At 58.6% G+C, this 535397-nt stretch overlaps 28 protein-coding genes, 4 long non-coding RNA genes, 2 other non-coding genes and 1 pseudogene across 88 annotated transcripts; 17 read left to right on the top strand and 18 right to left on the bottom strand.

The window, feature by feature from the left end:
- Window positions 1-4863: 4863 nt before the first annotated feature.
- On the bottom strand, window positions 4864-6883 carry LOC122471878 (serine protease 29-like). Its single transcript, XM_043561069.1, has 5 exons — window positions 6807-6883; window positions 6418-6598; window positions 6011-6276; window positions 5359-5525; window positions 4864-5282 (listed from the first exon to the last, which is right to left on the bottom strand). Exons 1-5 carry the CDS (start codon window positions 6865-6867, stop codon window positions 5118-5120), a joined length of 840 nt encoding a protein of 279 aa, XP_043417004.1. The 5' UTR covers window positions 6868-6883; the 3' UTR covers window positions 4864-5117.
- Window positions 6884-9640: 2757 nt separating this feature from the next.
- On the bottom strand, window positions 9641-12065 carry LOC122471880 (annotated as a pseudogene).
- Window positions 12066-20157: 8092 nt separating this feature from the next.
- Window positions 20158-22778, bottom strand: LOC122471877 (mastin-like). Its single transcript, XM_043561068.1, has 5 exons — window positions 22683-22778; window positions 22322-22502; window positions 21818-22083; window positions 20652-20815; window positions 20158-20556 (listed from the first exon to the last, which is right to left on the bottom strand). The coding sequence occupies exons 1-5, from the start codon at window positions 22741-22743 to the stop codon at window positions 20392-20394; spliced, it is 837 nt and encodes a 278-aa protein (XP_043417003.1). The 5' UTR covers window positions 22744-22778; the 3' UTR covers window positions 20158-20391.
- Window positions 22779-24723: 1945 nt separating this feature from the next.
- LOC122471876 (mastin-like) lies at window positions 24724-26801 on the bottom strand. The gene is made up of 5 exons (XM_043561067.1): window positions 26697-26801; window positions 26365-26545; window positions 25929-26203; window positions 25165-25322; window positions 24724-25060 (listed from the first exon to the last, which is right to left on the bottom strand). Exons 1-5 carry the CDS (start codon window positions 26755-26757, stop codon window positions 24890-24892), a joined length of 846 nt encoding a protein of 281 aa, XP_043417002.1. The 5' UTR covers window positions 26758-26801; the 3' UTR covers window positions 24724-24889.
- A 25373-nt stretch (window positions 26802-52174) lies between these two features.
- UBE2I (ubiquitin conjugating enzyme E2 I) lies at window positions 52175-67098 on the top strand. The gene is made up of 7 exons (XM_043561066.1): window positions 52175-52320; window positions 57156-57232; window positions 57431-57514; window positions 58520-58592; window positions 62566-62675; window positions 62814-62893; window positions 65151-67098. Exons 2-7 carry the CDS (start codon window positions 57167-57169, stop codon window positions 65212-65214), a joined length of 477 nt encoding a protein of 158 aa, XP_043417001.1. The 5' UTR covers window positions 52175-52320; window positions 57156-57166; the 3' UTR covers window positions 65215-67098.
- A 4330-nt stretch (window positions 67099-71428) lies between these two features.
- On the top strand, window positions 71429-85549 carry BAIAP3 (BAI1 associated protein 3). Of its 4 annotated transcripts, XM_043561050.1 has the most exons (34): window positions 71429-71527; window positions 75627-75767; window positions 75969-76056; window positions 76196-76276; window positions 76657-76764; window positions 77201-77260; window positions 77398-77464; window positions 77558-77753; window positions 78097-78141; window positions 78273-78350; window positions 78478-78580; window positions 78891-78998; window positions 79096-79191; window positions 79318-79421; window positions 79691-79811; window positions 80222-80346; window positions 80452-80542; window positions 80705-80761; window positions 80845-80942; window positions 81045-81096; window positions 81186-81316; window positions 81560-81683; window positions 81765-81908; window positions 82019-82111; window positions 82208-82399; window positions 82474-82542; window positions 82619-82698; window positions 82780-82888; window positions 83255-83326; window positions 83421-83501; window positions 83595-83715; window positions 83799-83922; window positions 84013-84218; window positions 84293-85549. In XM_043561050.1, exons 2-34 carry the CDS (start codon window positions 75637-75639, stop codon window positions 84394-84396), a joined length of 3459 nt encoding a protein of 1152 aa, XP_043416985.1. In that variant the 5' UTR covers window positions 71429-71527; window positions 75627-75636; the 3' UTR covers window positions 84397-85549. The 4 variants fall into 4 exon arrangements, with proteins under 4 accessions (XP_043416985.1, XP_043416982.1, XP_043416984.1 ...); XM_043561047.1 differs by having other exon boundaries at window positions 83421-83715; XM_043561049.1 differs by having other exon boundaries at window positions 82619-82888.
- On the bottom strand, window positions 85350-87825 carry TSR3 (TSR3 ribosome maturation factor). Of its 2 annotated transcripts, none has more exons than XM_043561063.1 (6): window positions 87619-87825; window positions 87298-87517; window positions 86800-86993; window positions 86259-86435; window positions 85998-86061; window positions 85350-85724 (listed from the first exon to the last, which is right to left on the bottom strand). In XM_043561063.1, the coding sequence occupies exons 1-6, from the start codon at window positions 87728-87730 to the stop codon at window positions 85547-85549; spliced, it is 945 nt and encodes a 314-aa protein (XP_043416998.1). In that variant the 5' UTR covers window positions 87731-87825; the 3' UTR covers window positions 85350-85546. The 2 variants fall into 2 exon arrangements, with proteins under 2 accessions (XP_043416998.1, XP_043416999.1); XM_043561064.1 differs by having other exon boundaries at window positions 87319-87517; window positions 87619-87803.
- Window positions 87826-87836: 11 nt separating this feature from the next.
- GNPTG (N-acetylglucosamine-1-phosphate transferase subunit gamma) lies at window positions 87837-100803 on the top strand. The gene is made up of 11 exons (XM_043561065.1): window positions 87837-87933; window positions 88020-88077; window positions 88159-88226; window positions 99207-99261; window positions 99327-99410; window positions 99500-99593; window positions 99673-99787; window positions 99889-99971; window positions 100051-100179; window positions 100265-100346; window positions 100425-100803. Exons 1-11 carry the CDS (start codon window positions 87873-87875, stop codon window positions 100520-100522), a joined length of 927 nt encoding a protein of 308 aa, XP_043417000.1. The 5' UTR covers window positions 87837-87872; the 3' UTR covers window positions 100523-100803.
- On the bottom strand, window positions 100649-138236 carry UNKL (unk like zinc finger). 12 transcript variants are annotated; one of them, XM_043561054.1, is made up of 15 exons: window positions 138121-138234; window positions 136909-137118; window positions 128516-128692; window positions 128003-128136; window positions 124255-124390; window positions 123455-123572; window positions 120874-120958; window positions 120426-120505; window positions 116288-116350; window positions 113059-113200; window positions 105237-105329; window positions 104533-104760; window positions 103730-103932; window positions 103371-103628; window positions 100649-102829 (listed from the first exon to the last, which is right to left on the bottom strand). In XM_043561054.1, exons 1-15 carry the CDS (start codon window positions 138195-138197, stop codon window positions 102722-102724), a joined length of 2112 nt encoding a protein of 703 aa, XP_043416989.1. In that variant the 5' UTR covers window positions 138198-138234; the 3' UTR covers window positions 100649-102721. The 12 variants fall into 12 exon arrangements, with proteins under 12 accessions (XP_043416989.1, XP_043416994.1, XP_043416990.1 ...); XM_043561059.1 differs by having other exon boundaries at window positions 136909-137015; window positions 138121-138216; XM_043561055.1 differs by lacking the exon at window positions 116288-116350.
- A 1552-nt stretch (window positions 138237-139788) lies between these two features.
- On the bottom strand, window positions 139789-141923 carry CE3H16orf91 (chromosome E3 C16orf91 homolog). Its single transcript, XM_043561045.1, has 2 exons — window positions 141814-141923; window positions 139789-141737 (listed from the first exon to the last, which is right to left on the bottom strand). The coding sequence occupies exons 1-2, from the start codon at window positions 141843-141845 to the stop codon at window positions 141362-141364; spliced, it is 408 nt and encodes a 135-aa protein (XP_043416980.1). The 5' UTR covers window positions 141846-141923; the 3' UTR covers window positions 139789-141361.
- Window positions 141924-149091: 7168 nt separating this feature from the next.
- PERCC1 (proline and glutamate rich with coiled coil 1) lies at window positions 149092-151912 on the top strand. The gene is made up of 2 exons (XM_043561042.1): window positions 149092-149316; window positions 150416-151912. Exon 2 carries the CDS (start codon window positions 150462-150464, stop codon window positions 151230-151232), a length of 771 nt encoding a protein of 256 aa, XP_043416977.1. The 5' UTR covers window positions 149092-149316; window positions 150416-150461; the 3' UTR covers window positions 151233-151912.
- CCDC154 (coiled-coil domain containing 154) lies at window positions 151912-159622 on the bottom strand. Its single transcript, XM_043559473.1, has 18 exons — window positions 159355-159622; window positions 159052-159126; window positions 158486-158750; window positions 158197-158386; window positions 158054-158100; window positions 157680-157775; window positions 157115-157238; window positions 155585-155686; window positions 155377-155505; window positions 155170-155297; window positions 154801-154927; window positions 154581-154718; window positions 153475-153594; window positions 153312-153388; window positions 152930-153047; window positions 152575-152661; window positions 152151-152338; window positions 151912-152055 (listed from the first exon to the last, which is right to left on the bottom strand). The coding sequence occupies exons 1-18, from the start codon at window positions 159620-159622 to the stop codon at window positions 151929-151931; spliced, it is 2406 nt and encodes an 801-aa protein (XP_043415408.1). The 3' UTR covers window positions 151912-151928.
- Window positions 159623-160139: 517 nt separating this feature from the next.
- CLCN7 (chloride voltage-gated channel 7) lies at window positions 160140-185067 on the bottom strand. Of its 2 annotated transcripts, XM_043561038.1 has the most exons (25): window positions 184830-185067; window positions 177109-177180; window positions 172615-172686; window positions 172431-172496; window positions 171960-172092; window positions 171629-171738; window positions 170959-171039; window positions 169937-169999; window positions 169734-169817; window positions 169012-169105; window positions 168713-168777; window positions 168148-168264; window positions 167480-167534; window positions 166959-167019; window positions 166270-166408; window positions 165303-165396; window positions 164872-165041; window positions 163832-163883; window positions 163423-163550; window positions 163176-163261; window positions 162796-162925; window positions 162248-162307; window positions 161980-162156; window positions 161493-161573; window positions 160140-161227 (listed from the first exon to the last, which is right to left on the bottom strand). In XM_043561038.1, the coding sequence occupies exons 1-25, from the start codon at window positions 184980-184982 to the stop codon at window positions 161141-161143; spliced, it is 2430 nt and encodes an 809-aa protein (XP_043416973.1). In that variant the 5' UTR covers window positions 184983-185067; the 3' UTR covers window positions 160140-161140. The 2 variants fall into 2 exon arrangements, with proteins under 2 accessions (XP_043416973.1, XP_043416974.1); XM_043561039.1 differs by lacking the exon at window positions 177109-177180.
- A 4312-nt stretch (window positions 185068-189379) lies between these two features.
- On the bottom strand, window positions 189380-192641 carry PTX4 (pentraxin 4). Its single transcript, XM_043561041.1, has 3 exons — window positions 192282-192641; window positions 191049-191718; window positions 189380-190055 (listed from the first exon to the last, which is right to left on the bottom strand). The coding sequence occupies exons 1-3, from the start codon at window positions 192531-192533 to the stop codon at window positions 189415-189417; spliced, it is 1563 nt and encodes a 520-aa protein (XP_043416976.1). The 5' UTR covers window positions 192534-192641; the 3' UTR covers window positions 189380-189414.
- A 4955-nt stretch (window positions 192642-197596) lies between these two features.
- TELO2 (telomere maintenance 2) lies at window positions 197597-209501 on the top strand. The gene is made up of 21 exons (XM_043561040.1): window positions 197597-197857; window positions 198821-199156; window positions 200099-200376; window positions 201422-201490; window positions 201686-201833; window positions 202916-203018; window positions 203227-203295; window positions 203462-203603; window positions 203750-203886; window positions 204239-204318; window positions 204529-204630; window positions 204901-204989; window positions 205171-205262; window positions 205390-205506; window positions 205598-205669; window positions 206723-206887; window positions 207164-207255; window positions 207645-207744; window positions 207867-207931; window positions 208179-208294; window positions 209156-209501. Exons 2-21 carry the CDS (start codon window positions 198822-198824, stop codon window positions 209260-209262), a joined length of 2478 nt encoding a protein of 825 aa, XP_043416975.1. The 5' UTR covers window positions 197597-197857; window position 198821; the 3' UTR covers window positions 209263-209501.
- On the bottom strand, window positions 205863-285758 carry IFT140 (intraflagellar transport 140). 4 transcript variants are annotated; one of them, XM_043561035.1, is made up of 31 exons: window positions 285659-285758; window positions 284926-284992; window positions 281177-281354; window positions 279394-279615; window positions 275184-275305; window positions 274926-275068; window positions 273205-273380; window positions 272139-272230; window positions 271546-271652; window positions 270822-270967; window positions 267644-267847; window positions 267437-267509; window positions 265793-265884; window positions 255599-255726; window positions 252958-253075; window positions 250959-251089; window positions 249456-249624; window positions 248054-248185; window positions 243871-244070; window positions 222968-223145; window positions 222333-222523; window positions 221893-221988; window positions 221541-221673; window positions 221081-221224; window positions 220448-220576; window positions 220154-220336; window positions 216979-217185; window positions 216573-216785; window positions 216303-216469; window positions 214944-215085; window positions 205863-210308 (listed from the first exon to the last, which is right to left on the bottom strand). In XM_043561035.1, exons 3-31 carry the CDS (start codon window positions 281321-281323, stop codon window positions 210099-210101), a joined length of 4395 nt encoding a protein of 1464 aa, XP_043416970.1. In that variant the 5' UTR covers window positions 281324-281354; window positions 284926-284992; window positions 285659-285758; the 3' UTR covers window positions 205863-210098. The 4 variants fall into 4 exon arrangements, with proteins under 4 accessions (XP_043416970.1, XP_043416972.1, XP_043416969.1 ...); XM_043561037.1 differs by lacking the exon at window positions 285659-285758 and adding an exon at window positions 285621-285654; XM_043561034.1 differs by lacking the exon at window positions 285659-285758 and adding an exon at window positions 285464-285570.
- LOC122471868 lies at window positions 211404-214011 on the top strand. The gene is made up of 2 exons (XR_006294294.1): window positions 211404-212433; window positions 212630-214011. It is a non-coding gene; the product is annotated as an uncharacterized LOC122471868 (long non-coding RNA).
- On the top strand, window positions 225521-225652 carry LOC122472110. The gene has a single exon (XR_006294358.1). It is a non-coding gene; the product is annotated as a small nucleolar RNA SNORA72 (small nucleolar RNA).
- On the top strand, window positions 226428-241518 carry TMEM204 (transmembrane protein 204). The gene is made up of 3 exons (XM_043561043.1): window positions 226428-227713; window positions 231600-231755; window positions 240773-241518. The coding sequence occupies exons 1-3, from the start codon at window positions 227434-227436 to the stop codon at window positions 241015-241017; spliced, it is 681 nt and encodes a 226-aa protein (XP_043416978.1). The 5' UTR covers window positions 226428-227433; the 3' UTR covers window positions 241018-241518.
- Window positions 254881-255004, bottom strand: LOC122472121. The gene has a single exon (XR_006294369.1). It is a non-coding gene; the product is annotated as a U4atac minor spliceosomal RNA (small nuclear RNA).
- A 1621-nt stretch (window positions 285759-287379) lies between the features above and the next one.
- Window positions 287380-344683, top strand: CRAMP1 (cramped chromatin regulator homolog 1). The gene is made up of 21 exons (XM_043561028.1): window positions 287380-287672; window positions 289796-290151; window positions 299655-299857; window positions 305816-305969; window positions 310572-310655; window positions 313510-313558; window positions 322670-322755; window positions 323183-323306; window positions 324558-324639; window positions 325064-326206; window positions 328968-329145; window positions 330982-331163; window positions 331258-331332; window positions 333617-333698; window positions 334510-334614; window positions 334800-334978; window positions 335424-335492; window positions 336054-336285; window positions 336928-337092; window positions 338040-338185; window positions 340807-344683. Exons 2-21 carry the CDS (start codon window positions 289797-289799, stop codon window positions 340969-340971), a joined length of 3858 nt encoding a protein of 1285 aa, XP_043416963.1. The 5' UTR covers window positions 287380-287672; window position 289796; the 3' UTR covers window positions 340972-344683.
- Window positions 317026-320715, top strand: LOC122471859. Its single transcript, XR_006294293.1, has 2 exons — window positions 317026-319951; window positions 319983-320715. It is a non-coding gene; the product is annotated as an uncharacterized LOC122471859 (long non-coding RNA).
- Window positions 344684-345062: 379 nt separating the features above from the next.
- JPT2 (Jupiter microtubule associated homolog 2) lies at window positions 345063-367647 on the top strand. Of its 4 annotated transcripts, none has more exons than XM_043561033.1 (5): window positions 345063-345194; window positions 351191-351339; window positions 356412-356553; window positions 360666-360714; window positions 366976-367647. In XM_043561033.1, exons 1-5 carry the CDS (start codon window positions 345151-345153, stop codon window positions 367060-367062), a joined length of 471 nt encoding a protein of 156 aa, XP_043416968.1. In that variant the 5' UTR covers window positions 345063-345150; the 3' UTR covers window positions 367063-367647. The 4 variants fall into 4 exon arrangements, with proteins under 4 accessions (XP_043416968.1, XP_043416964.1, XP_043416965.1 ...); XM_043561029.1 differs by lacking the exon at window positions 366976-367647 and adding an exon at window positions 361630-364317 and having other exon boundaries at window positions 356411-356553; XM_043561030.1 differs by lacking the exons at window positions 345063-345194; window positions 366976-367647 and adding exons at window positions 345309-345439; window positions 361630-364317 and having other exon boundaries at window positions 356411-356553.
- Window positions 367648-367907: 260 nt separating this feature from the next.
- MAPK8IP3 (mitogen-activated protein kinase 8 interacting protein 3) lies at window positions 367908-416054 on the top strand. 17 transcript variants are annotated; one of them, XM_043560995.1, is made up of 33 exons: window positions 367908-368323; window positions 383905-384025; window positions 385294-385364; window positions 385595-385686; window positions 389485-389508; window positions 392029-392080; window positions 395691-395937; window positions 396529-396631; window positions 396830-396948; window positions 403471-403482; window positions 404849-404866; window positions 406061-406118; window positions 406281-406433; window positions 407004-407085; window positions 408159-408289; window positions 408746-408802; window positions 408885-409055; window positions 409673-409799; window positions 409943-410038; window positions 410159-410314; window positions 410899-411064; window positions 411719-411901; window positions 411996-412185; window positions 412289-412408; window positions 412486-412566; window positions 412651-412718; window positions 412804-412952; window positions 413354-413525; window positions 413606-413719; window positions 413916-413954; window positions 414130-414309; window positions 414396-414545; window positions 414618-416054. In XM_043560995.1, exons 1-33 carry the CDS (start codon window positions 368006-368008, stop codon window positions 414737-414739), a joined length of 3942 nt encoding a protein of 1313 aa, XP_043416930.1. In that variant the 5' UTR covers window positions 367908-368005; the 3' UTR covers window positions 414740-416054. The 17 variants fall into 17 exon arrangements, with proteins under 17 accessions (XP_043416930.1, XP_043416931.1, XP_043416920.1 ...); XM_043560996.1 differs by having other exon boundaries at window positions 367952-368323; window positions 392032-392080; XM_043560985.1 differs by having other exon boundaries at window positions 367952-368323; window positions 392032-392173.
- On the bottom strand, window positions 416046-417102 carry NME3 (NME/NM23 nucleoside diphosphate kinase 3). The gene is made up of 5 exons (XM_043561027.1): window positions 416951-417102; window positions 416734-416864; window positions 416547-416648; window positions 416356-416468; window positions 416046-416279 (listed from the first exon to the last, which is right to left on the bottom strand). The coding sequence occupies exons 1-5, from the start codon at window positions 416994-416996 to the stop codon at window positions 416162-416164; spliced, it is 510 nt and encodes a 169-aa protein (XP_043416962.1). The 5' UTR covers window positions 416997-417102; the 3' UTR covers window positions 416046-416161.
- An 85-nt stretch (window positions 417103-417187) lies between these two features.
- Window positions 417188-418341, bottom strand: MRPS34 (mitochondrial ribosomal protein S34). Its single transcript, XM_043561025.1, has 3 exons — window positions 418021-418341; window positions 417889-417931; window positions 417188-417799 (listed from the first exon to the last, which is right to left on the bottom strand). The coding sequence occupies exons 1-3, from the start codon at window positions 418339-418341 to the stop codon at window positions 417504-417506; spliced, it is 660 nt and encodes a 219-aa protein (XP_043416960.1). The 3' UTR covers window positions 417188-417503.
- EME2 (essential meiotic structure-specific endonuclease subunit 2) lies at window positions 418310-421647 on the top strand. Its single transcript, XM_043561002.1, has 8 exons — window positions 418310-418670; window positions 418879-419015; window positions 419301-419393; window positions 420056-420147; window positions 420332-420428; window positions 420598-420713; window positions 420899-421088; window positions 421176-421647. The coding sequence occupies exons 1-8, from the start codon at window positions 418310-418312 to the stop codon at window positions 421344-421346; spliced, it is 1257 nt and encodes a 418-aa protein (XP_043416937.1). The 3' UTR covers window positions 421347-421647.
- Window positions 421648-421762: 115 nt separating this feature from the next.
- Window positions 421763-427542, bottom strand: SPSB3 (splA/ryanodine receptor domain and SOCS box containing 3). The gene is made up of 7 exons (XM_043561004.1): window positions 427232-427542; window positions 426048-426185; window positions 423420-423597; window positions 423140-423327; window positions 422918-423020; window positions 422701-422826; window positions 421763-422489 (listed from the first exon to the last, which is right to left on the bottom strand). The coding sequence occupies exons 1-7, from the start codon at window positions 427403-427405 to the stop codon at window positions 422149-422151; spliced, it is 1248 nt and encodes a 415-aa protein (XP_043416939.1). The 5' UTR covers window positions 427406-427542; the 3' UTR covers window positions 421763-422148.
- On the top strand, window positions 427542-431356 carry NUBP2 (nucleotide binding protein 2). Of its 5 annotated transcripts, none has more exons than XM_043561020.1 (7): window positions 427542-427703; window positions 429114-429232; window positions 429327-429525; window positions 430162-430256; window positions 430358-430468; window positions 430597-430666; window positions 430774-431356. In XM_043561020.1, the coding sequence occupies exons 1-7, from the start codon at window positions 427688-427690 to the stop codon at window positions 430917-430919; spliced, it is 756 nt and encodes a 251-aa protein (XP_043416955.1). In that variant the 5' UTR covers window positions 427542-427687; the 3' UTR covers window positions 430920-431356. The 5 variants fall into 5 exon arrangements, with proteins under 5 accessions (XP_043416955.1, XP_043416954.1, XP_043416956.1 ...); XM_043561019.1 differs by having other exon boundaries at window positions 430102-430256; XM_043561023.1 differs by lacking the exon at window positions 427542-427703 and adding an exon at window positions 427726-427957 and having other exon boundaries at window positions 430102-430256.
- A 624-nt stretch (window positions 431357-431980) lies between these two features.
- On the bottom strand, window positions 431981-435734 carry IGFALS (insulin like growth factor binding protein acid labile subunit). Its single transcript, XM_043561001.1, has 2 exons — window positions 434915-435734; window positions 431981-433970 (listed from the first exon to the last, which is right to left on the bottom strand). Exons 1-2 carry the CDS (start codon window positions 435126-435128, stop codon window positions 432169-432171), a joined length of 2016 nt encoding a protein of 671 aa, XP_043416936.1. The 5' UTR covers window positions 435129-435734; the 3' UTR covers window positions 431981-432168.
- A 44-nt stretch (window positions 435735-435778) lies between these two features.
- On the top strand, window positions 435779-440168 carry LOC122471856. The gene is made up of 3 exons (XR_006294292.1): window positions 435779-437661; window positions 438769-438912; window positions 439003-440168. It is a non-coding gene; the product is annotated as an uncharacterized LOC122471856 (long non-coding RNA).
- Window positions 440169-446009: 5841 nt separating this feature from the next.
- Window positions 446010-464776, bottom strand: HAGH (hydroxyacylglutathione hydrolase). Of its 13 annotated transcripts, none has more exons than XM_043561015.1 (10): window positions 464647-464776; window positions 461701-461876; window positions 461078-461142; window positions 457054-457171; window positions 455994-456102; window positions 453523-453626; window positions 453142-453243; window positions 447702-447786; window positions 446834-446913; window positions 446010-446338 (listed from the first exon to the last, which is right to left on the bottom strand). In XM_043561015.1, exons 2-10 carry the CDS (start codon window positions 461818-461820, stop codon window positions 446207-446209), a joined length of 915 nt encoding a protein of 304 aa, XP_043416950.1. In that variant the 5' UTR covers window positions 461821-461876; window positions 464647-464776; the 3' UTR covers window positions 446010-446206. The 13 variants fall into 13 exon arrangements, with proteins under 13 accessions (XP_043416950.1, XP_043416953.1, XP_043416952.1 ...); XM_043561018.1 differs by lacking the exon at window positions 447702-447786 and adding an exon at window positions 464047-464177 and having other exon boundaries at window positions 446010-446317; window positions 464647-464773; XM_043561017.1 differs by lacking the exons at window positions 447702-447786; window positions 464647-464776 and adding exons at window positions 464047-464177; window positions 464369-464640 and having other exon boundaries at window positions 446010-446317.
- A 155-nt stretch (window positions 464777-464931) lies between these two features.
- FAHD1 (fumarylacetoacetate hydrolase domain containing 1) lies at window positions 464932-465697 on the top strand. The gene has a single exon (XM_043561026.1). It carries the CDS (start codon window positions 464932-464934, stop codon window positions 465595-465597), a length of 666 nt encoding a protein of 221 aa, XP_043416961.1. The 3' UTR covers window positions 465598-465697.
- Window positions 465698-475341: 9644 nt separating this feature from the next.
- MEIOB (meiosis specific with OB-fold) lies at window positions 475342-500421 on the bottom strand. The gene is made up of 13 exons (XM_043560983.1): window positions 500026-500421; window positions 498382-498439; window positions 495886-496017; window positions 494143-494215; window positions 491600-491795; window positions 488438-488538; window positions 487499-487551; window positions 487309-487404; window positions 483965-484066; window positions 483259-483412; window positions 479994-480177; window positions 479197-479283; window positions 475342-475731 (listed from the first exon to the last, which is right to left on the bottom strand). The coding sequence occupies exons 1-13, from the start codon at window positions 500092-500094 to the stop codon at window positions 475621-475623; spliced, it is 1416 nt and encodes a 471-aa protein (XP_043416918.1). The 5' UTR covers window positions 500095-500421; the 3' UTR covers window positions 475342-475620.
- Window positions 500422-505624: 5203 nt separating this feature from the next.
- Window positions 505625-512121, top strand: LOC122471842. The gene is made up of 3 exons (XR_006294290.1): window positions 505625-505818; window positions 508364-508457; window positions 511023-512121. It is a non-coding gene; the product is annotated as an uncharacterized LOC122471842 (long non-coding RNA).
- Window positions 512122-535397: the final 23276 nt, after the last annotated feature.

The following is a 535397-nucleotide window of genomic DNA, read 5'->3' as shown; positions in this document are numbered from 1 at the left end:
TCCCTTCTGGAGGGGCATGGAATCGCCTCATCTGTTTTGGGGGGGTGTGCAATCCCCTCAAAGGTCTAAGACGAGGCGGGTGTCTCCCGCTGGTCAGCGTGAGGCCGTCGTCTAGCTCTCGGTTTTGGAGGGACGTGGAATCCCCTCAAAGGTCTAAGCTAGCTTTCAGTTTTGCTTCCATGGAGTTGGAAGACTTTCTAAGGGCCCTCTGTTGGTCTGCTTCTGTGTTTCTCTGTTTTGTTCTGTGAACATACTGGATGGACCTTATGGGACAGACTCAGATTACCCCTCTACCCACCCTCTTGGCTTAAGCCCTTCCTAGCCCCACGTGGGATGATTGCCAGCAGCTTTTGCAGGTCCTGTTCACGACTGAAGAAAGAGAAAGAATCCTCAATGAGGCCCGAAAGCTAGTTCTGGGCACAAACGGGAATCCCACCACCAACCAGGCTCAGATAGATGCCTTCTTCCCCCCCTAAACTCGGCCCCAGTGGGATTTCAACATGGCAGAAGGTAAGGAGAGGCTCCGGGTCTACCGCCAGACTCTAATGGGGGGTCTCCAAATGGCTGCTAGAAAGACAACCAATTTGGACAAGGTAGGAAATGTACAACAGGGAAAAGATGAATCTCCGGCTGCCTTTTTAGAACGGATCATGCAGGCATTCCATACCTATACCCCCATGGATCCAGAGGCTCCGGAAAGCAAGGCAGCTGTTATCATGGCCTTTGTAAACCAATCGGCCATAGACATTAGGAGAAAATTACAGAAAATAGATACACTAGGAGAAAAAGTCTGCAGGACTTACTGGTGGTAGCCGAAAAGGTATATAACAACCGGGATCCTCCTGAGGACAAGCAGGCTCGCGCCATGGCGGCTGCCAGCAGTAAGCAGACTCGAGACCTGGCCAGAATACTACTAGCTACCACTGCTGACTCCCCCGAGGAACGAGACCGCCGTCTCCGGCAGCTGGCAGACGACGCAAGAAAAGGTAAAGGAACCACCAAGGGGGGGAGGCAGAGGCTGCAGAAGGATCAGTGCGCATACTGCAAGGAGATAGGGCATTGGGCCCGATATTGTCCGAAAAGGGCCGGCGGGAAGGGAGGCAAGACTGATTGAGTAAACGTCCTAGAGCTAGATGAACTGAGTGATTAGGGGAGTCGGGGTTCGGACCCTCTCCCCGAACCCAGGGTAACTCTGAAAGTGAAGGGGACCCCTGTTGACTTCCTTGTCGACACCAGAGCACAACATTCGGTCCTCCGCACCCCACAAGGAAAACTAGCCAGCAAGAAGTCCTGGGTCCAAGGGGCAACTGGTATGAGCCAGTATTCATGGACTACCCGAAGAACGGTAGATTTGGGGATGGGCCGGGTATCCCACTCCTTTATGGTAATACCAGAATGCCCCTACCCGCTGTTAGGACGGGACTTACTGACCAAGATTGGAGCTCAGATAACTTTCAGATAAGGGGGGCCTCAGGTCACCGATGGCAAGGGTCACCCCATCCAGGTCCTGACCATGAAACTGGAGGATGAATACCGCCTCCACCAGGAGGCGCTCCCGAGAGAGGATAATATAGACAGATGGCTTCAAGAGTTCCCCTTGGTTTGGGCAGACACGGGGGGGGCGGGTGGGGAGGGATAGGACTAGCCACTGACAGGACCCCGGTCCTGGTAGAGCTCAAGCCAGGAGAGAGTGCGGTAAGGATCAAAAATACCGCATGTCTCAGGAGGCCCGGAAGGGGCTCCAGCCACATCCGGAGACTACGAAGCCTAGAGGTACTAGTTCCTTGCCAGTCTCCCTGGAACACCCCCTACTGCCGGTCAAAAAGCCTCACACAAATGACTACCGACCGGTACAAGACCTCCGGGAAGTAAATAAGAGGGCCAGGGACATACACCCAACTGTTCCCAACCCATATACTCTCTTGAGCTCCTTGGCGCCCTCCAGGGTCTGGTATACGGTACTAGATTGAAAGGACGCCTTCTTCAGTCTGCCGCTGGCATCCCAGAGCCAACCCTTGTTCGCCTTTGAGTTGCATGATCCGGAGGAGGGCTACAGTGGGCAACTCACTTGGACACGGCTACCTCAGGGATTCAAAACTTCGCCCACCATCTTCGACGAGGCACTACACGAGGACCTGGGTGAGTACAGACGGTAGCACCCTGGTCTCGCCCTCCTACAGTACGTAGATGACACCCTGATTGCTGCCGACAAGGCCAAAGACTGTGAGCGAGGGACCCAGGACCTGCTGGCTACCCTGGGGGCCTTAGGGTACTGGGCATCCGCGAAGAAGGCTCAGATATGCAGCGAGAGGGTTTTGCTGAGATCGCCGGGCCCCTATATGAAGCTACCAAAGAGGGGAAATATTTAAATGGGCTGAAAAAGAAGAAACTGACTTTAATCAGTTAAAAAAGGCCCTCCTAAGTGTCCCAGCCTGGGCCTACCTGCCTAACAGGACTAGGACCCTACCCCAGCCAATGGGCTGAGGCCACAGCCATTACCTCACCAAGGGCCCCTAGGCCCCAGTAAAACCTTTGTCCTTTTGAAACTTGCTCTCTCTCCGGTATCTCACTACTGCGTCGGTGCAGGTAGGGGATTGAGCTCGAGCTAGCTCGAAAAAAGGCTCTTTGCTTTTACATCGGACTCGGCTCCCTGGTGGTCTTTGGGGATCACGCATTCTGGGCATAACATTTTCACAGTCGGAGGTGTTTGTGCGTGTAGACTGAAGATTTCTCAGTTGTTCACACACGTGCGCTCTACTCCTTCTAGAACTGACCTCACATCGAGGGGGGCTGTGGAAGAACCGAGGCGGGACCTTCCCCTGGTGCGCATCGAGCCCTCAGGGAAGGGGCCCAGCGAGGGCGGGGGCCAGAGGGGCATCGGGACACCGGGCCCCGGCTCTGCCCAGCAGACCCCCTCGGCTGCCATGTGACGTGAGACCTCGGCACAGGGGGGCAGGGAGGCCGCACCTTCTTAACCTGGAAGTTATTTTTATGACAAGTATGGTACGTGCCCCCTGGAAACTCTTGGCGGATATGGACGTACTAGGATAAAAAAGGGAAACAACCAAGAAATCCGCCCTCCTTCCTCCTTCCCTAATCCCACCCAGGGTTTGTCACTGTCCGTTGTTGGGGTGATGAGTTCTAGAACTTTCTGAGGCCTGGGTAGGCCTCGGGCCGGATGAGGTGTGGAGGGAGGCGCGTCTTGCAAGGAAAGGCAAGGAAAGGCTCCGAGACAGGGTGAGGGTGGAAAGACAGGACTAGGCTCCTTCACACCCAGAGCTGCAGATCAGAGATGAAGGGCACCTCGGGCAGGGCAGGGGTGGGGGTTCCTGTGTGCCTGGAAACCAAACCCACACAGCCGAGACCAGGAAAGGTCAGGGCGAGGGCAGCCAGAGCCGAGTCAGCGGCTAGTGTGGGGGTGGGGGCAAGGAGTAGGGTTCCCCCTGCCGAGGCCACCACGTGGGCCCACATGACCCATGTCCCCTGGGCAACCAGAGACCCCAGCAGGCTGGGAGGTCATCCCCGGGGCCAGAGAAGGAAGGCACCTAGGGACAGGACCCCCCTCTCTGTGCCTCAGTTTGTCAAATAGGGGGCAGAAACGGCACAGTGTCCAGAGACATTTGGCGGGGGCACAGGTGGCCCTCAGAGTTTCTGTCTCAAGCCGGTGCCGGGTGCAGACAAGCCCAGCCCCCTCCCAGGGCCCCTAATCGGGTCTGTCATCAGTCCCTGGCCACACGGTGGACGGTTAGGAAGCGCCTGCTCTGAGCTGGGCAGCTGGGGGCTGTGCCCATCAGATCTGCGGTGAAGACCACGGGACCCTGAGATGGGCGCGGGGGCAGGGACGTGGGCAGCGTGGGCTGGCACAGACGCCTGTCACGAGGGCCTGACTGTCTCCTGGCTCACTCTGGGCCTCGAGCTGGGACCCTCCGGGGCACCCCGCAGACCCGACACTTGGAGGACAGAGGAGACGAGCCAGTGTGCCCCCCGGGAACCGGGGAGGGCTTCCTGGAGGTGGGGGACACCCATCCCCACCCCTGTCCGGGTGACGGGGAAAAACAAACGTGGGCTTACAGACAGGTCACCTGTGGCCGCCCTGGTCCTGCTGCAGCCTGTGTGGCCCAGAGCTGGCCACTTAGTGCCAGGGGGCAGCATCCACGGGGCACAAGTGGTAGGGACAGCCATAGCTGCAGGTGCCCAGAAGGAGCAGGTGGGGCCTGCCACGGAGCCTGCCCCTCAGCTCCTCCCTCCTCCCTCCTCCCACCTCCCTCATCCGTTCTGCACAGCAGGTGAATGGGCCCTCCCTGCCCCACCCCAGGCCCGGCACATGGGCTCAGGGCACCCCCTAACCCTGCAGCGCACACACATCATGGCTCTGGGGCACCGTGGCCTCCAGCCCCTCACCCGGCTGCCTACCGGGCAATTCTCCCCGGCTGCTGCCCAGCACCTGGAGCTCATACCCAACTCCCCCTGGGAGCCAGCGAAGACCCTCACCTGAAGGTACCCAGATGGGCAAGCACGTCCCTAAAGGGGAGGACATATTGGCATCATATCCAGGTCACTTTTGCGTGGCAACTGGTTAATTCCCAGAACAGACCTTGCCTTAAGAGAGAAGTGGGATGGACAGATGGATGGTTGGAAGGATGGGGGATGGAAGGAGGGATGGATGCAAGGTTGGAACCATGTGGTGGCCTCTGGTGCAGGACAGAGCTGGGGGCTGTGGCCACAGAGTGGAGCCAACCCTGAGATCCTCACTCTCCCTTGCCAAGCCTGGCAGGATACCAGCCCCAACGCGGCCCCTGTACCTTGGGGCTGGCCGACATGCTCCCACGGAGAGCCCACTCCACAAAGACTGACCGCACTCTGGTCATTCCTCAAGCTCTTTAATTTGACAGACAGCACAGCGAGGCACCCTGGGCCCCAGGGACTTCCCGCCCTCCCACTGGCATCTTCTTGCTCCTTCCCCCAGCAGTCAGGGAAGTCCCGGACACTGAGGAGGCCAGAAGCGAAGGCGGAGCCCAGGCCAGGGACGGGGGCGCAGAGGCTGAAGCAGCAGGCTCTGGGGGGAGGAAGGCATCTCTCCTCCGGGCCCCGCCGGGCGGATGGCCAGCAGGCCCTGGTCAGAGGCCCCTCCTGATTTGCTGCGTGATCCAGGGCACGTACGTCTGGACGCGAGCGTAGACCCCGGGACGGTTTCTCACGGCACAGCTCTCGCCCCAGCTGACCACTCCCACCAAGTGCCAAGCACCCGTCGTCTTGCAGACCAGAGGGCCTCCGGAGTCGCCCTGAGGAAGGAGAGACAGCACTGAGCCCCGGCTGGCCTCCAGCGCGGGGTGGGGGCCGGGATGGGCTGGGACTCACCTGGCAGGAGTCCCGGCCCTCGGTCCCCGCACACAGCATGTCGTCCTGGATGATCCTCCTGCCCGCCAAGCGGTGGCTGGTGGCGTTGTGGTACTGCTGGTCACAGACGGCGTTCTCTACCAGGCTCACCGCCACCTCCTGCAGATGGTAGGGTGGAGGCAGCCTCTCTGGGGGAGAGACGTGACCGGAGGCTGGAGCATGGCCCCCACTGTCGGCCGCGAGCCTGCGTTCCCGCCCGGATCGCCACCGTGGGGACCCCAGGGTGCAGGGTTCCCATCTGCCTCTAAATTCCTAACACCCGGAAGGTGGATTCTGCCTTTAGTTCGAAGGACCGGAAAGAAAATGGGGGTGGGGGGGATGAGGGTTTCTGCCCGCCTTCCCAATGTCTTCCTATAAGTTGGGAAAAAACTAAGAATATGAATTTCCTCGTCACACTGTTGGGTCCCGAGCTCAGTTGTGCTTAGGGACCCTCCAGCCTCTGGGGTCGGATCTCCCGATTGGGACACACACGGGGTGGGGTGGGGGAGGGTGTCGGAAGGCGATTCCTTTCCAGAACCTGCAGCCGCCCACCCGCCAGGACTTCTCCGTGTGGCCAGGTTGGGAAATGCCTCGCGCGGCCCCGAACCCCTCCCAACCCCCACCCCGTACACACGGTGCACCGTGACGGTGCCCCAGCCGGTCACCCAGCACTCGTCCTCTGGGGTGACTTCAAGCAGGGCCGACGGGAGCTTGACAGGCCTGACGTTAGCCGTGTATTTCACAGAGTGTGACAGCTGGAGCAGGGCCACGTCCGCACCCAGATGGGCGTAGATGTAGTCGGGGTGGACGATGACGCGGGTCACATTCAGCAGCGTCCTCCCCCCGTAGAGGTACACGTCCCCGGCATGGATGCGGTAGGCTGCCGGGTCGGCGTCCTTCCTGGGGTCGCAAAGAAGCCACGGAGGCGGGTCCTTCGAGGGCGGCCCCCTCCGCCCCGCGGGTAGGCTGAACCCTGCCTGGAGCCCGGATTCCCACACCTCCTGATTCTCCCAGAGCTGGACGGCAGCGAGCGGGACTCACCGGGCGATGCAGTGGGCGGCGGTCAGCACCCACTGGGGGTGGATGAGGGAGCCCCCGCAGATGTGCACCCACGAGGCCCAGTTATAATTGTAGACTTTCAGGCTGACCTGCCACGGCCACTTCCCCTGGGGGGCACTGTGGCCCCCGACGATGCCCACCAGCTCGTTTTCAGGGAGGGAGGCTGGGAAGCAACATGAGGGCAGAGGGAGGCCCGGAAGCAATATGAGGGGGGAGGGAGGCCGGGCCTCGGGCCGGGGCGGAGCCCCGTCCCCACCTAGGCCTCCCCAGAGGGCACAACAGGCAGCCCCAAGGCCCCCCAGTGACTGGAACTGGAGACGAGGTTACAGGAGCCTCTGGGAAGGGACGACCCCCGTGGGGTCAGGACTCACCTGGGCTCCCCGCAAGGCAAGTCCCCGAGAAGAAGGGGGTCAGAAGCAACAGCCACAGCATCTGCAAAGAGAGAGGGCATGGAGGGACAGCTCAGGGCCGGAGGGGGCCAGGGGCCTCTGCAGCCGTGTGAGAGGGGACAGCACCCCTACCTTGCCAGGCTCCACGGGTCTGTGCTCTGGGGGCTCCCGAGGTCCTTTATCTTTTGGCCACAGGAAGTAGGCGGGGGCTTGGGCATCATTCCATTCGGGGAGGCGGTGGGGGTGGAGGATGGGGAAGAAAGGCAGCCGGGTGTCAGGCAGAGCGTGTGCAGGGGGGTGGGGAGCCGGTTCCCCATCACACACCCCCCGGGAGGCCAGACTCCCACCCTGGCCGCCCACCCCCGGCTGACTGCTTCTCATGACACGTCTGAGCACCAGAGGCTGCAGAGCCCGTGGCAGGCCCGGCCCGGGGCCCTGTCCACCCACCCTGCCCCGCTTCCAGCCAGTGCAGTCACGTCTCTTCCCCGCGTTGGCCCGGCCGTCAGGGCCACCGAGGGACCCCCGCACGTGGCGCAGCGCCCCCGTCCCCGGGGCTCCGCCCCATCCTGAGTGGACAAACCCGGCTTCAAAGCCCCTGCCCCTCTGCCCCCCTTCCTCATCGGGAGCAAGCCGCGTCTCCCCTTCCTCAGCCCTTGTCAGAGCCCCTGGCCCCTGAGCTCCAAGCTCAGAAGAGCCTCTATGGTCGGTGGTGACGGTGATTCGTGCCCCAGGAACCTGGGGGAGGTGACCAGGAAGGTGGCACACCTTGACCTGGAGCCACCTCCAAGTGGGGACAGAAGGACAGAGGTCCACGATAGCAGCCCCGAGCTGGGGGGCCCAGCCCAGCCCTGCTTGTCGAGGGCACGTGGGCACAGGGCAATGGAGTGCACACAGTGAGCCCAGGGGACCCCAGGAGGCAAGCTTGGGTGGGGAAGTCTGGGTCCGCCATCCTGGAGAGCCCCACGCTAAGCATGGCTGGATGTCAGCAAACAGGAGTCCGAGCAGCCCAGCCCCCGAGGCCGGCCACCCAGAACCCGTCAGAGAAAGCGTGGCCTCCAGCGTCTGGGCAGAGGAGAGGGAGAACGTGGGTCCCCGAGGGAAATCGGCCGGCAAGGGAGGCCTGGAAGGAGGGCGCTCTCGAGGGGACAGGACTGCCCCTCCTCACACCCTCCTGCCTCTGGCCCGGTGCCCACCCCGGGGACCCCCACCACAGCGTGAGGGGTGACCCCGGGGCCGCGAACGAGCACCAACCGTGTGGCTTTCTGCGTCGGCTGTGAGGACCGGGCCCCTCATCTCCAGGAGACGGGCCTCAGCCCACCGTCCCTTGGCCATCCTGGCTCCAGCAGCTAAGCGACCGGGCCGTGGGGGTGGGACACCTGGTCGCTTTGATACGGTCGGGACTGGACCACCAAGAGAAGGCTCAGCGATGGAAGCAGAGGAAGGATGGGGTCCGCGCGGCCAGGGGCCACATAACCGTCAACACCGAGGCCACAAGGTCGAGTCCAGGACCGTGGACAAGACGCCTGGTTCAGGGATATCGTGGGGTAAAGGATGTGGCTGCCCAGGCTGGTTGCAAAAGCCCTTCGTTGGGCAAAAGACCGGGCAGAGGGTCCTGGCATGGGCGCCGGCGTCTCAGAGGGAGCCTGGAGGGGGAAGGCCCTTCAGTGCCACGTTTCTCCCGCGGCCCCGCTGGCGGGCTGGTGCTTGGGCACAAACCAGCGGAGCGAACACGAGTGACCCGGCTTTGGAGAGACCTGGAGGCCCTCGTGCCTGCTCCGGGAGCCCTCACCGAGAGTGTCGCTTCGGGGGATCAAATCTGGCCTCACGCAGCAAAGCCCGGCGTCCCTCGTGACGAGGACCCTGCCCTTCCAGGATGGGAAGACGGTTGCCCAGGGCCATTTTGATGGAGCCCTCGACATGCCACCAGCTATAGGAGCTTAAAACCCACTTTGACGTGGCTTCTAAAAACAAGGAAGCTTCATATTCCTCCAACGTGAGAGTACCTTTGTTTTTAATTACGAAGATAATGTAAGAGACGCAGGCTACAAAAAATCATCGGAAAGTAGACAGTCTGGCTGACCTCCTGCTCGCAGTGGCCACTGTGGCCGCCCACGGTCACTCCCACACACGGGCGCCTGTAGGCCAGAGGGGCAGCCAGGATGCCGCTGGGCAGGCGTCCCCTTCAGCCCCGCCCATCTGGAGACAAAGACATCATTTTTCACGACCTGCCACCCTTGGCTGTGTGGGTCTAGGGTAACTTACGGAAACAATTCTCCGTGGACATTTAGGTGGCTTCCAATTATTTGCTGTGACCACAATGACAAGTTGGCCGGTGCCAGCTCCTGTCCGGAGTCTCCCGTGACTGTGGCCCCAACCCTCCCCCCCGCGCGCACGCGGCGTGTCCCCAAGTCTATCACCGCTGGGCATCTTTATGTGGCCATGTGGCCCTCCTTGCTGCATTTCAAGTCCTTGCTGCACATCTACCCCCCTCCGGACCCCAAGGTGGAGGAAGGCAAGGTCGGTTCCCCTGTAACCCCGGGCGGTGCCCCCCCCCCCGACATTGCTGGGATGAATGAATGAGATCCCAAGGATGATTCCGCCCTCTGCAGACTCGCAAACACCCTCCTTTAGGACGGAGTGCGCTGCGGGCAGGATGGCACAGGGGATGGCCGCCCGGGGTTGGGGGAGAGTCTCGGACCCCCATCCTCTGCCTGCCCGAGCCCCCGCCACCACTCTGGGATCCCAGACAGGATGGCTGGGCCCCCCAGCTCTGCAGCCACCCCCACCTCAAAGACCACTCGACCACCAGCCTGTTCACCAAGACAGTTTAATGAGACAAGCACACCAGCCCCGTCGGGGCCTCCACCCTGCCCGTCCCCACTGGCGGGGAAGGATGGGGCCGAGGGAGGGGGCAGGGGAGGGGAGGGCTGAAGCCGCAGGGAGGGGAGGGGAGTGGCGCGGAAGGCTCGCTCTGGGGAGGTGACGCGGCAGAAGAAGCGCCGTCCTGCGCCGTCCTGCAGCCTGGGCTCACCGGCGCCTCCGCAGCTGTTGTCGGATCAAGTCCACGTGGCTCTGGACGTGTGTGAAGACGGCGGGCAGCTCGTACATGGAGCAGCCGATGCCCCAGCTGACCACGCCCACCTGGACCCACGTGCCTTTCTTCTTGCAGACCAAGGGGCCCCCGGAGTCCCCCTGCGGGGAGAGGGGGCGGTCACGCGGCACGTCGGAGGGGGGGCGAGGCCGGGAGGAGACCCGCGGCCTGCGGCCTGAGCGCCTCACCATGCAGGGACCGCGGCCCTGAGTGCCGGCACACAGCATGTCCTCCGGGATGACCTTGCCATTGGCTCTGGTGTGCAGGAACCTCCGGTAACCTTGCTCACAGGCCCCCTCCTCTTCCAGTGGGATTTGCACCTGCTGCAGGCGGTAGGGGGGGCCTCAGCGGCTCTGGGGTGGAAAGGAGGAGTCAGGAAATGGAGGCGCGGAGGCGGCTGTCCCCGCCGCGCCCCCGTCGCCCCCATTGGCACAGACCAGTCGGCGCTGCCCACACCGCCAGGGCTGGACACAGAGAGGAGCCCCAGACTATGGGCCCGGGCGACGTCTGCCGACTCCTCCCGCTGTCACGAATGGGCTCAGATTCCATAAACACACAGTGGGTTGAAGAGTGTCCCTCAAAAACTCACGCTCACCCCGACCTTCAGAATTTGACCTTACGTGGAAATAGTCTTTGCGGACGTAATCAAGCGGAAATGAGGTCGCACTGGATGCAGGGGGGGGCCCTAAGTCCAGTGGCTGGTGTCCCCGCGCGAGGACAGGCAGGGGGATTTGAGCCTCAGAGAAGGCGGGTCAAGGGACCAGAGGGGGGTGGGCACAGCTGAGGATGAGCCCGAAGCAGGGGGAGGCAAGGAGGGCTCCCCTGCTAAGGCTTCTGGAAGGAACCACCCCTGCCAACAGTTCCATTTTGGACTCTGGCCCCCAGACTGTGAGAGAATACATTTCTGTCATTTGAAGTCCCCCTGTGTGCGGTCCTTTATACGGTGGCCCCAGGACACCGATACGCCAGGCACCCAGGTCCTTCGTTTTCGCGGACCCACACCTCCAACGTCATTCCGCCATCTGAAAACCACGGGAGTCTGAGAGGAGCAGGTTTGGGTCCGGGCTCCCTGGGCTGACTGTCGCATCCGGCAGATTCTTTGACCCATCAGGCCCGGTTCCTTCACACAAACCCAAAGTCACAGGGCCCTCGTGGCCACCTGCCCACCCGCACCTGGGAGACAGGTGGCTGGAAAGGGAGTTTCCTTCTTCCCCGTGTATTCCTGACCTGAACCTTCCCCCCCACCCGCGGCCCAACCCAGACCCAGACGGCGGCGGGAAAGATCTGGAACTTGCCGGCTCCCCTCCGGGACCCGACCCCCCCAGGCATTCTCACCGAAGTAGAAGCCCCTGCCCCAGCCTGTCAGCCAACACTCGTCCTCCGGGCTGAAATCCAGGCTCTGCAGGGGCAGGGTGACCGGCCGAGTCCTGCTGGACATTCTCACGGGGGTGGCCAGCTTCAGCAGGGCCAGGTCAAACCCCAGAAAGGCAGCGATGTAGTCGGGGTGGACGATGACGCCGCTCACGTTCAACAGCGTCCTGCCCCCCGTACAGATACACGTTGCCGGCGTGGATCCGGTAGGCTGATGGGTCGGCGTCTTTCCTGGGGGAGGCGGACCCCAGGCCCCACTTGGTCAGGGGCACGACCCCGAGGGAGCCCCAGTCTCTGCGTCAGCCCCCTTCCCCCACCCCCCATCCAGTGGGGGGGGGGGGTTGGGCCCGCAGCGGGACTCACCGGTCGATGCAGTGGGCGGCGGTCAGCACCCACTGGGGGTGGACGAGGGAGCCCCCGCAGATGTGCACCCAGGAGGCCCAGTGGTAAACGTAGACTCTCAGGCTGACCTGCCACGGCCACTTCCCCTGGGGGGCACTGTGACCCCCCACGATGCCCACCAACTCCCTCTCGGGGGCAGGCGCTGGGGGAACAATGGGCAGGGGTCGGTGACGCGGCTGCGCCCTCCCGCAGACCCCAGGTGACTTCTGGGCCGTCCTCACATAGGTCAGAGGGTTGGCGGGCCGGGGACCGGGGTGGGGAGGGCACTGTGCCAGGTTAGGACTCACCTGGGATTTCGGGCACAGAGGCCCCCAGGCAGGGGAGGGACAGGAACAGCAGCCACAGCATCTGCAGGGGAAGGAGGGGAGGGCCCGAGTGAGATGACCAGGGCCAGCCCCCAGGGTCTGGAAAGCCAGCCCGGAGTGTCCGACCTCAGCCTCCTCACCTGGATGGATGGTCGCAAAGCCCTCCTCCCCAGCCCTCCCTGGGAGTCCCTTTATCTTCCTTTGGAAGGAAGCAGGTGGGGTCTGGTCAGACACACCCCGCCACCTCAGGTGGCAGGGGAGCCCCTGCGGTGACTGGAGTTGGCCGTTGGGGCCCCATCCCCACCTCTCGCCCCCTGCATCCCCCCCCCCCTGCTGGGCCCGCACAGCTCCTGGGAGAGACCAACTGGGCGCCTGCCAGGCCCGCGCGTCTCAACCCGGCCGTTGCACGAGTCTGGTGACATTTTTAGTTGTCAGACTACAGGGCTCTTCCGGCGCGGAGGCCCGGACCCCACGACGCCCCCCGAGGCGCAGGGCCATCAGCCCTCGTGCCCCGTGTCCAGGTGGACGTGGCCCTGGCCCAGGCTCGGCCATGCTGGTGGCCAGCCCCGGAGGCCTGGCACTCAGGTGTCCTCGGCGGGCGCAGAAGCGGCGGCCCAGTGGCCATCACAGCAGCTCAGGGCCCAGCCGGGTCACCCTCCGGAGCACAGCTCCTACCCCGGGGCCAGGAACCCCTTCTCGCTGTCCACCAAACTGCGGCTTCAGGCAGGGGGAGAGGGGATGGCGGTGGGATCGCAGACAGCTGGGGACTGCGTCTCCCGAAGACAGACCCCACCGCCTGTGCCCCCCTTGCTGCCCAGCCACACCTGGGGTTCAGGTCGCCTCAGGGAGGGAGGCTAGGACATCTCTCTGGAACAGGAGTCTTACTTTCCATGGGGATTGTAGTGTGTGTGTGTGTGTGTGTGTGTGCGCGTGTGGGCCTGTATGTGTATATGTGTGTGTGCGAGCGTGTGTGTGTTAACGTGTGTGAGCATGCGTGCGTGCATGTGTGAGCGTGCGTGCATGTGAGCGCGCATGCATGTGAGCGCGCGCGCGCCTGCGTGCGCGAGCGTGTGCACGCGCACGCACGGACGTGCGCGTGCGTGTGAGCGTGCCTGCATGCGCGAGCGTGTGTGTGTGTGTGTGTGTTTGTGTGCGCGCATGCGTGCAGGAGCGTGCGCTAACATACCGTGTGTGTGAGCCTCTCCCTGAGGAGCGGGTCTCCCTGGGAAGCCCCGGCGGTGCTCCCCGCAGACCTTCCCGCGGGCACAGGGTCCCGTGGGGGAGGAGGCAGGCAGGGAGGCTGGACCTGCGGCTACAGGAGCCCCTGTGCCGCGACGAGAGAAGCCTCAGGGGGACACACGGGGAAAACAGGCCTGGAGGCTTGCTTCTCACAGACCCCTGGGGCCATGGCCACAGGAGGAGGGGGTGCGGAGCGTGCAGTGCATCAGGCTGGGGCGCAGAATGTGCCCTGAGACTCCAGACCAGACCTGCTGCCCTCCGGGAAGGCGCGGCAGCAGCCCATCAGGATAAAGGCCATGCGTGTGCAGAGAGCAAGATGCGGGAACACGGTCCACCGGGGGCGGCCATGGGCTACGGTCACCAGACACGGGGCCTGTGGCCTTCTGGATGCCTGGGACTCCTGGACACCTGGGCACCTGGAAGCCCGGAAGCCTGGGCACCTGGAAGCCCGGATGCCTGAGACTCCTGAGCACCTGGACGCCTGGGACAGCAGGAGGAGCCCCGGGTGCAGGTGAGTTCCGGGAAGGGGTGGCCTGAGCTGGTCCTGTGCAGAGGCTGTGATATTGGTCCTCACGGGATGGGAGAAGCCTAGATCCGTCTTTTGTCTTTACTCTGTGCCTACCTGGAGTCAGGGCGAGGTCTGAGGACATTGGGCATTTTCACCCAGACCGGGCTGGGGAAGTTGGCCAGCTCAGCGTCCTGGCCGGAAGGGCTCCCACAGGACGTCCGACTGGAGGAGAAAGAGAAATAAACCTGGGGCCACGCAGCAGGATGGTGGGTTGAATAGTGTTCACATCCTAACCCTGGGTACCTGTGAACGTGACCTCACTGGAAACTGAGTCTTTGCGACGTAACTGAACTGAGGATCTTGAGGTGAGATCATCTTGGATTCAGGGTGGACCCTACATCGGCCGTAAAGGACAAGGGAGGGGGGAGGTTTGGGACAGGGGGCGCGGGAGAGGAGGCGCCCAGCGACAGTGGAGACAGGGCTGGAGGGTGGCGACCACGAGCCCCAGATGCCCAGGAGGGAGCCTTCCTGCCACGCTCGGGGTAGTTCCGCTTCTGGCCCCAGACCTCCAGAGAGTCACCTGCCATGTGAGCGCACTCTGAGCGGCGGCCCGGGAAAGTAGCACAGGCTCCGAGGCCAACGCCAGCGACGCTTCCTGTTTGTTCACATTAAGTGTTTGCGGCCAGCGGGTGCGCTCCCCGCCGAAAATGAATTTCCAGCCGGAAGGGACCCTGGAACTGGGCGGGGGGCAGGGGGCTGCAGGCGAGGTGAGGCGCCCACATGTCTCCTGCCGAGAGGGACCTCGAGTTCACGGTCGACGGTTGTGGGCGTGCGTCCTGCTGGTGCCTGTGAGAGGGTGGCCACCGCCTGTCTCCCTCATCCTCCCGGACCCAACGCCAGGGCACAGAGGGGCAGAGACGGCGAGGCGGGCGGCGGGCGGCACGTTCCCCCAGCGAGCCCCTCGGAACCACGGAAGCCAGGGACACGGACGGCATCCACACGAGGAACTTTGTAAGGGGGGCTGTTCATCGTAAGCCTGATGCTCAGTGAGCTCAGCCACTCAGAAGGCCACGGAGCGCGTGGCTCTGTGTGTGTGAAACGTCCAGAACAGGCAAATCCTCGCAGAGAGAAGGTGGATCTGAGGTTGCCAGGGGCGGGGAGGGAAACAGGCTCCTGACGGCTGTGCCCGTGGAGACGTGACCACCCGCTGACCCGTGAGCTGGATCTGGGCAGCAGGAGGCTCCTCGCCCCCTCCCCTGTCTTCGGAATGTGGGTTCCACTTGCCTCGTCGCTCCCAGGGGCTTCTCCGAGGACACAGCCTTGAGGTAGTGCACGGTACACGGCTGAGCCCGCTGAGGGCCTCCCGCGACATCAGCCTTTAAGCTCTGGTGGGCGGGTGCCGCAGCCCAGGACGCGTCTTGTAGGTAAGGTCCGTTTGCTTGTTGACCCCGCCACCCGCCCGACTAGAGTGGCCCTGCCTCCTCCTTCAGTTTCTCCCTGCCCTCTGCACGTGGGGGACAGTTTCAGGTGACCCCCGGATGCTCCCAAGGAGCCCGCGCACCCGCAGCGATGGTTATTACCGCTGGCGAGATTCCCCCTTATCGGATGGACAGAGTCCCCCTTGGCCCAAGTTTGGTAAGAGTTTTGTCACGAAGGGTGGTTGAGTTTCTCAATCAAGAGAATCATATGCGTTTTCCTTATCTGTAGCATTGACAAGGCCGTTCATCTATCTCTACTCGGTTAAACCATCCTGGTTCAGATGTTCATCAGTTTTACTGCAGTTTTTAAACTACACCGTTGGCATCAGATGATAATGTCCTATTTTGGATTTTGAATCGATGTTCCTAATTGAACTTGGCCCGGAAATCTCCTTTATTCTATGTACCCAGCTCTGTTCTTTCCTCCTTCTTCTGTTCTTTCCTCCTTTTTCTATTCCCTGAGAGGGTGTGTTCAGTGGGGACCATCTGGTCCTACAAGATTTAGTGTCATTCTCTCGAGAAACCACGCAAGGCTGGTGTTTTAATTTGTACTTTGTGTCTGGGTCGATTTTCAACTGCCCACGTGAAATGCTTCAACGATTACAGTTCTGTTCAGGCTCTCTCTCTCTCTCTCTCTCTCTCTCTCTTTTTTAGTTTTTATTTATCTTTACAAGAGAGAGAGAGAGCAGGGGAGGAACAGAGAGAGAGGGAGACACAGAATTCAAAGCAGGCTCCAGGTTCCGAGCTGTTGGCACAGAGCCTGATGCAGGGCTCGAACCCACAAACTGTGAGATCATGACCGGAGCTGAAGTCAGACGCTTAAGGGACTGAGCCCCTCCCCCCGAAGCCCCTCTTATTTATTCTGAATCACTCTTTTTTTTTTTTAATTTTTTTTTCAACATTTATTTATTTTTGGGACAGAGAGAGACAGAGCATGAACGGGGGAGGGGCAGAGAGAGACGGAGGCACAGAATCGGAAACAGGCTCCAGGCTCCGAGCCATCAGCCCAGAGCCCGACGCGGGGCTCGAACTCACGGACCGCGAGATCGTGACCTGGCTGAAGTCGGATGCTTAACCGACTGTGCCACCCAGGCGCCCCTGAATCACTCTTTACTGTGTTCTTTTAGTTACATTGTCTTTGATCGTATCATTTTTGTTTTCTTTGGGCTACATCAGCTGTTTTACTTCTGCAGTGAACGTGGCATTCTGGATTGTCCCATTTTCCCCAAACCCGGGGCTGGCCCGCTCTTGTCCCGCAGACATGCTCCGCGTCTAGCCCCGCGACATCAGCAGGCGGCATTTTCCTCTTGTTGGTCCTGAACAGCTTGTACTCTCCGTTCGGACATTTCTTTGACCCGAGAGCTCTTTGGAAGTGTATTTTTAAATTTCCAATTGTGTCTGTCCCTTGATATAAGGACAAACACGTCTAAGATGACAACCCGGTCCGGTCCTGTTTTCTAACATAAGGCGAGCAAAATGAGCTCAGAGAGCAGAACCCAAGCTCGGCGTTTCCCGAGGGCGCTGATGGAGGCCCGGGGCCCTCCCCGGCCCGGCACCCCAGGGACACGCATGTGCAGAGGGCGGTCCTGGGAGGCCCCTGGGGCAGGGACACCAGCCTCCTGTCCCCGGCCCTGTCCTGAAGCCAGGGGGAGCACCTGAAGGCATTGGGGGGGTGCCCCCCTGGACAGGCGGCTCGGCCCTCCCGCTGCTGGGCAGCTCGTTCTGCATGAAGCCGCAGGTGCCCGCCAGGCTGACGCTGGCGACCACAGGCACTTGCCAGTCACGGCTGCGAACCTGGTGGAGGCACCTGGGGCTCCACGAGGAGGGACAGTGCGGGCTACGGAGCGGGCAGGGGGGAGACGCAGCCGAGGGGCCCAAAGGCAGCTGGGCTGCGGGCAGTGACGGTCACAGTAGAGCCCCACACGGGCCCGGGGTCACAGGCCGGCACCTCGATGCCCAGGGCAGAGGGCCGGGTGACAGGACAGTAGTAAGCGGACAGCGCTGGTGGCCTTCCCCACGCCCCCAGCAGCCTCTTGGCCCCGCTCCAGGTCCCAGGTGGGCTCAGGCACCCATCCCATGCTGCGGTGCCAAACCCCCCCGCGCCCCCTGGCAGGCAGCCCGAGAGGGGTCACCCTTCAGGATCGTCCTCACAAGTCAGGGTGGGGACCAGGGAGGCGTAGTCACGTGCACCTGACAAAGCTCTCAGGGTCACTTTGAGATGGCGTTCGGGTGAAAAGACATCCACAAATAGGCTCCGCCGAAATTCCTGGCATTTCTTTCTCAGCACCTACTTTCCCTTAACCCACGTGCCTCACGGATGCTGCCTCAAGCTGAGGCCCCAGGTGCGCACCTGCCAGTGACCCGGACCGGTCCCTGCCCTCCTGCGTTTGCCTGAGGGGAGCCTTCCTTACCGTGTCCACCAAGGGACCCCCTTCCTGTCCTTGGAGAGCCAGCCAAGCATCTTCTCCTTGGAGCACTTCCCCCAACACCTGCGGAAGGCTTGCTCAGGTTCTCCTTAGCATGGCCACCATGTCTTCCTCTGGGGTGTCACTTATATGCAGCACCCTGTACTCATTATTTTTTTTTTCAACATTTATTTATTTTTGGGACAGAGAGAGACAGAGCATGGACGGGGGAGGGGCAGAGAGAGAGGGAGACACAGAATCGGAAACAGGCTCCAGGCTCCGAGCCATCAGCCCAGAGCCTGACGCGGGGCTCGAACTCACGGACCGCGAGATCGCGACCTGGCTGAAGTCGGACGCTTAACCGACTGCGCCACCCAGGCGCCCCACTCATTATTTGTTTAAAAGGTGGTCTTCTGCCAGACTCAAAGACTGAGGAAGAAAGATGTCATGTTCTATTCATATCTGGATCTTCCATATCCAGTCCAGGATTTGCCAAACAGAGTTCCAGGATGGATAAGTGAGTGGGTGGGTGGATGGGCAGATGGATGGATGGATGGATGGATGGATGAGTGGATGGATGGATGGATGGATGGATGAGTGGATGGATGGATGGATGGATGAGTGGATGGATGAGTGGATGGATGAGTGGATGGATGGATGGATGGGCGGATGGATGGATGGATGCATGGATGGATGGATGAATGAGTGGATGGATGGATGGATGGATGGATGCGTGGATGGATGGATGGATGGATGCATGGATGGATGGATGCATGGATGAGTGGGTGGATGGATGAGTGGGTGGATCGATGTATGAGTGAGTGGGTGGATTGATGAGTGGATGCAAGGATGAGTGGATGGAAGGATGGATGGATGGTTGAGTGGATAGATGAGTGGATGGAAGGATGGTTGGATGAATGGATGAGTGGATAGATGAGTGGAGGGATGAGAGGATGGAAGGATGGATGAGTAGTGGATGGATGGATGAATGAGTGGGTGGATGGATGGATGGGTGGGTGAGTGTATGGATGAATGAATGGATGAGTGGATGCATGAATGGATGGATGGATGGATGAGTGAGTGGGTGGGTGGATGAGTGGGTGGGTGGATGAGTGGGTGGGTTGATGAGTGGATGCAAGGATGAGTGGATGGTTGAATGGATAGATGAGTGGATAGATGAGTGGATGGATGAGAGGATGGAAGGATGGATGAGTGGGTGGATGGATGGATAGATGGATGAGTGGATAGATGAGTGGATGGATGGATGAGTGCATGGATGGATAGATGTGTGGATGCATGGATGAGTGGGTAGGTGGATGGATGATAGATGGTTGGAATTTTGAGATGAGGCTGGCCTTCTAGCAGAGGGTGGGCTGAGAACAGCGGCCCAAGAGTGGAGTATCGCTGAGAACATCCTCCCTCCCTCTTGCCAGTCCACCCATCTTTCTACCCCCACTACCCCCACCACCCCACCACTTTTTGGCATGGAGCAACAACCTCTCCAACCCAAGCCCCAGAGCAGATGGAGCCATCAGGAAGTCCCAGGGCCCCTGGGCCACCCCAGCCGTACCCACACCCAAGAAATCATTGGTCACGTTCTGTCTTGCTCTGCTAACAGTTTAACGAAACAAAACTGAGACTTGGCCCCGGACCCTTCTGTTCCTAACCACACCCTCGCTCAGAGAAGTTTCCATTTCTCTTCTTCTTAGTATAAGGGAGGAAGGAGCAGCACCCACCAGGGTGGAAGGGACTGAGGATGCTGTGGGGCTGGGGGGAGCAGAAGAGTCATATGTTGGAAGGAGGACAGAGCAGAGAGACTGGGACAGGGAAGGAGCTGCACTCTCAGGAGCTGGGCAGGAACCCAGCCAGAGAGGTGAGCTGTCGCCCCGCCTCCACCTCTGGATCCTGTTGGCCACAGTCAACTTTCTGAAATTCGAACAGCACTGATCAGTGGAACTTTCCACAACAATGGACTGTGTCTCTGTGCCCACCATGACATAGTGAGACTGAGGATGTGAGTTTTCACGTAATTCACTCTTGGTGATGCGTACGTGGCCCCACATGGCCGGCGGGCTCCCGGGCCCCACACTGGCAGACAGGGTGCAGGCCGTCCTGCAGGAGCTGGAGTGAATCCCCACTGTTGTAGGGAAGGACAGATGCCGGCGTAGGACCACCTCTCGCTTTTCTTGGTGTCTGGCCCCCAGGGGAGGCTGGGTTCGATGGTGCAGTTAGGGAACATGAGGTAATGCAGGGGAAGGAGTGCCGGGAGGGGACATTGGTCTCATCCCTGAGGATTGGGGGGACGAGGCTGGGGAGGGAGGCCGAGCCGCAGGAGGGGTCTAGAGTGTGGCCTCCTGGAAACAGACCCCACCCAGGGCAGGACAGCAACCACGGGGCCTCGCCGGCTCAGCCACTCGCCCTGCCAGCAGATACAATTGGTCCAGGTTGTTCCTGAAGCTTTCAGAGCCTTGGAACCTCCACCAGGAAGTACCCCCTCCCCACCGCGGTCAAGTACATGCAGAAATCCTGGAGGCTGCTTTGCACACAGTTTAATAGGACAGCAGACAGCGGGGAGGAGGGAGGTCCCTGACGCTTCTTACCCAACATGCCTGCTGCCAAGGAGACACCAGCTTCCCAGCCCCTCCTCTGCCTCTTGTGCCCCAAAGTCAGAGAAGGACAGGGCACCGCGGGGACAGGGCACCTGGGAGACGGTGGTGCCGAACGGGGGAGGTGGCAGGGGTGGCTGGCTCCTTGGCCACACAGGCCCATCAAGGCCCCAGGGGGACGTGCTGGTAGATCCAGGATGAGTAGGTCATCACGCGGGTGTAGACCGCAGGATAGTCGATGCGCCCGGAGGCCATGCCCCAGCTCAGCACTCCCACTTGGATCCACATGTCCAGCCAGAAACAGACCAGGGGGCCCCCCGCATCACCCTGGAAGGGGGACTCACAGGTCAGTCGGTCGCAGGGCGCCCCACTGCAACACCCAGAAGCCCTGCAACGGAGGGCAGGGGCGGGCCGAGTCTCACCTGGCGGGAGCCCCTTCCCCTCCTCCCTGCACACAGCATGTCCTTCTTGATGACACGGCCGTGGCCTCCAGCAGGTGACCCCTGGCGGTAGATCTTCTCGCAGACCTGGTTCTCCACGATGGGGACCTCCGCCTCCTGCAGGCGGTGGGCTGGGGATGGCAGGGCTGCGGGAGGGGCTGGGTGAGAGAGGGCGGCTCCAGGGGCTCACGCCCCTCCCCCCAGGGCGCCAGGTCACGCTCCCCTGGGTCCCTCCTCTCGGAGTCACCCGTCACACCATGGCTTCGACGGAAAAAAGGACGGGAATCGTGGCCAATTCGTTGTCGTGTATCCAAAAGCCGCTCCATGAAATCAGAGGCCAGGCTTGGGTACACGAGAGAAAGGCCATGCGGAAACCAACGAGCCACACTGAGGTCCCTGTCCCTACTGGCGGTCACACGGTGGGGGTTTTGAAGACTTTGCTACTTTACTCACAACCAAGAGGCCAAGCCGCGACATTCTGGCGCGTTAACAGAGCGGGGCCATGCCCGGGGCTGGGGGCCCAGAAAGTTCACTCACAGCCAGACCCCAGAAAGAGCTGGGACGGTTTTTGAGGGATCTTTGGGGTCCGGAAGCCACGCGGTTCCCTGCCGTGTTTGGTGGTCGCCGAGTGGGGTGGTGCCGGAGGAAGCCACACCCTCACTCTCAGCCTGCGGGTCCCCCCCACCCCTCCGCAGCCGGCCAGTGACACGAGCCAGGGTGGGGAGGGAGCCCCTCCCAGGACCATCATGTGATCCTGAGCCCGGGGCCTCCTTCACCCCGGCCTCAGTTTCCCCGTCTTAACCTCCGGTGTGCAATCAGCCTGGGTAAACGGGCAGGGAGGGAAGCAAGGGAAGGTGGTCTCCCCGGGAAGCACAGCAGTGAACCCCTCCCAGCAGGACAAGTCCCGAGTCCCTGGGTTCCCAGCTGCAGGAGCAGTGACCCCTTGCTCGTAGGCTGTTGTCCAAGTTTAAACAAGGACGTTCTCAGATGCCTCCTGAGGCCGGGCCGGGGGTGGGTGGCCAGTAGTCCGGCCGGCCCATCTGTGACGGGCATGTGCCCCCACTGACCGAGGCCATGGGCCGTGCGGTCCCCACCCCACCCCCATGTCCTCTGCCTTGTCCCTCCTCTGGGCCCCCCCCAGGTCTTACCGTGGGCCCCAAAGGTGCCCCAGCCGGTCACCCAGCACTTTGTTCCGGGGCTGAGCACCAGTGAGTCAGGAGCAAGGCTGACGGGGTTCACGTGCTGGGAAAGCGTCACGGGTGCCTCTAGTCTCAGCAGGGCGATGTCCGCGCCCCCCCAGGCAGACAGGCTCACGTTGAACTTGGGGTGGCGGATGATCTCGGCCACGTTGTGCAGCTGGTCGTGGTCATAGAGTCTCAGCTGCCCCATTTGGACCCTGTATTTCTGTGGCTCCCTGGGAGAGAGACCAGGAGCTTCTCCAGGAAGCCGGATGGGGGCAGGCACCTGGTCACCCCCCCCCCAGTAGGACTGTCTCCAGGGGCTCAGAGCCTGAAGGCTCCCCCTGACGCCCCCAGAGCCACCCAGACCCGGAGTCTCCTGGCCCAGGACACTGTCCACTCACACCACCCCGGCCCTCTGCCTGCTCCCCTCCCGCCCCCTCCCCTGCCAAGGGGGCGGCCAGAGTCACCCACAGTCCAACGCAGTGGGCCACGGTCAGCACCCACTGGGGGTGGACGAGGGAGCCACCACATTCGTGCTGCCACTGGTCACACTCTTCGTTGAAGACCCTCAGGCTGACCTGCCATGGCCACTTCCCGGCAGGGATGTCATGGTCCCCGTCGGTGCCCACCAGCTCGGGCCCCAGGCCAGGCCCTGGGGAAGCGCAGTGGGGAGCCGTCAGGGACCCAGAGGCCGCCGCCTGGGGCTAAGCACAGCCTCCCACACTTAGCATCTCCCAAGGGTCACCACCCTGTCCCACTCCAGGTCAGTGCAGGCCCGAGGTCACCGATGGGTTTCAGGACGACGGGAGCACTGCATAGGGTAGGCACTCACCAGGGGTCACGGGCACAGAGCCCCCCAAGCAGGGGAGGGTCACGAACAGCAGCCACAGCATCTGTGGTGGGAGAGGGGGCGGCTGGAGTCAGGACACCAGGGCCAGGTCCCCCGCATCTGGGATGGAGAGGGCAGGGGTCTGGGCTATGTCCTCACCCTCCTGGGTCCTCTCCCTTCTGCCCCTGGGGCCTCGGAGCCCCTTTATCCTGCAAGCCCAGGAAGTGGGTGGGCCAAGAGCAGGGAACCTGGGGGCAAGCCCCCCCCCAACTAGTCGTCAGGGCACCAGCACCTTCAGAGAACCCACTGTTGCTGGCCCAGGGCCAGGCGCTGGGAACCCAGCAGCCAGAGTGGACACAGGCCCATCCGGGGGTGAATCGGGCCTCCTGGGGTGATAGTAGGTGCCCAGGGTCAGGAAAGGCCCGTCCTGGGGATGCAGATCCAAAGGGTAAGGGTGGAGCCTTGTTCTGCAGGCCCAGGCCCTGGGTCCACACCTGCCCTCCGACCCCTCCCGGGACCACCAGCTCCCCAGGCAGCCCCACAGGAGGTCCCGTAACCTGACCCCAGCCGGTGAGGGCCATGGGTGCAGCGACCTCCATGGGGACCCGGCACGACCTGCGTGGAGGCCTCCTCCCTCTTCCCAGGACTGGACACACGCTGGGCCAGCACAGGACAAGGCTCCCCAGTCTCAGCACCGGGGTCTGGTGGAGGTTTGCCAGACGAGGGTACCGTGGCTGGGGGAGGGTCCAGTCATCTGGAGCCCGGTGGGTCCCTGCTGGGCCCTGAAACCTGGGCTGAGGGGGCAGGGTGGGACACTTGGGCATGAGGGGCTGCCCCCCGACCCCGTCACCACAGCCGACCTCTCACCTGCGCCCTCGTCCGCCCTCAGCCTCCCTGCTGCCGGCACAGCTGGGTCCCTGCCATGGTTCCACCCGGTCACGTGGCCGAACCACGATGAGGGGATGGGGAAGCACCCGCCGACCCCTAAGAAGGGACCCCCGAACTCAGGAGGGGCTGGACGCTGGGCCTCCATCTGATGGATGATCCCAGAATGGTCCTACTACACGCCCGGTGGCTGTCCCTTTTAAGACCCCCACGTCCCCAGTGCAGGGAGGGGTGCCCGGGAGACCCCAACTCGTTTATGGACACCGATGTCTGGGTGGCTTCTCCAGGCACTCGTGTCCTGGTTCGTCAGCTACAAGTTAGTCAGAAAATGAAAGCTCTGAGCTCTTTAAAAAGTTTTCAGTTCCATGTTTATTTGGTGTTTTGTGTTTGTTTGTTTGTTTTTTAAGGCAGCTGGGGTTGGCAGGGAGGGACAGAGCTGAGGTTTCTGGAGCAGAGCAGTGCAGGACAGGACAGGGCGCAGCCTGGGGGGCCCCTGATGCGGGACTTCCTTGCTGTAGGTCCGAGCATTCAGGACCCTGACGGACAGGTGTGTGGGGCGGGGAACAGCTGTCCCGTCACCATCACGGCCAGAAAATCCAGAGGCGCCAAAGGAGACCCCCCCTTTTCCTGGTGAAGCTGTCCTCGCAGGGCAACCTGGCGGCCTGATGTCATCCCCGCAGGGAGGACCTCAGGGGACCGAGGCTTTCGGGACACATGATCAGAATGAAAGAAAGAGACGTTTTGATTTGTCAGATGGCACATTGAAAATCCAGGAAAGAATCTGGTGCCAGAAAGGGAGGAAATGGTCTGTAGAACAGGCCCAACACCGTCCAGGAGTGCAGGGCGTTCTGAAGGAGCAGAGGGGCGGAGGAGGGCCCTCCAGGGCCTCCCGCTGGATCTCGAGCCTCGTGCCAGCGGAGGGAGCGAGGAGGGAGGAAGAGAGATCTAGGACCGAACCCCCCCGGCACCGAAAGCAGCACATCGTCCCCTGACATTCTTTCGGGGCCCCCGGGAGCCACCCCTCTCCTCTCTGCCTGGCCCGCAGATGCCAGCGCCAGGGACCCCAACAGGCAGGCCTGGCCAGCGCCCTCCCCACCCCCACCCCCCACCCCCCCCCCGAGCCGCAGACGCACCACAGTCAAGCACAGACGCGGCCTTGGGCGGTTCTCCCGGAGTGTTTAATGAGACTCCAATCGCAAGCGGCCCCCTGTGATTCCTGGGCTTTTTCCCACGCTGGACTCGCCTCGAGGAGCCGCTCCCCTGCTCCCCCCAACCCCGCAGGGAAACGTGGTGCCGAGACAAGGGACTTCGGGGGTCTGTCCCTTCTAGGGTGCGGGGGACAGAGGGACGTGCCGGCAGATCCAGGGCACGTAGCTCGTCACTCGCGTGTACACCCCGGGGAAGTCGCGATGACCGCACAGGTGGCCCCAGCTCACGATCCCCACCTGGAACCAGGTGCAGTTCCAACGGCACACCAGGGGGCCCCCGGAGTCCAGCTGCGGGGAGAGAAGGCCCTCAGCCCGGGCTCCCCGCGTCCCCACGGCCCAGGGACCGGCGGGAAGGGGACAGAGGGAGAGGCCAGGGCAGCCGGGAGCCTCACCTGGCAGGAGTCCCGGCCCTCACTCCCCGCACATAGCATGTCGGCCTTGATGACCTGATCGCTGCTGTCCGAAGAGTTCTGATAGTGGCGGTTACACTCCTTGTTCCCCACCACGGGGATCTCCACCTCCTGCAGGTGGTAGGGGGGGGGCAGAGGCGCTGCGGGGAGGCGCCGCGTCAGAACCGGGCTCGCCTTCTTCCCGGCCGCTGTGTGCTGGGCCCCCCCCCCCCACTGCCAGGCCTGACCCCGGGGCCCAGCACCAGCCCCCGCGGGTACAGCCCACGTCCTCTGTGCCCGGGCATCTGTCCAGATGCCCACGCAGCTCCAGGACGCAGGACTCCCTCGCCGGAGTCTGGGCCCCCGAGCCCGAGGACAGGCCCCAGGAGAGCCCTCCAGTGTCGGCGGGACTCAGAGCTCCTGCGGGGAAACTCCGCCTCAGCGACAGAGGAGCCCCGCACCTTGTGGGTCACCCAAACTCAGCGAGCCTGAGTTCGTCCCCCGTGACGTGACCGCCCCCGTGCGCCCTCCGACTGTGGTGGCCAGAGTCCAGCTCGGATACGGCAGGGGCCGGAGTCAAACGCAGAACCGCCTGCTCCGGGGCGAGCGTCCAGTTCCTGACGTCTGTTCCAGAAACTTCCTGCCCAGAACCCCGGCATCCGCCTGACCCTGGGGATCCCAAAAGGCCCGTGCAGTGAGCCACTCTCTTTAAAGGCCCAGCCACCCCATGCCCCCATCCTTCCCCAGCTAGTCTCCCCAATACCTACAGTTGTCCGCAATGTCACCCCAGCCGGTGACCCAGCACATCTTCCTTGAGGGGACCCGTAGGGAGGCAGGCGGGAGGGAGACCAGGTTGACATGCTCAGAGAGCATCACGGGCGCCTCCAGTCTCAGCAGGGCGATGTCCGCGCCCCCCCAGGCGGACAGGCTCGCGTTGAACTTGGGGTGGCGGATGATCTCGGCCACCTTGTGCAGCTGGTCGTGGTCATAGAGTCTCAGCTGCCCGACTTGGACCCTGAAGGCACAAGCCTCCAAGTCCTCCCTGGGGGAGAAGGGGCCCAGGGCTTCTCAGGGGGAGGGGCAGGGGGCACGCAGAGCTGGGAGGGAGACCCCAGGAAGCCCGCCCAAAGCAGCAGGACCCTGCACATGGCACATCCCCACCCAGCTTGCACCCAGCCACGGGGATGGTGACGCACAACTCACGGCTCAACGCAGTGGGCAGCAGTCAGCACCCACTGGGGGTGGATGAGGGAGCCCCCACATTCGTGCTGCCACAGGCCAAGCCCCATGTCGTAGAACCTCAGGCTGACCTGCCACGGATACCTCCAGCCTGAGACATCGCAGCCCCCCACGATGCCCACCGACTCTCGTCCTGGGCTGGGGGCTGAGGAATAAGTTGAGGGGCTGTCAGGGGCCCAGACAATGACCTCAGAGTTCAGGAAGGGACAAGGGAAGCTTTTCCCAAAGGGACAGTCCCCACAACCCCTGGGCTACTTCTGGGAGCCCTGAGCACATTGGAGGGGATCCGGACTCACCAGGGGTCACGGGCACAGAGCCCCCCGGGAAGGGGAGAGTCAGAAACAGTAGCCACAGCATCTGCAGGGGACCCGAGGGGAAGAGCTCAGATGCAGCTTTCTCCACGGCGGCCCCTTCCCTGGGCGTCCCTCCCTGGCCCCCATTTATCCTAACAACACAGGAAGTGACCAGAGTGGGTCAGCCCTCCCCCGGGGGGGGGGGGGGACACTCTGGCCAAACAGGGCACAGCCTTGCCACCTTCTGCCAGCCAGGCAGAGCAGGCGGGGGAGGAAACCCCCTGGGCCACACCGTGGGGGCAGGTCCCACCGTGAAGGACACAGTCGCGAATGTGGTGTCTGGAGAGAGTGAGACCTTCCGTGAAGAGACGGCCCGTCCCGGCTGCTGTCTCAGGAAGGTGATTTGAGGCTGAGACAGAGATGAACTTGAAGCCATCTGCTCTCAGCCTTGGTGTCACCCCTTAGCCCGCGGTCCTGCTCCCCTGGGCCCCAGTCACTCCTGGAGACTAAGGAGCCCGTCACCTGGGGCTGATGACACCCGGGCCGTGGCCCCAGGGGACTCACCGTCGCTGGCTCTCACACAGAGCCTCCGGGAGGCTCCACATCCAGGCCAAAGGACAGTTTCAGCCACAAGGGAGTGGGGGCCGGGCTGTCGGAGGGCCCCCAGGGAACCCTGGGGACTCAGCCTTCTCGGGGGAATATGTCGTCATCCCCAGAGCCAAAGGACGGTGTGGTCAGTGTATCCCTGGCCGTAGCCTCGGGGGGCAGGACAGGCCTGGTGAACACGGGGCACGCTGGAGGGTGCTGAGGGCCTGTGCTGTGCGCGGTTTTGAGGCCGTGAAGGAATCAGAGGAAGAGGGCCGTGAGATTCCCCAGGGTCCTTCCCGGGCCCCGGACACAGCCCCTGTGAGCCTGCTGCTCGCAGACCAGCTGCCGGCCACCTTCTAGGAGAGCCTGAGGTTTAGAGACGGTTCTGCTAACGGTGTGTGCGTCTGACAGGAGACTCAGGAGGGACAGAGATGTTCCTCTTGTTCCCCACAGAGGGGAGGGCTCCGTGGGTTCCTCCGGAGAGGGCCCCTGTTACGGCCTGAGCTGTGTCCCCCGCAATTCACATGTCGAAGGGCCGGTCCCCAGCACCGCGGGACGTGACTATACCTGGAGATGGGGTCTTTACACAGGCGATTTAGGTAAATCGGGGCCACATGGGCAGGCCCTAATCCACTCTGGCTGAGTCCTTGTAAGAGGCAATGGGGATACAGACAGGCACAGAGGGACACGGCGAGGGGCCCAGGAGAGGGCCTCAGAGGAGCCGGCCCTGCCCCGCCTGGATCCCGGTCCTCCAGCCCCCAGGAGGGAGAAAAAACCACATGAGGCTGCCCCATGAGTGGGCGTGGGGGGCTTTGCTCTGAGCTGTGCCACTGGGCCGGGACATCTCAGGACCAGTTCGGTCGCGCTCCTGTGGGGATCCCTTTGCTCTATCTACGATTCACAGACGGTGCCCCAGCCGGGCTTGTACTTCCTGACAACTCGGTCTCTCTTCCGTGGAGTGTCTGGGCCTCCCTGCTCACCCAGGCAGGGGGAAGTGAGGGGGCATCGGGGCCCGGGTCCCCAGGCCACCGGGAAACTTGTGTTGGAGACCCTCCGGGAGGCCCGCGCTCCGCTGACCTCAGCCACTCCCCGAGGCCCCCGAGTCGATGAAGCAGTGACCCCGGGCCCCGGGCCCAGCCCAGGCTGCATCACAACTGAGCTACGGAGACGGGGAGGTGCTGGGAGGTCCACGCAGCCCCGAAGAAGGGGTGAGGAACCCCAGTCCCAACCTCAGGGCAGGAGACGGCGGCCTGGTCCTTTTCTGCTCAGGCTGACTGTAGACAGGCAGGGCCGGAGCATGGTGTGGGGCACCGGGGAGCCCCAGGGCAGGTCAAGGAGGCCACGGGGGCGACGCGCCCACTCTCATCATCTGTCGGGCCCTGGCTCTTGGCTCCCTTCAGCAGGGCCGCCCAGAAGAGGCAGGAGACCCCGGAAAAGGCCTTGGGCCTAGAGCCTGCAGGTGCCCAGGGGGACCAGCCACAGGTGCGGCCGGACACGGAGCCTAGAAACACAAGCAGGGTCTTCCCTGCGGATGAAGGTGTCTTATGAGGAGACCCTCCCGCCTGGATAGTTCCACCTTGAGCCCCAGGGGACACATCTGATGATTTCCGTGTGAAAATGTGACTCAGGCAGCCCTGGAGGAAGCCGTGGGTGATGGGTGGGCGCCTCTGTGTGCTCCTGCCCACTCCGACCACGAGGCGGGGGCCAGGCCGGAGACACACGCACGCACTCGCCATTCTGCGTGTCATTAAAGGCAAGGAAAAAAAAAATCATTTAGAACCGAGCAAACTGCCCTTCAAGGGCAACCTAAGCATATCCTCAGTAACGCAGCATCTCAAACCTTTGATACTCTCTGCGACGGTTGAGATAAGACTCGTAAAGGAAAATGTTGCAAGAGATATATTCAGCGAAAGAAATCAAATATCGTGATAAAGGTTACCACCATCCTTTTCAAAAAGATAGCGTCGAAGACCGAGAGAAGCCGTATCCACAGTAACCCAGAATCAACACAACGGAATCAGGAAAGTGAGAGCCGGAGATACGAGGTGCGGACGGCGCGGACGCGATCTCATCTTCCCGCATACGTCTGTTCTAGAAGACAGGGAAGGGAGGGAGAAGAAGGAACAAACACAGGGCTAGTGGACCAATATAAAATATAATACGTTCACGTGGTAGAAATCAGTCTGAGCACATCAGTGATCGTAATAAACACAGAGGGACAGAACTTAGTGGCCAGAAGTCCAGTTCTGAAGGTGGATTGGCTATTAAAACACACACATCCAGGTGACACACCGTTTACGAGACAGAAGCAAAAGTCAAGGGGAAAAGGGTGGAAAAAGGTATTACAGGCAGATAAATGCTAGACCACCTGTAGCGTGATTCGTTGAAAAGCGTTTTTGGCAAGTTGGGAGTTTGTCAGCAGTGAAAAACACACTCCTCAAAACACACTCGAAGAGGGGTGCCTGGGTGCCTCAGTCGGTTGAGCCTCTGACTCTCCATTTCGGCTCAGGTCACGATCCCAGGGTCTTGGGATCGAGCCCCGTGTCGGGCTCTGGGCCGAGTGTGGAGTCTGCTTGGGATTCGCTCTCTCCCTCTCTGCCCCTCCCCTGCTCGTGTGAGCTCTGTCACTGTAAGTAGATAAGTAGGTAAGTAATTAAATAAAATCTTAAAAAGTAATTCTAGAAAGGTACATCATAGTAGATTATTAGGATTTTTCTCTAAGCTGTTGTCATGGTAAAATACACATAACGTAAAATTCACCTTAAACGTTTTGAGCACGCTGTTCCGTGGCACTAAATACATTCACAGCATACACCCGTCCCCACCATCCACGTCCGGAACTTCCTCATCTCACAAAACTGACGCGCTGGCTCCTGCCATCTGCTTCCCGTGCCTGTGATCTGATGGCTCCAGGGACCTGTGTCCTGCGGTGTGTGCCTGGTGCATGTCGATATGGTCCTCGGGGTTTATCTGTGTTGGAGCGAGTGTCACTATCCCCCCTTCTCGAGGCTGAATCACAGTCCCCTGCACAGACCACACGGCGTTTACTCATTCGCTGGGCGCTCCGTTTGGAACACGTGTCAGCTCTTTGGATGTACTTCTGGAGAGCCCCGAACCGGTAGAGACATGAGCCGCGGCCTTGGAGAGAAGGGCGACATGTCATGGAGGCGTTAACACCTGTAGGTTCAACGTGATTCCTGTGTAAATCCCAAGTGGGCCTTTTCAGGGGCTCTGATGAGATTTTCCAAAAGTACAACACAGGGCCTACGGTACCGGGCCCTACCGGGGAGGGACGGCGGGGAGGGACGCCCTTACTACAGATCGGGACTGTGGTGGGCCCGTGCGTCCTCCCAAGTGGCTCCGTCAGACTGACTCTGGCCGGTGTCCACACTGGGCTAAGCATCACTGGGGCTAGTTGGGTTCTGAGTCAGCACCACGGCCCTCGATGCCTCTGCGCACCGGTTCCCCATCTGCAGCTTGACCACCTCCCGGGGTAAAGCTGGCAGAGAAAAGTGCGTGTCTCCCCTTCCCCTTCCTGGGACCAGTGCTAACGACTGGTCTTTCAGTCACTCAACAAACATTTACTGAGCCCGGCGCCGTGCCAGTCACAGGGCCGTGAGAACACAATGCATAAAACGGGCAGAGGGTCTGCCCTGGTCTGGGCTGCAGAATAAGGTCATTGGAGGTGGCGAGAAACACAGTGAAGAAACAAAGCAGGGACCGACCAGGGACCCGGGGATGTGTGCAGACTAGGCTTCTGTTGGGGATCATCAGTTGTCCTCAGGACAAAAGGACACCCTTGGGGACGGCAGGCTTGCAGGTGGGGATGAGGACATCTGTCTTCTCCCACCCAAGGCCCCGAGGCGGCCCTGCTGTGCCTGATGAAGGGTGGAGGGAACCCGTCCTGGTGGGGGGAGGGGATGGAGAGAAAGGCTCACGGTACTGGTTGGGAACTGGGTGTGTCGGAGCAGGGGGGCGGAGGGCAGGCTCCCTGGGCACCCCCTGTGCTCCACCCTGCCTGGGGGTCCTTCACAGGGCCCTACATATGCATGACGGCCCCTGAGAACCCTGAGATTGGGTTCTCAGCCAGCTCACAGTCCACTTCTATGTGACGTGTAAGACAGTCGTGTGACATGTGTGACCCATCAGAGGGAAGGTAGGTGGGTATTCACAGCCTCCTGTCACCGAGATCCCCCCTGAAGCCTTAAGATGGGAGATCCCCAGACCCGGTGCCGGGTCCCTTGCAGAGACCGCCCTCCCCCGGACACGGCGTTCAAACAGGCTAATCAGACCCGGGGAAGCCCTGAGCCTCACCCAACCTGAGCCTGGCCCCAAGCCCCTGGCATCACAGCCACCAAGGAGCCATATGGGCTCAGGGCAGCCCGAGAGCCCACGAGAGAAGCCGGTGCCCCGCTCAGGACAGGGAGTGACGTTCGTTCTCCTTGCCATGGGGTTTGCAGTAGCCTCCCCCAGCCCGAAGGTGGGGGGTCTGGGGTCAGAGACCAGGCGGGAACAGCCAGGATGGGGTGCGGACACCCCTAGCCCCTCCCCCTGCCCCCACACCCGCCGCAGGCTGGCCGGGCTCGCTGCTTCTCATCCCCAGGGTCACCCCCCTCCGGTCGAATGCCTGTAAGTGGCCAGCAGGACATGTTGTCTGCCTGGCAGTCATGACTCACACCTGAAATCTTTGCTCAGCGCAGCGCTCTGGGTGACCTGTTTAAGGCCCAGGGACACGCCTGCTGATTTCACTGAGAAAAGGACACAACAGCCACGGAGGTAGAGCCGGGGGCCGAGGAGGCCGTGAGCACCCTGCCGCTGGCCAGGCCGGGTCCCCCCTCTCTGGCCTCAGACCCCCCGGGAAGTTGGGGGGGTGTGGGGGCAGCCAGACCCGGCGGCTCATCCCAGCTCACAAACCCCAGTTGTCAGTTTTCAGGAATTTGGTGACTCAGCGGTTATACACAGGCATGAAGAAAATTAAATCATACGAATTTATAATTTAGACCATGAGGGTCACCCGGCTGGCTCAGGCAGTGGAGCATATGACCCTTGATCTCGGGGTCGTGAGTTCCATCCCCACGTTGGGTGTAGAGATGACTTAAAAATAAAATCTTAAAAATAAACAAACATGATAGCTGGAAACAGGTGGAAAATACATCCAAAAATCACAGACAACCCTCACAGCAGAAACCACTGACAAAGGAAAGATTGGGGAAAAGGACAGGAGTCCGTTGGAATGAGCTCGCCTGGGGAAGAGAGGTTTATCTTCTAATAAGTTTATCTTTTACTTATTTAGTTTTTATTTCTCTACTGAGATTTCTTACTTTTTCATTAACTGTGGGTTTTTCTCTACACGGCGGAGCACAGTTTTAACAGCCGCCTTAGAGGCTTTGCCCCTGATTCCAGCATCTGCAAGATCGGGCCGCCTCCGTCCAGCCCTGGTACCGCCTGCGACACTGGCCACGGTCCTGGCCAAGTCCCAAACCCAGGTGTCCCGGCTGCAGCCCACGCCGACTCATGCCCCGCAGGAGGGAGGTGCTGGTCCGGCCCACGGGGAGCAAGAAACCCCAGGGGCAGCCTCAGGGGGACCTAGACAGCCTTCTTCGTTTCCTCTCAAGCCGGTTCTTCAAACAGCGCCCCAAGGACCCCAGAATTCTGGGCAGGAGGCACCCAAAAAGGCCCTGGGCCCGCAGGTGCCCAAAGGGACCTATCACAGGTGCCTAGGTGTGCAAGTAGGGTCTCCCTCAGAACCAAGGAGCAAAGGCGTCACTGGGGAGGAGACCCCACCTGTTCTGGAACTATCCAGGGGACACATTGGATGATTCAGTGCGAAAATGTTTTTAAAAAGTGCAAGCCCTCGGGGCGCCTGGGTGGCGCAGTCGGTTAAGCGTCTGACTTCAGCCAGGTCACGAGCTCGCGGTCCGTGAGTTCGAGCCCCGCGTCGGGCTCTGGGCTGATGGCTCGGAGCCTGGAGCCTGTTTCCGATTCTGTGTCTCCCTCTCTCTCTGCCCCTCCCCGGTTCATGCTCTGTCTCTCTCTGTCCCCCAAAAAATAAAGGTTGAAAAAAAAATTTTTTTAAAAAAAAGTGCAAGCCCTCAAAGAGGCCATGGGTTACACGTGATCACCCACGGGGCCCCTGAGCCCAGCACCCGTGTGGCCCGGCCACCCACCTGCCCCTCTTCAAGGCTGACATAAGTAGGGACGTATATGCCAACAAGCGTGCCCACGCATACACACATGTACGTGCACGTGCACGTATGCACGTACAGACCTGTTCATAGGCACAGGCGCACCTTCACGCGCACGCACGTACACACCTGCACACACAGCCTCGCCCAGATGTTTAGAAGGACCCTGAAAGGTCAGCACTCCGGCTGAGCCGCTCGGCCCAGGCTGGAGTCCACGGCGGGGAGGGGGGGGGGGGTCGGCCCGGGTCCAGGTCCAGCGCTGGCAGGAGGGGGCGGGGCGGGGCCCACGTGGCCCCTGTTCTTCCAGGGTCCCGACCCCGCCCCTTTCCCGGGGAGCACGTGGCTGCCCTCGCGTGGGTGCCGGTGGCACTGCAGGTCACGTGACGTCGCGGAAGGCGGCTCCGGGGTCCGCGGTGAGTGCAGACCGGCTCCCGGAGCGGGCGCCGGCGCTGGGATGGCCGAGGCGGCCCCCGCTGTCCCTTGTCAGCAAGCCGGTCCCACCCGGGCCTCCTCCTCCCCCCACCCCCGCCCGGGCAGACCGCCACGAGGGCTGTGGGGGGTGGGGGCCCGGCCTCAGGGTGCCTCTTCCCTCTGGGCAGCCGCAGGTCTCTGCGGGCCGCGGCCGCCCCACGGTGGAGGTCTGCACCCGCCGACCGGGCCCCTCTGGGGTTTAGGTCCTCCACAGTGTAATGGGGTCTTTGCCTGTCATTCCAAGGCGCCCCCGAGGGCCTTCGGGGTCAGCAGAGTCTTCCTCTGTGGCCTGTTTGGGGACTGCTCCGCGAGGCAGGGACTAAGGGCACAGACCGCAGGAACATCACCGTGGCCAGAGCTCACCAACCCCCCACCCCCGCCGTTCACAACCCTGGCCGAAGATCCCCACCACACGGTGTCTCCTGCCCTGAGCCTCAGGCACCTTGTCCCTGGGGCCAGATTCTGAAGGGCCTTCCTGCTCCCGGGACCCAGGTCCTGGACAGAGGGGTGGGGAAGGGAGGGAGTGGACCTCACCCCCTGGAGCCGGCGCGCTCTCCCGGAGCCGCAACTTGTAGATAGATGCTCCCGAAGGGGGCGGGGCAAGGGAGGTCCCCAGGCGCCTCCAGGTCCCAGGTGGGACTGGCCTTCCCGGAACTGAGTCCTCAGCCTCAGGGAGGGAGAAATCCAGCAGTTTAAGGGGCTGCATTGGGGATGGCCCACCCTGGGTGGGGTTGGAGGCCCCCTCACCCTCCTGCGGTCCACTCGGTTCCCCACGTCCTCTATCCCAGGATCTGGCCATGCGACTAAAAGTCCAGGTGCCCAACCAGCTCCAGGACGCAGGACTCCCTTGCCGGAGTCTGGGCCCCCAAGCCTGAGGGCCCGGAGAGCCCTCCAGCGTCCGTGGGACTCACAGCTCCTGCCTTAGCAACAGAGGAGCCCAGCACCTTGTGGGTCACCCAAACTCAGCGAGCCTGAGTTCTTCCCCCGTGATGTGACCACCCCCATGTGCCCTCCGACTGTAGTGGCCAGAGTCCAGCCGGGATGTGGCACGGATCTGAGTCAAACACAGAACCGCCTGCCTGATGGAAGGATCCAGTTTCTGATGTCTGTTCCAGAAACTTCCCATCCCGCCTGACCCTGGGGATCCCAAAAGGCCGTGAGCTACTCGCTGTAAAGGTCCAGCCACCCCATCCCCCCCATCCTTCCCCAGCTAGTCTCCCCAGTACCTATAATTGTCTGTGATGTCACCCCAGCCGGCGGAGACGGGCTCAGCCCAGCTCAAGACAATGACCAGAGGGGACCACGTCCCGGCCGGCGCACAACCTGGCCTCCCTCCAGCCGCCCCTGTCTCCGGGTACCCGGATCTGTGGCCTCCCACACACGGGGAGACCCCGAGCCCAGCTGACGTCCCACTGTATCTGCCCCGTCCCCCCGACTCACTCCTTCTCATCACCTGGAGGGCTACCAAGCGGGGGCCACCGGCTTGAGAAGCGCCAGCTGGGCTCACCTTGTCCTCGCCGTGACAGGTTGGGGTGGCGGCCAAAGTCCTCACCCCTGGCACACGTGAATGGGAGCTTTACTGGAAACGCGTGTTGCATGGTGCAGCCGCTCTGGAAAACAGGGTGGAGGTTCCTCAAAAAATTAAAAATAGATCTACCCTATGACCTAGTGATAGCACTGCTAGGAATTGACCCAAGGGATACAGGAGTGCTGATGCACAGGGGCACTTGTACCCCAGTGTTTATAGAAGCACTTTCAACAATAGCCAAATTATGGAAAGAGCCTGAATGTCCATGAACTGATGAATGGATAAAGAAATTGTGGTTTATATACACAATGGAATACTACTTGGCAATGAAAAACAATGAAATATGGCCTTTTGTCACAACGTGGATGGAACTGGAGGGTGTTACGCTAAGTGCAATAAGTCATACAGAGAAAGATACCATATGTTTTCACTCTTATGTGGATCCTGAGAAACTTAACAGAAGACCATGGGGGAGGGGAAGGAAAAAAAAAAGTTAGAGAGGGAGGGAGCCAAAACATAAGAGACTCTTAAAAACTGAGAACAAACTGAGGGTTGATGGGGGGTGGGTGATGGGTATGGAGGAGGGCACCTGTTGGGATGAGCACTGGGTGTTGCATGGAAACCAATTGGACGATAAATTTCAAAAAAAAAAAAAAAAGGAAACACGTGTTGCAGATGTGATCAAGTTTGGATGAGGTCATGGGCGTGGGCCCCGATCCCGTATGACTTTGTCCTCACAGGAAGAGGAGGAAGCCCTGGACGCGGGCACGGGATGACCGTGTGATGGCAGAGCTTGGAATCCTGCTCTGAAAGCCAGACAGAAGCCGGGAGAGGCCTGGAACAGAGTTCCCTCTGAGCCTCCCAGAAGGAGCCAGCCCGCTGACCCCTGGCTTCTGCCTTCCGGCCTCCACAACGCCAAGAATAACGTTCTGTTGCCCTAGGCACCCCGGTCTATGGCAGTTTGTGCGGTGGCCACAGGACACTGACACGTGCTGCCGGGACGGGCGGATGGAGTCTCTGCTTCTTGCCGGTCGGCGCCTTGGTACAGGAGCCCGAGGAGACGAGGCACAGCTGTAGCTGCCCAGCAGGACTCTTGACGTGTCCTCTGGGACCAGGCGCGGGGACGGGAAACCCGGGTTCCCGCCCGGATCACGGCAGATCCGGCAGCCTGGGCCGTCCCTGCTCTCAGATCCATTGATCCAGCTTGTGGGCACGCGGCCCATAGGAAGGTCATGGATGAGGACGTGCCCTGTGTCCTGGAGGGGGCCCTCATCCTCACACAGAGTGTCCTCTGTGCCACGGACATACTGCCCTCATTCCCACAGGCCCAGGAACCCACGTGGGTTGGTGCCAAGCACCGGCTATGTCTGTTCTCGTTTTGGAGAGCAGCCAAATGACTGTAGGCAGGTCCACGGGCCTGGTGCCACCGGCAAGCCTGTCGGGGACAGCGTCTCTCACCGGCCGCCCGGCAGGCAGAGGAGAGCCCCACGCTGTGTCTCACGATGCCAGGGCCCAGCACAAACCCCAGGGCTTTGGTGAACCGTGTGTCCCCCGAGCCGCCCCGTGGACCACGGGCTCTGCTGAGTTTCTAGCACCGTCTCCTGGGCCCTCGCATCCCGGGGTAGATAATCCCGGGGTCTGAACCCGCAGAGGGTGTGGGCTGGGCGACAGGGGGGCCACTCTGCATTCGGTCACCTGCCCAGATGTCACGTCCCACGTGCAGGACCTGCCTCGGCCAGCGGCTGTGCCCAAGGGGGTGCCCGCTCTGCTGGAGCCCGCTTCCTTCGCCCCCCCCTGGGCACCGAGCGCCACCTGCCGTCACGGCCAGCCCGCGATCGCCGGTTAATCAGCCTCAGCTTTTCGTTGTCTTTTCCTAGAGCCTCCAAGGGCTTAGTGATGGTGCCACGCACCTTGGCCCCGCAGTCCCTGTCCTCCCCGATCTCTCGAACGGCTGACGTCTCATGGCCACGGCTGCACACCGGCCGGCTCCCCGGGTACCGCTGGGCCACTGCACGTGCCCTTTGTCAGTGCTGGGGGACCCGGGGCCGCTGCAGGTGCCGCCGGGCTTGGGGAAGCCCGCTCCCAGGGGGAGTCAGCACGCAGGAAGTGCCTGGGAGCCAGTGCCGGATGGGGAGGGAGGGGAGACAGGATCCAGCAGGGGAGGCCATGGGCGGCCACAGTCCCAGGGAAGGGGCTCCGCCAAGGCCAGCTGTCCCTGGAGACTGAAGGAAAGGGCTGGCCAGCGGGCAGAGGACATGTTGGAGGCCTGCCAGCCCCCGCGTGCCCTCCCTCCAGAAGTTGCCGCTGACAGGCTCATCCCGCGGCTGCAGGAAGGTAAGTGGGAGCTGCCTCTGAAAGCTTCCGCTCCAAACCTGAACAGCAGACCAGTCCAAGTGAGGGCGCAGGACCCACAGGACGAGGCCCGCAGGGGGCGGCAGAGAGCGGGACAGCTGGTCCTGTAGGGCCTGAGCCAGCGCCCCACACCCTCCCCCGCCCCATTCCTGCCTCCACGTGGTTTCTTTCAATCTGATCAGGTGTTTCGTTAAGACCTGGGATTGTAAACACTTATCTTCCAGAAATGGGAAGCCAGCATCCTGTCTCATAGACAGAAAAGTACAGACAATGGAGACAGTGATGTACCGGGGTTTGGGTGGTGTGGGGGCTAGCCCCCCACCCCCGAACAGACCCCTGGCGCTGTGTCCAGAGGGGAGGGGAAGAGGGAAGAGAAGTCCAGGCAGGAAGCCTCTTCCACTCCGGGCCTCCAGCCTCCTGGCCACATGTGCACTCAGTCGAGGAGGCTGCTAGGGGTGCAGGCAGGCAGGTCCCGAGAGAGGCGCTCGCCCAGCCTCAGAAACTAATGCCGTGGGACCCGGAGCAAATCTCCAACCTCTCTGAGCCTGGGCTTTCCTCCGTGGCTGCTCCTCCAGGTGTGGGAGACCCAGCACAGGTCCTGCCTGGCGGGGACCACGAGGGGGACCCTGGACAGGAAAGGCTTGGAGCCCTAGAGCAGGTGGAGGCATTGGGAGAGCCTCACACGGGCCCCAGGGTTCAGCAGGGCGGGGTTCAAGGGCCCAAAACAGACAGCCTGATGTTGAACTTGGGGTGCTGGCTGGTGTGGGTCACTTTTGTCAGCTGGCCGTGGTCATAGTCTCAGCCACCTGACACGGACCTCGTATTTTGGAGACCCCGTCCCCCAGGAGGTGATGGGCTACTGGGAGAATAGACAAATAGAGCACACGGATGAGTCGATGACGAGAGGGACAGGAGACAAGCACCGACCCGGTGTCGTCCTCGCCCTGCTTGGGTCTGGAGCCCAGGGCCTGGAATGGGAGGCCGAGGTCCCCCATGGACCGAATTGGCCCCAAGGGCCCTCTCCGCCCACACAGCCCCGAGGCTGGAGGTGAGGAGGGGACAGACGGTCAGGGACACTGGACCCTGAGTGGGGCCCGCGCAGGTCTCCCCACCCCCACACAAGGCTCACACAGACTCGGAAACACCTCACCTTGGGGACGTCTGGTTGGAGTCCCCCAATCCTGACTTCTGCTGCTTTTCTTTAGAGTTTTATTCCCCACAGAGCCCCCCAAACAGCACACTTTGGTTTTGGCATCATGCAGCTGCATATGCCTTTCTGACTTGCGTCTTTGCATTTGCTGGATGCGGGCAAGTCCCCGTCCCTGACGCTGAGCAGCCGTGGGTGCCGCCTCCCTGTTCTGCGTCCCCGGTCCGGTCCGGCACTGATGCTCGCCCGCTGCTGCTGGGCCTTGCCCGTCTCCTGGGGGAACCGGGGCGAGAGCGTCTCCACCCAGGGCTGCGCCTCCCCGGGTTTACTGGGTGACGTGTCCCCAGGCGGCCGCCCCACCGCGAGAGCCCGCTGAGCCGGCCTCCACTGAACTTGGCATGCTTGGGATTTTCATTTTTGCCAGTCTGCTTTCTAGATGATCGGGTCTCGGTGTGGCTTTAATGTTTATTTACTTTTGAGTGAGAGACAGAGACACGGAGTATGGGTGGGGGAGGGGCACGGAGAGAGGGAGACACAGAATCCGAAGCAGGCTCCAGGCCCTGAGCTGTGGGCCCAGAGCCTCACGCGGGGCTCGAACTCACGAGCTGTAAGATCATGACCTGAGCCGAAGTTGGACCCTTCAGTGACTGAGCCGCCCAGGAGCCCCTCCAGCTTTTTGTTTGACTAGAGAAAAAAAAAAAAAAAACGAAACTGCTGTTGCAAGTTACAGGTGCCACTGGTATACAAAGTGGGAGGAGGGCCCGGAAGGGGACCTTCTGTACAGGACGGTCTGCGTGCGGCCATCCCCGAGGGCTGCCGGGGCCGGACGGGAGCCCGCGTGCTGGGGAATGTCACTGGAAGGTGGGGTGTGGTGCTAGACGCGTCCCTTCGACGTTGTCAGGGCCCCCGGGGTGCACAGCGCTGTGCGCCCGGTAAGATGGTCTCCACGGTGTCCGCGGGCAGTAACAATCGTAGCACTCTAATGACAGACGCTGGAAGTGAGGACATCTGTGCCTGTGGCAACTGGACCTCCCGTGGACAGTATTCCTACGGACCTCACGATGCCCTAAGAAGTAAATCGACGTTAATTTTCAAAAATCTCTTAGAAGAAGAAGGAGGTCTGAGATGGGCTCAAGGCAAGAGGGAGGAGGCCAGGCGGCCGGAGCTGGCAGCGGTGACGCGGTGGCCTCTCGGAGTCGTCACAGGGAGAAGGTGGCAGGAGCGGGCCTCCGCGTCTGGCCCACGTGAGAGCGTGACCGTGCAGGGTCTGCCCGGCCCTCCCCCGCCCCGGGGAGAGGAAGGAAGGGGAGGACAGTCTGGCATCCAGGAGGACACCCAGCACGTCCCCGGGACACATCCATGGGCTGTGACTAATGCTGCAGGTGTGGGGCACAGGGGAGGAATGGGAGCCCGTGACGCCCTGACCGCACAGCCGGGGGCCCCGGCCCGCAGGAAGAGGCGTGGATGCAGGCGTCCAGGGGTCTCCTGGCTCCCACGTGGGTGTTCTGTACCCGCTGGGAGACAGCACCAATGCCTCGCCCATCCCACACCCTGCTTGCTGTGTGCCATCCCCCATCACGCCCGTCCCCGTGGGCTCGGCCCGGGCCTGGGTCAGTGACACTCTGGGCCGACTCCAGCCACCTGAAGCAGAAAGGAGACTTCAGGAAAGGATAGTGGTGGTGCGGCCTCCTCCCGCTGGGGAACAGGTGCACAGGGGCTCCCCGGTCCCGTTCCCGGACGCACAGGGTTTGGAATGGTGTCCTCTCCAAATCACGTCCACTCGGAAGCTCGAAATGTGGTCCTATTCAAAAACCAGGGTCTTTGCAGACGTCACTAGGTCAAGGTCAGACTGGAGGAGGGTGGGCCCTGACTGCAATGACTGGTGTCCCTAGGAGAGAGGAGGAGACAGAGGCACAGGAGTGATGTGTCCGCAGGCCAGGGAGCGCGGGGGCCTCCAGAAGCGGGGCGAGCCTGCGAAGGACTCTCCCTGGGAGCACCAGGACCACGAAAAAGTAAATTTCTGTTGTTCTAGGCCACCCAGCTGTGGTGTTTGGCCACGGCAGTCAGGGAAAGTAAGACAGCCTAACCTGGGGACAGCCCAGGAGCAAGAGAGCGTGTCCTGCGGAGGCTGGGGGGGCTCCCCGGTGACAGAGGCGCAGGCGGGCGGCAGGAGCCCCGCCCCTAAAGACTGACTCACACCTCACTAAAGTTTGAAAAAGAGAAAAGCTACAAAGTGACTGAAATAAAGGCGGCAGAGCCCTGGGGCCGGTGAGGGACAGCCGGGCTGCGATCCCTGATCCCTCCATGTGTCCCCAGGGCATGTCTGCGTGTAGGGCCCAGCACATCATCCAGACCCTTAGTCACGCAGTTTGCGGCGATATAAGTCCCAGAGAGGAGGAAGCAGACGTGCCTTTGTGGGGCACCGTTCAAACCGTGTGCTGGGCACCAGCAGGGGTGGAAAGCCACTTAGCCATGCGTGGTGCGGTCAGATGGACCTGTGCCCCGGCCCCTGTGTTGGCTCCCAGGGGCAGATAGCCCAGAGAAGATTCTTGCACAGAGAGCAAGAGCCTGGCTCATGGAAACGGGAGAAGAGGAAGCAACGAGGCAGGTGTTCAGAGCAGGTAGCCAGGCCCCAAAGGCGGCGTGTTCCGAGAGAGGAGGGATCTTCGGAAGCCGAATGCCCGCGACTGGAGCTCTGCTCGGAGGGAACTTGATCCAAGACGAGGAGCCACAGCAAACACCTAGGTCAGGACAGGTTGGGGGGGGGGGGGGGGCAGGCGGAGGGGGGCAGGCCGCAAGACCCCCGGCCCCAGCACCTGTTGTAGCAGAGTCCCACGGGGGGGGGGGGGGAGGGCGCGTAGCGAAGGAAGGTGGGGATGTCTGGGCGCATTTAACACCACTCAGAAACACGAAATCGGGACTTAAAACCCAGCGCGAGGAGCAGGGACCTTTGGTGTTTTCCTCTGGGCCCTGATTCACCCCCCTTCCTGGCAGGGGGGAATCCTGCAATGCCAGAGGCCACGTGCGGCTGTCCCAGCAGCAAACCTCGAGACCGCGGGTGTCTGGAGGAACCGGGTGCAAAGGTGGGGCTCGGTAACCTACCTCGTTTCCCACTTCGTGTCCCCGGTTGGTTGACTCCGCCGGCTCGGTGCAGACATTTCAGCGAATGGGCTGTCGGGCGCTGTCCCCGGCATTGGGAGCATGCAGCGAGCAAACGACAGATGCCCCTGGTCTCCCGAGTGTGGGGACTGAAACCTAACAGACGGAGAGGGAGCGGCCTCCGCCACCCGCACCCCCAAACGCCTCTCTGGGGGTGGGCACACCTGCACACCAACGTGAGCGGTCTCTGTAGCCCCTCAGGCTCCACGGAGAAGCTGGAGTCGGCGATGGCAGAATCCAGCCCCTGGGGGCGCAGCGCCCATGTGTCCGGGGATCGGGTCCCGCCGCCGGCCGCGCTGGCCACGCCCCTCCGCCCCGGGGCGCGCGGCCCCTACGCCCCCGTGTGGCCGTAAGGAGGTACTGCAGGCCCGTCGTGTTAAGTCGGAACAGCTCAAGGAGCCCGGGTCAGGTGCGCACCTTAGCTCACCAAGGTCACGCAGCGGAGGTCAGGGCGTGGAGGTGAAGGTGCGCAGGTCAGGGTGCAGAGGTCAGGGCGACGAGGTCAGGGCGTGGGGTCAGGGTATGCAGGTCAGGGAGCAGAGGTCAGGGCGCACAGGTTGGGACACTGCGATCAGGGTGTGGAGGTCAGGATGAAACAGGTCAGGGTGCTGAGGTCAGGGCACGGACGTTAGGCGGTCCTCGCGGAAGCTTGTCGCCGTGTCCCAACACTCCACAGCCCACCTGCAGGCACAGCTCCGGGCTGAGGCCCCGGTGCCCTGGGAGGGGTCCCCACTGGCTCCCCGCTGAGCCCGGCCCAGGGGCAGCTGCACTGCTGTCCCCCTGGGAGCCCTCGGAGGGCACGGCCGCGTCCCCGGTTCGTCTCTGGACCCCCGGGGGCGTGGGTGGAGGCGCCCGGTGCAGAGGGGGCAGTCCGTTGGCGCCCCCAAACCTGAACAGCAGACCAGCCCAAGTGAGGGCGCAGGACCCACAGGACGCGGCCCGCAGGGGGCGCCAGAGAGCGGGACAGCTGGTCCTGTAGGGCCTGACCCAGCGCCCCACACCCTCCCCCGCCCTCCACGCGGTCTCTTTCAATCTGATCAGGTGTTTCGGTAAGACCTGGGCCAGAAACAAAAGCTGTAAATCGGTAGCAGAAACGGAAGCCCAGGGTCACTTGTTGTCAATAGAAACACAACACGGAAGTTAACTCGGTGAAGACCAAGTGTTGTTGCCAGACGCTGACCGTGTACTGCTGTGTATCAGGGTCAGCCGGTGACCGAGGCCGCCTCCATCCAGGACCCGGAAGGAGGAGAGACCCGCGAGCCTCGTTTTCCCAGAGGAAGCTCTCCAGTGCATGCCGGGACCATCACGGTGGGAAAGGCCTAGTAGAAACCCTTAGAAATGCCCTCAGCTCCCGTCCGAGTCTATGAATCAGAGGCAACGGGCAGCCCCAGGGGAATGGCAAAGGCTTCGATGATACAGGGAGGCGACCCCCTCCTGTCCCCGCTGAACTCACCAGCACAGTCCCTGCAAAAACCACACGGGTCCTGGTGGATATTCGGTAACTTCAACGGCAGATGCTGTGCCGGCATCTTCGCGAGGACAGATCGACAGCCCTGGGCCCCGGGCGCGTGGCTGTCGATCTGGTGAATGTGTTCTTTCCGAGTAGCATCAGGAGCGAAGCAGGCGGCACTCAGGGAAGGACGTGCACCCGGGGGTCGCCCGTGGTCACCTAGCCATCCTGCACGGCGTCCCGCCGGTCCTGCACACTGATGACATCGCGGTCGTCGGCCAGAAGGCGCAAGTACCTGGTAAGACACACACCTGCCAGGGGCGTGACTCACTGGGGAGGCGTTTAGGGTGTGGGGCTTTGGAGGCGCTGAGACATCCCTTCCAAGATGAAGGACAACTTACACGTTGTGCCTCCTGCCACCAAAAAAGGCATGTTTGGAGGCCGTATCCGCCCCACCAAGGGGATTCTGCTCCGACCCAGTTATCGAGCAACGGTGCACCTGTCACCGGCCGGTTTCGAGGGGAGCCCAGAGTAAGAAAGGGATCTGCAGCAGACTCCAGCACGAGTGACCTCGGGGCCTCTGCGAAAGTCATGATCATGACCTTCCCAGGGAGTCACAGCCAGTCAAGGGAGCCGAGCCGTGGCTCTAGAACTCTGCCCTATGCCTTGTGGTCTACCCAGACCCCCAGAACGTGAGGCAGCAGCCGGGTCTCCCCACACACACACACATCCCCACTCCAACAGGACGTCCGTCCCAAGCCATTCAGGGGTCTCCCACACCCGGCTCGCAGCCTCAGTCATCTGGCTTTCACAGAACCATCTGCTTCCTGGTTCGTCCCGCCTGGCCCTGGGAGCCTGCTCCACAGGTAACACGTCCGCTGGACTCCCTAAGCTCTGAGCCCCTCAGGTAGCCCTCTCCTTCCTGAGAACCTGTCGCTGTTCATTCATGCATTCATTCATTCATGTGGCAGGCCTGTCCTAAGTCTCCGGCCGTTTACTAAGCACCCAAACTGTGGACCTGAATAAAACTCTGCCCTGCCCCGGGGGGGGGGGGGTCCCCTGCAGGCTCCTCCCCTCCCCCACCCCGGGGCAGGCACCCAGCCCCCTCGCTCTGCCACCACAGGCTGGGCTGGGCTGGACGCAGGCAGGCGTGCAAACGGAGTCCCAGCCGGCCTGCCATCACAACAAAACCGGCAGCCTGGGGCTTGAGCAATCGCCAGTCATTCCTCATAGTTCCCCGGGGCGAGTTCCCTGTTCGCAGGGAGGAAAGGGTCAGTGATCTCTCTCCTCTTATCAGGATCAGGGTCCCACCTCTCTTAACCTTAATTACCTCCTGACAGCCCTACCTCCAAACACACTCACACGGGGGGGGGGGGGGGGGGGGGGGGGGGGGGGGGGGGGGGGGGGGGGGGGGGGGGGGGGGGGGGGGGGGGGGGGGGGGGGGGGGGGGGGGGGGGGGGGGGGGGGGGCCGGGATTGAACGTGTGGACTGGGGGGACACAATTCAGTCCCGCCACAGATGCTGTGAAATCCCAGGGGGGCCACGCGCCCTGACCGATGGCAGAGTCCGAGCACCATCTCCCCCTGGGCAGGAGAGCGCCTCAGGGGCCGCGGGGTTAGGATCTGCTCCCCAAACCCTTGGGTCACACCCCCCCACCCTGCGTGACCCCGATAGGGAAGCACATCCCCCGCCCCTTGTCCCCTGGGCCCTGCCCTGTCTCCCCGCGCCCACACTCTCTATCTTACCCTGGGTGGGCCTCAGTTTCCCCTCTGTTTATCCCTGATCTCAGTCCCTCTTCCATGACTCACTGGTCTCTGGCCTTCCTTGGCCAACCAGCCTTACAGGTTTCCGTGTTTTTCTAATTGGTGTTGGTGACTGCTTTCTTTACTAAGGTTACTTACCTTTCCTTGAGTCACGCTTACTGATAATATTTTTCTTTTCCCATTTAGAAAAAAAAAATGTGTTTTTAAAAATTTTTTAAGTGTTTATTTATTTTTGAGAGAGACAGAGAGAGAGAGAGAGAGCATGAGCAGGGGAGGAACAGAGAGAGAGGGAGACCCAGAATCTGAAGCAGGCTCCACGCTCTGAGCTGTCGGCACAGAGCCCGACGCGGGGCTGGTTTACTCAAGTCACAGGTAATGGTTGTGAGCAACCATTCTGGCCAGGCTTTGGGGCTTTTGTACCGTTTTTATTGTCGTAAAAATACGTGACGTAAAACCTGCCTTTGTAACCAATTCCGTGGCCTTTACACGTGTGCCTCACTCTGCTCCTCCATCCCGGGGGGCTGCAGATAAACCTCCAGCGGTGTCTCGTGGCACCCAGGACCCACCGGGCCCCAAACTGGACCCCCAGCTGCCCCTGATCCCCAGACCCACCCTGCAGACCCCAGCATCCACAGTGGGCACCCCCAGCTGCCAGCCGCCCAGCCTCAAGGCTGGGGTATCACCCTCGACTCTCTGTTCTTCCTGCTCCTAAGAGCCAGTCCTAGATCCCACCCCCCCACCCCCGTCACCCTCCCTCCTCCTTCCTGTCCACACCACTGAATCCCTCCCCACCCCACCCCGATTTCACCAAGAGTCAGCTGGCTGGTCTCCCTGTTGGGCCTGCTCTCCAAACCGTTGTGTGCACCCTTTGATCTACCTAGCACGCCAGGCCACCCGTGTCACTAAGATACTTCCCATCCCCGACTCCCACAGGACACAGGAGGCCTTGCTGGTCCCCTCCCCTGTCCTCCTGCCCTGGCCCTTCTGAATCACTCCTGGCCCTGCCCTCTCCAGCCGCGTCCCTTGCCATCGCCCTCTGGACCTTCCCAGCACCTGCTTAGACGTGGCCTCCTCCAGGAAGGCCTCCCTGACCGAGGCCCTTCCTCCCCTGCCCACTTGTGTGAATCTCATTGCGTGCCCCCTTTGCTGAGCGATCTCTCCTCTGGACTGTCAGCTCTGGAGACATGGGGGCGGTCCTCGCTTGTGGCCCCTTGTCGCCCATTCCCAGCTGTGCTCCAGCACGGGCACACGTTCGGGAAGCGTCTGCTGTGTCAGAGGGGCCAGAGAGTATATGTGGGTGGAGGCACGAAGGGCTTTGGGCTCGTTCCTCCGGAGAAGACACAGCGGGGCATGAGTCAGTGATGTGGCACGCCACGTGGGAGCTGGCGGGCCCCGTGGACAGGGAAGACGGCGATGCTGGCCTGTGGCAGGGAGTCGGGGGCGAGGCTGAGCTGCCCTCTCTGCCTCAGGTCCGGCCCGCGCCTCGTGTCCCTCCTCGGGGATGGGCCAGCAGCGACCAGGACCCGGCTCAGCCGTGGGGACACACATCCTTGGTCTGGAGAATCTCTAGGACCTGGAGTCTGGGGTGTGGGGACCAAGCAGCGGGGGGGGGGGGGGGGGCGGGGGGACACGGCCCACTGGCCGTGGAGCACATGGCGTTTTCCTCTGGCACAGTCGGGGCAGAGCAGCGTGTCCACAGACAGTTCTCAGGGGCTCAAGGAGCTTGTGTGAAATACCGGAGAACTAGAGGACGAAGGAGGCGTTCTGGTTCCCAGTAAAATCCTGCTGGCTGAGACAAGCGAAGGGCCCCCCTTGGGGGCCCTCGTGGTTACGGTCACGGCTCTCCAAGCTCTGACAGCCCCCCACCCGCGCCCCGCTCCCACCCCCAACAGGAAAGAAGCTGTGGACACAGAATCTTGGCAGGTGACTCTATCTGGCTACAGTCAAGGAGCGCGCTGGGTCTGTGCCGCGTTCATGGGGGCGCAAGGCCCGGGGGCGGTGATAGAAAGTGTCTGTTTAACACACGCTTATTGACCTGGATCGGCGAGCAAACACAGGAACAGCCAGGTCAGAGGGCGCCTGTGGCTCCGTGTGGGGCAGGGTCAGACCTGCCTTGCCCGCCACGGCCACCAGGGCAGGAATTTGGGGGCGCCTGGGCCACGAGACACGGAGATTCATGGGAGTAGCCCCCAGCCAGGTGAGTATGCTGTTCCTGTCTTCCACGCACCCCCCCCCCTGCATATTTTGAACTCCTCCCCCACCTGGGTGCAGGTAGGGAGGGAGACCCCCACACAGGGTTATAGCGCAATGGGGAGGGCCTTCTGGGATGCTGGGTTCAGAGCAGGGAGGAGGGGAGGTGGGAGCCATCAGGCTGCAGGGTCTGGAGGCAGGAAGCGGTGGGCTGGGGCCAAGGCCTTGGTCTGGGGTCCTAGTGTCCCTATTTGAGGCAGGGCCGGCTGCACCACAGACACCACAGAGAGGTACAGACCTGACCGGCCTAGCCTAGGCGGGGCGAGGACCCACTCCGGCAGTGGCTCTGGGGTCCTCAGAGCCCCCGCCCCCGTCATTTAGACCGGGGGCGGTGGAGTGGGGGAGGCTCAGGCTGAGAGAGGCCTCTGGAAATGTGTGCCTGCAGGGCGTGTGGAGCCCGGTCCCCCCACGGTGTGTCCAGCTTTCTCCCTCGGCATCCTGGGCGGCAAACATGTCTCCCATCTTAAAATGAACACGAGGCAACCCCCTTCTCCTTGGCCCCACGTTCCATACACAGGGAAGAGTTGAACGCCTGCGCGACCAGGCGGGCAGGCCCCGGGGGAGAAGAGGCACCCTCCCCCGGCCCCGTGCACCCCGCTCCACGGCCTCTTCCGTGGGTTGGGAGGCTGGGGACCAAACTCTGCTGGTGCCAGGCTCGTGCTGCCCAGTCATGTAGGACGCCCCAGCCCCACCAACCCACCCTCGTATCCCCTACTCGCCACGGCGCTGGAGGCGATCGGGTATTTCCTACACGGGTCGCGGAGCTCGCCGCTGGCCGGGTCAGAGCGGACACCGTGCCCCGTCACGGTCCCCACCACCCAGCGGCTGGGAGGGGCACACAGCAGGAGGTCTGCCCACCGCCAAGCCTGGGCTCAGCCTCTCCCCCAGGTGACAGTGGTTTGCAGCAATGGACATCCAATGACCATCTGCCTTTTTCGTTTGGGGCGGGAAGAAGCAGTCAAACCCACAGGTCACGGCACAGAGAGAAGGTCCTGGACTTGACTCCTTCTAATCTAATGTACAAACCATCTGGGGGACAGGGATGAGCAGGCTTGGGGACCACTGACCCGATGGGGAGGGATCATTATACCTTCACGCGGCCCCAGGATCCCAGATGGGGACATCTGGAAGGTGCCCTCTGTGTCCTGTGGGGCCAGGCTAAGGACTGAGGAGCCTGGGGGCAGGGGGTGCGGTTCCGACGGATGCTCTGGCCCTTTGAGGAAGTTGCAAAGGGAGCCCCTGGCCATCTGCATGTGTCCCCCAGAGCTGGAAGAAGGCTCCTTGTCCTCCTGGAATGGCCCCCGGAACTCGAGAAGGCAGGTCCAGCCCCAGGCCTTCCTCCTTCCAGAGAATATCTTCTCCCGTAGTTTCCTTCGATGGGCAAAAGTTTTCAACATTGATGAAGCCCGATTTATCTATTTTCTCTTTACTGGCCTGTGGTTCTGGTGTTTTCCCCAAGAAATGATGGCCAGACCCAGTGTTGTGAAGGTTTTCTCCTGTGTTTCCTTTTAGTTTTGTATGTGGTGTGAGGTAAGGGGTCTGACCTCACTCTTTTGTGTGTGGATCTGTTTTCTTTTCAACCCAGCCCCTGGAGCAGTGGGCCTCCGTGCCCACAGCTTGGCCTCTGACAGACACCCAGGGGAGCAGGGATCCTGCCCCCACTGCAGGCAGCTCCCAGCCACACCGCCCCCTCCTCGTGGGGTGGGCGTATGGCCTGGCATGGCCGGCCAGCATTCTTCCCCCTCGGGGTTCTACATTCACTGAGTCTGCACAAAGGCCTCATCCCCTCCAAGACTCAGTTTCTCCTTTGTACCCGGGAGCTGGACCCAACCAAATCCCGTCTCTCCTGCTGGAACTGGTACACGTTGAACACACAGCAAAGTCCCCAGCACCCTGGAAATGTCACGTACGGTCCAGCCCAACTACCTGTTCCATCCTGTCCCCATGCCAGCCTCCCCTGCTGGTGCTGCCCCAGCCACACGGGTCTCTCCCTGCTCAGCCTGCTTCCCATTCCCTCTGCCAGGAAGGATCGTCCCCCAGCGTCCCCACAGCCGGGTCCTGCTCCTCCTTCAGGACTTAGTTGGGATGTCCCCTCCTCGGAGACCCCCGTGACCACCCTATCTAAGCCAGGTGTGTGTCCCTTAGCTGCATGACAGCTCGCTGCACGCTTAGTGGCTTTAAACAAGGCACTCTTCTTACGTCAGTTTCCCACGAGAATGCCCTCATCCGAGGCGCTTTCTTGCTGGCTGTCGCGGGGGCCATTCTCAGGTCCTAGAGGCCCCCCCACTCTTCCCTGCCACGAGGCCCAGTCTACACCACGCCAGCGTGCTTCTTCAAGGTCAAAGTCAGTGCTCTGGGTAAGTGTGTGAGCTGACTGATGAAAGGACAGCCGGGGGGCCGTCCCCAAGCATGTGTGTGCCAGAGTGTGAGCCCAAGGAGGCTTTGCGTTGATGATACCCGATCGGAGGGAGCCTTCTGCCCTCCCTCCCCCTGCCCTTCTCCAACCTGTCCTCCAGCTAAATGCCCCTTCCTTCTCCACCAATCTTGACTCTCCTCCCAGCAGGAGAGCCACTCTCCACCAGGGGGACAGTTCTTACTACTGGTTGATAACTTGTCCACCAGGGCCAAGGGGCCACATCTCCCCATGTCCGGGTATCCCCTCACCACACATAAAGACAGGACCTAGTCTTACGTTTCCTGCTCCACAACCTTCCGTGGCTCCCCGTGGCCCACAGGGTCCGGCCCAGGACACACACCACATTGGTCACCTCCCCTAACTGCACCCCTCATTACCCCGCCAGGCCACCCCCATGTGGCCAGCCCTGCTCTCCCTGCCCTCATGTGTGCTGAGTGCACAGGAGCCCCTGGTTCTCCTCTCTCCTCCAGCAGCCACCACCTTTTAGTGGCTACGCTATTTGTTGGGTGCCTTCCTCGCGCGACCCTGTGTGAACTTCCCGGCAGAGAAAGACAGAACCGAAGCCCGAGCTCCTCCCCAGGAAGACGGTTTATGGAAGTGTAGCGAGCAGCCACGTGCCCAGGCTCAGCTGCGGCTCTTGTGAAAACACACACTCCTAGGACCACTCAGAACTTCCGAGCCAGGGTTGGGCCCCAGAGAACAGGTGTCTCCGGGGAGCCCCTGAGGATCCCGGCACCCGAGGTGGAGAGCTGCAGCTGCCTGGGTGGAGGAGCAGAGGGGAGCAGCATCCCCAGGCCAGGCCCGTGCTGGGTCACTGAGGGGATCCAGGAGTGGGCAGCCCCTTTGGAATTCAGAGTCTGGGAGAGACCTGGAATTCTCACATTCTGCTTAGGGGGCCAGGCCCTCTGGCCTTCATCACCTGGGACCCGGTCACCATAGCCAGGCCCTACGGGCCATTACTGATGGGGAGGTAACCTAGGCACAACCCGTCCCCAACCCAGCCGGGCCCAGCCACCACACCTTGGGGACACCGCCCTCCCCCTGCCATCTGAAGGCTTGTGAGACGCCCTCATTTTAGTCCCCAAGTAACAGGACGTCTGGAACCACATGCACTGAGCATCCGGTGGGCGCAGGACCTGTGGCCCCAGGTCCCGGGGGAAGCTGGCGGCCCCAGCACAGGGCCAACTAGGGGGTTCTGAGGGAAGGAGAGGGGAAGGGAGGGAAAGCAGGAGTGAATGAATGCAAGTCGCTTCGCCAGTCCAGCGCCCCCCACCCCATGCTGGGCAGCCTGGCCCAGGTGCCCTCCACCGGCCGCTGTCCAGGGTGGGGACCCGAGACACCTCCGGCTCCCTGACCCCAAAGCGCCCACGGGTGGAGCGGGCTGACCTTGGAAGGCACCCGCTCCCCACCGTGAGCTTGGGGTTTGGGCAGCGAGGCGGGCCCGACGGGGAGGTGCCCGGCGAGACCGGGAGGGGCCGGCGTTCGCTCCGGGCCGCCCGCCCCTCCCCCACCCGCCGGCAGCCCCGGCGCCCCGCCCCCCACCCCGCGGCCAGTCCCCGGGTTAGGGAGTATCCGCACTACTCCTCCCGTCGGTCGGGCCGGCACTCGGCCTCCTGTACCGGGTCAACTCATTGGGCGGCTTCGACGGACGCCCCGCCCAGGGCCCGGAACTGACCAATTGCAAGGGGTTTCACAGGGCGCCGTGCTCGGGGGACCGTCACCGTGCTGCGACGCTTCAGGGGATCCTTAGGCCTCGGTGATCTTTTCCGCCCGGCCCCTGGTCCCAGCCCCAAGGAGACCTCCGGGACCCGTGCCCGGAGAGCTGCCCGCACGGCATCCGGGGAGCCCTTGGAGATCTCGGCCTCCCCCTGGCCCCGCTGCCCGCCGGCGTGTCCTCGAGTGGACACACGCATCGCGAGGGGGAGTTTGTAGACGCTCCCTCCATTCGGGGACGCGGCTCCTTTAAGGGCGCAGGTGTCCAAGGCGCCGCCTGACTGGAAAGCCGCACCCGGATCCCGCTCCCGGGCAGGGCCCGGGGCGCGAGCGCGCGACAGCAGGGCGCGGGCGGCGGGCGGCGCGCGGCGGCGCGGGCGACGCGGGGCGCGGGGCGGCGGCGGGGGCGCGTGGGGCAGGCGCGCGGCGGGCAGGCTCCGCAGGCCCCGCCCCGCCCCGCCCGCCGGGGTCCTCGGAGCGCTCGGGCTGCGCGCGGAGCGGGCTCGGGAGGGAAGTCCCGAGACAAAGGGAGCGCCGCCGCCGCCGCCGCCGCCGCTTCCTCCTCCTCCTCGTCCGCCTCGCTCGCCGGGCCGCGGCCGCCCGAGGTGAGCGCGGGGGCGCGGGCGGGCGGCGGGAGGCGCGGGCGGGGGCCGGGCTCTGGGCCTCCGCCGCCGTCGGGCCCGGGCCGAGCGGGCGCCTCTTCACCCCCGGCCCTGCCCCGCGCCCCCGCCCCGGGCAGGCCCCGCTCCCCGGAACCGGTCCTCCTCGGAGCTACGGGCGTGCGGCCTCGGCCCCGGGCCCGGGGTCGCGTCGGGCCGGCCCCTCGGCCTCCCGCCGCGCGCCCCGTTCGGGAGCGGAGAGAACGGCCCCCTGGCGCGTGCTCGGCGGCGTCCCCGAGGTGCTGCTGGCAGCGGCCGCTGTTGACAGGGACGCGAGCCTGGGCCGCCCCGCCGCCGGGGCTCTTCTCCGCCCCAGGGAAATTCGTTTCCGGGGTCACGGTCTGCACACAGACCTGTGGCGCCTGGCAGCTGGGGCGAGCGTGCACGACAGAGGGAGTTGAAAGTGGGGGATTGCAACATCGCCGGCTCGTCTGGCGGGGGTCGGGAAACCAAAACAGTCTGAGTTTTCTTGTGCCTCTGAAGAGCTCCGCTTGCAGTTGGTGGGATCCCTCCCTGACGTTAGCGCTGCGCTCGAGGGAGAGTTTTCGTACGCGGTTGCTTTGTAGCCATCGAACGGAGGTCGGAACTGGTAGTTAACGTGAGTAGGAGGAAGCGAAGGGGATGGTTAGCCGGGCTCCTGATCGTGGCCTGCAGCTGCCCCGAAGTCGGTACCACTTGGTTCGGCTGGTGTAGTTTGAAAATGTACTCAGTTCCTCGGTTTGTGAAGTTGTCTTTTTGTTTGTTTTGGAAGTCTGTAGTCCTAAGTGTCTCTCGCTCTTAAGGAAACACTTAAAAGGTGGCTTTTGGGTAGAGCGTCAACTTCACCGAAAGGGAAGATGGATTCTGAATTTGTCTCGCTCTGCTCTGGTCTTTGGTAGCGGGGGAGGTTAGGGATGAGTTCTTCTTGCTGTTGGACCTTTGTCCGGGGAGTCCTGGCATTAGGGACCTTGCTTCGGGAACAGCCTGGGGTCCTGGGAGGTGTGTTGGGAGAGAGCAGGGAAGCGCAGCCTCCGCAGGCACCCGTGTCAGGTGCGCGGAGTTTCCTGCCCCACCCCACCCCCAGGGGGTGGGAAAAGGTGGTCCACAGCTTCCCCTCCGTAATCTGCTTCTTCCTGGGCCAGCCTGTGGGCTCCTAGCGCCTTCCCCCATTTTGTTGGGAAAGTTGGGGATGGAGGTGCTCAGCTCTGTGCCCTCCGGTAGCAGATCGGGATCTGAGAAGAGCACATTCCAGTGCAGCCCACAGTGGGAGCCCTGGAGGGAGCCCTGGAGGCAGGTGGCAGGCTGGCCTCTCGTCCCTCAGGCTGTGACTAGTAGTGCCAGGTTGTGCTGCCCCGGCTCCTGCCTGCTGCTCTGAGGCGCTCTCCTGACACCTAAAGCTGCGGAAATGGCTCTCTTCCCTTGGCGGGTGGATCTGGGACTCTGAATGAATGGATCCGCGCCGTGGTGAAAATGTAACAAACTGGCTGCTTTGTCCTGGCGGCAGGAGGCCAGTGGGAGTGGAAGCACCAGGTCTCCGCTTGGGACAGTGCAGGTGGGCACCTGAGGCTCTGCGACCCGATGGCACAAACCGAGTTTGCTGCCCAGTCCGGGTGCACCAGCCACCCCCGAGGAGGGGGCTGCAGGGACTTTGGTGGGCCCAGCCCTCATTACCTTCCACAAACCGGGACAAGCACGTGCAGCCAGGCCCTAGGACTAGGTGACTCTGGCTGCTCTTCAGGGCAGAAGAGGTGGCCCGTGGCAGGGTTGTGACCCGCGGTGAGCCAGCAGACGGCACTCAGGGTCGCCCCCTGGCCCGGCCCCGTTGCAGCCCCTCCGGAGCGCCCGGATTGTCGGTGTCCGTGGCTCCTCGCTGTGGGGAGCGCTGGCCTGTGGTTTCACAGACCTGTTTTGTTGCCTGGCTGAGCTCAGACTCACTGGGGACCTCGCATGCCTTCAGTCACCAAAGCTCTGTGTGGGTTAATCCTGCAGAAGCGTCCTGCCTACTTGTGCTGTCTGCCCAGGGGGCGGGGGTGTGTGCTGCCACAGTGATCACTCCGAGGACGGTGGGGGGCATGGGGCCGCGGGCACTTGATTGAGAGTCCAGAGTGTCCCGTGCCCTCTGGGCTTCTGCAGGGAAGGGCATTTCCACTGACGCAGCTTGGTGCTGGGTCAGGTTCCGTGCAGAAGAGCCAGTTGAGGTGAAGGGTTTGAGAAACTTGGGGAAGTGAAGATTTTCAGGTGTCAGGGTCCCTGCCAGCCTCTGGCCAGAGAGCACCTTAAAGACAGACTGGGCTGTGCTCCCCTGTGCCCTGGCTCCCTGAGGGTACTCCGTCCACCTCATGCAAGCCCAGGTCCTCGTCTTCGGGATCATTGCCCCCGCCTTGTCGTTTTCCCTGGGCCTCTGCCTCTGTCCCAAACAAATATTCCAGACAGGTGTGCTGTCCAGTGAAGGAGGTCCCCCAGGTGTTGCCCTTCAAGGTCCCAAACCCCCACAGCATCGTGCTCCTGGCAGTCAGGTCTGCACAGGGACGGGGAAGGAAGAGGGCAGGCCGGAGCCCTGGGACGGAGCGGTGACAGGGAGGAGTTCTGGTTGGGGTCCCAGCATGGTGCTGTCTATTTTGGACTTAATTTTGCAGTCAGGGAAGGTTGGAGCCCATTTACAAGGTGTTCTGGGGTCAGTGCCACAGCCTGAGGTGGTGGCCGGGGTTCAGCCCGTTGGTCACGTCATCCTGACAGTTTCCTGAGTGGAGGACTTTCCTTTTTGACTTTTGCTTTTTCTTACAATAACAGAAATAAACTTTCTTAGTACTGGACCCCATCTGATTGGTCTGGTGGTGTGTCTGTCACAACTCAGCCGGCTTCCTGAGACCCGGGCCCATGGATGACCCCGGAGGCTGCGGTGCTGATGCCCAGGCCCCTCCTGCCCCTTTCCTGGGAACACAGTTGTCCAAGAGCCTCCTGAACCTGTAGTGCTGGGCTTCACCCAGAGTTCCCGACTCATGGCCACGGGGCCTGGGGACGTTCGTTTCTGACACGCACCCAGGTGACACCACCACCCGGGCCTGCCTCTGCTGAGCTGCTGGCCTAACCGCTCCCGCTCTCCGGCGGGGTGGCGGGGGTGAAGGGTGTGATTTGGATTGGGTTGCTGAGGCGGGTGAGGGTCAGCCTGAGCCGGGGGGGGGGGTTTGCACAGGCGTAGCCGACGGGTGAGTGGTGGCAGCAGCCGAGAGGAGGCCGTCCCCCGGAAGGCAGAGGGGGACGTGAGCCGGGTTCGAGTTGAGGCTCCATGCTTAACAGGCACGTTACCTTCTGGATCTTCACTTCTGGTCGTCCTGAGTCTGTGTTGAGCCCCGGGGGCGGTGGGTGAGCCTGAGCCGGCAGGCGGGGCTGGTTTCACGCGTTGTCATGCATTGTCGTGGCTGGAAGGTGGTTCTGAACCCTGTGGAGGGCGCCCCTGTTGTCCTCAGGAACGTGAGGTGTGGTCCTTTCACCCACAAGAGCAGAGAGGAGACGCTCTCCTTGGAAGGCTGAGGGGCTGAGGGTCGGGACAGGCTAGGGGACTCCCTTTTTGTCTCGTTAAAGCCTTGTTTATGTTTCCGTGGACTTTGAAGACAGACTTAAGGCCAAATTCTCTAGCAAGGTTAGTGATCTCTGAGGGTAGAGGGAAGTTGGGGCTCCGGCCTCTTAGGCTGTGCGGGGTGAGCAGCACCCTGGAGACCCTGGGAGGCAGCTCTCCCCGCAGGGAGCGTGAGCCAAGCGGATGGCGGGGGTAGGGGGAGCTCTGGGCCACTAGTGGGGACCCTGAAGGCACCAGGCCTTGGGGGTCTGTGGTCTGGGGATGCTGGGGGACCTGACACCCAGAAGCGGGTCTCTGAGTAACCCACTCCTGCAGCGCTCCTCAGACTGGCGGGCCCAGCGGGCAGACTGCCTACCTCTGGGCCTGCACGGGTGTCTTCTCCCCAGGGGTTCCTGGGTCCTGCTGGCCACCCCCCCACCCCCGCTGACTTTCCCGAAGTAAATGGGAGAAGAGCCCTGATCTCTCTGATGTTCGTGGAGTGCCAGTGGATGGGGAGGTGCGGTGGGGTGAGAAAGCAGAGGGGATGGAGGAGGGTCGGGTGCTGTGGGCCAGTTGCAGTCTAGGGACTTGTGCACAACGCGGTGGGCTTGCTGTCTGACCTGGGGCACCTTTCTACTCGGTTGGTTTCAAGAATAAGAGTTACTCTCTTGGCCAGACCTGAATCTAAATTGTGAGCCCCTCATTCTACACTGGGGGCCTGATGCCCCCCCCCCCCCCCCCGCAATCTCTGCATTGGCAGAGGGGAGTGGTCTGCCACTGCCCTGGCCCCTCACCCCGGTCCTCAGGCAGTGCTCTGGACATCCCCACCGTGTCCTTGCCTTTCCTGTGGAGACTGACGGTGGGAACCCTGTCGCTGCAGCCCTCTGCAGTGTAACAAGAGGGCAGGACAGGTGTGCGGGCGTCTGCTGGGAATGCTGGTGAACCCTTCCTGCACCGCACATACCTAGGCCTGTGCCGTGGCCCCTGGGGGTGGGATGTTCACAGGGAAGGGGCCCCACGTGGAGGCGTTCTGGGTCTCCGGAGCATCCTGGCTCCCTCTTTCCTGGAGAACCGCCTGCGGGAGGAGGCCGGGGTCGCCCCTTGGGGACGTGATGCCCGGGGCAGACTCCAGGCTGGGCGGTTTGCTGGGAGCCCGGTCTGTGTCAAGCTGGGTGAGCGAGGCGAGGGGCGGACGGCTCCTGCACTCTGCCTGTCCTAACCGCGTGCTGTGCCCGGTCTCTTGCAGGGACTTTGAACATGTCGGGGATCGCCCTCAGCAGACTGGCCCAGGAGAGGAAAGCCTGGAGAAAGGACCACCCGTTTGTAAGGAAAGCTTTATTTCTGTGCGTAGCGGGGCGGGGGGGGGGGGGCGGTTTCCCCCGGTGGAACCCGGGAACCCCATCACGCCTGCTCTCTTACACACTCTGTGCACGGTGCCCTTGGGAGTCTCAGGACTGTTGTGCGAGCGGGAGGAATGAGATGCCGGGGCGTTGATGTGCCTGTGTGGTTGTTTTCTCTCAGGGCTTTGTGGCTGTCCCAACAAAAAACCCCGATGGCACGATGAACCTCATGAACTGGGAGTGCGCCATTCCCGGGAAGAAAGGGGTAAGGGGCACCACTCTGCTGACCTGCTTCTCCGGGGGGGAGGGGACAGGGTTGGGGTGACAGGTGATTCCCCCCCTCCCCCACCAGTCAGCTTTTATTCAGAAAGAAGGAGCTGTGTTGCAGGAGGGGCTGGGTGTGGCACCCCCACCGAGCCCGGGGGCAGACCCTGCTGCGTGTTCAGGGAAAAGGAGCCTTGGGACACGCTGGAGAAGGGCCCAGACGGAAGGAAGGGACTTCCCGTTTGTCCTTCAAACCCGCTGCAGCTGAAGTAGCCAGGATCTAGTGACGCGCGACCTTGCGGTCTTTGAGCCTGGGGCAGGTAGCGGGGGGTCCAGTCAGGGCCAGCGTGTTGGAAGCATTTGGGAGTCAAGGTCTCCAGCAGCCCCGCATCCGGCTCTCCAAGAGGAGACCCCTGAGGTGACCTGGTTATGCCCCGGCCTTATCGCCTTATCGCCTTATCGCTGCCACTGCCACGTCCCTCCACCCGTGGCGTGGCGTTTGCGTGAGCTCACCCTAGTGCTTCCTGACAGCCTCCTCGCCCGATGCTAAGCTGGCAGGATTAGGACTCGGCTTTGTCCTCGGACGATGTGGTTTGCTTTCTCCGTTTGCCACGGCTCCGTGGAAGGCCGGGCCCGCACCTCTGCCTTTGCTAAGCCTATTCTCGGCCCATCGTCTGAGGCTGAGGCAGGTGCGCCGTGGCCTTGTCCCTCCCGGAGGAGGCTGGGGAGGGCTGTGCTGGTGGAGCTGGCGACAGGGGCCGCTCAGGTGGAGATCCTGACCCCCGATCCTGGGTCACAGGGGGTGGCCTGCCGGCCCCCGCCTGTCTTCCTGGAAGCCTAGCTCCCGCCACGCTCCTCTCCGGGGATGGCTCTTTCCGGCCCCCTCAGGGCCCGTGGCAGCCCCCACGGTCCCGTCGTGGGGACAGCCGGTCGGTTTGTGGGGCGGTGCTGGGGGCGTGCGGCGGAGGCCGGCGGCACGCCTGACTGCACGTTCGTTTCCCCGCAGACCCCGTGGGAAGGAGGCTTGTTTAAACTGCGGATGCTTTTCAAGGACGACTACCCATCCTCACCCCCAAAATGTAAGTAGAGCGAAGCCCTCGCGACTCCGTCTGCTTCCCCCCGTTCGCCGTGCGGCGGCCCCGGGGGCTTTGACCCCTGGAGGCCGTGGACTGGAGCCAGGTGCACGTGGCGGGCGTCATCGGGTGCCGGCTGTGATCCACCGGGAGGCTCCTGGCCCTGAGTCCGTGTCGGGGATAAGGTGCCACCACTGTCTGCCCTCGCTAGGGATGGGCGTCACAAGGACCACGGTCCGGAACCCCACCTCTCGGAGGGTTTCCTTCCCTGACCCGTTGTCACCGCGCCCGTTTGTTAACACTCCACATCCAACTTGTTGGCTGCGAGCCGCCTGGATGGGTAAGTCTCCGGAGAAGGCCGTGGGAAGAAAAGGCCGAGGCTGTCTCTAACGTCGTGCTACGGTTATGTCATCAAAGTGCACTTGCGCGAGACTCAGGACGGGAGGAGCACCAAATTCCTCCCCGCTTGCAACTGGAAGCCACCAAAACCGGTCCGTGGTTGGTTAATTAAATGAGTGAAGGCGTGCCTCGTTGTGTGGAGAAGTGTCCCGCACAGCACGCGGCCACCGGGAACGGCCATACGGAAACATCTGCGCTTGGGTTAGTAACTCGAAAAGGTAGAAGAACGTTTTCCATCATAACGGCGTCTAGCAGAAGAGTTTTAAGCGTGGATAATTAGCAGGGCGACCCCGGGGATGGAGACTTTTCATTTGGCTGGTTCTTTGCTGTTTGAATTGTTTCTGCCGCGTGGAGGTATTGCGTTGAATAGTAGCTCTGATTAAGAAACGAGACCGGTCACGGCTGCTTTCGTCACTTGTGTTCAGCTTGATACCTGAATTCCAAGCGGACTTGACAAGGGAAAAACAAAAATCCCAGCCGAAGAGCGGGAAGGGAAGACGGGCTGCAGATGGTCTCGCCTTTCTTTTTAGATCTTTTTGGTAAGGTTGTGCAATAAGGGATTAACCTGCAAAAACCTATTTTCAACATAATTGCAACAAACGGAAGTGTTTGACCCTGACTGTTTACAATGGTGTCAAATCCAAGTGTGGAAGTTTTTGTGGAAATCGTCACACAGATTCTAGAAGTCAGGAGCACGGAGAGTAGCCGCGGCCCTTAGAGTGCCGGGGGTGGTCGGGGAGGCCGGGGCTGAGGCACGTCGGTCCAAGGGCACCCACACCCGTCAGCAGGATGGGCAAGATGTAAACCGGACAGACCTGCTACGGGGACACGGTGACTGGGACGCAGGTCTGCCAGGCAGAGGCCACACGTGCCACGTGTTTATGACATGGGCACAAGGCTAGTCCGGCAAATGGACCGGGCCCACAGAGTATCCCTGCGGAGGAGACAGGAATCCCCCCCCCCCCCCCGCCACCCAGGTAGCCTTCCAGACGAATCTCGACATCCAGTGGAAAGAAGGAATGGTGCAGCTTCTAGAAGAAGATTGTTAGATTTCAGCAGCGAGGCACAGACAGTGCTTTGGCCCCTTAGGCAGAACATCGCTAATGGGGCTACGTCACACTGAGCACCACGTGTTCACCAGGAGAAGCCAGTAAGGGAGAGAGATGGGAGCACACGCCCTCCCCCCCCCCCCCCCCCCCCCGACACCCGCCAGCACTGACCCTGAAGCGCAAAGGGCGTCGGCACGCCAGTAAGGAAACCGCAGGCGCTGTCGGGCCACACGGGAGGCTGTCCCCTCTTGGGCCCGCAGCGTGGGAAGAGGTGCCGACGTCATCTCCCGCGGAGGGGCGGAGCGGCGGGGCCCTCAGACCCCACCGCAGGTGCGGATTTGCACCGCTTCCCCTGGAGAGCTGTCCCCCGAGTCTGCGGAAGCTGAAGTTGGGTCTCTCCAGGACCCGGCTGCTCTGCTCAAGTGAGTGTTCAGCAGATGGGCACGCACGCTCACCGCGGGTGGGGACCAGCTTGGTCACGGCAGCCCCATCTGTAGTGGCCAGAAGCTGGAGGCAGCCAAGTGTCCCCGACCCAAAGATGGGCGGGGGCGCCCCGGGGACCCAGTCAGTTAAGCTCTGACTCTTGATTTCTGCTGGGATTGCATCGACAGCATGGAGTCTGCTTCTCCTCTCTCTGCTCCTCCCTCTGCTCGCTCACTCTGTCAAACTTTAACGTTTACTTTTGACAGAGAGAGATGGAGCACAAGCAGGGGAGGGGCAGAGAGAGGGGGACACGCGGAATTCAAAACAGGCTCCAGGCCCTGAGCTGTCGGCACAGAGCCCGACGCGGGGCTCGAACCCACGAACCATGAGATCGTGACCTGAGCCGAAGTCAGACATTTACCCACCTGAGCCACCCAGGCAGCCCTCACTCTCTCAGACGTTAAAAAAAATCCAAAAAAGAAGAATGGGTAAACATTGGGGGACAGTCTACAGCAGCCAGAGGGAAGGGCCTGCAAGTACCTGAGACTGTACGTCTCCCAACGTGATGCGGAAGAGCAGAGCCGCACAGGAAGTCGGCGGCCGGCCCTGCGGCGGAGGGGGTCTCGGCAGGGGCTTCTCTGACTGGAGGAAGCCAGCGGTGAGCAGAAGTCAGGGACAGGGGCTTGGGCGAGGCCGTGCCCGCCACGCTGTGCTTTCCTAGGTGAGAAAAGAGATCGACCGCCCAGATGAAATTAAAATCAGGCACTTGTGCTGAGGAAGAAGCTGAATTCAAAGAGCAGAAAGGCGTGCTCGGGGCGGGAGCAGGTTCCCGAGGGCCCTTCCTGCGGGGGCTCGAGCCAGAAGGTGTGCAGCACGCCCACAGGTCAGGAGGCAGACCGGATTAGCGGGCGGGAGACGAGGCCGGGAGTTTCTCCAAGAAGCGGCCGGTGCGTCACAGTGAGTGAAGGTGCTCGCCGTCCGGAGTCCCCAGGGACGGCTGACCTCCATGAGGCTGCCGGGGGTCTGGGATCGTGAAGCAGTGGGAGCTGGCGGTGGGCAGCACCTCCTCGGGGCCGGATGGACTGGCGGCGTCACGTAGACACGTGTGCGCGTGACCCGCGAGCACAGGGCTGGGAGGGCGCAGGCTGGACCCTGGTGGCCCGCGGGGAGTCTCTGGGAGACTCCGGGTGCTGGTGCCCGGTGTGGTGGTGGTTCGGGAGTTCCGTCAAGCTGCGTGAGACCCATTGTACTTTTCGGGGCGTAATTAACGTTTTTAAGTGAAGAGAAGAGGGGACGGTGCCCAGATAAGCAGAGAGGAACGCCCTGTCAGTTCTGGTGACAACAACCCTGTCAGTTGTGGTGAACGGTCCCCGGGGAGCTTGAGGCAGTTTTCCTGCTCTTCTCTGTTGTAGGATTTCCTACGGGTGTTCATTTTTTAGAAAGAAGGAACTTTTGTTTTTTAAAAGAGAGAACGTGCGGGGCGCCTGGGTGGCGCAGTCGGTTAAGCGTCCGACTTCAGCCGGGTCGCGATCTCGCGGTCCGTGAGTTCGAGCCCCGCGTCAGGCTCTGGGCTGATGGCTCAGAGCCTGGAGCCTGTTTCCGATTCTGTGTCTCCCTCTCTCTCTGCCCCACCCCCCGTTCATGCTCTGTCTCTCTCTGTCCCAAAAAATAAATAAACGTTGAAAAAAAAAAAAAATTTAAAAGAGAGAACGTGGGATCCTAAGAGCCTCTCTTTTTGGAGCAGAATTTTGTGCTTTGAAAATGGTCACTTGTTTGGAAGGGCTGCCGAGTTTCTGCCCTCAGCTGTCCCCCCAGGACCGTCCTCACCTGCTGTGCTGACTTGGGGAGGGACGGGAGGGGTGGGGATGCCCAGGACTCGGCTCCGTCCACCCACTGTCGGGAGGCAGGGTCCGGGCGAGCACATGGCTTCGCCTCCCGGTCCGAGAAAGGTGCACGCCTGCCCCCGCCCCCTACCTACTGCCACCTCACGGCCGCCGTCCTTCGCCAAATGCCTGGTGGCAGTGGTCGCCCTGGTGCAGGGAGATCGCATCATCCTGCCAGACGACCGCTGCCGCCAGAAACACGTTTCCTTCCTCCCTGTGGTCCAGGCAAATTTGAACCACCGCTGTTTCACCCGAACGTGTACCCTTCGGGCACAGTGTGCCTGTCCATCCTCGAGGAGGACAAGGACTGGAGGCCGGCCATCACGATCAAGCAGGTACGGCGTGCAGGGTGCTGGCCTCAGCCTTCCTGTGGGGCCAGAGGCCTGCGGTCTTCATCTGAGGCCGAGGCCGACGTCCCAGAGAAGCTTGCCTTTCAAACCGCTGACCCCTGTGTTCTCTTGTCTCTCACACAGATCTTGTTAGGAATACAGGAACTTCTAAATGAACCAAATATCCAGGACCCAGCCCAAGCAGAGGCCTACACGATTTACTGGTTAGTAGCGGTCTGGCGGTGCTTGCTGTGGCCGCTCGCTGGCCTGCATGCTTTTCCCCGGAAGTCTGGTCCGGGCAGCCCGCAAGAAGGGGGAGCCACAGGCTGGCTGTGGGTGGGAGAACAGTTCCTGCCCCTCCGGGCAGCCTTCACGAAAGGCCGTGAGACACCAGCTGTAACGGGGAGACCGAGTGAGGCCGCCAGGGAAGCGTCTGAGGCCAGGAAGCAACCGGGACAGGCCCTGTAGGCAGCAGGAGCTGCAGGTGCAAAGGGCCCGTGGTGGGCAAGAACGGGTGAGCGAGGGTTGGCGTGGCCACGGTATTGTTGGGCGGGGTGGGGCGTGGCAGGAGGTGAAGGTCAGGTGATACGGGCCTCCGTTGGCCACTTTGTCCCTGAGAAGCTGTGGCTGGGCAGACCACGCGTTTGGTGAATGTCAGTCCGGCGCAGAGGAAAGGGCCCCCAGGTGCGGGTGCCAAAGGAGGCGTTTCCAGTAGCGCAGCTCCCCGGGCCCCAGATCTCGCGTCACGGCTCTCCTGTGGCCCTGTTTCCCACACCCTCCTGGGCCTGCGTGTGTGCCATCGGGGAGTAGCCCTTCCCTGTGTGGCACTCTGGTGGCCGGTGAGTCCCGCGGGCCAGCGTCCACCACCTGTGCCGAGGGAGAAAGGCCAGGTGTGTGTTAAGGTGGGCGACAAGTTGAAACCTGGTGCTGTGAGCCTGGCTGGATTGTTAGCAGGGCAGAAGCCTCCTGGTTGTGGGGTCCGGCATCCCCTGGCCCCGCCAGCCAGCTTCCCGCTGGTCTGGGAGGTGGGGCTTAGGCCTGGAGCGGGGCTCTGGGACCTGCAGGGCTAGCATAGGGGGTAGAGGTCAGGCAGGGACGTGTTCCTTCCAGGGGACATTTCTGGAAGCCGTGGGTGCAGAGGGTGAAAGCCGAGGGCAGGACCGTTCTCTGGCCGCCCTGAGCAGCAGGCTAGACGTCCGATGTCTGCCTGCGGGCAGGAGCTTGCAGTTGATGGCTCAGGTCCCTAGGCCCAGGCGGGGCGAGGCCCGCATCCCCAGGGGTGTGTTCCCGCCGTGGCTCAGCTGGAGGTCACGTGGTCCCTTGGCAGCTGTGTGCCAGTGGCTCATGAGATGCGTCCTCCTGCTCTCCGCCCCCGGCCGGGCGCTGTGCGAGGTCACCACGACCTCTGTCTGCAGCAGCCCGCTGGCCCAGGCCTCTGTGAGGCCACTCATGACAGTACACGCAGAGTTCTCACGACAGACCAAATGGTCTGCAAAGCCAAGGTCTCCGTGGCCTTCAAAGAGCTTGCTGCCGGCCCTGGCCTGCGCCTCGTTGCAGGGGTGATGTTTGCGGTGGCCGGTGGTGGCCACGGGCGCCATGGTGTCACTTGGGAGAGGCTGGCCTTTCCGCGCCTGTGTCCGTAGCTGCCGGGGCAGCAGCAGGCACTGCAGGGTGGGCGGCCGCTCGCCTGGGGCCGCTGAGGGTCGTCCCCGCGGGGCCCGGGCTCCTGGCCGCCCGTCACGCCACCCTCCTTTTCTACGATTTCTCCCGCCAGCGGCGTGCGCTGGAGCACTTCAGAGCTGACTTGACTGCCTTCTAGCTCCTTCCAGAGCTCCCTAGGCAGCTGCCTCCATCTGGGGAGCCCCGGGGCCAGGCTGGGCTATTGGCTGGGGTGGGAGCTCACGTGGCGTGGCCCAGCGACAGAGGCTTGTCCTGTGGCCTCGACTCCTCGGCTCTCGTGGCCCTTTGTCCCTCCACCCTGGGAGCCCCCACACACCCCGGGGCCTGGGCCACAGGTGACCCAGAGCAGCGCCCTGAGAGGCACACTTGCGGAGAGCACGGCTTGGAGGGACCCCTCTCTTCCGGAGAGCACTGCACACTCCCAGGTGCGTCCCCGCTGGACGCGTGCTGTGCCTCGGCTCCTTGGGTGGGGGGGGGGGGGGGTCCCAGACCAGCCCTGGAGGTCATGGCGGTCCCCTGGAGCCCCGTGGGGAAACCGGCACCAAGTCCTGTCCGCCTGGCCAGCAGAGTGGTGCCCGGCAGTCTGGGTTCTCTCTCCAGAACCGTCGCTATGGTTTCAAACCGAGAGGTGCCGGTGGCCGGTCAGATTCGTAAACCTCGCTGCGCCCCCCCACCCCCACCCCCACCCCACCCCACCCCACCCCAGGCCTTCCTGACTGCGAGCCGCCCTCTGAGCCCGCCCGGCCCTGGGCCCCCGCGGGGGCTGCACCTGCTGACGTGTCTCTCTCTTGACCTTCTCAGCCAAAACAGAGTGGAGTATGAGAAGAGGGTTCGAGCACAGGCCAAGAAGTTTGCACCTTCATAAGCGGCGACCGCGTGGCAGCGTAAGAAGGAAGGGATTGGTCTGGCAAGAACTTGTTTACAACATTTTTGCAAACCTAACGTTGCTCTGTACAATTACTAGTCGCCTGGGGAGGGTTGGGCGGGCGCCACTTTCCATTTCCGCCACCGGTACACAGTCCTCGACTCGCTGAATTGCCCGGTTTTTCATACAGGGTCTCTTCCTTCAGTCTTTTGTATTTTTGATTGTTATGTAAAACTTGCTTTTATTTTAATATTGATGTCAGTATTTCAACTGCTGTAAAATTATAAACTTTTATACTTCGATGAGCCCCGAGGAGCTAGTTTCCTAGTTTCCTTTGCTCGCGGATGCAGGCATGCTTCCCCCAGTGTAGAGCTACGCCCGGCCTCAGCTGGCCTCCCTCCCGCCTCGGTCTCCGCGCACCCTGGGTTGTGTTGCTTACGAGCCTCAGATCCAAAGTCAGCCGGCGTCTCGTTCCCGCATCACTTCCTTTGTGTCTATATGGCGTTTTGTCTGTGTTGCTGTTTAGAGTAAATAAACTGTTTATATAAAGGTTTTCGTGGCATTATCGTCATTAAGAGCGTGAGGAGGCGGCCTCGCGGGGCCCGGCCCCCCACGCGGCTGCAGGCCGGCGGCGCCCAGCTCGCGGCCGTGCTCGGCTGCGCCTGGACCCGCGCGGCGTTCGGCCCGGGCCCTGTGAGGAGCGCTGTGTACGAGGAGGTGTGTGCCCGGGGGTTGTCTCCCGACCCCGGGTCTTTGCGCTCCTCAGAGGGCGGGTCTGGTCAGGGCGGAACTGGCGTCCGGAGCCTCCCGGAGCTGGCACCGGCCGGTCCGAGGTCCTCCGGGCCCCAGGGAGGACCGTGCGCAGGCACTGGCCAGAGCCCTGCCTGGGGGGGGGGGGGGGGGGGGGGTCCTGGGCGTCAGGATGCCCCGGAGGCAGGTCTGAGGCCACTGTGCACGGGCGCTTCCTTTTTCCTGAAGGGCTGTTCTCAGAAAGCACCCCAGAAGCTGAGCCTGCCGCACAGCTTCCGGAGCTGGCTGCCTGCTCACTTGGGCCCAGCCGGGAGGTGCCGCAGACGCAGAGGGGGACAGGCCCAGTGCCCCGCGGCCTGGTGCCAGCAAGGTGGGGCCTTGGCCCCCTGGTCCCAGGGAGCACGGTGCGGAGTAGACGGGAGGCCCGGAGCCTGCCCTGCGCCGGCTGACCTCGCCTTCCCGGCCGGCTCACCTGTGTGGCTCCGGTGCAGGGACCCGGCCGGGCCAGAGTGGTCTCCGAAGGGGCGGGAGCTGGTCGCCAGGGCCCTCGGTCAGGAAGGGCACCTCCACTCGCCAGGCAGCAGGATGGCAGTGGGCTGGGGGGAGGGGGGGGCGCGTGAGGCCCCCGTCCACAGCGCCTGTGTGGCCCCGCGGTCCCAGTGCCTTGCTCGCTTGCTCGGCTGGACGTGTAGCTGAGCTCGACGCTTGATGTTGGCGATGTATTTTCTAATGCGCAGGGCCCCCCGGGGGACCCAGCCGGGTCGTGTGTGTGCAAAGCCTCTCCCAGAATGTCTTATTTTGTAATGACTCAACTACACTTAGTAATAGCCACACGTGTATATGGTTAATATATATGGAAATTCAATATATTTTCTAGTTAAAGCATTCTGAAGTAATCGATGTTTCTAGCAAATTGTCATGACTTCGACTAATGAAATGTCCTCTTGTGCCACAGTCCTTGGCTTAACGAAGATGTAACTCTTGTAACGGGGGAAGGAGGGACTGTGCCCGTCCTGTTTCTGCTATGAGGGAAGAGCCTGTTCCCGGCATGAGGCGCCTGATACTTAGTAAGGAATTGTGGGCAATACGTTAACCACTGTATCTGAGAATCCTCTAATTAAAACATTTCCACAAGTGCTGCCTGCAGGCTGTGTCCTTTCCTGCCCTGTGCCACGCGGGCCGCCCCACCGCTGGCCTCGAGTCAGACCCTCGGTGGTTCGCGCGGGGGGGGCGGGGGGGGGGGCTGGTCCCCTCTGTCGTCCCTGCTGGGACCAGGCGAGGGCGGCGAAGGCAGGGAACACATCCCGTGCTGACCCTTGGCGCCGGAGGAGGGTGTCCCTCCTGGGGACCCCGGGCCGGGCCTCCACAGGAAAGGGCGTCGAAGTCCTCAGGTGCCCAGACCCTGACCGCGTGTCAGCCCCACCTTGGGGCTCCCGGGACAAGCCGGCCACCGGAAGACAGGCTGTGGGTCCCCGAGAGTCCCCCTGGCCTCCCTGGACTGTCCCGCCCAGGCCAGTGCCACGCGCTCACACCTGTCTACCGAGCAGCGCCACCTCATTCCCTAACTGGGCCACCCCAAACCCTCCTGGTTCACATCAGCTCGCGTTGGGCTCTGTGGATGCGTTGGGCTCTGTGGACGGGCGGCCTCCATTTTGAGGTTGCCATGACGACGAGTTGCCAGGTTGGAGGGCCAGGCTGAGCGCTGACTTGGGCTGGCTCGAACCAGTCTGAGCCTGCTCTAGCAGGGAGGGGCTGTCCCTGGTGCTGAGACAGAAGGGGGGGGGCGGTTCTGCAAGGTGGCCCGTGAGGCTCGTCCAGAGACCTCCGGACCCTGTGACCCCACCTGCAGAGGCCCTGACCCTGACCAAGGAGGCTGGCTTAGGACCACGGGGTGGACAGGGGCTGGAGCACCTGGCCCCATCTGCTGTCCGGGCCCCAGGAAGTTGGCAGGGCCAGGGCCTAGGTCCTCCCTTCCTGGTCTCTGCCTTCCCAGGTGACCTGCCACCACATTCCTGAACGCTGCCCCTCCCACTCCTGGAGCCCCAGAACCTGGGCCCCCATCGTGCAGAGTGATGCTGGGTATTCGACTCCCCCAGCTTTGCCTTCTGATGTCACACACGACCTTCGCCCCCTCCGGGGTGGGCCGGCACACCTGCCCCTGGGCCAGAAGCTGACGCTCGGGCTCAGTGGACAGACACTGGACAGTGGGCTGCAGCCAGGCCGCCCACCCTCACAGAGACCCGCAAAGCCCTGTGTGGGCCTGCTCCCCTTCCACCGCCAGGCCTGGCACCCGGGACTACCCTGGTCCTGCACAGGCGTCACCTGTGCGGGTGCTGGCAACTGGGCCCCAGGAGCCAGCATTTCAGGTGAGGGGCCAGACCCCCTCCCACCTGGAGCCAGCCACCTCTTCTGCTGGCAGAAGCACCCAGGATGGCACAGGTGATGGGACAGGTTCCTGCAGTCAGCGCTGTGGCCAAGTCCCTGGGTGAGCCCCCACGATTCTCCTAGGCTGCCCCACCCCCACCCCCACCCCTGCAGGCCTCTGACAGGTGCCGCAGTGCCAGTGGGAGCGGTGGGAGGAGCCTTACTGCCAGAAGGCTATGCCTGCAATTCCAAGGTCTGCCACCAGAGGGCATCAGGTCAAGCATGTATTTTTTTAAGATTTTATTTTACTTGATTTTATTTTTACATTTTTAATGTTTGTATATTTTTGATTGAGAGCGAGAGAGCACGAGCAGGAGAGAGGCAGAGAGAGAGGGAGACACAGAATCCGAAGCAGGCTCCAGGCTCCGAGCTGTCAGCACAGAGCCCAACGTGGGGCTCGAACCCACAAACCATGAGATCATGACCTGAGCTGAAGTTGGATGCTTAACCACCTGAGGCCCCCCAGGCGCCCCAAGATTTCATTTTTTCACTAATATCTACATGCGACGTGAGGCTCCAACCTACAACCTGAGATCACTAGTCGCATGCTCCACTGACAGAGCCAGCCAGGCTCCGCAAGGGTGAGGTGGCCTTACAGAGACGCCCCCTCACCTCCTGTGCTGCCTTTCTCCCTGGTCTCCAGCGGCCATCCATCTGGAGCCTGGGGGTTTTCCCCTGGCCCCAAGGAGGAAACCACTCTCCTGCCCACCCAAAGCCCAGAAGGTGTGAGCCCCTGGGTCAGTCCCAGCCGCCTGACCCTCTAGGTGAAGTGTTTTGTGCCCAACTCCTGCTGTGACAAGTGCATGTCCCACATTGCCTGCTCCCGGCCTCTCTCCCCACTGTGGAGTCACCCCCAACCTATGGAGGTGGGAATGGAGTCCCTGGAGGGCCAGCCTGCTGTGACCATGGTCAGGTACTAGCTTCTCACTGAGAACCCCCCTCACTGACAGGTGCATACTATGTCCATTTTACAAAAAAGGGAAACTGAGGCCCAGAGCTGGGCTATGAACCCAGCCGGTTGCTGTGTGGCCCTGAAAAAGCTCTTTCCCTCTCTGGGCTTCAGTTTCCTCATCTGTACAGGGCAGTCGTAAGGTCTCCTCCACCCCAGCAGGCCGCAGTGTTAGGCCTGAAGCCTCGGCGGTGCTGGCCTCCAGTCCCTTGCTCCCCAAAGGGCATTGGATGGGGGTGCGGGCAGGGGCCCCTCCCCTGGCAGCTGCCCTTCCTAACTTCCTGTTTACAGCAGCCGCAGAATCTCTTCACCCCAAAGCCACGATGATCACCATGGCAACCAGGCCTGTGTTTGTTCCAACAGGTTGGCAGAATCTGATGAAAGACTGCAGGAGGGGAGGGCATCAGCACCGAGATCCTGGCTCAGGACCCGCCAGTCCCCGGGGAAGGATGGTAACTGTCCCCTCCCGGATTCCTGCCTCGTTGTCTCGTGCAGAAGGAAGCCGAGGGGTGGCTGGTCTCTCGCTCCCCTGCACCCTTCTGCCCCCATTTGCCTGGCTGTGCTGGATCAGGATGGAGGCAGGGCCTGGAGACAGAGCTTCCAGAAGGAGAATCCACCCTGCGGTGCTGCCCCCGCACCCCCCCCCCCCCGCCAGCCGTAGTTCTGTGTCTCCTCCAGTACAGATGTGCGGAGGGCAGCTTGCACGTGTGTGGGTCTGAACCCAGGAGCTGAGACAGGAGGTGGCCCATCAGAGCAGTGTCCACTCCGGCTTGGGGTGATAGAGGAAGCACCTGGTTCCCCCACCCCGGGCTCCCCACACTCCCGCCCCCACCCACCCGCACCACGAAATAAAAGGCACAGGTGTTCACAGGCGGACAGGCTGCCTCCCTGTGTGCAGCTGTTGGAAACCTGTTCCTCCAGCCTCTGGCCCTTCCTTCAGCCCGGCTGACCCCTGGCCTCCCCCGAGCAAACTGTCCTCGCCTCTGGGCCTTTCTGTGTCCCACACTGCCTGGGGTCCCACATTAGCGATGAGGTCCTCTGAGTTAAAAACATCTCCAAATCTGTCGATCCTCTAAATACAAGGTACCCTGATGATCCAAGATCAGCCAGAGGCAAGGCGGGGATCCGGGGACCCCGGCGCCCCTCAGACAGCTCCAGAACCTCCACGTTCCTTCCAGGACCTCTAGCACCAGCGGGAACTTGTTAGAAACACAGATGAGGGCACCTGGGTGGCTCAGTTTTCAGTCAGTTTTCAGCTCAGGTCACGATCTCGCGGTTTGGTGAGTTGGAGGCTGGCGTTGGGCTCTGCACTGACAGGGTGGATCCTGCTTGGGATTCTCGGTTTCCCTCTCGCTCTACCCCACCCTCCCCCAAAATAAATAAACTTAAAAAGAAATGCAGACGGGTCACCCCTACCTAGCCCAGACTTTTGGCATCAGCAGGTCTGGGGCTGGTGCAACAATCTGTTTTAACGAGCTCTGCAGGCCAACACAGTGCGGTGCTGGCTCAAATTTCAGAGGGGGTGGAGGGTGGGCTAGGAAGGGTGCGCGCGCGCGGGGCATCCCGCCCAGGCCTGAGGTTGCAGGTGGCGCCAGAGCCCTCACCTGCGCCACCGGGAGGATCACCCAAGTGGTGATCGGGGTGGTTGTGGCGCGTCCCGGGTTGGTGCCTGCAGCACCCTTCGCCCGGGGTGCAGGCTGGCGGTGGGGTCAGCGCTTGGGCTGGGAGGGCGACTCGAGATGGCTGCGCAGCCCTTCCAGAAAAGTCCTCGCTGCGGTCCGGGCTTGTCTGATACGGTTTCGGTGATTCTGGCTTCCCGAGGGTCCCCAGGGGACGGGGTCCTGACACGGCAGAACCTGCTCCCCGCTCTGCGCCTACCGGTGGCTTGGCTGACCGCCCCGCCCCCCAGGGGAGGGGGCTCCGTGGCCCGACCCGCTCGGCGGCCTGGGTGCGGAGGGGATCGCGCTCGCGGCGGGAGCGGCGGGGGAGTGGCGGGCGGGAGCGGCGGGGGCGTGGCGGGCTGGAGGGGGCTGGGGCGGGGCGGGGGCGGGCCCCGCCGCCAGGCCCCGCCCCCGCAGCGCTCAAGGTTCGGCGCGGCTGCTAGCGCGCGCTGTGCCTGGCGTCTCTGGAGCTGGTGCGGAGCGCGGCATCTCCGGAGCCCCCGACCGCGCGCCCCCGGCCCGGCCCACGGTGAGTGCGCGGCCTTTGGACGGCCTTGGGGCGCCCCCTCCTGCGGCCGGCGCCCGGTCCGGCTCCTGCGTTTGAGGACCCCGAGGGGGCGCGGGGAGGCCCCCCGAGGAGGAGGGCGGCGGGAGGTCGCGAAGACGCTCCCTCGGCTCCGGGAAAATTGAAGCCGGCGCGTGCTCGGAGGGACGGTCTCGGGCCCTTCTCTGGGCCCGCGTCCCCAAGAGCGCCGGAGCGGGCGGGGATCGAGGAGGCGGGCAGCAGGACCCCCCCCCCACACACACACACCCAACGACGCCGGGGCCCCCATCCCCGCCAGGCGCAGGCCGCCGGTGGGTCTCGGCCAGGGACTTCAGAAACGCTCCGCGGGGTTTCCCAGGCAACCAGCGGGGGACGGGGGGGAGGGGGGGAGATGCCCCCAGTGCCCAGTCCCCCCCACCCTGCCGCCAGTCCCCGTAGGACCCCTAGTCTCCACGAAACCTCTCCACGGGTCGGAATGGTGTAAAACAACACGCACCTACCAGGCTTCTGACCTGCCCGCGACCACCCGCTCATCAGCGAGGGAAGGACCTCGACGGATCTGGGGGCCCCCACCCCCGAGGCTCCCGCGGGGAGCACCGAGAGGAGGGGGACGGGAGGGGAGGGAGGGGGGACATCACGGTGGAGACCGGTGAGTAAAGAGCGGGGGAGGGAGCCTCGGAGGAAGAACGGACAGAGAATTTCATTTTTCATGCGTTCATTCTAGAAGCATCTAGGTAGCCCCTGACAGTTGATCTCAGACTAACTAGGGCTTCAGGTCCAGCTGCGGAGCTCGCTTAAAATCACATTCCCAGGCATCTCCCCAGGGACTGGGTTGGGATTAGATCTCAGGGAGCAGCATTTGTGATGGACATGGCTGCTGAGCTGTGTGCAGGGGAGCACTGTCTAGGGAGTCACAGGACAGTGAGAAATCCAGTAAAAAAAAAAAAAAATGTGAAGGGAGTGGCTGCCTGGGAAGAGAAGGCTGAGAGGGTGACACAGAGACCGGAATGTGGGGCCAGACATCCTGCCACTGCCCGTACACACCCAGGGTAGCATCAACGGACCCCTGCCCTTGCTTCACCAGGGACCAGATTTTGGTAAGAAGGGACCTAGTGTTCTGAGTGTTTATTATGAAGGTGTTTATTCATCGTGAGGGTGGCCAGGTGGCCACAGGGGACACTAACTAGGGAGATACATCTGGCTCTGCTCAGGTGCCCCTAGACTCACCCGCTTTGGTGCCACGTAAGCCCACAGGTGGGCTTACAGGAGACGGGTGTGGCTTACAGCCCTCGCTTTGAGTCCTGGCTCCGGGCGGGTCAGCCCAGCCCCGGGCTGCGAAACGGGACGGTGATAGCAACTTTGCAGCATTGTCTTTTCCCATTCACCCTGGGTCTTGAAGACGGCCAGGGGACAAGGTGGTACTTTTGGCTTGGCCCAAGTGCCAGTGTGGCATTCAGCTCCTTGGCCAGCCTCACTTTGTCCATCGGGCAGTCGCTCTTGCCTTGGTGGACGAGCACGAGCGGAGGCTACAGACACATTTTGCTGTGTGCTGCTGCCCGGGGCCAGAAGGGACAGAGACAGGGAGAGCTCAAGGAGGGGTTCTGTCGGGGGCCGGCAGAGGGTCGCTGCAGCCAGCAAGTGCTTCCTGGGGGTCAGCCACGCACCCACCGCTGGTGCGGCTCCGAGTGAGGTGCTGGCTGGCTCCCAAGGCCCAGGCCATTTGGTGCAGAAACGTCATCAGTGCCCCAGCAGCCAGGGGTTTCCAGGGCGACTGGAGGAGTGTCTGGGCACCCAGGGATGAGCCATCTCTCCCAGACACCGGTGCCCAGAGACCACTTTTGCCCCCATCCGGCCCGTGGGCTGAGGGAGGGAGCCCCACGGAAGGGGAGCCAGCCTGTCTGGACCCCCAGAAGTCAGGATGTGCCGGGAGCTTAGAGCTTGAGCACCACAGAATGGAGTTCATCCCTGGCCACTTGCTGGCTCTATGGCCTTGAGTAAGCGCCTAACCCGGGGGCCTCAGCTTGGGGCCTTTTGGGGGCTGTGATTATGAGGTGAGGTGGCTCCCCCTCTACCCTGAACGTTTTACTGCCACAAAGACACCCCGTCTCTGCGGCTCAGGCCGCTTGGTTCCTGCGTCACGTTTGTCTCTGGGACTGTGAGCCCCTGTAGCCCCTGTCACACGCAGACGCAATTGGCGGTTGCCCTGGCAACGGCTCAAGCAGTGGCTGCTCCCTTGCTTTGGGGGGCCGGGGGGGGGGGGGGTAGCAGACTCTTCCCCACAGCTAGAGAGGAGGGGGGTGCCCTGATGCCCATCCCCTTAGGACCTCGCTGCTGGCGGTAGGGGCGACAGCTTCCAGAACCACATGCCCCAGCCGCTGAGCCCCGTCCACACATCCTCCGATCTTTGAAGGGAGGCTCCCGGGGGAGGCAGTAAGAAGTACGAGGAAGGTGGGGGCCTCGTTTCAGGGCCACGGGCCGGTTGTCCTTTCTGTCCCCAGCTCTCGGGTCTGGTCAGATGAGACCCTCTGAGCCCAGCATTCCGTAGAACCAGTGCTGGGGCACCAGGGGGTGGGAGGATGTGCCATCTGCAGTGGTGGCCTGAGCAGGGACGGCAGCGCAGGGACCAGTGAGAGGCAGACAGACACAGCTGGGAGCAGGGATCCGGTTTGTTGAACAAAATCTGTAGGACTCATGAGGTGCCGTCTGCCCTGGCCCCAGCGCTCCCAACACGGCACAGGATTCTAAGGAGGAGGGAGCAGACGTTAAGTAGAGATGTGCAGGAACACTAACTGCCCATGAGATCGGGGGCAGGTATAGTTGGAGTGGGCTGAGTCCCCATTTCCTGTTTTGTCCAGTGAAAACGACAGTGCTTCTCTGCACGGCTGTGCCTGGGCTGGAGGGGCCCTCAGTGAGTGGACAAGTGGGCACCACCAGGGAAGGGGACCAGGGCAGTGGGTGCAAAGGCCCTGTGGTACCCTGAAGGGAGGATGATGTGTCCTGTGCGGAGGCACAGGCTGACATCCTGGGGCAGGGAAGTCCGAAAGGTGGGCACCGAGGGGTAGATTCAGCCTAGCGGGGTGGGGGGTCAGCACTTTCCTCTGCTAGCTTTCAGCAGGGGTGCACGAAGACCACCCTGGGGTTTGGGGAGGCACAGGCGGGTCGGGAAGGGGTCGGGTGCCTGGGCTGGTCAGGGCTGAGCAGGAGCAGGGCTCGAGGGCCCACGGTTGCTTGGTGGTCCTCCTGCCCTTCCTCCAGGGTCTGCAGGGAACACTGTGGCCCCAGGGGGAGGTGTGCAAGTGCGCCCACAGGGAGACGATGGGGCGCTGTCCCTGGCTGTGCTGGGCGGGTAAGGACTTCGCCAGCGGCCCCTCCTGCGCATGCTGGCCACTCGGGGTGAGGGGGTCTCGAGGAAGGCCCCAGGCACGGTGGCCTCTTCTTGCCCAAGCTCCTCTGCAGGATGAGGACTTTGGGAGTCCTGGGGAGCGGTTGCCTCCTGCAGGACCTTTGCCTGCCCTGGCCCCAGACTGGACCATCACAGGCTGGGTGAATTGGGCACCCCTCCCCGACAACTCCGTCTTGTTCGCAAAGCGCCCAGGAGATACACACACGCACTTGCTGCTGAGCGGTCCTAGGACCCCAGGGACACAGCCAGGGGTCCCAGCCCTAGATGGGCGGTGGCGGGAGCGTGGCAGTAGGGCCCTCTGCGGTGAAGTCCAGCAGCAACCGGTGACGGAGCCCGGGCCGTGCCAGCACGACCACCGCCTGGCAGCCTCGTCCCGTCTCCGGCGCGGCCCCGCAGGGATGTCCCGTCTTGCAGATGGGACACGAAGGCTGAGGGAGCCCGAGGGACCGGCCCCGGGTGGCCCCTGGGTGCCCAGCGCGGTGCAGCACAGGAGCCGAGTCGCAGGGCCTCAGGCTCCCGTTGCCCCGCGGAGGCCAGGAGGCTGCGCCGTCAGGAACGCGGCTCGTGTGCGCTTCCGGCGGATCCGTTCGCCGCTCGATGTGCACCCGGTGCGGTTTCTGGGGCCGGCGCGGCGGTGCTGCTGGGACGTGCAGGGGCCGCAGCCGTGCGCTCTGCCCGCAGACCGCCGGCCATGACGACCCTGCTGGAGATCAAGAGCAGCGTGCTGCGGCAGGTGCAGGCGTGCCCCACCTTCCGCCGGAGGGCCGAGGGAGAGCCGGCCGCCACCAACGCTGACCCCCCGGAGCCGGCCGCAGGGGCTTGGTGGGTGCTCCGCGCCCAAGCCTGCACCGTCGCGCGTCCCCGGGGGAGCTGGGAGAGCGGGGCGCGCCGTGGACGCCACGCTGCGTCCCCGGATGTGTGGACACGGGGAATCCCCTCGAGGCGCACGGCCGGCAGCCGGTCCTGGGCAGGGGGCGGGTGTGTGCCGGGGGCCGGGGTCTCAGGCCTGGCCTCTCCCTGCAGGAAGCCCGGGGACGGCGTGGAGTTCTTCGCGCACATGCGCCTCATTCTGAAGAAGGGGGAGGGCAGACAGGGCCTGCCCTGCCCCGAGGTGAGGATGGCCCAGAGCTGCTGCCCCGTGTGGGCCTCCCCGCCAGCCCCCTCTGCAGCGGGCCCCCACCCCTCAAACCGACTCCCGCCGTCCCTGGGGCCCTCCACCCTCTAGACCCTCACCCCAGTGCTCCTCACAGGTCCTCTTGCGCAGCGGTTCGCCAGCCCCTGCTGAGCCCGTGGACCCCAGCCGTGGCCTGAGAGCCCTGACCCAGGAGGAGGTAAGGGGGAGGGGGCCTGGCCCCAGGGAGGGTCTGGGAGCACCTAAGATGGGCCTGGCCCAGGATCTGGGGACAGGGTGGACACCAGAGGTGGCAAGGGTGAGTGGGCCGGGACTTCCCATGCAAGCGAGTAGGAAGCAGAGCTCAGGGGGCCAGTGCAGGGCCCAGCAGGTGCAAAGGTCCTGATGCTGGGACTGCGGTCTGCCAGTGGGGGGAGCTCCTGAGGACTGCCCTCCCCCCCCCCCCCCGCCCCTCCCAGGCATACAGGGGGTGGAACCAAGGAGCCCCGACCCCCAGTGGCCAGGGCTCAGGGCCTGGGGCTGAAGGATACCGGGATGGGGCGGCTGGGACTCAGGGTGTGCGCCCCGCCCCACCCACAGGTGGAGATGCTCTATGAGGAGGCCTTGTACACAGTCCTCTACCGTGCAGGGACCATGGGCCCTGACCAGGTGGATGACCAGGAGACCCTACTGGGCTACCTTCAGCAGGTGAGCCCCACTGGCCCACCCTCCGTGCTGGCCTGGCCGTGCCTTGTCAGGGGAGCCCTTTCCTCTGCCTGGAGGCATCACCATCACCATCACCCATGTAACACACACAGATTCGCCCCACGTACGGAACACACACATACCCACACGTGCATGTGCAGATACACGTATGTGCTGGTAGGTGTGCCCGGGAGGATGGAGGGATGGGGACACACACACACACACACACATGCACACACACACACACACACACACACAAAGAAGGGTAGAAAGCACAAACCGACAGAGGAACGGACCCAGAGGATGGACCGACAGATAAACAGATCTTTCCTCCTCCTCTGTGTGTGTGTGTGTTTCCTCTGCCCCGGGAGGCCCCCAGGACAATGGCCAGGTTTGCCTCGGGGGTACCTGGGCCCTCACACCGGCCCACCCTCTACAGGTGTTTGGTACCAGCCCTGAGGAGCACGCTGAGGCCATTGAGCGTGTGAAGAAGGCCAAGGTGAGGCTGCCACCCACGTGGGCAGACGCTGGCCAGCCGCGGTGCTAGGGCTCGGGGTGGGGAGGACACAGAGCAGGGCCTTGTCGCGGTCACACCGAGCCTTCTGCAAGAGGCCGGTCAGCACCCTCTGCCCACAGGCCCCCACGTATGCCCTGAAAGTCTCTGTCATGCGTGCCAAGAACCTGCTGGCCAAAGACCCCAATGGTGAGTGGGGACCAGCCTGGACCTCGGCTCTGCCCGGGTCCGGTGGCCACGGAGGGACCAGGGCTGGCGGCTGAGGCGCCCGATGTGTCTCAGGCTTCAGTGACCCGTACTGCATGCTGGGTATCCTGCCGGCCTCGGGTGCCCCCCGGGAGCCAGGGCCGCGCACGGAGCAGCGCTTCAGCTTCCGCAAAGGCAGCAAGCGTGGGGGTCCGCTCCCGGCCAAGTGCATCCAGGTCACCGAGGTCAAGAGCAGCACCCTGAACCCTGTCTGGAAGGAGAACTTCATCTTGTAAGGGCCCTGGCCCAGCTGGGCGGCAGGGCGGTCGGGCGGGGGGGTGCTGCCTGCTGGGCCAGAGCATGTCCTGAGGACGCAGGCCGGTGGCTGCCACACTGTGCCTGCCCCAGGGACCCGAGTGGGGGCTGTTCACGTGACCACTGTCCAGAGGAGGAAATCGCCTCAGAGAGAGGTGCTGTGCCCCGGGGGCCACACAGTCAGGATCCAAATCCGGGCGGCCTGTCCTGAGAGCTTGAGCTCGTGGACCCCTGCCCGCAGCTCCTGAAATTGTCCCTGCCCTCGCCCTGGGCAGGGGACGGTCCTCCACCCTCTGGGCTTCTCTCCGTTTTCCTTACAGTGAGATCGAGGATGTCAGCACGGACCAGCTGCACCTGGATATCTGGTAGACGCCCCTGGTCCCTGCAGGGCAGCGGGTGTGGGTGCACCTGCTCAGGGGTGGGGGGTGGGTTGAGAGAGGACACTCAGGGCCCAGCCAGGCTCCAGACAAGCCAGGTTTCCGCGCCCCGCCCCTAGGGACCATGACGATGATGTGTCTCTGGTGGAAGCATGCAGGAAGCTGAATGAAGTCATCGGCCTGAAGGGCATGAGCAGGTATGACAGGTGGGACCCTCGTGCCCCCCAGACACTGGGGCTGCAGCTTGGCCACGTGGGCCAGCAGATAGTAGCTCCCCAGGGACTAAGGTGGGGCCGCCCCCCCCCCCCCCCCCGCTTTGCCTAGGTATTTTAAACAGATTGTCAAGTCGGCCCGTGCAAATGGGACAGCAGGGCCCGCGGAGGACCACACGGATGATTTCCTGGGGTGTCTCAACATACCCGTCCGGGTGAGTGGGGGCTGGGGCTCCGCTCACGGACCGCCTGTTTGTGGGGTCTCATCCTCCGGGGATACTGCTGGTGGGTCTGCCCTGCGACTCCCCCAAGCATCTCCTGGCCTTCTTGGGCTGGTGGGGCCTTGAGCTGCAGGGGAGGGGGAAGGAACAGCTTCCTGGGTGTCCAGGCACCCCTGAGGGCTCACTCGGTGCTGACCACCCGTCTCCGGGGCCAGCAGAGCTGTGTGTTCTCCTCTTGGTCCCACAGAGAGTCCGTGGGAGGGAGCTGGAGGGGGGATGGCCGGTGTGAACCCTTTCCTTTCAGGAGGTGCCCGTGGCCGGTGAAGACCGCTGGTTCAAGCTGGAACCACGCTCCAGCGCCTCCCGCGTTCAAGGAGACTGCCAGCTGGTCCTCAAGCTGATCACCACACAGGTGGGGAGCCGTGGGGGTCCCCCGCCCTCCGTCTTGGCCGTGCACCCCTGCCCACGGGCTTGGGCAGGGCTGGTGACGGGCGGCTCCTGCATTCCAGAGGGACACGGGCATGAGCCAGCGCGGGCGGGCGGGCTTCCTGTCCTACATGCTGCTGCTCAGTCGTCTCCTGCAGTTCGAGCACCGATCCGAGGAGGTAGCCTCGCCCTCCGGACGGGGCTGACGGGGCGCCTGGGGAGGCAGAGCAGGGGAGCCTGGGCACCGGGGGGAGGAGGGGATGGCGGCCCCTGCCTGCATCCACGCCTGCCCCCAACTCCCCCAGCCCAAGGCGAGCTGCTGGCGGGGAGAGCTCAGCGGGCCCGCGGCCACGATCCTCTGCCTGCACGGCGCGCAAAACAACCTGTCGGCGCTGCAGCTGGCTGTGCTGTGAGTAGGCGGGGCCTCCGGGGGCGGGGCACAGGGAGGCCGGCGGCGGGTGGGCGGGCCTCGGGGCGGGGCACGGGCCGGCTGGCGGCGGGTGGGCGGGGCCTCGGGGCGGGGCGAGCGAGGGAAGGAGTCCTCTGAGTGGGAAGGCATGAAAGGGGGCGGTGCCATGGGGGAGTTGGGGGCGTGTAAGGGGCAAGTAGGAGGGGCACGGGGGGGGTGGTCTCAACGGGGTCTCCGTGCCCATGGGCGGGGCTCCCCCCGACTTGCAGGCACTGGCAGGTCAGCAGCCGCCACCATCAGACCCGGACCCTGGACTACGGCTACCTGCTGGGGCTGCTGGAGGACATGCAGGCGCATTGGGAAGAGGCGTCTTCGCTGCCCCAAGGGCAGGTGAGCTGTTCCTGGGGGGGTGTGCTGTGGGGCCGCTGGCGCTGGGGCAGACAGGGCGGAGTGCTGCCCACATGGGGTGCTCGGCTTACAGGGCCCTGTGGGGCTGCAAACAAACTTCATGACCCAGGATAGAGCGGGTACTGTGCAATGCTGAGACAGGGGACGTGTCCGAGTCCCAGGGGAGGGAGGTCGTGCCCTCCATCTGGGTGACGGACGGAGGGAGTGGGTGCTCGAAGCTGGGTAGGGGGAACGGGGGGGCGCCAAGGCCCTGAGGCCGTGGGGACTGTGGTGGCTGAGTTTGGAGAAACCAGGCCCACGGATGGCCCAAGGAGGCCCTTGCAGACTGGCTGCCCCTACCCACCCCGTGGGGAGGGCAGTGGGGGTCAGCTCCGACGGGCTGGTGCCCCCAGGAGGAGAGCCTGGCTGACAGCTTCAATGCCTTCTCTGAGTTTGGGCTGCGGCTGCTGCGTCAGCTTCGAGACTTCTTCCCCGCCAGCAACAGCACTGCCGTCTACCGTCTGGAGCTGCTGCTCAAGTGGGTGTAGCCCAGGTCCTGGCCGGGGGTGGGGGCGTGGGGGGTCGGTGGGGGTGGGTAGGGAGCTGGGCGGGGCAGCGCACAGTCAGCGGGCGGCCCCTCCAGGTGTCTCAGCAAGATGCAGATCTTCCAGCCTTCCTTTGAGGTGTGCTCCTTCCGGACAGAACTAAACGCGGACATCTCTGCTGCTCTGAAGGTGTGTCTAGTAGCGAATCTGTGCCCGGTGCCCGCCCCTCGCGGCCCACACGGGGGTGCCCAGCCGCGCCCACTCCCGGCTCCCGGCCTGCTCCGCCACGCTCCAGGGCCCTTTTAACCTCCCCCCCAACTCACCACCCCGTGTTGGTGGCTTGTCTTGCAGAGAGGCAACCGTGAGTGGTATGACAGGCTCCTGAACACCAAGAGTCCTCGAGAGCAGGTGCCGCGGGGGAGGGGAGCGGAGGGGGGGGGCGGCAAGTGGGTGCGGGCCAGAAGGTCAGTGTGAACCGGGCTTCCTCGCAGTCGGGGGCGCAGCGCCTCGCGGGGCTGGTCGAGCTGGCGGACGCCGTCTACGAGGATCTGCAGTCCTGCTACGGCATCTACGCCAGCCTCTTCCACAGGTGGGGCCCAGGGCTCTGCCCGCCGTCCCTGCCCCCGGCCCGTCAGGGATGCCGCCAGGCCGGTGGCGGGGCAAGCAGGTGTGTGACATTTGTTCCCTGCAGCATCACCGACATCGACTTCTTCACACTCACTTTCCGGCAGCTGGAGCGTCTGGTGAGGAGGGGCTGTGGGGAGAAGCCCCGGGGCTGGGAAGGGGCCCGCTTTCCCTGTTGCTGGTGGCCTGAATGCGTCCTCCTGAGTAGGTGGCCGAGGAGGCATGGGTGCTGACGGAGGAGCTGAGCCCCAAGATGACCCTCGAGGTGGCCTCAGGGCTCTTCGAACTGTACGTGACCCTGGCGGACATCCAGCGTTTCTGGAGCAGCATCCCCGGCCGGTGGGTGCCCTGCCCCAACCTATCCCCTTCTCCCCACCTGCCCTGTCTGTCTCCTCCCACTGTTGGCCTCCCAGACCTGCACCCACTCCCACCTGTCCCGCAGCCTCCTCTAGGAGGCCTCTGGGACAGCCCGAGGGCCCTTGGAGGCAGGCTCTCCCGGGTGTCCCCTTGGGCCGGGACCCTGGGACGTGCTGGCTCAAGGTGTCGGATTCCGAGCGAGCTCCCACTGGCCTCCTGCCACAGCGACAGCCGCTCCCTCGCCCTGGCTGGCATCCATGGCCCGTTCCTGCCCGCTGTGAAGCTTTGGCTGCAGGTGCTGCGGGACCAGGTCAGGTGGAGGCTGCAGGGAGCCGTGGATGTGGACACGGTGAGTAGGCGCCCGGGCCTGAGGGTGCTGGGCTCAGCCAGGGCCCCCCCTTGCCACCCAGGCCTCCTCCTGCCTTCCTAGCTGGAGCCCATGGACGCCTCCTCCAAGCACAGCAGTTCTGCGGCCACAGCTAGTCTCTGCTTCAGTCACATCCAGGAGCTGTGGGCCCGCCTGGCATGGCCGGACCCTGCCCAGGCCGAGGCCCTGGGCACCCAGCTCAGCCAGGTGTGTTGGCTGTGCGCTGGGGAGCGTGGTCTGGGGGGAGACGAGTCTGGGAGGGCCGCGGGCCCAGGGGACACAGCCCGCAGCTCCTGAGCCCTCGTCTCCCACCGTAGGACCTGTGTGCGGCCACCCTTTTCTACACTGAGCTGCTGCGGAAGAAGGTGGACGCTCAGCCGGGGGCCGCGGGCGAGGCAGTGAGCGAGCCAGTGAGCGGCCTGGCGGGCAGGGGGCGGGGCCGGGGGCGGGGCGGGGCCACCACCGGGCTGCCGACCCCTCCCCCCCGACGTGGGCCGCCTCCCCAGCTCTGTGTGGTTCTCAACAACGTGGAGCTCCTGCGCAAGGCTGCCGGGCAGACGCTGCGGGGTCTGGCGTGGCCGGAGGTGACCTCGGGGCCCGAGGGGGTGCTCCCGCGACCTCTGCTCGGCTGTGCACAGGCCCTGGACGAAGACCTGCAGCAGGAGGTCCACACCGTGACGGCGCACCTGACCTCCAAGGTGGGCCGGCGGGCGGGCAGAGGACCCCGCCGCCCCCTCACTGTCACTTGGTGCTGAGCTCTGCCGTCCCTCAGATGGTGGCTGACATCAGGAAGTACGTGCAGCACATCAGCCTGTCGCCCGACTCCATCCAGAACGATGAAGTGAGGGCCTGGGCACCTAGGGGAGCGTGCGCGGGGTGGGGCCCGGGCAGTGTGGCACTGAGGATGCTGCCCGCAGGCCGTGGCCCCACTCATGAAGTACTTGGATGAGAAGCTGGCCCTGCTGAATACCTCCCTGGTGAAGGAGAACCTTAGCAGGTACAGCTTGGGACGGTTGGGCCGGGCCGGGGCCTGGGGTCCCTTCACGGCCACGGGCACGGGCACGGAGTGTCCCTGCAGGGTGTTGGAGGCCCTCTGGGAGCTGCTCCTGCAGGCCATCCTTCGGGCACTGGGGGCAAACCTCGACGTCTCTGCCGATTTCTACGGCCGCTTCCACTTTACGCTGGAGGTAGGTGGAGGGGCCTCCCTGCTGGGGCTCCCAGGCCCTTGTCCGGGGCACCCGGCCATGTGCCCTCGGCCGGGAGGCCTGGCCTTCCCAGCCCGGACCACTCCCCTGGGATCCCACCAGACCAGTGCCTCCTCCCTGCAGGCCGCCTGTGTGAGCAGCACCTGGGCCACCTGCCAAGACCGTTGTCTGGCCCCAGGCACTGGCATTCCCCAGCCCCCACCCCACCCCGGTATGCGCTAGGTGTGACAAGTGGCTCTGCCCCGGGGCTCCTAGGCGCCCTGGTGCTGCTCAGGGCTCCGCCTGGCACCGCCGCTAGCCCCAGCACGACCCGTGCCCCACATCCCTCCCACTTCGCCCTGCCCCCAGGCCCTGGTGAGTTTTTTCCACGCGGAGGGCCAGGGTCTGCCCCTGGAGAGCCTGAAAGACGGAAGCTACAAGGTGAGTCTGGCCCCGGGGCCTCGGGCGGCGGGAGAGGGGGGCGCGGCGCCGGGGGGGGGGGGGGGGCACGGTCAGCAGCCCCTCGGCTCCGCAGAGGCTGGAGGAGGAGCTGCGCCTGCATCAGTGCTCCACCCGCGAGTGCATCGAGCAGTACTACCTGGACAAGCTCAAGCAGGTAGCGAGGCCCCGTGTGCGCACGCGCAGTGTGGGCACGCGGCCCCGCCCCCGAACCCCTGCGCCGCGGTCACTGGCGCAAGCCCTTCCGCAGAGGTCCCTGGAGCAGAAGCGGTTCGGACGCCTGAGCGTGCGCTGTCACTACGAGGCAGCGGAGCAGCGGCTGGTGGTGGAGGTGCTGCACGCCGCGGACCTGCCCCCGCTGGACGCCAACGGTGAGGGGCGGGGCCGGGGCCAGCGGAGGGGGCGAGGCCTGTGGGGGCGGTGCTCACGGTCCGCACGCGGCTGTGCCCCCCAGGCCTGAGTGACCCGTTTGTGATCGTGGAGCTGGGCCCGCCACACCTCTTCCCGCTGGTCCGCAGCCAGAGGACCCAGGTGAAGAACCGGACGCTGCACCCCGTGTACGACGAACTCTTCTACTTGTGAGTGTTCTCCCCCCCCCACCCCCGCCCACGACCCCCGTCCCCTCCCGGACAGGGGGCAGGGCTCCAGGGACTGCCCTTCGCCCGCAGCTCTGTGCCGGCAGAGGCGTGCCGCCGCCGCGGTGCCTGCGTGCTGTTCACCGTCATGGACCACGACTGGCTGTCCACCAATGATTTCGCGGGGGAGGCAGCCCTCGGCCTGGGCGGCGTCGGTGGCATAGCACGACCTCAGGTGGGAGGGAGCGCGAGGGCCAGGCAGCCCGTCACCTTGCATCTGCGCCGGCCCAGGGCCCAGGGTGAGTGAGGGTCCGGGGGTGGCGGGTTCGACGGCCGCCGCGGTCTCATGCCGGCCCCACCCTCCCGCCTGTAGTGAAGTCGGCACTGAGGATGCTGGAGGGCCGCACCAACAAGGAGGCGCAGGAATTTGTCAAGAGACTCAAGGAGCTGGAGAAGTGCATGGAAGCGGACCCCTGAGCTCCCGCCCCCCCCCCCCCCCCCCCCCCCCAGTCCTGCCCCGCACCAGCTTTGTGCAGTCGGGCTCATGCTCCCCCGTGTGGTGTGTGTGCTGCCCCGGCCGTGTCTGTGTGGTGTGTACAGTGAACCCCTTGCGTCCAGTGAGCAGCCCCCACCCTGGATCTGGGGGTAACTCGCAGGGCCTGGCCACCCGGCAAGCTTCTCTATCTGCAACCTTAGCTTGTGCAGCCCGCACAGGATTCCCGGAGGGGTGGCTCTGCTCCCCAGGAGACATCAGGCTATGACTGGAGGCGTTTTCGGTGGTCACGGCTACTACTGAAGGAGGTGCCACGGCACCCATGGCGAGACCAAGGACGCTGCTGGAAGTCCTGCGGTAAACGTGACAGCGCCCTCCGCCCAGCAAGGAACAGCCCGCCCCAAACGTTACCAGTGCCACAGCCCTTCTCGGAGGAAGCACGGTCTTTGCTTTGTGGGGTGGGGAGTGTGGCAGGGCCTCGCAGGCCAACAGGAGGGATGGCCCAGGTTTGAGTCTGGACAACCCCAGCTGTGGTGGGAAACCGCTCCCAGGTGTCCTGGTGGAGGGACAGAGTGAGCGTCTGGGACCCTTCACCCTCACCCGAGGGCACACACAGAGGTTTGCTAAGCAGCGCCCGGGTCTCCAATCCCCACCTGGCTCCTAGGCCTGGGGGAGGGTGCCCCAACGTCACTGTGAGGCTGGGCCCTCATGCAAGGTCGATCGGTCAGGGTGAGGGGACCCATGTCGGCCACTCAGCTGTGCAGTTACTGTCCCTCCGTGTGCGCACACGCGTGCCCATGCAAGATGGGCCCCAAGCCCGGCACCCCACCGTCCAGCGGCCCAGACCCTTCCCGTCCGACTCGGCCTCGCTGGAGACTGAGAGTCCCCTCCCCCCCCATCCCCAGGGCAAATGCAAAGAAACAGGCTCACACCGGGGTCTCCTGGCTTGCAGCTTCACTGGGAGGGCTTGAAGGCCCCAGAGCACAGCTGTGTCAGAACCGAGGGGACACAGTCCAGGGCCACTCGGTGTTGAGAGGGCCGACGCTGCCAGCCTGTCTGTATCCCCACAAGTCCTGTCGCTCCCTCTCGAGTTTCTTATTGCTCCGCCTCAAAAAATATACGTGTCTGCAACCTTTAGTCTCTCTGCCGTTTCTTGATTCCTTTCCAAACCTGGGCGGGGGCCCTGGCCTCTGCCTCCCGCTTCTGAGAACCCTCTTCAGGGCAGCCGCTGCTGTCTTCTCCGTCCTCGGCATCAGGCCCGCGCTCCACAGGCTCGTCCTCGCTGTCGCTGTCGCTGCTGTCTGTAAGCAGCCTGGAAGGGAGAGGTGCATTCACTAAAGGCACCATCCCCGGCACGCTCACTCACAGAAGCCCCAGCTGAGAACGGATTCTCATATTCCCTGTGTTCTCGAAACCAGCACCTCTCCAGTGGGGCGGCCACGGTCCTTGACCACAGTCACAAAATCATCGTGCTGTTGTTTGGGGATCCACCCCCCCCCCCCCGCTGCCATCCACAGGAGGGGCCGAGGCCAGAGGAGAGCCCTGGGTCTGACCTGTCCCCATACTGGGAAGCCCAAGGACCTACCGGGTGCCAGCCAGCGGCCTGTTGGGGTTTGCAAACTCTCGCCCAGAATCCACATCGAAAGGATCTGAACAGAGGAAGCAAGTAAGAAAAACACCCACACGTGACCTCAGAGCGCACACAAGCCTCCCACAAGCTGGGGCAGGATGCGCCGCCCCCCCCCCGCCCCCCCAGCTTCTCAAAAAGAGGCTGCATGCCTGGAGGAGGATTAGCATTAGCGTCCTGGCACCCAGCCAGGGGGCTTGTGTCCATGCCAGGGCTCACCGATTTCCTCCTCCCCGGGGTGCTCCTTGGCACAGGCCAGGAACTCCTGCTCCGCCTGCAGCACCTCCTCTGGGCCGCTGCAGGCCGCGTACTTGTCCAGGAGCTGGCGGTTCAGGTCTAGGAAGCCCTTGCCCCATTTGAACTTCCGCAGCAAGATGACAGCAAGGTCGGAGAAGCCTGATGGTGAGGACACAGAAAACGCAAGGATGTTGACAATCCCTCACCCATCCCGAGTGTGCTCCCAGCACCCTCAAGGCCGTCCCAAGATCTGACGCTCTGTCCCACGGTCCAGACGGCTCACCCGCCTCCGCCATCCACTAAGGCCCTCTTCCCACGTCTCGTGGGGCCGGCTGTCTGAGCCTCTACTGGGACCATAAATTCTCTGAGGACAAGTGGAGGGGTGACAAAGGTGGGATTGAAATGCTAGCCTGTCCACCTTGACCACCCCACGGGCCCTCCCGTCCCTCCCGGGACGTGCCAGCAGAAAACACACTGCTGGGATCCTAGCCAGACTTCCAGGCTGGCGGACTCCGGCGCTCACCGAGGATACAGAAGGTGGCGGCAAAAGCCTCCACGCAAGACAGTTTGCAGGGTCGGCCGTAGTTCACGGGGTTGGCTGCTACCAGGTGGGGCAGCAGCCGCAAGTGGCCCCCCCGCATCTTCCCAAACGGTGTCTCATCCAGTCGGGCCCAGGAGCAGTCGATGACCGCGACCCCAAACCGTGCCACCAGCTGTCTGTCAGAAGCAGAGGAGGGCTAGGTTCCGGGGGCCCGCACCACGGTGGAGTCCTGAAAACTGACTTCACTAGAGATACAAGAACATCATTCTCCGGCCCCCAAACAGCCTCAACGGTGTGTGTTCCCGGGGTAGGTTCCTTTATTCACTCCACAAACGTTTACTGAGGTCCTACTGTGTCCTGCATTAGGGATGGGGGCGGGGGGCGCAAACTAGACAGGTAGAAAAGCTCAGAAAGGAATGATGCGCCAGGGCCGGGGGCTTACTGAGACTCCCGCCCACGCCCCTGACCCCCCGCTCCTACCTGTCCGCGGGGGACACGTACTGGGAGCCCACGGGGCTGAGCACCACGCCGCCGAACCTGTGGCCCAGGCGCAGGCAGCGCACGAGGCCCAGGCGGGCCAGCTTGCGGCCCGTGCAGCGCCGGGGGTCGCAGTGGCCCAGCTCCCACATGGCCAGCGGGCACGGCAGCCGCGCCGGCCCCGAAATGCCCTCGTCCTCGGCCGCCTCTGGCTCCACGGACGCTGCACCGGAGCAGAGAAGGGTACCGAGCCTCAGGCGCAGCTCCGAGGGCCCGCCCCGGGCCTGCGACCCCCGGCCCATTCCCCGATCGCGCCCCACTCACCGCGCAGCGCGGCGCCCACCTCCTCCGCGAAGGCCTCCAGGGAGCGGCCCGCGGGGCGCCGAGCGCGGCCGCCTTCGGCCACCGGCCCGCGCGCCGCCCTCCTGCGGCCCATGGCGGGGAAGCAGCCGGGGGTCCCCGACACTCGGGCACACGCCTCCTCTGCGGCCCACCTGCGCAGGCGCCGGGCCCCACTTCCGGCCCGGCGGCGCCCACGTGACCTAACGGCGCCCACGTGACGGCGCGCGCGGCCGGCGATGGCGGCGAGGTCGGGGGGCTTCCAGCTGCTGCTGCTGCTGCTGGGGCTCGCGGCGCGCGGTTAGTGTCCCTGCGCCCCGGGGCCCCTCCCGTGCGTCCCCCGCCGGCGCCGCCCGGCCGTCTCCTCACCGCCCCGTTCCCCGCAGGGCCCGCTGCCGCCGCTGCCGCCAAGATGAAGGTGGTGGAGGAGCCCAACTCGTTCGGGTGAGCGGCCCCGCGGGGCGCGGCGGGGCGCGGCGGGGCCGCCCGGAGCCCCGTGCCCCCTGACCCTGCCGCTCCCCGCAGGCTCAACAACCCGTTCCTGCCCCAGACCAGTCGCCTCCAGCCCAAGAGGGATCCTTCCCCGCTGTCTGGTGAGTGCGGGACCCTGGATGCGGGGGCGGCGGGGCAGGGAGCCGGGAGCCGGCGTGGGTCCCCGACCCGGGGGCCGAGGGGCAGCCTGGGAGGCCCGTGCCTTGGTTTGTCAGCCTTTCAGAGCTTGAGGGCGCGATGCAATTCCAGAACGTTCTAGGACAAGTTAAGTCGCTACCCCTTTAGTCCTTTTTAATTCCGTCTGTGGAGGTGATCTCCGTGAACAGTTGGGTACAGACGTGTTTCATGTTCACGTTCATGAGCACACAAGTAAAAGCGTGCACTAATTTGCTTTCGTGATTTTTTTCTCTTTTTTTAAGACTTATTTTCTGTCTTTTTCTGTTAAAGTAATAACGACACAGGTTTGCTCATTTGCTGTTGTCGCTCACTGTGTGTCTTGGAACTTTTTAAGAGGGTGAACATAGGTCTTCACCCTTTTCGCTTGATACTTAGTGGTTTTTAGGATGGCTCTGCGTGCCTTTGTTGCCAGGTGTTTGGTTTTTTGGTCATTAGAAACTTTCCTCCTGCGGAAGATCGCCTCTTCCTACCCTGTGTGAGTGGTTTCCTAAGGTCCCATACCACAAGTGGAGTTGCTGGCTCGTTCAGTGAGAAATACAAGCAGGAAACATCTAGTTTTTTGTTTTTTGTTTTTTGTTTTTTAACGGCACAGTACTATGTGTTAGGGTCTGTGCTGGGAACGCAGCAATGAGCAAAAAACACAGCTTGTCCTCCTGGAGTTGACGGTCTAACGGGCTGTGCGCGCGCCAGTAAGCTACGAGGTAGGTGAAGTGTAGAGTGGTTGATGGTGGGAAATGCTCCAAAGGTGTGAAAGCGGGGAAGAGCAAGCAAGCAAGCACACAGGCGCGCGTGCGTGCCTGTGTGTGTGTGTGCGTGTGCGCGCGCGTGCGTGCGCGCGCGCCTGGGGCAAGGGTTGTTTTGAGGGTCACCGTTTTAATTGTTGTTATGTAAATTCTACACCCAGCGCGGGGCACAGAGGGGATCCTGAGTTGGAGAGTACTGCTCTGTGGACTGAGCCCCCAGCCCAGCGCCCTTGGGGATTCCCCTTCTAAATAGGGGGACAGGAAAAGGCTGAGAAGCGACATTTGGTCGGAGGCTGAAGGTGAAAAGTAAGGGGTGGGATATCTGGGGAGGAGGGGGCAGCAAAAGGAGTGGCCAGGTAGAGGCCTTGAGCGCGAGGCCAGAGGGATGGGGGGGGATGAGATCCGAGAGGGACAGATGTGAGCTTTCACCCTAAACAGATGTGTCCTGTTTGTTATGAAAAGTGTGGAAGAGAGAAACAGGGCGGCAGTAAGCGTTTGCCTCGCCTTTCCTTGTTTCCCCGTGGCCATTCTGAAGAAAGGGAACTTGCGTTTTGTCGCACCATTTGAAACTATCAGGACACCTTCTCCCTGGGTAGTTCCAGTCTGGATCGCACCTCCCACCCCCCAAAATTAGTGGTAATTCCATAACTGCTGTGTCCAGTGGTTTCACGGTCTACCCTGAGGGAGGAGGGTGTGCACCCATTTTCTGCCTCTCTCCTGTCCCTGCCTCCGCCAGCCGATGGCACCTGATAAAGAGGGGCGTTCCTTTTCCCCCCTTTTCTTGTTTGTTTCTCTTTTCTTTTTGAGTATCATCGTTGGCTCAGATTTAAACCATATTTCTGGAGCCATAGCTGACACATTCACTTTGATGAAGTGGGACGATTGACCACATCCATGCCGTCACGGCCCCAGACGAGGTAGAGAACGGTTCTCTCCGCCAGAAGGTTCCTGTGGGTTTCTTTCCAAATCCTCCTCCCCGTCACTTTCTGGTTTCCGTCCCTGTAGAGGAGGGTCATCTGGGCTTGGACTCCAGCTGGATGGAGTTCTGGAGCACATGCTCGCCTGTCTCGTGTCTTTCCGGACTCGTGTTTCTGGGATTCCTCTGTGTTGTTGTGCCATCACCGTGCTCTTTTTGCTGAGTATATACAGGCACTGAGATTCGGGGCACCTGGGGGGCTCAGTCCGTTGAGCGTCCCACTCTTGGTTCTGGTTCAGGTCATGATCTCACAGGTCTTGAATCTCACGGGGGATTCAAGCCCCACATGGGCTCTGTGCTGACAACACATAGCCCGCTTGGGATTCTCTCTTCCTCCCTCTGCCCCTCCCCTACTTGAGTGCACACACGCGCACTCTTTTTCAAAATAAATAAATGTAAAAAAAAAAAAGCTAATATTTACTCATAGACTGATAAGGTGTTTGGTTTTTTTAACTTTTTAAAATCTTATTTTTGAGAGAGAGAGTGAGACGGAGCATGAGTGGGGAGGGACAGAGAGAGGGGGAGACACAGAATCCGAAGCAGGCTCCAGTCTCTGAGCTGTCGGCACGGAGCCTGATGCGGGGCTTGAACGCACAGACTGTGAGATCATGACCTAAGCCGAAGTCGGACACTTAGCCGACTGAGCCACCCAGGTGCCCCGCTGAGGGGTCACTTCTGTTCTGAAATTGTATCTTAAACCAAAGAGTTTTGGCCTACGGAGCCATATGCTTATATAAAACTCCCAGAGAATATTTGACGTGTTGGGATTATACAGTTCAAATAGTTTGTGAGAAAATATTTTAGAGCTTAGCTTTGTGTAATCAGGACAAAACTCTCCATTTTTACCACTTATCCCCACCTAAATGTGCGTCTTTTACTCTGATGCAAGCAGGCTTCCCAGAATGAGGTGTCCAGAGATGCTGTTTTATGGAAGGGGAGTGAAGGGTTCGGGGCGTCACAGATACGGACACCCACCCCGAGCAGCTTGGGGAGAGCACCCAGCTGTCTCAGCAAGAGCTAATTCTGCTAATTAAGCTTCCTTTTGAAAAACCACCAGTGTTACCACCAAAACCTTTAATGTGAGAACCTTGAAATTTTTTTTTTAAAGCTTTAGTTATTTTGAGAGAGAGCGCACGTGTGTGAGGGGTGGGGGCAGAGAGCGAGCGGGGGAGAGAGAATCCCACACAGGCTCTGCACTGTCCGCGCAGAGCCCGACACGGGGCTTGACCCACAGACCGGTGAGATCATGCCCCGAGCCGACATCAAGAGCCGGACGCCCAGCCGACTGAGCCACCCAGGAGCCTCAGTCGGAATGTTTTTTAAATAACGTAGCGCAATGATTTTCCTTAGGCAGATGAAAACCAGAATTTAGGAGGTTAGCGACCTGGAGGAGAGCAAGGGGCCTCCAGTAGAGATGGGCCCTTTCGTCAAGTCTGGCGTGCAGGTTAGAAAGTGAGAGTTAACAGGATCACAGCAGTTACCCCGCATTTTCAGTCGGTCGCTGAGTTGTTAAAAACCAGTGCTCTGAGCACATATGATGTATATAAACGAAAATGGTTCCAGTGAAGCACACGGCAAATAAAGTTGAAAAAATTCAGTGAAAAACTGTCCACTCAGCCTGACAATAGTAAATTTCTTTCAGGACTTAAATATTTTTTTTAAAGTTTATTTATTTTGAGGCAAAAGAGAGTGTGTGAGTGAGGGAGAGAATCCCAAGCAGGTTCCAAGCTGTCAGTGAAGAGCCTGATGTGGGGCTTGATCCCATGAACTGTGCAATCTTGACCTGAGCCAAAATCAAGAGTCAGATGCTCAACTGACTGAGCCACCCGGGGGCCCTTTAAGTTTCTTTTTTTTTTTTAACGTTTATTTATTTTTGAGACAGAGACAAAGCATGAACGGGGGGAGGGCCAGAGAGAGAGGGAGACACAGAATCCGAAGCGGGCTCCAGGCTCCGAGCTGTCAGCACAGAGCCCGACATGGGGCTCGAACTCATGGAGCGTGAGAGATCATGACCTGAGCCGAAGTCAGACGCCCAACTGACTGAGCCACCCAGACGCCCTTTAAGTTTCATTTTTTTTTTTGTAACATTTATTTTTGAGACAGAGACAAAGCATGAACAGGGGGAGGGCCAGAGAGAGAGGGAGACACAGAATCCAAAGCAGGCTCCAGGCTCTGAGCCGTCAGCACAGAGCCCGACACAGGGCTTGAACTCCAGAACCACCAGATCATGGCCCGAGCCGAAGTCGGACGCTCAACCGACTGAGTCACCCAGGCGCCTGTTAAGTTTCGTTTTTAAAACAAAGTAGATGCCGGGGCGCCTGGATGGCGCAGTCGGTTAAGCGTCCGACTTCAGCCAGGTCACGATCTCGCGGTCCGTGAGTTCGAGCCCCGCGTCGGGCTCTGGGCTGATGGCTCAGAGCCTGGAGCCTGTTTCCGATTCTGTGTCTCCCTCTCTCTCTGCCCCTCCCCCATTCATGCCCTGTCTCTCTCTGTCCCAAAAATAAATAAACATTGAAAAAAAATTTTTTTTTTAAACAAAGTAGATGAGAGGACCCCTTAATGACAATGTAAGTTTTCCACATAGAGGAATATTCCTAACTTGATTTTTAAAACCCACACTGTTATGTTTTGTTGTGTTTTTCCCCCAAAAGCCACGTGTGGGCTTGCTGCTTCCCCGCCACTGACGCCTACAGTCTGGGGAGTTGGAAGGTCAGGGTTGTCTTGTCCACAGTTGTCTAGTTGCAAACCAGAGCAGAGCCTTCACGTTTCCGTGACTTCCCGGCCGTGTCGCGCTCATCAGCAGCTCAGATGCAGGCTCCGCTCAGGAGAAGCTGGCACCGGTGAGCCCCTCCCTGGTTCTTCTCGCTTAGTTTTGTCAAGCGCACGGTTTTTCTTCAGGTGTCGGGAGTTGAAGGGCTGAGCCTAAAGCACTTAGCATAGAGGTCTCACCGGCCACCCGTCCTAAGCGGAGGCTCCCGTCCCTGTGGGCACGCGGCCCTCTCGGTGAAGCGGCTCCGGGCGTCTCCTCCGCCTATGGCTGCTGGGTCATCCCCGGCCGTCAGGGAGACTGGGGAGGGCCTGCCCGGGCTCGGCCACCACAGTGGTGCCACTGAGCCCGCCCCGAGGCAGGAGCTGCACGATCACGTGTGCCCCACGCCCGCTTCTGAGTGCTCCCCAAAGCCTTACGGAGCCACTGAGGGCTCGGTGTCCTGCTGGCTGGTGTGGCTCCCGCCGTGGCCCAGAGTTCCCGCTCTGTTCTACGGCACACCTAGGACGGTGTCAGAAGTCTCACGTGGGGTCATTAGTGTGGACTCACGAAACCTCATGTTCTTAAACTGAGCTGGCCCTCCCGGTTGCACACAGTTGGGTTCATCTGGTTTTAGCTGCAGGGACGTAGGTCATCCTTGTAACTTTGAGCGTGCAGACGTTCACATGGCTCACGTGCAGCCCGCCTCGTCCTCTTACCTTGTGCTCCCTGGGGGAGGGGGGGCATTCGTTGGTCCTTTTTAAGTGGAGGTGTAATGGGTCTGCAACACGGTGGTAGTTCTGGGCGTACGGGACGGGAGTTGGTATTTGCACCTAGTGCAGAGTGATCGCCGTGGCAAGTGTAATTAACAGCCGTCACCTTTCGTAGCTGCGCGTCGCTCTTTCTTGTGATGTGGACTCTTGGTTTCTACTCTCTCAGCAGTTTTCAGAGAGGAAACGTGGTCGGGTTCCAGTCCCCGAACCTTACTTACACTGGAAGCGCGTTCCGTTTGACCCCCTCACCCATTCGGTCCTCTGGCGGCCACCGGTCTGTTCTCTGGATCTTACGTCTGGTGGTTTATTTTTTAGATTCCACGTGTGACATCCGGTATCTGTGTTTCTCTGGTGTCACTTAGCATAGTGCTCTCGAGGTCCACGCACGTCGCAGATGGCAGGATTCCCTCGTCCGTGGCTGAGTGCTGTTCGGCTGTGTGCACACCGCCTCTTTATCCCTCCACCGGGCACGGTCACCTAGGTGCTTCCGTGTCTCGGCCGCTGAACTCAGGCTGCAGTGAGCACAGGGCTCAGGCGTCTCCTTGAGATGGTGAGATGGTTTTCTTTTCGCTGTTGAGTCGCAGGAGCTCTTTGTATTTTGGGTTTTGAAGCCCTCATCAGAGAGGTGGTCTGCAGATACGTTTGCCCCTCCCGGAGCTTGCCTTTTCATCTTGTTGGTCTCTCTCTGCGGAAACTTTCCAGTTTTACGTAGTCCCACTTGTCAGTGTTTGCTTTTGTGGCCAGATCCAAAAGTTCATCGCCAAGGCCGCTGTCCGGGAGCTTCCCGCCCGTTCTCCTCCAGGAGCTTCATGGTTTCAGGTCTCACATTCACGTCTTTAATACTTTTTGAGTTAATTTGTGCGTGTGGTGGAAGGTAGTGGTCCGGTGTCCCCCGCCATGTATTGAACAGACCGTCCTGTTCCCACTGGAGATTCTCGGCGCCTTCTCTTGAGTTAATTGACCGTATGTGCGTGTTTATTTCTGGGCTCTGTTCCATTCATCTCCGTGTCTGTTCTTATGTCAATACTATACTGGGTTTTTTTTTTTTCAGGTTTATTCATTTATTTTTAAGTCATCTGTACACCCATCATGGGGCTTGAACTTACAACCCTGGGATCAAGAGTCACCTACTCTTCTGACTCAGCCAGCTGGGCGCCCCTAGACCGTTTGGATTCTGTTTATGATTCCGCGTTCTGATACTTCTTTTTCCAAGCATAGTAAGAATTCTGTTTTTCATTGTGGCAAAATATACATAAAATTTCCTATCTTAACCAGTCCCTACAGTGCGGGAACATGAAGCACATTCACGTTGTTGTGCGCACCGCCATCTGTCTCCAGAAACGTCTCATCTTCTGGAACTGAAACTACCTGAAGGCCACGTCCCTGTTCCCCTGCCCCAGCCCCACCCCCACCTTCTACGTCTGTCTGAATTTGCTCCAGATAGCTGCTGGGGTCTGGGTGTGTCCCCCCTGACATTTGTACGTTGATGCCTGAACCCCCAAACTGATGGTGTTAAGAGGTGCTTCCGTCACAAGGGTGGAGCCCTCGACAGTGGGGCCTGCACCCTCTTCCCTTCCCAAGGGAGGCGCCAGACCTTTCCAGCCGCTTCCACCACGTGGGGGACGTCAGAGGTGCCTCCCCCTGTCCCCGTGAACCAGAACTTGACCGTGCTGGTGCCCTATCTGTACTTCCAGCCTCCCAAACTGTGAAAAATTAGTTTAGAACTCACCCCGCGTGTGGTCTTTTGTTAGAGCCACTCACACGGACTAAGGACCTCCCGTAAGTGGAGTCCTGTGCTGGCCTTTTTGTGGCCGGCGTGGCTCACTTGGCGTAGGTCTCCAAGGTTCGTCTCTGTTTCAACAGGTGTCAGGATGAACTTGTGAAGGCTGAATAATACTCCATCGTACGTATAGATTTTATTTTTTTAATTTTTATTTCTTGATGTTTATTTATTTTTGAGAGAGACAGAGACAGAATGTGAGTGGGTAGGGGGAGAGGGAGACACAGAAGCAGAAGCAGGCTCCAGGCTCCGAGCTGTCAGCACAGAGCCCGACGTGGGGCTCGAACTCAAGAGCTGTGAGATCATGACCTGCGCCAAAGTCAGACGCTCAACCGACTGACCCACCCAGGCGCCCCTTAATGTTTATTTTTAATGTTTGTTTATTTTTGAGATAGAGTACGTGTGTGAGAGGGGCAGAGAGAGAATCCCAAGAAGGGTCCATGCTGTCAGCACAAACCCTGACCGATCCCACAAACCATGAGATCGTGACCTGAGCTGAAGTCAAGAGTCGGGTGCTCAACAGGCTGCCCCCGCACCAGGCGCCCCGAGTTATTTTTGTGTACTGTGTAGAGTAAGGGTCCAGCGTCATCCTTGTGTGCGTGCAAGTTTCCCAGCACCATTTATGGAGAAGACGGTCTTTTCCCTGCTGAATGGTCTTGGCACCCACATCATATCATATGGATGTATGTTCAAGACTTTATTTATGAGGTATCTTCTGTCCTGTCGCTGCACCTGTCTGTCTTTAAGCCAGGGTCGCACTGTTCTGATGTGTAGTCTTGCAGTAAGTTTTGAAATAAGTAATTTTTTCAACTGTTCTTTTTCAAGATGGATTTGGCTGTTTGGGGTTGAGATTCTGTTTTAATTTTAGGATGGGTTTTACTATTTCTGTAAAAAAAAAAAAAAAAAAGTTCCTGGGATTTTGATATGGATTGCCCTCAATTAGGTTAGTTAGGAGAGTATTCACATTTTAGCATTAAATCGTCCTACCCATGAACACAGGGTCTCTCTCCATTTATTTCATTTATTTACATGCTTCATTTTTTAGGTGCTATCTTGTAGTTTTCTCTGTACAAGTATTTTGCCTCTTCGGTTTATTCCAAAATAGATGTATTTTTTGGTACTCTTATAAATGGAATCGTTGCCTCAAATTTCCTTTTTGGGTTGTTGTCAGTGTAGAAAAACACACATCGTTCTTCAGTGTCAACTTGGTATCTTGCCCCTTTGCTCACAGATTTTTGTGGACTCCAGGGTTTGCTTTTCTTTCTTTTCCCTTTTTGTTTATTTTGGGGAGGAAGGAGGCGTGCAGAGTGTCCCAAGCAGGTTCCTTGCTGTCACCACAAAGCCTGACGCAGGGCTCGGTCCCACAAACCGTGAGATCGTGACCTGAGCTGAAATCAAGGGTCAGACACTGATCCGACTGAGTCGCCCAGGAGTCCCCACTAGGGTTTTCTACGTACGCGATCATGTCGTCTGCTAACGTGGCCACGTAGTTCTTTCTTCCTTTCCAGTTTGGATGCGTTTTCTTTCTCGCCTGATCGCTGTGGTAGAACTTGACTGCGGCGTCGACGACCAAGAGCGCCCGACGGGAGGAGGAACGCGCTGGGTGTTGCCCACGTTCCGTCTGAGGTCAGCCGTGGGGTCGGCCCATACGGCTTCTGCGTTGGTGGCAGTTTCGTTCGTTTCCTTGGTTGTGGAGGCTTCGTGCCATGAAAGAGGGTTGAATTTTGTCAGGTGCTTTTTCTGCAACAGTCGCGTGGCCGTGGGGTCCCCCCTGGGTCTGGTAGTGGATCGTGTTGTCACCGTGATTGTTGTATTTTGAGCCATCCTCACGTTCTAGGAATCAACCCCACTTGGTGACGACGTAGGAACCTTTCAGTGCGTCGTTGCAATCAGTCTGCTGGTGTTTCGTGGAGGGTTTTTTGCACTCCTGTTCGGAGCGGATATTGGACCGTGGTTTCCTTGTGACTTGTTGACTTTGGGTTCGGGGTGACGCTGGCCCCACACCGTGAAGCAGCGTGTGGTCCGCTCTTCCGCGGCTTGGGGACCCTTGAGAAGGACTGATAGATGGCGCGTTCCTAGGAACTGCCCGTTTCGCATAGGTGATCGATCGGTTGGCGGCCGGCTCGTTCAGTATTCCGGTAGCCGTCTTTCAGCCAAACTGGCAACTTTCCCACGTTCCTGCCTGGCTTTAGGGGTTTCAGCGCTCGTGTGTGTGTTTTAGTCAGTCTAGCGAAACACTTAGGATCTTGGGGAGCTTTTCAAAGGAGTGTTGGCTTTGACTGCGTTTCGTTTTCTTTCTTCTGCCAGCTTTGTGTCTCGTGTGCTCGTTTTAGTGCTGAGTGTGTGAGAGCTAGGTCACGGGCGTGAGCGCGTACTTGAACGCGCCGGAGACGCCCGGCTCCCTCTCAGCACCTGGGCTCTGAGCCTCCTGCTCTCTGTCTCGAGTATTTCCTGATTTCCCTGAGTGCAATTACTCTGGATCTGTGCATTTCCTGCTTCTGCTGTTGATTCCTGGTTTCCGTTGTGATCAGAAAGTGGCGTTTTAGTCCTTCTAGGTTTGTTCAGAACAGAACACCCGTGGTCTCTCCTGACCGTTTGTGGCATACGGTCGCTCTGGTGGCAGTGTGGCCGCCCCGGCCCTCTTTCTCCTGACTTTTACAGCTAACAGGAGCCTCTCTGAGGGGTCTCCTCCCCTTGGCCGGCCTGTGCCTTTTGACCGGGTGGATAGTTAATTCCTTCACTTGGACGTGTCGACAAGGAGGGACTCCCAGGAAACCGTGTATCTCGTCCCTCGTTTCCTCCCTTGTGACGCTGCTTTCCCTCTGTGTCACTCTGGGGGTTCGTAACATCAGGTTATTCAGATCTGATTGCAGTTTCTCGTCAGTTTGAGTCACTGACAAAATCAGTGTCCCCCCTCCCCACCCCCAGCTCCGCTGTCCGTCTCAGGCTCACCTCCTCAGACGCCGGGGACCCACCAGCAAAGACGCGTGATGGTTTTGTGATGCACCTCCCACATTCGGTAGACCGACAAGGTCGGGACGGCAAGCATCCCGGCTCTGTGCCGCAGCCGTGACTTCGCCTTCACCGTTCCAAGGGCAGGGCACCCTGTGGGGACCGGGTCCCCCCCGTCTGCCTGGCGGGTGGGTTGACGGCCGCGTCCCTCACTGCGCCGCCTTCCAGGCTGCAGGCTGGGTCCCCCGACCGGCCTCAGTTCTCGTTGCCCTTGGGTGTCTGCCGAGGGTCGGGGCCTGTCCTCCTTGGAGTTCCCCTCTTCTGTCACATTGGAGACTTTCTTGTCCTCCCAGACGCTCGGCCCATCCGAGCCCTCCCGTGGGGGCCCCCATGCTGCGACCCCACCCCGCGGCCCGGCTCTTCCGTCTGCCGGAGTGGCATCGAGCCCTCGTCTCCGCCGCCTGCTCCGGCGTTCCTTCCCGCTGTCCCTTGTTCTCGTGTCTGCCTGGGTCCCAGTTCTTCTAGTACATTTAGAAGCCTTTACTCCCAGAGAGCCGTATGGGCTTCTGCTGGGACCGCCGTGTCACCCTTCCCCTAGATGAGGCCCTGTGTCGCGGGTAGGGATTCGTTGCGACCCGGGCTCCGTGCCGAGGCTCCTCGTCGATGACCCGTGAGCGCGCGGCTGCTTTCGCCCATCTTCCTTTCCCCGTGTCCCCACGCTTCTTGGGGCCCCGTCGTCCCCCGGCCGCCTCCCGCCCCCGGCTCCAGGAAGTCTCAGCGCCCACCTTTCCGCCCGAGCGCGAGGCCGGACGGAGGCCAGCTGCAGGGTGCCCGCTGTCGCCCTCGGAGGTCGCTTCAGTGGGCCCCGGTGCTCCTGTCCCGAGTCCCAGCCGCGGGCGCCCCCGCCGGACTCGGCTGTCGCGCTCTCTTCCAGGGCCCGCGCACCTCTTCAGGCTCTCCGGCAAGTGCTTCAGCCTGGTGGAGTCCACGTGAGTGTGGGGCGCTGCCGGCGGGGACGGGCGCGGGGACCCCCCTGACGCCGCTGTGCCCGCAGGTACAAGTACGAGCTGTGCCCCTTCCACAACGTGACGCAGCACGAGCAGACCTTCCGCTGGAACGCTTACAGCGGGATCCTGGGGTGAGAGGGGCCGCCGGCTGCTCACGGGGACCCCCCCCCGCCCCCGACAGGCACCCCGGCCCGCCTCACACGCTCATCCCCCCCCCCAGCATCTGGCACGAGTGGGAGATCTCTAACAACACCTTCAGGGGCATGTGGATGAGGGACGGCGACTCCTGCCGCTCCCGGAGCCGGCAGAGCAAGGTGGGCCCGCGTTGGGGGGACCCTGGGGGGAGGGGGCAGGCTCCTCGCCCCCCACCTGCCCACCAAGGCCCTCCCACAGGTGGAGCTTACCTGTGGGAAAAGCAACCGCCTGGCACACGTGTCTGAGCCCAGCACCTGCGTCTACGCGCTGACCTTCGAGACGCCTCTGGTCTGCCACCCGCACTCCCTGTTAGGTGGGCCCCGGGGGGGCCGTCCCAGGGATGCGGGGGGGGGGGGGGGGGAGGGAGGGGGCAGAGGCGCTCGGCTAAGCCCCCGTCTGCTGGGTCGCTTGCAGTGTACCCGGCCCTGCCGGCGGCCCTGCAGCACAGGTGGGACCAGGTGGAACAGGACCTGGCTGACGAGCTGATCACGTCCCAGGTGAGGCGCCAGGCGGGCACCCCCTTGCCCGGGCACAGGGCGGCCAGGAGCTGGGGGTTCCCTCTTCCACGACCCTCAGGGCTATGAGAAGTTGCTCAGGGTGCTCTTTGAGGAGGCCGGCTACTTGAAGACCCCGGAGGACAGTGACTCCGTGCGGGAAGGAGGTGCTAAGGCCCTGGCGTTCCAGACCCTGGAGAACTGCAGTGAGGTACAGACGGGGAAGGGCCCCCCAGCCCTGGGCTGGCCTCCCGCCGCGGGGCCACGGCACTGCCCTTTTACCTGCTCTGTTCCAGGCTCACAGGGAGCTGTGGAAGGAGGTCAGGAGACTCCGGAGCTTGCTGACACAGCATGGCATCCCCTACGCGCAGGCCGCGGGTGAGTCCTGCGGGGGTGTGGGGGCTCAGCCCACCCGCGGGACCTGCGCTGACCTCCTGCCGCTCGCTGTTCTGGCAGAAACGCCCCCCTCTGAGCACGGGGGCCCCAGGACACCCACAGACGGGACAGCGGAACGGCTCCATGGCGACCCGGGACGGCGAGGGAACACCTTGTGACCTGAGACAGGCCTCGGGGGCAGATCCAGGCTGGCGGGGAGGGGAGCAGCATGGGGGAGGGGGGGGCGCTTCCTCTGCCTTCGGGGCCTGCCGGCCATCAGCATCGGCTCAAAGAGGCAGACAGAATAAAGATTCAAAGTTTTAATTAATTTCCATACTGATAAAAATAATTCCATGAATTCTGTAAACCATTGCATAAATGCTATAGTGTAAAAAAATTTAAACAAGTGTTAACTTGGAACGGTTCACTACAAGTAAATGATTATGCTTTATAAATACTACCTTCTGGGTTAAGAAAATTCATTCCAGTAACGACCTCCTCTAAATACTCAGAACAAACAGAGATTGAGGCTTCCATAAATTAATCCACGTGAAGTGTCCACACTGACCTGAGGTCTTCTGCCGACCCCAGTTCCAAACAGCCGGAGGCCATAACGTGCCCCGTGATCGCTAGCCCCGCACCCAGTGCTCCCGTCACCCGTGCGAGGGCGGTGGCCCAGCCCGTGAGGCCTGCAGGGTAGGGACGCCTCCTGCAGGAGACCAGGGCCGCCACAGCCAAGACCCCGAGCAGAAAGGACCGGCTCAGGCAGGGCCGAGGGGCCCCGCGACGCTGCAGCCCTGCCTGGTCTGCCTGCTGTGCGGAGCCTGCCCGAGCCGCCTACGGGGAGCACGCGGGCTGTTCCCAGTTTGTCATCTGACGATGCCGAGGCTGGGGACCCACAATAAAAACGTTGTTCTGTTTCCCATAAAAGACCAAAGGTCTGAAATGTGAAACAAGTGCATAAATATTAATAAAAATAAAGAATTTTAAACGGTGGTAACAGTAGCACAAAATATACGTCATTTCTAAGAGCTAATAAATCATCATCACTATCATTAAAAACAAAGTCGATTCACTAAAACCCAGTCGATGGTCACCTGTAGTAGTGGACTCGCTGCAGCCCGCCACGGGCCCCTCTTAAAGGACAGAACTATCGCTTTGTCTTACGTTAAAAATGTTTTAAACCTCTTACTAAATATTTGGTCACTGATAATTTTTACCGAGCCATTCTGCGCTTTAAAAAATGCTATTAAAAGTCTTTGGCAAAGCCACAGTGGGCCGAGAGGCACCGGCGCTCACTTCCAGGCCAGAGGGGCCGTGACCTGCTCCCACCCCAGCGGCAGGTTCGGGAAAGATCTTGCAGCCATCTAGATGTGCCTCGGGGAGAGCAAAGTCTGGGTAGACCACTCACCTCTTCTGCTTCTCCCCAGATTGCTAGGAAAAATGACCCAGTGCAGACCAGAGAAGATTCTGGTCCTCACCAAAACCAGACCTGTTCTCGGGAGTGTTTTTGCCACGGCAGGGCAGCCAGGTTCTCTCTGCAACCCTGGGGTCCCCCGAGTGACCCTGGTAATACCTGGGTTACACCGCGGCCTGTGAGCCTCTCCCTTGCAGGCAGGGGTCCCCGGCGGGCGTCTGTCTGGTCGCAGGGAGGGGCATGAGCGAGTCTCTGGCCTCAGGCTGCCCGCGAAGGAGCCGGGACGCCCTCCAGCAGGCTCCAGAGGCTACGGGTGCCGCCGAGGCACAGCTTTGTAAAACTAACGCGGAAGCCTCCACCAACGGGCCCCCCCGCCGTGCTGCTCACTAGAGGAGAGAACGGACCTGCGCGAAGGGCCTCCTTCGCTCCTTTTGCAAGGCTCAGGCACTTAGAAAAAGTGGCCACGGGTCATGGGGCAAATCAGGCGCAACGCCATTTCACGGGCCTGGAATACAAACCTCCAATTAATGTGCGCGTGCACGCCATCGAGAGCGTCCCTTTCACAAAACTAAAACCCTAGATGTGTCTTTCAGTCTCACTGCTATAAATACTATGTCTGCACTTAATTTGGAAACTATTGAGAAGTCCTAGGTGTTTCTCACTACTAGATAAACGCTCATCTCAGAAGTACTAATTTCAGAAAAGGAAATCAAAGGTCTTTACCATACCGTGAATTAACAAGAAACTGACAGGAAATGTCCTCAGCTCACAGTACACATACAAAGCTTCATGTTACCGCGTAGTAAAAAAATCACGAACCTAGGAAGCAGCTTACAGCAACTTAGAACGTCTAAATCCCCCGGTTTACAAAGTGCTGGTCAGGGTCCCGGTGCGTCAGGTCCGCGAGCCCCCGTCGTTCCGGAGCCCGGGGGCGCCCGAGGGGCCGGTGAGGACGCGGCGGTCACCACGGGAGCGGTGGGCCCTCGCAGCAGGCGCAGGGCTGCAGGGCGCCGCCGCGGGCCCGCTCCCGGCACACGGCGCACTGCTTGGCTCGAAGCTGGAGGATCACCTGCGGGGCGAGACCCAGGTGACCCACCGGCAGGACCGGGGACGCCCCGGAACAAAGGCGGGGGGGGGGGGGGGGGAGATCCTTCACGAGGACCAGGGAGCTGAGCTGCCGCACCAGCGTGGGAAGGGGTGGCCAGGCGGGTGGCCGCCTCGATGGGCTGGGCCCAGATGGAGGCCCACACCTGTGCCTTGTGGCCAGCAGGCGGGCTCACGGGACTGGGCTCATCAGATCCCTGACCCGGGACCAAGCCCAGCGGCCAAGAGGGCAGCCAGAGCTGGAGGGGGGGTGGGAAAGCTGCACCTCAGACCAATGGAGGGAGAGAGTGCGCAAGAGACAGGGCTCTGGAACCTTCAGATGCTCCAGGTTCTAACACAAAGCCCTGGCCTGGAAGGGGTCTGTAGCTGAGTGCAGAGAACACCAAGCGTGGAACAGGCCGAGATGCCACGGTGACTCTGGAAGGTGACTCCGGACCGCGCGGGGCAGGGCCGGAGGGCAGGGCCGGCAGGCGGGGAAGGAAGAGGGTTGTGGCCCCCGGACTCACCCCGTCCACGGCTTCCAGATCCAGGCGCAGCCGAGTCTGCAGCGAGTGCAGCTTGGGGAGGGGGGTGGCTCCGAGGTCGGCACAGCGCGGCAGCCCCGGGAGCGTGGCGCCCGGCCCTCGGCCCTCCAGCTCCTCCCGCAGCCTCCGGAACTGGGCCTCCACCTCCTCCTTCTTCTGCAGCGCCAGCTGCCGCGCACTGTCGGCCGCCAGCGCCCGCTCCTTGGCCTCCTTGGCCTCCCGCTGCCACGCGTCACAGGCCTGAAACCCAGGGGGCTGCGCTGTAGCGGCCGGTGCAGGGGGAGCCCCCACGCGCCTGCGCCTGTCCCGCCGGCCCTGCGCCCCGGCCCCTCCCGGCTCACCTGCTTCACCTGCTGCCAGGACTCCTCCCACTGCCGGATCTTCCTCTTGGCCTCGTCCAGCTGCCGCCTGACCCGGGCCAGCTCCGCTCCACTCGGGCTGGCGCTTGAGGCGGGGGCAGGGCCGGCGTTCAGGATGGGGGACGGGCTGGGAGAGAAGCTGCCGGAAACAAAGTCCCAGATGCTCCCGGGGACGCCGTTCAAGCCTGAGTGTGGACAAGACGAGACGGGAGAGGTCACCCGCGGGAGCACCTCCCTGGCAGCCTTTGGGGCTTGGCAGACAAGGACACGTGCCCCAGATCTTTCTACCCGGCCCCTGTCCGGCTGCCTGGGGGGCTTGAGGCAGAGAAGGGAGTGAATTTGCAAGTGTCGCATCGTGTACCGCAGCGGCATCAAACTCTGGTCCCTGAAACCCGTTCCGCCTCCAAATCGTGAGGACCCCAGAGGGCCTGGGGTGACACCTACTGATCTGTGTTCATGACATAACAAATTAAAATGATACTTAAAAGTACTCCTTTAAAACATAGCAAGTCACGTGAAAGAACGTTTTCCAGGGAAGAAGCACCGTCCACGGTTTCTGCCCGTCTGTGCTGCACTGGGTCTCCAGTGACGTCCCCAGCCTGAGGCCCTCCACCGCACACGAGTGACAGCGGGGCCACCATGTGTTGTCACAACAGTGTCTCAGGGTCCCGGCCACGCACAGGCCGGGGCTTCGTGCCCTGAGGCACCGCCAGCGAACCCACAGACTGGCCAGGGGACCCCCTGGGACGAGCTCACCCCACTGTCCCCGCCAGCGCCCGGCTCACCTAAGGAGCTGTAGGACCCAGCCGAGGAGCCCAGCGCCCCGGGCTCCGACGTGAGGGCCGGTGGCTGCTGGGGGGGCGTCATGGCCGAAGAGACGAGGGGCCCCGACAGAGACTGGGAGAGCGAGCTGAGTGGGGAGGCAGACACTGAGGGGGACGACAGCAGGGACGGGGAGCGGGGCAGGCGGCCGGGGATGGTGACGGGTGCCGAGCCCCCCGGCGACCGCGGACCTGCACGGATCAGAGGGGCCAAGTTAGCGGGAGGCGCTGACCACCAGACACGGCGCCTGGCCTCCAGGCTGGGGGGTGACCCCGGGGGGGTGGGGCACACGGGGGCCAGGGGGGCAGCCACCGTGTGGGCGCGCCCTCCTGGCGCAGTAAGCTCACGGGCGAGGGGTTCGGCGGGGGCTCCGCGGAGGCCAGACACCTGCCAGGCCCTGCCCAGCTGACCCACCCGCCAGCATGCTGGTCCTGGGACATCCGGGGACCCCCAAGAACAGTTCATTTTCACAGCAGACGAGGCAAACGTTTGGGGACACGGTGTCCCAGGGTACGTGTGCCCACAGCAGCTGCAAAGATGGTGGGAGGCTGACTGCGCACCGGCGTGCTGGGAGCACCCCCTCCAAGAACCACTGAACGGCTCTCCAAAGAAAGGGCCCAGCCGCCCCAGCACGGCCCTGAAAAGAGCAGGGGGTCAGCACTCCTACCTGCCGGTCCCGGGTCGCCCAGGTCATGCTCTTCCAGCTCCTTATCTAGGGGTGCGAGGCTGACATCGCCGGGATGAAGATCCACAGCGGGGCCTGTTAACAAAACACGGTGTAACCATGGGACGACCCCAGAGCCTCAGTAGAGAGCCCACGGCACTAGGACAGTTTCTGGGGCCCGCGTGTGAAAGAGCAGAGAAATGGAACAACGTGGGGCCCCCTGGAGCCCCCCGACTTCCAAAGATTTCCTCGTAAACCCTCTCCTGCAAGCAGGGTCTTCTCCCTTCACCCCGGCCCCACGTGACACGGCCCCAGCTCCGAGCTGCTGAGGTCAGGCCCACCAGCCCCCAAAGCCTCCAAGTTCCAGCAGCCGAGCGGCCACAGGACCTGGACAGCGCGCAGGCCATCCAGGGAGGGCCGGGAAGGCCTGGTGATTCCCGCTCCCGGGACACGCGCTGGGTCCACAGAAGACCCGGCAGCGCTGAAGGCACAAGTTTACCTGCACCAGCACCCGTCCCAGAAGTAGGTGGGCCTTTCCTGTGTGGCTGAGCCCTGTCCCTAGACAGCCTGCCTGCTCTGGGTCCGTGAGCTGGGCTTCTAGAGCCTTCTGCCTTTTTCCTGCCCCCAGCCTCCTAGTGCAAAGTGTCAAAAGAGCCCTGAACCCCGTGTGACAAATGACACCAAGTCAGAACCATCAGAGAGAGACGCCATTGCTCATCTCTGACCACGTCCAGCCCTCGGCTGGGCCCACACTCCTGACCACATCACAGAAGCAGCCGTGCCAGAGACGTGCCAGGAGGCAGCAGGCAGGCCAGGCCTGTTTCAAACGACCACGTTACAACCCGGGAGCGAAGGCTGAACCCGCCAGTGACTGCGGAGAAGCCACCACCTTTCAAATGAGAGGCATTTACCATGATTACCAGAGAAACGGGGGATGGGGGGGAAGAGAAACAGGACTTGGCAGAGAACGTCCCAGGAGCAGGCAGGTTCCCGAGGAGCCGGCTGCGGGACGCGTGCGGACTTCAGGTCTGGCCCCAGCAGGCGACCCCAGCTGTGCCGTCCCTTCCCTGTCTCTAGGGCTGCTGGGCACCACTCAGCCCGAGGGGCCCACTGAGCTGGCCGCAGGGACAGCCCTTCACCCAACACTGGTACTTAGCGGCCCCCTGCTGCCTAAGTTCACAGAGCGCGACAAGCACATCTGCCGTCCGCGAGCCACTGGCTCTGGCCTCTGTGGCGCATGAAGGGGACAGGTGGGGGACCCAGTGTCTGGGCAGGAGAGCACTGCGCTGCCTGGCGAGGTCTGTCTGTCTCGTCACCACTGCCGCACCCACTCCACAGCCACAGCCAGGAGCACGAACCCCAGCCCGCCTCGGGCCTGCCCACTCCAAAGGAAACACTCTTCCAACAGAGATTTTTAAAGACTCGCGAGGAACTCATCCCGAAAGGAGGCAAACGTGAAGGGTGGCAGCTGGTCCGGGCACCGCCATGCACCGGAACCCTCAAATCCCCCAATCACTCTGAAGAGCAAAGAGGCCTAGCCTGGGAGACCCAGGGAGCCCAATGCGGCACCAAGACCCCCCCTCCGCAGCCCTCGCACTTGGGGAGACACCGCCCGCCCGCCTGTGGGGCCCAGCCCCCACGGGGGGCTCCCAACGCTTGCTTCTCCGGCCTTTACAGCAGGTGCCTCCGGCCGGCTCGTTCTTCCCGACGCCCAGGAGCACAGGGGCATCTGTGTCCAGGGGCCGCCCCGACCGAGCACCGACTCATGCGTTCTCGCGGTTGGGAGCCGGAAGTCCAGAACAACGTGCGCACGGCTGGGCTCCCTCCAATGGCGCAGTCTAGCTGCTTGGGGCTGGCGGATGCACCACCCCACCCTCCGCCTCCCGTGTGGGCTCCAAAGTACCTTCTTATTCAGACCCAAGGCACGCTGGATCAGGGCCCAGCCCGATGACCTCACTTTACCTTGACTGCACCTGGAGAGCCTGCATCCAAGCAGTCGTGTTCACAGATTGGGGGGTGAGGGGGCTCAGAACAGAGACGTATTTTCTGGGGGCACGTAATTTACCCCACAATAATGGGGGCCACAGACACCCCCAGCAACCATCGTCTCCAGGTACCAGGCACCTTCCGCAGGCCCAGGGCCCAGAACTGCTGGGCGCCCCCCCCCCCCACCCGCCCCAGGCAGACCCGTCTCCCCTTGCCGTGAACGTAGGGCCCACTTGCTCTCAGGCCCACCCCTTGCTGACCAATGCCCGCTTTCTTGACCTCCTACTTCCCCCTCACTACAAACCACTGCCAAGCCATGCCAGCTGGCACCATGCCCCCGGGCCCCGGTCAAAGGCAGCCCACTCTCACACCCGGTCCCTCACCCTCCTCCACTATGGCCGACTTCTCAGCCCTGGAGGCCTGGCCCGTCCCGTCCCATCCCTGCTCCACGAGCGCGTGCGCACGCGCGCGTGCACACACACACACACACACACACACACACACACACACACCTGGCTTCGGCAGCCCTAACCCTCAGACACCGGCATCTCCCAGCAAGGGCGCCTCACCACCTCCTACCAGGGAGAGGACCTACTGCCTCACCAGCAGCTTCTCAAACTCCGGGGACACGACGGCCCAGACACTGAGCAGAAGCCAGGAGCCCTCGGCCCCTCCATCCTCCCTGAACCCTCGCCGGCGAGGGCCCCAAGCTCCAGCCATCTCTGCAGGCTGCACCTCATCCCCCACCTGCACTGTCCCAAGAGTGACCTTTCTCGGAGGCCAGCCCCGCAGGCCGAGTCCTACTGCCCACAAAGAACATGCCCCTGGTGTACTGGTGGACACTTATGGCCAGGCTCCTCCCACCCCAGCCTCTCCTCTACCCTTCAGCTGATGCCAGGCTGCAGCCAGGTGCAGCCTCCAGGGGCCCCAGGGGTACTGGAAGACCGCCTGCTGAGCCTCCAACACTCGGCTACCCCACTCCATGCAGCACCAGCACCAGGTGCAGGGCGCCCTGCCCTCCCCGCCCCCCAGCACTACACCCCCTGCTCTACCCCCACCTGTCCACCACCTGCTCTGCCCCCCACCCCTGGCCCCTTGTGCCCCCTGGGCCTCCCGCCCGGACTTGCAGGCCGGCCAGGCCTGACGACCCGGATCTAGCTTTCAGCACCTGGGGTCTCAGGAGGGGCTGACGGGTGGTGTGCTTTAACGCCAACAAAGTTCCAGAACCACTTCCTGAATAACAAAACCAGAAATGAAGAGACGACGAGGAAAACAGGCTGAAGCAAGAGCTTTTCCTCACCTTGAAAAGACCCAGCCTTATCACACTCCCCGACCCCCGCCCCATGACTCAGCACAAAGAAGCCCCCTGGTCCAGAGTGACGCGGAGGAGCCAGCCCCCACCGGACAGCGGCCGCCGCCAGGGTGCCCTGGCTGCTCGGGTGTCCGCGGTGGTCCCGCGCCTACTGCACCTCTCCGCTGACTCAGACCCAGGTCTTCTGGGATGTTCTCTTCAAGGAAGAGCTGACTTTCAAAGAGGCTTTAACACTCAAGATCCAGATGAACCGAATTACGTAAGCTCTGCCTCTGACCCAAAACCCGCCTTGCCCAACTGCCAGGAACCGCCCAGATGTTAATGAGAAATCGCGGGAGAACTGCTGAGTAACGGCCCTGGCAAAACCCCGACCCTGACATGACACAGCACATCCGAGAGGCGACGCGGTCCTTCGGGGTCAAGGGACGCGCAGGGACAATGCACACAGGACAGAACGGGGAAGCCCCGACGCCGGGCGCGCTCCTAACACGCGCGCCCGCCGCGGCCGGGATGCCCTCACCCCGCAGGCCGACCTGCCCCGACCGCAGGGTGAAGCGCCTGGCAAACCCACCCACCGGCCTCAATTTCCGACGGTGCAGCCGACGGTTCTCGGCAGGACAAGGCAGGAACCCGGCCCTCGCCGCGGAGCAAAAGACCCACCTCGGCTAGGTAACGCGGGCCCCCCTCCCCCCGGAGAAGCCCTGCGGCGCGCCCACGCAGGGGACCAAAGGGCGCCTCTGCCGAGCAGGTGCCCAGAAAGGGGACGTTCGCCTTCGCCTCCTCGCAGAGCCTCCGCGGAACCCGGTGCTGACCCCGGCGGTCACTCTCGGCCCCGGGGGCGGGCGACCGGAGCGGGTCCGAGGAGCACCTGGAGAGGAGGAGGTGTGCACCTGGGGAGGAGGGAGGAGGGGGGAGGGCGAGGCGTGGCGCGCCTGGGGAGGAGGCCCCCGGGGGAGCGGGAAGGAGCAGGGGGGGGTGGTGGGAGACGCACCCCACCTGGGGGGGTTGGCACGTGGGGGTGCGGCGCACCTGGGGAGGGGCGGTTGGCGGGCCTCGCGGGGAGGCGCGTCGAGAGGGGGTTGGCTCTCACCTCGCCGGGGGTGCACAGCCAGTTCCGCATAACGACGACCCGCACCCTGGCGGCGCGGGGCTGACGATGCTGACTCACCGTCTACCGCGCCGCCGCCGCCGATTCAAACGCAGCCCGCTCCCCGCCCTCCCTGCGCCGCCCCGCCCCCGGGTGACGTAACCCTCAGGTCCGTCCCGCCCCCGGTGACGTAAGCCTTACACCCGCCCCCGCCGGGCCGCCCCGGGTGACGCAACCCTCCGGCCAACCCGCCCACTCCGCCGGCCCCGCCCCCGCCGCACCTGTCGGGGTGCGCGCCAGCCAGCAGGTGTGCGTGGGCGGCCCCGCCGCTCGGAGTCCTGGGCGGGAGGCGGGGCGGCCCCACCCCCTGGCCCCCTGTGTGGCCCCCGGCCGGGCGCGCAGCCCCCAGTCATCGGCCCTGGCCCCTCCCGGCGCCGAGCCCAAAGCCCGGGTCCAGGTGCTCGCGCGGGGGGGGGGGGGGGGGGGGGGGCTCGCCGGGCAGGGCCGCTTTCCTTCAGGTAAGGAAGCATCTTGGCTCCAGGCGGACCCGCTCAGGTGAAAACGCACACGAGGCAGCGGTCAGGGCAAACAAGCCATGACCCCTGCCCTCGGAGGTCACGGAGAGTCAGCTGCCCACAGCCCCGCGGCCACCCCAGGCCACCAGCTCCGCAGGGGACTATTTTCACCGGCAGCCTGCTCATAGAGACAAAGGAAATGGCCTCTTGTCAAGTGGCCCTGAAATGACTCCACTAAACCACCGAATACACAATTAGTCTGCAAACAGCACCTATTTATTTTAGAATTTACTCGTTCTTTGTAGGCACTGCATTAGTAACGATATAGCCTGAACCAGACTACGAGCAGAAAAGGACCCGGTCTACACCCGCTAGGCCCTAGGTAGGTAGAGCAGGCTTTTCGATCCAGGCGCCCCTGAGCCCTGGGGTCCTCGGGGGCAGAAGGACAGCCCGGCCCGGCCCTCCGGGGACCAGAGGGCAGCTGTGAGGAGTGTGTCACTTCTCCCAGCTGGGGCCCCTGTTAACTGGCACACGATTTGACTGGGGATCTCAAGAGCGTGTTCAGAGAAAGGAGGCCCCTACTGCGGCAGCAGCTCGGGATTTAGCAGCAGCAGTTTTCTGTGAACAGACCGTGTTGATCCCGAGCAGGAATTAATCTCGCCTCTGGGCACTTGGTTCAGGAACCACTTACGTCAATGAAAGAATGAACTGCAAGACGGTGACGCGTGGAACCAGGCAGAGGCCCCCGTGGGTCACCACACAACCCCAGGGGGCACAGGTGCATCCAGTGCTTTCGCCCGCTCAGGTGAGCAGAGCTGAGGACGGCCTCTCCTGATTGGTGGCAGGGACTCCATTCTCCTAATTACTTTCCCGCGATGCTCACACTTGACTGTTACTACCCTTAAACTGGGGACAATAAGCCTTATTTTTAAAAACCGTGTTTTTTACACATAAAACACAAAACAACAAAATGAAGCATGCCATTTATACCAATGGCTTTCCGGCTCATTTCCAGGGAGTAACCAAGGACTCCTGTGCGCAGGCGCCCCACGCGCCACCCGGACGGTCCCCCACCACGTGTGAGTCAGCCAGGCGCCTCGAGGCTAACGCGCTCTGGAGGAGCCCTTCAGACACACACGTAGTTCCGATCTCCGTTCTGTGACCACGAACTGTTCGGCTCCCTCGAGTGGGCAGAGAACCTGCTCAGAGGCCAGGCTGGCTCCGGCTGCCCTCCTGCTGTGTTTTGGCCCCAAGTTCAGACAAGGGCAGAGTGACCTCGAGCCTCCGCCCTAGCCTCTGCTCTCTGCCGGCGCGCGTGAGTCTGAGGGCTGAGTTCTCAAGCCCACCGGCCAGGTCCAGTGCACGCAAGCCCAGCACGCAAGCCCAGAGGCCTCTGGGGTTCAGGAGTTCAGGAAGGATACCTCGCTCCACCCCAATTCCACGTCAACGTAAAATAACACACACGTACCTGTTTTTGCTTAAAAGAGAACCCACACGGACGCACCCTACAAAGTATGTGAGGACTTGAACAAACTCCCCTACTCTAAGGCAGAGCCCAGGCAAGAGTCGGTTTAGTCTTCACTCCTACGTGGACAGGATTTCCACAAAGACCAGCACAGGGAAGCTGGTGGGGGGGGGGGGGGGGGGGGGGGGTGAGGCACAAGAGTGTGCAGGGCAAGGAACCAAGGTCAGGGCTCAGAAACACCAGCGGGGGAGGGGTGGTTTCATCAAGGACACCCTGTCCTCAGAGGGCTGGGCAGGCTGGACTCTAGAGGGTTCTCTGGCAGTCGGACAGCTCCACCGTGGAGCCTGTGCAGGAACGCTGGGGCTGTGCAGGAAGATGTGCCTGGCCACACAAGGCCCCGGGGTTCCAGAATAAGGCGGCCCTTTGCAGCTCAGAATGAGCACAGGGGTGGTAGCCTCGAGCCCCACATGGGTAGAAGTGCCCCAGGAGGCAGCCGCGACACGGGTAGCAAGGTCAAGCACACCTGCCCGGCATCCCTCACATCAGCACAAGGGACACCAGGTGCTCAGATGGCCCGAGCCCAAGATTTGCCGTCTAAATGGCCACTGAAAGGACACCTCTCCTCCCTTGCCTTGGCTACCATCATCCCCACCTGGGTCTCAGCCACGACCCCACGGCCAGTGGCGTGACTGGCGTCCACAGGTGCTGAGGCGTGGAAAACAACGTGTGTGCCATCCTTGGCTGTCGGCAACAGACAGTTCTCTCCGGGCGGGAAATACCACCCTGGGCCCGACCATGTGGCCAGCTCTGGCGTCGACGTGGTGCCCTGACGTGGGAACGTGGGCAGAGCCGGCACCCGCCCCACACCAGGAAGGAGGCGGACAGGACGCATATACCCCAGGGCAGACCGCTCCGCAGCGGCCTCCCCGGCCTGCCCGCGGCCACACCTGCCCAGCCTGCCCTGGCGCAGAGGACGTGGAAACGCCACGAGCAGAGCCCTTGCCGGGTCTCCCTTGGCCGGGACAGAAATGCAGGTTTTGGGGAGCTCAGCGACACAAGCGTCCGCAGGTGCAGCCAGACGTGGCCTGAGGAGCTGGGGGCCGGGTCTCCCCCTCTTCCCGCCCCTCTTCCCAACTCTCAGGACAGCCCCTCCCCTCATCGGTCTGCAAACCCTCTAGACTCCCAGGAGCTAAGGGCCCCTCAGCCGTGCCGCTGCCCTTGGCTGCATCCCAAACCCCTCCCACCCTGGTCTTGGTGACCAGGGGCCACAGCCTCGGCCCAAGGGTCCTGGTCCCCTCTGCAGCCTGTGACTCCCAGGGACGCGGGGGGTGGGGGTTTCTAGGTCATGGGCAGTACAGCCAAGTGACAGGTGACCGAAACACGCGTGCAGCGGGTCCTGAAAAGACACGACGTAAGCGCAAAGAAAAGTCGGGGAGCCGCGAGAGAAGTTTTAGACCTACCTGGGGCGGGCTCAGGCGGGTGGGTACGGGGAGCCGAGGGCAGGGCGGCCGGGGAGGAGCTGCCAGAGCCGGCGCTGGACGCCACGCTGGAACCCAGGCTGGGGGCGAGCGGATGAGCCCCTGTGGACACCGGCAGGTGGTTCTGTGCAAAGACACACGAGGTGAGCGGGTGTGCACACACAACGGCCGCCGTGAGGGCGCAGTGACGGCGGACCCGGGGGAGAGCAGAAGGGCGCAGGGTCACGGACGGGACGGTCGTCCGACTTCTATCCCCAAAGCAAAACAGAAGTTCGACTCTTCCAAACATTCTAGGGGGGCTGTAAAGGCCGAGTTGGTTGCAGTCAGCACGACAGCTGCAATCAAGATTGGCTGGCTAATCAGGGACTGAACACATCCATCTAGAAAGTGTCTGATCCAAGGAGGTTTTCTGCAGAAATGGCTGCCAACAGCTGATCTAGGACAGCAAAACACAATCCACCCAAAGGCCTAACCAGAGGGGTGCCTGGGGGGTGCTCAGTGGGTTAAGCGTCCAACTCTTGATTTCAGTTCAGGTCACGATCTCCATTCGTGGGATCCAGCCCCGTGTCAGGCTCCCCGAGCTGACAGCGTGGAGCCTGCTTGGGATTTTCTCTCCCTCTCTCTCTCTCTCTCTCTCTGCCCCTCCCGGGCTGGCTCGCTCTCTCTCAAAATAAGCAAACATTAAAAAAGAGTTTATTTAAAAAAAAAAAAAAAAGACGTAAGTAGGGAGCCCACACGGCCTCCAAAAGCAAAAACGGCCCTACGATCTCAGGTTTTTACCTCTTGGTACTCAGGCAATAACCTGGGCGCCGCACGTTATCCGAGTTGCGGAGAGCAGCCCAGAAGGGCCAGCCGGGTCTGGGCGGCACCTCACCGTCCCAAGCAAACGGCACAGAGCCGCAGGCCGGGGCTGCTCGACACACGGCAGCTGCGTCCGCAGCCCACCCGATGTCGCTGTGACACCAGGGCCCAGAAGCCACACCAAAGGGAAGCGTGTGGCATCTGGGTTTCGCTTCAAAATGCACCAGCAGAAGTTCACTTCGGGGGGGCGAGCTCCACCACCACAAGGGGGGAGGATTCCACTAGTTTGTCGGCTTAAGTGAAATTTTACCCACACGGGAACATAGGTTTTGCGCGGGGAGCGGCGGGGAGAGAGGAACACACACAGCAAAGCTCCTCTGAGTGTTTTCCGGCCGGCTAGCCTCGCTCACGAGGGGCCCTCGGTGACTGACCCCGCGACAGCCGGTCACCGCGCGTATGAGGCTGTCGTAAAATTAACACGAACTGCATCAGTCCGGACGCCAAAGTCCCCGGTGCTCCCGGGGCTCAGGCCCAGGGGCGGGCCGTCTCCTCAGCACGGGGAGGGGTGCCTCCCGCCCGCCCCAGCAGCCCCGGGCGAGGCGGGAAGGGTGGCAGCAACAAGGACACTCCGAGACACCTCACAGCCAAGCCCAAACGCTGACCCGGGGGCCCAAGGCGCCTGCTGTGACTTCACCCGCCCACAAAGTCATACATAGTGCAGGGACTGTGTCTCTCAAAGACGTCAGGGGACGCTTTATCCCGAAAACCGAGAATGACGCTCTCAAGGCTGGGGGGGCTGGGGCGTCCCCCGGCCGGGGCAGACTGGGGCCCACAGGCGAGGGAGGGGTCCCCAGAGGGCCGGCCTCCGGCCCCGTGGCCTTTCAAACGGAGGGTCCCAGGGAAACACCGGGAGCCCCTCCGCTGGCCTTCCAGTCCTCCCACCGGACACTCGAGGTCCCCGGAGCCCGGCTTTGGGTGGGACGGAGGGCGTCTCCGGGCGCAGGTGGGAGGGGACCTGTAGATGAGCCACGCGGGCTCCTCGGGCTGCCAGCACGTGAGGACGTGTCAGGCGGTGGCAGCACCACGTCCCGAGGCCCCCGTGCATTGGCTCCGTGGCCGCTAACATTTCCTGCTTCGGATTCGCAACGAACATCTTAATCCACTTTACTCTCCAAAACGCTGCCAGGTAACAGTTTACCCTCAACTCCCCTCTGCGGATCTCAAAGCTCCCGAGGCCACGAAGAATGTCGGGGTCACTCTGGAGAGTCCCGAGGGGGTGGCCTCAGGTGGGCGCCAAGCAAACCGGGGCAGAGAGGGACCGGGCGTGTCGCCCGCGTAGGAATGGAGAAGGAAGACGACAGGGGCCAGTGACAAGTGGTGATGTGCTGGGCCTGGGGGGGCCGGGGCCCCCGCTGCCCTCCCACACCGCACCCCAGGCCTGCCAGAGGCTCAGGCCCTCTTGTCTTACGGGGACGGGGACGGACGGCAGTGGTGGCCAGGACGAAAGCGTTGCTTAAAATGGGCAAGCGGGTCCCAAGAGCCTTCGGGAACTACGCCACCGAACCGGGGTTGGGCTCAGGGAAGCCTCAGCTGAGGCCACAGCAGCCTCACCGGAGGGGACACGTGGAGGACACTCACGGCGGGAGCCTGTGATTACCTCAGGTGTGCACGTGTCCCCGAGCCGTGACGCAGGAGCAGGGAGTCTCTACAGCAGCCCCCACAGACACTGGCCCAGATGCAGCTTGGATGCGGTCGTGGGCCGCCCTGTGTCCCCGGAAGCTCATTCCGCGGGGTCCTGACCCCCAAAACACCAGAGCGTGACCTGACCCGGAGACGGGGTCTTTACCAGGGAAATCAAGTTCACATGAGGCCGTCCTAATCAATGACCGGGGTCCTTATGAAAAGGGGGAAATGTGGAGACAGACCCAGACCCGGGGGCAGGGGGCTGGGGGGGGGGGTGCGAGCAGGACGAGACAGAGAGTCATCGGCTGCGTACGGGCCCAGGACAGAGGCAGCTCCCGCACAGCCTCGGAGGTGCCAACCCCACTGCCCCGACACGAGGACTCCCAGCTCTGGACGGTGAGTGGTTGGGGCTGCCCCATCTGCGGGGCTTTGTGAGGGCAGCCCCCGGACACACACGGACCACCACGGGCGGCTGCGAAGGGCGCCCCGTACTCCCCGTGGGGAAAACGTCAGGAGGTTTTGGTTTCGTTGTGTCCAAAGTACAACACAAACACGTTTTGAACGTTGAGATGAAAGACGCGTGGAATGGGCCAGTTTAAGAATTAAGTGAAAACATAATTACGTCCCGAACGGACAAGCACAGGGCTCTGGGTCAAGAGGGAACGTGCGAGAGTCCCAGCACACAGGGCGGCCCCGCTGCGAACAGCGGGAGCCCCCCGGGCGGTACCTGCTTGCTGTCCTGCTCAGCGGCCTTGTGGCTGCCCTCGGCAGGGGACTCTCTCCGCTTCGCCTACAACAGGAAAGCACCAGGGTTGGAAGAGAGCAGCACGGTTTACAAACAGACACCTCCGCTTCACGCACCGGAGAGAAAACGCTGAGCCCGGGGATCTCAGGGAACAGAAAAGGCGTTCAAGTTACCACCCTCTGTCCGTTCTCCCAAGTCTGTCTCTTACACCTGCACGCTGACCTCTAACCTCCGGGCCGGTCCGTGTGAAGGAGGGGGTGAGCTCTGTGCCCCCTGCGACCAGAGGTCGTGAGACCCGAGCCCGGGGAGCCGGGCAAGTCTTGGGGAGACCTATCCCGAAGCAAAGGATTATTCTACCGACAACGCTGAAAGCGGGGTGTCAGCTGGCCCTTGAGAAGGCACCCCCTCGCCTCTCCCGCACCGGGAAGAGGACGACCCTCAGCCACCAGACGCTCCCGTCTGCGTCCATGTAACCCTGATCCGACATCGCTTTCCCCCCCACATTTACCGTCCCACAATTTACCTCCCCAGGAGCAGAAACTCCTTTTGTCCGGCCCCTTCTCCACGATCTACTGCTCTTTGTTAAAGGGTATACGAGCCGCCAGGTCTGCTGAGACCCAGAGGGGTCTTTACTTCCTCACCACCAAACCTTCTGTATGGATAAGCAATAAGGCTTCTGTCCCGTTTATCTTTTATCAGTTTAATTTGCAGAGGCCCCGTACCGAACGTGAAAGGGTAGAGGGAAACATTTGTCCCTCTCCGACACATACAGAAATCTTGACTGACGCGCCACCTGCCAGGAAAACCGGGCCCAATGATGGCTTTGCTCACAGAGCTCAGGACCAGGGCTCCCCCAGGTCAAACATCAACACAGAGGCCGCACACCCAGATGTCCTTCAGATCAAAGGACAAAATCAGATTCTGATTTTTATGACTACTTTTACAGCAAGTTAACTTGTAGTGGTATTTCAGGTCCTTCTGGCCTTTCTTCCTTTATTTTTTGGTTTCTGGATTTGTAGAAGGGACCCAGAGTGATCACCAGGGGCAGAGGAAGAAAAGGTGTCCACGCAGGCCGTGCCCGGGGCCCCTTCCTCCAACGCAGTACTTGGCCTCGGGCTCAACCCGGAGGTCGTGCTGGTATTTTGGAGTTCCCTGTACCTCTGTTGTCCAGAGTGACCCCACCTGCAGGGTGGGGTGAGGGCCTCCGAAGTCACTGACCACAGACCTGAACATACCTCCAGGCCAAGCACGCGTTTCCTGAAGCTGTTCTGTTTGCCTTTGCAACCCAGGGCTCCCTGTGGGGACCTCGCCCCTTCGTCCAGGCCCCTCTCCGGCCACCCCTGCCCCAGGCTCCCTGCTGCTGGGCCACACCCTCTGCCTGGGGTCGGTCCCTGAAGACGGCCCCGCTTCAGCAACCCCCCACCCCACCCTGTCACCCGTGCCTCTGACCGACTGGCTCCGAATCAGGATTCCCACCACTCTCTCCTCAGATTTGGCCGATTTCTAGAACCGCTCCCAGGGCCCAGGGAAGCACTTACGTTTACCGGATTATTACATAATATAATAAACACTACAGACATTCAGATAGAGACATGTCAGGTGAGGTCTGCGAGGGCCCCGAGTGCGGGCGCTACTGTCCCGGTGCAGCTGGGGACCTCCACCCGCCAGCATGGAGATGTCGCCAGTGCGGACGCTCTCCACACCTCACACTTCAGCGATTTTCATGGGGCTCACCCCCTTAATTCCACCTGCAGCCCCTTCCTGCCCCGGATCATGTCGGGTGGTGCAGAAAGTCCCAAGCTTCTAACCATGGCTTGGCCTTTCCGGTGACCAGCCCGCATCCAGGAGCTACGAGGAGCCCACCCAGAGTCACCTCTGCAAAACAAAAGAGGGTTTTGGTGCGTTTTTTTAATCTTTTTTTTTTTTTTTAAAGTTTATTTATTTTGAGAGAGAGCACGCAAGCAGGGAAGGGCAGAGAGAGAGAGAGAGGGAGAGAGAGAATCCTAAGCAGGCTCCACGATGTCGGCACAGAGCCCGATGCGGCGCTTGAACCCACCAATCGTGAGATCGTGACCTGAGCCCCCCAGGCACCCCGAAACACAAGGTATTTTTATCCCCTTGGGAAGTTATAAGGGTTTCAGGAGCTCTGGGTCAGGAACTGGGTTCAGAGAGCGATGTACGTGTTTTCGGTTGTCTTGCGACGTGACCCCGTTGAGGAACACGGCATACCGCGTGCTCTCCACGCTGCTCTCGTCTCCACCCGCGGGGAACCCCCTGCAGCCTGGCACCCGCCACCCATGTGTCCTAGCAGGCTGACTTATTCCCCACCCCCCTTTTTTAGGGAGGCCCCGTGCTGGGCGTGAGCCACGGGGCTTGAACTCACGACCCTGAGATCAAGACCAGAGCCGAGATCAAGAGTCAGATGGTTAAGTGACTGAGCCACCCAGGCGCCCTTAGCAAGTAGGGTTTTTAAACTGCAAAATACTTAAAAGAACATAAAAGACGCCCTCACTAGACCATGCCCGCAGGGGTGGGCACTGTTCTCGTGCCATCCAAGGCACAGGGTCACCTACCGCACCCGGGCTGTTGCCTCCGAGGCACAACCCCTGCCCCCCCGAGGCTCCATTCACCCTAGGCCCTCAGGGGGGGCAAGCCGGTGGCCCTGTGCCCACCACCTAAGCCCACGACCGGCATGGTCCCCTGGGAGCCACTAAGATGGGGGGGGAAGGGGGGAGAGCTTCCTGCCACGCCCAGCGCCCGGCTATGCTCCTGGGAGCTCTGCTCTGCTCGGTTCCCCCAGAGGACGCCAGCTGGGCTTGCAGAGGGACAAAGGCCCGGCGTGGGTGTGAACGGGCAGCCCGGTCCTCCTAGTGGACGGGCCCGTGACAAGGCTGCAGGGTGAGGGGAGCCCATCTGCCGTCAGCACCGGGGCGAGGAGGGGTCACGCCAGACCCTGCAGGGCTGCAGCGGGAGAGCTGTCTGTCTGGTCTTCAGGCTCCATGGACTCGGGATCAGATCGAACCCCCGCGTGCCGGGGCGTGGGGGGACACTGGGTGCTGACCCACTGGGAGCGCAAGATGGCCGTGTCGCCGCCTGGCACGGAGATGCCGGAGACGCGGAACAGACCGCGAGCTGGCAGATCACTGCCCGGCTCCTTGGAAGTAAATTCCACCCAGGCTTTCCTCAACTTTCCTGTTTTCCTCTTTTCTAAAAAAAGCGCAAAGTGGGGGCAGGAGCGCCTGGGGGGCTCAGTAGGTTGAGCGCCTGACCCTTGATGTCAGCTCAGGTCACAATCTCGCGGTTTGTGGGTTCGAGCCCCGTGTCCGGCTCTGCGCTGACAGCAGGGAGCCCGCTTGGGATGGTCTCTCCCCCCGTGCCCTTCCCTGCTCATGTGCACGCTCGCTCTTTCTCTCTCTCAATAAGTAAGTTAATTAAACAAAAATATACCCAAATGAAAAGTTAAAAAAGCAAAAGCCCAAAGTGGGAAGAAAGGCGGGCGGGGAAACGCCTGAGGCTCCAGTCTCCTCGCCGAGGGGCCGCTTTCTCAGCAGATCCGACACGCAGATGCACACACCCTCCCGTCACCCTTTCGAAAGCTCAGAGCGAGAGCAGACGGGGAGCCCGCTACGACGCCAGGGTGAAGGGCAGGGCATGAGGCCTGAGGCCCCCCCCCATGTCCTCCATCGCACAGACATGAAGTCCAACCAGGTCAGGACCATCCTCTCCCCGAGGTGCCCCCCACATCTCTCAATGCCTGAAGCAGGCCTGCAGGGCCAGACCCAGGACCCAGAGCCCCGGCCGCCGTCGGGGGCCTGCCCCGCCCGGACGCCCCCCTTGGCGCCACGGCCACCCACCTGTGAGGAGACCCACCCAGACACAGGGCCCCTTCTCCACGCTCGCTAGAGACCACGTTTTATGTGCTGCTGACATGTCTGGGGGCAGCTGGCCCAGGCCAGAGCTCGGCTGGGCTGTCCCAGGCTTCTAGAAGGAGGCGCCCCCCCCCCCCCCCCAGGCAGACCGTGCAGCCGAGTCACCCAGAGACCACACCCATCCGTGTCCCCAGCCATTCACAAAACCACACGACACCCTCGGCACCCTCCCCAGGACGCCGTCCACTTACGTGCACGGGCTGGCCGCTGCTGGCTGCGGAGCTGCGGGCGGGCGCGGGGCAGCCCCAGCCGTTGGCCGTTCCGAGGCTCTCTGTCAACAGAGGGAGGTGGCAGGCCGTGAGCGGCTGCTGGCTGCAAACAGAGCTGCGTGCAGGGCGACCTGGGGTCCAGGGGTCCCCAGACCGGGGAGGGGGGCCTGGGGAGGCCACTCGCCCCGCGCGACAGGGGACGGCGGCCACAGCGCCACAGAAAGGCGTGCGAGTCTAGCAGGGACTGGCCGCCCTCCCCAGGAGGGCCGGCCGGAGTTGGTGTCTGCCCCCAGGGAACCGCAGGGCCGGCCACGAGGTAGGGAGGTCTCTGGGCAGGGGGGCGGCCTGAAGTGACCCTGAAGGGCATGCGGGGTGCTCCCGGCCCCCCTCCTGCTCCAGGCGCGCGGGCAGCCTGGCGTCACCCACTTACTTTCCACGTGTGCAAAGGCGCAGAAGGGGCCCCGGGGGCAGTAACCGGTTTGCCGCATGTCGTTGCACTTCGTAGACTTGTAGATCTGGGCGGCAAGGAGAAAATAAAGCGAGTGAAATCTACCAGCAAAGCAAAGGGGCTGGGTTGGGAACGGGTTTCCACGGGAAGCCCAGAGGACCCAGCTCCAAACCACAACGCGCCTCCTGCGAAGGCGGTGTGGATGTGACCGCTGCCCTGCATGCCGTGGCCCCAGAATCCCCCGCTCTCCGCAGAGCAGGCCTGACTGTCCTTGAAAGAGCACACAGGGCTGCATGGATGGCCCAGTCGGTTGGGCTCAGGTCAGGATCTAAGGGTTTGCGAGATCCAGCCGTGCATCGCTTCCAGCTCTGTGATAAAAGCACACAACCTGCTCGGATTCTCTCTCAAAATGAGTAAATCAACTTACAAAAAAAAAAAAAAAAAAAAAAAGGAAATCTCACACAAAGTCAATTTCACCACTTGGCATTTTCTGAAAGAGATGCTCAATTCAGTGCTCCCGGTATACAGCAGGTGCTCGACAAATGCCTGTGTCACAACCACATGCATGAGCTGCATGGTCAGCCCCGATTCCCTTCACTAGGGTCAAAGATACTCTCACGACGCCAACAACACTCGGTTCTGGCCCTACAGCACACCAAGGGGGGCAGGCCCCAGGGCGCTCCTGCCAGACCCCAAATCCACACCCTCCGGAAGCCTTCCCCAGCCAGTGGCCTTCCTTCCCCCACAAAGGCCACGTACTCTCCTCGGTCTTCACTCACCCGCTAAGTGGCTGCGCTGAGATTTTAATGCCTACCAACAGAAGCAATTTCAGAGGGGCTCCAACTCAGGACCTATGACATCAGGAGGGTGGCATCTTACGTGAATTTTAAAGCACAGAACCTCTGAAAAGAACAGAAGCCCCAGAAAGGAAAGAGGAGAGTAGATGCGGGGGCCCCTTCCGGGAGCCCAGGGCCTCCCTGGGCACGGCGCTGGGGAACGGTAAGGGTTCCGAGTAACCGAGGAGCCGCAGGGGTGAGTGGGGACGGAGTGCCCTTGGGGCCACGGAGCCGCAGTGGAGGCGGCACCCTTTACCACATTTCTGAGTTTTAGAAACAGAGTGAATGAGTCAGTAGCCAATGAGTCAGCAAAGGAAGCAGAAGACAAAAATCTCGAGTCGAGAGGGGCAATCGTAGGGCCTGAGACACAGGCAGGCAGCAGAGGCCAGCCCCGGAGTTCACAACCCAGCCCAGGCGGGCCACGCCCAGCGCCAATCAGGCGGCACCACGGGCAGCCATGGGCCAGAACAGGGCGCCTCCTGCTCCCGACCGGCCCGCATGGTCCATCCCCCGCCGGGGCACTGACCCCTCCCTTATTTCTGCTCTCTGCCTCGACCGCTCCATCCCTGCCCCCTGCGGGGCCCTCGAGGCACCCCTCCTGCAAGCGAGCCGCACACCCCACCCTCCTGGACTGCCCCCCACCCATCCTGGTCCCCACACTCTCACAACCGTGAAGAGGGCTGGTTTGCTGTGTTTTTTTTAGTGTTTATTTTTGAGAGAAAGACACAGCACGAGCAGGGGAGGGGCAGAGGGAGAAGCGGGGAGAGAGAGAATCCCAAGCAGGCTCCATGCTGTCAGCACAGAGCCCGATGCAGGGCTCAAACTCACGAAATCATGAGATCCAGACCTGAGCTGAAACCAAGAGTCAGATACTTAACCAACTGAGCCGCCCAAGCGTCCCTGCTGATCAGTAATCTTTTTTTTTTTTTTTAATGTTTATTCATTTTTTGAGACAGAGACACATAGCACCAGCAGGGGAGGGGCAGGGAGAGAGGGACACACAAAATCGGAAGCAGGCTCCAGGCTCCGAACTGTCAGCACAGAGCCCGACGCGGGGCTCGAACTCATGAAGCATGAGATCATGACCTGAGCCCAAGTCGGAGGCTCAACCGACTGAGCCACCCAGGAGCCCCTTGCTGGTCTGTTTTCACCACAAACCCAAGCGTGCTCTGGTTAGCTCTGCGAACTTCAACCGTCCGTGCCCTGCCGGTGCCAAAGGAAGGTCCGGCCTTGACCGGCTCCCGGAGGGCGGGGTGTCCTGCCTGGTAAGTGTCTCCGTTTACCTGCTCTGAGGTCACCCCGGATAGTCACAACGTGATTTCTGGTAGGGGTTCTGGGCCCGGTCGTGTGGGCTCGGTCTCTGGGGGGACTGGAGATGGAGGTCAGCACGTCTATGAGACCCCTAGTGAAAACCCCAGACACCGAGGCCCACACGCCTGTCCACAGACACGGTCCACGTGACTCCCTGCAGGATAGCCCTCGAAGCTCAGGCCCGGTGGGTCGGGGACCCAGCCCCGGGAGGGACCCCCCCCCCCCGCCCCACCCCTAGCTGACCTCAGCCCCTATCCTGTCACCAACGAATCACGGCTGTGGGCACGACAATGCTGCTGGGATCTGCGAATCCTCCCGGCGAATCGCAGGACCAGAGGGTGGTCCCAGGGACCCGGAGTCAAAGGGGGAAGACCTCCCCCTATCCCGGGCTGTACGCCGACGCGGGTGCCTCGTACCTCCGGGTGAAACTGCTGCTCCGCGCGGGAATGGCAGTACTGACAGCTGTCCCCGCTGTCACACCTCGCAGGCTCACCCCACTCGTCACCGTGCTTCACGCTGGGACACGGCGTGGACCTGGGGGGACAGGGGGGGCGTCAGTGTGCCCAGCCGCTATTGGCACGCGGGCGGGCACACACAACGCCTAGGAGCGCGCCTCAGAGTGAGGGCCGCCTGAAGCCAGACGGGGCTCGGCCGGCTCCGCGGCAGGTGCGGCTCAGAGGCACCCGGGTGGCGTGCCATGCGAGCGTTGGACAGGCAGCGGGCGCCCTCCCTCCTTCCCTCCCGAGCTGAGTCCCACACCGAGTCCCAAACAAGTGATCCCACAGCAGGAAAACCCAGCCCTGATGCTCATTTTCCACGTGCTGTCGGACAGCCGTATCAAAATCTCTTTGGACTCCCGGAAACAACGAGCCGCCGTGGGGAGTAAGGTTTTATTCTTTTTCGGCACATTCTCCGTCCCTTCCATCTACGTGAATGCATCTTAACCTCTCAGGCTGCGCTCTGGTGACTACCACTGGCAGGATGCGCAGGGGCGGCTCTCGGCCCCCGGGGGGCCCTGAAACCGCGGAGACGGAAGGAAGGAAGGAAGGAAGCACGACCGTCGCTGACCCGCGCGCGGCCGCGTCTGGCCTTTTGTGCGCGCGCACGGGAGGCGGCGGCAGAGCCCAGCGCGCGCGCTCACGCGGCAGAACGCTGGCTCGCGGGGGGAGGGGGGGCGGGAGGCAGGTCCACGCTGCCACGCGCCGCAGGGGCTCACCTGTACTGGAACCTTCGCGGGCTCCGCCGCCGGTCCCTGCTGTTGTGGTAGTGCGGACACGCATAGCCCTGGCGACACAGACGCGGTGGCTTCGGACACGGCTCTGTCTTATAGCTGCCCAGCACGAAACTGGCGTCTGAAAACACAGGGGTCCACATGGGAGCACGTGCACGTGTGCTCAGCGGGCCAAAGGACACGGCGTGTCCACCCCACCGCCACGATCAGGAGCGAGACGCTGACACCCGCCACGACCTGGACGAGCCTGGAGAACGTGACGCCCGGTGAGAGGCCAGGCCCGGAAGTCTACTTGTCGCGTGACTCGACTACAGGAGCCGTGGGATGGGGCAGATCCCGGACGGGAAGGACACGGGTGCTGCCAGGGGTTGATGGCGGGGGCTCATGACAGGGTTCTAAACTAGCTCACCTGACGGCCCAACAACCCCTGAAACGCACACTTTAAAACGGTGCATTTTAACCCTGATACCAACAGTGGATTTGGGGTGATAAGGACCTGTGATGCCGGCTGATGGGCAGGGACAAATGTCCCGCTGTGGTGGGGACAGTGCACACACGGAGTCACAGGGCATATGAGAATTCCATCTTTTCCTATCAGCGGAATCCCACATTGCTCTAAAAAATAGATTTTCAATTTTATTTTAAAAAAATTTTTAACGTTTATTTTTGAGAGAGAAACAGAGCATGAGCAGGGAAGGGGCAGAGAGAGGGGGAGACACAGAATCCCAAGCAGGCCCCAGGCTCTGAGCTGTCAGCACAGAGCCCCACGCGGGCCTCGAACCCACGAACCGTGAGATCATGACCCGAGGTGAAGTCAGACGCTTAAGTGACTGAGCCCAGGTGCCGGTGCCCCTTGTATATTGTTTAAGTAGTTAATTTCATGTTTTCTGAATTTCATCTGAGAGCAAAAACAAACAAAAAGCCACCTGGGGTCATTTGAAAGCAAGAACGGATGAGAGAAAATCCTAAAAATCATATCCACTAGCAGCCTGGTTCATGATCAACACGGCACCTGCAGACGCTACTGTTCCCACTGCCGTTCCCAGCAGGGCTGAGCTTCACGCTAAGGGATGGGAGAGCGGCAGGGGGAGGGGAGGGGCGGGCCCCAGCACCCAAGACAACGCGACCCGACCCTCAGGAAATGTCTGCAGGTCAAAGTTTAACATCACTGCGTTGTCCAGCCACACCAAATACAATTTCTACCTCATTAAATGACACACAGAGGGACACAGAAAGAACAAAAAGGGTCTGAGAAACAAAAAAGCCCATTTTAAGAAAACAAATCAGGGATGCCTGGGTGGTTCAGTCAGTTAAGCAGCCAACTCTTGGTTTCAGCTCGGGTCACGATCTCGAGGTTCGGGAGTTCAAGCTCCACATGGGGCTCTGTGTTGACAGTGCACAGCCTGCTTGGGATTCTCTTTTTCCCTTTCTCTGCCCCTCCCCTGTTCTCTCTTGCTCAAAATAAATCAACTTTATATTAAAAAAAGAAAACAGGGGTTCCTGGGTGGCGCAGTCGGTTAAGCGTCCGACTTCAGCCAGGTCACGATCTCGCGGTCCGTGAGTTCGAGCCCCGCGTCGCTCTGGGCTGATGGCTCGGAGCCTGGAGCCTGTTTCCGATTCTGTGTCTCCCTCTCTCTCTGCCCCTCCCCCGTTCATGCTCTGTCTCTCTCTGTCCCAAAAATAGATAAACGTAGAAAAAAAAATTAAAAAAAAATTAAAAAAGGAAAACAGAACCTAGAACATTTATTCACAAGTGTGGAGTGAGTGCCTCGTACAGATACAGTCTGACACAACCGAGAGATGATGACGTGAGGCAAACTCGGATGTGTGACCGACTGAGCCACCCGGGCGCCCCCCAGCCATGGGACATTCTGAAAACGGCAAAACCACGGCAACCAACAGGAGCGTAAAGGATCAGTGGTGGCCAGGGGCCAGGCCGAGAGCAGAGCTTGACACGGCTTTGGCCAAGCCCAGAGCGTGAGCCCTAATGGAAACTGTGGACGTTAGTGAACGTGTCCGTGTCGGTTCCTTGCCTGTAACAAAGTGTCACGTCGGGGCAAGGCGTTCATGAGGGGAAGGTGGGAGGGGGTACACAGGACCCTGTACCACCCGCGACACCTCTGGACATCTAAAAAGCAACAAATGAAATCTGCTAGTTAAAAGCCGAACCGCCACATAGAGATGGCAAACGAAGGCGTGGAAACAACAGTCTGGAGCAGCGCATCTGACCGTGGCGCCACAGGCTCCGTCTGAAACCCTCAGTAACCGAAGCCAGAGCGCCTAACTGGACCTTCCTGACACGGATCCGGGTGCAGGAGCTGAGGGCCGCCCCCAGGGCGAAGCCACAGGCCTCACCGCCGCCTCCCTGCTCTCCCTCCTCAAGCCCAGCCTGGCTGGCGGCGTGCCCCCGCCACGAACCGGAGCTCACACAGGCGGAAGCGGGCATCCCAGACGGGGAGACGACAAGCTGCAATGTGGGAGACAGGAGGTTCTCACGGGCGTTTTCCGGAAAGACAAGAGACCCCAGGCAAAGCACGTGTCCTCAGGTGCTGGAAGCCGGAAGCTGCGGGCACACAGCTCCCGCTGAGGCGGCCCTTCCCCAAGCAGTGACACCACCACAGGGGGACGAGCGCGCAGCACCAGCGGGTGCCCTGAAACACAGAGGGGACCCTGGGGCACTCTTCACGCGGCCCAGCCAAGAGGCCAGCCGGCAGGTGCCATCGTGGGGTGGGCGCCGGGCACTTGGTCTCAAGGAGGGGTTGGCAGTAGGGGTGGGGGGGATAGTAGAGATGGGAGGAGAATCTGGATCAGCCTCGCATGACCTCTGCTGACTGATCCAGTACCCCGGGCCCTAGCGTGGACTTCCCGAGAGCAGGCAAAGACATTTGCAAGGAGAAAATTTGTTGCTCAGTAACGACGGCGTGAAAGCACTGTTTACACAGGTGCTGTCAGCCGAGCGAGTCCAAGGAGCCCCATCAAGACTTAGAGGACTTTTCTTAAAACCGCACCGCCCTTATCAGCTACCCAGAACAGACAAACACACAGAGAGAAGGCAAACTAGTGAGTGCCGGGGCAGGGGGGTGCTGCTTAACGGGGACAGGGTTCCGTGCACGTTACAGAAACGTTCCAAATTAGTGCTGATGCTTGCACAACACGGTGAGTGTACCAAACGACACAAACTGTTCACTTGAAAACAGCCGAAACAGTAAATTAACTACGTTACGGGTACTTACAATAACACCCCCCAAATTTCACCACCCACAGCCATCACTTGTGAAGCCTGTGAGGAGCGCGGGTCCCGCAGCTCCGAGGGACGCATCCAGGAGCTGCAGGGACTGAGCCGAGGGCCCCGGGAGACCCACAGGGCAGGGCCAAGGCGGAAGCACGGACGTCCCAAGAGCAGGTGTGCGGCGAACATCAACCCAGCTCTGGGACGGGGCGCCCGGAAGGAGCCGTGCCTGCCACATACTCCCCTCCCCAGGCGGCAGCCACTGGCTGACCTCGGCAAGAAGACGCCAGGGTAAACATCCAGAGCAACCATGGGGCCTGGACGCCGGGGCTCAGATCCCACTCACCCACCACTACCTGAGGCATTGGGGGTGATATACTGCGCTGGAGACTCAGTTTCCCCATGTGGTCTACAAATGAAGGCGGTGAGGTCCACCACGTGGTCACTTTACAGATGGAGAGGACCTCCCCCCCCCCCCACCCTCCATGGTGGCCTCAGGGTTACCTTGCCACCGGGGGTCCTCGCCCAGGATCTTCTCGATCATGGCCTGGCTGGCCAAGGCCCCGGGCTGCAAATCAGGGACGCCGTCCCCAGCGCAAAGCTGGCCGCTTTGCAAGGATTCCTGGGCCTGCAGCTCCCTGCGAGCAAATGTCACACTGGTTACAGCGCTGCCTCGCGTCTGTCCCAAGACCTCCCGCAAGGTGACGGAATCATTCGGTGCTGTCGCTCTGCGGAGCAACCTAGAAGGTTCGGGACGGGCAGCCCTCGGGCCTCAGGCACAGCCCTGTCCTGGGACGAATCCAACACCTTCAGAGCCGAGACGCGTTTAGTGAGGACTCGACTGTCCCCCCCGGGGGGTCCCACAGGTGCACGAGCTCAGCCTCGTGAACTCCCACGGGCACACGGGGCAGCGGAAAGGAAACCTTCTCATCAGAGTCAAAGCCAGAGAGCGAGCGCTCAGGCCAGCATCCCAGAGAGGTGAGCTGGCCGGCCGCCCCGCGCGGACGCCCCACACACCTGATGTCACACACGGGCGGCCGCAGGTCCAGCGGGCCGTGCGCAAAGGCGCAGTGCAGCCCGTTCTTGACGCAGTGGCCACGGGCGTCCGTCTCGTGGATGCACGTCCCGGTCTTGTAGTAGCGCAGGTGGTACTTGCGCTCCGTGTCCCCGGTCGTCCGGTGCAGGTACGGGCACCTGGGAAGCAGAGGGGCAGACACAGGCCATCTGAGGCCTCGGGGACACCAGCGCGGACCCGCCCCACTCCTCGTCGGCACCTGGCCACCGCCCTGCTCGCGCGGTCTCCCTTCGCACACTTATCTGTTCCGATCGCAGGCCTGAGGTCCTGGGCGGAGCACCTGTCCCCTGGGCCCGTCCCCCAGACACTCAGATGCCCCACAGATCCCGCAACTACATCTGGTGGAAAAACACAGAACCAAATTTCCCTGGAACTCCTCCTGCATCATTTTCTGATTATGGAAAAATGAAGTCCGTGCCCGGGATGCAGCCGCGCCCCTCATTTTTCCCGACGAGCATTATCAGAGGAGGACTTGTGGTCACTCCCATCCATCCAGGTGCTTCAGGGGACCCCTCGAGGGAAGGAGCCTGGGGAGAAACCCGGACGCGGCTGGAGGAGGAGGCTGGTGGGAGCCGGACAGGAGAGCGGGGGATGGGGGGGGGGGGGCGGTACCACGTGCCCCAGATGGAGGGGGGCGGGCCGTGCCACTTGCAGGTGCCAAGCCACACACTCCCAGGGAGAGTCCCCCTGGGGTCCCCAGGCAGCAGGGGGCTGGCTCCACACGTGAAGCTGGGCACTGAGCCCACATGGAGGTTAGCCCCTCTAGACGAAGAGGCACAGAAGGGGGGAGGAATACTGAGAAAAGCCTGAGCCGGGGACACCTGGGTGGCTCAGTCTTAAGTGTCTGACACTTGGCTTCAGCTCAGGTCACAATCTCACCGTTCCTGAGTTCGAGCCCCACCTCGGACTCTGGTGTCAGTGGAGAGTCTGCTTCAGATCCTCTGTCTCCCTCTCTCTCTCCGCCCCTCCCTGCTCTCTCTCAAAAATAAACGTTAAAAAAAAAAAAAAAAAGACTAGTTTTAAAATAAACTTGAAAAAAAAAAACGCACAGAGCCTGAGCCAGCAACTCCCCGTGAGCCGCCTGAAGGGTGAGGCAGGGGCCTGGTGTCCCCTTCCAGAGGGGACGGTTGAGGAGGACCGCGTCAGGGCCCAGTCCCACCTCAGGGCCCAGCAAACCGTGGACCCGGCTGCTGGGAGCACCGGTGGGATGGCTCCCCACACACGAAGCAGGGACAAAACCCGGAAGTAAGGAACAGGGGGCCACTCACTCTCAACCCCTCTCTCGGCCTTCAGACAGCGCACCCCAGAGCTCCCTGAGCACCTGGGGTGTGCAGGGCATGAGGGGAGAGCGCGCTGTGGCCGCGAGGCCGGGTCCCTGGGAACCAATGAAGCAAAAGCCAAAGGAGAAGCCAGCTCGGGGTCCGGCACTTCCGCTGCCAGATGCGCGCCCCAGAAACACTGCGAGACCCCGCTGTCGTCCGGGGGAGAGTCCTCTGCACCCGGGTCACAGCACGTGACCCACAAGAGCTGAAAGCTGCGAACGACCCCAGCGCCCATCAGCTGACGCGTGGGGGAGCGTCACGGAGCCCGTGCGGACCAGGACGCTCCTTGGCCTCGAAGGGAACAGAACTCGGACACGTTGGACGGCGCGGATAAACCGTGAGGGCGCTGCGCTCAGCGAGAGAAGCCACAGGCAAAGCCCACGTGCTGTGTGATTCCACTCTACGAGGTCCCGCGACTCAGGGTCACGTCCCCGGGAGGTGGGGAGTGGATGCGAGGGGCGTCAGTGCTGAGCGGGGACAGAGCTTCAGGTTGGGACGAAGAAAAGGACTGGGGAACAGGCAGCGGGGACGGTCATATACGACACTACGGGAGTCGTCCGTGTCGCGAAACCGCGCACTGAAAATGGTTACATCCGCTTTCCTACGTTACAAATCCTACGTTACAAATGTTCTATCGTAGTCGTAAACAGAGCCCGCTGGAGACGGAAGAGAGAGACGTTACGTATTTGTACAGATAGCGCGCGTCACGTCTGGCCCTCTGCGGGATTTTCACAGGCGGACACGGTGACGTCACAGCACGCGGGCCGGGAGGACAGAACGCGGCCAGCGCCCCGGGGCCCCTCAGACAGGCCCGCAGTGAGGACACGCACTCCCTCGGCGACGGCAGAAACTGGCAACGGGGCAGATGTGCCACAGGGCACGAAGGCCCCGGCGAAGCCTTCCACGGAACGCCACCCGTCGCAGACAATCCCCGCAGACCCCTGAGACACGGGCGAGGTGGCAAACGGACAAGACGACCTGGTGGCACTTTCTAGAAACAAGCACGGCCACGCCACTAGACACATACCTGGAAAAGGAGACAGGACGCACAGCCCACGAGCCAGAGCGAGGACGGCGGGCGGAGCGGCTACAGCGAGGACTGGGCACCCGCCCCGCGCCCCTCTCTATGCAGCCGTGTCCTCCGCCGGCACATCGACCCGGCCCGGGACGGGTCTCTGGGTACCCGGGGCGTGGAAGCTGTCACGGGGAGCCCGCGACTAGAGATGAAGGCCGCTCAGCGACAACACGGCCCCAGGGAGGGGGGCGCTGGGCCCGCCCGACTGCCCCGTGTCACATCGCAGCCCTCGCTCATTCCCTAGCGGCCCCTCAGCTCGGCACTAAGCATCGTCTCCTCTCTGGTGCCATCGCCAAGGCAACCAGAGCGCGGCCGAGCCCCCTGCCCGGCCCTGAGCAGCCTCGACTATTTTACTCGGGTCAGGACCCTGAGATACTGGAGGGCTCTTAACGACACACAGTGGCTCCGCGTGCAGAAGGTCTAGGCGGTCAGGACTTCAGAGACAACATAGTGGCAAAGCCAGAAAACCCACCTTAGGGCGGGAAAGACCCAGGGCTCCGCCCAACACCGCAGGCAGATTCTTCCCGCAGGAGTCCGCTAATGCACCCGCCCCTCCCCCTGGGCCACTGCCAGCCCACCGCAACCGTGATGTGCCCCACGGTGACCGGATTCAGGTGGGGGCCTTGGTTCTCAAGCTACCTGCCACAGTTAGGGACCCAAACTGTGTAATTAAAACAGGGCTCCAGGTGCACCTGGGTATCTCACAGGTTGAGTGTTCAACTCTTGATCTAGGCTCAGGTCATGATCCCAGGGTCGTGGGCTCGAGCCCCGTGTCAGGCTCCGCATGGAGTGTGGAGCCTGCCTGGTATTCTCCCTCTCTCTCTGCCCCTCTCCCCTGCTCATGTGCACACATGTGCGCACTCTTGCTCCCTCTAAAAGAAAATCCAGCAGATCTCCATCGATGCCATGATGGAACAGCACAAGCCGGACAAGGGCACAGTCACGATGCTCTGGAACCCACGTGCCAGGATGCAGGGAGGACGAGACCAGGGGTTCATGGCTGCCCCTCCGTGTCCAGCAGGCTGTCCCCCTCCCTCTGGCAGCCCTTGCCTGAAACAAAAATAGAACCGCCAAGGCCAGTCTGCAGTGGGTGACAGAAGTGGCCCACGCAGCTCACATCCACCGTGCGTTAGCACCAGCCAGGAGCACACCGGACCAGGTGTCAGAACCCCTGGAGGGCTTGCCAACCCCAGAAGGTGTGGTCCCCGAGTCGAGTCCAGGTAGGTTCCTCGGGTCCCAACTGCTGGTCCGGGGGCCGTGACAGGGGCTACCGCTGGGCGTTCAGGGACACTCAAGTACAACCTGACTCCCTGCCAGTGCCCAAGGCGCTCAAACAGGGGTGGGGAGACAGAGGTGCAAACCAGAGCAAGTCGAGCAACGCCACGCAGTCACAATGTGGGGAACAGCAAATATGGAGAAAGACGTTGGGCTGCAGACAAAGGGGAGCAGGAGGGGCTTCTGGGGAAACCTCGAGGATCAGCTCACACCAGCCCCCTCCTCTTAGACACCAGGGATGGGGGGCTGACAGCCAACCCCATGTTGGCCACGCCCATCCGCTCAGCCCCGCACCCCCTGGTTTCCAAGGGCGGCCCGGACTCCCGAGCCAGGGAAGCGGCCCCTCATCAGTGCCTAACGTGGGCCATCAGCACCGACAACAGGTCCACACCTTCCTCTGCGCCCCCACAGCTGCCACCCTCCCTGGAAGACAAAAGACTCCCCTGGCCGCCTCTCCACTGGCCTCCGAGGGGGCCTCCCTCCCGGTCACCTCCTGCAACTTCACTCACTCGGCTAACATGTAACCGAAAATCACGTGTCCTGCAGACTGTCAGCAACTCCCCGGCTCCGGACTATTAGGCTGTGACGTTCCGGGCCTGCCCTGGCTCTCACCCCACCCTACAAGCCCAAGCAGAGTTCCCTTGTAAGGTCAGTTTGGAGCAAGTCCACAGCTACGCGGGGGTGAAGTTCACCCAGGGCTCAGGGCCCCAGACACTTGGGCTTTTACAACTAAACAGGCGAGCGTCTTTCCCTAGAAAGGGCAGGCTGAAGGCAGTGTGGTGCGGCAGGCATGCCACACCTCGGACACTAGGACGTCTCTCTGAGCCAACAAGCTCCCACGAGCACACTCGGATTCATGAGCCGGAAGCCCCTGGCCCACCTGACCCCGGGCCTGTGTCCCAGATACCCCAAGTGCAGTGAGGTGGGGGGGGGGGCTTGTGGGAGAAGAGCCAGGCCAGCCAGGGGAGCCCTGAAAGAATAAGGCCGCAGTAATGGGACAGGCCCACTTCCTAGTAAGCAAGAGAACCTACAACTGGGGGTCTGGAGGGTTGACTCCCCAGGAACATCCTATGTACCGCAGGAGGAGGGTTGACCGAGGAAAGAGAATGGTTACTTTGCACACGAGACAACTGGGGGCTGCTTGATTTCCCCCAATGAAGATGTCCCCCGAGGGCCGCAGAGGCCACTGGGAAGGCGCCTAATCATCCCCAGGAGCCCCGCACCTGCTCGTCTCAACAGGAGGCACCAATCACACCTGGATTCCGGGTGCGAACACCCAGGCCGGCCCTGACGGCGGAGGGCCTGGCGTGGGGAGCAGGGCCAGCTGGGGGCCTGGGCTGTCCACACCCGATGCCGCTCAGCAGCTTTCAGGATGAGGGTGGGCCAGCGAACACCTCCGACAGGAGTCGCTCTCCTTGAAGCCCAGCCTAAGAAATACCTGAGATGCACCCTCACAAGTGGGAACACAGACTCGATGGAGCTGGGCCAGACCTCAGGCTCGGAAGCGGCTTTCTGCGCCGCCGACTCTCTCGACTCTTACTCGAGGATTGTCAAACGCGGACACCGCTCAGCTGACCCTGGCGCACCAGCGCGGGCGGGCTTGTAAGCCGCCGGGGTGGGGCGGGGCGGGGCGGGAACACGTGACCGCACGACCAATCGCAGCGGGCCCCGGGGAAGGGGCGTGCCCGCCAGAGCAGAGGGCCCTGAGTGGGCGAGCAGGGGACGCGAGGGCAGCAGGACCTCCCTGGATAATGGGGGGGCCCGCCTGCGGAGAAGAGGGGGGGGTGACAGCCGGGGTGTCCATGGGGAGGGGGAGAGGACACCGGGAGGTCTATCCAGAGGTGACACTGGAAGCGCCACGGAGGTGAGGGGGGCCCTGGGGGAAGGGGCCACGGGAGGAGGCGTGACAGTGAGGGGAGAAGGTGAGCGCCATCCTAGGAAAGGCCGTGACAGCAGAGGTGCCAATCCCCCTGGAGTCCCCATCCGGTCCTGCCACACAGCTCGGGCCGCGAGCTGCTGCCAGCCAGCTCCAAGAACAGTCCTGGATGCTTAGGTCACCCGACAAGGGCTTAAGGGTCTTTGCTCTTTGATAGGATCCATGTTCTGAAATAACGGGTTGGGTGGGGGGGGCGCCTGGGAGGCTCAGCCGGTTAAGCCTCTGACTTCAGCTCTGGTCACCATCTCACCGTTTGTGGTTTCCAGCTTCATGTCTGACTCTGTGCAGACAGCGTGGAGCCTGCTTGGGATTCTTTCTTTCTTTCCTTTCTTTTCTTTTGTTTTCTCTACCCCCTCTCCCTCTGCCACTCCCCCCTCAAAAATAAACATTAAAAAAAATTAACAGGTTGGTAGTACACATACCCAGAACAGTTTTCGAGAACCCATAAACTGAAATAAAAGAAAGGTTCTGTCCTTACTCTGGAAGGTAGTATCTACTTAGGAATTCCATGGTGATGCTTTGTGAACCAGAATATGTAGTCAAACAGGACAAACGCTGTGCTGTTCCACTCGTGGGGGTGAGAAAGTCCCTCCCCCATGGAACTGAGCGGTAATTACTAAGGAGAGACCCCTAGGGGAGACATCTGCTCTCTGCCAAACACTTCCTGAATTTCAGGCTGAACCTCGATACAACTGACAAAATCTTTACTAAGATATGTGTGACTTTCTTACTACATGGAGGGTCACAGAATGCACCCCAAACAGAAAATGTCAAACAGGCGCCTAACTGCCACTCATCTGGCTCTCAATGATGACCTCCGTGTCATGTAGATCACACGTTAATATTTCTGTAACAAATGATTGCCTGGGGGGCACCTGGGGGGCTCAGTCGGTTGAGCATCCGACTTCGGCTCAGGTCATGATCCCACAGCTGGTGAGTTCGAGCCCCGCATCGGGCTCTGTGCTGACAGCTCAGAGCCTGCAGCCTGCTTCGGATTCTGTGTCTCCCTCTCTCTCTGCCCCTCCCCTCTCGTGCTTGCGCGTGCTCTCACAAATAAACATATAAAAATAAAAAGAAACCAACTGCCTGTTATTTAATTACTATCGAGCCCAGCTGAAATGATCACCCACAGATGCTTCATCCGTCAGGTGATGTCTAACAGTGGGGCCAAATCAATACCAGGACATCCAGACTCTGGAACCCCAAACAGCTGTTCAAACTTGCTTTGTCTACATGTACCAAAAGCATCAGTGAATACTGTCAGTTCTTCATAAAGGGCTCTGGGGTGAGGTCATACACGCTGGGTGACGGGACTGCCGCACCAGGGTCAAGCAGCACTGCCTCCCCCCTTGGGGAACTCAAGACCCAAGGCCAGAGAGGTGACCGACATCGCCAAGAGAAATGAGGGACCTGATTCCAGGCCTCAGCCAGAGAAACATATTTCTTCTGAAGACACGTTTGCAGGAAAGATCAGTTCAAGAAGCAATTATATAAGGCACTTTTAAAACTTCACAGAAGTGTAACACCATCTTAACCAAGGAAGGGCTGGGCGCGTTATTCCAGCAAGCGTCAAGCTGCCTTAATAACAATCTTATTGAACTCTCTGGTGCTCAACTAAAAATATTTCAGTAAGTATATAAAGCTTATGATATCACCACGAACGAAAAGTTTACTCCCTGGCCTAAGCATCTTTGGAAAATGAAGGACACACATCACTCTGATGTCTGAGTGCAGCACAGTGAAAGCTGTCTTCAGAAGGGAGCATTTCACGGGGCTCCTGGGAGGCTCAGTCAGTCACGTGTCTGAATTTAGCTCAGATCATCTCGTGGTTCACGAGTTCGAGCCCCGTGTCGGGCTCTCTGCTGACAGCTTGGAGCCCGAGCCTGCTTCAGATTCTGTGTCTCCCTTTCTCTGCCCCTCCCCTCACTATCTCTCTCTCTCTTTCAAAAATAAACATTAAAAGAAATTTTTCTTTCAAAAGGGAGCATTCCTGGAGACACAACTCCTTTCAAGGGATCAGGGGACTGAGCCCAAAGGACCTCCCCCAGCTCAGGCCTGGATCCAAAGAGAAGTTGAACAAGCAGTTCAGAAGTTGAACAAGTTATTCAGAGGGCCCGGAGCTCAGTGATGCTATCTGACCTCCAGGCAAAGGCGGACCAGCCCTCCTCCTTCCTCAAACAGCCCAGGAAAAAAAAAAAGCAAAACCTCCCGTTACTGGGTTCTGTCCGTTACCAGCCTATACACTCTGCCTGCACGTGCCCTGTTTTCCCATTCTACACATTGCTAAATAAATACATCTGTTCATAACACCATCAAGAAACTTGTAAGAAAAAAGCCAACCCAAACAAAACCTTGGTTTCTTAAACTTTAAAAGTGCTACATAAGCGACAGTCTGCAAATGAAATAACTTCCTATCATTTTTTTTTTTAAGACGTTAGATATGTATGCTGCAAGGAAGTAAACATTCCAGGTATAACTTGCACAGGGGGAGCAAACCTAACAGGTGCACCTCATAAGGGTTGTCTCTAACACGGAAAATCTGGGGAACTGGGTCCCAGATGGGAAGTGAAGTCAAGTCGGTTGGCAGCGCCCAAAGGGTGTCCCGGAGACACAGTCCTGGAGGTAGAGAAAAGTCCGCCCACCACCACTGGTCACAAAGACCAGATCCCCTCTACAGGTGGCGGCTGCTGGAAAGAGCGGCCAGAGCTGGCCCCGCCCCACACTCACTCGTCGCCGTCGGGGCACACGCCGCTGGCCTCGTCGTACTTGGAGCAGTACACGTCCGGGCTGTAGTTGAAGGTGCCGTCGCGCCTGCGGAGCGGTCTGCGCCGACGCTGATTTAGGAAATGCCAATGGAAACAGGTAAATGGCCTGTGCTGGGCGCACTTGTGCTGCACAAACAGGGCGCACTGCTCTGTCCTAAATTCCTTTAGATACCTAAAAAGACAAACAGCGTTGCGGGTCGCTTCCGCCGCCGCCGCCGCCGGCGGCGGGCGGCCTCGAGGACTCGGGAGCGGGGACCGGACCCCGCAAGCCAGGGTGCCCCAACCTCAAGAGCAGCCCCCTCTCTGAAGGCAGACGGCCCCAAACGGCCGCCCCCCCATTCCCAGCGCGTTCCTCCGATCCCTGGCACGGTCCCGGACCCCAGGCGCAGCCCTCGATTCCCGGCCCCAGGCGCGACCCCCGGCCCCACTCCGAGTCCAGAGGGCCACCCCCCCACCCAGCCCAGGCGCGAGTCCCCAGACCCCGCCCGCAGCGTCGCCCATCCCGGCCACGGACGAGACCCCCAACTTCAGGCGCGACACAGCGACCCCAGGCACGCCCCGACCCGGGGCAGAGACAGCCCGAGTCCAGATGGCTGCCCATTCCCGACCCTAGGTCCGACCCCGGACCCCAGACGGCAGCCCCCTCACCCAGCCCAGGCGCGACTCCCCAGACCCCGTCCGCAGCATTCCCCATCCCGGCCACGGACGCAACGCCCAACTTCAGGCGCGATACGGCAACCCCAGGCACGCCCGACCCCCCAAGCCGTGGTGCCAACCCTAATCCCAGGCGGAGGCCGCCGGAGCGCAGGGGACCGCCCTCCTCCCCCCCCCGCCCCCAGGCGCATCCGCCCCAGCCCCCGACCCTCCCCCGCAGAGGCGCGTGGACCCCCCCAGCCTCCCGGCGCGCTCCCCAGCCCCCGCCCCCAGGTGCCGCCCCAGACCCTGGGCGCCGCTTTTCGACCTCAGGCGGCGGCAGCCCGCGTCGGACGGCGGTCCGCCGCCCCGAGCCCGGACGCGACGCGGAGGCCCGGGCGCGGGGCGGGGGGCGGCGCGGGGCCCCAGGCCGCACCGGAGGCGGCACCCAGGCCCAGGGGCGCGGGGCGCGAGCCGGGGGCGCGCGGGGCCGCCCCCCACCCCGTCCCCCGGCCCCGCCGCGGTCGGCCCTGCCACTGACCTGTAGTGGGTCGGCTTCTCCGTCTGCGGGGGGGACCCGCTCAGCGCCGCCGCCGCCGCTTTCGAAACCGACGGCATTTTCAGTCAAAACAATGCAGCGCGCATGCGCCAGGCGGGCCCGCCCCCGCCCCTCCGGATCTCCCCCCGTGCCGAGCCCCCCGCGCCCCCGCCGGCCGGCCCCGCCCCCGCTCCGCCCCCGCCGGCGCCCCGCGGACCCCAGACCCGCGGGGCGACCTAGCGCCGCGCCCCCATCGGCGGGCACACGCCCCGAGCGCGCCGCCCCGCCCCCGCGGGCTCCCCTCGTCCGCGTCCACCCCAGCCCGCGCTCAGGCGGACCCCGGCCCACCGCGCAGCGCCCTGCGCCACCCGCAGCGGGTCCCCCCGCACGGAGGCCGCGGGCTGGCTGGTCACTCTGGCTCTCCACTCGTCCATGACTCTGATCCCCGGGGCTGGGTGCTGAGCTGCAAAGAATGGAGCCTGTTGCTTGGGGCTGGGTGTGTGAGAAATGGGGGGCCATGGGGTGCGACTGCCGTGGCTACCCAGCTTTCTTTTAGGGGTTAGGAACGTGTCCCAAAGTTAGATTGTGGCGATGGCTGCCCCAAGTGAATATAGCGAACATTTTCATTGTATGCTTTAAGTGGGTGAAGTGAACACCATGTGAGTTATATGCCATTAAAGCTGATTTTCAAGGAAGAATCCAGGACAGCTGGGTGGCTCGGTTATTGAGGGTCCGACTCTTGTTTCTGGCCCAGGTGATGATCTCATGTTTGGGGAGTTCCCCGGGGGCCTCCAGCTCCGGGCTATCAGCGAAGAGCCTGCTTGCGATTCTCTCTGCCCCTCCCCCCCCAAATAATTTTTAAAAAGTAAACATTTTTTTAAACACCAGGCTAAAGGGGCGCCTGGGTTGCTCAGTTGGTTGAGCGGAGTTCAGCTCAGGTCATGATATTGGGGTTCACGAGTTCAGCCCCGCATCCGGCTCTGTGCTGACAGCTCAGAGCCCAGAACCTGCCTCAGATTCCCTTTCCCTCTGCCCCTCCCCCATTCGCGCTCCATGTCTCTCTCTCTCTCTCAAAAATAAATATTTAAAAAAAATTTTTAAGCAAATGAAAACAACGAAGAGCCCATGGAGTAAGCAGACATTTTTTGTTGGGAACAGAGCCCCGCGCCGATGGTGGCCTGCATCGAAACATGCCCCTGAAGACGCGTGCCCCGGCAAGAGGAGCCCAGGACGAGGATGAATAATGAAAGGGCGGAAGTCACGGCTCACCTCTCCATCTGTCTGCTGCCACCCTTCGGCCAAGACCCGGTGTGGGGAGGGCCCGCTCGCACGGTACTCGCTGGCCTCAGGTCTTCCTTTTGCTCAGGACAAAGCCCACCCGGGTCTGGGGTGCAAAGTCAGGAACCAGCAAACCCCTGTCAGCCGCCCGGGAGATACTCAGGACTTATTCCCGTGTGGTATGATGTGCCATCAAAAACGGTAATGCCCACCATCGTGTTTTGAAAAGGTGTGAATTTCTATGGACAGATACGTCGTTTTCACAGTGGTTGTCCCACAGTGGCATCGTTAGTGTTTCTGATTCTCTTCCTTTTGCTTATGACAGCGTCTAACTTTTCCTGATAGATCACATTGCTTTTGCCATATGAGAGTAACTTTCAATTACAACAGAAATTCTTTTCATTAGGTTTTTTTATTTCCTACAAAAGCTGGGAAGGAAAGAGTTAAGGGTTCTGGTTTGAATGACTGGGTAGCTCACAATTAAACGTAACAACCGTGCCAGGACGGCTTCGTTCTTTATTCCCTCCCAGATAACAATCTTCCCAAACCTTGATCTACCTCCAAAAAATGAACATACTTGGGGGCTCCTGGTGAGCTCGGTCAGTAAAGCATGGGATTCTTGATCTCAGGGTCACGAGTTCCAGCCCACTGGGTACCGAGCTTACTTAAAAAAAATAAAAATAATTAACATATAAATCTATAAACATCCTTCTATCAATCCCACCTGCCACACAAGTGGAATTTCCCCGGGGCGGGCCCGACATTGAAACCCCTGCAGCAGAGAGCCTTCGGGAAGCCGGTGCACTGCCATGCAGCCACCAGTCTGCAAACACCCGGATCGAAAGACCTCCAGTTAACTTCAGCACCACAGACATAATAAAACCTTCCACTAGAAACGTAGTGAATAAACTCTTCCTCTTGTTTCCCTCATATTTAATTCAAAATTAAGCAGTTTCTTAGTAAGTAGTGTTTGAAAAGCATATCATTTCGATACCCAAAAATCCTGCCTGTAATTTGTCAAAAGAAATACCTAGCAGGGCGCCTGGGGGGCTCAGTCGGTTAAGCCTCCGACTTCAGCTCAGGTCATGATCTTATGGTTCCTGAGCTCCAGCCCCACATCAGAGCTCTCTGCTGTCAGCACTGAGCCCGTTAGGGATCCTCTGTCCCCACCACCCCCCTCTGCCCTCCCCCCAGCACAAACACGGGCTTTTTCTCAAAAATAAAATGTTTAAAAAAACGAAAAATGCTGCCCAGTTTTATTCCACTCAGAAAGTTGTTGCCTTGCTAAAAATAAGACTGTGTAAAGCCGAGAAAGTTCATTATTTCCGGTATCTTTTGTAAATCCCACAATTTACATTTAGGTTTCTTTCCTCACTTCCTATTCTGGAAAAACAGAAAAACAAAGGAACTGGAGAGGACTAAAAGGCACCCCCCCCCGCCTTTTTTTTTTTTTAATGAGATGCAAAAAAGGGAGGGGGTTGGCTTAATTCCACATCACCAAATTAAAATTTATTGTCAGTTTGTCAAACGAACATCTATTTCTACACAGCACGGTACGTTAAAAAAAGTTTCACGCTTCTCCCAGTTACTCTGTCTCGGAAAGCAAACGACCTGCAGACTGGGTTACGCTGGACTGCCAGTGTCACCAGAATTGCTTTGGAAACACGATCGCGTTGGAGAAAGACACATCCCAAATCCAACGGTACATAGTGCAACCAAAACCCTTTCCACGGGTCGGAAAGAGAAACGTCTCGGGGGCGTATCCGCTGGGCAGCAAGTATCAGGCGAAGAGCCGGTTCCGTTCTGTGGACACTCTGCTCTGCCCTCACGCGGGTCGGTGTGGCCAGCTGTGCCAAGTCCTTCACTCTGGGGACGCGCATAACCAAGGCAGAAACGGTCAAACGCGATGTCAGAAGCCCAAGGGCGGCTCCCTGTCTCCTCGCTGCTAGCCCCCGCCGGCACCCCGCTACGTTCTCGCCTGGTGGACGGTCGGAGCTCCAGGCTCCTGAGAACGATCGCCGGGCTCCGGCTCCTCTTCTCCCAACACCTGTTTCAACCACCGGTCCGTGCTGGTCTCCTGCCTGAAGAAGCACCAGGCCACCAGAGCCATGAGCGAGAGACTGAAGGGCAGCACCCTCCACCAGGGCCGTTGCTGCTCCCCTCCCAGGGAGTGCTGCACTTTCCAGCGGGACGGGCTGGCTTTGCTGGAGGAAAACTGAATGGGACGGTTAGGGTCGTCCTCTTCCTCAGCCTCGGCCGCGGGCTGGCCCTGAGCCCGGACACCCGGCGGCGGCTGCAGGTGTCGGGAAGCCCCGCGCACGAACCTCAGCGCCCGGACAGCCCTGGAAAAGAGACAGCCGTGAGCGCGCCCGCCCGCCGCGCCCGCCCTCGGCCCCTCCGAGGCCGCGCGCAGCTCACCCGGTGGCCGGCGCACGCCAGACACGGCTCATCGCGACCCTGACTCTGCGCTCGGCGGGGCGGCGCGGCCCGTTTGCGTCACTTCCGGAGCGCGAAACCGGAAACCGGTAGCCGTTGGAGCCTCCGCTCACGACTACAGAACGTGGGCCCGCTCGCGCAACGGAAGTGACCCGCCTTCTCCGGCGGCCTTTTCCGTCGCAGCCGGCTGACGCAAGCCAGGCCGCATGGGCATGCCGGGAAATGTAGTTCTCCCCCAGCCAGAAGAGGAAAGAGCTGTCCGGTGCCTGGGCGTCGGCGGGGCTGGGGCGAGATCGTCGCTCTCGGCCTCCTGGCGATGGTCCCTCAGCCGCAGGGCACGACCCCGGGCGCTCACCGCGCGGCCGGTCTCCGCGCTCCGGGCCAGGGCCGCTGTCGGGGACCGAGGCTTCGGAGGGCTCCCGCGGCACCTTCCGGTCCTTCGGGCTGTCCCGGGGCTCCCTGCCCCACGCGGTTACCCCACCTGGCTTCATAGGGAAGCCACGGTAGCTTTTGTCCTCCAGGCAGACTGGCCTTGGTGTTGTGAGAAGACTACATGGAGTGTCCCGACATCATCTTGTGGGGACTTGTTGGGGGGGGGGGGTGTCTTGGTGACAGTATCAGATCGTGAGGCCACCTTGTGAGCTGTGATGTGCTACCTGCCTCATTCAGCTTCTTCCCCTCTGGAGCGTCCCTCTCCTGCACCTGCTTCCTGGAGAAACACCAGACTCCGGGACCAGTGCCCCCGCTCCCCGCCCCACCAGGCACTCTCCAGACATTAGGGCGAGAGCGGCAGGCTGGAGGTGTTCCCAGCTCAACAACATCTGGGAGTCCTCCCCACCCGGGGAAGCCCAGCTCTGATGCCCCGGGGCAGCTCAGGGCCCAGGCTAGACTGTTGAGAGGTGCCTGTGTCAACAGAGGCACCTGTGTGCCCGGGTCCTCCTCGCTGGGCCCCACCCCACCTGTTCCACCCTGCCCATGCGAATTCACCAGAGAGAACACTCTAGTATAAATAGAAAACAGAGAGTTTTATTCCAACCCAAGTTAGGACAGCTGCCCAGGAAATGCGATCTTCACGGGGAAGAGAGTGTTCTGGAGAATGAACTGTTTTTAGACTTTTTTTTTACATCTTGTGAAAGCTCAGAAGATTATAGATCAGCATATAGGCAGCAACATGAATTTTATCAAGCGGCGTTGATGGTATCTCAAGGACAAGATGTTTTCCTTTAGGCCGCCGTTCGCAAGATGGGTGTATGATGCACGCACGGGGGACTGTAAATGAGGCTTTTGGTCTAAGCAAAGTGCGTGTACGGTCATGCCGATTTAGAAATCTAGCATGGGGGTGCCTGGGGGGCTCAGTCGGTTGAGCATCTGATCCTTGATTTAGGCTCAGGTCATGATCTCATGGTTCGGGAGTTCGAGCCCAGCATCGGGCTCTGTGCTGACAGTGTGGAGCCTGCTTGGGATTCTGTCTCTTCCTCTGTCTCTGCCTTTCTCTCAAGAAAAATTTTTTCTTAATAAATAAATAAATAAATAAATAAATAAATAAATAAAAGAAATCTAAAGTGGCTTCCCTTCTAGATCATGACTTTAGAGAGCTTTTCCTCTGGCCAACCACAGGACCCCACCCCAAATCGCTGCCAAACTAACTCACCCCCAGGGACCCCCAGGAGTCTGCTGTGGTCCACAGGATGGGCCAGAATCACCCTCGTGTGCCGCCTGGAGGTCTTCCTGGCGGAGGCGGAGCTCAAGGAGCTCTGAGGTTAGGGGTGGAGCTGCTGACTGAGGCTGATGCAGCCACCTGTTGGGGACGCCGAGGGCACTGGGCACAAGCTAGCCTGGGACAGCAGAGTGAGCGCAGAGCTGAGAGAGGGGGGTAGGGGCTGGGGCGTCACTCCGGGTCAAGGCAGCCTCCAGGGGGCCACGAATCCCATCTCAGCCTCGGTGACTGCCCTGGATGGGTGACAAAACAAGACAGCTTGGACAGGTGACCTCGGCGCTCGAGCCTCACTTGTAAAACGGGTGTCACGTGCCCTTCTCGGGCCGCTGTGAGGACTGGTCCCGTGCCTGGGGAGTCTGTGGCTGGTCTTGGGACAGCTACGATTGATAAGGGGGTGGCCTGGAAACACCCTTCCATCCGGCGGCCCTGAGGCAGTGGGGTCACCCTTACTGCCACCGGGTTCTGAGGGGCATTCGAGGCTGGGGTCTGGGGCGGGGGGGAGTGCCTGCTCACAATGAAGAATGAGCAAATCAGAGTGTCCAGACGACCCCTCCTCTTTCTCCTCTTCCTACTGCCACTCGGTGTCCTTTGTAGGTGAAAGCACTACGCAAAAGACATAGTTCCTGTAGAGTCTTTCTTTGTTTTAATGTTTATTTTTGAGAGAGCAAGAGCGTGAGTGGGGGCGGGGCAGAGAGAGAGGGAGACACAGAATCAGAAACAGGCTCTGGGCTCCGAGCTGTCAGCACAGAGCCCGACGCGGGGTTGGAACTCACAGGTCAGGAGCTGAAGTCAAATGCTTAACCGACGGAGCCACCCGGGGGGCCCCAAGTCTTAAGAGGACAGAAGCCCCTCATCTCGGGGAGCTGGCCGTGTGCTCACAGGGCGGGTCTCCTGGTGGACATAAGCAATTTCAGGGGATAACACTGGCTCCGGTCACTCCAGAACCACGGTGGCTCATGACAAGACAGGACCCTTCCGCAATCACATCTGGACGCTCAAACACGTCCCCCTGTCCCGGCGGGCGGGTCGGACCTTGTCCTTTTCCAGCTGTGGCTGGGCCTCAGCTGCCTCCTTCTGGGGAAGATGTATTGGGTTGCCCTCCTGGGCTGAACCACGTCCCCCCAAATTCACATTCACCTGGATCTCCAGCAAGGACTTTATTTGGAAATGGGGTCTTTGCAGATGTAGTTAAGATGACATCATCTTAGGGGGGGCCTACATCCGAGGACCGGTGCCCCCCTGAGGAAAGGAGAAAAGACACAGAGAAACACGAGGGAGGCCACGCAAAGAGGCAGGCAGAGACTGGAGCGACGCGGCCCCAAGCCAACGAGCACCGAGGGTCGCCAGCAACACCAGAAGCTGAGAGAGAGGCCTGGGACTGACTCTCCCCGGGGCCCGTCCGAGGGGCCGGCCCTGCCGACACCTTCCCTTCAGACTCTGGCCTCCAGACTGCGAGAGGAGGGGTTTCTGTGTCTTGGGCCACCCTGTTTGTGGTGCTCTGTGGGGCGCCCCCCCCCCCCCGGGAGACAGCGCGGTCGCTGTCACCCTGCTTCCGGACCCAGAGCAGAGCCCCTCGGCCCACACAGCCCCTGCCAACGTGCTCCTACCGAGACCCCACGTCCCGCGGTGGGCCTGACTCCCGCTTACGCCCGCCTTGTTCAACGACCCGTGTGCCCCGGTGGCCTGTGGCTGGAGGGCAGCGGCGGCCCCAGATGCTGCGATCTCCTCGACCCTCCGACGCGGTGGAGCCACAACCGGATGGGTCTGGGGGGCCCCGGTGTGTCTGGAGCCCTCTCCTCCACGACCCCGCCATGCCAGGCCGGGTGCCGGCGCTGCCTGCTCGGGTTCGAGCCCCCCCTCCCCCGTCAGAGCGTACACCAACACCTGGGCCTTCATTATCTCAAAGCACACAGAGAAACCTCTCTGGGGCCTAATGTCCCGCTAATGGGCGGGGAGGCCCAGCCCTCGTGGGCCTGAGGACAAGACTGGTTCCCCGGAGGCCGCCTGCGAGCTGACATATTGGGGTTATTGATTTTCGCCAGGACGATCTATATGAGGCGCGTGGGGGCAGGCAGACCCACGCCTTAGGAAGAGCGGGGCCTTTCCCCCGGGGACCGAGGCCTGACCACGGGGGCAGCGGGGGCACAGAGGTCCGTAAGGCCTGACGCTGCCCACAGCGGGGCCGGCGGGGAGCAGGTGCTGGGACACGTGCTGGGGTCCAAGCCCGGCAGCCTGAGTGCATCAGTCCCCAGCCCCACTCCAGGGGTCCCAGTGGGCAGCCGGGGGCTTGCGACCCCCCACGCCACTCGGCCTGGCCCTGGCCACCCAACACCAGGGTAGACATGTGTGGCCAGTGATTCTGGGAAAGTGTGTCCACTGACCCAGGCCAGGGTCCCCCCAGACTGTCGCGCCCCAACCCAGCCTTGCCAGTAACGAAAGCAGGAGTTCAGCCTCCACTCGCGGACTCCTGGGTTCATCTTGAACGTGGCTCAGACTCGGGAGCAGCAAGGGTGTGGCTAATTCACGGACCCCCCTACTAAGACCTCAGATCTGCTTCTTAAACCCCTCACGCCTGTCCCACACCTTCACCCCCTCAGGCTGTGCTTTGTGGGGCCCTAGCAGCGATTGCTGGGACTAGCGCAGCTGCGCCCTCCCTGCCCTCCAGCCCCCGGCCCAGATGCCCGCCCCGTGCTGTGCTGCCCAGGTTCCTCGTCCCAAACCTTTAACTGCTCCGGTGTCTCCCCTGCTCTAAAATTCTCCCTCTTAGGCTAGGGGTCCTCCGTGGTCTCTGGTCAGGCAGAAATAGAGCATTGAGATAATGCCAGCAGAGAAAGACGGGGCTGGCTGATTGTGGACCGTCTTCCACGGCTGGCATTAGTGGACATCCCCTCGCCAGGCCCCCTGCAGGACCCGAAGCCTCCGTCAAAGCCCCAGCTCCACTGACCAGGGGCCTGCGCCAGAGGCCAGGATGCAGAAGTAAGCCTGTGGGGTGGAGGGAAACAGGGCCATCAGGAAGGAGTGGCCCCGGGGGGGGGGGGGGGCGCTGGTGACCGTCACGGGCCCGTCCGCACACTGAGATTTGTTCTGGCCACAGAGGGCATGGCTGAGGGCCCAGGCGGCCTGGGCCTCCTGTGGCCGGGAGGAAGGCAGCTCCGCTGCCCGCCAGGAGGCCCTGCACAACACCCAACCCCACTTTCCAGCCCATGCTTCCGGCCGTGAGCGTCCCGTGGTTGCTGAGCCCAGGCAGAGGGGCTCAGAACAGCGCTGGTGACTGGCGTGCTGTCCTGGGGGTCGCAAGTCCAAAACGGCCCCCAATCCAGGTGCCTGCAGGGGAGAGCCGTTTGCTTGCGTTTCCCGGATTTGAGGCCCCTACGTTCCACCTTCAAAGCCGGCAGTGACCCTGCTTCTGTGGTCACGTCTCCCCTTCCAGCCCTGAGCTTCCTCTCTTGTAGGGCCCCCGCGATGACCCTGGACCCACAGGATGATCCACAATCACGTCTGCAGGGTCCCTTTGCCACGTGGAGTGACATGCCCACCGTACCCCGGGGATGACGGCGGGGCTGTCCGTGGGGCCAGCCAACCATGGGGGTGCCAGCTCCCTGTGGCCTGGGCCTTTCCAGGCTGTCCTCTCTGCTGGATCCCCTGCGCTTCCCATGGACAGGCCGAGTGAGCTGTGGTCCCATCGGTGCCAAGCAATTGGCCTCCTTCGTGAAGCCCCTCCTCTGGTCACAAGGGCTGGGACATCCTCGAGAGCAGGGCCACGCCTCACCTTGCTCAGAGCCTGGGGCAGGGCACCCATGAGGACTGGAGGCTCCACCCAGACGGCACTCCCCTCGGGTCCCCGAGGCCCACCTTGGTCAACTGAGTGCGGTGGGTGCTGGCACCAGCTGACTCCCTTCCTGGGCCTGGGCCCCAGTCCTTCCCGACGGGCTGCAGGGGACACTGCGGCTCCAGTCTGGACACCTGGTGAGCCCCTCCCTGGGGTCCTGGGCTGTCCCAGAGGGCTGCTGCTGGACTGTGCTGGGCCACCCCACAGCAGACTGAGGTCCAAACGTAGACTGGACTCACGACACAGACCGCCCGGGGCTTGGCTTCACCCTGGTCAGTGAACACAGGCCGTAGGGAGGCCTGCAGCCTTCCCCTGGCACGCGTAGGGGCCCTGCCTCCGGTGAACCACCTGCTTGCGGATGCTGGCAGCTCCATAGGTCTGCCCCTGCCAAGTCACCGGCCTGGCCTGGGGGGATGGCTTCATTTCCCTGAGTCCCCCAGAGCTGGGGGTTCTGACCAGGGGCTCCTGCACTGGGCCCTCCAGGTGCTCGAGAAATGACCGGCAGCAATCACCCACGGCCCCCACTTGCAGGAAAGGCCTGGATCTGTGCCCACACCCCGTGTGTAACGGGGTGCCACTGGGTGGGATGGGGACTGTCCCCTGCCTGAAGGGAACGGAGCCTGGAGCAGAGGCCAAGGGCCCGGGGAGGACGGGAGGGCATCGTGACCCTCCCAGGGAGCTGGAAGGGACATTAGGGGCCAGGTGCATGCCGGGGTGGGAGGGGGCCGCTGTCCTGTGCTCAGAACCTGGCTGGCCCACAAGCAGTGGTGGCTTTGAGCCGTGGCGGACGGGACCCTGGAGTCCTCCCAGTAGGCAGTGTGGGGGGTGCTCTAGGGGAGCAAAGCACCCGGCAGAAGCCGCCTCTGGTCCACCGGAACCTTGGAATGGAACCTTACGTGGAAATAGGGTCTTTGCAGATGTTACGAATATGAGGTCAGACTGCAGCCCAGCGGCCCCCGAGGCCAACGATGGGCGTCCTCCTAAGAGAGGAGGAAATGGGACGTGGCCCTGTGTGGATGGCGGCAGAGGCTGCCGGGACTCAGTCACCGCCAAGGAGCACCACAGCAGACGGTGGGGGAGAAGCATGGCACGGGTTCCCACCTGGACAACACCCGCAGGTTGGGTGACTGACTACGGGGGGGGGGGGGGGGCGGACACTCTGGCAGCACCACGTGCAGTCCCCCTGGGGGCCTGCTGATGGTGTAACCCGAGGGGAGGAGCACGCTCCACAGTGGGGGTGCGGTGGGGTGGGCGCCAAGCCCCCCCAGAAAAAACTTGGCACCAGGGAAAGAGTGGTCATCTCAGCTTGGACCCTGGGGGTGAAGCCCTGTGTCGGGGGTGGGGCAGGGACACGCCTGCAGCTGTGGGACATAGGAGCCGGGGGAGGGGGCCGGGATGTGGGGCCCCCGGGGGTCCTGCTGGGGGAGGGTTGAGACTGTTCACAGGGCCAGCAAGGCCTGGCGGTTAGAGGGGGCTGAGTGGGGGTTCCAGGGGGCCCCCCGCATGAGGCCACCACGGGGGCTGGTGGTCCCGCAGCTTCCTCTGCCGGCCTGCAGCACCGTTTACCCAGAGAACCGCCCGGGCAGGATGTGCGCTGGAGAAGGGCTACTCCAGAAGTCAAAATAGCATGAAATTTAATTTTCCGCCTATTTGACAAAGCTTGGTCCGGGTCCCAGTCGGTGGCGGAGATAAGGGCCCTCGGCCCCGGGTGTGAGCCAGCTGGGCCTGCGGCAAACACTCCACGGTCCCCGGGCAGGTTGCGGCTCCCCCCGCGGGGCCCTGGTTGCCGGGCGCTAAAGCAAACGGGCTCTATTTGCCCAGTCTGCGATGACAATGCAGTCGCCAAATATTTGCCAGCCCGGCCGGCCTCGGAGCGCAGCTATAAATGCTGGAGCCCAGGTGGAGGCGGGCCCGCCCCGCGGGAGCTGCAGGCCTCCAGGTAGGAGCCCCACTGGGTGGCGGGCGGGATGCGGCCTCCCCCCCCTCCCCGGGAAGGCTGCGGGCCCTTCCCGCCAAGTGGGCTGTGGGGACCACCCACCAGGGGCCATGGAGGTCCGTTGGGGTTGGGGGAGGGCGGCGCTGAGGCACAGGGGTGCGGCTGAAGGAGGAGGAGCCCAAGGAGCCCAAGCTGGGGCCACAGGGACCCCTGGCAGGGAGGAGCCACAGCACAGCATGGCCCCTGCCCTCCCCAGGGCGGCCTGACCCTGAGTGACACCCAGCCTCCCTGGGGTGAGGGTTCTGGCCACCCGGGGACCCCCTTCTCCCTCTCCCCACGTCACCCTCCCTTTCTGTGCTTTGCCAGGAGGCAAAAGGGCTCACCACCTGCCTGCCCGCTGCGAGGGCACCACCCCCCGGGGGGTGACCGCTCCAAAGCTCAGAGTCAACCCCCTTTGGCATCCTTTGGCATCAGGCCAGGGAGGGCCAGCACCTGCCACCCCCCCCACCTCCTCAAACTCCCACCCCACACCTTCCCTGCCTCCTGCTGACCTGCTGACCCTGCCAAACCCCAGGTGCCCGGGCAGGGAGCAGACAGATGAAAGCTTGGGACCCATCAGACAGCAAGGGAGAAACAGCGCCCAGCTCTGAGCCTCCCCTAAGCCCCCGAGGCCCCCCGAAGCCATAAGGGCTCTGGGGCCTGGACCCAGCAGGCTGGCCGAGGCCGTCAGGCCCAGTTCCCGGGCTCAGTGTGGGCATCTTGGGGGCCCCCCTGCCAGCACCTGGGTAGATGCCACCTCGGCGGGCCTGTCCCATCAAGAGCCAGGGCGATTCCATGCTGGGACCAGGGCTCTGCTCCCCTGGGCTGGCACTCCCCTCGCCTGCCACCTGCCCCATCTCCACGGTCCCAGCAGAGCCACCTCTACACCCCTTAGCTTCCTGTTCCCCACCCCTGCGATGCCCATCGCCCACGGTGCCCACGGTCCCAGGCTCTCTGCGAACCTCACCAGCTTCTGAGCATGACACCCTCTGTAAGCACCAGTGTGGCTGCAAGGCCTGGGGACCTGACGGTCGACCTGTGCTCTCTCCGCCTCCCTCCCCAGCTGCACCTGCTGCCCCAGAGGCCCCAGAAGCTCGGGCCTTGAGGAGATGGCCGCAGGCGTGATCCGGCCTCTTTGCGACTTCCGGCTGCCCCTGCCCACCCACGGGCCCTTCCTGCCCTCAGACCTGGAGCCCCAAGAGACTTCTGAAGAGGAGGAGGAGGAGGAGGAGGGGGAGGAGGGGGAGGAGGAGCTGGAGGGGGCGGGGCCAGAGGGCCGCAGCCCAGCCCCCCAGGCCTCAGGCTGGGCCCCAGAAGCAGCCCCCAGGGGTCCCAGCAGCCCCGAGAACCCCCTGCAGCTGCTGCGCTTCTCTGAGCTCATCAGCGGCGACATCCAGCGGTACTTTGGCCGCAAGGACAGAGGGCAAGACCCGGACACCCGTGACATCCGGGAGGACGACAGCTCAGCCCAGGGCCTCTGCTGTGCTGACCTGGTGAACCGGGCTCCGGGTGGGCCCCCCGGTGGCGAGGAGGCTATGGAGCCCGGCGTCCTCTCCCCGAGGGGTCCCGAGGGGCAGGCACGCGGGCTGGGGCCCCTGGCCGAGCTCTTTGACTACGGGCTGCGGCAGTACTCAGGGCCCGGGGCCCCGGCCGGCCGCCGGCTACGGCTGGAGCGCAAGTACGGCCACATCGTCCCCATGACCCAGAGGAAGCTGCCGGTCTCCTTCTGGGAGGAGCCGGCGCCCGGCCCCCTGGGCCTGCTCCGCCCCGGCACGCCCGACTTCAGCGACCTGCTGGCCAGCTGGTCTGCGGAGACCGGCCCCGAACTGCCCGGTGGAGGCCCCCAGACCCTGGATGAGGTGCAGCTGGCCGAGGCCTAGCGAGTGGGCCGGGGTCGGGGGTGAGGGGCGGGCTGGAGCAGCAGGCGTCTGGACTGTCACTGCTCTCTCGGAGGAGCCCCTGGGGCCCCCCAACCATGGTGGCAGCCAGCAGAACGAGCCAGCTCAGGTCGGGACTTGGCAGGCCCAGGGAGTCGGCCCCCAGCAGAGGCCCCCCGGGCAGGAGCCGCAGCCCCTCAGAGGTCGTGTGCTCAGGGGGTCTACACACTGTGCCTGGCTCTGGGTGAGGCCGTTCGCCACCCAGACATCCCTGAGGCCCCAGGTGGGCAGCAAAGGGCAGCTGTTCCCACCACCTGCCCACCGCCCGGTCCTGGGGCTGCCCCTCCTTGAGGCCCCGAGGCAGGTGGCAGGGCCAGCCACGTGGGAGGGAAGAGCGAGGGCCTCCTTGGAGGCGGGAAGAAAGGGCGCTCCTCGAGCGTGGGAGCAAACGCAACATTCGCTCCCCAGATCGGGGCAGGGGGAGCTGCTTCCTGTGCTGGCCACCGCACGGGCGTGACCCAGGGGACCCCAGACCCGGGCCAGCTGGCCCTCAAGGAGGCCTGCAGTGAGTGGCTGGGGCCCCGGGACGCCACGGCCGTCGGCAGGAAGGCCCAGGAAAGCCCTGGGTGGAGGGCTCACTGGGCTCGCGCTCCTGGGGGAGGGGACTCTGGACTCCGACAGCAACGGGAGCTGGCACGTTTATTTCCGGGAAAGGGACGCGGACGTGAGCGGGCGGGTGGGCTCCTGGCAGAGGGACCTCTCCGAGACCGCGCTCGCCCTCCGCTGCGCCACCCGGCTCATGAGGACCGCCTTCCACTGCAGCCACCTGCCGGGAGACGCGGCTCATGGCTGCTGACCTCGGGGCCTCCCCGGCACCACCCTGACCTGGAGGGGTCTCCAGAGGGCGGCTTCCCTGCCCACCTCACGGCCTGATACATGCCCCAGCAGTTCATGGGGACCGCCTCTCCGGGGGCCGCGTCCTTGATGAAAAACCGCTGCCTCACCAGGGACCCGAGGACCCTCCTGCTGCCCAGCGTCAGCGCCCACGGGCCCTCCTCACTCCACAGCCGCACGACGCTCTCACGCAGGCTGGCCAACTCCTCCGCGCGCTGCGGACAAGGGCACCGTGAGGAGGGGCCAGTGCGGGAACGCAGGAATCTGGCCACAGGGGGCCCGACAGCAGACGGGATTTATCTCCCTCTGGACAAACCAGGGTCTTATCTACCGGGAAACCCCGCTCAGGCCAGACACGCAGATGGACAGACATGGGGAAGGCCACAAAGCCAGAGGTTGTGCCGGGGAGGGGGGAGGGGGGCAGGGTCCACGGAGGGGCCACCTCTCTCACCAGCTTGGTTTCTGTATTAAACTTGAGGTTCTGGATGGTCTTGTTGTCTTGGATGCTGTTCTCCAGTTTCATTATTTGGCTCTGAAACTAAACACGGCCCTCGTCTGTTGGGCGGGGGCGAACCCTCGGGCCTGAGGCTGGCCCCTACCCCCATCCGCCCGTCACTCAGGCAGGAGCTGGCCCGTGACATGTGGGATCTGGGGCGCGTCACTCAGTCCAGGGTTCAGCCGGCGCCTGTCACCGTGATTGCTGCCAGCCCAGCGTCTGGGGACTCTGGACAGGTGTCCCCGCTCAGGGTGTCTTGGCCCTGGGGGCCCCTCTGCCGAGTGTGATGGGCACAGGGGCTCAGGGGTACCGTGACCAGCTTGCCCTGGATCTCCGCGATCTTGCGCCCGGGGTTGCCCTCCCTGAGCAGCTGAACAGAGGACAGCAGAGAGGCCAGCTCCTGCCTCACGGCCCCGACCTCGAACTCCCTGTAGGAACAGGAGGGTCTGGGCGGGGGTCCCAGGCCCAGGGCGTGCAGAGGGAAGAGGGCAGGGCGTGAGGGGGCGCCCAGCTTTGCCACCCCTCCAGCGGGAACTGGGGGGGACCCCAGGGGGTGACAGAAGGCCAAGTGGAGGATGTGTGTGGGCTGCACCCGGTGGGGCCAAGCGCAGAGCTGGGGAGGTGCGGGGGGCTGCGGGAGTAGACTTGTGGACGCAGCAGGGCCGTTCTGAGGCCAGGAGCTGGGGCCTCACCTGGCCTTGCCCTCGGCCGAGATCTTGAGGTCTGAGTCGCTCTTGTGGAGGACGCACTTGTCGGACACGGCCTCTATCTGCAGCAGAGGCAAGGTAGGCGGGCAGCCGGGGCGGCACAGCAGGGTGGGGGTGGGGGGAGGCGGGGCGCCCGGCCCTCACCCACCTGCCGCGGCAGGCTGTCCACTCGCTCCCGCACCTCCCTCAGGTGCGCCTCAGCCTCCTTCTGACAGCGGACCAGGCCCTCCAGGGATTTCTGCTCTGAGCCTTCCCACTCTCTCTTTGCCTAGGACACGGCGGGGACAGGGAGGGGGGACAGATGGATGGACGGGGCCCACTGGAGCCAGAGTTGAACCCAGGCAGCAGAGAGCTCCGGAGGGGGCCGACTCTGAGCTCGTCCACCCAGTCAGCACACAGCCACTCTCCAGGGACCCGGGGACCCCGGGCAGGGCCTCCAGGCTGGGCAGAGCCACATCCGGAAGAAGGAGGCCTGGCTTGGCCTCGAGCCCACCAGGAGTCAGTCAGCAAGGGCACAACGGGCAGCCTGCCCACACCTGCAGGGGAGGGGTCTCGGGAGGCCTGGGGGGGCCCCGCCCCATAGCAGAAGGGTGGACATGTGGCCTTGGGAGGCTTGGGGGGCCCCGCCCCATAGTGGAAGGGTGGACGTGTATTCACAGCAGCGCCTTCCGTGGCCAGACCAGGGGGCGGTGCAGTGTCCATCAGCGGAAGAAAAGATAAGCTGGTCACACACTGTATGGGAGCATTTATAGGAAACGTCCAGAACAAGCAAATCCGCAGAGGCGGGCGTCAGATCAGCGGTCGCCAGGGGCCTCAGGGTAGGGAGTGACCACTAGCCACACCAGGGCTTCCTCTGTGGTGACAGGAAGGAACTACGAGTTATGTGGTGGTTGTCCAACCCTGAATACACGAGCAGCCGCGATCCCCACCCTTTCCAAGGGTGGATGCTAGGGCGTGGGAATTAAAGGTCAACGACACTGTTATTAGAAAGAGGAAAAAACCCAAGGGCCAGGCCACCTTGCCGGCCCCTCTGGAATCCGCTTTGTGGTCGGGGCCACCATGGGCCTTGTGGACAGCAGCTGGGCAGGGGCGGGAGGTTTGGGACCACCTGTCAGGCTTGCTTGCTCGGGCACTGGAGATGGCTGGGGCTGGGTGTGGGGTGCAGGTGACCCCCCTCTGCTCCGCGCTCCCCCCTGCTCCTGCTCCGTGCTCCCCCCTGCTCCTGCTCCGCGCTCCGCTCGGCTCCGCGCTCACCTCGCTCAGCCGAAGGCTCAGTGTCTGCTCCTGCAGGTCCAGTCTCCAGCTCAGAGCCAGGAAGTGGTCACTCAGGTCCTTCACCTGCGTCTCCAGCTCGGCCAGCGACACCTCCAGGGCCTGGCTCTTCTCTCGTTGCTGCGGGGCGCTGGGCTGAGTGCAGGCACCTGGGGAGGCGGGGGCCCCACGGGGAGACCGACCCGGGCCCCGCGGCCCTCACCAGGTCCAGCGCGCTGTGCACCTCCCGCTGGGCCAGCTCCCCGGCCAGCTGCACGGCTTTCAGGTCCTCCCGCAGGCAGGTGGCCAGCTCCCCCGCCCGGCTCTCCTCCAGGTGCCCCTTGACGTCCCTGGGGGTCGGTGCCCAGACAGACCGCCCCTCAGCCGAGGCTGCCTGCCCGCCGAGGCGCTGGGTCAAGGCGGGGGCCTGGCGGCGGGCTCCAGAACCATCCAGGAGACCCGGGGAGCAGAGAAGGGTCACAGGGCCCACCAGGACGGGGGCTGTGTACAGTGGGGCACGCTGAGTCCTCCGTGGGGGGGACGGGAGCCCCCATCAGCGGGGGCGGGGGGAGGAAGGGGTTGGGACACCCACCGGGCCTTCTGCTCGGCCAGGAGGATGCGGCTCAGGGACACCTGGTTCTGCCGTACGAACTTGGTCAGCTGGACCACGGCCCTGTCCAGGCCCCGGCACTGCTCCAGGAGGCGGCGTGCTTCCTGCTGCTGTGCGCAAGTGGCCCTGAACCCAGGCGCCGGCCGGCCCGGCCCGGCCACCCCCAGCCCCTGCCCCCCTACTGCGCACCTCGTGCTGCCCCTGCAGGGCCCGGACACGCTCCTCGGCCAGCTCCTGCAGCCCCCGCCACCTGCTGTCCAGCTCCTCCCGCAGGCTGCTCTCCGCCTTGAGCCGGGCGCTCTCCGAGACCTTCATCCTCTGTGGGGAGACCCGCCCCCGCCTGCCGTGAGTAGGGCTGTGGGGGGCCCGGCCCGGCCGCAGGCCCTCGGGCTCCCACCTTCTCCAGGGCCAGGAAGCTCTTCTGCAGGAAGCCGCACAGCTTGGCCTCTCTCTTGAGGAAGCGGAGGCTCATCTCCTCCCCGAGCTTGGTCACCTGGGCCTGCGGGGGGTCAGCGCGGCCGCCATGGGGTCGGACCTCCCTCCTCGCCACGTCCGCCCGCAGCCCCCCTGCCATCTCGGACTTGTTTGCTTTCTTGCCCAACCGGGCCCATCACAGAGGGGGCTCCGGGTCCTGTGTCCCCCACTGCCCCTGAGCCTCGCAGAGCTGGGCCTACCGCACCCTCCTGAGGAAGGCCAGCGGGGCGGGCGGGGGCCACGTGTTCCCCCCAGAGCGCCAGGCACCAGGGCTGTGAAGGGTCTCCAGGGTCCGGAACACACTGGGTGCTCGTGGTGACCACCAGATGCCACACCCAGGGAATCGCATCCTGAGCCGGGAGCCTCCGTGCGGGAAGCCGAGTAAGTACAAGAGCGCTCCACGCTCCACACGCATGTGCGCACATAGGGACGTGCGTGCATAGACCACACACGCTCCGAGCTCCGGGCTCCTGCCCCCTCCTCCCCGCAGGCAGCTGTGCCCTGGGCCCCGCCAGCCTTGCCCCTGCACATGGGGTGCTCTGGAGCAGGTCAGCACATGGTCTCTGTGAAAGCCCAAGGGTCTGTGCCTCAGTCTGTCCGCTCTGCGGTTACAGCGCAAAAGCAGAAGCGGACGGCAGTAAATGAGTGGGCTTTGCAGAACCAGGCGGAGGCCACAGGTTGCTGACCGGGCACCCGAGAGCGCTTGGGGAAGACGCGGGCGCTCGGAACCCGCCTGGCACGTCAGGAATCCGAGGGCCAGTGAGTGCCTCCCGGAGCTCCCGGCCGCAGCGGTGGGCAGGGTCTCGATGCGGCCAAGATGCCACCTTCCCGAAGGGCAGAGGAAGGGAGGCCACCGAAGCTGGGCAGCCGAGCTATGTGGGCAGCAGCTGGGAGCACTTGGCCCGCGCAGGCCCTGGTCTCTGTTTGCAGAGCTGAAGAGGCTGGGTCTGGAGACGTGCCTCCCGGGCCCTGCCCTGCCTCCCAGGGTCTCACGCAGCGGGGGCACCTGACCAGCCCAGGGCTGGGACCACGCCGGGAGATGGCCGAGGAAGGGGCTTCAGGGCTACGACGTCCTATGTCCTGATTTGGGTGCTGGTCACAGGAAGGGGGTGAGGGGCGGGGGCTAAGACAGGGCCACTGAGGTGTCATCTGTGCAGAAGGATGAGCTCGGTCTCAGCGCTTCCCAAATCGGCAGCCGTGGGCCACGTGCGGCTACTGGGCATCCGGAACGTGGCTCACGTGACCGAGGGACCTAAAATGTTAGCTCATTTCCACGGACGAAGCCACCTGTGGCTGGTGGCCACCTACCGGACGGGGCAGGACCGTGGGGGGACCACGTGGGCCCAGTCACGTGGGCGGGGAGGACACGGGCTACAGGTGCAGTGGTCTCTTCTGACGGACCCTCCTGGTGGCAGCTCGCCTGGCTGCCCGGGCCCGGCCTCCCTCCTGGTACCTGCGTCTTGGCCACCTCAAGGTCTGCCCTCTGGCTCGCCTCCTCCTGGCTCTTCTGCAGACCGCTGCAGGCCGCTTCCCGGGACTGTTCCTCCTCCTCCAGCCTCCCGGCCAGCTCGGCCAACCTAGGGCAACGGCGAGGGTCACGGCAGCCCGGCCGGCCAGAGGGCCTGGCTGTGGGGCTACCGTGAACTTTTCGGGTATCCGGACACTGAGAGTCCCTCTCGAGGCCAGGCCTGCATCCGGGGGGGCCCAGGCTGACCTACAGGCCACCTGGGCAAACACAGACAAGGATAAGCCGCTGACTTCCGCGTACCCATGCGGGGACGTGACAGCGGCTTGAATGAGTTGACTGATGGGGAAGAGAGCGGTAGGGATTCTGGACCTAACTCTCTTTTCCCCACAGAAGGTCCGGGGGGGGGGGGCCCGAGCCCTCCACCCTGTCGACCAGCAGCGTGGCACCAAGGGCCAGGGGACGCCTTCCCCGCCTCGGTGCCTCCTACCCACGTGACCACACGTGGGAAGTTCAGAGCCGGCCCCCCAGGAGGGAGGCAGGCGGGGCCCACCTGAGGCTGGCCTCCTGCTCGGTGTCCTTCCGCTCAGAGTCCTGGAGCGCCTGCTTCCTCCGGACCTGTGTCAGGGCTTCCCGGACCTCCACCAGCCTGGCACGCAAGAGCCACTTCTGCCTGGGGCCTGCCTGGCCTGCCCTCCTGGCCGCCTTTGGGGTTCAGGTCCCGGCCCAGGGGCCCCGGCAACGGGTCTCCCGCCCTTTCCTCTGCAGGTGCCACGGCCCATGCAAACCCAGACTTCTCGGGCTGGGCCGTGGACACACGCTGCTTACCAGAGCGAGGCGACCAGGACCCCAGGTTCCCGCCCCAGCCGCCGCTTTCCCAAAGCCCCTGACCTCCCCGCTGGGGCCCAGGCCATCGGTGTGGGGTACCTCCTGTCCAGGGCCTGCATCTGGGTCTGGTTCTGGGGGCTAGGAAACTGGAAGGAGGAAGGGCAGGCTGAGCCTCACAGCACGGCCGACACCCACAGGGGCAGGGGAGCCCCACCCGTGGGTGGGGACGGCGGGCAGCTGACCTCGAGGGCCTCCTTCTCGGGGGCCCGGGCCACCCGCCGTAGGTCCTGCTGAAGCTTCTTCAGCTCCGAGTCCTGGAGTTGCACGCAGGCCCGCAGCCGGAGCATTTCCCGGAGCAGGCTCAGCATGGCCGGCTCACAGCGGTCCCTGTGTTCCCGCAGGGACACCACCTCGGCCTGCAGGTCGGCCACCCTGGCCAGGGCGAGGAGCAGGCTGAGTCGGGCCGCGTGTGCCGGGGGGTGGGGGCGGTAGGCAGCGTGGCTCTCCCTCCCCGGCTCCACACGGGCTCACCACTGCTCCAGCTGCTTCCAGGGCTTAGCGGGATCCTGCTCGGGGACGGACGTGGCAGACGCCAGGTGGCTGGACTCATACCTCTCGGAGATCTCCTCCGGACTCAAGAGCCCGGGGCTGGCCAGCTCCTCCTCCAGGGAGAGCCCCAGGTCCCCCAGGGTGATGGTGCTCGCCTGGGAGGGGGGCGAAGCCCCAGATAAGGGGTGGCTAGCGGCCAGCTCTGTGAGAAGGCGACCTCTGGGCCGGCGAAGGCCCCCAGGTGGAGCTCAGGATAACAGGGACTCAAATCCCTGTCCGCTGAGCTCAGTGTCCACTGCACTCACCTCCACCCGTCCGGCTGAGTCACCCAGCGCAGCCCCGGCTGGGCTCGGCTCGCGCTGCTCCAGAGAGACCGGAGCCTGAGGACACACGGCACTAGGCAGCGGAAACGGGGCAGTGCTCTGCCTGCCCAGTTCCAGAGGGAGCCCCCGGGCAGCGAGGCCACCTGAGGGGTCAAGGAATTAGTGCCGTCCCGGGTGGCCCACACTCCTGCCCTCCTGGCTCGGCCCCGTTGGTACCAGGCTCACCCGACACGGCTTCACCGGCAACCACCGTCCGTGGCCTCGGCCGCTGCCGAGGCCCCGGGCCTCGCACCAGGGCGGCTGGACGGAGGCAGGGAAGGCCTCGGGGGGCACCCACCCTCGCGTCTCTCCTTCCGATCCAACAGCAAGGTGGACAGAGCCGCACGGCAGCAGGGGCTCTTCCGGAACCTTCTTTTCGTCACCAGAACCTTCGCACGTCACGGCCCAACTGCCAGTGGAACCCGGGCCCTCAACTCTCCCGGCAAGGCCTTCCCAACTGCCTGTTCCCAGAAAGACCCGAGAGGGCACCATTCAGCCGGCCAGGGCCAGGGCAGGGAGTGGCTGCTGGCCTGTGGGTCAAGGAGCAGGGACCCCAGTGGGCCCCAGGTGGGAGGGACAGGCGGGGGCATTCTCTGGCCAGCCGGTCAGAGAAGGGGTTGTCCGGGACAGATAGAACAGGCAGAGGCACGCGGCCGGAGCAGGAGAGGGTGCGGGCCGCAGGCGCGGGGTGCGCGCGGGCTCCAGGATCCTCGTGGCCACAGTAAGAAAGCAAACAGAGGCGCTGCAGCGTTTCCATGGTGCATTTTATTTAATCCCACGTGACGAATGTGCAGCCGGTTCATGTCGTCAACGCAAACCACGACACGCACACTCTCCCACGCCAGGTCCTCCCAGCCCGGCGCGGTGCTCCCCCTGCCCGGTCGCCCAAGCCCACCCACAGAGGGCACAAGGTGGACACTCCGAAGTCAACCCGTGGTCCGGGGCCCTTTCAAGGCCCTGCCTGTGGCCACATCACCCCCCTCGTGGCCCAGAGCAGCATCCAGACCAAGGGCCCAGGGGCAGCAAACCGCCCAGACTGGCCCTGAAGCTGTCTGGCAGGTGGTGCCAGCACATCCCATGGGCGTGTGTCGGCCACAACTGCTTCCTCACCCGTGGGTTTCTGTGTCTCTTGCCTTCCCCGCCTCCCCGTGGGGTCCCCACATGCGCATCCAAGACGCCCCGTCCCAGACACGCCCACCCTCAGCGGTCCTGCAAATCCCCCACTGCTAGACCGCGGCTGGTGCTGAGCAGGAACAAGGGAGCCAAGCTGCGAGTGTGAGGGTACGATTCCTTTATTTCTCCCTTTCAAAGCCCCCGCTCCTCTCACCGCGTTCCCCAGGGGGGCTCCCACCAAGAAGGGACCAGCGTTTTGAGGACCCACTTCCTTTAAGGGGCCAGAACCAAGGCGAACCGTCCCCCACCCCACCCCCAGCTGCTACAATGGCACCCACATCACCTAGTCTCAGAAGTCGGCCAGGGAATCACCTCCAGAAAAGGTTCCCTAGGGCTCTGGGGACACAGGACACCGGATCCAGGCCCATCTAGCCTAACAGAGGCACAGCATTCTTGCTCTGGGCTCACCAGCCCATCCCAGAGCCCACCTGCCCATCCCAGAGCCCACCTGCCCCAGGACTGGAACTGGAGCTGTCCTGGAACACGGCCCCGGACCAAGGGTCCTCAGAGGCCAGTGGGAGGCCCCACGTGCTTAGACAGCAGCTCTCTCAGTGCCGTGCACTCTGGCGACAGCTGTGGGTCTGGTCTGGACCACAGCTCGGGGTGACGGAGGTGTTCACCCCATCGATGTTTTCGGCTTTCTCTCTGGCCAAGACCCCAGAGAGGCCGTGTGGTGAGTCTGGCAAAAGAGCCTAACTCCCTACAGAGCTGGCTGCAGAGGCCGCTCCCCAGGGCCCCACCTCCAGGTGTCCAGCCGGAGCCTTTGCCAGGCAGGGTCCAGTGCCCAGGCCCGTCACCTGACGGCCACAGAATGAGCCAAAGGGACAAGGCCATGATCTCTGCAGCAGCTGTGCGTCACCCGGGCCCCAGCTGGTGATGCACAGTCAGTGTGGTCCTTCCAGGCCGGCCCGCAGCGGGACAGACGGCACACAAGCAGCAGAGGGCCCTGCCTGCGGGCTGGCACCACTGGGACCCACGGGGTGCCGCTCGCTCACGGTCTCACAGGCGCACAAACACAGACACACACGTCCCGAGGAGTAGGGGATGCTGGATCCGGTGCTGATCCAGGGAGTAGGGGGGGCCCCAGAGAAGGGCTGAGGCCTCACGTCTGGGCCAGGGAGAGCTCTTCAAGGCCCCCTTTCCCGAGCCGGTACCTGGCTAGGTCTTTCCTGGTCACCAGTCCGACCACCTGTGGAGGCAAAGCCAAGTCAGTGACGCTGGCAACCCCCTGTCTCTGTGGAAGCCGCCGCCCCACGTGCCAAGGGGCGGCACAGTTTGGGGAACCCCAGGACCGAGCAGGTGGCCAGTCTGGATACCGAACCTCGAGTCCCCCACAGGAGCCAAGAGCGAGTACCCACCCGCGACCAGGGCAGTCAGCTCAGGAGGCAAAGGGCGAGGCCGGCACCCAGGCCCTGCCCCAGGGCTCCCTCGGGCACGCCCTCCCCACCACTCACCTGGTTGCAGTTGTCCACCACCACCAGGTGCCTGAGGCCCAGCGCCCGGAACAGCTTGAACACCCGAGGGAGGGACGCCTCCTGCAAAGGGAGGGGTCAGGGCCTCAGCTGACCTGCCGGCCCCGCTAGTATGGGAAGAGGTTGGCTGGCGGACCCCCTGTACCTCCCCCCTCCGCACAAAGATGCGTCCCGGAGACGCCTGGGGGGCTCGGTTGGTTGAGCGCCCGACTCCTGATTTCAGCTCAGGCCACAGTCTCACGGTTCGTGGGTTTGAGCCCCCGCGTGGGGCTCTGTGATGACAGTGCAGGGCCTGCTTGGGATTCTCGCTCTCTTTCTGCGCCCCTCCCCCGCTCTCCCTCCCTCTCTGCCCTTCCCCCACTCGCGTGCGCCCCATCACACTGTCTCAAATTGAAAAAATGTAAAAAAGAAAAACAAAGGACGTGTTCGGAGTGGCTCCTGCCCTGGCCACAGCCTTTCGGGCAGGCACCTGGGGCACCGTGTAGGGGGAGGGGTTCATGAACTCTGAGAGGTCCATGGTGCACTCCCGCTCGTCCTGGGACACATGGATGGACTGGATCGGGGGGAAGCGTGGGTAGGCGTCCCGGAAGTCCTTCAGCCGAAGCCGCCGCCGCACCAGGCCCATGTTGGAGCGCTCCACAAACACCTGCAGGCAGTAGTGTGTCAGGACTCGGGCGCCCGGCTGTGTCTCCTGCCTCCCACCCCCACCCCCACCCCCCCAGGCGCCCGGCAGCCACCTTGTGCTTCAGGAGAACGATCAGCTGGGAGCGCAGGATCAAGCCCTGAAGCCGGGCCGGCTGCAGAAAAGAGACCCGTCTGTGGTCTGTGGGTGAAACCCAAACCCGAGGCCCTTCCTGTCATGCTCAGTGGCCCCGCGGCGACCTTTGAGGCAGACACCGGCCCTGCAGCAGGCATCTCGCACACTCCCGGCAGCGGCAACGCGACGTGACCGCGGGAACGAGGCGACGAGAAGCCGGGGTGAGACGCACACCGCGGCCCTGACATCCCAGGCAGCTCCTGACGGGTGTCCCCCATCCCCCCACAACAGCTCCTCAGCTGACAGGGCAGGAGCCCAAGACACGTGGATGGCTGGCCACCCCCAGAGGGCCGCCTCTGCCTGGCCTCCTGATTCCGTTCCTTCCCAGCAAGCGGGGCGGAGCCCCAACTGCGCATGCAGGGTCTCCATATCCGCAGCACGGCCGCACAGGCCACGCATGCAGCCGGGAACTTGGCCTCCGCCAGCCGTCCCGGGGCCGCGTGGGCGCGAGTGGGCCGCCCCGGGTACCTGGCTGTCGTCGGCCAGCTCCACCACAGGGAACCCGTTGTGATTGGAGGCCGTGTTGCTGAGAACGTCCACGATGACGCCCACCTTCTCCCTCCTCCGCAGGCAGACGACCGGCGTGCTCATCACCTCCCTGCGGAAGAGCCCCCGCTGTGGCCTTGCCGTGACCAGCCACAGGACCGAGGGGAGCTCCCCGCTCTGCTCACACGGGAGTGCACGCGTGATACGTGTGCAGCCCCCGTAGGCGGGAAAACCGGGGACGGGGAGCCAGGAGCCCGCAGACCCCCAGGGGCTTCCCTGGCTGGCCGCCCACACGGCGCTTCCCCAGACCCTCAGACACGGGCCCTCCCAAACCCCCGGAAGCCGCCACGGTGCCACCGTACCTGGCGGTGAGCGAATGTGAGGTGACGGGGGCCTCCCAGTGCAGGAACGGCACGCTCTGCAGCTGGATGTGCATGTCGTACAGGCCCTGAGGACGTGCGGGCTGTTGGCGCGGGGGCTCTGTCGGTCCCTCCCTCCACCTCTGCCGCACACCCCCAGCCCCCAGGCTCAGGCTCCCGGCCAGGGGCATGGGGGGCCCACAAAGCAAGGAACAAGAAGGATTGGCAGGCCTCTTCCCATAAGCCACACCTCGATGAAGATGTCCCCCACGATCTTGGCAGTCATCAGGACCAGCATGATGGGGAAGCCATAGGTCACGTTGCTGGTGGCCTCCATCATGATGACGGTCAGGCTGAGCGTCATCCTCACGATCCCACCTGTCCAGGGGTGGGGAGGTGTGGGGGGGGTAGTCAGGGGTAGCGTCCAGCCTCTGTGGGCCACAAGGCCTCTCCTACCTCCCCTGCCCATCTGTGTTCTCTGTGTACACCTGCATGCCTCCCCGACCCCACCATTTACCCTCGTGGTCCGCCCGGGCAGACCGCACTGGGTGGGGACAGTGACCCTGCACACTGACACGGGGTCAACTCCTGCCTTCACTCCTCCAAGGGGAAGGTGCCCCCTCCTAACCTTGGGACCCCACGGGGAGGCCAGGACTCACCCAGCTGGGCGGCCGCTCCCATCAGGGCGTATTTGCCAGGATCCGCCCAGATCTGTGGGGATGACAGAGGAGGGTCAGGGGCTGGCAGCCCCCTACTCAAACCCAAAGAGATGCATGACGCCCCAGGGGCCACTGGGCCCAGCAATTCCAGTCCTAGAAGGAAACCCTATGGTTTACACACACGTGAGCAAAGTGGTCTGTGGCAGCATCCAGAGTGACAGAAACCTGGAAGTACCCTAAGTGCGCCCCGCTCAGGATGCCCCGAATGACCTATGCCACCTGCACGCACCGGACGACTCAGCAGCTAAGGCAAGAAGCACCTTCTGTGCGCTGAGGAAGGACGATGGCGCCCACGCGCACGCAGCGGGCACCGTCTGTGCAGAAATGACTGCACCGCGAGGGAGCAGGGAACCCAGCACGTGCACAGCACGGACAGACGCGGGCGACGGCTCACAGTGTGGGGTTCCGCTCAGGAAATGCCCAGAACGGGTGCATGTGCAGAGACGGGGTGTGGCAGCGGCTGCCAGGGGTGCAGGCTTCCTGGGGTGAGGGATGTCAAGCATGGCGCTCAACAGCGGAGACTCGTACACAAGTCTGAGAACACGCTAAGGAACGCCGAACTACGTGCTTCCGCGGAGGGGGAGGCCTTACGGCGCACAAACCGCTTCGGGATTGAAAGACCACCACCCAAAGACTACGTCTGGAAGGAAACCTGATAAAACACACAACCAGAGCCTGGAAAAGGGAGCAGATGGGGGGACGGGAGACTCTGCCTGCGCCTTCTCACAGGTTTTAAAATCTTGACTAAAATAAGAATAAAAACACAAAAAATGGAAACCAAGTTCCCAGAGGCCGGGCACACGCGCCTCGGTCACATGCTCCAGGGCCCGTCCTGTAACGGGAAACACCAAGCCTCCCCGACGAGCGTCTGTGCGGCACAGACAGGCGGCTGGGCCAACGGGACGCGTCAAACACCAGCGTCCAGGAAACTCGAGGCCCAGCACAAGCGCCGTCCCCGCGCGCTGGGAGCCCACACTCACCGCGGCCCCGGTGACGTAGGACAGGGAGATCCCGAAGAGCCGGCCCCAGGCGGCCCCGATGAGCAGGGACGGGATGAAGACGCCGGCGGACACCGTGAGCCCGTAGGTCCAGCAGGCCAGGAAGAAGTAGACCAGGGTGAAGAGACCCAGCGTCACGGGGTTGTAGGAGCCTGGGGGAGAGGGGGCTGGCCAGGGCCTGAGGGTGCACCCACCCGCGTGGGCCCACGCCAGCAGCCGCCCTCCAGGAAGAGAAGGGTCCCGGCCGAACCCCTGCTCACCAGCGTGCCCACCACTGCGGCAAGGGTGGTGACCCCTGCCCTCAGGGCACAGCTGGCCGGAAGGCGACACCGGGGCCCTGGGCCCAGTGACCGCGGGTCGGTCAGAGAGCACGTGGGGACACGCGGCTGGCAGCAGAGAGCCTGAGCACTCACCTGGTGGGTCGTGGAAAAGGCTGACCACGCTCTTCTCGGGGGTGTTGAAGAAGGCCGCGGCCATGGAGTTGTACTCACCATCCGCACAGAAAAGCTGCGAGGGTGGAAGAGGGGACAGGCCGCTGGGGCCAGGGGCCAACCACGTGATGGGTGGGGCAGGTCAAGGCTAGCAGGGGCCAGCAAAGAGCCAGGCCCAGGAACGGCCAGAGCATCAGAGGTCCAGCCTGCAGGGGCCAGTCCACGGAACAATGGGGCACACGAGGACTCCGGGACGTACCCCTGAGCACACTCCCGGGGCTCAACAGGCGGCCACCTGAGCGCTGGTGCCCAGGGGTCCGGCCCTCCCAAGCGAGCACGGCTGTGGTTCCTGGACACCTAACCCACAGAGGAGGCCGGCTCGGGTGGCCAGTCGGCTGGGGGAAGCCCAGACCCACACCCGTGACACCGGTTTCTGTCCACCCGTCAGTGGTCACTCCCTGGTGCGTCCCCCAGCCCCTGGCCACCGAGAATCTGCTCTGCCTCCGTGGACCCGTCTGTTCTGGATGTTTCACATACAGAGCGTCACACACCATACGGGACTTTGTGTCTGGCTTCTCTCCACAGTGTTTTCGAGGTCCCTCCACGCCGTATTGTGGGTCAGGGCTTCACCCCTTTTCATGGCCAAATAAACCCATTTACAGGCAAACCCTGTCGTGTTTATCTGTGTGCCAACCGCCAGAGCACGTGTGTGCGTGTGGCTGCACTTCTCAGGCCCACACCCACAACAACCTGCTTTGGAAGTCCTCGCGTGGCCCTGGGCAGGCCAGTGTTCTGGAGGGAGGACCGGGGAGACCCTGTCTGACATAATGCCTCTCCCTGACGCCCGGTGGCCCTGGGAAGCCCCTCCATCCCGGAGTTCAGCTGTGCCAGCCTCCTTCCTGCTGGGCCCCGGCTGGCGGACCCTTCCCCCCGACCCTGGACCCCCTACCTGGAGGGGATAGGACACGGAGCTCCCCTGCAGGGGCTGGCAGTCCCGCGATGAGTAAATCAGCACGAAGGCGACCGTGGCCGTGACGGCAGCCACCAGCATGGCCTCAATCACCTGGAGGCAGGGCCGGTGGATGTACCTAGAGCAGATAGCAGGATGGACAGGGCCTTGGGACGGCTGGACGCCTGGGCCGCTGCCATGACAATGGAGACCATGGCTCCAAGGAAAGCCCGTCACAGGACACAATGGGGTGACAGTGCGCAGGCACCAGGTCATCTGGATGCTCCCTGGCAGCACTTTCAGTCCGGGCCAGACGACAAGAAGGAAGGTGTGCGTCCTTGAGCCCAGGACCCGCCCGAAGGTTCAGGAAACTCGCAAGCTCCCACGCTGCTCTGCAGGTCTATGAGCCTGACTATACCCCGGGTCGAGACGCCCGGATGGACCAGGCCAAGGCTGGATGGAACAGCTGGGAAGACCCCAACCCCAGGGCCCCTTTCCGGGCCTCCAGCCAAACCCAGCCTCACCCAGCCCCTGGCCAGTCCCCTCCTGTACAACCCATCACAGAAGGACACACGTTGGCACACGGCCTTCTGCGTGGCTCCGTGGGCACAGGGCCCACAATACATCCGTTTTCAAAGGCCCCAGGAGCCACACTGGTCCGTTTGGTCCACAAAGTGGAGGTTTCTCACCTGATTCGAAACATCGTCAGCCAGTAATTCAAGGCATTGAACACGGCCCCAAGAATACCACCTACGACCGGGAAGGGGGAGCATGTAAGGGACACGGGGGAGGAAGGAGGTGGCCTCCCAGGCAGCAGAGGCGTGGGAAGGGAGCAGTGTATGTCTGTGTCACTGCACCCTGACAGACGCCCTGGCTTGTGTCAGAGGCTTTGCTTTCCTTCCAGGAAAAAAGGTTTCTCACAGCAGAAAGCACCATCCACAGCTCATTCTATTTCTCTGTGGACCCCCTGCCCCCCCCCTCCCAACAGCAGCTTCTCCAGTGGAGAGGTAAAGCTCTGGTCTTCGGGCTGTGGGCTCCCTCCTGGGGGCGTGTGCACAGGGCAGGACACAGCAGGATGTGGGGTGCGGGGCTGTTTTCCTCTCTGGCCACCTCAAAGCTGGGCCAGGCTGGGCTCTGGCAGGCCCTGACCCCACTGGAAGGGACCCGTGGCCATCTGGGGGAGTGACAGGAAGCACGGACCGGCCCTTACCCACCACGCCCATGGCGATGAAGATGGGGATCTCGTGGATCGTGTACACCATCGTCTGCACAGGGGAGAGAACGAGCAGCCCGTGAGCTGTCTCCACGCAGACCCTGGTACAGACACGGCCCACAGTCTGCCCGTGCACACGGCGCCCCCAGCATTTGCACGCAGGACCGTGGGGGTCCCACGAGACAGAATCGCCGGGCGTTCTGAGCAGATCACGCTCCCTGTAGGCTTTCACCTGCTCCTGGTCTGCGTCTCCGTCCAGCTGAAGGCGGGGACGGCCCAAGCTTCTGCCAAATGGCAGTCAGCAGGGCACAAGTGAGGAAGAGCCCCGGGAACACGTCTTGTGACCCTCAGCCACCCAGGGCTCCTCTGTGTCCGCGTGCGCGGCCCCACCCGGGAGTGGGATCTAAGCACCTTTGTCCAACAGTCAGCAGACTGCCAAGATACCCCCGGGAGTGTCCGATGGGTGTCAGGCATCCTAACCTGACGGGCAGTTCCGAGGTGTGCTTTCCTCCCATCTCCGGCCCTCGGCACTCAGCTCAATCATGCAGCTAAAACCAGCTATTTCTCTACAGTCCACATTCTCAGAATGAACCGGAATCATCCCGGGATGATCTTGGCCCCACACTAAGAAAGAACCGGGAAGGACGCGGAGCACATTATATTACCTCTGTGTCAAATCTTCCAAAGTTGATCAGTCCTGGGCTCGACAGGTCCCATATGTTTCCATGATAAATGCTCAGGACAAAATTGAGGGTGAACGTGGAAATCATGGAAGCAAAGAACTGTAGGCAGAGAGAACGAGCCCCATCAGAACCAAGCCCATTGGGCCGAAGTCCCAGAGCCAGGAGGCTGGGTGGGGGCCTTCCCCTGTCACTTAGGAGGTGTCTGGAGACCCTCCCGAGGCTGGCCCCTCGCGGCTGGACGAGTGGGTCACTGCCTTGTGTGGATGAGCGTTGGGCCAAGCCAGTGATGGAGCCGAGGGACGAGCCGTGCGGGGTCTGGGGTCCTGATAAGCAGGAGAGCAGGTGGCAAACAAGGCCCGCGGCCGACGGGGGACGGGCAGCGGCTCAGGTCAAGTGATGGGCAGGGCCGGCCATGACAGACCCACAGGGTGCACGGCTCCCAGCACGCCAGGGGACGTCTCCCCAGGAGCAGGGGCCCGCCAGACAGCAGAGGCCAGGGACTGGCAGTGCCTGACTCCAGCGAGGGAGCGGCCCTCCACAGACTTACTATTCTCCACGTCAGGAACTGGTTCCAGAAGGAGGCGCCCTCCTCCAAGCTGAACAGCACCCCACCTAGAACGGCAAGCAGCCCGGCACTGCCGCGCTGACCCAGGCCGCGGGGGACCCCGCATCTACCACAGCCCCTGCCCCACGAGACCCCAGGGCCCCAAGACCGTCAAGGGCGGCCACAGGGCCTCTCGGGGGCACGTGCCCATCCTCACCCCGAGCTCAAAGTCTGCCAACACCAAGAACTCTCCTCCACACAGTGGGCACGGAGACCTCCCCGGCACAGGCCGCCCTCCTCACCCACAGGGGCTCCAAATGCAGCGGACACTCCGGCCGCAGCTCCCGCTGAGACGAAGTCCCGCTTCTCCGTGTCTCTGCGGAAGTACTCGAAGATCTACAACAGGAAGAAACGGGGAGAGTGGGGCTCAGCCAGCCTCCCCGAGGGCACTTCACTGAGAAAGGGCCGAGGTCAGCCAGAGGCCGCGGAGACAGGGCCCGAAGGCAGAGGGGGGCAGGGAGGAGGGGACATGAAGGCGTCTCGGGACAGCCATCGACTTGCATTCACAAAGACCAGAGAGCTGACGAGGCGACACACGCTGAACGCACCCTTGCACGCCAACAACCGAGAGAGGGGACCGAAGACACCCATTCACAACAACGAGGACACGTCACAGTCTGCCTAAGAGACACGTTAGAAACTCAAAACCCCACCGCCAACTGCGAACAGATGAGCTGAAAACACGTTCTTGATGGAAAAATCTAAGACTCTGCTTATAAAAACAACGAACGTGTGCATTCCCACGTCAACTCAGCGCACTAGCCATCAAAACGTGGTGGCTTTTGGGGGAAACGTGACAAAAGTGCTCTGGAACAGATCCCGAAACTAAGCCTCTTCAATGTGTCCATGAGTCACTCTTGCCTCCTCGTTCTGCGTGCCTTGGGGATGGTCGCGGGAGAGGCCAAGGTCCTGGCGGAGCCTCCCAGGGATGCGTGGTCGTCCGTGTCGGCAGGAGAGAACTCACCTTGAAATCTCGCTTCAGCGACGTTGACCTCCCTTGGGAAATCCCGGCGGCGATCACAGAGCCCGAGTGAATCATCGGCCCCTCCTAGAAGCACAGGACAGCCGCCCTCAGACAAGCGTGGCTCCGAGAGAACACAGTGGCCTCGGGTCGCAGGCAGAGCGCAGGGGACTCAGGCTAGGACGGCACCACACGCGCTCCGTTACCTTTCCCACTGCCAGTCCGCCCACCACAGACAGGATCACTCCAGACACTTTGATCACGAGGGTCTAGAATACAAGGGAAAATACATCGAGTCTCTGATCGAAGGCCACGCGGTCTGGGAACCTGTAGCAAAGCTGTAAACGTGAAGCAATCCTGACTACGTGTCCAGCCCCAGCCCCACGAGACAAGGCAGGTGGGGAGGGCCCATGCGTCTACCGCAGGTATCCTCGGAGCCAGGCTCCCGGCTGATTCTTTCCTGACTTCCTTAATCTTCCCATTTTCTACCCTGAGTACTCGTGTGCCCCAGGGAGCAGAAAGCAGCAGGAGGTACGGCTCCTCCGGGCCCCCGGGTGCATTTCTCTGCCGACCACCTGCCAGGGTCGCTGCCCACCGCCGCCTAGCTACCCGTGTGGTAGCAACGGGGCAGACGCTGCTCCCGGCGGCTCCGAGGCGAGTCCTGCCCTTTGCAGCAGGGCACGGGGCCTCCCCCGGGGTGTCACCCCCAGTGCACAGCTGCCGGCTCCCAGGAGCACCCCCTCTCCCCAGACGGGGTGAGAAGCCTCTGGCTGAGGCATGCCGACCCAACACCGGAAAGGACCACGGAGGGACCACGCTCCTGACCCCCCCAACCTCCTCAGAAACAGGGTGCCAAAGACAGTAAGTGTAACGAACATCGAGGACAATTTTAAGAACAAGAGAAGCGTCACGGCAAGCGTACCCACCAATCTACCAGAGCTGTTCTCGTTTGGAAACATTAACCACCACGCAGAACTTAGGTTCCACACCGCCGTGATCCTAACAGATACCCCATTTCAGCATTTGGGCAGGACTTAAAGTGCTAAGAGAAAACCTCACCACCTTCCAAAGCAAGATTACGCAAAATCCACGCACGCGCTCACGGGCAGCACACAGAGCCCGTCTGGGCCAGTCCCCACGTGCAGGCGGGCAAACCGGGAGCTCCCGACCCCACGAGAACCCCACGCGGAGCGCCTGCTGCCAGCCACGCGCCCCCTCCGGGCCTCACCTTGAGCCGGACCACATGCGGGATCTTCACCCCGTTGAGGAAGCACTTGATCTGGGGGATCCCGCTGCCGGCAGCGACCGGCTGGAAGGAGGCAGAGGCCAGCACTGAGCCGGGTCAGGTAGCGAGGGGCCGCAGCCACCACCCGGCCCAGGAGGACAGCCACGCGGGGCCCCACACGGGGAACAGCTGCCCACGGAGGGATTCTCGCTTCACCCCCCAGGCAGTGACCACCGGGGTCGGCAGACCACGGGAGGGGTGGGGAAAGGAGAGGAAAGGAAGCCCGGTGTCCCCAAGAGGGCACGAGGGGCAGGGGACGCTACAAGACAGACAGAAGGCACATGCCACACACTGGCCGAGGGGCCGGGGGGGAGGGGACCGCACAGCACCCCACACAGAAGCTTCTGGATGCTATACCCACGACAAGGGAGAGGCAAAGGGGCAGGCGAAGGAAGGCAGGCTTCTGAGAGACACGGGGGGTCCCTTCCACCTAGGCCGGCCCCACAGTCCTTGCTGAGCGGGGCAGGAGCCCGGTGCCCTGGGGTCGGGGGTGACTGGACGTTTAACATCTGCGCCGGAGGCCCCAGCAGTGTAGCCACGCCCACCCGGCCAGCACAGTGTCGGGGCTCCCACCCACGCAGGCGCCCCTGCCTCGACCTCCTGGTGGCCCTACCTCCACAAACGCGACGATGGCGGAGCCGACGAGCACGAATGCGGAATTGAGGGTGGCCCACAGCAGAAGGGAGAAGGACAGCCCGCCCCGCTCCGTGAACTTGTCGATGTCGAGGGCTCGTCAAGGATGAAAACTTTCCTGCTCTCTCCTGCGGCCCGGCCTCCCGAGCCCCAAGCGCCAGGAGCTGCGCACTGACCGGACCGTCACCTCCCGGCCGTGACAGACACGGGCACGCAGCCACACCTCCCTGCCCTTGATAGCACACACGCGGGGCTCAGAGGCTTCGCTGCTAGTGGACCCTCCTGTGCTGGGGACCACAGATGAAGGATACTGTCCTTGACGACCTTGTACTTCAGGCCAGCCACGTTCTCCACCACGATGTCGATGAAGCAGGCCACGAGGCCCGTGAGAATCCCGATCATGGCACAGATGACCCAGCGCTTCATCTCCACCGTTCGGAAGGCCTTTGGGGGGGGGGGGTGTGTGCCCATCAGAAGCGGGTGCCGGGGGGGAGGCCCCCACCGGGAACGGCACGCTACACACGGACCCCGCATCACGGGGAGGCGGCCTCTGGTCATCTCAGAGGCAGTGGGCCTTCCCAACCGATTTGCCATCAGAGGCCGCCACCTTGGGCGCCTGGGCACAGGCGGCCTCCGCCACCCACAGGACACAGCCACTCCCACACGGGGCCCCACGCTGGTGTCTCTTGCAGAAGGGATGGAGGTGCGAGGACCACGGAGGGGGAGGGAGATGGCGCCAGGGCAGCGCGGGGCAGCGGCGTGGGCGGCCCGCGCAGACTCACCGTGTGGTTGATCCGCCGCTCCTCCTCCAGGAAGAGCTGGTTCTCACTGTTGTCGTAGTCCAAGCTCTGCGGGCGGCAGACACAACGCCATGCCTGACCCCACGCTCCAGCTTCACGTGGGGCAGGGGCGGGGGACAGGTGCCCAGGGGCTGCTTGGGGTGGGGCCCAGAGGAAGGAGGCCCACCTCGTACTTGAGGGACAGGAGCTTCTCGTTGTGCGGGATCTCCTTGGGGAAAGGGTGAGGGGGTTCCAAGTCCTGTAGGAGAAAGAGTAGAGCCACATACTTGACGAGCCAGCACATTTAAGAAGAAACCACAGGGGGGCACCTGCGGCGCTCAGTCGGATAAGCACCCGACTCCGACTCAGGTCACGATCTCACGGTTCGTGGGTTTGAGCCCCATGTCGGGCTCTGTCCTGACAGCTCAGAGCCTGGAGCCTGCTTCGAATTCTGTCTCCCTGTCTGCCCCTCCCCTGCTCATTCTCTCTCAAAAATAAACATGCATTATTTAAAAAAAAAATTTTTTTTTAATTTTTTTAACGTTTTTATTTATTTTTGGGACAGAGAGAGACAGAGCATGAACGGGGGAGGGTCAGAGAAAAAGGAAGACACAGAATCCGAAGCAGGCTCCAGGCTCTGAGCTGTCAGCACAGAGCCTGACGCGGGGCCCGAACCCACAAACCGTGAGATCGTGACCTGAGCCAAAGTCTGACGCTTAACCGACTGAGCCACCCAGGCGCCCCCCCCCCCAGAATTTTTTTTAAGAGCAAGCACAAACGAGAAGGGGAGGGGACATGTGTCCATCTGTTCTATGAAGCCAGTAGTCTGTGGACCCTAGAGCCAGACGGGGGTGCCACAAGACAGGAGGGCACAGGCACACCCCCTTAGGAATGCAGACACTAAGTCCTGGATGAGGAACCAGCGCGTCAGATCCCTCGGCACCATGACCAAGGCAGGTTTATCTCAGGGACGTGAGGCTGGCTTAACGTCCGAAAATCAAGTAATGTCGTGTTTATGGAACCATGGGAAATACATTCTTGGTCTGTCCCAGGGGCCGGCACCCGGCTCCGAAATCCCATGGCCTTTCTGCAGGGTGCCTGTTCCCGAGAGTCCTATCTTTGACGAGGGACCAGTAAACATGAATGAGGGTTTCCCTGAGTTCTGTGAGCCGTTCTAGCAAATTATGGAGGCTGAGAAGGGGGGGTGGGCATGAGAACCCCGACTTAGAGCCAATGGATCAGAAGCACAGGTGACAGCCTGAATTTGTGACTGGCGTCGGAAGAGGGGGTGGTCTCGTGGGACTGGGCCCTCAGCCCCGGGCGTCTGCATAATGCCGGATAAGAGTGTCAGAATTGAGTTAAGTTGTAGGACACCCGGTCGACGTCTGCAGAGAACTGCTTGGCGAGGAAAACCCACACACTTGGTGTCCGAAGTGTGGTTGAGTAAAAACAGTTCAATACCATTTCAACAGAATAAAGGAAAAAATCTACACAATCATCTCAGTAAGTTCAGAAAAAGTGTCTGATAAAAATTCGACACTCCTTCGTGACAAAAATATGTCACAAAGTAAGAAAAGAACCACGTCAACCTGGTCGAGGCGTCAGTCATCACCCTCGATGGCGAAGGACCGAAGCTCCTCCCGGAAGACCAGGAACGAGACGAGGATGGTCACTCCCACTCGACCTCGTCCTGGAGGCTCCGCCAGGCCCGTGAGGCAACAAGAGAGAAAAGGCATCCAGAGTGGAAAGGAAGAAACAAAACTCTCTATGTGCAGGTGACATGATCTTGTATACACAAAATCTCAAAAAACATACTAAAAAATTATTAAAACTATAACGCATTCAGTAAGATTGAAGGATATGGGATCAGCACGCAAATATCAAACACATCTCTAAATGCCTGCAATGAACAACCAAAAATGAAATTAAGAGAACCCTACTTACGTTAGCACCAAAAGCACAATATATGAAATGATACTTACTCCTAAAATACATTTACCAAGGGAAGCGTAAGACGTGTGTGCTGAAAACCACAACGTACCGCTGAGAGAACCTAGAGATGTGAATATGTGGACAGACACACTGTGCTCACAGGTCAGAGGACTGAGCACTAAGAAGAAGCGGCGAGTCCCGGGCCACCCCAGCTGGCGTCCCCAAAGAAACTGACATGCTTAAAAAGCACACAGAAACACAAGGGGTCTCCAGCGGCCAATACGAGCTTGAAAAAGGAGAACAAAGTTGGAGGACACTCACTTCCTAGTTTCAAGACTCACGTGAAAGCTCCGGTCCCCCGGACAGTGTGGCCCTGGCTCCAGGACAGACACAGGGATCGGTGGAGACAAGGGGCACCCAGAGCCTCACGTGGATGGCTGACTTTTGAACACGGTGCCAACACAACTCAGTGTGGAAAGAAGAAGGGTTTTTCTGAGAAACGGTGCTAGGGAACTGGACATCCACATCCAAGAGAGTGAAGCTCTACCCTTACCTTCCACCAGACAAAATCAGTGACAAACAGATTCAAGACCCAAAATCATAGAACTCTCGAGGCGTCTCGGTGGCTCAGTCGGTTGAGCATAGATCTCAGGTCAGGTCATGACCCCAGGGTTGTGGGATCACGCCCCAAGTCGAGCTCTGTGTGGGCAGCACAGAGCCTGCTTGGGATTCTCTCTCTCTCTGCCCCTCCTCCACTCGTATGCCTGTGCATATGGGCATTCTCTCTCTCTCCCCCAAAACAAACAAAATCTTTAAAATCAAAGAAGTCTCAGAAGAAAACACAGGAGAAAATCTTCATGACCTTGGACTAGGCAGTGGCTTCTTACATAAGACAGCAAAGGTACAGTAACAACAGAAAGAAATAGTTAACTGAAGTGCATCAAAATTAAAGAATTCTTGGGAATGCAAGCTGGTGCAGCCACTCTGGAAAACAGTGTGGAGATTCCTCAAAAAATTAAAAATAGAACTACCCTACGACCCAGCAATTGCCCTGCTAGGCATTTATCCAAGGGATACAGGTGTGCTGTTTTTTTTTCTTGTTTTTTTTTTCTTTTTTTTTTAACTTTTATTTTATTTTTGAGGCAGAGAGAGACAGAGCATGAACGGGGGAAGGCCAGAGAGAGAGGGAGACACAGAATCCGAAACAGGCTCCAGGCTCTGAGCTGTCAGCACAGAGCCTGACGCGGGGCTCGAACTCACGGACCGCGAGATCATGACCTGAGCCGAAGTCGGATGCTTAACTGACTGAGCCACCCAGGCGCCCCAAGGTGTGCTGTTTCAAAGGGACACATGCACCCCCATGTTTATAGCAGCACTATCGGCAAGAGCCAAAGTATGGAAAGAGCCCAAATGTCCATTGATGGATGAATGGAAAAGAAGATGTGGAATATATACACGAGGAGTATTACTCAGCAATCAAAAAGAATGAAATCTTGCCATTTGCAACTACGTGGATGGAACTGGAAAGTATTATGCTGAGTGAAATTAGTCAGTCAGAGAAAGACAGGTATCATAGGACTTCACTCCTATGAGGACTTTAAGAGACAAAACAGAGGAGGGGCGCCTGGGTGGCTCAGTCGGTTGAGCGTCCGACTTCGGCTGAGGTCATGATCTCATGGCTCGTGGGTTCAAGCCCTGCGTCGGGCCCTGTGCTGACAGCTCGGAGCCTGGAGCCTGCTTCCGATTCTGTGTCTCCCTCTCTCTCTGCCCCTCCCCCGCTCATGCTCTGTCTCTCTCTCTCAAAAATAAACATTCAAAAAAAAATTTAAGAGACAAAACAGATGAACCTAAGGGAAAGGCAACAAAAATAGTATCAAAACAGGGAGGGGGACAAAAGAGAAGAGACTCATAAATATGGAGAACAAGCGGAGGGTTGCTGGAGGGGGTGTGGGAGGGGGGATGGGCTAAATGGGGAGGGGGCACTAAGGAATCTACTCCTGGAATCACTGTTGCACTACATGCTGACTAGTTTCAATATAAACTTAAAAATAAGTAAATAAAATCTTTAAAAAACTTCAAGAATTCTTACAACCCAATAACGAAAACACAAATAACCTGATAAAAACGGCACAGAATGGGAACAGACATTTCTGCAAAGAAGACATATGGAGGGCTGCCACCAGGCATCATAGAAATGCAGGTCCGAACCACGAGGCACCGAGGAGGAAATCAAATGCAAGTCGGGGGAGCCGGGCGGGCTCAGGAAGCACTCCCCGGCAGCTGCCGGACAGCTCGGCACGGGGCAGGGCAAGAGGGCATCACGCTGTCCAAAGGTCCCTCACCCCTGAGGTCCTTGTCCCCAGAGTCCCCCTCCGGCCCACTCGGGGCCCCTCTCCCCTGGGTGGTGCCTGTTCCCCTGGCCTTTCCCCAGGTGTCTCGTGCTCCCACATGACACTCTCCCTCAGTGTTCCCTCCCGGCTCGCGCTGCCCCATCTCTGCTCACGTGGCTCAGCCTCAGGGCAAGCAGACCCTCGGTCGCGCAGGCTCTGGGGTCCCCGCGAGACAGCTGGTCATTTTGTCCCTGAGCTCTGCACGACCCACGGCTGCCCCCCTGCTCTGCCCGGCCCTGCCCGCCGTCCACCACCTCCGTGTTCGGCGCTCCCCGTCCGCCCCCTGCCGGGCGGCACCCCCACAGGAGGAAGGGGTGGGTGGTGAGAGGCGAAGGGTAGGGGATGAGTCTAGCACTCACGGGGTCGAGCAGCTCGTCATCCAGATCCACGTTGCTCATCTGTCCGATCCGGAAAAACGCTGAGCGTGGTGACTGGAAGCGTGAGAGAAACCACAGGGTGCTCAGCCACAGGCGGTGCTGACTCATCTGGGGCCCCCCACCCTACCGCACGGCCGGCGGGGGGGCCCGGGACGAGTCGAGCCCCTGAACGGGAAGCCCAGGCCTTCCTGGCCCCAGAGGCCGGGCCCTCCTCTGCTCTACCGAGACTGCAGACAGCTGCCAGCCCCGGGGACCAAGGGCTGCAGGACGCCCACGCGAGCATCCTCCAGGCTCCCCCCACCCCACCCATCCTCCTGTGTCTCGTCATCGGGAGACCGGGAGGCTCCGGCAGGCGGGGACCTGTCACAGGTCTCCACGCAGCCCCTCCAGACGTGTGGTCAGGGCGCCCACACCCCCAGGGTGCCTCTGAAGCGGGGCCGGGCTCCTGGGCCCGGGGGCGGGTCAGCCACAGAGGACAGACACCCAGGCGCATGGTTCTTCCTACACCCACTGCCCAGCCACGTCGGGGGACTGGCCAACGTTCGCACTTCAGAGAAACATCATGTTGCAGCGTTAAGTATGTCCCAAGTACTGCGTGGAATATACTGGCACCGAAACGTGACTCGTGGTTTCTCTGAGGAGGGCACATGCAGCTGGGCGCCTTGCGCTGGGGGTCGGCCCAGACGCAGAGGACAGGACGCAGCACGAGAACAAATCAGACGCCAGCCCCCCGGCCACGGTTCCCGCCGCGTGGTCAGCAGGCAGATGACCCTCCTCCTGATGGGCGGTCACAAGGCCAGCAGCCACCTGGCGCCACATCACAAGGCACCAGCCGCCTCCCTCCACCTCGTCATGTGGGCATCCTGCCACCTGGCGTCCTCAAAGGAGCGAGGGCGCGTGCACAACAGTACGACGCCTGGAGAGGGAGACGGCATTCGCGTACCTTCTGGGATGGGACGTCGTCACGACTGTCCTATTTCGTTACCAGTCACTGCTGTCGACCTCTCACTTCGTCCTGTGTGCGGGCTCAGGTATCCATGGGGCCCACGCTCACCCCACAGTGCTGCGTGTTCCCGTGAGGACCCGTGCCCCGTGTGCAGGTGGGCACGTCCGTCCACACACGTGCAGCGAGTTCTGGTAAAGCGGGGCTACCGACAGAAACATCTGGTTCTCTCTTAAAAACGATCGGGAACGGCCCCAAACTGCTGAATCTGAGCAGAAAGGCAGGACGGGGCTCCCCAGCCTCACGCCCTGGGCAGGAGGGCCAGCCCCGCTGACGACTGCGCTGGGCTGGCGAGAGGTCCCAGGTCTCGAGGGAACCGCAGCCAGGAGGCCGCCTGGACCTGGAACAGCCTCCGCTCTGCAGACAGGACGCGTGGACCCGGAGGGATCCTGGGCCACCGCCCCCGGCCGCAAGCCTGAGCGCGGCCAACACCGAGTGCACTTCCTTGGGCGCACATCCACACACGCTGACCGGCCGGCGGATGGGGCGCAAGCGCGGACAACCCAGCTGAACAATGCCTGGGCGGAACTGAGCGCTGAAGTGAGGGGCATCTGGAGACGGTGGTCTGCGCTTCGACCCGGCAGGCGGAGCCACTTATTCTCTGGTGATCACGAAAGGAGCTCGAGGACACCAGGCAATCACTCCTCCGCAAAAAGGGTGCCCAAAGTCGGGACCCGCAAAGTGCTTCCTCTGACGTCTAAACGGTTTGCAGGGGCCAGGCCGCCGCACACGCATCACCTCCGGAGAGGTGCGGCAAGAAGGGTCCAGTGGGCACGGTCCCCCGTGCTCAGGTGACACAGAGGCTGCCAGGTGTGGAGGGTGGACCGCACCCCAGCAGAGCACGCTGCACCCGGACCGCGTGATGGCAGTGGAGGTGAAGCACCCCCCCGCCCCCCCCCCCCCCCCCCCCCCCCCCCCCCCCCCCCCCCCCCCCCCAAGCTTCTCCACGTCTTTTCTGGGCTTCAAGGCATCTTCCGGGAAACATCTTTCATGGTGAGAAAAACCATTTACGTGAAGTTCAATGACTTATTTCATGTCGTGTCTGTTTCTCTCTCTTAAACACGGGTGAGGTGACATACGAGCTCCTCAAATTACTGATATGCACAACAGCCAGGACGGAATCTCTAGGGCGTGAAGATCCCAGAGATTACACACTGTGCAGCCGCATGGACATGACTCTCTGGAAACGTCGGGTCTGGGGGACGAGAACGGATCGGGGTGCGGGAGGGGTGACCACAAGAGGCAGGACGAGGGAGCCTCGTGCCGACCCACACGGTCTGCACGTTGACTGCGGTGGCGCTCACACGGAGGCACCTGCGTGACGGGGGGCGGAGAACCGCCCGCGTGCCAACATCAGTGTCCCGGTTTCAGCGCTGTGCTGTCACTACGGGGACTGACGCAGTGAAGGAAATGGGGGCAAGGCGCTCGGCCCGCTCTGTATGGCCTTGTCAACTTCCTGTAAATCCATAGCTATTTTTAAAATGAAAAACAAAAGCACGTGCAAATGGGACCTGCCAAAAAACCCCCGTGCATCAGAAGACACAACAGAGGGGAAGGCAGCCTGCAGAGAGGGAGAACGTGCTGTGAATCGCACTTCTGAAAGGAGTCAAGCACCTTAACCCTGAAGAACTCCCACAAGTCAACCACAAAAAGAAGCCAATCACAAAAGTAGGCAGAGGCCCCGAGTACACGTCTCCAAAGCCGAGATGCATATGGCCAGTGAGCACAGGACAATGTGCTCGACGTCTCCAGAGCCATGCACATCCAAACCACCAGATGCCACCTCACACCTGTCAGAACGGCCACCACCAAAGCCCGGAGTCGTGAATGCGGCAGGGGTGCCCAGGAGCCCGAGCCCTGTGTGCCGGGTCGGGGGCGTGATGGTGCGGCGGCCGTGGCACACAGCCTGGCGGCTCCTCGGACAATTCAGCACAAGATGACCACGTGACCCAGCAACCCCACCTTGGGGGTACACTGTAGAGCTGGAAGCAGGGACCTGAAGAGACCCTTGCACACCCCACTCATGGAAGCATAATCAGGCCACGGGGCGGGGGGCTGGGGGGGAACCCAAGTGTCTCTTGACGGATGAACGGATAAATCCACTGGGGTCCACATGTGCAAAAGAAGACGGTCTGGCCTCGAAAAGGAAGTAGATTCTGCAATCTGCTACGACGCGGAGGAACCTTAGGGATGTTATGCTGAGAGACGGCAGCTGGCCACGGCAAGACAGACGCTGTGACTGCACGTACACCACAGCGCGGTTCCTACTCGGGTCTACAAAAACGGGAAGTAGAAAAGTGGGCGCCAGGCTGGGGAGGCGCTGGGGCACCAGTGTTTCAGTTGTGCAAGGCGGGCGAGTTCCCTGACGGGCAGTGGGGACAAGTGCACAACATGAATGCATCTGACACCACTGAACCGTACCCTAAAGACTGGTTAAGGTGCCAAGTGCTGTCGTACGTTTTTACTCAAACATAAAGCAAAAGTTTAGAAGCAACTTATTGGGGTGCCTGGGTGGCTCAGTCAGTTAAGTGTCCGACTTTGGCTCAGGTCATGACCTTGCAGTCTGTGAGTTCAAGCCCTGCATCAGGCTCTGTACTGACAGCTCGGAGCCTGCAGCTGCTTCGGATTCTGTGTCTCCCTCTCTCTCTGCCCCTCCCCTGCTCATGTTCCGTCTCCGTCTCTCTCAAAACTATGCAAACGTTAAAAAATTTTTTTTTAATTAAAAAAAAAAAACTTACAAGCTGTCTCTTGTTCTATTCGACCGTGCCGCATTCTGACGGCCGCCAAGGTCCATGCTCCACACTGAGGACAGGGCCGCAGCGGCCAGGGGCACACAGGCAAGCAGACAGGCGCCTGTAAACCGAGTGCAAACCCGAGGGAGCCTGTGAGAACCTGGCACGCTGGGTCAGGTGGGCGAAGAGGCCGGCAGGCTGAGCCCCATCGAGAAGGAGTGAGCCGTGCAGAGGGGGCAGGGGACGGCAGGCGGAATCGTCTGGGACGGGAACGCCACCATGGCCTCTGCCCGGGAGGCTTCCCCGGACGTTCTGTCTAGGCCTGGGCTTGGTCTTGGCCCTCAGCTCTCCAGCCTGCCTCCTTGCTGACGACAGGGGTCTGTCCCACCCACGCTGACCCTGCCTGAGTGGTACTAAAGACAGGAGGGACACCCATCTGGGGAGCCCTCACGGAGGCCAGTGGGGCAACCAGCCTGGACCCTCCAAGGTGGGGCTGGGCAGACAGAAAGGGAGGACAGGACACAGACGCCAAGGCAGAGGAACTTCCAGGATGGAATGACAAGGTTCTAGAAACCACCGAGAAGAAAGACGGGGGGCTTGCTTATGTCCAGCACTCAAGGGGCTGGGGAGGACGACGGATGAGCCGTCCGGGCAGATTCCCCGAACACCCCGCCCTGGCCCTTGGCACTCCCCGACTGTGGTCTGCGGCTCCAAGGTCACCAGGGAAGACCCGGAGGTAACCCAGCTTCCAGAGAAGATCCCTGGAATCGATTCTAAACACTAACCTGACAGTGCTACCCGCCTCCTGACCCTAAGGTGTCCCAGGCAGATCTTCCCAAGGCTGAGGTCCCTGGAAATGTCCTGCATTTACAAACCCTGCAGACACCCCCCCCCCAACTGCTGAAGCATCTGCTTCTGCCTCAGATTTCCCCCAGAAGTCCTCCAAATGCTCCGCTCCCCGCTACCCACATACGTAACCATGACTGGCTGACCACACCCTCTTCTTGTCCCAGCAGCACAACGGCAGTGACTCGCTGATAAGTCACCATCACCCCACACTCCGGCCCCATGGGCCCAGGGGCCTGCCCAAGGGGACAGAATCCCACAGGTGGCTCAGAGCAGCCTGCTTCCTTCCGGGCAGGCGGCTGAGCTCAGGAGGGTCTCCAGTCCACCCTGCCCACCGTGCTTGCTCCCCACGGGGCACTCAGCAGCCTGGCAGGGAGGTCACCCGGCAGACACTGCCCAGAACAGCTTCTTCAGGAGCGGAGCAGGCTATGCCCACGCTGCGGTGGCACCACCACCACCACCACGTGACTCTGGACACAGTGCAACAAACCCCAGAGGGCCAGTAGGTGGCCAAGACAAGCTCCTGCGTCTGATTCACTAGAACATTCCTGCAGGGGGGTTGCTGGCCTGGGATGTCATTTTAGTCCAAATGGACCCGGGACTGAGAGCAGCACCAGGGCGCCCCCGAGCCTAACGCTGAGCTCGGCCTGCGGGCCCAGAGCAGACCCTCTCACCAAAAGGCCAGCGTCAAAGAATCCCGTCAGCCTCCAGCGGAGTCACCCCGTGAACGACAACCCAAGGACAGTCACGTTCGTGCTGCCATTCCCAACGCGAAGACTACGAACAGCGGCTACCGCTGGCCGGCTGGGACGGGCACAGCGCTGAGCGCAGCACGCACACAGACCTTTCTGCGGGCGGGGACGCTGAGGCAGAGGAGGCTGCGGGGCTCGCCTCCCGGGGTGCGGAGCGACACTTCCAGATCAAATGCCTACAGTCTCCCGTGTGCCAGTCCGCACACAGCGGGCTACGATCCTTTCAGGCTGGAACGGCCAGCTTCCTGCAGCGCTCTCTGCAAGATACAGCCAAATTCAAAGCCAGCAGCTGTCCCCTGCAGGTCCCACCCGCCTCTCTCCCCACTCCCACCTACTTCCCAAACTTGCACAGGATCCCAAACACACCCTTCATCCTTTCCCAGCCATCGGCCTGCCTGAGGGTCTCACACTCTTCAAGAATGGAACCAGCGGCGCCTGGGTGGCCCAGTCGGTTGAGCGGCCGACTTTGGCTCAGGTCATGATCTCGTGGTCCGTGAGTTTGAGCCCCACGTCAGGCTCTGTGCTGACAGCTCAGAGCCTGGAGCCTGTTTCAGATTCTGTGTCTCCCTCTCTCTCTGCCCCTCCCCGTTCATGCTCTGTCTCTCCCTGTCTCAAAAATAAATAAACGTTAAAAAAAATTTTTTTTTAAAAAAGAAGGGAACCAACTGTGACCTCTTCTGTCTCTGGGGCCCCTCACGGTCTTCCCGGAGCAGGAGGCCTGTGTCTCCGTGAGCCTGCAGCCGGTCGGAAGGAAGCTGCTTCGTGCGCTTCGGTGTCCCAGGCACACTGCACACAGCCGGGCACTGAGTACGTGCAGGATAAACTTTTCTCTTAATTGTTTAAGAAAGGCTAGTCTGTTACTATCTAACACAGATGAACAAAGAGCTTAGCATTTTTTAAGGGAATAAATTTTTTTTTAAGAAAAGATTTCAAAGAGCTCTTAAAAAAAGAAAATGAAACAAAACAAAAACCATAAGAGCCAACTCCTGTGTCTATTTGCAAAGAGAAACGAGGAACCCCAGGGCGCCTGGGTGGCTCAGTGAGTTAAGCATTTGACTTGGGCTCAGGTCATGATCTCACAGTTCCTGGGTTCTAGCCCCACGTCGGGCTCTGGGCTGACAGCTCGGAGCCTGGAGCCTGCTTCCGATTCTGTGTCTCCCTCTCTCTCTGCCCCTCCCCCACTCGTTCTCTCTCTCTCTCTCTCTCTCTCTCTCTCTCTCTCTCTCTCTCTCTGTCTCTCACTAATAAATAGAAACGCTAAAAAAAAAGAGAGAGAAGTGGGAAACCCCAGCACGTTCACTCTCGAGATAAACCCAAATTCCACCCCAAAGTTTCCAATTTCTTTAATTAAAGCCAGTTTTATGCTTCCATTTTGTAGGCCTCGGGTTACTTTCTTTTAGAAGAGGAAAAAATAACGTTCCAAGAAGAAAATGACAAAGCACCCTTATGCGTCCCCCCCCCCCCCAAATGAGCCACTTCAGATCACTTCTCATATAGACACAGGAAGCATTTCAACGTTAAGATTTCACTCAAAGAGCAGACGTGGGCTTTGGCTGTCCGATGCCTCTGGGGGCGGGGTACAAAGATAAGCCCTAGAGAAACAGCCTGAGGCTTGGGTCCTCTCTCATCTTTAAACACTGTCCAAACGTTTAAAGGACAGATCTAGACCAGGAGAAGAAAAACTGAAAAATAAACGCAAAAACAGTAAGAGCAAGCAATGGATAAAAAGAGTCCAAGAACTCAAAATCAACACCACACGCAATTCATTAAACACCTCCACTGCATCGCCGATGTGCTGACCAACCCCGCAACCACCCTGACTCGCTCCCAGCGTCTGTGTGGACGCCCCAGTTTCAATTAATTGCTAAGGGCACCTGGGTGGAAATACTCGTCCTTCCTAAGATCGCCCCGTACTGGTGCCTGCAGAAAAGGGGGGCCGGCAGAGCTCCCCACCGCCAGAGAACACTGTGCAAGCGGAAGCTCGTGGAGCCGGGCCGGCCCCTCGAACCCCACTAGTCACCCGGCCCAGAGCTTCCCTCCCAAGACTCCAGAACCCACGGCCCAGGTTCCAGCCAGCGCTGCCATTTGCCAAAGCGGCCCCGGGGCACGTTCCAGAACCAGTCGAGCCTCAGCTGCCTCCTCTTCGGCAGGGGGATGGTCAGAGCACCGATGCGCCCGCCAGCACCCGCCGGGCACGGGGCCACCGCCGACCCGGCGACCCCTCGCCCGCCAGAGCCGCTGACCCGCGAGACGGAGCGGCCGGGAAGGCGTAGCCCAAGGCCGCCCGGGGCGCACCCGCCCGGCTCCCGGCTCCCGGCGGCGGGGGGCCTGAGGCGCGGGCCCGGGGCTCTCCCGGCGGAAGGGACTCACCTGACGGGCGGCCGCGGGCCCGGCCCCGTTCAGCAGCGGCGTGCCCTCGCCGGCTGGCGCCCCGGGCCGCGCCGTCCTCCGCAGCAGGGGCGCCGCCTCGTCGTCGTCCAGGTCGCGGCCGGACCACGACACCTTCTTGGACACGTTGGCCATGGCCAGCAGCGGCCGAACCGGCCCGGAAAGCGCGGCGGCCGAGTGTTTGTTCTCGTGACCCGCGCCGCGGCCACGTGACCGGCGAGGCCAACCCCACGTGACGCGCGACGGCGGCCGCGCAGGGGCGCGCGCGCGGGGCCTTCTGGGAGTTGTAGTCCCGCGCCCGGCGCCGTCCTGGGTGGTGGGGGCTCTGCGGCAGCTGGGGCCGGCGAGAGGGGCGCCGCCCACTCGGGCGCTTGGGTGACCGACCGGAGTCCGGCTTCCGAGAACGGGTCACGGCAGGAATGGAGGGGAGGGCTGGCGTCCGCGCGGACGAGACCGGAGGAAAGGGGAGGAGGGCAGATGGCCGCCGACCAGTAGCGCGGAAGGACGGGTGGACACGTGGCCGCCGGGTTGCCGGGGAGTGAGCGGTCGCCGGCGCCCGTGAGACTCGTGGCCCCTGTGGCATTGATGCAGAATCACGGTGGGGAATCACGCACACACAGACTGGGGGACATCTGCTAAACTGCTGGGCAGCTCTGTTCCACAAAGGGCTGGGACCGACCTGTGTGACACGGGATTGACGACACCGGGCAGACTGAGGCTCCCGATGGCCCCTGCGCTGGGTGGTAGGATAGTCTGGTTCAGCGCTCAAGGCTGAGCACTGTCTTGGAGTCACCGCAGGGAAGGTCCTTGTTCTCGAGACACACCACCTATACAGGTGGATGGCCTGGTCATCATAATGACAGGTGGCCACCGACAGGGAGGACAAAATGTGACAGAATGTTGACTCGGTCAGTCTAGGCCAAGCACTTATGATGGTGCAATGTATTCCTCTTACAACTTTTGTATTTTAGGTTTGAAACTTTTCAAAAGAAAAAGATGTAACAAGTGTGTTAGAGGGGCGCCTGGGTGGCTCAGTCAGTTAAGCGACTGAAGGTGGTTCAGGTTATGATCTCATGGTTCATGAGTTCGAGCCCCACATCGGTTCCGTGCTCGGAGCCTGGAGCCTGCTTAGGATTCTGGGGCTCCCTCTCTCTCTGCCCCTTCCCTGCTCGCGCTCTCTCTCTCAAAAATAAATACACATTAAAAAAACAAACAAACAACTTTAAAAAGTGTGTTAGAGGCTCTGTGGCTGAGAAGGTAACAGAGCCCCTCCCCCGAATAACTCAAAATCAAAACTAAAACCAAACTAACAGGAAAGAAATCCCCAACTGGGTTTTAAATTTTCCCCACAGTTACTGTGCAATGCTCTTCTGGAAATTCTAAGAATAACGTTCTTTCGAAAGAGGTGTTTTGTCATTGGCGTCTTAGGGCTTTGCCCTTTCTGGTGGTGGACAAGAGCGGCATGGTGGCCTCCAGTTTGTGGCCCAGCGCACGGAGGCTGGCACACACTGGCCCAGAGGAGCAGGCAGGGTTGGGCTGGGTGCATTTGACCGAGTGGAATGGATGATGGGGTCCAGGCCAGCAGAAGTGCTGAGCTGAGTGATAGGGAGGTGAGAACCGATGGGGGATGAAGGGATCCTGCTGGAGGTGGGGGGCATCCCTGTCGCCAAGCAGGGCCAGGCTGGTCCTAAAGGCCAGCACTGTCAGACGAAGGGCCTGGACTTGTGCTGCTGCGGGACCAGTGGCCCTTGTAGAGGATAGATGGCCAGGTGGGGAAGAGAGAAACCAGCCCCAGCTTCCTATCAGGCCCTGGCCCCTGCAACATAAGGAGGACACCTGGGTCATCTTGTCCTCTTTACCCAGAAACACGGCAGACTCAGGTCATAGCTGGGATTCGACAGATCATGCTTCAAAATGCACAGGGGACTTTGTCACTGGCCCCGTGGGGATGGCCCCATTCGGACTGCCTTGCTCCAAACCCTGGATGGCTTCCCTTGTCTCAAATACTCACTTACCAGAACCCCCCACCGCCCCCGCCGCTGGGTCAGCCCTGACTGCAAGCCCTTCCCCAGGCCGCTGTGCCCTCTTGGGATCCCCTCTCCCATGAAGTTTCCTGAATGTGGATGTGAGAGCCCACGGCGATGTTGTCTTTGCCAAATCCCTGTGGTTTAGGGTTTATGGACTCGTAGGGGGTGCTGCTGTGAGCTACCTGGGCCCCGGGGTGTTATAAGCACCCAAGGAGGGGAGGACACTCAGAAGTAACACCCTGAGCGGTCTTTTTATGCAGGGGGCCCCCGCTGTCTCTGAAGAAGTACTCAGATTACCAGTCTTCCCTAAAGAAAGATGTTCTTTCTCCTTCCTTAACAGCACAGTGGGACTGAGCAAGAGCTCCAGAAGGAGCCCGAGGCGCCTGGGAAGGAAGAGAAGGCGGAGCTCTCCCTGAAGGTGTGGTGCCCTGGGGAAGTTCCAGAGGAAGCAGACCCCAGTGATTCAGGGGGCATTCACGTGGCCACCCGGTGGGGGGGGGGGGTTCAGTTCCAGAACCCCTCCTCAGACCTTGACTCATGGACAGGTGGTGTAGGGGGAGGTGCCTGGCTGAGTCTGAGCGGAAGGCCCCAGATTGCTGGGGCCACAGCTCTGCAGAGAGCGAGGGAGTCACCTGTCCCACGGGGCAGCTGCAGGGCTGAAACCAGGGTCACTCGAGGCTGGGCTGGTGCGGGCTTGGGGGCCTCTCCAGTTTGCTTTCTCATTTTTATTTAAATTTCGTTAATGTTTATTCATTTTTGAGAAAGAGAGACGGAGACAGAGTGAGAGTGGGGGAGGGGCAGAGAGAGAGAGGGAGACACCATCCGAAGCAGGCTCCCGCTCAGAGCCGGGCTCGAACTCACGAACGGATCACAACCTGAGCTGAAGTTGGATGCTTAACCGCTGAGCCACCAGGAGCCCCTTCTCACTTTTAAAGTGGGGCAGTTCTCAGGATGCCTGGGTGGCTCAGTCGGTAGAGTGTGCAACTCTTGACCTCAGGGTTGTGAGTTTGAGCCCCATGTTGGGTGTGGACATTACTTAAAAATAAAATCTTTAGGGGCGGCTGGGTGGCTCAGTCAGTTGAGCGTCCGACTTCGGCTCAGGTTATGATGTCACGCTCCATGAGTTCGAGCCCCGTGTCGGGCTCTGTGCTGACAGCTCGGAGCCTGGAGCTGCTTCGGATTCTGTGTCTCCCTCTCTCTCTGCCCCTCCCCCACTCACGCTCTGTCTCTCACTAATAAATAAACGTAAAAGAAAAATTTTTAAAAATAAAATCTTTAAAAAATAAATAAAACTCAATGGGGGGAGTGCTGAGAACCCAGCCCGTTCCAAACTCCGTGATTCCACACCTCTCCCACGGGGGGCGGGTTGGGGGGGGAGGGGGCGACTACCCTGTTCTGTCTACCCTGACTCCTTCCTGATTCTGTGAGCCTGGGTTTGGCTCCTCCTCGGTTTGGGCATCTCCACTCCCGGAGGGGTTAATGTCCATCACCCTACGATGTCAACACAGTAAACCCCACCCCACCATGTGGCCCCGAAAAAACTCCTCCTCCCGGGTGCCCACTCGAGGGAACGGGAGCGCGTGTCTGCACAGGGACTCACGTGACAATGCCTGGAGCAGCTTTATTCGCTGAAGCCGAAGCCTGGACACAGCCCCAGTGCCCATCAGCTGGTGGGGGCGGGCACAGCTGAGGACGGGTGCCTGACGTGCTGCCTCGTGGGCGAGGCCGGAGGCAGACACGGAGTGGGATTCCATCCCGAGAGATGTCCGACGTCCAGGCAGGTCGGCGGAGACGGGGAGCCGCTCCGTGGTTGCGATGGCTGGGGTGGCAGGAGCGACCACGAACAGGCATGGTTTGCGGGTGAGGGGCCGTGGAAACCCCCTCAAAGTGGAACGCAGTGACGGTTGCCCAGCTCAGTAAACTCGCTGATCATCTTTGAACTGCTTCCGTGACACGGGTGAACTTGGTGACACGCGCTCCGGTGAGGGTCCAGCGAGGCTGCCGTTCGTTCCTGAATAGCCTGCTCCCTTTGTGGGTCCCCCGTCCCGACGGCTCTGGCAGCCCCTCCAGCCACCACAGCACCTTAAGGGACCCCCCAGGGCACCCGGCATAGGGCAGTGGAGCCCTGGGGCAGGAAATGGATCCCTGGTCCTCTCCACGAGGGACACGGGAGCAAGGACAGCCCAGAAAGACTCTTCCATAAGCCGCCTTAGAGAGGCCCACGGTAGTCCAAATGACCCACACTGTTTCCAGGAAAACGGGGTTCTCCATCGGCAGCCCCAGCCCAGAGAGTCTCCACTGGAGTCCTGCGCTCCCTGCTGGCAGGTGGGGCCCAGCTGGCATGGTGTCACAGCCCATTCTGTCCCTGCCTGCCATCCTCCCACAGCCCTGCTCTGCCCGGTGGCCCGCCCCCCCTCCCTCCACGCTGCCCTGTCCCCTCCCCAGTCCGGGAGGGGGCCCTCTACGGGGGGGGTGCTGGGGCCAGGGGCCAGGTGGCTGGTGCTGCTTAGGCTGTCCCCGTCCAGCCCGAGAACAAAGCCTCAGGGACAGAGTGCCAGGCAGCTGCAGTTCACCCTCTGCACGAATCCGCCCACCCGGTGGGCGTCATCCAGCGTGAGGATAGCGCCCGGAGGGAGCCCCCTCCCCGTGGCGAGGCTTGCCACCTCCCCGGGGACCAGCGCCCGGTCCCATATGGCCAGGCCCGCCACGCTCCCCACGAAGGCCTCGGAGCTGTCGAACCCACCCCCCACGCTGTCTTGCTCCTGGCCCAGCACAAGGGACCCCCCTGGAGGGATCTCGTAACCCTCCCTGAAGCGGGAGCCGGTGGCCACTAGCCTGCGGTCTACGTGGAGCCAGTACCTGCCCAGCGTGGACGTCCAGATGACACACACATGGTGCCACCGGCCGTCCAGCAGTGGCTGCAGGGGCAGCTCCCTGAAGGCCGGGTCTCCGATCACGAAGTGGACAGAGCCAGGGACCAGGGAGTCCCTGCCGTGCAGCACGAGCTTGTTGTCATTCTCCTCGGTGGCGTAGGAGAGCAGGGTGCCCAGGTGGCCCGAGGCCACGCGGACCCAGCTGCAGACAGACAGGGCCCGCAGGCCTGCGGGGAAGCCGGGACTCAGGAAGGCGACGTTCTGGGTGGAGGCGTTGGGGAAGACGAGCACGGGGCCCACGTTGCAGGCTGGGGACAGACGGGAGAGTCAGCCCGGGCACCAGGGGGCCGCAGAAGCACCCATGACTGCGGGCACTGCCCTTGCTGTGGGGCACAGGCCACAGACCCCGTGGCCGACCTGCCTCAAGCAGTAACTGCGAGGGTGGCTGTGCACGGCCCTGTTGGTCCTTGCGGCCGAACCACCAGCCTGTCTCGCAGCCGGGGACACCGGGAGCTGGGGCAGTCACACAACTGGGCAGAACCGAGCCCCCCCGGGGCTGCTGTAAGGGAGCCCCACAACTTAGAGGCTCAAAACCACACAAATTCAGTGTCTTCTGGGTCTGCAGGTTGGAGGTCAAAAGCCAGACGCGGGTCTCTCCCCCGGACTCAACTCACAGCGTGGGCAGCCGTGGTTCCTTTGCTGCCCTTCCAGTCTAGCGATGCCCCCACTCCGTGGCTCACGGCCCCTCCCGTACATCCGTCTAACCTTTGCCCCTGGGGTCACACCTCCTTCTCCGATCCTGACCTTCCTGCCTCCCCAAGAAGGGATAATCCCGGATTCCCTCCCATCTCAGGATGCGTCATCGCAGACGGAAGTTCCCCTTGCTGTGTGAGGTGACGCATCCACAGGGCCCAGGGATCAGGACGTGAACATCTTTGGGGTCATTGCCCTTCAGGTCTGCCTGACCAAGGGTTTTGGGGGGGGGGCGTGGGCCCGGGGCGGCTGTACCTGCTCCGAGGTCCCGATTGGCAGGCTGCGGACCTACATCTCTAACTCGCTGGCCCACTGGACTCAAGAATGAAGGGGCGTTTACCCCAGTCCTGTGTGCCCATCTGTCCCTAACGCCCACGCTGCGGGGGATCCGCAGACAGACCATCCCCTGCACGGCCCCCTCCTTCCCGCCAGCAGGTGCGACTGTGAGGCCAGTGTCCTCTCCGCACAGCTCTGGGGAGGAGGCTGTTCAGAGGGGACCGGAGGCCCAAGGAGGCACCAGCGGGGGAAGGGCGGGCCATGGTACTTACTCTCTCCTGGTCTCTCGGGCGGCCGGGTCCGCCGGCTGCCTGGGCCTGGTGGCTCCCGCGTCCCCTGGAGACGGCCGGCGAAGTCCTGAGGTGGGTCCCCGGGCTCAGGCGGAGCTCTGAGCGCCTGCCCGCCCCTCTGCAGCTTCGGGGAGCCTGGGCTTGGCAGCCCCAGCTGGGGCAGGGGCAGCGGAGGGGGCAGGGGCGGGGGCAGGGCCGGAGTCGGCCCCGGGGCCACGGCGCCAGGACCGGCCACCTGCAGTCGTCCCTCGAGAGCAGCCAGCCTGGCGCCCTGGCTCTGCACCAGGTGCGTGAGGCCGGCCACCGTGTCCTGTAGGGCCCGCAGAGCCAGGCCAAGGCTGGCGAGGCCGTCCCCCTGTGCCTCCCGCTCCTTCCCCGCCTGGGCCAGCTGCCTGTCCCTGTCACTCAGGGCGGAGTCCAAGGCCAGCAGCCTGGAGTCCAGCTTCCGGCTCCTGCGCTGTGACTTCTGCATCCAGGTCTTGAGGCGGCTCAGGTCACCCTGCACGGCGGTCTGTGACCGGTTCACGGCCAAGGCCACGGCCTGGGTCTCCAGGGCCAGGCTCTGGAACCGAGTGTCAATGTCGTAGGACAGGTTGTAGTTGCTGGCAAGGCCCCGCAGGTGTGTGAGGGTCACCTCTTGGAGCCTCCGAAACTAGAGAGAGGACACACAGCCATCACAAGGGCTGAGGGCCGGGGAGGACGCGGCACATGACTTCCCGCTCATGCGTCTGGGCGCCTACCAAGCCCTGGCCGTGCTCCGCACTGATGTGATCCCCAGGCCGCTGCTGAGGGGTGGGCCGATTACCGCGGCCCCGGGGCGGCCGAGCTCAGAGACGTGGGTGACCAACCCGAGGGCCCCGGGCTGCACTAGGTGGGGCGAGGGCTTTGGGCTCCCATGCCCCCTCCGCCCCACATCCCCCAGCCCTGTGACCCTCAGGGTCCTGCCCCTCCGTGACCCTGCGCCCCTCCAGCTGCACTTCCCAGGGCTCCCCATGCCCCCTCCCAGCCCGACGCCCATCCAGTCCCGTGGTCACTTGGCTTATCTTCATAACAGAGGCTAAGAAACCTTCTGTGCTGCTTTCCAGCCACAGGTGACAATAGCATCGGCTGAACGGAAGAACCGAGGACTCCACGTTTGGGTCCCCAGAGGGCCGACAACTTCCCACTCTGTTTCTGTGACACCATCAACTGCCCCGCGTAACTGGGCACCCTTACCTGCTCTTCTAGTCTGCGGAGCCTCTCGAAAAATGGTTTTCTTTGCGCTGCAGGGCCGGCTTCCTGCGACAGAACCCCATGCAGATACACAGACACAAAAATAAGGAAGACAGACAGGGTCGTCCGCGGGCCGCCCATCCCGAGGACGCGCACAGGACGAGGCCGTCTGCTGTGTGCTCCTTTGCCACCCACAGCCCTGCTCGAGTGCCACGGGAGCGAGCTTCCTCCCTCCACCACCTTCGTGCAAAGCATCTGTCCGCCAGCCGCCGAGCTCTGGGGAGATGGTCACGTGTCCCAAGGACACGAGCTTAAAGACAGAGGCAAACAGTTTCTCCGGAAAATAATTCTTCTGGGTGAGATCCCTAGCCTGGCTGGCTCAGAGGCAGACGGAGGTGATGGCTTTAGCAGGGACGCACGGACTCGTGTTCCCACCAAAGAGAAGCGGAAACAGGACAGGGCCCAGCCAGGGCCAGGGAGCCCCCGGGGCCAAGTCTGCGGTGGGGCCCAGCGTGCTAGTCCCATGAGGCCCATCTCTCTCCTCTGGATAAGGCAGAGGACGGGGTTGGGAGACGTCTTAACTTATTTTGGGGTGTAGGTTGTGTGGTGGGCTGCATGGTGGTCCCCGAAATGGTAGGTCTGAGTCCTAACTCTGTGAATTGCCTTGTGCCTGTGAATGGGAGTCTGTATGGAAAAAAGACCCTTGCGGGTGTCATTAAGGGTCTGGCGATGAGCCCATGCTGAATTAGGGTGTCCTTAGAAGAGACAGAAGAGGCGAATACACGGGGGGGAGGCCACGGGAAGACGGAGGCAGAGACTGGGGTGACGTGGCCACCAGGAGAGCCAGGGGCCGGACGAGGCAGGAAGGGTCCTCCCCCTGGAGCATTGAGGACCTTGACCTTGGACCTCCATTGGTTACTGGCCATAGGCTGCTGCCCAGGACACTGCCGCACTTCCGGCCCTCTGGGGCTCCCCCTGCTCCACCCTCCACCTGTCACTCTCCCAGGCCACGTTGGATCCTTGTTCCTGCTGCTGTCTCTGTCCCTTGTGTTCCCCTGGCCCTGGGCTCTTTCACCTTTGTCATTTTGCTGCCATCGAAGGGGCACCTGGGGGGGCAGAGGAGCCATGTATGTCTGAGCACAGTCGCGTGTTGAACTGGCCGTGCTTTTATCCTGCTTCCTCCCTGCATCTCGGTCCCTACAGCTGGCCCTGGGGTGAGGTCCCCACCTGCCCCATTTATTTAGGCCGATGGCTGTGCTAGTGTAACCAGTGATCGCCACAGGGGAGCTTAAAACAACGGTAGTTCTGGAGACCAGCGTCCCAGGGCCCTTCTCCTTCCTCCCCAAGGCTTCAGGGGAGGACCCTCCTGCCTGGTCCAGCCCTGGCTCTCCTAGTGGCCATGTCACCCCACTCTCTTCCTCTGTCTTCCCACGGCCTTCTCCCCCGTGTCTCTGTCCTTCTGTCTCTTGTAAGTTACACTGCTCCCTGGATTCGGGCCCACTTGCATAATCCATTACGATCTTGAGGTCTGTAACTTAATTACATCCACCAAGACTCTTTGTCTGAATAAGCTTGCATTCATGAGCTTGGATCTACTTTTTGGGAACCACCGTGCAGCTTGTGACACGGAGGTTTGAGAGGCTAGGGGTGTCCAGGGATGGTGGGGAGGCTGGGACACGGCACAGGCTTCAGTGAAGAGACTTGCGTGAATCTGGACACAGAGCTGCCGGGTCCCCAGTGCCTGCTTGGCCTCCTGCAGCTGGCGACTCCTCTGCACGTCAGCTCTGCCGCGGGATGTGGTCAGGTGGCTCTCTGGAGCCGAGCCGTCTGACCCCGGAGCAACCCCCCCCCCCCTTTCCTGCCATGTGACTGGTCAGAATTGCGCTGCACCACGGGTGTAATGAAACCCACACTGGATTACAGGACTTCATACAAGAAAAGAATGTGAAAGATCTCACTAAGCATTGTACGTTACATGTGACATTGAAATGGTAACATTCTGGATCGACTGGGTTAAACAAAATATGTTCTTGGGGCACTTGGCTGGCTCAGTCAGTAGAACATGCGACTCTTGACCTCAGGGTGATGAGTTCAAGCCCCGTGTTGAGTGTGGAGCCTACTTTAAGACGTACGTATATATATATTCGTATTGTGTATGTAACACGTATGTTAAAATTAAAGTGATCTTCACCTGACCTTCTTACTGTTTTAGTACAGCTAACAGAAAACTTAACGTTACATATGGGGCTCACAACCTATTGTGATGGGACAGCATTGCCCGGGGAAAGACTGGATATGCAGCTGTGTGCAGGCATGTAAGCACGTGTAGGTGTGCAAGTCTGCAGTGTGCAAGCATGTGCGGACGTGCAAGTGCGTGCAGGTGCACTGCGTCAGGTGACTTTCAATCTCCTTCATCGTCAGTTAAAAAGAAATAATTTTAGGGGCGCCTGGGTGGCTCAGTCGGTGAAGCGGCCGACTTCGGCTCAGGTCACGATCTCGCGGTCCGTGAGTTCGAGCCCCGCGTCGGGCTCTGTGCTGACAGCTCAGAGCCTGGAGCCTGCTTCGGATTCTGTGTCTCCCTCTCTCTGCCCCTCCCCTGTTCATGCTCTGTCTCTCCCTGTCTCAAAAATAAATAAAACGTTAAAAAAAATTAAAAAAAAAATAATCGTAGTGGAAATTACACACAAAATTCACTTATTTTAAGGCTAATGCTGAAAGCGAGTAATTGAAATAAATGTCTACATATTGGCTTGTGGGACTCTGAGGTTCCGCTAGCTTCCAGAAAGCAGCAACCAAAGCCAGGCACCTGCCCCCAGGAGGGTGGGAGCTATTTTTAAAAAATTCTCTTAGATTTTTTTGTTTTTATTTCACTCTAGTTAATTAACACACAGGGCAATATTGGTCTCAGGAGTAGAATCCAGCGACTCAAGGGCGGGAGCTTCCTCGGGCCTGGGGAAACTTGCATTTACCAACAAAAAGCACCTCCCTTCCCCCATCTATCAAAACAAATTCCCCTCGTCCACACACAGAGCTTCCCGCCCTTCACTGTCTCATGTTTCATGTGACGGCTCAGCTAAGGGTCACTGGACACTGGGACCTGCTGACAGAAATCTCCCCGGGGCGGAACAATGCCAAGAGCCAAGGAAAAGCTCAAAAACATCTTAATCACTACCCCCGGAGAGGGAAGAAAAGCTTTGTGTCTGCAAGGCCAAAAAAAAAAAAAAAAAAAAAAAAAGGATCTTAGGAGAAAAGGAATAATCAAGAGGAAAAAGTTGCTCTTGAAAATGAAAACGAGGATTTTCCAAATAAATAAGTAAATCCGCAGAGCTGAAAGACAAGGTTTGAGTGATTGCCCAGAAAGTAGGGCAAAAAGATGAAGAGATGGGGAAGAAAAGGGAAAAAAACAGCCTTTGAAGTCAACCCGATAAAACACAAGTGTAGAGAGTGAGACTCAAGGTAGCGGGGAAGATAATCCAGGAAGGTGTCACAGCCCAAAGCACCCACCATCCCCAAGGCCACACGCCAGAGGGGGCCAGGTCTCTCCTCCAGGGTCGGGACCCCACGGAGGATGGAGAAGATGCTGAAAGTGTCCGCAGAGGAAACACCTGGTCACGTGGGAAAGACCGAGACATTCCTCTGAGAACTGAATGCTGGCTGCCGAAAGTACACGAGCACACCTTAGCATTTCTGAGTAGAAATTATTTTCAGTGTTTATTTATTTTTGAGACAAAGTTTGAGTGGGGAAGGGGCAGAGAGAGAGGGAGACCGAGGGTCTCAAGCACTGACAGCAGAGAGCCCCATGTCACCAACCGTGAGATCATAATCTGAGCCGAGGTCGGACGCTTCACCCATGGAGCCACCCAGGCGCCCCCAAGTTAGTTTCATTTAAAATTGTTCATCTCGCTCATGGGGCGCCAGGGTGGCTCCGTCGGCGAAGCGTCCGACTTCGGCTCAGGTCATGATCTGGTGGTTTGTGGCTTTGAGCCCCGCATCTGGCTCTGTGCTGACGGCTCGGAGCCTGCAGCCTGCTTCGGATTCTGTGTCTCCCTCTCTCCCTGCCCTTCCCCCACTCGCTCTTTCTCAAAGATAAATGTTAAAAAATTAAAAAAAAAAAATCATCTCGCTCCAATGTGAACTGGCCCAAAGGCATTTTTCAAATACGTATAGGCTTAAGTTTATCTTCTGTGCACCTATGGGCCTCATAGGCTTGGGGAAAACACGGGGATGGAAGTTGAATGAAGTTGCTGTAGGAACCGGAGAGTGAGGCTCTCATCCAGAAGCGGACTGGGAGGAATTCCCCGAGTCCCAGGAAGACATCGTCCTGGACTCCTCGCACCTGTCACAGCCCACACCCACTCCATCGGCTCCGCTCCTGCAGAAGCATCCCAGGCCAGCCGTCCTCACCGCCAGGCCCATACCTGCGCAGCACGAGCCTCGCACCTGCGACCGCCGCTGCCCCCTACTGGCCGTTCTCCTGCCTGCACCCAGGCCGAACCTTCCAACAGGAGACTCCTTCTCAGCCTGCTTGAACTTTCTTCTCTCTCTTTGCCGACGGACATTATCGCTCCTGTATCTCACTGTGCTCCTGATTTGTTTTTAACTTAAAAAAAAAAAAACGTTTATTTATTTTTCTAGGAGAGAGAGAGAGAGCGCGCTCAGGGTGGGGGCAGAGAGAGGAGGACAGAGGATCCAAAAGCGGGCTTTGCATTGACAGGCTGACAGCAGCAAGCCGGACGCGGGGCTCGAACTCACGGACCGGGAGATCATGCCCTGAGTCCAAGTCGACGCTCAACCGACGGAGCCACCCAGGCGCCCCAGCTTGTGCCCCTGATTTGTGAGCGGGCACTTTATTTTCTTCATTCTCTGTCCTGGAAGAGTGCTTGCTGCACGCAGTAGGCATTTAATTTGTGCATGCTGAATGAATACACCCTTCCCGGACTCCCTTGCAAGGGCAGTCGAGGCTGAAGCGGCGCCTCCCCTGTGAGGTCTTTCCAGATCGCCCACGGCACTGCCCCACCGCCCGTTCGTCAGGACAGAGGGCAGCCCTTGGAACGTGACCACCGAGGAAGTGGATTTCGTCCAATTTACAGGGCCACTTGCGGCTGGCGGCCCCCGCGCGGAACCGTGCGGCGCCCACCCCTGTTGAGCCGCCCATCGGGACCCGAAACCACTTGAGCCCTCGCTGCTTACAGCCGGCGGCCGCGGCTCAGGGACCCGAAGTTGGCCGGGAGCGCGCTCGGCGCTCAGCGGGTGTCTGCGGAGGCGCGCGCGCTCGCCCCCGCCCACCAGGGCCCCGCCCCGCCCGGCGCAGGCGCAGAAGCGGCCGCTCGCCCACGCTTCTTCCGGCTTCCCCAGCCTGGCGGCGGATTCGTCGCGATCGGCCAGCGGGACCGGCCTCGCAGGCTCGAAAAATTCAGCAGCAGCTCTGCCAGCGCGCGGGGAGCTCGTGCTCCGCGCTCTCAGTCTCTAGTCCGCGAACCGCTTGCGGAACTGGGCCTCGGCGACCGTGGCGAATCGGCGCGGGGCGGCAGCGGCGGGGCGGGCCTTGAGCACACCCTGGAGACTCCGAGATCGAGCGGGTGCGCGCTTCCCCGAGACACTCTCCCGCCCCGGAGACCCTTGCGCTCCCCGAGACCCGGGCCCACCCTGAGACCCTCCGTCCGTCCCCAGGCTCGTGCGCGCCCCGACACCCCGTCTACCCTTAAGACCTTCGCCCACCCCGAGATCCCCTCCCGCCCCGGAGACCCATGCGCTCCCCGAGACTTGCCCCCCCCCCCCCCCCGCTTCGGGGACCCCTGCTCGCCGCGCCGTGACTTGGGCGCCGTGACGTGGGCTCCCGGCACAGCTGTGAAGGGGGGTGTGGTACTGGCGGGTCGCTGGCGTGTTAGCTGGCCACCGGAGCCCGCTTAGACCCGGCTGGGTGAGGAGGCCCTAGGCTGTTGGGGGCCCTCCTTGGTCCCCTGAGGCAGGCTTATCTAGGGCTGGGTCACTGGTGATGGACAGGTGCCTGCGTAACGGCACTCAATGCTGCAGGGGCGCCTGACCCCAAATACTATCTACAGATGGGATGGTTTCTGGGAAAGAAGGGGGTTTGGCAGACGGACAGTCTGTTAGACGGACGGTCAGGCAGTTAGAAATGCTGCAACGCAGGTAGCCCAGGGTCTCAAGCTCAGCACTGTTAGCATTTGGGTTTGGATCACCCTCTGTCATGGGTGCTGTCCTGCACACGTGGGCTGTGTAACCAGCATCCCCGGCCTCTGCCACCCGCTCACGAGATGCCAACAGCACCCCCACTTGTGGCCCTGGGGCACAGTGACCCTACTGTAGAGGGCATCATGGAGGCCCCAGCTATGACACAGACTTGGTAGGAATGGTGACGGATGCCGGAGGGGAGGATACTGCTAGGTGACAGCAGGGGTGAGGAGAGATGGGGTCCCCAGACGCTTAACGAGAGGGGCCAGAGGGTCTGAGCGTATGCGAGATGTGACTGGTGCAGATGCCAGGGGCTCCTCGGCCTTCTCATGTGCTTGTCTGCGCCCCAGGATGGACCCAGCGCGCTCTGCAGTCCGGCTGACCGTGCGGGAAGCTATTCACACCCTTTCCTCTTGTGAGGATGGCGGCGACGTCCTCTCCACCTTGGGGTCCCTGAGACGGTATCTCAGCGGAGCGGAGAACCCAGCCCTTCCCGGGGAGCAGGAGGAGTTCGCCAGGGTGCACTTTTCCGCCCTCCTCAGGTGTCTAGTGGGCAGGCTGAGCCCAGGCTGGCTGGGGCTTCTGCCCAACGGCCAGGTGGAGGAGCTGTGGGCCAGCTTCTTCCTGGAGGGCCCGGCTGACCAGGCCTTCCTGGTGCTGATGGAGTCCATCGAGGGTGCCGCCGGGTGAGTGCGGGGGGGGCCCCGATTCCGGGGCACTTGTAACGTCTGAGGCAGGGGCATGGCCGGAAGGGTTGCGAACCAGCAGGTTCTGTGAGAATTTGGTGTCCTGAAAGGTGCGGGAGGAGCAGAGCCCCTGGACACCGAAAGCAGTTTGTTAACCTCCCTTGCGACGAAGAGGCTCTTGCAGCAGTAGGTCTCGCCGTGTTGGTGAAGGGAGGGGGCAGGAGCGTCCCCATCCCGGTGGCCTCGGCAGCGGGTGAGCTCCGGGCTGAGGTGACCTAGGTAGGCGGTGGGCCTCGCCAGCGTCTGCGGGCCCTTGGCCTCACTCGTGGCTGTCAGCTCTGCAGTGAGGCCCCCGGGCGCTCCGGCAAACTCCTGGGGGCGGGGGGTGGGACTTGCTCAAAGCGCTTCCCAGACTCAGGTGTCAGAGCACCGGACGGGCCTGTGGGGACGAGGCCTTCGTGCGGTGGCGAAGCTGGGTTTGAGCGGTTCCGGAGATAAGCGGCAAGCACCCTGTGGCGCGGAGCGGGAGAGGAGGTGGCGTCGGTGATGCCATGGGGCCCGGCGGGCGCTCACGCTGTACCACTGGCTGGCTATTTGGCAGTGGGATGTGTAGACCTTTTGTTTTCTTTAATGTTTATTTAGCTTGAGAGAAAGCATGAGCAGGGGAGGGGCAGAGAGAGAGAGAGAATCCCAAGCGGGCCCCAGGCTGTCAGCACGGAGCCTGACGCGAGGCTCGATCCCACAAACCCTGGGATCTTGACCTGAACGGAAATCAAGAGCCACCCAGGCGCCCCAGTGGCGGGATTTAAATGCTCGTTTTTTTAAGCACTGATGACGCAGTGGGACTACTGGTTTCCTGACGGCCGTGGCTCCCCCTCCGGGCGGGGGGCGCCGAGGGTGGGGGGCTCGCCGCTCTGCCCGTCACACCTGCTCTTGCTGCAGCCCGAGCTTCCGTCTGATGAAGATGGCACAGCTCCTGGCCAGGTTCCTGAGCGCGGGCAGGATGGCCGCTGTGATGGAGGGCCAGTGTCGCCAGGTGACGGAGCCGGCGTCCCCGCTGCTCCAGGAGACGCTCCTCGCCAAGGTGGTGGGCTTGCCCGACTGCCTGGGCAACCGTCTGCAGCGGGAGAACCTGGACGCGTTCCTCCCCCAGAATTACTTCCCTCTGCTCGGCGAGGAGATGATGCGGGCGCTGCAGGCGGTGGTGGACTCCCTCCGAGGTGCGGACCCCTCCGCGCTGTCCTTCCGGCCGGCTTCTCTGGCCACCGTCCCTTTCCTCCCTCCCCCCCCCAGCTTCTCACGGACTCTGGGGACTTGGGATTCTCGGGGTGATGCCGTTGGCAGGTCATATGTTGCCTCCTGTGTGGGGAGGTAGCGACCTGTACCCTGAGCTTCACCGGTTCTTGGCTGTTGACCTCGGAGCTGGAGCTGACCTTGAATCCTTTAGCTCCTGGTTGGCCTGCCGGTGGAGCCGTCCGGATGGGGCTGCTCTCCACGGGCCCTGGTGTCCACACCACCCTCTGCTCTTCCACCACGGGGCAGCTCAGGGTCTCACCCCTGCACGTCCAGCATCCCACCGGCCAAGGCCGTGGAGTGGGTGCCACGCTCGGGCGCCACTAGAGGCCCTTCACGCGTGTGCTCACGTGGTCCCTGTGCCCGCCCCACGAGGGAGCCTCCGCCACTGTAGATCGGGAGGGAGCCCACGGGTTCCATTGGGGCCCCTGCCGGGCCGTCCCTGCTCTGTGCTGGGGGGAGTCGCCAGCATGTCCCGAACGTGTCCAGAGCGACTGTGGGCCACGTCCGCTTCTCGGCTGGGTGACTGCGTCCAGTTCGCCTTTTAGGGTCTCAGCCGCTCCCTTCAGGTGGCAGAGACTGCATTTGCGTCTGAGCGCGTCGTGACCGTCTCAGGGTGGCCACTTCCGGCGGGGCTGGGGCGCCATCCTCCCCTTGTCCCCGAGTCCTGTTTCCTCCCGCCCGCCCGCCTCACGTGTCCTTTGGTGCCTCCCCCTCCCCGCGCCACCACACCGGTCCCCGCTCTGTGGGGTCATCGTGGCGATTAGGTGAGCAAGAGCGTGTGAGGCTTTTTGCAATTACTGTTGGCTTCCAGCTGTTGAGGTTCCAGTTGGAATTAGATCGAGAAAAACGGTGCTTTTACAGCGCACAGACGCCTGTCTGGAAACGAGGTCTGTCCCCGCCTGGGCAGGTGTTGTCCCGAGACCCTAACCATCGCCCTTCTTGAAAATCCCGCTTTCTCTCTTGCCGCAGGTGGCTGGGACTGCTCCGTCTCCTTCCTGTCGCAGGTGCTCGGGAAAGCCTGTGTCCGCGGGAGGCAGAGTGAGTGTTTCCTGTCCCGGGGGGTCCGCAGCGCTGTCTGGGTGTCTCCCCCCCCCCCCCCCCCCGCTTCCCGTCGGCCCTCCCGGGAGGGGGAAGACAGCACAGTTCCCTCGCCTGGGCCTGGCCCCGGGTGGGCTGATGTCCATCGCCCGGACCCCGGCCCCGGGCTCAGGGGCCCCCGTGTGCTTCCCTCAGAGGAGATGCTGGGCGTGCTGGTGCCGCAGCTGACGGTGCTCACCCAGGGCAGCTGCCTCTGGCAGCGGGTCTGCTGGCGCCTGGTGGAGCGTGTGCCCGACCGGGCGGTGGAGGCGCTGCTGACGGGACTGGTGGAGGTCGCCGCGGGGTAAGGAGCCGGAGGGCGGGTGGCGGTGCCCAAGCCTCTGGTTTGTCGGACCTCATGCGGTGAGGCCGTGGCAGCCCAGCCCAGCCCAGCCCCTCCCCTGGCTGTGGCCGTGGAGACCCCTTTCGCTACCCCCCACCCCCGGGGCTGCGCAGGCATGTGCGTGTGCGATGGCGCCCGCCTTCAGACGGCGTCCCCTGGCGCGAGTGCTGGCTGTGTCTTTGGTTCTGGGCGCGGGTGTGTGTGTCCAGGGACCCGTGTTCTCTCTCTGAACCGTCTGAGGTCTCACCGCCTCTGCTGCTGGGTGCTTATTTGCAAAATAATGTGAGGAAGGCACTCACCCCCTGCCAGGCGCTTCTGGTCCCTCCCAGCTAGTCCTTGGTTTGTGTCACACTCCTGCCCTGAGGCTGTGGGTTGGTTTGCGTGGGTTTGTCTCTTCTGTTTCTGTTTTTTTGGTTCCTGCTGCCGTTCTTTTTTCTTTTTCTTTTCATCTTTACGACTTTGCGACTTGGCGACTTTGCGTAGAACGTGAAAGGGCCGAGGGAGGAAGGGCTGTATCCTCCCGTCTTTCCACACCGGCTGGAGGGTTTGCTGGGCTCTCACCCATGGAGGGGAGCGGGGAGGGATCCCACTCTACACCAGTCGTCTGCAAACTGCAGCCTTTGGGCCAAACTCAGCCCACCGTGCGTTTTTACAACCGTTTTGTGGGTCCACAGCCGCGCTCGCTCACGCACACGCCCCTGGCTGCTTCTGGCTGTAGGAGTTCTGCGGAGACCGATGGCCCGATGGCCCGTAAACATAGAGCTTTTGTTCTCTGGCCCTTCCCAGATAAGCCTGGCCACCCCTGCTCCGCTTGGGCAGAGCGGGGAAAGGACATCCTCTTGCACGGAGGCACTGGGCTGTCCCAGGTTTCCATGTTACCGGGAGGAGAGCGAATCAGGACGGAGTCCGAGCTGAAGCACAGGCCCCGGGCTCCCAGTGGTTAGCACAGAGCTGGGGGGGGGTGCAGCTCGGACCTGTTGAGATCTGGGGTTCATGCTCTCCCCCCCCCCCCCCCCCCCCCCCCCCCCCACTGTGCCTCACAGGCCTGAAGTCCTCTCACGGCTGCTGGGGAACCTGGTGATGAAAAATAAGAAGGCCCAGTTCGTGATGACCTGGAAACTTCTGTTCCTACAGTACCAGTACTCGGTGAGGGCGTGGGCCGAGGGCCACCCTGGGGGTCCAGGAGAAGTGACCGTAGCAGGTGCAGCTGAGCTCGGTTGTCCGGGAAACTCCGCTGACCCTCAGCCCAGAGCCGTTTGTGCTCTGGGAGCCTGGGCAGACGGGTCTTAGCCCGGCAGGTGGGCAGCGGGCGTCTGCCGACAGACAGTGACAGGATGCCTGGCTTCTGTCCCAGACGCCCATGCTGCAGAGCCTGCTGGGGTACCTGGCCACAGACAGCCAACGGCGCCCGCTCCTCGTACAGGTAAGCGCGGTCTGGTCCTCTGTCTGGGCCTTTTGGTGGGAGAGAGAGAACGTTCCCGCCTGGAACAGAGGACACTGGCAAGCACGGGGGCATCGAGGCCCGTGCGTTCCCGCGCTGTGGTGGGGAGGTCGCTGCGGCTGTGTAACCGGGCCGCGCCACCCGCCAGGCACTGAAGGGGCTCCTGGAGACGTGGGGCAGCTGCAGTGCCGTCCGCCACGCCCCTCTGGCGCAGCAGCGCTACGTTAGCAAGGCCGTCCTCATCTGCTTGGCGCTCCTGGGGGAGGCGGAGCTCCAGGACAGCCGAGACGGTGAGTGGGCCACGCGGACACTGTCCCCACCCCGTCTCTGCCCGTCCCCGCCAGCCCCCCGTGCTCACTGTGCAGAGCTGTCCCCTCCTGTCCCCGCCCGTCCCTACTGGCCCCCCCAGTGCTCAGTGTGGGCTTGGTGCTTCCAGAGCTGCTGACTAGCCTGATGGCGGGGGTGAAGAGTCGCCTGGACAGCAGCCTGCCCGTTGTGCGCCGTCTGGGCATGATCGTGGCCGAGGTGGCCAGTGCCCGGCTCCACCCTGAGGGGCCACCCCTGAAGTTCCAGGTGAGCAAGGGCCGCGCCCTGTGTTTCCCTCCCTGGTATCCCCTTGTCTTCTGGGGTCCAGGCCCACGAACCTTCTGCATGTTGACCCCTCAGCGGTGCCTGAACAGATGCCCCGGGTGGATTCTGGAGGTGTTTGGAAGCGATCTCTCTGGCGTCCCCTCCCCTCCGTTGCTGAGCCCCTGGGATGTCCTCCTGGGTGGGGGTGGGGGGGAGAGCAGCCCCTCAGGAGGGCGGGCTCCTGAGCCCGTGCACCCAGCACCGCCCACTGCCACGTGGACACTTGGCAAGTGGGGCAAGTGGGGGGTGGTGGCGGGCGCTCCCCGTGACTCGCTCCAGCCCGTGTGCGTTGCAGTACGAGGAAGATGAGCTGAGCCGTGAGATGCTGGCCCTGGCAGCCCCCCGGCCTGCGGCCGACAGCCCCTTGGAGGCGAGGTGAGGGCTTCCTGCCCCTGGTCTCCACCCCAAGCTGGGCAGGCCCGGTTCCTGCTGCTCCCTTACCTCGTCGTCTTGGACTCGTCGCTGAGACAGAAGCCGAGAAGCGCAGGGTGGGGGCCGGGAGAGCATTTCCCTGGGGAAGGTGGGTTCCGGGGCCAGTAGCTCGTGTGGGGCCTCCCCGACGGGTTCCTTCTTTGCTCCCCACAGCCCTGCCGTCACTCCAGAGGCTGCAGAGACCCCCGGCAGTGGGAGCGTGGACGGTGGCGTCCCCCAGGCCTTGCCGGAAGGCTCAGGCTCTGACCTGGACAGGTAGGGGGAGGCCTCGGGTAGAAACTACAGAGGTGGGGGAGCAGTCCCGCGCTGGCCTCAGAGCCGCGCATGAGCGTGGGAGTGGATGGCCCACGCTGTCTGGAGGCCACGGGTCGGCCCCGCGGCCACCCTCTCTCCGAGTGCCCTCCCGTAGGAAAGTGTGCTGTTCCTAAGGCGCAAGGACTTGGGGTGAATTCCCGGGACTCAGGAGCACGGCCTGTCTGCTCCCGGGTGACGGGCAGGCCCCACCGGTCTCTGTTGCTTCCCCAGTGACGATGAGCTTGTCCCCTATGACATGTCGGGGGACCAAGAGCTAAAGAAGAGCAAGGCACCCACCTACGTTCGGGACTGCGTGGAAGGTGGGTCTCTTCCCTGGCGGGAGGCCCCTCCAAGCGCCTGCCCTGGGGTGGCTGAGCCGTGGGAACCCTGCGTGTCCCGGACCTCGGCTGCCTCTGCCCAGCGTCCAGACCCTGGCTGCCGGCTCTGCCTCTGCAAGGTCAGGGCTGGGGACCAGTGCAGGCCCGTGTGTGTTCTGTGCAGCCCTGACCTCGTCCGAGGATTGGGAGCGCTGGGAGGCGGCCCTGCGGGCCCTCGAGGCGTTGGTCATCAGGAACCCGGCTGCTGCACGCGAGGTAAGTGGGGCAGGGACATCGGGGAGGGGTGTGTGTCTGCCTAGGAGGCCCGTGGCAGGGATGGGGAGGTGGAGGGCTGCGGGGCCCAGGGCCGCAGGGCCTGAGGCACGCCGACCCCTGTGCACAGGTGAGTGTGGAGCTGGCCAAGGTGCTGCTGCACCTGGAGGAGAAGACGAGCGTGGAGGGCTTTGAGGGGCTGCGCCAGAGAGCCCTTGTGGCCGTCGTGGTCACAGACCCGGCCCCGGTGAGTCCCCGTCCCGCCGCCCAGTCAGTGTCTGCATTGGGGCCCTGCCTCTGGGTGGCGTCCACAGCGGCCTCTCGTGTGTCTGGCTCAGGTAGCAGAGTACCTGACCTCGCAATTCTACGCCCTCAACTTCAGCCTCCGACAGCGCATGGACATTCTGGATGTAAGTGCCCTGGGGCCCTCCGTCCCACCTGTCACGCCCAAGCTGCCCTCACGAGGGCCAGGCCTGGCACAGCGCCCTGCCGAAAGCTCCACGGTCAGGACCAGAGGCCTCCCCAAGTCCCCCGTGGCTGGACCCAGGGGCTGGGACTGGCAGTTTTCTGGGCGGCGCACAGGATTCAGTAGGGGCCGTGTCCTTCATCTGAGACAGAAGCTTTATTGAGACAATTCCCACGCGGTACAGTTCCCCATCTTAAGACAAACAAAATGTGGTCTGTGCACACGTCGGGATGTTACTTGGGCCTCGCACAGGAGGGACGTGGTAACCTGCCACAACATGGATGAACCAGACGACCCTGTAGGAATCCACTTGCGTGAGGTCCCTGGGCTGTCAGAATCAGAGAGACTGAAAAGTAGACGGTGGGGAGGGCACGTCGCAGGGGAAAGGGCTGCGTCTGGGAAGACGGAGTCTTGGAACGATGGTGGCGACGGCCATACGATGTGCACGCACCTGCTGCCGCTGAGCTGTGCGCGCACGGCTGTCAAGACGGCAAGCGTGACGCTGTGTGTCTCATGAGACGGCGCTGAACAGTCACCACCTCCGTGCTTGCAGTTCAGGGGCATCTGGTACGTTGACGGTTCAGTGTCCTGTGTCACCCTCAGAGGAACAGCCCTTAGCACTCACTGCCCGGCCGGGCGCCTGCAGCCACTAGGCTGCTGTCCGTGGCCCCGCCTGTTCCAGGGCTCCAGGCATGTGACGGCGCAGGCCTGTTCCGGGGCCCACCTGTGTGCAGGCGGCTGGGCAGCAGGTTGGTGAGGCTCTGGAACCGCAGGAGCTCCGGGTGCAGGAGCGGGGCTGCCTTTCCCTTTTGTCCCCCACAAAGTGAAGCGATCCTGGGGTAGCCGGAACTGACTTCCTGTGCGGTCCCCAGAATGTTCCCTGGCGCAGCCTGTGACGGCCGATGGCGCCGACGGGCACTCAGTTTACCTCGGGTTTGAGAAGATGCCGCCCCTCCCTAGAACAAGGACCGCTGCCCTGGGTCTCCCGCTCCTCTAGGTCCTGACTCTGGCCGCCCAGGAGCTGTCTCGGCCTGGCCGCGTGCCCAAGGCCCCCCAGTGCGACCCCCGGGGCCCCGCCCCCCCGCCCGGCAGCGCCGTGGCTCCCGCCTGGCGCGCGGTCGTGGAGGAGCGGATCAGAAACAAGACCCGGCGGTTCTCGCAGGTCAGCCAGCCCGGGCTCAGGTCCTGGTGGGGGACGGGGCGGCACCGACACTGCTGTTGTGTGGAGGGAGGGCATTGGGTACAAATTGCATGTCGGGACACGTGCCTTAGGGCATCAGAGCCGCATGGCTTTAATATGCAAGTGCGAAAAAAGCCCCGGAATTCTGCGTCAGCAAGAAACGGCCTGTATGCGCCGTGTCCGTGTGGGCCGGGGCTGTGACGGGGGTGCATACGGGACAGCGAAGGGACGCGGCACCTGTGCGCACCATGTTTGCAGGGCTCTGCCAGGCGGGGACGGGACGCTCGCGCCAACCAGTTCAGCTCGGTGGCTGGCTACTTCTTCTTCCCACTCATTCAGCACTTTGACAGGTGAGCGGGAGGCCTGGACGCCCTCGAGTACCAGAGGCTTCCCAGGACGGGGTCTGTGGTGGGGTTTGGGCAGCAGCAAGGTCACCACCTGGCTTTCGGTCCTTCGTAGCTTAAATGGCAAAGCGAGGGCGTCAGGATCTGCGGTGTCCGTCATGGATGGTGGGTTGCTGGTGGGTTCCCGGTGGGCGGGGCCGGAGCCTCGCCGTGGAGCCTCGATGCTCCACGCGCTGTGTGTCTGTCTGACGCCTTCTCCTCATGGCTGTGGGAGCCACATGGGAACGGGCGGTGAGGAGGCTCCTCCAGGGCGCTGGCTGTCCCTTGGTGGCCCAGGGGTTGGAGAATGAGCCCCGACCACGCCTCCCGCACACACACACCTGATGCTCTTGTAGACCGCTGGTGACCTTCGACCTTTTGGGAGAAGACCAGCTGGTTCTCGGGAGATTGGCCCACACCTTGGGGGCCCTGATGTACCTGGCTGTGAACACCACGGTGAGTGGGAGGCGGAGCCGGTGGCCGTCCTCCCGGTGGGCGTCCCCTTGGCCCTGGGGCTGGGTTGTTGGGACCCACCTTTGGGTGCCAGGGCCCCTGCACACTGGCCTCTGCTGTTTCAGGTGGCTGTGACCATGGGCAAGGCCCTCCTGGAGTTCGTGTGGACCCTTCGCTTCCACAGTGACGCGTGAGTGGCCGTGTGGCTGAGGAAAGTGGTCCCACGTGGACGTGGAGGCGGGGCTCCCAGGACAGCAGGAGGTGGGGGGGGGGGCGACTCCCGTGGGCGTGGCCAGCGGCCTGGTGCTTCCCAAGCACGAAGGGGCAGGGCGGCTGGAGCGTGCGTTGCTTGCCCGTGGGTCTGCTGTACCGCGGAGAAGCGGGGTCTCCCTGGCCTGGGCTCCGTCGGCGCTCAGCGTCCCGGCCTGGCTTGGCAGCTACGTGCGCCGGGGCCTGCTGTCCGCGGTCTCCTCCGTCCTCCTCAGTGTTCCGGCTGAGCGACTGCTGGCAGACCTGCCAGACGAGCTGCTGGAAACCCGATCCTGGCTGGCGGGTGAGTGCCAGGCCCCCAGCTGTATGGGTGAGGCGGGTGGTTGGAGGCTGGTGCAGTGGCCATCGGGGCACGGGGCGGTGCAGAGGCCCCAGGACCGTCACATCCCCCCCGTCTGTGCACGAAATGGTCCCTGGTGGGGGGGTGGGGACTCAGCTGTTCTTGAGTCACTTTGGGGAGGTCCTGGAGGACCCAAGAGAAGGTGCCCCGATGTGGGAGACGGTGTGTTTGTTCTGGAAAATTCTGTATCTTCTGTAAGGTCACAAGAGCCATGCAGGAGGCACGTTACCTCACCAGACTTGCCAACTAACTTGGATAAGCTTTCCTCCCTGCACCCTCCACCCCACCCCTCGCCACAGTGTTCTCTTTGAAGAGTCTGTTGGAGCACACGTGACCTCCTGCCTGTAGGCACCTGTGTTGCCCACCCACCGGTGTCCACCCGGGGCTCCAGGCCGGGAGTAGACACTCTGACGTGGCACCACACTCGGGGGCCTGGGGTTCAGGCGGGGCCCCTCTTGTCGCGTCAGTTAGTTTGCAGAGCACCCTTGGGCTTTGTCCGATCACGCGTGTCCGGTCGGCTCCAGGTCCTCGGGCCCCGTGCCACAGGCGTGTGGCGTCCTGCTTCCCGGGACCGGTGGCCTCCCCGCGGAGACGATGGTGTCCGCTCCATCCCGCTGCCTCCCTGTCGCCGGCTGCTGGCTGGGCGCCCAGCCCCAGGGAGAGTGGGGTGCTGCCCCCGCACACGGCCAGGCCCCACCAGGCCCTGTGGGGGCTTGTGTGGGATGACTCCCTAAGAGCAAATGAGGGCTGGCCTGCCCGGCTGTGGGCACCGCCGATGTCCTGCTCTATTTTCGTCTTTGGCAGATGTGGCTGACCGGGACGCGGACGAGGACTGCAGGATGCTGGCTGTGAAAGCCCTGCTGCTTCTGGAGAAACTCAGAGACCGACTGCTCCCCCTCGCTTCTCCTTAGTTCTCACTGGAGAGGGAGGCCCGCCACGGCAGCAGCCCGCGGGAGGGCCTCTGGCCCTGCGTCCACAGACAGGGCCACCTGAACATGGCAGGAGGGGGGGGTCCCGAGGAGGGAGGGAGCCGCTGGGGCCCCTATGGGCTGATTCTCGGCCTGTCCCCAAGCCCGTTCCTCACGTGAACACAGGCTTTGAAAAGCAGCAAAGTGGAAGAATAAAAAGGAGCCAGAGGTGTTCAAACCCATTCCTCTTGGCTCTGACTGCTCAGCAGGGTCCGCGGCGCCTCAGTATCCCTCTGAAGGGGGACACGGTTCTGGCAGCTGGTGACGAGCTGGGGGTGGGAGACCCCAAGGTCCCCCTCCCTGCACGGACATGTCGTGGGGCCAGCCCTTCATGGTGGGGGCTGGTGATGGGACACGCCCACGTGGACGGAGCCACCAGGTTGCCTCGTGCAGACAACTGCACCCCCCCCCACCCGTGCTGGCCACCCCTATGTCTCTGTTCCAGTGGACGCTGGGCCCCGTGGTCAGGGATGGCGTGTCCTGCCGGGAGCCGTGAGACGTGCTCTCCTGGAACTCGCCTGGGTGTTGGGACGAGGCGCAGTGAACACGCTAATATCTGCAGTCCATCGAGTTCCACAAGGTTTTTAGGCTTTACAGACTATGCTTGGGAGACAGTCCTGGAGAAGAGGAACCAAGTCCCTGGGCAGGAAAGGGACCTCAGGGCCCCTTCTGAGCAGGACAGCCGGTGCCCTGGGGTGTCAGACACAGCTGTCATTTCAACGAGAAAGTCAGGCTCTTGCCATGAACCCTGGCAGGTTCTGGGGGAGCAGTAGCGGCTGTCAGGGCTCGCTGTCCTCTTCCTCCTCCTGCACCTCCTCATCTGCCTCTCTCCGGTCGTCGACGCTGTTGTGGTGGACCCGCCCGGACATGGCGCGCATCACAGGGAGGCCCAGGCCCCGGTGCACGGCGTCCACGGTCTGCTGGCTCACGTAGTAGGACATGTTGGTGGAGGGCACTTTCTTCCGCATCTCCTCCAGATACCTGTATGCCTGGGTGGGGACAGTCGTTACCGGGTTAGTCCGCAGTGAGAACCAGGGGAGCCACCCCCTCAGTCCGGGGCACGGAGCTTCCTGGGCACCCGCCCCAGGTGGTGAGGGACACCTTCCCAACAGGGCAGTTGTCTGTGACTGCACGGCCTTTCCAAGGTGTCTGACTTTAAGCTTCTGTCAATGCTGTCAGCTGTGATCAGCACTCCCGGCCGAACAGGTCCAGCCAGCTGCCCCGGAGAGTCCCGTGAGTGGCCTGTGCTCGAGGACCCACACCTGTCCACATGTGCCCAGGCCCGTCACTCGCCTGCTGTGCCTGCTTACATCTGCCTACACCTGTCCCCCCTTCCACACGTGCCAACGCCTGCCCCACACCTGCCTTCACCTGCCCATGCCTGCTCACATTTGCCCAGGCCTGCCTGCACCTGCTAACACCTGCTGCACCCACAGGGAGGGCCACACACAAGAATGAGGGGAGGAACAGGGTCCCATGTGGCTTCTAAGGCCCACTCCCAAGGTACACTTCATATCAGCTCAGATGTGATCAAAATTTCTAGGAGCTTTGAAACTGTTTATGGGAAAGATCAGATCTTAATTTTTTTTTTTAAGTGTATTTTGAGGGGCACCTGGGTGGCTCAGTCAGTTGGGTGTCTGACTTTGGATCAGGTCATGATCAGGCTCATGAGTTCTAGCCCCATGTCGGGCTCTGCGCTGACATCACAGCGCCTGGAGCCTGTTTCGGATTCTGTGTCTCCCTCTCTCTCTTCCCCTCCCTTGCTTGTTCTCTCTCAAATAAACATTTAAAAAATAAATAAAGTGTATTTTTAGAGACAGAGAGCACACATGTGTGTGAGCGGGGGAAGGGGAGAAAGAGAGAATCCGAAGCAGGCTCCACACTGTCCACAAAGACCCCGACACTGAGTTTGATCTCATGAACTGTGAGATCATGACCTGAGCTAAAATCAAGGGCCACCCGCTTAACTGACTGAGCCAACCAGGTGCTCCAGATCTTAGTATTCTTTTTTTTTTAATGTTTGGTTTGGACGGGGGGAGGGGCAGAGAGAGGGGGACAGAGGATCTGAAGCGGGCTCTGCACTGACAGCAGAAAGCCTGACATGGGGCTCAAAGTCACAGACCATGAGATCATGATCTGAGCTGAAGTCAGATGCTCAACAGGTTGGGTCACTCAGGTGCCCTTAATCTTAGCATTTCTTAAAGATGATAAATTTCCCGAGCAATTTTCTTTTGAGCAGACAGAACCAAGATATAAAAAGTAAGAGAGAAAGATGAAAGTAGAAAGGTGAGCCATGAGTGTTGGAAGGACGGAGGATGGGCAGAATGCAAGCCCTCTGGCATTCTCAAGCGAGGTGGGGGGACACCCGCACAGGAAGAGATTTCCCGAGAATGTGTCCGCTGCCTGTGTGACCCAGGCACCATGCAGGGCTCACGGGACACAAGCACAAGGCAGGCCAAGGCCAATGCCAGGGCTCTGAGCTTCGGGAGCGAGGGGAATTGAGGGCGTGCCCCCCCGGGGTGGGATCTGCCAGAGACGGCAGGGCTGCATTGTGGCCCAGGGGCGTCACCCTCCGTGTGCACAGCTGGTGTCGGCACGGGCAAGGAAGCAGTTTCCAGAAGGCAGGCACGGTCACCAGACACAGCTGAAGGGTGACAAAGACAGAAGTGCTCCTGGATGTCCTGGCCACTGAGGACACTGACCAGGGTCAGGGGCCTTGGGGTTGGGCTCCGACGCGGTGGTGAGGTGAGTGCGAGGGAGCTTGGGAGACACCGGAGCAGCGACAGGGGCCTTCTTGCCCTGCCCGGAGGAGACCTAGGTCTGTCCACCTCACCACTCATGTTTGTTTCTTCTAAGTTAAGGTTGCTAAGTCCCACAGGCTCCAAACAAGGGCCACTGTGGGAAGCTGAATGTCACATAGAAAACCCACCCTCACTGACTCGAAGAACCAGAACCAGAACTGAGGTCAACTGCAGCCGCCAGAAGTGAGGAGACGTCAGAAGACAATCACTGAGGGGAGCTCACACCCTGAGCATGAACGCGGCTCCCTGGTCAACCTAGCTAGCACATGCTGCATGTGGTGGGGATAGGCGCTGACTTCAAGCCCAGCCCAAGGTGATGTGCTGAGCATAGAGGCTCTTGTTGCTGCCTGCAATGCTGGAAGGAAGGAAGGGAAGGAGAGAGGGAGGAAGGGAGGGAGGGAGGGAGGAAGGGAGGGAGGGAGGGAGAAAGGAAGGAAGGAAGGAAAGGAAGGATGGAAGGAAAGGAAGAAAGGAAGAAAGGAAGGAAGGAAGGAACCTAAAAAATCCAGAGTCTCTATGGTGGTTTATCCATAACGTCCAGGAACTGCTAGACGTAAGGAACAACAACAAGATGTGACCAAACTCGAGAGAAAAGACAAGGGAACTAACTCGATGTGATCCAGAAGCTACTAGTGGGGAAAATTATAACAGCAGGTGTAATACAGGCCCAGGAGCAACATCAGAGTACTGAACAGGACTGGTAAACTTGAAGCAACAGTAAAAGCCACCACCAAAAATGAAAACCAGAGAGAATTCTGGAAAAAAAAACAGGACAATCAGTTGAACCAGGGGATAGTATACACAGATAATTGGAGTTCCGTAAGGAGAGGAGAGAGGGACAGGAGGGAATTTCCCCCAGACAGGGAGAAAGCACTAGTGGTCACACGCTGGTAAAGGAAAAGTACCCAGAATTCATAAGGGCCACAAGCAACGTTGAGAAGACAAACCCCCAACAAACTGACAGGGGAGGATTCGGGCACTTGGAGGAGGAGACGAACCTATGAGCAGCTGCGCAACACCGGAGGTCAGAGAGAGAGGGGCACTGAAACCACCATGAGCTACCACGACGCACCCACCAGGATGGCGGAAGTGAAAGACGGGTCGTACCGAACGTGCGCGGAGACGAGGCACAGCTTTGGAGGTCGTGAGCAAAAGTGGCCGCTCGCGCATAGAATACCGCCTTTACTTGTAAACGTGACTGCAGGTAAGCGTGGCTACTCAGACTCGGGTTCGTGGCAGACTGTCTCAAAAAGGAACCAAGGGGGCCACCACATCAAGGAAAAGAGTAACAGGCAATAGTTTTGCCAAGGATAAAATCTGAGCTTTCAAACGGAAGGATTTCAGAAACCTTACGTATCGGCCACCACGAGCCGGACGTCTTCCCAATGCCCTATTTTCTGACGAGGCTGGTGGTGATTTCTGCAAATATGGTATTCTGATACGTATAATGAAACGTGTCAACATCTTCTAACTCCGCAAACAACATGATGTCATAAAACGATGCGTGTGTAAAAGATCTGAGACAGACCATCGAGTTTTAAATGTGACAGAATACAACAGCATTCCAACATCGCAACTAACTTTTGAGAATTGCCACCTGGGGCGCCTAGGCGGCTCAGCTGACTTCAGGTCAGGTCATGATCTCATAGTTCGTGAGTTCGAGCCCCACATTGGGCGCTCTGCTCTCAGCACGGAGCCTGCTTCAAATCCTCTGTCCTCAAAAATAAATAAACATTTAAAAAAAAGAATTACCACTTGTTGACTTGTGGCGCAGCATCAAAGGTGGCCTGCACGTGTCTGAAGAGGCCCCTTCACCTACGTATTGCTGTGAGGCTACATTTTCTTCATATATTTCAGCTAAGAAAAACCCTATTTTACCAAATTGAGTGCAAAAGCAGAAACTGATCCCATCGGATTTAGCCGGACGAGAGATTTGGAGACATGTAACATAGTGCTACTTTCCTCACTCAAGTTGTTTTGCAAAATATAAAAAATATAAAATTGCTTCAATGAAAATGTTACTTATGTTAACATATCGCGGGTTTAAGTGAATTAACGAGTATTTTTACATTAGTTTTATTGGGTAATAGTAAATCCTGGTAGGTGCGCCCCACACAGACCAATGGTCTTTGGGTCCTCAATAACTTTCCTAGTGCAAAGGGGTCCAGACACCAAAATGTCTGAGAAGTGCTCTGCTAAAATGAATCACCGAAACCCTTCTGCAAAGAAAGCTCCAGGCCAGGTGGGTTCAGGTAGGCATTCTATCAAGGAAGGAAGAAATCACAGCAATCTTACATAAACTCTTCTGGAAAATACGGGAGGTGGGCATGCTCCCCAGTGCATTTTATAAGGCTAGAATAACCTTGAAACCAACCGTGAAAAAGACACTACAAAAAGGAAGAAGTCTGGCAGTTTCTTAAAACGTTAAACACACACTTACCACACAACCCCACCATCCCAGCCCTGGGCATCTACCCGAGTGTCTGCGAACCAAGTGGGAAGGGCAGGGCGCCTGCGATTCTCAGAGAGCTCAGAAAAATACCCATGTTAGGCAGAAAACAGAAATTTGAAAACACACACGTAAAATGAGTAAGTAAACGTAGCAAAATGTTTAAACCTGCCAAATCTGATGAGGGGTTATGTGTGGGTTCTCTTATTCTTGTAATTCTCAGTTTGAAATTATTCCAAATAAAAAAGGCTGAAAAATCAAACACAGGATAAACACCTGCGGCTCAGAGGGCGGGGACGGCCGCGAAGCGGAGCCCGCCTCCTTCCCCGGAAGCCCCGCCCCTTCCCGGAAGCCCCGCCCCCGCGCCGCCTCACCGCCTGGAACTCCTCCGTCTGCAGGTAGTGCTGCACCAGGAAGCTGTAGACGTCCCCGACGCGGACGCTGCTGTCCAGCTCGGGCTCCTCCAGGAGCAGCTCACACTGCTTGACCGCCTCCTTAGGGTCCTCGGCATATGTCCTGCCCAGAGCAGGAACACGGCCGGGGTCAGGGGTCAGGGGTCAGAGCAGCCTCCCCACCTGAATGAGGAGCTCCTGGAGTCCGCGGCAGAAACTTTTGTGAAGTTAATTCCCATGAATTAAACTGATTCATTACTGAGTTCATTCATAAACTCACCGATTCGTTGAATGGAAACTTGGGCTAGCTCGCACTCCTGCTACCGTGCTACACTCAGCTTGTCACCCCAATCCCTGCCGGCCCACCAGTCTGGAGGGGGACACTGATGCAGGGGGATGCAGGGCGCCCTGCCCGAGGAGGTCAGGCAGGGGGTGAGCACCAGCGAAGACCAGCGCAGCGGCGCGCTGGAAACGACACGCTGGGGTCCGGGGTCCGTCGCCGAACAGGGGTGGTGTAAGCGGCGGGGGGACCAGGAAGGAGCTCCAGGGTGCCCTGCTCCTTGCTTCCCAATGTCCTGCTCTCTCCCTCCCGCAGCCCAGGCGTAGCAGATATTCCAGAACTTACGTATCCAAGCAGGGATCCCCACTTTGTACAAGGGGTTCAAAATATTTTTGCAACTTTTCTTTTAAAAGCCTGTTCCCAGATGAGGAAAAGGCTTGTACTGGTTCAGGCATAAGCCGAGCCCTGCTGCCCACACAGCGGGCTCCTGGCAAAGCCGGGTGGGTTGCCAGGAGATAAAAACTGGCATCAGGTCCAAATTTACATGGTCTCTTCTAAAAACAGCAACAACCTGCTGCCTGCAAGCGCCCTTCAAACCGTCCCCGCCCCACTGGGTGCTGTGGTGGCCCGCCGGCTCCCAACCATCAAGCTGGAGCTCTGCACACACTTTAGAAGGCCCCAGGCTCCCCTCACACACATGCTCTCCTGACCCACATCTGCCTCACTGCCCCCACCCCAGACTTCTCTGTTTTTTTCTGGAACTGGCCTGGGAATGCACCTAGGTTTGAGAATTCCCCAGGAGGAACTTAGTGTGAAGGATGCAACATGACGTCCATGCATCCCACCCAGGGTGCACGGGGCCCCCACCCCCGCAGAATGCCCGCCGCAACCCACCCAGAGCCCACGGGGCTCCCCACGGAGTGCCCGCCACATCCCACCCAGGGCTCACGGGGCTCCCTGCTGAGTGCTGGCTGCATGTGACACCCGGGTCTGGTTCCCAGCCGTGAGGGGGAGCCTGGGGGCTCCGTGGGGTCCGAGGTGCAGCCGTCCTGTGAACGCACCTTCGGGCCTGGATGAGCCGCTTCACCAGTGCCATCTTGTTCTGCAGCTGAGCCAGCTTGGTCTCCTGGTCCAGGGGGCTCTTGGCCTTGGCCTTGGCCAGGCACTTGTAGGCCTCGGTCAGCGCCCCGTGGGCTTTGTCGTAGTTTTGGTATTCATCGATCTCCACCTGCAAGGAGGAGACCCGTCAGGGCCCGCAGGGGTCCACGAGCTGCCCCGGGGCGGGGGGGGACCGGGAACCGGGGACCGGGGACCGGGCGGAGGGCGTGTACCTGGGCGCAGGCCTCGTAGAAGCTGGCCAGGAGGTCCAGGGCCCGCCCCTTGGTGTAGAAGCTGATGATGGTCTTCATGATCTCCGGCTCCTTCCGCCAGTCCAGGGACTGCAGGTAGTTGGCAGCCATGATGTAGATCTCCTTTTGCCTCGAGACGCCCGCAAAGAACACGATCTTCTCCGTGTCCCCTGACTTCAGCAGCGCTCTCATGGCCTAGACGGGGAAGCGCCAGGCGGGCTCACGAGGATTTCACCACCAGAGGGAGCTCAGGGCTCCTTGGTCCCCGCAGGACGCAGTCAAGCCCGGGCAGGGAAAGTCGGTCGGGCTTAAGCTCGCTTAAACTTGGGGCAAGCGGAGACGCGATTCACGGGCACATGGGTGCCACCCCGCCGGCGGGCGTGCTCACCTTGAGCTTGTTCCCCGCCTGCGTGTACTTCTTGGTGGCCAGGTGGTAGCTGCCCTGGCGCATGCAGCAGTTGGCGATCTGCTCCAGCAGCTGGCGCCGAGACTCTTCAGACAGGTCCTTGGAGTCTTTGGGCACGGTCATCTTCTCAGCCATCTCCTCGGTGATGGTCATGTTCTGCTCCAGGCAGAGCTGCAGGGCTTCGTGGTGCTGCAAGGCGCCGGGGGGGGGGGAGGGGGGGCGGGAGGGGTGGTCACCACGGGGCCTGGGGGGCAGCGGCTCACCACGCAGAGGCCGACGCTCAGCCCAGTGACCGTGTCACGCCATGCACTATGCAGGGCAAGTGGGGGGAGGGGAGCCCCAGAGCACACTGTCCTGCTTGTGGGAGGAAAGAGAAGCCAGAAATTGATTTTCTTCCACAATTCTTCTCAAATTTTTAAGTTAAGGGTTTGAATTAATTTTCTTAAAAATTTAAGGGAAACTTTGTATCCTTCACTTGAGGGCAGGTCTTGGAGGAGATGCCACCTCTGTGGTTTGGATGGCTGCGCGGTGCTCCACCACAAGAGGACGCTGGCTCCTCGCCGCCCCGCCCACAGGTGCACACCTGCCTCGTCACGCGGGTACAGCCCTGGCGCGCCACTCCCACGGCCGCCTGCCAGTGCGCTCTTGGGACTGATCCCGGGCCGGGATGGGCAGTGCCTGCCGCGTTCCTGTCCTGCCCGAGCACACCTGTGTCCCACGACAATCCAGGGGGTTTGCTTACCTTTTCACCTTCATGGGTGGAATCCGGGGCAAACGGGATCTCCGTGAGTTTTGATTTGTATTTCTCTTATTACGAACGAGGCTAAGAATCTGATGTGCTGGAACCACCCACCTTTCCTTCCTTTTTTTTTTTTAAGTTTACTTATTTATTTTGGGGGGGAGGGGAGAGAGAGAGAATCCGAGCCATCCGCAAGGAGCCTGACATGGGGCTTGAACTCACGACCCTGGGATCATGACCTGAGTTGAAATCAACAGTCAGATGCTTAACTGACAGAGCCACCCAGGCGTCCCCACCTACATTTCCTTCTTAAAAGAAACTGTCCATAATCTTTGTCCTTTCCTTGTGAGTTGTTGGTAAATTTCCTACTGTTTATAGGAACTCCATACATATTAGGAACAGGACACTTTGGGATAGAGGTAGAACATATCTTTTCTCATTTTATTATTTACCTTTACTTTTTTATGGTGTTTTTTCCATGTGTTATTTTCAAATTTATATTTGGTTACATCAATGAGTCTTCCCCATTGGGTTTTGAATCCTACTCAGAACACACCTTCTGTGTTTTCAGACTGTACGAGACATCCCGTGGCTTTCGGTGCTGGCTGCCATTTCACTGGCACACTTAAATCGTAGACACATCTGGAACTTGCTGGGACACAGGAGACGAAGAGGGTTTACTTGCGTGTTTTCCCAAGTGGCTGCCTCGTTGCATCAACCCCTTTGAGCGGACGGTTCACCTTTTGCCCCCCGTTGTGAAGTGCTCCTCAGCACCTGCTAGATGTGCCTATGTAAATGGTTCTCCTTCTGGGTTTTCTAATATTTTCCACTGACCCGTAGGCCTGCTCATGGACTCGACCTCAAGTGTTCTATCTCCGATGCGTTTTACAATCTTGGGGCCTTGTCACCGCTTGTTAATCTTCTTCCAAATTTTTCCCGGCTGTTCTGGCTTATCTGGGTTTCACTGTGAAACTACAGAATCCACTTATCTGGCTAGAAAAAGCCCTGTGGTGTTTTTGCTGGCTCAGATTAGGCCTGGGGCTGCCTTAGGGAGGGTGGACATGTGCATCTATCTGCTGGGTCTGGCCATGAACCTGGCACGTGCCTCTTACTTGGGCGAGAATTCTCGTGTCGCTCACCAGGGAGGCACGAAGCTACAAGCACAATTCTGGCTTCAGGAAGAAATAACTTTCAATTTGGACAGGCTGATTTCCCATGGCTAACAGTTTTCTTCATCTCCATTCAGTGGCTATCAGGGACAAGCCTTCTACATAGAGTATGGCTGCAACACGCCTGAGAGTGCTACCAACAAGTGACGGTTAGGACGTGGCAGGATGGGAGCCCTGTGCATGGCTGCTGGCAATGAAAACCGGGGCAGCGGCTGTGGAAGACGTTCTGGAGGGTCCTCAAAAAACTAGAACCGAGTTGCCAGATAGTCTGGTAATTCTGTTTCTGGGTAAATGCCTGCAGGAATTGAAAGCAGGGTTGGAGAGAGATTTGTACACCCATGTTCACAGCAGCAGTATTCACAGGAGCCAAGAGGTGGAGGCGAGCCAGTGTCTGAAGGCAGGGAAACGCATGGCACTGCCTATGTGGAATGGAGTACTACTTGGCCTGAAAAAGGAAGGAGGTTCTGACACCTGCTACAGCACCGATGAACCTTGACGGTACGACACTCAGTGAAACAAACCAGACCCGTGAGGGCAGATCCTGTACGATTCCACTTACGTGTGGTCTCCGGAGTCGTCATTTCATAGACACAGGAGGTAGACGGTGGGTGCCGGGGCTAGGGGAGGATGGGCAGCTGGCATTTCAGGGGGACAGAGCTTTGGTTTTGCAAGATGAAAGGAGGTACGTGGAGACTGCACCACAATGTCAACGCACTTGACACTCAGAAAGAGCAGGGTACCGGGGGGCTCAGTTGCCTAAGTGTCTGACTCTTAGTTTTGGCTCAGGCCATTATCTCATGATTCGTGAGTTTGAGCCCCATGTTGGGCCCTGACAGCACGGAGCCTGCTTGGGATTCTCTCCTCTCTCTCTCTCTCTCTCTCTCTCTCTCTCTGCCCCTCCTGCGTGTGAATGCTCTGTCTCTTTCTCTCTCTCTCAAATAAATAAAGCTAAAAAACTTTTTAAACACACTTAGAAAATAGCTAAGATGCTAAATCTGATGTCACGTGTGTTTGCCGCACACACGGAAAGGACGAGCATGCCGCCCTGGTTACGACGTGAAGACTCACGAAGGGGCTGCACGGGTGAGCCCGTTCCCAGGCTCCAACACCCCCAGGACAGGCCAGAGCCACAGCCTTCTTGTGAAACCGTAACCATGAGAGACGGCAAAGCTACATCCACCGTGTCTGGAAAAGGTGGCCCCGGGCTTCGGTGCCTGAGTGGGCGCCACGCGGGGGCCCCAGGCCGTACCTTCTTTGCGGCCAGGAGCAGCTCCACCGCCTTCTCATACTGATTGTGCTCAAGGAAGAAGTCCGAGCAGCGGGCCAGGAGGGCAGGGTCCGACCTCTCGTCCAGGTCCTCCGCTATGAGCTGCAGGGCCACAAACTGCTGGGTGGCGAAGGCCAGCTCCAGAGCCTTGGAGAAGTGGCCGGCCTGTGGATGGCGGGGCACTCTGAGCGGCCGCCCAGGCCCCAGGTCCCGAGAACGCCCGAGTGGCACCCCCGGCACGGCGGCAGGCCCCGGGGTACCCGGCCGCTGGCTCACCTTGTGGTACAGCATCACCGCCCTGTCCACGTGCTCGCCCTTGTCCTCGTAGTAGAGCGCCGCCTCCGTCATGTCCTCGGGGGAGCTCAGCAGGGCCAGGTTCATGAGCTGGTCGTTCAGGCCGTTCTCCTGCGGGGACGGGGTCGCCAGGGCCTCCTGTGCACTGTGCTGAGGGCGCCCGAGGAGCCCACCGCCCCTGCCCGGCACGCTGTTGGTCTACATGACTGTGGTTTCCAGTGTCAAATGTCTCCCCGGGTCCGCACACAGAATTCTGGGGGGGCTCCCTTCTCTTCCTATTAACAATGTTGTAGGACCTATCTGACACGAGGGCTCTCCAGGCTGGGCGGGGGCACTCTCGCCCACTCAGAATGTCCCTTCTTGCTGTGCACAGGCCCCAAGCGCCAAGCCAGCCTGAGTGCTCGCTTTTGCAAACACCGCCAAGGAGGCTGTGGCAGGCGGATGGGGGGGCGGATGCTCCCGGCGCCCAGAGTGAGGCGGGCGTGGTGGAAACAGGCCGGGGTGGGGAATAGGGCCTCGCGATACAACTCCCTCCTCTTTCTGAAGTGACCTGGACGGAGCCTCCCACCTGCCAGGCTTTAGCCACCGGGGGCTGCACGCCGGCCGGCTGCCTACCTTGCACAGGCGGATGGCGTTGTTGAAGGCCTGTGCGCGCGCGTAGAAGTGCACTGCCTGCCTCACCTCCTCCTGACTCTCGTACTGGCGGGCCAGATGATAGGACGCGGCCCAGTTTCCGCTCTCATTTGCGATCTCAGCAGCCTGGAAAGAGAGCAGGGAGCCCTGGGGCCATGTCTCTGCCTCCCCACGCCCGGCAGGCCTGCCCCCTGCCCCCTCCGACCTTCTTTATTATTTTTTTTAATGATTATTTATTTTTGAGAGAGTGAGAGATGCAGAGAGTGAGCAGGGGAGGGGCAGAGAGAGAGAGGGAGACACAGAATCGGAAGCAGGCTCCAGGCTCCGAGCCGTCAGCACAGAGCCCGACGCGAGGCTGGACCCCACGAACCATGAGATCATGACCTGAGCCGAGATAGGAGGCTTACCCGACTGAGCCCCCAGGCGCCCCAGAGGCGTCTACCTTCTGGATGTTGCCCTGGAAGCAGTGGATGCGGACCAGGGAGAAGTAGTCCTGTGCCAGCTCGTAGTAGTGCAGTGCGGCGTCCATCTCTGCCTGGCTCTCCAGGTACTGGGCCCACCACCTCCACAGGGTCCTGGGGGGAGCCCACGATCCCCTTCAGGGCCTGCACACCCTGGAAAGGAGCCCCGGGACCCCAGCGCCACCGGCAGCCAGGAGGGCGCAGCTCTGCAGGAGAGCACGGATGCCTCATGCTCCGCCCACCCCGCCACCCACCCTACGGAAGCAGCGGCAGGATGCCCCTGGGCACCACGGCCAACCCTGCGTCTGCCCACCACCTGGCGGCGACACTCACTTGTCCTTCATCTTATTGACGTAGAGCTCCAGGGACTGTGGGTCCTCCGAGAGCATCCTGGGCACCTCGAAGCGGTGGGTGTCCGACTTCTCGTAGCTGCAAGGCCAGCGGGGCAGTGGCTCCTCCCGTGGTCTCAGCGCTGCCGGCGACCCCAGGCCCGGAGACCGGAGCCCAGCGCGAGACGCTCGGGGGCCTGAGGTTCTGACGAGACTGAGCTCCAGCTGCCCTGCGGAGCCTCCCACCCAGAAGGCTGCCACCTGCTCTGAGGCGGTGCCTCAGCCTACAAGCTTCTTCTGAGCACCTCCAAGGCCCTCCCCGGGGCAGAAAATGAAGCAGGGGCATGCGGGCCCCTCCCGGCCCTCCCCGCGGGCCCTCGCTCACTGGCGAGGGAGCAGGGGAACAGGGGCCCGTCCCGGCCCTCCCTGCGGGCCCTCACTCACTGGCTGAGGGCCAGGCTGCGGTCGGCGCTGGCCTCCAGGTGCCTGGCGTAGTTGTAGTAGGTGGTGCGCAGGTGGATGCGGTCCCGCAGTTCCGCTGCCTCCACGGCCTTCTGCCACTGGTCGGACGCCTGGTACAGCTTGTTGAGGAGGTCGTAGCGGCCGCACTTCCGGTACAGCTGCTCGGCGTCCTCCTGGAGAGGGGAGAGCGAGCGTGGGCCCTCGGGCTCCAGGAAGCCTGCTGGTGTCCCCTGGGGGCGGCGATGCCCAGGCCAGCGTGGCAGTGTGTCCCGTGGGGAGGAAGCATCCGCCAGGAAGGCTGGGGGGCTGCCCCTGCAAGCCGGGGAGGAGACCCCACCTGCTGCACCGTCCTGCGGACCCCAACCCCACCTGGTCTCCCAGGTGCATGACGGCCTGGGAGTTTCACGCACGTGCCTGAGACGGGGAGGACAGCGGAGGAGGACACAGGCCTTGGTGGCGCCTCAGGGGCCTCGCTCTGCTTTCTGGCGGAAGCTAGTGACCCAGAGGAGCAGATGCCATGGCCTCCCCAGTGGGGCCAGCCGCAACCCTACCTCTGCCGCAGGGCAGCCCCCCCGCCCTTGCGCCGCCCGCCCGCCCTGGGGCTTTGCCGGACTCACCAGCATGCCCAGCTGTATGGCCAGCACGGCCACCCTGGCCTCCAGCTCTGGCTCCTGCTCGGCCTCGCGCAGCGCTCGGGCTCCACGAGCGTGGCCCATGTTCCCCAGGCACACCTTGGCGACGTCCAGCCGCTGGGTCTTCACGCACACGCGGGCCATGTTCTCCCAGACTGCCTCGCTGTGCGGGGGACACGGCAGCCGTGTCAGCTTGGGGCCCTCGCGCCACCAGCCCCACAGAGACGCGTGCCGGACGGGCTTCCTCGGCACAGCGATACGGCAAACCGGGGCCCCGACTCTTCCCGGGGCTGAAGGCCACCTGCGTGTCCTCTGCAGCCGACAGGGCCAGGGACGTGCTCAGGACGTTTTCCTCCCTGCCTTGATGGCCTTCTGCTGTGCAAATGCTCCTCTGGAACACACCTGTCCGTGCCCTCAGCTGGGCCGAGGAAGAAGGGCAAAGGCCACAGGGAGGGGGGACCGTAGAACCTTCACACCCCAGGGGCCTGGGGAAGGGGGTGCGGGGCCCCAAGCCTGATGGACTGAGGACCAGTGCACGATGCCCAGCGTGGGGTCGGAGGGCCCCTCACCTGGGCTGAACAGAGGCAGGGGTCCCAGCACATCCCCCGGACCTCACGCAGCCCCAAGGAGGGGAGGTTCGGAGGCATGGGTCCCACCCCCCACCTTAACCTTCCAGCAACCTCTCTCCTGCCGACAATGACCTGGGGCTCCTGCCCTCCCTGGGTCTAGAAACTTCTGCCTTGAGGTAGCTTCCCCCTCCCACCTTGGGAAACAATAGAATTCAGGGGTCCTGGCGCTGTGCACCCTGCACTCAGATCCTCTCTGCACAGCGCGGGCAAGGAGGGGGCGGCTGGGTCTGCGGCGCCCCTGGGGCCCCCGGCTGTGTGGTCAGTGCATCTAACCGCAGCCTTGCCTGTGAAGAGCGGGACTGCTGAGGAACGGGGAGGGAGGGGACGCTTGTCAGGGCAGAACCTCCTGTCAGCAGAGGCACGTGAGCACGTGGCCGGGGTTCCAGGAGGGCCGGCGGTGACCGGTGAGCCTGGTGGTCGCAGTCAGAGCGCAGGAGCTCTCTTCCGGCTCACGGAACTGATGGAGTCGCTGCCCCTCCTCCGCCAGGCGGACGAGCCAGGGCCGCCGCGAGGTACTGGATGGAAACAGGCTCCCCCTCCCTTCCGGACGCGTTCCACATCAGAGCCTTCTTTAACGTACTCTCCACCCGAGGCTGAGACCAGCGTGGGGGTGGGCCGGGGCCCGGGGTCCTCGTGTGTCCCCACCCTCTGCCGAGTTGTGAGCACAGATGGCTGCCATCTGCGTATGATGGAGGGGCAAAACCCAAAGAAGCAAAGGAACCCGGCGGCCCATCTCAGCTCTTTCCCGACTCGGTTTCCGGTGCACTCCTAGGCTAGAGGGGTCCGGCAGGGCGTACGCACGAGCAGGGGACAAGCATGTGTCGGGAGGACAGCCCGAGCCCTGGCCGCGGGGCTGAGGCTGTGGGCCCGGGAGCCCCGCCACCGGCCTGCACGCAGGACCGGGGGCCCTGGGCTTTGGACAGCGGCCAGCCTGCTGCAGCTCCGCGCTTCCTGTCGTCCCCGCCACGACGCGCTCACATCTGCACTTCATCAACATGAGAGACGCTGACGCCAAGGCACACGGGCCGCCTGCCGAGGGGCCTGGCCTCAAGACGGCCTCTCTTGGAAGAGCTACCGGAACTGGCCCCCGAGGCCCCTCTTCTCGGGCCTGCCCCTCAGGCTTGCAGGGTTCACGGCCTCCCGGTGCACCCAGCAGCCCCGGCTTCGCCGCTCTTAGCTCCCGCCACAGTGCCCGGCGCAAGCAGCTCTGGGGCACAGGGAGGGCCCTTGGGGGTTTGGGTGCCCAGGGTGGGCCCCGCGGTCCCACGGGTGGCTGAGGAGGGTCCTCTGTGGGCAGGGCCAGATGGCCGATGGCCTGATAGGAGGACCCAGTGAGTGGCCTGGGCCTCCCTGCCTCACCTGGTAGAGGGGCTGGAGGGAGCTGACCCAGTAGCCACCAAAGTCCACCCTGGGAGAAGTGACCTAAATAAATGAGGGGGAGGGGACTGATCCCTTCTAAAGGAAGACGGGGGAGAGGTGCCTTGGCGAGGTGACCCCTGTACCATGTGCTCAGGGACTTGGAATTACACGCTGGTCCCAGACCTTGGAGAAAGGGGCCATAGGCGGAGGGCTAGGGGTGCCCCTGGAGGGCAGACAGGACCCTGCCCCCCCCCCCCCCAGCCTCCGGGAGGCCGGAGCAGAGGCGGGAGAGAACACAAGCCAAGGAAAGAAGGCAGGTGGGAAGAAGTCAGCCGGCACATTTGCTACAAAGGACACGTGCTGTGACACGAGCAAAGCCCATCAGGGACCCAAAGCACAGACGTTGTCTTGAGACTTATGATTCTCCAAGGACCTGCCCATCCCTCCCCCAACCACCTTTCAGGGTCATAGGCTTGGTGGCGTGGGGCTCCCCGAGGCAGCAGGCACAGGGCCCCCCCCCCCACAAGAATGGGATGCAAAGTCGGGGGGGCTGTGACTGTTCCCGCCATCCTGATGTTGCGATAATCAGCGCAGCCTAAGCACTCGCCACGTTAAAACCATGCACGTGACCCCAGACCGACTTCTCTCCCTGGGTCTGCTTTTATCAACGCTGGTGACAAACTAAGTCTGATTGACATGACGGGTCATGTGGGGAAAGTCTGTGACTCTAGGTACCTGACCGTCCTTGAGACTGACGGCGCGGCAAGCTTGAATGTACTTTTTGAACACAACGGTTACTAATCTCACGATGACCGCTTGCCATCGAATGAACGGTAAAACTGAACCCCCCTCCCCCTGCGCACACACACACAAGGGGCCGAGGCTTCCAGGACATGAGGTGGCGAAGTCGTTGGAACTCTCCAGAGCTCCAGAAGCGGCAGGCGAGCAGGGCACAGGCGTCCCAGGTGCCGACAGGGCCAAGCCGAGGGGACCGAGCCCGTCCCTCTCCAGGTTGTCGGGCCCCTCTCGCAGGTGTGTGGCCTCCTCTCCCATAACGAGGGTGCCCGGTGCTGGCCGGGCAGCTAGTGAAGGCGGCGAGCAGCCAGAGGGGCCCGAGGGCTTTCCCCACGCGACGTCCAGGATACGTGTGTTTGTAGAGGGGGGCGCGGGCACCGCTCTCTCTGTGCACAGCTGCTCCGGGGCCCCGGTCGGGCACGGGGTTCTCCAGTGGGGTGGCACGGCCTCCCCCGAGTATCTGCACACGCAGAGGGGCTGCAGCCCCCTCGGCAGGGACGTGCCCTCTGCCCTCGGGCCTCGGTGGGGCACCTGCCCTGCACGTCCAGAAGCCCACCTTCTTGCACGTCCAGGACAATGCTCTGGCCCGGCAGGTCTGCAGGTGTGGCCCCGATCCAGGCAGGCAAAGGCCTGTGTCAGGAGGCCTCTCTACCACGCCCGGCCATTTCCTCCACCGTCTGTGAACTGCCACGACGAGGGCTGGGACACTGTGGGTTGCCGGTACCTACGCGCTGGGGGAACGGCCGGCAAGTCCCTAGAGCCGGTGACTGGCCACCAGAACCCTGGCCGTCCTGAGCTAGGTGCAGATGTCCCCAGGCCCAGCGCAGGGGCTCATGCTCCGGGCGGTTATCTGCCGCCGTGGCTGCTTCGTGGTGCCCGAGTGCGAGGCTGGCGTGACCGTGGGCCTGCTCCGGGAGGGCAGGGGAGGAGGGCCCCGGAGCAGGGCTTCAGAAGCCCCCCGCTCTCCTCTCAGGAAACGTGTCCTGTCGGCGTCTGGTTGCAGCAGCCTTGCCGCTCTTTGTTGCAGTTGGCTACGCCCTCCATCCAGCTCACAAAAAACAGCCTCAAAAACAACCATTTCCTCTCTGCCGAGGGGGGGACACACGCGCGCGCCGCACACACACAGACGCACAGGCACTTCCCCGCAGCAGGCCCTCTGCCTTCCAGGACCGGCTGTTCCGTGGCGGAGGCACAGGGCAGGGGCTCGGGCAGCCAGAGGCTGAAGCGCTCCGGCACAGCTGAACCGGCCCCGCTCGGAGCCCGGCTGCTGGGTTTGCTCCGAGGAGCTGGTTCTAGGGAGCCAGGCGGGACATACCCCCACGTCGCCGCCCGCCTCTCCGGTGGCTCACGGGGAGGAGAGGCCTAGCTTCTCAGGAAGACGGCGCACGCACCACTCTGGACTGTTGCTGGCGCCCCGGATCCCTCCCCGGGATGGGCGGAGAGGCTGGCTGCAGCTGGGGCCTGGCCCTGCTCCAGGTGCAGGAGGGAGGGTAAGGACGGGCCCAGGTGGGCTCACCGGCACCTGTCACATGGGCCTTCCAGACGCCTCTGAGAATGAGCGGTGATGTCCTCTAGCAGCCCCTAGCTGGTCTCGGCTCTCCCTGGCCACAGCGACTGACCGGGGCTGGGACTTTCTCCAGGACAAGCGGACGGCACCGGCAGTCAGCGATGACTGTTCAGAAACTGGTGGCCACAGCGGTGCTGGTGGCCCTGGTCTCTCTTGTCCTCAACAACGCGGCGGCCTTCACCCCCAACTGGGTGTACCAGACGCTGGAGGACGGGCGCAGGCGGAGCGTGGGGCTGTGGAAGTCCTGCTGGCTGGCAGATGGGACCCGGGGAGGGCCGAGCCCCGGGGCCCGGCCGGGGCCGGTGGACGCCAGAGACTGTGAGGCCCTGGGCTGGGGCTCCGAGGCGGCAGGCTTCCAGGAGGCTCGAGGCACCGTCAAACGTAAGTCTGCCGACTTCTCCGTCTCCTTTAGAACGGTCGGGGCACGTCGTGGGCATGGGGCGCGCGTCTGGTGATGGGGACCCGGGCAAACCCCGAGCTCTGCACCCACCCTCCAGGGGAGCCCCGGCCACAGTTCTGCTGAGCCAGACCTGACTCTGGCTCCTTTTGGGTGGAATTCTTGGGAGAGCATGGGGCTTTTCTCTGCCTTTATGCAAAGCTATGGGGCAGATACGTTAACGAAATCAAGGAAAATACACTTTCCTTCATGGAAAATACAGATTGTTAGTGAGTGAAATAAGCAAGAAGCTTAAAAACACGGCTGAGTTCTGACTTCATTCCACGGACTGACAGAGTCGTTCAGGCAGTGACTCGGGTCAGATGGCAGACAGGACCTCTGGGAGGGGACCAGCCTGGGGGCAGGGAAGGGGCTCAGGACAGTGGCTCTGGAGAGCAGAGCCCCTCACCGGTTTGTCCCCGCCCCAGCTGGTGGCCCGCGGCCGGTCTGTTCACCACTCTGGAAGGTGGGAACAGGACTTTGACCGTGGGGTCAGGTTTGAGGGTAGGGGAGCAAAGGGCTCACAGGTGTAAGACACTTGTCACCTAATGTGTCACCTATGTGGTCACAGTGGCTGACAGGCAGAGGTCTTCCGGAGTGGACCCTGTAAAGCTGCTGCTGAGGGTCTAACTCCAAGATCAGCAGGAGACCGAACTCGAGCTGGTCCTTTAGAGAACGTGAGGCTTCGGTGGGGGTTTTGTAACTGCTCTCAGAGGGTGTCCCCAGAGTCCTCATCGGTGACTACCCCCACCTGCCACGTGCCGGGGGCCCTGCCCGGCTCAGGGGCCGGGGTAGGGGTGGGGTCCCATTCCACAGGCAGAGACAGAGGCTGCAAGAGGCACGTGCTCCACCAAGGTCCCTGTGGGGAGGCCACCCCAGTTTTTCGGCTCAGAGCCCCTTCCTCTGGGTCTGGGGGGTCTTCTGGCGGGGGGGGCTGTGCCTGTCAGCCCCTCCCCCTCCGCCACAAGCAGGAATTTCAAACTTTTCCGCAAGCTCTCAAAACTCCGTGCAGTTGAACTTGGGTGCCAGGAGACTGGCTGGCGGAGAGCAGGCCTCTTGGGTTCTGAGGTTGTCCTGGCCCACAGAGCACCCCTGGCCCAGAGGCAGCCCACATCACCCAGCCCCTGCCCGGGCCTCAAGCTCCAGCTGGTGCCTGCCCTGGGCGTCCAGACCCTCTGTCCCCTTGCCGAGGCCAGGAGGAGGATTCACGGGTTGGGACGTGCTCTGCCTCCAGACCCCCTTCCCACCCGGCCAGCCGCCTGCATCCCCCGACAACCTGATCAGCAACTCGTAAGACTTCTAGGACATCCTCCCACGGGTACGGCATCTGTGGAGCTAATCCTTAACCGACACGAGTGTCAAATATTCGCCGCAAACGAGGGAAAGGCCATGGAAGCTTCTCGTGAGGGAGACTGAGCTGCTGACACGCTTCTCACCTGCCCCAGGGCGCGAGCGCAGGGCAGCAGGAGCGGCGACCGGGCGGACTGCGCGCTGCCCGGCGCTCCTTCGGGGGCTCTGGCACCTCATCTCCCGGCCCACGCCCGCCACCCGTCACACCAGCACCCGGCGTGCGGCTCCGCTGGGCGCAGGAGGGAGCAGCGGCGCTCCGCCAGCACCTGCCAGCTCAGCCCTGAACACCTGCAGGCTCCGTGGCCGTCTCCGTCCGCGACAGGCAGGCGTGTGTGGCGTCAGGCCGGACTCAATCTGCTCCGAGCTCCCTTCTCGGGGCCCGAGAGACTTCAGACGTTGAGGCAGGTGGGCCGATGGCAGACACGCTCGTCCGCTCTGCTCTGGGGGCCCCTGCGTGGCCCGGTAAGAGCCACTCTGCGCTCACGGAGTGAGCACGGCAAGGGACCACCCGCCATGACGGGTCAGGGGACCCCGCTGCAGGGTGTCCCAAGTGTGCCGGGTCGGGGACTCCGGGGCTGGCCCCCCATGTACACGGGGTCCTGTCCTCCAGGACCACTGCTCAGGTGGCTTTTGTCCCCGTGAGGCGATGTGGGGACGCATCATCCCCGAGGTCCTCCCCTAGCTCCCACGGAGACCTCACAACCCAAGTCCCTGGCAGCGTGGCTCTCTGCGCGTGTTTCACAGCTCCGGATTCCAGGCATTCCGTCCAGCACCCTAGCCTTTTTCTGAAGCGAGGCGCAGCACGGGTAAACATGTACGGCTCCGGGGCCCCAGGCGCAACTGTGCGCATCACACTGCCCGGCCTCAGTCTCTCATGTCACAGTTCTGCTGGGTGCCGCTGCCCAGGCTATGCACGAGGTCACGTACCCCGGGCGTGGCGGACGCCTGCCGGGCAGGTCCCCCGCGGCTGGTCAGGGGAGTGGGCTCGGGCAGTCGGTGCTGTACCCTCTGGCCTACATCCTCACGTCCACGGGGGCAGAGGCTGAGGGGGTGGGGGCGGCACGCGGGGCCGCGGGCAGTGCACTGGGACAGAGAGCTGGGGGTGGGCGAGCGGGAGGGCAGGGCCCTGGCTCCCGGGGCCACGCAGGCCACTCTCCTCTGTGTACCTCCAGCCTTACCTCCCCCGGGTCTGGCTCTGAACCGGAATGCCCGCTGTCCTGGGCTGTTAGTGCCCATCGTGTTTACCGCCCCTCGTCTCTGAGGTCACCCCCACCTCCCGCGTTCGACCGCCTTTTAGCGTGGAAGAAACTTGTGTGTGGTCACGTTATCGGTATAAGTAACAGCAAAGAACACAGAGCGGGAAGACCCCCCCAGAGAGCATACGAAGAGCGGGGCCTCCACGGGAAGGGAGGCCGGCCAGTCTTCCAGTGCACGGGAAGGACCCGCCTGGAGCCCGTTCCGTCCGCACAGCAGGGCCCATCTGGTCTCCTGCACGCACGTGTGGCCACTGGTCAGGCTGGCCGCGACTTGGGTTGTGCCCCGAAGACTGTGTGGGCAGCCAGGAAGGTTCGAGCAAATCGGCCTGAAGCCTGGCTCGCAGCCCAGGGAGCAGGCGAGGAAGTGCGGGTGCCGGTGCCGGTGCTGGTGCCGGTGCCTCCCTCTGCACCAGGAGTTCCCACTCGCCGGGTCCGGCCTCTGGCACCTCTGCCATTTACTGGGTCAGAGGGGCGTCAGGCCTTCTAGCAACCGCAGGGACTTTTTCGAGGCGACTTTGAAACACACGGTGTGTGAGCTGTCAGCCCACAGGGCAAGAGAGCGGTGTCTTCCCTGTGGGAGGGCATAACCGGCCACGCTCACCGTCTACACAGCTCATCTACACAGCAAGCCAGGTCAAAGGCAGCTGCCGGCTCCGGAAGGTGTTCAGCCGTGGGGACTGTCATCCTCCCGCGGCCCCTCCCTCCTCTTCTCCTTTCAGAAGCCTCTCTGCCCGCAGGGCCACCCTGACTGCTACAGCGCTGCCCGGGTCTGCGCTCAGGGACAATGGCAAGGAGGAAGCCGCTGGACACACAGTGGGCAGGAGCGGCCCTGTTCCCTCTGGGCTCCTCGGCTGCGAAATTTGAAGGCCGCCTGCCCACCCGTGGGAGAGTCACAGATACCACCGTGGGCTGGGGCCCGATGGGGCCGGTCCTCTGCTCTCGTGGCGGGGGCTCCGTGTGGTAGGGGTCCGGCTTCACGGCGGGCGCACTCTTGCAGGCCGGCGCTCTGCTGCCCGGCACGTGGGGAGGTCTCTCCACGGGCCTCTCGAGGCAGCACCGCAGCCCTGACCCCGTCTGTGGTGCATCCCCCGTGCGTCTGGCTCCCGGGCCTGGGGCGCGAGGGGAGTGGAGAGCTAGGAGCCAGGGAGAGAGGGCCGCGGGGCTCCGGGCACACGTGGAGTCCCGACCTGAGCTGACCACCTGTCTCCCCCTGTCGTTCTCACAGTGCAGTTTGACATGATGCGCGCCTGCAACCTGGTGGCCACGGCGGCACTTGCTGCGGGCCAGCTCACCTTCGTCCTGGGTCTGACGGGCCTGCCCCTGATGTCGCCCGATTCACAGTGCTGGGAGGAGGCCATGGCCGCCGCGTTCCAGCTGGCGAGTAAGTAGCCTCGGGCCCCGGGCAGGCAGAGCGACTGCACCCTCAGCTCGTGGGGGCTGCTGGGCCCACTGTGGCCTTCTCCTGTCACCACAACCCATGTGGGTCACCCTCTGGCCCGTCGCTGGGGTGGAAATGACACAAAAACGCGCATGGGGAAGTGAAGACACAGGAAGCATCCAGATGGGTATTTCTGTTCACTCCTGAGCTCCTGCCTTTTTCCATTTTAACACCGGCTGCTGAGGCTCTAGAGTGACCTGCTCTGCTTCCCACAGTCTGGGACCACGCAGCCGGTGTGGCTGGTGGTCTGGGCTCACGGTCCTCCCACAACAGTGCAGCAGCCTGGCACAGGCAGGGTGAGAGCCCCCACCTGAGCCCACGCCTCTGCCTTCCCCGCTCACATTGTGCTAGCGGGGAGGTCTGGGCAAGCTCGTGGTTCCGGCCTGGCTCAGCTACAGGCCCTTTTTCGTGAGCAGCAAAAAGCAGAGAGGATACCAGTGTCCGAGCATACGCGCCGTGTCCTGGCACCCACGCCCACCGCCCGTGCTGCCACGGGAGCGGGCCGGGAGGCCGCAGAGTGGCGAGGCCTTAGGGGCGGCTGTTGGGGGTAGCAGGACAGGGAGGGTGTGGACACGCCCGTGGTCCTGAAAAGCTGAGAGGGGTGGTGGGAGTCGTGAATGAGGAGTGCGACTCTTCTGGGAGGTTCCACGCAGGTAGCCACGGAAGCTGTCCAGGTGACCCCGGTGAGAAGAGGGGCTTCTCTGCTGGTGTGCCCTCGGCTCTGGCCGCCAGCTCAGTTTTCCTGATCACCGAGACCTGGGGGCAGTTCAGGTCCCCTGTTGCCTGCTGGGGAAAGCACGATCGCGGTCCGAAGCGGGGACGGCGTGGCCAGGGTGTGGGGACGTTATCGGCCGACCCGCTTGCCTCTCCTGCCAGCAGAGAATTGCAGCAGGCCCCAAAGTTGAAGGTACAGTTCCAACAAACCCGGCGAAAGAAACGGCAGGAAGTCTGAAGTGAATCATTCCGGGAATAATGGCCCCCGGCCCTTATCTTTCTGGAGAGGGAAGCTGACCGACTGGCAGGAATTCACACGCTGCGAGTGACCCGGGTGGGAATCGGGAATTGGAAACAGGCCTTCCTGCGCCTTTTCATAGAAGGCGGGTGGTCCTGGGCCGGTCACTTCCCCACGGCCCCGTCACCCACAGGGCCTGGGAGCACAGAGGGCCGACCAGGCGGCTTCCAGGAAGGAGTCGCCTTGGGGCAGGGGTGCCGGGCATGCACGCCGGCTCTGCCACCCGCAATCCGTGGGGGTCGGGGCAAACCGCCAGCCCACCGGCCCCTCTGTCTGCCCCCAGCAGGCTGGTCTTGAGAATTAAAGAGGCAGGTGGGCTGGGATGTCTGATCACCTCGGCCTCTTTGCCTCGTCCACGGCTGTGGGTAGAAACACAGACATCCCAAAGGACGGTGGCCGTTCAGAAAACTACCCCTCTGCCCTCTGCTGACCTTAGAGCCATAAGGCAGAAACAGGGTCCTTGGCCTCGTGGAGACTGCCCACCCCTACCACAGGGAGCTTATCTGAAATTCCACCCCTCCCAGAAGGAAGTGGAAGATTAGGAACAGACATTCAGTGACAACCTAGCAAAGAAAGGGACAGATCTGGATCCTGGAAGTAACTCCCTGTGGCAGCCCAAACGGACCACGGCATCTTTTATTAGAATTACGGGAGAGAAATGGCAGGTTTGGCGTCGAATGGTCGGCTCACTTCCTGCGAGCCCTCACTTCAGAGCAAGACAGTGTTGTTTCCAGATAACATAGTTTTGAAAAGGCAGCCCGGGGGCCCCGTTAGGTAAACCCGGCTGCCTGGCGGCAGCCCAGGCCACCCCGCGGCCTGTCCTGCCTGTGGGGCAGGCGCTCTCTCTCCCGGGCGTTTCCAGAACGTGGGGCCGCCGCGCACAGACCATCACACAGGCGGAGGCCGCCGGGAAGAGCCAGGAGCGCCGAGGGGCGCTGGGGCCCCTCCTGCCCCTGCAGGCGTCTCCTGGTGGCGCCCTGCCCTCACCCCCACAGGTCTGTTTTGCCCAAAAAGGAAATGCACTTGGCCGTGTTTAGACTTGTTTCATTGACAAACAGTACAGAATGCAGCCGTGTGCCTTTCTGCCACCACGCTGCTAATTTTAGAGTTAGGTTTTTTCCTGTGCTCTGGTCTGCTTTAAACAGTCAGGGAGAGACTGAAGGGCGCCGGGATATCCTGTCCCAGGAGGGGAAATGCCTGCTGGTACCTGTTATGCAAGTGAACCTTCAGTCCCCAGTGCCGGGGCCAGAGGGTGGGCAGAAGGGAGAGATGGTGCAGGCGAGTCCGCGGGGCGGCGGGGCGAGCTGGAGCGTGCAGGGGCCAGACTCCCTTCCTGTCCGCTGCTCTGTCCCTCACACCTGCTCCAGCTGCCACACGGGAGGTTCCCGCCTCCTTGTAGAACTTTCCACGTGTAATTCTAATTTGCTTTAGAGTTGGAAACGCTTTCTGTCCCTTATTCCACCTCCGCCCACAAGTTTAACATCCCCGTGTGGCCTCCACGTGCTCCCTGTGACAACAGCTCCCATGGGGGCTGTGGCGGCCTGGCGGACCCCATCCCAGGGTGAACAGCCGCCATGGGCGGCCCCCTACTATGGCCATGTGCCCATACAGGCTCCTGGCAGCTGGCTCTGCTGACCCTTCCCCTGTCCTTTATTCTCTCGCTTGTCCGTGTCTGGTCTCCCTGCTCGTGTGCACGAAACGCATGGTCATCCTGGCCTGATGACCGCAGGCAGGTGGCCGTCGGACCCTGCATCAGACACCTAAGCGACACCCAGAGCAAGACAGTCGAGGGCGGCTTCGGCAGGCGGTCTGCCTGCCAGGCGCGTCACAGGGAGGCTCCTTTGCTCTGGAGGGTTCCTGAGCATACCGGGGCTTTTCCTGGGCGTTGAGGTGCTGCACCAGGCTCCGAGGCCCTGGATGAGCCACCTCACCCTGTGCTCTCGGGCAGCTGGGACCCGAGGTGCAGGCTCAGCCACACCTGCCACTGTGATTACCCTGACCTCCAACCTCGTGTCTGCTGGGGATGCCACAGGGCAGCGTCATCAGGGCTCCTGGGTCAGCCGAAGACTCCCCACGGAGCCTGGCGTGCGTGCCGGAGCAGCCAGCACCGGGGAGGGGAGTCTCCTCCTTGCCAGAACGCTGGTGGCTCCGAACTTTCCTAAGTTGACCCCACCTATGGCTTGTGAGGTGCCAGTGGCCCCCGGGCTCCAGCTGCCGTGCAGGAACCAACCAAATCTGTCCCCAGGCGGATTATTTCCAGGTGGGACACTCTCACGGCTATTCAGGGCTCTGTTCCTCAGTCGAGCTGCACCTTTGAAGGGCAACTCCCTGGTCGTCGTGGAAGTGGTCTCAGAGCACCGTGGCCGCAGGTGCACATTCAGGCTGGCGTCGGGGTCCCACGCGGCTGGCCTCCCTGCAATAACTGCATTGAGCTCTCCTGGGGGTGAGGCCCCAGTCCCCAGAGCCCTCGGCTAGCAGTCTCTGCTTCTTGTCTTGCCTGATGACGCGGTGGGGGACCCAAGGACTAGGCCACTCATCTGTTCCCTCCTCCACACCCCTCCCTCACCCCCACTGCTCACCGGAGAGCATGTGCGGCACCTCCCAGCCCCTCCGGAGACCGGGAAGTCCTCCCGCGCTGCAGCAAGGGCCCCGACGGCCGACCCGGGCTGGGCCCACTGTGTCGGGGACGCCCAGGGGCGCTGAGGAAAACTCCAGTCCCTCTGTGACGTCCCAGCACGGGGCCCGTAGTCCAGGCGTCCCACTTCCCTGGCTTTGGGTCCACTGGTGACAAATCGACCGTGGTATAAGGCTTCTCCTCCGTCTCAAGCGTCCGCGACTTTGTAACGTTTGATGTGACTCCTGGTTTACGATTTATTAGCTTTGATCCTAAGTGGCCCCTCATCTCCACGTCTGTAGAATCTCAGTCCAGCCTCCTCATCTGTCATCCGAGAGGCCCTGCAGCTTTTTCAGACCGAGGGTTTTCCGTACAGCACAATCCCACCACGAAACGCTGTAGTTTGAGGACAGATGAACAACCGACTCGCGCAGGCCAGTGTTCTGCGTTGTGCTGAAACCCTTCATGACAGCACCAGGCTGTCCTCGGGACCCCTGTCCAGTGACTCCTCACGTCCTCTGGGCCGCTGACGAGCAGCCCGGAGCTCACAGGCTTATGCTCTGTCCCTTGGCACTGCACAGAGTGCAGGGTCCCTGCACACGTGGCCCGGCCAGTGGACGCCAACCTTTACCAGCCCGCTCCTCCTCCAGACGCAAAGCCTCCGGAACTCCAGCGGGACGACCCTGGGAGCAGAATCATGGCAGAACCTCCTGGGCCCCGCGTCTCTGGCTTCCTCTCTCTGCTTCTGGAAATCAGCATTTTTTTTTTCTTGGGATGGCAAAATTTACATGCACACTGAGCACCCCGTGCCCGTGAGAATGCTGATGTCGTCGGTCCTGGCGGCTCGTGAGCTGGTGGGGATTCTGCCATTCGTAGGCTCAGGGATCCTCTCATGGGAATATCTGAGTTTTTGTTTTTCACGAAGAACAGGGCTTGGCTTGGTCTGGACAGAGTGCTCTTCTGTCTTTGGCCCCTGCCTCCACAGCGCTGGTCTGCACCCCAACCGCATCCTGCGTTTGTCGCTCACTTCCACATCCTCTGGGGGCCTCAGCGCCCTCAGCCCTGGCATGCCAGGCGCCGCGTGGGAGCTGCAGCTCCGTGGAAAGGTGACCGGACCCGTCGAACCTTCAGCTCTTCCTTTCCCAGAATCCCTCCCTCTAGGAAGGAGCGTGTGGACCCCGTCACTCTGCTGTTCACAGAAGCTGGGACATCCCAGCTGCGGCCGTGCCGAGACGGGCCATGTGCTCTTTGTCTGGGAACGGTCTCCCTGGAAGCCGTCACGACACCTATGTCGCAGGCACCACGGGGCAGGCGTGCTGTGTGAAGGTTCAGGGTTCAGCTGCATGGTCTCTCCTTACGCCACCTGCGTGTGCTCGACAGTCACTCCAACAGGAAGGCCCTGTGACAGGCACCGCAGCCCTCGGAAGCAGGCAGGAAGGAAGCGAGGGGAAAGGGACGCCGTGCAGGCCGAGCTGTGATTCGCAGCGCCCGCGTGGCCGGCTCACAGGAAGCGGCTGTTTGCTTTGGAAACAGATTCGCGAGAATGGAACTGACTCCGCATGCAGAATTCAGGCTGTGCTCACACTCGCCCCGTTTGTGTGTTTCTGGACAGACGTGACCATCGCTGACAAGTCCTGGGAGAGCCGCCTCCAGGACACTCCCAGGGGGTCTCCACACCACGTGCCAGAGCTGGGAAGCCCGTGGTTTGAGGCCGGCGGGGCCGGGGCTCCTTCCCACACCCGGGCCCCTAGCCCCGCAGGAGAACTTCATGAAGGGCCACGTGCCTAATGTGCCCCATCCTTTCCACTGCCGACACAGGGCACACAGCACGTCCTCGTGTCTGTGCGGTTCGTACCGCCCCCGGGGACCCAGATGGGGTCACCTGTCCTCACGCCGCCGGACAGAACATCCCCCCGCGTGGCTCGGGCACTTCTCGCGGTTCTGTGCTTGCACCGCTGTTCTGGCAGGTTCTTTGCATCTTCCCGCTTGAGGAGAGGCTTTTCTAAAGTCATTTTTTAATGATGGGGAGTCAAGCTCTTCTCTGACCACACGTGTTCTGAGTTGAACTGGTCTTTACACAGGATGAGTCATGTCAACGCAGATTTTTAAACCGGTTTTCACTATAGAATCCCCCGCCCCCCCCCCGGCCACTTCTCCTAGAAAAAAGAGCCAAGTAAGGTGCAGCCTCTGAACCAAGCCAGAGAGGGGAGACGCACCGCGGACTGTGCTCGAAACCTGCCCGGTGCCGCCTACTGCCGGCCGGACTCTAAGATTCCGTCCGGCAGGCTCCACGTTGACACGGAGCTGCCACCTGTCACCCACGACTGCGGGACGTGGGCGCCACGCGCAGCTCGTTGGTGCACCTGTGAATTCTTGTTCCTTACTCACTCTGTCCTCCCCCACCCATTCCTTCATCTCTAACATGAAAAACATTACTCGTCACCGGAGGCGGCTCCACGCTGTGATGCCAGAATCTGAGCATCGGGTGGGCCGCACGGCCCCAGGGAGGGGGAAAGAAACAGACTCGGACGGCAACAGGAGACGGCGACCCTGCTTTCAGAAATACGCGACACTCGTCTTGAGAAAATAAGCAACAATACATTTCAGTCACCCCGTGAGGCCGGCCAGCGTGGGCCCGAGGGGCACCCGCCACTCGGGGCTCGGACGGCGCGTGGGTGCTGGGTGGGGGTGGGAAGCCGGCGGCCGCTCCGCCCACACGCGTCGGGGATGGGTCCGTGAGTCAGGGTCTTCAGTGCCTGGAGGTGCCCCGTCCACAGGTGGCCACCCTCCGGGAGGGTCTGTGCCAGCTCGTGCCTGCTTCCCCGGCGCAGCGTTCCCCCACCTGCGCCCACCGTGCTGGGCCAGGGCGCACCTCCCTGGTTAGCCCAACAAGAGCGCCGCTTCGGCTCCCCGAGGACGCGTCAAGCCTCCGCACAGCACACGCGTGTGGAAACCGGCAGAGGGGGCAGAGCGGGAACTGGCACGTCCCGCTGTGGCTCCAACGCTGAGAAACGCCATCGCGGCTAAAGGGCCCTATCCCTCCGACGGGCTTGGGTGCTATAAAGTCGCTCTTTGTCACGCCTCCTTCCCAGAGGCCCATGCCGCATTTAATTCCGCACCACGGGATCTAGTTGGTTTATCTCAAATAATTCACTCCGTGATTCCTGGAAGGCCCTCCGGGAGGCCTCCCGCCAGCCCAGGGGTGACAGCGGGGGACAGGCCGGGCGTCCGGGCTGAGCTCCGAGCACAGTCTTCCTCCCCAGGGCTGGGTCAGCACGGGCCGGCTGAGCCAGCAAAGGCCCGGAGAGGCTGGAACCCGGGTTCCCGGAGGAGTGAAAAGGGGCCAGCGTGGCTGCAGCCTAACAGAGGGCGGGGGCGGAGACTCGAGGCCTGGCAAAGGCGGGCGGCCCCGGCACCCACATCTGAGTGACAGGCGCCTTCTCCCTTCCGGGGTCGGTGAGCTAGGGGGCCTGGATCCTTCCGGCTCAGGGCCAGCTCTGCACCGGCCTGTCCTGAAATGTCTCGCGACGGACTTCACAGACCCGTCCTTACTCTTCAGTGCTGTCGGCCGACCCCAGTCAGCCGCGGAGCTGGGGAGGGGCTGTCCACCCCCACAAATGATGCGGCAGAACCGGGGCTCAGGCCGCAGAGCAGAGGTTTACAGACATTCCTATAAGCAGCGCAAGGACGCCGGACGCCGGCGACGGGCGGGCACAGACTTGGACCGCGGCGGCCATTCGGGTGAACCCCTTCCCACCCGCTGGCGTGCCCTCTGCTCGGCCTGGCTCCCTACAGAAGGCTCCCGCCTGCCCTGTGGGCGCACCCGTCCCGGTGCCTCCTGGGCGACCTCAGGCACGACCCTGCGCGTTCGCCTGCTCTCCCGGTGCTCCCTGCTTGCCCCATCCTGCCGGACCTTGTGGAGAACGGTGCACAAGGAGCTCCCTTCGCCGGCAGAAAATGCCCGGAGACACGGAGAACTGAGGGGCACACACCAAGTGTTTTCATTGTCATGGCACAAAACACAGACTCGAACTCCTTTCCCCGACAACACAAAACTTGGGGCCACAGAACGACGAGCAAGGGATACACTCTTCACCGGGAGAGAGAAACGCCAGAAGATTCTTTCTGTCAGTGTGCATGACAAAGAGAAATAGTTATTTTTAACAGAAAGGAAGTATCCAGAAGCTTTCTGTGTATAAAAAGCTCTCCTAAGTACTGCAGAGAATTATCAGAGATTAGTCACTGCCACTATTGTTTAGCACACGACTGGGGTGGATCAATGTTTAATTCATGCTTTCTGGAAGGTGCCGCGATAATGACACCATGCTGCTTGTGAAAGCTGGCTCCCCCCTACCCCTGCCCCCGTAAGTTTCCAGAACCGTGAGCTGGCACCACTGCGGCTCAGCTCCGGGGCCACGGGGGTCGTGCAGGGTCTGGTTTCCTGAGGAAAGCAGGGGAGGCTGTGGGGGACGGAGGGACCACAGGAACAGACGGACGGATGTCACAGCACAGGGCGGGGGAGGGACCGCAGCGGGAGGCTGGCCTGGCCAGAGCCCAGGGCGGGGGACACGGGCGAGTCCGGCAGGCGCCCAGGGTTCCGTCCGGATCACTGTAAGAAGCTCTGTCCTCGTCAGGTGCTTTGGGTTCCAAGACACGGCTTCCCCTAGGTCGCCACAGCAGACGTGTGGTGAGGGCCGCCCAGGCCCCTGCTTCTGCCCAGCCCTCCCTGCCCTCTCCAGCCACGCCAGCCACTCCGGCCACGGCTCCGGCCCGGCATCACGCCTCCTTGCGGCCTCATCCGGCGCCTCCTGGCTGAGGGGTCGGAGACCCACACAAGGAGTGGCGGGGCCTCTCCTTCGTGCCCGTAGGGGCTCCCGGCCCGGACTCAGCCCTGAACTCTACCAAACACCAGTGTCCTGTCATCCTAGGCGGCAGGCCCCAGGCACGAAACCCGCGTTTCCCTGAGGCAAGAGCCGACAAACTGGGAGAGTAAGGGACGCCTTACTTTCGAATGGAGCATTTCTGCAAGCCGGGAGCAGCTCACGCAGAGGAAATGGCCCGGCCCTGCTGGACCAAAGGGAGAGTGCGCCGGGACCAGGCAGCTTTCTCGCGGGGCCCCCGGAAATTGTTCCGTGCCAGGATTAGACGGCCCCCCAGAGGTCATAAAGGCCCACAGAGGCCGATGAAAAGCGGCTCCACGCTGAAGCGTGGCACACAAAGGGGCGATGGCCCACAGGGGGAGCAGGGGCTGCGTGTCCGCAGGGCTCTACAGACCGAGCGGCCGGTCCTGCGGCTCCACACGGGCCTTTCTGAACTCTCCTCTCTCACTTGCAGGTTTCGTCCTGGTCATCGGGCTGGTGACGTTCTACAGAATCGGCCCGTACACCAGCCTGTCCTGGTCTTGCTACCTGAACATTGGTGCCTGCCTCCTGGCCACCCTGGCAGCCGCCATGCTCATCTGGAACATCCTTCACAGGAGAGAGGACTGCATCGCACCCCGGGTGATTGTCATCAGCCGCTCCCTGACCGCGCGGTTCCGCCGAGGGCTGGACAACGAGTACGTGGAGTCACCGTGCTGAGGGCCGCTGGGGGACACCTGCTCAGGACTTTCTCCACTATAACCAAACAGCGTAGAAGCCGCAGGGCTGTCCGTGCGGGCCATCCGTAGGGTTTCCCATATATACATGTACGACCCACAGCTACGTTTACTACGTTACACATAAGCATATTACGTGGTTATATACCGCCTGCGCCACGCTCCTGATGCGCCCACCACTGGGCTTCACTGTCCGCACGTTCCAGGAGGAGAGCAGCTCCTCAGGTTCAAGGACGGCAGCCAGCTCACTCTGCGCCTCGGTCTAGGATTAATTTATTCTCTATCTGCTGAGGGGTGGGTCCTCGGTCACATTTACTTTGGTAAAGCAGACTACCGGGAAGATTTTCCGGAACGGTCCGTGATCTTCCTCGAGTGACTTAGAATTTACAACCAGACGGCTACGGTTTTATGACAGGACTGTGTCAGTAATGTCCGTTTTGCTCCTGATTATTTTTCTAAGTTAAAATAAAACGCAAACTTCCCACCACTGTCTAAAACTCGTGTTTTATCTATCACGCTGCCACGCGGGTGAAAAGAATTTGGTCTGGCCTTGTGGCATTTTGTGGGCCGGCAGGAAGAGAAGGCTTGAAACATTTTTAAAGGCCCGGTGGGAAGACACCTGTGGGTCGCTCAGGCCCTTACACTCCTGAGCCACCAAGGGCCTGCAGACGAACACTGTGGTAAGACAGATCCTCCACTGGCAGGGTAAGAGGGGGAAACGTTTATTTAAGAAAATTCAGAGAGACCGCTTTACGCTTTTCCCCCTATAAAAACCTTCAACCTAGCTTCAGCCAAATTCTGGGTGGTCTACAGATGCCTTCGTGACACGACACTGATTGCAAACGACACTGGTCCTAAATCGGGAGGAGGCGAGTCAGCTGTTACTCCCCAGGCCAAACGGAAAACACTGAAGAGTTGCACTTGAGGGGTTCAACACCGGCCCTCACCCTCCAGAACCCCGGATGCCTGTCCACATCTGTCAGGACAGAGTGCCCACCGCACCCACCTGGACGCTTCCTGTGCACTGAAATGCTTGGCCCTGCGCCACCTGGCGGCAGTGATCCCCAGGAAGCTGACACTGGGGCCCGCGGGTAGCACACCAAGCCAGGGTCAGATCAGAGGCCCGCTGGCCGCCTCCCCCAACATGAAGCCGCCTCCCCCCAAGCCAGGCCGCCTCCCACTAAAAAACGTTAAGCCTCGCTCTTTCGACCTTCTGGTGAGCATGAGGTAGCTGTGTGGAGCCTGTCTTCAGTGAGACAAACAGTGCGGTGCGGCTCGTGCTTTAAAAATCATAATGCAATTGAGAACGACTGAAAAGCATCTAAAGCTTGACCATTTGCAATAAACTCATCACATGCTGTAGAAATAACCAGATTTGTGTCCCACCCCAGCACACTCATGGGAACGTTTAAGTCTGACCTTCCTCCCTCCGAGCTTCCTTCCACAATGGACCCTTCCACACCCCCCAAGCACATGCTAAAAATAATAGATTTTTAAAAGAATAATGAAACAGTTAAGATGTACAATTTCAGGGGCGCCTGGGGGGCTCAGCCAGTTGAGCGTCCAACTTCAGCTCAGGTCATGATCTCACGGTCCGTGAGTTCGAGCCCCACATCGGGCTCTGCGCTCACAGCTCAGACCCTGGAGCCTGCTTCGAATTCTGTGTCTCCCTCTCTCTCTGTCCCCCCCACCCCTTCACTGACTCTGTCTCTCTCAAAAATAAATAACATAAAAAAAGATGTACGATTTCATAATATCACACATACGACTATGCTAAGGTACATTAAAGTATTAAAGCTAACCACGTAGTTGTGATTGTGTTTATGGTAAATGAAAGGAGGCCAGAGAAAGACTGGGCTGTGCCATCAGCCCCTCTGGTTCACCCGTCAAGTGAAGAGCCCTCTCGTAGAGAGGTCAGTGTGGACACGGCCTGCTCCAGAAACAAGGTTTGGCCACAGTTTTAGAAATAAGACAAGGGACCGGGAGTCATGCGCTCGTTTGAAAAGTACCATCACTGCAAACGAGGGGCTGTTCTAGGTGACAGGTTCAGTTTTCATCTCTGTGTTCCTGCTTCACTTTCACCATGTAATAATTTTCCTGCCCTTCGGATGTGAACGCCTGTAAGTGCTCTTGAGAACAGTTGCTGAATTCTCTCAGGAATGGAGACGAGGCTGCTTGGAGACAGCCTTTGATTAAACATTTTAGAGCATGGGGCGCCTGGGGCGGCTCAGTAGGTAAAGCGTCCGACTTTGGCTCAGGTCATGATCTCGGGGTTCATGGGTTCGAGCCCCGCAACAGGCTCTGCACTGACAGCTCGAGGTCTGGAGCCTGCTTGGGATTCATATTCTCTCTCTCTCTCTCTCTCTCTCTCTCTCTGCCCCTCCCCTGCTCATGCTCTGTCTCTCTCAAAAATAAACATTAAAAAAAATGGTTTTTTTAAAATTTAGAGCGATTTTAACTGTGTTTCCCTGTACTGTTTCAGGTGTCTGTTACCGATGCCTTCCTGTTTAGTAGCGATTATTCCCAGAGGAACAGGTACTGCGAATATCTAGCGACTGCAGAACTTTTGACTAGGAGGTACCCGGACCACTTAAAAATCAATCAAATACACAGCAGCCCAAGAGACTCTGAGCCCAGCAGAGGGGAGCTGGGCTTGCCCACGCCCTGCTGTGCCGCCTAATTCACCTGCCTCCGTGGGTGACAAACCAGGAGATCCTCTGTGACACAGTCACAGAAGAGTTACTGCTTCTCAGAACCTCGAGAAGGGACAGAGGCCTACAGAGAGGCTCCCGGAGGTGCACACGTGCCCTCATACCTCAGCGAGCAGAGTCCTCACCTTTTGATGAGCTTGATACATTTCAAAGCTTCATCCATGTCTCCGATGGTGACAAAGAAGCTGAAGTCGAGCATGGCATCCTGAGTGGGCTTATCACAGCCCTCCAGTCCGACGAAGTCTCGCAGGGGTCTCCTGCCCACCAGGTGGGGGACGCGGTGGCGCCCCGGGTCCCCCTGGTCTTCCCCGTCTGCTTCTCCTGGCTGAATGACAAAGGACACCGTTAGCTGTCGGGTCGGGGAAGGGGATACGCACACTGAGCCTCTGCTCGAGACGTGTGCCCGTGCGCGGAGGTGGCCGCCGTCCCCGCCGGGCACCGGGAAAGCTGTCCCGCGTAGGGACCTGTCCCTCAGCCTCTAGCTCACGGATGCCGACCCCTCGGTTACTCCACAGCCTCGAGAGGTCTCGCTGCCAAGCCAGGTGCTCTCGCACGGGCACGGGGCCCTAGCATCAAGTAACGCCAAGAAGATTTCCGGCAGAACTTTCCAAAGCCGTAACCCAGATTAGTCGTGTGCCCTTACTGATGTTTTTCAGAACCACTGACCCTGCGCAGCGCTTCCCAGACGGGCCTGGGGAGACAACGTGCTGACGGCACCTGGGCCCTCCCCCTCCCCACCCTGCTCCCTTCCGCCCCGCCAGGTGCTGCTCTGCTCCATCTCGCCTGGGGCCCACACGCGCCCCGCCTCCCGCATCATCCGCTTTTCTCTCTGCGAAGGCCCCGGTTCTCTGCCTCTCTAAAGGTGGTCACGGCCCACGCTCCTTGGACCCGGCTCCCCTGGCTAGTCCTTGGTCTCCTGGGACGCTGTCATTGATAACAAGTATGTACTCGGTCACTCAAACGACCATACATTTCTTCACCACAGATTCACAGCTCACAGCTGCTAAAACCCCTGGAATTTCCCCATGATAAGGCCTCAGAATGAAGGTGACTTTGGGTCTCTGCCCAGGGGCAGGGTGGCTGCCGGGAGGACCCGCCACTACTCAGAGGGCTCCAGCGAGGCCTCCATAACCGCCCAGGACTGCGACCGCAGGCCTCCGGGCAGGGAGGGGTGGGGGGAGTGGCACCCGGCGAGGACTCGAGGACTCGGGAGCTCTGTGCCCTCCCCGGACGTGCCCTGTGCGTCTCTTCATCTGGCTGCTGCCTCGTGTCCTTTATCGCATCCTTCCACACACCGCTAAGCGCGAGTACGTGGTTCCCTGGCCTCTGGGAGCCGCTCTAACCGGCTGCAAGAGCCCGAGGAGGACCCTCCACTCTGTGGCCTGTGGCGGGAGCACGGGTGGGGGTGGGGGTGCGGGACGGAGGCCGTGACCCGTGGGACTTGGCGCTGTCTCTGGGTGCACGGTGTCAGAACCGACTGGATTGTGTTGAGCATAGAGCTGTGTACAGAAGGGTCAGGTCACTATGTTGTACACCTGCAGCCAGTGTAACTTTGGATATTAACTATGTTTCTGTAAAAAAAATCTTTTTAAGAAAAAAAAACGGGGGCACCTGGGTGGCTTGGTCGGTTGAGGGTCCGACTTCAGCTGAGGTCATGATCTCACGGTCTGTGAGTTTGAGCCCCACGTTGGGCTCTGTGCTGACAGCTCAGAGCCTGGAGCCTGCTTCAGATTCTGTATCTTCCTCTCTCTCTGCCCCTCCCCCACTCGCTCTTGGTCTCCCAAAAATGAATGTTAAATAAAAGAGAAAAAAACGGAGTTGAATTCTCAGGCCTCCAGGTGGTATCTGAGACTTTCTTCGTGTTGTGGGGGGCTCCCTCGCCACGGCGGAATTGGGTCTAGGAACCCTAACAGATCTCATCACCGTGGCTGCTGCTGTGTGACCCCTGCCCCCACTCGGTTCTCAGCAGCCCCTCATCTTGCTGCTCCCTGATGTTCACCTAAAGTCTCTAACTTGGGGGGGCACTTGAAACACTGGTAGGATTTGTCAGACCCAGGTGTGGATGGCAAGGCACAGAGCAGAGCATAAGCAAAGGGCCTGGGGCAGCCCCCAGTCTGGGTGGATGAGTGCAGGCCGGATCACGTCAGGAGGAGGCTGAAAGCTGCAGAGTCGGCCCTGAGCGGGAACTTTCAGAAAACGTGTGCACACACTGCGAGGCAGAGGCCAGACTTCCAGCCGGTCAGTCTGCTATGGACCCGGTGCCCCATTATGATCAGAACCGGGCCCACTGTGGTTGCGCCGGGGAATTCTCACAGAAACGAGAGTGCCGTGGCTCACCCGCCACAGGCAATGGCCGCTGCCCTCGTTTCGGAGCCTCAGCTCTGTTCCGAGAGGGGGCACTGAGCTGGGGACCCTGGGTTGTCACGTTCTCATCCACACCCTCAAGTGTGCAGACAGGGCACCTGCAGACGCGGTGTTGACGGCCTCGGATACGGGTCAGTAATCCAGAAGAAGGGCAGCTTTTTTTTTTTTTTTTTAAATTTTTTTTTTTCAACGTTTTATTTTTTTTATTTTTGGGACAGAGAGAGACAGAGCATGAACGGGGGAGGAACAGAGAGAGAGAGGGAGACACAGAATCGGAAACAGGCCCCAGGCTCTGAGCCATCAGCCCAGAGCCCGACGCGGGGCTCGAACTCATGGACCGCGAGATCGTGACCTGGCTGAAGTCGGACGCTTAACCGACTGCGCCACCCAGGCGCCCCGCATCATGTTTCTTTAAAAGCTGCCCTTCTTTGGTTCGGGCCTGTTTCCGATTCTGTGTCTCCCTCTCTCTCTGCCCCTCCCCCGTTCATGCTCTGTCTCTCTCTGTCCCAAAAACAAAATAAAACGTTGAAAAAAAAATTAAAAAAAAAAAAATAAAGAAACACAATGCTTCACAGCTTCCTCTTACTAGCACTTTAGAGATCAAGTTAATAAGATTCCCTTTTTTGCTAACCTAGTTCATAAACTATTTCCTGCATTACAACATGGTGACGGACTGTTCAAGCCACAGTCTGAGCCAGGACAGGGGCTATGCGGAGCGACGTAGGCGTGCGGCTCCCACACCGGGGCTGCTGTGGCATCAGACTCCCCGACAAGCCTGGGGACAGAGGGACAGAGGAACGCAAGCAGAAGGGGCCACGTACGAGTAAGGCAAAGTCTAGGGGCCGGATGGTGAGGGGAACACGGAAGGCTCACGCAAACGGGAGAAACCAAAGTCCACGCTGGGAATAACGGGCAGAACAAGAGAAATGCGGATAAGATTGACTTTCCTTCTAACCTGCAGCCCGTGGAGAAATACTTGAGGCCGGCAGAGCAGACGTTCCCCCAGGAACCCCACTGTCTTCACGGTCGGTAATGCTTTTGCTAGCGGGAAAACCCCCTCAGCCGGACGACAGCCAGGCCTCTGGGATCCTGGAGTCCCCAGCGTACGGACGGTCCGTTTGGAAACCTCCTTGTCATTACCATCCTCCGCCCGTCCAACTCCCAAGGATAACAGCTGCCTCTCATGACCCCGGTGCGGCTCTTTCTGCCTGTCCCCCTGCCGTAATAAAATCACCCCTTTGTACCAGAACATCTCAAGAACTTTCTTGACTATTCCCTATTGAACCCCGCTTCAAACCAAATCAGGGAAATTAGGAGGAAAACTCGATAGGAGGAACCATAAACGCGCTCTCATGATGTTTTGAGTCCTCAGGTCAAAGGAAAGACGAATGTTCCTGAGGTACGTGAAATGAGAATGAAATCCAGAAAAATGCCGGCGTGAGGGCAGAGATGGTTTAAAATAAGGGAATGAAGAAAAGCTGTGGGCGGAGCCACGAGACACTCACGGGTCCGGAGACCCTGGCGACAAGGAGGCCGAGCCCCAGGGGAGGCAGACAACTCTTTGCAAGACAAGCTAGCTAGGAGCGTGCACGTGTGTGAAAACAACCCCGTTCCGTCGAAAATAAACAAGCAGACGTGTGAGTGAGACACGCTTCCTGAAAAGCCACAGGCTGGCCTGTCCCCAGGGGCCACCTCTGCGCCCGCATCACCGTTAGTCCCCTACCCGAGGACCGCGGACACGTCACGTCCGTGCTACCCTGTCTTGACGGCACAGCCAAGGCTTGTCACTTTCCTGACCCGGGGGCCTCCCAGCTGCTGGAGTTTTGGGGCACAAATTAGAGCACGTGGTGCGCGGTGCGTAATGAGGGGTGAGCCGTGGCCGCCAGAGACCCCCCCGCCCCGCTGGGACCCGGGAACGCGGCCCCGTGCTCGCGGGGCTCCCACCTTCCTCGTGAAGTAATAGTGAGGCACTTGAATTCCCAGAAGGGTCTGGTAGGCGGGAGGCCGGGAGAAGCTGTCCTGGAGCAAGAAGCCATGCTCTTCGGTGACGAAGAAGGACAGGACCAGCACGTCAGCCTGAGGGAGAGGGAGATGCCGTCGGCTCTGGTGTGACCACGTCACCTTCCATCGTGCATCTGATCCCCACGTTCACGGCCAGGATGTTGATACACAGAGAAGAAGGACGAACGTGGGCACACAGCCTCATGCGGATAATCCATTAGCCCCCTTCTGGAAGGATGTGCCACATCCTGCGTGGAGAGCCGCTAGACCCTCTTAGGGATGGGTTTCCTTGTAGCAAAAACAAATCATTCCCCACCCAGCTGGTAAATGACACCAAAGAACTCTCGGGTGTCAGTTTTTCTGTTCAGCTCCTCGACTCTCATTTCAAAGACAGCAGCAGAGAGATTCTCTCATCCGCTCTTGGGGGGAGGGGGGTGGAGGGACCAGGGCGGCAGTGCCGTGAGCCCCCTGTGGACAGGAGCAGCAGGAGGTCCAGGTGGCGAAGCCCTCCCAGGCCTCACCCTCCTCGAGAAGCCCGGACGCGGCACCCGGTCAGCGTGCCGGCAAGGGCCCCAGAGTGGCGATCAGCGCGTACCCTCACTGCCCGCCCGGGGCCGTCTCCTGTTCCAGTCACAGAGTCACGGAGATGCCACCTGTTTACCACTCAGCGTTTCAGAACCAAGGATCGGCCGTGCGTCTGAATGTCTGGGGGCACAGACACCCACTGCTGATAATCCTGGGCCCTGTGCTCAACCCCTGGGGAGGGGGGGCTTCCTTTGGCAGGGACACAAGGCCGCCAGCGTCAGCAGGCTGGCTGCCCTTGCCGACTTACTGGGACTGGCTACAGACCCCTCTCGGAACAAGGTCATCACAGGGAGGCACAGCCGGCCGCTGGCCTCTCCCAGGGAGCTCCAGACGTTCTGACAACATACGCAAGGAAAGCATCAGAGTCCTGGACGCTACGGGGGGGTGGGTGGGGAGTGCCTGGTAGGGTGGAGGTCAGGAGCCAGGGCGAGGATGTCAGTGGGAACCGGCCTTGCTGATCCAGCCCCAGGACACACGCCGGCCATGGGTTAGCTCTGTTAACCGTTAGGGTGGCAGGCTCGGTCCCAGGGAGAAAGTAATATGCAGCACTCGACGTCATGGGAGAACTAAAACAGGACAGCCCGAGTGGGAGCAGACAGAGAGGGTGGGGCCCGCCGCCATGCAAATGCAGGCCACGTGTCAAGGAGGCAGTCTGCTCCACGGGCACCAACTTCCCTCCAGCTTTCCCATAAACCACGTCAGGACCGTGAACCTGCCCAGACCCCTGCACCAAGAGACAACCACGACGCAGACAGGGTACCGTGGGGTCCGGGCCGTCCTCGGCGGGGGGCTTCCTGTCCCCGGGCTGCAGCGGGGCTCCCGGCGCCTCCCGCACGGCCTCGCACACGAACAGCCTGGGCTCGCTCTGGTCCCAGAAGTGGCTCACAGGAACGAGATCCCTCAGTCTTTCGTCCGCAAAGGCGGGGCTCCTGAAAGAGAAGGCCCATCCTGAGTCCTGAGGGCTGAGATGCGCTCTGGAAACGCGTGCCCAGGGTCGGCGTCTGCGTCCGCAGGCTGCTGTGCGCTCCACAGACTGCCTGCTCCGGGGCCGCTTCCCACAGCACGCTGCAGCCAGCCTGCCGGGGACACGCTCACATCAAACAAAGCCAGTCAAAGAGGCCCAGGGCAGCCTCGTTGGAGGGCGTGTGACACTTTGGCTCTGGAGACTCCACAGAGGGCGCCTGCCAGGACCGGCGTGGACCTTGTGTCCTGTAGGGCGGACACGTGCCGAGGGGTAGGTGCGCTGCCCACAGACAAGGTGGGTCTGGAGGCAAAGGAAGGTCAGATCTCAGAAGCGGAGGGGAGTCTGCAGGGAGGCCACGCACTGTCCCTGCTGCCACCGGAGGAGTGACAGGCCGGGCCGGGGAGGACGTGGCTTGAAGGTGGAGGGCAGAGTGAAAGCGTGAGTCTGAGACATGATTCAAACAAGGGAAATGGGACGAGTCACAGCCGAGGCGACTAAGGGAGAGGTGAGCTGTGAGGTTTCCGAGCACACAGCCGAGACAAGAGTGATCTCTGGAAATGAGGTGCAGGTGATGACAAGAGATTCCAGCGGACATTTGGGGCCGAGAAAGCAGAGCGAGGCTGGGGAGAGGTGAGGACGGGCCTGTTCGGGCAGGGCCACCAGTGGTGACCAGTTTAAGCCCCCAGGAGAAAGAAGGTTCTGGAAAAGGGTTTCAGCAGTGGAGTGGGAGGGGACCGTAACAGAGAAAAAGAGCAGGTGCCCGGCAAGGCCGGCCTCGGGCTCTGCTGTCGGGCACGCGTTGTGGGTGCCGGCCGCAGTGTGCACCCTGGGTCCTAAGCCGCGCACTGGGCCCTCAGGTGTCACTTTCCAGAGTCAGAGGTGAGCCCTCAGTGGGGCAGGTCAAGCGTGTCCCTGGCAGCAGCAGGAACTCAAACACAGGTTATATGAACTCCCTGAAGAGCAGTGATTACTTTTCTAGAAAGACACCACCACCCAGACAGACGCGCTCCCTTCCTAGGTGCAGACAAGGCTGAGCGACCGCCACTCCCCCCAACATCCGGGCCACCGTGTGCCCATGGCTGCCACTGCCCTTCCAGAAGCCCGTCTCTGCCGGGTAATTCCAGGACCCCAGGGGCTCCCATCCATCCCATCTGTCGGGGCTGTTGGCTTCACTGTTTCCTCCACCACCACCTGCTAAGGGCCTTCAAGTCTGGAGCGTCACTCAGCCACCACCTGCTCGGAAGCTGTGTATCATTTTCACTAGCTTTACACTGAAGTCCCACCGAATCATAGCCTTACTTCTTGGTCTCTTGCCCGTTGAAGGACACCATCTCCCTCCGATCAATCTGCCCCGTCTTGAGGTCCAGGAGAGTCACAGTGTCCATTTCCACGTCGTAGAAGCAGATTTTGGAATCGGGGCTGCCGTCAGCCTAGGGGAAGACAAAACGGGGCTCACGGAACCGCGTGGCTGGCACCCCGTGGGTTTGAGAACAAGCGTGTGGCGTCCACGACCCGCCGGCCACTCCAGCACTCCTAACGTGGGTGTCGGTGCACCGTCGTCCCACCGAGACAGCTGTCCGGGGGGTACTTTGTAATTTCAGGGGGCCGAGAAACTCTAAAACATTGTGGAGGTCCAACGCCAGCTGTCCGGCTGAGGTGGATGAACCACAGGGACACGGAGGAGTGGATCCCCACGCGCCAGTTCTCACACAGGCGAATGAAGACGAGAGAAGGGGAGCAGCTTGGCTGGTGGGGGAACGAATGCCAACGACTCGGGGAGACTGTGCAAGGCTTTGTCTTACCAGGCGGCAGGACGCTAAATGGGGCCTGAGGACTCAAGAAAAACAAGAAGATCAGCCCGTCAAAACCTCAGACAGAGAACACCGTAAGCCCGATGGCATCAGCGGTTTCTCATCACAAACACCGTCCGCGAGAGGAAAGACCAACGACGAACCGGGAGACGCGTCAGCGACCCTGAAGGTGCCCAGCCTCCTGCCCTCCCCCCCCGCCCCCTGCCCAGGGGAACGGTGGACCACTGCCTGCGCCAGCCCCTCCTTTCCAAAGTGCACCCTCCCGCGGGGAGCGCCAGCGGGGCTGGGGACAGCTGGTTTTCACCACAAGCTCGCTTGTGCTGCCTGAACTTTATTTCTTTGCCATGTTTTCTTTCACCGCGGACAAGAATTCCTGGTGCCAGGAGAGATGTTTTTGTCCCTTAGCGTCACCGCACTGTCCCCGCCCGTGCCATGCATTCACCCCAGCAGCAGGGAGATGGTGCCGTGTCCTGGGATGCCCACCCTGCTTCTGCTTCCGTGCCCCTGGGCTCTGGCACCGCCCTCCTGCTGCCCGAGGACCCCCATCTCCAGCCAGACTTAGCCTCTGAGACTCAGGCTTGTCTTCGCTGGCCCACGTGCCGCCCTGAGGAGCCTCGAACTCAGCACTGAGACAGGACACCCCACCGTCCCCCTTTCAACCTCCACGTGGCTGCCCAGGGTGGAGTCAGTCCCCGCCCATCTGTGCCCCCCGCCCCAGATGATCCCCAACCCCCAGAAGACTTCTGCACACCCCCCCACCGCTGAGAAGCAACCTGTAGAAAGATGCTACGTGACGGTCCTGCCTTGCCCCTGCGCCAAGGCCAGCGCCCGTGTGATGGCCCACTGACCGTGCCGGCCTCAGCCTCCACCCTCTGCCAGGGATGGCAGGCCCTCGGGTCGTGCTGTACCACCTGCTTATACTCCGGGCGCGTCTCCCTGTGCCTCCCCTGCCCCTGCCACATGCTCGTCTGGAAGCCTCCCGCCCAGCATGGCCCGCAGTTGGACCGTCTCTGATGGACGTCTGTTTGTCCACAGGAAGGGGCCACACTCTCCTAATTAAGCATCGGCTTGTGTCCGCGGTGCCCAACACAGAGCCTGGTTCCCGGAAGGCAACCGGTAAGTAGGTGGTGAACGAATGGATTCGCAGGCAAACACTCGTGGGCAGCAAGGCTCACTGCCTGCAGGGCAGGACAGACGTGTCCACGTCCCTTCTGTCAGACTCTGCTCCCTGGCTGTCCTTGCCTTCTCTAAGCCAGAGGCTCAGAGGGCCTTGCCGCCCCCTCATGCCAAGAGAACGCAGCCGGCCGGTGAAAAGGTACAGAAAAGAGAAGAGGTGCAGAGGGGGACCCTGCACAGGGGAACCCGCTGTCTCAGAGGAACTAGGGACCGGGGACGGGTGGGGCTCAGGTCTCGTGGCAGGAAGGGAGCACAGTGAGCACGGCCGGGGGAGGCCGCGGTCCGGGGAGCAGCTGCCGCCGCGCACCCACCTTGCTGAGGAGGATGCTGATCTTGCCGCCGCTGGCGTTACACCTGAGTGAGGCCATGCCCACTGCGCCCGGGATCAGATCGGCCAGCTTCCGGTCACCACAGTGCTCTTTGGCCTCTCTGTAGGGGGACACGGGGGCTCAGGGGAGGCGCAGGCCTGTGGCTGGGCAGCTCACAGGGCCAGAGCCCACTCTCTGAAGAGAACAGAAACCTTCCTTCAAAGAACTCGGGGCTCCTCGAAGGCATGGCTGCTCGCACGCCGGAGGTCTTGCGCCACGACAGAGGGCCCAGATCAGGGTACCGGGCGAGCGTCAGCAGTTTAAGTTGCTAAACTGAGGTACGATGACAATAACGTCGTATTACTTTCAGGCATAAACATACTGATTCAACGTCTGGGTCAGTCTGTAAAGTTCCCAGGTTTAACGAACAGAAGTGAATACGTATCCCTCCCCCTACTCCTCTGTGCTCAGCCTCTGTCCCTGCGACACGTTTTGGCCGTTCGTCCTGCCAGAACGGGCTGCTGTCCCACATGCCACGTACAAACACGCGTGTCTCTAGCCCGTTTACTGGGTTCTGGCGTGACGCTGTTACAAACGGCACTGGGTCGGCAGCGGTGGCTTCTCCCTACTGTTTCCACTTAATTCTCATTTCCTCCGTGCTTCCCTGGTGTCCTCTGTGTCCCCGGATCCCTTCCAGGCCCCGTGTCCTTAGGCCCTCCAGGCTGGGACAGTTTGTCTGACTCCAGGCTCCTGTGACATTTCCTGCCTCCGTCCTAGAATTTCTCCAAGGAGCCTCGTGGTCCTGTTGGAGAGCGCTGTGGAAACCCGCTCCTGGGCCCTGGGCGTGTTGGCAGAGCAAGGCCCCGCACGCGGACTCACTGGTGCCCGGACGTGTATCCGGAGATGTCTCGACGCGCACCTGACGTCTGTGTCCGTATGAAGCTAAACGTGACTTGTGCTCAACCCTTCGCCATGAGGCTCATTCTCGCCTCCTCCCCTCGCTTATGTCACCTCCTCCCAACACTGAAGCCCCGGCTCCCAAAACCTGCACCTTCACTCTGTGCAGCTGAGCGGCGGCGCGGGACGCTTGCCCTGTGCCCTGTGCGGGGAGCTCTGTGGACGGCAGTGCAGTCCTGTGTCCGGTCCCTCAGCCCCCAGTATCAACACCACCACCACTACCCGAAGGGCCGGGGTCAGCACCGCCTCTCCGAGGGCTCGTTCACACATTTCTACCATACTTAGGTGACTGTCACATTCCGTACTCTATCCTGTGATCCCCTGAAAGATTTTTAAAATTGACACACGTTAAGACTCATTTTCTGCTGTAAAGTGCTATAGGCTCTGACAACCGTGGTGCCTTGTATTTACCACAGAAAAACATTTTTAATGTTTATTTTTGAGAGAGAGACAGATTGGAAGTGGGGGAGGGTGAGAGAGAGAGGGAGACACAGAATCCGAAGCAGGCTCCAGGCTCTGAGCTGTCGGCACAGAGCCCGACGCGGGACTCAAACCCACAGACCGTGAGATCATGACCGGAGCCAAAGGCGGATGCTTAACCGACTGAACCACCCAGGTGCCCCTACCACGTAGAAAATTTTACTGCCTAAAAACTCCCCTGGGCTCTACCTGCTCAACCCTCATCCCATATGTGCCCTCCCCCACTACACAAGTATTAAGAATTTAAGCCAAGGGGTTCCTGGGTGGCTCATCTGGTTGAGGGTCTGACTCTTGATTTCTGCTCAGGTCATGATCCCAGGGTCGTGGGATCAAGCCCTGCATCAGACTCTGCGCTGAGCATAGAGCCTGCCTGGGACTCTCACTCTCTGTCTGCCCCTGTCCCCTGCTCATGTGAATGTGTGCTCTCTCTCTCGCTCTCTCTCTCTCAAAAACAAAAACAACAAAAAAGGAATGGAAAGAGATCTTCTTTTTTCCAAACACTGCACCAAGGTACAGCAAAGCTCTAGCTGCCACGGGTGTTGTTTAGGCGTTAGCAATATTGCCCTCACTCCACGCTCACCGGACAGCAGCACAACCCCAAGAATAGAATGGGCCCAAAACAAATTTTCAAAGCCAAGACATAGAGCATTTCAAAAAATTCAGCGGTACGTTAACGTTGAAATGACTCTTGTCCATTTCTACCCGCCACACTGTCTCCCGGTTAGTTTTTACAAAGTGTGCGGACATACCTCACTTTACTGCCCATCCCACACACTGTGTTTTTTACAAACGGAAGGTCTGCGGCAACCCCGTGGTCAAAAAGTCAGTCGGTGCCGTTTTGCCAACATCATTTGCTCACTTTGTGTCTTCAGGTTCCATTCTGGTAATTCTTGCCTTATCTCAAACCTTTTCATCGTTGGCATATTTGTTACGGTGACCTGTGCTCACAGGTGCTGCACGTTCAGGTGACGGTCGGCGGTGTTTAGCAATAAACCGCTTTCTTATTTAAGGCACGAACATTTTTTTTTTTACATAACGCTACTGCACACTTGACTAGAGAACAGACCTATCTTTTACATGTACCGAGAAAATAAAAAATTAATCTGACTCGCTTTATTGAGAAATTCACTCTATTGCAATGGCCTCAATCTGAACCCGCAATATCTCCCGATACACGTCTATACTTTTATTTGGACAGAGACCGTACCTTCGGGAAAGATCAAAGCTTTTAAAGTGAGCCAAGTCTGTCCCCACAACCAGGAAATCTCCACAGATGTCAAGGAAGCATGGGCTCCCCTCCGCCTCTGGGAACAGTAGGAGCTGTTTCACGGTGCCCTGAGGAAAAGGAAAGGAGAATGATTAAGGGAAGCAGCGTGCACATAGCATCTTACTTTTGGTACTGAACATTACTCACAGGTTATCGTGTTTGCACTAAGCAGGCTCTCAGGTAAGACGCGCAGCACCGAGCAGATTCTAACACTACACAGGGAAGGCTCAGGGGTATGTGGTGCTCACGGCCGCCAAAACCCGTGGAATTTCCAGTGAAAAGGGCCACAGATGTGTCCCTGCTCACGTTAACGAAGGTGACTTTGGGTCTCTGCCCAGGGGCGGGGTGGCTGCCGGGAGGACCCGCCACTGCTCAGAGGGCTCCAGCGAGGCCTCCATAACCGCCCAGGACTGCGACCGCAGGCCTCCGGGCAGGGAGGGGTGGGGGGAGTGGCACCCGGCGAGGACTCGAGGACTCGGGAGCTCTGCGCCCTCCCCGGACGTGCCCTGTGCGTCTCTTCATCTGGCTGCTGCCTCGTGTCCTTTATCGCATCCTTCCACACACCGCTAAGCGCAAGTATGTGGTTCCCTGGCCTCTGGGAGCCGCTCTAACCGGCTGCAAGAGCCCGAGGAGGACCCTCCACTCTGTGGCCTGTGGCGGGAGCGCGGGTGGGGGTGGGGGTGGGGGTGCGGGACGGAGGCCGTGACCCGTGGGACCTGGCGCGTCTCTGGGTGCATGGTGTCAGAACCAAGTTGAATTCTGGGCACCCCGTGCATGAGGACTACTTAGTGTTCGGTGGTGGGGAACCCTGTTCCTCCGGGAACCTGCAAGGCTTCCCACGTTGCTACCTGTCACCTAACTGCCACCGCCCCCAAGCACTGCTTGGCCCCTTCCCCGGCTGTGGCCTCAGTTCCCAGCTGCCTGGCTCCAGGTCCTCGGACCGCACCGTGGCCCCGCCCACCTGACCTCACTGCGGGCAGCTCCCCCCCACCACGCCGCTCACACACAAAACCCATCTTCCAGCAGAAAGTAACAAAACTAAAGCTGGAATGCTTGTCCCCATCCCTCCGGGCTTCACACCCCCCGCGGGCTTCGGGTGAGGGCCTTTAGTCAGGCCAGCCGGTCCTCCTGCCTCCTCTCCCACTGCTTCCGCCCCCACCAGCCCCTTCTTTGGAAGCTCGGACCCCCGTAATCGAGGTGTCCTCACCGACACCAAACGGCAGAAAACACTGGGGGTGAGTGGAGCGCCACCTCCCGGCCCGGAAAGGAGTCCCCCTAGAGAAGTGGACGGTGCATGGCAGCCGGCGTCATCCAAAGAGGCAATGACAACCGCGGTGTGCGTGTGTACGTCCTCAAGAGTGGGGAGCATGGTGTGCAGAGACACCCCCAGGCTTTCCAAACCCGAGAGCTACTGCACGTTGATTACGAGTTTCCACAGGCACATATGCCTTTTAGTTAGAAAATTCACACCCAGCTACAGCCTGTCTATTGTTGGAGGACCCTAAGGCCGTCAGCGGGCTTGTCAGTCGTCTCCACGTTTCACAGAAGGCCTTTCACCCTTTTTCCCAGCAGGCCACGCTCCCGTTCCCAGTATGCCTTTCACCCTTCCCCAGCAGGCCACGCTCCCGTTCCCAGTGTGCCTTTCACCCTTTCCCAGCAGGCCACGCTCCCGTTCCCAGTATGCCTTTCATCCTTCCTCAGCATGTTGACCACCCTGTGAAAATCAACACGAGGAGAAGACTTCCAGTGACTCCAGGCTGTTGAGCAAACAGGTGCCGGTGCCCACAGAGCCCACTGGGCTCCCCGAAGTGTGCCACCCACCTTGGGGTTGGAGGGTAGGTTTGCTCCTGGATTTTGAGCCTTGCTTTGTGTTTTGAGCTCTCCGGGCTTACTTGAGATGTTTTAAGGCTTTGTCCTTTTTGAGAGTTGTTTGTCCTTTGGTCCAACTTCTTTTTGCAAGTGTTTAGGTTTTTTTTTTTTTTTTTGCTTTTTTTGTTGTTTTGTTTTTTGTTTTTTAGAAAAAAGCTCGTAAGATATAGGATCCTAGGCACCAAAAATGCTCTTGAGGTCATGTCATGCCCCTCCTTTCTGGGATCCTGACTGGACCCACGTTTAAAAACTATGCCCCCTCCTAATGGGATTTCTAACCAAATGAACAGACTTAACGAAAAATAATTTCTAACTTCAAAAGCCATTATGGAGAACATTTGATCTTCCTCAAATTGTTTTGCTCAAAATTAAATCACAAAGCTCCAACTCGAAAAAATCAAAAACAACCTCGAAACACACAAGCCTGAACGGGATGCCCATCTTAATCGGTGCCTTGACACTTGCAGATGTTTTCAGGATTCTCAGTTTGCCTCTTTACAAAAATACCATTTCTGAATTAACTGAGGCAGACAAACAACTGAAATAAGTCAAAATGGCCTCTGAGGACTCTTATTTCCTCTCCCCCGGTGGTCCTTATCCCCAGGCTGACAGCCACCTTGTGCTTGGGCCCCAGCTCTGGGGCCGCTTTCTCTTCCTCACTCTGCACCTGCCCCCACTCCCACACAGTGCTGCTGCCTCACTCCAATCCTTTTGTCAGACTTCCCTTTTCCTCTGAGTCTCCCTCCACTCCTGAACTATTCACACCTGCCTCCTTAAAGTTAAGGCTTCCGAAGATCCAAATAAACCTTGAATTTTTTATGTTCCGTGGCCCAAGGCTGAATCGTGAGCCTTAGTTGCAGTTTCCTAAAGTGACTGGGACCTGCCCCGCCATAGGTTTGTTGAATAATTTCACATTTATTCGAACTTACGAACCTGGTTTCTTATTTTTGTCATTTAGTGCATGAGCCCAGGCCAAATACTGGATGAACCTAGCCCAATGGGAACATTCCGAAAGGGATTTAGAAAAACTAAACTCTGTGATTTTGCAAGGTGCTAGAACACTCACTGGAAATCACCAAGCAATTACAGTAGCTCTTCCCAAGCCTGTTGATTGGAATAAAATTCATATTTGCAAAAAGAGAACATAAAAAGGGCTGATGAACCTGTTCATTAACTATCACAATTGACTTCAGGGGCGCCTGGGTGGCTCAGGCGGTTAAGCATCCAACTTTGACTCAGTTCGTGATCTGACAGTTCATGAGTTCAATCCCCACATTGGGCTCTGTGCTGACAGCTCAGAGCCTGGAGCCTGCTTCCGATTCTGTGTCTCCCTCTCTCTCTGCCCCTCCCCCGTTCATGCTCTGTCTCTCTCTGTCCCAAAAATAAATAAAAAACGTTGAAAAAAAAATTTTAAAAACGCTTTTAAGTGTTTATTTATTTTAAGAGAGAGGAGAGAGGGAATCCCCGGCAGACTCCATGCTGTCAGGACAGAGCCCGATGCGGGGCTTGAACTCACAAAACCATGAGATCATGGCCAGAGCCGACATCAAGAGTCGGGCGCTTAACCGACTGAGCCACCACGCAGGTGCCCCTCTGGTCTTTAGATGTCGAGCCCACCTGGGTCGCATTTAACTCTGTTTATTTCACAGACTGAACCCGGGTCTTAGTTAAAACCAGGATGGAATGGGAAATGACATCCACTCCACATGGAGTTATCTGGCAAACCAGCCAGGGTGCATCCTGGATGAATCGCCTAAAAGAAAAACTGCTAAAATTCTTAATTTTCAACTGTGGCAAACGAAGACCTCTAGACAGAACCAAATATGCCTGTTTTCTGGTATTACTGCAAATGGCCGGGACACTGGAAAAGACTATTACTACTTACGGGCTGAAGCACACCAGGCACCTTCAGCCTTCCAGCCAGCCTTTCCAGGCCCTCCTAATTGCCAGTAATGGGGCTCCAAAGAGATACAGGGGCTCTTCCCAATCTTCCCTCTTAACTGGCTCAAACTACTCTCCAAATTAGGAACGACCCTCTGTCCTTACTGACACCGGGGCCACACTCCCGTCAACCTCACTGCTGTGAAGCTGCCCCGGCCTTAGAATACTGGAATACCAAAACAGTTCAAATAGTGGGTGGTCCCAATAGAGCCCAACAGTTTCCTGTCCCTGAGCCTCTTTCCTTTTGTCCAGGTCTTGTGAGAGACACACACCCTTTCTCCTTACTTCCTGTGACTAGTCATCTGTTGGGTCAAGCTTTCTCAGGAAAGTATCAGGCTAGAATTTTTTTTCTCCCAAAAGGGGGAATTAACTCTCAATTTGACAGCAGTACTCAAAGTAAAAGACTCTTTGGCATCTTTTATTAGCTCCTTCTCTGATGGCACCGGGGCCGAGTCTGGGGACACTGGTTACTTGTCCCTATTGGAGGAGCTACTATCCTCTTCATAAGCAAAATCCTGAACCGACATTGGCGGAATCCATACTGCATGTGCCATCAAGATTCAAACGGATTCCTCACAACCTGTCCCCGGAACAGGACCCTCAAATATAGATGTCCTTCAAGGCACGAGACCCATGATGACTTACGAGGCTCAGGGCCTTGTTATCCCCTGGACAAGACCCTGTAACAGCCCCGTTTTACCTGTGAGAAAAACCAGTGGCTGAGCGTGGAGGTCTGTTGAGCTGGAAACAATAAATGAGTTGCCCCTGGGCACCCCCTTGTTCCCAACCCTCCTACACCAACATCCATTGCAACCAAAAGTTTCACCGCAATCGATGTGCGCGTTTTTAGTATTCTAGCTGACGAGGATAGCCAGCAATGCCCCAGTGTTTCTCAGAGTGTCCTTCCTCCTTTTCACAAACCTTTAAAGCGGATATGGATGATGCAGTTTTCTGGAGACTCTGGGCTGTTACACCATGTAGAGGATTTGCTTTGCTTCTGCTTCTCCTCGTGGGAAACAGCTTTCACCTGTTAAAACTTCTGGCCTTAAAGACACAAAGTCTCCAGGGCGCCTGGGTGGCTCAGGTGGCTAAATGTCCGACTGTTGATTCCAGCTCAGGTCACGATCTCACCGATCATAAATCCAAGCCCCGCGTCGGGCTCTGCGCGGACAGCATGGAGCCTGCTCGGGATTCTCCCGCTCTGACCCTCCCCTGCTCACACGCAGTCTCTCTCTCTCCTCTCTCAAAATTAATAAACTTAAAAAAAAAAACAGAGACAAAGTCTCCAAAGAAAGGTTGCAGTTTGCTCAAACTCAGGCTCGACGCTTTGGGCATCCGATCTCAGCACGAGGACTCCACCTGGACGCACATGAAACCCCTCATGACTGCTTGACGCGGACAGATCACCTTGCCCATCACAAGTGACAGGAAACTCGTCCAACCAACGCGCACTTTCATGGTGTGCGGAGGGAAGCGGCGGGCACCGTGCCAGCTCTGCTACCGCAACTCCCGTGGCAGCCATCGAGGCGGCTGCTTTACCGCCTGCTGCTTCAGCCCAACAGGCTGCCACAGGCCCGTCCCGGAGCTCGGACCTCAGTCGGGGTAAAACCGCACACATTTACGCCAACACTCGGTGTGCCTTCGGGGCCGCCCGGGATCCGGAGACGTTCCGGGAGCCACAAGATTTCCTTAGCTCCAATGGGGATGAAATTTCAGATGGCTCCTACGTCTGCAATGTATTAGAAGCCTCACTTCGGCCAGCAGCTCTGACTGTCGTTAAGGGCTTTCAAGACTTGGCTCCCTGGAGGCCAAAGGAAACCACTAGGCTGCTATTTCCACCAACAGTGCCGCTGTCAGGGAGGCCGGTAGCTAGACCTCAGTCATCTTCCAAAGGGACGTTCTTCCAAATGACGATCTGGAACAATTGACCAGAGGTGCCCAACGATTGGCCCCAGAAGAGAAAGACAATGTTGGAAACATTGGTAATTGTCGGTTTGATAAAAGTTCGACCAAGTAACACCCCGGCCCCGCCAGAAATTCCAAAGTCCCACTGTTACCACCAGACACGTGTTAAACCACTGGTTTACTCACAAAATGATAGGGTTCATGAACAAACGTGGAGAAGTATTAAGAGAAGTGCCACGAGAAGTGCCCGCCTCGCTCGCCCTGCCTGTCAAACGTGTAACCTGGAGAAGCCTGCTCGTTTCATAAAACGTGCTCGTCTCACGGACGTAATAGGTTTTGGTCACGGTCCGTATCTTTTCTCACTGGGCCGAAGTTTTCCTTACACACAGGCCCCTGCCATTTCTGTGGCTAAAATTCTGTCGGAAAACATTACCCTTACCTGGGAACCACTCTCCAGCTATGCGGTGACCAGGGGACCCATTTCCCAGGCGGGCGCTGCAGTGAGTCTGTCCTGCCTGGCTGGTTGTGCAGCGTCATCACCGTGGGTGAGTCACATTCACCTAACGGCACCGCTAAGACTCAGTTGGCAAATGTGTAGAGGCCCTCCAACCATCGTGGCCTAAAGCACTGTGGTTGGCCCTATATCTGAGATCGCCCGCCGTGGGGACTCCTAGGCTCTCACCCTGTGAGGTCGTCACAGGGTGTCAGTGCACTTGGCCCCGGCCACCTCTGACCCACAGCTGGTAACAGGAGATGCACTTCAATGTTGTAAAGGCCTAAATGCTTCCATTAAAAATAACCATGCTTTGACAGAGCGATCTTTTCACTGTGCGCTCCTGGGAGACGGTGACCTTAGATCGGCCTTGCCACCTGGAGGCTTTCAGAAAAGAAGCCTCCAGAAAGACTTTCTTCCCCACTGGAAAGGTTCTTATCAGCCACGGGTAACCAGCCTTTGTGCTGCCAAACTACAGGAGATAGACTCTGGATTCATGTGACGCATCTAAACGAAGCAGTGAACCCCGAGTGGCCCTGCGTGCCGTCCGGTGACCTGAGAGCACAGATTTCCCGGAACCGAGGTGGACGAGACCGCTTTGCCAAGACGTGCAGCCCAGGCCCGTGCTCCATCTCCTCGCCACTGCAGCTGCCGTCTTTCATGACAGGGACGCATTCGTCTGCATTTCCCACACCCTCGAGAAAGGGCAAACCTCTTCGTTTATGGCCTTTCGCTGAAGCCTCGTCATGATCCAATGACACATGAATCTTTCATTTTCACAAATGTTTTCTGAAGAGCGAGAAGGTTCAGAATTTGCACAAGTCTTTCCTTCGTCGAAACTATTACCCAGATTCACGGTGTCTGAATTTACAAGTGTGCGTGTTGTATCCGTGAGACTACCTCTGGTTCCACACAGCGCGTTTGAGATGACAGTACCGATTTAAGACGTCTTTGAAGTTTTGCCGTTTTGCAAGTTCATCTATTGCTTTCTTTCTCTGCTTGCACTGTATCCTCCCAGATGCACACCTCATTCTTTCAGGGTGCCCCTGCGGGCCCGCTGTGCTGCCCTTGTGGCTGTCGTCGAGGGAGATTTCAGGAGGAAGACACAGCCTCAGTTTGCTTCCACAGGGAGAACCCTTCCCCCTACGTCAGAGTAAGTGCTGGTAAGTATTTCAGTCGGCTCCCTTCACACCTGGTCCTGGCTCGTCATATGATTTGGCCTTATCGTGTTACTTCCTCTTTTGTATGTTATCTTAAGGTCTGTATTTTGTTACTTCTTCAAACTTTTAAAACATGACGTACCCAACAAGGTCTCCAAGGCTTACGGCACTGGAACCGTACAAACTTTAGGCTTGTGTACCTTCAGGTTGCCTTTCTCCGCCTCCTGACCTTCCGTGTTACTGAAACGTGGCCCTAAGTGGTTTGCAGCAAGCTATGCACTTGACCTGTGATGTGGGACAGGACAACCAGGCAAGGTCCTTCCAGGCACGGAGGAAAAGGACCACTAAGTATGGAAAACGTGACTTGATCAGTGATGCTTTCAAAGAAAGATCTTGATCAAAAAGGGGAAATGTGAGAATAAAGGGAAACCTCGTTTAGAAAATGGAGTCGGGGGGCGCCTGGGTGGCGTAGTCGGTTTGGGCGTCCGACTTCAGCCAGGTCACGATCTCGCGGTCCGTGAGTTCGAGCCCCGCGTCGGGCTCTGGGCTGATGGCTCAGAGCCTGGAGCCTGTTTCCGATTCTGTGTCTCCCTCTCTCTGCCCCTCCCCCATTCATGCTCTGTCTTTCTCTGTCCCAAAAATAAATAAACGTTGAAAAAAAAAAAGAAAATGGAGTCGGGGGGCACCTGGGTGGCTCAGTTAGTTGAGCGTCGTACTTCGGCTCAGGTCGTGATCTCACGGTTTGTGAGTTCAAGCCCCACATCGGGCTCTGTGCTGACAGCTCACAGCCTGAAGCCTGCCTCAGATTCTGTATCTTCCTCTCTCCCTCAAAAATAAATGTTAGAAAAAAAAAGTCAGGAGGCCGGCAGGGGGCGCTCTCAGCCCCACCTGCCAGGTCGGTTGCAGACTCTGGTCTGCAGGAAGAGACCAACCGTGCAAGTGGATACGCAGCTGGCCCTTGGACAACAGGGCTCTGAGCCGCGCTGTCCACTTACACACTGACCTGCACTTTCTTTGTAAATATGGTACAGACTAAAGACATTTTCCTTGTGATTTTCTTCTCTTTTCCCTAGCTTGCTTTATTGTCAAAATACAGTATGTAACACAGATAATTGCTTCTTGGCCTTTCGGCTAAGATCAAGTGTAGTACAACACGTATTACAAAATATGCGTTAACCAACTGTGCTACTGGTAAGGCTTCCGGGCACCAGAGTTTTGGGGAGTCTAGTTACATGTGGATTTTGACTGCTTGGGGGCTTGGCCCCCTCGCCTATAAGTTGTTCAAGCGTAGACTGCTACCCCAGCAGGAGGGAGGTCCCCTCCCACAACAGCCCAGCCCCCAGCTCACCCCAGGGGACGTTTTGTCGACAACAGCCTCCCCGCACCCGCAGAAGAGCCTCCTCTCCTGGTTCTGCAGACTTGCTGTGGTTTTGCTGTAACTTGCTCATCCTGGATGCAATTCTCTGCTACTCCCCGATGAGCCCAGTTCTGCTGGCTGTCCACCCCCCAACCCTACAGCGGGGCCCGCGGGCCACCTGTGCTCACATAGCTGCGCCATTCATGGGCTGTTAACATGGCCCCTCTTGGCCTCAACAGGTGTCCCCAACCAATGCCAGTGGCAGCGGGCTCTGGCCTCCTTCCCTGCAGCTCTCTCTCTGCCTCCCCTCCCACCTCAAACAGGTTGAGGACCTCACGGTGGAGGTGGGGCAGGGGGCGGCATCCCCACGTGAGGCTCTATTCCAGGGCCTCCCCGAGGGGCACTTCCCACCCGCCCTGAGCCCCACCAGGAAGAACTTGGAAATCTGCGGCACACAGGGTGAGCAGTGGATGACACGGCGCAGGCGAACTGCAGCCCACAGAAACCGAACACGGATCCCAGCAAAGGACTCAGAGACAGACGACGCAGTCCCACTAAGAGCTGAGACCGGGGCCGTGAAAGTTTTCCCGACCTTGACACAACGCTGCTGCGTGTCCCGGGCTGAGCGGTGGCCCCTAAATCTGTCCACCTGGAACTTGTGACCGTGACCTTATTTTGGAAAAAAGGTCTTTGCAGATGGAATTAAGGATCTCAAGAGAAGACTGCTCTGGATTAGGGTGGCCCTAAATCCGAGGACAAGCATCCTTATAAGACACAGAGAACAAGACACAGACACAAGAGGGCCAAGTGAACACAGAGGCAGAGACGGAGCGATGCATCCGCACAGCAAGGCACGCCGGGGCCGTCAGAAGCAGGGGATGCGTGGGATGGACGCTCCCTCAGAACCTCAGAAGGAGCCAGCCCTGCCCACCCCCGGGTTGTGGCCTCCTGAACTGGGAGAAAGTAAATTTCTATTGCCTTAAGCCGCTCGATTTATGGTGCTTTGGGATGGCAGGCTCAGGAAACTAACGCACCAGGTCAGCCCCGGGCTCCTGCGCGTGTCTGGGATACGGACACAACATGCAGGGCAGGGCCTGTCCAGAGCCTTCAGGATGGACATTAACTGCAGCAAACGTTTCCTCCCGCTTCCAGCCCGTGGACTCGGGGTCCAGCGACCCAGTCCTTATCACTGTGCGGGGCCGTTGCCCCGCCCCCCGCTATCACAAATCCCGGCAGTCACCGGTGGAGCAGCCAGCCTGGGGTCCAGTTTACCACCAAGCACCGGGCCGGGGGACTACGGTCTGGCCGCGTGCAGTCCGTAAGTGGCTGTGGCTGGACTGACAGATGGCCTCTTACACTGTTCTAGTTGCTTTACCATCAAACCCTCTCGCTCCAGAGCAATGATTTACCTGCCAGGTTCGAACTTGAACTCGGTTTGGCTCCACGGTGTAAACGTTTTCCTCGTGCATGGCTAACACTGGAGATTCACACAGGAAGGTTCCTAGGATGAGAGATGAACAGGATACGACGGCAGCCCACCTTTGCACACGTGCTCAGACTTCAGCTCCTCACGCGCGTTTCCTTCTCGCCCCGGCCCTCACCACAGCGCAGTGAGGGGTGCGTTCTTGCGGGAAAGCGAGGCCCGAGGCACGGGGACAGCGCGTGCAGGCCCGGGGCTGGTGCGGGGCTGCGGCACCAGGGACCCTGCCCTGCCCCACTCACTAGCCGTCTCCTCTCTCCTCCAACTAACTAGTAGCTGGTGCGGCTGTTCAAGCAGGTGTCCGTCCACTCTAGGTGGACCTTTGGAGGCCACCAGCCCTAGTCTCTGGGTCTAGACCGGTTCTTATCTAGTCAGGGAGGTGATGACACACACGAGACAGAAAATACGTCAGCACCTGCCGTGCTGTCTTCCCGTGAGGCAAGAAGTTCATCCCTGCCCCGAGGGGGTCTGCCCTGGAAGAGAGGACGTTAAGTGAGGCCAGAACACGAGGCAGGGCAGGAAAAGTCTTCTAGGAAAATTTAGGCAATGAAGTGTTAGGGGAGAAAAGGAGGGACGGGTTGGGAAGCGGGGACAGCCTCCTGTGGGGTGAGGGAGCAACACCCCCAGGGACGTGAGAGCGGTTCAGACAAGCCCACAGGGAGAGCCTCCCAGAGCACGTGATGACCGGACCCGTGGGGTCAGCACGGGTGGACATGACAACCGTATAGGAGAGCCGGCCGAGAAGCGCATCCCGAGGGTCATTCGGGTGTGCTGGACACGACCCCCAGAGCTGTCAGGTCTTCATCCCTGGAGCCGTGAATGTTAGGATAAGAGCAAAGCTGGAGGGTTGTGAGATGGGGAGATTGTCCCGGATGACTCAGGTGGGCCCTAAAGGCAACCACAAGTGTCCCCGTAAGAGGGAGCCGATTTGCAACAGGAACGAGGTGACGGTGCGGGTAGGCCCTGGAATGATGGGGCCCAAGCTAAGGATGGCCAGCAGCCGCCAAACGTTGGAAGAAGTGAGGGACAGACTCCCCAAGTGCTCAGGGGGTAGCGCGGCCTGTCGGCACCTCGATTTGGCCCCGGGGAAAGTGAGTCTGGACTCCTGACCTCTACGGCTGTGAGAGAGAAAATTTCTGCCTAGGTTGAGGTCACTGTCACAGCAGCCCCAGGACACTCCCGCAGGCCTGTGCTGAAGAGTGAGGGAAAGGCGCCCGTGAGAAGGAGGCGGAGGCTGACAGAGCGTCTCTGACAGCCCATCTCACGTTTCCAGACACAGGCTGGCTTTGGTCAAGGTGCCACGGGGCTCCTGCTCTGAGCGGGTCGGGAACCAGTTCAGAAGCCGGGTTATCGTAGCAACCCCTTCCCCAGAAAGCACTGCGGCTGTTCACTGTCCTGGCACCCAGGAGGGCTTCCCGGCCACCCCCCGCTGGCTTCGGTAGGGTGCCGCCCATCAGTGAAGGGCCGGAGCCCTGGGCCAGGGCCCACACCACGGGCACCAGCACCCCTGTTAGATGGCAAGAAGATAAAAGCAGGGTGCTGTGAGCCCCCCGTGGGGGGACAAGGCTCTCACCTGCATTCCGTAACGTGGCTCCAGAAGGCTCGAAGATCGCCACCTGTTTCCCGTTCCAGACAGCAACGGCATCCTATAGAGAGTCACGGAGATCATAAAGCAACCTGCCACCGGCACCCTTACCGCCCCGAGTGACCCAGACAGCTGGCCAGGTCCTTTGTCCACACCGAAGAGCCCGGCCGAGCCCAGCGTCCCCCGCGCGGTCACCTTGGTGGCGAACACCCCGCGGACGTGCATGTCTGTGCGCAGGCTGTGCGTCACGCCCGTGGACAGGAAGGACACGCTGAGCAGGCTTGGGGAGGTCTGCACCACGGCCACTTGCTGGTGGAAGTGTGAGCACATGGCCTGCTCGCTGAGGATCACCACGGAGCTGATGCTGTTGACCGCCAGCAGGCTCTTCCGCGAGCCCCACTGGGTTCCGCGCCACAGACGAGACGAGAGTGGGGCAAAGAGGAGGGAGGCGCTGTCAGGAGAACGGCACACGCGCGGAGCGTCGACAGTTTTCCCGGCACTACCTCCCCTCGTTATGGAAACCGATTTACAGATTTTTAAGCGTAAAGTACGCGCTGTACGGAAAACCGTAAAACGCGGACGCTCGAGGTGTGACGCGACAGGGAGACACTGGCGTGGCTGTCCCGTCTCCGGTCTGTTCTGACCCGTTAATTGTCAATTTAGGGATGTTTATTCTTTGTAAACGGACAGCAGGCTGACACAGTGTATTAAATCGCGTGGCTCTCCTCCGGTGACACGAACTCCTGCTTTGATAACTTCACATCACCCTCCAAATCTACCTCAGTCTGGCTTTGGCTGCGCTATCCTGTTCCACGGCTACGTTTACCCACTCGTGACCAGCGTGCGCTGTTTTAATTGCTGTAGTTTTGAGATATGTTCTGGTCGGGGATACGGAAATGTTCTGATTCTGTACGTGTTTTCCTCAGCCATGTGCCATGTGCTCTCCCAGAGGAGTTAACTTTGTTGAATTCCTCCGGAAGGGAAAAAAAAAAGGTCATGATTTGCACAGACGTACACGTAATGGGTAAATTTACTTGGGAAGAAATGACACTTTTAGGAGATCGAGGCTTCTCTTTAAGGAATGTCTCAGCGCTTACTTGGTTTCTCTTTAAGTTCTTCAGGAAAATTAGCAGGGCTCTTCCTATCTCTTCAAATCTGAGAAAGTCGTACGTTCTCTGCCGACCTGATAATAATCTATGCTATTTGCAGCCATTCGTTTTGGCCTCGGTAAGATATTTAACTCCCTACTTCACCGAGAAGCGACTTTTACCACCGGCTGGGCCACAAGGGTCTAAGGGTAGCCCCCAAAGTGCCATATGGCGCCCCTGACCACTTAGCACGTGTGTCCTCCTGTCCTGACCCGGCTGCGCTTAGGTAGATCTGGTCTCAGAGGACCGCACACCGCAGGTCTGAGGACCAGGTCTGAGGTCAGGAGCCCTGAGGCGGGGGCGGGCACAACCGGAGCAAAGTGTGAGGCAACGGCCACCTAACGCTCCGGAAGTTGGGCAAGAGGCAAATGAAGAAGGCCCCAGGAAAGTCCGCTGGACCCGGCAGGAACAGCAGCGTCTGTGGCGCCCTCCCTCCCCAACCCCCCCCCCCCCCGCCGCCCCGGGCAGGTGTGGCCGGGAGGTCGGCTCCCTGTCTCATCGCGGCCACAGCATCTCCCAGGTGGCGTTTCTCACTCCCCCGGCTCCACGTTGTGAGGGTGGGGTCTCTGCAGCTCACCGGATGCCCGAGAATGCCGGGCCCCCACGCCCGCACCCCGGCTCGTTCATGGTGCGTGGGCTCCACTCTGGGAGAGGCGGCCTGAGACCACAGGCCGCGGAGCCCGGCTCCCTGCTCGCAGGGCAGGCAGGGTATCACTGCACGGAAGTGGCCACCGTCCCCATTCTGAGCTCTGGAGGGGGGACTCAGACTTTCTTCCCCCAGGAGGAGAGGCAGCCCACGGGAACAGAGCTCCGAAGCGCTCCCCAGAGGAGGTGACCTCGCTGGAAACAGAACGTGGGCAATTCCGAGCCTCAGGGTGCTCTCGGAGAGAGCGGGGGTTTGGGTGTGAGCATCGGGAGGAGGCTGGGAGCTTCAAGAGAGCTACAAGCTCCCCACAAGCCAGACCGATACCCAGAAGGAATGGGGGACAGATACGCCTAGAGCGGCCTTACTGGGTCACAACGAAGCACCGACCCTGAGCTCAAAGACCACACCTGCCCAAATCGGATGGGACTGGACCGTGGGGCAATCGACGCCCAGAGCCACTGGCCAGCAGCTGAGGGCGGCTGAGGCACGAAGTTCGGCAGATCAGGGAGAGGACGGTCAGAGAGCCTCACGGTCCCTGCTGCGCCAGGGGACAGAGACGTCACTGCGGTGGTCCAGCCACCAAACAAATAAACAAGCGGCAGCAAGAAACCCTAGAGGCGGGGGGGGGGGGGGGGGGGGGGGGGCGCGGCTGGAGGAACGGTTTGCAACCAAAAATCGAGAGCCACGTAAAACAGGAGAGTATGACAGACACCCTGGAAAGTAAAAGCAAACAGAAACTGCCAGAAGGCCCAGATGTCACGTTTAACAGGCCTTCACAGCAGCCACTACAAACATATTCAAACAATACAGGAAACGGCACCTAGAGACGCGAAGGAAGGTGTGACACTGCATCTCCCCAAATACGGGCCATCGACAGGGAGACGATTCATAATAAAAGAGCAGAAAAGGCATACGCCCAAGAGAAATGAAATCATATGTCCACACAGAAACTTGTACACAAACGTTCATGGCCACGTGAGTCACAGCAAGTCCAGACGTGGGAACAACCCATGTGTCCATCGATGGAATGGACGGAAGGAGAACGGAAATGAAACGTGGTCCGTGCCCGCACTGGGCGCCCCTCAGCTGTGGGAAGCGATGAACCGCCCACATGCACCGTAACGGGCACGGACGGGGGACACGTGACACTCGGTGACGGAGGCCGGACACGGAAAGCGGCGGATTGTACGGTTCTGTCTCTACGACACGCCAAGTGCGGGCAAACCCAGAGACAGAAAGCGCGCGCGTGTGCGCACAGAGGACAGGGGCTGGGGGGTTGGAGGGGGAGGACTGCACACTCCGAATACACTGAAAGGAAAACCGGGGTGTTACCCATCTCGACAAAGCTGCTGTCAGCGTAGAGAGAGGTGACGGAGAGAGGGTGGGTGGACGGAGAACACGGGTACCGAGGACTACACATCCACAGTCCCGTATCCACAGTTCCGAAACCCCAAAGGCCTTCAGAGTCATTCTGTTGTTTTCATAGGGCCCTAGGCTGAGGAACTGGCAGGCGCAAAGCCAACCACGTCCTCCGCCGTCGCAGGGCGGAGAGAGTGCCCAGCGCCCCGGTGCCGCGTACCTTGATGTGTGTGATGTTGCCTTCGAGCACAGTGGGGGTCTGAACGGCCCACCCGTCCTTGCCCTCGGCCGCTCGGCCGCTCTGCGGGCCCGGCAGTTTTCTCCACATGGCAACTCGCCCCTTATCGGTGCCCGCTGCCAGGAGACCTGCGGGTAAAAACGAAGCTCTCTGAGGTGAAAGGGTTAAAGGCAGGGGCAAAGGCTCTCAAACATCCGAACCAGCCCTCTGCCCGGTGAGCTCCGGCACCGGCCCCGCCCCCACCCGCGTGCGCCGGGGGTGCCGGCGCTGCTCCTCTGGATTTTCCACGAGAGCAGGGGCCTGGGTGCCCGTTCGGTGCTGCTTCCGGGGCTAGCCTGGCACCCAGTGCCCAGCAGGCGCAAAATAAACGATTGCCTGGCTCGTCGCCCGTTTTCCTGTCCTCCGTGTGTGTACACGCGTGCACACGTACGTACAGGCACATGCATGCGTGTTGTTACTTTCCCACGCTTTTCCTCGCGGTTTCAGGAGGGAACACAGGTCACTCGCCTGTACCCACGGTGGCCACACTGTCGAGCAAACCCGCCGACCTTCACGTGCTGTCATTTCCCCGCTCCCCAGTGACTTTGCTCAGGCGACTGACAGTTACAACCCATCTACCGCTCTCTGAGTCGCCACCAGCCGTTTTGCAGCCCACAGAGCGAGGACTGAGGCCGCCTCTCTCTCTCCGGCACCCGACAAGGCTCACCTTTGACTTTACAGTAAGAAACACAGTTTATATTCTCTCCCTTCTCGAAACCAAACTTCTCTTCTGGACTCAGCACGTAATTCTCTCCTCCTTCCAAATCCCAGAATCTACAACGAAAGGCAGATGGCGCCATTCAGGGGACCATGTCGCGCCCTTCCCCGCCTCCCAGGGTCTTGCTCCATGTGCACAGCGATCGGGAAGCAGACGGAGCCCGAGGGACTCCGACACGAAAGGCCCGCCGTCATTATGCTTAGATCTATTTGATGCCTTGTTCATATTCAAAGGGAGCAGGGTTCGTGACACACCAGGTCACAACGAGAACGAAGGGACCCCAACCACAGGCATTAACATGGGAGAAACCCAAGTATCACATGGAGCAGGGGCAGGTAGATAAGCCAAGACGTGATTCCACATACGCCAGGCTCGAGAAAACCACGCGTCGGAATCGGGACGGGCCTGCCCGGTGAGGGCCGAGAGGGGACGCCTGGGTCGGTGCTGTGCTCTACTCTCTGACCTCAGAGGTGGTTGTATGGATGTGACTCCAAAGGGACTGACCCTCGATGGCGGTGCCTGCCGAGCATCCGGGCTCTTACCTGAGGATGGGCTCCCCTACGGCAGTCACGAGCACACTGTCCTCGATCAACGCGATGTCTGCCCGGTGACCCGTCTTCCCACTCAACTTGACCTGATGACGAGAAACAACCTGAAGGAAGCACGTTGCTCTTTGGAGCCCAGAGCGTCCAGTGTGTGGTGGCCTGGTGGGGATGTGCCAGCCGGGTGGGTGGAGACACATGGAAAGGTGACGCCCACTCAGCCACACGACTCTCTGTGGTATGTTAAATGGCTAACGACTGTGGCTTCCACGCATGGCGCATGGTGAGCGCGTTTCTAGAGCAACTACCAAGGTGAGCCCCGTTCAGACATGACCACACGCTCTCGGGCAGGTGTCGTGACCCCGTTCTGCCCGGGCCCCCCGGCCAGTGAGAGGCTCACGGAGATCTGGACCCGGGTCCACATGACTCAGGACCCTATTTTCCACTGCTGTGCCAGGGGCACCTAAGTAATTGTGTAAACACCTATTCACAAGAAGTCAATCAGCTCGGTAACCTACAGGATCATCTTCAGGAGAAGTTCAGAATTCTCTCAGGAACGTGGACTCAACTGGTACAAACCAGGGCACTGGCCAGAGGCAGGGTGGACCAGCCCTCGCTGAGCGGCAGGCCGAGAGCGGTGGCCAACATGGGGCTGAGACACCTGCTCCAGGCCTCGCTGGATCTCGGCAGCCCCACAGCTAGACGTGTGCTGCCCAGGAGGGCGGCTGACACGCCTTGGGGCAAAACAGGGCACGTGCAGGGGAGGGGGGGCAGCGGCGGCTGTGACGGAGGGAAGTGAGGGCCCCATCTGCACAAAGGTGGGAAGCAGGACGTTGTCCCCCATCCCGTTCCCACCGTGAAGGTCAATTGAGCTGCTGCTGCGGGGTGAGCAGTTGTCCCTAGTCAGAGCCGGGTGTCCAGGCTGCGAGCTGGCCGCCCTCTCCCGCCCCCGCCCGTCGGCGGATTCCCGCAAAGCTCCTGGGAACGGAGTCACCTTCGTGACGGTCCTGGACGGCGGTGCTCAGGTCGGGTGAAGCCCGGCCCGGCCGCCCTGCTGCCCGCCTACCTTCATCACTTCCTCCGCTTGGCCCTCGGGCCTCACCACGAACAGGGACAGCAGCAGGCTCCGCGTGACCACCACCAGGGCCTCCCTCCTCTCCAGGTAGAAGAGCGCCTGCACCGAGCTGTCCGTGGACGCTGCCTCGGTGGTCTTGCCTTTCTCGTCCACATAGTGCACCGTCCCTAAGGGCAAAGGGGTCAGTCCAGGTGGGGGGTGCTCGCTGGCGGTCCCTGTAGCTACTTAGGTGCGATTGCAAAGCATAAACACGTCCATTATAAAACTTTACAAACCAAACATTGAAAACCGTCTGCACATAGACTCCCCAGCCATCTCTGAAATAAGCTTCACTTCTCAGCCCTGCCCACCTGCCGGGCGGCCTCGAAACTCTCTGTTCCTCCTGATGTGCTGACATTAGGTGCACATCCCTCACCAAGACGCCGAGACCTGGAGCCACAGCCCTCCCGCAGCTGCACGCGTTCTCCCGACCCAGAGGCCCTCCCTCCCCTGCTCTGCCCGGCCTGCCGGCCCCTCCTCAGCCTTCTGAGTCGGTGGGGAGCCTCCGGTGAGTGCCCGCCAAGCAGCCCCGTCTGCTGCCCTCAGGAGCCTCCTCACCCTCCCCGTCTGCTCTCATCTGCTTCCAAGGATAACGTGACTTCCCGTTCAACCTTACAAGTTCAAGGTTGTGCCGAGGCCCGCGGTCAGCACGACGTCACCGTGCCGGCACTGCCTCAGCGAGCATCTGTGGCAGGCTTGGTGACACCCACACGTGTTCACTCAGCTGACGTGTCCCGCGAGCTCGCAGGCAGGGGTCTGACTGCACAAGGTGACCCTCCCGAGGCCCACAGCTCCTGTGGGAGGGGTAGGCCTGACCGTTCCAGAGCCAGGCTTGTCCCCACCGCGCACCCCTGCCCACTGGGCCTTCTTCCCACATCATCTCCTCGACTCCCTGCTAAGGGGGCCTTGGCGCTGGCCTCTTCCTCCCGGCACCGCCCACGGCTCTGTACCCACGCCTGGCCCTCTGGACCTCCTCCAAGTCCCCTCCATCAGCCGTCTCTTTTTACCTCCAGAAACAAGTGGTATCTCTACCTTAACAAGGGCAAAGCCCAGCCCTGGCAGCTGCCCTCTGCTCTCTTCTTCCCGTCAAGGCTGAGCTACGCGGCGGCCCGGCCTGTGGAAGCCGTTGTGAGCCCCCCTTCCCTGCTCTCGCTCCTGCGGCATGCACACTCGTGTCTCCCGTAACCCCTCTTCTTTGCCCGCACCCCATACCGCACTTATCTGCTGCCGCGGGTGCCTGTGTCCCTGCTCACACTGAGGAGTCAGGACCCAGACAGACGGTGCCCCCGCCCGTCCTGCCCTGTCACACTCCCTCCCCAGAGCTCAGCTCAGGGCGCTTCCGGGCCACACAGACTGGACAACAAGAGGGCAGCACCGTCCCCCTCCCCGGAGCTGCACACGGAGCGGCTGGGGCGGGGGGAGATACCAACGGGGCCTCGTCCTGAGAGCCCTCCAAACACAAGCCGAGCCCATCCGCCTCCATCAGGACCAGGTGAGGCCCTTCTCTGAACGCTGGGTCAGTGATGGCCGAGAGTCGCTGACGTGTCACTCTAAGGCTGGCACACACACAGGCCACTGCTTTTTTATGCAGAGACATCACCTCTTTGTTCACAGTCCCTACCAGACGCCCCTAAACGCTTCAATGTCCTAGAATCCCCACCTAAGATTCTCACCATCCATCAGGCTGACAAAGAACGACAGTCCCTCTTGAGAGCCCATTTTCAGGAGACTCCCAAAGCCGCTTTTCCTCCAGTTAAACATGTCCAGGGCTCGCTCGTCGCCACTCACAGCCGCCTTCGCCAGCTGAATGAGGTCCCTTTGGAAGGCAGACACGACAGGAAGTCAGATTCCCAGAGGTTCCTTACAGGAAGGCGTGGTCACTGCAGATGTGCCCGCAGCCCGCCCCGCACCAGCCCCGCGCTCTTACTCACTCGCCCGGAGGGGGGAGCCGGAAGATGCAGTGGGTTAGGTGTTTTCCGTAGTCGTGCTTCAGCAGAGGAGGCCCTTGTGCCCGACCCCTTTGGTCCAACCTCCACAAGAGCAGGACGCCAAGCTGGAAAACCCAACACCGTGTGAAGGAGACACGATCTTACGGTGACCGGTGGGAGTGTTACGCGGTGCGAGAGAATAAAGGCCGATTCCTTTTACGACAAGTCACAAAACTGTTATGTGTGCGCCGTGAACGTGGGAGGAACAGGAGCCTTCCGTGTGCCCTCTGCCACCCTCACTCCCCCAGATAACACCTGCCACACAGCCAGCTTTCAAAACTCAATTTTTGAATAGACTCAGATTTACCAAAAGCGGTAGAGATCATTCAGAGAAGTCCTGTTCTCCACCCCTCACTTCTCCCGTGAGCAGACCTTACTTAGCATAGTGCGTTTCCCAGATTTAACAAGCCGACACTGACGTACTGTATTGACTAGAGTCGTGCTTTATTCACACTTACTTTCTCCCTGGGTCCCCCCCCCCCCCCCCCAGGAGCCACAGGACATTTGGACGTCACGTCCCCTTAGGCTCCTCTGGGCCGGGACAGTGTCTCTGACCCCCCCAGCTTGCAGGACTGGTCAGGGATGATGTGGGGCGTCCCTCCGTCGGGACCCGTCTGACGCTCTTCTCGCGACTGGGCTGGGTTGTAGGTTCGGGGAGAAGGCCACGGAGACCGCGCACCCTTCTCGTCACGTCACGTACACGGGTGATCGGTGCCACTGACGAGCCTCATCTGTGCCACTGCTGACCCTCTCCGCCCGGTGAGGTCCCTTGGGTGACCCTGTCCACGGTGAAGTCTTTGCTTCTCCCCCATCTCCGTCCCGTACTATTTGGAACGAAGTCACCCGCTTGAGTGTGGACCATCTACATAATCGCTTGGGTTCTTCAGGACGAGAGATTTGTCTCTTTTCCACCACTCACTAATTACTACATCACGGGTTCATACCCCTGTTTATGTCACAGACGGTGACTTTCCGCTTTGGGTTACAATCCAGCACCACTTGGTTCACTTTCCAGCTCCAGCTTTGGCCACCGGGAGGTCTTTCGTTAGCTCCTGCGTCCCTCCGACCCAGCCCGGACCTCGGGATCTGGGAGCACTTCCCTTACTTGCTGGCTCTCCGGATCCTCTGGGCTCAGGGCCCGGCCCCAGTCCTGGGATCAGCCATTTTCCCAGGAAACCACCACCTGGGGACAGGCGTACTACGTGTGCAATTTTTAAGTCATCGAGCTCTCAAGCTTAGGGCGCTCACGAGCGCGAGAGGTCGGGTGGGGAGACGGTGCCATTGGGCCCGGGCCAGGAGGCCTCCGTGGCTGCGGAGGCATGCTGAGCTTTGCCAAACGGCACCACTTCCATAGAATCCGTCAGCAAGGAGGCCCACGCAGCTGTCAGGGCACATCTCCCGCTCGAGGAGGCTGCCACACACTCTTCTTCCCATCCTTTGTTCTCTCAGCGTGCCCCCGATCGTCCCGCAGGCCCGAGAGCACTATATCATCGTAAACGGGAAAGTGCTTTCCAGATACAGATGGCCCTCGAACAACTCGGGTCTCGACGTGGGTCCTTTATAGGTGGACTTTCAGGGTATGGTGCCGTAAACGTATCTTCTCTGCCGTGTGAGTTTTTTGCAGTTTTCTTTATTCTAGCCTACTTTATGGTAAGCACGCGGTATATGAGACACCTGGCACGTAAAACGTTGTTATTCGACTGTTATGTTACTGGCCAGGCTTTGGGTCAACAGAGACTGTTAGCAGGTAAGCTTCTGGGGAGTCAAAGTTATACTCAGATCTCTGACTGGGAGAGGCTTGATGCCCCTAACTCCCAGGTGGTTCCAGGATCAGTTGTAGTGTCGGCCTTAAAAGGCAACTTACACACAAAGTCTCTCAGCAAAGCCCCCTCGGGTTTCTGGGTAACCAGGTGCCAGACCGGAGGCAACACCCGAGCTGACCGGTCTCCCTTGTGGCGACAACATTCATCACAGTTTTATACACTCTAGACACAGGTCACCTCGGAAGACAAGAAATCAGCCCCACGCACGAGCAAGAGTCTAATGTCGTACGAGACGAAAGTGCAGTCAGTGTGTTGACACGTGAGTGTCGGGACATACCATCACTTCACGTGACCCGTGACACATTAGGACCCACGACACCCTGACTGATAACAAATATGTCCTCACTCATTCAGAGGACCAAACGTTCCCTCACCACCGGTTCACGGAATCTCCCGTGAGAAGGGCCACAGAGGTGTCTCCGCTCACGTTAACGAAGGTGACTTTGGGTCTCTGCCCAGGGGCGGGGTGGCTGCCGGGAGGACCCGCCACGGGTCAGAGGGCTCCAGCGAGGCCTCCATAACCGCCCAGGACTGCGATCGCAGGCCTCTGGGCAGGGAGGGGTGGGGGGAGTGGCACCCGGCGAGGACTCGAGGACTCGGGAGCTCTGCGCCCTCCCCGGACGTGCCCTGTGCGTCTCTTCATCTGGCTGCTGCCTCGTGTCCTTTATCGCATCCTTCCACACACCGCTAAGCGCGAACGAGTACGTGGTTCCCTGGCCTCTGGGAGCCGCTCTAACTGGCTGCAAGAGCCCGAGGAGGACCCTCCACTCTGTGGCCTGTGGCGGGAGCACGGGTGGGGGTGGGGGTGTGGGACGGAGGCCATGACCCGTGGGACCTGGCGCTGTCTCTAGGTGCACGGTGTCAGAACGGAGTTGAATTCTGGGCACCCTGTGCACGAGGACTACTTAGTGTTCGGTGTTGGGGAACCCTGTTCCCCACCCCTGCTGGCACTGGCTCCGGGGACCTGCAAGGCTCCCCACGTTGCTACCTGTCACCTAACTGCCACCCCCTGCCAAGCACAACAAGTCTATACTGAGGGACAGTCTACAAAATAACCTGTCTGGACTCCTCCATTTGGTGATGTCACCAAAGACCAAAAACAAGAGAAGAAAGGAAAGATGAGACCAGGGAACCGTTCGTGATTCAGGGAAACCAAAGAGAAGGGACAGCCAAACGCAGCGCGTGGTCCTTGGCCACATTCTGGGTTAGGACAACACCCGCCGTGGACGGGACAGGACGGGACAGCCCGAGAGGGCACCGCCTCAGCGCTCGCCTTCCTCAGCGCGAGTGCCACACAGATGGCAGCTGTGTACAAGTCCTTGTCCTCAAGACATCAACGCCAGAGGACCTGGGGTGAAGTGTGATCTCTGCGACAAATTCTCAAGTATTCAGGGGAAAAGATAGAGAAAGCAGACGTGTCAAAATGTAACAACCAGAGAATTTATGTGAAGGGTACACGGTGATCCTCGGGCTAGTCTTTCAACTCCTTTAATAGCTTGAAATTTTTCAGAAGTGGCAATGGGACAGAATGCATCGGTATGTGCTGCTGTGAATCGGAAGAAACGGGAGAAGCTTCGGGAAGCTGTGGGCGCTGGAGGGCGGGGTGGAGGGGAGCGGAGTGCATGGGGTTGGAGAGTCCTGTCACGGTAGAGACCTTTTCATAGTCTGTGGACTCTGACCCACGTAAACGTATTACCTTGCCCAAGGGAAATGAATGACCGCAGTGTAAAGTTTCTGCCACCTGTCTGTGAATCGAATTAGGTATAAATGCTGACTCTCAGCTTGGGAACACTTACTTAGCGCTTTCGGCTGATAACTCTGTGTTGTGGGAAGTTTCTCGGGTCTTCACCCACTAGATGCCAGTAGACGGCCCCCTCCAGCCACTCTGACAGCAGAAACATTCTGCCAACTGTCCCCCGGGGGCAAAGTGAGCTCCATGAGGAAGCCCTGAGCTAGACAATTAGGACCAGGGCCTCCCAGGCAACGAAGGAGTGTGCTCAGGGAACCTGCTGATTCGGGGGTGGGGGGTGGGGGGAGCATAAAAGTGACAGTACCTGTAACAGTCACCTCACCTTGATGAACATAGTTTCCTAGAAAAGTTCACTTAAAAAATTACAGACACACCTCTGCCAGAGTATGACGGTAGGACGAAATTTTCAAACCTTACTTTCAGTATAAAACAGATTCTGCCATGACATCCAACAAGGTCAAGTGAATTCAGCAACCACTATGTCTCAAATTCTGACCTTTAACACTCTTCCCCACTTGCACTCTAACAGCACCGACGGGGATGCAGCGATCCGAAATCAGTGACAACCACGTCTGCTTACCCTGTCCCCCGACACGAGGCAGTTCCCGTTGGGGCTCCACTTGAGGACGGTGATGTCGCTGGTGTGGGTCGGGGGGACCGCATGCTGCTCCTTGTCCTGCTTATTAAACACTGTCACTTCTCCGGTCTCCCAGCCAACAGCCAGGATCATTCGCGTCGGATGCCAGCACAAGGAAGTGACCCGGAACGACCTCTCGATATGCGTATCGGGCGCATGCTCACCCTACAACGGACAAGAGGTAAATCCCACGTGGTGAAGGGAGACAGCTACTCTGGAACTTCTGGCTGATCAATGAAATCGGTATCAGCTAGAGGATATAAAGAGCTGTTTATTAAGGAAACGTTCTACTTAATTTTCATAGAAATACCAATCTTACCCTTGGCTATGAAGGCATAGAATTAAGACTCAACTGACCACGCTGACCAGGTTATCAAGGTGTATGATCTCATACCTCATACTCCCAACGGCTTGGTTGCTAGCTAGCATTTCAATGGGTTCCAATAAAACTTTATTTACAAAAATAAGCACTAGGCCCGGAGGTCAAGGGCGTTGACCCCAAGGTTCTATAAGTGCGGGCTCTTTTTTTTTTTTTTTTAAGTTTTTCAACGTTTATTTATTATTTTGAGAGAGACAGAGACAGAGTGCAAGCGGGGGAGTGTCACCAACCCTGACACGGGGCTTGAACTCATGGACGGCGAGATCATGACCTGAGCTGAAGTCTCAACCGACTGAGCCACCCAGGCACCCCTGAGGGCAGGCTCTTGGGTGAACCCAGGAGCCTTTCCAGGGTCTGCAATGCCAAAGTTATTTGCGGCCCCTCTGACCTCCAGGCTGTTTTCCAGGAGCGGGGGACCTCAGATAGGACCCAGAAGCACGCAGACATCACTGATGACCTTCGCCGCTCCAGTGAAGGTGCGGTGGGACTGCAGAGGGTTGCAGCGGGAAGGGAAACGTGATTGTCTTTGTGACACGTGAGGGGTGTCGTGCACGGAGAGCGGTGGGGAGCAGGGGGTGGGGGGGCTTCTACAAAGCTCTCAAAGAGCCATCCCGGAAAGAGATGTGCTGAAGTCCTGACCCGGTACCTGTGCCACGACCTTATTTGGAAATGGAGTCTCTGCACATGATCAGGTTAAGAAAAGGTCATTAGAATGAGCCCGAAGCCAATGGCTGGTGTCCTTACAAGAAGGGGAAAGAGACACAGACACACATGATGGCAGTGGAGCGATGTGGGTACAAGCAGAGGCGGCCGCCGGAAGCCAGGATGAGGGCTGGCACGGTCCTCTCCTAGAGTCTTCGGGGACAGCGTGGCCCTGAGGAGCCCTCATTTCAGACTGTGGCCTCCGGACTGTGAGAGGACAGATTTGTTTTAAGCCACTCAGCTCACGGGGATCCGTTATGGCGGCCACAGGACACCAGCAGAGTTTCCGATGGCCAACGTGGCCAACAGGAGACTGGACCGGGACGCACAGATGCACGGAGGGGTTGGCTCTGGTCAGAGGCCACAGGCTGACTGTAGAATCTGCTAGACACTCCTAACCATGTCCCCAACCTAAGTGCCGGGGCTGAGAGAACTGTCCACACTGAAGGGCTTTTATGATATTGGGAGTTTGAACCCCAGGAAAACGTGATACACACACACACACACACACACACACACACACACACACACATCCCCCACATTCCACACACTCCCCCACACCCGTGTGCACACATATACGTGAGAACGAAGAGGAGACAAGAGCCAGAGCTCTGGGAGTCAGCACTGTGGCTTCTTACTACTCACTTGTTCCAGGTATACATCCACGCTGCCTCCTGAGGTCGGGCTGACGGAGGCAACTGCCAGGAACGGATGCACAGGGTGCCAGTGGATGTGGGAAGGAGACCCAACGGAGTCCGGGGCTTCCACTCGGTGGTCAAAATACAGGGCCATGATGACACTCAGACCAAGTCAGGGTTCAAACCTGCGTGGGAAAGATGGCCAAGTCCTGTTGGTTTTGAACAAAACAAAGACAGTGACCATACGAGGAACCGGGAAGGACAAGCATCACGAAGCCAACACCGGAACATGATGCAACTGACAAAGGCCCCTTAAGACCATGCAGGCAACTTTATGTGGAAGAGAGCTCTAACAGGGGGAAAGCGTACAATAAGCAAGAAATTGGACCCGGAATGATCCAGGCACGACGGAAAGAATAAAACACTGCCATCAAAACAATAAAGTAAAGCCCAGCAGGCTAGACGACATCCTTATTCCAATCATAAGGAGGACAGTTTGTATTTCCATAGCTGCCCTTTGAGCAAAAATCTCCAGCCAAATAGAAGTGAAACTGCTTCAGAGAAATATATAGAAAAACCTAGTATTCGATTTGCTATAAACCCTGAAGACCACGGCTGTCTTCAACATCAGACTCTCAGGTAGTCGAAGGCAAGAGGGTTCCTTGGTTAGAGAATCGAGAAAACGAAGCCACGGCAACAGTAGGGACGGTGAACTTGATTCGTTCTCCGGACTTAACGTCTTTCTTTCCCGGAAAAGATTTGCGTACTGCCCCTCGCAGGAGGGTGGGACGGTGCGTGACTGGCCAGTCCCGCTGCCCACTTCTCACACCCTCGAGTCAGTCTGGGGCAGCTAACTGGCAGATAAGACAATATTTGCAGGTTCCTGTGCTATCATTTAAAAGTATTCAACGTCATGCCTGTTAGAATGGCCGTTATCAGATAAAGAAGATGTGGTTTACATAGACGACGTACTCCTTGGCAATGAGAAGGAATGAAATCCTGCCATTTGCAACAACGTGGATGGAATGGAGGGTATTAAGCTGAGTGAAATAAGTCAGTCAAAGATATCACAAAGATAGTCCCTCATATGTGGAACTTGAGAAACTTAAGATCATGGGGGAAGGGAAGGGGAAAAAACAGTTTCAGAGAGGGAGACGAACCATAAGACTCTTAAATACAGAGAACAAGCTGAGTGTTGATGGGGGAGCGGGGGGAAGGGGAACATGGGTGATGGGCAGCGAGGAGGGCACTTGTTGGGATGAGCGCTGAGTGTTGTATGTAAGCGATGAATCACGGGAATCTACCCCCAAAACCAAGAGCACCCCGTATACGCTGTATGTTAGCTAACGCAGCAATAAATTATATTTTTTAAAAAATGGCTGTTACCAGATAGATAGAAAAAAACTCTTGGGGCGCCTGGGTGGCGCAGTCGGTTAAGCGTCCGACTTCAGCCAGGTCACGATCTCGCGGTCCGTGAGTTCGAGCCCCGCGTTGGGCTCTGGGCTGATGGCTCAGAGCCTGGAGCCTGTTTCCGATTCTGTATCTCCCTCTCTCTCTGCCCCTCCCCCGTTCATGCTCTGTCTCGCTCTGTCCCAAAAATAAATAAAAAACGTTGAAAAAAAATTTTTTTTAAATAAAAAAAGAAAATAACTCTTGGCAAAGATGTGGGGAAATCGGAACCCTCGTGCACTGCCGGTGGGAGTGCAAACTGGTGCAGACGCTGTGGAAGACGGTATGGTGGTTCCTGAAAACTCAAACACAGAGTTCAGCAGCTCCACCTCTGGGTGTACACCCGGAAGACTGAAAGCAGGGGGTCGGGTACATCCTTGTACACGCACGTTCACGGCAGCACTATTCACAGTAGTCAGAAAGATGGAACAACCACTGTCTCTTGGCAGATGAATGGAGAAACACAATATGGTGCACGTACAGGACACAGAATGAACCAGCCTTGAGATTCTGACATGTGACAATATCGATGAACGTAGGAGACTTTACGTTCCGCTCAGCAAAATAAGCCAATCACAGAAGATCGAATGCAGTGTGTTTCTACCTCTGGGAGGGACCAGCACAGTCACAGTCAAAGAGACAGAAAGTGAAAGGGTGGGGACCAGGGCCTGTAGCGCTGGGGGATGGGGAGCTAGTGTTTAATGGAGAGAGGATTTCTGTTTGGGAAGATGAAGAATACTGAAGAGGGTTGGTGGGGATGGTTACACCACACGTCAATGTGCTAAATGTCACCGGTTGTATACACGCAAATAATTACAATGGTAGATTTTATATTACGTATATTTAGCCACAAGAAAAAAAATGGTGTTAAAAAAAAATGGATGCTGCGACATTCTACCATCGGAGTGGAGAATGGACTATGCCATTTGCTTTAGCAGCAACAATAATTGTATCAGAGGAAGACTCGAAGTCTCAGCTTGGATTTAGAGAAGGAAACCCGTTTCAGGAAGAAGCTAAATGCACGAAGGTACAAATGAACAGTCACATATCAAACGTTCCCTTTTTTCTTCTGAGTATATACTGAGTCTGAAATACAGGCACACTTTCTGAGGTGGTGTTCTCACTGCCATGGAGTAAGGAACACATGCTGGGGGCTGCTGGTGGAGCAGGGAGGCACAGACGGGAGGCGGGAGGCCTGGGGGGCCGGATCCAGAGACCTCTCCCCCCCCATCACAAAGGGGACATCCACTCTGGATGAGGCTCCGACTGTCCTTATGCACTTTCAAATGAAGTCAGTACAACGGAAAAAAACCGCATAAAAATCTGGGCGTTTAAACGAAAGGAAACGTTTGCGTTAAAGCAAAGGAAGGCTTTTGAGTTTTCATGTGTCACAGCCAACCAAGGGTGGAAATTTGGGGCTATGACAAATTTGTACTCGTGTTTAACAAGTTTACTTGGTGAAAATATTGCTCTGAAAAATAAGTCATGTTCATTTTGTTAGACTGAAGGAAGAGTTACCACAGCACTTGAGGTAAAACCTGGCTTCCCCTGTATTTTTTGTCTCAAACATCGCTGTGGAATAAGCATGGGTGCTCACAGGTTTTATTTTTTTAACGTTTTATTTATTTTTGACCCAGAGAGAGAGACAGCATGAGCGGGGTAGGGGCAGACAGAGAGAGAGACACAGAATCCCAAGCAGGCCCCAGGCTCTGAGCTGTCAGCACAGAGCCCGATGCGGGGCTCGAACCCAGGAACCGTGAGATCATGACCTGAGCCCAAGTCGGCTTAAGCCACCCAGGCGGCCCACTCTCAGGTCTTTAAACTACTTTTTCCTGCCTGGGACTTCCTGGGAGACTCCCTCCCCCACACTCCACCTTTGGATATTCAGAAGCCCCATCCCTCTCTGACTTCACTACCAGGTTGTTCTAGGCTTCTCTCCAGCGTCCCCACACAGGCCGGTCCTTCATTGCAAAGTCCTTCAGATTTTATTGCAAATGTGTGCTTGACTGACTTCTCTACCTGCTGCAGGTGGGAGTCCCTGGCTGCACCCCCAGCCCTGAGAACAGCACCCCCTCCAGGCGAATACGATGAAGATGTTGATTAGCAAGGGAAGATGCTCTTGCTGGTTTATTGCAAACAGCCGCCAAGGTGGGGGAGTCCGTTTTTACCCAGTGTGATGGATTGCTCACCATTCCTTGTACCTGCGTTTCAACGTTTTTCCACTACGAAGAGGTATTATCTGCATGATCATAAACAAAAGCTACCAGGGTAAACACAAGAAGAGGTGACTAACAATATCATCCTTACCTAACGACACCGATCAGTGGCATCAGTTCGCAAACAAGCGCACTTCCTTTCCTTAAACTCGGGGCCTCTAGAACAACAACAAAGTGGCAAATGTACAAACTTTGAGAAAAGAAGCAAATTCCGTTAGTTCTAAGCGATTTGCTCCTGTCCGACGCCAGTCCCTGCCGCGGACCACCGCCTCGGGGCGCCCGGCTCAGCTGGGGGTTCGGGGTGCGCAGGCTGACTGAGCAGCGAGGGAGGGGCGGGGGGAGGCTCTGGGGGGCGGCGGCAGAATGCTGGGGCGCGGGCACTCGCGGCCACCCAGCCGGCGCCCCCTCACCGCAGACGGTTCAGGGTCACAGCCGCAGGGCTTGCACGCGAAGGCCGACCGGCCGCGCATAGGGGCGGTTTTCTAACCCCTACCCCGTCCCGCGGGGGTCCCGGGAGCCCTGCTGGCGCCGCCCGCCTCCCCTCCCGGGCCCCGCCGGGGGCTCGTCCCGCCCCGCGGCCCTCGGTGGAGCCGGGACTGCGCCCGCTGTGGCCATCATCGCGTGCTGACCTCGGACGCCGCGCCCAGCTCCCGCCGACCCCGACCCGACCCGCTCGGCCGAGGCCCGGTTTCCGGAGGAAAATGGCCCGGGGGTCCGCGGGACCGGGGTCTGGCCCGGCTCGTCATCGCTCCGCTCCCCCGCCCCAGACCGCCACGGAGCCCCTACCCGGCGGCTCGCAGCCCTCGCCCTTCGACCCCACTCACCTACGCCGAGCCGCAGCGCGTTGCCCGGACAACGGCTGCGCGCGGAACGCGGAAACTGCCGAATGTGAGAGCGGCGGAAGCCGAGGCCACCCGAAGCGCCTCGAGAGGCCGGAAAGAGCCGAATACGGTCGAGAGTGTTCGTGAGGCGCCAAGGGCAAGAGTCCCTGGCGGGTCCCCGCCGGCGGCCAGCTCCGCGGTCCTGCGGGGCGTTTTGTCCCCGTCGCAGTTCACAACCAACAACGCCAGCTCAGAAAGGGGAGCTAGGAGGCCAGCATTTGCCTGTGCTGCGCAGAGAAGGGAAGCGGGTGACATTTTTCTAGGTGTGATGAGGATGCAAAGCCTGTTGGGACCGGCTCCTGCAGTTACACCTTAATAAACGGGTTGGTCAGCTGACAGTGTGGAGGAGAAACGGAACGCCATCTTCCTTAAGATTCTCTTCGGTTCATCTTCTTCGGTCTTTGGGACCGCACACCGTTTGCTGGGCTCTACTTTGTCTCATCTCAAGGAGGAGGGTGTGGTTCAAGAGGATTTCTGAGCAAAGCCGATTGATTCGACGTAATACTTGATGTGCATGCAACGCTTTGGGGGCCGTATGGACTCCTTTGGCGAGAAAATGGTAGCCAAGGGTACCGATGGCTTCATCTCATTAGAAACCAATGTGACTCGTGGCGGCAGATTGCATTCCCAAAGGCACTAGAACGTGCGCCCTGGCCGTTTCGGTGAGGCGTGCTTAAACTTGGAAATTAACTTTGAACAACACAGCAAAGTCATGTCGTTAAAGGGAAAAAAATGTTGCTACAGCAAAGAAGTCCACATTAAGTGAAAAAAATAAAAGGAAAATGCAGATACTACTGGATCCGACAGGATAGGTGCTGGATCACATAGGTACAAGGAATATGCCGTTTTTAAAGACCTCATTTTCAGAAACAAAAACATTTATTGGGGGGAAAAAAAACCCTGACATGAGACACTGTAGGTTTAAGGTGTACTGCGTGTTACTTTGATGCGTTCGTGTTATGTGGCGGCTGTAGCGACATCGGTCATATGACGTAACTAAGTACAATATTATCGTCTGCATCCGTCTTATTGTGCATTAGAGCTCTATGACTCATACGCTGCTCCTTCCAGGTTTGTACCCTCGAACACCACCCCGCTTATCCTCTCTTCCGTAATAAACGCGAGAATTTAGAACACACTCCTTTATCGCCATGACGAAGAAATATGACCCACGTGCCCAGCGCCATCCACTGCACTAAGAAACTTCAAAAGCACACACTTGATCTAATAAAGGGCGTATTTATCTCACTCAGTTGCATTTGTATACTTTGTCGTCAAAAACCCGGTTCGCGCCGGATTCAAGACTCTGAGCTGAGGCGGCGTTTACTTCTCACGCATCCGTCAACACGGCTCCGGCCAATCACAGCCAGGGCGCTGGCCCTATTGGCTGTCTATCCGCCAATCCGGAGAGACGCATTGCCTCGCACGGCCGCGAGGCCGGCGTCACAACACTACCAGCGTCGCAGGCCCGCCCCGTGCCCCCTCCCAGCGTCCGTACGTGCAAGCGCGCGCGCCCGCTGCTGGCCAATGGCAGCGCCCCTAGGGGGGCGCGCCCGCTGGAAACTCGGGCGTGCTCGTCCCCGCGCGCGTCGCCCCGCCCTGCCCCGCCCCGCGCGCCGTCCGCCACGCCCCGCCCCGCGCGCAGTGCCCGCCGTCTCCGCCGGCTGCCGTAGCCGGAACTGCTGCTGAGCGCGACGGGCCGGGCCTCCGGGAGCTGAGAGGCGGCAGCACCCGCGCCCGCAGCCTCGTCAGCCGCTCGCCTGCCGCGGAGGGGACGTGCCGGGGCGAGGGCCCCCGGGCAACTGCTTCCGAGGCGGGAGGACCACATCGACGTCGCGGCTTCTGTGCAGCGGGCTCTCGGGGGCCGGGGCTGCCCGGCCCGGCCGGTTCTGCGGGCGCCCGGGAGGCCCCCGGGGAGCCCGCGAAGCCAGGCCGCTGCGAGGCGTTGATGAAGAAGGTGACCGGGGGCCGGGGTTCGGGAGGGGTGGGCCGCCCCGACCGCCTGTCATGGCGAGGCCCGGGCCCCAGGTGGAGCGGGGCTGCGGGAGAAGCGGCCTGTGCCCTCGCGTCGGTGCTTACGCACGCGGTACTCCGTCGGGGTGGGCCGGCGGAGTCCGGACCGAGGAGTGGCGCGGTGACAGCGCTCTTTGTGTGCAGCCAGAAGTCGGCCCGTGAGGGAGGGTTTTGCTTTTTCCTTCCCGAAGCCTGACAAAACGGTGTCGAGTCGGGATTTTTCGCTCGAGGTGATTCCACCTCTGCGAACGGTCAGGAAGTAGCGTTGGAGGTTTTCGGTCAAAGGATTCCATCCCCGTGGTTTCCTTTTCCTGTAGGGGAAAACTCTGAAATGTGTCAATATCCTTTTGGTTCTGAGAAGCCGTGTCCTTCTGCGTTCAGGTCTTCCCTGTATTCAGCCAGGCACACAGGCAAGTCTGTTGTGTTGTGGCCGGTGTATGCCCTGCGTGGGTCCTGCCTGGCTTGACTGTGGGTAGTTTTGGGGATAAAAGGTCCCTGGGAGTAGGTTTCTCCGCATTATAACCCAGAGAAAGGCCCTTTGGGGTATTCCCAGGTTTCTTAGGTACGAACGATAGGTTGAGAAATAGGTCGCCTTAAGTGCTGTGCAGTGAAGTCCTCTAAAAAGTTTGGGTGTTTGCCCTGTATGGTTTTATTCTTTGGCAGAGTTTTTTTTGTATTTGTTTTCTTAACTGTCATTCCTTAAATTCGAATAATTTGTAAGACCAATTCCAGCAGATGAAAACTGGCACAGATCATTTTGTGACAATACATCGGAGCAGTGGGAGGTGTTACTATGGTTTTTTGCTATGATTTTTACTCTTTTCTAAATGTTTCAGTGAGAGACCATTGCCCCTATTCCTGTATTTCACCCATAGCCTGGATGCCTTGCTGTCTTTTCCCTTTGGAACGAAGCGTTTCCATTCTCAGCAGCTTTGTTGAGGATGTCAAACAGTTTGGACGTAGTATCATCACCTGTTGAGGAATCTAATTTTCATCTTTCTTGCTTTATCACAGGTACACATTACTGACCCTTTCGGGGCTTATAATGTGACGCTACCTGATCCTGACTCAGTTTTTGAGCGGATCTGCTTCTCGGGCTTGCGCACATTTTTAGGGCCCTCAAGTTCTGTGGTTGACATTTCACACTGCAGCGGGTAACAAAGTTAATGCAAGGGTTTTACCAACGGTTGTCGAGAATTTTTACGCGACCCCGTCTTCTGCCCATTCTTGCATTTGGATCTGGACGTGTCTGCGGATGTCACGTTCACTGGTGGCTCCAACCTGTTCCATGCCCCAGGCTCCTTTGTTGTAGAAGCATTTTTAATTCGTGAATCTCGGCAGCAGCACACACCTCCCACCCTAGGAAGCAAGATTCCCAGAAACCCCGAGCTTATTATTCTTTACGTGTGTTTTAAAATAAGCAGGCGGACCGGCAGCCGCGGGCCACCATGGAGTCCCCTGTGCACGCAGGCGAGCCCGCGCCTCTCCCCTGGCGGGGTGGATCCGGGCCCCTCGCCCCCGCTCCGGGGCCAACTTTGGGGAGCGGCGTGTGGGGCAGGTGCGCGGGCCCGGAGCCCCGCGCGTTTTGGGGGCGGGGAGGGGTGGGGTCGGGGGCGCGGGCACCGTGGCTGGGGCGGCTCTGGGAGACGCCGGCGCGCGAGCCGCCCGCCGCGCAGGCCATGAGTCGCGGCCCCACGGGGTAGGTGACTCGGGGCTTGGCCCCGGGACCCCGGGACCTCCTTCGGGGCCCGCCGTCCCCGGCCCTCCCCACCCCCACCCCACGACCCCGCCGGCCGGGGCGCCGCGCGGGCAGGGCGGTCCGGCCGCGGCCCCCCGGACCGCCAGCCCCGCCGCCTCCGCGCCTGCCGGCCGCCGTTCGCCGGGGTCGGCGTCGGGGGCCGGGGGCCGGGCCGGGCCGGGCGGCGGCGGCGGCGGCGGCGGCGGGCGGCCGGGAGGGGATCGGGAACAAACAACGGCGGCCATGTTGAGAGGGCATCGGTGCGCTAAACTTCTCGGGCAGGCTGCCGGGCGCGCGCCTCACCGGGGTCCCCTCCCCTGCCCCGCCAGGATGACAGTGAAGTTGGGAGACGGCGGCGGCGGCGGCGGCGGGGAGGACGGGCTCAAGCGGCTGGGCAAGCGGTCGGCCGAGGAGGACTCGCTGGAGGGCGAGGGGCCCGGCGGCGGGGACGCGGCCGAGGAGAGCGGCGGCACAAAGAGGGACGCCAGGACCCCCCGGGACGGCGGCGACGGCCCCCCTGCGCCCGCGGGCGGCCCGCAGGCCCCGTCCCCGCCGCCCGCCTGCCCGCAGGACCAGCACCACTTCCTCCGGTCCAGCGTCAGGCCGCAGAGCAAGAGGCTCAGGAAGGACTCGTCGTGCGCCGGGGGGAGCGGCGGCGCCGGCGGCTCGGGGCCGCGAGGCAAAGGTACGGGACCCCCGCTCCTCCAGGGTGTGCCCCGGACCCCGGGGGGGGGGGTGGGGGTGGCTCAGAGGGACCCCCGCCCGCGTCTCCGCGCGCCCTGCCGCTCACTTCAGGTGGCACTGGGCAGGGGACGTGCCCCCTTTCTCCTCCCAAGAGGCTGTTGCTCTCCGTGCTGAAACTCCGGGAAGAGGCAGTGAGTATGCGTTCTGGGCAAGTACAATGGGTTCCTGAGTCTGGGGGGGTTTTCCTGGTAGAGCAGCCTCGGTGACCTACACGGTGGGCTCTTTAAACCACAGACAATAGTTGGGAGAGGAAAGGCGAAATACCTACCATGTCTCTTTCCTGGACACGAGCTAGTGGACGTACAACAAAGGAGTGGGCTTTTGAAACTCATTTGATAAGAAGCCAAAAGTGACGATCACAGAGTCTGACTTGGGCCCATCGCTCCCTGCCTCCTGTAGTCTAGGCTCAAAAGTGCTGAGGACACGGGGCTGCAGCCCTTAGACTTTCCACCGGGCGCCACGAAAGGCTGTCCCCTGGGGAAGGAGATAGTGAGAACATCTGCGGCCTGGGACGTACCTACCGTCTGCGGTGTTGGCCCCGTGTTCTGGCCCGATGGACAGGAGTGCAGCTTCGCTAGGGTCCCTTCCAGAACCGGGAGGAGAGCCGCGCCGTGGTGCTGCTGCTGCTGTGTTCGTTCTCCGTCGTGTACCGCTTTTCTCTGTAAGCGAGCTGCTCTTAACGTCCTTTTCGTTCGAGGCCGAGTCTGCAGCACTTTTACAGGGAGCAAATGGAACAAGGTTCCAATGAGTTTTTCAGGAAAAAAAGCCTCACGTTTAGTTCCTTGGGAAAAGGTAAGTGAAATTTGTTAGACGGCCCTGATCATCTTAAGAAGGAAAGATTTCGGAAACCAACGGAGAAAGAACCCACTTTGGAGACCTGTGCCAAATGTGTACGATTCAGCGGAGTTCTGCCTTGTCCTCATCTGGGGAGGCCGGCCTCTGAAATCATCCTAGCTTTACCAGATTTTTGTTTTTGGTAGATTGGGTTTAAGGAAAGTTGTAAGTGTGCGGTAATTTGGCACGTTTCAGAAATTAAACCTTGGGTCACATACGTTTACGTTGGTGTGAGAGTTGTCAGTTAATTAGGAAAACGTTAATTTGCTTTATCTGTTGTGTAAACCAGATAGCTTTTCCGCTCCTGGTTACAGGTGTGTAAGTCAGCTCAGCCCCTGGGATGCCGTCAATGGTTTGTGGCTTCAGAAGCCCTGGAGGAGCTCAGGGCCTTGCCAACTTGACCCTCTGACCTTTCGTCTGCTTGTTTGATTTCTTGAATCTGCCAGAGAGAGGCTCCCACTCCCCTGAGAAACCAGGCACAGCGGTGGCTGCTCACGTGCGACGGGCCGAGTGAAAGTCCTTGGTCACCTGTAAATGGCCAGCTGTGCGTCAGGTGCCACGGCGCTCTGGCTTCGGTGTGTGGTTAGACTCACAGCCGTCAGGTGATGAGGGGAGGTTTGCTTTTGTTTGCCCAGAAGAGTGTGGCTCCCATGGAGAAGGGCCCCTGGAGGAGCCTCACATCACATCATCGGTTCTTGTTCCAGAGTGTGGCTCTGAGTGGCGATCGACTTTCCGTTAGGAAAATGGAAGCTTGTCAGGATATGTGCTTCTTGGGAGCTACGTACTTTCTTATTTTAGCAAGCTGATATTTCCCGGAGTGAGAGTAAAGTAATGGTGGCTTTTAGCAGAGGAGTAGGAAGCATGTCTGCTTTGCTTCACAGGGAAGGTTGAGCCTGGAGTTTCCTGGTGGGGTCTGAGGTTGGCTCCACACTTCACGGTGCCCCGCCACGTGTCTCGGGAACCTCTGCTTGCTTATCATCTCCATTAGCAGCCAGCAAAGGTCAGGTTCTGACTGTGTGCCCCGTAACCTTTGCAGACACTTCTTAGAGGGGCATCTGTCTTACAGATTGTGGAAATCTCCACCTGGGGTGTGGAGCGCAGATCCAGGGGGAAATGAACAGTCCAGCGTTTTTTAGTGTTTTCAAAAAATGAGATTTCCATTCGTCTGGTTGTTGGCGGTTCTTTGGCCGATAGCTTGCAGACAGGCGTGTGAAGCTTGTGGTGAGTCTGGGGGAGACGGTCTTGTGGAGGGAAGGAAGTCCCCCTGGACTGCTGTCCGCAGTGCTCTTTTCTTGCTCTCCAAGAGGACTGTGTTTTGTCAACTTCAACAAACAGTGACTTTTTTCTAGCACGATCCTGCATTAAATTCTCTTTGAATTCTAAAGGTCAGGATTTAGCACCTAGGTGCCGGGCATCTCGTATCTGTTACTTCAGTGTCAAGTGGGCGCAGAAACTGAAGTTTGTTGTTTGAATGACGTGCTCCACCTAAGCGGAAGGTAAGCCGCAAACCAAGGATGTGTTTGAGCCTGAAACCCAGAATTCACATATCTGTAAGAACCAGGTCGAGGACACAGAGCTCTCGAGGCTCTTCCGCCTTTGGCCAGTTCGCGATGTGGGTGACTGAGCAAACCTGTCTCTCTCTCGGAGGTTTGGTTTCTTTGTGAACGAGGATAACGCCAGCGTCTGCCTCGGTGCAGTAAATATCACCGCTAAGCCCTGGTGTAAGTCGTTAAGAATCTCCCGACGCCTCTGTTACGGGAAACGTGGATAGTTTTGAGGTTAGGGAGCTAGAGAGGCTGGGCAGGTGGACACGGGCAGGTGTCACCTGTGGGGAGGGGGAGAGAGAGGTCCCAGGAACGCCCCTGAGCTGCTACCTGCCCTGTCAGGCCACTTGAGGCGGGTGCAGAGTAGACTCTCGCTTTCCATTGCTGCCCTCCCTCTCCCCTGCTCCCTGCCCAAGACCCTTCCTTCCACCCACCTGCGGGCAGGCTGGTCGTGAAAGTGCGGGCTCCACAGTTGGGCTGTGTCACCTGGTTTCTCTGTGCTCGTTCTGAGGGAATCAGCAAATCCCTGTGCAGAACTTACGTATGTTTTGCACAAACTGTGGGCTACTCATAGCTTCTAGGTGTTTTTAGAAGACATCACGTGAGCTCTGCCACCCCAATGGGGTCAGCCTTTGGGAGACGAATACCATACCGGAAAGAGAGGTGAGCCGGCAGTCAGGAGACACAGGTTCTACCCCCGGAGCTGCTGTGGGGCCGGTTCGGCTGTGGGACAAAGGGAGGTCCCTTCAGCGGCCCAAACGTTAGGTTCTTTGCTTTCCAAATGGGTCGGCTGAGATAGTGGCGAAAGCCACCTTAAGGTAATGTTGAGGGATGAAGGGGTCAGCTTGCAGTCTGGACGTGGGCCCTCTGTGTTTCAAGAGAGCATTCTGGAAGGTAGGTTCCGTGAAGTCGGTGGAGCTCTGTGTGTGTGGGCCTCTGGGAGAGCCCTGCGCAGGGCGTGATCAGAGTGTGCCCCTCCCCCCGGGGCCTTTCTGTGCGGCACCGGCACTTTGCTCCTCATCTGCTCCGGTCGCTCATGTTGTCGCTTCTCAGGCTCTTGGGCCAGGCCCCAGGCCTGGGATTCTTGTGCCCAGTGTCAGTCGGTAAGTGACGTTTAATAAAACCAGGTGCGGCGGCGGGGTGCCTGGGTGGCTCGGTAGTTTAAGTGTCGACTTTGACTCAGGTCGCAATCTCCTGGTTTGTGAGTTCTGGCCCCGCCTCAGGCCGTCTGCTGACAGCTCAGAGCCTGCTTCGGATCCTCTGTCTCCGTCTCTCTACTCCTCCCCGGCTGGTTCTCTGTGTCTCTCAAACAGATAAATGGAAAAAAAAAAAAAAATTTTCAGTGATGACTGTACGGAGCCCACCGCGGCCGCCTGGGCAGGGATACCAGGCTTTGCCAAGAGCTCTCAGACCTCTTGGGGAGAAGAGGAGGAGGAAGGCGGGGTGTTCCCCCCCACGCCCCATGTGGTGCGGCACATTGTAGAAGACACGGTAGCCCTGACACACGGTGCTGCTTTGTGACCCCCGACCGCACGTCGGGTCAGGAGACCTGCGTCCCTGGCCACCTCAAATCTGGGCCCTGAGGAAGCTGTGCGGGATAGAGAGGAAAACACCCGTAGCCCAGGGGCTCTCAGTGAAAGACTGAATTCAGGGTCATACAGACTGCACTGGCTTCACGTTGAAGAGCCGGACAGAGGGCATAGGCGAGTAGATAAGGCAACATCCGAGCGTTGGCTGGAAGGTGGAGCTAATTTTCAAACACCTCGCTGGCTGTTAACATCAGAACTACCGTTTCTACGGCGCCCACTTGTGGAGCTGCCCTTGGCCCACCGAGGATTCCGTAGGATTTTCGTTTTACGCTGTACACCGTGTCTCGTTTTGGGTTACACGAAGTGGTAAAGAGAACAGAGGAAACGCGACAACGAGCTTTGTCGTGGGCGGTGGTGTGCGCAAGCATCTTACCTCGCGTGACCGCAGCGTTAGCGCCGAAGACCGACGTGCGAAAGGCCGAAGAGATTCTCGGGTGTCGTGTTTGCCTGGGGTCTCGAGAGTTACCTGCAGAAAATCTCGTGATTCGCTGAAGAAGGCGTATGTTTCGTGTGCCTTGGAGGGAGACCAGCCCCGGGCGCGTTGATTGAAGTCGAGGCTGGGTGTCGTGTGGAGGCTGGAGATGCAGCAGACGCTGCGGGCGCGGCCCGGGACATGCTCCGGGACCGTGCGGGTCCAGGTCACCTTCGGCTGGTGGAAGAGGATGTCTCGGAGGCAGGGACCCCACGCAGGGGCTCCGACGGCACGGCTGCGGTGTCCCTTGCGCTCTGTGGAGACCCGGCAAAGGCCGAGCAGGAGGGAGGCGTCCTGGTGGAGGCGAGCAGCTTGCGGAAGACCGGCGTGCGCCACGCCTGCTGACGCGACACCCTGCCCGGGAATGGCCTTGTTCCACGTCGTCCTTCCGGCCTTGGTGGCGAGGGCGTCTCCTCAGTCACGGCTGGGCTCTAAGAGCAAGCCTGGCCGCTGTGGCGTCGGACGTGGAGGGCGTGTGCTACGAGGGGCACAGAAGCAGCCCCTGTCTCGACCGTGGCATGTTGTGACCGGAGGCGGCCAGGTGAACGGACCGGCGTGTGTCATGCTCGGCCTCTGAAAGGTCCCCGTCCCCTCTCACCGCAGACCCAGGCCACGAGGAAGCGTTCCGGTGCCTGGAGATGCGCTTCTGTCCGCAGACACTGGAACGTCTTTCTAGCTGAGGGTGGACGAAGTGCGGGGTGGCCCGCCTGAGTCCCCCTCGAGGGACGTCACGCAGCACCTCGCGGTGCGGGTCTTCTGCCAGTCTCTGCGTTCATACCTTTGGAAGGAGGCTCCCCAGACTCGAAAGGAAACGTCCAGGATAGCGAGTTAGTGTGTCTTCTGTGTCTTACCTGGTCACGTCCCACGGTTTTGTTTTCAGCGGTACACGTGCTCCCCAGTCCTAACTCTTGCCGCTGACTGCCGCGTGAGCTTGGGCACGTCATTGAACCTGTCTGTTCCTTTTTGCGTCGCAGGCTGAGGGAAGGATGTCGAGGTCAAGTTCCCTCCATCCTGAAATCCGTGGGTTTTTCAGCTCGATGTGTAGTAAAAATACAGAAGCATCTGTGACGCGGGCGTCAGCCACCATGGTGTTGTGTGGCTCGAGGGGAAGATGCCGGGGTTTGGAATAAGAGGCTTGGTTCTAGCTGCCCAGAGTCCTCGGGACTTTTGTGCTTTTGGAGTCTCGGTCTCCTCGTTTCTGAAATGTGGATAATAACCGCACACTGTGAAGACAGAAAGGAGTAAAGCGTTCGAACGCGCTGTAAAGGTGCTGTAGAAATCACGTTCCTTTCCTGGTCCAAGCAGCTGCGTGGTGTGCCCGCCAGGCCACTGTCCCTGTGCCTCAGTGTTCCCATTCAGAAGGCGGGCATCGTTTCCCATTCTGGTGACGTGAGGGGCGTGAGTGATGGAGCCCCGGGCTCCTGCAGAGATGTGGTGGGGGGGTGGGGGGGGGCGCGAATGCAGGAGGCAGACGGCCTAGCTCATCCCGGCGGGGAGTGGGCCGCCACAGCCGGCAGACCCCGGCCACACGTGTGCATTTGTCAGGTGCACGCTCTGGAGGGCAGGCCGTGGCCAGGGTTGATGATTTGGAGACGGGGGAGGAGGCCGTTAAAGTTGTCTCACTCAGGGGTGGTACAGGGCTGGCCTGGGAACGGGGAGAAGCTGGGCGGGGGCACAGAAGCAGGTTGAGAGGGAGGGTGGGCTCTGTTCTGGAGGCACTGGGCTTCGGGGCCTGGCGGGGGGCCTCTGACCTGCTCTCCTGCGGTGCCCCAGCTCTCGTCAAGCGTCTGCTGTGAGGCCCGGTGCCAGTCCTGGGCACAGAAAGGTCAGAGCCTGTTCTTGCCTTCTGCGACCTCGCCGTTGGGATCCTTCTCTTGTACATTTTTTTTCTAGGTTTGTTTGTTTGAGTTTTAAGCGTTTTTATTTATTTCTGAGAGGGAAAGAAAGCGTGAGTAGGAGAGGGCGATGAGAGAGGGAGAGAGAGCGAATCCTGAGCTGGCTCCACATCATCAGCACGGAGCCCGACGTGGGGCTTGAACCCATGAACCGTGAGATCCTGACCCGAGCCGAAGTCGGAGGCTCAAACCGGCTAAGCCACGCGGGCGCCCCTCCCTCCAGGTTTCTTGGACGCTGACTTCTCGTCACGCAGGCTCTCGCTGTCTCTGTGGCCTCGCCTGGGGCGTGGGCCTTGGTCCTCTGCGCGCATCCACTCCCAGCCCTGAGAAAGCCCCCATACCCAACCCGGTCTTGCTCACGGCGGTCTCCTCTTCCCCCTGCGGCAGCTCCCCTCTGTCCTCGCTGGCTTCCCTCTCCCGCTTCACGCGTCGCTCTGGCATCTGAATGTTTCTGCACTGGTGGTGGCGTCTCCCGGGGGCCCAGCGTCACGGTCTGCCACAGTGTCTCTGCTCCTGCGTCTTGTTTCTGCCCGCGGCTGAGGGCTTGAATGAGCCGGGATGAGGCGCCCTCGTCCTCGGCCGGAATTTGGGGGATGGGCCGGACAGCATGTCCTCTCCCGATGAAGCCGTGCGATTCTACTTTCACGAAGCAGTCGAGGTCTCGAGTGACGGTCACCAAACGTTAGAAATGGTTACTCGGCGTGATTTGCTTTGTTTGTCGAACAAGAATGTTCAGACGTTAGCTTTACTCTGCGCTCTGTCCCTGAGGTTCCTTTCTGCTCGGAAGCGCTTCGGTCCTGTTGGCCTTCAGGCTTCGCTCCCCTGATCTGGAGTCTCCCCGGCACCGTGATCGGGGACCTGTCGCGAGAGCTGGCGGGCTGCCTGCGTCGTAGACCGCGGAGACGCGTGTGTGACTTCCGAACACACGCAGCCCCAGGCGTGGGCTGGCGGAGCCGGCGGCCCGGGTGCCCCGATAGGCCTGCCGGGCGGGTCGCTCTTGTTTTGGAAAAAGAGCTAAGCGAGCGTTTCGTCACAGGTTGAAAAGGACTCTGAAATCCTTTGTCGTGGGTGGCGCAGGGGCGATCAGCCAGCCCTTCCTCAGATCGCTACACCTCAGGAATTACAGGCTCCAGAATCAGCCACGAGTGCCTGGGTTTCAGGGTGTCGGTGCCCTGGCGGGAGAGGCGCCTCCGGCTCTACAGGGCATGGCGTGAAGCCAGGTGTCCCGGCAGGTGTGCTCGGAGGTCGCCGCCTGTCAGACACGTCCTGGGGGTGTTGGGTTTGTTCGCTAGGTCACATCTTGGGTTTGGTTTGGTGAGGAATGGACGAAGTCAGATGTGTGTGGCGCACACCCTCAGCCCCCTGGGAGGAGGGAGGACGCCCGGGGGACGGTTCTGTTGTGCGCGCGGGCGGCGCAGTGAGTGGCAGGCACACGGGCCGTGCTGGGAAACCCTGACTGTGTCTTCCCCTCCGACAGCGTGCTTGGGACCGTGGGCATCAAGCTCCCGGACACCACGCTGGCACTTCCTGCCACGGTAGAAGTAGTCTGTGCTGTCTCGCACAGGGGCCACTAGCCACTTGCGGACACTGACCGCTAGAAATGTGGCTGGTGTGACCGAGGATATGAATTTTGTGTTTTATTGAGTTTTAATTAGTGTGTGTATAGGGTCTCTCGTGGTAGCGGCAGTGACTTGGACAGGGCAGCGGTGACGAAAGGCGATTTCTGGGCTCCAGTCTTGTTGGCTTCTGAAGTCCCTGAACTTGTGCACACTTTTCCACGTGAGAGAATCCCACCCATTCTGCGTAGCCACGTGATCTCTCTGCATGTGTGACAACGCATTCTGCTTTCTGGGAGCTGACTCGTGGGGAAAATGCTCCTTATTTCGGCACAGCGACACGGAGCCGCGGTCCGGCAGACCTCTTGGTGCGCGGTGACCCTGCCTCCCCCCGTCCCTCAGGCCACCCCCGCTCCACACCTCGTGTTTCTCCAGGGTCGTCTTGGCCAACGGAGATGGATCAGTGGGCTTAAGGTTTTGCACGTCCTGTGCTTTGCTGTGAACTCCCCGTCTTTGCCTCGGATCTGGAGGCGCACGCCTGTCGAGGGGGTGAAGCGGGCGTACCTCGCCGGGAGGCCCTGCCTGAGCGAGCGGGGAGGCGGCCTCCCTGGACAAGCCTACGATCGTCTCACCGGGAAAGCATTTCACGATATTCAGCATTGGTTTCGCTTTTGCTTTCCCAAGTGCTTTTATCTTTATGGTCTTACTTTACCCCCGTCCCCAGCCGTTGAGAGTTTGCATTGCTCCCCACCGATGGTCCTGCAGGTCCCTGGGGGAGAGTCCGGCTATCGTGGGTGTATGCGGGGGCTTCCCTTCTCTCTGAGGAAGGAGCCAGATGGGTGGGAGGAGTGGGCTAGGTCGTAAACGTGTTCTATCCGTGACCCTTGCCCCTCGCGGATTGCCTGCATTCCCCCGGGAGTGCCGAGCCGTCACACTTCGCCGTGCTCTTCCCGTTCAGCATGCGTTCCCGGGACTCGTCACTGTTGCTGGCAGAGCACCTGCGGGCATGTCCGGTCACTCTGGAATGAATGTCAGATTTTGTCGGTGGAAGTTGTTCAACAAAGAGGACCTTTGAGATCTTTTAAAGGTTCCTTTAAAGGCATCAAGTGATTTGCATTCTGAAGTATGGGTTGTTTCTAAGAGAAGGTGGTATTTCACACATGCTTAAATGTTTTCTTGAGTTTGAATTGCACTGCGTTCGTTTGGAAAGACCAGAATTACTTCACCCCAGACACATCTGAGAAAGAGAGACGCTGTGACACGTGACGTGTGTTTTCAGGTCACGGGGCAAAGGGCGGTCTGCCTCCGGTGGGGACGTTGTGCTCTCTTATTGGGTCCACGGAAACCTCGTTCTGCTTTCGCTCTCCGTAAAAAGACCGGAAGGAGTCAGGTCAGGTCAGGTCAGCATGAGGTCATCGGCGAACAGCTCCACCGGGCAAGTGGTGGGTCCCAGGTGCCGTCCCGTGTGGCGCCACCCTTGACGCGGGTGCCGCGGGGCGTCCCCGAGCCCTGCAGCCTTCAGAACAGATCACTGTATAGTTCTTTCTCTCCAAGGAGCCGACGGTGGCGGATCGTCGTCCGGAAATGGGTCTGGGGCCGCCCCTGCCGCCCCTGCCGCCCCTGCCGGGGGCTCCCGCTCCTCTTCCCGGAACTTGGGGTCATCAGGCGGTGAGAAGGAAGAAGGCAAGAAGGCCCGGCGGCAGTGGGAGTCGTGGAGCACAGAGGACAAGAACACCTTCTTCGAGGGGCTGTACGAGGTGAGCTCTGGGGCCAGGACAGGCGGCACGGCCAGCCTCTCGCCTCTGTCCGCATTTCCGTGTTTGCCTTTGCCTCGCTAGCCACGTGGCTACCAGATCTCCTAGCTCAGCAGCTCGGTGGGGAGCCCCTGGTGGGCTGCAGGCGTGGGTCCCCGAGACCCATGCCTCGCCATGGACATCGCCCTTTGTCCTCACCGTGTGACTTTAAAAGCCAGTTAAGAGTGAGGTGGTTGTTAGGAAGCGTCTCTGTTGGATTCCTTTCCTTCTCTTCCAAGAGTCTCTCCGTTGTCTCAGGAACATTCTCTCCTGAAGAGCGCTGTCCTGTCCCTGTGTCTTCCCTGTGCAGTTGAGTGGGCTGACTCGGGAGGCTTGGTCGGTCCCTGACAGGGAGGGACAAGGGGACACTTGGCACATCAGTCAGAGCAGGCAGCTCAACCCTGAGAGATGTCACAGCTGACCTGGGACAGAGTGGAAAGTCCTAAAAATAGAAGCTGCCCCCCCCCGCCCCCACCCCGTTCCCAATCCCAATGTCCAAAGAGAGGCTGCCGTGCTCCCCACCGTGCTCCCCGCTGTGCTCCCTGCCAACCTTTCTCACTTCTCTGTTTTGCTTTCCCAAATATTTACAACCGTAATGGACATACTCTTTTCACTTTTATTAAAAATTTTCTTTTCAACATTAGTTTATTTTTGAGAGAGAGAGAGAGAGCATGAGCCGGGGAGGGGCAGAGGGAGAGGGAGACACAGAATCCAAGGCAGGCTCCAGGCTCTAGGCTCTGAGCTGTCAGCACAGGGCCCGATGAGGGGCTCAAACCCAGGAACCGTGATATCATGACCTGAGTCAGCATGGCTCGAACTCAAGAACCATGAGATGGTGACCTGAGCCGAAGTTGGACGCTCCGCCGACTGAGCCACCAGGCGCCCCAGACATACCCTTTTTACTAACCTCAAGTACCTTTTCGTGGTACGTTATAGTTCTTTTGCTCGGTATACTGTTAACGCCTAAAAATATTCTATTTCACGAGTGAACAAACCGGCTTGCGTGCTCACTGTTTTTATAAACGAAGTTTGACTGGGACGCAGCCACACCCATTCACTTGTACGTGGTTTCTGGCCGCTTTTGACTACAGTGACCAAATTGAGCAGTGACAGCAGACACTAGTGGCCTGCAGCACCTCAGTGCTTACCCTCCATCCAACCCTTGCTCTGTTTAACCGTCCTCGTGTTGTTGATTGGGGTGGTTCCTTCCGGATTCTGTGATGAGTAGCGCTGGAGTGAACGCCCGTGTACATGCGGTATTGTAGGTTGCCTCATTGGGGTGTGGTGTCACGAGTGGTTTGCTCAGTCAGCGAGCCTGATGCCTTTGTTTTATTTTTTTTTTTTTAACTTTTTCCGTGTTTATTTATTTTTGAGAGAGAGAGAGAGACAGAGTGTGAGCAGGGGAGGGGCAGAGAGAGAGACACACAGAATCTGAAGCAGGCTCCAGACTCTGAGCTGTCAGCACAGAGCCCAATGTGGTTCTCAAAGCCCCGAACCTTGAGATCATGACCTGAGCTGAAGTCGGAGGCTTAACCCCCTGAGCCACCCACGTGCCCCGAGCCTGATTCCTTTAATAGCGAAGTACTGGGAGTGATGGAAAAGTCTTCCCAAGCCTGGCAAACAGGGCTCATGGCAGAAAGGGGCCTTGGAGCTGATACGCCCAAGTGTCCTTGGAGAGATTAGAGCTGCGCGGAGGGAAGACTCCGTGCCGATGGCAGAATATTCCCCTGGCTGCCCTTCTCCCTCCGGGGGGTGCTTCGGTTCTGCTGTCCCTGTTGGAGGAGGCCACTGTGTCCATCCCGAGGGACTCAGTCGTCCGGGGAGATCACGGAGTGTGTATTTGAGGCTCGTTCTGCCAGGCGCAGAGTCCCTCACACAGGTCAAGTGTGTTCTTTCCCTCCCCGTGACGGTTTCAGAGCACGGCACGGGCTGGTTTTGTATACTCACGTCCCCAGACTAGGCCTCCCTGAAGTTGTGTGTTAGGCGTAGAAGACCGGAGGGCCGAGGACTGGCCTTGAATGTGTAGCTGACCCTCACCTGAAACCTTAGCTGCTTTGGTGTGGCCCCTCCTTCCCGGGGGGTGCAGCTCTGTGGGGGTCTGGCTGCCAGGGTGCAGAACGAGGGCGGAAGATATGCTCGTCTGTTAAAAAGTGCGGGGAGGGTTCCCTGGCAGTGACCTGCCCCGCCTGTCTTTGGATAAATTAGTTCAGTCCCTTGTCGCTGGGCCAGCTTTCTGGTTGTACGTTTTCCGCCAGCGAGGTGTTTGAGATCTCCTGAAATCCTGGATTAACCATAATAGTTGACACTTCTGGTCACTTCATGCTTTCCACAGCTGAGACTGGGTGTCCCACGTATCGTGTGTGTTTGTGCATGAGAGAGAGAGGACGAGCGTGTGCTTTACCACTGAGCTGTGTGTCTGACGTGGGCTCGGCAGGACCCTGGCGAGGCCTTGATGTAGGGCTGACGAGCTGGGGTTGGGGGGGTGACAGAACGGCTTGGACTGAGGGGCGCGGGGGCCCCTGCGGTGTGTGTCAGTCATTCCTGCCTTTTCCACGCACACGTGGGACTCAGCTGTGCTTCCAGCGACACAGACCCAGCTCGGCACAGAGAGGCACAAGGGACTGAGCAGCTGTCATGACCGAGAGGAACGGGGAGGGGCAGTCTCAAGCCCGACCCGTGCAGGACTCTAGTGATGGCACGGAGCCTCTGTCACCCTGTGTGTGGGGGGGGTGACATTTCTGTGCTGTCTCCTGTTTCAGACACTTCCCAGAGGCAGGAGTGCCACCCTCGCCGCCCACTAAACTTGGGACGGTTCCGGGGGGACACAGACGGGCCAGGCCTGTCCCAGACTCTTCCTGTGGCAACGGGTGTGGGCCGTGTGGCCCCTGTCAGGGAGCTGACGTCACTGTTGTCACCCTTGATGTCATTACCCGCTCGGTGTTGGTTGGTTCTTCACAAAGCCTGTTGCCGACTTCCCGTTTTCCCTTTTCACGTTTGTGACTTCCGCCTCAGTGGCCAGGCTCCCGTGGTTAGTTCTCCCCGGGTAGCTTGTGGGTACAGGCCCCTGCGGGACAGAGCGCAGGAGCGGTGCCAGGGTGCGAAAAAGCCGCCCCGAAGGGCCGATCTGATTAGGGAGTGTAACAGGAGCTTGAAAAGTTGCAAGTCCATGCTGACAGGTACCCCAGGAACTCGGAAGGCAGCGTCGTCTTAGAACACGGGATGGGGAATCACCAAACCCAGATTCTGGTTCCAGCCCACTGAGAGCGTGTGCCTCGTGGGTTTGGTTCCCGCCATGCAGCGAAGCCGAGAGATGGAGAGGCCGTCTGCACGCGTTCCATTGTGGTTCTGATCAAGGGCTGGGGGGGAGGGGGGGCTGCGGGGAGCGGGGCGCCCAGAGGAGGGCATCGAAGACCCCTTTTCGTGTTTTACCTGCCGTTGTGTGTGTGTGTGTGTGTGTGTGTGTGTGTGTGTGTGTGTTTTCAAATTTTTCAATGTTTAGTTTTGAGAGAGAGAGAGACAGAGCATGAGCAGGGGAGGGGCAGAGAGAGGGAGACACAGAATCCAAAGCCGGCTCCAGGCTCTGAGCTGTCAGTACAGAGCCTGACGCAGGGCTCGAACTCAAACTGTGAGATCATGACCTGAGCCAAAGTGGGTCACTGAACTAACTTAGCCACACAGGTGCCCAAGCTGTTTTTTTAAACAATGAACAAGATCTTTTTCAAACTTTCATTTTTCATTAAAAAAAAAATGCTTATTACTTAGAGTGAGAGAGGAAAGCAAGCAGGGGATGGGCAGAGGGCAGAGGGAGAGAGAGAATCCCAAGCATGCTCCATGATGTCAGCACAGAGCCCAACACGGGGCCCCATCCCACGAACTGTGAGATCATGACCTGAGCCAAAATCACGAGTAAGATTCTTAACCAGCTAAGCTACCCCGATGCCTCTTAACTTTACATTAAAAAAATTTTTTTTTCCACGTTTATATCTGAGAGAGACAGAGTGCGAGTCGGGGAGGTGCACAGAGAGAGAGACACAGAATTCGAAGCAGGCTCCAGGCTCTGAGCTGTTAGCACAGAGCCTGACGCAGGGCTTGAACTCATGGACTGTGAGATCAGACGCTTAACCAGACTGAGCCACCCAGGCACCCTTTAACTTTGAATTTCAGACTTGGAGGAAAAACTTGCAGAAAGAGGACAGAGAATTCCATATACCTTTCCCGATGTGCACGTAACCTCAGTGGGGCCAGCATGATGAGATTCGACGTGGGACCGTAGCATTTACTGACCCGCAGGTGTTACTGGGTTTAGCTGGTGTTCCCACTGATGTCCGTTCTGGATCAGGGTCTCATGTTGCATTTAGTGGACATGACTCCTGAGTACCCCATTGGGGACGCCTTCCGGCTCTCAAGACCTGGACCCTTTGAAGACTTGTGGTCTGTTAGGTTGTGGAATGCCCCTAGCTCTGGGCTTCTCTGAGCTTTCCTTATGATTAAACACACTTTGCACTTTTGTCAAGGAAGCCACGGGAGTGTGGGCTGTCCTGGGTGCATCCTGTCCGGAATGTGTGAGGTGTTCTGTCCCGTCCTCGTGGCGTGACCCCTGGTGACTGCATTCAGGTGGCACCTGCCAGGTCCTGTGCTGCCTAGTCTTTTTTTACTTTGAGGCTACGTAAATAAATACCCCATTTTTCATTTTTTCCCCACTACCTTTAGCCACTCTTGCCACTTCTTATCTGAAATAACCATTGTTACAGCGTTTGTCCATCACGATTTTCTGACTTCATTATTCCTACACTTATTAGTTGGAAATCTCATTCAAGAAAAAGTTCTTTCGTCTCCCGTATTTAGGTGTGAATTCAGTAATTCCTTTATATGTGGATTCAGGGATATGTAGGCTAGTCTTTGGGTCACAGTCTATTCACACCATTGATGGTTTTGTTGCCCAGATTGTGGCAGATTTGTCCACTGGGAGCCTCTTCAGGTTGCCTCCTGTGTTCTTCCCCCAAGCTCCTGTGGTGCCGTCGGCACTTGCATCCGTGCACAGCAAGATATTCCAGCCTCACTGGTACTTTCCCTGCTCCCGTCTCTCCAAGAGGCCCTGGTTCCTCTCGGGAGGTGGGATTTAGAAACCAAGATATGGGTGCTGGGGGTGCACAGTGCTGCTGGCATGCTGTCATCTCTGGGCCCTCCCCAGGACTCCTCACTGCCTCAGCTTCGATGGCATCTGCAGCTCCGGAACAGTGCTGGTGGTGACGGTGTTCTCTGGAGCATCAGTTCCAGTCTGAAATTCTCAGAAATTCTCAGCTTTTGCATGAAGACGTTGAAAGAAGGATGGCCCATAGGTGTATTCAGAGCATATTCTGTGGTTCTCTAAGTGTTTATATTTGCGGCCCGTATTTAAGTATAGGATGCATTTTGTTTGACCAGAGCAGTGAGGATGTTTCTGGATGGTTGTATTGTTTTAAGAGGTCAGGTATACAACACTCTGAGCTCTTTCGTCTTTCTGTTCTGTGTTCGCACAATTGTCTTCATGGTGCTGTCTTCTTTCATGGTCTCTAGGGGACTCTGGGCATTAACCTTTTCATCTGAGCCATGAGCATTGTGTCCTCCTGCTCTGGGGACCTACTCTTTGGTCTCCCGTGCTATGACGGTTTTATCCCTGAGTTTCTGTCGCTGCCTTATCCATTATTCCAGTTAAGACCTCAGTCTTCACGCACGTCTTTGGGGTTTCAGAAAAACAAAAAACAAAACAAAAAAACCCCTGAGGTTCTGGAGAGGCGACGTTGAAGCGGATGCCGTGAAGGACACGTGCTTGACCGCTGCACGGTCCGTTCGGCTTTCTCCTTTCCCGGGAAGCGTCTGTGCGGTACGGAAGCCTGCCTTGTTGTAAGCTCTGTGCCTTTAATGTGCGCTTTAATTTTCCAGCACGGGAAAGACTTTGAAGCCATCCAGAACAACATCGCCCTCAAGTACAAGAAGAAAGGGAAGCCCGCGAGCATGGTGAAGAACAAAGAGCAGGTCCGCCACTTCTACTACCGCACGTGGCACAAGATCACCAAGTACATTGACTTCGATAACGGTGAGTGTGCCGAGGCCTGGCTCCTGGGAGGTGGCAGGTGGGAGGCGCGGCCGGCTCCCGGTCGGAGCTGGTTTCCGGCAAACCCATCAGACACACCGCGGCGTGGTTCTCACCCGGCCCTGCTGCCAGGGCTCCCGTGCCTCGCGGTGCTCCGGCTGCTGGTACCTCTGGTGACCGCCGGCCGTTGAGCTGAATGCATTCCTCGTGCTCTGGGCCTGCGTCCCCCACTGGGAGGGGAGGTCACCACAGTGGATGAGGAGAGGCGGCCACAGGTGCGCAGGCCAGAATCGGACTCCCCCCCCCCCCCCCCCCCCCCCCCCCCGCACACACACAGCCAACGCCCACCCTTCTCTCCCTGATGGTGGCTCCTCGGGGCGGGGGTTGGGCAGGGCCGGGGTGGAGGGCTAGCTCTCCTGAGGCTCACGTCTGGGTTTGAGGCCAGGCTTGGGTAGCCTTGTCTTCACTTCACCCACCCGGGTCATTCTCCAGTGCAGGTCTGACGTCCGTCTCAGAGCAGCCATTCTGACCAGCCCCTCTGTCCCCACGGGTCACGCCAGCACTCGATCATTGACTCCACCCTTCTCGACGCTGGTCTTCACTTCCACAACCGCTCTTGTAGCTCCGCCCTTCCAGACGTTTGCTTCTATCGACTCCGTTCATTTCTGACCCTTCTGTGTAAACAATACGAATCCTCACGTGGGACGACCGAGATGGCGGTGGTCATCCCCACTTTGAGCCTTTGCCGTGAGCCCTTTGTGTCAGCCCTTGGGGACTCCCGTGTTGCCGCCTGGGCCCCGCCTGCGGGCCGTTCCCTCGGCACATTGGGGTGTATTTTAGTCACGCGGGAGCCAGCACCACCCAGGGTGACCCATCAGCCCCTCTTCCCTGGCTCCCCCTGGCACCTGGGGTTCCTCCTCTGACCTTAGAAAGGCCCAGAGAGCACGATTCAAGGGGTGTGCCTTTGTGTCAAGGGCCAGATGGTAAATATTTGGGGCTTCGGGGTTTACCGTCTTTAACAAAACTGCCACGTTCTGCCGCCTTAGCTCATTTGTAGACCAGATGTACGCACGTGTGTATTGCCGTGTTCCCCAAATACTTCCTTCACAAAAAGAGGCCGTGGGCTGCATTTGGCCTGCATTTGGCGACCACTATCCTCGAGGAGTCCTTTCTCGCTGCCACTGGCCTGTCTGGGAGCCCTTGGGGAGGGGGCGCCTAAGCTCTAGATGGTCACGGTTATCACCTGACACCGTCCCTTGCCGTTTCTTCCCTTTGAATCTTTGTGGACATCTGTGACCCGCCAGTCAGAGTCCTGCTGGTCATACCTCAGAGCTTCTAGGGTCTGTCCCCACCGCCTGGTCCCCTTTGGTCCTGTTCTAGAGCATCGCTCTTCTCCCCGTCCGGTCCTGCCCTTCCTAGTCTGCCCTTCACATCGCCAGATCCACAGCGGGGCCGCGTCTGCCGGGCCCGGATCCTTCCCTGCCCCCTGTGGTCTGCGGGCTGGCCCGCTCTGTGCTCGCTGGGCACGCCGCCCCGAGGGCACACGAGAAAACCCGGGTTCGGACACGGAGATCCTTTCCTGACGGTAAGCGGGGGAGCCGAGCCCCACGGCCAAGCCGGCGCCCTCTCCCCAGACGCCCCCGCCGTGTTCTCAGCACAGTGGCTCACCCTCCCTCCTTTGTGCGTCGGCTTGCAGGCCACCTTCTCCCGCCACTGGGATTTCTCCGTGTGCTTTCTGTTCAGCCTTGTTTCCTTGAGTCGGCGTTACCGCAAATGTTTCCTTTCAGACCGGCACCTCGCTTCTCGTGTTTTTAAGTAACGCGGCATCCCTGTCCACACGGCAGTTTCCTCCAGAAATCCTTTCTTCGGGTAAATTCACACGACGGGTGAAACGAGCTGCGTCTCATCTTGAGTGTCTTGTCCCCCTCGCGGCACGTCTGCCTTCCCACCAAGGCCCCGTGTGCAGTGCACGATTGTGCCCAGGGGTTGGCCATGCTGAGCTGCTGTCCGGCCAGCAAGCGCCGTCATTTCTCACTGCTGGAGCGCCTTCCGCTGGCGCCTCGGGGCGGAGCAGATCACAGAGCGATGGGTGGGTCCAGCACCTCCTAGCGGCCTGCCCCTTCCGTGGATGGGGACCACCCGGTCAGAGTCGGCAGCCTTCTTGCCGATACTGTTTTGTTCATTTGCTTTCGGTGTCCACGTGACCAGTCACGGAAGATCGTCTGCTGGCCTGGGTGCGCGGTGGCCAGTCAGCCATGTGTCATCGTTGACCAGGTTGTCCCCACGGCGTCCGTGTGTTTGCTGGCTGTGCTCATCCCTGCCTGAGAGCGCTGCTCGGATCTCTAATTGATTTGAAAACATCACCACCGGTCCAGGTCCTGTCGAGTCCGAGACTTGACAACATCCATCATCTTCACAGATGTTTTTGTGCCGCAGGCACAGTCGTAGTTCTTTGGCTCTTTGTGTTTTTTTTTTTATACTTTTTTTTTGTTGCACGTCCTGTTCTCTAGCGGCTTTCAGTCATCCACGAGAGAGGGCTCTGCCCCAGGGGCTGGTCCCGGAAAGCTCTCTTCATGTGAGAAAGCTGCGGGGTGAGAGGGAGGAGGTGACTCCGGGGCCACCGGCGGGCACACTGTCTTTCATGCCGACCACACTGTGGGCAGGGTGGCCACTGTTTTGGGGACACTCGGGTCCCCAGGGCAGATGCAGTACCACGCACAGGGGTTTTTTTCTTGGTTGGATTTGAGAGGCACTTACGGTCGATTTTCTGTGTTTTTATAGCCTCCTCCTCCTGGATGGCCTCCTGAACCCCCCTGGTCCCGGCAGGTGCGACTCTTCTTCGGTTCTTTCCCCGAGTGGGCCGAGGGGTGGACGAGCCACCGCTCTCGGGTCCCACCCCTGCACCTCATGTCGGTTCCACAGCAGGCCCTGCGGGCTCAGACCCAGCACGTGTCCCTTCTGTACGGTGTGGCCCACGTCCCCGCTGTCCTTTACCTGACCTGTGTGCTTCTTGGCGTCTCAGAATAGTATCCCACGAGAAGAGCCTTCTTTCTGTTGAGCTGGCAGCTCCGCCTGGGTTTCTGGCCGATCCCAGCGAGCACGTTGGTGCACGTTGGTGGCAGCCGGCCACCCCTTCGTGGCGCACGGGCATTAGTTCAGGGCTCGGCGCTGCCCAGCCGCCCACCCGTCCTCAGCCGCTGCAGCCGTAGATTCGCTGCTCTGGACGCTTCACACAGACGGTACCAAACAGCGTGCGGCCTTCTGCGTGTGACCTCTCACACCGAGCATCGCGTCTTCTTTGTGCATTCACGTCACTGCGGGCGTTAGAGCCTCGTTCCCTTGTATGGCTGTCACCGTTCTGTTGTCGGTACGACCCGTGCTTGTTCGTCCTCTGCCCAGCGGACCCTAAAGCATCCTTAGTAGCGATCTCCTGTGGGAATCCAACGAGACCTTGCGTCTTTGTCAGGAGAACCTCGAGGAGCAGTTGACCGGTGGTGTTAGCAGTCCCCGGCTCCTCGCAGCCTGTGCGAGGTTTGGAGCTTTTGTTTTAGATCGTTTGTTCGAGATCTTATTTTCTAGTTGCTAATATATCGTAGTTTTTCTTGCCTGGTGGTTTAATCACACGTGGGTGAACGTTGCGACTTTGGAAAGGGGTCTCCGAGGAGAGGCCGGAGAGAGCAGTCGTGAGGACAGTGGAGGCTCAGGTGCACCGGTCACGGCTCTGTGAGGCGACATAAGAGCCACCAGACTGCTGGGGCTGGGCTGATAAGTTGTATCCCAGTTTGCTTGCAGCTGCCGTGGAACTTGGGTACTATGGAAGGGTTCTCTCGCGTCTCAGACCTCAGCGCATAGGCGGTCCAGGCGGGTGCCAGGGACCTAGGGCCTGCCCTCCTTCTGCGTTGCCATCCCTGCATGCTGTCTGGGTCCAGGACGGCTCCAGGCAACAACTCAGCAGGAAAGAGAGGTGTGTGAAAGGGACACGTTCTGTCCCGAGTCTGTCTTCAGTCATTTCAGGAGCTTCTGGAAGCCTTCTGCTCACACCAGAGGCCAGGACCTAGGGTGCGGGCGGGGATGTGTGGCGTCTGACCCGGATGCATCGCTTCCCCATGAAGGGGGTCTGTTGCTCAGGAGTTGGGTGTCAATACTTGTAATCGTAGGGGCTATGGCTCCTCTTCCGTGTGGCCTGGGGCCCGGGGCGGGCTGGTCAGCGGTCAGAGATGGTCCGACACCCCACCTCCCCGGTCCTGGGACTGCCGGCCTCACACAGAGCTCGGACGGATTCTGTGTGTGTGCAGGGAGATGCGTGACAGATTGAGTGGTCACGCCTGCCCCCCTCCCCCCCGCCTCCCCGAAGCTGGCCACACCCCCCTCCCTGTTTCTCCTCCTGGGGGCCATTGCGCTGCCTGGACATCACTCATCTAGCCCCTCCCCAGGTTTCTTGTTTAACTTCTCACGTTGCAGATTTGAAAAGCGGCCCTGTGTTCCCGTGGGCTCGCCACTCCGTGTCCCCGGAGTCGACGTCCCGCACACCCCTCCTTGCCACGAGCTGGCCGACCCCGGCGTGTGTGTCTTCCCCCCTCACGCTGTCCGTCCTTCGTCTTTCAGTGTTCTCCCGTGGGCTGAAGAAGTCGTCCCAGGAGCTGTATGGTCTGATCTGCTATGGCGAGCTGCGGAAGAAGGTTGGGGGCTGTGAGTATGGGGCTCCAGGGGGTCCCCGCACGTGTGGCTGCTCCTCACGGGGCCTGCCGTACCGTCGCCGTTGGGTCTTTACTGCCACGGCTCTTCTCCTTTCCCCGACTTGACTCTTGAAAACGTCTTACGTGCGGTGCGCTGGCGAGCACCACGGCCCCACAGACCCTCACTTGCCCTCAGGCCGGCGTGTCGTTGACATTGGCCACGTCCGTGCACCCCTCCCCACACGTGAGCACCCTCTCGCTCAGGCGTCCTAGACCCAGGCATGTTGTCATGCGTGCCCGCCTTCCTGTCGCCACTCGACGTGCTGCCGTCTTCCGTAGTACCCGTCCGCGTTCAGTATTCCCGGAAAACCCAATGTACCTGTCCGGGCGCCAGTTGGGGACGTGGTCCCACTTGAGCCTGTGGCACCCCTTGGGCCCGTAGACGAGAACAGCCTCCCGTTTGGTCTCCCGAGACACTGGTACTTGGGAGGGTCCAGGTCCCTCCGCGGGTGTCTCGGTGCTCGTCTCCTTGCACCCAGATTTCCGATAGACGTCGGCTGCTCTGGCCTTCCTGGGGCGCCGAGCAGCTCGTGGCCGACCTTGCCTCCCCGTGTGACCTCCGAGGAGAGGGGCGCGCTGGTCTCTGCAGGTGCCCCTGGCCACCGTCGCACGGGGGAAGAGCGCTCACCCACAAGGCCGCTCCCGAGGCCCCATGAGACCGTGCGAGGGGGCCGCTCAGAGGGGGCAGTGGGGCAGGGGCGTGGAAGCAGCAGAGGAGGGGGGGACGGGCGTTTATGGATTGCTCCGCATAGGCCAGCCTGGCTCCCCGCCTGTGTCCTCTGGTTGGTGGGTGGTGTGTGGGGCCCCTTCTTTGTCCCTGCCGTGCCCATGTCTCAGCCAGTCTGACTTTGCGTGATGCTGGCCTTGATCTGTCAGCGCCTTGCTCCCTAACTTTAGGCGGCTTACCGTCACCCTCCCTGGCTATCGCAGGATCCCCTGCACTTGGACCTCAGCCCCTCTTCCTGCCGCCCTGCAGCTCAGCTGACCCAGTCCTGCCGGTGGTGCCTCGTCGGTTCCTCCCAGCCCAGTTGCACGTCACACTTGCACGTTCTCTCGCACACGCACCCCATGAGGCCCTGCCTGAGCGCCCCACCCCCCACAACACTCCCCCGACGGGTCCATTTGCGGGGACACTGTTGTGTCGTTTTGTGAGTCTGCAGGGAAGGGCAGGCTTCGGGGTACTGCCTCGGGCAGGGCACCCCCAGGCCACAGCCTCTCGTGACTGCTCGTTGGGAGCCGCTTCCGGGCTGTGCACGAAGCGTGCTCAGGGCATGCCAGCGGTGGACATGCCTGTTTCTCCCTGAGCTCTCCAGACTCACGAATCCTGAAGCAGCGGACGTGGTGTCTCTGCTGTGTTCCTGGGATTCGGACATGCACTGCTCGTGTCTAGCATCGTGGCAGCTCCTGTCCTGGGCGTTGTCCCTGGGGCTCAGGATGCTCCAGTTGGATGAAAACGAGTGACCGTAGGCTCCTTGGCCATTAAGTGACAGGTTTTCTTGCCCCCAGGACTGAGTCTCACACGGGGGCTTTCTGTGACAGGGGCTGGTGTTGGGGGGCCCGGGAGACACCCGTGTGTCTGGGCAGTTTTTCTTTGCAGGGCGGCTGCTTGGCTGCGCACCTGCCTCCCCCTGCCGCGCCTCTTTCCCAGCAGCTGCTCCCTCTGCGCCATTTCCCTTTGGTCTGCAGGGCTCGCGCTGGTCTTTCTCGCCACGCGGTTGTCGTGTGTGGCTGTGAATTCTTTCAGTGGTGAGTCATCTGTAAAGCTTTATGTTGTTTTCTTTTTCTTTTTCTTAACCTTTTTTTAACATTTATTTTTGAGAGTGAGAGCGAGGGAGAGAGCAAGAGAGAATCCCAAGCAGGCTCCACACTGTCAGCTCACAGCCCAGCGTGGGGCTCGAGCCCATGAACCGTGAGATCATGACCTGAGCCGAAATCAGGAGACGGACGCTTAACCGACTGAGCCACCCAGGAGCCCTTAGGTTGTGTTCGTTCTCGAAAGGTGTTTTTGCCGGATGTGGAGCTCTGATTTGATAGTTTTCCCTGTTTTCACTTGGAAGCTGTTATTCCCCCGTCTCTGGCCTGCGCTGTTTCTGGTGAGAGGCCGCTGACCGTTGTGTCCTCGCGCCTCTGGAGGGGATGCGCTACATTTCTCTGGCCGCTCTACGGATTTTGTTCTTGTCTTGCTTTTCCGCCTGGATGTGTGTTTATGGCCTGTTAATTTCGTTTCCCCAAAACGTACAGAAGAGTCCAAAGAATTTTGCAATGACCCTCAAACCCCCACCACCTCCGCGTGCTCTCTGTCCCTGTGTCTTCTGTTGAGGACAGCAGTAACCCTGGGAGGGCAGAGGAACGTGGCGTCTGCTCTAGTGAATGCACAGGGTCTCGGTTTGTCATTCGTCCACCCCGGGCACCTAGGCATCCACGACCGACGATACCGGGCCCAAGGATGGCACGTGCCCAGGGGGAGAAGTGTGCCTGCCGGGTGCCCTGAGAAGCGAGTCTCTGAGCTCGGAGGCTAGGGATGAGGAGAGGTGCAGCGTGCCGGGGGTCTGGGCAGGAGGCAGGCAGCGTTTGCTTCCCCTGAGAAAGTCCCGAGGGAAGGAGGGCCGTGCAGGTGCGGACGGCACCTTCAGCACTGGCTTTGCCGGAGGAGCCGTGGCTGCCGGAGGGGTTGTGTTCTGGAAATCTGTGAATGTTCTGTAAAGGAACTGGGGTGTTTGCTTTCTACTTGAAGATAACAATCTGGGACCGTTTACCCAGTTTGCTCCGAACTACTCCATGCTCACGTTTATTTATTTTGCATTTAGGTATGGACGACAAGAATGCCACGAAGCTGAACGAGCTCATCCAGGCAGGGTGAGTAGGCCCGTCTCGGGGAGCGTTGCTGTTGTGTGGACGCGTGCGCCCTTCCCTGAGATGCAGAGCTGAAGATGCGTGGGGTTTTCTTCCCTTTGCTCGCCAAGGTCCCTGAAGTGCTGACCTCCCCAGGGTTCAAGCTGATAGCCTCTCAGAGCCCCGGGAGAGCAGGGAGACTTGGCCTGGGCTGCTCCCTGTCTCGTTCTTCCCACGGGTCCCCCACAGGGGTGGCAGCGTCCACGCGGCCCTCCCCGCCTCACGTTCCCTTCCCCACCTCGTGTTGGGGAGTGCCTTCTCCTCTCACTAGAGCAAGCCCTGTCCCACTTTCCTGTCACCCTCCCGGTCCGTTTCCTGTGCTGCCCCTTCCCGCACCTGCTGGGGCTCTGTGCCCCACGAGGCGAAGCCAGGTCTGATGCTGCTGCGTTCTGCCCTCACCCTCACGGCATCCGGGAGCTTGGGGTTCTCCTGTTTGCTTAGCCCAACTGCAGAGGCCGTTCCTGCCACGGAGGTGGCACGTGGCCCCTGTCACTTGCCCCATCTCCCATCGTCCCGGTGGTACCGTGTGCTTTGCCCCCTGGCCCCGACTCCAGTGTTGGCCTTGGAGCCCTCCTGCACTGTCAGCCTTGCTAGGTGATCCCAGCCCCCAGCCAAGTGTCTGACTCGCGGCTCTCCAGCCCTGTAACTGCCCGGTCTTCTCTCCTCCTTCGCCCCTCCTGGGACCATCCCAAGGGCGTACTGAGCTCTGTGCCCCTGCGTGCTCTCCGTGGGCCGTGTTAGTGCTCCCCGGGGCTTCTGTCCCCGTTTGTGGGTGAGGGATTCCAAATCTAACTTGTCCCCAATTCTGTACCTCGATTTATAAATCCCGTCATGTCCTAGACGTCTCCTGGGCCCCAGCTGGAAGTCTCTGGGAGTTCTTTCTGGGAAAGGCCCCGACCCCACACTCTCAGGTCTCCCCTGGCCACCGCTTGCTCTTTTCCCGTCAGGTGGAGGCAGTGTGGCCCCTCGGCCTCTCATAGCTGCTCCAGCCGGTGCCCTGACCACCCCCGTTCGGCGGTCTGCAGCTTCTGTGTGCGTGCATTTCTCCCTCGGCCTGGCCCCCGTCACCGGCTGCCGTGTCTGTCACCCCGCCCCGGGCTCGTGTACTCTCCCCAGATCCCTGCTCCTCGTCTCAGCTGGACTCACCTGCCGTCCCCAGCCCCCTGCTGGTGGAGGGCCGGTCGGCCCTGCCACCTCTGCAGTCACGGCTTTCCTGCACCCAGGTCCCTTTTCTCCCTGATTGTGTTGTCGGGTGGTCTGCAGGCCCATCCCTCAGGTGTGAGCCCCTGACGGGTGGGGCCAGCCGTGTGACTTCTGCTCTGGCTCCAGCCCGGCGTCTTCCCTTACAGGTGCCCCTGTTCAGTTCTGGGGGCTTATTTCTGTGCACAGGCCCGATGGTAACTAGGCTTTGCGTATCACCGCTGCTCCGGCTAGCCCCGGCCCACCCCCCGCCCCCACCCCGTGGCGGGGAGTGCGGGTCACCTTAAAAATTCGTCTTTGGGCAGAGGGAGCCTCCTGGAGGCCACCAGCTGTGGCCTTGTGGGTCATTTGGCTCCCCTCCCCCGCCAGCCGCCTACTACAGTTTCTGAGTGTGTAGGCTCTTTGAACAGCTTGTGTGCACCCAAGGAGCCTTGGATGGCAGGCGAAGTCCTTGGTCGAGGTGGTTTCTGACGCTACCGTCTGCCCAGCGGGCGAGAGCTGCCCTGCGACGGAGTGCTGTCCCCGGATGCGATTTTGGGGGAGCTCTCACTCGACCTTGTACCTGAGTCGCCCGAGTCGTTGGCTGAGACTCTTCCTGGTTCTTTATGCTCAGGGCATGTTTGGCCAGCTTGATGGCAAAGCCAGTTCGTTTGGCTCTGTCTTAGGCTCTGTCTTGGTCTTGTTGGGAGGGCCCGCACGGGGAGAGGGTGGGCTCCTGGGCTTCTGGAAAGGCACGCGGGCCTGATGCCTCATGGTTGATCTGATGTGAGGAAGGCGTGTTTTGATAAGTTTGAAAGTGTCCAGAGGATCACTTCTAGGAGCTGCCAGAGATTGGAGAGCCCCAGGCCCTGAGCTGGGGGTCCGAAGGTCTAGGTGACCTCAGACACGGCACCAGGCGCCCTCGGTCTCAGTGAGGAACCATCACAGTAAAGCCCAGAGGTAACGTGATGGTCAGGATTATTCTGGACAAGCAAGGATTCCTGTTTGCTTTGAATGTTTACAGTTGGGTTATGACCCGTAAATATTAAACACGCATGAGTCTGGACCGATGCCATCGGTGATTGGGTGACTCTGTGGGGGACAAGGGATGAACTTCCCATGCAAGGTTCCACGTAATTTGTGTAGAATCTCCGCCTGCTGGGAGGGGAGCGTGACTCCTTCCCCCTTGGGTGTGGGCTGCGCGCGGGGAGGCGGGAAGGAGCCAGATGGGACACGACCTCACCCCGAGAACAAGGTCAAGGCTGACACTAGCAGGTCATGTTGAGGGCGTGAGAGGGTGTCTACCTTCCAGTGTGAACCCTCTGAATCCACAGGTGTGGGGCTGCAGCCAGAGTCCCCCGGCAGCAACTTCCCTCCCTGAGCCGTGCTGCCAGGGGACCGCTGCAGGGATGCCCTCGGAGCCTCCTTCCTGCACAGCCCTGTGAGTGCGTGATGACCCCACCCAGATCCGGAAGGGGGTCAGTGTTTAACGCCCGCCTCCCTAGATGCCTTGTACCACCCCCCTCCGCTCAGGAGAAGAAGGAAGGCAGACAGACAGTCACAGTGGTAGGCGTGAATGGAGAGGCGTTAGCTTCGGCCGTCCACAGTGGGTGTTTGCAAACAGCGGGAGCTCGGTGCGTATGCCCTCTGACCCCACCCCACTTCTAGAGAGCGGTCAGATCAATGGGCAAGCCACGCTTGTAACATCTCAGATTGGCTCTCGCTAGCAAAAGGGCATCACAGAGAAGACCAGTTCCTGGGTGGGACATAGAGGCCACTGTTCTTTTTCTGGAAGTGAGGCGGGGTGTGTGCGTGGCTGCGTGGCCACGGTGAGGTGGCTCGATGTGGGGCTCCCACCTCACACTGGGGTTCTCTTTGTACCCCTGTTCTTTTTTTTTTTTTTTTTTTTTAACATTTATTTATTTTTGAGACAGAGAGAGAGAGAGCATGAACAGGGGAGGGTCAGAGAAAGAAGGAGACATAGAATCTGAAACAGGCTCCAGGCTCTGAGCTGTCAGCACAGAGCCCAACACGGGGCTCGAACTCACGGACCGTGAGATCATGACCTGAGCCGAAGTCGGCCGCCTAACCGACTGAGCCACCCAGGCGCCCCTCAGGGTTTGTTTTTGAGAGAGAGAGCGTGAGCATAGGAGGGGCGCAGAGAGAGGGAGACACAGAATCCGAAACAGGCTCCAGGCTCTGAGCTGTCAGTACAGAGCCCATCCTGGGGCTTGAAGTCCGGAGCTGTGAGATCATGACCTGAGCCAAATTCGGACACTTAACCAGCTGGGCCACCCACACAGTGGGGCATCCCCGTTCTTGACTTGACACGTGTCTTTTGTTATTTGAGTCTTTAACAATAGTGTCTTTGTCTGTTTAGGAGAGAAAAGTTCCATGTTGGGGAAAGGTGTTCTTTTTCATTAGCTTTAAATTGCTATAATCACATTTGTTCTGTGGAGCTATGTTTATAAAACGTATTTTTCTGTATTTCTGGCAGCGAAAACGCAACATCTGTGGCTTCAGCCTTGACTGGGCCTCATCGTGCATGGGTGCTGTCACTGCCTGGTGGTAGGACCGTCTAGGAGCCCCTGGAGGGCTGTGGGGTGAGGGAGACCCCCCCCCAGTGCTGGTCTCCCTCCGGGACGGGTAGGAGCCAGCTCTGGTGCAGAGCTCGTGAGGCCCTGGGCTGTGGCAGGTTCAGCACAGGGCGTGGTACCCTGGCTCCTGCTTCCTTCTTCCTTCTTCCTCCTGGCTCCATCACCGCGGCTGTGGCTGGGGGTGGGGCGGTGCTCGGGAGAGTCGCCGGAACGCAGCTGTGGGTGGCAGGCTGCACGCCTCACTGGGATTCGGGTTTCTCACTGCCGTTTCCTCCTGCTGCCCCATCTGGGACGCTCCCTCCGTGCCCTCGGTGACGGGCTCTTGCTTGTCCCTCAGCTGCGAACTGGGACGCCCCTCCCTAGCCCCGGGACTCCGTGAAGTCTGGATGTGACGCGTCTTTCGCGTGTGACTGGTCAGCACGGCACTCCATCCAACGCTGCGGGTGTTCACCTGTCAGGCCCTTTACCGGTCCGTCGGGGTTCCCCGGGCGCCCCTCCCTGCCCCCCCGCCCCCCGGCAGATCCCAGGCGGAGAAGTACATCGACGCCAGGTGCTGCCAGCTGCTTTGTTTGCTTGGACAGACGAGTGTCGCACACCAAACTCGCCTGTGTCTAAGAAGCAAGACGGTCACTCTGTTGGCCTTCCAGGCAGTTTATTGTGAAAAAGTTTAAACATCGGAAAGGTTGGAACAGAGGTATGGCAGACAGCTCCGTACCCTTCACCTGGATTTACCAGTGCAAGAGTGCATCCAGAGTGTGCACGCGCGCGGGGGCGTGTGTTACTTCTCCTGTTGTGTTTTAACATGTCTTTTTCCCCTGCTGGACTGTGGACTCGTCTGTGGTCCGTGCCGCGTGCCGCGTGTCGCTGTCAGTAAGTGCGTTTTGAGCTGACGTCTTCAGTATGTGTGCCCGTGTCTCACGATGGCCCGTAAACAACAGTGAAGTGTGCAGTGTCCTGCTTCGCCGTTCCGGGATCCTGCAGAGTAGTGTCACTGACCCGGGAGTCCCCCGTGCTCCCCGGTCGTTTCCCTCCTCCCTGCCCCTGGTGATCTCCCACCTTTACTGTCTGCACAGCTGCCTTTTCCAGAATGTCACCGAGTTGGTGTCGTACAGCAGACGTCCTTTTCAGACTGGCTCCTTTCACTTGCTCTTCTGAGTTCCAAGAAGTGTGTGGAGTTGGGTACCACCCCGATCCAGATACGGGCGGCTCCGTCACCCCCACACCCCCTCGTGGCCGCCTCCCACACCCAGCCCCGGCAGCCCCTCAGCTGCTCTCTGACCCCCGTGGTCCTGCCTTTCCCGGAACGCCATCCAAATGGGGTGATGCCACGTGTGGCCTTCGGAGGTTGGCATCTTCCACTCAGCGGTACTCTCTTGAGATCGGTCCCTGTGGGTCCGTAGTTCATGCCCTTTCCTGCAGAGCAGTGTCCCCCTGCGCCGTCCCCTGGTCTGTCTCCTGGTGAGGAACGTGGACTGTTACACAGAAGGAACTGCTCTAAACCTTTGCCTGCGGGTGTGTGTTCCGTGTCTCCTGGGCAAGTCCACAGGTGAGCCTGTGCCGCTCCGTGGGGAGATGGCATGCCGCTCTCCAGGGACCGTCCCGGGCGCTGCCCACGCCCTGCATGCTTGGCGTGGCAGCTGTCCTGAGCCGTCCTTGGGGACGGGCAGCAGCATCTCCCGGTGGTGTTCGTGCGTGTTTCCCTGGCGACGGACCGCGTTGAATGTCTTGTGCTTGTCCTTCTGTCTCTGGTGATGGGCCTGCTCAAATCTCATGTCCGTTTCCTTATTACTGAGTTTAGAAAGTTCTCCAGGTGTCATCTGATGGGGAACGTGAGCAAACAGCGAGGAAAGAATTCTCGAGACGTCTTTGGTGCAAAAAGGTGATTTTATTAAAGCAGGGGGCCAGGACCCGTGGGCAGAAAAAGCCGCACTGGGGTTGTGAGGAGTGGCTGAGTATATGCTTTTAAGTTAGTGGGGGTTAGGGACAGGGTGAGTCTCTAAGGAATTTGGAAGCACGCTTTCAGGACCTGGAGGGGCTAGCTCCTGTTAGGCTAAGGTAACTTTTAGTCCTTAATCAAACAGAAACGTTAAGGCAGGAAGGCTGCCATGAGTTCCTTGTGGAAGGTCACAGGCGTGCTCCAGGTGTTAGGGGGCTGCGGGCCGTCAAGAGGCTTACCTGAAACTGCATTTTTCTTGCCTCTGTTACCCTCCTCGCAGACACGAGCGTCGTGTCGGATAGGCGGCGGGCAACGTTTTCCCCTGGTCCGCGGCTTGTCCTGCTTTCGTGGTGTCCACGGCAGGGCGAGGTGCCCGGTCCCGCCAGGGTGCCGTCCGCCATCTCTCTGTGCAGGCCGTGACCTCTGGGTCTCGTCCGAGAACTTCGTGTGCCCGAAGGTCACGCGCCGCTGCGTGTCTTTGTATGCAAGTCTTATGGTGGGAAATTTTGGTCCGTGATACGTGACGTGCCCTTTATGCCGGGGTGGGTTTTTGTCGGCTGTGTGACCGCTTACTCCAGCTCCATCTGTTGCAAGCACTGTCCTTCCTCCCTTGGCTCTTTTGCGCCCTTGTGTGAAGCCAGGGTCGTTGCTGTGTGGGTTGCGCCCTTGTGTGAAGCCAGGGTCGTTGCTGTGTGGGTCTGTCTCTAGGTTTCCCTTGTGTCCCCCTGCCTGATTGTCCATTCTTCCAGCAGCAGACCCTGGTTCCCACAAACAGAGCAAATGGCCCGTAAAGGTGAAGCAGGTGGGGGGGATCAGTACGGTGCCCGTGGAGAACTGTAGCTTTATTTAAGGGCGGAGCTCGTGGGGCATTTATTTAAGTGCCTTCCCATCCTTGCTTCTCATGCAGGCTTTGTTCGGTGAACTGTGGGTGTCCTTTCATTACAGATCTGTGGGACTCGGGAGCAGACGGGCTGAGGAGAGCTCTGAGGTCCCCTCTCCCTAGGATGGTTGCAGGCGGGCAGCATAGACTTAGCACGCGCTTTCTGGGTTCATCACGTGATTTTGCAGACGGGAAAGCCAGGCTCCTGTGCATGTACGTGTAGAGGAATTAGCTTGTTGCCTGTTGTGTCAAAGTGACGACAGGGGGGAGGTTTGCATGGAGCCCTCAGTGTGAACCTGTCGGAGGGCAACCTGTGAGTCTCGTGCAGACGTCGAGCCCTGGGGTGCTGCTGCCTGGCCTCCCAGAGCCGAGCTCAAGTACGGCTTTGCCCCTGCAGGCTCTGGCCTCAGGCCACTCATAGAACTTCCATTTGAGAGAATAGGGAAGGGATTGTAATCTCAGAATGTTCTGGTCCTACCAAAGGCTGCTCAATTTCACTTTAAAAAAAAAAAAAGGAAGTCTCAAAAGAGCAGTTTAACGGAAAATGTGATTATCGCAAGCGCAGGTGCCCCCTGGCACGGCCCCTCCCCCTCTGTGTTGTTGGTTTGGCACAGACGGAATGAGAAGTGACGGGCAGAGAGGCCCGCCAGCCCCAGAGCTGTCGCTGGGGACGGGCCGGGACTGAGGCCATCTGTGGCACGCCCCCGGCCGCACGTGGCCACCTCCATTTCCCGGACTGAGATGATTATACTGCACGTGTTTGGTCTCAGTGGAGCGAGGGGCACGTTCCGCGTAGACGCCGTCTGAATCATGCCACCTGACACAGGGGAGGAGGCCTCCTGGTGTCCCCTGGTCTCTGGGCAGCCTGCCCGTCCTCAGTGCCGCTCGTGACATCCCGCATCGGATTCCCGGCACAGGGGGCCCAGCGGTACGCTGGGGGCGCCGGGTACAGAGGCGGAGCCCACGGGCGTGTCGCTGCTGGAATCCTTGAACTTCCTGTTCTAGCGGGCTGTCTCCAGCCGTCAGCCCTGCCCCACGTAGCGCCTCCCGCTTGGCCCTAGAAACGCTCAACGGGGGGCAGTGGTGAAGTCTGCCCTTTAGGGGACCCGTGTTGGAAATTTGAGCGGCTTCCTTGCCAAGGAGGAGGGGCGTGTGGCCTTGTTTCCTCAGAGGCAGAGGCTGGGACGCGCTGTGGCGTGTGCGATGTGTGCGCCCCCCAGCCGCGCCCCACTGCAGGGTGCCCTTGGCCTTCGGAGCTCCCATTTCAGGGCAATACTGTGTAAAGCTACGTGAGTGGTGTGCCAGTACGACCTTGTAAAAACGTCAGTGGTGCACACCCTCGGTGTAAAACAGAAGCGGACCCCAGCCCCCCCACCCCCTTCCCTCTCCAGAATAACTGTGCGCAGATTCCACGCGTGTCCTTCTGAGGTCGGTGCGTACAGATAGAAATCTGTCACTTTTTTCACATCCTTGGAAGCACACCGCGTGCGTTCTATAACTTTTTCACCGAGGTTTTCTCAGAAATGGCAAGGACAGAGCAGCTCTCCTGGAGGGGGTCCCAGATGGCCAGCATTCGAAGAACTGGTTAACGCACAGTCGTAAACGGTATACCGACCTTGACCATTTTTCCAAAATGAAAACCGCTTTCGCTCACTGGCATCGGGTAGCTCGTTCCGGAGGTCCGTGTTTTGTATGGCAGCTCCAGCCAACGTGCATCCTTTGTGACTTTCCAGAGGCAGAGCGAGAGAGCAGCAGGGCCCAGGGCAGTGGCGCTGCAGCGTCTTTCGGACTTGTCCTGCCCATGCGTGACTTCACTGCTGCTTTGCAGAGCAGCCGGCCGTTATTATCTCTGGAGCATTCTAAGTGTGCTTTTTGAAAGGAGCTACCGTTGTGGTTTTCCTATTTGTCGGTTACATGGAATTACTTTAGTTTGTGTACTATATACATTTTGGCCATAGCATCCAGACGGAGTGTCACCCACAGCTGTGACAGTGTGGATGTGCCCACAGGTCAGTTCTGGAGAGCACGAACAAGTGGCACCGTGCCTGCTGGCTGAGAGTGTCCCGTACTCCCCGGGCACCACTGCCGTGGTTTACAGTGGTTTCATCGCGAGGGGGCTCAGACTTTCTCTCGCAGGACCTGAGGCGGAAGGGGAGGAGAGAAGGGCACGTGTTTGATGTCTGATGGGGGTTTCTGCGAGGTGGGTTTTCCAGGGGATGGACAGCAGCTGGTGCCACACCGGTCGCCAGGCCAGAGGGCACGCAGATGTCCTCTACAGTGTGAGGCTCGGGCAGGAAAATAGTGGGACCGCCCGGGTCATGATGAGGTCTCGCCGTGCACAGCTGTGACCCTAGCAGCTTCCCGGGGACCCTCACCTGCCCAGGCTCTGTGTGTTTCGGGCACGCTGGCCCTTGTGTGTGTGCCGGGTGGGGAGCGGCCGGTCAGTTGGAGGCTTCACTGTCTCCTTGAAACTCTGTTCCCAGGGCCACCACCGTGCGCTACAAAGGGAGAAACCTGCGGATCAAAGCGCCCATGTGCCGAGCTCTGAAGAAGCTGTGTGACCCGGACGGTACGTGAACATGGACTTGGGGCAGGGGCTCGCGCGGGCTCTCGATGGACGGTTCGGAGTCTCGTGCTGGTTCAGAGTCTACTGAACGTGGTCCTGCCGGTTGGCGGCACCTGCAGTTGAAACCCCTGGTCACGGCAGCGCATCCGCATAGGAGATCAGGGTGCCCTCAGAGGCCCCGGCTCGTTCAGACCAAGTGGCAGCCGGCATCGCAGGTGACACTCTCCTGGCCCGTCACAGCCTGGTCCGTGGCTCGGGCTCCCAGATGCACAAGCGGCCACGTCGCAGTTCTCCTTCAGAACGTGGAGCCTCGCAGGTTCCCCTGCCAGTCTCGCTCTCGAGACCTCTTGAGGCTGTCTGCCCGGAGCACCTTTTCACATTTTGCACTAGCGTCCGTGTGCCCGGCTCTCACGGCCCCTTCTTGTCATAGGCTTGAGTGACGACGAGGACCAGAAGCCGGTGCGCCTGCCCCTGAAAGTCCCTGTGGAGCTGCAGCCGAGGAACAACCACGCCTGGGCCCGCGTGCAGAGCCTGGCTCAGAACCCGAGGCTCAGGTAACGTGGCTTTTGGCATCCGTGGGGAGCAGTGGGGCTCCCCCAGTGCTCTGAACGGGCCTTCGTGCTCTCTGACCCTGCGTGCGCTCACTGTGGCCCTCAGACCTGGGGTCCCACCTGGGCAGGTGCTCGTGGGCCGAGCACAGGGTGCAGGATGTGGTTCCCAGGTTGATGGCTCCAGAATCTTTCCCTTGTGTTTACCCTCAAAAGCCCTTTCCGCTCCTCTCTCGTCATCTTCCTGGACGTGTAGGTCTGATTCGTGTACGGGGCCCCGTGTTGGGTGTGCACCGTCTTCCGTTTATACCTCCTCTTTTTTGGTTGAGTCAAATTCTATAACGTACAATTAACCGTTGGTCACTTCAAGGCATCTGACTCGGGGGCCTTGAGGACCTTCGCACAGCGTTGTATGAGTATCTCCTCCATCTGGCTCCAGAACATTTCGGTTCCCTGAAAGGAAACGTTTCACTAAATTGCCCCCCCCCACCCCCCCGCCAGCCTCCAGCCGTCACCCATCTGCTGTCTGTCTCTAGATTTGCCTGCCAGGGACAGTTCACTAAAGACAATGGTGCCCATGTGGTCTTAGGTCTGGCTTCTTTCAGGGAGCGGGACTTTTTTTTTTTTTTTTTTTTTTTTTAAGAGAGAGAGAGAGAGACACGGGGTTGGGGGACAGCGGGGAATGGGCAGACAGAGAGGGAGACACAGAATCCCAAGCAGGCTCCAGGCTCTGAGCTGTCAGCCCAGGGCCCGACACGGGACTTGAACTCAAGAACCACGAGATCATGACCCGAGCCGAAGTCGGATGCTCAACTGACTGAGCCACCCAGGCGCTCCATGGGAGCAGGACTTTTTTGAGGTTTGTTTGTGTCAGGACCTCATTGTTTCCTTGTTTTAAGTTTTTTTGGTATCGATTAAGTCTGGTCAGGCCACGCTTTCTGGACCCAAAAGGTGCTAAGAGAATAGGGCGGTGGGTCATATCATGGCCTGTGTCCTGAGGGAGATCTCGTACTGTGTGCAGTGGGCACAAGGGATTGCTCTTGTCTTCTTATGGTTTCGTGTGAGTTTCTAGTTATTTCAATTTAAAGCGTTCATTTTTAAGACAAGGAGTGTGTGGCCTGCTGGGGTACTGTGGGTCCGGCCCCTCTGATACCCCTTCCTCGATCCCATGGCCTCGCCTCATGGCCTCGCTCTGCCCTTCAGAAGGCCCCCTCCCTGTGTAATGGCCGCCTTGTCCTGCCTGTGATTTCTCGGCAGGATGATCGTGGAGCTCCACCGGAAGGTCTCCAGCCTCATCGAATTCTTAAAACAGAAGTGGGCGCTCCACGAAGTGCGGATCGTATCCTTTTCCTACTAAAACAAACTCGCCCAAACTCCGTGGCCCCTGCGCCTGAGGGTGGGGTCTCGCTTCTCTGGCCTGAGAGTACAGTGGGCCCACGGGGTTGCGTAGAACCAGAAGTAAACCTGTAGCCCCTTGTCCTGGGGCTCGGGTGTGAGCTCCTTCCTGTTGTCCACACTGCCGGTGGTGGCATCTGGTCCACGTGGCTCGGGGTAGGGGGCGTGCACGGCGTCCCCGCTGGCAGGCTGAGCGGCACGGCCGAGGACAGCCCCAGACTTCCTGTGTCCCGGGATGCCCCCAGCCGGGAGGGGCTCGTTGGGTGTGACAGCGGTGAGGGAGGAGGTGCCTGGCCGGTGGTCTGCTCGAGGCCCGGCACTGCCCGGTGGGGCCCACTGCTGCGGCTGCTCCTTGACCTCTGTGGCAGCGGAAGACGCTGGAGGACCGGCAGCTGCAGCACTCGCTCGCGGCGCCCGCGCAGGAGAAGGTGGCCCTGCACCTGTTCCCCGGAGAGAGCTGCACGCTGACGCCGCTCCCGGGCGTGGCCCGCGTGGTGCACTCCAAAGCCTTCTGCACAGTGCACTGGCAGGAGGGCGGCCGGTGCAGGCAGAGCGCCAGGGACACCCACACATTGCCTCCAGCGCAGATCCTGGGCATCCAGAGCGGCCAGGGCACGGCCAGGGGCCAGGTGAAGTGTCCACGGGGTGGCGCCGAGGGCAAGGGCCCCGGACGTCCCCCTCCGTCCACCGACGCCTCACAGAGCTCCGGAGAGAGTTCCCCTGAAAGTGCCCCTGGGGAGGGGGCCGCCCCTAGCCTCGGTGGTCTAGACACTCCTGACAGGCTCCAGGATGCGGGGGCGCGGCTCGAGAAGACCCCCACGGCTGCTCCTGCAGATGGCCCCACCCGAGAGCCTGGGGACGTGCCGTGCACCTGCGGCCAGCTCCCAGAGCTGGAGGAGGAGCTCTCCCTCCTTGACCCCTTCCCCCGCTACATGAAGTCCTGTCAGGACCTCATCATCCCCGAGCAGTGCCGATGCGCGGACTCGCGGCCCCCGGGGTGCCCCTCCCCAGAGACTCGTGGTCCTGGCAGCGCGGAGGCGGCTGACCTTGCCCGGGCCGGGGCCCCATCCCCCGTCCGGGCCCCACCGGGTCCAGAGCTTCAGTCCAGTCCCGCGCTCCAGCCAGATGTTTGCACTAAAGACTTGGCAGACGCACCCGCGGAGGAGCCCCAGGACAAGGGGAGCCCCCTGGAACCCCTGCCTCAGGGACAGCCTGCCGCCAAGCCTCCGAAGGACGTCCCTGCCAGCCGGCTCGCCCAGCAGCTCCGTGAGGAGGGCTGGAACCTGCAGACCTCCGAAAGCCTTACGCTGGCCGAAGTCTACCTCATGATGGGCAAGCCGAACAAGCTGCAGCTGGAGTACGACTGGCTGGCCGTACTGGGCCCCGAGGGCCAGGCCCCCGGCGGGCAGACGCAGGGTCCCCGCGGCGGCTCCCCACCCCCCACCTTCCACAAGCAGCGCCTGCTCAGCTGCCTCCTGAAGCTCATCTCCACCGAGGTCAACCCCAGGCTGGTGAGTGCGCCCCGGGGCTCTTGGCGGGAGGGGAGGAGGGGGATCGGGGTGACCCTGCGCCCCCAGGGCTCTCAGCGGGAGGGGAGGCAGGGCCCAGGGTGACCATGTGCCCCAGGGCTCTCAGATGGAGGGGGTACCGGGGGGACCATGCGCCCCAGGGCTCTCAGAGGGAGGGGAGAAGGGGGGGGCCATGTGCCCCAGGGCTCTCAGCGGGAGGGGAGGCAGGGCCCAGGGTGACCATGTGCCCCAGGGCTCTCGGAGGGGGGACCGGGGGGGACCATGCGCCCCAGGGCTCTCAGAGGGAGGGGAGAAGGGGGGACCATGTGCCCCAGGGCTTTCAGCGGGAGGGGAGGAGGGACCCGGGTGACCATGTGCCCCGGGGCTCTCAGCAAGAGGGGAGGAGGGCCCAGGGTGACCATGTACCCCAGGGCTGTCAGCTGGAAGGGCAGCAGGAGGGACTGGGGTGACCACAGAGGCCATGCTTCACAGAGCAGGGCTCCTGTTTGCTGCCAGGCCCAGGCACTGTCCTTCGTGGCTCACACGAGGCTCCAAAGACGACAGTGACCAGTAAGCTGTGCCTTGCTAGGCATCAGTAATCATGCTGAGCCCTCACGTGCTGGCCGAGGGGACGGCGATGCAGCAGCCACTTTCAGGAGCCCAGTGGGGGTTGGGCTTCGGCTAACATCAGGAACGTTGCGAGTTTCAGCGGAGAGAACGACAGGGCGGTTTGTGCTTTAGTGTGGCCGTCCTGGAGGACGGTGGCACAGGCTCAGAGGAGGGAGGGGGTGAGGACGGACGGGTGCTGGTTCCGCCCCACGGGGTGAGGGCTCCAGGGCTCCTCAGGAGGCTCCGTGGTGGGGTGGCTCCTAAGCCAGAGGAGTGGCTGTGACCCCCTCCTGGGGCGTCCAGTCAGCAGAGACGGGGTGGGAAGGTGCCACCGATGAGAAAGTCCGGTGGACTTTCCTGGGCCCGAGAAACAGAGTCTGCGGCAGGGGGTTCCCAAGTTGCTGTGTGGGCTCAGTGGTAGCGTGAGGGTTCGTGAGTTCCGGGCAGAACATGGTGGCCAGGAGGGAGTGGAGCTTGGGGGACAGAACGGGACTGTGGGGTCCCTGTGGACCCTTCGGTGCCAAGTCCCGTCTACACAGCACACCCGCTTCTCCTGGGCAGATGGCCCTCGGTGAGCCTCCTCCCCCCTCTCCCATTCTTCTCCCTCAGGCTCCCCATCCCCTTCCTGGCTGCATCCCTGCACGGCTTTTGCCTCTGAGAGGTGCTCCGTTAGTACGTGGAGGGTGCGAGTGGTGCTGTGGGGGAGGTGGCGCTCTCGGGTGGGTGGGAACCGGCCGGATGCTGCAGAGGCCGCATGGGTGCGGCCCGAGGGTGAGCAGCAGCCTTTAGATTTAGTGGTGTGGAGGCCGGCGACCTGCGCGCAGACAGGGGCCGTGTTTGGGTAACTGGACAGAGATGAGGAATTTAGGAAGCAATCTCAAGTTAGGGTTTTGGAGGCCTCACGGGAGGATCCTGGTGAGACAGAAGCACGTCCGGCACCCTGGGGAAGGAGGCCAAGTGAGGCCAGCTCCTGAGAAGCCTGGGGCGGCAGGGGACGCGGGTCCTGGCCTTGGCCTTGCCTGGGAGAGGAGGGAGGAGCAGCTTGGAAACACTGCAGAGAACTCAAAGCAGGGTGCTCAGACCCATGGCCCCAGGGTGGGGCCCAGCAGCCTCCACGTTTCCTGGGGACTTGTGGGAGATGCAGGCTCTTGTGGCCCGTCTGGACCTCCGGACCCAGGCAATTCTGATACGGCTCAGGTGTGAGAACCAGCGGGCAGAGGCCTAAGCTGAGCGCGGAGACCTTGAGTGAAAGGCGGGCCGGCTGAGCCTGCGAGCAAGTGCAGCGGACGCCCGGGCCCCAGACAGCCGGGACCTCGACGGGAGGCTGCTGGGCGCGCTGTTGGCTGGTTGGATGGGGACGCTGGATAAGCCACGTGGGAGGGGACGGAGAGGGAGGGTCCCACAGAACGGGAAAGGTGGGCAGGGGCTCTGGGGGCACAGGAAGACGCAGGGTCACTGAGCAAGCAGAGGATACCAGGTTGTGCTGACAGCAGGGGACGGGGCTCCCTAATTCACAGAAAGCTCGGCCCGGTGGGCCCTGGGGGCGGTCGGGGAGGAGGTCACCAGAGTGAGGCCTGAGGTGGGCCTGAGGGCGTGTCTCCCCCCGGGGCCCCTGTGGGTCAGCAGCCCACGCTGGGGCCTGCAGAGCCCCGAGGTTGGCATTCCGACTCTGCAGAGGGCTTTTGGACTGTGAGCGTGGTTAATTGTAGAGACTCTCCGGCTCAGGATCAGGACAGGCCGGTGCATCCCCCTCGGTCGGGCCTTTGAAACGTGGTTGGTGTCACCGGCTATCCAGCGGCTCCCTCCAGCAGCGCGAGCACTTCGTAGGCTGGTGGGAGACCCGCTACCTTCACACATCTCTGCCTCCTGTCACCACACGAGGGGGTGGCCTCTCCGTGTCACCTACGGGCAGCGAAACCAGGAGCGGAGAATGGTTGTGCCCCTGAGGGCCTGCCCGACGGGGGGCTTTTAAAAGTGGCCTTCTGCCAAGTGATTTGGGGACGCTGCCCTTTGCCGTTGTAGAAGTGTGGTCTCTGAGCCCGTTGGTGTCCCCTAAGCTCGAGGGCATTCTCCTGCCTTCCGTTCGGGAGCACTCATCCCAGAACCATTGTTCACGGGCTGAGTTGGGCTCCTGTGGTGGCCCTTTCTGTCCCAGGCTCCAGAAGGGAACGTCAGCTCCACGGCTTCTGCGAGGCCCGCCCAGGAGGAGCAGTCCGCGACCCCGCCAGGGAAGGTGGTGACCGTCAGCTCCCGGAGCCCGCGCTGCCCGCGTAGCCAGTCCGCCCTGCGCAACAGCAAGGCCTTCTCTCCGAGCTCCGCGTCCTGCTCCTCAGGTGAGACCCGTCCGTCCCGGTGCCTTCCTGGCCGCGTGGGCCGTGTCAGCTGAGGGCACGGGGATGCCTGACGCCCGGCCCCACTGGCCCGGTTGTTAGAGCAGAAATCCCCCCCCCCCCCTCACGGGGAGGTGAGCACGCGCCTGGCACATAAGGCTTTGAGGTCCTGGGGCGCTCCCGGTGGGAAACAAGGGGTGGCCCGTGACAGTTGGGTCGCTTCGGGGGATCCTTGTGAGGTCAGCGGAAGCCTCTCTAACATGCTGAATCGGCGGCTGCGAGTCGGAGAAGGGTGTGTTTCCCTTCACGTTACAAGTCAGCCCTCGGGTTAAGGGATTCCCGAGCAGTTAACTCTGGCCTGCCTGTCTGCGCTGTCCCTCTGTCCCAGCTGTAACTGGGGAGCAGCTTAAGTTCGGGGTCATGACTTGGGTTACCTGGTACACGGGGCAACAGGCGTTGAGGACGGGCACATGCTGTGCGTCCTCGCCAGGTGCGAAGGGTGTCATAACGGTCCCTGTAGGTGGGTGCTCTGGCTGCAGGACCTCGGCCGTCCTGGACATCTTGAACGTCCCTTACCAGCCGGGGTCTCTGCGTGATGACCACCAGCCCCACGCCTTGTTCTTAATCTCACTGAACAGACTTAGCGTCCTGTGCGTTAGTGGTTCTCCGGGGTTGTTTTCTGAGACGTTCTGAGCACGTCACTAGCTTCCTGTTTTCTGTGTGTTGGGAATAGCCTGCCTGTTGAATGAGAGCACCGTGTGGTGTCCTCTGGGGTGACCGAGACTGGGTCTGGTGTCCTTGCAGATGGAGGCTCAAGTGTCGATGGTGGGGCTGGCTGGTGGATGGTGTGGTCTTTTCCTGCCTTCCGTTCTGTTTTTGAAATTACATAATTCTGTGCATTCTTGGACACCTATCTCTTTCTTTCTTTTTTTTTAATGTTTATTTTTGAGACAGAGAGCATGAAACGGGGGAAGAGGGGTGGGTGGTCAGAGAGAGGGAGACAGACTCCGAAGCAGGCTCCAGGCTCCAAGCTGCCAGCACAGAGCACGACGTGGGGCTCGAACCCAGGAACCCTGAGATCATGACCTGAGCCGAAGTCGGATGCCTAACTGACTGAGCCACCCAGGCACCCTGACACCCATCTCTTTCTGAATTGGGGATCCTTCTAGACCAATACGTTTGTGGTGCCAGAGTCCAACTAGTGCCTAGAGGGCCTGTCTCTGGACTGCACGAGTAGGAGCTGAATTCCACAGATTTGTAAATGAGCTAAGGAGAGGGGACCCGTGTCCACCATGAAGTGAGGGTGCATGCAGGAAACAGCAGAGTCCCAAAGTCGTGGTTCCTAAGTAAATATTTTCTGTCCTTTTATCTCCGGGCTGTTTCTGTTGTAACAGAGATTGAGAGCCGGGACCGGTAGACCGTGGTGCGTGGCCTCGTGCAGGCGCACAGGCTGCTGGGGGCCGGCCGCCTACGCCACAGCTGCAGAACTGTATGGCCCAGCAAGCTAGCAGTTACTCTCTGACTCTTTATAGAGAGAGCTTGCCGACCTCTGGTCTACGCAAGATGGTCTGGAAGGTTCTTCCAGCTCTGAAATGTCTTTAAAGGCCTGTCTGCACTTCCTGCTGTCGATGAAAGCGGCAGAGTGCCTTTATCGGCGAGGGCCAAGGTTTTACTCACAGTGGGAGCTAGAGTTCCAGGGAGAAGATAGGAAGCAGGTTTGGGGACTGAAATCGGAATAGTTGTCCCGAATTCCTTCCCAGTTCTCTTCCTGAGACCGCTCTGTTTGCGCTGGGGGTGCTGCTAGGTGAGTGGTTGTTTTGGCTCTCCTTTGGTCTCTAGGTCTGAGAAACCCGCCGAGACCCCTCTTGGTGGCTGGCCCCTCCAGCACAGGCAGCAGTGACTCAGACGGTGGCCTTTTCGCTGTCCCCACTACTTTGCCGCCCAACAGCCGACACGGGAAGCTCTACTCTCCCAGTAAGGAGACAGAACTGACTTTCCGTCAGCACCTGAACTCCATCAGCGTAAGTGGGGGCGGCGCCCTGCCGGCAGAGCGGGGGACCCTGCGTCCCGGGGGCTCTGGGGGCTCGCTCTCAGGCCTGCGCTGTCTCCTCACAGATGCAGTCGGATTTCTTCCTGCCGAAGCCCAGGAAGTTGCGGAACCGGCACCTGCGGAAGCCATTGGTGGTCCAGGTGAGGGTGCCCTTGGGAATCTGGGTGCTCCCACCCCTCGGCCTTCCTGCGGCTCCTCCTGTGAGACTGAGGCCTCTGCCCCTCCTTCCTTCCTTATGCCCGGGACGGAGTAGTAACGGGGGCTCTGACTGTGCCCCGAAGTAATGATAATCTTTGCATAGCTTGGAAAGCCCTTGCAAAACAACCAGGAAGTTGTGGGGATTTGAGTCCCAAGAGTGTCCCGGGCGGGGATACGTTCGAGGACTGTCGGAGCCTCTGTTTATGTGTACATAGTCAGTGGAAGCAGTTGGCAAGGTGGGCGGAATGGCTCTCCTGAGCTCCTAACAGTGAGTGCCGGAGACCCCGTAGGAGCCACGTGCGGCCCCGAGGGCACAGCCCGGGAGCGACAGGCCTGCGACTGCAGGGGCATTTGTACTTACAGGTAAAAAGATAAAAGGGGTGACGCTCGGATTCTGAAAGGACCGTAAGCTTAGACGTTGACCAACGTGTTACGTGAGAATAAACGCGTAGGTCTCTGTTAGTGCTGTCGTCTTCCTGTCTCGAGATGAACTTCCTTAGAAATGAGCTGACACGACAGGGCTGACGCAGAATGGTGTAGAGCGGCCCCCCTTAGCCACAGATGCTACCCGAGCTCAGCGGGGAGCAGACGTTGTCCTGACAGCTCGTCACAAGGGCGGCAGTAGGCTCGCTGCGTCATGTGCCTGTGCCGCTCACGTGGGCGACGAGCTGAGGGACAGGAGTCCGTGCGGCGCCGAGATCCTTCGAGACCACGCTCACACGTTCCCGTTCCAGTATATCCTCATGGTGTTACCGCGTCGTGACTCGGCGTTGTTGATTTGTTACCGTGCCTAACTTACAAACTTGATCACGGGTGTGTCCACACAGAAAAAGCCCACGCAGGGTTTGATGCCACGTGCACTTGGAGGCCTCCGGGGGGGTCTTGGAACACGTCCCCTGTGGATGTGGGAGACAGTTGTATTCCAGGTCCCGTGTGCGCCGCGCATGGAAGCTGCGTGTCGGGTGAAGTTCGCGAGTCCTGCCCGGGGAAGCGGGAGGATGCTGGCTGGCTCGTGGGAGTCCATCCAGGACTACAGACTTGCGTGGCCTTCCGTGGCGGCTTTTAGTTTTGTGACAACTCTATCGGTTCACGATTCGCGCGGCGTAAAGGTCTGACGTGTACTGTTCAGTGGCGTTAGTACGTTCCCAGGGCTGTGCGCCAGCCACCGCCGTCTGATCCCGGAACATCTTCACGTTACCTGAATTGCCCCTCCCCCCCAGACGTTGGCAGCCACGACCACCACCGGCCCACTTTCTGTCTCTGTGGATTTGCCTCCTCTGAGCGTTTCACGTAAACGGAACTGCGTGTAGTATGTGCTCTTTTGCATTTACGGTTTTATAGAAAGTGTCATTGGCACACGGCCCTGGTCTTTCGTTCCCCTGCCATCCAGGCTGCTGTCACACGCCTAGGGCAGGGCGGCGGGGCTGCTGCAGCCCCGGCATTTCCTGTCCCCCTCTCTGACGGCGCGCGTCTGAAGCGAGGCCAACACACAACCTGCACGGCTCCTTGCCGTGGAAGCGGGCTGCCCGGCTGCCTCCTGGTAGCTGAGCAGACCTGTCGGCCCTCTGTGTCGTTAGTGGCCCTGGTAGCAGCCACCTTCTCTCTGTGATGACGCTTCGGGGAGCCTTTGCGGGATAGGGAGACCATACCTGTGCACCCAGAGCCGGCAGCGTCTCGTGACACTTTGTGGTGTCAGATAGACCGCGTTCACGTTTTACTTCAGTGACTAACGGTTTCGGCAATTCCCATAATTCCCTACTAGGCGGTGGTCCGGTTGGCACTTAATTATTCACACCCAGGAGACCTAGGCCAGGAGCAGGGATGGGTGGGCAGAGTGGCGAAGGCCCTTTGCCCGTCTGCGTCGCAAGGAGCCACTTTATTTTCTTCACTGCAAACGTGAGGAGTCCCACATCTAGGGTGTGTCTCGTAACCGTCCCCGTCCAGCGCTCATGAGTTGTGCAGGACTGGGGGGGCGTTCTGGGTTAGCCTGGCATCGCTCCCCAGGGCTCTCCCCAGAGAGGCTCCAGTATTCAGGGACTTGGGGTCCATGGACACAGCTGTCCTCAGGGTGCCCTGGGGGCCCTTGTATCATCAGCTCTAGTGCCGGAGCCCCCCTCGGGCCCCTCTTTCCTGGAATGTCCCCTCCAGCCCGTCACTCATCTCCTGAGTGATTCTTGGTGCCAGGGCCTCTCCATCACCTGATGACAGGGTCCTCTTCCTCCACAGAGAACACTGCTTCCTCGGCCATCTGAAAACCAGTCCCACAACGTCTGTTCCTTTTCCATCCTGTCCAATTCTTCCATAACTGGTAAGTGCCCGGCTTCACTCCTCCCCTACACCCGGCCTCGTCTTTGGGCACGCTAGACGTTTGTGCCGTTGGCTCTCGGCATGACCTCCCCAGCATTCCTCTGTGCGTCCCGTCCACAAACACCGGGTGTGCCCCCGTGTGGGCTGGGGCCATGGAGCGGCGGGCCTGGACCCCTGGCAGGTGGGGTGCGGGCAGCTTCCTTCACAGGTGGGCTCGGGGGCCCTGGCTTGGAGGCTCTGCTCGCTAGTGTCCGCGGAGCACCTGTCGTCCGCCCCCGGCAGGCATGACCTCGGCGTGTGCATGGCACGCTGCCACGGGTCTGGAAGCGCAGCAGGAGCCCTGGCTCTTTGAGGGACACTTTGTTACACAGTAGGGATGGCGAGCGGAGCTTGCACTCTGCGACGCACCCTCTAATCCAGCCTCGATCCGCACCTGTCGGGCGCACGCACCAGAGCGTCGATGGCTCCTCGTGCCCACTCTCAGCTGCCCCGTCCAGCGGGGGCGCCCACCTGCCGGGGCAGAGTCAGGCTGTGCGGGCGCACGTCCCCCTTTGGGCCCGCGCCGGAGGCAATATGACTGCACCCTTCCAGCGGCCTGGGGAGCATGGCGGCACTGAGTCCCGGGAGCCGGGGCTTTCTCCCCGTCTGACCCCGTCTGACCCCTGTCAGACGTCAGCCAGGGTTTGGGAGGCTCAGTGCTTCCCGAAATGGTTCAGCTTCTGTCTGCGGCTTCAAAGGAAACCGTGTGCGGCCCCCTTTGTGCGGTCAGAGGGTGCAGGCCGACGCGTCTGTCTCTGTTCTTGTCCTCACAGGCAGAGGCTCGTTCCGGCCCATCCAGTCCTCCCTGACCAAAGCGGCCCTGTCTCGGCCGATTGTGCCCAAGGCCCTTCCACCCCAGGCCCCGGGCCATCTGGCCAGTAAGTTTCTGTCGTCAGCACGACAGCCTCCAAGTGAGGTTTCTGTTCTCTTCTCCTGCAGTCCTTGTGTGTGGTTACCCTTCAGGGCCTTTGGCCTTCTTGGAAATGAGGTGTGAGGGAGCCCCCTGGGGCACGTGTCAGGGTGTCCCTGGAGCCGAGGTTCGAAATGTCCTTTCTGCTGCTAGGTGCTATCGACTTGGCAGCTAAAAGTGCCGGCATCATCCCCGGGAGCCCCCTGCCTGTCTTGGACACTGAGGGCTTGTCTGGCATCTCCCCGCTCTCTTCAGACGAGGTGACCGCTACAGTCCCGGGTCAGGACTCCACCGGCACTCACCAGAACGGAGACCCCATCCCTGCCGTGGGGGTGAGTGTGTTTAGAAAGGCTTCTTCGCATCCCCACCAGCTTCTGGGATAGGTCGGTCACTTTCCAGATATGTGGGCACCAAGGCCACGGGGCTGAGGTCACGCTGGGCTCCCAGTTCTGCCTGAGGAGTGGACGGGCCCCGGTAGGCCGGAGGAGAGTGCCTGAACCAGGGAGGCCATGGCATGGGTGAGCATCGTGTGGTCCCGAGGGGAGAGCCACCAAAGAAGGCAGTGGGGACAGGCTTGCTGTGATGCGGCAGGATCCAGAGCTAAGACAGGCGTGGAGCTCTGTCTGTAGAAGTCACTCGCCCTGTCTCCCCACCTGGCCTCTGACTCCCCCCACCGCCTGTGCGCTCGGGCTTTGCTGGGACTTGGCTTGCCCTCTGAACTGGCAGACGACCCCAGGTGTGGGCGGAGGGTCACGGGCTGTCCTGGTGGTGTTGCAGGGCGCCAGCAGCCCGTTCGTCAGCGTTCCCTCGAGGCCTGAGCAGGAGCCAGTGACGGACAGTTTCCAGGTAGGATGTGCTGTCAGTTGCTGAGCACAGTGCCTGCCCCGGGACCCCTAGGCCAGGCCCCCACCCTCGGGGTCTTCCTGTGACCCTCGCCTTGCTTCTCCGGAGGTTGTGGCAAGGGCACACAGACAGCCGTTGCTGCCCGGTGGCTTTGTCCATCCACCTGCCTCGCCCAGACAGGTGAACGTGTGTCCTCCGCCTCAGGTCCTTCCCCCTTCCCCTCCGCAAGGCGGCCTGTTTCAGATGCACCCCTGGAAGGACTAAGTGTCCTGGGCCAAGGCGGAGGAGGGTGGCAGCGGGTAGCGCCCCCCCCCCCCCGGCACTACCCCTCTGCCCGGTTTACCAGCTTTCCTGCCAGCCGCCTCCGCCAGGCCCTCCCGCGCTGCCCGCCCTGGAGTGGTTTCAGGAGAAGTGAATCCCCTGTGCGTGTTCCTCGCTGGGGAGGAAGAAGCGACCGCTCGGGTCCTCGTTTGCGGCAGTCCGCCTGTCACGTGTCACTGCTCGCGAAGCTGAGGCTGATTTTGCATTCCGTGCTCCTGACTGACCCGCTGTGTCTCCGCCCAGGGCTCACCTGTTCTCTCCTTATCTGAGCTGGCCAAGGCTCCCCTCCACAACGGGCTCCCCACACCCGTGCCCGCGCCAGAGGGCTCCAGCAGCCGCCTGTCCCCGCCCAACGTCTCCGCACTGCTGGACATCTCCCTGCCCGGCCCGCCTGAAGACGTGCTCTCGCAGGGCGAGCCCGCCACGCACATCAGCGACTCCATCATCGAGATCGCCATCAGCTCCGGCCAGTATGGTGAGGGTCGGGGCGCCCGTGTGCCCTCCTCTCCAGGTCCCCCGGGGGCCTGACCTCCTGCCAGGTGTCTGCACACTTGCTGGGCACGCTCCCGTCCTGAGTCCCCTCTGGGGTGTGGAGGGTCTGCCGCCTGTGGGGGCGGCCCCAGTGGAGGGCCTGCAGGGCCTCTGCAGCCCAAGGCTCAGAGAGGGCCTCTTTCTGGCTAACTGTGAATCCTGGTTGTGCAGGCCCTTGGAGGGTGTTGGCCTGGGGCCTTTGGGGCCCTGGCCTCCCTGGCTCCCTGGACAGCTGGTCTGCTTCTGGCTACGGATTCACACACAACTCAGCTCGCACTGTCGTGCGTTTTCCTGGTGAAGTTGGGAAGCGTGTGCCTCAGAGGGCTGGTGTCGGCACCAGTGACGGGTTGGGGTGGCCCTCAACATGGGGTCTGGCCCTGTCAGTCATAACCACAGCTACTGGGGTTGCCACCACGGGTCTCCCCTGCAGGCCAATATTGTTCATCCTCCACGGGGTCCCGCGTGGCCCCGGGTCTAGGTGCTCAGTGGTGCCCGACTGTGCCGTGCTGCTGTTGATGGCAGGTTGGGGAGGTGGGGTGCTCTCCCTCCCCCCCCGCCATCTCTGATCCGGGGTGTCTGTTGACAGGTGAGGGAGTCCCTCTTTCTCCAGCGAAGCTGAATGGCAGTGACAGTTCCAAGAGCCTTCCGTCCCCATCCAGCAGCCCCCAGCCGGACTGGATCGCCTCCCCCACCCACGACCCCCAGTGGTGCCCCAGCGACCCCACAGACTCGTCGCTCAGCAGCTTGTTTGGTGAGTGTAGGTGCCTGGGTCGTCGTCGCAGGCCAGCAGGGCGCCAGCGGGCTCCCCGTGGCACATCAGGCGGGGACTGGAGTCTAACGTCTCCGCACTGCGGCAGAAGTCCTAGAACTCCTATCCTGTTTCGGGGTGCATCCCGCGGCACTTACGCAGGGGAAATGCACATCACCGTGCTATGGCGAACGTGGACACATGTGACCTTCAGCCCAGCTGAGATGGGTGCCTCGCCCCTCAGTCTCCTGTGCCTTTCTCCGGGCCGCCCCTTATCTTGGCTCCTGCCTGCGCGGGCCTTCTGCCCTTGTTGTCGGCAGGGCCGGATGCGGCTCGGGGGGTTTTCAGTTTCCTCCCCCGTCCTCAGCGTGTTCTGAAGATGAGAGCATCGTGGGATGGGTCCCCTCCCCAGGAGCCAGGTGTTCGTATGGTGGGAGGAGCTGCTAAGGACAGCCACACCGGCCTCTGTGGCCTACACAGGAGGAGCGCCTGTGGCACGTTGGGGTCAGCGCACCTGATGTTGAGGGCAGCCGGGCGTGCGCGTCATCAGGGGACTGGTGGCCCCTGAAAGGGGCTGTTGTACACACGATGAGCCGGGTCGGCGCATGTGTGGGCACCAGGCCTGGTGGCCCCGAACGGTGGGGGCTCCATCGATGGCGGTACGGGTAGGCAGCGTCGATGATGAAATCGCATAGGACAGTGCGGGTGTTTGCAAGGTCAAATATAACTTATGAAGAGTTGGAGACAACCTTACACGGAGGAGAGGGTGATGACCAGACGCTGCACGGAGAGCTCTGCCAGCCTTCCCGTGTGAGAAGGGCCACGCACCACGTAACGGCTGCACCCACATGAGCATGGGGCTGATGCCGACCCCCTGTGGCCCGCAGGATCCTCCCCTTGGACGGGTCCGGGCTAGCCAGCCTCAGCATGCGTTCTCCTTCTCTCGGCAGCGAGCTTCATCTCCCCGGAGAAGAGCCGGAAGATGCTGCCGACCCCCACGGGGCCCCCCAGCGGCACCTCTCTGCTGGGCCCCAGCTTGCTGGATGGCAACTCGAGAGACTCCTTCGTGTCCAGGTCCCTGGCTGACGTCGCTGAGGTGAGTGCGCAGCCTTCGTGCAACTTCCACCACCAGCCCACCTCCCGGAGCTGGCCTTCCCCTCCAGCCGGCCCGTGTGGTTCCTGAGAGCTGCGAGTTCTCCCGACTAGGGAGGCGGCGTCCGTTCCCGCGCAGCGGCACGTGACATACCCTAAGTGACAGCTCGGCCCTGGAGGCTGGGAGCCTGGGAAGCCCTGGCGTCGGGCCAACCGTTGGGCCTCTGGGAGCAGCCCGGCCAGGGTTTGGATCTCGTTCTGTCCTACAGCAGCTGCGTGACCCGAGGCGGGAGTGCCGCTCCTCGCCGCCTTGCTTCTGGTTTTAGTCGAGTGGGCGGCAGTGGTAGGGAACCTGTCAGTCGTTGCTGCCCCTCCCCGATAGACAGGGACAGTGCAGGCAGCGGTAGAGGCCCGTCATCGACGCTGCCCCAGACGGGCAGAGACAGCACGGGCAGCATTCCCCTGCGTCGTGGCAGGAGGCTGCTGGCCAGCGAAGCTGGAGAGTGGGCTCTGCTCCCCCGGGCTCCTGCCCGCATCAGGTGATGGCATACCCTCGACGTGGAGCTGAGACTCAGTCTGAGAGGCCCGTTTCATTGTCTGCTCACGAGGCTCCCCGGGTACCCGCTCCACAAGGAGCGAATGGTGTCAGCAAGCAGGTGAGGCCAGCAAGGACAGGTGCCCGTCGACGGAGTGGACACAGGTGCACTGAGCTAGTGTGGGGCATGCAGCCCTGGCGCTCAGACTGAGGCAGAGGATGTGCCTAAGAGGGAGAGAACGCCACATCTAGGTCCCCCCACCCCGAAGGGTCGAGTCAATTGTTAGGTTCTCAAGCAACACTTCTTACATACTTTCCTGTGGGACGTCCAGGCGTCAGCGGTATCTCCTGGGGATTTTACAGTCAGGTTCTGGAGGGAAGGGCGCTCACGGCTGTCTCCCAGGGATCCTCAGCTTCTGTGAGTCCTCACCTGTGCCTGGAGATGTGGGGGCCTCGCAGGGAGGCTTTGCAGAGTTTCGAGCCGACCCGGGATGTGAACAGATCTTCTGCCCAGACAGAGACACAGACAGAAGAACGCCGTACCCACCCTCCCTGCACGTTTCTTAAACCCCATGGCTCTGCGGTCACGTGCGCAGCCCATTTGTCCCCTTCCCGTGTGTGCACGGACGCTTACGAGCGCTCAGCGTCCGTGCAGACAAGTGCAGCTCACGTACCCGTAGACGGCACGCCAGGACCTCGCGGTTCATAGGCGGTCCCCAGAGCAGCTCGGCAGTGTCTGGGGCTGTTAGAAGTGTAGACTCTTGGGCCCATCTTGGGCCCACCCCAGACCCACCCCAGGTTCATCCCAGGCACGTGCTAGACTGACCCCTGGTTCTTCCCAGGATCAGCCTGGGTTCATCCTAGGCCCTCTCCAGGCCCTTCTGATAAGATGTGAACAGAGGTGATGGGTGGGAGTTGTAGGTGGGAAATGTGGAGCCAGGCTGGCCCAGATTGGCAATGATGAAGCTGATGGGGGACGTACATGGAGAAGAGAGACACTGTTTGCTTTACTTTTTGAAAACAAAGTTTAGTTTCTATGATATTTCTCATAAAAAGTTTAAAGTTTACTTATTTAAGTAATGTCTTCATCGCATTGTGGGGCTTAAACTCATGACCCCAAGATCAGGAGTCACATACTCTTCCAACTGAGCTGGCCGGGCGCCTCTCATAAAAAATTTAAAATTCGATGGGGCACCTGGGTGGCGCAGTCGGTTAAGCGTCCAACTTCAGCCAGGTCACGATCTTGCGGTCCGGGAGTTCGAGCCCTGCGTCGGGCTCTGGGCTGATGGCTCAGAGCCTGGAGCCTGTTTCCGATTCTGTGTCTCCCTCTCTCTCTGCCCTTCCCCCGTTCATGCTCTGTCTCTCTCCCATAAACGTTGAAAAAAAAAAAAAATTTAAAATTCGGGTTCCTACCATAGCTGTACTCAGAGTTTTCCAAAGCCTTCTCATTTGTTCACTGTGTCATGCAATTCATTGACAAATACTTACCCGGGGCCTACTCCATGCCAGGCACTGCTCTGGGCCCTGAGTGCACAAAAGCAACGCCCCTTGCAAAGGAGGCAGACGACACACACTGACGACCGAGTCTCCTGTGTTTGTGCCCGGGGCTCTGCTCCGCACCCGCTGGTCTTTGTCCCTGTTTTCCTTCCTTTGCCCTGTCCGCCAGCTTGCTCGTGTCTTCAAGAGCCAAAGCCTGTCTTCCCCCACGGTCTTTGCACTTCTTATTTCTTTCCTGGCCATGTGTTCCCCACCCCTGTGGCCACCTGCTATCTCTGCTTCCGTCTCATTTGCCTCGTTGCTTATTGATTGTCTCCCGTTAAGTGGTGTGTGCTGGGAACTACCACTCTGATCCCGGCCGCCAGATAGCCTGGTTAGCTGTTGTGCACACCTGTCAAGAGAGGCAGTGCTCAAAGTGACAGAATAGCTGTTGTGACATGGCTAGTTGCTGGGGGATTCTAATCTTCACTATACACACGCCAGGTTCATTGACCATCCACCGAAGTCCCCGTCATGGTGGCCATTCGCTTCCAGTCCAGCAGCCAGCCAGTCACCGGCTGACATGGTCTTCCCTTGTGTCCCCTGCCCCACAGGTTGTGGATTCCCAGCTGGTGTGCATGATGAATGAAAACAGCATCGATTACATATCTCGATTCAATGATTTGGCCCAAGAGCTAGCCATCGCCGACCCCAGCCGCCGAGAGGTCCTGTTTGATGGCAGTGGAGGTGGGCCCCCCGTCGGTGACCTGTCCCAGTGACCACACCTCGTCACTGGCAGGGCATCCTGGAGGCTGCAGAGGAGGGCTCATGTGGCTGGTGGTCCTCAACGGTGGTAGGTGTAGCCCTCTTCAGGCTAGAGAAAACGCAAGCCCAGGCCCTCCAGAGGACAGTCCGAACAGAGGAACTTCTGCACCCCAGAACACACAACACGCAGCAAGTCGTGTCCCAACGGGCAGAGGCCAGTGGTGGCGCGGGACACGAGGACGAATTCTCTGGAAGGGCCCATGTCAGCCGTGGCCATGGGGCTGGAGCAATTCCCTGCCAGCCGTGGGGTCTCCTGTTAGGGTCAGCATAGCGACCACATTTCTGCCCACGCTTCTGCCTCAGTTGTTGTGTTCGATGTTCCAGTGGGCTTTCTTTCTGAGGGAAAGGAATGGGTGTGCCTTGGCGTAGTCGCTGGTCCCAGGGAGTTGCGGCCTCCCCATTCCCTGCAGGGATGCTTCCAGCCACCGCTGCTTTCTTTCTGCCAAACCTATGCACTCTTGGGTTGCTTTCTCTGCAGAGTGATGACAGGGAGGGACAGCAGGGCATGGCCTAGGCTCTGCCTCGTGGGGTCTCTACCCTTAGCACACCCCTCAGAGGACCCTCGGATCACAGGGCGGCCTAACAGGTGCCGTCACCGCAGAAACCTAGAGGTTTGTTCTGACTCAATGGGAAGGAGGAAAGAATCCTGTTTTACGCAGGTTGTGTGGACTTTTAGGGGAAAAGTTCTGCTAAACTGGTTGGAAAAAAGTTTTCCTTGTGTTTTGAGAATTAGGAGATGTCAGAGAAGAGCAGAGTTTAATGGTTTCCTTCCTGTGTTCAAGTTTCTTCCTGGCGATCTGAGTCTCTTCTTGGTCAACTAAGATGTTCTCTCTCTGTTGGGACCACACTTGAGCCTTTGCCAACGAGCTCCTGATCTGCCGGCGTGCTGCTGTCCGGCACCTGACGGCACGGGCCTTGTGGGGAGGGTTTTCTCTGCCTCAGCATCTCCTGTCCCTTCCGTGGGCTTTCGCGCAGAGCCTCCCGGGCACACAGATTTCATCCTTCACGTTATTTCCACCCCGTGGCCTTCGTCTCTCCTCTTCCCGCACGGGGAACGCAAGCAGAGGTCAGAACGCCTGGGTGTAGTCGGAGCACACAAAAACCACATCTCTCTGGTGTGCTCCCCGGCCCCGGTGACCATTTGGCATCGCTGCAGATGGTTCCGTGCCCGGTCTTCCCGCAGAGCGGAGCCAACAAGGCTCCTTTGCTTCTCGGCCTTGGGAGGCTCCACAGACAAAGCACCATGCGGCCGCATCCGTGGCGGCCGGGAGCCAGTGCTGTGGTGTTGCTCAGGTGAAACGTGCGTCCCGCCGTCCCACCTGCTGCTTCACCCTCCGCCCCACAGCCAGGCTCTTTGGCTTCTGAAACCCGCCAGAACTGACCACCGTTTCTCTTTCCTCTTCCCGACTGGCAGCAGAATGGAGCGGCAGCCTCCCGGGCCAGCCCCGGCCCTCTACAGGGGCTTCTCTCCCTGTCCGCTGTGAAGAGTTGAGGCAGCGTGAAAAGGGAGAAAAGGTCTTACACGAGCAGAGGGGATGCTCCTGATCTCACCGTCTCAGCAGACGGATGTGGCCGCTACAGGCTGCGGGCAGGGTCGTTCCCCCCGAGCAGTGGAGGAGAGCAGGCAGTTGGGCTTCCGGGCAGTAGCCTCCTTCCCTCGTCTTAAGTGTCTCTCAGAGCTCTTGCCTATAAGGAGGTTTCCCTCTTTCGGGTCTGGGTCTGGGTCCAGATAGCACCAATAAAGCCACTCTTCTGGACTCTTACAGAAAGTCCTAAAGCTCTGGAGATGTGTCAGAGAGGGACATGGCGCCCCTTTAATAAAAGATACAGATGGCATCACTTGAACCACAGCATCTTTAAACTAGTTTGTGTGGTTTTGTGATCCATCCATCCGTTTCCTGGAATTAGCGCCCTGTTGAGGTGATAAGATCAGCAGATCTGTCCCTGGGCATCTGACTTTGTTAGGTCTTTAATAGGTTAGGACACCAGACCAAGTTCAGGCCACTCATAACTCGCTTCTACTCCCACTGTCTGGGACCAGAGATGCCAAGTAACATTATAGCACTGGTGCTGGGAGCAGTGCCTGGTGGCAGTGTGCACGTTGCCAGAGACGGTAGAAGGTCTTAAGCTGCTCTCCTTAGGGGACGCCCCGAGGCAGTCTGGTGGGTAGGGTGGCACAGGTTACTCAGTGACACCTAAAAGGAGGAAAAGTAGGGATCTGGATCAGCTTTTGTAGGCCATTTAGTGTCTCCTCCCCTTGGGGGCTGGACCACAGACTCTCTGGAGTGTCATCCAGCTGGGAGGTGGGTTAATGAGGATAGTGGATGGATTCTTCTCACCTGTAATAAAGCTGACACGATTCCAGAGAATTCTGCCACTTCTGCAGCAACCAGACAGTACAAATAAGCATTTGCTCGCCACGCTAAGGGGAAGTGGCATCGTTAGCATTAAAAGGATGAGTGTGTTTTCTCCCAGCCTAAATGTATGTGTATAAAAATAAGCAGCTAATGTTCAGGGCTGGAATTTTCAAAAGACCCAAGCAGAGAAACTTCCCTCTTCCTTTATCTTCCTCTGCCTTCCCAACGAAAGTTGTCATCTCCGTGTGAACCTCTGGCTTTCTTCGTGCATTCGAGCACATTGTAAGACCAGGGCTGTTCCTCAGAAAATCCCTCCCGAGTCAGTCTACTGCTGTCTGAGATCTTTTTTGCTGATTCATCTTCTTTAAAGATTGAGACGGGAGATAGCTGGTCTCCAGGGAGTTGGTGTGTTTGGGCCTTGATTCCTATGGTGACTATCCAGTGATGAGCATTACACTCTAGAAAATAGAGACAGAAGTCGAAGCTGGAGGCCCCACATAGGATTGTTGGTGACATTTTCCTCATCTTTCCGTATCTCCTAGGTGTAGAGTACTTGCTCAGGGAGTGGGGATATTTGAAAACATTTCATCCATTGATCTACTTGTTTTCTCACATTTCCAACTTAGCATCAGAATCCTGGAAAGGGTGTCCTTTTCAGTTTGATAGCATCTTTTAACTTGATCACAGCATGGGATCCAAACTTGTGCAAAGAAAAGTTATGGAATAAAAGATTTTGGAGACCAGTAGAGGAGGAAAGCAGCAGTTGTTTTTTTTAAGACATTGAGATCTATCAAATGCATTTGTGAGAAAATAGGGCACCTTGTCTTATGAAAAAGAAGAAACCCACCACAAACCTTTCCTGTCAGACCTCTCTGGACCCTGCAGTAATTTGTAACTCACGTTAAGTCTTGGAAGCACTACAGCAACCTGGACCCTTTGTTTTGTAACAGGATAGCTGACGCTAGAGCTATGGTCTGGGCCGCAGAACTTAACCGCTGTTTCTTTTGATAATCGTTAAGCCATATCATCTAAGGTTTCGGCTTGTTTGAGATGTGAATTTGTTTTATAGATTATAAATATACATATACAGTGTATGTATAAAGCAGAATGCCTGTCCTTCCTGATTATTTTTTGTACCATATTGTAAATTATATTATTTATTCTTTACCAATTTTGGGAATAAAAGGTGTTTTGGTTATTTAATATAATAAACAAAAGCTGTTAAACTTCTTATGTTTAAATTTCCAGTTCAACTTGTAAATCTGTTTTTATTATTGTGCATAAATACATACTAATACTTGATCTAATACTTCCCGAGTGAGCCTCTCCTTCGTGCGGTCTCCGAGTGACATCTTTGCAGCCCGGCTAGTGGGCGCTTGCCGCACGCCGGGCAGTCCCGCGCGCCTCCAGGGCGGGCGGCGGTCCCCGGCCGTGAGGCGCTTCCGGGGAGCGCGGCCCGCGCCTGCGCAAGGGGATCGGGCGGCCCTGGCGTCCGCTTCGGGTGGGGCTACGTTCCGCCCCTGCCGCCCTGCTGCCCAATGTCGGCGCCCGAGGCCTGAACGGCATCTGTTCTCACCAATCGGCTGCGAGCGCGGCGCGGGCCTCGTCCAGGGCCTGTCCGGTGGGGCGGGGGCGGGGCCAGGCGTCGCTATTGGCTGCGGCGGCGTGACTGGCATTGGCGATATCTAATGGACTCCGGCGGGCGGACCTCGCGCTGCGTGGGGCCGGGCGGGAACGGCGGCACAGCGGGACAGGAGGCGCCGGGCAGCGGGCGACATGTTCCAGGGCCTGGAGAGCGAGGGCAGCCGGGCCGGCTCCAGGTGCGTGGCGGGCGCGGCCACGTGGCGGGGCGCGGGTGACGGGTGACCTCACAGAGCCGAGGCCCCCTCTTTCCCGTCCGAGAGGCGGGCGCTCAGGCGGGACGCGTTCCCCGCGCCCGCTAGGGTCTCGGCGGAAGGCCCGAGGCGCGCCGCCCCTCGCGTCTCACCACGGGCCCACGTTCCCTTCCGTGTCCGGCGCGCCCGGGGACGCTGGCCGAGCGGTGTGCTGCCTCGGGGCCATGCCGGTGCGTACGGGGACCCGCCCTCCCGGACCCCGTGCTAGCGCCGGTGTGCGGTGGACGGGGCCGAGAGGTGGGGGGGTCACCGTGGGTGTCCTTCTGGATCCTGCATCCTGTGGGGCCGGGCGCTACTCTCCCCTAATCCCGCAGCCCCGTGGGGCCAGCCCACGCCCTCCCCTAATCCCGAGGGGCCGGGCGCTGCTTTCCCCTAATCCTACAGCCCCATGTGGCGGGGCCCTGCCTTCCCCTGATCCCGCAGTTCCGAGGAGCCTGCTCCTGCCCTCCCCTGGTCCCGTAGCCCCCTCGGGCGGAGCCCCGCCCTCCCCTGGTCCCGCAGCCCTGTGGGGCCAGGCGCTGCCCTCCCCCCTGGTCCCACAGCCCCCCGGGGGCAGGCGCTGCCCTCCCCTGGTCCCATAGCCCTGTGAGTCCGGGATCTGCCCTCCCCTGGTCCCGCAGCCCCTTGGGGCTGGGCGCTGCCCTCCCCTGATCCTGCGGCCCCGTGGGGCCAACCCCTGTGCCTTCCCCTAATCCCGCAGACCCATGTGGTGGGGCCCTGCCCTCCCCTGGTCCTGCAGCCTTGTGGGGCCAGCCCCTGTCCTCCCCTAATCCAGCAGACCCGTGTGGCGGGGTCCTGCCCTCCCTGATCCTGCAGCTCCGTGGGGCCAACCCTTCTGCCCTCCGGTAATCCCGCAGACCCATGTGGCGGGATTCTGCCCTCCCCTGGTCCTGCAGCCCCGTTGGGCCAGGCGCTGCCCTCCCCTGATCCCAGGGCCTTGTGGGGCCAGGCGCTGCCCTCGCCTGATCCCAGGGCCTTGTGGGGCCAGGCGCTGCCCTCCCCTGATTCCGGGGCCTTGTGGGACCAGGCGCTGCCCTCCCCTAACCCTATAGCTTGGGAGCCAGGCAGTGTCTTCCCTGCCTTGCTGATGGAGAACCAGGCTTACTGAAGTAGTAGAAGCAAATGACCAATTGTTGGGTTTCTGACTGGGCTTCAACATTCAGGAACACATGGCAAGCTTTCTTTTTAACTTGTAAACGCTGTGTGGGTATTAGAAGTCACATAGATTACAGTTGCCAGAGCTAGGGAGAAGGTCTGTCTTGGCACTGGAGCAGCCAGCTTGTACTGTAGAGTCGTGGGGGGGGGTGTTGTAGATGCCGACAAGTTCCCATTACCGTGAGCCTCTTCTGTGCCCCAGCCTTGACCTAAAAGTAGAAGGGAATATGTGTGTGTAGCAGCTGTTGAGATCGATACAGTGTAAATATTCCTTCAAAGAACCACTTTGATTTGCTGAAACCCTGTACATCCGGGGGAGTTAGGGCAGTCGTCACTTCTACACCTGCCCAGGTCATTAGCTATCAATCCAGTCACATACGTCTACATCTGTACTGGCGGGGGCCCAGAATGCACCCATATTCTGGTGCTCAGTAACCACTGGGGAGCATCACTTGTGCCCGCTGGGTGGAGGCCCCTTCTAGCACTTTCTCATTTATGTCCTTGGGTCTGTCCCCTGTCATGCACGTGGCCTGGCACTGGATGCCCAATAAACGTTGGCGTTAACGAATAAACACCCTAACGCTGATGTCCTATGGACTTCTCGAGCTGCAGAGCCTCTGCTCTAAAGTATCAGTTCACGCTTCCTTTGGAGAGGGTATTATGGACAGGAGACAATTTCTTGGAGAACGTTGAAGAAGGAAAAGCAGTCTTCTTGGTTGAATGATTCAATGTGATTGGAAGCTGCTGCTGGGATCGGTCACAAGCTTTGGGTTTCCGCAGCCGTGTTAAAGGGATTGATTAGCCGGATGGGCCTTGTAAGGCTCACGTTTCTTTGGCTGTTGGGGGAGGGAGTCAAGTGGTGGCTGCAAGACCACCTGGCCGGGATTTCCTCTTTGAAGAGCCTACATCTTCTCTCTTGCTAAGGGGTTATCTTGTGTTAAAGAGATTTTGAGCCGTACAGGCGTCATACTCCAGCCAGCATTAGTCTGAGGTCATCCACCTAAGCTGTAAACTGTGCGTTTGGAAAGTCTTGTTACCGCTTCTCTCCAAGTCTGACCAGTCCCCAGAAAGCTTTTCTGAAACCCGGACGCGAGCTCACGGAGGGAGGGTCAGGGGTACGGGGACCTGCCTCTGCTGGTACCGCCGTCCCCTTGAGCTTTATCTGTGGCTTTTCTTTGTCACGTGCCCTCTCGCTCCTCTTGTGTACTTGAATGCTTTTATTGGAATATATTGAGGGATAAGACGAGAGAAAAAGGTCATTGGATCGTGCCCCTCCTTTGGGAGTTCTGAACTCACCAGTATTCCCATCTGCCTCCCTGCAGTTAGTGTCCTAGTGATAACTGCACCTGGTAATGAGCTTCCTGGAGGCCACTCGAAGCCTTTGCCATGGGTTCTGTTTTTATCAGAATAACCTCTTTCAGTCCCCTTATTTGAGATCCTGTTGGGCAGCCTGTGCGGTCTGCAGATCTGCTCCAAGGGTGGGCAGCCCTAGCGCCCACCCCACGCCTTGTGATGAAGATGTCACCACCCAGGTAGCTTGGTCAGTAGGCACAGCGATCTCTTGACTGCAGCATTCTGGGCTTCCTGTGCTCCCTTTGTTTTCAAAGTAAAATAAAATTCAGGAAGGTATATAGCATAATGTAGTAAACGCTATATTTCCACCACCCCAAATTAATATTTGGTCATTTCCAGTAACTCTGGCTTCCCTTCTTTGGCCCCGGGAGTACCCCTCCCACACAGAGACCACAGACTCAATTTGGGCCTTGCTTCCTCCGCAGAGATCTTAAGTTCCAGTAAGACCCAGCGCTCAGTGGCATCACTGATTGGAACAGTAGAGCCCCCTGCACACGGCGCTGGCTTTCCCCACAAACAAAGCTGCTCCAGGCTCAGGACTTGGTCTTGCCATCTTTCCGTGCACAGGGTATGGTGCACGTGCCCAGGGACAGGCACTTGGGCCCCCGGATGAGCGAAACAAGGGTGCAGGGCACAGGGGACCGGGAGATTACAAGGTTGTGGAGAGAGTCCTAAAGAGCTCTGAATCGGAAGGAATCCACTTCAGATTAGAACAGGACCTGGGAGGTTGAAGGAAGAGCCATGTTTCAAGTAAACTCGTAAAATAGGAATTTGAACTCAGCAGGAGGCTTGATGATAAATTCAGTTCAGTTCTGAAGATTGCAGATCCCCGTCCCGTTTGTCAGCGACATGGTTGTAGAGACCCAAGAATGTCTGGCCTGCTGTAGCCAGCCAGGAGTATGAGACTGGGCTGTGTGATCTATAAATGGTGTAGAAGTCAGATGGCCTTAGTGTGGTCGCCAACAAAGTAGGTGACCTGAGGTCTTATTAAGACCTTTTTTGTTTTTTTGTTTTTTTGTTTTTTTTAGTTTATTTTGAGAGAGCACAGGTGCAAGAGGGGGAGAGGTGGAGACAGAGGGAATCCCAAGCAGGTTCTGCCCTGTCACTGCAGAACCTACCTTATTTTTTTTTTTTTTTTAACGTTTATTTATTTTTGAGACAGAGAGAGACAGAGCATGAACAGGGGAGGATCAGAGAGAGGGAGACACAGAATCTGAAACAGGCTCCAGGCTCTGAGCTGTCAGCACAGAGCCTGACGCGGGGCTCGAACTCATGGACCGCGAGATCATGACCGGAGCCGAAGTCGGCCGCTTAACCAACTGAGCCACCCAGGCGCCCCAGAACCTGACCTTATTAAGACCTTTCTGGGGTGCTTGGGTAGCTCAGTTGGTTAAGCACCCAACTTCGGCTCAGGTCATGATCTCACAGTTGGTGGGTTCAAGCCCTGCATCGGTCTCTGTGCTGACAGCTCAGAGCCTGGAGCCTGCTTCAGATTCTGTGTCTCCTCGCTCTGGTATTCCCCTACTCATGCTCTATCTTGCTCTGTCTCTCAAAAATAAATAAATGTTAGAAACAGAAATTTTTTTTAACTTCCTAGTTTAAATCTCGTTACTGGTTTTCTTTTTTTCTTTTTTTTTTTCTTTTTTTTCCTTCACCAAATCGTTAAGGAAATACTAACTGCTGAGTAGGTATCCACCTTCCCCACCCTCCGAAGGCAGCCAGGGATTCGGCACCGGCACCGTGTGGAAGGCTTGCCCATGGAGTGTGTCTGGGTCCCAGCTGGCACGTCATCTGCCCTGTATAAAGCAGAGGGGTGCTTTTCTGCAGTCCTGCTTTACAGCCAGAGAGAGTCTGAGAACTCCCTTCGCTTTAAATTATAGTCCATGGTCAGCTCCCTTTCTAGCTCTTTATTTTTTTTTTAATTTTTTTAATGTTTATTTATTTTAGAGGCAGAGTGCGAGTGGAGGAGGGGCAGAGAGAGGGAGACACAGCCATCAGCACAGAGCCCGACATGGGGCTTGAACCCACAAACCGCAAGATCATGACCTGAGCCAGTCAGATGCTTAACCGACTGGCACCCCTCCCTTTCTAGCTCTTTTAAGGAAACAAAAAGCATTTTAAATGTCTTTTTTTTTTTTTCCCTTGTGACCTAAGTCATGCGCACTGCCTGCAAAGCCTCATGCGTTTCACGTGGTTTCGAGCTCTGAGTTTCCTTCGGTTTCCCCCTGTCTGTAGCATGGTCCGGCTGCCCAGGACTAGTGAAGGCACACGGGCCGCTCCCCGGTTTCAAAGTCCGTTTCAATAGTGCCTTCTCGCCTTTAAAATGCATTTTTAAGATCTTTGTACGTGTTCTGCAAAGATGCACACGGACTCGGTGCGCCACTGCTCTACTGACGTGGTTTGAAGCTCTGGGGGAGTCCAGGCGGAGCTTTGTGAAAGCTTCTTAACTCTTCAGTTACCGCCATAGAAAGTGACTCGAGGTCCCGCTCTTCCCCTTCATAAATGTTTCCTGAAAGCCTCCAAATGATGCAGGCTGTTTTCTCACCGGTCGAGACTTGGGGTAGATGCTGCCGGGAGGTGCCCTAGTGGTCACGTGGTGCCTGTGTGCTGAGGTGAAGCCAGCAGTTGTGCTGGTGGGTGTGTCCTCCGATCTCTCTGATCGGCATTCTATTGGTTTTACCGGACTTCAGGACCCGAGGTGATTACTCTAGTGTTGACTGCGCAGATCAGTCCTGACCCTCGTTTCTTCTAGAGGCCTTTAACAGAGAGAGGCCTGAGGCTGTAGTCTGCACTCTAGACCCAGACTGCTTGGGCCTGCCTTCTGGTTCTGCTCCTTTCCACACGACCTTTCTTTGACTTTTCTCTGTCTCTGATGCACCGTCTGTGAAAATACTGCCTGCCTTAGAGGGTTTGTTGCGTGCGCTCCTTGGAACAGTTGACGGAAATAGTAAGTACTTAACAAAGGTCAGCTACAATATTAAACACTACTGAATGCGTTTGTGGCATTAAATTTTTAATTTTTTAAATTTAATTCTTTAAGGAATTTCTACAATCTCTATACCCCACGTGGGGTTTGAACTAACGACCCTAAGAGCAAGAGTCACACGCTCCACCGACTGAGCCAGCCAGGCACCCCAATTGTGTTTGTAGTATTGTGTACTCTTGTGTACTAATTAAAATTAGCATTAAACTCTACTGAATGTGGCTGTCGCTTTGTGTTAGGGAAATTAATTTTACTTACCACAGGGTCACAATAATTTGCAAGTGTACCATTTCTAGAGGGGCTAGTGTCAAATAATTGTAATTTTTTTCTTAGACATCAGAAGGTGTATCTGTCCTGTGTGGTTACGCCGTACTGCCTGAATGGGGATGTCCAGGGCCATCAGTGACTCACACTCCCTCTGTGCTTGTAGGGCCATGAAGCCCCCGGGAGGAGAGGCCAGCAATCTCTTTGGAAGTCCAGAAGAAGCTGCTCCTTCAAGCAGGCCCAATAGGATGGCATCTAATATTTTTGGACCAACTGAAGAGCCTCAGAACATACCTAAGAGGACCAATCCCCCAGGTAGGGCCTTTGTGAGCCATTAATCCTTCTGCCTCTGTCTGTTCTGTTCTATGCTGCTCTTTCGATAACATTTTTTATTTCTTTGTGCTGACCCCCCCCCCTTTTTTTTTTTAATGTTTTTAATGTTTGTTTATTTTTGAAGGAGAGAGAGAGAGACAGAGTGTGAGTGGGGGAGGGGCAGAGAGAGAGGGAGACAGAATCCGAAGCAGGCTCTGGGCTCTGAGCTATCAGCATAGAGCCCGATGTGGGGCTCTAACCCACGAACCGTGGGATCATGACCTGAGCCAAAGTCAGATGCTTAACCGACTGAGCCCCCTATATGGACAGTTTTATCCTGACTTCTGCTTTTTGTCTCACGGTGGCTCAGTCATTCTTCAATCCTCCTTCCTGTGACCACAGACCCTGGCTGAATCCAGGCCCTGAGGATACAGAGGAGACGAAGGGGTTCGGTTCCCACCAAGGGAAGCTCTCCCAGTTGTTTGAAGGGCCCCTTGTGATTTCAGAAATTATGTGCAGGTTATGCATTTAAACATTTTTCTTAGGGAGAATATTTATATAATAGATATTTTATGTTTATTTTTGAGAGAGAGAGCATGAGCGCATGCACAAGTAGGGGAGGGGCAGAGAGAATCCCAAGCAGGCTCCGTGCTGTCCGTGCAAAGCCTGATGTGGGGCTCGAGCTCAGGAACCGTGAGATCGTGACCTGAGCCACCAGGCGCCCCTAGGGAGAGCATTTTAATCCGATTGTCAATGGGATAGAAGCTCTAAAAAGATGACTCTGTTCATATAATGCTTTACCGTTTGGCCCACCTTCCAGTAGTCACAGTGAGACAGTCTTAGAAAAATGTTTTTTGGCTGATAGACCATCCAGTTGAGTGACCACGGTGATAGTTACCTGTATCCTGGGGAGAATAACATTTGTCCGTCAGTGAAGATCTGAGAGGCCGGACCCAGATGGCAGGCGCCGCGGAAGCGAGGCTCGGACAGCTCCCCACGCCGCTGCAGCCCTGCTGCACGTGTTTCTTTACCGAACCCTAGAGGAACGGCTAGTTGTGTGTTTGGTTGGTGGTTTTCTTATGGCGAGGGAGGGCGGAGGGTTAAAGTTCTGGGTGCAGCAGAAGGAGCAGGAGTTCTTCAAAGTGAGCAACGTTCTCCTCGTATCTGGCGTACAGGTGTGGGCCGGAGGGGTCAGCCCTGCACTTCCTGTGTGTCAGCGATAGCCGTGTAGGTTACCTTATGTGCCTCTTGCACCTACGACCGGCCGCCGGCTCGGCAGGGTGTCTGGGGCTGCCCCTGGAGTGGCGAGTTCCCTGGGAAGTATGGCGGTGCTGCTTTGCACGCCCTCCAGTGATTCCCCAGTGGGCGGCCTGGGCCCCTCCTGGCTGGAGAGAGGGAGAGAGAGGGAGAACAGGGGAGCCTCTGTGTGGTGTGTGGTCCCAAGATGTGGCCACAGCTGCCGGAACTCACTCCCTGGGCTGGGTTCCGGCATGGACCTCGTGGTCCTGTGGTCCTGTCGTTTGGGGCCTGTTTTCGGTCCTGCCAGGTGCTCTTTGGAAACCATCTGTGTGGAACTCTCAAGGGAAGCCTGAAAGGGAAGCGTGCCAGCGTGCCCCGCCCCGCAGACCTAAGCCCCTGCCCGCGTGTCCGGGGCGGAGGGTGTGACTTAGCTCCCCATCATCGCTGAGGACTCACCGGCGTGGTCGGGCCCAGTGCTCACCGACCCTCCACGCGTGGGCTCTGCTGGCTGCCCCAGCTTGTCCTCCGGTTCTAACGACAGGGACCAGATATTTTTCAGGGATTGTGCACGGTGCTTTGTCTCTACGCCCCTAGGAGGTTGGGGGGGCGGGGTTCTTTACAGAGAGGGAAACAGGCTCAGGGGGTTCCCTGCAGCACCTGCGCCTCACACCTCACCAGGGGCAGAACTAGCCCTCGGATGGCACTTGTCTGGACTCCCGTGCTCGTGTTCTGAACTTACCACCTGGAAAACCAGTCGTGATAAGTGTCTAGAAATGGAATTGCGGGATCATTTAAAATTGCCCCCCATGTCGGCCACCCCCTGTGCCGCACGTGCTCCCCACCCTGCCGACACCATGTCTTGCGCACTTTGATTCTTCAAAGAGCGCACCTTGACTTTATCTTCCTTCGGTTATGAGTGCATCGAGCACCTTTCCTTCCTCAGAGCTGAATTCATTGCCCAGGTAAATGTCGACCAGCAGACACGCAGGCTGACCCCTCATAAAGGGCAGGAACAGAGCTGTACTGTGTAGGGCTGGACCTACACACAGGAGCAGCACACCGACAATGCCACGGGCTCCACAAAACTCAGGCGTGTGGTGACCTGGGGTGGGGGAGACACGCAGGCTTCCGGGAGCCGGTCGTGCTCTGTACGCTTCGGCCGGCGGTGACCTGGGTGTTGGCTGTGTCGTTATTTGAGACAATTATGTCTTAGGAGGTTTTCAGTTACATTTTATAATTAAAAAAAATTTTGGAGGCACCTGGGTGGCTCGGTTGAGCGTCCGGCTTCGGCTCAGGTCCTGATCTAGAGGTGCGTGAGTTCGAGCCCTGTGTCGGGCTCTGTGCGTCAGCGTGAAGCCTGCTTCAGAACCTGCTTCGTATCCTCTGTCTTCCTCTCTCTGCCCTTCTGCCAGTCATGTGCTCTTAAAAAAATAAAACATTTGGGGCGCCTGGGTGGCGCAGTCGGTTAAGCGTCCGACTTCAGCCAGGTCATGATCTCGCGGTCCGTGAGTTCGAGCCCCGCGTCGGGCTCTGGGCTGATGGCTCAGAGCCTGGAGCCTGTTTCCGATTCTGTGTCTCCCTCTCTCTCTGACCCTCTCCCGTTCATGCTCTGTCTCTCTCTGTCCCAAAAATAAATAAACATTGAAAAAAAATTTTTTTTTAAAAAATAAAACATTAAAAAAAGGTTTTTTTCCTTAATGATCAGTGTCTTTAGCCAAAAACTTCAACTTGAGTTACTTTTGTTTGTCTTTCTGAGAGGGAGAGCCAGCACATGCGTGCACGTGGGGGGAGGGCAGGGAGAGGGATAGGTAGACAGAGAATCGATCCTAAGCGAGCTCCACGCCCAGCGCAGAGCCCAAAGCAGGGCTCAATCTCAGAACCGTGCATGAGATCGTGACCTGAGCCCAACGCTTAACCGACTAAGCCATTCAGGTGCCCCCAAATTGAGTTACTTTTATGTTCCATTTTTTTTAAAAGCTGAGTGCACATTTTTAAAAGAATTTAATTAAGGCTTTGTAGCACAACCAGAAACAACACAGTATGGGACGACCTTCAGCGGTACTTTTCTCCACTTTGTGGTGCAGACGCTTTTGCTGACTGTAGCTCAGCAGCATCACTGGGGATCACTGAGGGCTCATCTGCCCGGTCCCGCTCTGCCCCCTCGACTCGCTGCCCCTTCACCAGCCGCCCTAGGTCGGTCCTCTTGTTACGTATCGCCTCCTGACGGTTGACACACAAGGCCAGAGGGTTGGAGCCACTTGTCCAGGCTCAGTTGGCAAGTGGCTGTTCAGGAGCTCCTCCCGCAGTCCAGTGCTGTGCCGTGCTGTGCTGGCTTCCCCAGCCCGGTGTGCAGGGCCTGGGAGGGCAAGGTGTGCGGACGCCCAAGGTGACACGAGCATGCGCTCGCTTCCTGCACGGGCGGCCCCGGGACACTGGCATCCCAGCAGCCGCTCTGGGTCACCATCCACTCTGGCGGTGGAGCCCATCCCCTGGGAGCCCACGGGCCTGCGTGCTCGTGTTTCTCCATGTCAGCTGTGCGTGTACATACTAGAGCCAAGCAGGGACTGCTCGCCACGTGGTTTCTTAAACAGTAGGCAAAGCTCAGCGCTGCGAAAAATGACATGATAAGCAGTCGTGAGTCCTGCACCCTGTCCATCCCGTGTCCTGTGTGCACACGGCCCCCCTGGGGCGGGGTCGGGGGACGTGGAGTAACCACTTTGTTGATTCAGATACAAGTGGATATACGCTGTACAGAATGTTGTGTGCCTTTTGTCGCTGAGCAGTATATACATCCAGGAGATGTTTTGTTATCGGTACGTAGACAACACAGCGAACGCTCTGGAGCATTTGTGTCCCTGGCATCCTTCTAAGCATGTGATGTCTGAGCTACAGTGAGGCATTGAATCCGCTCACAGCGCTGTGAGCAAGGTCCTTTCATTCTGCAGCTGAGGATTTGCGGGCACAGAAAGGCCAAGTAATTTGTGTGTGGTCACCTAGCTAGTTAGTGGGATGCATCTTTTTTCCTCTTGTGAGATTTTAAGGTACATCCTTGGTACATGAGGGCTGTGACTGTGACAGCCCTCCCCCCCCCACCCCGCCCCCGCGTGCCGAGAGGAGCTGGCATCTATGGAGTGAAGAGACGGCCAGCTGGCATTGTGTGACAGCCATCTCTGCTTCACGGAGGCTTTTGGGTGTTGACTTTGGTGTCTGGCCAGAGTCATCAGCTGTGAAAAGTTAGGCATTAGATGCATATCTTCATTATGGCTCATCAAGTCACTTACCTGTACTGCAAGGTGTTCCGTGTCTGAAATTTGCTGACACCTGTAGTTGTCACTGGGCGTTCTGGCCAGAATGAGGTCAGAAGAATGACTGATCTGTGTTATTTTCCAGATTACAGGTCTGCCTTGAATATGACATGTTGTTAAATTCATTTATGTCTGTCTGACCTAAAAGTGCAACAGCTGTTTGCTTTTAACATAAAGGACTTTTCACGGGTTTAATGAAGAAGACTGTTCAACAGACAACACACCAAGTTCAAAGTGAAGGAAATTTTAGTAGATGGGAAGTGGTGTTTTATGCCACCTTACCGTCTTGTCTCTAGAAGCCAACCCAGTTCAGCTTCCAGAAATGAAGGTCCCAGAAGGCCCCCAAAAAAGCAGGTCTGACATAGGGCTTTAGGGACCCTCATCAACCCAATCACCCCACCCTTGTTGGCCTAAACCAGGGACTGGCATTGGGGTGTCCCTAGGAGGAGAGGTCTCTGAAGTAATGAACGTCGAGGATGGGACCAGATGGATGTTGTGGGTTTGCTCACTGTTGTGTAATTGTTTCTACAGGGGGAAAGGAAGCGGTATCTTTGACGAATCCACGCCTGTGCAGACGCGACAACGTCTCAACCCACCCGGTGGGAAGACCAGTGATATCTTTGGGTCCCCAGTTGCTGCTACGTCGCCTTCAGCACACCCAAACAAACCCAAGGTATGGGCTACGTCAGGTAGCACACGTGAAAGTAGGAAAAACAGGCTCTGAGGCAGGTGTGATGTGTGAGGGGGAGGAGGCAAGGTGGCTGACGTTGGTTTTCCTGAGTGCAGTCACTAGTCACAGGGTTTCCCATCTCCCCTGAATCACGGGAGACCACACGCCAGCCTCGTGATGACTGTAGCCTGGGAAGCTGGTCTCGTGTGCCGATGGGTGGCCTGAGCGACCGTCCTTCCCTGCAGGTGCTAGTGGTCACCGGGAGCACAGCAGCCCCATTAGATTAAACTTGCTCCGTGTTTCGAATCCATGGGCTCATCATCATACTTGGAAAAGTCTAATTGTTGCCGGGAGAGTGCCGGAGGACAGAATGTACCATGTGCCAGCATTCCGGCGTGAGCCGCACCTCAGGGTGGCTGCTGGGGAGGGAGTTTTCCTTTTACAGGAGTACTCAGCCAAAAATGAGGAAGGAATAACAGAATTCAAATATCACCATTTTGCCAACTTGTGATGAAACTGTGGATCTCGGCGATGAGCATCTGTGGCTGACGTCGTGTGGGGGATAAGCTTAGGAATCCCCCGGGCTTACACCACAGCATCACAAGGCGGGACCACCAGAAATCACAGGCTGTCCCTTTCGATAGAACATCATAGACCACCTTTGAATTCTTGTCAAAAAATCGAGGCAGAGTCAGACCGAACTTCACATTAATTGATACCACAGGGATTCAGGCAGCGTAATGCGAAATAGAGGGCTCTACGTAGCAGTCACAGGAGGCCAGTCAGTAATCCCGACGGTTAAAAAGAGATTGAACATTACACTTCTGGGGCACCTGGGTGGCTCAGTGGGTTGAGCATCAAACTCTTGATTCCGGTTCACGTCATCTCATGGTTCCGGAGTTCAAGCCCCGCGTCGGGCTCCTCGCTGACAGTGTGGATCCCGCTTGGGATTCTCTCTCACTCGCTCTCTCTCTGTGCCCCCCCCCCTAAATAAATAAATAAACATTAAAAAAAATTTAAAAGAATACAATTCCTATCAAAGTCCCAACCACATTGTTTGGTTTGGTTTTACTTTTTGTTTGTAAAAAAGGGAAAGACCCACCCTAAAATTCATAGGGAATCTCAAGGAACGCCGAGTAGCCGGACAGCTTGACAAAGAACAAAGTTGGATGGCTCTCACTTTCCAGTCTCAGAACTCGGTACAAAGTTCCATTCGTCCAGCAATCCTAAAATTCATATGGAACCACAAAAGGCCCCGAATAGCCAAAGGAATTTTGAAGAAGAAGACCAAAGCAGGAGGCATCACAATCCCAGACTTTAGCCTCTACTACAAAGCTGTCATCATCAAGACAGCATGGTATTGGCACAAAAACAGACACATAGACCAATGGAATAGAATAGAAACCCCAGAACTAGACCCACAAACGTATGGCCAACTCATCTTTGACAAAGCAGGAAAGAACATCCAATGGAAGAAAGACAGCCTCTTTAACAAATGGTGCTGGGAGAACTGGACAGCAACATGCAGAAGGTTGAAACTAGACCACTTTCTCACACCATTCACAAAAATAAACTCAAAATGGATAAAGGACCTAAATGTGAGACAGGAAACCATTAAAACCTTAGAGGAGAAAGCAGGAAAAGACCTCTCTGACCTCAGCCGTAGCAATCTCTTACTCGACAAATCCCCAAAGGCAAGGGAATTAAAAGCAAAAGTGAATTACTGGGACCTTATGAAGATAAAAAGCTTCTGCACAGCAAAGGAAACAACCAACAAAACTAAAAGGCAACCAACGGAATGGGAAAAGATATTCGCAAATGACATATCGGACAAAGGGCTAGTATCCAAAATCTATAAAGAGCTCACCAAACTCCACACCCGAAAAACAAATAATCCAGTGAAGAAATGGGCAGAAAACATGAATAGACACTTCTCTAAAGAAGACATCCGGATGGCCAACAGGCACATGAAAAGATGTTCAGCGTCGCTCCTTATCAGGGAAATACAAATCAAAACCACACTCAGGTATCACCTCACGCCAGTCAGAGTGGCCAAAATGAACAAATCAGGAGACTATAGATGCTGGAGAGGATGTGGAGAAACGGGAACCCTCTTGCACTGTTGGTGGGAATGCAAATTGGTGCGGCCGCTCTGGAAAGCAGTGTGGAGGTTCCTCAGAAAATTAAAAATAGACCTACCCTATGACCCAGCAATAGCACTGCTAGGAATTGACCCAAGGGATACAGGAGTACTGATGCATAGGGCCACTGGTACCCCAATGTTCATAGCAGCACTCTCAACAATAGCCAAATTATGGAAAGAGCCTAAATGTCCATCAACTGATGAATGGATAAAGAAATTGTGGTTTATATACACAATGGAATATTATGTGGCAATGAGAAAAAATGAAATATGGCCTTTTGTAGCAACGTGGATGGAACTGGAGAGTGTGATGCTAAGTGAAATAAGCCATACAGAGAAAGACAGATACCGTATGTTTTCACTCTTATGCGGATCCTGAGAAACTTAACAGGAACCCATGGGGGAGGGGAAGGAAAAAAAAAAAAAAAAGAGGTTAGAGTGGGAGAGAGCCAAAGCATAAGAGACTGTTAAAAACTGAGAACAAACTGAGGGTTGATGGGGGGTGGGAGGGAGGAGAGGGTGGGTGATGGGTATTGAGGAGGGCACCTTTTGGGATGAGCACTGGGTGTTGTATGGAAACCAATTTGTCAATAAATTTCATTAAAAAAAAAAAAAAAAAAAAAAAAAAACTTCCATTCGTCCAAACAGTGTAGTGCTGGCCTAAGCACATAGAGACCGTGGAGTAGCACGGAGAGCTGAGAAATAGACCCTCACGTGCGGGTTTAATTGGTACTTGCACAAGGACGCCTGGATCATTTCGATGGGGGAGGACAGTCTCTTCTGCCGGGACAACTGGATATGCGCGTGCCAGAGAGTGGAGGCGGACTCGTAGCTTCCATTGTGTATAGATATGAGCTAAAAATGGATCAAAGATCGAAATTTAAGGGTTAAAGCAGTAGATTCTTAGAAGAAAACATAGGGACAGTTCTTCACAATCTTTTTGTGCTTTGTTTTGTTGTGTTTGTTAAGATTTCATTTTAAAATGTGCACCCAACGTGCGGCTCGAATTCATGACCGTGGCCCCCAAGAGCTCTTCTGACGGAGCTGGCCGGGTGCCTGATCAGTGTTTGCGTGGCTTTGGCAGTGGTTTCATAAACGTGACACTAAACACTGGGAACAAAATTTTAAGTAAGTACATTGGATTTCATTAAAATTGAAAACTTTAGGGGCGCCTGGCTGGCTCCGTCAGTAGGAGTGTGTGACTCTTGATCTCAGGGTCATGAGTTCAAGCCCCACGTTGGATGTAGAGATTACTTAAAAATCTTTGAAAGAAATTTTTTAGACTTAAGTGCATCAAAAGACACTGTTAGGAAAATGAAAAGACAACCCATAGAGCAGGAGAGATCGTTTGCATTGCAAATCCTATCGTCGGATAGCAGTTTATTCTCAGGAATACATAAAGAACTTCTGAAACTCAGCAACAGAAAGACAGTCTGATTCAAAAATGGGCAAAGGATTTGACTGGACATTTCCCCCAAAGAAGATCTACAAGTAAGCACATAAAAACATGCTCAGCAGGGGCGCCCTGGGGGCCCAGTCGGTTAGGCATCCGACTCTTCATTTTGGCTCGGGTCAGGATCTCAGTTTGTGATATGAAGGCCCACGTTAGGCTCTACGCTAGTCCAGAGTCTGCTTGGGATTCTCTCTCTACCCCTCTCTCCTGCCCCTTCCCTGCTTGCGCTCACATGCGCATGTGGTCTCTCTCAGAATAAATTAGAGGGAAAAAAAGGCGCTCAACATCGCAGTTGGAAGTGTGGCTGAGCCCCAGACGGCAGAGAGCTCACGTCTCTGTCGCTGCAGTATGTTACGTGGGGGTTTGTGTCACCATCCGTGGGTAAAATTCTCCACAGTGAAAACATTTTTAAAAGTTAAAAGTAAATAAACCCGTCTGTTCTCCGATTTTTATCATACATTTGAAGGTGGGTAAAATGTTTCTGAATCATGTGTTGACCTGCGTTTTGCCTTGTTGCAGGACCATGTGTTCTTGTGCGAAGGAGAAGACCCAAAGTCGGCCCCTAAAGGTGAGCTGCTGTTTTCTGTCCCTCCCCTGAGTGTGCTCGCTCTGGGAGAGTTGCTGGTGTGTCCCCAGGGGATGAGGGAATATTCCCTGCCCCTTCCGGCCTGCTGACAAAAACAGGCAAGGTCGTGTTTGTTGCTGAGAGGATGTGTAGTATTTGAAGAAAGCCAGGGACGTGGGCTCAGTTGGGTGGGTGAAAACTTCCCAGTGGGCCGCCATGGGCCTTTCTTCACTTCTTGTCATTGGTGGTCAGCCTACGTCTAAGACTGGGGGTCCCCTTCTAGAAGCTGATGTCATGTAGTGAAGGGCAGGGATCTGAAGCCTTGAATGGACGTATGACCGAGGGTAGCGCAGGCAGCACTGATGCAGAAGAGAAGCGTACAGGGGACAGCAAGACCGGTGGAGTGGGGAGGGGGGGGACCGTGAGGCCTGTGTGTGGCATGGAGAGCTGCCCCGCTGGCAGGTGCGTGCCAGCCTGTGCCTCGCCCTCCCAGCTGGCTGTGCTGAGAGTCACCACTCCCCCGATGGGGAACCAAGAGAAACGGGAGTCCCTTCATCTAGAAAGGCTGAGTGACTGTCCACAAGCCTTGCCTCACCTTGCTGGATCCCTCTCTTCCTCGTCATGCTCAAGTTGAGAAAGTTTGTTATTTGTTCTTGACGTGGAAGAAAGGGGAATGGGGTCCAAAAAGCAGTGTAAAGGAATAATTAAGGAATTTTCCAAAGAGTTTATGGTATGAAGCCCTGGTTCAAGAATGCCCTCTGCTAATCGGTATGTGTTCTTGGGACAAGACGGAAGCCTTGCTCTGTGCTCGTTATGGTGTGCCCTTGGCGGCTGGTCTGTGCCAGTCTTTATGTGGAGCTCGCCTGTCTGGTTGCTGGGACGCCTCTAACGGGATGGCATGCTGACTTTGTCCCACAGCCACAGCCAGCACCTCGCCAGGAGAAGAGCTGGGGCAGAAGGGCGGCCCTGGAGACGCAGGCCGCACCCAGCAGCCTGTGCCCATGCCCACAGCTGACAGCCACGAGCCCAGGTTGGGCCCCCGCCCTCGTTCTCACAACAAAGTCCTGAACCCGCCTGGAGGCAAATCCAGTATCTCCTTCTACTAAGAGGGGCTGCCGCTTCCCCTGTAGCCAGACAAAACACCGGAGAGATAGGATTTCAAATACTGTAGTCTTGTAGCCCAAAGGAGCCGGGTGGGGAGAGGGTCTGTTGTGTATCTGAAGCCGCAGCTCGGGCACGTGGCCATCCCAGAGCCGCGGAGGACCTCACCTTCCAGACTGCCGGGAGACCTGTCTTGGGTAGAAGACGGGATTTGCTTGTAACTGCAGACGTGATGGGGCTCTGCGAGGGGCGCGGGGGCCAGTGGGGCCGGGCCACGGTGAGTCCTGGTGGCATGGGGTTGCCCTCGGCCTTGCCGCACTGGCACTCTGCTGGCCGGCCGGGGGTCCAGAAATCACTAACACGGCAGCAGAGTTTAAATTTAAAGCCTTGGCAAGAAAATCAAATACAACATGTGTGTTGCCGTGGGATACAGGAGCAAGGTGTTGGCCAGAACACTACGGGCGGGGACTGGTGGGGGTGGGGTCTTTGGGTGGCTGGCCCCTCAGATCCTCACCCCGTTGACCGCAGGACGGTTCCCGTGCCTGCCGCTGTGGCCCCCCGGTGCCTCCTTTGCCATCAGCCCCAGCGTGTGGCTCCGCACATTTCCTGACACGTCAGTTGCTTGTGTTCGGCAGCTGTCGGCAGAAACCAAAAAGTCGTTCTCAGTCTCACGCTTTGTGGCAGCATTTTGAGGTGCTCCGTGTCTGCCATCCAGACGCTTGGCCATGCGCAGGCTGGTTTCACTGTGATTTGTCCCCTCTTTTCCTCAGCGGCCTCCATGCTAGGTCCGTGCCCATCACCAGCCAGGCGGACAGACCCCTTCTCAAGTCAGATCTTCCTGTTGGCCAGCCCCCCTGACTTCTGCAGCTTTAAAACTGTCCACATGCATCCAGACAGCGGGTTACTTAAATCCTTCCTACATCTTTAGTCCTGTTGACGGTGGGAGGAAGCAGTGCTCCTGAACCTTGGGTTCTTAGGTTTGAATCTTTAATAATATCTAAAGAGCTATTATAAATTCCCAGCTTTACATAAGTGACTGTGGACGCTGATCTGTTTCTGACACCTTTCTAGGAAAAAGTCACTTGCTCAGGTAGAGTAAAGAGGAAGCAAAGTTTGCTTGGCTGCTCTTTATAAAGCTTTGCAGAACCTCCGGACCATGTTCAGTTTCCAGAGGAAACCTGGAGACATTGGGCCAGAAGATGAAATGGTTCGATAGCGAAGTCTCAACTGGCCAATTCCGTGCTACTCGCCAGCTGAGATAACGGGCTGGCCAGAGTCCCGTCGCTCTGATCTGTCGGGCGAAGGCTTCTCCCGCCTGCCCCTACAGGGCTACATTCTCTGTTCTTATGCTCACTCACATTGGACCAACAGCTCACAGGGGACGGGGTTTGGGTGGGGGTACCTGTCAGTACGAGTGCCTACAAAGCCAGTGCCATGTGCTAAAAACACCTGCATCCTTATCACAGTGTAGAAAAGCAACAACGCTGGGTTCAGTCACACCCACCGTGGCCTAGACACCGAAGTGCCTGCGGGAGCCACCTGCCGAGCTCCACTCTTACACCTGGTGCACGTGGCTTTGTCAACCAAAGACCGTTTTCCCCCTTTCAACTGCCCTGTGCTCTCTGGAGCCAAGAAACTCATTCCATGCAACTCTTCCTGTCTCGTGCAAGTACTTCCTGTCTCCACCTTTCAAATGGCCATTTATAGGAAAGTCGGTTGGAACTCAGAGCATCTTCCCCCCCATTAAAAAATGTCATAAATGGTGGTTAGGGCTTAAGCCCAAACACACGTTAACGTGCTTAATGCAGTGTTCTCGTGGTAGAAATGAAGTACCATTTAGGACTCTGTCTTGTGGTTTTCCGTGTGCAAGAAACTGATTTGTGAATTCCAAATTGGATTGCCAGGAACCCTGATACCGTAGTGCTGGCCCCTGTGGCTTCACCCCTGCCCTCGCTGCCCACCCAGCGAGAGGAAGCAAGGAGGAGCTCTCTACTTCTGTCCACCGGCAGGGATCTCAGGCACAGATAGGAGGGATGGGTAGGGGTGGGAATGGAGGGAAACCAGAACTGTAGCCAGAGCCTCTGTGCAGTGGAGACAGATGCGCTGCCTTTGATCTCCATCCTTCCCTCCCTGGAGCCGCGGAAACAAGTTTAGGGTGCCTGGTGGTCTGGTCACTGGGAGGAGCAGGAGAGGCCTTTCTGCTCCTGTGAGCCAGTGGGGTGGCCATTCCTATGTGGAAAATGCTCTGTAACTGGGGACTGCCTGTATTTGGAAGATTCATTAACTCAGCATCCTGTTTTCAATCTCTAAGCTGCATTGAGAAGTTATGTCTGTATTTTTATTAAGCCTTAAAATTTTTTTTATGTGCATCTGGTGCCAACTTTTTTCTAGAGCTGTATCAAAAACGAGAAGTCTGTACTCACAGCACAATGTAGTTTTGATAGGGGCATCTTGTTACAAAGCAGGACTGGGTATACACGTCGAATTAAACTTCGCAATCACGTACTCGAAGTCTGGGTCGGTCTTTTGTGTGCATGTTCACATTGTGCTTCTCAGCATCCGTTTCCCGAAATGCCTGGACCCTGCTCCTTCCCTCACAGGTGTTCTTTGCTGAAGGGGTTTGCCTTCACCCCCTCCCCGCCCCACCCCACCCCTGCACCATTTAGCCAGAGGATGCCCAAGTTAATCTTCTCAGAGGTTATAGATTTACAGGGGTTGTTTTATTATTTAAAAAAATTGTTCTAAGGTTTATTTTTGAGAAAGGGAGACAGAGCACGAGTGGGGGAGGGGCAGAGAGAGAGGGAGACACAGAATCTGAAGAAGGCCCCAGGCTCCAAGCTGTCAGCACAGAGCCCAACACAGGGCTCGAACCCACAAACTGCAACATCATGACCTGAACTGAAGTGAAACACTTTACCGCCACCCAGGCGCCCCATGGGTTTACAGTTTTAAATTTGGAAACCAAAGACCTACCTTTGAATAGAATGAACAGGAATTTGCCAGTGTCCTTTTGGGTTTCTGTAGGTAAGTTAAAGGTAATCATTTTTTTTTTTCCTCCTAACCACTTGTTTTCCTAAAGAAATGACAGCATTGAACTTGCCTCTTGAGTGGGCTTTCCAACCCCAGTAACAAGCTTGGTAATAAGTAGATGTGGTGCTGAGCTTTTAGTCTGCCATTAGATTAAAGTCCTGCAAAGAAAGCACAGATTGAACGTCTTTCCCTCTTACATGATAGCTATTTCCCTATGTCGTAAAAGCAAACAATATGCATTACATGGACCTAGGGTGATGAAACCACTCAGACCACCTGCTGGGAGGCCCCCCTCACAGCCCCACCCCACAGGAGGCTGCACACCATTCTCCCTGCTGGACCACAGCCAGCACCAGAATAGCATATCAGAAAGAAACCGGACGTACGCCACGGACACCGTCTTCGTTTGTTCATCTGAAAACGTGTTCGAGTGCAGAGCACGTCCCAAGACGTGCGCTAGGCGCTGGTAACGTTAAAGCGGCCCCAGCCACAGGGCAGCTCAGTCCTCGAGAGTCACCACCCATTTGTCTCCAGCAGCTGGGCAGTGGCCACGTCTGAAAGGACCAAGGTAACTAGAAATGTTATGGTGAGGGAGCGATCAACAAACATGAAAGGGTTGCCGTTTCACATCCTGTGCTTTCTCCAGAATGTCCTGGCTCCATTAGCGGAACGGAACTTGTTCTATTTTCAAGCGTGGCAAGAATGTATATTCCTCCTGTGTTCCCCGGTCATTTCTTATTATCTCCTTAATCCTTAGCATTCTTGAAGATCACAAGTGAAATATTCCTGTTGTATGTTTGACGACGAAGTGCCATCAAAATTCAGCATAGGAAGAATTAAGGGAGACATTACAGGGTCCTAGGTGACTTCCTAGCAAATTAAAGTATAACCTTTTTAAAGTTTTTATTTAAATTCCAGTTAGTCAACAAACAGTGTACTATTTCAAGTGTATCAACACTTTGATACATCGCCCTTCGCTCGTCATGACGAGCACACTCCTGGAAGTCCAGTATGCCATCCATTGTGCCACAGAGCCAGGCCAAAGCAGCACTTTTGAAACCCAAGTACTCACCTTACATTTTAGGGTCATGTGCAGAGGGAAAAAGAATTGTGCCCCAATTTAGTTTACAAATCTGAATGGAAGTCTGTTAAAGCAAGTTCTAGCTTATGTCGCCCGAGTACACGAGTGGCGTCCTCAAGTACGCATCAGGAATTGCCCAGCGGCTCATCTTGTTAAAACTTCGTTCTGTTTTAGCCAGTTTCAAGTAAATCTGCCCAGTTATGTTAGTAACAAAAACCAATAAAGTTGGTGGCCAATTGGCCTCACAGCAGGGGCTACCCTACTGTATATTTGGTACTAAGAAGGTTCAGAGGGGTCATGTTTCTGAAAAAAGGCCTAAGGCAGAAGTCTTGAACATTCCCCCAAAACACTCACAAGCTTTTTTTGTAATTGGCTCAAAAAGAAAAATTACACATACTTGTTTGTCCTGACTCTTCATCTTGAGAATAAACCTAACAATTCTATATTGCGCCCTTACTATATTGCTAGAAATGTATGAAGCCCCTTTAATGGATTAGCTTATTAATGTTCATAACTTTCCTAGGAGGTTGGTAGTATTTTTAGGCTCAGTTTGGAAATGAAATGGGATGACTGAGTCACTTAGCATCAAAATCCAGATAATCTGGGGGCGCCTGGGTGGCTCGGTCGGTTAAGCGTCCAACTTTGGATTCTGTGTCTCCCTCTCTGTTCCTGCCCCATTCATGTTGTCTCTCAAAAATAAATTTTTTTTTTTTTTTTTTTTTTTTTTTTTTTACTCCAGATAATCTGGACCTGAGACAGAAACCTTAGTTTATCTCTAATGGGGTGGGTGAGCATCCATACAGCAAATTAGGTTGCAAGGGGAAAATTTGTGCAATAGTATTCAGGACATCATTATCTGCAGGAGAGTTCATTGATTTGGTGCAGTCAGGTTAGGATGAACTGACCTTGAAGCATTTCATTAGGTAAAAGGGATGAGAGCATTTCTGTTCGTATTAAGCCCTGACAAGTTTAGGGGCTGTTGTTTTTAATCAACTACTACTACCTGTGTGGCCCTCAAGATGCAAGTGTAACTTGTGCGTTGGTGTCCTCAGATACCGGTGAAAGCAAATGCAGATCCCTGTGGAGCAACTCTAAACTCACACTTCAAAGTGTTTCCACAAAGATCCAAGGGATCCTAGTTCGGAAGGGAAAGGAGGAGCAGCCTAAGCAAGAATCAACCAAAACAACAGACCGCATAATCAGATTCGCAAAGGCTGCAGATACTGTAATTATGATTTAAAAAACAAACAAACAAACAAACAAAAAACCTTGCTAAAGAGATTTCATTCAAGTGGATGCAAGTGGAGGAAATAAGAGCCTATCAAGACAGAATGTAGGATCAAGAAGGACAAATTGAAAGGACAACCCCTGAAATTCAGAACCCAGTGGGGTGATTACAGCTATCGCGAAGCCGGGGAGTCTGAGGAAGTTACACACAACGCAGGACAGCGCAGCAGCCCGGGTGGAAGAGCTTTTTCGGGGACTTGGGGACAAGATGGGCAGCGTCACTTCGCTGGTACCCGGGCACAAGCGCGGAGACGCGCGCACGCGCGCGGAGCTCAGGGACAGGCAGCTCTGCGCCGCGGCAGGCGCCGGATGGCTGCTGCGGCGCAACGACCGTGTCCATATGCTCCTGGGACAGGGCGAGGTGACGTTTAAAGTCGGACCAGTGTCGTGGGAGCTGCGGGAACCCGCTCAGGGTGACGTGCTCTGGCGAGCTGCGGCCGTGACAAGCCAGACCGGAAGTGCTCCCTGCCCCGCTCGGGCGAGCTTCCGTCCCGGGGGCGGGCTACCTCTACGTCACGGGCCCCGCGACCCTTAAGTGGTGCCGCGCCGCGGGGCTCGGGCGGGACTTCCGGGCAGCAGAACTTCCGGCCGCTGACTGACGGGCGCAGCCTAGGCAGCGGCAGCAGCAGCAGCATCAGCAGCGGCGGCGGCGGCGGCGCCCGAGCCCTGAGGCGGCGGCGGCGGCGGCGGCGGAGGAGGAGGAGGCGACGGGCCGCGGCCTGCGGACTACGGGCAGCCGGGGCGGGCGGGCGCGCCGGCGGACAGCGGGCCGCGCTGGCGGCGGCGGTGGCCGCGATGATGGAGATCCAGATGGACGAGGGCGGCGGCGTGGTGGTGTACCAGGACGACTACTGCTCCGGCTCGGTGATGTCGGAGCGGGTGTCGGGCCTGGCCGGCTCCATCTACCGCGAGTTCGAGCGCCTCATCCACTGCTACGACGAGGAGGTGGTCAAGGAGCTCATGCCGCTCGTGGTCAACGTGCTGGAGAACCTGGACTCGGTGCTCAGCGAGAACCAGGAGCACGAGGTGGAGCTGGAGCTGCTGCGCGAGGACAACGAGCAGCTGCTCACCCAGTACGAGCGGGAGAAGGCGCTGCGCAAGCAGGCCGAGGAGGTGCGTGGGCCGGGCCGCGGCGCCCGGGGGACCCGCCCCGCCCCGGGGACCCCTTCCCGCCCGGGGGACCCTGCCCCGCCCGGGCCCCTCCCCCCACCCCCCGCGCCCCTCGGCCCCTCCCCGGGTCCTGACCCCGCTGCTCCAGCCAGCGGCAGCAGGCAGCCTGAGCGGCCTGAGCCTCTGGCCAGGCCTCTCTGCCCGCTCCACACCCACCTCTCACTCCAGGCGTCTGTTCTCTTGGCCCGTGTGTGTGTGTTTGCGAAGCCGTTTCCTAGACCCCCACCCCCACCCCCCGTTACTGCCTTTGGCTGCTGCCATTCTAAATCCTCCCCGAAACGGGACATCTGGCCTTGGGGTTCTGCGCCCCGAAGCGGGGTGTTGTCCCAACACCTTTCCCTTAGGCCCCAGTGCAGCGACATGGATGAATTTGGTGATTGATGTAAACAGCTAACTGAAGCGGCACCTGGGTTGCTCCTCTGGCACCAGGGGAAAGACCCCAGGTTTCTGGAGGTGACGTCTTTGCCTTGTGGTTCCCTCAGTTGGGAGTGTTATTAGCTTACGTGGAAAAGGCTGAGAAATTTCACCCTGGCTTCTGGGAAGTTAAGAGTGGAATTTTGAAATATTTGATTACCTTCTAGGAAACCTCCGTAACCTGGAAATCACTTATTTACGAACCAGTCAGAAGAACCATGCGTTGTGGGGAACACCGCTTGACTTACTCATTCGCTCTCAAATGCTTAGTGCCAACTGTGTGCCAGCCCCGGGCGGGTGCAGGGGGTGTGGGTCCCCAGCCCTGCTTTGCCTCTGTGACCTTGTCCACATCGCCTGCCCACTCTGGAGTTTGATTTTGCATCAAATGAATCAGGTGCTCTAGACGATCTCTAAGCCTCTCTGAGGGTCTCTCATTCTAGGCATTAGGTGATAGTCTTTGATGTATGAATGCGAAGCTGCTTGTTACATGGGCCACATTTCTTTTCAGTTAGTTTGGCTTAGCGCAATTTTTGATGTTAGTGTTGAAGCAGAAGATTGTTTGGGTGTTCAGGCTTTTTCTTGAATCGGAGTGGTTTACATTCTAGTTTGGTTCTTAAGTCATTCCTACTCAGGGTAGTTATTTTGCCTTTGGGGTCATACATCTGTCAAGAGGCTGTTGTGTATTGGTTGGGGTACCAGTCTGGCCACTGGTTTAAAGTTCTCGAGTGGAGGGGGTGCAAGAGCTCATAGGATTTTAGTGCTCAGAGTGGCCCTAACTGGGGAAGGAAGTGGGCCCAAGACGTGGCGGCGGGGGGGGGGGGTGGCTGGACCAAGGTCACAAGCCCTACAAGAGCCAGGCTGGACCCAGTCTACCCGGACTCCTGGCCTGGTCTCTTCTGTATCATGCTATCGCGAGAGGTCAGAGAGCTGCACCCCCAGAAAAGTGGAGTGCGGGGGTTACCCTTGCCCGGCCGTGGTGGTGGGGAGTGGCTGCGGCCTCCCCTTCTCTGATTCCTCTCTGCAGCCACGTGATGTCTAACTGATGTTTCCCATAGATGTGTTTTCTTTCTTCCTGTGCCTGTCTGGTCCCCATGGTGGGTGAGAAGAGATGAAAGGGGAAGATCAAGATTGACCACCTTAAGGCTAACGATGATAACCTTCCAGCTTAAAAAATGAGCGAGGTGTGGATCAGGCCTCTGCTCTGCTCTGTGCAGTTCTGAGTGCAGCCATGAGTGACTGTGCTTCCTGCCTCCCACTTGCACTCGCCTGGATTACAAGCTGGGGGGTGTGCGTGTGGTTAGCAGGACACTGCCTTTGAGGCCGAGACCCGGCATCGCCCGGCTCTTAAGAGAAGCTGCCTAGAGCTTCCTGAGCAGAAAGCCATGAAGCAGACAAATGCTTGGCTAGCCGGCCCAGGGCTGTGATTAGCTGCTAATAGGACGCCCTTGGAAAGACCTCAGGCCATGTTACAAGTAAAGAAAAAGGCCAAATACTGTAACCATTTTGGCATTCTGTCCCATTCCTTAAATCTGCCAGACATTTATTTCCAGTTTTGTGGAAAAGACCACTTCTTTTCTAGGCAGGGAATTGAGATCACAGATGTGTGTCTCCTAACACAGGAGCTGGAACGTCACGGGCTGAGGCACGTTCGTGGCGCAGAGTAGCTCCTGCGTCCCTGGCCACTCTGCTCAAGAAGGCTTAGTCACAGCTGGGTAACCTGAGCCACTGTAGCCTTCCAAGCAGACAGAATCTGCAGGTTTTGTTTAAAAAGCCTTGAGCAGAGCAACTGCCCATGTCCCCCTACTGCTGCCCGTAATCACTGCAGCCAGGGATTGCGAGCATGTTCTGGTTCTGGGATGGCTCATTTGGTGGGAGCGACGGCGGCTAGAGACGGTGGGGGCCAAGCAGCGGGGCCAAGCCCTGGAGTCCACATGGGCTTGAGCACCAGCCCCGCGCTTGGGAGCTGCACTCGCATCGCCTGGTGGTGTGCCCCTTTCCGGCCGCAGTGGCCACCTCCGTAGGGCAGGCGGCTTGCCAGCTGCGAAGTTCTTTTCCTATCAAGTGCCAAGTCTCCCCGTTGGCTGTCATTTGCCTGGAGAACTGCGGCGAGGCAGATTTAGTTGAGTCAGGGGAGAGCGCCTCGGATTTGCAGACGGCAAGCGCTGGGCATCTCGGTCTCTGATTGTGTGGGGTTTGCCCTTGGAATTGAGATCTCGGAGTCCTGCTCAAGCTTGTGCAGCTAAGCGGACCTATTGCTGGCTATAAAATTTCTACGGAGACCTTAAAAATTCCGAATCCTTATCTGATTGACAGGAAGTTGTTTTTTAAATCCACCAAGTTCCTTCCTGTTAGGAAGGGTGGCGGTGGGCAGTTGGGTGAGAGCGACACAGAGCAAGTAGTTGCCCACCCAGTGTGACTTGAGGGAGGAACAGGCAGAGGGCTCCCCGGGGCAGGGCAGGGCTCAGGCACGTAGCTCATAGGAGGAAAAAGAGTCGTTTCTCGGCCAGATGTGAGTTTGATAGCCGTTACTTGCATCAAAATCATCTTCCCCCTAAAGAGACTACTCGGCGTGCCCCCAACTCATTCAAGTCAACCAAGTGGATGCCCTTTCAGAGAAACGTGTGCCGATGCCTCGGCATTTGGTGCTACCAAAGGAAGGCATCCGACGGGAAGAAAGTTTTGCCCCAAACTGTTTCTGGTTCTGTAAAAGTAATTTATTTCTCGGGAGAACATTTGGATAGGATTAAGCTGGATCCACTCTGTAGAGACAATCATTTTGCCTCTTCTCATAAGTGAATTAATGCACTGAATCAGAAGCTTTTCTTCTTGTTTCCCAGATGACAAATAGTAAATTCGCTGCTGCTTGGACAAGGCATGTCATCTTCTGATTTTGCCACGTGGTAATGTTAAAAGTAGTTTTTAAAAGCCTGTAAGTTTTTTTTTTTTTTTTGGATAAAGCCATTAAGATTTAGTGGCCAGTACCGCCTCTCCCGGTTACTTCTAAAGGCTAGCCCGCTGTAGCTGTCCTGAGTCTCCCAGAGAACCACCGCATCGCCCTTAAACGTGCAGACAAGTTGGGGCGTTCCCCGGCCAGAGCAAACGTGTGGAAGGTGCCCACTGCAGTCTGCTGGCCTCTGGGCCCACAGCCCTGCCACCTGCCTGTCCTGCTGTGTCAGGAACCCTCCGGGCCTGGTGGCGGCGGCTAGACAGCGGGGTCAAGGACTGGAACAAGTCAGTGTGAGTTCTTCCCAAGCAAGGGCTTCTTTTTTAATGTATGTTTGTTTGTTTGTTTGTTTGTTTATAATGTTTTCAGTTTGTTTTTGAGAGGGACAGAGAGCACAAGCATGGGAGAGACAAAGAGAGAGGGAGACACAGAATCTGCAGCAGATTCCAGGCTTTGAGCTGCCAGCAAAAACCCCGACATGGGGCTCGAACTCCCAGAACTGGGGGATCATGACCTGAGGCGAAGTCGGATGCTAAATTAAAGTTAATACCTGGGGTTTTTTTTTAATGGTATTAATTTAATTTTTTTTTAATGAGCTCTGCCCCTCCCCCCCACACGGGGCTGAAACTCACAACCCCTGAAATCAAGAGTCACATTCTCTGCCAGCTGAGCCAGCCAGGCACCCCGCTGGGTTTTATATTTTGAAGTTTTCTAAAACTTGCTGTTTTGGAACCATTTATAGAGGGTGCGCAAATAATACTCTGCGTACATTCCCAAATAGGAGCACTTTTCTACCTTGTTCTTTTTATTTGCAAACTTTTTAACGTTTATTTATTTTTGAGAGAGAGGGCACATGTACGCGGTAGCAGGGCGCGGGGAGGGAAAGAGAGAATCCCAAACGTGGGGCTGGGTCTCACCAACCATGACTGCGAGATCATGACCTGAGCCACGAGTCAGAGGCTTAATGACCGAGCCCCCCGCGTGCCCCCTGCACTGGTTTTCTCTCTCTCCGTCCCTCCTCCTCACTCTGCCAACAACTCCGGGGTCCTCCTGGTCCTCTCTCCTGGACCGGTTCCTCGCTTTCTACTTTTTGAGAATGTCACAGGCCCCTGGTTTTGCAGGACGCTCCTCGGTTTGGCTTTCATGTGACCGCGTGACCGGGTTCAGGACAGCAGAGAGCCCCCAGAGGTGACGTCACGCATTTCCTGGGGTCCCTGAAATCCTTGCTGTGTACAAGATGGGTGTCGGGCGGAGGCACACGAGTGCAGGACAGGGCCCTCTCTCAGGTCCCATTCATTGTGACGGTGGCGGGATGGCCTGTTCACTGCACCAACACGGAGCTGCATCAGACAGCCAGGGGCGCCATCAGCGGCAGGGCCAATGTGCCTTTTCGGGCAAGGGTTTCCTGTGCTCTGGGAAAGGTCAGGACGTTACCTCCCAAGCCCCACACTCACTGAGTCCTGGCCATTCTTGTGGCCTGACTTTAGGTTTCCCGTGCTTTTTTGGTCTCCTTTGCCACGGTCCTGGTTCCAGTCGGCATCGTCACGCTGGCCTGCCAGCCTCTCTCCCTGTCCCAACCCCTCCTCCACCAGAGGGGACTTTTCCAAAGACACGTCCCATCCGGGCCTGCACCCACCCGTGTCCTCGTTCACCAGAGCCCCCTGAGTGCCAGGCTCGGCTGCAGGCTCTGGGGATTAGATCTGGGGCAGGGGGAAAGTACGGGGGGAGATGCTGCTCCATGTTCCCGTGCAGTGGGGGCACGGGATGCGGGGTGAAAAGTGGGGACGGGACTACTCTGGGTAGAGGGACAGAGACGACACCCCACCCCCATGCTTGAACCGGCCAGCCCCACCTCACTCTGGCCGGCTCCCTGCACCACGCTCTGCTCCCCCCACGCTGCCCCTCTGCATGCTCTTCCAGTCCCCGTGCACCGCTGCCTCCCCAGCGTCTGGCACAGGGGCTTTGTGGACACATCCAGATGCTGGGTGCTTGGATGGATGAGTGCCAGACCAGAGGGAGGGGCCCTGTCGGCCCACCCCACACCTCCCACCCTACCCGGGAGTGGGCCCCGCCCTTGCGCATGAGGGTGAGGGAAGCAGCCTTCCTCTGCCTCAGTGCACACCACACCCAACCGTCCTTCTAGTTCCCGGAGGGCAAGGCCTCCACCACTGAGTCTACGGGGCAGCTGTCCGGTTCAATAGCCAGTGACCACATGGCATCACTGACACTGCACAGGTGGCTCGGGCCGCAGGGGAAGTGAGTTTTTACTTTATGTCACTTTAATTCCCGTAAACAGCCACAGCATCAGCGGCCCCGCCCCGGGCAGGCAGGGCAGGCAGGGCAGGCAGGAGGCATCCCCTTACACAGCCTCGGGCCAGAAAGGGAGCCGCTGGCAGTGATTGTGGTCCGAAAGAGGAGAGCACCCAGAGCAGGAGGATTGGACACGGGAGACCAGACAGAAGCAAAATATTGTGGCACAAGCAACAACAAAGGAGTGGCAGCTGTTTGGGAAAGAGCAGGAGGCGAGGGAATTCTCGAAAGGCTGGGAAGAACCTGTCGAGAAATCCCCAGCGCCCACAAAATGGCTGGCGTCACGGCCCAGGTGGAGATCTGGGACCCCGGCCGCGTCTTCCCTTCAACGCGCTACACTGTATGCGTTTGTGCAGCGTGGCGAGTGTTGACCTGTTCACACCCAGAAACCGTCCCTGCGGTCAGGGTGACGATGGTCGCCACCATCCCTGAAGTTTCCTTCTGCCCCTCAGTGGCCTCTCCCTGCGTCCCCTACCCCCAGGGAACCACTGATCCGCTTTCCGTCACGGTAGATTAGTTTGCGTTTTCTAGAACTTTATATAAATAGAATCGTGCAGTTTTTTGGTCTTTTTTTGGTCCGGCGTCTTTCTGTGTAATGACTTTGAGACTCATCCGGGTTCTTGCAGGTGTTGTCCGTACCCTCCCCTTACTGCTGAGCCGGCCCCGTTGTCCGTCCCGCCCGTGCCGGTGAAGTGGGGAGGTGCATTTGTCCGTGGCCCAAGGCCCTGCTGCTGTAGCTTGGGACAGGCCAGCCCGGAGCCCCTGCCTGCAGGGGTCCTGGGGGGACACCCCGAACCCAGGAGAGGCCACGAGCAGTGGGTGGCTGACAGCAGATACTTGGAGCCCGCGTAGTCATCACCTCTTATGGCCAGGAGATTTGGGGAATGCCAGGTTAGGTGGGGACAGGTCCTTGTCCCCGAGGACTACCCCTTGTTCGGGAGGCCTTGTGGGGCAAAGGCTGGCAAGTTTAGATTCTGATTGTCAGTAGCGACAGGTTCAAAGCGACACGTCTCATAAGAGTCTCTGGGCTCCCGTCCCCAGGAACTCTGCCCGCTGTCCAGATGCCCTGGTGCTTCATGGGTCGGTCCTTCCCCGGCCTTCCCAGCCCCCTCCTCAGCACTGTGGAAGCCCGTGGGTGCCTGCTCATGCGTGTGGCTCAGGGTCTCTGTCACGCCTGCCGTGTTCATTTCTAGACAGCAGCCCCCTGTGCCCACAGAACGGCCAGACAGAGTGCCCCTGGCACGCGTGCTCTCAGCCTCGTAGGAGCAGGGGCCAGGTACGAACGGGGCGGGCAAGCGCGTGCAAGGAGCCGGGCACACCCGTGAGAGAGACTCGGCCATCTGTCCCAGGCTGGGACAGTCAGGCTCTTAGTTTTATCTTCCCTTCCTTCTGTCCCACGTTACCACCCACGTCAGGTATTTTGTGTATCTGGTGTGTGTGTTTTATATAGCATATACTTAACATATAAAGTATATGCTAATACTTGGTATGTAAACACACCCATAAAAATCTTTTTTGAGACATAAAAATAAAGATATTTTTCCTGTCTTGCCAATCCTTAGAAGTCAGTGTGAATTAAACCATCCCCATTTGTTGGGATTCGGTTCAGGCGGATGCTAAACCAGTGGTCCCTGTGACATGAATGTGAGAAACTGCTTTTTCTGTGAATCCAGCCTGATTCTTGGATTCCTGCACGGCCTGGCCCCCCACAGGTGTGCATCCTACCAGAATACAAAAGTGCACTTTCCTCTCTCACCCTGTGGGCCACCCCCTGGGCTCGGCGGGCCGGTACCTGGGGGTAACTTCCCGGCTGCTCCGCCCCGCTGCCCGCACTGCGTTTCATGGTCTACGTGGTGACACCGTTGGAAAGCAAGCTGTAAAAGAACATCTGTGGTGTGAGGTCTTAGGGATTCATCGCCCCAGGGGTGAGCCCGGTAAACATTTCATGAGTGCCATCACCGTACAGGGGGTCAGCCTCCAGGAGAAGGGCGCCTCCCCCTGTGCATGCAGTCTGTGCCCAGCACCCCAACTGTTTACTGCCCTGCCTGCCTAAAAGTCCAAAAAAGAGGACTTTTTTCGGAAATCTACTCTATCCCTGCACCACCCCAGAAGGAATTAAATGATGACTGATGCAAAAAAACAAGGTCTTTGATTTCTGTTGGGTTCATTTTTTTTTTTCTTTTAATGTTTATTTATTTATTTTTGAGAGGGAAAGAGAGACTTTGAGCAGGGGAGCGGTAGAGAGCACGGGAGACACAGAATCCGAAGCAAGCTCCAGGCTCTGAGCTGTCAGCACAGAGCCTGACTCAGGGCTCCAGCCCACGAACTGTGAGAACCATGACCAGAGCTGGAGTCGGATGCTTAATTGACTGAGTCACCCAGGCGCCCCTGGATTCTCTTCTAACAAACCAGCCAGAGTTGAATTATTTCCTGTGTATGACCCTGCCCTAAAGGACACATATGAGGGAAGGATTAGATTGAATATGTTAACTTACTTTGCCATTAAAATAACCTTGTGTTATGGAAGTTGCCAGAATTAATGATTATGTTATAAAAAGTGTTTACCTGATAATCTCTCTTACGTTCTGGGAATTAGGGATACTGATTTCTGCTGTGTTTTTAATTTTATATTTGACACAAAAGGTCGGTTTACTTCTTACCTTTGCTTTTATGGACACACTGGGATGAATGACCTCATTCCATGGAACACTGAGGAAATTCTCTGGTTCTGAGTTAGAAAGAGCCCGCGCTCAGGTTATTTCAGTGTGTGTCTTGAAATTCACCTGAAAGCAAATTCGAAAACCAAAGTTGAGTTTAACTTTTTTTTAATGTTTATTTCTTTTTGAGAGAGAGAGAAAGAGAGAGAGAGAGAGAGAGAGAGAAACAGCGCAAGCAGGGGAGGGAGAGTGAGAGAGGGAGACCCAGAGTCCAAAGCAGGCTCCAGACTCTGAGCTGTCAGCCCAAAGCCCAACACAGGGCTCAAACTCACAGACCATGAGATCATGACCTGAGCTGAAGTTGGATGCTTAACCGACAGAGCCACCCAGGCGCCCCTAGTTTCACTTTAAAACAGCACTTTGGGGGCGCCTGGGTGGCGCAGTCGGTTAGGCGTCCGACTTCAGCCAGGTCACGATCTCGCGGTCCGGGAGTTCGAGCCCCGCGTCGGGCTCTGGGCTGATGGCTCAGAGCCTGGAGCCTGTTTCCGATTCTGTGTCTCCCTCTCTCTCTGCCCCTCCCCTGTTCATGCTCCGTCTCTCTCTGTCCCAAAAATAAATAAAACGTTGAAAAAAAATTTTAAAAAAATAAAATAAAACAGCACTTTGTTCATGGGAGAGAGGGGGCAGACTCCTTAAAACAAATCGAAAAAGAGAATTGTGTGGTCTCTTGGTATTTAGAAGTGCGCCTTCGGTGTTTGATGTCTAGATGCTGAGAATAGGACGCGTTTTCCTCAACTGTGTGTTGGCCGGTCCTTGCTCTTTGGGGCGCTCAAAAGACTTGTCACAAGAGTGACCGTTAACACTGTGCGTTATCCTGTGCTTCGTGATATTTTGAGGAGACTTGGTTAGACCGATGGTTAACTTCAAATGCACTCAAACCCGTGGTACGTATAGTCAGCACGTGCACCGAGTTTTCACTCTGCTGCAGTCACGCCTTCCGGACACCTTTGGGCCTGAGATGCTACTATGTGTAGAGTGGGTTCAGGTGGGAGATTTTTGTTTTTGTGTCTTCGGTACCATGCAGACCCACACAGCCCAAATGCTGACGGTCAAATTTTTATTCTTGTCAGTTGTAGTCCTATTTTGTAACAGATTCTTTTTTTTTCTTTTTTTTTTTTAACGTTTATCTTTATTTTTGAGACAGAGAGAGACAGAGCATGAGCGGGGGAGAAGCAGAGAGAGAGGGAGACACAGAATGAGAAGCAGGCTCCAGGCTCTGAGCTGTCAGCACAGAGCCCGACGCGGGGCTCGAACTCGTCAACTGCGAGATCATGACACGAGCCGAAGTCGGGTGTTCAACTGACTGAGCCACCCAGGTGCCCCACAGATTCTTTTTTTTTTAATGCTTGTGGATTTATTTTGAGAGAGAAAGCCCGCATGTGAGCTCCTGTGAGTGGGGGAGGGGCACAGAGAGAGGGAGAGAGAGCATCCCAAGCGGGCTCCACCCTGTCAGCCCAGAGCCCAAAGTAGGGCTCGAACTCACAGACCGTTAGATCATGATCTGAGCTGAGATCAAGAGTCAGATTCTTAACTGCCTGAGCCACCCAGGTGCCCCTTGTCAGATCCTACTTTTAAAATTTTGGAAAATTTTCTTTACAGACTTTACTTATTCTCCACCCTACCCTGTCTGCCAGCACTGAAAAATCTTGATTCCCTTAAATCTAAACTAAGTGGTATCTAATTAAAAATATTTTCTGGGGCTCCTGGGTGGCTCAGTCGGTTAAGCGGCCGACTTCGGCTCAGGTCATGATCTCACGGTCTGTGAGTTCGAGCCCCGCGTCGGGCTCTGTGCGGACAGCTCAGAGCCTGGAGCCTGTTTCAGGTTCTGTGTCTCCCTCTCTCTGACCCTCCCCGTTCATGCTCTGTCTCTCTCTGTCTCAAAAATAAATAAACGTTAAAAAAAAATTTTTTTTTAATATTTTCTGCTTTTTTGAAGCCATCTATTGAATTTGGGGTGACTTTGCTCACCCAGATGATACAGTGTCCTGCTACCAGCCCCTCCCCCACGTGGCCCACCCCTGTGCCCGGGGAGCTGGGGTTGGCAGCCTCCTTGCTTCTCTCTTGAGCTCGCTGCCAGCCAGGGCGCCCCTGCCTTCTCCCTCACTTGTCCAGATGACGTGCGCTTCTTCCCGAGTCTAGCTCTGAGCGTGTCCTGCTAAAACGCAAAGATTCCGTATGGCGTCTCGGCCAGGCACTGTTCCTCCACGTTATTTGTTCGCTCTGATATTTGATGAAGATTCCATTGCGTGTTCTATTTCGGGTGAATGGCGGGCTTGCGCTGTTGTTAACCAGAGTTACTTTAATGACACTGAAATAATTCCTTCAAGAGGGGAAGAGAGGAGGATTTCTTGCAAGCTGTCCATGCCACGTCGTGTCTGTAATGCTGTCACAGACCCGGAGGCCTTGCGGGGCCCCCAGTCAGTTCTGTCTGGTAGGGTGCCGACGTGAGGGAGCCCAGGAACAGGGGCTCCCCGCCGCACACGCCGCGGTCCAGAAGCCAGCGTGGAGAGCGTGGGCCCTAGGCCGGGGTCCTCACATCTGCTGGTGGTCACTTGGGCTCACCCGAGGGGCTGCTCCACGTGAGCGCCCACACGCCTTTGAGCAGGGGTGCGAGAGGGTGGAAGAGACCCATCCCTAAGGATGGAGCGGTTCCCGCCCCATAGGGCCATTCCTTGGGCACAGGGCTCCACGCAGCCTGAGAACCACAGATGCCCTGCTTACCCACCGTGGGCTCTGTGTCCCTACCCCCTGCGTGCCCTTTGCCTTTGGCCTTAAGGATGCCCGTGTTCATAGCTTCATTTGGTGCTTGCTCCTGGTCAGTGTCTCCATCCTTCCCGACGCTGAAAGCCGTAACATGCCAAGGTCAGAGGACTTTTTCTGTGGTCTGGTTTGGGGCTGGCTTCATCGGGAATCTGCAGACACGTTGGTGGTTGTGTTCCATGGCAAAGCTTTCTGGCACTGGCACTTAGGTTGATTTTAATGATCACCTATCGGGGGTGGGAGGGGGGTGCTCCTGGGCGGATCAGTCAGTTAAGCGTCTGACTTCAGCTCAGGTTATGATCTCATGGTTCGTGGGTTCGAGCCACACATCAGACTCTGTGCTGACACCTTAGAGCCTAGAGCCTGCTTTGGATTCTGTTGTCTCCCTCTCTCTCTGCCCCTCCCCTGCTTGCTCTCTGTCTGTCTCTCAAAAATAGACGTTAAAAAATTTTGGGCGCCTGGGTGGCGCAGTCGGTTAAGCGTCCGACTTCAGCCAGGTCACGAGCTCGCAGTCCGTGAGTTCAAGCCCCGCGTCGGGCTCTGGGATGATGGCTCAGAGCCTGGAGCCTGTTTCTGATTCTGTGTCTCCCTCTCTCTCTGCCCCTCGCCCGTTCATGCTCTGTCTCTCTCTGTCCAAAAAATAAATAAACGTTGAAAAAAAAATGTAAAAAAAAAAATTTTAATCATCACCTATCAGGATACACTTAAGAAAGTCTGTCTTGAGCTTCATAAGAACCTGGGAAGGACAGCTTTCTGACATGGTCTTTAGTTTGGAAATCCCTTAGCTGGTTTCCACATGTCAAGTGCAAGTAACACGTGACGAAATAGAGACGGGGCAGTTGTCACGACGTGGCCCCTTCTTTGTGTGAAACCACAGTGGTGCCACTGGCCCCGGTTGGGGTCGGTGTAAAGGAAGGGAGAATTTTCCGTCTTCTGTCAAACAGCCTTTGACGGGCTCGCGATGACTTTTCTCTTCATCCCAGCCCTGAGGACTTGGTCACCAAAAACCGGGACCCCTTCCCGAGGTGCAGAGAGCTGGTGCTTAGAGACAGGGAAACTGCTTCTTCAAAAATAAATACAGAAGTGACTCCAGACGGTGCTCTATCACGGCGGATGTGGTAGAGTGTTTCTGGATGTAGAAAGAAGCTCCACTCTAGAAGGATGAGCAAGTGGGAATAACCAAGAAAACGTTGAAAGGGGACTTGAGAGGATGAGTGTGGAACAGGTATCGAAGGGTAACGTTAACAGTCCACGTTCAGAAAGCCCCCTGGTACTGGCTCACAGACAGACCGAAATCTCTACTAGGGTTTTGCCTGTGATAAAGGTGGCATTTCAAAGCAACGGGACAGGAGAGACCATTAAGTCAACTTGCACAGTGTGCGCACCCAGCCGCGTCCTGGGGCGCGTCTGTAGCCTGTGAGACAGACTCGAGCAGGCACAGTAGAAGTCCTTGCAGATCACGGAGAGCAGCGGGGACACGGTCGTAGGACGCTGGGCCAGGACGTAGCGAGCTGCTCGTGGAAGAGGTGCAGTATGTACCGGGTCGGTTTGTGGAAAATGTTCACTAGCAGAGTCAGCAGGGACCTGAAAGCCGGGACGATCGTGGCCGGTCGCTTTCCCACGCGTGCGGCTGGCAGCATTCTGGTTAAGCTCTGTGCCGAGGCAACGGGGGGCTCTGGGAAGGGCTGCTGCCCTAGCCCCGGGGGAGCCGGAGCTGGGCGACCCTGCCGAAGGGTCGTCAGCCGAGTGCGACCACAGCCTTCGAGAGCAGGTAGCCATCGTGCCTTTGCGCAGGCGGTGACCCCAATAACGGGCGTGTGCGAGCAGCCCGGAAGCCCCGACAGCGGGTAATCCACGGGACAGAATCTGCTCTGCACGCACCGCTTCTCACGGCGGACGTGGTAGAGTGTTTCTGGATGTAGAAAGAAGCTCTGCCCGAAGCCACCGAGTAAATCACGCCACGCGACCCTGCGTACAAGAGATTGCGCGTCTGCCCTGTGCACCCACGCCCACACCCATCTGGAAGAACACCTCCTAATCTTAAACCGACTCCAGAGAGTAGAATTGTGGTTTCTTGAAAATAGCCTTCTTTTTACTTCACGCTCTCACCTGATTTTCCTACAAAAGCACATGTTGTTTACATTTCATTCTTCCCTCTCTCTCTCTTTTTTTTTTTTTTTTTTAATTGAGAGAGGGATAGAGAGCATGAGCAGGGAGGGACGGAGGGAAAGAAAGATCCCAAGCAGGCTCCACACTCAGCATGGAGCCCAGCGTGGGGCTCCATCCCACGACCCTGGGCTCATAAGTTGAGCCGAAATCAGGAGTTGCCCACTCAACCGACTGAGCCACCCAGGTGCCCCTACGTTTCATTATTTTCATAATTTAAAAAAAAAATTGTTTTTAATGTTTATTTATTCTTGAGAGACAGAGACAGAGCATGAGCATGGGAGGGGCAGAGAGAGGAGGAGACACAGAATACGAAGCAGGCTCCAGGCTCCGAGCTGTCAGCACAGAGCCCGACGCGGGGCTCGAACTCCCCAAACACGGGATCGTGACCTGAGCTGAAGTCTGACGCTTAACCGACTGAGCCACCCAGGCGCCCCAACATAATTTTTTTTTAAGTAATGGGAATTAAAATTACCCAGTTTAAAAAATATCCTCATCAGTCTGTTAACAACAGTTTATTCTTCACACACTGGTTCAGTCCCAAGCACACAGAACAACTGACTTGTATTTTGTGCGCAGCTGCGCCGTCAGCGTGCATTTTCCTGCTCCTGGGGCACTTGTCTGCCCCTCCCCCGGGGTTCCCGCCCTCTCCCGCTGGGCACTGACAAGTCGGCTTGGGACACAAAGGCCTTGAGCCACTGGGTCCTGGGTGCAGTTATTTCGGCACTCTTCCAGATGCCCGAAACCCAAAACCAGCCATCAGTTTTATATTCCCATCTCTTTAAAAAAAAAAAATTTTTTTTTTTAACGTTTGTATATTTTTGAGAGAGAGAGACCATGTGAGCTGGGGAGGGGCAGAGAGAGAGGGAGACACAGAATCTGAAGCAGGCTCCAGGCTCTGAGCTGCCAACACACAGTCCGACGCGGGGCTCGAACCCAGGAACCATGAGATCGTGACCTGAGCTGAAGTTGGGCGCCTAACCGGCGAAGCCACCCAGGCGCCCCTGTATTCCCGTCTTCTGAGAAACTCTTCATGTGTTAACGTAGCTGATACTCCTGCTTCCTACAAATGAAATCGCTTTTTGTTTTTCAAATGAATTGTAATTTATTTATTTTTACTAGGCTTGTTATGTTTTGTTTTTTTAATATGAAATTTATTGTCAAATTGGTTTCCATACAACACAAAAATAGGGAACGCTTCACGAATTTGCGTGTCATGGTATTGCTGGTAGCAATCATTTGCTTTTGATGTTTGTTTGAGAGACAGAGTGTGAGCAGGAGAGGGGGAGAGAGAGAGGGAGACAGAATCCCAAGCAGGCTCCACACTGTCAGCGCAGAGCCTGATGCGGGGCTCAATCCCGTGAACCCTGAGATCCTGCCCTGAACGGAAATCAAGAGTCAGACGCTTAACTGACTGAGCCACCCGGGAGTCCCAAGAATTGTCCTTTTTTTTTTTTTTCCCCCAAAGTGCTTTCTTTTCACTTGATTTGATGGTAATTTTGCTTAGCTACTTAGCATGTAAGGGAAAGATTCCCAAGACCGATCTCCATTGCTGGTGATTCCAGTAGTGATGCCTTCCTGAACTGAGTGGCAATGGGAATACAGATGAAGAGCCAAGTAGACTTGACCTCGTTTAGGTGTGTTGTGGTATCGAGAGGCGTAACGTCACTCTGTTGCAAAAGGACCAGGTACCCGACTTGTGGGGCCCAGTGTGGAAATGGAACTGTGGGGTCCCTTGTTCAAATACTAGTAGGAATTGCAGGGTGGCAACAGCAGAACATTAAACCGGGCGTGAGCCCCCCCCCCTTTTTTTTTAATAAGGGTATTTATTATTTTGAGAGAGGGAGAAAGAGCACAAGCGGGGTAGGGACAGAGACGAGAGAGAGAACCCCAAGCAGCCTCTGTCATCAGTGCAGGGCCGGACACAGGGCTCAGACTCATCAACCGTGAGACCATGACCTGAGTGGAGATCAAGAGTCTGATGCTTAACCGACGGAGCCCCCCCACGCACACCGAAGGTTTCTTGGGAAACTCTGGCCCCTCCTCAGGGGCCCCCGTGTGTCGGGGTTTGCTGCCTGAGGGTGACAGGCCGTGTGGCCTCGGGAGCCTGTGAATGTCGGTCCCGGAAGCCTTTGACCCCTCTGTGAGAGGCTGCTGTCGTCTGGCATCCCGCGTTCACGACACGCCTGCTCTCTTTCTCCTCCCGCGTGTAGAAATTCATCGAGTTTGAAGATGCTCTGGAACAGGAGAAGAAGGAGCTGCAAATCCAGGTGGAACATTATGAGTTTCAGACCCGCCAGCTGGAACTGAAGGCCAAGAACTACGCGGATCAGAGTAAGTGGCCCGCCAGAGGGGGACCGGCATTTGAATGTGTCTGTTGTTCCCAGGCTGACCCCAGCTGGGAAGGATGTTGAGAGCCTTTGATGAAAGGAGAGCAAGGGAGCCCGGGAAGCCATATTGTACCCGCACTGTCACTCGCCCTACCCTTTGTCTTACCTCTTTACGCTGCCACGCATTTCCCGTAATCAGCCTCCGATTCCTTGTGGAAATACGTAAACGAGGCTCCTTTGATGACAAAGCGTTTTGGCTTCAGGCGGCAGTCCGAGCCAGACTGGGCCGGCGCGCCATCCCGTGTGACCCCTTGGGTTACAGCTCCCGTGCGGTGCGGGCCCCTGTCTGCGTGGCACCGAGGGGGCGCCGCTGTTGGGTGGTCGGGAGGCCAGGCCTGCTGAGGGAGCCCGCCGGCGTGGCCCTGCCTGGGGGTGCCGGGCTGGCCGGGGGCCTGCAGGATCACTGTGTCCCCTGCACGCAGGGGCAATGGAGTGCTTTTGGATGAGGGTTGTTATAAGAAGCATTGTTTCGGTTTTCACAAGTCTTTGTTTAAAAGTCAACGTTATGGTGACCCATGAGTAGAAGTTTTCGTGACGGAGAAAGGACACAGCTGAAGTTTGAACAGAGGGCCACAGGCGGAAGGTGTCCTGGCCGCACGCTTGCTCGGTGGGGCACAGGTGCAGGGTGCCTGGCTGTCTCGTGAGCTCCCCAGCAGGCCTGTGGGGCACTCGGGTGCCTTCCCTGCATTTCGCGGCCAGAGTAGGCCCTTGCTGAGGGGCAGGGATTGTCAACTCAGGGGGAACCCCCGTGCCCGGAGGTGGCAGGTCACGGCGTGGTCTTTGCAGCCTTCGGTATGTGTAAGGGACACTTGTGTGTCCCGTCCCACATTTCAGATGTCTTCTGCTCTTTGCCTCGGCACGGAGGCTACTCACGTATGAACTCTGCCCCCTCGCACAAGCCACTTGCTGGAGTCCTGTCTGCACCTGACTCCGTCTCGGGGGCCGCCGGCCAGCTCAGACGCAGCCAGTCGCCCGTGGCCGAGCTTCAGGCACCCTGGTTCTCCTCGTGGCAGGACTGAGCACACCAGGTGCCGCCCAGACCAGCCAGGACCTGCCTTCTGGCGGCCCCGGCGTTCTCTCCTGAGGGTGGTCCTCTGCACCAGGCGTCAGTTTGTCCTGGGACCCTCTGCCCACGTGCCGAGCCCGGAGGGGAAGTGAGGGGGCGTGGAGATGGGGGTTGTGCCGTTGACACGCGGCGGCTGTGTTTTCTAGTTTCCCGCTTGGAGGAGAGAGAGTCCGAGATGAAGAAGGAGTACAACGCCCTGCACCAGCGACACACCGAGGTGGGTGCCCGCCCGCGGCCCAGCAGCCGTGCGAGGCTTCTGGCCTTTACTTCCGGTTTCTCCTGCCCCCGCCAGAAAGCGGTTAGCCACGTGCTGGCCAGACTCCCTTTCGCGAGCATCGTTTTTACTGCTGTCGGAGCACAGCGGGCCTGGAAAGTACCACAGTTAGAGGAGGGGAGAGGGGCCGGGGTCAGTGGGAATGACTCACATGGCAGCCTCCTCCTCCACAGATGATCCAGACCTACGTAGAACATATCGAGAGGTCCAAGATGCAGCAGGTTGGGGGAAACAGCCAAACCGAGGGCAGCCTGCCCGGGAGGAGGTAAGGCGGGAAGCTGGAGGTGGCAGGCTCTCTGGTTCCCTCATCCCCGAGGTGCCTGGGCCGGGAGGGCAGAGGGCGCTCTGGAGAGCTGCTTCTCCCTGACTCGGGTTCCTGGCCGGGGTGCGTGGCTGGAGCAGGAACGTGCCCCGCCCGTGCCCCTGGCGCCCGAGCCGGTCCGGGGGAACGGGGTGGCCCTCCTGCTGGCCATGTGCGATTACAAAGGCCCTGGGATAATGGGGTGGCCGTTCCTGATCATCTCAGGGCCTTGTTTCTGGACCCACCTACTCACTAAAACTTGCCTGTGGCCTCCCATCGACACTCGTGGGGCTTCTGGGGTCACGCACAGACAGGTGCAGAGACGCCCAGAGTGTGGAGGCGGGCGGGGCGGTACAGTGTTGTGTGGGACGCCCGGACCAGGGCCGCTCAGGGACGTTGGAAGCCCAGCTCTGGCCCGTGTCCTGGAGCAGCCTCTTCCACACCCCATTTTCTCCTTTGTAAAACATAGCAAGTGGAATCTCCCAGGAGGAGTCAGGAACGAAGGTTCTGATCTCTGTGAGGCGTGTGTGTCTCATTCGCTAACCCAGGTCTCCATGACTGTGGGCCTTAACTACCTCGAATCACGAGCACTGATGCGTGGGTGGGGAAGAGGTCTAGACAGCCTGGTGACCGCCACGTGGAGCCACATTCTTACTGCAGGCCAGGGTGGTACCAGCAGATCTAGAGGCCCTCGCTGGTCTGAGTCCAGGAGCTCCGCTGGTTTTATTTGGGGGGTGGAGAGAGGCCTGCCGAGGCCAGCTGCTTTCTCCCCACTCTGTGCCCTTCAGTCGGGATAAGGCCCAAAGGAGCGGACTGTCAGCGAACTTCTCGAGGGTGTCGGCAACTTGAGGGAGTTGGCCTGGGGAGACCCAGGTTACGGACCTGGGCCGGGTGGGCCGGGACAGAAGTCCCAAGTCTCTAGTAGGTCGGAGGAGGGGCCGGAGGTTGGAATGCCAGGTCCCCCAGATCGAGCTTGGTGATGGGTCCATTTCCAGCAGTGGCCCGTCATTCCTGCAGGCCAAGGCCTCAAGTCATGGTCACATCTCATGAAGCCCTTGCTGGCTGCGAAAGCTTTCTCCGTGCCCGCCTCTTCGATGGGTCACGCCGCAGACGGGAGGGCTCAGGCCCTGCCACTGTGACCATTGCCGACCACGGTCTTTACCAGCGGGCAGAGCTGTTGTATCCTGTGCTAGAGGCGTCTGACTTGAAAACAGAAACACTGAGTACGCATGTGAAGAAGGCCTAGCAGGGCCTAGGAAAGGAGGTGCAGGGACAGTCAGCCTGTTTTTCACAGCCCCCCTGCTTCTCGCGGGGAGCGGGGGCGCCGGCCCTTGAGGACGCTTTCCTGCAGTGAATTCTCACGCCCCAGGGAGGTGTCACACGCTGTGCTGTTCATTAGCTGAGTCAGCACCAGGTAGTGAGGGCATACGGACCGAACGGTTTGAGTGACAGAACTCTGTAGGTATCGTTTCTGGGTCACAGATGTCTGAAGGTGGGATATAGCGATCTCGCAAGCTACTGGTTCACGGCTGAGATTTTCTCTTGAGTGCACTGTGAGGTCCTCACTCCTGCACTCAGAGGTGCCGGGAAGATTTCTGAGCAGCGGCACTTGAATGCTAACCTGGGGCAGGGGTCTTTGTGTTGTTTTCTGTGGGGAGTTGGTCAGGGCAGTCTGGGCTGGGGCTGAAGCAGCTGGGCGGTTTGGGCATCTCTGATGAGCGCTGGGCTCGTGGCCAGTTCCTGAGAGCTGCAGCATTCCAGAACCTTCAGGCTGTTTCCCTGCCAGCCTCCTTTAGGACAGGAGCACCTCAAAGGTCACAAAGGAGAGAGCCCAGGGAGAAGGGCCCAGTTTTCCCAGAAACCGGGAAGGTGTGACTTCTGAATTCAGGACTTGGAGGCCATGAGCGTGCAGGGTTCTACGAGGGGTCAGCACGCTGGGCCCCAGGGATGCACAGAACCTCAGGATGACGCAGGCTCAGCCAAAAGCAGAAGCTGCGCAAGTTACAAAGCCGGGCACCGAACATCCTGGCCGTCACCGGGGGCCGGGTCAGGCCTCAGTTTCTTCCTGGATGTGGAAGAGGCCCCACGGTTGCAGGATGTGGTTGCTTTCCGTGGATGTCTCCATGTGCGCCGGACGCAGGACCTGGTCTGGGAACCTGCTCTCCCGCGTGTCTTGTGGCTCCCTCGACCCTGAGCCAGTCTGGACGGAGCACGGCACCAGGCCCTCCAGCCTCCCTGGTGTTGGAGCTGGGGTCCAGCCCGTTGCAGGTGCCACCCTTCTGCTGGTCAAGACTCAAACTCGAGAGGGGCCGGCTCACAGGGTCCCGTCTAGGGTCCCCTCCGAGGCCCCACGGCCGTTTGTGGAAGCTCTGTGCGCTCTCCTCCCTCCGGGCGCCAGGATGGTCATAAGCAGCCCCACAACTTGTTCAGCAAGGAACGGGTGTCTTCCGTTCAGCTGACAGTCCACCTCCTGTTGGTGTAGACCATACCGCCCTCGGTGGGGGGGGGGGGGGGGGGACTCTGGCAAGAGCCCACAGGAGCCCCTTCTTTTGTAACACGGACCTGGCGGCTGTCCAGGAGAGGGAGGGGCTCTGGTGCAGATATCCGCCGAGCCTCTTCTCCCTGATTTGATCCTACTAGAAGGGAACCCCACGGTCGAGGGGTATGTAGTCACCATGGTCTCTAGGCCGTCAGCAGTCCGTTAACAGACCTTCCTGAGCCAGAGCCCCACCCGTGTGAGAGAGTCCTACTCGCAGGAAGAACGCACCGGAGCTGTCAGCCGAGACCTCCTTGGATATGGTCGGCCTCTGCCGGGTCCCTCTGGCCACGAAAGGAAGGTGCTTCTGCCTGGTGATGGCCGGAGCGGCCCTTGTCTGGGTGGGGGGTGGAGGGGGTTGCTGTGGGTCTGCACGGCCGCCATCGCCCTGCTAGCCGGCCCCTCGGCGTTGAACTTCCTCAGCAGCCCGCGAAACCGGCCACCTCTCCTGCATCGCGTGCCCGCAGCCCACACTCTCTGAGGGTGCACTGTGCGTGTCTGACTGCTCAGGACTGTTTCCGGGTGAACAGCCTCTACCCCACGTTCCCAGAGGGAGTGCAGGTGGAAACAGGAAGCATGAGCCTTCTCTTGCTGCACTACTGCACCTGGGGGCCCGGGGAGGCCCCTCCCCCCCCACCATCCTGACCTGCTTCTCCAGGGTGTCCCTCTCCTGCCGCAGCTCTTTGGGGACAGATGTACGTCTGCCCCAGCTTCCAAGTTCAGTCTCTCTGGCCCCTCCTGGAGGCTACCGGTGCTGGGAGCCATCGATCGCTGCAAAACCTACTCCGGCGTTTTCTTCAGTCCTGGCTTGGTCTTCTTAGTCTGTGTGTCTTTAGAGACGCGGGTTAGGGTATGTGTGACGCGTGCTCCATCCCCACGTGCCCACGTGTGTCAGACGGCACCCGCCCTCCTCCCTGCGCAGAGTCTGTGTGCAACCTGTTCGCCTGCACAGGCCCCACTTGGGGGCCTCTCGGTGAAGCGGAGAGGGTCATGTGTCTGTGTTGTGTGTCTGTCGCGTGCAGATGTCTGCGTGTTTCCACGTGTCTGTTCCTGTGGAGGGAAGTCCAGAGTGGGGTGCCTGGCCGTTGGCCCGCACCGCACACTCACCCTCCGTGTGAGCACGTGTGACCTGAGCTCCTGACCTCTGCCCTCTAATACTGTCTTCTCGTCTCGCCCTCTGTGCTGTTGCCGCTGTGTGCTGGCCCTTGTCTGTCGCTGCCCTGCAGTCCTCGCCAGTCGTGGAGGAAAAGGTAAAGCCTGGGGCAGCGTCTGCGCTGTTGTGCGGAGCGCTCGGGGTGCCCTGGGGTTCGGGAGAGTCGGTCCGGCCATCGGTTCTTAATTACAGGTGCAGGGCTGGTCCTCGCCCTGCTCTTCGCAGCAGTGTTACCGATCATGGAGTCTGGATGTGGCGCTCGGAGGCCATGGAGAGGAGGCAGTGGGCTGGGCCCGGGTTCCCGAGCCAGCCCCAGACTAGGTGGTGGTGCAGGGGCCCTGCCCGGCAAGCATCCACCTTGTTCTCAGATCAGACCTTGGGTCCGCCGCGCTGGACCCGGCCGGGCAGGGCTGGAGACCCTGTGCTCTGGTGTCACACGGTCCTGGACTCACAGTCGCTCCCAATTCTGGGCCCAGAGCCCGCTGTGTGACTGTGACCCTGGCGGGCAGCTTGACCTCTGCAGGTGGTGTGACTCCCTAGGGCTGCGGCTTCTGAAGTGGCCAAGCTTTGGACAGGTCTGGGCCACAGGTGGGCAGTGCCCAGCAACTGCCCAGGGGACTGTGGACCCGGCTGCCCGTGGCTGTGTGAGGAGCAGAGAGAGGAGATGATGTTGGGTCCCCAGGGAGGATGCCATTGCAAGAGAGCAGCCTGACTGCTCACGAGGCACGTCTGTGCACAGAGCCATGGAAGTGGGGGACACGTGTCCTCCGAGGCGGGATGCTTACACGCTGCCCTCCACCTGGGGCCCAGGGACCCACTCTGCATCTCTCCGGAGGTGGAGCCAGGCCTGAGGAGAGGGATCCCCACGTTGGCCCTGGGGGCCCGAGGGGGAAGAGCAGGCGATGGGCATTCCTGGGAGCCTGGCCGCTGTGGCCTGAGACCAGGCCCCTCCTCTGGGGATGTGTTGACCGTGTGGCGGCCACTGCCTTCCCAGACACCTGGGCGTGGCAGGGGGGCGTGACGGGCTGCTGGCAGGAGGCAGCCTGAGCACCGGCTGAGCCTCAGGCTTGCTGAGGTTTTGATGGACCTGCAGGCTCAGAGCTTGCTAACCTGATGTCTTTCTTAAGATCTGAGTCTCTAGCTCTCACGTGAGCAGCTGAGACACGCCTGAGAACGCGTCCTCTGTCACGGGTGACGAGGGCTGCATGAGGCCCCTAAGGTCGTCCACGGGAAACCAGCTTCCTGAGAGGCCGTGAAGGGTGCAGCCCCCGGGAGCACTCCACTCCTCTGGTTCTGTCCCTGCCACAGACGGACTCTGGGACGGCACAGCCAGGTCTCAGTGGGTCCAGGGGAGGCAGTGTCTTGCTGAATAGGACACACGAGCCGGCCTCAAAGGGGACGAAGCAGGACTCCAACTCAGACCCCGTGTTTTTCTCCTTCATCCTGGCCACGGCCAGAGAGCGCCCCCCCGCCCCCTTCCCAGGGCCAGGCCTCACGAAGCCCCTGCCCGGCTGCAGCAAGTTCACATCAGGGGTGATGGCCTCACATCTCCTCTCTGTCACCTGCACCCTCCAAGCACCGCAGGAAGCTGCCTGTCTTCTCTCTCCAGAACAGTCCAGCCTCTGGACCCGGCCGTTGGGGAACTCTGCAGAAGCCCCCTGCCACTCAGATCCCACCACACTCTCTGGGGGTCAGGCTGCAAGCGTGAGATGCTGTGGTGCGGGGGCTTTAATTCTTGGCCCGAACAGCTCTGGGCAGCACGGGCTATTGAGCGGACCACCTTCTCCCGGGTGTGGTGTGTCTGCCCCGGGGCAGGGCATGCATGGGCCGGCCTGGGCTGTGTGCCACCCAGGATCCAATCAGAAGCCCCCGATGGAACGTCCCCTGGGGACTGAACTTGGCAGGCAGCTTTGGGCTTCATCCTGGCTTCATCCCTGTCTCCTGGCACACCTTCAAAAGAACTCCCCTCTGGGGTCTTTGCTCCATGATGACCAGGAAGAACTGCGTGGAGTGGGAGAAAGGGGCCCCTCGGGCTGTAAAGGACGCCGACACCCAACAGGAGGACGGAGCCCCTCTTCACTCTGCACACGTCGGTTCTGACGTTTTGCAGTGAGGTCTCGTGAAGGAACATTGGAGCGGGTTGGGGGACAGGGAGCGAAGTACAGAGCGAAGAGGTCCATCCGATCCCTTCTGTCTGGCCCCAGGACACAGACGCAGGGCCGACAGCAACAAGCAGGCACGCTGCGCCACCTATAGGAAAGACCGCCATCGTAAAGTCTCCCCCCCGGGAGCGCTCTGTGCGGCCACGTTGCCAGGGGGCCTGCTGCTGGCTCCCCCATGGGACTTCTTAGTGCACATAGCGGGTGTAAGACCGAAATCACCAAACGTGAGTCACGGTGAAACAAGGAAGTATCACACAGGCCCGCAGGACAGCCCAGGTTCCCCTGAACATGGGACCGCGTTTGGTTCCAGAGGAGCTCGGGGCAGGCGGCCCCTGTGCCCCCACCCAGGACCCCGCTCCCTCAGAGCAGGCCCCTGAGTGTCCAGAGCGAGTCCCGTTCTCGAGTGGTGAGCCACCTCTAACGTGTGCTTCCTTCCTCTCTCCCTCACGTTTCAGCAGGAAGGAACGCCCCACTTCTCTGAACGTCTTCCCCCTGGCCGACGGCATGGTACGTGCACAGATGGGGGGCAAGCTCGTGCCTGCGGGGGACCACTGGCACCTGAGTGACCTCGGCCAGCTGCAGTTGAGCTCCAGCTACCAGGTTTTGTAGCCGTGCCGTGGAGTGAGGGTCCCCCCGCCTCCTCTCCCCCGTCCCGTCCCCCCATCGTCCCATGCTCATTCAGGAAGCTGTCTTTGCGGCCAACCCTTTGCAGCTGCCCCTGGGTTCGCAGGGCCTCTCGCGGAGGGGCGTCCGAGCCGGAGAGAAGGACTGCTCTGGGGGCGTGGGCCTCAGGCCAGGGCTGAGCTGACCCTTTGTTTGGGGGCACAAGCACGTCTGTTCCTCAACTCGCCCATGAGCCCCGTGGCCAGATTGGACACCGGCCCAGAACGTGCTGTCCTCTTAGCATCTGAGGTTTGCCCGCCAGTTGCGGGAAAGTCCAGGGTGAGGGGTCGGCGTCTTCTCCTCTAGACTGTCCTTACTTTGCTCCTGACTTCTGGGTCTCCGAGTCTGGGGAGATGGCTGTCCTGGGTGTGTGCACTTATCTGGGGAGTGCACGCCTCAGCGGGGTCCCCGAGAAAGCCAGGGGCAGGGACTCATTCAGGGCCCCTGGTCACGTGCTGCCGGTTTCGGTCTGTGAGCTCAGCCTGCCTTCACCAGACAGGCTGTGGCCCCATCGCCAGGTAAGTATGGCACCCCCAGGGCTGGAGGAGGCGACCCAGGCCTGGTGCCCTTCCTGCAGAGGCTGTTGGAGGTGCCTGTGGAAGGCCAAGCCCCTGGGCCTCTGGACTGGAGCGGGCTGGCGGTTGTGGGGCCTGAACTTGTGGAGCTTCTCCCTGCCGCAGCTTGTGGCTGACTGTCCATTCGTCCCTGGGTGTCCAGCTTGACTGCTGGAGGTGGCTGCAAGCTGCCCGTTCTGTCACCAAGTGACCCCACTCGCTTTCGCTTTTGCTGCAGACACTGAGCATGTCTCTGCGACCTTTGACCTGGGTGCCGGCCCACCTGTTAATGGACCTGCCCGTGTGGGGGGTGGGGCAGAAGGGCAGGGGCCTGGGGGGCCAGGTGCGCCCCCCCCGGCAGAGCCTGGCTATGCCACTGGAGGTGACGGCTCATGCGGGGCGGCCGGGGGAGGTGGCCGCGGGGGTTGCGGGGCCGCTGAGCCCCGCCTCTTGCCCGCACCCCCACCAGCTTTCTTCCTGCGTCTCTTCCTGCCGCTGCGACGTCCAAAGTAGCTTTACTCTTCATCACCGTGTTTTCTGTTTCAGTTCGTATATGTGTTTTATTTGCCTTTTTTTAATTATATTTAAGTTCTTTTTATTTTGTGTTCTAGGTTTTAAGGTCTTTCTAATTTCTTAATTTTTTTTTGTTGTTTTTTTGTTCTGTTTTTTGTTTTTATGTGCTGTATTTTCAGTGTTTTAACCAAACAGTTGTGGCTACTCATGGTGAGGAATGACCGCTAAGAGTTTGGGTTCTTTGCATTTGGAGGTCACTGCCACACGTTGATGGTTTAGGAGGTTGAGAGGTTTGCCGTTAGGTAAGTGGTGGCCAGGGGAGCGTCCTGCGGGTAGGCGGCGGCCTGTAGGCTCAGGGAGAGCCAGGGGCTGGGGGAGGCCTGGCTGCGCCGCACGGTTCCCCTCGGTGACTTTGGGGGCGAGGAGGCCCACTGCAGACCCGCAGACACCAGCTGGCGGGGCACAGACAGGCCACCGGACGTGGCCGTTGAGGAGGCGGCCCAGAAAACGTGTGGTCCGGAGAGGTGTGGACTCGAATGCCGGCCTCCCTCGGCCCTCTCGGACTTCCCCGTGCCTCGGGTCCCCTGCGGCCGTCTCTCGAGTGCTGGCCCGGGGCTCCGTGCAGCAGAGGGCCCCTGCCCGCGGGAGGCCTGGGAGCCTGTGTCGTGTGGGGTGGACAGACCACTGGGGCAGCTCCATCACAGAGGCTGTCAGTGTGCCTCGTGTCACAAAGAGGATTTTTCCTTCTCAAATCGGCCTTAGGCAGTGGAACCCAAATAGAAAATGCTTGGACGGGGTGCCCCCAGGGAGACAGGACCTGTCACGCGGGGCCTGTGGCCTCAGCACATTAATAATCCGGGCCCGTTGTTCTTGGCTGTGGGGGCCGTCCTGTGGCCTGCAGGATAGTGAGCGGACCCCCGCCTCCACCCACTGGACCCCAGGAGCACCTACCCGTCCCCAGTTGTGAGAGCCACGGGTGTTCCCACACATCAACACACATCCCCGCGGACCTGGCCGCCGGGTCGAGGAGGGTGTCGATTTGGATTCCAGGCACACGCGTCCCCGCGGCCTGTTAGATGAAGCTGGAGGTCACCACCCCAGGCCCTGGCCTGACACTGACCACGCGGGTCAGGAAAAGGCAGGTCTCAGAGGTCCCCAACCAGCTCTGCCTCCCGGTCACCTAGAGGCAGCCACGGGAGCCTGGTCAGGCCTTCCTAGTTGAAGGCGGGTGTGAGCGGGTCCCAGTGTGTGTCCAGCTTTATGGAGAAGGCCATGCACCCCTGCCGTCAGCTTCTTCCCCTCAGCGCCCCCAGAAGCACCCCTTCTGGAGAAACCGTGTGAGCCACTGCCGCTGGCGACTGGGGTGTGCACCAAGAGCTGGGCCCCGCAAGAGGGTGGTGATAGGGCCTGGGGGTGCTGCCGGCAGGTTCTGGCGTGCCCACCGAGGACCGGGTTGGGGGTGAGTCACGGTTGTCGGTGTTCGTAGCCGCGTGGGGCCAGGTTATGGATCTTGTCAGGAGCTTCAGGAGGAAAGACCGGGAGAGGAGCGGGCTGGTTTCCTGCGCCGTACTTCCTCAAGTAGAGCGTGTTCGCGGCAGGAGGCTCTCACGGTCAGCGGCCGAGGGCGCATTTTAATGGTCGGTCTCTGTCCGCTCCGGGAATGTTTTGAGGGTGACCCGTTCCGTGGAAGAAGAGTCACAGTTTGTTGGCATTTGTGTGGACGTGTAGGTGCTTGAGCCGTGGGGGCTGAGAATTCCACATTCCCTCTAGTCTCGTGCGTTCGTTCGGGAGGTCTGTGCCCCTCCCAGCCCCTGGCTGCGGCCAGCACTGGGAGCGGGAGATGGAGTGGGGGGCGGGAGGCGGGAGGCGGGAGATGGGGCTGGCCGGCCGCAGCACCCGTAGCTTGATCCGAAGGCATGCTCAGCCTCCTCCCAGGCCCCGTAGAGCCCTCCGCCCCGCCCTGAGGCGCACCTTGTTTCCGACCCCCACCCCGCTGGCTGCAAAGGGTTGCTTGTCATGTTCACCTAGCTTCATGTCCATCACACGCGGCATCGGCGGGCTGTTCCCGGGAGCGTGTAGGCTAAAAGCCCCGATGTGCAGCATTTAAATAAGGTGGCAGCAGCCTCTGCAAAGTGGGAGGAGTGGCTGGGTGAACCAAGGGACCGGGCCCGAGGAGCTGGCCCGACAGGAGAGCAGGAGTCCTCCTGTCCCTCCCGGTCCCGGCACAGAGCGCCGTTTGACCGTGGCCGAGGGAGCCCAGCACGGGGGGCCCCGTGGAGGTGGCCAAGGCCCCTGCTGGCCCTGCACCGCGTGCCCGGCCGTACCCAGAGCCTGGGGGCGTGGTGGCCCACATGACGAGCTTCTCCCTTCCCTGTGTTTGGCCCTAGTGTCCACAGGACGAGATGTCCGAGTCGGGCCAGTCTTCCGCGGCTGCCACGCCCAGCACCACGGGCACCAAGTCCAACACGCCCACGTCCTCCGTGCCCTCGGCGGCGGTGACGCCGCTCAACGAGAGCCTGCAGCCGCTGGGGGACTACGGCGCCAGCACAAAGAGCAGCAAGCGGGCTCGGGAGAAGCGGAACAGCCGCAACATGGAGGTCCAGGTCACACAGGAGATGCGGAACGTCAGCATAGGTGCCTCGGCCGCCCGCGTGCTCCCGGGCGGCACCCCCCTCCCCCACCTGCTATCCTGCCGTCCCTTCCAGCTACCGCTTTTAGCTCGGGTGCCAGCACAGACAGCGCAGACATTCGTGGGCTCCCCGGCCACGGAGCCAGAAGTGAGCGATCAGGGTGGCAGTGTCCTCGTGGGGTCGTCCCTTCCTCTTAGGACACGGTCAGATGAGACCAGGGCCTGCCCGTGTGGCCTTCACCTCTTCAGAGTCCCCATCTCCAGATGCAGTCACATGCAGGGGTTCCGGGGGCTGTGGCTTCAGCGCGTGGACTCGGGGCAACCCGGCTTCTGACGGTACACTGCCATCACCCAGCAGACGCACTCACTAGAGGAGGGACAGGAGGAGAGACAGGGCTTTGGGTCTGGTCGTTGGAGGTCATGAAAAGGAGACCCGGTTCTGATGAAGGGGCCCCACGTGGCCACCGGCGAGGAGGAAGCCCTTTCCTGACGGTCCCTGCCTGGCGGGGGTCTAGTGTGGGGTCTCCAGATACGGGGCCAGAGGGCAGGCGCCCCCCCTAACCCTGGGGTTCCTGTGTGTCCCCCCCACCCCTCAGGCATGGGCAGCAGTGACGAGTGGTCTGATGTTCAAGACATCATCGACTCCACCCCGGAGCTGGACATGAGTCGGGAGCCCCGTCTCGATCGCACGGGCAACAGGTACTCACTGAGCCCGGGGGCCGGGTGGGCTCAGTGTTCACTGTGGAGGTGGGGCCTTTGGCGAAGGTGCCCCCTGCAGCCTCTTGCACAGGCAGCGCTGGCATTGAGCGGCCCCTTGGAGGGTGTTGGAGAGCCCCCGCCTGCAGCCCAGAACGCTGCCCACTCACCCTGCCCTCCCCCGGCCACATGTCCTCACAGCCCAACCCAGGGGATCGTGAACAAGGCTTTTGGCATCAACACTGACTCCCTGTACCACGAACTGTCGACCGCGGGGTCGGAGGTCATCGGGGACGTGGATGAAGGAGCGGACCTGCTAGGTAAACTCAGGCCACCCCCGTGACCCCAGGGCCTCGGGCTTGCTGCCGTTGCTTTTGTTCGTAATGAAAGCAAAGTCTTTGTCAGCTGCAACCTAGGGGTTTCTTTTCACAGTTTTGTCGAGATATATTTCACATTCCATAAAAGGTATCCCCTTAAAGTATAAAGTTCAGTGGGTTTCAGGGTGCTCACAGAGCTGTGTTACTGCCTAATTTTAGAGCGTTCCATCACCCTGAAAACCGTGCCCGTGCCTAGGCGGTGCACTTTTTAGCAATTGTGCTCCTCGCAGAAAATGCCCAGACAGGGTCGGTGCCCATCTGCAAGCCCTCGGCACCGTGGTCGCCTCCAGAGCTCCCTGCACCTGGGTCAGAAATGGGTGCAGAGACAGTTCCCCATGTGGACTCCCTCCGGGGCCTCCTTCCTGTCCTGGGGTGGGCGTCAGGCACGTAGAGGCCATGTATGCAGCCGAGCACTGCCCTCGGGGTCCGGGGCCAGGTGGGAAATCGGATCCTTGCAGTGGCACGCCTCACCCCCCCCCCGCACCCCCCCCCCCCCCCCCGCCAGCTCCTGCCCCTGCTGACCTCGTCCCCTGAAGGCCTGCTGCAGGACCAGAGCTCTCTGTCCCTTCCTCCCAGCAAGGCAGCCTCCGGGGCAGAGGGTGACCATATTGTGGGGGATCTGTGGCTCTGGCTTGTCCTCTCCTCCCCACGCTGGCTTCTGTGGAGGGATGGTACCCCCAGCTCTCGTGGCTTAGGAGGGGCAGCCAGTCGGCGGTGCCACTTCAGCCCAGAAATCCGTGAGGCCGCCTGCAGGCCCTGTGGCCCGGGTTTGGTCACGTGCTGCCCAAGGAGGTGGAGCTGCCTCACGTGGATGAGGTTTGTTTTGTTTTGTTTTTTAATGTTTATTTATTTTGAGAGAGAGAGAGCGGGAGAGGGGCAGAGAGAGAGGCAGAGACAGAGAATCCTAAGCAGCCTCTGCACTGTCAGCCAAGAGTCTGACGAAGGGGCTCGAACCCACGAACCCACGAGATCATGACCTGAGCTGAAAACAGGAGCCGGACGCTCAACCGACTGAGCCGCCCAGGCGCCCCTTGCGTCGAAGAGTTCTACTTCCCACCAATGTCCCTCTGCACTGGTGACCTTTGGCCATCAGGGACTTGAGGACATTTGTAGAGTGTGTCTGCCTCGGGCTCAGCTCCCCTGTGCGGACGGCAGTGTCTTCGGTGGATGGCCGGGCTTCCGGCTGCAGACGTGGCCCGGCTGGAGCCCACGAGGGAGGGCCACCAGCTGGTGGTTTCCATCTGCACAGCCTCACTCTCTTAGCTCCGGCCCTGCTGGTTGTCTCGCTCGGGCCGCAGAGGCCCCCCGGGAGCACAGCCGCCTGCGGTGAAGCCTACTTAAAAAAATAACAGAAACTGTTAACACATAGAAAAAAGGTACTTAGAGGAAATCATTTTCAACATTCTGACACCTTTCCCCTCTCCTTTATAGAGTTCAGGTAATCCTATATACATTCCAATTTTTATTTTTGGAAAAGTAGCACGCGTTCATAACAATATTCGCATAATACCAGAAATTGCCAATAAGAGCGTAAAAACCAGACGATCGTGACGAGTGCACCTTCCCAGGTGCCATAGCACACACACGTACGTGGCCCGTGGGGGGTTTCGGGTCATGTCTGTCCTCCCCTTTGTGGGCGATGTTACCATCTCTCTGACCTGCTAATACCCCCAGTGCGCTTCACCTTGTGGCATGAGACTGTAAATTACTCAACCCGTTCTGCCAGGTTCTGGTTTTTGCTGTTTGGATACTGCGGTCACAGATACCTATGGGTGTAAATCAGCTCGCCCCGCCTGGAGACTTCTTTAGGACAGGTTTCTAGAGGTGGGAACCTCAGCGTAGAGATGTGGGCTCCTGACGCTGGCTCCACGTTGCTTTCCCAGATGTGGCTTCCGTGGGGCTTGTGCCTGGCTGTTCTTCAGACGTTGGACCTGCCAGGCCGGGAGAGGCATGGGAAGGAACTCCCGTCCCTAGAGTTTGTGCCCGGGAGCGAGGCTGTAGTGGGTGACCGGGCGCACGTGTGTGTCCGCGAAGGAGCACCTTTCTGCCAGGCCCACCTTGGAGGCTGTGAGGGCGCGAGGGCCTCGTGTGTGCTGCACTCCTGAGTCTCTGATGAAAGAGGTGGCGGCCTTCTCCCTGGAAGAGAGCATAGGCACACGGCGTTCGTGTGTCCGCGACCCGGCTCCACGTTCGAGTTCCTGGCCGTGGGCAGCTCAGCTGCCCCGCGCCGTGTTGAGGGGCCGGCTGCAGGTTGGGGAGGGGATCGTAGGGGAGGCGCCCAGCTGGAGTCCCAGCCCTTGTGCTTTTCAGTCTCGTCTCACGACACGGTTCCAGTCATCGACACGGTCACGAGAAGAGTCACACCAGCGTTAGATGTGCGCGTCTGCCTTTAATCTGGGGTGCTGCCGCCGCCCCCGTTTCATAGATGAAGAAGCTGAGCCCGGGGAAGGTGAAGTGAAGCAGCACACTGGGGACTTGAACCCAGGTCCAGCCAGAGCAGCAGGCGTGACTGACCGCCCTCTGTGCTTTCTAGGGATGGAATGTCATGGGTTTGCCCAGAGCGCACAGTCCAGTGTCTCTGAGTGAGCTCAGGGCCGTGAGGTCAGCACCCCACAGCTCTAGAGCACTGTCCCCCCCGAAGGAAGCCTGTGCCCACACACAGTGACCCATCTGTGTCTGTGCTCTTGCCCTCTCGGGCGCTTCCTGTCACCTGGCCCAACTCTTCCACCTGGCCTCTTTCTGTGCACCAGTGCCTGTGAGGTTTGTACGTGTTGTAGCAGGGGTCAGTGTTCCATCCTTCCCCGGCAGAGCGGTGCTCTGTGGCACAGATGGGCCCCCACCTCCCGTGGCCATTCACCCACTGCTGGGCATCGTGGCTGATGCTTCTGCTCCACGTTTGGTCCCTCGCGTGGTCGTGGAGGATGACTGGAGTTGGCCGGCCTCGTCGCCGCCCGTGACTCTGGGTGGCCTGCCCGCCAGCACGTCCCGTCATTGGTCACTGGCCGGTGGCCACCCTGGGCCCCGCTCTGTTCTGGCTGGCGTGGGCCCCGTTCTTGGGCGTGCCCTTCCAGAGCCTTAGGCACGACGGGCATCTGAAAGGCAGGCCGCCCCTGGGAGTTGAGAAAGAATCAGGCGCTGTCACACTGTGTCAGTGGGGCGCCAGGCAGAGGAGCCCTCCCTTTGCCCAGCAGGGTGGAGGAATGGGCTGGGGTCGGCTCCAGTCCCCTTGCCGAGGGGCCCCAGCCCCGTTGTCTGGCTCGGCTAGAGTCTTTCTGAAGAGCCTCATGCCTGTCCCCTGCGTTCCCTGTGTGGCTGCTAAACAGCAAAAAGCCCGCGGCCAGTGGGCGGCCGTCCTCACAGTGACAAGGTCCTGCGATAGCAGAAACACGGTGATGTTGTCGGTGTGGCTGAGGACAGCGTCCTTCAAAGCTCCGCGTGTCTGGATCGGGCATTTGGATCGTGTCTGTTCGCCACAGCATTTGGACCGTGAATTCCTTTAGCAAGGAAGGAAGGACCCTGGATGGGCCTGTCTTGTTACGTTTCACTGAGCTGACCGCACCGCTTGTAAGATACGCCGTTAGTTTAGAAATCTCCAGGAAAGGAAGCCCTTGCTTCAAGTTGAAGGGGGACACGACTTCGATCGTGAGAGCACGCCCAGTCTCAGAGGCGCCGTGCTTCGAGAGTGAGCCTCTCAGAGCTGACGTAGCTGGGGAGCCGAGGAGTTAGCACCTAGTGACCACGTAGCACGTGCTGGGCGTCTACCAGGGAGTTTCCAGGGAGCCCGAGCTACGGAGGTCACATCTCTCCTTCACGGACGAGGAAACTGAGGCTCAGACGAGCCAGGCAGTGCACCCTGCGTCAGTGAGTTGGAGTCCGAAGGCCGCACAGGCCGACCGGATGTGCATTCTACCCAGTGCGCTGTGCCCGGATAGCGGGGTCCCGCCCCGTGGCAACCAGACCCAGACGCCGTCTAGACGTTAACCTTGAGAGAGAGACCAGCCCGTGTGCACAGAACTCGGGAACATGACGGAAGAACATAGAAAGGGGCACCCGGGCGGCTTAGTCGGTCAAGCATTCGACTTCAACTCAGGTCATGATTTTGCAGTTCGTTGAGTTCAGGCCCTGCATCAGGCTCTGTGCTGACAGCCTGGAGCCTGTTTCGGATTCTGTGTCTCCCTCTCTCTCTGCCCTTCCCTCCCCTCAGAAAAAAATAAACATTTAAAAAAAGAACACGAAAGGCCTCATGCATTGAGAACTTCTGCACGCTCCGGGTCTGCGGGCTGAGCTCTGTAAAGCTGCCGGGTGGCCTCACGGCTCAGCCCATTGTCCGTACCCAGCCCCGGCCAAAGAGCTTCGTGAGCAGACTCCAGACTCCGTCCAGGAGAACATGTGAGAAGAGCCCAGAAAGGGCTAAGAAAGAACAGGCTGCAGGGCTGCCTGACGCTCCAGGCACCAAAGGGTTTACAAGCTGTGACGCGGAGGGCGGCGGACCCGGGGTGGCAACAGACCGGTGACCCCTCCGGTTCGTGTGAGGAGAGCTGGCCCCACGTGGGAATTCACCGACGCTGAATGTGGCGCTTCACATCACCGGAAAACGGGTGGATTAGTTGAATAGCCATTTGGTGAAGAGTGAAGTCTGGTCCCAACCTCCCGCCGTACACAGAAGACTTTGTAGGGGGACTTCGGACCTAAACATAAACACGCAAGGACAGCGGGACTGGAAGAACGCCGGAGAGTGTTCTCTGCATGGCCACAACCGTAGAGGAAAGTGCTGCCAGGTGTGGCTACGCACAAGTCAACATATACGTGATCTCCCTCGCTGACAGAGGTCAAGTACAGTGGAACCTGAGCAGAGGATGAAATCGGGAAGTTCCCAGAAGATGCCCACCTACCACAAAAAGATGTTCAACTTCAAGAATGAGGCAGGACAGAAAAGAGAAAACACAGATGAGTTTTTGTTTTTGTTTTTTTCTCACAAGAGCAACAAACACGAAGCAGGTGCTAGGGCGCCCACGGCCGGGAGGTGGTCGTGCGGCCTGCGGAGCCGTGCTGGCGGGGTGAGGTGAGCGGTCGCTCCTACCCGTCCCCGCCTGGAAGTCCGGGGTGCTGGGCGGTGAGTGCACGCCCCTGTGCGCTGAGCACTCATCCCAGGCGAGCGCAGATCTCCAGTGCACAGTCCCGTGACACGGCGTCAGGTGGGACAGAGCAAATGGGCCAAGAGGCTGGGTATTTGCCCTTGGTTTGTGCGTATGTGCCTATGTATGTATGTATTTATTGGGAGAGAGAAAGACACAGCGTGGGGAGGGAGGGGCAGAGGGAGAGAGTGAATCCCACGCAGGTTCTGCACTGCCGGCGTAGAGCCCAACGTGGGCCCGGAACCCACGAAGCCGCAAGACCATGACCTGAACTAAAACCAAGAGTCAGACGCTTAACCGACTGAGCCACCCAGGTGCCCCTTTGGTTTTGTGTTTTAAAAGCTGGTGTTCTTCAGGGCGCCTGGGTGGCTCAATCACTTGTGTTCCACTTCAACTCAGGTCGGGACCTCACAGTTCGTGAGTTCGAGCCCCGCGTCAGGCTCTGTGCTGACAGCTCGGAGCCCGGAGTTGCCTCGGATTCTGCGTCTCCCTCTCTCTCTCTGCCCCTCCCCTGCTCATGCTTTGTCTCTGTCTCTCAAAAATAAAAATATTAAAAAGAAAAGCTGGTGTTTATCTGGAAAGAGTTCTGAGAGACAGAAGATCAGCTCTTGAGCACGGTTGCCCTGGGGCGTCAAGACGAGCGGTCACGTCCACTGTTGAGCTGGCACATTCCTTTATCATTTCAGTTCCTGCAGCACGTTGTGCGTTGTGTCATTTACGTCAAGTGACGAAGTGACCACGTACACAGTACTGTTGCACCCAGTCTTCAGCTGGGAAAAGTTTGGAGCCCAGGAGGAAGGCACTGCCGGCCCCACACGCCTCCACCCCTGTCCCCAGCGCCCCTGCTTTCTGCCTGCCTTTCCCTCCCTGCCAGCCGGGCCCTTGCTTCTTTCTCTTTTTCTGGCCGTCCTTTCCCTGAGGTCGCGCCCTTTCTGAAAGGCCTGGGCTGGCGGGAGAGGCGGGGGCCACGAGGCCAAGCTCACGCGCTCTGGGGGCACCTGGGGCCTGGACGCCCCGGGCCCCCCCGGCGCAGCCCCCGTGCGCACACCCTCTCACCTTCCCCGGCCGTCGCTGCTGCGTCTTCGGGGCCTCGCCCTTCTGAGGGCTGAGCAGGTGTGGGGCCCGGCGCTCGGGGTCTCTGTTTTCCTTCAGGGTTGCCGTCCCCAGTGGGATTTGTCGCCCACGGGCCTGGTGACACCTGCTTGTATTCTTTCACGCGTTGTTGCTTTCTCTGTAATAAGAATTTCTTTATTTTGTTGGTTCCAGTCACCAACTGACCTTTGTCACTTCCTTCCCCCGTCTCTCTGTGCTTTGCTGGACACGGCCCCAGGGGAGTTCTCAGGTGCGTATCTCCAGCCGTCTGCCACCCCTCCTCACGGCACTGTCCGGCTGCAGTGGGGGGCATCCTGGGGACACTCCCCACTGCTGTCCAGTCACCACAGGCTGTGCGGCCTGTCCCTTCCTGGGTCCCCTCCAGGCCACTAAGGCACACGTGCTTCTGCTTACCAGCCTACTGCCGCTCGGAAGCTTCTCTTGGTTTGCTCTACTAGCCCACTGACAATGGCCCTGACACGTGAGGGAGAATGGCTGTGCCCTGGACCCTGTCCCTCAAAGGCAGAGAGTGCCCCAGTGACATTTCTCAGGGTTCTCCCCTGTCAGGCACACCCCAGAAGTCAGGGGTCCCATGCCCACGTGGCAGATGGCCCATCTCCGGGCTTCTCCGATTGTTCGCAGCAGGAGACTCTGAGGCCCCGGCCCGTCCACACGCGGCCTCCCCCGTGTACTCGAAGGCGTGCCGGGACCCGGGCACAGCTTTCCCTCATTTGCAGACTTGTGCCCTAAACCACCACCCGCACGGCCCAGGACTCTGGTGCACGGGGTCAAGTACACTGCCCGGCCCCTCATCTCATCACCCGCTGCCCTTGGCCTGGTAACCTGTGCAGCCAAGGATGCAATGTCCAGAAGGAGCAGCTGGCTCCGTGCCACCCCCCGGCCCTCCCAACCCACCCCTGTGTCCATCCCACCTGCCCGCCAGCCCTCCCCTGTGTCCACCCCCCGGACTTCCCTCCCGTCCTCTCCTGTGTCCACCACCCCGGCCCTCCTAGCTCTCTCCTATGTCCACCTTCCAGCCCTCCCAGCTCTCCCCTGTGTCCACCCACCGGCCCTACCGGCCTCCCTTGTGTCCACCCACCCTGCCTCCCACCCTCCCCTGTGTCCACCCCCTGGCCCTCCTAGCCCTCCCCTGCATCCACCTCCCGGCACCCCTGACCTCTTCTGTGCCCACCCTTAACCCAGCAAGAAGAAGGCTCCGTGCCACCACCCCGGCCTGCCCACCCTCCCCTGTGTCCACCCCCCCAGCCCTCCCTCCCCCCGTCTCCTGTGTCACCCCCCGGCCCTCCGTCCCCCGACTCCTGTGTCCAGCCCCCGGCCCTCCCTCCCGCCCTCTCCCGTGTCCACCCCCCCAGCCCTCCCCTGTGTGCACCCCTAACCCAGCGAGAAGCAGGCTCCGTGCCACCCCCCTGGCCCTGCTGCCCTCCCCCGTGTCCACCTCTAACACAGCAAGAAGCAGCCACACGGCACCGCCGCCCTGCTGTTCACTGAGGCTTAATGCGCTTCTTTCTCTCCCTCCCTCCCTCCCCTGCCCCCCCCCCCACCCCCCCGCCACCCGGCTCCCGCACTGGGCTCCCGCACTGGGACGACTCTCGCAGTGCGCCATGATTTCTTTGGTAAGCCCAAGGCCCTGTTTCAGTTTGCGTTCCTCCCTTTCTTGGCTTCCTCTGTCTGCCTCACACCTTCTCGTGCCTCCTGAGCCTTTTGCTTTGCTCTGCATGGTGGGACTGGCGGTGGGGTCAGCAGGGGCCACAGGCACTCCTGGCTCCAGGGTGGGGTTGGGGCTCGAGTGGGGAGCTGCAGTGCTGAGCCCCCCAGCCGCCTCCCTCCGAGCACACCCTGGACAGGTTGGGGGGGGCGGGGCGGGCCACATCCGAGGCCAGGGGGTGCAGATGGGGACAGCCGTCAGAAGCCACTCTGCACACACCGTGTGTGTCGGGGGTCTCGTCTCACGATCGCCTCATACCGGGGGTGGGGGGCTGGTGAATGGGAGGAACAGACCCTGGGTCTCTGGGGCTTTCTGTCCCAACAGATGAGGTTCAGTCCTTTGGAGTTGCTGTGGCGTGCCTGCAAAGCTCAGACGGCGGGGTCCACTTTGGGGCTGGCCTACAGGGGCCGGGTCGGCCCTTCTGGGCACCAACCCCAGGGAGCGTGTCCTCCCCGCTCTCCCTTACCCCTGCCTCCTGCTGTCCCCACCGCGGCGGGCCAGGTTCCCCCAGCCCTACTCCTGGCCCCGGTGGAGGGCCGCACCTACCATGGGGCCATCCCATCTCCTTGGCCGGGGGCTCTGTGCCGTCCTGAGCTGCCTTCTCTGTCCCCATCACCACAGCACCAACCGCTGTTCTCCCGGGGACGGCCCTGCAAAGGGTCTGCCTCCCGAAGGGCGAGGGGAGACAGGAGGATGCTGGCAGAGAGGACAGATTGAGGTGGTCCTTGGGGCCGGCTCACGCTGGTGCCGGCTGGGCCCTGCGGCACGCTGGCCTCACGTGGATAGCCGCGGGAGCTCAACCCAGGGCTGCCGTGCCCATTGAGGCAGCAGGGCCCTCCTCAGTACCCTCCAGGGGCTGTTCTGGGCTTGCATTCCTGACCGCGTTGTTGGGTTGAGAGCCCGCCCGAGGAGCCGCAGAGATCCCTCTGCAGGGATTGTCTGGCTTCCCAGAGACCAGACTGCTGGCCTCGCGCCCTCACCTCTGCCCTCCCAGGGCTGAGCCATCCCCCAGGGAGGATTTTTGGTACTCTGGGGCAGGTATAGTAGTGTCAGGGTCTGGCCTCACCAGGCACAGGTAATCTCTCTGTGCCTTTTGTTGCAGGAATGGGCAAGGAAGTGGGGAACCTGCTGCTGGAGAACTCACAGCTTCTAGAAACCAAGTAAGGACTCCTGTCTGGCACAGGGCTTGCTGAGATGGCCCTCCCCCAGGGCCGGGCCTCCCTGTAGCAACCCGGAGCTGTGACCTCTCAGCCCCTTGGAGGCCCCCATCATAGCGAGCAGGCTGGCTCACCCAGAGCCCTCATCTTTCTGCCTTTCCAAAGAAATGCTCTGAACGTGGTGAAGAATGACCTCATCGCCAAGGTGGACCAGCTGTCCGGGGAGCAGGAGGTGCTGAAAGGGGACCTGGAAGCTGCCAGACAGGCCAAAGCCCGGCTGGAGGGCCGCATCAAGGACCTGGAGGAGGAGTTGAGGAGGTGAGCGTAGGCCTGGAGGCTCCTGGGAGGAAGAGGGCCCAGGCCCGCCCCCCACCCCAGTCCTCTCCTCCCCCGGGCAGCAGCCTCACCTCCTCTCTGTTCCAGCTCACTTGTGGGCCTCCTCTCCCCATCCTCCCGGGAGTCCCCCAGGAGGCATGGATGTCGCGCCTTGGGTGTCCTGCCACTCTCGTGCCTTATGTTTCTTGAGGAGGAGGGAGTTCAGGCACCCAGGAAGCTCTGGGGTCCCCTCCCCAGCACTCTGCACCTCCCTGTGGCTTCTCTTCCAGCCTGATGCTCATCCGAGGGGTGCCTGTAGCTCCAGACCGGAGTGGGGGTGTGACAGGAGGGAGTGGGCAGGCGGCACTTGTCGGGCCTGCAGGTGCCGCACACCTGTCTGGGACCGGCCTGCGGCCCTGCCACCTGTGCACGTGGCCCTGCCTGCCCGTTAGCCAGGCCCCACGGCCCTGCTGGGCAGCCAGGAGAGACATCTGGGCTTCCAGGCGTGAGCTAGCAGGGCTGTGGGCTTCCGCCCCCCCTCCCCACAGTCACATTTCCCTCCTCGTCCTGCAGAGTGAAGTCAGAAGCCATCATCGCCCGCCGCGAACCCAAAGAAGAGGTGGAGGATGTAAGCAGCTATCTCTGTACAGAATTGGTATATTCCACTATTAACATGCGGGGCAGGGGGGGCGGGTGGTGCGGGGTGGGCTCCCGGGGCGTGCTAATTCTCTGGGTCTCTGGGCCCTCCTCATCCTTCCTCTGTCAGCTCCTCTGCCCCTTCTTAGTGGGAACCCCCGTTCGGCCTGTGGGCCCCCTCTGAGGTGCAAGGAATGTTCTCAGGAGCCCTCTGCTCCTTGGGGGTTCGTACCTGACATGCAGGGAATGTTTGTAGGGGTCTTTTCCCGTAATTCGTGGACCCCTTCTGGCCTCCTTTCTGGAATAGAGCCCAGGTCTGGTGACTGGGCCGCTTTCCTGTAGGAGAGGGTGGGGCCCAGCAACTCGTCCCAAAGTGAGTGGTGCGTCCTGGCCGCACCTCTTGTCAGCTCTTAGCTTCGGGGGTGTCAGGGTGCTGCTCACGTAGCAGCCATCCGAGACGCAGTAGGTGCTCCTTCAGCCCAGCCAACCCCACCCCCAGGAGCAGAAACAAAGGTGTGGGTGAATTGTGGAGCCACGGGAGGCATCAGTCGGGGCCCGTGCCTCCTTGCTTGGGGCCGGGGTCTCGTGCTCCCTGGCCCAGCAGCTCCCCCTGGCCCCTCACCCCTGTGCCAGACTGTAGCAGCCCAGGACACAGCTCCTCGGAGCGGACTTGGTCCTGTCACAGCACCCACAGACGGCAGACCCCACACATCTGCCAGAACCTCCCACGTCCTACTCGGACGTGTGACCCCAGGTCCTGCTCACTGCACCTTCCCTAGAACCTGTCTTCCCATGGTTCCACCTGGGACCGGCCTCACCTGTTAGCGTTGATGGACGGTTTCACCTGGGATCGCCAGGGTGTCCAGGGGCCGTGTCATAGCCCTCAAGTGTATCATGTGACCTTTTGGGGGCGGGCAGGCCCCCGGCATCTCCTGCCCCCTGCCCACACCCTCCCCGCCACGTTTCCTGAGGCTCCGTGGGAACCCGCCCTGGGATTCGCCCACACCTGGGCCAGCCCGGCGAGGAAGCGCAGTGTGAGTTGGCCAGCAGGCCCCTCGCTGGCTGACCGGCAGCGCCCCCCTCCCCCCCCAGGACAAGATCCCCATGGCGCAGCGCCGCCGCTTCACACGGGTGGAGATGGCGCGTGTGCTCATGGAGCGGAACCAGTACAAAGAAAGGCTGATGGAGCTTCAGGAGGCCGTGCGGTGGACCGAGATGATCAGGTGGGTCCCCCAGGCTGCCCTTGGGGTTCTGGAAGGCACCCCCATCTCCTTTTGTGATCTGTGACCCCCAGAGATTGAGTTTGGTCTGCACCCCAGCCCCGTGTCTCATAGGAGGACTGGAGGGACCTCATGGGAGCTGTTTGGGGGCCCGACCCGGCCAGGGGCTAGAGCTGAGCTGGGGCATGTTGGGCCTGGTGTGCTGGAACCCCTCGGGGGATTTGAACTGACCCACGCAGGGACCCCTCTTCCCCAAGGCTCCATTCCTGGCCACGGGGAGGGCCCCCCCCCCCCCCCCCCCCCCCCCCCCCCCCGAGAAGGTCCTGGGCAAGCAAAGCCAGAGAAGTCCAGCAACAGCGGTGCAGGGTTTGACTGGGTAGGGCCCAGAGGGGGTGTGGTGTGTGGGCAAGTCCACTGGACGCTGGCCGAGCGGGGCTCCTTCCCGGCCCCTCCCCGCAGAGCGTCCCGAGAGCATCCGTCTGTCCAGGAGAAGAAGAAGTCCACCATCTGGCAGTTGTGAGTTGGGGCGCCGGGGTGGGGTGGGGGCAGGGACGGCTCCCCACTGGCCGCCCCTCACTTCCCATGCCTCCGCTGGCAGTTTCAGCCGCCTCTTCAGCTCCTCCTCCAGCCCCCCTCCGGCCAAGCGCTCCTATCCCTCGGTGAACATTCACTACAAATCACCCACCACGGCCGGCTTCAGCCAGCGCCGCAGCCATGCCATGTGCCAGATCTCGGCTGGCAGCCGGCCTCTGGAGTTCTTCCCCGATGAGTGAGTGTCTCCCACTGGCCTGCGTGGGGGCGGGGGGCGAGGAGGACACGGTGTGTCCCGGGGCCTCTCCCCTCTGGGCTCCGAGGCAGGAGCGTGAGGCCTGTGCTGGGGGCGGGGTCCCTCCTGGGAAGGAGGCTAACCTCTCTGTGCCCACACCCTGACGGGGCGCCCCAGGTGTCCCTCCCCTCAGTCCCTGCACAAAGTCTCTCAGCTGTGCTCCCCTGCCCTGGGGGACCCCCCCAACCCCGCCTGGCCTGTGCACCTGCGCCCCACAGGGACGCTTGGAGCTGATGGGAAGTTTACCAGCAAGGTTGGCTTTCTTCCGGGGAATAGGCGTCCTTCGGAATTTTATGTTTTCCTTAGTTTTGATACCAAGAATCTGGCTCCAGGGCAGAAGTGGGGAATTCTGTGTCTTGCATCAGAAGACTGAAGTTGCCCTGTTAAGGCTTGGGGGCGGGGGGGGGGGGGGGGGGGGGGGAGGAGGGCACCTCACTGCAGGGCCCTGCCAGCCAGCCCTCGGTGGCAGCAACGGCCGAACGGGCACCGGGGCACGGGGCGCACGCCCCACAGGGCAGACCCGCGCGGCTGAGGAGTAACCTGCCGCGCCTCCTGCCCAGTGACTGCACTTCGTCCGCCCGCCGGGAGCAGAAGCGCGAGCAGTACCGGCAGGTGCGCGAGCACGTGCGCAATGACGACGGGCGGCTGCAGGCCTGCGGCTGGAGCCTGCCGGCCAAGTACAAGCAGGTGCTGCAGGGGGCGCGGGGCGCGGGGTGGGGTGGGGAGGGTGCCGGGGCAGCCCTGCGGTGCCCCCGCGGCCCTTCCTGCCCGGGGCCGGCCCTCTGCCCCACGCCTCGCGCCCACGTGGCCACTCGGCCTTGTGGTTGCAGCTGAGTCCCAATGGGGGCCAGGAGGACACGCGGATGAAGAACGTGCCTGTCCCCGTGTACTGCCGCCCTCTGGTGGAGAAGGACCCAACCATGAAGGTGAGCCGGCCCAGTCGGCCTGGCACGTGGGGGTGGGCGGGAGCACCTGTCTCAGGCCCCGCCGCCCCCCAGGGGCCAGCGGAGGGGACTGGGCTCCTGACCACACGACCCTTCTCCCAGCTGTGGTGTGCTGCGGGCGTCAACCTGAGTGGGTGGAAACCGAGCGAGGACGACTCCGCGAATGGAGTCAAGCCCCCGCCAGGCCGTGACCCTCTGACCTGCGACCGGGAAGTGGAAGGAGAGACCAAGAGCAATCACACCTCCCCCGAGAAGAAGGTCAGAGTGGAAGGCAGGGCCGGAGACACCTGCTTTGCTGCCGTGTGTGTACTCGGGCTGTGCCCGGCACTGGAGTCTTGTTGGGAGTGACAGAGACAGGATGACTAAGGCCAGGGCTGGAGACTGGGCTCATCTGAGGACCCATCCCCTGTCCAGGGCACGCGGGGCCTGTGCTTTGTCCTCGGCGGGTGGGGAAGTGTGGAGGCCCAGACGCTCTGCAGGCGGTAGGGCTGGAGGGGTCAGGCCACCGGGCGCATCTCTGTCCTTGCGAGCTGTGCACAGGAGGGCGGCAGGAAATGATTCACCCGCGGGTCCTTGTTCTGTGGCCTAGGCTGACTTGGGGGGCAGGGACTTAGACTCAGGAGCTCAGTTCTCCATGGGAGTGAGGCCACACATGCCGGCGGTCTTGGTAGAAAGTCCAGTCCCGAGTTTTTGTCGCCCTGCTACAAGGGAGGACAGCCGTCTCCCCTAAGGCCACAGGCAAGGTTATCTCCTGATAGAGTCCAGGTGGCCCCACCGCCCCGTGCGGCTGCTGGTGTGGCCCGCACCCGGCACCAGCCCCCGTCTCCTGTGCCCCAAAACAGGCAAGAGAGCTCCCCGAGGTGGATGCCACCTCCAGCCGCGTGTGGATCCTCACCAGCACCCTGACCACCAGCAAGGTGGTCATCATCGATGCCAACCAGCCGGGCACCGTGGTGGACCAGTTCACCGTCTGCAATGCCCACGTCCTGTGCATCTCCAGCATTCCAGGTGAGGGCCAGCCCCGCATGGACGCCCACACCCACAGCGCTGGGGTCTGCGCCGCTCCGCACATGGCTGCGATGTAGAGGCGGCCCCGGCCTTGCTTGGGACATGATGTGGACACTCGGGAGCCTGTGGGGGTGTCCCCATTAGTGTTGTGAACAACTGGCGAGACCCAAGGTGAGGCCCACTCACCCAATTGGAAGGAGATGCGTTGGGCCTCGGGACAGACGGAAATGTCAGTCGGGTGCTGAACGTGGACCTACTGGGGGGCCCAGCTCCCACTGTCCGGCTGCAGCAGGGAGAGCTGGGGCCCCCCCAGGCTTGGCTTTGCCGCACGCCAGCACCCGGGGGTGGCCAGGGCCCTGCCGGGGTCCATTTGCTGAGATGACCCCAAGCTCCTCAGACTTCTTAAGGTTCTGTCACGTGACCACAGTCCTTTGTTCAGAGACCGGAGTCTCACTACTCCACTCTCGCAGGCTTCCCAGGCCTCCAGGCAGTGGTGGCCTGCAGGCCCCCGTGCTGAGGCTGGGCTGGCCTGAGAGGAGAGCCTGGGGCCCACCTCCTCCCCCAGCACCCACACCGGGACAGGAGCCCTGGGTGTGTGGTCTTATAGTAGGGGCTTCTTGGTGAGGAGTGACGGGGCGGTGACTCTCCCCCCAGCGGCCAGTGACAGCGACTACCCTCCGGGGGAGATCTTCCTGGACGGCGACGTAAACCCAGAAGACTCCAGTGCAGACGGTGTGCTGGCGGGTATCACCCTGGTGGGCTGTGCCACCCGCTGCAACGTGCCACGCAGCAACTGCTCCTCCCGAGGGGACACCCCGGTGCTGGACAAGGGCCAAGGTGAGTCTGGGCCTGAGCCCAGGCGGCTATCTTCTCTGAGCCCCGCGTTCCTCCCCACTGCCCAGCCAGCCAGGCTCACCTTCTGCTCACGCAGGGGAGGTGGCTGCCGTCGCCAACGGGAAGGTCAACCCAGCTCAGTCCACGGAAGAGGCCACAGAAGCCACGGAGGTGCCAGACTCTGGGCCCAGCGAGGCGGAGGCAGCTGCGGTGCGGCCCGGGCCCCTCACGGAGCACGTCTTCACTGACCTGGCCCCCACCCCGGCCCCCAGCACCCAGCCTGGCAGGTGGGCGAACTCGGGACGGGGCAGACAGAGGGGAGGGAGACTGGCAGAGGCGGGCGGGGACGGGCTTCCACAGGCCACCCTGGAGCCGCCATCCTTCCTGCAGCGAGAACGGGCAGGAGGCCGACACGGGGGGTGTGCAGCCAGAGCCGGAGCCCAGCGCAGACCCTGCGGGGGCCAGCACCAGCGCTGCCCCCACTATGTGGCTGGGAGCCCAGAATGGCTGGTAGGTGGGGCCCTGGGGCCGCGGTGGGGCAGGGTCCCCGGGCAAGCACCCCTGCCCACCACGGCCTCCTCCCACAGGCTCTACGTGCACTCGGCTGTGGCCAACTGGAAGAAGTGTCTGCACTCCATCAAGCTGAAGGACTCCGTCCTGAGCCTGGTGTATGTGACCGCCAGCAGAGGCCAGGGCACGGGAGGGGCCCAGGGTGGCCTGGCCTCCACCCGCTCACCACCATTCCGTTCCAGGCACGTGAAAGGGCGAGTGCTGGTGGCCCTGGCAGACGGAACTCTGGCCATCTTCCACCGAGGCGAAGGTGAGGCCTGGGCCGAGCAGCCACCCCTGTGTGAGCGGAGCCGGGCCCCGGCCAGGTGTGAGCAGGTGTCTCGGGCTCTCTGCAGATGGCCAGTGGGACCTGAGCAACTACCACCTGATGGACCTGGGCCACCCACACCACTCCATCCGCTGCATGGCCGTCGTGTACGACCGCGTCTGGTGCGGCTACAAGAACAAGGTGCACGTCATCCAGCCCAAGACGATGCAGATCGAGGTGAGTGCTGGCGGCAGGAGGGTCTCCGTGCAGGGCCGGTCAGCTGAGGTCACTCCCAACGTGCCTTCTAACAGGCACTGGGGGCTTCGTGGGGTCACGGGAGACGTGCTCGGGGAGACGACGTCACCGGCCAGGCTGCGAGTGCGTCTGTCCGGATCCCACCTGCTGCTGCACTCTGTGACAAGTCAGAGTGACACCACGTGGGCCCCACATGCCTCCCCTCGGCCACCTGGCCGTGCGCGGAGGGGGCGGGTGGGTGGCGACAGCTCCTCCTCGGAGCCTGGACCTTGAGGAGCAAAGCAGGCAGTAGAGGGGAAGTTGCAGTGACCCAGTGGCCGTGGCAGGGTCAGAGTACCCCCCCCCCCCAACCCCCGCTGACGCAAGCTGCCGTGACTCCACAGAAATCGTTTGACGCCCACCCACGGCGGGAGAGCCAGGTCCGGCAGCTGGCGTGGATCGGCGACGGGGTGTGGGTGTCCATCCGCCTGGACTCCACGCTGAGGCTCTACCACGCCCACACCCACCAGCACCTGCAGGACGTGGACATCGAACCCTATGTCAGCAAGATGCTGGGTGAGGGGCTGTGACGGCTCGGGGGGCGGGCAGGGAGGGCCCCTGGCCCCGCCATGCTGACTCCCCCCCCCCCCCCCCAGGCACAGGCAAGCTGGGCTTCTCCTTCGTGCGCATCACAGCCCTGCTCATCGCGGGCAACCGCCTCTGGGTGGGCACCGGCAACGGCGTCGTCATCTCCATCCCGCTGACCGAGAGTGAGTCACCCCCCACCGACGGCTGCTGCCAAAGGGCGAGAGTCAGGGCCGGGGTTGTGGGGCGGGCTCTGCCGGGCCGTACTGGGGGGCTGGGGTGCCTCCCGGGCTGCGGCCTTGCCCCGCGCCCCCCCCCCCCCGCCCCTCCCGTGACTCCTCTCCTCTCTCTTCCATGTTCCGTCCCCCCCATCTCCCTCAGCCGTGGTCCTGCACCGAGGCCAGCTCCTGGGGCTCCGGGGTAAGTCAGAGCACCTGTCTCCCGCCCCTAGAGGGAAGCCCCCGCCTGAGAGGCCCTGTGGGCCGAGGCCGGCCTGGCCCCTCGGCGAGGGTGCACTCCCACCCTCTGCCCCTCGCCCGCTAGAGATCTGGTCTCCTACTCAGGCTCGGGTCCTGGGGCCCTGCTCTCTCTCCAGCCAACAAGACCTCCCCCACCTCCGGAGAGGGGGCCCGTCCGGGGGGTGTCATCCACGTGTACGGTGACGACAGCAGTGACAAATCAGCCAGCAGCTTCATCCCCTACTGCTCCATGGCCCAGGCCCAGCTCTGCTTCCACGGGCACCGCGACGCCGTCAAGTTTTTCGTCTCCGTGCCAGGTGAGGAGGGGCCGGGCCCACTCCCGCTGCAGGGCCGTGCGTGGCCTCCCTTCGGCTGCCCCACTGAGGTCCCTGTGCCCCGACAGGGAACGTGTTGGCCACTCTCAACGGCAGCGTGCTCGACAGCCCGTCCGAGAGCCCCGGGCCGGCCGCCCCTGCCTCTGAAGCCGAGGGCCAGCAGCTGAAGAACGTGCTGGTGCTGAGTGGCGGGGAGGGCTACATCGACTTCCGCATCGGTGAGTGGGCGCTGCCCGGGTCAGCGTGTCCCCAGCAGGGCCGTCTCATCACCGCGGCTGCTGTCTCCCTAGGCGACGGAGAGGATGACGACACGGAGGAGAGCGCGGGGGACGTGAACCAGGTGAAGCCCTTGCTGTCCAAGGCCGAGCGCAGCCACATCATCGTGTGGCAGGTGTCCTACAGCCCCGAGTGAGGCTTCGGCTTCCGGCGCCCCTCCTGCCGACGCCAACGTGTACATACGACCCCGCCCGCCTGCCCACTGCCCGCCCTGCAGGCAGCCCGGCACCAGCCCCTCTTCTAACCTCTCAACCTGCAGCTTTCACCTTACGGCCGGGCGTCCCCGACAGCGGGCGGCAACGTGGGTCAGGGAGGCAGGGAACCCGGGTGGCGCTCTCACCAGGGAGGGGAAGGACCTCTCCAGACAGACGTGCTTTCCCCGGCAGCTTGTGGCCGGCCCCCCATCCCAAGTTCCCACGTCCCAGGGGCCCTTTGGGGCCAAAGCGAGGCAGGATCCCGTGGTAGGTCAGGCTGGGAAGAGGCCCTACAGGCAGCTCCCAGCTCCCCCCGGGCCCCCCCCCCCACTTCCCGTGCTCCTGGAGCAGGAGGCAGGGATTTCCACCCCGCCAAGTCTTCCCAGCTGGAGCCCACTAGCCTTTGCCTGCTGCCTGAAGGGGGGGCCTGACCCTAGGGGGGCCGGCCCAGCCACTAGCCTTCCCTGGACGCTCCCCACCCCGCTCCCTGCCACCCCGGGAACTGGCATGAAAGCGCGTGACCAGCCTGCCTAAGGCAGCTGCCCTCTTTCTGCTCACTGTCGGGCAGGAGACCCCCCTGGCAGGAGCAGGCTCTGGAGTCCTACCCATCCCAGAAACCCCTAGGGTGGAATTTCTCAGGCTGCCAGGGCAAGCCCAGGCCTCAGGAAGAAGGGGGAGGCCCCTGGCCTCTCCTGGGGTCGGTCCTAAGATACAGGCTCAGCCTCAGGGTGACAGGGGAACTTGTCTGGGGACTGCCTCCCACAGTTTCCAAGGAGCCCAGCTCCCGAGACACACTCTAAGTGCCTAGGGCTGGCAGTGTGGCCGGCTCTGGGTGTGGATGGCCACTTGCTTTGAAGGGTGCCGCCCTGGACTGCTGCTCCCTGAACCTACTGGAGAGGGGCACTGGTTGGGGCAGCCCCCGGCCCTGCTGCCCACCCACCTCCCACCAGAGAAGCACACATCTCCGGCAGCCTCCCCAGGAGCCCAGCCGGCCTGGCCACAGCCCCGTGCAGCTGCAGGCTTCCCCCCACCACCCTGCCACCCTCCACTGTGATGTACGTTCAGTCCCTTGTCTGTTCCCACAGGCCGTGCAGTGACTCGGGGGCTAGCTGAGTGGGTGCGGCTGGGGGGGAGGGGCTGGGCGGACATTCTCCTCAGGCTTTGGCCCTGCAAGCAAACCCACGTATCTGCTCTGTATGTAATAAATGTCTTAACACGTAGCTCTGTGTCTCTGGGCCCAGACCAACGTGAGCATAAGCACTTCACTTTATTGTAAACAGAAGTGCAGGCCAGCCTCAGCGCTGGCCCGAGTGCGTTTCCAGGCGGGTCGCAAACCGGATGGCCCCTGGGGCCCGCGGGCAGGGCTACTCGTACAGCCAGTGCCCGGCGCTGTCCTCCCAGCACAGCAGCTCGTCGCCGCGGAACCAGAGGGCGATCTCGCGGCGGGCGCTCTCCACCGAGTCGCTGCCGTGGATCACGTTCCTGCGGGAGAGCCGCGTGAGCGCCGGCGGCCGCTGGGGCGTCGCGACGGGCTGGGCGCAAGCTCCGGCGGCCTTACTTGCCAACCTCGACGCAGAAGTCCCCGCGGATGGTGCCGGGCGCCGCGTCGGCCGGGTCCGTGGCCCCGATGAGGGCCCTCGAGGCGCGCACCACGTCCAGCCCCTGCCACACCTGTGAGCGGGTCGGCGGGGTACTTGGCGCGAGGCCAGGGACGGACCGCCCGCCCTCCCGCCCGCGGCCGGCACTCACCATGGCCACCACCGGCCCCGAGCCCATGTAGTCCACCAGGCGGCCGTAGAAGGGGCGCTCGCGCAGTTCGGCGTAGTGTTCACGCAGCAGTTCCTCCGAGGCCTGCGGCGGGCCGGGGTGGGGTCGGGCCGCGCGCGCCGGGACCCCCGCCCGCTTCCCCCTGCGCCCCGCCCCCGCCCTCCCTCACCTGCACCAGCTTCAGCGCCACCAGCTTGAAGCCTTTCCTCTCGAAGCGCCGCACGATCTCGCCCACGAGCCGCCGCTGCACGCCGTCGGGCTTCACGGCCAGGAAGGTGCGCTCGTGCACGCCGGCGCAGGCTGCGGGGACCCGCGGGGCGCGGCGCGTCAGGCCCGTCCGCCCCCCGCCTCTGCCCCGGCGGCCCGCCCCGGCCCGCGCCGCTCACCCGCCGGGAAGAGGTGGGCCAGCACCGTCAGCACCAGGCAGATCATGATGGCGGCGGCGGTGGTGGCAGCGGCTCGGACCGGGCGGGGCCTGCGCTTAAAGGGGCCGGGCCGCGGCCCGGAGGGCGGGCGCTGAAGCTCACGCCCACCCCAGGACCCCTGCGACACCCGCCGGGCGCTCCCCAAGCCCCAGACTCCTCCAACCCAGCCCCAAACTCAAAGAAACCACACCCCGAGGCTATGGCTTCTGCCTTTATTCGCGTGCAGTCTGCCCGAGTCCCGGCAGAGGCCGCACGCGACGGGGACGGGGAAAGAGCCTGGAAGGTACAGGCGCCAGCGCGAGGGCGGCACACGGGCAGCCCCGCCGCCCGCGGCTTCCCCCCAGCAGCCATCACAGAGCTGGGGGACAAAGGAAAGACACAGGGGCAACGGCCCGTCCTTTTCAGCACAAGTCGCCGGGGGCGGGTCGGATGCAAGCTCCCGGGGGTTCATTCTCGCTCTCACACCGGGGCCCAGCGCCGTACGCTTCCCCGACAGCCTGCCCGCTCTGGCGTTTTACACCGCGGCGGCCTTGGCCTTTTTCTTCGCCTCCTGTTTCGCAGGGTAGTCCCAGGGATGCTCTCGCGTCCTCTCGAGATTCAGCATGGGCTCCTCGGTGCTGGTGTCCCCGCTCTTCCGTCGCTCCGCTAGAATCATGGCCCGGAGGAGCGGCGGGTAGGGCACACGGCACTGAGCGTCCTCGGGCGGTGCTGGCGTGACAGCCGTGAAGGCCGCCTCCTCGTGCTTGGGCACCAGCCGCCAGTCGTGGTGCATGACCTGCGCGATCTCCCGGGCCTCGGTCTCCGTGTGTCCTGAGAAAGAGGGCCGGCGCGCATCGCACACACGCTCGCGGGGCAGGCTGCGGCCGACGGCCACCCCACCCGGGGCCCCAACGCCTCACCTTTGAAGGTCAGGATGCCCCAGGCCTTGCCGTGCTCCAAGTTCTGCAAAGCAAGGGCAGAGGGAGGGGGTCGGCTCAGAGCGCGCGCGCGGCCCCGGAGGCGGTGGCGGGGGACGGGGCGCGCGCTCGCACCTGCGCCGTGTAGTCGGGCCGCACGCGCGTGAGGCGCCAGTAGCACGGCTCGTCGTGCTGCCACAGCCAGGACTTGCGCGTCACGAGGCGGCCCAGGCCGAAGAGCGGCAGGCGGCTGAGCAGCTGCAGCAGGCTGCTCTCGCGGCGCACGTCGGCCCAGGCGCGCGCGGGCAGCCGGCGGCCCGAGTGCGGCCGCGTCAGCGTCCCGTAGTCCAGCGCATAGCGCTGCGAGTCGCGCGGCCGCTCCCGTTGCTCCCGCAGGGCCCGCACGCGACGGGCCAGCTCGGCGATGAGCCGCGGCCGCAACTTCTTCCGCGCCATGGTCCGCGCCCCGCCGACCGGAAGCCGCTCCACCGCCGCCGCCGGAAGCGGCCGGTGTCCCGCGCAAAGGCGTCCGGGCTCGGCCGGAAGCCAGTTGGAGGCCGGGCCGGCCATGTCGCGGACGGATGCGGGGAGGGCGGGGAGCTCGCGCCGGGGCGGGTGTCTGCGGCGTCCCCCGACATGGGAGGTCTCGGACTCGGACGCCGAGGGCCCCGCGGGCGTGGAGGAGGGTGCGAGGGTGCCCGGCCCGGCGGAGGGGCGCAGGGCGGCGGCCAAGGCGCTGCGGCCCGAGCAGGCCCTGCGGCGCGTGGCGGTGCGCGTGGACCCAGGTGCGGGCGGGCGCGGGGAGTGGCCGCGGGACCCAGAACCTCCCCCTGAGGGCGCCCCAGGGGCAGCCGCATCCCCAAGGCCGCCTCCCGTCCAGGAATTGGCGTGGGTTTCCTGGCGGGGACGCGTGTGGCCTGGGGGCGACCAGATGGTGGCCTCGCCCGCGGGGCAGGGAAGTAGCGACCGCTGTGTTCTTGCGGCCTTTCACAGCCGTTCTGGAAGATGCTGGTGCTGGCATCCTGCTGGAGGCCCTGAGCACTCTGGGCTGTGAGTACCAAGTGGAAACCCAGCGCCTGGCCCGGAGCCTCAGGTGGACCAGAGCAAAGCCGGATTCTTGCCTCCGCACCGTGAGTGTCCTGGTTTGTAACAGAGTACGATCCTGGCCAGAGTGTTTTATGTGCGAGGCTTCACACACCCTGCACATTTTACAGATCGGTACACTGGGAAGGAAGAACACTGAGTGGGTGGGGTCCAAGCTACTGTGCTGGTAAGTTGCAGGGCTCCTGTCCTTAGAACCCGACTGGCCTTGGACCTGGCAGGGGATGGGACATGGGTTTTTTAGCAGAGTAGTTCTGGTGGAGCCTGGGATTGACTGTGGCCAGGAGCCTCAGAGCCACCTGGATGCCCCACAGGTGCCTTCTGAGGTGTGGGACGCAGGTGAACAGGATTTCCTGCTGCTCCTGGAGCCCGAGGAGTTTCTGCAGGGCGTCAACCAGCTGACCCAGGTGCTCTGGTGGGGGCGGTAGTCGTCCACAAATCTCTAGGGGCTGGGTTTCTTAGCGTGGGGGAGCTGTTCTGCGTGCCTCCCTTCCCTGCTTAAGGAGAGAGGGTCAGACAGGGCATGCATGCAGCAGTCTGGAGTTCTCATCAGCAACTGTGGAGCTGTTGTGGGCAAGATGGAGAAGCCAAGTGGGTCCTTGGCCTGGAAGTGGATGGGAGCCACAGCCGTTTCCACAGGATGAGAGTCAGGATGAGGAAGGTTTCCCAGAGAAACTAGCGAGAAGTCAGAGGTGTTCAATCAGACTCTTTGCAGGTTTTGCTGTCTGTTGTTAGGTACTTATCAAACGTGTCATATGCCAGCCACAGGGCAGGCTAGGGTGCAGGGATAGAGCAGAAATGGGGGATGGGGACTCAGACTTGCTCTTTTCAGTACCTGGGACGTGCCCGGGGCTTTCACATGTTCTTTGCTTTTGCTAGAGGTGTAAAGCCAGTTTCCAACAGGAGCTGGCTGGGTGACCAGAGAGAGACTGTGCCTGTTTTTCCCAGGACCCCTCAGTTACTCCCAAGCTCGCTTTTTTTTCTGTCTGCAAACTGGCTGTGGCCTGGTAGCCCGTGGGTCCTGCCTGCCACAGCCTCCAAAACGGGTGTGTTCATCCTTGGCTTGCAGACCTGTGGCCCACCCTGCTCGGTACCGTGGATCTCTCCTGAGGGCTCCGCCAGCCCCCATGTAGCCGTCATTGGGCTGGATGCCTACCTGTGGTACCGGTCACCCTAATGCCTTCAATAGGCCCAGCTGGGATGGGAGGGTTCAGGGGAAAGGTGGTGGCTTTGGGGGTGGCTGTGACACAGCTGCCCCCCTTCCTTGGGCAGATCGGGGAAACAGAACTGGAGGGTGGGAATGGCAGGGTGGCGGGAGCCGGAGGGACAGGCAACCTCTGCTCAGGTCTCACCAGCCCAGCAACATCCACGAGACGAGGCAGCCGGAGACTGCAGCAGTGGCCCGTACGGCAGTGGCACTCAGCTGGCCCAGGGTGGAGGAGGTGAGGGCTGGTTGGGTGGGGTGAGGTGTTTGGCCTTGGTCCTGGAGCTTGGACTGCTCTCCAAGGCCCCGCAGCCCCGATTTTGGTCCCAGGCAGCATGTGGGGTTGGTCTCAGCTGGGTGTCCCCAAGGGTGACCTCCGCTGACGCACTCTGGGCTCACGTCCTCAGGCCCTGGTGCTCCTGCAGCTCTGGGCACACCTGGATGTGCTGCTGGTGGCCTCCTGGCAGGAGCTGAGTCGGCACGTGTGCGCGTTCACCAAGGCCTTCGCGCAGCGCCCCCTCAAGTGCGTGACCACCACCCTGACTGGTGGCTGCAGCCGGGAGGGGGGACAGGAGTGCCTGGAGAGGTGGTACCTTTCTGATAGCTTTGGGAGCGGGGAAGACTGAGGGCTTTGTTGAGCTTGGAGAGTGGGACGTTCAGAAGGTGAGAAGTTTCTAGAAGTTCCCCTGCATCCTTCTCTGTCTGCAGGCAGTACCGGGAGTCCCGTGCCTTTTCCTTCTGTGTGGCTGGACGCTGGGCAGGGGGTGAGCGAGTGGCAAGAGATGGCACAGGGCTTCGGGGGGTCTGGTGGCGGCAGATCAGGCAGTTCAACCGGGTCAGCCCCGCCGTGGCCGATGCTGTTGTCACTGCCTTCCCCTCCCCCCGCCTTCTGCAGCAGGTAGGTCCCCCTGCACTGCCCCCCCCCCCGCCACGTTTGGAGCCAGGTACCCAGGACCTGCCCTGCTCATCTCCGTGCCTGTCCTAGGCCTACAGGACCTGCAACACAGAGCAGGAGCGCACGGCCCTCCTGGCTGACCTCCCCGTGAAGACGGGCGATGGTGTGCGGCCCCGCAGGGTAGGCCCTGACCTTGCCCGCCGCATCTGCCTCTTCTTGACCACGACCAGTCCTGAGCTCCTGCTGGACCTGGGCTCCTGACCACGTCCGCAGGACCAGAAGGGGGTACGCTGCCTGCCCTGCCTAGTAACTGGAAACTACCACAGGCCGAGGGAAGGGAACAGCGCTGCATGTGGGGGATGGGAGGGTGGAATGCTCAGTCAGGTCTGGCCCCCTGGCCCCGAGGGGGTGGTGCCGGGAGGAGCAGGAGATGACGCTCTTGCCAGGAGCTGCCACGCTGGCTGGAGAGGGTGGCGGTGAGGTTCCCCTGCCCTGGGTCCTGTCCACGGCGGCTACGGGCCTGGTGCCCCAGCGGAATGGTCAGGAAGGGGAAGAAGCGGTAAGATGGGGTCTTGCGGGAGGAAAGACAGCCAGGCTGTCTCCTGGAAAGCAGCGTAATGCAGCTGGACCTGATAAGGAAAGAGCCCCAGGCCTCGTCCCACCACCACTGCGAGGCGTTGCCCAAACGCCGAGTTTATTAGGGTCATTTCAGCCTGGGACGGGAGAAACAGCAGCTGACGACATGCAAAAGGCAACTTAAGAAAGAGCCCCGGCTGGCGGCAGCCGCGGTGCCGCCTCTGACGCGTGTCCTCTGCAGCCCACAACAGCCGCCCGGGCCCACGGTCAGTCCCAAAGAGCCAGGACGGCCACCCCCACACCCAACGCAGGAAGCAGGTGCCCTGGACGGTTCTGCTTTCAGGAGCGTAGGGCCTGTCCCAGCCTCGGGTGGCAGAGGGACGGACCTCAGCTCCGTCCCGTCTGCTGCCCTGGAGCGTGGCCCAAAAGGGAGGGACGGAGAACGCGCCACCTCGGCCCGGAAAAGCAGTTTTCGTTGGGAAACAAGTTAGGTCCGTCGGCAGCGCTTCCTCTGGCAGCGCCGGGTCTCCGGGCCGCCGGGATCGGCCGTGGCCTTGGGCGAGGGCGCGGGGGGCTTGTGGCGGCCACAGCTCATGCTCAGGACCCAGCCCAGCTTGTGGCGCAGCACCTGCTTCAGGCCGGGCGGCAGGGGCAGACCCTCCAGCGTGTCCCCGGAGTCGGGCCGCAGCTGGCGCAGGCGGTAGCAGCACAGGAACTGCAGGGACGTGACGCTGGCGCACGAGCGGATCACCTTCATGCTGCTCTTGGCCGCCGTGGAGCACACCATCGGGTAGAACTTCTTGTTCTGCAGCTTGGTGGCCGCCACGCCTGCGGGAGCAGGGAGCATAGCCTGAGCTCTGGCCCCTGCGGGGGCTGCGTGTCCCCCGACGGCATCCGAGGACAAGGACATCCCTGACGACTCTCGCGCCGGGGATCCCGGCGCCTCAGCTTCTGTGAGGACAGCCCCCTGGGGAGCCTGGGGTGCTTGGCCTGGGGCTCCAGCTGCCGGCCCCGGGGGCCCGGGCCCAGCCGCCCTCACCTATGCACTTCCTGTTCTTGAAGAAGGTCAGCGTGCCGTGCCAGGTGTCCAGGTGCACACCAATGATGGAGCCCTGGCCGAATCTCGACGAGAAGCTCATCTTGTCGCCCTTGTGGTGGAGGAGCCCTGAGGGGGGGCGGGGGAGGGGGGCGTCAGAGGGGTGAGCCATGCCGCCCCGGCCTCCCGCCCGCCCCACCGGCCGCAGTGCCCCGCGCACCCGTATAGGAGAGGCCCCAGCTGTCCTCGTCCCTGCCGAGCAGGCTGCAGAATGTGTGGTGATACTTGTCCAGATCCACGTCTGATGTCCCGATGCCCACCATCTGGGGAGAGCGGGGCGGGCACAGGGGGTCAAGGGCCTGCCGAGGCCCGCCAGCTGGGGAGGTGGGGGGCGGGCCTGGGCCCTGGAGGCACTCCTGCCCCCCGCCCCCCGGCTGCTTACCATGTCGGTGCCATAGACGGGAGAGGTCATCTTGATCTCCCAGAAATGCTGGCCCTCCCCCAGCTCCTTGGTGCCCCGGATGGCCGCCGTGCCGCAGCTGTACTCCGTGTGGAAGTTGACCTTGCGGTTGTCACAGCTCAGCAGGGTGGCCGAAGACTTATTCAGGTCATCCCACACCCAGTCAAAATCTGCGAAGGGGGAGGCCAGAGGCCAGGGCTGGAGGGCAGGCTGGCCCCAGGCTCCTCCCCGCCCCCCCCCCCAGGGGCCCCCAGGCACTCACGCTCATCTTCTTCGCCACAGCGACAGTCCTTGCCCCGGTGTGCCGCGTGCAGGCTGTTGCAGAAGGAGGCCTCGCTCGGACTGTCACAGTCACAGAAGGACTCCCCGGTCACGGGCACGGCGCTGGGGATGGGTGGCGGCAGGGCTGAGGACTCGGGGTCCGAGTCAGAGTCACTGTGCTGGGAGGGAAAGACTGGTTGCTCGGGTGTGGGGCACTGCCGCCCACTGTCCCTAGGCCTGCGGGTCAGCCGCTCTAATGGCCCAGGAAGGGCCCCGGGGATTTGGCCCCGGAGGGCTTCCCGGGTCTCCCACACACGCACTGCCCACCCTTGCCAGTGCCACCCACGGTGACCTTGGACAGCTCCAGCCTCCTGGCAGTGGCTTCAAGGGCTCCACCCCGTTTCCGCACAGCCAGGGGCACTGGGCCTCCAGCTGACGTTGAGCCACCGGGGGCCGCCTGCCTGCTCGACCGCTCCTCGTTCTCTAGGCAGCTTCCAGGCTGAGGATACGCCGCAGCCCCACCCGAGGGCAGCCGGAAGCAAGGGAGCCCCAGGGCGAGGGCCATGCCAACCCCACGAAGGCCGTGCCCTCGGGCAACAGCCAGACTCCAGCAGGTGCCCCTCGCCGTGGCAGTGCCCGTGCACCCTATCCACGTGGTGGGGCACCCTGGAGCCCCGTGGCCCCATGCCACTTCTACAGTAGGAAAACACTGAGTGGAGACTTGGTCTTCTGCCTGAGGGGCCCAGTCGTCAGGGCGCGTGTTCCGAGTCTTGAAGGCCTGATGGTGACCCAGAGCCAGATCCTTCTTGCAGGCCAGTTCGGGACGCTTTCTGTGCACAGGAGCTGTTCCTGTTCTAAAGACACAGGCCTTTCTGGACACCTGCCTAAGCTGTGGACTCCAGGCCAACCAGCAAGGGGCTGGGGACCTGGTCCGGCCCCACCCTCCAACTCCCTTTCCTGGCCTCTGGGCCCTCCACTCGCTCCCTGAAATGCCCTCCGCGCAGCAGGCCGGCAGCCCCTGCTCAGACCCGGGCTGGGCCTGCCACACCTCAGCAAGCCACTGCTCTGAGCGAAGGCCCACAGCCTCCATCGGAGCCCACCAGGCAGCCTCCCAACCCCCCACAGGCCTGTCCACTTTCTCCCACAGGGTGAGGGTGGTCTGCCTTTAGACCGCAGGTTCTGTGTGTCACTTCAGAGAGGCTCTTCCAGCCCCTCCATCCCCTGCTGTGCTCCCCGTCCCGCAGATCTCTCTCCTCCCTTCTCCCACCGGAGTGGAAGCCCCTCGGGAGAACCCGGTCCTTGTTTCTTTTCTGTTACAGTTGGGGCCACGGGGTTGTCACCCAGAAGCCGTGTGGCAGAGACCAAGTGAAGACAATGGGAAGTTTCAGTTACAGACCGATGCCAAAGGGATACAGGAAGGAGACCCCAAGCACGCAACTACCATGGAATGCTGATCCCCAAAAGCCAAGGCAGACTGGCTCTACTGGCCAGGGGTGGACCCTAGCCCCCTTCCCACTCGGTCAGCAGCCAGGGTCACAGACCAGAATAGAACGAGGAAGGGAGAGGCGTGTTCATCCTTCAGAGGTTCTCAGGGTGACCGGCCCACCCACACAATCCAGTACTCCAGGTCCAGCAGGTGACAGATGAGCAGCAAATATGTGTCAGATGCTGTGACCCGGCCCCTGAACACCTCCCGCATCTCCCAGTGATGAGCTGGTAAAGGCAGGGACTGGCAGAACAGACTGCTCTGGGTCACGTGGTCCAGGGGAGCCAGAGGCAGGACAGGAATGCAGGCCTCTGGCCTCTTGCTGGCTGGGGCAGGGAGGCCCTAGGAAGGGGCTACCACCCCAACTCAGAACTGCAGCCTCCAGGTCTGGAGGTTCCGTGGGGCTCGGCCACACTCACTCTAGAAGAGATGCAACCTCTTCCTCCCAGAACACCTGGCTGCGCAGGGGCAAAAGGGTGGGTGGCTGTGACATGGCAGACGTGAGTCGCCCAAGGATCATCCCTGCAGGCAGCCAGAGGGGACTCAGGGCAAAACCAAACCCCTGCCCGGGTCGAGGAGACTCAGGAAGCCCTCCACGGTGCCCACCCAGCCAACAGGCACAATGGCCAAGCAGCCCTGCCGCTCCATCCTGGCCCGGCTGCGGCTGGCGCGGTGAGACTCGGGTGCATCAGGCACCCTGCACCCCAGTCAAGCCACTCTGTGGACAGCTCCTGGCTCCTGGCCTTCCCGGAGCTCTGGAGTTGCCAACGGAGGAAAGGTGCTGCAACTTTGGCCTCCAAGAATCGGAAGTCTTCCACACACACGTGTGCATATGCATAAATGTCAAATGCACATCTGTCCAGGCAAGAGCACGCACGTTCGGTTAACAATAGCTACCTTTGGAAAACGGTCAGGTGAGTGGAACAGAGAAGCTTTTGTTGAATAAACTGACGGAAAATGGAAAGCACAGAGAAGGATACAGCACCTGCCCTGGGTCCTGTCACCCCGGGACCGGTGGGTCCTCAACCGAGATAAACTGCCCTCGGGCACATCCTCATCTTTCAGTCTGGGCTCAGGCAGTGCCCGTCCTGGGCGTCTCAACCCTTCGGTCCAGCCATGTCCACCTCCCCTGCTAGGACCTACCTGCCCATCTGAGTCGTAGCCCCAGTTAGCGCTCCCCGCCAGAGCCACGGCCCGGGCATCCGCATCTCGGCGGGCTGCACTCAGGACGAAATGCCAAGCTGTGCTGCTGCGAGGACGCCTGGCCATGGTGGACAGGATCTGGAAGAAAACCCAGGTTCTGAGCCAAGAAGATCTGTGGCACCAACTCCCACGCTCCGTCCTCAGCCAGCGGTGCCAGGCCCATCTCAAGGTGGCCGCTCTTAGGAGCCGCATGTGTGCCCAGCCAGGGCTCTGGAACTCTTCCTGACCTCACACCTCCCTCCAGCGTGCAAGCACCTTGATAAAAGCCAGACAGAGAGCATAGAACACCATCCAGACACCCATGACTCCGGAGTGTGGATTTCAGCCCCTCTCTGAGCTCAGCCTACTGAGCCCAGCTGTCCTGCCTGTGTGTCCCTCAGACATCTCAAACCTTGTCTGGCTCCTCTGTTGCCCAGTTTGACAAATGGCATCTCCAACCGCCCAGTTCCTCATGCCAGACCCACCGCAGTCATCCTGAACACCCCTTTCCTTCCTTGGGCGGTAGCCTAACAGTGTCACAGCACCTCCAAGGCGTGGCCTGAACACCTCTCCATCCCTGCGGTCGCCCGACTTCCCAACCACAGCTCACCTTCCTTCTGGCTCCTCCCACTCCACTCATTACAACCAAGGTTGTGTTCGGAAACACAAATCTTAAAAATTAAACAACCCTTAAAAAGCCCTGAAACCCCTCCAGCCTTGCATCATTAACAGAGAATGCAAATTTCTGCAACACCTTCAAGTTCGCCTGTGCTTCCCCAAGCCGCAAGGGCCCCGTTGCAGTTGCTAGCCCTGCCCTGCCCTTTGCCCGGAATGCCCTCCCCTCCCGTGCTGGGCTCGCAGGTTCCTTGCCGGCTTCTGTAACCGTCCCGGCGGTCCCCTGCACCGAGAGCTTCCGGAGCCCAGGCGCCCCCGCCCGCTCGGCGCAGGTGGCGGCCCCGCCGCAGCGCACAGCAGGCGACGCGCTCCCGACCCGGTCCCCGCGGGTGTCCGCTGCCGCGCGGTGGCGGGAATTACGACGGGGACGCTTGGCACCGCCGCCCGCACGAACAAAGGCGCACCGGGGCCTCCCGCCGCCAGCGGAACCGCCAGGCCAGCGGGCGCGGGTGCCGCCGGCCGCCGCTCACCTGTCGCCACCGCCGCGTTCCGCCGGGCGGCCGTGACCTACTTTCAGCTCCCGAACGAGACGTAAACAATCCCCGCCCCGCAGCCCGCCCCCCGCGCCGCATTGGCCCTGCTGCCGCGGCCGGGTGTTGGCGGGCGCTGGCGGCCCGGAGCAGGGGGCGGGCCGCGCGGCACATGTTTCCTGCCGACAGGATGCTGGGCCTGTCAATCCTGACTCGACATCCCTATTGGTCACATCTCAAGCCGTCGGGGAGAGGGTCCGTGCGCCCGTTCGGCATAGGGCGAGAAAGGGCCCAACACGGAAGTGAGTCCATCCCCGGTTCGTCGGACGCACCGCAACGTGCGTGCACCTTACGTGGGACGTGATTGGCTGAGTGCCGCGCGATTGGCCCTATCAGGACGGCCAGGGGGCGGGCGCTGCGCGCTGGAAGCGGAAAGCGGCCGCGGGGTGCGGCGGGATGGAGGCGGCGGCGGGTGAGCGCCGGGGTCCTCGGGAGTGGGAGGGTCCGGCGCGCAGCTGCGGGGCGCGGCCCTGGGTTTTCAGCCGCGGGCAGGCAGGTGACGGGCGCGGGGTCGCCGTACTGCACCCCACGCGTCCGATTCGTGGGCCTGCTGGTGCCGGAAGGTCGGAGGTTCAGGTTGTAACCGACGTACTGGAGAGTTCTGGGTTAAGCGGGGGTCGTAACGCGAACACGGACGTCTCTTCTGGTTCTGCGCGAAGTACTAGGGTAACTTTCTAAAGGTCCCTGCTGAGGAAGAGAAGTGGGGCGGGGCGGGGGGTGCAGAGGAGACTTTCCGTAGCGGCGCTTTGCCGCTCGCGGCTCCAAGTCGTGCTCGGTCCGGTCCGAGTCCTCGGGGCAGACCTGGGGCAGGCACTGTGTGCTTTTGTGACAGAGACCCGCCAGAAGCCGGGCCAGTTGTCCCTCTCGGTTTTTCTTGTGGAGGCTTTGCAGGTGGGGGCCTTTGAACCTACCCATGGAGCGTTGAGCAGGGGGGTGGTATCAGTACCGTTGTTTGTGGAGCCCGCCTGAGGACCCGGGCTCGCAGCGACGGTGGTGGGGAAAGTCGCTTGTCGGACACCGGGCTGGAGTCTGGATGGCGAGGGCCAGAGGGCGCTGAGGTAACAAGAGAGTGTCGCACAGGGGTTGCGTGGATGCAGATGGCAGCCCCTGGGGGTGGCAGGGGTGGGAATGGTGAACATTCAGTGACATTTCAGGCTCCCTGAAAGGAGAGGGAGGCTGAGGCAGAGTGGCCAACGGCCAGCGGGGATCCACGGTTGTTGGACCCGGGCCCTCATGGGGAATAGCCAAGGATGCAGGTGCAAACTGTGGCTGCCCTAATGCACGTGGGGTTTAAGGACCGGTCTGAGAGAGGCGGTTCTGGTCCCCGGAGCCAGAAGCGTCCTTCCCGAGAAGAGGACGCTGGGCACCCACAGGTTCGTCCTAGGAGCGGGGGTGGGGGCCGCCCCAGCACAGACGCACCTGCCATCGGTCACGATGAGCCGATCCCCCATCGTCTTCCGTGTTTGCCTGTTTTCCCCTGGAGTCAGCTGGGAGCCAGCAGCCCCTCGGCTCATCGACCACGTGCGGGCCGCGTGTGAGCGAGCTCACAGGTGTGCAGTGTAAAGGGGCGGCTCGAGGCCCGTCAGTCCCGCCCCAGCAGGTGGCTGCAGGCAGGGGCTGTGGTGGCAGCATTCAGAAAACCCGAGGGTCAAGTCTGGGGCTGGGCGACTGGAAGACCTTCCGCCTGGGGTGTTTGCTGATGTCAGGGTGAGGGGGCAGGTCTCAGAATCTGGGGCGTGGGAGGTGCTTGGCGACCCCTCGGTGAGTGAGCCTTGAAGAGCGCCTGGCACTGAGGTCCTCTGCCCTCCTCCCTTCCGGCTAGAGGCTGGAAACCTGGCAGGCGTCCAGCACATCATCCTCGTGCTCTCAGGAAAGGGGGGGGTCGGGAAAAGCACCATCTCCACGGAGCTGGCCTTGGCCCTGCGCCATGCAGGCAAGAAGGTGAGCACCCCCCAACCCGGCCACTGCGCGGGCGTCCCTTCTGCCCCTGCCTCGGGAGCCCCCTGCGCAGTGTGGACGTCCCGCTTCCTTGCAGGTGGGGATCCTCGACGTGGACCTGTGTGGTCCCAGCATCCCCCGCATGCTTCGGGCACAGGGCAGGGCCGTGCACCAGTGTGACGGCGGCTGGGTGCCCGTCTATGTGGACCAGGAGCAGAGCATCTGCCTCATGTCCGTGGGCTTTCTGCTGGAGAACCCCGACGAGGCCGTGGTGTGGAGGGGGCCCAAGAAGAATGGTAATGGCCGGTGGTAATGGCGGGCGGAGGGGGGCGGCCAGCCTTCCTACTCGCCTCAGCTGTTGCCATTAGAAAGCGCAGGAACCGCGGGCCCTCCCCGCGTTGTTGGGTAAAGCAGAGACTGCCACGGCAGGCTCCCTGTTTCCACGACGGTCCTGCTGCCCACCTGAGCCATCAGGCCGGTGCGGGGGATGAGGGCAGGAGGCCCCGGCGAGGCTGGGCTCTGAGGTTTCTGCCCCAGCAGGCTGAGCGCGGGGGCTGCTTCGGGGCGCGCTTGTGCGGGCCGTCGCTGCAGGCCGCCTCACCTCCAGCTGCCAAGGCTTGAGGTGCACCCGGGTCCGGGCACCGACACCCCCAGGAGGGTCACGGGTCCCGGCTAAGGCCTGAGCGGGAGTGTTGGGGGCCCGGGAAGGAGCCTCCCTGCCGCGCGGTGCACTTCCGTCTCCCAGAGGAACGGCTTGCTGTGCTGCCCTCGGGCGGCCCCTCTGCTGGAGGCTGGCTGCTGGCGAGGGACTTGGAGAGGCCCCCGTGAGATCCTGGCCTCACCTGCCCCCGGGCCTCCCTGGGTCGCTACAGCGCTGATAAAGCAGTTTGTGTCGGACGTGGCCTGGGGGCAGCTGGACTACCTGGTTGTAGACACGCCACCGGGGACGTCTGATGAGCACATGGCCACCGTGGACGCCCTGCGTCCCTACGGTCCCCTGGGGGCCCTCGTGGTCACCACACCCCAGGTACCCCGTGAGCTCCTTCGGTCTCCTGGAGGTCTGGGACCCTACACCCAGGGCTAGGCAGAGTGACCCGCTGGCCACGGTCCTCTCTTCCTCGGTCTCAGGCGGTGTCCGTGGGGGACGTGCGGCGGGAGCTGACCTTCTGTAGGAAAACGGGGCTGCGGGTGCTCGGGGTGGTGGAGAACATGAGCGGTTTCGTCTGCCCACACTGCGCGGTGAGTCGTGGGGACTTGGCGGGGGTCAGCAGCCCTTGAGGGGGTTGGGCCGGCTGGGACAGCCCGGGACCCGCCCCTCGGCGCGGGGGGAGCCGACGGAGGGAGCAGCACGTGTGTGTCTGTTGTAGGAGTGCACCAGCATCTTCTCCCGGGGAGGCGGGGAGGAGCTGGCCAGTCACGCCGGAGTCCCCTTCCTGGGTGAGTGCGTTGCGGCCCCCGTTGGCCCTGGGGCTGGCTCTGGGAGCCCCTCTGCGGGGCCCTCCCCGCCACCCTCACAGCCCCTCCCCTGCCCTCTCCCTTCACAGGCTCTGTGCCCCTGGACCCAGAGCTCACTAAGAGCCTAGAGGAGGGTCGAGACTTCATCCGGGAATTTCCTGAGAGCCCAGCCTTCCCTGCGCTCCTGTCTATAGCCCAGAAAGTTCTGACCGAGGCGCCTGCTCGCGTCCCCTGATCGAACCCTCCCCCCACCACGGGCCTCCTGGCCGAGTGTATGCAGACCCAAGCAGAAGGGTGTGGGGCCAGCATTCCCTCCCTCAGCCCTGCCCCTGGACCCAGTCCGGTGCTGCCGTAGCATCTGGACAGCAGAGGGGCTGACAGTGAGTGGTTCCCCCAGGTTGGCCCGTGGCAGGGCCCAGGGGGACGTGTGGGGTCCCGGTGGCCTGAGCTCTCCCTGGCTGGCACGTTCCCACTTGGTCTCACGGTGCTCAAACGGCAGCCGTCTCCCCCTGGGCCCCAAAGCCCACGTCCCTGGAAAATCGTTGGGGCCTCTGCTGTCCTCGGGACTCCTGTGACAGAAGGGGGGTGGTGACAGAAGAGAGCGTGCCGTGAGGTGTTAAGCTTGTCACTTCAAAGGAACCCACAATTAAATGTTCTCCCCTCCACCCCTCACCGCGGTGACAGGTCTGATGCTTCCAGACTCTCCTGTCCCGGTCCCGGCTCTGTGTGTGCATGTTGCGCACTTCTCAGCAGGCACCCCGGCCCCGAGCCCCCTGGATACATTTGGGTCAAGTGTGGTGGCAGTACGTGGAGGGCTTGGTGATGGCGGAGAGGCATGTGCGTTGGGGAGGCTTAGCCGCTCCCGCCTCCTCCTGCCCCAGGGCCCAGGGCAGAGCTGAGAACAGGAGAGAGGAGCGAGGCGGAGGGCAACCTCCGGTCCCACTTCCTGAGGGACAGGGGCGGGCGCGCCACGGACAGATGCTTCCGGGTGTGGAAAGGACGGCAAAGGGGGCACTGCCGAGAGCTTTGGCCAGGAGCTGGGGGCACGGGCCGGTGTCCCAGCTGGCAGTGGAGGCTGCCCTGGCTGAACCTCGGCTTCCCAGGACCAGGGCCTCCGGGGACACTGCACGAAGAGGACAGCCGAGGTTCCGGAGCCCCGGAGTGGGTGCTGCCGCCCCTCAGGTGTGGGCGGGCGTCCTAGGAGGGGTGTGGTGGTGGGGGGACACAGGACGGGGACCCGGGATGGCACCCTTCTTCCCAACCCCCTCCCCCAGGCTACACCCCTGCGGTCACACGCATGTGTTAGATTGCTTTTAATTACCGACTGCGGGGGGGTGCTATGTGATGGCGGTGCCCCCACCAGCAGAACCCCCCGGCTGCCCCGGGTCCTCCCAGGGACGGGACCCCGGCAAGCGAGCAGGTGACGCCTGGCCCCCGAGGCGGACATCGTGTCCCCGCCGGGCTCTGGGCCGGCGAGCCCGCGGTCAGCAGTGAGCAAAGTGGGCCTCGGCCACGTCCCGCAGGTCGAGGCCGGCGACGGCTGCGGGGCCGGTGCAGGTGATGTTGTTGTAGGCATACGCGGGCGGCTGGCCGTCGTCGCCGTCCGGCGCTGCCCGCACGAAGCGGGGGACCACGTCGGGCTGCTGCAGGGCCAGGGCCCTGAGGGCCCGGAGGGGGCAGCCGCAGTCCCAGGGGTTGCCCTCAAGCCACAGGCGCTCCAGGCCGGGGGCCCGCGGCACGAAGGTCCGCAGGGAGTTGTTCCTGAGGTTCAGGTAGCGCAGCTGCCCCAGCGGCGCCAGCACGTCCTCGGGCAGGGCCTCCAGGCGGTTGTGCGACACGTCCAGCCAGAAGACGCGCCGCAGGGGCCTCAGGGCGTCCGCGGACAGCGCCGCCAGCCGGTTGCCGGCGAGGAGCAGGTACTCCAGCTTGCCGAGCCCCTGGAAGAGCTGGCCGGGCAGGTGTGCGAGCCGGTTGGCGGTGAGGTCCAGCTCCAGGAGCTCCGCGAGCCCCTGCAGGCCCTGGTCCTCCACGGCCACGATGCCGTTGTCCCGGAGGAAGAGCCGGCGCAGCCCCGAGAGGCCGGCGAAGGCGTGCGGGCGGATGCGGCCCAGGCAGCTGCGCTCCAGGTGCAGGCTGTGCAGCCGGCCCAGGCCCTGGAACGCCTGCTCCGGGAGCGCCCGCAGGCAGTTCCCGGACAGGTTCATGACCGCCACGCTCAGGAGGCCGAGGAAGGCGCCCGCCTCGATCTCCTGGATCTGGTTGTCATTGAGCGTGAGCACCTCCAGCTGGCCCAGGCCCTCGAAGGCCTGGCCGGGCAGCTGCCGGATGCGGTTGTGGTCCAGCCGCAGCTCCTCCAGGAAGTGCAGGTCCTTGAAGGTGCGGGGCCGCAAGCCCGCGATGGCGTTGTGCGAGAGGCGCAGGACGTGCAGGCCCAGCAGGCCGGGGAAGGTGTCCTCCAGGAGGCCGCCCAGCCGGTTGTGCGACAGGTCCAGCCAGCGCAGCGCCCTCAGGCCCAGGAAGGCGCCGGGGGCCACGGCGGCGATGAGGTTGTGGTCCAGGTAGAGCTTCTGGAGCTTGGGCAGTTTGACGAAGACGTTGGCCTTGACGCTGCGCAGGGCGTTCCTACTCAGGTCCAACTCCCGCAGCTCGCCGAGGCCACAGAAGAGCGCGGGCTGCAGGTAGGCCAGCTTGTTGCCCGCCAGCACCAGCTCGCGGAGGCCGGCCAGGCCCTGGAAGGCGGCGTCCGGGAGCACGGCCAGGCTGTTCCAGCCGAGGTTGAGGTCCCAGAGGCCGGACAGCCCCCGGAAGAGGCCCTCGTCCACCCTGCCCAGCAGGTTGTTGCTGAGGCCGAGCGAGGCGAGGCCCGGGGTGTGCAGGAACGTGTGGGCCGCCAGCCCCCGCAGCTGGTTCCGCTCCAGGTGCAGGTGGTGGAGGTTGTGCAGGCCGAGCAGTGCCCGCGGCTCCAGGCTGGCCAGCCCGCTGCCCTGTAGGTTGAGGAAGCCCAGACCGGAGAGGTTCTGGAAGGCCGCCGCGGGGATGGAGGAGAAGTTGTTGCCGTCCAGCCACAGGGCCCTGGCGCCGTCCGGGATGCCGGCGGGCAGCCGCGTGAGGTTCCTGGAGCTGCAGAAGACGCTGAGCTCGTCCGAATAGTCCTCGTGGCCACAGGTGCAGACGGCTGGGCATTGCGGGCTCTCAGCCTTCCCCAGAGCCCCGGGCTCCGCTCCCTCCAGGCCGCAGGGGCCCAGCGCTGCCCAGGAGACCAGGAGCACGGCCAGGGCCGGGCCTCCTGCAAGGAGAAGGAGCCGGAGGACGTGAGTCCCGGGGCGAGCGAGACCCGGGACGTTCCAGGCCTCGGCCTGCGCCCGCAGCCCAGCATGGAACTCGGCACCGAGACCACAGCACGTGACCGTAAAGACAGGCGCTGCCAGTCAGGCGGCAGAAAGGTGGGAGCCGAGTCGTACTCACCCCGCCGGGACTAGAAGCGGAGCCAGACAGGACAGCTGTCGTCCGGCTCCAGACCAACTGTCCTCTCCACCCGGTGGGGCCGGGATGCCCCTTCCCAGAGGAAACCTGCCCGTAGAGCTGGGCGGCCGTCTGCGTCCCGAACACGGGCACCGGCCAGGCTGCCAGGTGGGCCCAGGGGGAATGCGGGAGGGCTTTCTGGCACAGGCCCGGGTCACGTGTGCTCGCTGCCCTCGAGCGCCGGCCGTTGCCCCCAGATTGGAGGGCCCTCACACGGGTGCTCCCTGGCATATGCAGCCCGCTGCCGGCATGGGGACAGAAGCAGGGTGGACAGAACGCCATCCCCTCACTAGGGGCCAGGGGTGTGTTAGGACAAAGGGCGCTGGGCCTCACAGCAGCGCCACCCCAAAACCTGCATTGAACGCTGGGCTACCCACAGAACTGGGCCTGTCCCGGCCCTTGGAAGGGCTCAGGGACTCAGCGTGAGGTCAGAGCATGCCCCATCCCCTGTGGACGGGACCAGGCCCCACGGGGCTGGAAGGGCAGCAGTCCCCAGGGGAGGGTCTCTAGGGGTTGAGAGGGGACTCCCACCCTTCCCCTGTACCACTGTCCTGGGCCCTGGGACCAGAGTGGAGGTGGACAGAGGGACCTGAGGCATTCTGGGACCCCAGCAGGGACACTTCCCCCATCGGCCCACCCAGAAAGGCCCGCCCCTGGCCAGGCGGCTGCCCCCAGAACGAGGGGCCGGGGCACTTGGGGGCCCCTCACCTCTCTTCAGGGCCATCCCGCGTGCAGAGCAGACCACAGGCGGGCAGTGAGCAGGGGTGCGTCTGCTGGGGCCGGCTGCTCCTGCCCTCTGACTTCCCCACTGCTGGGGCAGCCAGCACCCTGCCGCAGGCCAGCCCAGCCCTGCTGACCCGGGTTCCATTAACCCCCTCATGCCCGGCTGCCAGCATCGGCCCCGAGTGCCCAGAGTGCACATAGCACAGGGGAGAGTCGGGGGGTGCCGCGTTCACCCCCCAGCCACCTTTGGGGATCAAGGTGGGCGGTGGTGCAGCTCTGGGGGATGGGCGTGTCCCCCCACCTTCGCCCTGCAGGGCTGAGCAGAGCTGGGGCAGCAGGCGTGTGGGGGCAGGGGTCTCCCCTGCAGCAGCCTGTGGTTGGGACAGCTTTGGGGAAGCCGGGAGAGGAGGCCCCGCTGCTTGGCCAGCCCCCGGAGCCCAGGTGGGGGCCCCTCGGGCCGCTGTGGGGGACCTCCCCGCTCAGCAGATGGCCACGTGGGAGTTAAGTAGGAGCTGGGTCTGGCGTGCTGGCCACACCTTCCCTCCCCCTGCCCGTTTCCTAACAGCCTGGGTGGGGTCCTCATTAGGACTCCCCGGGGCTTCTGCGACCTCAGGGTCAGCTGGTGTCTGGCCACTCCTCCTCCCCCAGCCTCTTCTAGGAACAGCAGCCGGGCTCCCGGCCACCTCGTGTTTGCTTTCCTAGCACTGCCCTCCCGGGAAGAGCGGAGGGGGGCCCAGCCTTGGGGGCCAGGTCTTGCGCCGCAAGACCAGCCTCCACCTGCTTTGGGACTCCTGATGTTCCCAGAGCTGTTTGGGGGGGGGGGGGGCACGGCCACCCCGCTCCGCACAGGATGGCGGCCCAGCACCTGGCCTGCGGGCAGCCCCGGGTCAGGCCAGGAAGTAGGGGGGCGGCAAGGTGCTGGTTGCTCGAGCGAGGGGAGCCCTGCTGTGCCTTCATCCACCGGCCTCTGCTCTGGCTGCCCAGAACCCCTCTTCCCTGGGGCTGGCGGGGTGCAGTCGGCCCTCCAGCCCCGCCTCCCAGCCTCTGCCCACGGGGCCCTCCTCTGGCTGCGCAGGCGGGGCTGGAGGCAGGGCTTGTGGAAGTTCAGACTCCAACGTGACGCCCCCACCGCGAGGCGATGCGGAGGGAGGCGGTTGCTTCGCAGCCCCGTGGAGGGGACAGTGGGCAGCTGCGGCGCCCCTCCCCAGCCCCCCACCCTGCCTCGCCCCTGCCCTGCCTGAGCTGCTCATGCCTGGGGGTGAGGGCAGCTTTATCTCTCCCTTTATTGAGCTTTGATTGATTTCCAGGTTGTTCTGAGAAATTATAGATCTGCCGGGAGAAAGTCCACGCCCAGAAATTTACACGGTAAACACGCACTGACACAGCGCAAAGTGCGGACTCAGCACGTTCGTGGCCGAGGACCCTCGTCGGGAAGGGAGGGTGAGCATGGGGAGGGGACCGTGCTGTCTATAGATCCCGGGTGGGGCGCTGGAGAACTCGGGGGGCTGGGGGTTGCCGCAACGCCAGCCTGTCCCCGGCGCCCCAGGCCTCCCAGAGCGGCCTGTCCTGGCTGCCGGGTCCCTTGATGCTCCTGTCGTGCACGGTTGACCGCCCAAGGGTCTGCCCGAGGCGTGCGGCGTCCTTCGCTTCCCAGCTTCTGTGTACGGGGTTCGCGCACTGGCTTTGGCCGCTGCTGTCGTGGAGGCTGAGCGGTCCTGGCGTCCAGCTCAGACCTCGGGGCGCGACACTTGGATTGCTCTGGGCGGTCGAGTCGCCCACCGCACCCCCGCCCCGGCCGTCCCTTGCCCCAAAGGGGGGTGAATGTCAACTGTCGTTTGTTTCTCAAATGTTGGTGACGCACCAGCACCTCGGGCTTGTCGCCGGGGGAATGTCCCATTTTGTGATTTTGTTCGATTGTCGGATAGTCTGATGTGTGTGTTTAAAAACTTCTTCTCCGGATACAAGTCCCCCATCGGGCACGTGTGGGCCGTGGCATCCTGCCTGCTGTCCCTAGACCCTGCAGGGTCACTGAGCTGGGTTCCTCGGGTGCCAGCCTGAGGGACAGCAAACCCAGAGTCCTGACCGTGCAGACCCTCGTGTGGTCACATCCCGTGTGCCACAGGGACCAGAGTGCACCGTGGATGTGCGTGTGGACACGATGTCGGGGCCCCCGGCCGTGGGGGGCTGCCCCCGAGGCCAGAGGGTGTGGGGAAGTGTCCGTGGCTTGTGGAGCAGATCCCCGCCGGAGCAGTCCAGCCACCTGTGCGTGGCCCCTTTTGGTTCCTCAAATGTCACGGGAGCAGCTTGCCGGGTGTGTGAGCCAAAACCGGAGCCTGTCGGGGTGAGGGTCGTGCTCAGGTTCGTGGCGGACGGGTGTTCTCACCATGCTGTCTTCCCGCCCCCGCACGCGGTGCTCTCGGTGCTCCTGGGATCTCGGGTCGTGTGTAGGTTTTCTCCTAGGTGGTTGTTGCTTCTTGATATTATTTGATCCCTTTTTTCCCCTTGGGTTCCGTCTCCCATCAGTCCGGGCCGGACGCGCCTGTCACTTGTGGGGTGGCACAGTGAGCGTTAGCTGGCGCGACACCTTCACCGACGGCTCTCTTCCGCGCCAACAGCCTTGTGATGCGTAGAAAGCTCACAGCCCTGCGGTTTGGACGGTGCCCCCCCCCCCCCCCCCGCTACAGGACCCTGTGTGCGCTCTGTGGTCTTGTGCATCCCCCACACAGCAGCGTGTGAGTCCTTCGTGCCTTGTTGGCCGAACGGCTGTCGCCCTAGGGATCTGCACCACGTGCGGGTCCACTCGCCAGCTGATGGGCATTTGCTTTGTTTCTGTTTTGGGGGCTGCTACAGCGTTGGCGTGGACGCTTAGATACAAGTCTTGGTGCGGACGTGTGTCTCGTCCTTCCAGTAGGTTCTCAGGAGTGGAATTGCTGCTTCACAGGATATTTATGTATAACTTTTTAAGGATTTTATTTTTAAGTAGCCTCTATCCCCGACGTGGGGCTCAAACTCACCACCCCAAGATCAACTCTCTTGCTCTCCTGACAGCCAGGCACCCCTTATGTCTGACTTTTTAAAAAACCGTTCTCAAAAGCGTAACATTGTGAGAAGTGGGAGCGTTCCAGCTGGGTCTCGTCCTCACCCGCACGTGGGGTGTGCTGTCTGCAGGTCAGCTGCTCCCATCCCGCGACCCTCCATGTCGTGGACAGTTAGGGCCGAGCGCCTTCTCATGTGCACAGTGGTCCTCGTCTGTACAGGCGGGGTGTTGATCTGAGTCTTGCACGTTTTTAAATTGTTTTCTGAGTTGCCAGACTTTAATTGTCGGTTATCAGACACGATACCTGCAGATACTTTTCCTTGCCTGTGGCTTACCAATTAAAAAAAAAAAAACAAAAACCTTGGGCGCCTGGGTGGCTCAGTCGGTGAAGCGGCCAACTTCGGCTCAGGTCACGATCTCGCGGTCCGTGAGTTCGAGCCCCGCGTCGGGCTCTGTGCTGACAGCTCAGAGCCTGGAGCCTGTATCAGATTCTGTGTCTCCCTCTCCCTGACCCTCCCCTGTTCACACTCTGTCTCTCCCTGTCTCAAAAATAAATAAAAAACGTTAAAAAAAAAAAAATTAAAAAAAAAAACCTTGTCCTTTGAAACGTTAAAGTTTAGTGAAGTCCAGCTTACTGAGGTTTTTTTGTGTTTCATGCTTTTTGTGTGCCTAACCGAAGATCACAAAGTTCTTCTAATCAAGAGACACGGAGTACCTTCCCATTTACTTACATCTTCCTTAAGTTTTCTAAACTTGACACTATTTTTTTTAACTTTAACGTTTATTTATTATTTTCACACAGAGCAAGAGAGCGAGCGTGAGCAGAGAAGCCCAAGCAGGATACTTGCTCATCACACAGCCTGATGTGGGGCTTGAACTCACACCCTTGAGACCACCACCTGAGCCGAAAGCAAGAGTTGGACACTTAACCGACTGAGCCACCCAGGTGCCCCTTGTGTTTTTGATAAAATAGTTTCTACTTATGTTATTAGTCTTGGTGCTGTTGTGTATGAAGTGGTCTGAATTTCATTTCCAGGTGGTCATTAGCAGGTAGAAAGATCCTGTATTTCTCTTACCGATCTTGTGTCCGGGACCGTCAAACTCACCGGCCAGGTGCGTGCGTGTATCTGGATTCCGTAGGACCCTGTCAGCTGTGACTAAGAACGTGTTCGCTTGCTCTCTCCAGTCTGTTTACTACCCCTTTTCTGTTCCTTTCTGTGCCTCACTGCACGCCCAGTATGATGTGGAGTACGGAGGTGAGAGCACACCTCCCTCACCTGCTCCTGGTGTTGGAGGTGAGCATTCGGCCCGTCACCATGACTTCTGATGCTCTGACAGGCAGAATGATGCTCTCGAAGATATCCTGTCCTTCCGCCGGAATCCGGACTGTGTCGGGTTACACGGGCAAAGGGAGTGGAGGTGCTGATCAGCCTGGATAGTGAGACTAACGTGGGTTTTCCAGATGGACCCAGTGTCACCACAGGGGTCCTTGATGGTGGAAGCGGAGGGTCAGGAAGGGCAGGCGTAGGCAGTGAGAGGACCCCAACCCCGGGTCGGGAGTAGACAGGGAGGAGGCCAGGAGCCGAGGAACGTGGGCGCCTCCGGCAGTAGGACACCTCCGGGAGGACGCAGCCCCGCAGGCACTGTGGTCCGGCGTGGCCCGGGTCCGACTCAAGGCTGCCGGCACGAGGTCCGCGAGGAAACTTCGCACGGGTGTCTTTGATCCTGAGGCCAGGGAAGCTGCCTTCCCGCGGTTGGACACTTCTCACCACGAACGTGCCGGGTTTCGTTCCTTGTTTCGCTGCGTCCGTTGAGTTGATCCCGTGGATTTTGTCCTTCGTTCCCCTAGGATGGGCCGCGACGTCTGTTGGTTTTCAGATGTGCGGCTGATGGTGCAAGTGCTGCCGTATTTGGGTTACTGATGCTGTGTTACAAAGTTAACATCTAGGTTCACCAGGGACACCGACGTCTAGTCTTCTGTCAGGCCCAGGCTTGCGTCGCAAAGGAGCTGGGAAGCGTCCCTCTGTCTTCTGAAAGAGTTTGTGAGTGATGGGTGTTATTGTCCGAATGCTCCGTGAAGTCACCAGGCTCTTCCTTTGTGTGAACTTTAGACTTTCTGTGTTAATTCAGTTTCTTATTACAGGTCTCTGGTGTTGTCCTGTTTTTTTCTGAGTCCATTTAAATGATTTGTGTCTGTAGGAATTCATCGGTGTCGTTCACTCGCATTCCTGGAGAGGCCTTGACGTTTATTTCTGCAGGGTGGGTGGTCCGGCCCCGTCTCCCGCGTGAATTCGGGAACCGGGGTGTTGTATCACTGTGGGTCTGTCAACTTGATGATCTTTTCAGAGAGTTTTGGGTTTACTGTCCGGCTGATTTCCTGTCTTCTTCTTCTTCGTGTTTCTCTTGCTCTTCTCTAGTTTCCCGAGGTAGAAGCCTTTTCTGTGCAGGTGTAGGAGGCCCTGGGCTTGTCTGTGTCTGACAGACGCTGGTGTCCGCTTTTGCTTCTTTTGACCCCCAAGCTTAGAGATCTGTTACTTCACTTCTAAACGGGGGGAGGTTTTCCTCACTTCGCTCCGCCACAGGTAACTAATTCCGCTGGGGTCAGAGGACGTACTTCGTATGCGTTGCCTTCTGGAGACTTAGGACGCCTTGTTCCGTGGCCGGAGTTGTGGTCTGTGCCTGAGGACGCCGCTGCGCGGGCCGTTCTGAACCCAGGCGGGGTCCGTCGAGCAGTCGTGCGCCGTGCTCCTTCCGCGTCCTTGGCCATGGCATCGACGCGGTCTGGCTCTTGCCGAGAATCAAGAGCTCTAATCCTTACTGCTACGTTACTTATCTTCCTTGCGATTTCTCAGTTGTACTCTTGCTTCCGCTGTACGTACGAAGTGTTCTTTGTCCCCAGGGGCTGCCACGCCCACTCAGTGGACAGGAACCATTTGCTGCTTCATCAGAGGACTCTGAGAAAGTCAGGGTTCCGGGTGACGCATAATTATGACACCTGTCTGAGCTGGCAGCCGGGGAAGGAAGACACAGGATGCGGTGTCCTGCCTCCTCGCCCCCCTCTCCCTGCCTACACACACCCACCTGGCCACGGTGGGACCCCGGATGGGCCTGATCCCCACCTCTGCTAAGGGCTGACCTTTGATGCAGACAGAGCCCCGATGGCACATGGGCACAGGGTGTCTCGCCGTCTGGATCTGTGGGCCCCATACCAGACCACGTCCCAGGCCTCCCTGCTGCCCCGGCCCAGGATCGGCATCCTGGGGAGATGGACCAAGAGAAGCCTCTGCTTTTATGGTTTCACTGACACGTTAATGATGAAAAGTTCAGGGGACTACACCACGATGAATGTCCTCAAAGGCCCTGAAACACACACTCGGGTCACTGCTGTGAACCTCACCTCGTACACAGAGACATGTGGTAGGTTCTGATTAGTAAGGCCTGGTCACCGCTAGGACCCCAGCGCCTTCCTAGCTGGAGAGCAGCACCACAGCAGGGCAGGCAGACCCCAGCCAGGAAAGCGGGCGCACGGCCCTAGGGAGAGACTTCAGCACTCCTCCCCAGGCCGCGGGGGCCCTGGGCTCGTGCCTGATGGGAAGAGGACGGGCCGCCTCAGAGCCCCTACGTGTCAGGGAAGAGGTGAAGGAGAGAAGCCACGCCAGGCCCCAGCCACACCACCGTGCCCCGCACCGCACGCTTCGGACAGGCTCCCAGCTTCGCATCTGTGCTCAGAAAGGCGACACCTAGGAGCCCAGGAGGTGGGAGCCGCAGCAAGAGATCAGCGAGCAGGAGGGCACCCCTGACCCCTTCAGGAAACGCTGGAAGGAGGGTGCCTGGCTGGCTCAGTGGGGTGTGAGTTCAAGCCCCACACTGGGTATGGAGATTTAATTCTTGAAAAGAGAAAAGAGAAAATATTGCAAAGAAAGACGTCTCCCCAAGTGGCTGAAACCCACGGAGGGACAGCCCATAACCGTTTACGAAGGGAGCCGGTGGTGTGAAAAAGTGCACAGAGCGAGCACCAGGCTCCCTGCAGAATCACCTCCTTCGAGCTCCCCACGAGGGAAGAGACCTCCCCCCCCCCCCCCCCCCCACCCCATGTTGCCGTCATTTACAGGAAGCAGACCGGGCTTGTACAAGGAAGGCCAGAGTGCAGCCGCCGACACACTCACGTAGAGTCGGCCAGACCAGAGGAAAGCGTGTGACGAAGCCCGGTTCCCCTGGGGGTGACTTTCGGCCACACTTCTGCGTGTCCTGCCACCTGCCGGCGCCCCAGCGTCCCCACCTCACTGCCCCGCTAGCGCGCCCAGCCTCCTGGGTGCTGGCGACTCCCGAGGGCGCGCTCCGGCCTGGACCCGCCCCCCGCCCCAGTGGACACAGCTGGACCCCCCACAACCGCATGCTCACTGCTCGGCTCACGCTGCGAACCCCTTGGCCTCCCCTGCGGCCCCACATGCACTCGAGATCCCGTGGAGACCTGCCCGCCCCCACCTCCGCACGGCTGCGAGTGGCCCCCAGGGTCCCCCCACACCGTCTGCCGACCCGCCTGCCACCGCTCCCCAATCGCCTCCCCTCACGGCTCAGCCACACTGGGCTCCCGTCGCGCACTTCTGCCCCAGGGCCTCGGCACTCGCTGGTCTCTCCCAGAGATCAGCAAGGCCCTCTCCCTGAACCTTTGGTTTTTGCTCACGTCACCTCCCTGGCCACAAGGCTTCCCGCTTGCTCCTTGCCCACTTTATTTTCCTTAGAGCTTCCTCAGTCCGAGCTGCCCAGGATGTCCATCTTGTCACTCCGTCCCTCTACCGGGACAGAAATTCGACAAGGGCAGGGCTTTCTGTGTTCACTCAACCCCGAGGGTAGCTCGGCCTCGGCCCCCAGGTGTTTGTCAAACCGGTCACTGGGGTTCAGGACGAGGAGCAGTGCCCCTCTCCCCTCCCCCCACCTCAATACGGGAGACCCACGGGACAAAAGGCCAAGCAGCAAGACTGCAGAAAGTTCACGAAGGAAACGGAGCCCACGTGGGGAAAAGGAGGTTCCCTAAACAAAGCTCACTGCGCTCCTTTACGTTCCTGAGCACTGACGTGATCTGAAAAAGACACCATTTACAACAAGAACAAAGTAGACTGGGCCTGACGTTCCCGGAGAACCGACGTCTGGGAAGGAAGCCGTGACACCCGACGTCACCCAGGCAAGTGCTGCGTGGCGCTCTGCCTTCCCCTGGGTCGGGCAGGGAGTCTCTACTTCCTTGGAATTTCCCACATGGTCACAGCAGCCTCGACATACCTGAATTTACCCTAACGCGGTCACTTGAGGGAGACAGTCCTACCAGAAGGACCCACCCGGTGGCAAGAGTTCACTCGCAGGGCCAGGGATGACGCAGTGACCCCAGAGCACCTCAACACAGGCTCACGTGTGCCACAGCGGGCACAGCCCACGTTCTGGGCCATTTGCTTGGCTGTGCCCGTTACAATCACACTGCGAAATCATCACGGTGGCCCTTCTCTGAGTTCTAGGAGCCATGCTGGTGACCTACGGAAGATGAGGGGTCAGTGGGAATGCATGGAAGTCACAGCCAGGTGGTCAGAAGGGCAGGAGGCCTGGCGGGGGGGGGGGCCAAGCTTACAGCCATCTGAGGGGACAGTCTCCTTGGGGACCGTGAGCCTCAGTCACAGGGCCACGCAGACACTGGCACTACACGAGTTTTAGCAGCAGGAAGAGCAGCAGAGACCCTAATGCCAGACTGGGGGGCATGTCCATGGCCTGACACTTGTCACAAGTCCAAAAATCCGGTGAACCCTATTCCGGCCCAAACCACAGCCGTCAATACTCTTAACGTTCGTACATACGGGCAGAGGGCCAGGTGGGGCCGTGTCCCTTCCTAGAAACGAAGACTTATTCTAAAGCTGTAGTAAGGGGGAATGTGGGGCCTCAGAACAGGTCTGCACCCCCGGATGCGGGCTCTCGGGCTGGCGGTGCAGACGAGCAGGGGGGACGTAAAGTGCCTCCAGGGAGGCAAACCACCGACCGCCGGCATAACAGCATCTTCACGTGAATTACAAACACGAGTGTCAGAAGCAAGCACGTAACCAGGAGGGCAGCAGAGCATGGAAAGTAGGAGACACGAACTTGACTCCATCAAAGATTTCTTCAATAAGACGACAGAGTGCGGAGCAACCAACTCAAACACGTGTGACCGGAGCGCGGCTGACCCTCAACGGGGAAGGTCGGCGAGGAGCAAAGCCAGCAGGACACTGGCCAGAAGCCCGAGGAGAGGCAGCCCGGGGTCGGAAACGCACACGGCCAGCCTCCCCCGTCCCCGCCGGTTCTTGTGCAGCCTCCACGGAGTGCCCCGCTCGCTTCCTGGGGGGCCACAGACGCCAGCACACACGACGCCCGCGGAGCAGCCCCAGGGCGGTCCACACCCTCGTGCGGCGGACAAGACTCCTCCACCAGATGGGCCAACACACTCTCCCGCGTGGAAGTGCCCATCCTCCACGGCCAGCTGGGGCCCACGTGAGAGCGTTTGAGCCGCACCACAGCCCAAGAGCCAGTGGGGGTGGCCCAGCAGGTCCCACCACCAAGGACAACACGTGCAAAGGGAGTTGCTATCCGGGGTTCCCGGGGTGGGGAGAGGCCGGGTGCAGGGACGCGCTTCTGTGTTCGTACATTTCAGAAACATTTATTTCTCTTCTTTGGCATCTGAATGTGCAGTCGGTAACACGCAAACTAAGGAAACACATCCCCGTTGGGGGGAGGTGGGTTGGGGAGGCGGTGGCCGTGGGGTCCCTGACTACACGAGAACTGCTCACGCACAGGGCCCGGCCGGAGGGGGCACAGCAGAGGGCCACACCGGATACCCGCACTCTCCGGTACCGACAGGCCTCGCAAAGCACCACGACGCATCCTGAGACGCCCACGCCACTACGCCCAGTTAGCAGTACAGAGCTACAAAATGAAGCATCTAGAAGGACCCACAGAAACCCCATTCCCTGACACACCTGGGGGTGCAGGGGGCTGAGGCTCCACCTAAGGCATCCTCTTTGGACAAGGGTGACTGCTCCCCGGCCGCACGGCACCATGGCCACACGGGCAGCTGCAGAGCCAGGACCTGGACAGGTCCTTGGCGACCGGAGGCCGTCTGAGGAGAGTGGCGGGAGACAACCTCAGCTGGACGAGAAGCACTAACCGTGGGCTGTCCAGCAGGAGACGGTGGGGCAGGCAGGGCCTCAGGCGCCGTGCGTCACAGGGCAGAGCCGAGCGGAGGAGGTCGGATCTGAACCGGGAAGACCTCCGGGTGCACACGTGAGCAGCCCGTCCTGCCCCCGGCTGGGCCCCGAGCCTCGTCCCTCCCCGTCCCGCCTCTGGGTCCTCCTGCTACCCCCACCTGGGCTGAGGCTCGGTGCAGCCAGAGCCCGCCCCGCTCCCCCAGCCCGGGTCTGGCCTGCGGCGGCTGGCTAAGGAAATGGCCGCTGCCTGGGACAGCGGCTTTCGGGGTTTCCTCCGGCAAAAGCAGAGGGAACTCAGGACAAGGACACGCAGGTCAGGGACGCGGCCTCCCCGCACTTCGGCCAGGGGGAAGGTGATGGGGGCCTCTCCCTGCAGGGGGGCCAGGTCGATCAACCCTCAGCGGGGCGGCAAGGTGCCGACGGTCGCATCGGAGAGTTCCTTCATCCACATGAGGCACAGTGTCCACGCCTGTCCCTGCGGGCGGCCCAGGACCAGGCACCCAGGGATCGGGGCATCGCAGGGCGGAGGCCCCAAGCACAGAAACGCTGTGTCAACGAACCCTTCACTGCCCCGGCCCAGGCCGGTGCCCCAGGCGGGGCTGGGGTTCTACTCCACGTCCACACGGAAACGGCTCTGTGAAGAGGACGCCACAGGACCCACCAGAGAAGGAGGTGAGGGCGACGCCGTCCCCCAGGCGTCCTGCTCTGGGGGGCACGGGGCGGGGAGGGGGCCGGCTCTCACAGGGCACCATGTGGGGCTCACACGGCGAGGACCAGGGCCCCACCGAAAGCCAGAGAGAACAGAGAGTCCGCAAGCAGAGCATCGGGGAATAATACACTTTCTAGACTTCTCTTATAAATATGCATTAGAACATCTGATAACACGGGCAAAGGGCTCTGAAATTAGTTTAAAATTAAGCCAAGATTGAATTTCCTGCACTCCTGGCAGGAAATCCACCTAAAACATCTGAACACCCAAAATGTGCTTGAAGGCGGCAGCGGCCACGGGCGCCCCAGGCCCTACGGCCACCTCAGTCCCGGGGCACCTTGAAATGGTCCTTCTCTTTGCGGATGGCCCTCATGGTGGTCACCGGGTCCGTCTCGCCGGCATGCTGCTGCACCGTCTTCTCCCTGCGGAAGCCGAAGGCCAGGCTGCAGGCCGCACGTGGTGCCCCCCGGCCCACCGCCCGCCCCAGGGCCCCCGGGGTCCCGGGGTCCCGGGGCCCCAGGGAAGAAAAGAGCAGGCAGAAGTCGGGACATTCTTCGAAACGAAAGGCCGGCACTAACGGCCGACTCGCGTGTTCCTAACGGTAGAAGGCCTGCTGGCCAAGCCGTCCTGCCAGTGACCCAGAAGACGGGGGACACGGACTCCACGCTGGCTCCCGGCAGCGCCCCGGTGACAGAGCTCCACGAGATTCCCGGGGACCGTGCCTGCCCACGCGTGGATCCTGACTGCGGTGTCAGAAAGGACCCCACACCCTGGCCACGTGTAAGGAGAGCACCCCTGACAAAGCCGCCTGCTTCCTAGGCTCAGGGCACTTGCTAAGACCCCGTGGCGTCGCCTGAGCCACCCGGGAGCTGCAGGGACTGGTGAGCGGGCCCCCGCCGGCGGCACGAGGGCGACCCAGAGGTGCCCACGCCCCTTACCTCACTCTCATGAACGGGTTGTAGGTGAACTCCTCCGCGATGGTGGACGGCACTGTGGGCTCCCCGATACCGTACTTCTCCTGCGGAGGACAGAGGTCACGTGAACACGGAAACGTCTAAAGGAACATTTCACAGTACTTTCTAATCTTAAAATACCATCCAACTCAGAAGGCAAAGTGAACGGGGTCAGGTCAGTGCAAGGACGGGCCCCTTCCCGCTGTGGAGACGCGAGTGTCCCGGCCACCACCGACGAGTTGTCCCTTCTCCCCTTGCTGTCCTGGAAGTGGAAGGGGACGCGAAAACTTTTACGCTGATATGAAGTGTGTGTTTTACATGATAAAATAACCAGCAAAAACGCAGAAGAAAACACCACCAGCCCTGCACCGAGACCAGTCATGGGCCACGCACAGCTCACTGCTTGCAAGAGCGAGGTGACAGGTGCCCGTGGTCCCTGCCCTGGGCTCACAGCCCCTCTAGAAGGCGGCAAGCTCTCGTCACAGGCTCCCCTGGAGAAAAACCCAGGACGAGCCCTCCAGTCGGGATGGTTTCACTCCTGATCAGCACCATCTGGCCCACTGGTCACTCCTGTACGGACCTGTGCGGGACGTCAGCTGGCAGCTGGGGGTCTCCGCCCTCCCTGCGGCCCCTGCCCTTCTTCTGCCGGGCTGATCTCAAGGGCCACAGGGTCAGAGCTTGGACAGCACCTGTCGGCACCCACACGCAGGGCCCTCAGACCCGAGGGTCCCAGTGCCACCCCCAAACGTGACCAGTGGTGGCAAGAGATGATCCTTCAACCGCTGGTGGGATGCCAAGCAGGGGTCTGGCGGGAGGTCAAGATGAAGGCTTGTCGCTAATCTCTGATCCTCCCCTTCTGGTGAAAACAAGCTGGGTGTTTTAGAATATTCCCTGCTTCCTCCAGTATTCACTCCTCCTGAGAATTCCTTCTCCACCTCCTATGAGGGAAGGAAACAAGTTAACACTTCTAAGGATAATTCTAAAACACGTCTTGACACGTATAGTCAGAGGACCATACACGGTCATCACCTTGTAGATTATCTATTAAAACGAGTGCTGGGGCGCCTGGTTAAATGTCCGACTTCAGCTCGGGTCACGATCTCAGGGTTCATGAGTTCGAGCCCCACATCAGGCTCTGTACTGACAGCTGAGAGCCTGGAGCCTGCTTCGGATGCTGTGTCTCCCTCTCTCTCTCTGCCCCTCTCTCAGAAATAAATAAGTGTCAAAAAAAAACTTTTTTAATGTTTTTTGAACTTGGGTAAAGCAAATATTTCTTAGATAAGAGACAAAAAGTATGAACCATAAAAAAGTTAATGTGCTGGACTTGATTATCAAAATTAAAAATGTTTGCTCTTCAAAAAACATTGTCAAAAAAATAAAAGGCAATCCACAGAACGAGAGAAACCAGCCGACAGAGGACTTGCGTCCAGCATATACTTACAAAATTCTCTTGTGATCGGAAATTAGTTCAAATTTTTAAATGGCCAAAAGATTTGAACACACAGTTCACAAAATGGCCAGTAAGCACATAAAAAGACGCTCGATGTTTTGAGACACTAGGGAAACGCGGCTAAAACCACAACGCGACTGCACTACGTACCCACTAGAATGACTAAAACCACAACGCGTGACGATGCCGAGGGCGGGCGAGCTTGTGGAACGAGTGGCACTCTCACACTCGGCTGACACGAATGTAAAGCGACGGCCACTTAGGAAGCCAACTAGGCACTTTCTCTACACGTCAAACGTACACCGCTACCACCTACCCGTTTCACTCCTAGGTATTTACTCGAGAGAGACGAAAGGGTGTGTCGCACACGGATCTGTGCGCAGAGGTTCACGGCAGCCGACACCCGGAAACAGCACAAACGTCTACGGACAGGGGAACGGATAAACCCAACAATGGAATACTGCTCGGCGGTGAAAAGGAATCAACTCCTGACACGCAGCAGCAGGGGTGCACCTCCGAATCCTGCTGCTGAGTGAACAGGAGACCGTGCATAAGGTACCTTCCGTTTACACGAAATTCTAAAAACCGCAACAGCTCTAGGGCACCCAGCGGATCGGTAGGTGTCCGGAGCCGCGAAGACAGTGAGGCGTGAAGAAGCCTTTCGGGGGTGGTGGAACGTTCTGTGTCTTCATCGTAATGGTCGTCGTTTCAGTGGTGTCAGTTGATCTGCCAGAATTCACTCGGCCCTCCACTTGAAACTGATGCGGTTTATCACATGCGAACTATACCACCACAAAGTTGACACTCGAGAAAGACAGCATGAAAACCGTCAACAAATCTGAAAACCTTGACAAAATGTACACAGTTCCTTGAAAGACAGAAGCTGCTAACAAAATGGACTCGAGGAGATGCAAACATCTAAGAGCCCTACGCAAAAGACAGACACCACTTCTAACGACGACGACATCTTTCCACAAAGAGAATTCAACGTCCAGATGGTTCCAATGGTGAATTCTAACATTAAAGGAAAAAATAGTATCACAGAAAGATTCTTTCAAAAAATACGAGGAAACACCTTCCGAGTCACGTAATGAGGCCGGCGATGCCCCAGTACTAAGACCAAACACGTTACAAGAAAGTAAAACTACAGGCCGATATCCTTTGTGAACACAGACACAGAGGGACTGTGGCAGCGTAACACAGCATGACAAAGTCTGTCTAGAAAGCAAGGTGGGTTTAACATTTGAAACCAACTGAGGGGGCACCCGGGGGGCTCAGCCGGTTAAGCACCCGACTCTCGGTTTCTCAGGTCATGGTCTCACAGCTCGTGGGATCAGGCCCCGCATCAGCACGGAGCCTCTCTCTGCCTCTCTCTCCGCCTCTCTCTCCAAAGAAATTAAAAAAAAAAAATGAAACCAATCGATGTACCCCGCCATATTAACAGTAAAAACAGAATATGGTTACACACTAGAGAAAAAGTCAGTTTGCAGAATTCAACACCCACTCGTGATTAAAACTCTCAGAAAACCAGGAATGGAAGGGAACGCCCTCAACCTAAGAAAGATCACAAAAAACTTGCAGCTAACGTACGGGTGACACACCGAATGCTTCCCCGCCGAGACCGGGAACAAAGCAGAGGTGTCCGCTCCCACCGTCTCTATTCGGCATCGTACCGGAGACCGCAGCCGGGGTGATTAGGCCAACAAAGTAAATAAGAGGCACATCGATCGGAAAAGAAGGAAGAAAAGTGTCTCTTTAGCCGATGACGTGATTGTGTGCTAAGGAATCTACGAAAAAGACGCTAGAGTAAGGGAGCTTAGCAAGGTCACGATACAAGATCAAACAAGTATCATCTGTGTTGCTGAAGACTTCAACAACATTTTCAGCCAAATACAAAAATGTGAAGTACTCAAGGACACATTTGACAACCCGCACGGCTTCTTTAGCAACGAAGATTATAAAAGACTGCCGAGAGGAACTGATGACCTCAGTAAACGGAAAGCGACAGTATATTCATGAAAAGACTCAATACTGTGAAGATCTCAGTTCTCCAAATCTTTTGTTGCATCACAGTCCCAATCAAAAGCCAAGCTGACTTTTTTGTAAAAATTAACAAGATCCTAAAATTTCTATGGAAATGCAAAGCGCTTCAAAGAGCCAAAACCAATTTAAAAAAAAAAGACCACAGTTGGAGGATTCATACAGCCTGATTCCCAGACTTACCACAAGCTACGGTAACTGAGACCATCTGCTATGGATGGAGGAGAAGCCCAGAGACCCACGGAACAGCGAGGAGGGTCCAGAGGTGACTCACGCCTGCACTGTCCGTTTTACTTAGCAAAGACGCCAAGGTAATCCAACAAGGAAAGGACGATCTTTCCAACAAATGGTGCTGTGCAGTAGGATGTCAGCTGGCCAAAGCAAATGCACTCGCACCCCGACCTCACACGGACACCGACGTCGATACGAGCAGGATCACGGGCCTAAGTATAAATCTGAATGACTCTAAGAACTGAGACCATACAACTTTCAGGAGAAAACACAGCACAGAGTCTTGGCGGCAAGGGGTGTGCAAAGATTTCTTAGGACACAAAGGGTGTAAAGAGAAAATATCCACAAACTGAACTTCATCAAAAGTGTAAACTTTTATTCCGGAAAAGACACTTAAAATAAAAGGGCAGGCCACAGACCGGGTGAAAATTTTGTGATATGTATCTGGTAAAGACGTGTTTGCAGAATACATAAGGAATTCTTGCAACTGAGTTCAGTTTTTCAGATGGACCAAAGATTTGAACAGACATTTCACAAAAGAGGGCCTGTAAGAGGCCGACAGCCACCAGAGCAACGGAAACTTTAAAACCACAGGGAGACACGGCTACACGCCTATTAGAACGGCTGAAATTGAAAACGTCGGCGATACCTATGCACGGGGAGCCCCTGGGGCTTACACGTCCCCAGAGGGCGGGCCAAGAGGCTCGGGAGCTTCTTCAAAGTTAAACGTACACTTCAGGCGGCCGGGCCCCGCTGCCCCAGGTCTGTACCCACACACCGGGAAACCTGTGTTCACACAAAGACGTGCGCACAGAGGTTCACGGCAACTTTGTTTACAATAGCAAAACGCTGGAAACGACCCAAGAGTCCATCCACCGCGGATAAACAAATTGCAGTACAGCGCACCGCTCGGAAACCAAGAACGGGAATGAATCTCCAGTGACGTTGAGCTGAAGAGCCAGACACGGCCAGTGTTCTACGGCTCTGTTTCTGAGACTCCAGAACAGAGTGACCTACGTGACAGCCGAGCTGCAGCTGGGGGGTGAAAGCAGAGTGACAAGGGAGACTCTGAATCTCGACTGGGGGTGGGGGGCTCACACAGGGGCACATACTGTCAAAAGTCATCAAACCGCGCACTGCTCACTCAACACAGGTATGTTTTATCAAATGGAAAGTATCCTCAGTTAAGATTAGTCTTTTAGAAGTAGATAACTATGAAGCAAATTAGTGCAATGTGCACGGGGGCGCCTGGGGGGCTCAGTGAAGCTCAGGTCATGACTGGAGCCCCACGTAGGTTAGAGGCCCGCGTCGGGCTCCGTGCTGACCGCTCAGCGCCTGGAGCTGCTTCAGATTCTGTGTCTCCCCCTCTCTCTGCCCCTCCCCCACTCGCACTCGGTCTCTCTCACTCTCAAAAATAAACACTTAAAAAAATTTTTAATAAAAGTAGGTAACTACGAAGCGAATTAGTTCAGTATGAATAGATTGCTATGGAAAAAGCAGCAGGACCCATTACTAAATGAAAGGGAACAGTACGTGTGGTACATACACAGGGTGAGTTCGGGGAGATCACTAAAATACTCGCCTAAGTGCACTGCGAAAAAAAAGGGATAATGTTGACCAAGTGATAAAGGTAGCATCTGAAGTCTTACGGGTGTTATTTTGTGAGCCCGTGCCCAAAACCTGATAAAGATGCTCAAAAAAACAGGTGATATATTAAGAAACAAAACTCCAGGGGCACCTGGGTGGCGCAGTCGGTTAAGCGTCCGACTTCAGCCAGGTCACGATCTCGTGGTCCGTGAGTTCAAGCCCCGCGTCGGGCTCTGGGCTGATGGCTCGGAGCCTAGAGCCTGTTTCCGATTCTGTGTCTCCCTCTCTCTCTGCCCCTCCCCCCTTCATGCTCTGTCTCTCTCTGTCCCAAAAATAAATAAACGTTGAAAAAAAAAAAAATTAAAAAAAAAAAAAAAAACTCCAAAGTAGCACTGGTCATGAACGGAGCAGAAGGCCGAGCGGCACCTGAGGCCTCCAGGTGTGGCTTACTGACACCCGTCAGCCACCGGATGGGGAAGGGCCCCCAAGTCCAGGGGCACCTCCCTCAGCCCACCCACCTGCAGCAGCCACCCCTGCAGCCACACCTCTGAGCACCCCTAGGGGTCGCCACGGAAATCAATGCCTTCCCGACTAGCAGCCTCTGGGGCAAATCCCGCCGCTGGCCGGCAGGTGCGCTTTCCCCAAACGGGAGGCGGAGGTGCTCACTCACGGTCCCCCCTACCCTGTGCTCAGGACGTGGGCCACAGATCAGGGACCCGCGGCGCCGGCCTCACCCGGGCACCTGCTGGAAATGCGGACTCCCAGGCCCAACCCAGCCCCACTGTGTCAGAAAGGACGTTAACCAGAGAACTGGGCCTTCCTCGCGGAGTTCCAGGAGGGCCGCTCCGAGACCAGACTGGCTTGCCGGCCAGGAGGAGCGCCCTCTGCCCACACTGGACACCGCGCCCTGACAGCGCTGCTCCCAGAGAGGCACTTCGGGGTCACGGACCCGCGGACGCACCCCCGCCCGGGGCGCCCCACTCACCTTGGCCCAGGCCAGTTTCTCCTGAATGGCAGTATTGTTGGGCTCCACGTGGCGCGCGAACTTGAGGTTGTTGATGGTATATTCGTGGCCGCAGTACACTCTCTGAGGAGAACACCAAACTGTGAGTTCAGAGAGTCTCCGTGATCTGTCCTCAAAGCCCTCGCAGACACGCATGCGGGGCTCTGGGCCAGGTCCTTTTAGCGACACGCACCGAGGTGTCCCTGAGGACAACGGGCATTTCTCGCGTGTACGTTAAACAGCAATAAATAGTACAAGAAAAGCCACGCTTCCAGAGGAAATGCCTCTGCCTTCCCACTCTTCCCAACACGGGGGACAGGACGGGCGGGAGGTGAGGACCTCGCTCCGTGGGGCCCCACCTACCGTGTCTGGAGGGAGCCGGCCCAGGATCTCAAGCAGGGCTTTGTACATCTCGTCCGCTGTCCCTTCGTAGAACTTCCCACAACCAGCCACGAACAAGGTGTCGCCTGCAAAACGGGACAGCCACGGAGCAGTGGGGGGCTGCCGGCAGGACACCCCCTGAGGGGCTGGTGGCCAGCTCCTGAGCTACACTGGACACCAAGCGTTCATGGCTGTACCCACAGCCGGCCTCTACCAGACCCCGATGGGCCACCCCCAACTGCCAGGTTGGACCCAGAGAGACGCCCAGCTCTCGGCTCCCGTGCCCCAACCTCTCCCGTCAAGTCTCGCTAACTGGCACTACCAGTCCCGCCAGCAGCGGCTCAAACCCACCCCTTAGGGTCTCCCGACTCCTCCTTTCACTGTCCTAGCCTGTCCCCATAGCGCCGAGACCCCCCCGCCAGCCCTTGTCCCCACCCGCCCAGCAGCCCTCCCAGGCCCACCTCCCTAAGGCGCCTATTTTTTCTTTTTACTTCTTTAAAATTGTGTGGGGGTTGTTTTTTCTTTTCTTAAGTAATCTCTGCACCCAATGTAGAGCTCGACTCACAACCCCGAGACCGAGAGTCACGTGCCCCACGGACTGACCCAGCCAGGGCCCCTCCCCAAGTCTCCTCTCATCCTGGGCGGCAGTGCCAGCCCATAGAACCCCCGGGATTCCACTGGCCACCACCCGAGCCCTCAAGACCCGAGCCTGCCGCCTCACAGACCCCCTTCCTGCCTCAGCCCTTTAGAGGGGCGTCCCCTCCTCCTGACATCCCTGTTCCTGACCCGCCTCCACCCTCTTCCTGACTCCCCTCCTGGCCCTCCTCCAGACACCCCTGCTCCTGACCCTCCTCCTTCTGACCCTTCTCCGGACACCCCTGCTCCTGACACCCCTCCTCCAGATACCCCTCCTCCTGGCCCTCCTTCTGACACCTCTCCTCCTGACTCCCCTCCTCCTGACACCCCTGCTCCTGACCCCCACTGAGGCTCTGTGGGCTGCTGCTTCCCGCCCTGGGTCCTCCCTGAGAAGGGCTCCGTGCCAAGCGGGGGCTCAGGCACCGTTGCTCTCCAGGCCCCGGTGGCGGGGAGTCCTCCTCCATCAGTGCAGGCCAGACTCTTCCCCGAGGTGGGGGTGGGGGGGCCGCTGGGACCACAACCCAGGACCAGGGTGCCACCGTGGGGCCATCACAGTGTGGTGCAGCACTGTCCCCACAAGACGACAGGACATCCTAGTGGGGTCAGGACTGGGCTGTGCCCCTGAACAGCCCCACCAGGAAGGGTGAGTCAGAACCAGCTAGAAGCCAGAGAGACCACAGAGGAGGCCGGGCTGCACACAGGAACAGGAGACTCGGGGGCCCGGCCTTCCCCTATTTCCACACCAGGACCTGCCAGACGTCCCGGTTCCCACACATTGAGTCCTCACCGTCCGTGCCGCGGACACCTGAGCTGCGCCGCGCGGGCACACGTGACTTGGCACGTACAACACACCCCCGCCGGCCGTGGTCTCATGGAGGACACACGCACCGCATGGGCCTGGGCTCAGACCGGGGTCTCTGCGCAGGCAGACCCGCCTTCCAAGGCGGGGACACGGCTTCTCCCCTCTGTGCCGTCCCGAGGGACCCGCCTCACTCCAACCCCCAAGAGCCCACCCGGCAGATGCGCAGACTGACGTCCAAGGACCCACCCGACGCAGCAATGACAGGGGCGCAGACTCTCCCGGGCCCGGTGCCCACCTGCCCCCGCACAGGCGGGCGAGGCCCAGAGCGAGCTCAGGGCTGCACAGCCCGAACTCGGGGTCACCCCAGGGACCACACGTCCTGCTGCTGCACCACCGAAAACACTGAGAACGGCCGCAGTCTTTAAAGTCGGCTTCGATGGGGGAAGAGGGGCTCACGAGCACCGTGGAGGTCCCAGAGGCCCCGTGCACCCCACGCTCCGTCTGTGATCTCCCCGAGTTAACGTCTCATGTCACCCGCGCCGCACGTGGCTGTTGACTGAGCCCCGCCGCAGAGCCGACATGGGTCCCCACCCGGATCCCCACACGCACCCGCCCGGCTGCAGAGCCGCTCTGGGCCCCCACGCTGCCTCTGGCCGCCGCAGGGCCTGCTCGAGGCTGGGGCTGATACGCTCTGCCGCTCCGGTCCTCACCGGCTCCCCCATCAGCAGCAACATTCTCTCACTTTCTCTCCAAAGGGAAAAGCCCCTTCGACTGCTGGAAAGGCCTACCTGCCGGCCACTCACGCAGGCCGAGGCCGGGGGTGCATCCAAACAGCGGCCTTCCCGTGCTCTGCCCCCAGGGCTGCAGGCCCCCTGCGGCCCCCTGCCACAGCCCTGCTCGGGAAGCCTGGCCGGAAACGCTCCGCTTCTCTGCCCCGAGCTCTCGGACAAGCCTAAGTCACGGGGGTCTTTTAAAGTGCACCCCGCCCCAGCACGCACATCAGAACACTCCTCACCTGTGAACACAGCAGGAGGCTCAGAGCTCCCGGGCTTGCTCACGAAGTAGCAGATGTGGCCGGAAGTGTGGCACGGTGTCGACAGGCACTTGATGTTGAGAGACCCCACCTTAAAGGAAGCACGCACTGGCATGGGCTCCCTGCACGCCGCGAACTCGCCCACGGGCTCCCAGGAGGTGGACCACCGATCCCACGGACTCCCCCTCAGACCCTCAACGCCCCAAGGAGAGCGCGGCTTCCATCACCACTGCTCCACTGAGCAGGACACAGATCTCGCCGGTGACCGTGGGACCCCGACCTCGAGGGCGCCCCAGAGGCGAGGCGCACCCTGCAACCTGGTATTGCTGGTGTGCAAAAGCAAAGGGGCTTCTTTTGCTTTCTTCCTCAACATCGGGCCAAATTTGAACCAGGTGTCGTGCTAGAAAAGCTAGCTTTCCTTCTTAAGTACTTGACCTTCCGTTTGGTTTTCCTTCTCTGTCTCCCACTGCCAACTTTAAAAAAAACTTTCAAACCTACCAAAAAACTGAAAAAAAGAGGAACTTCTGTGACCTTTACCCGATCACCAAATGCTAACGGTGCGCCTGTCCGCAGCGTGTCCTGTGCACACACACCTGGAGTCGCACACGCGCTGACATATCGCCCCTAAAGCCTCCAGCTGAGTCTCCTAGGAGAGGGACGTCCCCTCACTTAACCGCACATCGTCATCACTTCCAAGAGACGTGACGCGGATGTGAGAACCTGATGCGTGCGTGCTCTGTTTTTCCACTTCCCCAACGGTCTCAAAACCCTGCCTGGCAGCCTCTCCCCGCAGCCGGGACCATCAGCCTACTGACGTGCCTGTGATGCTCCTGACACCGGGGACCGTGCAGGCCTAGGCGGCCCCGAGAGGCCCTCCACCCATTTGCAGGTTATGCTGCCTCCGATCCCTAGCCCTCGAGGTCCCCTCTGGGCCCCTGGGTAGGGGAGGGAACTGCCAGGAGCAGGGCAAGTGTCCCTGCCACAGCCCGCCCCTTTAAGAGGCCAACCACGTTCGAGTGCTTTCCATTCGTTCGACGCTCACCTGCAGTGTGGACAGATGCGCGACCTTGTGAGTCAGTGCCCCGATCCGGTCATCGCCCCCACACACCTTCAACCCAGGCTCCAACTTGACCAGCTTCTCGTTCCCACCAGCGTGGTCCCTGGAAGTTGGAAAGGAGACCTGGGCTCCTGCTCATGGGAGGGGCCCGCTTGCTTTTAAACCCCGACCAGATGTTCTTTCCTGGTTACCTTCTCAGAAGCGGGAACGCATCTCCCAACACAGGAAACTGGCCTCAGTGTCATTTGGCTCCACTGAAAAGAACGCTCTCAGATACGCCATTCCCAAACGAGGCACTTCTGTGCCCCTGCCCTGTTGCGGGAGAAGCTTCTGGAGCGACCGACCCAAATCACAAACACCTGGATAATCCCCAAGCCCCCAGCTCCCAAGCTTTGGGCACATAAGAGTAGCCAGAGGATCTGTAAGAAGCACCAAGTCCTGGCTCCTGCCCCGCTCCTGACACCGTTGGCCGGGGGGCGGCTGGCACAGCGGGAGTTTCAAAGGCCCCCTCGTCCCAGTTTGGGACCCGCTGCTCTGAGCACACAGGCCCATCTACAGTTACACCCAAAAGAATAAGATATCCAGGAATAAACCTAGCCAAGGAGATGAAAGCCTGTACTCTGAAAACTATAATACACTGAACAAAAGCGTTTGCAAGAAGTGGAGTAGAAAAACAAAATCGCTAAAATTTCAATACTACCCGAAGCAATCTACACGTTTAATTCAATCCCTATCAAAATAACACCAGCATCCTTCACAGAGCTAGAACAAACGATCCTAAAATCTGTATGGATCCACAAAAGACCCCGAATAACCAAAGCAACCCTGAAGAGGAAAGCCAAAACTTCAAGCTGTATCACAAAGCTGTCCTCATCAAGACAATATGGGACTGGCACAAGAACAGACACTCAGATCAATGGGACAGGACAGAGAACCCAGAAATGGACCCACAAACAGATGGCCGACTCCTCTTTGACCACGCAGGAAAGAATGTCCAATGGAATAAAGACAGTCTCTTCAGCAAGTGGTGCTGGGAAAACTGGACAGCAAACATGAAGAAAAATGAACCCGGACCAATTTCTTACACCAGACACAAAAATAAACTCAAAATGGATGAGAGGCCTAAATGAAGACAGGAAGCCATCAAAATCCTCGAGGAGAACACAGGCGGTAACTTCTTTGACGTCAATCAGAGCAACTTCTTACTACACACATCTCTGGAGGCAAGGCAAACGAAAGCAAAAATTGGGACCTCATCAAGATAAAAAGCTTCTGCACAGCGAAGGAAACAATCAACAAAACTAAAAGGCAACTCACAGAATGGGAGAAGATATTTGCAAATGACATATGAGATAAAGGGTTGGTATCCAAAATCTATAAAGAACTTATCAAACTGATGTGCCTGTGATGCTCCTGACTTAGGGGACCGTCCAGGCCAAAACACAAATAATCCAGGGAAGAAATGGGCAAAAGACACAAATAGACACTTCCCCAAAGAGGACATCCAGACAGCCAACCGACACATGAAAAAATGCTCGACATCACTCATCATCAGGGAAATGCAAATCAAAACCACAATGACGTATCGCCTCACACCTGTCAGAATGGCTCACGTGAACAACTCAGGCAACAAGAGACATTGGCGAGGATGCGGAGAAAGGGGAACCCTTTTTGGTGGGAATGCAAACCGGTGCAGCCATTCTGAAGAAAAGTATGGAGGTCCCTCAAAAAATTAAAAACAGAACTACCCTACGGCCCAGCAGTTGCACTGCTAGGTGTCTATCCAAGGGATACAAGAACACCCCAATGTTTATAGCAGCATTATCTACGACAGCCAAGGTAAGGAAGCAGCCCAAGTGTCCTCTGACTGATAAACGAGTAAAGAAAATGCGATATATTTATGTGCATACACACACACAACGGAACATTAGTCATAAAAAAGTATGAACTCTTGCCGTTTGCAACGACACAGATAGGTCTAGAAAGTACAATGCTAAGCAAAATAAGTCAGAGAAAGACAAATACCGTGTGATCTCACTCATATGTGGAATTTAAGAGATAAAACAAACGAGCAAAGGGAAAAACAAATCGGGGGGGGCGGGGGGCAAGCCAAGAGACAGACTCTTAACTACAGAGAACACACTGATGGTCACCAGAGGGGGCGGGGGAAACAGGATGGGGATTAAGAGTGCGCTTGTCGTGACGACCTCCAGGTGACGTATGGAATTGCTGAATCACTGTACCGTACACGTGAAGCTAACGTAACACTGTACGTTAACTGGAGTCAAAATTAACACTTTAGGGGTGCCTGGGGGGCTCAGTCAGTTAAGCACCCGACTCAGGCTCATCAGGTCATGGTCTCACGGTCATGGGATTGAACCCCTTGTGGGGCTCTGCATAGGATTCTCTCTTCTCTCTCTCTCTCTCCCTCTGCCCTCTTCCTCACTCATGCTCTCTCTAAAATAAAATGTTAAAAATTAAAATATTAAAAACTTTAAAACATACAAACAACTTATATCTAAACAAACAAACAAATACACACACACACAAACGGGCAGAGGCAGAGGGTGAGCTGGGGCCAGGCCAGCCCTGGACACACGCCCCCCTCCCCCCCCACCCCCCCCTGCAAGGGATTCTAACCTCAGCCAGGACACTCCTCCAGGGCTCCCAGTGCTCAATGGGGGCAGCCTGACCTGCGCTTCAGAAACAGGAAAAGAGTTCCACCCCTGGCCTTGTGGGGCTGGAACCACGCCAGCGTGAGCCCAGGGCCCTGACCTCGGAGCAGCGCTAGTGTCCCAACACCAGATCAGCCTTCCCAGGACAAGGCGAGGGCTGCGGATGGCCAGAGAGCACCTGCTCCTCACCACACATTTATTTACGGAGTCCTCCGGGGGCCCAGACACGGCAAAGCCCAGAGATAACAGGGGCGGGCCCTTCCCCCACATCAGCTCCACACAGGCCAGCGTCCCAGCACTGTCCCCTACTGACCTGCAGAAACACCTCCACCTCCACCGAGGAGAGCGAGGACAGTGAGAGAGGGAGGCGCCTACGCCCTGGGGCTCAGCCTGAGACCCAGTTTGGGATCTTGTGTTCCAACACAAACGCATGAAAAACCTCAGAGCATCGCAACATCAGAAAAGTGATGTGGTGGTTACTTGGCGCAGGAGAGAGACCGCAGCCCGCGGGGCACCTTCCAGAAAGAGCAGCTGGCTGGGCAGCGGCCAAGGTCACGGCAGTAAACCCATCCGTCAGCACCAGGAATTAACACCTGACGCCCCCATAGACTCTCAGCGGCTTAGTTACATCGACCGAGAAGGTGCCACCACGGAGCAAACTCTGGCCGACCCACGTGCCCAGGACACTCCCACGGGGAAGACGCCCCACGCAGACTCAAGCGCAGCGGCAGCCTCGGGGATGGGCTGTCAGGGGCTGGCTGCCCTCAGGCACTTAATTAGAAAAGAAAATGAGCCAAATAAAGATTTTTTTCCAGCTGAGAAGGGACTCAAAAGTTTCAAAAACCCCACAGGAGGGTCTAAAACCCAAACACAAGTGCTCCTTTCATCCTTTTCCCTTCAAATTTCAAAAACCACAACCTCTCCAAATACACCTGCTTGACTTTTAAAAACACTGATGTCTAGACTAGTTTCTTCCCCCACATCAAAGCCGGTCTCCCATCACACAAGCCCAAGAGCCTTCAAAGATGCGGCTGGAGGTCCTCCCCACAGAGCCCCGGAGTTAGCAGAGCCCGTGGCCGGGGCCAAGGTCGATGGGGCAGCGGCCCGGAGGCTGGCGCCCTCGAGTCCTCTCACGGTCCCTCCGGGGCCAGCCCTCGGCTGCGCAGAGGATACAGCTGGGAGGGGACGGCTTCCGGGGACCCCGACGCCCCAGGCCTCCGCCTATGGGAGGGTCCAGGGAGCCTGCAGGTGCCGACCCCCACGGACGCCAGCCTGGGGCATACAGGCCCAGGCAGTTCGACTGACGTGGAGGTAGCTCGGGCTCCAGGGCTTACCAGTGGTGGTGGGTGGTGAGCACTGTGGTCAGCTTCACGCCGTGCTTTCTCACCGTTTCTACGACCTGCAGCCAAACGTGAGACAAGACATGGGCCACGGCCACGCTCCCAGCACTGGCTCCAAAGCCTGCGGCGGTGCCCAGCGGGACCCAGGGTTTGCCGGGAGGGGCTGGGCCCTGACCTGACCCTGCCGGCCTGTGCCCCCCCCCCGCCCCCCAACACCCCTCCAGCAGCGCAGGGCAAAGGTGGCCTTTTTCTCTCACGCGGCAAGTGGCAGCTCCGTGCCAGCCACAACCTGAGCCCCTCCAGACGATGTCGCCGCCCTCAGAGGCAGTGCGGAGGGACAGCAAGCCTCGTGGAAGGGCGGGCAGGCTGAGGGGGGCTCCTGCTCCCCACCCCCCACCAGGGACCTTACAGACAGAAACCCACTTCTCTCCACGCCCCAGCCTTTGCCGGCCCCACCCCTCCCTGGCCTTGCGCCCCACAGCAGAGTGGCCGGACACTAGTTCAGTTGTTTTTCAAAACCAAATGGATTAATTTCGGTTTAGCTTCGGCCAAGCCGCGAGGACACTGCAGATAGGAACCCCGGCGGGGGACAAACACGCAGCGCCGGGGCCTCCCACCTTCTGAGGCTGCACCGGGTCCACGATGGCGGCCTCCTTGGTCTCGCCGTCGATGATCAGGTACATGTAGTTGTCGGTCAGCGCGGGCAGCAACTCGACCCTCAGGGTTCCCTGGTCCATGGTGGAGCTCTTCCTACAGTCCGTGTGATGGAGAAGGACGCCCAGCAGGGCCGGACCTGAAGACAAAGGGCAGCCCCGGTCAGCGTCCACAGGAGGCCGCACCAGGCTGACACGGCACAGGAGCCCTGGCGTCCTGATGCCACAACCTGGGGAAGTGACAGCGAGCAACAGAGCGTGAGGCTCGCCGTGTCTGCTTCTCTGAGTTCCTTTGGTAAAGAAGAAAATATCCTCACTTTACCATATCCGCAAGGAAAGTACAGAAAATTATTCACGTGCATATTCACAAATCATTTCTCTCAGACCATGATCCTTACTTTCTTTCCCGCGGGTTCCAAGAGGACACAAGGACCAGCTTGTGGCTGTGATCAAACCACCATCAGCTGTGACCGCCGCTCGTTCTGGGTGCTCACACCTGACTCAGACCAGGAAGAGAGGAAGCCCGAGGGCACATGCCCAGCGGGACTACGTTTCAGTGCCCCGCGGCCCAGCTAACAGAGCCTCAGTCACACGGGCTCACCGCCCCTCCCAGGCCTCCAGCCATTGAAGAGAACAATATTCACTTTCAAAGGGCAGAACTGGAAGTCTGGATAATCCCCAAAACCCACCAGGGGCCACCAGGGTTCCAGATTCAAGTGTGCAGGAGACGGAATCACCATCTGTTGAGCCACAGGACCCCGCCAGGGCAAGAGCCAAAAGCATCCTCCACCAGGGAGTCAGGTGCCAAGATATTTCCAACAAACTTATTCAACCTAAAAATTCACAGAGGCGCCCACAATACTCTAAGTCTTAACGCAAAAAAAGATCAGCACCACTAGAGGTGACAGGACCCGGCCGTGAAATTCTGGGGTCGGTACTGGGATGGGGGGGCCTCTCCCGGAAGGGATCCAAAACACAGGCAGCACCAGCTGACTGACGGACCGCGGCCCCAGGGGCGGTGGCGTGCTCATGGGGAAACTGGCCGAACCGCAGCTTTAAAGAGGACACCAAGTATCCAATTCCCCTTTCCTCTGACAAGCGGCTGGCATTTCCCCGGCCCTTCTCGCCCTCGGCAAAACAAACATTTCTGTATCATCCAGTTTCTGTGATATTCCACCTCTGCTAAAGTCCAGTGCTATCAGGGCCCAGGAAGGACTGCAGAGCAGAGTGGGGTGGGGGTGGGGGTGGGGGGGTGACAGGATTAAAGGATTAAAGCAAGACTCTGCAGGCTGGGAGAGGAGCGCTACCAGGGAAGGAACACTATCTACAACCTGTGCTGAGGCTTCTCCTGGGGAACCTGGGGAACTCACAATTATTTCTTCAGGCACCACCAGAAACATTAGTCCTTTTCCAAAAATTATATGCCTGAGAAATGCTTCCAGCTCACTGGTTTGCAACCAGTTTGCTTGTGTATAAGCAGAGGGCACAGGACTGCAGCCTATAGTCGGGGCCAAGTCCCGAGACCTGTTTTGAGTGGCTTCTCTCTCTCTCTCTCTCTCTCTTTTTAACATACGGATTTTTTTTTTCAGTTTATTTATTTTGAGGGAAAAAGAAAGCACGAACAGGGGGAGGGGCAGAGAGAGGGAGGGAGAGAAGCCCAAGCAGGCTGCACCCGGTCAGCACAGAGGCTGCCCGGGGCTTGAACTCACAAACCACGAGATCATGACCTGAGCCGAAACCAAGCCCCAGACAGGCGATCTGCCAGAGGCCCTGACAGTCGGGTGAGGGTCTCCGGGGGCCCTTCCCTTAGCAAGGGCAACAGCTCACCCACTCCAGACCCCTGAGAGCGCTGGCTGAGATTTGCAGGGGCTGGCTTCCTGTCCCTAACAGCTGTGTGGTCATTCGGGTAACGACTAACCATCTGCAAAGGCTCAGGTTAACCTACTGCCCCTGCCGCTACACCAGCCACAAGAGACGTCAGGAATAAGGAAAAAGAGATTTCAAGATCAAGGTCAAAACATTCCCTCAAGGCGGGAGGGAACACGGTGACTGTGACAGCTGCAGGAGCAGGCCCCTGGGCCGGCGCGTCCCACGCCTCTCAGTCTGGAGGGCTGGGTGGTGAGGAAGAGAGGCTCGGGGGGGGGGGGGGGGGTCAAGGTTCCCACGGCTCCCGGGACCCGCGCCGGGTCCGTGCCCTTTGTCTACACCTCGGAATAGTGTGGCCCGGGTTTCTCCTGGAGGAGAAGACGGGAACGCGCTCCCCGGGGCTATGGGCCCGCCCGGGCGGGGAGGCGGCGCGAGGCTCCTTACCGGGCACAGTTCCTGCAGCAACCCCCAGCTGACCAGTGACCCCGCTGTCTTCAGCCCCCGCCAAGCCTGACTCAAGCGCCGCGGCGCCTTTTCCCGACCCCAGGCGGCCTGCCTGCGCGGGGGTTACGAGCCTGTGTCGACAGAAAACAGCGTCAGCCCGCGGCGGACCGGCGCCCCGGCCCCCGTCGGGCGGGCGCGGCGGCCTAACCGCGGTTACCCGGACCCGACGCCGGCGGAATCCCCTCCGCGAGCCGGTCCCCGCGCCCCCGACCCCTGTCAGGCGCGCGCCTCGTCAGACCCCGGCCAGCCCCGGCCCACGTACCCAGGCCGCGGAGGGCGCAGGCGGCTCCCAGTGCGGAGACGCTCCGGAGGCCGAGCAGCCCGCGGCCCAGCACCATGACCCGGGGCGGCGGCAGCGGCGGCGGCGGCGGCGGCGACGCGAGGGGCGGGAGGGCTGCACACGCCAAAGGCGCGCCGCGGCCAATCGGCGCCCGCTGCCCCGCCCCCCAGCCAATCGGCGCACGTCTCGCTGCCCCGGACCCCGACCAATCGGCGCTCGCGTCCAAACCCGTGCCCGCTCGCGGCCCGGCAGCGGCGGACCTGAGCTCCGGCCGGGAGGCGGCTGGAGGCGGCTGGAGGCGGCTGAGGCGGCGACCGGAGAGCAGCGTCAGGGCCTCCGCCTCTCGCCAGGGACCAGACCGGTGGCCGAGGCAGCTGCTGGACAGCGGCTGCCAGGAGTCCGGGCGCCCGGTAGAGCGCAGAGCGGAACTGGCCGTCGCCGACGGGACGGCGCTCAGAGGTAGTTGGTTCTCTCCCGGGCGCCGTAGGCATCAGGTGACCGGGTTCCGGCGGAGTCACGTGACTTCGGGGGCGCGCGGCCGGGACATGGCAGCCCCCAGGCCGTTGTCCCGCTTCTGGGAGTGGGGAAAGAACATCGTGTGCGTGGGCAGGAACTACGCGGAGCACGCCAGGGAGATGCAGAGCGCCGTGCCGAGCGAGCCGGTGCTCTTCCTGAAGCCGTCCACCGCCTACGCCCCCGAGGGCTCGGCCATCCTCATGCCGGCCTACAGCCGCAACCTGCACCACGAGCTCGAGCTGGGCGTGGTAATGGGCAGGCGCGGCCGCGCGGTGCCCGAGGCCGCCGCCATGGACTACGTGGCCGGCTATGCCCTGTGCCTGGACATGACCGCCAGAGACGTGCAGGACGAGTGCAAGAAGAAGGGGCTGCCCTGGACCCTCGCCAAGAGCTTCACGGCCTCCTGCCCCGTCAGCGCGTTCGTGCCCAAAGAGAAGATCCCCGACCCTCACAACCTGAAGCTCTGGCTCAAGGTCAACGGCGAACTAAGGCAGGAGGGTGACACGTCCTCCATGATCTTTTCCATCCCCTACATTATCAGCTACGTTTCTAAGATAATGACCTTGGAAGAAGGAGATATTATCTTGACCGGGACGCCAAAGGGAGTCGGACCCGTTAAAGAAAACGATGAGATCCAGGCCGGCATACACGGGGTCGTCAGCATGAGATTTAAGGTCGAAAGGCCAGAGTACTGAGTCTGTGCAAAGCACCTGGACTTCTTAAGTTTCAGGAGAGAAGGGAGGCGGACAGAAGAAGCAAGCAAAGTTGTTAAATGCAATGATGCTTTAATAAGAAATAATTTTTATTTTTTTTCCAACGTTTTTTTATTTATTTTTGGGACAGAGAGAGACAGAGCATGAACGGGGGAGGGGCAGAGAGAGAGGGAGACACAGAATCGGAAACAGGCTCCAGGCTCTGAGCTGTCAGCCCAGAGCCTGACGCGGGGCTCGAACTCACGGACCGCGAGATCGTGACCTGGCTAAAGTCGGACGCTTAACCGACTGCACCACCCAGGCGCCCCAAGAAATAATTTTTAAATATGACTTAATTGGGTGTTATGACTTAAGGAAGACGGACTCTTCCAGGAAAACGTGATCGAAAAGCTGGGCCAGAAATGGAAAGAACGATTGTCTTTTGGGAAAAAAAAACAAAAAACAAAGTTTTCGTGAAGCTTCCAGAGAGGAGACTTTATCAGACTAAGTGTTCAGAGGCCTTACTTTCCTTTCCTAAAACCAGACTGGATAAGACTTTTCCGTGAGTCATTCTGGGATCAGGAATTCAACACTGAAAATCTGCAAAGGAAGTTGAAAATCATGTTTTCTAAAATTCCTTGATCACGATAACCATCTGGAGGTAATTGTAAAAATAAAAAATTTCCACCTTACTGACACATACCAGGCCCACCATATTAATTGGCAGAATTAATCGCCAGCATTCCAAGTGATTCTTATCACGGAACTGGGGAAAACGGCTGCTCCCGTAATCAGTTAATTTAAGATTGTAATAAGTGACCAATTAATGATGACCTCACCCATCTGTGCCATGGCCCGTAGATTCTGAATTTGGGAGATAATTTTGAAACGATTATTTTCCAAATAAATATGCTACCTTTTGTTTGGCCTTAAAGTGTACTTTTTGTCCTCCAGTAGTGGCTAGGAAGGACGCTTTCGCATGAAGGGGCTTCAAACCTTGATCATTGCTCTTTGGCCTCTGGAGCACTGTGCTCTGCTAACAGAGTTAATCAGCAGCTCCACCTCCAGCCAGACACAGGAGGCTTCGGGGAAGTCGAATGGCCTGGGAGAGCTACTCTTGTTCTTGCCTGCCCTCCTCGGACGGAGAGTCTCGGCAAGACGCACAGTGCCAGCGCCCGCCGGCCCCTCCCAGAAAGCTGAGGACATCTCATTTAATAATAGCTCACATTTATTGAACCCTTAGTACTGCTAGGGACCGTGCCAAGAGCTTTCCGCGTATTACTGAACCCTCAGCAAAGCTGCGAGATTGCTCTGCCTGCCGTCCCTATCACACAGGAAGATGTGGATTCAGAGGCTAGCCGGCCTGGCTCCACAGTCACTCAGCTGAGGGAGAGAGCCGTGCTCTAACCCAGCTTTCCTAAGACCAGAACTTGAAGTCTTGACCACAAGGCAGGCTGCATCTTCTAAGCAGATCTACAAGAAGACTCAGACGTTTAGGTATTAGGCAACCCCCACATTTAATTCCACACTTACTGTGAGGTGCCGGGATTGGACTTGTTTACTAAATGTCACACTATCTTAACTTCTTTTCTAATCAGGTTTCTTATTGTAACTGCTTAAGCAGTATACGCTTATTACAGAAGAGGTAGGGAACATGAATCAGCAAAACACCCAAAATTTCTTTGACCCAGAGCCAGCTACAGTGAAGCATGCAGTCTACCTTCTTCCAAACCTGTGGATGACATGGTAATTTTTAATTTTTTTAAACATTTATTTATTTTTAAGAGACGGGGCGAGACAGAGCACAAGCAGGGGAGGGGCGGACACAATCCAAAAGCAGGCTCCAGGCTCCGAGCTGTCAGCACAGAGCCCAACATGGGGCTCAAACTCACAGACTGCTAGATCATGACCTGAGCCAAAGTCAACCGACTGCGCCAGCCAGGCGCCCCTGTGATTTTTTTTTTTAATTTTTTTTTTCAACGTTTATTTATTTTGGGGACAGAGAGAGACAGAGCATGAACGGGGGAGGGGCAGAGAGAGAGGGAGACACAGAATCGGAAACAGGCTCCAGGCTCTGAGACATCAGCCCAGAGCCTGACGCGGGGCTCGAGCCCACGGACCGCGAGATCGTGACCCAAGCTGAAGTCGGATGCCCAACCGACTGCGCCACCCAGGCGCCCCAGCCCCTGTAATTTTTTAAAAGAAGATCTGCTCATAACACAATTTTCTAACCTGTTTTTCTCACCGTACATTGTGACTGTGCTATGTCGGTTGGCACATTTCTGCAGTCCTGATTTCAGTGACCGCGTAAGACTCTCAAGTCCGTCCCCCCATTGCTGGCAACTGAAATCATTTCTCATTACTTGCTAGTAGAGTGGAACACGTTTGCAGTTATTTCATCCGGCTGGTTCTCCTAAGGGGAAGAGCTGACTCAAGGGCCCGCTGGTATTGAAAGTGTGTCAGTCTAACTAGGTTAGGATACAAGGTTCAACTGAGACGCGTCCATCGAGCTGACAGACCTTCAAAGCCAAAAGGTAGGAGGCAGGAGCAGTGCTCACATGCAGCGCCCAGTGGCACAAGCCAGCTCCCAGGGAGCGCAGGGTGCCCCTGAGGTCAGCGTCCACCGCAGTGGTGGCATGGGCTTTGTCACAAACGGCTGACAACAGCATTGCACGTATAGCACAGAAAGTCCTTGGCTGGGAGAATAAAACACGGAGAGACACCAATTCCCACAATTCCTGCTCTTGCTAAAATCACTGTAAGCCCAGGAGGCATATTCCCCCCAACTTTTTATTTTGAATAAACTAAACCTACCAAAAAGTTGAAAGACTAATACAATGAGCTCCGTACACCCTTCGTTAGATTCGGTAATTGTCAATATTGGCTATGTTTGCTCCCCCCCTCTCCCTCCACACAGACATATGCCTAGGCGCACTTGCATTGGAAAGCTGCAAACTGCAGAAACCCTCTACCCTTCCGGTGCGCATCTCGTACGGACAGGGACCTTCCACACACAATACCGTCAGCTCCCTGAAGGAAACAATCCCATGCGGTAGTAGTTCCTGTAGAACCTATGCTTCACATTTGTTCTTTTGCACTTTTTCTTTAATGTTTCTTGAGCTTTTACAAAAAATGAATACTCTACATCCACTTGATAGACGATGAAACATCATTCCAGGTCAGTGAATACAGATTTCGTAATCCCTTTCTCTGGCTGTGTCATAATCCCTTTCTATGGCTGGTACTATGATTGAGCACCCCAGAGGCAGAGCTGAGTGGGGTTCTTGTTCAGGTGACTTACTGAAGGACCACCCTCAGGAGAAAACTCAAGAGGAACCACAAACGGCAGAGAGCAAACTAAGAAGGAACGTGGTGGGCTCAGAGCTAGAGGCGAGCTTCAGTGCACTGGCCGTCCCAAGGGGAAGTCACTGCTGGGACCTGCCCCCACCCTTCCCATGACTTCCCCAGGTGGTTCTCCGCCTCCCAGGGAAGCTGAGGGTTGGAGATGTCTGCCTGAACGTGAAGGGACCTGGCTGAGGCCCGACAGCCCCGGCAGGCTGCACTCGTTTCAAATGTTTTGTTATTGGAAACACAGTACTTGAGTAAATCGGATACTATAGGTAAAGTGTTTGTTACAATGTGTCACGTAGAAAGCACTCGATAATGTCAGCTATTGGTATTATTGTAGCAATTTAATGTCCGGAAACTCATCCTAAGGAAATAAGAATGTGGACAAACACTTAGCTATAGCTGGTGTTTACAACAGCAGAAGCTGGGGAGCACCTAACATGTCTAGCAGTACTGGGGAGATGACACTCAGCACCCTACACTCCTGTGATGAGAGGATATGTGGCCATTGAAGTTGTGTCCAGTAGTAAGTGATCACAAAGTTCCCAGTGTGGAAGCAGATTATAATGTAACCTGCGTTTGCAAATTGTATGTTTTCACAAAGAAAGACAGATACGTGACAGGAAAGACGTACAGGAAAATGAAAAGTGCTTGTACACGCACGTCTATAACAGCGCTGACTGGCTGACCACAAGAGCCAACGGTGGGAACAGCCCAAGCGTCCGTCGACAGATGAGCAGATTAGCCTCCCTTCCATCCACACGGCGGAAACTACTCAACCATAAAAAGGAATGAGACTGACACACGCTGTAACATAGGTGAACCGTGAAAACATGATGCTCGGAGAAAAAGCCAGACACACAAAGTCACACAGTGTATGAAGCCCCTGGAAGAGGCAAGCTCACAGAGATGAGGTAGATTAGAGGTGCCCAAGGCCTGGGGGTGCAGAAATGGGAGTTCTAGTCTAATGGGGGCAGAGTTTCCGTTCGGGATGGTGACCACCATCTGGAAATGAATGGTGGTGACAGCAGCACAACATTGTGAATGTATTTAATGCCACTTAACTGTAAGCCTAAAAATGGCTAAAATGGTGAATGTTATGTGATGTATATTTTACCACAAAAAACAACAGCAAAAACATACACACAAGAAAAGAATGCATCACACACCAGGGAAAGACTTCGGGGGTGGGAGGTTAGGGCTTTCCCCATTTGTTATCTAGTATTTTCTAATTTTTCTACAATAAACACGTCAAACTTTATAACAAAATATAGTTAAAAAGCAGAAACCACCCCAGGGTTCCTCAAGATGAGTGACAGACGGACACACGGACACCATGTTTCTGCCACGTGCACAGTATCAGGCAAATAAACTCACCAGCGCAGCATTAGGAGAGGAGGATCTTCCCGAAATGAACCACTAGTGGATCAGGAAGAATCGTACACCCGCCATGCGACTGTGGACAGCAAGAGCAAAGCTGCAGGTCCGAGGACGCAGAGACCAGACAGAGCAGCTCCTGGAGAGCAGCGGGGAGTGCAGGTCCCGGACAAGGGCCTGTGTATTTTGTGGGACGGAGTAGCTTCTTTACCTGTTAGTGTGTGAATTCTGGCCAATCTACTACCAAACTTAGGTACCAACCAATTTGTCATCTTCATTTCATAAAGGTGTGAGTTACAGTTTGTGGCGCCCCTATGATTCCGTGTGGCCTGACCCCTGGCCCTATAGACTTCCTGTGTCATCAGGTGAAATAAAATGTCAATACTACCCAAAGCTATCTATGCATTCAATGCAATCCCCATCAAAATTGCACCGGCATTCTTCTCGAAGCTAGAACAAGCAGTCCTAAAATTTGTATTTTAGGCAGGAAACAATTTGTATTTTAGGAAACCATCAAAACCCTAGAGGAGAAAGCAGAAAAAACCTCTCTGACCTCAGCCGCAGCAATTTCTTACTTGACACATCTCCAAAGGCAAGGGAATTAAAAGCAAAAATGAACTACTGGGACCTCATGAAGATGAAAAGCTTCTGCACTCCAAAGGAAACAATCAACAAAACCAAAAGGCAACCGACAGAGTGGGAAAAGATATTTGCAAATGACATATCAGACAAAGGGCTAGTATCCAAAATCTATAAAGACCTCACCAAACTCCACACCCGAAAAACAAATAATCCAGTGAAGAAGTGGGCAGAAAACATGAATAGACACTTACTTCTCTAAAGAAGACATCCAGATGGCCAACAGGCACATGAAAAGATGCTCAACGTCACTCCTCATCAGGGAAATACAAATCAAAACCACACTGAGATATCACCTCACGCCAGTCAGAGTGGCTAAAAGGAACAAATCAGGAGACTACAGACGCTGGAGAGGATGTGGAGAAATGGGCACCCTCTTGCACTGTTGGTGGAATTCAAACTGGTGCAGCGGCTCTGGAAAACAGGGTGGAGGTTCCTCAAAAAATTAAAAATAGATCTACCCTATGACCTGGTGATAGCACTGCTAGGAATTGACCCAAGGGATACAGGAGTGCTGATGCACAGGGGCACTTGTACCCCAATGTCTATAGCAGCACTCTCAACAATAGCCAAATTATGGAAAGAGCCTACATGTCCATCAAGTGATGAATGGATAAAGAAGTTGTGGTTTATGTATACAATGGAATATTACGTGGCAATGAGAAAGAATGAAATCTGGCCTTTTGTAGCAACGTGGATGGAACTGGAGAGTGTTCTGCTAAGTGCAATAAGTCATACAGAGAAAGACAGATACCGTATGTTTTCACTCTTATGTGGATCCTGAGAAACTTAACAGAAGACCATGAGGGAGGGGAAGGAAAAAAAAAAGTTAGAGAGGGAGGGAGCCAAAACATAAGAGACTCTTAAAAACTGAGAACAAACTGAGGGTTGATGGGGGGTGGGTGATGGGTATGGAGGAGGGCACCTGTTGGGATGAGTACTGGGTGTTGCATGGAAACCAATTTGACAATAAATTTCATATTAAAATAAATACACAAATAAAAATTTAAAAAAGAAATGCACAGTCAGGGCATCTCTCCAGTGACAGGTACGGGGTCTTCTTAAGTAAATGCTGGTGGACTCACAGGTCACCAAGGCAGCTGCGCAGAGGCCATTCAGAGCCCTCTGCCACCTTGCTAGGGTCCTCAGGCTGTGGCTAGAGAACACGGAGTGTGAAACACACCCCAATTTCAGAATGCCTGTGTTAGGCATCTGTATTAGGCTGCTGAAGCCAGTGGCAAAACAGCCAGAGCAGCTGAGGCCCATGGACCGTAAGAGCCCACACCTGGTCCTGGCACCTGTGGTCCAGGCCTTGGTCTTGGGGACCCGCTGCTAGAGGTCAGGGCACCAGGGGGCCGGGCACGGCAGTTCGTGACACACCATCAGGGGCCGGTGTCCTGCCTCGTCTCCTGGGCTCCTGGACACCCACTCTTGCTTAACCAACAGAGAGTGTGAATGTGGACACCAGACGGGCACCCTCAACTTCCCTCTCCTCCCCACCCTGAACCTGCCTGCTCCAAAGGGAAGGGCATGACCACCGCCCCCCTCCACCACCACCACCCTCCTCCTTCCTTCCCTGCCTGTCGTCTGGATGGACACCTGTACCCTGCTTCTTCGGGCACACTCCCTGCCTGCCCAACTCGGGCAAGTCCTCCATCATCTTGTTTCTTACCACGGTCTGGACACACCAGGTCCACCCAAAGCTGCCCATGGTTAAAGCAAACACCACGCTGCTGACAAGTTTATGTCCCAACACCTGCTTTCTAAGAGTTTCACATACTTACCTTTTGTTTTTCACTCCGGGCGTGGGGGACAGAAAGGCCAAACCTCCCAGACTGCGGGCCAGTGTTGACCGCGCTGGTGGGTCTACGCAGCAAGTGTGGAACGGCCGGGGCTGAGCAGGATGCCCCGGGGCTTTGAGCAGGACAGCCGGGGTGGGGGCGGCGTCCTGCCGGGACACCCTCATCCTTCCAGGCCCCAGGCTGGCGCCGCTCCTACGAACTTCTGAAGCTGGTCTCCTCCCAGCTGAGTCGGGCTCACACCTGTCAGCCCTGAGTCAGCCAGCCTCCGTAAGCGTTGAGCGGCTTCATGTGTCATCACAGGAGAGGATCAGAGAACCTCTTGAGCGTTCAAAGCCGCTGCCCAGCACTGACCCCGGTTTCTACTGTTCCCGCCCCTCCCCAGCTCCTGGAGAGCAGTCAGCCCCTGCCAAGCTCCAGGGACATCATTTTCGGAAGTTCTGATCCTTCTCCATGGAAACAAGACAAACAGGAAAGGGGCTTAAAGAAATTATTCATATATACCAACAACGAAGCAACAGAGAAATCAAGGAATCGATCCCATTTACAACTGCACCAAAATCCATAAAACACCTAGGAATAAATCTAACCAAAGAGGTGAGAAATCTATACACCTAAAACTATAGAAAGCTTATTAAAGAAATTGAAGAAGGCACAAAAAAAAATGGGAAAAGTTTCCATGCTCCTGGATAGGAAGAATAAATATTGTTAAAATGTCAATACTACCCAAAGCAATCTACAGGTTCAATGCGATCCCTATCCAAATAACACCAACATTCTTCACAGAGCTAGAACAAATGATCCTAAAAGTTGTATGGAGCCATAAAAGACCCAGAATAGCCAAAGCAATCTTGAAAAAGAAAACCAAAGCAGGAGGCATCAAAATCCCAGACTTCAAGCTACACTGCAAAGCTGTAATTATCAAGACAGTATGGTACTGGCACAAGAACAGACACTCAGATCAATGGGATAGAATAGAGAACCCAGAAATGAACCCACAAATGTATGGCCAACTCATCTTTGACCAAGCAGGAAAGAATATCCAATGGAATAAAGACAGTCTCTTTAGCAAGTGGTGCTGGGAAAACTGGACAGCGACATGCAGAAGAATGAACCTGGACCACTTTCTTACACCAGACACAAAAATAAACTCGAAATGGATGACAGACCTAAATGTAAGACAGGAAGCCATCAAAATCTTCGAGGAGAAAGCAGGCAAAAACCTCTTTGATCTCGGCTGCAGCAACTTCTTATGCAACACATCTCCAGAGGCAAGGGAAACAAAAGCAAAAATGAACTACTGGGACCTCATCAAAATAAAAAGCTTCTGCACAGTGAAGGAATCAGTCAGCAAAACTAAAAGGCAGCTGACAGAATGGGAGAAGATACTTGCAAATGACATATCAGATAAAGGTGTTAGTATCCAAAATCTATAAAGAACTTATTAAACCCAACACCCAAAAAACAAATAATCCAGTGAAGAAATGGGCAAAAGACACAAATAGACACTTCCCCAAAGAAGACATCCAGATGGCCAACTGACACACGAAAAAATGCTCCACATCACTCATCATCAGGGAAATACAAATCAAAACCACAGTGAGATACCACCTCACACCTGTCAGAATTAACATTAACAACTCAGGCAACAACAGATGTTGGCAAGGATGCGGAGAAAGAGGATCTCTTTTGCGTTGTTGTTGGGAATGCAAGTTGGTGTAGCCACTCTGGAAAACAGTATGGAGGTTCCTCAAAAAACTAAAAATAGAACTACCGTTCGACTTAGCAGTTGCACTACGAGGCATTTATCCATGGGATACAGGTGTGCTGTTTCGAAGAGACACATGCACCCCTACGTTGACAGGAGCACTATCAACAACAGCCAAAGTATGGAAAGAGCCCAAATGTCCATCGATGGATGAATGGATAAAGAAGATGGGGTATATTTATACGATGGAGTATTATTGATACTCGTATATCGATACACTCGTATATTGGCAATGAAAAAGAATGATATCTTGCCATTTTCAACTACGTGGATGGACCTGGAGGCTATTATGCTAAGTGAAATCAGTCAGAGAAAGACAGATAGCATAGGACTTCACTCATGTGAGGACTTTAAGACACAAAACAGGGGCGCCTGGGTGGCTCAGTCGGTTAAGCGGCCGACTTCGGCTCAGGTCATGATCTCGCAGTCCGTGAGTTCAAGCCCCGCGTCGGGCTCTGTGCTGACAGCTCAGAGCCTGGAGCCTGTTTCAGATTCTGTGTCTACCTCTCTCTGCTCCTCCCCCGTTCATGCTCTGTCTCTCTGTGTCTCAAAAATAAACATTAAAAAAAAATTTTAAAAGACACAAAACAGATGAACATAAGAGAAGGGAAGCAAAAATAATATCAAAACAGGGAGGGGACAAAAGAGAAGAGACTCTTAAATATGGAGAACAAACAGAGGGTTACTGGAGGGGTTGGGGGGGGACGGGCTAAATGGGGAAGGGGCATCAAAGAATCTACTCCTGAAATCATTGTGGCACTACATGCTAACTAACTTGGATGTAAATTAAAAAAAAAAAAAGAAATCATTCATATCTGTGGGGAAGATTAAACTTGTTTATTAATTCATGCAAACGTTTTCCAACTTGGGCAAAGCTGGAAGAAAAGGACTTCTGACAAAGGAGCTGGGTTGTATGAGAGATTTTAAGATTCACCCCTCTCAACCAACTGCAGAAGGTAACATAATAACAATTTATAGAAACATTTTTTACCACATTTGAACAAAATACAATTTCATCCATAATCTTCAAACTCGTTTTCCACTTTCCAGGGAGTCGAAGCTCATATCCTTGTTCAGAGTTTAAAACACCCTGTTTTAAGTATTTCCTTGTCCAGTCAAGTTCTTGCTTGCCTCAGTAGGGTCTGCAAGCTTACACGAGAGCACGCTAACTCTCAGTCCACCCCTTGCTCTATGTGATAAAAAGAACTGCAGGGAGAAAAGAGAGAGAGAGAGAGAGAGAGGGAGTTAACTTTAAAAACCACCACGTATATAAAGTTGAAAACCAGTGAGCACAAGAGAGCCATGAGAGAGCCCAGTCTCAGGGCCAGTTTGGAGAGAAATTATAGATGTGGCTCCTGATGCTGATTTTGTAAAAATCTATGTTATTTGTTTCATGGCATTTCTCTTTGGTAGGAAAATTGGAGTTTCAAATCCAATACTTAACAAAAAGAAGGGTTTAAAGTGTCTTCAAGGGGCACCGGCTGGCTCAGTCAGTGGAGCATGTACCTCTTGATCTCAGTGTCATGAGTTCAAGCCCCACATTGGGTGCAGAGGTTACATGCGTACAATCATGCATAAAATAAAGTGTGTCAAGCCAGCAGCTGTGACAGATGTTAACCCGTGGTGGCGACCTAATCTGTCAGGCTATGGGGACGTGGTGATGTGCTTTATTGATAACAACGTCTCCCTTCTGACAATAAAGCACCTTCACCAACATTTTATTTAACGCAGGGCAGAAGGGCACATCAGCTAGCTGGTTTACTTTCAAAGACTACTAGGAAAAGACTCCTGGCAGGAAACACTGCAAGACTGAACTGGGCCACGAAGCTCCGTGGGCACCTTCCCATGGAGCGTCCCCACCCCCTCCCCCAGTCGGGGTGCGGCTGGCCGGAGCGCTGGAGCTGCCTCATTCGGCAGCACTTTTCAGGGCCTTGATGGAGCGGTTTTTAAGTTGCAGGAAACAGATAGTGAAGCAAATAGTGGTCCCGCTCGGAGAAATCCAGATAAACTCCATCTGGGTGAGGACTCGACCACTCTGCCCTGCAGAAGGACCACTCTGCAGGTGCACAGAAGCCCGCTTCAGCACTGCTGGTAGCCTGCCTTTATGCCTCTTCTCCCGGTTCTCCTCTGAATTCATTCAGGGAGGACACATTCCTGGTTTCTTCACTAACTAATGAATTGAATTAAATCTTTGATGTGTTCATTTTATTTTTGTATGACAGTCATGGCTTTACCCTTTTTGGAAATCATTTGACACTAACATCAGACTTAAAAAGGACCTGTAGTAATATCACCATGTGTTTTAAAACATTAAAATACCTTCTTTTGAAATCCCTCCAACTAAACCATTTGAAGTAGCCATAGTTTTGTTTGTTTGTTTTGAAGGGGAGAGAGGGGGGGTGGGCAGGGGCAGAGGGACAGAGAGAATCCCAAGCAGGCTCCACACTCAGCGCGGAAGCCAGTGTGTGGGGCTCAATCTCACAAACCATGAGCTCATGACCTGAGCCAAAATCAAGAGTTGGACACTCAACTGACTAAGCCCCCGCAGGCACCCCTATTTTTAATTGAAATATGCATATACAAAATACCCCATCTGTACAACAATACTTTTTGTCATTTTTTAACTGATTTAAAATAATTGATAAATTGTATTTGATTCTCAAGATCTTTATTACTTTTTTTAAGTTTTTTTTTAATGTTTATTTATTTTTGAGACAGAGAGAGACAGAGCATGAACAAGGGAGGGTCACAGAGAGAGGGAGACACAGAATCTGAAGCAGGCTCCAGGCTCTGAGCTGTCAGCACAGAGCCCGACGCGGGGCTCGAACTCACGGACTGTGAGATCATGACCTGAGCCGAAGTTGGCCGCTTAACCGACTGAGCCATCCAGGTGCCCCAAGATCTTTATTACATTTTGTATATGATCATTTTAACTTTTTAGTTTATTTCTGAGAGACAGACAGAGTGAGCAGGGAAGGGGCAGAGAGAGGGAGAGACACAGAATCCCAAGCAGGCTCCAGGTTCTGAGCTGTCAGCACAGAGACCAACATGGGACTTGAACTCACAGACCATGAGATCACGGCCTGAGCCAAAATGGGCCACCTAACTGACTGAACCACCCAGGTGGCCCTGTGATATGACCATTTTATATCTGCTTAAAATCTTTGTTCAATCTGACTTAAATACTTTTTAAAAATATTCTTTGGGAAGGTACAATATTTACTTGAGAGCAATTTATTGGTATGTTTGAATTGAGTTAGGAAAACTGCAAGTAACTTGCCATGAATTTAAATTGATCAAATTCATTAGCAACTTGCACCTCGTAATTGGACAGAAAACAAAGTCGGTCATAGATCTGAGTATATTCTGAGTTGGGAACAGACAGTATTCACATGGACCCATGCTAATGGTGGAAGAGACACAGCATATCCTTGCAATTTCCCCCTTAGGCCTAGCAATGAAGAAGTCTCAAAGCAAGGTCCTAGAAATATCAGTGAGACCATAGGTAACTCCATGTCGGTAACCCACTCGGATATGCTTGAGGCCACAAGGAAAGAAGCCACTGGAAAATGGAAACACCTGCTTCTGAGGCTGGGCTGGTGGAGATGCAGTGTTCTCAAAGACTATTTTAGAGTCTCTGTGAGATCACAACTACTTCCGTGATTATACTAAGACGCGGTTGGCCTTTTTACTCTCATTCTTCCACAGAACACACGGTGGTTTCCCAGAGGCTATGGAACATGAGATGACGACATTGCAGAGTGTTAAAGGAATGTGTGCTCATGAACGTGTTTTAGGTTGTTCTCGATGTTACGTCCTCGTGCAGTAAATACAGACAGATATAATTCTCTGAAAGAGGAGCTTGAAAACTTTGAAGAGTGTGAAGGAGAAAACTTTTCAGACTGGCAGAAGGAGAGGAGTCACGTAGGCTGCAGCCCTATCTCACCTGTGACCTGGCACAAGTAGCAGTATTTCTTGGTTCCATTTTCCGCATTTGCAAAACAACAGGAGTTTGTCTCAGTCCCCTTTCCCCTTTAATACTAAGATTCTGTGACACCACCCCCTCCCCCCAATGCTGCGGCCCCGCTCTGGTTAGAGCAGCAGGATCACAGCATTTTAGAGGGTCACAGAGGCTGAGTGGCGGGATTAGAGTTCAAACCCGGAGACTGTGTAGCCCCCCGCACCCACGCATGTGACCGTGCCATCCAATTCTGCTTACTGAACTGAGGGGCACTGCCACACAGGTGGGGCAGGGCGAGGACCAGCTTTGACAGCCCAGTGCACTGCCTTGGAGTTAACCTAACAGTGTCTTTGTTGGTCTATTTCTTTCTCTCTTTCTTTTAAAGATCCTATTTTTAAGTAATCTCTACACCCAACGTGGGCCTTGAACTCAGAACCCTGAGATGAAGAATCCCACCCTCCACCGACTGGGCCAGCCAGGCAACCCTTGCTGGTCTATTTCTTTGGTGTCCTGTAGAGTCCCTTTATACTTTACGGGGAAAAAACAAAACAAAACAGATGACTTGCATTGTTTCCACAGTAGCCAAGTCCTTCTGCACATGTGGAATTGGGCATTAAAAATAACAAATTCCCGAACTTTCTAGGTCTTACTCTAGGATTTTCTTATTACTTGAATATATAGAGTGACATAGTACTGTAAAAGATACTAACTTTTAAGTAAAGTTTGCTTCTCTCCAGAAGAAATTGCCACTTCAGCGCTGTTTTCTGTTCATCCGTCATTGTAAGAAACTCATTCACCTGGTTAAAACGATCAAACACACATTTCCGAAGTCTGTATAAATAACTCATCTTGACAGCAATGTGGAGCTTCAATTTGCTCACTTGACTGGGATTTTATTCACACAAGTGACAGCTCAATTGTCTAAATGGAGGAGAGGTCGGAAAGGCTCTGAAGGAAACCCCTGAAGGGAGTCAGGTGGCTCAGTCCAGAAAACTCCCCTTCACAAACTAGAAACCGCTTGGGACCAAGGTTTAATGGTAAACTTCAGGAGCGGGTTCTCACCATAAAAAACACATGCCTGTCATCAAGCCCACACGCCCCTAAGTATCTGCTGCCGTCCCGATGGAGGCCACCGTGTGCGCTGCCTGCATCGGGCTCACTTTGCGCAGCTGGTCGTGGCGCGTCGCCAAGCCCTCCTTCTGTCTCACCACCGATCGGCACCCCCCAATGCGCTGTTCTGCCCACTGTGACTACAGAGAAGGTTTTTCTCCACTGCAGCCAACAGCCTCCAGCACTATTCCCAGCAGCGAGATTCGCGGTGATTGGCAAACGTGCAATTATTTCTTCACTAAAGCAATGTGTGTTTCCATCAAGACTGATTTTTTCCCCCAGACCTCTTTATTAATGACTTAATTTCTATCAAATGTCCACTGAAATAACCTATGTTTGGGGGAAGAGAATTCAATTTGGAATTATTTCTAAACACACGTTCCTTTCTGCTACTTACCGTGCAGCCTAAAGTCTCCTCTGCAACACCTCCCGTGAGGCTGCAGGCATGGAGGGTGCCTGTGTGGTCAGTGACATCAATTAGCAAGTGGAAGCTGAGAAAAACAGATTTAAGTTCCAAAGAATCTCGGTGGCAAGTAGGGCAGGTGCCGGATGCTTCCTTCATAACGTATCCACAGCCCGAGCTGAAAAGAAACAAAGACAGTGATAACAGGTGAGGGCCTAAATGACCAACCTGATCTCTAGCTGAAGAACCACGTTCCCTTAAAAGTCTAAACCAGAGTAAGGACTTCCGGAGCCCTTAGAGCAATGCAATGCCAGACGGACGGGCGAAGCAGGCAACACCACAATTTGCGGTCAATCCCATTTTCCACTGCCCTGCATCCCCCTGCTGGGGCTCCTTCACCCCTTCCCTTCTGCAGACAGCGGCAGGACCGGCTTTCAGCCCTGGAAATCTGTCACGGCCTATTCCTTGACACTGCAGGTACGTCCGTCTAGTCTCCCTGGCTCAGGGCGCTGAGGGCAAGGATCATGTCCTGTCCCCGGAAAGCCCGGGTTCGACAAACGCTCACATGATGCTTCTGTACTAGGCCTCCACATGTTGACAGAAAAATCCTAGGGGTGGTCAAGTTCACACCCTGAATGCTGTTAGTACTGCCAGGAGCCCACTCTTCTCTCTTTAGGGGAATTACATGCTGTTCCATATGTTTGGAGCAGTCTGCTTTAGCCACTTGGAACAGAAAGACCGACTCAAGTTTCTCAAGTGGAGGGGCAATCTGAAGACGGTGCTTTCTTGTCTGGGCACGTATCACTTTTAAGCTAAATTTCAGATGCTTTTCCTCACGTATCAATATTAAAGATGTAGGAAAAAATGAGAAAGACATTAAAATTTTCAAAAAGTTTTTGAAAAATATTTTTCAAAAAGTAAACACCTGACATACATCGCCACCTCCACACTGGTTTTTTTTCAACTTTGATATCAAATCATAAAATGTTTTTAAAATCCACAGAGCAGTATCCTGACTGTGGTGGTAGATACACAAAGCTACACATGTAATAAAACTACATAGAACTTCACACACACACACACACACACACATGACTGTATGTCAGTCTGGTGAAATTTGAATAAAAATCATCAGATTGAATTAATATCAATACCCTGGCTACGATGTAATACTATAGTTTCATAAAATGTTCCTATCGGAGGGAAGTGGAGAAAGTGTCCATGGATTCTCTTTATTAGTTCTTAAAACTCCATGTGAGTCTACAACTATCTCAATAAAATTTTCAATTACAAAAATTCATAGTAACGTCCTAGATGTTTCTTGCTAAGCATCTTTTGGCTAAGATTATTAAATCTACTGGGGCTTGCTTTTGTACAATAACTTTGACCTAGGAGAGGCTAGAAATCATATTTACCATGTGGCTGAAAATAATTTTTTTTTTAACGTTTTTATTTATTTTTGGGACAGAGAGACAGAGCATGAACGGGGGAGGGGCAGAGAGAGAGGGATACACAGAATTGGAAACAGGCTCCAGGCTCTGAGCCATCAGCCCAGAGCCTGACGCGGGGCTCGAACTCACGGACCGCGAGATCGTGACCTGGCTGAAGTCGGACGCTTAACCAACTGCGCCACCCAGGCGCCCCTGAAAATAATTTTTTTTAAGAGAGAGAGACGAGGGAGGGCAGAAAGGAGGAAGGGAGGGAGAGGGAGGGAGGGAGAGGGAGAGGGAGAGGGAGAGGGAGAGGGGAGAGAGAGAGAGAGAGAGAGAGAGAGAGAGAGAGAGAGAGAGAGAAATACCACAAGGAGCAGAGACACAGAGAAGTAGGGCTCGAGCTCATGAACCATGAGACATGACCTGAGCTGAAGTCAGATGCTTAACCGACTGAGCCACTCAGGCGCCCACAGCTGAAAAGAATTTTTTTTTAAATGCTAAGGGCGTCTGAGTGGCACAGTCTGTTGAGTGTCTGACTCTTGATTTAGATTCAGGTTGTGACCTCACGGTTTGTGAGTTTGAGTCCCAAGTCGGGCTCTGTGCTGAGGGTGTGGAGCCTGCTTGGGATTCTGTCTCTCCTTTGCCCCGCCCCTCCCCCATTTGTGGGTATGCACATGTGCTCTCTCTCTCTCAAAAATAAGGAAAAATTTTAAATGCTGTCACTTGTCATCTCAGTTCAAAGTTTCTGGCAGTATTATATCTTTTTATTTTGTGACTACAGAAACACAGCAAATCAAATTTTACCTTAAAAGACAATTATAGGGGCACCTGAGTGGCTAAGTCGGTTAAGCAGCGACTCTTGATTTTGGCTCGGTCATGATCTCATGGTCATGAATGGAGCCCCACATCACGCTGAGCATGGAGCCTGCTGGATTCTCTCTCCCTCTCTCCCTTGCTCTCTCTCGCTCTCTCTCAAAATAAATAAACATTAAAAAAGAGAGAGAGAGAGAGAGAGAAAGCTTGGGCGCCTGGGTGGCTGGGTTGGTTGAGCGGTCTGACTTCAGCTCAGGTCGTGATCTCACAGTTTGTGGGTCTGAGCCCCGCGTTGGGCTGAGCTCTCAGCACAGAGCCCGCTTTGGATCCTCTGCCCTCCCCTCTCTGCCCCGCCTCCATTTTTGCATGCTCTACCTCTCTGTCAAAAATAAATATTTTAAAAAAAGGAACTTTTTGCCCAGCTAGCTCAGTCGGTAGAGCATGAGACTCTTAAAAAAAGGAACTTTTTGTTTAAAGGCAGTTATAGGGGCACCTGGCTGGCTCAGTTAGTGGAGTGTGCGACTCTTGACCTCAGGATTATGGGTTTGAGCCCCACACTGGGTATAGGGATTACTTAAAATCTTTTTTTAAAGGCAATTATTGGGGCACGTGGGTGGCTCAGTTGGTTAAGCATCTGACTTCAGTTGAGGTCATGATCCCGCGGCTTGTGAGTTCGAGCCCCACGTCAGGCACTGTGCTCAGAGCCTGGAGCCTGCTTGGGATTCTGTGTCTCCCTCTCTCTCTGCCCCCACTCATTCACTCACTCTCTCTCTCTCTCTCTCCAAAGTAAATAAACATTAAAAAAAAATATAAGGCAATCATAATCTTTCAACCTAAGTAGTCTGTCTTGGAAACTTAAGTATGGGTTATTCATTTATACCTTTCGTTCAAATATATAACCACTGTTATTTCAAAGAATATCTTTAACTTTTGTAGGGCTTAAAATTTATTAACGTTAGTTGGTCTTTATTTCTTACAAGAATGACTTTGCTGACAGTAATATGTCTGCTTACCATCGGCGTCGAACGACAGTTGTGGTTGCACCATCAATGTTCAGTGTAGAAATGTGAGCATAAAGAATCCCGTAGAAAGGGTCGGCTTTCCCTTCATTCTTCAAAGCTTTTACCTTTAATTGTTCAACTGTATAGACATCAACTATTGCATTTACTAAAAATAAAAAGTAATTAACAGCTCTCTATGTATTCGAAGAACTCCAAAAGATTATATCCAAATAGAAAAACTATAAAGTTCAAATGAGAACGTGTAACAGGTTCAGTTAAGTAACAGAAAAATTATTATATCTGCTATATTAAACCTGATTATATAAATGGACATAACAACAAAAAAAAGCAAAAAAAAAAAGGAAAAGAATGGGAATTTTAATTCATTTTATTTCATTGAAGACTTTCTGGTCATCAGAAGACACCAGTAAAAGCGTAGGAAGGCAAGCCTCAGAGTGGGGCATGCTAGCAATCTTAGAGGATAAAAAGGACTTCTATCTACATACGTAAATAATTCTTAAAAGTAAGAAAAAGACAGTCAACTCAAGTTTTCAGCTCCCATGAGATTGGCAAAAGGTTTTAGAAACCTCTAAAAGTTTTATACAACCTTTGAGAAAGTGGAAATATAGCAGTTACAGAATAAGAATATGGTATCTTTTACTGTGTAAAACAAAGTACTTCCTTTTAAAAATCCAAATAACATTTAAAGGTCGCTTACAATTTATGGAATCTTTCAGATAACTGTCGATTTCACCATCCAGAGGATTTGTTTCTTTATTCTCTCTTATAAAATTCAACAGGATGTTAGCTTCTGGTGTATCTTAAATCAAAAATGCACAATAAATGAAAAACAATGGATCACTTTTTAGATAACTGCAAGTGATCCAAATGATTTTCAATAAGTAAAGGCATATGAAAACATAAATAGGATCTTGTGCAGCCATCAGCAGTCTATTCAGTGAAGAGATGTAGACCAGACATTGTTAAAGGGCAGCTTACAAAACTATGTGGAACAATTTCCTTTAAATTAAACACACACACACACACACACACACACACACACACACACACACACAGATATGCAAGGTTATCTGGAAGAGTATGTATCAAAGAAATGATTCTCTTGTAAAATAGTAGGAGTATAGGTGTTGTTTTCCCTTTTTGCTTTTAGTATTTTCTGAATTTTATATGCATTTCTTTTCTGATCAGAAAAAAATTTTTAAGTTTATTTGAAAGTCTTGCTCCTCGACTTGGAATACAAGTATTCTCAGGAATAGTCAGAATGTGTACCAGAAGGTTTCCATGTGACCCTGACACCTTCAGCCCAAGCCCCCAACCTCCAACACCTGACGACCTTTCAGCCCTCCCTGACCGACTCCAACACTCTGTAGACCTGCCATTGCGGGGGGCCCCTCCCCACTGAGCCCCGGGGCAGAGGCAGGCACTTCTCGCTCACTCCTGTTCAATCTGGAGTCCTATCACTGAGCTTTCACAGAACCATCCTGAAATTCCTTGTGAGCAGGGCTTCTGCCTTTCCAGCCCTGAGGCTCTCATACCCAGTACAGTGACTGTCCTTTCACTCATCTGACCATCCATCCATCGTGTCCGGCCTTGTTCCAGAAAGGACTCACGTCATCTCAGTGCTTGGCAAATAAAAGGCATTCAACAGATATTTGTAAGTGAGTGAGTGAATGAATGCATGTTTCAGAACCATGGACGGAACTGTGGCACTGGAGACAGGGGCAGGGGCTGGACCGAGGTCACAGAAATCCAACCACGGCCCCCCACCCCCACCCCCTACCCCCCTGCAGGTGTGGCTATGAAGATCGCTGCCAACGACAAGGTTCTCAGGCCTGTGTGGTGGACACTCACAGGGCAGAGAAAGCCATAAGCAAAGCTAGGATGACAGTTTAAGCCAGTAGAGGTTTTTAATTTCTACTTGGCTGGTATAGCCCAGGAAATTAGAAATAAGGGTGATTAAATATGCACATGAGGCGCGCCTGGGTGGCTGAGTTGGTTAAGTGACCGACTTCAGCCCAGGTCATGATCTTGTGGTTCGTGGGTTCGAGCCCTGCGTCGGGCTCTGTGCTGACAGCTCAGAGCCTGGAGCCTGCTTCAGATTCTGTGTCTCCCTCTCTCTCTGCCCCTCCCCTGCTCACGTTCTATCTGTCTCAAAACAAACAAACATTGAAATTCTTTTTGAAATATGCACATGAAAATTCACACACCCTCCTGAGTACTCTCCTTTTCTCTTTGAGAAACAGGTGTCTCTTCACTGTCTATTCACAGCATCAATTACAGGTGATGCTGGCATTGCTCAAACACTTTGACATTTCACCTTTGCATCTGTTTTCAGAACCAAATAGACAACATCCATTGAATATGTGTCTCATTAACTTAGCTTTGAGTTTTGTCCTAGTGAGCTTGATAGCCTTTTCCAACAGACAAACCCAAATGTCTTTTAGAAATTTTCCCAGGCCTACTTTACCCTTAAAGGATGGAGATTTCTTAATCATTGACATTACTCTATATAATACTATTAAAACTATTAATATTGATAAATTATTAAAAAATAATAAACCATAGTATTCCTCTCAAGGAAAGAAATGGAAAGAAAAGGAACCAAAGAGTGCAGTCTTGTCTTAAATGTTGAGAATAGATCACAACTGTGCCACCATCGATTTATAAAAAGCAGCTAGAGCGATCCTTTTAGTTCATAGAAAATGCCACCCTCTGCTCCAAATCCTGACCTGGTTCCCCTTCCCTATGACCTCTCATTAGCCTATAAAGCCTTCTTGAGACCCACCCTCCCCTCCGACCTTGACACCTCCTCCTGCCTGTGCTCCGTCAGCTGCAGCCACACTGGCCTCCTTGCTGTTCTACCCACAAGCAGGCTCCCTCCAGCCTCTGGGCCTTTGCACTGGCTGCTCCTTTGCCTGGCGCTCTTTCCTGTGGTTAACCCTCTCACTGCCTCACCATGTCTCTGCTCAAATGTCACCTTCCCAAGGAGGCCAACCTTCCCTATACCCACCATGTCATTCTGGCCCCTCCTGACCCCATTCCTCTTTTTCTTCTTAAATACTTCATAATCCACAGATGAGTTATCTTTGTTGTTTCTTATCTCTCTCTCCTGCTAGACTGTGAGCATCACGCGGGCAGAGACATTTGTGTTTTGTCACTGGACCCCAGGAGAATTCCTGGCACACAGCATGTGCACAGCAGATGAGATCTCAACGAAGGCAAGCCAGGGCACATCACGTCACCTTCCACGACACCACTTTCAGGGACACGGCGTCCCTGGGCAGATGTGCAAGGTCCAGTGCACTTACGGAGACAACAGAGTCTTGTCGCTTTAGGTCATACTTTAAAAAATTCTGATAATGGTTTGCTCAAAGACAGAAAATTGCTTTATAATTCCCGGTCAGTGTCGATGCTCTGTTAGTGGCCGGCAGAGTGAGCTGCTGTTCGAGAGGGAACGCTGTCGTATTTACATCTTCCTGAGATTGTGAAGGGTCATTCCGGCTCTGGTGCCAGGCTAAGCATTCTATCTGCAGTACAAAGTGCTCTGAGGGTCCTTAAAAGCGCCAACCCCTCACGTCTCCCCAGATCCCGCTCCCCAGACTGCATGCTGGAATAAACTGTGACAGCTTTCAACATCCACGCCCGGGGGCCTTAGGGGTATTTCATTCATGCTATGAACTAATGATACTATGTATATGTTCTCAGTACTCCAGTATGAAATTATTTGAATATAGTAAAACTGAATTTATTTTTAAAACAGAAATTTAGGTAATCCAATCAATAGCATTGATCTCTCAGAAATCATTACAAGGGATGATACTCTAAAAATGAATCTAGTTTTTCACATTTTTTAGTAAAGACGGCAAAGAGATAGCTTGCTGCAAATTTAAGAAATATAAATGTAAAGCAGATAAAGCAGTTTTCATTTTTAATTCAAATGAAATCCAAGCACTGTTTTCATTCTTAAATATACTGCACAAATACTGAAATGTGTCAGACAGACATTTCCAAAGGGATAAGAAATTTCAGATAGCCTTTTACCTGGATTAGTTGTAATAATGGTTTTTGAGATTACTGTTGCTGTCATGCAGTTCCGAAATTTGTCAAAACTTATTCTTACATCTGAGGCAAATATTACTGTTTAGGGGGAAAAAGCCATTTTAAAATTATTATGTGTGTGGGGGGGTATAAAAAATGACAAACAGTGAACACAATCATCACAGATTCATACCTGTTTCTCGTGGCATCCAGCTCTGTGCAACTAGAATAGATTCATTATCCCAACTGCATATTTTTAAAAAGAAGCAAAAGTCAAATACATTAGGGAAAACTGGCAGTGACCACTTTATTTACCAAAAAAAAAGAATGTCCTAATGGCTGGAGTTAACGATTCCCCAAGTTATCAAGGCACAAGTTAAGGATGCTGGCTTCTCCTGCATTTTGCAGGATACACGGTCTATTTCACAAAGCACTTAACAACTGTGTGATAAATCATTCCTTTGATACTATTCATCTTTAACAACTTCTGCCCCATCAATTCCATCTTTGCCCACTACTTAGGTCACTCCAGGCGAGTTAGAACTGAGTGACTACAAATTGAAAGCCTTTAAAGTCTCTCTGTCAGACCATTAAGAGAGGGCTCCCACATTGGATAAACTTTCAGGGGACCTGATGGGTTGAAGGCCTGTTTCACATTAATGGGTTTTTGTTTTTTGTTTTTTTTTGGTGCCCTGGCTTCTGGAGTCTAGATAATGCCACGTCCTACCCTACGGTGCCCCAGGTGCAGCCTGGGACAACACTTGGCTTTTCTACCATCTTCCCACAGCCTGACTCCAGGACGCTACCCAGGCAATCAGGGAAAATCTGGCTGGTTTATTACCAATGGGACCAAATAAATCATTGTTTGTTATAAAGCAGAGAACAAGAATGAACCAGTCACAGTGGAGTCCATCTAAACAATCCCGTGCTGCCTAAAGATCTCATTTTAAGTTAATCTTACAGCACAGAGTGTAACAAGTCAACGTACAAGAGCAAAGTCTCCAATAATTATTTCTCTCCAGTCATTACCCCTCTCCTACTATGAAATCCATCATCTTTTTGGTGAAACAAAAGCATTCTGTCTTGGTGACAACAGCAGGGATTTCAGTTTGGAACAGATGTGGGAGGTTACCATGTCATTGTAAAAGAAGACTCCGTCTCATCATAGAGTTTCACCTCACACCTCTGGCCTTTTCTTCGGTCTGAAGTTGTAAAGTATTTTGGTTCTCCAACCTCAGGAATTGAAGGAAATAATTACTCTTCACCTATAGTTGTAGAGGTACTTAAATGTTTGTTAATGGAAGTACTCAAATCTTTATCTTTTAAATATCAAATTAAAATATCAAAATAGAAAGAATCACTACTATATATTTGGTGATTTTAAAAGAATCTTCTATCTAGGGGTCATCTGAATGGCTCAGTGCAGCCTGCTTGGGATTCTCTCTCTCCGTCTCTCTCTCTCTCTCTCTCTGTCACACACACACACACACACACACACACACACACACACATTTTTAGAAAGCATCTTCTGGGGTGCCTGGGTGGCTCAGTCAGTTAAGCGTCCGGCTTCGGTTCAGGTCATGATCTCACCGTTCGGGAGTTTGAGCCCCACATCAGGCTCCGTGCTGACAGCTCAGAGCCTGGAGCCTGCTTCAGATTCTGAGTCTCCCGCTCTCTGCCCCTCCCTCTCCCCCCGCTCTCAAAAATAAGCAAACATTAAAAAAAATTTTTTTAACATCTTTTATCTAAACTAGCTATATTTAGCTGAAGTTATAAGTTACACACTTTGATTAAAGAGAGATACAGAAATATGTGCTTTAAGACTATGGGATGTTTTCAACATGTCAAAAACCATGCTCCAAGACAAGCCCCTGGATGGCATCTAGGTAGACTCACTGAGGATAGAAAGTATATTTTCAACACCCTGTGATCCCCGTGGCTTGGCTCAGAGCCTGGCATGGAGTATATGTGACTGAATGAGCTCAGTCTTCCAAGGCCTCAGCAACCTCTTCTTGCTAGCACAGGTATGGTATCAATGCCTTCTTTGCCGCCTCCATAGGGATAAGGTGGTGAGGACCAAATGAGGGACGTATGGGAGGGCACTTTGACCCCCATCTCATTTGACCCACATTGCGGATAAGAAGATCACGGAAGTGGAGGTAAGCTCAGGGGCCCTTCCGTCCCCCCAGGGAGTTCTCAAATTTAAGAGCAGGCCCCTCTGACAGCCGCATAGCAGTGGCCCAAGCATGGGCGGTCAGCCGGCTGCTCCTTAAGCTACTGTCACCACTGCATCTCCTGGCAGGGCTGAGCTCCAGGGGAAGGAGCTGAGGAAAGACACAGCTGCCAGCAATAGAGCAGGATCTAGAAGGAAAGTCGGAGGAAAGGACAGCCCGAGGAGGACAGAGGTCTGCCGTACCACAGCACACAAGAGAATTACAGGAAAAGGCCTCTAAAGTGAAGAGAAAGAGGTAAGAAAGAAGAGAGAAAGGGTTAAACAAAAATGTGAAGAAAAGGAAGTGAAAGAGGGATGGAAGCAAAATGGCAGAAGAAAGAATGGGAAAACAAAGAGGTAACATCATCCCAGAAGAGAGTACCAGACCCATGGCGGTTAAGCAGGAAAAGCTGTTGCAGGCTTCTGTTTATACTCGATACTGAGTTTTAGAGAATTCTTACTACATTGTAATATAATGGCATTATATGGAATTGCAGGGAAATTGAGATCATATTTCGCCTTTACCTAAGAAGCTAAAATTGCCCAGGGCGCCTGGGTGGCTCAATTGGTTAAAGGTCTGACTTAGGCTCAGGTCATGATCTCAGGGTTCATAAGTTCAAGCCCTGTGTTGGGCTCTGTGCTGACAGCTCGGAGCCTGGAGCCTGCTTCAGATTCTGTGTCTCCCTCTCTCTGTCTGTCTGTCTCTCTCTCTCAAAAATAAGTAAACATTGAAAAAAAAAATTTAACAAGATAAATTGCCCAGAAAGGGATCTCTCCAATTTAAAAAAATTTTTTAAATGTTTATTTGTTTTTGAGAGAGAGAGACAGAGTGGGGCAGGGGCAGGGGCAGAGAGAGGGAGACAGAATCGAAAGCAGGCTCCAGGCTCTGAGCTGTCAGCACAGAGCCTGATGCGGGGCTTGAACTCAGGAGCTGTGAGATCATGACCTGAGCCAAAGTCGGATGCTTAACTGACTGAGCCACCAAGGCACCGCTTCTGTTTTTCAATATTTTCATATAGGGTATTTATTCCTCTGATCTGAATTATATCGAGGGCTCACTATGTGGCAGGCACTGTGCTAGGCTGGGGCTAAGGTGGACAGCAAAGCAGACGTGGCTTCACCATCACAGGTCTGTCAACAGGGAGAATCAACCCTGTCATTTAATACAGAAAAGCAATGAGCAATTACTTACAACATTATCTACATTATCTTCAATACCCAAGGCTATTTCATATATATACATATACATATATATATATATGTGTATATATATATATATATATATATATATATATATATATATGGTCTTTGACTATCATCACTATATATACTGAGGAATTGGTCTTGCTCCTTTCATCTTCTTCATGAGCTTTTTTTAGTGAAACTTTTTTTTTTTTTTGGTAGGCTTCACACCCAGCACAGAGTAGCTTAAACTCATGACCCTGAGATTATGACCTGAGCTGAGATCAAGAGTCAGATGCTTAACTCACTGAGCCACCCAGGGGCCCTGAAACCTTACTTTTGAGATCTCTCTCTAAATGCCTGCCAAGTGACTAGTCTGACCAACAGTATGAAACTCACTGCAGCAACTGTGAGAGAGAGATGATGATGTGCCATTGGTGAGGGGCTCCGCAGCACCCCACGATGCCTGCATTAGGTCACAGACCGGCCACACAGTGGATATTCTCACCCCCATCTCAGGATATCACGAGCACACACACGAACGGACGACATGAGTTTTCCAACTTCCACTCCTTCAGGAGACTTCCTGCAGATCTTCAAGTTCAATGAATTTACCCTTTCCATTCGTGTCTTTATTTAACCCAAGTATGAAAAGCTCTCGTACAGTTAGTAGATCACTTATGAGTGTGCTGCATTTCACACTCAAATATGATTTTCTTTTGCTACTCACTCACAGATAAAATGCTACTTTGATGTTGATGAGAACTTGTACCATTTTCTGAATTCAAGTGACTATGGATCAAGAAAATTTGCTCCAACTGGTTAATACTTTCCAAACAGAAATGCAGTGATAGGACTCCCTGCCAAAGAGAGGTTGGCTTTGTTGAGGCTTTAACTCACCGACCTCACAGCTGCAAGCACGTTAATAATCTTTCCATCCAGACTGTGTCCATTTGCAACAATATCACCCAGTGAATAGTAATCACGAGACTCTTTAATAGGTAAGTATATCAGAGCAAGGAGCTTGGTGTCCACTTCATAACTGGAACAAACTTTTACGGTGGAGTGATTCTCACTGAGCAATAGTTTACAGTTGCTAAATTATAAACACACAAATAGTTAAAATCAAGTGACTTTCTAGTAGAAAAATATTTCCAGGTTCACATTAAATTATCTTTTTGCTTGTGACTTAGACTGTATCAAGACAATTTATACCCTCAGAAACAGTGAAAAATGTTGTACAATATTTTTTGTCTAAAATGTATTTTCATTAAGAAAATGTTCTGTTGAAAAAAAAAAATCTTTAAAAAGGGGCGCCTGGGTGGCGCAGTCGGTTAAGCGTCCGACTTTAGCCAGGTCACGATCTCGCGGTCCGTGAGTTCAAGCCCCGCATCAGGCTCTGGGCTGATGGCTCAGAGCCTGGAGCCTGTTTCCGATTCTGTGTCTCCCTCTCTCTCTGCCCCTCCCCCGTTCATGCTCTGTCTCTCTCTGTCCCAAAAATAAATAAACGTTGGAAAAAAAAAAAAAAAAAGAAAATGTTCTGATGACCAATCCGTGCCCAAGTTGTAAGCATACGAGTTTCTGACCTTGCCCAAAACTCTGAGCTTCTGTTTTGTTCTCTGTGAAACAGGGGCATAAAAGTACTGTGAAATGTCAGGGTGGGGGTGTCCCATCATTGCCATCTCTTGACACCCCCTTCCCTGCCTGCATCAGGACCGTGCATAGACTTCCTCCAATGATGCTCTCTGTGGAATAGATGCCCAACATCTACATACTGAACTTGAATTGAGGTGCGCTCCCCGTGCAGCCAATCAACTCCCAAGTCCCTTCCGGGAGCCTCTGTCCAGCCCTCTAACCCAGGCCCTCTTCCCACACCCCCCCTACTTCTGCAGGGTTTTATCTTATCACTTCTCGCCCCAACTACTGCCTTGTCTCCTAAGCTTCCTTCCCCGCTCAGGTAGCTGAAGTGATGTTCCTCGACCACAAGTATGAACATATTCTTTCCCAGCTCAAAGACCTTCTGGGCTAGCCATCGCCAGAGAATGAAGTTGGTAGGCAGGCAGGCAGAGCTGCCTGTGAGGTTTCTCTGCTCTTCTCTCCAGCTTTCCCTCCCACTGCTCCCTGCCCTTGCCCTGTATTCCAGCCACATCAGATACTAGATGACGAGAGTGACACGTACACCTGCACCCGCACTAGTTTTTAGACCAAATATAGTCAAATAGCAACAGTCTCCTATGCTTCAACCTACTATTAATTGTTCTGGAAAATGCCAGGAGGTTTCAGGCTTGTTCCCTCTACCAAAAATGCTCTTCCTCCTGACCCTCCCTCCATCCATTCATCGTTCATTCCATAAATATCTGCCGAGAGCTATTATGTGCCAAACCCTAGTCTAGGCAGAGGGAATACAGTGGTAAGAAGACGGACAAGACCTTTGATCTCATGGAGCTCACAGGTATGAGTGGGGGACAGACAGCAATGAAATCATTTCAGATCGCAGGTTATGATGATAAGGGCAAAGGGCGAGGTCCCAGCGAGGGACTGGCAGGGCCACTAACACAAAGTAAATGGAGAAGGCCTAAGGAGGTGGCGTTCAAGTGGACACTTCACTGAGGAGAAGGAGCAAACGTCCAAAGCAGATGAGAGGAGACTGCTCTGTGCAGAGGGAAGTGAAATGCACGTGGTGTCGGTGCACGGAGCCCAGTGTGTTCAGAAAGTGGAAAGAGATCTGTGTGGCTGCACAGAAACGAGAACTGGGGTCTGGTATATGGCGAGGACAGAATGGAAGGGGGGAGGGTATGTGTGTAGTGGGACAGAGTCCCACTGACAGCCCTGTACCAGCCTCACCTTTCTCTGGAGAACCGTCCTCCATCGGAAATGCCAGCAGCGGGGAATGGAACGCCGCCAGTGGCCTGCGAACACGGGGCCCGAAGCCCACTGCCCTTCCTTCGGGGGTGCCACTCACGTTCCAGAGCTCCCACCTGGCTCCGGTCGAGCCGCCTCTCTGCTCTACCCTGACCCTATTGTTACAGGCGGCCCCTGACAGCCACCACCTGCACACAAAAGCTCCTCCTGGCTCTGCTTCCAGACAACACGAACTAAGAGAGTAAGGCATGTAGCCAGAGTCGTACCTTTTTGCTATGACACATATACTGGACTTACAAGATTTAGCTGTCCTTCCTGTTGCTCAGCTTTAATGTGACTAGAGTCAAATTTGTCTAAATCTAAGCACGAGAATAAAAGTAACAAAGCCAGTTTTCATGTACTCCTGTATCAATGTCCATTACTTCACAATCAAAGGTAAATACTGTGAGGAAGAACTAAACTTCTAATTTTCAGGCTGAAGCCTCTACCCTCAGTAAGCCCTCTGCTAACCTGACGCACAGGCACTTAACAGCGACGGTCACTCTCGCACAAAGGTGTTGACTCTGTGCTGGAATATTTACCCAGGAGTTGCCGGGCTGAATTTTTCTTCTCTTTCTAATTCCTTTCGTTGGATGAGAGGATTTTCAATGATCACTACAAGAGGAGGAAAAGATACTATCACAGAAGAGTAACTAGATAAATAAAGAACAGGTGTTCCTAACAATGAACATTACAATGTTATTTCTAACTTCTGAGTCAGTGTTACGCATCCTTCACGGTCCTTTTCTTATGGCACGGTGAGGCACAGAAGCCCAGGGTTTGACCATCAGTTTGATCCCAGATGACATTTCTTATGTTTTGGGTTTCAATCCCAACTGATGACCTGCATTAACGTTGCTTTGTTGACTAGTCAGTCTCCACATGTGATCTGGTCATGACTTGCCCTTCCATAAATCCTATACTTTAAGTGAACGTCACCCCATTCACTGTCGCCTTGGGAAACGAGAGCCTCGGGCAGAAAGAGCGATACAAAATCCACCTCCTGATTTCAGTTCCACAACTCATCAGCTATATGACTTAACATTTTAGGGCTTCTGTTTCCTCATTATGGTCTACACGAGACCTCTCTGTGCCGTTTTGCGAATTCCTCACGCAACCACTCCATGACGATCCCTTTTTACAAATAAAGAAGTCACAGAGGTTAAATAACTCTCTTAGGTTTTATATCTAGAAAGCAGTAGAGCTAGACTTACACTTGTTGATCCAAAATTTGTAATCTTTTCACTCCACCACACTGAGATCCTACTTAGCTTTATCATTATCGTCAGCCTTAATGCTTTCAGAATCCCTTATCTCATTCACCCTCACACCCATCCACATATGGTTTAAAACCAAAATATGTCTTGAGCTCCACATAACTAACGTACTGGCATTCATCCAAGAAATGTTTCTCACTGTCCTGGGCCCTGTGAAGTTTGCACAGTTTTCTGCCTTCAGAGTCCACATGTTATCACTCAGTTACAGAGACACTACAAACAACGCTGCCAGCTCACAAGACAAGGGAATAAATGTACGAGTAGGTGCTAAGCCACAGGAACACGTAGTACCCTGCTGGACGCCGCAGCGCTGGGGAGGAATAGTTCAATTATGTGCGCTACTCTTCCCCTTTTTTTCCTACCACGAAAGAGGGCTGGTGTACGTGTTGTCTCCCGCACGAGGCTGGAGCTGCCACCCAGCGGATGACAAAGTTCTGCACTGACACCAGGCGCACAACCTCATTTAACACTCGCGAGAATCTACAGGGCACTAATGCATAGTCGAGGCTCAACAAGGTTAAGAAATTTCCTCAAAGCCATGATGTAAATAAGGGTTGGAACCAGCATTTGAACCCAGATCTGTTTCCAGAGTCCTTGTTTTTTAGTACAGTACTCTGTCCCATCAGAGGGATCCTGGGATGGGCAAAGGATACCAAAGACTTGGTATTTGAATCTGAAAGCAAAGCTTCTTAAAGTCCCATTAAAATTCAAACATTATGTTTTATCAACAGCTACCTGGCAGCCTTATCATGTTTGCGGAAAGACAAATGGCTATCGCTACAACAGGTATTGAGGCAAACTCAAAAAGGAAAGAAACCAAAGATCGTAAAGCTACCTGGTAAAAATACGGGAGTATCACATTAATGGATTTCAAGCAATGAAAAGCTGCACGCCTTCCTTCTGATAAGGTTCTTGAGAATTAGGAACCGTGTTTTATTTTGACTCCCTCAAATACATCACAGGAATAATAGTCTAACAGAAACAGTTTAAGAACCAATGCCCACTTACCACACTCTCCAATCCTAAAGCTGTCAGAAAGAGATCTGATATAGCCTTCGCTGCCCCAGGACGCTGCATTTACAAAATGGGCTGGTGAGTCCCGAATGGTAAAACTGAAAGTGTACCTCTCGGATCCAACATCTAAGGGAAACCAATGCTTTCATGTTTCAAATGAAAACTCTTAAGTTTGAATAAACAGGATTATTATGATAACAAACATACTCAAACACATGGTAAAAATATTATTTCAGATACAAATTCTACGATGTTATGCCTGTATGAATCTCAAAGCTGCCAGTCGGTAACTCTCCTCACGACTGACCCCTCTGTTCTCTTTCCCCAGTTATCTGGGGATTTCGAGGGAAATGACACATAGGCTTGAACCACACAGATAGTAGCTTAGGTTCTGCAATTTCTCTCTTACTGATATTATTTTAAACTAAGTCGTAATTCAGATCTAAATTACTTCAAATAAATAAATGTGTGCTAACAAATGCGCCACTAGGGGTCAGCAGGAACATCTTTTCCCCCTGAAATAAAATTTCTTCCGTTTTTTTTGCTGATTAAAAAAGCAATACAACCATGGGATGCCTGGGTGGTTCCGGACGGTAGAGTAACCAATTCTTGATTTTGGCTCAGGTCAAGATCCCAGGGTTGTGGGATAGAGCCCCACGTCAGGCTGTGGAACCTGCCTGGGATTTTCTCTCTGTCCCTCTCCTAAACTCACTCTCACTAAAACAATTTTTTTTTTTAATTTTTTTTTTAAAAGTGGGGCACCTGGGTGGCTCAGTCAGTTAAGCAACTGACTTTGGCTCAGGTCACGGTCTCATGGTTGGTTCGTTGAGTTCCAGCCCCATGTGAAGCCGTGTGCTGACAATTTGGAGCCTGGAGACTGCTTCAGATTCTGTCTCCCTCTCTCTCTGCCCAACACCCACCCCCCCCCCCCAAAAAAAAACATTAAAAAAAATGTTTTTAAATACAACCTAACATACATGTATAAATTACAGATATCTACCAAACTGTTATTAGCGTTTACCTTCGGGAAGGAGACTAGGTTCAGAAGAGCTGGGGGCTGAATTAAAAAGCTCATTTTTCAACTATATAACCTTCTGTAACTGCTTGAATTTTTAGTGAAAACATATTAATACATGTGTAATGTTTCCTTAAAGTCAGTAAGCACGCCTTGTCTCCAAAAGGAGTTTTGTGCATATACGCATAAAAAGTAGTCAAACACCACAGGAACAGCTCTCTACCCTCACAGTCTGATAGGTAAAAATTGTATTTCACTGTTGTGATTTTAGCAAATGTTTAAATACTGACATTTTTCTAATTCATGTATTTTAAGTTATTCCTTTTAGAGCTTAGAAAACAGATATATGGATTTGCTCAAACTATTCAAATGATAATTCTATCTAATTAATCATGATGAAATAAGTGAAGGTGTAAGCAAGCATGGGTGCAAGATGACATCTTCATTATTTACATCAAACTTAAGAATACCGCATGAAATACGGGTGCCTGAGTGGCTCAGTCGGTTGAGCGTCTGACTTCGGCTCAGGTCATGATCTCACAGTCTGCGAGTTCGAGCCCCTCCTCGGGCTCTGAGCTGAGCGCTCGGAGTCTGGAGCCTGCTTCCGATTCTGTGTCTCCCTCTTTCTCTGTCCCTCCCCCACTCACGCTCTGTCTCTCTCCCTGTCTCAAAAATAAATAAACGTTAAAAAAAAATTTTTTTTTAATTCCATGAAATAAAAGAAAGCTACCATGAGTCAAAAAAAAGATAGGCATAATTACTCAAGTGATTCAAACAAAATTTCTGTCTAATGAGAGCTCTGACCTCCCTCCAACGGTCCAGAAGCACTCAGACTGCAACCTTTAACACGCAGCACTGATGTTTGAAAAGCTAACAGTAATGCGTCGCTAGTTTTGGCATTTTATATGGTATTGTTCTGTGTCACCTACAATAGTTTGAAAACGAGTTGATTTTGAAAATCTAATTTTAGTCTTGGATTATGTTTTCATAGTCCTAAAAGCTTTACACAGGTCAAAGAACTCAGTGAGAACCACTAAAACCAAAGGTAACTGTATTTTCCGCATACAAAAAATGGATTTTTTCCACTGGGTGGTCTGGTTGAATAAACATGCAGATGTGCTGCTGGACTTCTCTCCCTCAACACGACTCTATCATGACACATCCGTGCTCAAAACCCCTGTCCTTTGTCATGTTCTGTCTTAGCTGTACCTGTGTATGTGCACCTCTGAGGCTGAGAGTGATCGTTAAGGTAGAGTCCTTACTATGGCCACACAGCTGTACATGTCATTAAAAATGATTTTAACGTCCTTCCACATATGGCCTTAAATCAAGTACTTTACCATACAATAGAGAGCATGGCCATTGCCCTCAAGGAGTTCAATGGGCACGAGAGGTTCAATAACTTAAATATACTTTGTTGCAGTCATAAGCCACACTTGATGAAAAATGAAGCAAAGAGTCAACCAGAACTCAGCTTTTTCTGTCTGGAAAGCCTTTGACATCTGTTTTCCCAATAACTATACCAATTATTTTCTGAAAAACAAAAGAGTTATAGAAGACAAATATTAAACACAGATGTAGATGGTAAATTTAATTTCATGGACTTGTTATATTTTACTGGCTCTAACAAACATTTTTGACTAGGAGCCATTTAAATATATTTACTCCAGACAAACATCTAAAAGAACTTCATAAATGTTCAATTCCACGAGGAATAGTACGAAGCAATAAGACAGTTAACTGCCACTGCAAATATAATCATTTAATACTTAGCAAGTTTCTACTTTACTTTCAATCACTAGGTGGAGCGCAGTCACTGCCCATTGCTATCCATTCTTACTGAATTCATTCAAAACACATGTATATACAGTTTTATTTGCCACGGTCTTCAAAGCTTTCCTTAATATAGGACTTTCTAACAAGCCACATAAAATTGCTTAGCTTTGTAATCCAAACATGCTAAACAGTAATATAAATCTGATTGTAACAAAACTTGTATATTAATCCTAATAAATCTATGCTCTGAAGTCCTAGATCTTAACCTTAAAGATATTAACATCTCCCTAAACATTTTAACGTTCTCTTTAGTGACTACCAAAGAAAAATTGAAAAAGTACTTTAAGAAATAAAAATGTTTTCCTGAAAAGATAAATCTAAACTTACATTACTAATTCTAGCAGCTGATTTTAACCCTGCAATAATCTGTTACATTTAAAATATGTTCAAACTTTCAAGACTACCACATTCTAGCTGAGCTATTAACTAGTCTCACTACATTTAGACACACTGCTATTTCTTAAATTCCATATGCATGCAGATCTCACCAAATTGTGTTGTAAAAATACACTTAATGGAAATATCGAGTACAACTTTCTAACCGATGAGGAAATTAACAAATAGCTTACCTTTCAAGAAACACTATAACAGTAACAATTATTTTTTAACATTATCAAACTTCTCATTACACATTATTACAGTTACAAGTAAATTTAATCCCATTTTAAGAAACCGGGTTTGTAAATGCCAGATATAAACAACAGATTTGCTAGGGCAGGGAAGGTAAGGGGGTGTGACTACCTTACGATAATAGGATTCCATCTAGATTTTGTTTGACTAAATAAGTCTTCGTATATTTGAAATGATGGACTCCCCATGCAGCCCTTCAGTAAAAAATGAATTTTCACATAATATTTCACAACTATATCTGTCGTGTACCTTTAGGTCATAAAAGGAGCCTATTGATAAGTATTTAAATGTATAACTTAAGTACAGTTTGGCCAGAGAATAGATCTTGCTGAGGAAAAATGTTTTAATTTTATTATGCTACATTGGAGCTGTTAGTAAATATTTAATTAAAACAATACAACTAAACTTGATTATTTTGAACCATTGCTAATCATACCTACAATGTCCTACCCTCTGACCAAAAGAGAGACTAATTTTCATGTCGTTGACATAAATTCAAAGCGGTTTCGGGGTACCTAATATCTAATAATGGTACTGATGCAGTGAGTATCTTGTCAATTATATAAGCACGTGTCAAGTCAATAATGTTGATGGAATATAATGTTACCAAATGGTTTCATTAGAGACCCAAACCACTAGATCTGAAAACCTACCAGGTTAGCCATATTTGGATACAGATCTGCAAGTGCCGTGAAGGTCTTTGATGCAAAGGAGTTGGCCATTCTTTTACCTACATTTTAGAAAACATACCTTGAATGCATAAATTAAATAACTGAAAAAACCATGAAAAGTGCCAAGATTTTAAAAAATCGTCTAGGAAAGCCTCAGATATTTTATTCAGTCTTTGGGAAAAGTTTCTATTTTAACAGCGATACGTAAGTCAGTACAGATCAAATCTGTAAAAAACAGGTTTCAAAAAGTCCTTTTACAGTTTTGAATGATATAGTTAGGTTGTAATTTTTAACTTTCACTTCCCCAAAACATGTAAATTTAGCAATTTTTGAGCACCCTGCAAGTTTAGAGTTTCAGGTAAAGATTCTTTATTTTTTTAATTTTTTTTTTCTTTTCAATGTTTATTTATTATTTTTGGGACAGAGAGAGACAGAGCATGAAAGGGGGCGGGGCAGACACAGAATCGGAAACAGGCTCCAGGCTCCAAGCCACCAGCCCAGAGCCTGACGCGGGGCTCGAACTCACGGACCGCGAGATCATGACCTGGCTGAAGTCGGACGCTTAACCGACTACGCCACCCAGGCGCCCCGCAGGTAAAGATGATTCAGTGGGACACTTGCAGACTTAAATATTAATTAGCATAAATCCTACTTTTGGAAATACAGCAAACGCTGTTGGTAAATACCTCAAATCTGGTTACACTGTGTCTGGGAGAGGTAGTGTTTTACCCGCATCTCTAGATGGGAAGCTCCATGAGGGAAGGATGGCACCTCAGAGATTTTCATGAGTGTATTTCAAGGCTACCTTGCACATAAAAAGCACTCAATATCAAATGGATGATATCAAAATATCGGATGGTGGCCCCTCCCTCAGGGTCATCACTCACTGTACTGTAAGAGGTGTCAGCGTAGCAACCTTTGTCAGCTGCACCAAACTGGTAGATGTATCCGATTTCACTTATTTACTCAACACACGCAGGTTGTGTCTGATCTGCCACAGGCCCTGCATCAGGACGGGCAGGGCTGGGAGCTGGTCCCTCACCCAGGAGCCTCAGAGCAGCAGTGAAAACAGAGGGTCAGATGCAGGACTGGATGCGTACAGCCTCAGGGCCACGGATCCAGATCCCTGGCAAGGGTAGAGGGAACACGGTGGCAATGCCACGGGGCACAGCTGTGGAGCGCCTGCTCCGAGCTGGCTCTACGCTACGGACATCAGACACAGCATGACAATCTCGGGCTGCCCTACCCCCCCATCTCCCAAATTCCCCTTCCTGAGCTCTGGGCCCGCCTCCCACTTTCAAAGGGCAACCTTCTGGGGCGCCTGGCTGGTTCACGCAGTAGAACATGCGAATCCTGGTCTTGGCGTTGTGAGTTCAAGCCCCGTGTTGGGGATAGAGATTACTTTTAAAAAATAAAAAGGCAAACTCGGTCAATGAAAGATGATTTCTAAAAACAAAATCGTCGGGGTGCCTGGGGGGCTCAGTCGCTTGAGCCTCTGACTTCGGCTCGGGTCGTGATCTCACAGTTCGTGAGTTCGAGCCCCGTGTCGGGCTCTGGGCTAACGGCTGGGAGCCTGGAGCCTGCTTCCGAGTCTGTCTCCCTCTCTCTCTGCCCCTCCCCCACTCATGCTCTGTGCCTCCCTCAAAAATAAACATTTAAAAATTAACAATAAATAAACAAAAGCAACTAGGAAAAATAAAAGGCAACCTCCCTCCGGCCCCTTGTTTCAGGCCTGGTGAGGGCTTGGCTGGGCCCTGGGCCCCACTGCTGGCTCCAAGGCGTCTGGCTCACAGCCGGACCCTCAGGACAAACCCTACCAACCCTCTGAATTTGAGGCCATCGTCCCATCGTCCCCAATTCTGAGCAGGCCACAGTCAGCCGATTTGAGGCCCAGGATGACAGTCAGGAGCAGAGGGGGGGACGGGCCCTTGCCACACACCCCGCTGACTTTTTTCTCCGAGCCCAGAAGGGGTGTGTTACTGGGGAAGCCTGGGTGCCAGGGGCGGGGCGGTGCAGCCGGCCCCAGACTGAGACTCGGCCGCCACCAAATCCTGTCCTTCGAGGCACTGATCCCAAACCGCCCGGGCCGGCCTTGCGCATTCTCCCAACTGCCTCCTGAATCCGCTGGCTTCCGCTGCCTCCCTGACCTCCGTACCCCTCTCTGCCTCCCCCATCCCTCCCCTGACCTCCTTACTCCTCCCTACCTCCACCTTTGCCTCCCCCTGACCTCCTTACTCCTCCCTACCTCCACCTTTGCCTCCCCCTCCCTCCCCTGACCTCCTTACTCCTCCCTACCTCCACCTTTGCCTCCCCCTGACATCCGTACCCCTCTCTGCCTCCCCCCTCCCTCCCCTGACCTCCTTACTCCTCCCTACCTCCACCTTTGCCTCCCCCTGACCTCTGTACCCCTCTCTGCCTCCCCCTCCCTCCTCCATCCCCCTGACCTCCTTACTCCTCCCTACCTCCCCCTGACCTCCTTACCCCTCTCTGCCTCCCCCATCCCGCCCACGCCCTGCCCTGCGCCACAACCCTGACCTCCCTGACCTCCGTACCCCTCTCTGCCTCCCCCGCCCTCCCCCGCCCTCCTCCATCCCCCTGACCTCCTTACTCCTCCCTACCTCCCCCTGACCTCCTTACCCCTCTCTGCCTCCCCCATCCCTCCCACACCCTGCCCTGTGACACAACCCTGACCTCCCTGACCTCCGTACCCCTCTCTGCCTCCCCCGCCCTCCTCCATCCCCCTGACCTCCTTACTCCTCCCTACCTCCACCTTTGCCTCCCCCTCCCTCCCCTGACCTCCTTACTCCTCCCTACCTCCCCCTTTGCCTCCCCCTGACCTCCTTACCCCTCTCTGCCTCCCCATCCCGCCCACGCCCTGCCCTGCACCACGACCCTGACCTCCCTGACCTCCGTACCCCTCTCTGCCTCCCCCGCCCTCCTCCATCCCCCTGACCTCCCTACCCCTCTCTGCCTCCCCCTCCCTCCCCCGCCCTCCTCCCTCCTCCCTCCCCCTGACCTCCTTACTCCTCCCTACCTCCACCTTTGCCTCCCCCTCCCTCCCCTGACCTCCTTACTCCTCCCTACCTCCCCCTTTGCCTCCCCCTGACCTCCTTACCCCTCTCTGCCTCCCCCATCCCGCCCACGCCCTGCCCTGCACCACGACCCTGACCTCCCTGACCTCCGTACCCCTCTCTGCCTCCCCCGCCCTCCTCCATCCCCCTGACCTCCCTACCCCTCTCTGCCTCCCCCTCCCTCCCCCGCCCTCCTCCCTCCTCCCTCCCCCTGACCTCCTTACTCCTCCCTACCTCCACCTTTGCCTCCCCCTCCCTCCCCTCTCCACACCACAGAGAACCCCTTCAACACTTCGCTCGGTCGCACGCACGGAGTTCCGTCCCAACGCGGAGGTGCAGCCCTGGAACGTCCAGCCCGTCCGGCCTCTGCCAGACCACGCCCCCCCAAAACCGCTCAGTTCCCCCGACGCGACCCCGGCCCCCTGAGGAGCCCCACAGCCCCCCGGTCCTTCCCGAGACGGGCTCCGCACATCCTGCCGGTCTCCAGAGAACACCGCTCCCGCCGCCCTGCCCGCGTCCCCGCCCGCCCTCGGCGTCCCTCGTTGGCGCCGCGACGCCGGCGCCGCGCTCAGCTCGCCCGGCCGCGTCCCCACAGCGCCTCTCGGCTCGGCTGCGGGGCACAGGTGCGCGGCGCCGACCAGCGAGCCCCGGGGCCAACGTAAGTGGTGCCGCCGCCGCCGCGGTCCGCCGCACCCCCGCCCCGCCGCCGGCCACCCTCCGTGACCCGCGGCCGCGGAGTCCCCTCGCCGCGACCACAGCGCTTCCGGCCAGCTGGCTTCGCGAACCCCGCTTCGGAAGGCCGCGCCCCGCACGCAGGGGGAAGCAAAGGAAATGATAGCCGCGCGACTCGAACCCCGACTCGCCCCGCGCGCGCGCGCCCCTCACAGACCAAGCCGGTCCGCGCGCTCGGGGTCCCAAGGAGTGCCCTGCGTCCCCGGCCCCACGCGCCCGGGCCAGGCCGGCCGGGGCGCGACCGCGGCTTTCACCTCAGCCGCCGCGCCCCGCGGCTCTTCGCGCCCGCCCTGCCCTCGCTCGGCCGCCTCTCCACAGCGCGCGGCGCCGACCGCCCGCCGCGAGACCCTCAGCGCAGGCCCCGCCCCTAACGGCCTTCGCCCCGCCCTACGCCCCGCCCCCCCTCGCCCCGCGCCTCGCCGCGCCCTCCACCCTGGCGCGTGCTCCGCCCAGCCCTTCGCTCTGGCCCCGCCCCGCTCCCTCCGCCGCCCGGAGGGCCCCGAGGTCCCGCTCCGACCGCGTCCGGTGAGGGGCGGGGCTCCGGGAGACTAGCGCGTGCGTGGCCCCCGGCTCTTCCGTCCCCGCCGGCCCGCACAGCGGGCAGGGGCGGCGGGGCTGCGGAAGGTCGGGCGCCCAGCAGAAGTCCCAGGGTCCCGGGACCCGGCTGGACGAGGCTCGGCAGGTGCGCGTGCCTGTGCCTGAGGGTGCGGCCGCGGGAGGAAGCCCCCCCCCCCCCGGGGAGGAGGGCGCGGGCGGCCCCGGGGCGCTGTCTCCAGCGTGTCGGGTGGGGGAGGGGCACAGGTGCCAACCGGGTGGGCCACTACGGGTGCCGGCTGTTGGGCTCAGGTGAGCCGGACAAAAATTGCCGGCTCTTGGTGATTTTCATTACCACCATTTGGAAATCCCTTTAGTGTAATGACTCATAAACGAATTATTGTTACTAGAGTACTGACCAGGGGCAAACGAGTCAAGATCCAGCAGCTAGAGCTATTAAATTCGTCCACGTGTACCATTATTGAAGTTGTTGAGTTTCTCCCTTTAAAAGGAGAAGCAACTTTGGTGCTTACTGTACCACCGTGGCTCAGTCGGTCGGGCGTCGGACTTTGGCTCAGGTCATGATCTCACAGTTTGTGGGTTTGAGCCCCGTGTCGGGGCTCTGTGCTGACAGCTCAGAGCCTGGAGCCTGCTTCAGATTGTCTCTCCCCGTCTCCCTCTCTTTGCCCCTCCCCTGCTCATTCTCTCTCTCTCTCAAAAATAAATAAACATTTAAAAAATTAAAAGAAAAAGAAAAATACAACATCAGAGGCAAATTTATGTTACCATCCCAACATAGCTTTTACTTTTCCTCATTTGTTAGTTTTCAATTTCCCAAATAACAATCAAAAGCCAAATAAAGTACCTACATGCCCAACATATCAAATTTAATAGAGAAAGCTTTTTAAAATTGTCCGTTTTCCTCTCCAGTCTTTGTCTTTAAAAGAACATACCGTGATCTTTCCAAAAGAATGAACTGGCATTTTAAGTCAACTTTAAAGGGAAAAAAAGAAAGTATAAAAAACAGTTTGCAAGCATTTTTCACTTGAGCCTCAGCAGGGGAGTCACATTTTTTTTTAACTTTTGTTTGTATATTTCATATCTTAGTAAATTAATTTTCGCTGAAAGCTATCTGAGATTAAGCGAGCATAGTCAGCCTAGGACACAAAAGGCTTTTCATAAGACACGCTGCTTGGAAACACGAGCCTAAAACAGTGGGGTTGTTTGATGTTAATAATCAGATTGGGACCCTCTTGTTGCGAAAAGAATTCGTTTCGTCCGTCCGTTTTTTATAGCAATTCCGTCAACTTGGTTTGTTCTTAACAACAGAATTGACTTGTCAATGCGTTTTGGATGGATGTGAACAGAAGCAAGGACAAGGAATGCCTAGGCTTGCCACTTGATGGAGGAGTCAAGGGTGAGCGAACAAAGGTCAGAGGTAAGATAGCTTGCGTGTCTGCCTAAAGAAATGGTATGAGGCTGTGCCCGTCGCCTCCCCAGAGCATGCCAGCTGTCACACCATCTTAGGAGTATGTCACAAAGGAGTGACAGGAAAAATATATAGTAATCAACTTTACACTTACTAATCGGGAGGAAAAGCTTGGCAATTATTTTAATGAGTTGCAACACCACCTTTAATATACTTAACAACAAAATAACTTTTCTGAAGTTGATCCTGTAATTACAGCATCCGTCCCGGGTGCAGAAATACTGAGTGATCAATCATTAGTGTCACTCCCCACTCCTGTCTCCATCCAGGGACCAGCCAACATTTAAGTAGATTCTCGATGTGCTAACGCTTACAGATATTTGTGTACGTTTTTGCACACGTTTGTCTGGAGAAGAGGAGCAAGGTAGCCCATGAATGGGACGGTAAGAACTAGATAGGGTTCAAGGACAATGCAAAGTGATTAGGGGCTGCTGGGGCAAACGAGAGGAGAGTGAAAGCACATTTGGGGGGAGCAGGACTCGGGGAGGTTTGAAGAAGCATCAGAAGGCAGAGCATTCATGAGAAAACAAAGCACTAGCAACTCCAGAGTAGTAGCCCAAGCACCAAGAGCCCAAGAACGTTCTGGAAAGTTCTGGGGAAGATCCATACAAACTGCTGAGTCAGAATCCAGGGGGCTGTGGGAAGAACAGATCCCTTCTCAAGTGTGGGTGGCCCAAGCCAGAAAGAACTTGACTTGTTCCACCAGCAGAGAGGAGAAACAGAACAGTAACATCTGACCGGAGGCAGCCGGAATCCAGGTGGAACTCGGAAGGGACTGGAGAACCTACGAGGGCCCCAGGTGCACAATGCTCCGTGGTAAAGTGAGCAGTGAGCGGGCTGGGCACCCCGTAGTGCCTGTAGTCCACGCACAGGGACCGCTGCGCCTGGCAGTGTGTCCCTTCTGTGCTCCCCGTGCCTGATGTCCACGTGCACTGAGGGAGGGGACACCAGGGGAGAACTGACACATTTGGTCCTTGGAGCCCACTTGCCCCTCAGCCGATCCCACCAAGAAGTTCCTGCTGTGACATCACAAAGGGCGCACCTCTCTGGAGGGCTGTCACGGGCCACTTTATATCACAGTGCACATCAGACACGCACAACCTGTTAAAACCCTCCTAGCTCATGGCAACATACCTTTACCAGTGGCATTGCCGTGAACTGTATCACAGACCTCTCACGTTCCAGCCGCACATCAGCAACGTCCCAGGCGCTTGCCCCACCCGAGGGACCAGGGATGTGGAGCTAAAACCAAAGTCAGACGCTCACCCCGGGCCAGCCGCTGGTCTTCCAGGTCTTTGGCAGATGTGCAGCTAGTAACCGGAGCTCAGAGCCTCAAAGGTAGCCTTGAATCCCGTCTTCTGCTCTGCTTTGCTCTAACCAGGTGGCAGGTTCCGTTTTTCCTGGAATGGCTCTTGAACCTGTCCTTGTCGCCCCATGTTTATGGCAACCACTCTCACTTGGGCTCCAGTGACATCCTGTCTCATGACTCGGACCTCTCTCTGTTCCAGCCCGTCCTACACCCCCATGCCAGACTGAGCACAGCACTTCTCTGTTCTGGAACCTTCAGTACTGTCCGCCATCGAGTGAATCCATATTTTTCTGGAAGGGATCATATGGTCTCTGTTGAAATGACTCCGCTCTACCCTTAGAGTGAAACAAAACAAAACAAAACAAAACTACCCACAGACAATACCTGAACAAATGGGCATGTCTGTGTCCTGATAAAACTCCATTTACCAAACAGGCAATGGGCTACGTCTGGCCTGTGAGCCATCATTTGCAGACCCCTGGATTCGAGTCACAATTCCCCAGTTTGGCATTCATCACTTTCTAGAATTTGGACTCAGTTTAAAACGCTACCCCTCTTTCCCACCATTTCTCTAAAACATGCCCATTTCCCCAAGACTTGCACGTAGGTAATGAATTTATGTTTAGAAATGCATTTCATGGGGCACCTGGGTGGCCCAGTCGGTTGAATATCTGATGCTTGATTTCGGCTCAGATCATGATCTCACGGTTCATGGGATCAAGCCCTGCGTCAGGTTCTGCACTGACAGCGTAGAGCCTGCTTGGGATTCTCTCTCTCCTTCCCTTTTTCTACTCCTCCCCCACTTGTGCTCATGCTCTCTCTCTCTCAAAGTAAACAAATAAAAAAAAGATTTAAAGATCTATGACACCTGGTGACCCCGTGAGCACAATGTCTTTACGTCCATTGCCTTCGCTTCATTGTCCATCACGTTCGTCATCGCATTATTACTTCTAGAAAACATTTTCATAAGAGCTCCCTCGAGGGGCACCTGGGTGGCTCAGTCGGTTGAACGTCCGACTTCAGCTCAGGTCATGATCTCATGGTCCGTGAGTTCGAGCCCCGCGTCGGGCTCTGTGCTGACAGCTCAGACCCTGGACCCTGCTTCGGATTCTGCGTCTCCCCCTCTCTCTGCCCCTGCCCCACTCACACCCTGTCCCTCTCTCTCTCTCAAAAAAAAAAAAAAAGATTTTTCAGAGCTCCCTGGAATGAAGGCACCCCACCGCTTTGGATGATAACTCCTGCTCAGTCTGCCAATCCCAGAGTCCAAAAATCCTCCAAGGTAAGAATACAGGTGCTTGGGAAAAGCTGTGCACAGCACCACCCTTTTCTCATTCTGGGTCCAAATCCCAGGCTTCGCCTTTGTTAGGTTTGTTTACACGTTCCGTAATTTGCTCAGAGCACAGTTGTTTATCTGTGTTGTTCGATATTTTGGCACGGGCCAAAGGAAGCACGAGAAAACCCCAATTACCAAAGACGTTTCAAAATTTAAAATCATCACTCTGAGAAAAGGACGACAGATAGGTCTCAATGTGCTTAATTTCCATATGCACTCATCAGAGCTCTCTTATCGTAGCGGATTCTTCGCGCACGTATCTAAAACGAAATACCTGGGGTTTGGGAGGGGCTAGCAGGAATCGCAGGAACTAAAAGTCAAGCTGTCTGGTCACATTTCAGCTTTGCCACTAATGAGCGGTGTCGGTCAAGACTCTGCGAGTTTCGTTTTCCTTATCTGTCAAATAAAAGGTTTGGACAGGTCCGGCGGGACACAGATGAACACAAAAGTACAAACCCTGCGGGGAAACACGGTGGGTTTGTACTTTTGTGTATGTGTCACGATCTCCTGGACCGAAGCTTTTTTTTTTTTTTTTTCAAACATTTATTTATTTTTGGGACAGAGAGAGACAGAGCATGAACGGGGGAGGGGCAGAGGGAGACGGAGACACAGAATCGGAGACAGGCTCCAGGCTCCGAGCCATCAGCCCAGAGCCTGACGCGGGGCTCGAACTCACGGGCCGCGAGATCGTGACCTGGCTGAAGTCGGACGCTTAACCGACTGCGCCACCCAGGCGCCCCGTCGGGGTCAGTATTCTTAAAAATAAAAGTTGCCTGTGTTTTATTACTTAACGGTAGCTCATGACTTCAGACGGTATTTGTATTGATTTTCCCGCTCGGGTTTAGAAAAGCAGCAGTAGGAAGCGGTTCCCTCCATTTTGGCATTCCAGCGAAGAGTGAAATAAGTCAATGGAATCGCTCCTAGATCATAAAAATTTTTTCCTCCTGATCAGTCTTTTTATGACCCCAAGGTCAGAGCTATTGCAAAATTTTATTGTGGCTTGACAAATTCTCCATGTCAAGTCTATATTACAAGATCTTTATTTCTTCAATTAGACAACTGGAAACAGATACCACCAGTGCTCCCATATTTATTGTGTCAATAAAGTCCATTATAATTATGCCATGCTGTTGAAAAATGGCACGCAGGGAACTGACAGACTGCTCTGGGGTCACCATTTCACGTGATACCAACCACTGATCGAATTATTTCAGAGGCTTTAAGCTATGGATTAACAGGGGAAAAAAAGACTTTGTATATCACATCCTTTCATTTATATTTTGCTAGGCTCTCTTTTTTTTTTTTAATTTTTTTAAATTTAATGTTTATTTTTGAGAGAGAGAGACAGAGACAGAGACAGAGACAGAGACAGAGCCTGAGTGGAGGAGGGGCAGAGAGAGGGGGAGACACAGTATCCGAAGCAGACCCTGGGCTCTGAGCTGTCAGCACAGAGCCCGGCACGGGGCTCGAACCCACGAACTGTGAGATCATGACCGGAGCTGAAGTCGGATGCTTAACCGACTGAGCCACCCAGACGCCCCTGGATAAAGACTTTTTATGTTGTTCATCGCCTTTCCCTTTCCCCCTGTGTATCTGAGTGTACTTCTTCAAGACCTAAATGCGTACTATAGCTAAACAGATATATTCTTTCTGACCCTGTGATACAGAAGTTGCCCAGCCCCTATTAGATATCTTGGTCACTTTGCCAAATATGATCTGCTGTATCACAGGAGCCCCCAAAACAACAGCAACAACAACGCATCAGAATCCTGTGAGTAGGATAGTCCTTAATAGTTTCATTAAGATAGCACTGTGAAGGTAGCGCTTTGTTTGAGAAAATTTTATGGGTTCATTTTATGGGTTAATTAGGGCCTTTGTCATTGCAAGTGACAAAATACAATCCAACTGGCTTTCAAGGAAATGGATCGTGGTGCTGGTGGTGGATTTTACTGGTTCTAGTAAAAGTCGGGATAGTTGAGACAAAACTCTTGGGGTGGCTGGGTGGCTTGGTCAGTTGAGTGGCCGACTTGGCTCAGGTCATGATCTCACAGTTTCTGGGTTTGAGCCCCGTGTCAGCTGGCTGCTGTCCGCACAGAGCCCACTTCAGATACTCTGTCTCCCTCTTTCTCTGTCCCTCCTCCTCTCCCACTCGTGCTCTGTCTCTCTCTCTCACTCTTTTTCTCTCAAAAACAAACAAACAAACAACCCAATCCGGAGGCTTAAACCCAAGTCTCAGCTTCTCTGCGTCCCCTATGGAGCTCATTGTCCCTACGGATGAAATACAGATTCTGGGTCTGACTGTCACTGGCTGGAAATGGGTCACTGACCCCACCCTGAATCAATCCCTATGACCAGGGAATGGAAAGCATTGATGAGCCTACTTCAAATGCCCAACCCTGGAGCTAGGGTGGGCCCCCTCTCCCTCCCTCTCCCCCTCCTCCCCCCCCCCCCCCCCCCCCCCCGCCGTCCCAAACTTTTGAATTTAAAGGAAATTTGCTGTCCTTCTAACAGAAAGGCGAATGGACACCAAGCAGCAAAAACAACCCACATCCCTGACGCTCCGGGCACAAACGATTGATGTTGGAACTTGCTCACTAAAAGAATGGCTGTCCAGGAAGTAGACAGAGTGCAGGCTTCAGAGTCAGGCTGTGTTATTGGGGGTCAGATCCAGTGGCAAACAGAATCACCTCCACGACTTTCAGGGCCCAGTGCACGAAAACACAGAGCCCTTTGTTCAAATATTAATCAGAATTTCAAGATGGCGACAGCAGATGGTAAACCAGGTACAGGGCCCTTCCAGGTGGGGAACCCTGGGCCACCACGCAAGAAGCACACCCATGAGGTTGATTCTGACCGCAGATAACAGTCAACAAATACCAGAGACGCAAGCAAGATAGACGTTTCTGTCTCACGTGTAAGTCCAAAGGCAAACGCTCCAGGGTTACTTGGCAAAACTGTCAGGGACCCAGGCTTTTTCCAGCTCACCCGTGTGGCCCCATCCTGATGGTCCAAGCTGTCCCGTCTGTGTTCAAGGAACTGAGGAATGGCCAGGGTGTCGGCGTGCAGGAAGGAGATGGGGCAAGGAGCCCTGTGCAGGCTCCAGAGAAGGATCCACCTCACTCCTTCCAACTTTTTGTGTTTTTCCACCATCTTGGGTACTTCTGGGCCTGTAGACTTCTTGTGTCTTATCCCTGTATCTTAACATCAGCTTCCCTTGGTGCCCAAATTTCCCTTCCTGTAAGGACACCAATCATATTGGATTGGGGGTCACCCCAATGGCCTCATCTTAAGCTGGTTAAATCTGCAAAGATCCTATTTCTAAATAAAGTCACATTGTGAGGTCCTCGGGGTTAGGACTGAAACATAGTTTGGAGACACAATATAACCCATAAGAAGAAGAGATGGTAAAGATCTGATGTGAGGGGGTGTTTAACGATTGTAAAGTTGAGGACGGTTTCCTCCATTGACACGGAAAAGCCCAGAATGGGCAAATCCCTAGAGACAGAAATCAGAGCAGAGGTTGTCCGAGACTGGGGGTGGGAGTAAACAGGGAGTGGATGCTAATGAACACGGGTGTTCTTTTTTGCACGATAAAAATGCTCTCCAGTTACAGTGCGGTGATGGTTGCACAACTTTGTGAATATACTAGAAACTGCCGAACTGTATGCTTTAAAAGAATTAATGTTACAATATGTGAATTATACCTCAAGAGTAATAATTTTAAAGGACGCCTGGGGGCTCAGTCAATTAAGCAGCCAACTCTTGACCTCGGCTCAAGTCATGATCTCACTGGTCGTGGGATAGAGCCCCGCAGTGGGCTCCGAGCTGACAGCACAGAGCCTGCTTGGGATTCTCTCTCTCCTTCTCTCTCTCTCTCCCTCCCTTACAAAATAAATAAACCTTAAAATATATGTTCTTAAGACATCCAAGGCCTCAGAAACTTTGAGACACAAGACCCATGCGAAATTGTTTGGGATGAAGCATTTAATGAAAGGAGAAGCTACAAGAGATATATGGAGTAAAGGTGTTAAAATCCCTTGAAAAATATTATTATTGTCCTTAAGAAATCCCTAACGCCAGGTAAGAGAAAATATATCCATGGTGACTAAATGTGAGCAACAGAATGAAATGGGAGAAGGACCAAGGGAGGAAGGGAAGCTAGCACTATGTCTCTCTCTCTCAAAAGTAAATAAACATTAAAATAAATAAATAAATAAATATCCCAAAGAATGACACACGGCATTTTTTCAAGTGGACTGTGGACTGAATCTGGCTCCCACCTGTTTTTTGTACGACTTGGTGAGCCATACGATGTTTTCTACGTTTTTGTTTTTTTTAATGGTTGAAGAAATCCAAAGAAGACTATTTCATGACATGTGGAAATGATACGAAATTCGAATTTAAGTGTCCATAAAGTGTTAACGGGTCACAACCACACCCACTGGCACTCGTATAATCTAGAGCTGCTTAGACGTGGTAATGGCAGCCTTGAACAGTTTCTTTTCTTCTTCTTTTTTTTTTTTAAAACGTTTATTCATTTTTGAGACAGAGAGAGAGACAGAGCATGAACGGGGGAGGGTCATAGAGAGAGGGAGACACAGAATCCGAAATGAGCTCCAGGCTCTGAGCTGTCAGCCCAGAGCCCGACGCGGGGCTCGAACTCACGGACCGCGAGATCGTGACCTGAGCCGAAGTCGGACGCTCAACCGACTGAGCCGCCCAGGCGCCCCAGCCTTGAACAGTTTCAACAGAGACTACATGCCCCGCTAAACAGCAAATATTTACTATCTGGCCTTTTATTTTATTTATTTGGTTTTTTTAATGTTTATTTAGTTTTGAATAAATAAATAGAGTGTGCGAGCAGGGAGGGACAGAGAGAGAAGGAGACACAGAAATCCGAAACAGGCTTCAGGCTCTGAGATGTCAGCACAGAGCCCGACACAGGGCTTGGACTCATGGACTGTGAGATCATGACCTGAGCCCAAGTCGGACGCTTCACCGACTGAGCCACCCAGGTGGCCCAGCCTTTTTGCACATTTTCTTCAATGTTACGTATGGCTTGACACCGACCTCACTTGTCACACCGTTAGGGCAGCAAGTTACTGTTTGGTGAAAAAACCCAGGGAGACAAGGGCACCGCTCTGTGCCCGACGGAGGCACCGTCAGTCTGTACCCCTTGGCCCTCGTTCCGGCAGCTCTTGTGTGTAGTTTCTTAGAGCGCTCACAACAGCGGCCACCGTGCGATCTCGTTTGTGCAAAGGGAAGGCACGAGGAATCTATTGCTCTGTTACAAGCTGCCCCAAAACGGAGCTTGGGACGAGCCCATTTGTCATCACCGTCTCTGTGGCTCAGGCGGTGGGCATGGCTTTGCTGGGTCCTCTGCGCGGGGTCTCCCGGGGCCGTCTCAGGGTGTCACCCAGGGCTGGGGTCTCATCTGAAAGGGCTCAGCTGGGAAGAATCTTCTAGGCTCAGGCGGCTGCTGGCAGAACTCAGTAATCTGAGGTCTGTTGGACTGACGGCCTGAGCTGCCGGCCATGGGACTTGCCATCCTGGCCACTGGCTCCATCAAAGCCGGAAAACTGACGAGGAACCGAGTCTGCTAACAAGACACATTCGCGAGGCGCCTGGGTGGCTCCATCGGTTGAGTAGCCGACTCTTGATTTTGGCTCAGGTCACGATCTCACAATTCATGGGTTCGAGCCCCACAGCGGGTTCTGCACTGACAGTGTGGAGCCTGCTTGGGATTGTCTCTCTCTCCTCTCTCTGGCCCTCCCCCACTGGTGCTTTCTCCCTCTCTCTCTCAAAATAAATGAATCAACTTAAAAAAAAAAATACAGGGGACCCAGTACGGCCCATGCAATATTTGAGACATATAATACCAAAAAAAAAAAAAAAAAGAAAGTATTCATTGTGTAGCAGAGATTCAACTTTAACCCAGCGTCCTGTAGTTTCATTTGCTAAATCTGGCCCCCACCCTCAAATATGGCCTGCTCAGTTCCTCCAGCCAACTAAGCTCAGTGACTGTCCCCCAGGGGACACGTGGTGATGTGACAGCCGGTGGGGGCGGGCGCCTGGTGCATAGAGGACAGGGTGCTCCCACCATCCTACTATGCATGCGCATCAGACAGCCCCCGCAATAAAGAATCCGACCCCAAGCATCAATAGGACTGAGGAAGGACACGCTGACATAGGGGTCTCAGCCCTCGTTCCCACAGACTCCTCCTGTTCACTGTCAGCCTCAGCGCCCGGCTGCTGTGCTAAGGTCCAGAAACCAATCTCCAGGTGCAGGAGTGAGGAAGGTGGTTGGAAGGGGGGCGTGAGGGAGGGGGCTGGAGGGGGAGTGAGGGAGGTGGTTGGAAGGGGGGAGTGAGGGAGGGTGGTTGGAGGGGGGAGTGACGGAGGTGCCTGGAGGGTGGGTGCGGGTTCATCAGATTCTCTCCACAAACTTCCTAGTTCCTCCAACCCCGCTTGACCCAACCCGGGCAGCCGCCACACTCTTAAATGTTTATTACAAGCTCATGCTTGTCTGTCTTTAACCAGCTCAACTAAAGATCTGAGCAAATCTCAAGCAGCTTCAAGAATTCATAAGCAGAAAATGATTTAAGGGCCCTGACAGAGAATGTAATTACCTTTTTTCTTTTTTAATTAATCAGGAGATGTTACTAATACCCCTGTCCAGAACATTTCACTGTGGTTAATGTTCCTGGAAAGAATCAATTCAAAATTCGCCGATAACACAAATAGGCGGGTCCCAGTAGCATCCAACAACTCACAAAGTCATTTGCTCAAGATTAACACCATTTTCCAATGGGAACTCATATTGCTTTTATCCATACTACATGTAGCGTAGACAAGAATTTCATCCACTTGTTTTCTGCTTCTTAAAAAATCTATCGCACTTGTTTAAGTTCACCCAGGGGGCACCTGGGTGGCTCAGTGGGCGAGGTGTCTGACTTCGGCTCAGGTCACAATCTCACGGTTCACTGGCTTGAGCCCCACATTGGGCTCTCTGCTGACAGCTCAGAGCCTGGAGCCTGCTTCTGATTCTGTGTCTCCCTCTCCCTCTGCCCGTCCTCTGTACATGCTCTCTCTCTCTCTCTCTCTCAAAAATAAATAAACATGAAAAATGTTTTTAAAAATTTCACCCAGGAAAATGTTACCCTTAAAGGTGTATCGAAATCCCATCTCGAGGCACAAAATATGAAGTTGTATTTATAGCATGTGACGACAGCACCTATCCTCTGCCATCAGACCAGGGGCTATAAAAGTCAGAAGCCGTAAAGGTCTTAGTTATTCTTTCCTCCCGCCAGCAGCTGCATGGCTGGGAACACGATGTTAGCAACAGTGATGTTTAAACCACAGAACAATGCCAGTGGTAACGCGAATGTTCGATACACGAGCCATATCCATCTAAATTCTCATTCTGACCCTGTAGTGAGCGACTGTTACCGACTCTGCTGGCTTCTGCTGCCATAATTGTAGGCATTATTGAGGTGTCAGAAAGCCTTTTTAAAACTCCAAGCATACATTTCACAAAGAAAATGGTAAGTTAACTTCTCTGTGCCTCAGTGGACTCCACTCTAAAAAGGGGACAATGATAGAAGCTAGTCACAGAGCTCTTCTGGCAAGTAAACAAGCAAGTTCCCAGCATCTAAGGCAGCGATCAGTTCCCCTTAGTTGCTCACGATTATTTTTATTATTGTTACCTGTGGGTTTGAAAGCAAACAGATCAGCCCAGGGAGAGAAATGGGGTCAGCGTGAGGGAGGGCTCGGGAAGAGGGGTGGGCTTCAGGGGACAAATGGACGATCTGCAGAGGACCCGCTGGGGACCCGTGGAGTTGGCGTAGGGGGGAATGATCTCTGCGTCTTCTCTAACACTGAAGGTCACGGCATTGTTCACGTGAAAACGGTTACTTTTACATTATATGAATTCCACCTCGATACAACGAAATCTTTGCTGGAAAAAAAAATTACCCAGAACATGTACCTTCCTTGGCTAACCTCCTCCAGAGACTTCCCCAAGCAAACCCAAACCCCCGGCGCCCACCACCCACAAGTGGGGAGACTGTAAGTCCCTTACACCTGCTGGTCGGGAGCCCCAGAGAAGAGAAGGGAGAAAGCAGCATGAACGAATTTCAGAGTAAAAGTCTTCTGAGTAGGGGGTGCCTGTGTGGCTCGGCCAGTTGAGCGTCTGACCCTTGGTTTCGTCTCAGGTCATGATCCCAGGGTTTATGGGACCGAGCCCCGCTTTGGGCTCCGCACTGAGCGTAGAGCCTGCTTGGGATTCTCTCTCTCCCTCTCCGCCCTTCCCCTGCTCACACATACTCTCTCTCAAAATAAATAAACATTAAGACAAGAGAAATTCTATTTAAAAAAACCACTTAGCATTTTTTCAGTCTTGAGTCATTTGACACAAGCTCTTTCAGTTCTCAGAACTAGAGTTGCCAGAGTTGGCCGATAAAAATACCGGACGTCTGTTAAATTTCAGACAAACAATGAATCATTTTTTTATGTGTCCCAAATATCGCACGAGACATGATTATACTAAAAACTTATGTGTCCTGTATTTTATCTGACTCCCCCCCCCCTAGCTCACCCTGTCAAGGCTTGGGGTGATGGGGCCCTGAAGCCCTTCCTGACCTCCCCTCTTATCCCTTCATCTACAACTCGGCCAAGCCATCAAGCCATGTCCTGAGGGGGTTGCCAGTGCTGGGAACAATTTCAGCTCTTTTCTGCCCCAGGGCCTTTGCACTCACCTGCTGTGTTCCTAGAATCCTTCTCCCCAAGCTTGGCTCTTTCTCATCCTTACTAATGAGTCTCACCTTAAATGTCCTGCTTTTTTCTTTCTTTCTTCCTTCCTTCCTTCCTTCCTGCCTGCCTTCCTTCCTTCCTTTCTTTCTTTCTTTTAAATGTCCTGCCTTAAAGAGGCCTCGGGTCGCCCGGTTATTTTGTATCTCAGCACTCTACTCACTTCCTTCTAACACTCATGATATTCGTGACCATTTTGTGTGTTGCCTTTTCACTTCATTTATTTATTTATTATTCATTTAGCCTGTTGCCTCCATTTGGAAAGCAGCAACACTGATTTATCCTGTTCTCCATACTCCGTCCTTCATGCGTTCATTCAAGAAATACACAGTTCTCGGGCGCCTGGGTGGCTCTGTCAGTTAAGCGCCCAGCTTTGGCTCAGGTCATGAGCCCACGGTTTGTGGGTTCGAGCCCCGTGTCGGGCTCTGTGGTGACAGCTCGGAGCCTGGAGCCTGCTTCGGATTCTGTGTCTCCCTCTGTCTCTGCCCCTCCCCTGCTTGTGCTCAGTCTCTCTCTCTCTCTCAAAAATAAATAAAACATAAAAAAAAAAAGCTTAAAAATTAAAAACAAAAAACAAAAAACACTGTGTCAGGCATTGCTGCAGATGCTGTCAATCAACAAAGGCCCTGCTTGTTCTGAAAATGGTTCTGATGTCTTGTGCTTGGCCTGGCCTCACCTCCCTCTGCGGCCACTTGTAGCTTTTGCTTGTGCAGAAGGCAGGAAGGGCAAAGGTGTGTCCCCAGGGACATGTCTGGTTGGTGGAGCGGCCCCTGCGGGCACCCTCGTCAGTGTCCTGGGGCTACAGTCACAAACAACCACAAACTCGAAGGCCTCCAACAACAGAAGTTCTGGAGGCCGAAAGTCCTAAATCAAGGTGTGTGCAGGGCCACACTCCCCGCAGAGGCTCTCGGGCAGAGTCCTTGACCTCTTCCAGCTCCGGGGTGCTGCTGGCCGTCCCTGACCTTCCTCGGGTGGTGGCCGCATCCTTCCAGTCTGTTCCTGCTGGCAGGCGGCGCTGTCCCTCCGTGTGCGTCCGGGTCTTGCCTTCTGGTAAGGACACCAGCCGTTGGACTCCGAGCACACCCTAATCCAGTGTGACCTCGCCTAGTTGCACCTGCAAAGTCCCCATTCCCACGTTAGGTCGCATTCTGAGCTTCCCACGGGACGTGAATTTTGTGGCGGGACGCCACTCGACCCAGTACCTTGGTGTGTCCGCTGAGCGAGGACACAGAGGTCCGGGATGCCGTCATTTGTTTCCAGGCCTGTGGCAAATGATAAGGAAGGCACAGGTTCGGGTGCCAAACCTTTGGTCTCGCCGCCCCAGCTCCCCAGCTCTCGAGGGGTGACATGGGGGTCGTGCGCCCGTCCACACTCTGGCTCAGTCAGGCTGTCCTGAGTTCTCGGCTGTGACGCCACTGTCATAACACCGAATGTCACAGCATTGCTGTACTGCCAGGACAGACCTGCTGCCCAAGGTCGAGGGACGGGCCCCAGGACCCTGACACGCCATGTGGCGGCCTTCCCTCGACTTCCTATCTCTGAAAGCATCCCTGCCTTGAGAGGTACGGGACTTATTCCTTCTCATTCTGGTGCCATTAAACAGAGGCCACACTTTGGATACTGGAGCCTGGGTTACGTTAACCATTTCTGAGATTACGTTCCATTGCATTCTTAAAAGTACATCATGGGGGCGCCTGGGTGGCGCAGTCGGTTAAGCGTCCGACTTCAGCCAGGTCACGATCTCGCGGTCCGTGGGTTCGAGCCCCGCGTCGGGCTCTGGGCTGATGGCTCGGAGCCTGGAGCCTGCTTCCGGTTCTGTGTCTCCCTCTCTCTCTGCCCCTCCCCCGTTCATGCTCTGTCTCTCTCTGTCCGAAAAATAAATAAACGTTGAAAAAAAAAAAATTAAAAAAAAAAATTAAAAAAAAAAAAAGTACATCATGTTCTGGGGCACCTGGGTGGCTCAGTCGGTTAAGCGTCCGACTTCAGCTCAGGTCATGATCTCGTGGTTTGTGAGTTTGAGCCCCGCGTCAGGCTCTGTGCTGACAGCTCAGAGCCTGGAGCCTGCTTCAGATTCTGTGTGTCTCTCTCTCTCTCTGCCCCTCCCCTGCTCATGCTCCGTCTCTCTCTGTCTCAAAAATTTAAAAAAAAATGTTTTTTGGGGCGCCTGGGTGGCGCAGTCGGTTAAGCGTCCGACTTCAGCCAGGTCGCGATCTCGCGGTCCGTGAGTTCGAGCCCCACGTCAGGCTCAGGGCTGATGGCTCGGAGCCTGGAGCCTGTTTCTGATTCTGTGTCTCCCTCTCTCTCTGCCCCTCCCCCGTTCATGCTCTGTCTCTCTCTGTCCGAAAAATAAATAAACGTTGAAAAAAAAATTTTTTTTAATGTTTTTTTAAGTACATTATGTTCTAATCCTATTTTCTGTTTTTATGTTTATTTTGAGAGAATGAGTGCAGGATTGGGGGAGGGGCAGAGAGAGAGAGAGAGAGAGAGAGAGAAACCCAAGCAGGCCCTGTGCTGTCAGCTCAGAGTCCCATGCTGGGAACAAACTCACAAACCGTGAGATCATGACCTGAGCCGGAGGCTTAACCCAGTGAGCCCCCCGGGCACCCCAAACCTATTTTCTGAGACATCCAGAACCTTCCAGCAGGAATCCATTGTGAACACCTGCACAGGTTATTTCTGGGAGCCCCCTGTTTGCTACAGGCTGTCCCGTAGCAAAGGACATTCTTGGCTTGAAAAGAAAAAGTTTCTTCCCTAATATGCCCTGAAGCCTTTGTAGAATGACATAGATACCTTTATTGTGTGACGGTCAAAGCGCTGCGTGTGAGCACATCGGTGGGCCGGGCTGCCGGGCCACAGGAGAGGAACGGTGGGGTCATCCGTCGAGATCAGGGCTGCTCTGTGGGTCTCGAATCCGAAACTCCCAAGGGCACTCTAGAGACGTATACAGCTGGAGATGCCAACGTGTGTGTGTAATTATACAACTTACATGTCATTTGCATAAACTGCACAGACTGAATTTGGTCTCAGACTTTTATAAATACTGCTTGTTGTTTCCTTTAAATAGCTCCACTTTTTTCCTCGTGTACCCTCATCCCTGCCCCATCCCGGGATCTACAGAAGAGGTATACAGACACGACAAAGAGGAGATAGGGAATGGCGCCGACCCCAGAAAAAGTGTCCCACGCCGGCAGCCACATGTATGCACGCACTATAAACGTCGGAAGGGCACCCCATCACCCTTCGATAACACCGGTGTCTCGGCTGGATCACAAAACAATCCCAGTGTGTCGTGAAAGCACCTGGCTTGTGTCTCCCGTTGAGGCCGTGCACAGAACTGAGCCGTTCTGAATCTGAGACTCTTATCAGATTTTAGGGTAGTCGACCTTCCGCTCCCTGAGACGTTGGGTTCCAGAGAAATGGCCTCGGGAAACTCAATGCACCCCATTCTACTCTAGGGATAAAGACAAGGTGAGTGGCTTGTAGGTTTTTCCTTTCCCCCTTTCCCCTCCGTCTTTTAAAAACGTCTTTTGTCGGAGTGTTTTCCACAAGCAGGGAAACCGACACCCGTGTGGACAGATCACCTGCGCACATTCATAAGTTCTCTCACGCGTCACATGCTTGCTTTGGGGGCCTTCCACCTGCGGCCGCTGTCCTGGTCTTCAAGGGACTCTTGCAGGGAGGGAGGGGGGCGTCACCGTGCTGAATTCCTCCCTTCCGGTTCAGAAGCCACAATGGCAATAGAGCGAAAATGGGGCTTGCCCTGGCGCTGTTTCCCTGATCATCCAGTTTTCCCAAAAAGAATCAACCTTCTAAAATTATTCAGCATTCAGGGGCACCTGGGCGGTTCAGTCGGTGAAGCATCCGACTTCGGCTCAGGTCATGATCTCGCAATTCATGGTTTCGAGCCTCGCGTCGGGCTCCGTGCTGACAGCTCGGAGCCAGGATCCCCCTTCGGCTTCTGTGTCTCCCTCCCTCTGTGCCCCTCCCCGGCTCTCACTCTGTCTGTCTGTGTCTCTCTCAAAAATAAACACACAAAAAAAGATAATACATACAAGGAAATAATTCAGCATTCACCTTCCAGACTCACTCTCGATGAAAACGTTTCTTTCCCCAGGTAGACAGTTGGTCCTCATTATTCACAGATTCCGTATTTGGGAAACCGCCCACGTGATAAAATGTGCCTGTAACTCCAAACGCTGTGCCCGACACTTTGGCGGTCATTCACGGACACGTTCAGAAGGGCAGACGCCTGGAGTCTCCTGACCCAGCTGAGGTCCGCCACCGCCGTCTCGCCCCAGCTCCCCCGCTGCACAGAAGTGTGCTTTTCGAATCTGTTCACACCCGCTTTGCTCTCACTTGTGTCTATCTGCTGATGATCTTGCCGCTGGAAAAGACGTTCCCTCTCCCCAGTGCAGGGTGCCGAGATGGGCTCGTGGACAAAGTACCTTGTCCGTAGGCTTTGTTCAGGCGGGAGTTAGACCACCGGGGCCGTGAGTTCACCGTGCGTGAACTGACCGTGTATGTTAAATAATGTGTCTGTGAGCACAGCCCGTCATAAAACAGGTTACGTACTGATCTGTCGATGAAAACGGGATCAGAGGCCCGCAGGCATTTGGGCCCGCATTTCGCTGGGGAGAGAGGCTTCAGCGTTTGCTCATTCAGGGTCCAGCGTGACTTTCTAGACTTTGGCAACTGCGCATCACAAGAAACGGCTGCGTCTGCACCGTACCCGGGATGGACAGTTCGTCACACTTCTTACCTTGTAGGAAATGAGCCCAGAGGGCAACACCAGAGCCAGGCATGGAAAGAAGCAATTCTAATGATCAATTAAAAGCTTGATTTCCTTTTTATGCTGATTACCCAGCTCCTCCCAGGAGTCAAAAGCCCACACGGCACCACTTGCCGAGACACAAAGATGAGGAAGAGGTTATTCCTATGAAGGATGAAAGCTGGGGAGATCCAGGGTGCCAGCTCAGTCCTCCTGGACCCCCAAGGCCCCGCCACGCGCATGCCCCTTGCTTGGGCCAGTAAAGTAACGCTCCTGGAACTTGCACACAGACTTGAAAACCGAGGAGACAAGATCTGCAGATACAATTATTGTGCTGGCTTGCAGAAAACCCCTGGCTAGCCAGAATAGTCCATCCTGTTAAATTTCGGTTCCCGTTTCAGGGCGCCTGGGTGGCTCAGTCGGTCAAGTGTCCGACTTCAGCTGAGGTCATGATCATGTGGTCCATGGGTTCAAGCCCCTGCATCAGGCTCTGTGCTGACAGCTAAGAGACTGGAGTCTGCTTCAGATTCTGTATCTCCCTGTCTCTCTCTGCCCCTCCCCTGCTGGCACTCTCTCTCTGAAAAATGTTACAAAGCTAAAAAATAGGGGCGCCTGGGTGGCTCAGTCGGTTAAGTGTCCGACTTCGGCTCAGGTCATGACCTCACTGTTCCTGAATTCGAGCCCCGCACCAGGCTCTGTGCTGACAGCTCAGAGCCTGGAGCCTGCTTCGGATTCTGTGTCTCCTCCTCTCTCTGCCCCTTCCCTGCTCACACTCTGTGTCTCTCTGTCTCTCAATAATAAATGTTAAAATTTTTTTTTAAAAGATAAATAAAATAAATCAAAACCAGCATGAAATGATTAGCTTGGAGAGAATTCAACTTTGGCTGAAGAGTCTTTCCGTGGAAGGAGGCGGATCTTAATTTGGTCCAATCAGCACCTCCTCAATGTCCCACCTCACCCACCTCCTCCTCCAATCACCTGAAGAGCAATAAATCATCCTCCTCCCTGGACCTATCGAGTCCCACCGTCCAAATCCTTAAATGACCCACCAATGGTGCCACCAAATTACTCAGTTGGGGAGAACCTCTTACACTAGCCTGGAAACAATGTTACTTCTCAAATGTACTTTGGATAATTCAGAGGTAACTTCACCTAAGAATATGACTTAGACACTTACATTCAGAGGAAGTCATCACGAAGGTAACATACCTAGATGATTACCATATGCAAAGAGGTCACCTGTCCATCTTGCCAGAAGGTCAGGAGCTGAAGGGTGGGGACATCTTGGCTGACATCAGCACGGGGAAGCATTGCCACCAATTTGTTTTTTCTTTTTTAATGTTTATTTATTTTTGAGAGAGAGAAACAGAGTGTGAGTGGGGAAGGTGCAGAGAGAGGGAGACACAGAATCCGAAGCAGGCTCCAGGCTCCGAGCTGTCAGCACAGAGCCCGATGAGGGGCTCAAACCCACAAACTTGGAGATCATGACCTGAGACGAAGTTGGACGCTTAACCGACTGAGCCACCCAGACGCCCAATTTGTCACCACTTTGACATTTAGCGTCCTCTCTGAAAAGATACAGAAGCTTTTGTCAGAAACGTGATCAGTATACAGAGGACCTCGCCGGTGTCTAAAAACCCCGTGCAGAATGACTTTTTCAAGATACTGTTTCCTACAAAAAACATGTCTGATCAAAATGTCCCTGCGATTCACCGTTATTTAACTGGTGTTTGCATTTTCAATATGCTGAGAGCCCGCGTGCCAGCTTTTTGATCCTTAGCAGTTTTCCAAAATAAGCTTTCTATTTTGGAACAATTTTATATTTACAGAGACGTTGCAAAGATAGTACAGCGAGCCCCGAATACCCTTCCCCCACCCCCACCCCCCCTAGCGTCTTACATAACCATAGCGTATTTGTCACCACTGGGAGGCTGGGAGTGGCGAGTTACTACTAACCAAATTCCAGGCTTGACCTGGATTTCACCAGTTTTCCCATTAAGGTCTTCTTTTTGTCACTGGAGCCCATCCAGGGGCCACACTGCGTTTGGCCATCAGGCACCCCGGTCTCCTTCAGTCGTCAGCTGCTCCTTGTGGTCCTGCCAGTCTCGGGGTGGTCATGCGTCGTGCTCAGTGTCCCCCTACCTGGGTTTGTCTGATGTCTTCTTGAGATTACAGCGGGGTTCTGGGTTTGGGGGAACAACCTCAGAGGTCAGGTGCCCTTCTCACCACATCACGGCTGGGGTGCCTCACGTCCACGCAAACCGCTCACCTTGATCACCTGGTCCAAGTGCACCTGCCAGGTTTCTTAGCTGCAGAGTTACCTTTTTTCCCCCTCTCCAGGCCCTTCACTTTGAAATGAGTCAGTAAGTCTAGCCCATCCTGGAGAGGGAAGGGGGTGGAAAGTGTTCCCATCTCCTGGAGCCCCGGGCTGGACACAGCAGACCACAGAGCTCCTGCAATGGTGACCTGGCTGCCTTTCCTCCTGTCCAACCCAATCTGAATGCATGAAAAGTTCATTTTATTTTGTTATTTTTTTAAATTTTTAACATTTATTCATTTTCGTGAGACAGAGACAGAGCATGAGTGGGGAAGGGGCAGAGAGAGAGGGACACACAGAATCTGAAGCAGGCTCCACGCTCTGAGCTGTCAGCACAGAGCCCCATGTGGGGCTTGAACTCATGAGCTGTGAGATCATGACCTGAGCTGAAGGCAGACACTTAACTGACAGAGGCACCCAGGTGCCCCAAAAAGTTCATTTTAAAAAGGGACAGGCGGTGCCTGGGTGGCCCAGTAGGTTAAGTGTCTGCTGATTACGGCTCAGATCATGATGTCATAGTCATGAGATCGAGCCCCACATCAGGCTCTATGCTGACAGCTCAGAGCCTGGAGCCTGCTTCCCCTTCTGGGTCTCCCTCTCTCTCTGCCCCTCCCCTGCTCACACTCTGTCTCTCTCTGTCTCTCAAAAAACAAAACATTAAAAAAATTTAAAAAAAAAAAAAGGGAAGGAAATTCTGACACCTGCTCCAGCATGGATGGACAGGAGGCCATGACACTCAGTGGAATAAGCCAGTCACAAAAGGACAGATATCATATGATTCCATTTATACGAGGTCCCTAGAGTCACCAAATTCATAGAGACAGTAAGTAGATGGTGGGCGCCAGGGATGGGGGAGGGGAGGTCCGTGTGTCATAGGGACGGCATTTCAGTTGGGGAAGACAAAGAATTCTGGGATGGAGGGTGGTCGCTGAACGACGGTGCGACGGTGCTTAAAGCCACTGGACTGTGCACTGAAAACGGTTAGAAGAGTAATTTCGATGTTATGTGTAACCTGTTTGCATAGGTTCAAGTGTTTCAAACGCCTTCTGCATGCTTGAAAAGTAAAAGCAAATGAACAAGGATGGGAAGACCAAAGCCCTAAAACTAAAGAAAACCAAAACACGTGAATTCAACTGCATTTTGAATGGCTGTCACTGCCCCCCCGCCCCCCCCCCAGGAGGCCCTGGGAAGAATCCCACGCATTCACAAATACAGGATTAAAAAATTAAAAAAAACCAAACAAACAGGATTTCACTTTGCATACAAGCCACACTCTGTCTCCAAGGACAGGGGCAGTCAGCACACTAGGAAAACTGCTAGCAATTCCTGGACCCTTTCCCAGATTTGTTGTTTGTGGTAGAAATTGCGAAGCAGTCCTGAAGCTCCTTTATGTCTATTGTAGGACTGAGCAAATAAAGGTATCGACGGTGGTGGGATGTGGCCTGGAGGATGGGTGGGAAGAAGAGAAATCGGCACAGACACACGACCTCCGAGGTAGGCACATGCGTGAATGCGAGCATTTGTGTGCGTGGATATGTGTGTGTGTGCGTGCACACGTGTGTTTACTTTCTAGCTTTGTCTGAGTCTCTAAAAAAAGACACCCCAACTCCACCGAGCACACCCAGCACCCAGAACTTGGCCCCTAACACCCTTCCTCACTAACAGGAACCAAGGCTCCCCAGAAAAATGGCTGATTTTTCCAGGACTTGGGGAGAAAAGGCAAAAATGAGCCGGAACTACCTCATTATACCAGAAAGAAAGGAAAAGTTCCCAAAAGTATGACGGGGGTGGGTCTACAGGACCCAGGAGCCCGCTTGACAGGACTCCCAGGGATCACGCTTGGGATAATTTGGACACTGAGACAATTAAGAAATTGTCATAGATTTATCTTTAAGAAACATGAGTCCACACCAAAAATAAATACATAAATTAATAAATGGGGCAGAAGTGGGGGCTCTCGCTTCAGGAGAATGCTGACTGGTGTGGGTGGAAGGTTGCTGAATCGGAAAATCACCCTTCTGCACCCATCACAGAGACACTGGTAAAGGCAAGAGTCATTAACAGATGTCACATCTAATGGGGCAAATGGATGAGGAGCAGGGTGTTTGCACGGCATCTGCCCACATACTGCTTATTGGTCACCACGGAAAACCAGCAACTCTTACTGAGGCTCTGTCTCAGAACTTCTTGACATGAGTGATTGGAAATCACGTCCCCCATCAGGGGTAGCTGGAGCCGTGACACCCTCAAAGGCCACTTCCGTGGAATTCTGACTGGAATCCGAACAACTGAATCCAAACGTGAGGAACTATCAGAAACCCCCAAATGAGAAACATTCTATTTCTTCTGGTGGGGCTGGGGCTGTCGTCTACGAAAACGTCCACATCACAAAAGACAAGCGAAGCAGAGGAGCTGTTCCAGATTAGAAGGAATTACAGACACGACGACTGAATGCAATATGAGATCACGGACTGGGGGAAAAATGCTATAAAGGACACTGCTGGGTCAAATGACATTTCTGAAATATGTGCTGATCGGTGTTCAGAGAGCATTGATGAATGTGCCATGTGTTAACACAAATAATGTCTTCGTGAGATCATGAAATTTGTTTTGATCTCTCAGACCCCCTGACACAGAAACGTGGTCCTAAAATGACAGCTGGTTTGCTCCAGAATATGAAAGGACAAAACTCGAGAAGTGATTTTTGTTTGCCTTGGTTCATAATACTTGGGTCTGGAAAGAAGCTATGAAGCGTGATAAAATTTGAGAGAGGTCTGCTCAACTTTCTGGGCTTCCTTCTTAGTTTACTGATTGATGCGCCCTCCGGACACGTGAAAGCGATTCATTCCATTGCCCGAATAGCAGAGATTCTGGGTCTTATCAGAATACGTGTCTGTGCTCAATGTCAACTTTGTCGATTTTTCAAGAGGAGAACCAACCCCCAGAGGTACTGCACCTATAAAAGAGCTAATGTTCTTTATCAGCAGATCGCCTTCTGTGTGTATCTGTGTGGAAATTTTTATTTCCACTTTGATTAAATAGGTAACCTAGGATTGGTTCCCAGGCACTCATGACCCTATCTTTTTTTTTAAGTTTTTTTTTTTAATGTTTATTGATTTTCAAGAGAGAGACAGAATGCAAGCGGGTGAGGGACAGAGAGAGAGGGAGACACAGAATCCGAAGCAGGCTCCAGGCTCTGAGCTGTCAGCACAGAGCCCGACGGGGGCTCGAACTCACGGTCCGCGAGATCATGACCTGAGCCAAAGTGGGACGGTTAACCCACTGAGCCACCCAGGCGCCTCACTCGTGACCCTATCTCAGCCAAGTGTCCGAATCTCCGCAGACAACGTTTTCATTTTTGCGTTCCTAGAATGGGGTCCCAAATGCAGACAAAAATAAATAAATAAAACCCTCCGAATATCTTTTTCACTAAACACCATCTCTACGATTTGCCAGCAGATCCTTCCCAGGGCCACAAAGGTTTGTTCTCTCGCCTTATAAAAGTGGGTGCTAGAAATAGTTGGGTTTGTGCCTGTGTGGGTAAATGAGGACAACACAGGAAGAGCGGCCAAGTCAGAAGAGGCCCTCAGCCCACCGCCCAGGCATGTTGGTGGACGAAACTGTTATTTACAGAAGTGTCTCTGAAATGCTGGGCTACCTGGGAGTCTCCCCTGGATCCTCTTTAATGGCCTGGCTTCTAAAATAGTTGCTAACATAGGTGGAAATACGGATCAAACCCCTTTATGAAATAATCCCGTCCTATTTCCTGTACTTATCAGTATCCTGGGGGCACTATGCCTCTGTTTGCCCACAAGGGAATCAAATTACGTCACCCGTTCAGTTACTATTAGAATGGGGTCCTCAACCTTACTTCTTTAATTTAAATGGAACGTTTTCTAGCCCAGAGATTCTCAGTGAGAGATGCACATCAGAGCTACGGGGCGCCTGGGTGGCTTAGCCGGTTGAGCATCGGACTTTGGCTCAGGTCACCATCTCGACAGTTTGTGAGTTCGAGCCCCGCATCGACCTCTGTCCTGACAGCTCAGATCCTGGAGCCTGCTTCGGATTCTGTGTCTCCCTCTCTTTCTGCCCCTCCCCCACTCTCTCCCCCATCTCTAAAATAAAGAAACGTTAAAAAAAAAAAAAAAAAAAGGATGTCTACTCCAAAGACTTATTGAATCTCTCTACTTGATATTGTTGGCTTAAAAAAAAAAAGAGGATTATGTCTCAGAATAATTACATGTTCTGTCATGAGATTTTTTTCCTTTATAAAAATTATGTCCGTTCACTGTTATAAATCAGATGTAATATTCAGTGACTGCTTTGAAAACAGGCTTAATCATTAGCCTTAGAGACACTTTGTCTAAAAAAAACTCAGAACGGTTTTATTACCTTGTTTTGTGTGCCCTGGAGACAACCAGATTCCCTGCGAAGTTACCGCATTCTTATTATGAGCGCTCATCAGACCGTTCGGATCTGAAAACTCGCAGTAATAAAGTAACCAGAGCCACTAAGTCTCGGCAGGCACAGACAGTCACGGTCCCCGATGGGCTCTGCCCTAAGCCCCCTGCCGGCACGTCTCCAACAGCCCCAGCCCCCTGGGAAGGGACTCTTCTGATCAGATTGTTGACACTTGACAGAAGAAACTGCGGAGAACAGACCTCTGAGCCCAGACGGGCTTTTGGACGGCAATGGTTTTCCAAGTCTGGATTTCCAAAACTCTCCTAATTGAGAAGCAGGAGCCTTTCCGAGAGCCGAGCCCCCGGGGAACACAGCTTTGCACGTAGGACTAAAAGATGTGGAGGGAAGGGTTATTACAAGTACTTGTTTGGGGTATGGTTGATGTTTTTCTAATGTTCTACTTTCTGGGGACACAAGGAAGCCCCGTCCCTTGGTAAGCCATCTGTAGTCCACAGCAATTCAGTAAAACTGCTTTCAGAAGCTGAACCATTTTGGGGCGCCTGAGGGGCGCAGTCGGTTGAGCGTCCGACTTCAGCCAGGTCACGATCTCGCGGTCCGTGAGTTCGAGCCCCGCGTCGGGCTCTGGGCTGATGGCTCAGAGCCTGGAGCCTGTTTCTGATTCTGTGTCTCCCTCTCTCTCTGCCCCTCCCCCGCTCATGCTCTGTCTCTCTCTGTCCCAAAAATAAATAAATGTTGAAAAAAAAATTAAAAAAAAAGCAGCTGAACCATTTAAAAATGATCTGATTATCACTGAGCCTTGAGAATTCGGAAACTCTTTTCATGGCAAGATATCTATTTGCACAGGTTCAATGAGAATGTTTAATTTTTCACCAGGATGTGTTTGGGTGCGTTGATTGTGCGTCCAAGGCTGTACTGGAGGGTCATATTGGAGACCATGGTCACCAAGTCACGTAGGACTAGTCACTTTAAAGGAAGAAAATTGGGAGTTCCCCGGGGTGGCTGAGTCGGTTAAGCATCCGACTCTTGATTTCCGCTCAGGTCATGATCTCATGGTTTGTGATTTCGAGCCCCACGTCGGGCTCTGTGCTGTCAGCATGGAGCCTGTTTCAGATCCTCTGCCCCTCCTTCTCTCTCTCTCTCTCTCTCTCTCTCTCTCTCTCTCAAAAGTGAATAAACATATGGGGCACCTGGGTGGCTCAATCGGTTAAGCATCCGGCTTCATATCAGTTCATGATCTCATGGTTCTCGAGTTCGAGCCCCATGTTGGGCTCTGTGCTGACAGCTCGGAGCCTGGAGCCTGCTTCGGATTCTGTGTCTCCCTCTCTCTCTCTCTCGAAAATAAATTAAAAAATTTAAAAAAATAAACATAAAGAAAATTGTTTTAAATGACAAAGAAGGGGGACCCTTCTCCTAGTAATTCGAGGAAAGCCACACAGCCCTCCCAGGATTGTTAACCGCCCCGCACTGCAAAGCTTCTTTGCCAGCAGAAAACCATGGGGGCACTGAGGGCCGTCTGCCTGGTCCCGCGGGCCTCGAGGGTACCTGTCACCGTGCTGCTGAGGCATGTCAAATCGTCCACAAAAGGGGCAGGGACCTCACAGCCACATGCCAGGATGCCTCTGTTTACCCTTGCAGGCTGCTGACCCGTTTGAGAGGTCTTTTCCCTAACCCCGATTGCTCCTGGAGGGGAAGCCAGGCCCCGGGACACACAGTGACTCAACCACCAAGGAATCAAGAGAATTTACTCCACGTGACACCTGAGTAGGACTGGCCGCACGCCCTGGTGCTGGAACAGACGACGGAGCAGGGATTTTGCCCTGCTCTTCGACACAGAGTCCCAGGAGGCCCCGCGCAGGGCTCTTGTCTCCTCCGGGTCACAGGGTTGTTTTCTGACCTTAGAGCACCGGGGGTTTAGCACTGGACTTACATCATTTCCTAGTTTTTAGAAAACCTTTAACCACCCTGCCTCTGGGGCAGGGAGCTCCCGGTGGCAGCCGGCCAATAGCCGGGCCCACAGCGGGTCTGATCGCCATGACGGTGAGGACAGGGACCCCCATCCGTCCAGTACCAGTGCCAGGAGCGTGCTGTTCAGGCCTTGTGACAATGCAGGGGAGAAAGAACCACCTTCTCCACGTTACAGGCGGATAAACAGAAGCTTTAAAAGGGTAAGTGACTCACGCAAGCTCCCCCCCGGGGGTGAGGAGAACAGCCTCGGTCCCCAAGAGACGGAAGGAAAGAAGGAAGGAAGGAGGCAGGACAATGACAGTAACTTGCCACATGGTTATGTCTCCACCTGAAACAGGGAATGTTTCTTCTGAACTAGAAACCATTTTCTCTGTGAATTCCTAGGGATTTGGAAACGCACTGGCTGGTACAGGGGCCACCAGCCACGTGTGGCCTTTGAAATGTGACTGGTCTGAGGGCACCAGGGTGACTCAGTCAGTCAAGCATCCGACTCTTGATTGCACCTCAGGTCATGAGCTCACGGTTCACGAATTCAAGCCCCGCATCGGGCTCTGTGCTGACAGCGCGGAGCCTGCTTGGGATTCTCTGTCTCCCTCTGCCCCTCCCCCACCCCTAAATAAATAAAAATAAAAACATTTTGAAACGTGGCTGGTCTGAATTGAGATGTGCCGTAAATGTAAAAGACACGTCGGACCTCAAAGGCTAAGAACAAAAAACAAGAATGTAAGATAACTTCATGACAATGTATATTAACCACACGTTAAAATGCTACTATAGCGAGTTAAATCAAATCTGTCATTAAATTTCCTCTTACCAGTTTCTGTTTTCCTCCTGTGGCTCGGGAACATTCTCGTTCTGTCTTGAATGAGACGTGAACGAAGCCTGTGGTCATCTCGATGTCCTGTTAATGTCTGCAGGAGCAGAGGCACCAGGTACTGAGATTCTGCCTCCTGGCACTGACCACCGAGCCACCCAGCCACCCAGCCACCCAGCCACCCAGCCACCCAGCCAACTAGCAGCAGCTATGCAGAGAGCCTTCTCTGCATGGCATGTCTGGGATGCACCCTCGGGGGCTCGAAACCTCCTGGTGATGGGTCTTGTCTGCAGAACAACAGCCCCCCAAAGACGGCCACATCCTAACCCCCAAGAGGTGACGACGTTAGGTTCCCTGCTAAGAGGGAATTGAGGGTTCTAATCAGCTGCCCTCACAAAATGGTGATGCTGAATTAGCCAGGTGGGCCCAGTGTTGTGCCGGGGGGCCCTGATTCATGGAAAAGTCTGGGTGGGAGAACAGGTGACCATGACAGCAGTCCCTTACCAGCACGACACCCCCCCTTGGTCGACGAGCCCCAGCCAGGCCCGTATTTTGGGGTGCCCTCCCCCGGGACAAGTAGGGTTCTGGACGCTGTAAGTGAACCAACCGGCAGTCCTCAGCCCCTCAATCTCCACTCACCTGACTCACTGGGGAGAATCACAAAGCCACTTCCCTGGACTCTTCCCGGCCCACAGGCAAGGGGCACAGTCGCCCCCGCCCAGAAATGACAACTAATTCAAAACAATTCCATCCAGCCCCTCACCTGACAGCCCCTTGAAGCGGGTCTGCGATTCTCTCTTATGACACGCAAGTGTCCTCGGCCCCGAAATAACTCTGAGACTTTCCTCTGAAGTTTGCAGGGGGGGATCCGCACACGCATGTCCAGCCCCGGGGCTTGCGTTTGGGCCGCCCGACCACAGGGGAACAGCACCGCCTCCTGTCCCCTCGCTCCCAGCCCGAGCCGAACACTTCATCGACGCAGGACACCGTCAACCGACACCGAGCGCCACGCAGTCAACATCAAGCGCTGAGCAAATAGGGTGTTCTGTTGGAGAACATTCCGGATGTTCCGGAGGCCCGCGAGGCTTTGGGGGCTTGAGCGCCTCCACTGATTCACCCACAGGAAGCTTCGCTGAACACAGAGCCGGGCTGGGGGAGGGCAGGCCCTGGGCTGGGCTCTGGGGCTGAAAGCTGAACTCAAGATCCCTGCCCTTTGCGGGAGCCTTGTCCTTGGCCCGGGCCGCTGGAGGGAGGAATGCTGGAGCAACCCATCCGTCCAGCAGTAGGTGGGCCACCTCGGAAAGTTCTGGAGTGAGGGGCCCCTGTCTGTGGCTTGTGCCAGCGACTGGCAGGCCACGCCCACCAGGCCAGGGAGGACGAAGCGTTCCGCCCAGAAGGCCAGTGGCTGAGACCGTGGGAGCCTGGTCTCCGGCAGGTGCTCACCAGCCTCCCAGCCTTGGCTGCCCCCGTGACCCCCATCAGTTAATCTCCCGGCTCGGCCTTTCGGGTCTTACTTCTTTATTCTTTTCTCGTACGCTTTCCGTCGCGTACCAGAGAAGAGTCGGAACAAAGCAGCGAGACTATTGGCAGCGAGAAACACCCTCGCGATTCTGTGCACACATACCCCAGGTGCATCGCCAAGCAGAGCCCGCGGTGAGCACACTCGCAAAGTGACAGACCGACACAAAGTAGAACAGTCCCGAAGGTGTAAAACCAGGGCTGAGGGCGTGTGTGTCCAAGATGATTGGCATCAGTCAATGGGAGGCCGGATTTGTGCTGTGCTGCTGATACCTGATGTGTTTGTTATAATTGGTTTCCGGTGTGTGTATTAATTGCACACACGCCTCTTGACAAAAGTGACACGCTGGTGGCAGCAATGTGGGCTTGAAGACACGGGTGACTTCTGATCGAACCCTAAAAGTCACATGTGCAACCAGAACCTAAGACACGAGCAGAGCCCCTGGGTCATTTCTGTCACAGGAATATCTGGACAGAACGGCTTCTTGGAGCCGCTCATGTAATTGTGTCACCTTGATGTGTGACACGCGTAGTGACAGCTTCCCTGGGTCCACTAACTCGCAGCGGACTTTACAAGGATTTTGCCTCAAGGCTATTGGCAGCCTGAGTTTGATTCTGCAGAGGAGGGGAGGGAAGGCTGCTCATAGAGCTTCTGGAACTCAAACCAAACGTTCCATGCACCCACAAATGCCAAGAGTAGGGGCGAAAGTTTTAATTTTTTTTTAATGTTTATTCACTTTTGAGAAAGAGAGAGACAGAACGTGAGCGGGGGAGGGGCAGAGCGAGAGGGGGAGACACGGAATCCAAAGCAGGCTCCAGGCTGCGAGCTGTCAGCACAGAGCCCGCCGCGGGTCTCGAACTCATGGACCGCGAGATCATGACCTGAGCCGAAGTCGGCCGCTTAACTGACTGAGCCACCCAGGCGCCCCATCTCCGGGACGCTTCTTAAGTCTACAATTTTTTCATAATAAAAAGTTTTCAAATGTTAAAAAAAAAAACACAAGAAAAAACTCTGCTCTCCCGCATCTAGCCACCTCACTCCTGGTAGGGGGGCAGGCGGCACCCCCAGAGGTCGCTCGAAGCTTCACCTCCGCCGTGAATCGTGTATCTGTGGTATTTAATGGTCTCCTGCCTTTGAGATGTCAGGGGTGTCTTTGTCAGCAGAGCAAAACATTGATTTTCTGCCCGTCCATCTACGGCGAAAACGGACATGCTGCCTGCAGCCTGCGATCCGAGCTGGAGGGACAGACCCCGGAACCCGCACGGTCCTCCCAGCGCTGACTCCTACCAGGAGCAGACAACGTGCACACTCACTCTTTTCCCGTGAATCACCTTTCGCTGCAGGTTCACTTCCAGGGCAGAAAGGCAAAGCGTTCTTAATCGCCCCTCAGACAGGACCTGTGCGTGTGTGCAGGAGAAAATAGACGCTGAGTGTCCCTGGGAGAGGAAAAGAATTAAACAAGCAGTGAGAGCGAGAGCCTCTCTCCTGCGAAACGCGGCTCCACCCCGGGAGCTGGGCACGCAAACATCTGCACAGGCGAATACAACGTAGAAAAGGAAGTCGACCGAAGCGCGTAGGAGTGGGGAGTGGGGAGGAACGGTCCCACCGAGCCCCAGGCCACGGGCATCTCAAGGGAAGCAGTCACAGCCCGTGTTCACACACTGACCCTGCTGGCGACGCCGGGCCTTCCCCAGTGACCCGGCCATGGGACGGCTTCGGCCCCTGCCATGCAGGAGCCCAGGGGCCTTCAGTGGAAGGCCTAGAATTAAGACCCGATGTGACATCCTGCCTTGACACCTGAAACCAGGGGGCCTCGAGCGACCGAGCTGGAGGCCTCCCTCCAGCTCCCATGGAGAGGCTCGTCCTTGTCAGACGGAGCACAGCACCTGCTCGGCCCTGAACAGCGGGCTTCAGGTCCCTTGTCAGCCCACGAGATTGTTCACACGGGCCCGTCAGGCGCTCCCACAGGAAGGGGGCACCTCACCCTCTTGCCACCACAAAGCCTGCCGCCCACATCCCCGGCGGGCTCACTCTGTTCCCAAGTGCAACTGCCGTGGCCCTGCGTGGCTGGGCCGTTAATCCACGTCACTGGTAAGCCGCGACTGGTGTCATCTGTCCGGTATCGGGCGTTGAGCGTCCATCGTGAACAGGAGGTGGCTAAGACAGGCCTCCCTGTCCCTAAACGCACCCGACGCGGGGGTTCTCAGCTGGGGTGATTTGTCCCGCTGTGGGATGCTCCACGATGTCTGGACATCTTTGGTTGTCACAAGCGG

The sequence above is a fragment of the Prionailurus bengalensis genome, chromosome E3, assembly GCF_016509475.1.
Source record: "Prionailurus bengalensis isolate Pbe53 chromosome E3, Fcat_Pben_1.1_paternal_pri, whole genome shotgun sequence".
NCBI lineage: Eukaryota > Metazoa > Chordata > Mammalia > Carnivora > Felidae > Prionailurus > Prionailurus bengalensis.
This window is presented reverse-complemented; position numbering and strand designations above follow the sequence as displayed.

Coding starts and splice junctions, on each gene's coding strand:
- LOC122471878 (XM_043561069.1), bottom strand. CDS start 6,867: ATGCTGTGGCTGTTGCTTCTGACCCCCTTCTTCTCGGGGACTTGCCTT. Junction 6,599..6,806: donor TTGCCTTGCGGGGAGCCCAG/GTGAGTCCTGAC, acceptor GTTGCTTCCCAG/CCTCCCTCCCTGAAAACGAG. Junction 5,283..5,358: donor AGGGCCGGGACTCCTGCCAG/GTGAGTCCCAGC, acceptor CTCCTTCCTCAG/GGCGACTCCGGAGGCCCTCT.
- LOC122471877 (XM_043561068.1), bottom strand. CDS start 22,743: ATGCTGTGGCTGCTGTTCGTGACCCTCCCCTGCTTGGGGGGCTCTGTG. Junction 22,503..22,682: donor CTCTGTGCCCGTGACCCCTG/GTGAGTGCCTAC, acceptor GCGCTTCCCCAG/GGCCTGGCCTGGGGCCCGAG. Junction 20,816..21,817: donor GGGCACCTTTGGGGCCCACG/GTAAGACCTGGG, acceptor CCCCTCCCGCAG/CCCTGCCATCCCCAGCCCAC.
- LOC122471876 (XM_043561067.1), bottom strand. CDS start 26,757: ATGCTGTGGCTACTGTTTCTGACTCTCCCCTTCCCGGGGGGCTCTGTG. Junction 26,546..26,696: donor CTCTGTGCCCGTGACCCCTG/GTGAGTCCGGAT, acceptor CTTATTCCTCAG/CCCCCAGCCCAGGACGAGAG. Junction 25,061..25,164: donor AGGGCCGGGACTCCTGCCAG/GTGAGGCTCCCG, acceptor CTCTCCCCGCAG/CTGGACTCCGGGGGCCCCCT.
- UBE2I (XM_043561066.1), top strand. CDS start 57,167: ATGTCGGGGATCGCCCTCAGCAGACTGGCCCAGGAGAGGAAAGCCTGG. Junction 57,233..57,430: donor GGAGAAAGGACCACCCGTTT/GTAAGGAAAGCT, acceptor GTTTTCTCTCAG/GGCTTTGTGGCTGTCCCAAC. Junction 57,515..58,519: donor CCATTCCCGGGAAGAAAGGG/GTAAGGGGCACC, acceptor GTTTCCCCGCAG/ACCCCGTGGGAAGGAGGCTT.
- BAIAP3 (XM_043561046.1), top strand. CDS start 75,637: ATGACGACCCTGCTGGAGATCAAGAGCAGCGTGCTGCGGCAGGTGCAG. Junction 78,999..79,095: donor TCAAGCTGATCACCACACAG/GTGGGGAGCCGT, acceptor CCTGCATTCCAG/AGGGACACGGGCATGAGCCA. Junction 79,422..79,690: donor GCGCTGCAGCTGGCTGTGCT/GTGAGTAGGCGG, acceptor CCCGACTTGCAG/GCACTGGCAGGTCAGCAGCC.
- TSR3 (XM_043561063.1), bottom strand. CDS start 87,730: ATGGGCCGCAGGAGGGCGGCGCGCGGGCCGGTGGCCGAAGGCGGCCGC. Junction 87,518..87,618: donor GGTGGGCGCCGCGCTGCGCG/GTGAGTGGGGCG, acceptor GCTCCGGTGCAG/CGTCCGTGGAGCCAGAGGCG. Junction 86,436..86,799: donor CGCCACCTTCTGTATCCTCG/GTGAGCGCCGGA, acceptor CCTCACCATCAG/GCTTCTCCGACCTTGCTGTC.
- GNPTG (XM_043561065.1), top strand. CDS start 87,873: ATGGCGGCGAGGTCGGGGGGCTTCCAGCTGCTGCTGCTGCTGCTGGGG. Junction 99,972..100,050: donor ACGAGCTGATCACGTCCCAG/GTGAGGCGCCAG, acceptor CACGACCCTCAG/GGCTATGAGAAGTTGCTCAG. Junction 100,180..100,264: donor CCCTGGAGAACTGCAGTGAG/GTACAGACGGGG, acceptor GCTCTGTTCCAG/GCTCACAGGGAGCTGTGGAA.
- UNKL (XM_043561051.1), bottom strand. CDS start 138,197: ATGCCGTCGGTTTCGAAAGCGGCGGCGGCGGCGCTGAGCGGGTCCCCC. Junction 128,137..128,515: donor CCGCCCGTGTGTGACATCAG/GTGTGTGGGGCG, acceptor ATTTGCTCGCAG/GGAGCTGCAGGCCCAGGAAT. Junction 103,933..104,532: donor TGGGTCCTACAGCTCCTTAG/GTGAGCCGGGCG, acceptor GTCCACACTCAG/GCTTGAACGGCGTCCCCGGG.
- CE3H16orf91 (XM_043561045.1), bottom strand. CDS start 141,845: ATGAGCCGTGTCTGGCGTGCGCCGGCCACCGG. Junction 141,738..141,813: donor TGGCGTGCGCCGGCCACCGG/GTGAGCTGCGCG, acceptor TCTCTTTTCCAG/GGCTGTCCGGGCGCTGAGGT.
- PERCC1 (XM_043561042.1), top strand. CDS start 150,462: ATGGCCGCAGGCGTGATCCGGCCTCTTTGCGACTTCCGGCTGCCCCTG.
- CCDC154 (XM_043559473.1), bottom strand. CDS start 159,622: ATGGAAACGCTGCAGCGCCTCTGTTTGCTTTCTTACTGTGGCCACGAG. Junction 153,048..153,311: donor TCGGCCGAGGGCAAGGCCAG/GTGAGGCCCCAG, acceptor CTGTTCCTACAG/GGAGTTCGAGGTCGGGGCCG. Junction 152,056..152,150: donor GGCATGTATCAGGCCGTGAG/GTGGGCAGGGAA, acceptor GTCTCCCGGCAG/GTGGCTGCAGTGGAAGGCGG.
- CLCN7 (XM_043561038.1), bottom strand. CDS start 184,982: ATGGCCAACGTGTCCAAGAAGGTGTCGTGGTCCGGCCGCGACCTGGAC. Junction 172,687..177,108: donor ATGACGAGCTGCTCGACCCC/GTGAGTGCTAGA, acceptor TTTCTCCTACAG/GACTTGGAACCCCCTCACCC. Junction 165,397..166,269: donor CCGTGTCCTATCCCCTCCAG/GTAGGGGGTCCA, acceptor CCACCCTCGCAG/CTTTTCTGTGCGGATGGTGA.
- PTX4 (XM_043561041.1), bottom strand. CDS start 192,533: ATGCTTTGCACGAAGGTGGTGGAGGGAGGAAGCTCGCTCCCGTGGCAC. Junction 191,719..192,281: donor TCCGCAGACTAGAAGAGCAG/GTAAGGGTGCCC, acceptor TCCTCTCTCTAG/TTTCGGAGGCTCCAAGAGGT. Junction 190,056..191,048: donor GCCCGAGAGACCAGGAGAGA/GTAAGTACCATG, acceptor GTCTGTCCCCAG/CCTGCAACGTGGGCCCCGTG.
- TELO2 (XM_043561040.1), top strand. CDS start 198,822: ATGGACCCAGCGCGCTCTGCAGTCCGGCTGACCGTGCGGGAAGCTATT. Junction 203,604..203,749: donor GCTCCAGGACAGCCGAGACG/GTGAGTGGGCCA, acceptor TGGTGCTTCCAG/AGCTGCTGACTAGCCTGATG. Junction 204,990..205,170: donor CGTTCGGGACTGCGTGGAAG/GTGGGTCTCTTC, acceptor TGTTCTGTGCAG/CCCTGACCTCGTCCGAGGAT.
- TMEM204 (XM_043561043.1), top strand. CDS start 227,434: ATGACTGTTCAGAAACTGGTGGCCACAGCGGTGCTGGTGGCCCTGGTC. Junction 227,714..231,599: donor GGCTCGAGGCACCGTCAAAC/GTAAGTCTGCCG, acceptor TCGTTCTCACAG/TGCAGTTTGACATGATGCGC. Junction 231,756..240,772: donor CGCCGCGTTCCAGCTGGCGA/GTAAGTAGCCTC, acceptor TCTCACTTGCAG/GTTTCGTCCTGGTCATCGGG.
- IFT140 (XM_043561035.1), bottom strand. CDS start 281,323: ATGGCCCTGTATTTTGACCACCGAGTGGAAGCCCCGGACTCCGTTGGG. Junction 267,848..270,821: donor GCAACATCACACACATCAAG/GTACGCGGCACC, acceptor CGCGGAACCCAG/TGGGGCTCGCGGAAGAGCCT. Junction 222,524..222,967: donor CCATACAGCTGGGCATGCTG/GTGAGTCCGGCA, acceptor TCCCCTCTCCAG/GAGGACGCCGAGCAGCTGTA.
- CRAMP1 (XM_043561028.1), top strand. CDS start 289,797: ATGACAGTGAAGTTGGGAGACGGCGGCGGCGGCGGCGGCGGGGAGGAC. Junction 326,207..328,967: donor CCGAGGTCAACCCCAGGCTG/GTGAGTGCGCCC, acceptor TTTCTGTCCCAG/GCTCCAGAAGGGAACGTCAG. Junction 331,164..331,257: donor AGCACCTGAACTCCATCAGC/GTAAGTGGGGGC, acceptor GTCTCCTCACAG/ATGCAGTCGGATTTCTTCCT.
- JPT2 (XM_043561029.1), top strand. CDS start 345,151: ATGTTCCAGGGCCTGGAGAGCGAGGGCAGCCGGGCCGGCTCCAG. Junction 345,195..351,190: donor GGCAGCCGGGCCGGCTCCAG/GTGCGTGGCGGG, acceptor CTGTGCTTGTAG/GGCCATGAAGCCCCCGGGAG. Junction 356,554..360,665: donor CACACCCAAACAAACCCAAG/GTATGGGCTACG, acceptor GCCTTGTTGCAG/GACCATGTGTTCTTGTGCGA.
- MAPK8IP3 (XM_043560984.1), top strand. CDS start 368,006: ATGATGGAGATCCAGATGGACGAGGGCGGCGGCGTGGTGGTGTACCAG. Junction 395,938..396,528: donor GATGCGGAACGTCAGCATAG/GTGCCTCGGCCG, acceptor CCCACCCCTCAG/GCATGGGCAGCAGTGACGAG. Junction 406,119..406,280: donor TCACAGCTTCTAGAAACCAA/GTAAGGACTCCT, acceptor GCCTTTCCAAAG/AAATGCTCTGAACGTGGTGA.
- NME3 (XM_043561027.1), bottom strand. CDS start 416,996: ATGATCTGCCTGGTGCTGACGGTGCTGGCCCACCTCTTCCCGGCGG. Junction 416,865..416,950: donor GGCCCACCTCTTCCCGGCGG/GTGAGCGGCGCG, acceptor GGGTCCCCGCAG/CCTGCGCCGGCGTGCACGAG. Junction 416,649..416,733: donor TGGCGCTGAAGCTGGTGCAG/GTGAGGGAGGGC, acceptor GGCCCGCCGCAG/GCCTCGGAGGAACTGCTGCG.
- EME2 (XM_043561002.1), top strand. CDS start 418,310: ATGAGCCGCGGCCGCAACTTCTTCCGCGCCATGGTCCGCGCCCCGCCG. Junction 419,394..420,055: donor GCGTCAACCAGCTGACCCAG/GTGCTCTGGTGG, acceptor CTTGGCTTGCAG/ACCTGTGGCCCACCCTGCTC. Junction 420,714..420,898: donor TTCGCGCAGCGCCCCCTCAA/GTGCGTGACCAC, acceptor CTCTGTCTGCAG/GCAGTACCGGGAGTCCCGTG.
- MRPS34 (XM_043561025.1), bottom strand. CDS start 418,341: ATGGCGCGGAAGAAGTTGCGGCCGCGGCTCATCGCCGAGCTGGCCCGT. Junction 417,932..418,020: donor GGCCCGACTACACGGCGCAG/GTGCGAGCGCGC, acceptor CTTGCTTTGCAG/AACTTGGAGCACGGCAAGGC. Junction 417,800..417,888: donor GGGCATCCTGACCTTCAAAG/GTGAGGCGTTGG, acceptor CCTCTTTCTCAG/GACACACGGAGACCGAGGCC.
- SPSB3 (XM_043561004.1), bottom strand. CDS start 427,405: ATGTGCCGCGCGGCCCGCCCCCTGCTCCGGGCCGCCAGCGCCCGCCAA. Junction 423,598..426,047: donor GCTACGACTCAGATGGGCAG/GTAGGTCCTAGC, acceptor TTTCCCTCCCAG/CACAGTGACTCTGACTCGGA. Junction 422,490..422,700: donor CAAGAACAGGAAGTGCATAG/GTGAGGGCGGCT, acceptor CTGCTCCCGCAG/GCGTGGCGGCCACCAAGCTG.
- NUBP2 (XM_043561019.1), top strand. Junction 429,233..429,326: donor TGCGCCATGCAGGCAAGAAG/GTGAGCACCCCC, acceptor GCTTCCTTGCAG/GTGGGGATCCTCGACGTGGA. Junction 429,526..430,101: donor GAGGGGGCCCAAGAAGAATG/GTAATGGCCGGT, acceptor GGGTCGCTACAG/CGCTGATAAAGCAGTTTGTG.
- IGFALS (XM_043561001.1), bottom strand. CDS start 435,128: ATGTGCACTCTGGGCACTCGGGGCCGATGCTGGCAGCCGGGCATGAGG. Junction 433,971..434,914: donor CGGGATGGCCCTGAAGAGAG/GTGAGGGGCCCC, acceptor TTCTCCTTGCAG/GAGGCCCGGCCCTGGCCGTG.
- HAGH (XM_043561005.1), bottom strand. CDS start 464,444: ATGGTGCTGGGCCGCGGGCTGCTCGGCCTCCGGAGCGTCTCCGCACTG. Junction 453,627..455,993: donor GCCTCCTGCTGTGTTCACAG/GTGAGGAGTGTT, acceptor CCCGTTTTGCAG/GCGACACCTTGTTCGTGGCT. Junction 453,244..453,522: donor GCCGGCTCCCTCCAGACACG/GTAGGTGGGGCC, acceptor TGTTCTCCTCAG/AGAGTGTACTGCGGCCACGA.
- FAHD1 (XM_043561026.1), top strand. CDS start 464,932: ATGGCAGCCCCCAGGCCGTTGTCCCGCTTCTGGGAGTGGGGAAAGAAC.
- MEIOB (XM_043560983.1), bottom strand. CDS start 500,094: ATGGCCAACTCCTTTGCATCAAAGACCTTCACGGCACTTGCAGATCTG. Junction 496,018..498,381: donor AGGCTTTCCAGACAGAAAAA/GCTGAGTTCTGG, acceptor GGTTTCCCTTAG/ATGTTGGATCCGAGAGGTAC. Junction 480,178..483,258: donor ACTGTCGTTCGACGCCGATG/GTAAGCAGACAT, acceptor GTTTCTTTTCAG/CTCGGGCTGTGGATACGTTA.